At 43.7% G+C, this 555,321-nt stretch overlaps 6 protein-coding genes across 7 annotated transcripts; 4 read left to right on the forward strand and 2 right to left on the reverse strand.

Annotated features, from left to right (window-relative positions):
* Nucleotides 1-7,363: 7,363 nt before the first annotated feature.
* Nucleotides 7,364-65,231, reverse strand: LOC311190259 (uncharacterized protein; the record flags this gene model as incomplete). Of its 2 annotated transcripts, XM_084262129.1 has the most annotated exons (5): nucleotides 7,364-7,523; nucleotides 20,487-20,540; nucleotides 45,603-46,093; nucleotides 47,361-47,436; nucleotides 65,163-65,231. In XM_084262129.1, 5 exons carry the CDS (start codon nucleotides 65,229-65,231, stop codon nucleotides 7,395-7,397), a joined length of 819 nt encoding a protein of 272 aa, XP_084118255.1. In that variant the 3' UTR covers nucleotides 7,364-7,394. The 2 variants fall into 2 exon arrangements, with proteins under 2 accessions (XP_084118255.1, XP_084118256.1); XM_084262130.1 differs by lacking the exon at nucleotides 20,487-20,540.
* A 61,071-nt stretch (nucleotides 65,232-126,302) lies between these two features.
* On the forward strand, nucleotides 126,303-132,845 carry MRPL33 (mitochondrial ribosomal protein L33). Its single transcript, XM_084261653.1, has 4 exons — nucleotides 126,303-126,407; nucleotides 127,703-127,721; nucleotides 130,267-130,373; nucleotides 132,531-132,845. The coding sequence occupies exons 1-4, from the start codon at nucleotides 126,386-126,388 to the stop codon at nucleotides 132,578-132,580; spliced, it is 198 nt and encodes a 65-aa protein (XP_084117779.1). The 5' UTR covers nucleotides 126,303-126,385; the 3' UTR covers nucleotides 132,581-132,845.
* Nucleotides 132,753-200,573, reverse strand: RBKS (ribokinase; the record flags this gene model as incomplete). The annotated part of the gene is made up of 8 exons (XM_084261652.1): nucleotides 132,753-134,019; nucleotides 152,480-152,668; nucleotides 162,342-162,433; nucleotides 166,335-166,499; nucleotides 173,662-173,724; nucleotides 176,131-176,194; nucleotides 181,829-181,961; nucleotides 200,524-200,573. 8 exons carry the CDS (start codon nucleotides 200,571-200,573, stop codon nucleotides 133,846-133,848), a joined length of 930 nt encoding a protein of 309 aa, XP_084117778.1. The 3' UTR covers nucleotides 132,753-133,845.
* A 398-nt stretch (nucleotides 200,574-200,971) lies between these two features.
* On the forward strand, nucleotides 200,972-373,764 carry BABAM2 (BRISC and BRCA1 A complex member 2). The gene is made up of 12 exons (XM_084261848.1): nucleotides 200,972-201,054; nucleotides 204,360-204,517; nucleotides 223,362-223,438; nucleotides 235,352-235,446; nucleotides 253,222-253,416; nucleotides 258,616-258,690; nucleotides 294,759-294,868; nucleotides 332,351-332,450; nucleotides 334,324-334,394; nucleotides 335,714-335,796; nucleotides 352,876-353,029; nucleotides 372,839-373,764. The coding sequence occupies exons 2-12, from the start codon at nucleotides 204,390-204,392 to the stop codon at nucleotides 372,900-372,902; spliced, it is 1,152 nt and encodes a 383-aa protein (XP_084117974.1). The 5' UTR covers nucleotides 200,972-201,054; nucleotides 204,360-204,389; the 3' UTR covers nucleotides 372,903-373,764.
* Nucleotides 373,765-403,373: 29,609 nt separating this feature from the next.
* FOSL2 (FOS like 2, AP-1 transcription factor subunit) lies at nucleotides 403,374-415,791 on the forward strand (the record flags this gene model as incomplete). Its single annotated transcript, XM_084261691.1, has 4 exons — nucleotides 403,374-403,589; nucleotides 409,785-410,039; nucleotides 413,703-413,810; nucleotides 415,282-415,791. The coding sequence occupies exons 1-4, from the start codon at nucleotides 403,491-403,493 to the stop codon at nucleotides 415,789-415,791; spliced, it is 972 nt and encodes a 323-aa protein (XP_084117817.1). The 5' UTR covers nucleotides 403,374-403,490.
* Nucleotides 415,792-426,220: 10,429 nt separating this feature from the next.
* Nucleotides 426,221-521,106, forward strand: PLB1 (phospholipase B1; the record flags this gene model as incomplete). The annotated part of the gene is made up of 57 exons (XM_084261093.1): nucleotides 426,221-426,307; nucleotides 444,498-444,561; nucleotides 445,031-445,089; nucleotides 446,536-446,576; nucleotides 447,434-447,477; nucleotides 448,445-448,529; nucleotides 449,048-449,099; nucleotides 450,216-450,302; nucleotides 450,798-450,860; nucleotides 451,976-452,058; nucleotides 454,695-454,773; nucleotides 455,426-455,530; nucleotides 456,982-457,074; nucleotides 463,703-463,771; nucleotides 464,582-464,662; nucleotides 466,150-466,216; nucleotides 466,944-467,002; nucleotides 468,081-468,154; nucleotides 469,207-469,250; nucleotides 470,004-470,112; nucleotides 471,078-471,129; nucleotides 473,029-473,109; nucleotides 474,585-474,650; nucleotides 475,328-475,428; nucleotides 477,570-477,651; nucleotides 478,310-478,414; nucleotides 479,074-479,169; nucleotides 479,614-479,685; nucleotides 480,374-480,433; nucleotides 480,836-480,896; nucleotides 481,614-481,672; nucleotides 483,415-483,482; nucleotides 484,479-484,522; nucleotides 485,967-486,075; nucleotides 489,793-489,844; nucleotides 489,973-490,053; nucleotides 491,282-491,347; nucleotides 491,653-491,753; nucleotides 492,595-492,676; nucleotides 493,141-493,245; nucleotides 494,891-494,986; nucleotides 496,090-496,161; nucleotides 497,973-498,050; nucleotides 501,353-501,413; nucleotides 502,123-502,181; nucleotides 504,746-504,804; nucleotides 505,932-505,975; nucleotides 507,235-507,334; nucleotides 508,730-508,781; nucleotides 510,649-510,729; nucleotides 511,828-511,893; nucleotides 512,439-512,533; nucleotides 513,723-513,804; nucleotides 515,119-515,223; nucleotides 516,793-516,888; nucleotides 520,349-520,423; nucleotides 520,885-521,106. 57 exons carry the CDS (start codon nucleotides 426,221-426,223, stop codon nucleotides 521,104-521,106), a joined length of 4,431 nt encoding a protein of 1,476 aa, XP_084117219.1.
* Between the last annotated feature and the right edge of the window lie 34,215 nt (nucleotides 521,107-555,321).

Raw genomic sequence — 555,321 nt, forward strand, 5'->3', positions numbered from 1 at the left:
CCCAGACTGAAGGCTGAAACACGGTGACCAAGGAAGGAAACAAGGACAAGCAAATCTATGAGGGAAAAGAAATTGCACCATGAGCCCAGCACGAAAGTCCCTGGGCTGGTTTACTATGGGATCTTAGAGAAACCTGAAAGCAGGAAAGGGAGTGAAGGAATGGGGGAAGCCTGGAAAAAGACACAGTCAGGCGGAGAGGTGGAATTCATGGAGGCAACGTGGAAAGAGGAGCAGGCCCAGGTGGACAAACAGAAGGGCTGTGAGCACGCAGGAATGGAAATTCCTGATCATGAAAGTCTCATGATACCTCAACAGAGAGCAAACGCCTGTGAGACCCACCGGTCTAGCAAGCCAGTGTGCTCCAAAGCTACTTGACACTGAGGAGTGTTGCTGACCAGTCCACCTCAGGGTGTCTGCAGAACATGCCAGGGCAAGGAGAGCATCCTGCTGTAGAAAGCAACTTTCCTCCCATCAAGTGCTGACCACGTTCCTCATCAAAAGGGCTTTGTTGTTTCTGATCAGCTCCCCACTTGGCACCCCACTCTCACGGCGCTTTCGGTTCCTCCTCTCATCTGACCTCGGAGCTGTGATGCTGTGAACATGTCAGACGGGAACATGCAATCAATGCTGGCCAGCCCACTAACAGACTGAGCTATTATTACTGCAGGCACTGATGTGAGCAGCCACAAAGAGGAAAACAGATTTTTGGGCTCCCCGTGTGTCCGGAGCTATCTGCACATCCTGTCCCGGGTTAACTGAAAACATGTGGTCAAGTCCTGCCAGGCTGGCGTGCAGCTCCAGCCAGAGCTAGCTCTCAGAGCCTCTACATCTTCTGTTTCCTCACCTCCTTTCTTGAAGGTGAACTAAAATCTAGTTCAGGAAATGGTGAGATATCAACATGCTGACATGTCCTCACTGCCACTGGTGCTACTTCTGCAGAGCTTTGCTCCTTCAGCTGCATCCTCTTTGGCTTGTTGACTTACCAAGGACACTTGTCCTCGCTTTCCTAACATATTCCTGCAACCCAGAAGTATGTTATATGTATAATATACATGTTGTAATCCCGAGACAGTGCTCAAACCAAACTTGTTTGCTCCTACACACGTGGGCATCAGCCTGCCACCTGGTACAGACATGATTCACTTCAGAAACCTGAGCCTGACCTATGTCTTCACAACCAGCCTCCACACATAGCGACCACGGACAGTTCAGGCTCAGCCTGACTGTGGCAAGGGACATAGTGGATGCCAGGCAGCCCTGATGACCTGGGGTCCTCCTAGCAGGGCCCCAGCATCCACACACCAAGGGCAGAGGGGACCTGTAGGATGCCCATTTGCAGCCATGCAGATAGATCAGCAAGCAGCCCAGGCTTCCAGCTACTCCCTAATGCTGGCAGCTCAGTAGATACACCAGGTCATCCCTGACCTCACCATCAAAGATGTGAGGGGTCAAGTCACCACTGAGGCCTCATATCATGGAAGAAGTCTTGGAAGAGCAACAGGCAGGCAGGCACGAAAGCGCTGGCATGGCAGGGTGGTGGGTGGTGCATGTGTGTTTGGAGCCACTAACCCACCTTGCACCCTGGCAGAAGAGGTCTCTGCCACAGAGGCGGGTGAGACAAGGCTGGCACACAACACCCTACCCCAGAAAACCCTCCCACCTCACCTCCTTCCTCAAGTGGAGGTGGCATTTGTGCATGTAGTGCTTCTTGGGGAGTATTTTTCTTTTCTTTTTTTTTCTTCTTTCCCCCCTCCCTGTTTCCTTTCAAGTCTGGAGCCGTGTAAATACTGAGCAGCCACAGCATCCTCTGGCACAGGGTTCCCCAGTGCAACCCTGAGCTCCTTGCAGACCCGCCTTTGGTTGTTTGCTTTGAACCTGCCACCTGCTACTTTTATTTGATGTCCCTGAAGTTCTTGTCTGGGAAGGAACAGTGTACAGTCACTCTCTGTTTCATAATGAGGTCACTTTGTTTCGAGCCACTGTTTCCCAGGTGCCTGCTTCTTTTTAATTCAGTGCTGAGAGCTCCCAACCAAGTGCCTCAAGGACACACAACGGGCATTTGTAATTAATTGTTTTCCTCCCACTTCTCCTAAACGCATGTGATATGCTGCAGAAGCCGGCCAGTTGTTACCAGGAATGGCTGAGACTGCAGAGACAGGGAAGAACCCATCACCACCCTTGCCTTGGCATATGTAACATATCTGTACATCCTCCGTGCACCGCTCTCTGCAGACACCCCCAAACACATCACCTCGTTCATGTCCCTCCCCAGAACAGACCCTTCTGCCCATCCGGGCCCCAGAGGCACATCCACCACCATCCATCCTGCCGGGGACACACTCACTTGCACAGGTGCCTGTTGCCTTGACTTCTCCCAGCCCTCCTTCCACTTACAGCGTCAATGACGTGCTGCAAACGTGACCACCACAACCACACAAAAGCCGCCGTCAGCGCACTGTGTGTCCCTACACCCGCGCTGCACCAGCACATACCCCAACCACCCCAGCCTGAAACCTCCAGCGCGTTGGTCCACCCCACGCCTTGCTGCACCACACTGTGCAGCTTCAGAAAGAGCAAGGAGGGAAAAAAACAAAGCTTTTTGAAGGAGACAGTTGGGTCCAGCTGGTAGTTCTGCTCCGTAGTTGTTTCTGTGCGAAGCCGTGTTTCTGTGCCCTCCATCTAGCCTCTCCAGGGAGAGGACCCTGCCCCTAGCAGCAGTGGTCATTTTGCCCATTTTCCAGTCAGTCTGGTAGGCAGGCAGATCAGTCAAGGCTCCTCAGGCAGTAATGGGCTGTAGGCATGTGTTTGAAGCGTTGCCATGCTTTGGAGCACACTGGTGGCAAGCGTGCCACTGCAGGTGGGCTTCCCATCAAGCTCTGTCAAACAAAGACCCAAAGGGGGCACAGGGCACGCTGCTTGTGGGTGGCTGCAAGAGCAGAGAGAGACATAAACACACATATACATCGTGTGTGTGGGTGTGTGTGTGTTCATACATGTGTGTAAGAAAACATCTGGGCAACGCAGGAGCAGCCTATCTCGTGTGCTGGCTGCAAGGGACTCACGTGTAACACCCCCCTTTGCCACTACTGTGGGCTTGGCTCCCCAGTTATTTTTATAAGGCCGCAGCATTAACCTAATTAACTTACTTTAATTGGAGAACAGTATTAGTCTAAACAGTTCCACTTAAATCACAGAGAAGCCACGGCCAAGCTCTTCAAACAGCTGCCTGTCCCCGTTCACCCTCCTGCAGACAGCTAACCCGGCTGAGTTCAGCGCTGGGCCGGGCTGTGCCTGGGCACAGGAGTGCTCCTCTCTTCCCTGGTTTTGCTTCCTGCTCTGAAGGGAACCACCTGCACGCCTCTGAGCGAGATCGGCTCAGAGCAGAGAAAGATCTCAGCAGTTACAGGCTCCCCCACCGAGCCACAGCCCAAACCTAGTGCGAGGACTCACCCTGGAGCTGGGAGCGCCAGCAAATGGGAGGTCCTGAGGGACCTGCGCAGAGCTGACCATGCTCACAAAGTGCTGCACTCCCACCCCAGCCAGCACCCCTGCCCCCTCCAGCAGAGGAGGGAGGCTTTGCACAAGGTATTTTGGAAGCCACAGAGGTGAGCAGCCCTGCACTGATGTATGCTGGAGGCAGCAATAGGGAGCAGTGGCTACAGCAAGGAGCAGCTGTCGGAAGACCACAGCTCAGCTCTTGATTTCCCAGTTTCTTCTGATGGCTTCCACCATGGTCTTTGGGAAAGCCTTCCCTGTGCACCCGGAGAAGACCAATGTCCTCAGCCTTTGTCACCCACACTGGTAACTACAACTGAAAAGTACCTCCCTCTGTAGCACCAACCTCACCTTTTCTTTTGCTTCAGAGTTGCCACCATAGCAGTGTTCATCATCACGTTTCACCCCAAACCCTGTCCCATCCTGTCTTTAAATTGGGGCCCAGCTTGCAGGGGGAGACGAGGGGTGGGCAAGATTAAACTTAATGCAAACACACATGGGGGGCCATGGGGGCTGCTGAATCAGCTCTGTGCCCCAGCCCACTCTGGCCAATGACCTAACTGCAGGTGGCAAAGCTTCATGCCAGCTTTCTGATGCTCTACTTGCTGTACTCTGGCTTCAGTGAGAGATGTGTCCGCACCTCCAGCCCAGCCGACACAAGGCCAGCACATCCCTCTCCGTCTTTTCACATACTTGCAAGCAGGCTTGACCCAGCAGCCTCCAGGTGGTCAGGGTTTGCGAAGCCATAGCAGCCACCATGTTTTTAAAGAGCATCTAGAGCCCCAAAGGTGGGTGCACCAATCAATCAGGCTGTTTTGGAAGAGACATCAGAGAGATGAGAGACAAGCGGTTCTGTGCGGGAGGTACGAGAGCAAAGGGCTGGGGGGAGCTGGGAAGTCCACCTTACAACCCGTGGGATACAGGCCAAGGCCAATTAACAGTGAGCTGAGGCTGACAGAGAGGGGAGGATTTCACGATAAGAGAGATGGCAGGAAGCCTAGAGGAGACCGGGGCTTGGAGGGAAGAGCAGAAGAGGCCTTCTGGGAATGCGTCTAACTAGGACTGCTAAGGGAATTTAAGCTGGCATCTCTCAGGGGGCCTTGGAAAAGGGGACAGAGAGATGGGGGCCTGGAGAGATGCTCGTTAAGATACAGTGCTAGAAGTCTGGGGGAAGAGACGGGAATTAGCTCAAGGAGAGAGCAGGGGGTGGGGGATGAACACTCATGTACCTGGGATGAGTTTCAGAGCAAGACCCAGAGGAAGGGGTGAGCCAGAGTTACACCGCAGAGGAGCATGAGTGCACAGGCTGTGAGCAAAAGGGCTGCTGAGGACCTGGGGACAGAGACGCAAGACTTACTAGGCCCTTATTTTGGGGGGTCATGGAGGCCTCCAGCAGAGTCACATTCAACCCCCAAGCAACAGGCAGGTCACTCAAAAGCCAAAGCACCTTCTTGATGAGAACACCACTAGTGAGGGCCAATATACTGCATGAGGGCTAGCCTCAGAGGGAGCAGCTGCACAGGGACCTCCTCTTACACACAAAAAACCCTGGAGTTCATTTCAGAAAAGTTATTGCTGGCCTGTTTCCAAAGCCCTTCTCTTGCAGGGCTGGCCTGGGATTTGGGAGTGCTTGGAACTGGCGGTGCTGCGTCATAGCTCGCTCTGCTCCATCCCCTCCTGCACCCCTACCCACAAATACCCAGAAGGCGCCTGAGACCCACCCGAGGTGTGAACAGAGCAACTGTTGACACTCTACTTCATCCTTTGCTTTTGTTTTTTATTTTTCCTTCTGATTGAAAGAGACCGAGAAAAGATACAAAAGTACTAAAAGGTAACAATATTGGCAGGACATCCCTGTTCCCTGCTCCCCCACGGGGAAAGGCAGAAACACAACTCTGGGGCCCAGCACCTCGGCAGCTCTCGCTGAGCAACTCCTGGGGGTGCAGGGCCACACAGGGCTGCCACCCCAAACATGGGCACGGGGAATGTGCCTCTTCAGACAGGCTACAGCTGTGCCCTCTCCTGAGCGCAGGGGTTTGGTCCGAAGGGACAGCCCTGCACTGGTCAGCCTGATCTGGCCACAGTTAAAAAGCTGAGGTGTGCCACCAAAACAAGATAAGCAGAGTCTCTACAGGGCAAGAGGAATCAGCAGAGGAACTGACCTCAGTCAGAAGGGACTTCTTGCAGGAAACCATGATGCTCTGCTAGAGGCACCTCGCCAGCAAACCCAAGTGACCTCTTGGAGGTGGTGCTGGTGCAGCGGTGACGGTCTGGAGCCAAAAGGCAGGCAGAGCTGGGGCAGCATCAGGACACACGTCCCCTCACTGCCTTGCCCAGCTGCTCTGCCTGCCTGAGTGAGAGGAGGTTGGGAGGGAGGAGGGCAGGGGTGGAGGACTGAAGTCCTTAGGCCTAGACAGCCTTTGGGTTTTGCCAGGGATCTCAGTGAAAGGCCCAGAAAGCACCAGTGAATGCTGGTTCATCATGCAGCCTCCTGCCGGCATCTGGATGGACCACTGGTCTCATACAGACAGCGGTATCAAAGACCCCTATTCTGGAGCAGATTTAAAAACAGCAATGATTTTATATTACTCAGGAGAATGCTCTTTATGCAGAGTAGTAAATTACTCCCCCAGCCCCTCTCACACCCAGCCAGCCAGAGGCTCAAGGTGGGGAATGCCCTGACAAAGAGACTACTCTCTCCAGCAAGCACAGCTGGGGGAAACACCCTGATCCTCTGCCTCACCGAGGTGAGAACTTGTTCTACTAGCTGTTGCCTTGTGGCACAAAACACATACAGGCCTCAAAGCCAGATCCCAGTGAAACTCCAGTGGTAGCACGGCCTTTCCATGGAGAAGTGTCCAACGGCTTCTGCAGAACTCCCCTCCCGTTTCTTCCATCACAGGTGGCCACAAAACCCCGACCTCTTTCTCTCACATCCAGAAATACTTATCCCACTGGTGCAAGGGGAAGTCTACCTGCATTTAGATTTGACTGAGTTTGCTGATGCTGGTTACCTTCAGCCTCGTATTAGGGAAGCAGGGTATTGAGACAACGCTATGGAGAAGTGCTGCATATCCCAGAACACATCCAGCCTCAGCAGAGAGGAGACCCAAGAGCACACAGTCACCTCCAAATTATTCTCTCCAATGACAGAGGGTGGGCACTGCGTTTTCTTGCATGGTTGAACACAGACCTTCCATTCTAAAGTTGTATTCTAATCCCCGACCTACAAGCGGGAGGGTCAGGCCTCCCATCTCAATCCCATTTTAGACAGTATCACCAGGGTGACAGCAGACCAGCTGGAACATGCAGCTACCAGTTACACCCTCCTGCATCCTCCTCCTGATGGAACCGTCTTCCATTCAGGAGAGCCTGAAGTGAATGCAATTATAAGAGTGTCAGAGAGGGATGTTCTTGCTCTGCAGGCAGCCCTGTAGTGCCCCTGTCTCCAATTTCAAGCTCACTTCTGAGTGGGAGGAGGGTCAGGTCTACAACAAAGCACTGCAGAACCAGGTGCTCTTGGGAAACTAGATGGAGTTGGTTTTACACCCCGATTTGCTCATGCCTGCTGCCATGCAGGCCACAGTAGCCCCTGAACCCCTCAGGGATATCTTCAAGTACCACTACCCACGTGTTTGACACCGCCTTGGTGGCTGCCCTCGCAGTCTGTGGACCTGACTGGTTTGTTTTGCCCTGAAGGACACAACCTTCAGGTACGGAAATGGTGTGAAAACAGGCACTGCTACAAAGCCATATGCTTCCTGCCACCAGGGAGGCTGTATTGCCACAACGTGTCCTTGTCCCCCTCTCCCACCCATCCCCTTGGGGATGCCACCTCCCCTTCTCCCTGGCAGGCGGGTGGTTGATTGACAGTTCCTGAGGTTTTTGGAGAAACTCCTTCAGTAGGCACATGACGGTTCTTCCACTGGAGCTATGGGGCTCAGCGGCTTCAAGGTGCTGAGGGAACGGAAGGCAAAGGTGGATGGATCGTACACGAAGTGGGGTGGCGGGCGGCCTCCGTTGGTGCTCTGCGGGAGAACGAAGCGAGGAACAGAGTCAGTGCCCATGTAAACAGCAAACAGCGAAGTTCCTGCCCCCAAGTGCTCAGTCACATCCCTCCCTGGCACAATTACACCCTCTTGAATGGGAAGTCGTGCCTGTACTCACAGCAAGTGGCACCAACATAAGAAGGGGAGCACTTAGCTCCTGGCCTTGCTGCTAGGCCCCTGAGCATGCTCCCTGCTCCAGGACTGAGGCCTTGGGATCCGTATGACCAGGACCCACAGCATCTGTAGCCACTAAGTGAGACAGGATATCCACATGGCAGAGAAAAACAGCATCACTGCCAGAGGTATTACATGGAAAAGCTAAATTCAGATTCACTTGGCCTTGAAGGAGAATTGACCACACTTCTAGAGCAGGGAGATAAATCAAGTTATCACGGAAGAATCATTTTCAGCCCTATTTTTCAACAGCTCTCCAGTAAGGATTTACAGATTCTTAAAGTCCCAGACACACTGAAACTCTCCAGAGGCTTGGCTCCAGACTCCACAGTTCAACAAAGAATGGCTGACAGAGGCTCAGAGGAGAAGATCCCACCTGAAAGCCTCACAGCCTGGTTCATACCGTGACCACCAAAGGCCATTCTCTCCCCTTTTGCTCCTGGTGTTCAGCACACAGTCAGAGCAGATCCGAAGTAAGGAAGCCAGGAATACTTGTGCACTCCTGCACTTCAGGACAGAAACGTTGCTCCACACTAGTCTGTGCCAGGACCTGTGGATCCCTGAGGAATTACAGTGTGGAGGAAGTGACTCCATTCTATTAAATGGGGAGAGTTTTATTTCTTGGGAACTTTGGTGGGGTTTTTTCTTTATGAAAGTAAAAGCACCACTGGGGCAGTTGCCCCACAGACATTCTTTAGCCAAGAGAGGTCGTCTCACTACTTGACAGGACAGTGGAGTATTTAATCATGATCCTGCAGACTTCAATCCCCAGGGATAGGTGTCAGCTACTGAGTGCTGGGAAGTTCAGCAGCTCAGAAACTTCTGCAAGTGTCCTGCTATCATCACCTCATTGACATCACTGCTGGGAAGGGCTTTACCATTGTTTTCATGGAGGCTAGGAAAAAACCCAAACCAAAAGAAAACCACCCAAAAAACCAAGGAGGGGAGATCTGGCCTGCTTCCCTGCTGCCTCTTCTAAGCCTTTCCTAATAAGACCCATGGTTTCCCTTGCTCAGCCTGCACTAAAGGACTGTTACTAAAAAAAATAAGGCTTTTAGGGACAATTACCAACTCTGCTGTCTCTTCTAAGACAGAGATTCATTTTAACACTTCAAAGTTAGTTCTGTCAGCCAGCTGCAACCTTATACCATCCCAGTAAGGTGATGTTTTGATGGCAACTGCTTCTATCCTGATTGGGCTTTAACTTGTCATCCCAGGATGAGCATGTGCAACTTTTCCCAGAAAGCTGCTCAAATGGCCAGTGTGACCTAAAGAGTCACACCCAGAGCACACCCAGAGCACGCTACGGAAGTGTCCAAGCCAGGCCCCAGGTGCTACAGTCACTGCTGCAGGATCTGGAAGCCTCTGCCTCCAGGATCTTGGTCACAGCTCAGCCCCATGGGGCAGCCTTCACATCAGAAAGAGCCTTTTTAAAAACCAGTGTGGGCAAAGTGTTCCTGCTTAGTTGCTACCTCCTCTGCAAATTAAGATGGGCACTTGAGAAAGGAAAATGCCAACATGGTGCTTGGCATCAGCTGTGCCTGGAGTTTCAGCCAGGCAAATCATGCCCTGCTACATCCCCCTGACACCTTGGCCAGCAGCATAAGAAACGAGAGAGGCAGATTTAAGAGCCTTTACTCAATAGCCACCTGCTGTGGGGTTATATACGGTGTGTGCTCTGGCAAGCCTCAGAGCTGGAGGGTAACATAGCAACCCCTATTCAATACTGAGGGGCAGAATAAATCAGCACATTTGTCCTTCTCCAGAGCAGAGAAGGTCCCCTACCAGTGCCAAGAGGGAACAGGAACAAAGAACCTGGCAGTCCCCTCCATTTTGAAATGCCAGACAGGATTAGGGAAGGCAGCTGAATCAGTTCATTTCTGGCGGACGGCAGATGGAGAAGAGGCTGAGGAAACACAGGTCCAGAGGACAGACAAAAGTCACCCCCAAAATTCACCAGGCTTTGGAGCGGGGGGAAGTGCCCTTGGGTTTTTCCCTGGGCCTTCCTCTGGGGCTAACGTGCAGGGCAGAGAGCCTTCCTAAGGCTCTAAGAGGGAGACGGGCACAGAACAAGGGCTGACATGTGACAGATAGGGATGTAAGATGACACAGGAGGAAGCAGAGATTCACAGGTAGGCAGCTGCAAGCAAAGCTAAAACTGCACCCAATCCTGCCTCTTCATCATGGCACCTCTCAAGCAGCCACAAGACAAAGACTCACTTTGAATAGCACAGCCACCACAACAGCAGGCAAGGGCAGGGTGAGAAGAGCCATGTGTCCAAGTGTAGGCAGTAACAGGAGAGGCATCAGTGCAACTGTCCTCATTCATGGGAGCACCCTGACCCACCTGCAGTTGTTTATAACCCTGAGCAGTAAAGGTTTGTCTCACACCCAACTTCATGACTGACAGGGCAGCACTTCTGCTAGGGACCCTGCTAAAGGAGAAGAGTGAGCACAGACACCAAATCACTCCACTCCCTTCTCGCAGAACAGTGTGTTTTCTTTGGAGCTCAAATTCTGCTCTAGGGATGACCAGGCCTGATCTGGCTTAGTCCACGACACCATTTGGGATCACAGCATGTGGTGGTCTGGCTCCGATGAGCAGCACAAGGCAAAGCTCTGTCGATGTATTCCCAGAAAGAAGACGGATAGGGCCAGCTGCCAGAGAGGGGAACATGTTCCTCCCACCTCACCTGGGCCAGCTGCCTCCCTGTAGCCTGGGCAAGGGTCCTAGCCAGCCTGTCCTTCCCCTTGGGACATTGTTTTGACTAGGGAAGGCAGTTCGAGTTGCCCTGGCGCAGCAGGCCCCAGGGAGCTTGCCACAAACCTGTCTGACAGCCCCTGCTGAGCAACCCCAGGCCAGCTGCTGCAGAGGCTCCTTGGAGCACAAACACTCCATGCCTGACATTAAAGGCCGGTGCGTTCACTCCAATGGCATTCGGGCAGCTGGGTAACTCACACAAAATGGAGCCTAATATGGCCCCTGCATTAATGGCAATCATTAACCAGAGCCTTCAATTTGTTAAGCAATGTATTTACACAGCTGGAGAACGGCCTGAGATACAATCACTCAGCTGCTGACAGCAGCCCGCACAGACGGGGATGCACGCTCTGTCACTCACACCCCCATGCTCTCTCGCACAGGCTCACCTGCTCTCACACACCTGGGGCTCTCCCCAGTACACACGCCCTTCCCTGGTCAACCTGCACACACAGGGACCTCCTCCTGCCTTGGAAGTCACAAGAGGAGCTGTCCCTGCTCATACAAATCCTGCCTGCTCACACAGCAACAACCCGAGCACAGCCTGAACTCCACTGGCATCCAGGAGGCCGCTCCTGGGAGCGCAGCGCATCACTGGCTTGTACAACCACCCGGAGCAGAAGGCAGTTTCAGCACCTGCAGGCACCCGTGCTGCCTCATCACACGCCTCATTTGATTTAGATGAGTTCCTAAGGGAGTCAGCTTGTGTTAACAAGTGTTTCAAGCAGCTACGTGCAGAACTGGGTCACAGGTGCTCGTCAGCTTGCACCCTGATACACAGCTCTTCCCTCGTGGGTACGTGCCTACATGGACACCCCTGCAAACCCGTCCTGTGGTCATCAATCGCATTATCACCATTAAATACAGGTGGTAAATCAGCAACCAGGCTTGCTAGCTAGTGTCTTGGATGTGTTTCAGAGAGTCACATCCACAGATGATAGAGATGTGACTGGATGCAAGTGCCCCAAACAGCACCAATGATGTTAAGCAAGATGGGGAAACCACAGAATTTCAGTCACATTAAGCAGCCCTCAGAAAACAGAGAAATGGGCAACTGCTCCACAAACCCATCTGTCCCATGATTGTCTGCTTCAGCAAGGTAAAAGCACATAGAACAGAGATAAACAGGTAAATGATAAATCCAACACAAACCTACATTCCTCCTAGAAATCCAACCCTTATGCCTGTGGAATTTGGGGAATATCCCAAATGCAGATTGTGACACAACTGAATTCTGGACTCATGATTCCACAGAAGCACGGTTCCCTTCTTTGAGCAAAGCAAAAGCAAGCACAGCTCCAAGCATGTTTCCCAGTGCAGGAATGACAGTCTCCACAGGGGGAGGGGGGCACAGGAAATCAAGTTACCTAACACAGCAATGTCTTAGGAGGGAGCGGTGTGATACAAAACTAAGCCCTGCTTAATACTCTTTGGTCCTCTTTCATAAGAGCTCTAGTGTCCTGGCAGGATTCAAAATTGGACCAGCTTGTGCACTCTGCCAACCCGTCCCCTACTCAGGGCCCATCCAGCACAGGAGTCCCTTCTTCCCAACCCTTGAGCCTGGTGGTTGGGAAACACTGCCGGGCTCCGGCGAAAGGATGCTGCCTTCCAGTGGTGGACGCCTCTCAGTGGTGGGCAAGCGATCCCTTTGCAGATGGCAGACTCACTTGTTAGAAGTCCTTTGGGATGAAAGGCACCATGTAATTGCGAGTTGTAAAGGCGCATCCGATTCCCACCACCAGCCTGCGTGGAAAGGAATAAATCCCCAGAAGAGCCTTGGCAAAGCCAGGCGCCTGCCTGCGATGCCGCCTCTGTGCGTGACAGCAGCCTTGCCCAGGAATGGACAGAGCCAGAGTCAGTACCCATGTTCAGGCAGGGCACTGAGAGACTAAAGGCTGTTGGGCTCCACAGGGGAGCGTTTCTAGGTATAGTGCTCTCAATTCCACTTTGTCCTCCTTCCTCTCACCCCTGCCAGGTGGTTAGAAAAGAAACTGGTGACACTTCAGTGTGTGAAACCATCAGCTGTGAGCAAGGAAAGTAGATCCTCAAGCCTGCTCCTAGCTCTGTCTGCAGTTCCAGACATGGTCCTGACCACGCCACTTCCCATCACCCATGCCTCAGTTTCTTCTGTATCTAACACCTCCATCACAGTGGAGCAGTCAGGATGAACTAATTAACATCTCGGTGTTATGACCTGCTGATGAGAGGTGATTCCCTTCCAATTACAGTCTTCAGGCAGTTTTTAAGAAATAGTCAGCGACAAGCAAGACAGGAGCAGCAATTCACATTTAACTGCTTCTTCGTTATCTTTAGTTGGGACCTCCAACAATTTATTCCAGTCACGGACCTGGAGCGGCTCAAAGAACAACTTTTCGAAGGCAAACCCCTTCCCTCCTGGAAGCCTCTTCACCGCCAGGTTCACATGCAGTTTAATTCAGGGACAGCTACAAAGACAATGACAGAACTTCATTTTAAGATTCCTCTCCTTGAACGAGAAGAGTAAAGAGCAGCTCCAAACACTGTTCTGACAAGGAAAGCAAAACCATGCAGCTAGTGCTGGTTGTGTGTGTTCTGCTGTGCTTCCCCAAAAGGCACGTCCTCCTCCACCACCACAGTAAGGCTGCACAGCACCTTTGCTGCAGCCACACTGCAGAGACCAGTTCAATAGTTCACAGTCATTGCTCCTCTTAGGTTTATTTCTTTTCTATCAAACATGTGTAAATGTGTGTGTGCACAGAGCTGTCAGATGGCAACTACCAGACTTAGGGAGGTGTCACCAGACAGACAACAATGAAGTTTTTTTGGAAGGTACTTCAAAGGACCTAGCAGATGCTTGCTGGTCACTTGCCCAAAAGAGAAATAGGCCAGTTTGAGATATGGGTCCTTGCTGGCACCAGTGCAATAAGCCTTTCTTCTCCCCTCTCTCACATGTCTGAGAGGGCTGACTGTGAGCTTTGATTTCGCCTGCCTGACAATCTGAAGGAAGGAGGCTTCACAATGAAAAGGGACAGATGGGTCATTCAGAGGGGCAGATTGTCAGTGCTCCCTGGCCAACTTGGGGAACTCACTGCTCCAGGGTACCAGTGAAGGTCATGCTCTGAAGGCCACACAAATCTCTTAGGAACAAGCGAAGAACCCACATCCCCCTACTAGTGAGCTGTGTCTTGTCTTTGCCTGGTACAAAATGGCCTGTGCTTCCCTGCACACACCCCAGGAAGAGCAGGCATGCAAGTAGCTCCAAGCTATCTGGCCCTAAGTCTCTTAACTACATCCAACTAGAGTCCATAACAGTTTTGGTCTGCACACAAGTGACACTACCTTGTGCTCCCCTTTCCAGCCTTCCTCTGTGTGGCAAGAACATCCTCTCTGCTGCCAGAGGGATCTCAGCAGGCTGCCCTTGCTGTCCTCCTCCCCTTGGGTCACGAACCCCAGGTACCATGCTCGTCTCACACCCAGCACACGACGCATCCCTGGGCATGTGCAGCTTCCTGTTTGCACGAGGCCAGGGCAACCCAACTCCCTCCAGCCAGGCAGGCTGGCACAGAGCAGCACGCTGTTTTCAACTTAAAGGGAACCCAAATTAAAACAGCAAAGTGAGTATTAATTACCCTGGCATGAGCAGGCTGCGAACACATGCTGACACAGTGCGCTTGCCTCTGGACAAACCGCCCCAGCTGTGGAAGCCAAGCGCAGGAAGTGGGTGTATTATGGGAGAGGTGTGTGGGAAAAGAGGATTACAGCTCTGGGGACTGGGAGAAGGAATGGGTGCCAGGTTCCCACAGCCACGCGAACAAAGGGCAGCAGGGAGCAACTGCAGTGGGCCTGGCTGCAGTGGAAAGAGACATGCCTGTTGTGCCACCTTGGACTTGAAGCTCTGACAGAGAACAGCACCAGAGCCGCTGTGACCCTCTGCCATCCCCTACTCCTCTCCCTCTGCTCCATCATCCAGGTGTGACCCAAAAGTCAGCAGATCTGTCACACTGCAAAACATACCTTGCCACTTCCCAGCCCCTTGAACCACAGCACCACCAGCCACAGCCACCACCACCACCACACAGGGCTGCCCCAGGAGCAGCCAGTCACTGGGCTGCACCTCAGTCCTAACCTCCTCTCTACCTCTCCCCACAACCCCATTCTTAAACCAGACCCACAACCCACACCAGACCACAAAGTAAGGACAGCACTGAAAGTAGGACGTCAGCTTCTTGAGTCACCAGCCACTCGCTGCTCTCATGGTGCTGTCTGAATTATTCCACAACGTCTCTCCTGCAAGCATTTACATGATTTAATGGCTGCAAGGGCATACATGGCAGGAATTTATGAAAAGCAGGCAGTAATAAAAATTCTTTTCTTTAAGGAAGTGGGAGAGACATGACAGTCCCTCTTCTGGCTGCTCTGGACAGGCTGAAGGCTGGTTAGCCTTTACCATGAAATCCCATAAAAGCAATGCTAAATAAAAGAACATCTGGAACCAGATGTGTGGGATAGATTTTAACTGAGACATTCTCACCTTGGCTACACCTGATCCTTCCCCAAGCTGAGGAAACTGGACAAAGTCTTTTGTCAGGAATTATTCAGACCAAAGGCTGAGGTTCTCCAGGGCCAGCTATCACTGCAGCAGGCAGCTGGGTTGGAAGGAACATGGAGGGAGCTGGTTTTCCCAATAAGTAAAAGGATATTTATGCTGTCACTTAACAGAGGTCCTGTTTTGCTCAGCAGAGGTCCTGTTTTGCTCAGCAGAGAAGTGCCTGTCAACAGGAGACAAGAGCCCACCCAGGGAACTGGAGTGCTAAAATCTCCACGAAGGGCCTCTGCTCAGAGTGCAACTAAGGATGCGACTGGCCAGGGAGATGAGTCTCTCTTGTTGCTTCTGAAGGGCAGGTTCAGGGTTTGTCACTCAGTCACATAACTGAGACATCCAGGAGGGTTTGACAAACTGTTAACAAATTTGGGAGCTCTGCTGCCTGATATGTTAGAGCTGTTTAGACTGCATGATATGGTATGAATACAGACACAGCTCAAGGAACACGGTTTGAAGATCAAAGGTCAGAGTTCAGTTCTTTCTACACTGTCTCTCTGTGGGCAAGTCACATTCTCTGCTGGTTTTTCAGTTTAACTCACTCTGCAATTGCAGTCATGGCACTTATCTGCCTCTGGAATGCTATATTTAGCAAGACCTGAAAAGCATGTTAGAACCATTGATGGAAGGGGCAACATCTATGTGTGTGTCTACACATATGTATATGCACAAAAGAGTATTCTGATTTCTTTTAGAATTTAAGGGGTTTTTAGAAATATTTACTTCTTGCTGTGCAGCCAGAACCAGAGGTTTGCACCAGTACTGCTCTGTCACCTTGTATGCCTTGCATTTGTGAATAGCTCGGGGGTCTGCCAAGGCAGCTCAGGGCAACCTTTCTCCTGTTCAGCTCCAAGCTGAAAACGTTCCTTGTTTTAGGAAATGAAAACCCAGCATGTTTCTGCAGTGGCCTTTTAGGATGCAGATGCAAGAGATAAGAGACAGGGAAGTCATTCCAGGGATCTGGCCCCTGTCCAAGCAGAGGGTGTTCTCAACATTGATAAGATCAAGGCAAGAGCACAAGAGGTTTATGTTCCAATTTAAAATTCTTATTTTATTTTTACATAGCAGAAAACATCTCTCTGATCAGCCAGGTTATCAGATTAGCCTTGAAATCTTTACTCCCTCTCTGCATGCCCCAACAAGAGCTCTTAAGATATATATCTAGGGGCCTGCCAGTTGTGTTATCTACCCACCTACTGCTGCTGAGATAAGCCCAGCTGCACCAATCCCATTCAGAGCCCGCATGTAGGAGATTGGGAAGGAAGAACAAGGATAGGACTAGAAGACAGACTTGTAACCCCGTATCCCAAAAGGGCTTGGAGAATGAAGAGTTGTGATACTCTAGAAAGACTCTGGAAGATGGGTCTCTGCATTAGGAGCTGGCTTCAGCTGACCAAGCCTGGTCTGGGGCAGAGGCAGTTACACCCTCCACAGGCTGGTACAGTCATCATAGAATCATAGAATTGTAGGGGTTGGAAGGGACCTCGAGAGATCATCGGGTCCAACCCCCCTGCCAAAGCAGCTCCCTAGGACATATCACTCAGATAGGCATCCAGATGGGTCTTGGATATCTCCAGTGAAGGAGTCCTTTTTCCAGTGCTAAGAAAGTGCCTCCACATAACACCTGACTGCACCACACAGCCATGCTCTGGATGCTAAAATACCCACATGCCTTCAAACCCCTCTCACTCCCACCTGGCACCTTTCTCCCAGTTACAGTGGCTGACACTTTGGGGCACCAGTGACCAGGTCTGCACATACACATTTCCCATCTCCATGCCCCAGCCATGCAGGCCCACACCTACCCCTCCCCTTGCACTGACACATGTTACACTACATGTATCTACTATGCACAAATCCATACTTCATACATACACTGTCACCTCCAATTTATCTCTGCTCACCAGCCCATGGGGGCTGATTCCCATGGTCTATTATCCTTTATTGGGGAGATTTTTTTTTTTAAATATTATTCTCTCTTCACTGTAGGCCCTGACCTCGACCTCTGCCATTCCTGAAAACATTTCAAACACGAGTGAGCTGCTGCACAGACAAGAAGCTTATTAGATCTCTCTGCCTTAATTTGTCTAGGTTCTCGGAGTTGTCACATCACTGCCCATCACCCCACCTAAGAACTGCTGAGCAAGTGGAAACACTGTAGCCTAACACTGCCTGAGTTGACCTGAAGTACAGGGAATAACAAGGTGACACAGTGTTAAAACAGCACAGGGAGAATCAAAACCCACCCTAGGTCACCTGCTTGAGAATGACTCCCCAGAACAATGAACACTTTCATGAACACTTTGAAGGGCTGAAACTGTGTTTCAGTGTCAGGGGGCAGACACTGCTAGTCCATCTTATCTTCCCATGGGAGACTCTTCCAGCAGAAAAGGAAAAGCATAGCTGGGATAATGCATGAGAGAACATCACTTTGCATCCTGACATGCCAGCAAAACCTCAAGATGTCAAGGCAACCAAAATATCAGGCCAGGAGGATATTTTTAAAAGCACACATTATCTCACAACCACAGGAGACGTTGTTCTCAGCAAGAATAGTAAGAAAATGCTTCACTGACATTACCAGCAAGTCACTGTCATCATCTGCCTCACACAGGAGGGAATAAGCATACTCCTCTCTCCTTCAAGCTATTCAGCAGCAGCAGAAGTGGGCAGGAGAAGCAGGGCTCCTTGCCTCAGATGCCCAGCACATGCCATCAGGTAGCCTGCCAGCTCCTCAGATCAGTTCCCTGGCTGCACCTCCACCCAGCTGCGTGCCGCCCGCGTGTCCCCGCACCCCGCGGGTCAAGAAGAGGCTGCGCTGGGACAGGAGCATCAAGGCTCCTCAGGGCCACAGCGACACAAGCAAACTGGCTGACGTGGTGATGCTTCCTGTCCAGACGTGCAGACAGTTGCCTGGTTCCTCCTGTAACAGCTCAAACCATTTGCTGCAGGAGATCTCTCTCTTCTTTTCTTCCACTCTCACCTTGATGGCAAAGTCCCAGTGCTGAGCCTCTGTCACTAGACCCTCTGCAACAGAGAACCAAGTGTGTGTCCCTCCCCTCCCCCTCGCCTCCTGCTGTTGTCCCCTGCAAAAGGCCACATTCGGTACAGCCTCAGAATAGCACTCCCAAATTAACCTTAGTTAACTCTGTCACGGTGAGGCTGACAGAGCACTGGAACAGGTTGCCCAGGGGGGTGTGGAGTCTCCTCTGGAGATACTCAAGACCCATCTGGATGCCTGCCTGTGCAATCTGTCCTAAGGAACCTGCTTTGGCAGGGGGGTTGGAGTTGATCTCTTGAGGTCCATTCCAACCCCTACAATTCTGTGATTCTATGAAGGTCCCTGGTGTTCTCTGATTCCATTGCTGCCCAAGACCATGTCCTGGCATGCTTTGAATATCTCAACTTGTGCCTGTTAGTTCTTGTCCTGCTGCTGGGCAACACCAAGAAGGTACCCTGTGCCAAGTATATCTTACTGGCTAGATTGAGGTTCCCCTTTATGTGATGAGAACACAGCATGATCCTTCAAATGTATTGGCCCCTCACAGCTGCTTCCAGAGCTGAGGCACCTCAGTAAGGTACTCTGCCAGGGACCTGCTGCCTCCTTTCTAAGCTGGGTACACAAAAGTATGCACTTGCAATCATCTGAAAAACGAAAGCAGAAACGTTCCTTTACCTAACAGCTCTGTCACCACAACAGACCAAGATACTGTGAAGTATCATATGCTATTGTCATGGAAACCCCACGAGCACCTCAGGTAGAGATACACTGTCCCAGCTCAGCAAGGCTGGCTAGAGAAGCATGTGGATTCTGTGCCATCTGTCAGAAGGGTGTGCTTGCAGTTTCTACTGTTTATTTTAGTGCAAGCTGACATTGGCTCAGTAGGGAGTGAAGGGATAATTCTGCCTCTCAGTTTCTCCAGGGGCACAGGAGTAAGCTGCAATAATGAGCTCAAGGTGTCAGAGGAAACCGCCCTCAGGCACTGCTGAAACCCCAGGGACTGGGGTACTGCAACCAAGCAGCACTGGAAATAGGTGCAGTCCAGGGACACCCAGAAAAAACAGCAAAAGTATGAGGCAGGCATAAAAGAAGGTGATAAATAAGTTGCACTAAAGCATTCAGCAGAATTAGACCATCAATAGTTCTGAAGAACAGGGAGAGAGCTCTGGGTAAAGCTCAGAGGGTCCAGGAGGAGACAGCTCTACTGAGAACAATCCAGGCAGGAGCACAAGAGAATACAAAACAGATGACAATTAATTGTGCAATCAGAAATATCAGGCCAATGTGGGGCTACTGGAAGATAGGACTGAAATGCCATTGCACAAGGCATATGAGGATTTGGAAGAAATAGCAGTCCAGCTCTGCACGAGTCTCCAGCCAGCCCTACCTGCTGCTCCTCCTCTCAACCACCAAATTCACCCAACAGCATCCCCATACACAGTCAGTCAGCAGTTCCAAGTACACAAAGACATCAGTCCATTTCCTGCTGGGCAAGGTGTAACCCCTGAAGGATCCTGGTCTGCCATTCATCCCTCTTGCAAGGCTACAATTACTGCAGTGATCGAACTGCTACTTTCACAAGGGGTATCTGTTCTCTCCACCCTGACCTGTTTTCCACTGTGTATCACAAAACTGTGGAAGATCACACGGAGCTCAGTGGACCGAGACACTTGTTCTGGCTGCAGCACACAAGGTCACACACACACACACACACACACATCTTCCACAACACCAACCAACAGAAAGCCAGGGTACCCACAAAGGAGATGGGTTGGCTGAAGAGCCAACAACTAGAGACAGAGACTTGAGTGCAGGCAGTACAAACTGTAAACTGGATAACTGAGCACACCTAGCCCTGCCAGGGTCTGTGTGCTCAAGAATGGGAGATGCTCAAGCAGTGCAGTGTCACTCCCACTACAAAGCCCTCCTAGAGATCTAGTACTCTCATCTGCCATCATCCAGTCCCACATCCCAGAGTTCTGCAGACACCAGCACACCATGCAGGTATAGTCCCTTTCCTGCAGCTACCTACCAGTACCCCTCTCCTACCAAGCATTGTTTGTTACCACAGGTGAGCACTTCCTTTGGTTAAGGAGGATCCAAATGACACCCTACAGGACAGCTACGTGCAACTGTGACCTGACAGCTTCTACTCCAAGGATGCTTTGAACCCAGTGTCTCCAAAATGGGAAAGCCAATATATTATTAGTCAATATATTATTAGTCAATATATTATTAGCCTCATCAGCATCTAATGTCAATTGCAGCTACAGTCTGTGCTCCAGACTAGCAACTTTTGTTATGCAGCTGATCAAGCCACAGGAAGCCTCCAGAAATAGTCCTCTGTGCATAGATGTTCAGAAAGAACCACCACATTTAGAGATATGTGGAAAGATGAAGGAACTGCACCAGAAAAGGGCAACTTACACGAATTTTAATAACTCTAGTCTTCGCTCCACAATTCTTCTTGAGCAGCATTTTCTGAAAGAGAAGTAGAATCCAGTGATTAGTAGCAGTAGCATGAGGGGAGATAAACAGGGAGGTTGTAGGGAGTCTCTTTTCATCAACATTTAATTAGCAAACCAGATAGATGGTTAAGAGATATGAAAGACTAAGATTTACCAGAGAAGGTCATCAAGTAATCAACCTAATCTGAGACTGTCTTGCCCAACTTGCAAAGAGTCCTTTGGCAGTAGCTGATACCCTACTGGGTTTTGAAAGAACATACAAGAAACTCCACAGAGAAAGAGATGGAACAGCTGCCTGAAAGGAAGTTTCTTCCTAATTTCTGTCAATTAGTGGTTAGACTCATGCCTGGAGCAGGTGAATTTAATCTTCCTTTTATGAAGAAAAAAATGGTCTATTGAATGTAAATGGGGATGTTCCCACTATTTAACAGTTCCTTTCATTGTGCTTATATAGAACTAATAAGCAAGGTAAAAAGCAACCCAACCCTAAATCCCTTTCACATACACTGCAAGAGACACTAAACTCATCGTAACAGATGAACCACACAAACAGGATATACTTAAAACAACAATTACTTGGTGTAACTACAGAAATAAACAGGTGAATTGCAGTTCTATCCCAGTTCTGAGGCAGCATTTTGAAAGCTGGCAAGCGAATAAAATCATTCTTTCCCTTCAAAAGATTTCCCAAAACCAACTCCAAGTGGAAAATCAAGGCTTCAAAAGAGAAGTTTTTCCCATGAAGAACTCTGCTACATTTTTCGTAGTGAAAAACTTTGTGATGGACACGCCAGAAAAACTTCTCCATCAGCTTTTGAAAGAGACTTCCCTAGCTCCTGACTGGTTTTTACCCTTTTCCAGTTGGAAAGCTGTGGGGAGTGTTGGAAAACACTCCCATATACACACATTTTAACAAAGTAACTGTTCTTCAGATTAAGTTCTTAACACAGAAGACCTATAGAAAGATGCCCCACCGATTTTTACCAATATGGATGGTAACTAGTGAGATCTTTCTACTGCCCCCCTCCTTTTGTTAGTAATCTTCCTGCTTTTTGCAGTAAAAGATAAAGTTTTACTGTGTTGTTTTTAACACACACACAAAAACACACAAATAACCCTCCAAAAACTCAGAAGAAGAAAAAAAAAATCACATCAGAACTGAAAGCAGTGCTCAGGTAAAAGGATGTAGTAGTTTTCACTAGAAAGTACTGCTGAGGAATAGGAAGAGAAGTCCCACTCCTCCTCCACGTTCTATACCCCATGAGCACATCTGTGCAGTCCCAATCCACACAGCCAAAAACTTGGAAAGGGAGTTGGAGACCGACCCACCCACCATTTCTATGCACATCAGCCTCTTGGATCTAAAATCCAGCCCTCAGCACACTCACAGCCCACTTGCATGCCTGGAAAAGAAAAAGGCAGCACAGCAAGTCTGGCAACTTGTCCATGGGTAGGTCAGGGCCTGAGGAAAGTACTATTTCACTGTCCAAGCATGAATGGGGGAGAAGGGAGGTGCTGCAAGGCTTTAGAGGTTTTTTCTCTTAATCCTGTAGCAGGTGAATGCTAATACTGTCTTTGTTATTCATCAAAGGGCTCAACAGTAGCCCTGCCTGCTGCCTCTGCCCCAGGCTTGAGGCAGTAGCACCAAGGTTTCTAATGTAAAGGGACCCACCAGGTCTTTGCACAAACCAGGTCGGGGACAAAGGGAACTGCTGAACTGAACTAACCCAAGCCCACGTTGCCAGACCGAAGCTATTCTCCAGGAATTCCTATAAAACCCCGCGGGGTTCCTTTCCCAGCCAGGCTGCAGGGCACTTCGTGTAAAGCCGGTATTTACTGTGAGGTTGTCGCCTTTCTTAAGGCTCTCCGCAACCACTGGGGGAAGATGACTGAGGAGCAGGGAGAACATGGTGCACTGACAAAGCCCCAGGGGTGCAGGGAAGGACAAAGGCAGGAGGTTGGGAGGTCTTGCAAAGTTTTGGGCTCTCCATAAGCTTTTCTTCTAGGCTGCTATGCAGTGTTGGCTGATGGGGATGAAGAAGGGTAAAAAGCTACACAGCTTAAGCCACAAACCCACTGGGGGGATAAAATGTATGAGACAAGGTAGGGTCAAGCCATGAAAGTGAGAATCAGGGCTTCAGCTTTCCAACTCCATCCTTTAGGGGAAGAGCCCTGTTATGGCTGGACATGCTCTACCACACCCCTCTCTGTGACTACAAGCTGCGTGACTTGGGGTGAGACTCTCAGCATCTGAGCTGCTGTACAGCTGAGCTTTACAGTGGTACTTGGCTGAACCCCCAAGGGCAGATTTCACAGTCTCTCAGTAGCACCACAGGATCCTTTCCTGAAAGGGGAAAGTATCTTTAAACGCAGTTCCTTGGGCCGGGGAGCAAATACAGCATCTTCCAGGACCCCAACGACTCCATCAGGGTGCAACAAAATAAGTTATTTCCCAACTACAAGTTAGCAGAGTCAGCAAGTTCCTAAATTTACTCACCCTGGCTTTCTATTAGAACCCATAAGGAGGAGCAACAGAGACAGCACTTCTTAGAAGACGACAAAGACCGACTGAAAAGTTTGAACTGGCCTGTGGGTAGATGGACAACCAGCCAGACTCCACTAAAAAAAGAATTCAAGTGCTCAGCTGTATCCCAAGTCCTACGCTTCTGGCAGAAAACAGAGATGCTCTTTAGCAGTGCTGTTGTGATGAGCTTCAATTGAGGATCTTACCACTACTTGCATGATTGCTACAGCTCAAGAAGTTGCATTGTGCAGCAAGAGCAGGATGCTCTACATAATATTTTTTTTAAAGCACCAAACTACTCAGAAGGCACTGATGTGCCCCTGGATAGACACTGTCCCACATGACATCCTTGTCTCCAATCCAGGCACAGATTTGACAGATGTACCACTTCGTGGATAAGGCATTAGCTGGATGGTCACACTCAGAGCTGTGGTCAACAGTTTGGTGTCCAAGTGGATACCAGTGACGAGCAGTATTCCTCTGGGGTGATTACCAGGTGTCTTTGAAGGGACATGGACAGTGGGATCAAGTGCATCAACCAAACCCACCAAGCTGTGTGGTGTGATCAACGTCCTGGAGAGGAGGGATGTCATCAACTTCGACAGGCTTAAGAGGTGGGTCTGTGCAAACCTCAGGAACTTCAACAAGGTCAAGTGCAAGGTCCTGTCAGGGCACTCCCAGCCACAGGTGCAGGCTGGACAGAGAACTGATTGAGAAAAGCCCAAAGAACAACTTGGGAGTGCTAGTGGGCAAAAGCTTAACAAACACTGTCAGCATGGAGTGGCAGTAAAGGAAGCCAACCACGTCTAAAGAAACATGGCCAGCGGGTCAAGGGAGGAGATTCTCCCTCTCAGCTCTGGGGACACCCCACTGGGAGTACTGCATCCAGCTCTGGGGTCCCCAGCACAAGAAATACATTGACCTATTGGAGTGTATCCAGAAGAAAGCCACAAAAATAATTAGAAGGTTGGAGCACCTCTCCTATGAGGACTGGCTGAAAGAATTGGCTTTGTTCAGCTTGGAGAAGAGAAGGCTTTGGGCATATGTTCTAGCAGCCTTCCAGTACCTAAAGGGAGCCTACAGGAAAGATGGAGTGGGACAGTTTACAAGGGCACATAATGATATAACAAGGGGTAATAGCCTTAAGCTGAAGGAGGGTAGATTTAGATTAGATATTCAGAAAGAAATCCTTCCCTGTGAGAGTGGTGAGGCCCTGCAACACACTGCCCAGGGAAGTTGTGGATGCCCCCTCCCTGGCAGTGTTCAAGGCCAGGTTGGATGGGGCTTTGGGCAACCTGGACTAGTGGAGGGTGTCCCAGCTGGTTGCAGGGGGGTTGGAACTCGATGACCTTTAAGGCTTCTTCAAACTCAGACCAGTTTATGGTTCTATGATAAAATGAGAGCATGACATCCTGTCCTCTGCAGATTGCAAAAAGCATCAACCTCAGCAGAGGAAGCTCTGAAACTGCTGGGTTTTGCTACTTCCACTTAGAATGGAAGTGAAACAAGCCTGGTTGTGCTGCGCTCTTCCAACTTCACTGCAAGGGTCCAAGATCATCATAGAAGACAAAACAAGGAGAGCACAATGCAGCCACATGATCCTGCAGCTGAGAGTGAATAAACAGAAGGCCAGTTATCAAATGTTATTCTATTTAATCAAATTGCTTCCACCTCACTTGCAGCCACACGCTCTCTGCACCCAGCACAGTAAAGCCATGCTTTACAAAAGTCAGTCAAGCATCCTTGTGTGGTTTTCCATCCCTGGGTTTTCCCCTTTCCTTGCCAAACCTGAGCACAGACTTTCAGATGGGGAAAGCTAAAACTCAGTGCTGCCTAGCAACAGCAGGGGACTTTCCACAGCAGCCTCTCCTCATCCTCCCTCTGGAGACCTCCACGTCACAAGCCAGCCATGAGATACAGCAACTCATTAACTCCTGTTTACATAGATACAAGACAGAGCTGAAACAACATTTATTTGGCTACATGACTTCCAGTAGCCTAAAGCCAACAGGAACCTAAGGAAGGTGACACATTAAGTTTAGTAAACCCAGGATTATTCCTAACTACTAGGCCAATCCTGAAGTGCAGTTTTATTTCCTTGAATTATATTTTGGGAGCTATAACAAAAGAGAGCAGCAGAGATTTGCCCAAGGCCATGGAGAATGTTAGGAGCAGAGCTGGGAATAAACCATAGGGTTTCATTTCTGGAACTTTTTCTTCTACCTGCAGTAAAGGAAATGGAAGAAAGAGGCAGTGTCTGTGCTCAGCCTCCCTATTTCAATTAAAAAGTCCCTCCTGTGGGTCAGAGAGCTGCTGGCATCAGAGCTGAAACCTACAGCTTGGGAGCACTATCATTTGCATGAAGGAAAGTTTATTTTATTATCTGCTGCGGCTTCTACTTAAAAAGAGGAAATGACATGACTACGGAAATGTGGAAAGTCTTTCTGAGGGCACAAGAGTCAAGCCTCACTCTAAAAATAAGGCTGAATTGGAACATTTTAGGGTTAAGCTCCCAGAAAACAGCAGAATCAGTTGAGCCTAAGCACCCTCCCACCAATCTTACCTCCTGTTACACAAATACTCTCTGCTCATAACCCAGAGACTCTCTCCATCCTGGACCTGGGTTCAAAAGACAGTTGCAGGGATCACTTTGAGGGTTACATATTTACTGGATGACATGCAGTAATGAACCTCTCACCACACACATGTGGCTTTGCCGCACACTGCTGTCACAACAAAATGCCACATGAAGAGCAGAGATGAAGCACCACCCCTGCTTCTCTCTGAGCAAGCTCTAGTCCAGCCCTGCTTCAGGAGACATCTCTGGTTAAACAATAGTGCTCCAAGTCCTCTAACATAGACTTGAGCAGTCCTGAACTAGCCCAGGTGGTGAGAGATGCATGCCTGTATGTGCTTATGCACATAAGCTACTGTATCCAGAACTCCTGTACTGTATAGGCATTCTTAGTATGAGGTCATCCTAGGAATGGTGAAATCCTCAAGACAGATGAATTTGTGTCACACTACAGCAGTTAAACCACCAAACACTTAAAACTCTGGTAATTAACAATTTAAATGCAGGAATCACAGCTTAATTTTAAAAGTTTTAAGTATTTGGACAATCTCTTAAATCAATGTGCAATGCAAACTATCAGCTTGTTTATTAATAAATGCCTTTCATCTTACATCTGCTTTCTATATGCGCATCTTTATTTTTAGAATGGTTTCATTTTCACTACCTCCATAGAACAAAGCAGCAGCTCCTTTGTCTGCTGGTAAAGGTTTTTCTTTAAGTTATTTAATTTTATTATCTGGTTGTAGTTTTAAACCTGAAGTCCTGTTTACAATTGGATGCAGTTTAACTACTGCCTTTTTTCCAAACCAGTTTAGTCTATTTCAGAAACAAAAGCACAGAATACACAATAAATCACTACACTTCATCAAATGCTAGATACTGGTATCAGCTTGTTACGACTTCAGGATTCTGTTGGGATCTTCACTTGCTTAATGAACATGACTTCAAAACTTAAAGTCTGCATTCAGTCACCGCGCTGTAACTTGACTCAAACCCCATGCTTTTAGAAGAACTTCAAGCAGGTCAACAGCCCACCTTGCTGAGGACCCTCCACAGAAGGGCTGGTGCACTTTGGCTGAAAGCATGGAGAGGTGTGACTTCACATCTTAAAGCTCTCAACAGAATACAATGTTTTAAGCAGACCAAGTTGAGACAAAGACTCTTCAGCTCTGTAACTGGTTTTACTTCTATGCTCTTAACCCTACCAGCCAGTTTCCCCAGCAATCCAGAGCTCTCCAGGAACAGCAAGGTAGACCAGGCTTGGATGTCTATCACAGAACATACAGAAACTGACTGATGATATTGCTTTACTTGTTTAGAAAAAGAGCCAAAAGCAGAAACATTGCAACATGAAGAAAAACTGTACTCAAGTTCCTGCAGAAAGCTGATGTGAAGGGAGAAGCCGTGCCCAGTGATGCAATGTCCATGAAGGCAAAAAAGTGACAGTAAGGCAGTGGAGCACCCCCTTGGCCTGATAAGCAAGTGGCTGAAGGGGCCTCAGCAAGGTGCTGAAATGAAGTGCAGAAGCAACACCCATGCATAAGCTCCAGCCCACCACTGCTCCCAGGGCTTGCGCCGAGCTGGCTGGGGGTGCACAGCTGCACGGCCCTGTCTCCTGGGAAGGCACTTGAGAGTTAAAAAGCCTGCCGGGTCTCCTTCCCTACTAGCCCCCCAGAGCCGGGTTTTGGCCAGCAGGAACAGCCTCCCCCTCCAGCCAGCTGCTGAACAAAGGGTGTCCCCTGCCCCACCACTGCTCAGGCAGGGGGAGCGTGCAGAGGGTTAAGGCGCGGGGCAGGGGCGCAGCTGCAGCACCGTGGGCAGATGGGGTCAGGGCGCTCCACAAAGTGGCTATTGTGTGGCACACGGCGGCTGCAGGCTTCTGCCTGGCCGAGTCCCACCTCCAGCCCTCCGCGTGGCACGGGGCGGCTGGCCCTGGGGGCCACGGGGGCAGGAGGCCCACAGCTGCTAGCAGCCAGAGAGCACAGACACACACAGACACACACACACACACAGACACACACAGACAGGCAGGCAGAACAGCAGCAGCCTCACGCTACTGATGCAGCAGGGGGATTTCACCCAGGCCCTTCTTACAGCACCAGCTGAATTCAAGGAAGGGGATCCACTATCTCCAAAGCCAAGCATGCAGCCCCACGCAGCCCCAGACAGAGCTCAGCAGCAGAGCTGAAGTGTTGGTGCCTCCCCACCCCAACAGCTGCTGCTGTGTCCAAGCTAACACCCCACAGCCCAGTGCCCTCTGCTTCTGCAGACAAGCATGCCCCGTGCCCACATGGCTAGCTCCTGTCCTTCCCTCAACATGGTGGGGAGTATTTTGCAGGGGTGATACCAGGTCTGACCTCCCCATACAGGTTTGAGGATAACAAGCAAAACCAAACTTCTAAAACTATTTTGTAGGCTGTTTTTTGACCGTGTTTTTAAACTCCTTGGCACCCAGCACCGCTGCTCAGGCATGGGTATCACCTCAGCTCTACCATACAAAAGCCATAAAGAAAGAGAAGTAGTTCACAGGCTCCTCCTTACTGCTGTAAAGCTGAAGCAACTCCAGCTGACCTTAACCCCCAGCCAGGCTCAGGCTCTCAGGCACACAACATGACTAATCAGCAGAAGCAGGGGACCAGGCCTTCCCAGCAGTCACCCAAGGGTCCTCTGCATTTGCATCGCTCCGTGCAGACATCTGCCAGGGAACTCCCAAGCCAGGGAAGAACCCATTGTCTGGACCCAGGGGTGCAAGACTACTACCCAGTATGTCCACGTGCCAGATGTGGACACAAGCTCCTTGCCCAGCCCCTGCAGCAGCATAGCACCAGGAAGGCTATATTTCAGTCACAGCTTTAAATCACAATTATCTGTCAGATTCCTCAAGAAGTTAGAGAGCCTCCCAGCACTTTAAAATACAGGCAAATTTAAGTGGTTTGTAGGAGGATGATATTGGCCAAACCCCAACATCCAAAGCCTGTAAGCTGTGGTGGTACTGTGGAATACCTCAAAAAGTCTCATGAACTTTAGATAGTTATTTCTATTTCATATTCCATTGAATTAGTCATTAATGAGCATAAGTGTGGCAAAAATGCACAATCTGTTTGAAAACCCTTCAAAGCATCCATATATTTGGTCTCTCACTGTCATAAAGGGCCCTCCACCTCTATCAGACAGGGGAGCCCCAGTTTTCCAGGCAGCGCCTCTGCAAGCGAGTGCCACTGCTCCAGAGGATCCATACAGTGCAAGCACTGACCACTTAGCACCTTTGGAGAGAGCAACAAAGGAAATTTTGATTAGTAAGTGATCATTGAGAATCACAGAATCACAAGGTTGGAAAAGACCTTTAAGATCAAGTCCAACCATTCCCACCCTATGCTAAACCATATCCCTAAGTACCTGATCTACCCTTTTTTTAAACACATCCAGGGATGGTGACTCAACCACCTCCCTGGGCAGCCTGTTCCAGCCCCTCACAACTCTTTCAGTGAATAATGTTTTCCTAACATCTAATCTGACCCTGCCCTGGAACAGCTTTGTGCCATTTCCCCTTGTTCTATCTCCTGTCACCTGGCTGAAGAGACCATCGCCTACCTCTCTACAACCTCCCTTCAGGTAGTTGTAGGTGGTGATAAGGTCTCTCCTCAGTCTCCTCTTCTCCAGGCTAAACATCCACAGCTCCCTCAGCCAGTCCTCACAGGATTTGCCCTCCAGCCCCTTCACCAGGCTGGTTGCCCTTAGTCATTCAAGGACCTCAATGTCCTTCTTATGGTGAGGATCCCAGAACTGGACACTGTACTTGAGGTGTAGCCTCACCATTTAAAATTAAATTTAACAATTTAAATTTAACATTAAATTAAAAGTTAACAATTAAAGTTTATTTAAAATTAAAAATACCACAAAAACAACCCAGACAAGGCCCTAAAAAAGCATAGTGCAGGGACTTTCCTGGGATCACACACACACTCAGTAAGTGGCAGACCATGAAAACTACACTAAAATAATTAGTGTGGTTAAAATGAACTTGCTCCAAAACAGTGTCATTAGTCACCCCTGGGAGGGACTCTTCAGCAGTGACAGCTGAGAAATGGCAAACAAAATGGCGCCCTGAACCACAGGCAAGTCTTCACCACTAGAACAGCAAGTCAATCCCACAAGCAACTTCTCTCTAAAGCACAAGCCAGTCGCATCTCAATCCAGAATGACACACAGTTGATCACCACACTGTGGCACCAGGCTGCTCAATGCCTGCTACAGAAGAGTGGGACCTGAAGCCTGGCCAGCAAGACTCTGCCACCTGGCAGGGCATCTGAATTCCCACTGCTCCCAAGGCCCAGGGAGAGGATAAAATTATCCAAATCATAGGCTGCTTTTTGAAGTTCTCCCTGAATATCACACTGGAGCCACAGCTAACACAAACACAGACACTTCCTTACACAGTTATGGTCTAAGCAAACAGTCTGTAGGTGACAGAGGTTTTCTACTGCTCCTCTGTTACCTTTGTGGCATAGCTTCCAGATATGCCCTATATGGCTACAGAAGCCCTGTCCCCCCAGGCACAGACAAAACAGGCCAGATTTGCCCGAGCACTTTCATCGCTTCAATTTGGGGATATAGGAAGCAAACACTCTGTATGAAGCATCTCTGGCTCAGCAGACGCTTCTCCTGCTGGTCTGGCAGAGTCCAAGTCTGCTGATCTGCAGGGTACATCAGATGGCTCATCTATTCACTCCCCGCCAACCCCAAATCCCTTGCTGAGCTTTCTTTGAGGCCTGGAAAAAATGCAAAGCTCCATTTGTGCAGGAAACAGACCTGACCAGAGACTCCAGCACCTGTGGAGTTACAAAAATATAAAGAAGGGTCAGGATTCATTAATTCCCTACCACTCATCTGCACATGCTGAAGTTACCAAAGTTCAAATGCTGGGCTTGCCCCTCCTGCTCACTAGAGCCTGGGGAGGAAGGAGGGGTGCAAAGGGAAAAGGGGGGGGTCTAGTTTCACAGCTGGCAGGCATGGTAGCAGCTCCTGATAAAAAGCTTACAAGGCTTGTAATTCAGGGTTGCCAACCTGACTGTTTCCTTCCTTCATTCCCAGCCTTGTCTCCAAAACTGTCCATAGGAAACATCCAGTCTAGTCTAACATATCATCTGATGTCTCTATAGCTGGTCTCACTTCTGCAGTCCCAGCTCATGACTTAACTGGAGCCCTGGCTCAGGCATGACTCCAAAGCCCTCCCTCCTCTCCACAGGCTTTTCCCATCGGCAGAGCCAGGGCAGAAGGCACACTGCCTCCTGCAGCTTACACCCCCCCCACCCTTGTCCTCAGCGCTGCTGCAGCACATGGGGGACAGGAGAGATGGGGGCTTGAAATAAGGAACTCCAGACGCTTCCACCGTTTTGCTGCTTAACCACTGTCCCCAAGCACACCACAAAAGGGTTAAGGCATCAGCACAAGTCAGGCAATAGAGTAAATACAATTTCCTCTAAGCAGGAAGACAGAGAGGGCTCTGAAAGTCACACAGCTGTATACCCTGGGAAAGGAGAAAATTAAAATCGGTGAAAGGTACAGACTCATGTCAGCTGCAACATTACAGGGACACAAAGAGGAAGAGAATCAATCCACAGATGGCTGCTCCAAACCCAAAGGCCACAGGCACTACCAGAGCACGTGCCAAATTACCTTTACATCATCCTCAGCTAACTTAAACTATGAGCCACTCCAAGGGCCCTGTGCAAGCCACAGGGCCCTGTGCATACCAGCCAGAAAGTGAATGGCCAAGGCATCTGGGACACCAGATTTCCAGAAGAGACAGCAGGCTTGCAGGTTTGCCCCAGCAAAGGAAAGGATAGCAAGGCAAGAAAACCCAGGTCAATACTTATATTTAAGCCAGTTTCTTCATGGTTTTGTGCCAACCTGAATGCAATAGACATCAATATCAAGTATTTGTGTTTAAAAGTATAAATTTTCTTGGCCACAAATGCCTGTTTGTCAGCCAAAAAAAACCCTGTCCTAGAGGTTATAGTTAGGATGTGGGACTCTTTAGGACATATAAAGCCTTTGCTGTATCCACCCAGCCCATCACACAAGACATCCAATGGAGATCAAGGGCTTTATCTGGGGAGAACTTGAAATATATACCTTTTCAGCAGATTCTTAGCCAGAAGGTTGTCTTAGTGGAGCTTCTCAAAAGAGAGAGCCACATAGTATATACTAATCACAACTGTCCTGGTTCCGGCCAGGCCAGAGTTAACCTCCCGAGGCAGCCAGCACAGGAGAGCTGAGTTAGCCCGGGCTGTTTCCACACCACCTGACATCACACCCCCATAAAAAGCTGGTGAGGAATGAATAAGGAATAAGTGAGGAAAGGTTTGTTCCATGGCATGGAAGGCAGGCAGGCAGGCAGGCATGGACTGTTCTTCACAATAGAAACTTCAAAAGGTGACTCACTTGCCTCCTACCCTCTTCTCCAGCTGCATGCAAGGGACATTACCCTGTGAGAACCCTTGCCTTGGGCTCAGCTGGTGCTGCCTCAGAAAGGCAACTTCAAGCAGAAAACACATACAATCACATCTTCAGACAAGAAGCTGGATTTGTGGACAGGGAAGAAACTTTGAAAAAGCCAGACTGACTGCATAAACAGCTCTGGGAAACCAAAACAAGCCCGTCTCAAACAAGCAAATGTCACAAGCCATGGGGCTTGCTCAGGCTCCACAGAGTCTGACACAGGGCACAGAGTCCCACTGCTCCTCCCAAGACACATACACATGTACATGTCATGTCTGCACAGCCCTGCAGTATATTTCAGCATCATCTTTCACATGACTATGCCTATTTGTGAGATCCTGTTTGTTTACATGGACACATGAAAGTGATTTTTACATAAACAACCTCTATAGTAGCGACTAGAGGTCAGAATATGACTAACAAAACAGAGAGCATCTTTTATCTTCAAATAGACATTTCTGAAGTGGGAATAGCAGAACATTAATAACTAGAGAGACATGATAAAGTAACCTAACTGTTCTCACATTCCCCACCCTACTACTTACCTGTTCCCCTGCACCTCACATACGTGTTAGTGACAAGGGAACATGCAGAAGTGGCAAGCTAGCTTATAGGATAAAGGCCTCTTATTCCAGGAAGCATCTCCATTTATGCAGTATATAACTAACCACTGTACTTGGAGAATGTTCTCACATGCCCACATGCACCAGCACCTGCCTACACCTGCCTCACAATACAACACTACACACCACACACAGCCTGGGGTGGTGTTTGCAGGTTGAAGCTCAGAGCTTGTGATGGGGCTTGAGCTACCAATTTGGAAAGGGCTGGCCTAGACCTGTACCCATGTTAACAGCTTAGAAGTGTTTCAGAGGAACCAGTATCCCCCCACTAGTGCTTTGGCCCTTCAGCATGGTTGTTCAGCACTCAGTGTTGATTCAGGTACCCTGTTGCAACCTCTTTGTTCACATCCTCAAGGCTGCACATGGCTCACAATGGCACAGAAGCTGGGCCTGGGAAGCCTCCACAGTGTAAGAAGCAATACAACCAATTTGGCAAATGGGGCTTTTCCCTGGACACTTTAATGCCCTGAGCTGCAGTCTCACCACTCATCCATAGGTGCCAGCATGGAATACATACTATGCTGCTAACCTTTTGAACTTCCCCTATACGTGGCAGTGATGTGCCAGCTCAGAGCTAGAAGCAAGCCACTGCCCTTTGTAACAGGCACTTGCAGAGCATGGCAACCCTTAGAGTGGTGCCTGAAGAACTCTGAGAACTGCTGACCTCATGTGTGCCACTCCACTGTCTCATCAAGATCCACTTTCCCAACAACTGGAAGTAAACTTTCAAGTCAATAGCCTGTAAGATCCGTAACAGAACCTGTACTACACATGGCAGAGCTCCTACACAAATCACTTTTGGCACACAACTCATTTCAGCATTTCCTTTTTTCAGTTCAGGATTTTGGTCTCTCTCATGCTTACGAAATGGTCATGGTCCCAGGACCAAGAGCGCTCATTCACCCACCACAGAGAAGGGCAAAAGTTCAGATCATCTCATCAAAGGAAGAAAGAGCAGTGCACTAAGGCAGACCTGAAGGTCCTAAGACCAAGTTCATTAAAATCATCTGTGCAGAGAAAGGTTGATAATAAAAGTAAATATTTATACCACACCTGTATGAATAGTTTTGAGAGTATTTGAGTGATTTGGATGGTTGTGTCTGGAAAACAAATGGATCAGTGTCTCAGATCAGTAAGAGTTTTATACAGTGGGCCAAGAAACATAGGCAAGTCTCAGTTACAGCAGCAGCTTCTGCTGCTTTCTGCTTCTAACCCAACCAGCAGTTACACTAAGATAGCAATCTGACTTTTTTTTTTTGCAGCTTCTTGCTGTTTACTGTTTCACTCCTATCTAGGGTCTTCCCATAGGTGGTTTAGCATAACTGCCCATAGTAAGAGTCTGCAAAATGCAAACAGGAGTAAGTAGCACATCAAAAATGCCTTTTACACCTTGTGTAGCAGTCAGACTTAAGAACATGAGGTGTACAGTGAGAGAACAGATACAAGAATACCAAGATGTCATACTAGACATCTTTGTGCTCAAATGTCTTCTAAAAGCACCAGTTTCACTGCTTGTAATGACACTCAGTTTCTAAGTTGGTGAGGGAAATCACAGAGCTGGCTGTGTTATTCAGAGGATGACAGGAAATTATATTAAGTTGAAAACAAGTTAAGAGCTTGATTCAACACCACACCAAATGCAGAACTACAATGAAAACACACAGCACGAGCTCACTGTGCTGCTTCAATCAGAGCTTTGAACAAAGCACCACAGCTTAGGTTTCAAGACTCAACATTAAGGTATGCTCACCATGCAGTCTTATCTAACCAGGTACACCATGTTCTCGTGTGAGGCTTGCCTTTCCTGTACATACAGCAAATAATATCAGTAACTGGCTTCCCTGCACAAACCCAGGGCATTCCCTGGCCTCTGGCAGATTTCCCATCTGCAAACCACATCTCCTGCCATGGGACAAGTAATGGGCTTGCAGCAGTGACAAAATCAGACACCTGACTTGCTCCATTTTAAGGATGTTTCAACCTGCATGAGGAACTGCACAGATCCACTAGCTTAGCAATTTGGAAAATTATTTGTTAAGCTGTTCCTTGTTTAAGTGTATTATGCCCACACATCATCATGCTGTAGCCAACAGGAATGCCTGACAAGCCTCTGAAGCAATACGCAAGAGAGGGAGTTCCTAAACTCTACACAGGTAGGCAAAAAAGAGCATCCCCACAATAAGATTGCAAAGTAAATTGCAAAGTTATTTGGGGTTTCATCCTTTGCATAACTGCTCAAACTATTTTTCCATAATCAAATGCATTAAGTTACAGCTTATAAGGATATGCCAGGATTTTCAAGACACAAGCACATTTTTGAATTAATAGTTTGCCCTAACTTATACATGACCACAGATTTCTCATTCATGTTAAGTTCTTAACACACAGGAGGATCCTCAGTTTCTAATTTGTTTGTAAAGAAATTGCTTTGCATGAACTAGCAAAGTCCAACAGGAGAGTGAAAAAGATTTTCAATGAGGAAAACTAGAAACTTAATAGGGTTTCTTCTTAAGTATCTTAATTTATTTTTTTTTTAAAGTTTATCTGTGGCCCCCAGGACACCTACTATGCTGCTGAAACTAAGTTTAGAAAAATGTAATTTTACATTTTTTGCTTGGAGAGGGAGGGTTTATCTCCAACTTACTGGTCATCTCTTCTAAACCAATTGCAGTTCAAAAACCAATTGTAGCTTAAGAAGTGTGTATCTAGTAACACAGCTCTGGAGAAGGGCAGAGAGTGTCAGAAGTGAATCTGCTCTGTTTTAACTCAGCCTCCATCTACATGAGAAGTAGATGCCTCTATTGAGTGCCCCCTCCTGTGAGATGAGCTGTGGACCAATGCCCACAACCCCCACTGACATCAGCAGGCTGAAAGAAAGTGTGAGCAGAGCCCAGCAGTGCTGTTCTGGTGTGAGCCAACAATGGAGAGGCTATTCAGAGCTAAGGCAGAAAAATCAGAGCTAAACCCCAGCCCAGGCCAAGGACAGCTGTGCTGCTGACAGCCAGGCTGGCTACTCTACCACGCCAAAGCTCCTCTCAAAAGCCAGTATTTCCTAGAGTGTTTGCTTGAGTCACAAGCTTGGCCTTAAAAGCTCAGCCAGCTTCTGCCCACTGAATAGTAATGGCTGCTGCATTCTCAAGTCTGAGGCACACTCTGGGACAAGCTGCTTGCTGTCAGTCTGCAGAGGCAAAACTGGAGCCTAAGAGCCCAGCATCTTGTGCACCATCACGTGACTGCCCTGTTTCTGCTGCTTCCAAACCCATTCTGCCACCACCCTCCTTCCCTCTCACTGCTCCCTGGGGAGACTGCAGGGTGCAAAGCACACCTGCACCCCCAAACACCAGTGTCAAGCTATGCTGGCCAGGGAAGGTGTCCCACTCCAGAGATATGGGGTGATGCAGCACCAGCAGGAAGGGAAAAAGCAGTTCTTGCTTTCCATTCCTTGCTACCATCACTTCTGTGGAGTGCTTTCAACAAGTCTCTTGCCATCTGATTTTTAGGCAGTAGCAGCCCTTATCTTGTGGGTGCTGATTTTAAGAGTCTGGTCACTTGTGTAAGTGGAAATTCAGTGCTCAACAGTGGTGGTAGGGTAGGAACAAAAGAAAAAGCCTAACCTATCTCTTCTGCTCATTTCCTTTCTTAGTCTACATAATAAAGTAAGAAAAGCAAGCAAAACACTCTCTGGACTACATGATGAATAACCAGCTCGGCTCTGAAGAGCCATTTACCCTCTGCAGTCTCCTCAAACTCACCTCACTGACCCTCCAAAGTAAACTGTAAGGCCTTCTCCTTTTCAGAAGTCGCCACCATAAGCAGAAGATGTAACTTATCACGCCTGAGGAGAGATCCATTCATCCGCAGACCAAATGCAACATGGGCAGTGACAGCATATGGTGAAGCTGCCTGCAAACTCCTGCTCTCCCCAGGCCACCATGAGATATTTGTATCACAATGAGCCACATGCTGAGGGAGGAGTGGGAAGGGAGAGGTATCTGGCCAACTCAACAGCCACACTGGGACCCAACCCAGGCAGCCCTTCTAGTCCAGGCACACCAAGGCGAGGGGCAGTGAGGACAATCCAGCCCTGCACTCCAGAGGACAATACTGTAGAGGAGGTCCTGACCTTCACTTCCAATCAATAACTACTAACTGGTCTTGCTGGAAAGTAAAAACAGGTTTCAGCAAAATGTCTTAATCTGCCAGGCCCTTGAGGCTACTTGGGCGGAATTCAGAGAGTGGGAAAGAGAATGTGCCAGCATTATCCTTCTGCACTGTAGTGTGTCAAAATGAGAAAGAAAAATATCCTTTGGAAAACCTTCTTTGAAAAGAACCTGTAACAGCCAACACACAGGAGACAGAACAGGGGTATGCTGCAGGATGGCCACACTTGCTTATCCAACACAACACTCATTCACCCCACCTCAAATCCCATTTTAACCAGCTGCATTGTTGCTGCAGTTAAGATCTCTAGGTTTTGTTGAGTGATGTTTGTGGGACCTGCAGGATGCCCATCATAAACCCCTGCCAGCAGGTACAGGAGACTGGGCTTTTCCTTCAGCTAGTTCAGTCAGAATTACCTTCTGTGGTGCTTTGAGAAAAACACTAAAGAGGTCAGGACCCCAACCATGTCCTTTCACATACACAGATTCTGGCAGCCACTTTCAGGTAGAAACACTGTTTTGGTTGGGTTTTCCCAAATTTCGCCCCTCCAGCCCTACCTGCCCCTCAGTCACAGCAAAAGTCCAAGCTTCACACAGCATCCCTCAGGACTTCTCTAAGTGACATCAAGGATACATGCCAATGGTGCCCATATGCCCATTTGATCTCCTCTCATTGGTCTGCAGCCAAAGAATCAGCTTTAGTCTAATACCTTCTTACCAGGCTTTAGAGCTTAGAGGAAAAAAAGAAAGACAGCAGGGTTGGGACAGTAGCCAGCAAGCTTGCCAATCCAAATGATAAGTCCTTGGCTTTAACCTCAGGCTCGTAATTTACTGCTGCTGGTGCCAGCTGCTATTACTGTCCCTTTGGTAATCTTAATACAAGAAAATAACTCTAACTCTATCTCCACCTATTCTTACCATCTTCTTCCCCTTCCTATCTTACAGATATCTTGCCTTCAACATATTCTCACCCAAACTTCAGCCACATCTGATCTCCTTCCCTCATCTTCCTTTTCCTCAACTAAGCTCTCTGGTGCACCCCAAATCACCCTGATCAACATAACCCCCACTCTTTCCAGATTCAGAGCAGCCCCTCAAGGAACCAGGTAGGTTTCAGAGGTTGCAGCCAATATTCTGGCTACCACTTGGAGAGAGCTCAGCTGGTACTAAGGTGCCATGGTAATCCCAACAGGATAGAATCTATATTCATCAACATGCAAGCTCTCAGGAAAAGAGGGCAAAGTTCCATTGCCAGATACCCAGGGAAAAAGAGAGAGAAATACTTCAGAGGCACTCATAGTGGCTCACTTCTATGTTTCCCTCTTGAACTGTTGCCCCTTTGCATGTGTACCAAAACCAGATTAAAAGTGCACTCAGGCAAAACAAGGAAAGGATTAAGGGAGAAGAGCAGAAGTGTTAGATCATAGGAATGGATAAGCCAACACACTTTGTGCCAGGACTGACACAATAGTAAAAGAAGTCTAAGGAGAGGTGGGTGATCAGAATGGAAGTCTGAGAGCAGCACACCCAAAAGATGAACACAGTACCAACAGATGTCACGGGGCAGGACAGAGTTGGAGCCAGACTTGCACAGAAATTAATTTAGTATTTCAACAATTTACAGCAAACAGAATCCTCACAGAGAAGCTGTTGATGTAACAGGCTGGATGAGCAGTGAGGCAAACAGCCTTGGTGAACAGTGAGCTCAGAGGATTTTGATCAACGACTCGAGGTCTAGTTGGAAGCCAGCACTTAGTGATGTACCCCAGGGGTCAGTATTGGACCCAGTCCTGTTCCAACATCTTCACTGATGATCTGGACAATGGGACAGAGTATACTCTCAGCAAGTTTGATGACAAATCTGAGAGAAACAGCTGATACACCACCAGTGAGTTGTGCTGATATCCAGATACACCTCAACAGGCTTGAGAAATGGGCTAAGAGGAACCACACAAAGTTCAACAGGGGGAAGTACAAAGTTCCACACATGGGGAGGAACAACCCCGAGCACAAGTACATGGTGGGGACCACCCAGCTGGGAAGCAGCTTTGTGGAGAAGGATCTGGGTGTCATATAGACACCAGATTGAGCATCACCCAGCAATATGTCCTTGCTGCTAAGAAGGTGAAAGATATCCTGGGCTACACTAACAGTGTTGCTAGCACATTGAGGGAGGTGATCCATTCCCTTTCCTCTGCACTTGAGGCCACACCTGGAGTACCGTGTTCAGTTCTAGGCTCCCCAGTACAAAAGCAACATGGAGGTACAGAGTCCAATGGAGGGCCACAAAGATGATTAAGGAACATATGAAGGGCATATGAAGGTAAGCTGAAAGAGCAGGGACTGATTAGCCTGGAGAAGGCTCAGAGGATCTCATTGTACAAATATCTGAAGGAAGGATGGAGCCTGATGCTTTTCAGTGGTGCCCAGTGCCAGGACCAGGGGCAATGGGCACAAACTGAAACATAAGAGGTTTTCTCTGAACATCAGGAAACTCTTTTACTGTGAGGGTGACTGAATACCAACACAAGTTATCCAGGGAGGTTGTGGAGTCTTCTTCTGAGGAGATACTCAAAAGCTGTCTGGAGATAGTTCTAGGTGATCCTGCTTGAGCCGAGCAGTTGGACAAGATGACATACAGAGGTCCCTTGCAAGCTCAACCATCCTGTGAGAATGCTTTAACTTGTCATGCTGAAAGCTTAGGAGTAGAACTAGATTATCCTACCTGCCCTACCCTTGGCATTTACAAGCTGGCACGATGGCAGCAGGTGAGCCTTACTCAGTGAAGTGCAGTCAACTCACCTCCTTCAGGAGAGGAGAGGAAACCATTACCTTTGTGGGAGAGGCAGCTAGGCCAAGTTATACACAGGTCACTGCTCTCATGTACCCTGGCAGCACAAAGGCACTTCCACTACAGCATGTTTTTGCACGGATTAGATAACCATAGAGGGAACACTTAGAGGACTGAGAAAAAGACAGATATCTGCTGCCTGGCAAAGTCATAATCCTCTCCTCAGGGCAGGGTGGAGTTCCTCATGCCTTCCCTTGCTATTGAGTCTCTACCTCCCAGACAGCACCCTTTCTTCCCACCCTCCCTCTCTCCACTACTGTCAGACTACAAACCCCTTCATCAACAAACTAGACATCATCTGGGTGGCACTGAGCCAAAGAATCTTTATAGCAGACATCAACCCAGAAGAGATCTCCTCCAAAAGCACAAAGAATGAGACAGTTCTATCATGCCCTATTGCCCACTCATGTGGTACATGCCAAGAGTCCCAGAGCCTCCTGCCACAGAGCTACACCCTCACAGGCAAGTAGACTGGACAACGTAATTAATCATTTTCAGTCCCAAACTTTCTCATGCTAGGATTGCCTCACAGCAGCCAGGCATAGCATTTGTTTTGCTAGCTCCTTCCATGCCAAATATTGGCAGGGGTGAGATAGACAGGGGCTTCAGAGCTGGAGAAACAGCTGCTGCAGAATATTTCTGGGGAAAAATAAAAGTAAGATTGCGGGAGGTTACCAGAAGCAGGATTTCTCATTCTGTAATGGTGCAACCCGTTTCTGCAATAGTTTCCTTATAATATTGCTTCAACAAGGACTCCACTTGCACCCAGGGACAAAGAACTGCTATGACCCAACTTCTCACACCTGGGATAGACGAGCTCTGGCACTGGGCCCCTTAGGAAATGGCGTAAGCCATTACACTGCACAGGCCCCTGAACTCCACTCAGCCACTCTGGAGAGTGAGGCCCAAGACAGAGACAGTGATGAAACAGCCACCAGCACCAGCAGTGGGTTTTCCAGCACCCCCCCCAGCACAGAGGCAAGCTCAGGCCAGCACACAGATGACAGCAATTTTCAGGAACTGACAAAGCCTGGATTCAAACAGGGGGCCAAGAGGTGAAAAGGACTCACAAGCTCATGTGTTCTCTATCTGGAAGCTATTTGTCAAGTCCTGGAGAGACAGGCAAGGGCAAAGCCCAGCTGTGCTAAGAATACAGAAATCTCACCCTATAGCCATTAGCACCCCAAAGCCAGGAACCCAGCCTACCAGGGCTCACATGCTGGTCCTTGGTCATGTGCAAGTGCCATCCTGCAGCCTCTAAACAGCCAGTATCAGCCCAAAGAAAGCTTTCGATGCCAATCACCCTGCCAGACCCAGCCCAACCAAAATGCCAATATTCAAATATGCAGCAGTGGGATTCTGGGGCTTGATATTACACAGCTCAACCCAGAACAGGGCTCACACTGTACCCACATCACATCCAGTGTCAAGCCAAGACTAAGTTCCACTCACCTGTTGTGCACTGAAACTGCTGGCACAATAGGGTGCATTATCTGTGGTGAGAAATCCAAATGTTAGCACAGGAGGTGTTTCTCTTCTGTGCTGGCCTTTTCCACCCCAGCATCTTAAAGCATTTTAAAGAATGCATTTAGCATCCATAAGACAAGAGTATTGATATTACTCACACAGCAGAGAGGCTTTCACAGCTTGCTCAGAACTACCTAGTGACTTCTTAGTGTAACTGGAAATCTACTCATGTACCTAAACTCTCTGCCTTGCACTTCAGAATGATGTGTTCCTTACCAGCCACACACAGACAAGAACAATTTGGATTACTCTTTGTGCCAACCCAAAGCTGCTCTCCTCCAAGGGAGATCTCTTATGATCTCTCTCTGCAAATGCTACACTCTGATTTCAAGCTGCTCAAAGTAGATTTCAAAGGAGCTCCAGCCACTCCCCCCCCCAGCCAACAGCACAGGTTAGACAGACCCTTTTCTTCCTCTCCATCTGTTACATGACATGCCAAGCCAAACTGGTCTCATACCCTGCGAAAAAAGCTCAGCATCGCTAAGGGGTCTTTGTGACACCCTGGACTTCCTTACATCTCAGATGATCCTCGTGCCTTCACCTTGAGCCACCAAAGGATATCCCTGCTCTCCCTGATCTTGTGTTCTTGAGCAACACCAACAAATTCAGATCTGAGACAAACAGAGTGGCAGCAGCCATGATCTTTCTAGGACATGCAGAACCTTCATTAAATAGCAAGTGGCTGGCAGCAGGGCCTGCATGTAATGAAACTGCTGTCCAAGGACCACGATTAAGGGGTGGCTGGGAGAGGGCATTCATTGCAGCCATGTGGGTGTCTGCACAAGCCAGGGTGTTTCCACCCAATTAGGGAAAGAAAGAAAAAAAGTCTAAGCTAATTTTCTAGTCCTTTGGAGGAGAGAAGAAAAGCATGCATTGAATTGCCCTCACTCAGCCTCAACTGGGAAGAGGCTAGGTGGCCTGCTGACCAGCCAGCCAGGGTGGGAAATATACCAACTGTCCAAATTCATGGCTGAGGGGCAAAAGAGCACTCATGCTGCCCCGGGAAGCTGGAAAGGCATGGCATCACACCTAACCAAACATGACCTTTTAAACCTGCTCCAGTGCAACCTTTTCAGTTCAGTCTCTCAGCAGGCAAGGCAAAGATGATGGAGTTTGCTGTTTAGCCATAGGCCATGGAGGTAAAAGCATAGCATAATTTCCTAACCCCTTAAAAGCACTTAGATTGCCCCCAACATGCTTGTGTCTCCCAAATTTGCTGCCCTTCCTTAGCAAAAGGCACACCTGAGGAAAGGGATGCCAACCAGAGGGACCTTGACAGGCTTAAGAGAAGCAGGCCCATTTAACAAGGCCAACTGCAAGGACCCTTGCACATGGGTAGAGGCAAACTCAAGCACAGCGACAGGCTGGATGGAGAATGGATTGAAAGCAGGCCTGAGAAGGACTCAGAGGTGTTGGTGGTCATGAAGATCAACATGAGCCATCAATGTGCACTTGCAGTCCAGAAAACCAAATACATCCTGGGCTGCATCAAAAGAAGCATGACCAATAGGTCAAAGGAGGTGATTCTTCCCTTCTCCATCACTCATGAGACCCCACCTGGAGTACTATATCAAGCTCTAGGGTCCCCAGTATAAGACATGGGCCATTGGAGCATGGGGGACTGAAGCACCTCTCCTGTGAAGACAGGGTCCAGCAAGACCATATAACAGACTTCTAGTACCTGATGGGGGCCTAGAATAAAGCTGAAGCAAGACCCATGGGTGTAGCTATCAAGGGTATGCAGTGATAGGACATGGCCACTTAAGCTGAAGGAGGGTAGATAAAATTCACTGAGGGCAGTGAGGCCCTGGCACAGGCCACCCAGAGAAGCTGTGGCTGTGCCCTCCCTGGCAGTGCTCAAGGCCAGGTTGGATGGGGCTTTGGGCAACCTGGGCTGGTGGAAGGTGTCCTTGCTCATGGCAGGGGCTTGGAACTTGATCTTTAAGGTTTCTTCCAACCCAGGCCAGTCTATGATTCTACAATAAAGTGAAATCTATATCTGATGCTCAAAGAAGTTTCCATGTGATCAAGCTTTTTAGCTGCACTCACATGGGCAAGCACATGATAGCCCAGATAGGAAATCACAAAGCAAGATAACTTGATATTCAGAACCCAAATGAACCCTCAGAGAAGCCAGTTGAATATTATCATTCTTCACTTGCATTGTTTGCCTGAAAAACAATACACAAATACACAATGCCAAGTGCTGCCCAGGAGGTTAATAAAAGGCATTTTTGTTGAGAATGAAAACAGACCAAGAAACACACACCCTAGTCCCATTTTACAGGTAATGGAGGTACTGAATGAGACTTGCCCAGCTTCATACAAGGACTTTGTGGCAGAACTAAAAATGAAACCCCAGTTTGATATCACTGTCATATGAAATGAGATCACTGATTTTAGCCAAGCTGATGAGAATCCACAGGTCAGCAGAAGATTGAATCTACAATGTTATTTCTATTATGATCTTTGTAGCAGAAACAGCTACAGATAGCAAGCAAGATGTCATCATAAAGCTTTGTTACTGATTGAAAATGAACCAGTTAGAACTATGAAGTTAATACAAATGACCAAACACTGTTACAATATTCAGGCTGCATCTCAGCTTGCATGTTCTCCCCTGCTTTCCCCCCAGAAAATGGACACTTTTAAAACCCCTAGTTGAATATCCTTTGTTTGTAGCAGGGATTCCACAGCCTAGAAATATTAATGACATTTACAGTAAAAGTGTTAAACACACCACCCTTCACTCCAGATTTCAATTTCTTTTGCAAGAAGTCTTTGCCATAATTAATCCAGAAGCATAGAGACCTGATGAAGCAGGAAGCAAATCGTTCTCAGTTTCCCAGAAAAACCACAACAGTTTGAAAAATGGAAAGCTTATTTAAATTAACCCCTAACCTTCACCAACACACTGCTGAACAGAACTGAATGCAGAGCAGATAGATTCTATGCCTGGGATCCAAATCAGAGAAAGCACCTGGGTCAAAAGGAACATTTTCTCATTTACTCGCATACACTGAAAAAAAACCAAATAAGGCTGGGCACAGGCTTACTTACCAGCTTTCTTCTCCTCTCATTAGGATGTGAGACTAATTAAAAATCTGTCAGTATCAGTAGAAGATTTGAGTGATGTGAAATGCAAGACTGGGCCTTTTGAATGTTCTGTGAGCAGAAACTTGGCTAGAAGGGCGAAGAGGAGATGAGGAAAACTGCACTGAATCCACAGATCTCTGCATTATGCATTCATGGGATGTATGCTGCCAGCAGGACTGAGAACAAGTGGCAATGTAATGGGAAACGGATGGGGTCTCACTTTTCTAGATCTTTGAAAAAATATAGTCCTTTTTTAGTGGGTCCATCTTGTAGGCTTTAAGGGAGTCTTGTTAATGAGGTTAAAACTAGTACATCCAACCAGAGGTACTGAAATTCCTCCCTAATAAGGGGAAGTTCAGACATTAAAATAACTATCTTTAACTTACTGCAATGTACAGGGGTCAGCAGATGTCTGCAGATACTCTTTCAAACTGACACCACCAGTACAAGAAAAGCAAATAATGAAGGGTCAGCTGAAATACAAATTACAGCAACACCTTCTGAAAGAGAGGCACCAGATGGGCACTGCACAAGGCAGCCCAGCCCACCAATACCAAGCATGCCTCATTCCCAGCCTCTTCAGGGATGAGGCAAACTTCCAGTATTGCTACATCTCAATCCCAGGCCCCTACAGAAGTCCTACAAAAATCAAGAGTAACTGCATTTAGAGCAGACTTCAAACAGTTTGTTTATAAAGCATTGAGAAGGTAAAGAGCAGTATTACATGTCTAAGACTCCTAGGAGGCATGAAGAGACCTCAGGTTGAGGAGGTCAACAAGTGTGGAAATGCCTATCACCAAGCCTACAACCACCTTCACCTTCACCCCAGAGGTGTTCTTTATATGGAGTTAATTTATTTTTGAGTAAATGGTATGGGCTCAGCTCATGGCAGCTGAGGTAACTTGACAAAAAACGAACTCCAGCGATTCTGTTTGTCATTCAATAACCAGACAGTGTAGGTGGTGCCTTCCTAATGGGGATTGCAAGAGAACAGCCCAACATTAGCAATAGCCACTCAAGTAGCATCAGCCTTACTGCTCAAGGGAAGTATTTACACTTAGGCCTAATTTATCCCAAGCAGTTATGCCTCTGAAGACACGATCACAAGAAGCAGCCACATGAACTGACTGAACGCTGCCTCAATAACTCTCTTCCACCTTTACTTACAACACCTGCTCTGACGTGACACTGCTCTCTCCGTATGAAGTTCTGCCTTACCTGCTGCATTTTTTCCAGGTCAAGGCTGGGCCTGCTGACCTTATCCCCATATCCTTGCCGGTGTCTCTTACAAGGCATGACTTGCTCAAGGCCTGCCCCGACGCTGGTGAGGATTAAAGGTCTGGAGGCTGGGCTCCGCACCAGGGGCTGGAGTCTCTTGGGAGGGGAGGCACTGAATAGCACAGGGCTTGGACTGCTGTGCAGGCCATCAGCCTGCTCTGCCACAGGCCGGAAGGACATAGCGCACAAGTTCTTCACTTCGTCGTCGCTGGAGGAGGTGTTGTTGCTGTCGCTGCAGCAGGCGAGCCTGCTGACCTGCGACCACTTGCGCTTCTCCGCGGCGAACTCCCGGTTGATGCGCTCCAGCTCTTCCTCTGAGCTGTGGCGGTCAAGGCTGGCATGAAAGAGGGCCCGAACCTTGCAGCATTGGTTCTCCTGGTTCTGGAGCTGGTTGTTGGCCAGAGGGGTCAAGGTACAATTTCGTCTTCTCTCTGGTGAGAGGAGGAGACAGAGGAGTGGCAGCAGGTCTGCAGCTCGTGCCCTGATAAACTGGGCCTGCTTTCTCCTGGGTTTTTACCTCCTCCTAAGTAAACTTCTGAGCTGTTCTCAGCCTTCCCCCTCACTTCCCAAGAATAAAAATACCCCTGGCTTAGCACTCCCCTTCCGAAGCATCCAGAACTTTTGAACCAGATGACTAGACATCCCCTTGCAAACTGTCACCTGGAAATCCAGTTGCAGAGCAAAAACACAGACCTGCCACCTGCCCCAAGCCCTAAAGGTGGAGAAGGTACAACCTTGCAAATGTGGTGTTAGCCACTTAACTCTAGCTAGAAACATTAAATTCTAGTCACCAGTTCTCAAACCAGAGGAAGTTAATTAGTTACATTATTCTAAGCAACACAGCTGTGGCTCAAGTAACAGATCTGGTGGCTGGAGGTAAAAGGCCCTCTCTGTTACAAGGCTGGCCATGTAAGAAAACCTGCCTTCCACCATAGGCTGGGCGTGCTTTACCTGTTCTGCTGAGCTCTTTCCATGTTAAGCATCTGGAACAGAGATTTGAATTTCAACAGAACATGTCCTGTGGGTCAGGAATTTAACAACTTCTGCTTTTGCATAAGAATCCACTTGAATTTAGCTAAGTTACTGTAAAACACAGGGTAGGCACAAATGGCAGAGATTTAACATAGCTCAATAAATGCATTTACCAGATATTTCACCTGCAGCTCTAAGCTGCATTGTACTATGTCCAAAAAGAATAGCAGAGCGCCTGTCCTGCCTCAATGAAAGACCCTCATCTAGATTCAAGAATACAGCTGTCCAGTAACAACAGTAGAGGCAGAAAGGAGTGAGCTAATCAGACAAGTGAGTCCAGGGGAAGGAGGAAAGGGAAGTCAAAACTGGAAGTGACAAGGAAGAAGAAACCAAGAGCAAAGATAATGCAGGTGCAGAAGCACAGAACAGAAGGTAGCTTTAGTCCTAGGTCTGCTGCTGGCCCAATTGTAGACCTTCTGTCCCTCATGTCTGCAGCACTGGGGCCTGTGGTTAATAATGTCGGTCTCTGGTAAGAAAAGTGCAACTGCAGCACCTGATAATAGCATCTTCTCCCTGTGAGGTCCCAAAGACTATAAGGTGACTGAATTGATGCAAATGGCTGTGGTACACTGGAGACAGAGAAAAAGGCACTTGAAATGGCAAAAGTGAAAAGCAAAACAGACTTCAGTTGTAGCATCCCAGGACCCTCCTATCTCATCCCTTTACCTCTGTCGATCTGAGCAAGTTCCTGGTTCTCTCCCTCAGAGTCATCGCTGTCCTCATCACTTGGGGGGTAGGAGATCTAGGGGGCAAGGAGAAAGAAAAAGCTTCATTGTGAATACTGAATGTTGCCTTGCTGCTGCCCAAGCCACTTCCCCCACCCTACCCATCCCATATCCTGCAGGCATCTACCCCACCTAACCGCACATACCCGTCCCGTAGCACCTCCCTGAATACACATCCTCCTCTCCCAACCTCAAACTCCCATCATATCCTCCTACTTGCAGGAACACAAAACACACAGCCCACCACTATTTCTACCTTACTGCACAGGGAACTATTTCCCAAGCACAACGAACATAGCCTGCCCTTAGCTCCCCACACACTGAGCTTATAACCATGGTGGCTTACCACATCACGCGGACAACTGAATCTCCAAAACCCACTACCGAAATAAAGACACATCCTGTCAACAGCACTATCATCTTGCAAGGTGCCCACAAATGGAAGTGGCATGTTAAGTTTAGCCCTCCTATGTACGTACCCACACATACATAACCCACCAAAGAACAGCCTTTCCTGCAGGAAAACAGTGAAGAATGCAACAGAAGTGAAAGAAACAGGCCCTCCCAGAGAAGCAAGCAACATCATGCTTGTCCCCGCCAGCAGAGTCTCACAGTACACTTAACACCCTTAAATTCTCCAAGAGCAATGAGAACTCACATATTTTTTGCTCAGGAATTTTCAGTAACATTTGCTCTGGGTCTGCTGATGAACTCGACTAAACTCCTTGCTGTATACACTGAGCAAACTTGGTAGTTGCCTACCAAGTAGGTCACAGTAAAATGCAATACTTCAAAAGAAACCTTTACAAGAGCCATCACTGCAAGATGAGTTTTATTATTCCTCACACCTTATTACCTAGAATAACAAGCATCCTTACCATTCTTAGCTGTGTCTCACAAGTTACTTGACCACAACAGGATACAGTGGCAATAGGTTTCAAAAGGTTACATGTTTTGTTTCCATTTTAAAAGTGTCAGATGCGCTGTTTGCAGCATGCAACCATTACACTCACATGGACTCATTTCACCCCACCACTGTTCCTAGGGAAATGTCCTTGGAGTGTTTCAGCCTCCCAGAGAGCCAAAAGAGCAACTACACTTAACTAGGTGCCTATGAAAGACTAAACAGCTGATGCAGAGAAGCAGGAATAGTGGAGAAACTCTGATACTGAGTTTGACTGCTACTGAATCAACACACCTACTTTGCAACCATCCTCCAGGGTTGCGTTTGGGGGTTTTGCTCCTTCAAAAGCCAGTTGCCACCTTTTTTTCCTCCTCCTCTTTTAAAGCTCCCTTTTGCCCTTCTATTTTTACATTAACCTTTAAGAAACCAGAAAACATCTTCCTTCCTTGCTAGTCTGGATTAGGAAAGGGGCACAGATTTATCCCCATTGCTGACACTACCAAAGTAAACGGAGGGGGCTGTTTTTCCCAGCACAAGTACAACTTGCCTGTGCGTATTCACACGCACGCGCTATTTAATAAAGACAGCTGGCACTGAGGAACACTGCCAAATTAACAGACTTCTGGTTGTCCCCAGAACAGGTATAATACCTTGTTTGTGCCATGGCAGTTCATAGAGGGGACAGCTGACACTGAGGTGCCATTGTGCTAGCTGCTCTACAGACAGAGGTCCTGTCTTTGTTACACAAGTTAAGGCTCCGATTCTAACCCGAGGGGTGCTGACCTCAGCCGGTGGCTCGTTCCCACATTTGGGCACACCAGAGTTCTCAGTCAGGTTTCAGGACTCTGCGTGGGAAACCTCTCATACTAGTAAATGTCAATACATGGTGCTGCTTCCAAAAGGGAGACAATCACCTTCAGCAGCTGCAGGGCGAAGAGATACTGCACAGTCACAGAATTGTAGGGGTTAGAAGGGACCTCAGAGTTCATAGAGTCCAATCCCAAACAGTATCACTGGCTTGAGATGCTTAAGGAAGACAGGAGATGGATTTAAGTCAATGATTGATATATAGAAGGTCTTCGTGTCTACTGGTCCTGGGCTTCCAAAATACTCACTCCTCCTTGTACAAGTGGAGTTTTGCCAGCCCCTAGATGCAACATGGATAACTCCTCTGCTGAGCTCTCCCCTACTCCCACAGGCAGCCCAGGACTAATTCCCTGAGAGCTGCCTCAAACACTTTCCTAGAGGCTTTGTTCAGAGCACCTGTGAGGGAAGACACACCTCTTTCCAACAAGAAGATACTGAGTCTGTGGGTTTGGTCCTGTAGTACATTGCAAAGAAATTAATGTGATATGACAATGTGAAAGGCTTCATAGAAGGGGGTCCCACAACCTTGCTAACCATCCTCCCGATCCTAGCCATGGAAAAGCAAGCACCAGCACTTCTAGAATCAACTATGATTTTTGAGAAATATATCAAGTGCTTCTCAGAATCAAGGCAGAGACATCTGTTAAGCTGCTCTTCCTGACTCCCATCTTTTCTTTTGGAAAAACATTGCAGTCACATTCCTCCCAACATTCAGGTTTGTGCTCTACCATTACTCCCACTAGCTTATCATACCCTTGTTCTAGACAAACTCCAGAAATGAGAATATTTTCATAATACACATCACAGGCAAACCATAAAAAAACCCTTCAAATGCAGTAACTGTGCATTTTATGCATGATTGAATTAAGCAGATAAGACTCTAAAGTCACATTGTCTCTGGTGTCCCATGACCTGCACTATCTTTCAGAAGTCTTCTCATGTCTGATTTTGTGTTGGTTACATACATGCAAATACCTTCCTACGTGGTCTTCACATCTTTCAGACATCATAATTCCCCCCCCCCAATTTGTCATATAGCAGCATCTTCTAGTTTAGTATTGTTACATTCTCTTGTTATTAGTAAATCCTTCTACAAATTATATCCTGCTTGTGGGAATTGAAGTCTCACAAGCTCCTATGTGTGACAGCCCTAGATCCCATGTTTCCTAACAGAAAACCATCACTCAGGCTAACCATTAATCTTGGAAGAGTTCAAATTTTCCATGTTAAGCACCTTGCTGTAACATACCACTCAGGCAAATATTAATGGAAGCTCAAAAAGAGGACTGCATGGATAAACAGGATTTACAGAAACCATAAAGATACAGTGAATCAAAGACTAATGTTCTGATTAGTTAGAGATAAATGCTCTCTCCCTTGACTGTTCCCAGGATTTAACAGTAACACTGCCCTCTCTTCAAAAGCATTCCACTAAACACAGAAGTATTGTGTTCAGGCCTCCAGCCTTCCTTTGCACAGTCCCTGTCTTATATTAGCCACAGATTTACTTCTGTTCAAGGCAGCACAGCTTTGCTTGCCTCACAAACTCAGAATTGTGGCACTGAAATAACAGAAAACTTGATCTCCATGTCAAAGATCCCACTAGATCATGGCCTCATTCACAGCACACAAATCACAGAACTGTTTAGATTGAAGAGACCTCTTGGTATCATGTAGCCCAAGCCCCTCCTCAAGATGAGTCAACTAGAACAGGCTGACTAGGATTGTGCCCAGTACACTCTGTACTTTAACACACACAGTTAAGAGAAGGAAATCTTCAATTCACATAGATGTGAGAACACGTGAATGTTTATAAGCCATGGCACAAAAGCCAGAAAACAAAGGATGGCTACCCATCCACCCTTCCATCTTTCTTCAGGAAATGCATCAGATCTGGAGTTCAAAGCCAGCAGCCTCCTGGACAGGGAGGGCGACAAAGGTAAACCCTGGGGGCTGGGTAAGGACAGCTTGAGGTACAGAACAGGGAAGGGGAAAAACAACAGGACAGAGAGCCATGAGGATCCCAAGTCTTACACCTGGATCCTTCAGCTCCAGCACCAGCATGCCTTCTGTCAGGTCAAGTCTTACTGTGCTGAATGGAAACATGGACAAACCTCCCCATGTGTTTGATTTTGCATCAATCTCCAGTATGGAAAGATGGTTTTGTGAATAACAACGATATGGTATTTAAGGAGAACTAAGTGTAAAGCTTTGAGGGTTATTTATTTTGAAAGACAAGCCATCCTATAGAAGAAAGACAGAAAAAAAGGTTTGCCTTTCTCATCACACTGCTGCTTGTGAACTGAGTAATGATGAGCTGCAGCCAGAATTGGCTAGGTCCAAAAGGGTCCAGTCACTCTAGAACATGAAGTTCCTCTTGGTTTTACTTACAGAAGAGAAATTAACCTTCCATCACATGATCCAAGGTAACTACACTCAGAATCATCTAGGACCTTACAGAAGAGAAGGGAGTCTCACTTTAAGGCAGGGCAAATCTCTCCCAGCCAGCTATATCGTTCTGAAAACTGAACAACCAAGGAGTAGTTTGGTGTATGGAAGTGTGTGTGCATGAGAAGTAGATAAAAGATTCAAATGACCACAGGCAAACCCTTCATTCCCAGGTCAATCAAGGCAGCACACAAGCTAGAGGGTATCATTCCCAATCCCTCTCTGGATAGAGGGAGGCAATGAGTTTGCCTCCAGGGAGGTGGCTTCCCAGCAGAGGCCGAGGCAGCCTGTGCATATATAGATGTTCACTCACTTGAGCTCTGGGGCTCCAGTAAAGCCCCTTCTGTGTGCTCTGGAAAGCAGACTTTGCTGAGCTGGTCTCTCACAGGTTCCTGGGAGAAAAGCAGAAAGGGATGAGCCACTCACCATGACTACTAATATCTGCTGTGAGGAACCAATTCTCCTTTCTCTGGGCTGGAGAACCGAAAACAGTGCCCACTTGCCCCCTGCTACAACTGCCTACAGAGCAGCTGCTAGAGACACTGGCATCCAGCAGCACAGGGCTCTGCTGCTGGGCTTCAGTAAAAACATCTTACTAAATTTCGCCACTGTTACTTTTCCAGGTCAACAATTGCTGTAGTTGCCACGGGACACTGCCTGATCTTGGAAGAGGGAGTTGCCATCCTCCCAGTTATAAGGAACTAGCTCAGAGTGGGGAAAACAAGGGAGATTGAGGCACTGAAAGGCAGTTTTGAGCCATGGAACAACACAAGGAAGGAAGGAGTGAGTCAAACAGACCTTCAAATTAACATTTAACTCCCCTCACATGTTCTCCTTTAAATCTTATTTTAGAGATATTCAGCATTACAGAGACAATTTATGCCAGTAAAAGAGGCTGTAAAAGAGGCTCGAGAAAAGCAGCAGAGTTAGAGACTACAGGAAAGGTTCAGTTCAGTCTTCAAACATCTACCAAGTGAGATATGAATCCCCAGAAGAATAAATCTGGATTTTACAGCTGGGGTCCTTCAACTGCTCAACTTCCAGCCAGAACAGTCCTAGTTTGGAAAAGCTTTCTAAAGTATTTTTTCCTCATTATTATTTTCCTTTTTAAATTTAGTAATAGCTCTGCTTCCAAACTCCTTTCCCATTTCCTTGCTACAATCCAAACCCAGGGTATGTAACCCTTGCACAGTATCCTGCCGGACAGAGCAGCTGTCTGGCTGAGTCGGTGAAAGCAGTGATGGGCCAATAGATCAGCACTCAAGGCCCTCATTTTCCAGGACTGCCCCCTGCCAAAGAGAGCGAAATTCCTGTATCTTGGAGGAATGTCATCTTCTGCACAGGTCTAGAATCTAGTTAACCATCAGTGGTTTCACAGATTTGAGGGAGTCAGAGTCGCTGTAGGTAGCAGAGTCCACAGTAGTTTAACAATACAGATATAATTTTTGCTGAATGCTTATTTTACACAGGCAAACACGGTGACTGGCAGCTCTCAGGATGCAGGTGGTGGGAGTCCTTTACCAGAGAACATAGAAACAGATCTTCTGTTCTGTAGAACAATGGCTGAACTTGATTGCAGAAGCATGGGTTTTAGTTGGGTTACCTAGATCTTATGAAGCAAACACTAGGCTTGCGCAGAAGAGCAAGGACACGAGTGGTAGGTGGGTGTGGGGTGGTGCAAGCATGGTCCTCATACTGCTTTCAGTCTTCTCCCTCATCCTTCTATAATTCCATGAACAGATGTGCTTTGAACATATTGTTTGCACAGTGACATTATGTTTATTTACTCTCTACAGCTCTTGGACAGAAGTTACAGCTATGGCCAAGCCTGACTAGGCCAAAAGAGATGTCAATGCAGTGCCCTAGGCTTGGGCATCCTCATTTGTAAGTGGACTCAATCAGAAGACTCTGTGCAGAGACAAAGTGCAGTGGGGCTGGCCTTAGCACTGGAAAGGGGCACAGAGACCAGTCACAACTGAGCTCCCTTTTTTTACAACAGCTAGGGATCACATCTTAAACACTGGTATCCAGGTAAGCCACAGCAAGAGCCTTTTCCATTGACCCCTATCCACTATGGGTCTATTCAAAAGCTCTGGCTGAACATTGTTAGAGGAGCAAAACCAAGATTATCCTTTTAAATTCCACTCAAGATAAGCCTCCAAAAGACAGTACTTGCAAAGAGACTAGAATAGACTCAGTTGTACCCAGCAGAGATGAATGGTACAGACACCTGCATATACACCCCCACTCCTTCCACCAGCCATCAGACTTGTGTGGCAGCAGTAGACATCAAAGGAATGCTAGCAACCAAAACAGGCCAGTCTAAAGAGCCTCCTAGGCAATAGGCACCCAGACCCTGGTCCTTGGCACCCAAAACATTCCAAGTCTTACAGAACTCCATTCAATTTATGCATCCTCAAATCCAATATGAGAACCAGAATCTCTTTGTATAAAAAGAGCTGCAGCCACGTTTGGGGCCGTGATTAAACAGGTCACAAAGTTAGAAATCACAGATGGAATGAAGTCACTACAGCCTTCCCTCAGCAGATGGTTTGGGACTGCTAACAAAGGTGTCACCACTGAAGTGGAGCTTTTAATCTTCCAGTTTTCTTCTCGCTCCCAGACCACTAAGTTATACCATGTAAGACTGCTGGTGTAGAACAAGAGCCAGCAGAACACTGCAGCTCCACGGTGCTATATGTATCATCCTTTCTGGTAGGAAGAATTTTTACAAAATTCTCCAACTATGCCTACGTTGTTAGCTTGAGAAGCTCGTTAAAGTTTATAGCTCTTACTACAGTGACAGAAGGCATACACTGCTCCAACTCCCCTTCTACCCGTAAGTGAAGCTTCCAGAAGCACCCCTTTCCAATAAATCTGTTACTGTCCTCCCACCTCTCAGTTTCTGCTCAGTACAAATAGCCAGAGCAGCCAGGCCTCAGCCAGCAGACACCTGCATGTGATGGAGCCACACAACAAAGTTTCTCTTCAGGTCTGTTATTCTGTTCATGCCTTTGCTGATGTGATGTATGGCTAATTTGTATCCAAGTCTTCCAATTCTCTTGGAAAACTAGCACCCACCTGTTAGCTTTTTTAGCCTATGCATGGAGATTGCACATTGCATACATAGTTTAGAAGGGAATTAATGAAGAAAACAGCAGTAATGTATCAGGAAAGAAGCAGCAACCTACAGAACAGTTGCGCTGCAAAGAGATTTCTTTGTAAAGGAGGCCAACCCCTCTGACAGCTCACAGCACGGAGCCCTGGCATTCCCCTGGCTCACACCCCACAGGAGCAGTGTTATTCAGCAGTGTTGACACCAGAAAGCACAACAGTCCAGAAAGACAAGAAGGAGCCTGAAGGATTAGAGACGTTCATTACAAGGCCTCATCCACCCCAAGTTAAGATACAGTAACTTAACTCCATCTGTAATTTATAGCTCGTTTGCTGCTGAACCTCAGCTCCAAACACAGCCAGGCTGGAAGCAGTACCATTCATCACAGGCTGACAACCCTCTCAGGCAGAAGGGGAAAACAGGTACAAGGGATACCTAGAACTGGAGAGGCACCTACAGCACAACTAATCTTATCTGAAATGCATGCACTCAGAGAGGGGAGGGGGGGAGATTGGCACTGGTGTCAGCAGCTATCAGCCATGCTGATTTAAATACATACAACTCAAACTCACCACCACTGGCCTAGCTCAGTTACTGTATTGCTCCCTTTGTACAGACCAGCTTCTCTGTCAGTTTACAGCAACTCCCCAGCATTGCACGTCCCCTCTACCAGAGTACAGCTGATGGCAGCTGGCACAAACACCACATCTGGTAATAACTCCTCCATTTCCTCTTCAAAAGGCCTATAGAGCACAGCTGCCATTGCCCTGAGATACTTCATTAGCTGAGAAGCTGCTGTTTTGGGAAACCTCACTCAACACTCACTTCTGCACAGCCATAATGAACTACATCAGCCAGATCCATGAACGCAAGGAACAATACCTTACAGTCAGGCTGGAAAATGCATTTGGAGCACATGAGGCATTTCAAGCTTCTCAAAATCCTACATTAGCTCTTCTAAGTGCAAGTGGACATGAACCATTTCATCTGTACAGATTTACACCAAACTTCCTGCATTTTATCATAGAGCAAGCCAGTAATACAGGATAATTATTCAACACTAGTTCTTCAATCCATCTGGTCATGTATCTTTAAGAGATAGGACCATGTAAAAACTTGCAATAGCTCTTACTGTACCACATTCTTGTTAGGCATGGTATTATTCCAAGTGGTTCCTAGTGGGGAGAATCAGGCCAAAGGGGTGGTCTCTTCCGCCTGCACATGGAGGGACGGCCTAGAGACACATGGCACAAAGACTAATTTGAATCTTTACTCTCTCTTCCAATACAAGAGGCTGAAAGCATGAAATAAAATTATTAAGAGGCAGGTTCTAAACAAAGTACAGGTGATCTTTCAGCAACATGTAGTTAAGTGTTAAAGTTTTTGCCACAGGATGTTCTGGATGCAAAGACCCAACATAGCTTTGGTGGGAGAAGTGGGACAGGTTTGGGTAGTAAGCCACTGGGCTACTAATGTACAGAGAGCAGTCCTGTGTCAAGAAGTCCTTAAGCCCAAAGTATGTGCTGGTCACACAGCACATATGTTTATTTGCAGTGTCACCACACAGAAGATGCACAGAACAAAACCTGGAAGGGTTCTTGCAGATCCAACTCACCACAGATAGCTGTGACAGTGCCTAAGCACCACATACTAAACTGGCACCCCCACATACCACTTCAGGAGCAAGACAGGGGAAAAGTCATATTGCACTGCAGCTCTCTGCAAAATACCACTGAGGGGTTTCCCAAGAATGACTAGTTCTGTCCAAGCCAGAATAAAGGGTTTTCGATGAACAAATACATACATGAAAGCTGCAGATTTTTAAAGCCTCTAAGTTATTTCACTTCATATGCTCCATATCAAATACCACTGTTCTCTCCTGCTAATTAGCCTTTGGCCAAATAACTTCTTTCTTTGGAATAACCAACTCCTAGAAGTAAAGAAAAAAATAATAAAGAACACCCCCCCAAAAAAACCCCAGTCTGCTGCAGACAACTGTCTGGAACAGCCACTCAGCTTTGTGTGTAATAACTGGGTGACAGGATATGGAAGGATTATTTTATATTTTCCCAGCTTACATCCAGACACACTCTCAGCAAACTGGAAGATCTAGCTGCCTGTCTGGCACCTCTCCTCAAGATGGGAAAGTCCCCGTTCAACAAAAGGAATCATTCTTCTCATCTTATGCCTATACAGAGCGTGGCAGATTGTGGCCTCTGATGCCAAGAGTAAGGACACCAGTTAAATAAAATACAGCCTGCATCATGGCAGCAACATGACTCTGTAAGGAAAGAGTAAGAGGAGAGATTTCTGAACAAAGTGAGTGCAAGGGGATAGGTTCTTTATGCCATCAGCAACTTGGATTCTGTGTTCTCCTGCAAATCTGTGGCTCAAAACCAGGTTTGTAGCCCAGCCAAATCAATTAATCAGCTACCCAAGGTCAATCAATAGCTTGTTCCCTAGAAATGTCAGAAACCAAGGTCTGTCTGCTCTCATTGTAGACATTAATGAATATTGAGGTATTTGAGAGTACTTCATCTAGGCATCTCCTGTCCTTTCATAAATCTACATTCAGATTCACTTACTTTGCACTCAGGGCACAATTCTCTGGTCAACCTATCCCTGAAATGGGATGCATGTCTAGAAAAACCCAGTACTGGTTTCCTTTTTTCCTCAGAAGGTGTTTCCAGCCCTGTTAGGTCACCTCATATGGGCTGATGCTGTAAAAAGGGTAGGGAGGTGGCCCAGGCAAAGTTGAAAAGGGTTTCTCCAGTGTGTTTGCTGGGTACAATCACCAACCCACCCAGTCATGTCAGTCCCACACAATGTCAGCTCATTTGAGGAAAAGAATACATAGCCTCAGTCTACCAAGTCTGAGGGATACTTCCCCAAGGTTTCACCATAATCCACACTGACAACACTAATTTAGAAGGTGCACACCAGTGGGGCACAGGCATCAATCCCTGTTTTCATACAACAGTCAGGCCTTGGCAAGCTGAAGGGGCTCTGCAGCAGGACTGTATTTCTACAGTGAGCCTGGATGGTGGGCTGGCTCGCTAAGAGGGTTAGAAAGAAAGACTGGTTCATACCAGCTGCTTGCAAAGCTCACAGTCACCCAGAGAACCTTCTTTGGGTTTGTAACTCCTGCCACCTCCAGAGGACATTTTGCCATGCTAGCACAGGCAACTAGGAAAGTCCAGGATTCAGATTATTGTATGTGCAACTATGTGCCAGCTTTGGTACAAATCTTCCAAACAAGATACTTTCTTACACCCAGGTCCACCTGGATGTTTCTTTAAGTCTCTACAGTATTTCAGGCTTCATGAAGCTATCAAGGCTAGCCTAGAGTCAACTATGTGAGGGTACTCTGCTCTAGCATTCCCATTCTGCTAGGGCTGTCTCAGAGAACAGCAGATCACCTGGCCAAATGCTTTGTGTGCTAAAGTAGTTAGAGACAAGGAAGAGAAACTACTCACCATATAAGATCTGCTCCCTCTGCCTCAGCCAGCTCTGGAGATGCCCAGGCCTCAAAGTGTCTGTCCTAAACCAACTGAACAATTTAGTCTGAATTGTCAGTGTCCAAACAGACCAGCCCACAGCACGAAGAAGGTTATACTGGGTCACAGAATCATAGAATGGTTAGGGCTGGAAGGGATCTTAAAGATCATCAAGTTCCAAACCCCCGTGCCATACGTAGGGACACCTCTCACTAGACCAGGCTGTTCAAGGCCTTGTCCACCCTGGCCTTGAACACCTCCAGGGAAGGGGCATCCACCACTTCCCTTGGCATCCTGTTCCAGTGCCTCACTCTGTCTGAAAAGCAAGAACATAGCGAGAGAGGTGAGAAATGCTTAAGTGTATCCTGAACCATCCCCCACTGTGGAATGACCAAACTAGTCCAGAAGAAACCAGACTTTTCAACTGTGCTTCGCCTGTGTGCTGTGTCCCTACAACATGGCCATGCCTGCACCCAGACTGGCATGGAGACAGCTCTGCATAGGTCACATGGAGCCATACGTCCTCCTTTACATCCATTTTTAGGCCTGGGTCACAGCTGAGTTCGTACCACACAGGGAATGCTTTCTGTGCAGATAAAGGTCACAACTAATTGGCTTTTCTCTAAATCCTTGCCTGGGTGTTCATGCTGAGCAGTTGTGGGTGGTGCTGATGCCTATTCAAAAACAGCTTAACTGGCTGACTCTGCTGGTCAACGGTGGCAAGAGGATAAACAGGCTCTGCCCACAACCACGTACAACAGCTACTGCAGCAGAACACACATACCTGTGTTGCTGGTTGCTAGGAAGAGTTGGATCACCCAGCAACCCAAATCCCAGTGAAGAGGTGAACAGGGGCTACAGATAAATGCGTAGCAGTAGGAAGGGTTGGTGCTATCTACACTACAGATGTGAGTGTATTTCCCTCTGAAAAGGGAATACAGCCCTTGATTCCTATATTGAGGTATTCCAATACCATCTCTGTGACATCAGGGATGTTCCAGAAACAGCCAGAGAAGCTGGCCAGACTGGCATGTGACAGCAGAGTGGTGGTGCTGTGCCCACTCACCACTCTAGAGATGCCCTAAGTGAATGAAACCCTTGCTTTTTACTTTAGGAAAAGGTGAACACATTGTTCTGAAAGAACCATAATTAAAATAAATTATGACCTGGGTCTGCTTTCTATTTTCACTTCAACTGAAAGTTATTTTCCTACCAAGGGAAAATTTAGCATTCTAAACAGTGCAACATAAACTCAGGACCCGTAAGACAGTGCACGACAGCAAAAAATGAAATAGAACTGCACTGTCCAGCGAAGCAAAATGGATTAATACGTCTTCACTGAAATGCAAAAACACCCCCAAACTATATTCAATACATAGCATTATAATTTCAGAACTCAAGTTTTCATTAAAATAAGTGATAAATGGGGAAATACAAGGAAAAGCAATGAGAATCCTTCATAACACTGGGAGGTATTTTGATTTTTTTAAACCCAGTCCATCTTTCCGTACCAGTCCTGAACAAGGCCAGCTGGAGGGATGTCTCTGTCACTGAACTTCTAAGCATGCTGTATTTGCAATACCTGCAATTTGTTTGAAGTCCCACTCACTCCAATAAGTCATTACAGGTGATTATCAATGTTGGATGTCTATACAGAAAAGATGACAACCCTTGAAGATTCAGACCTCAGAAGCCAAGTAAAAACAATTGCAAATTTATTATTTTATAATGCCCCAAGCACAAGTTGCAAATACTTAAGGTTTCTGAGTGGCTGAGTAGGAAGACCCAGGATTTGGATTATTGCACATACAGCCACATGGCAGCTTTGGTAAACTTTGCCTTGGCTGAGCATCTATCACAGCATTTCTAATCAGCTAACATAATGTCAGTCTAAATTATCACAAACCTAACTTTTAGGCATACTCACAGATACTCCAATAGCCAAAATTGTACTTAAATACTTACATTCATGCAAGTGCTTGTTCATCATCTGAGTGAGATCAAGACAAAACAGAAACATCTAACATTACTAGGTGTTAATAAGAGGAAAATCAAAGCTCTTCCAAGCCCTAAAAGGATGAACATGTTTGGTGGGATGTGCTAAAAGATCCACGAAGGAGAGAAAACCTTCACACATTACTGGAGACACATGAAGCTAAATTTTGACTGTGCCAAGCCAAAGACCAATGGCTGGCTGAGTGTGTGACAAGCAGTCACAGAATCACAAGGTTGGAAGAGACCATTGAAGGTCATTGAGTCCAACCATTCCCATCCTATGCTAAACCATATCCCTAAGTACCTCATCTACCCTTTTTTTGAACACATCCAGGGAAGGTGACAACCCCCTCCCTGGGCAGCCTGTTCCAGGCCCTGATAACTCTTTCAGTAAATTTTTTTTTTCTAATATCCAATCTAAACCTGCCCTGGGGCAGCTTCATGCCATCTCCCCTTGACAGTCAATCCAGAGAAAGAAGGAAATTAATCTGTTCTCATTCACACAGAGTGTGAGCCCTTACACAGGTCTTTGAAAGCATACCTGCTGTGCATTGGTAATAACGATGCTCCTGCACTCGTTTTTGCTCTGAGGAGCAACACCACAATGCTGGCTCTGCTGAATAACCTGCTGCCACTGAGTGCCTACTGAGCAGGGCATGGCTCACGAGCCTGAGGTGCACTGTGCACAGCCAGCCAAACCCCATCATATAGGGAGGATCGGGATGGCTGCTGCTTGTCAAGACTGGCCAGTCAGCCAGCCCAGGATCTCACAGCTCTTCTGCTGGCAGCTGCTTCCATCTCACCAGGGGTGCAGATGCCAGCGGAAAATGACACAACTGGTTCGTCCACAGCACTGCGTATGTGCGCGCTGCAAGGGTACACAAAGAGAGCTGAGAGGGTGCCTGTCTTAGTGTCTAGTCCATAGCTCCCTTCTGAGTAAGTGTAAGGCTGAAGTTACCTAGCAAAGAAATGCAGTTCTGTGTCATCAGAACACCCTCACATATGACTTCAATTCATTGACTGACATTAAGGAAATGGAAAACATGTCATAATTACTTCTGGCCAGGACAAAAAGAAATACGCCAAGTACAAAAGTAATTTAACAACTTTTGTGGATCAGAACATCAATTGCATTATCTCCAAAGTTGTTTGTGTCAATAGCAAAGTTGGAATGGAATTGCCATCCTTAGAGTACTCTGCTTTCTTCACCTACATGTTCCAGCCAGTTAATTTTTTAACTCACCACAATCCAACTGTTTCATTCTGATAACACCTAGGGCCACTAATTAAGGGCTTAGCTTGACTGGCAACGCACAGACTTGTTCCAGCCAGATGCTCTCTGCCCCAAGGAGCTTACTTGCAAGCAAAGCTAAGAAAATAGACACCTACACTTTAGCCACTACTCAAATATGCAAGAGCATAACAGTTGAAGGAGGATTTGGAAGAGATGCATTTGTGTGAAAAAACCCTACTCCACGTTGTAGGGATGAACAGGAAATTTCATTTGTAGAGAGCTCACAGAGCTGGTTGGAAAGTACTTCTAAGGGCTCAATATCAGTACTCATCACAAACCCACATGCAACCCCAGGATATGCATTTTAAATGCTCCTCGAACAATTTGACTTACAGTTCAGTAAGTGCTTCTCTGGGCTACCAGTCCAAAACTATGAAAGAAAATAATAAAAAACTGTACTAAACTGTAGCAGTGGACACCCAACAACGAATTCAGGTCTTGAGCCACAAGCCTCTCACTTTCCTTATTTGAAACATGTCACTACAGTATGAGACAACCCCCTGTTCTCACTCTTCTCTCTTGTCCCACAGAGTCTGCTCAAACAGACCCAGTTGCCAGCCATTATCAAAGATGAGCCCTAACCTGTAAAGTCATATCTGCTTTTGGTTCTCAGTTTCTAGAAACCACACAAAAACTGAAGGTTTCTGAATTTTGCCTAATCTCTCGCAAATAAGAGCAGACCATTGAAGCAAGAGGTGGAACAACTGGCTGAGATACAAGGCTCCAGTTCACAATCCTTTCTTGTGTTTAGCCACAGGAGCTGAAGGACTCCAAGCCAATGGGCTGGACTATGATCTGCAACAGCTCAGGAGTGGACACACTACCACTGAGCTGCCCCTGCTACAAGGGCACAAGTGTTCAGTGGGGAGACAGCCAAGTCTTCCAAGTCTAAAGCAAATCTGAACCCCAACTACCATATTTCACAGCCCAACCACCCTTACCAGAAACTGCTGGCACCAGACACTAGTCCAACAGTGGGTGAAGTGTCAGTCTCAAAAGTGAAGTCTCCCTTCTCATTATGGTGACTTTGGGTAAGAGTGCAATAAAGGGGCACTAACTCCCTCAGCAACACCAGCACAAGCCAGCAGACCTCTCGAGCAAAGCCCTCTGCAGCTTTAGCTGTCAACGGCCTAAAGACCAACTTCAGTATGGAGAAAAGAAAAAGCCCAAACAGGAAAGTCCATTACATCAGCACCCAAAGCTTGCTTATTTCCTGGAGCCACTTACAGGGCACAACAGCAGCCTCTCAGGTTCACCAAACGGAGGAAGAAGGCTAGGAGGACCTACCACAGCCACACTAAGCCAGTTCAGGATACATGGTACTAAAAGGAAGCTTCACAGTGGACAGAAACTTCCCAAAGAAAAGACTCCCAAAGTTTGGATACCTGCCCAAATTTGGTCAAATCTCCCAAGCTTACGATTCACCCAAGGCCAGTCTCCCAGGAATTTGCCCAACAGCAGTATTGTCTCATGCAAGAAATACAACAGCAGCTTGCTTTCCCTTGAATTTGGGAACTTCCAACAATAGTCAGAGTGCAAAAGCAAGTGAGTAATGAAGGAGAACAGCAACTAAGCACACTGGTTTTAAAGCTCAGAAAGTCCTTGACTTGGGTGGTGGATGCAGATCAGCTCTTATTCTACCCAAGTTAGTTGCTCATTCTCTGCTTGCCCTACTACAGACCTGATTTTATGCTCACATCTAACTTCTCAGTAGGTTTCAATGACAGCAGACTAGACCTTTTAAATAATGCACATATCACACAAGAGAGAATATGTACAGATCTGTACAGACCAATGTAAGGAAGTTGAGAAGGCAGAAGTCTGGTCTGTGCCTGGCAGTCCCACATCTGAGGGCAGAAGAGGAAGATGGCAGAGCACACCTGGCCTCACCACAGGGTCCATGCACTGTGCAGCCACAGGATGCTCCCACACCACTTAACACCTATCCCATACCCACACCTGCAAGGAGATCTGGCCCAACACCTAAGAGAGCACCGCACGGTCTATTAAGTGACTAGTATGGTGCAGGAGGCTCAACCAAGACCAGGCAGCTGCACATGGTCCCCAAAGGCCAACAAAACATATATAAACCCCGAGTTTGAAAGCCTGGCTTTCTGCCCATACACATGTATACCAGCCATTGTACCACTCCCCACGGCGTGCTACAACACTACCTCTAATGGTCTGTGCATTAAGCTTGCACTGGCTCCTGCAAAGCTAAGTCTCTCTTCTCTACTGAGCCTGCCAAAATGCAGACCACCTGTTTGCAGCACAAAACCTTGGCACTAATATGAACAAAATGGCTGCAGATACCCACTCCTGTGGGTTTCCCTGCATGCCTCCAAGCATCCTGAAGGCTGCATATACCCCTGAGAGCTCCTTCCAAAGATTCACATGGTTTCACAACTTGAGGCTCCAAGAGACAAACAATAAAGCTAAAGGAGGCATTCACAGCCACAAGGCCCAGAAAGAGTTTTCAAAAGAAATCCCCCACTGCCTCTGCCAAGATATTCCGCACTGAATCTGTCCACTACAACCTAAAGTATTGCCCTTATTTCCAAAAATAAAACCTAACCCTGCCTCCCCCAAGAGCCACAGAACACGTAGTTCCCGCAGGAAGAAGTACACAGACACAGCAAGCTGTGAGGAAACATCAGGGCTGTTTCTAACAAAGTTGCCATCAGCCAGTCCAGAGTGACTGCGCAGAAGTGCAGCCACACGGCAATCTGCCTCTGTGTAACACATACAAAAGACTCCACTAGAGTCTGGGAGACGGATCCCCAGCCCCCAACTCAGGCAACGAGGGCTGCTGCTTTTCCCAGATCCCTTCTTTGATTTGGGGCCAGGCACTACACTTCTCACAGCACTGATGCCAGTCCAGAATAACTCTGCTGATTTCAGCAAGTATCCCTTGGTTCACAACACTTTTGCCAAATCAGGATCTGGTGATTTTTTACAAGCTGCTCATCACGACTCCATTTTTATCCCATGGTGTATAGCTCAAAAATTTCTCCTTATATTTGACAGGAAGGGCTTAGATACTCCTTATCCTGGATCTGTGATCCTCAGTGTGCCTTTGAACACTAAGAAAGGATGTAAGCAGAGTTTGGAAAGCCATGAGTCAATGCAGTGAGCCAGACTGCAAACTTCAGCTCAGATTCCAATCTTCAGGACCAGAAGGGAGAGAAATGCAAATAACAAGCTGAAAGGCATATTAAGCAAACCATGTTTGTACATTACCTAGCACAGTGGGGTTCTAGCCAGGTGAGGGCTGGGAGACAAGAGATTGCATACATACAAAGGTAACTAGACAGACAAGCAAACGCTTATGTAGCTAAATGTGGACCCCATTAAAGGTAAATACTCCTAAAGAACAGACATATACTTCTGACCTTATCCACTTTTCTACATTACCAATTGAATTGCACAGGGTAACTCAAGAGCAAAGGAACAAGGCTTTATTAACAGAAATACAACCCAGGCCAGTTCCTACTGAGCACACTGGCTGAGAGGAAACTGGCCCAGCATAACAAACACTGCAAGTTACCCAGCGTCTCAAGGCCCCGTTATTAGTCACCTGAAGGGTACAAAAAACAACCGAGAGAAAAAGCGACTGTTCTTACCTTTAGCTGGAAAGGCTGGATTTCGTTCAAACTCTGGTTCCTGAGCTTTTTGGTGAGGATCTTCAGCATGGTACAAACCCGAGGAGCCAAGAAAGGGTTAAGCACACACACAGGCACGCATGTACATCTGCCGAGCCGCTGCTGCTACGCTCGGAGGAGCCCCGCGAAGCTTGCATCCAGCACCCCCAGGTACACGGCGGGGGCGAGGGGGACAAGGCTCCGGACAGCTCGGTTCCAGCTGTGCCCCTCTCTCCTCCGCCACTGTCCTACAGCCCTCCTCGGGGGGGAGGGAGAGGGAATCCCTTCCTAAAGCCTACAGAAGGAAAAAATAATAAATCCCAAACTTCCTCTGCTTTCCTCCCCCTCCCCGGTTACGCTTCGGAAAGGAGGGAGGAACCAGCCGGCAGCGTGCTGCAAGGGACAAGAGACATTCAGCGCAGAGTGTTTATTGAGGGACGGCGGAGCTCCCCTAGCCGAGGCCTCGGGCTCCGCTCATGGCAGCGCTCCCGCCCGCCCCCCGTCAGCCGCGACGCCGGCGGCCCCAGGCGGGCATCGCGCCCCGCTGCCGTCGGGCGCCGGCGCCGCCACCCCGAAGCTCCCGCACCGCCGCGACCACCCCGCACCCCTGCCCGCGACGGGAAACTTGTAACAAACGGCGCGGCAGGCGCGGAGCCCATTGGCCGGCCGGGGCGGGCCGGGGCGGGCCGGGGCGGAGCCTCCGCTTAAAGGGGCCCCGCCGGCGTGACCCCTGGTGCCTGCTCCCCCGGCCCGGAGGGTGCCCGGGGGGGGGCTGGATCGGGCTCGCCGCGGTGCCGCCGGAGACCCGTCCCAGGCGGCGGTCCCTGCGGTCCCTGAACCGGGCCGGCTCTGCTCAGGGCGTAGCAGACCGGTACCTGTGCCGTACCACATCCTGGCTCGCAGGAGGGTAACAGGATGCCGTGACCCGGCCTGCCCGATTCCGAGCACTGATCCACAGAGAAGAAGAGCTCGAGAGCCTTGAGCCCCCCCTCCCAGGGAGCTTGCGAAGGGCCTGCAGCAGGAGGGAAACTCCCCACCACCTTTTCTCTCAGCAAATGCAAGCGCCGGGCCAGGACGGCACCGGCTCCTGCTGCGCCAGCTGCCCTTGGGCACGGACAAGGTGCTCCATTTCCATGTCCCGTCCTCCCACACCTACCTGGCAAAACAGCCGGGAAAGTTATCAGGGATTGACTGATACGCTCCCAGCTGCTTTGAACCCACAGGAAGCCACCGTTTGCCAGCAGCAACAACAAAGGGCTTTCACCCACTGCCAACTCTGTGCCAGAGATAAACTCTCGGTGTGTAGGTGAAAGGTCCCTTTTGCCCATTGCCAGTCCCTCGGGGCCAGCAGTGCCTTTTGTCCCAACCTTCCTCCTGGGATAAGGTCGGAAGCTCTGAGGAGGTCTCCACTTGTGTACGAATTCCTGAGGAGCACAGGCTGGTTAGCGTATCAGCTCCCTGTTCTCAGCCAGCACGCCTGTAACGAGATAAGGAAAGAGCACTCCTCATGTGCTGACTGGGGAAAAGAAAGAGAACATCTCTGCCGCAGGGGAAAGGGCCTCTGTTCGGCTCCAGTTAGGAAAGTATTGTTCTTGAAGGAGTCCAGCAGGCACGGAGTCTGATCCAGAAAACAATGTTTCTTCTTTTCAGATAGTGCCTTCTTAGAACATGCCTGTAGTAGGAAACTGTCTCATCTGTCAAACCGTATTTGCTCTGCCAGTTCTGCGTTTGCACTGTGGACTTATTCTCACCTGGTTTTCCCCCCAGTTTGCACAGAATTTTAATCACCATCCAGTCTTATCACTCTAAACCACCATATGTTGTTCCAGATACTTCTGGTTGCTTTCTTGCATGAGCCCAGGAAAGCAGGCAATGGTGCACATTATCAGATCATTAGCCTAGCACTCTGCCTGCAAGGGGACAGAGTAAAATGCCAGAGGAAAGCAGAAATCCTCCATATAGGTATGCAACAATACATCCCATGTTAGGTAAGAATTTCTAAGAATTTCCCTAACCAATAATCAAGGTGTGTTCCAAATCCTGAAAACTGAGAGCATTTTACACTGGTGAATGTCACCTAAGATTATTTTCTTTTTTTTTTTTTTTTCCATATAAAACCAAATTCCCCAGACCTCTATTCATTCCTTATTCTGGCACTGAAGACATTAGCTTTCCTCATAATGGTCTGTGAGATATGACCTATAAATCACAATCAGCTTAAGCTACTGGGTATGATTGCTTTCCCAAATCTGAATTCTCCAGGTTCAGGTGTTGGGAGAGGCACATGCCAGGGCCCAGCTGTTTGTTTCATGTCGTCTCAGGATGGACAAAGCTGAAAAACCTCCCTGATATGGAGAAGAGCAGGACCTGTCACCCCACCTGGAACCCCTCACAGCCTCTACCTGAACTCACACCGCCCCACTAAGCCTGAAGGCGCAGCAGTGACCACAGCCGGGGGCAGGGTCGGTGCTGCCGGGACAGCGCTGCTAAGGACAAGCGGCAAAAGCAAAGTGCCGACGAGGCTTTGTCACGGCACTTGTGATGCGAGAGAAACTAATCCTCTAATTCCTTGTATTAACTCTGCTTCTGCAACCTTTGCCTACGTGTGTTTCCACACACGTAGTAGCTGCAGAGCAGCTACTTCTTTCTCGCTTTGTATTTCATAAAAGCAGAATAGCCAGGCACACCAACTCTGGGTACACACAGGTCTTTTGGGGATCAAGTTATACACACCTGCTCCCAGTGTTTCTTCAGACCACAAAGCCATGCTGGAGCACTGCTGTGTTCCAGCAGGCTCAGAAGAAACTCACACCTTCAGGTTGCTCCCCAGCTAACCTTGTGCCTCTGACTGGTAAAGTACCATGGCCTCTCTCTTGCACCACTGCCACAATGCCAGGAGCAAATGACTGACTGACAGATCACAAGCTCTCCATTGACCCACAGCATCCAGCATCATCTCTGAATGAGGCATGGTGGCACTGCTGCAACCAACAACAAGGAGTTTATCAAGAACAACAAGCAGTTTATCAAGGCCCACAGAGGAAACGAAGCTTTTGGAAAAAGCAGAGCTGCAACCTACTACCCCAAGTCTTGTTTTATGGCATCCCTGCCCTGAGCACGAGGCTTGACAGGCTAGGTGGGTTCTCAGTAGAAGATGTCACACTGCTGCATCATATCCTGGAAAGAAAGCTTCCTGAAAGGTCTGGAGGTGTTGCTTCTCCACACACATGCAGGTTGCAGAACACTACCAAGTAACTTGTATCCAAGGACAGAAAAATATTTTCATGGGGTAAGTAATAAAATAGCATTATTCCCAAAGGAGAAAACTTAAGACAAAGGAAAGCTTCTTGACTTTCTGAAGGTCACTGAGGAAAGCTGTGGAAGATCCAAGAATAGAAGTGGTATCTCCTGACCCTTAGCCGTATGCTCCCAAACTGTAATCTAGCCTGTTACTAGATCACACTGCTGGAGCTATGCAAAATTCAGTGGTTTCACTTCCCAAGCATCTCATGTGATCATTTCACTCTGGTTTTGGTTCCTGTGGATTTCTCACCCCTGGAGTTTTGATCTGCCTGCTGCGTTCAACCCAAATCCAAATCTCAATCCTAGACAGAGAGGCCAAGTTTTCTCTGTTCACATGATAAAAACAAAAAAAATGCACTGCATAACATTTATGGTAACCCCACATGCCTGCATTGCTTGAAGATAAATCCCTCATGGCCAGACCAGGAGCAGAAGGGAGGCAAGTGGCAAGCTTCCCCTGCAAGAACACATGGCATTGTGGAGACAAGGAGAGGGTAGGGGCCTGTGAGCTGAGCCAGGATCCTGGTTCACTTCCACAATATTCGCATGTTCCTGCCTGCTGCTGCCATGGAGAAGGCATCCCTGGAGATCTGCCTTAGCTCCTGGTATGCCGTAACTTTTTTTCCCTCTGAGACATTCCTCTGTGGGAATCCTGGCCAAACAGTACAATCACAGAATAGACTCACAGAATATTCTGAGTTGGAAGGAACCCATAGGGATCATCAAGTCCATCCCCTGGCTCCACACAGGGCCAGCCAAGTCAGTGCATGGGACTGAGGGCATCATCTAGGTGCTTCTTGAACTCAGTCAGGCTCAGTGCTGTGACCACTTCCCTGGGGAGCCTTTTCCAGCGCCCAAACACTCTCTCAGTAAAGAGCCTCTTCCTAACATCCAGCCTAAACCTCTCCTGTCTCAGCTTCATACTGTTCCAAATAATAACAGGGGAGACAGGCAGGAGGGGTGAAGACAATGCAGCAAGGATTAGTTTAATGCACAGATTCCCTCTGAGCTGTGTTTCCCGTTGTGCCCGCAGGACAATGTAATACCTTCTGCAGCTTATCCTGCCCAGGGTGTACCACTGACATTGCAAGATGCAAGAACAGGAATGTGTGTGGGTGCACAGGCCCCATTAGGCAGGCCTGGCCAAGCCTTCTCATAAGGCAAGAGATGCTATTTTCAGCCTTTGAAGTCACAGAGGGATTTGCTCGGCCCTCCTTGCTCACTGAACTGCTCTTCTCCTTCCCTTTCCTCCACAGCGCCCTGTGCCACAGCTGCGTCTGTGCGGACGCTGGTCTGAACATCCTGACGTCGAGGGCAAAAAAAAACCTGCCAGGGAAGAGGTTCAAGTGCCATCTATTGGGGATCTCCCCTCATTGCACCAAGGGAGACGGATGAGCTGGAAAAAACCCACCCTGCTCCTTATGACCCTAAATGGGTGATGTCTGAGACAGACACTGGAGCTACAGCCAGTGCCGGGCATGGAAAACGAATCTGTCTGCCAAAGGCAAGGCATGAGCAGGATGAGGGCTGAGCCTAGAGCTTGCTTGGAGGTGCGGGCCCAAAGCCAGGCACATCTTGAATGGTGCCATGGTAGCAGGGCCATCCACCAACTGTTTCAGCCACAGTCTAATGTCTGTAGATAAACGCAGGGGAGAAGGACAATACAGAAAAATAATGTGACTTGTTCCCAGAACAGTGTGACTGATAAAACAGGCAAAGTGCACTGAGCTCTATCCCTGCAGCAGCCACCAATCACTTAGGGCAGGTACCACAGAGCATTTCTCCTCCCAGCGTGTGAGCTGCTGAACAGAACTGCTCCTCCAGGAGGGATCATCTCTGACCGCCTCTGTGCCACGTCTGTCCTAACACAGGCCACACAAACTGTCAGCACCCTGTGGCCCAGCTGCTGGGATCAAGTTGCAGAACATACAAGCGCTCCCTGAGCTCTGGCCACGCAGTCATTACACCAGGAGTGCAGGGTGGGCAGTTGGGAAACATCCCACCTGTGGGCACAAAGGAGCCCTTCAGTAAGGCTACAGGGATCCAAAGGTGAGAACTGGCCACCCTTAGCTTAACAGCTACCAGCTGTCCCAGAAGTGAGCCAGCTGCTGTCATGCACACACTTGGGACACTAAAGGAGTATCAGGATGGTCAGAGCTCACTGAGACTGACAGCTGTCTGTTCTCTTTGAGATACATTTCTTTTAGGCACGCCTGAGGAATGAACTACCTACGACAGATGTTTTTGCAAATGCAGTTTTTATCCACCACGAAAAGAGTAAAAGAAGCAGAAAAGAAAATGAAGATAAACATGTTTAGAAATTCCCTGCTATTTGATAGAGAAACAACAACCATGCCAGGGTAGGCCATATAACAGCAGTCAGGAAAAGAGATGATCCTCTTAACTGCACTGCTGGGCAGCCCCACCTCAGTTATAACTCCCTTGCTGCCCATTGTCTTCCTGCAAATTGCTAGGGCCAACTGGAAAGTCAGTGTGTAGCTAATACACTGGGAACCAGGGTGGGTAGGATTACCACAGCCATTTACACTGTGCTTCTCTAGCTGGTACTGCAGCCATTTGTTCCTCTGCAAACGGGCCTGGGAGGGGTCCCACAGCACCCACTTGGCAATGGCCTGCATGGGCAGCACTCACAGGGCCAGCACATTAGCATGGCCAGCCAGAAGCTCCAGGGTGGCAGAACAGCCTGGCTCCTCAGAAGTACATGCAAAGACAAACAATGATTTCTGCTTTAGATATCTCCTTCCCTCTAACCCCTGGAGAAGAGGAATCATCTCACCTGGCTAAAAAACCTCTGCCCTTCTTTCCTTTCAAATGCAGTCACTGTAACTCATTCACATCTATTCCTTTTCAGACATCTTCATAACAGTCCTCAGCTGGGATCACACAGTGGTTCTGAACCCTGCCATGTAGCTAACAAGGAGCAGTTGGTCCAAAGATGAAAGAAACACCCAGCTTATACCCCAACAGAGAGGGCCAAACATCAGCTGCCTCAGCCTTCAGGTCTTTAGGTCAAAGACAAGAAACCTCAAACTACACTGCTTAGAAAGGCAGCATCAGAGAGAAAGGGCCTAGGTTCCTGCAAAAACAGGAAACTTCTTAAGCAAAAGTACTAGGAAATGAGCACACTCAGTCTCAGCAGAGGAAGGGAGAAAATTTTATTGTGGTTGCTAGTTTGATGGGGGGAAATTCCTTTCTGGAGCTTCTTGGCCGCCCAGACAGATTCTGGGCTTATCCCAAGTGTATAAATACAGCTATACACATCAAAGAGGTTTCCCAGTTCCTCTAGCTGGGCACTCCATCCAGATCTGTGATGTGAGCTGTTTCAGTGCTTCTAAGGAAAGTGAAAAAAGACCCAGGTTAATATCACTGGGGAAATTCCAGGAAAAGTTTCCAGGAGGTGCAAATTTGAATTTGCTGCCTTGCAGCTTATCCCTACTGTGGGCACAATGCATAGACAGAAGAACAACAGCCAGGCTGCACACTCACTGTACCCTGGCTGGGCCAGCCTGGGCGTATTCCTGGCCTCACTGCAAGCCTGGCCAGACCTCTCAAATTGCCATCAGACGATGAGAAAACACCAGCCAGGCAATGGTAACGTTTCACAGAACTGTTAGGACTCCTGTTGGCCTCCCTGTGCCCCATCTGCAGCTGCTGCCAGGCTCCAGTTCATCAGTGGGGAGGGAAGACAGACGGTGCGTAAACCTGTGCTACTAGGCTGCTCTTAGCATGGCAGGGAAGGCTGGGGAGAGGAGCCTGAGTACTGCCTGAGGCCTCTGCAGGAGTGACAGCACAGCTGAATTCTCAGAGAAAGGCCCAGAGGTGAAATATACAGCCCTTAAAATAACTGTGGAAATGAAAAGTGCACTAATAACTGAGGATTTGTGGCCACAAACCAGCTGGGAGCCAACCAAAGGGGTCCAAGCATCCAATAAAACTGCACTTTGAGGAACAGAACAAGACAGCTCTTCTTCACAAGCCTTTGCCTCAAAATCTCAGATTGCTGGACTGGCCAAGGAAGGAGTGAACTTAGAGGATTTTTGTAAGGAGAATAAATAACAAGCATGTAGTTTCTCCTTGTTTTCTGAACTCTTTGAATGCACATTGCATCTGTACATCCCTCCTGGCTCTTCTACAGATCAAGACCAAACGCTGAAACCTTTATCAGTTTCTCACCACTAAGGACAGTTATTTGCAAGCTCTCCACCAGCAATCCCGGTTAGAACAGCTCTCTAGGCAGCACGGCTGTGTAAGCAGGGCTGGGAATGGCCTAGGGAGGGGGGGAAATGAGTTTGGCATCAGAAAACACAAACACTGCATGCAGGCACACTAGCACTGAAAGTGGCCCAACAAGGGGGCATGAGAAGCTGGGCTAAGGCAAAGGGCAGATAAAGGGCATGGATGAGATATTTTAATGGAAATCTTACATCAAACACTCCCTTATGTCTCTTTGTTTCCAGGATAAAACCTTTCCGCTAAGAGGTGCTGTCAGACAGAAGCAGGATCTGGGTGATCCATGGAGTCACGACAGCCATGGCCTGCTCCTGTCCTACAAACCTCCTCTGGGGGTAAGGGGCCGGGGGTCTGGCTAACAGAAACCTTGCTTAAAGCCCTGTATTCCATCCAACACTTCCTGCTGCCTGTACTACATACCAGCCGTCCCCAGAGGGCACAAGAGACCACCACGTTGCCTCTGCACAGGCTCCCCCTTTCCAACAGAGCACTGCCCGAAGGGAGAGTGGTCAGGAGGGGTTCTTGGGTTTTTCCCAGCTCTGTCTCTGTGTTCCTCCACATGGGCCAAGGGCAGAACCGGCGCTACCGCACAGCGGCAACAAGCTGCTTTGTGCTGAGGAGCACACGGGCTAGCAGGGAGTTCGGTTCATTATCCAAACACGCAGGGTGTCCCATGCCCAGCCAGCCAGGCTGCTCATCCCAGGCTTCGCAACGCTCCCTTGCCAGTGATGAAGCCCATGGATGGTGCAAAAAGCCAGAGTGAAAGGATCAGGCCTCCTGCCTCCAAATCTCACTCTACAACCACCTCTCCTTGAGTGTGCGGGAGATGGGCAGTTGACCCTGGCACTAGTTACACCCTATCACCAGCCTCCTAGTCCTCAAAGGAGAACAAAAGTATGGCCCACACAGCCTGCTGCATTCAGGTAAGACAGTGCAGAAACAAAGTTTCTTAGCCTTCATATCCACAGCACAGCCAGTATTTCTAGAAGTATGAGAGAGTAATTTTCTGGAGCCTGTTTTTCAAAAAAGCCTCTCTTCTTTCTCAGCCAAATCTGTTCAGCTGTATTTGGGCCCCCCTCTAGATGGGAAGTGGGCCCAGATACACAGCACTGCACTCCTTGAATGAACCTGCTCACACATCACAAAGAAGGGTGTATAGCATGTGCATGGGATCCAGTCTCTGGGAGACCTGCATAGCTGTGTAGGGAATTGCAAGAAACATAGGACAGACAGAGTCACTCTAAAGGATCAGGTGTTCATCTTACCACGTCTCAGTACCCCCCTTTTCTCTCTTCTAAACGCAAAGAGGGGCTTCAGAAGATCCAGCCGAATTTGCTCTGTGTGTGTCAGACACTCATCATACCTGCAGAAAAACCAGCTATCGACACACTTGTGCTCAGTCCCTTCTCAGCTCCCTGCTGCCATCATCCCGCATCGTCACCGCTCTCCCAGCTCCATCCCAACAGGTACGCGCACCCTGAGCGGCCTGTGGTCGGATACTCAAGTCACACACTGCGTAGCTGAGCCCCAGTCCCACCAGATCGACCAGACTTGCATAGATAACAAGAGACATCCTTGTCAGTGTTCCCAGCTATCCAGAGGGATCTTGACAGACTGGAAAGATGGGCCCGGGTGAACCTAACGAGGTTCAACACTGCCAAGTGTAAGGTCTTGCACTTGGGCCGGAAGAATCCCAGACATAGATACAGACTGGGAGAAGAGCTCCTTGAGAGTAGCCCTGCTGAGAAGGACTTGGGGACTGTGGTGGATGAGAAACTTAACATGAGCCAGCAGTGTGCTCTTGCAGCTCACGAGGCCAATGGTATCCTGGGCTCCATCAGAAGAGGAGTGGCCAGCAGGGACAGGGAGGTGATTGTCCCTCTCTACTCTGCCCTTGTGAGGCCCCATCTGGAGTGCTGTGTCCAGGTCTGGGGCCCGCAATACAAGAAGGATGTGGAACTGCTGGAGTTCAGAGGAGGGTTCAGAGGAGGGCCACAAAGATGATTAGAGGGCTGGAGCACCTGCCCTACGAAGAGAGGCTGGGGGACCTGGGCTTTTTCAGCCTGGAGAAGAGAAGGCTGCGGGGGGACCTCTTACAGCCTTCCAGTACCTGAAGGGAACATACAAACAGGAGAGGAATCAACTTTTTAAAAGTGTAGACAATGGCAGGACAAGGGGGAATGGATTAAAACTAAAGGAAGGAAGGTTTAGATTAGATATTAGGGGGAAGTTTTTTACAGAGAGAGTGGTGAGGTGCTGGAACAGGCTGCCCAGAGAGGTGGTGGATGCTCTGTCCCTGGAGGTATTCGAGGCCAGGTTGGATGGGGCCCTGGGCAGCCTTGTGTAGCTCCAGGCCTGGAGGTTGGTGGCCCTGCCTGTGGCAGGGGGTTGGAGCTCTATGATCCTTGGGGTCCCTTCCAACCCAGGCCATTCTATGATTCTCTCAGCCCTGGCCAAGTTACCCTACACTAAGGTGCTGGCTGCATTGACAGAAATAAAATTCAAGTTATAAGACTGGCTAAGAGGACAACACTCAGAAAGGGGTAGGAGAAAGAGCTATGATTATACCAGACAGATGGGTCAGGTAAAGTATGTGTCTTGGAACAGTGCAATTGGCACCCTGACCAAAGGAGTTTCGTTCCTTCAGAGCAATGCAGGTTTGCTGCTGTCAGTCAGACACTTTCCTGCAGCACTCTTTAAGGGACATCAAAAAGCTAAAACCTCAAGTGCATTCCTGCAGTAGAAACTGAATAGCACCCTTCCCAGGAGATGTTACAGCATGAGGATCAGTATACTGAGTACACTTGCAAGGATGTTCCCTTACAAAATCTAGTCAGTCCCTCCATAATTTAATATAGTAAAAGTAGTGTAATCTTAAAATCTCCAGGTTTTATCTAGAGGCAAAGGAAGCTGTTTTCTATGAAACCTGATGAGAATTAGCCAGGCTTTGAAAAATTACCGTTTCAAATGGTTTTATTTATTTTTTCCTCTTATGTTTTGTGTGACTTTCTTCCTAAAAATATAAATAAAAGTTAATTAAACAGATTTCACTGTTGTTATATGCCATTGTCATGAAGTCAGTGATAATAAAGCTGTGTAATCACAACCCACTTTACCTTCCACAAGGTGTCTGCTATTTAGTGAAAACACTAAAGGGTCATTAACACCAGAAGGCAAGGCTTTTTAGCTAAAGTGATTCAAAATTTAAAGGATCAAGGTCCATGTCCACAAAAACACAAGGTCCCATAAAATGGATTTTGGGAGAAATCAAGTATCTAAGCCCAGGCATGCAATCCTTAAAACCCTGCCTAATCCCTTGGGCTCCTAGACTATGCCTATACCAGTAAATTAAACGTGCCCAGGACTGTTCTCTGGCACTGAAGGCCCTGGCACAGGATGGCTTGCACCCATACCATTAAACTCTTTTATCTTTCAAGAAAGGCTTTTGGATCCAAGTGGTTGTCAGGAACGGCCCCTGGCCCATACTAACTCCCTCAGCCATACTGGGGAATTGTTTGGAAGAGTGTTAACTGGCACAGGCCAAAGCCATGGCAAGAATAAATTAACAGGAATCAGCTACTCATTTCATAGACAATGGAGTTGTAACAGCCCAGAACATTTGCTGATATAGACCTAACCCAAAAATCCTATCATGTGCACCTATAGTATCTATATTTACTTATATGCTATCTATCTATATATGTAGAGAATTATGCACTTATATACTTACAAATACCTTTTGGTCTGCATTGGAAGGTTTTCTTGACAAAAATGTAGCAAATAGGCATTTATGTTTCTGTTTGACTAGCCATCAGAAGTCCTTACTTTCAAGTGTCTTCATTCCTCCCTTCCAGGTTAACCTTGAATTTCTAACTTCTCAGCCACTTGAATTTTATTCCAACCAGCTGAAAACATTAGAGGGTAATTTTCACATTCATTTTCACAACTGGAGCATGTATTTGTCCATGCTTGGAGGTGATTGTCTGGAGATTGCCTTTGCTTTTGAGATTTGCTGTGAATCTCCAACACGCTCTCAAGTCTATGCTGTATGTGATCTGGCAGATGTCAGGAACAATGCAAAGCCCAGGACTCTCTTGTATTGACCTTGCCTGAAAAGACTGAACCATCAGCTCTCGCTGCTCCTCATGGTAGCTGCAGCTCTTCAGAGCTGGAAGCCATTGCTCTGTCATCTCTGCCTGACGTGTCACACAATGTCATTTTGGAGGGGTAAACGGGACACACGGGGATGATGGGATTGGCACAGCAATTGAGGGCCCATTTCTGCAGTATGTGTACGATCCTGAGGGTGTCCCAGATTACAAAGCACACTTTGATTTCCCCTGGTAGTAATAGCTGGGTTTTTTTCCTAAAACTACTCCAGGAAAGTCATGAGGAGGCATAAGGTATTTATTTACAGGCTTAGCCTTCGCACACTCCTGTTTATCCATGGATAGGATATCATCCTCTGTCCATCCAGTCATCTTGCTTCAGCAGTGGAACATGAGCAGTAGCTGGTCTTGTCTTTTACAGGAAAGAGTCTGACCTACAAAGTCAAAATCCCACATTGTAAAAAAAGAAACTTTGCATTCAAATAAATTTGACCATATAAACTGTATCATGTACTTGTTCATATAAAACAATACACTGTGCACATCTTAGGTGCAGGAGATAGCCCCTACACAATCAGGACAATATCTGGATTTATATTATGTTCCACTGTACTAGAGGTGTCTGAATCAGCATGAGCTAAAACTTGGTTCTGTCTTTGAATGGTGTGCAACGCTGGGACACTCACAGAAGCCAGTCAGTGAGCCTTCCATGCTAGCAGGGCAGTCTGAGCTGGGAAAGCCTGCTCTGCAGCACTCTGAAGCTGACTTGCCTGTCCCGTGAGCCTAGCTGATGCCTTTAAAGCAGCAGGGGGATATGTCATGGCCACCAAGAAGACTGGGGGATACCCTGTGAACTGCAGTCAGTGCCTGATGGGTGCTCAGGGGCCTGCAAAACAAAAGCCCAAGGCTTGTCTCCGAGCTGCTTATTGCCCATGTGTGAGTGGAGGAGTTTGTCTTCACAGCTGAAGACCCGAGCCAACAACCAGAGCAATATACTCTGATTGATGCCGCTGAGTCAAAGGGAAATGACCCGCTCCTAGACAGCGCTGCAGGAACTGCTACAGGGATGGAGTCATACGCACGCACGCTCAGACAAGGCGCTCCGTAACCGAAAGCACCTGCGGCCCGGCCCCGCAGCCAGGGCTCAGGCAAGCCGTGCCCCGCAAGGGCAGCACGGAGGCCTGGGGCAGCCAAGGCGGCACAGCCCGCCCTGACAGCACCTCTCCGCCGGCCTCCGGCGAGGGAGGCCTTGCTCATGCCATAATCAAGGCAGGAAGACGCATCCCCCTCACCCCGGTCAAAGAGCGAGCCGTCCCGAGGCCTCCGGCCCGCTCCCTCCCGTCCCTACGGGCGCAGAGCCGCCAACCCGCCAGGCCCTTTCCCTCGGCCGGGATCCCGAGGAGGCGCCGGCCTGCGCCCGGCAGGGGGCAGCAGCGCCGCGCGCAGCGGCGGCCGGCCGGGCCCACGCAACGGCCCTAACGGCCGGCGGGGCGCGGTCTCCCGCCCCGGCCCCTGCCCGCCCCGCGGCCCGCCGCCTGCCGCCGGGCACCCCGCACCCCCGCGGGGAGCAGCCGTCTCGTTTGGCGGCGGGGCGGCGCGGCGTCGGCCGGGCGCGGCGAGGAGCGGGGCGAGGATCGGGGCAGTGTGCCTTGCCGCGGCCCGGGGTAGAAGCCCTGGTGACTGCAGGGGGCTCTGGAGCCCCACCTCCCGCGCCCTCCCAGCCCCACAGCCGTCACCTCCTAACTGGGCCGCCTGAAGGAACAACCCTGTGTTCCTTCAACCTGCAACAGCACCAGTGCCCGTTGTGGAGCATGCAGTGACCAAAAACACCTCAGACCCCCCTCCCCTGGCAGAGAAGGTTTCCTACCACTACAGCAGGGCTGTGGCATTGAGCCAAAGGGCAGAGCATGGCCTCAGCACACACGGTCACTTCACCCCAAGGCCTCAGCCAAACACACCTATCCAGGGTCTGGGTTTACAGTTGCCTTCACACATCCTTTTCGGAGCTTTCCTCACTTCCGTGCAATTCCTTCTTGTAACAGTTGGGACATCGAGGCCAGTTGCATGACTGCGTGTGCAAGTCCCTGCCAAGATTTTCCCATTGTCATGGCTCGCTGAGTTCCTTCCCCTTCCTCCACCCACCAAATCCTGCTGGGTTACTGGAAACACTGTAGTCCTAATGTACCAGTGTCTTCAGGCCACCTATGGCAGAAAGGGATTTGTTTCCAGGAAAGGCACTTAGACAATCATAGTCATTCCCAACTGCTTTACCACTTGCAACTGCTTCTTCTCCCTTACTGAAAAGGGGAGATAGCCTATTTTAAAAGCATAAGCAACTACAGAAAAAAGAAAGAAGAAAAACAAACAAACAAATAAACAAACAAAAAAAAAACCCCAAACACACACACCCACACACCCCCCGGTGAACCTGTGCTCTCTAAGTTCCAGGACACAGCCAAGATGGCCAAACTGGTCCAGATAAAAGCCACTCAGGTTGCTAAATGCGTCACTTCTGTGGTGACCAGCCAGGTGTGCAGATGTCTGCTCCTCCTCCCAAGCCTTACCAAAATCCTAGGGAAATAATGTTGTCTAAGACTCAGAACAATGCTTGCAAGAATCAAAATTTCTGTATTTACAGGGTAAACTTTCATTGTCCAAATCCTTGGCCACGTTTCTTAATTTCTCTGAGCCTCATAATTTCCAACATAGCAGCATCCCAACCACCTTTACCGTGGCTGGGGCATTCTGATGAAGGTCACTATGTAGACAGGCACTTTAATTACATGTGTTCAAAGGGACAATTGCGTCTTTTTATGATCGTGACCTGAAGGGAAATCAGACTGCCGATTAACTAGAGGTGGAGAACGCTCCATTAAGGAAGGCAATGAAGGCAGGACCATGAGGTGCTTGTTTTCTTTCTTAAGGCTGGCTTATTCTGTGGTTCTGCAAAAGGCAATTCGCTTTTAAATTTCTTGACTACCCAAACTGCAGAATGGAGGAAAACGCCTCTTGCACAGGAGCAGTGTGAGATTTATTTATGTAAACAATTCTGGCAAGGTTCTTGGAAGTTGCCAGATAAAAGATGCCACAAAAGAACAGAGAAGAAAGTAAATATGGCCGATAGCTTTATCATGAAGGAAGTAGCAAGTATCTGTGTCTTTATGACACTGAGAAATATGAGGAATGAACAGCCTTCTTTTAGGCTGTACCTTGCATTTGCTTGCTGAACATTCCCTGATAGATATCTAGTTTGCTGCTGAGTAGAACTCAGAAGGACTCGCGTTATTTTCCTAGCACAACCCTACAGAGAGTGAAATGCAAACAGAAACAACCAGAAGCTTTCTTGTACCATCAAAGATGTAGGAAAGGGAGAAAGGAAAGGTGGCAAACCACAAAGTTTGCCCAACAGAGAGGCCAAGACAGAGGAGAGAAGCATCAAAAGCAGCCACAGGCGTCTGAGAGGAAAGCACAAGCGAGTGGGAGGAAGACAATGCAATAATACAAAAATAAAGCCCCTGGCCCATTTGGGCACATTCAGATTGAAGGGCAGGGCCAGTCAGACTGACAGCTGTCTTGGAGCTCTTTCCCAGGGAGCAAGGCTGGGTGCTTTTGTATATAATAAAAAGGCTTCAGGCACTTCTGTTCCTGCCAGCTCCCTCTGTTATTTGTTCCACGGTGAACTCGAGTCTTCCCCCATGATGGTTTTCCCCAGCAGCCTTAAGGCTTACCTTCAGGGCAAGTGCTGCTTTCTTCTGCCCACAGCAGCAGCAAAAGACAACCTCCCCACCACTGCCTGCCCCACCAGACCTACCATGGTACAAAATCTACTGTGGCAACTTGCTAACCACTGCCTTGGTTTAGCCATTCCAAGGACAAAAGTCAGAGGGTTTTGGGCACACCTCAAGGGCTCTCTTTACCCTGCAGACCCCCACTGACCCAATGTATGAGAACCATTGAGTGGTGCTGGCCAGCTGCGTTGTATCTTCACAACTGTAAGAGCAGATGGCAAGCCAGCTCTGTTCAGCACTGTAGTGGTGCAAACTGGAAAGGCAGCTAGGAAACCTCCCTTCTCTCCCTAACTCCAGCAAAGATATACACATGGGAATACACTGACGAGCTTTCTAATGGCTTGTAAAACACCCAGCTCTTGCCCCACAATTCAGAGCCCTCTGTGTCCCAGTAGCATAGCACTGGCAGTGTAACACGGACCAGCAAAACCTGCGAGTGCTGTAGGTGGGCTCAAAGCCCCTGCTCCCATCTAAAACTTCTCTACAAGAAGTTGTCCTCACGGCCCCACTCTCCACCCCAAAGTAAATTCTGTGCCAGTTTTGACATCCTCTGTGCACTGCTGGATCCTTGTGGCTCTTCCCTGTCCGAGATGACCTCACAGTCTAAGAGCTGGACCTGTAGTTGCCCTTTTCTCCACTGTATTTGTGAGCTACAGAGAACTGGACTGGTGGGAGCCCCTGGACGCCGCACTCTGGTGGTGGGGAGAAGTACGGCAACCCAGGAGACGTGGGAAAAGCTCTTTATTTTATTTTTTTTTTATCTTTATTTATTACTTCAGACTCTTTATTGCCTCCAGGTAATTAAGGTGTGATCCATCCCCATCTTGCTTGAAAAGTCTCCAGCAAAACTGCCAAGTGTTCTTGAACAAGATGCAAGAGGCAGAAAGGACACAGCCTGGTTGCCCCCACAAGCTTGGCTTGCCAGGTTGATGGCAGAATCCTTTTGGTGTAAAATGATGGGACAGGCCTGTGTATCCGAGCTGTTGTTTCTCCTGCCTCAAAGATTCCACTGGTTCCTTTGCTTTCCTGGATCTAAGGAGCTTGGCTTGACTCCAGAGAGATTAAGGGTGCTGGACTGGGAGGGGAGGAGTCTGCCATTAATAAAGGACTGGTTGCAAGTCTGAGGAAGGAGTCTACTCCAATATTGAGATCTCTTTTTTGCCCCTGGGAAGCCTTTGACCTGCAAGAAGGGTCTGAGTTCAGTGTGATTCTGCAGGCAGGTAATTACACCAGAGGCTGGTGGAAGAGGCAGTCCCTTCAATCTCTCCTTCCTGCTCCTATCTCCCTAGACTTCTTGCACTACGAAACAGCAGTTCCTACCTGTGCACAACCCTTACCTATTTCCAGGTGTTGGGAAAGCTGTGACTTCAGGAACTGTTATGAAAAGGTCACTGAACTGCTAAAATCTGCCGTCACCGTTCTAACACCGAAACCATGGCAGCCGGTTTGCTCCCGGCATCTCCTCCCGTGGCTACAATACAAAGCGGGCAGCCCAGCAGTTAACGCTCCCAACTCAGAGTGACTGAAACTGCACAGGGCCCAATTCCAGCCCTGCTATTGTGCAAGTCTGGGAAAGGCACCAACTCTCCCTGTGCTCTGCCCGCCGCCCCCCGAGTGAAACAAAACACCCATCAAGCAGCAGGCTGGCTTGTCTGAATGATTTAATAGCTGTAAAACAACCTGAGTTCCACGTGGGTCCGTCAAAGCCATTATCAGGAGCCTGACACTGGCTGTCACCCGCTCCTTCAGAAACAAGGGGCAAAAAGAGGCTGCATCAGGCAACTGCAGAAAGACCTAGCCCCAGAGATTTGACATCATGCAGATTCCTAACAGTAACATTTATCCATCAGCACTGACATAAACTAGACTTGAACCAGGCAATCTGGAGTTTCACAGCCACCCTCCTAGCTCCTAAGGCTCAGAGCCTTTAAAGATTGAAGCAGCTAAATAACATCAGCTGCCTGAAACCTCGGTGCCTTTGAAGTGCAGGGCCTCAGGATTAGCCTGCTAACCAGAAGAGCCTAGCTTCATGCCACTGGGAACACCAGCCCTGATGTTTCACCTGACACTTGCAAGAGGCAATTGAAGATTGGGAACCCACCTAGTTAATTAAAGTAGCGTAGTGCCTTGCTTTTTAACAGGGAGTTGCAATCAATGTTAATCTTTTGGGTGTGATACTAAATATCGAAAGGGGATGTTTGTTTTGCGATTTCCCTCTTCCTTAACGGCAGTTTTTCCCTACCCTGCACAATCAGCCACCCTGCAATTCACAGCTATAAATATTTTGGCTTGCTCAATAGCTGTAGTGTTTAGGTGTTTTTTACCTCAGGCTTTACCTCATCCATTATCCACTGCTCCTTCCTAGCAGAGTTTCTGAGTCGATCTCCTCCTGGCAAGTTACATAGGCTGTGAGCTCTTTGTAGACTTTTCCTCAAGCTCTGGATGCCAAGCTGATCCATACCAGGTACCTTGAAGGAGTAATATCAAAGGAGAGGAAGCCTCTGCCTTGGGCAACTCAGGGAAGATGCAAGTTGTTTGCCTGAACCACCAGAGACAGTAGAGGTGTCCATCTCTGACTGAAGAAGATGGATTAGACTGGGAGGCAGGGCAGACTGAAGAAGGGAATCAAGAGGGAAAGGGATAGGAGAGGTACTCCAGAGAAGGGCAGGGGGGAAGCATAAGGCAGGGCAAAGCTGAAGCAACAGAAGCAGTGGGGGAGAGTGAGAATGTCTGGGGGGAAATAGGGTTTGAAATAAAGCAGTGAGGTGACTGATGGAGTTGGCATAAAGTCAGAGAGGAAGGCTAGCTGAGGAAACGATGTATATGGCAGTGTAGAGATCGTGTGAAAGAAGATGGAATCATAGAAAAATTGCAGTTGGAAAAGTCCTTTAAGATCATCAAGTCCAACCATTAACCTAAGACTGCTAAACCAAGTCTCTAAGCACCATGTCTACACATCTTTTAAATTCCTCAAGGGACGGTGACTCAGCCACTTCCCTGGGCAGCCTGTTCCAGTGCTTGAACCCTTTCAGTGAAGAATTTTTTCCTAATACTCAGTCTAAACCTCCCTTGGCGTAACTTGAGGACATTTCCTCTTGTCCTACTGCTTGTTGGGAGAAGAGACCAACACCCACTTGTCAAACCTCCTTTCAGGTAGTTGCAGAGAGTGATAAGGTCTCCCCTCAGTCTCCTTTTCTCCAATCCCAGTTCCCCCAGCTGCTCCTCTTAAGACTTGTGCTCTAGATCCTTCGGCAGCTTTGTTGCCCTTCTCTGGACATGCTTGAGCACCTCAATGTCCTTGTAGTAAGAAGCCCAGAACTGAGCACAGTACTCAAGGTGCAGCCTCATCAGTATTGAGTACAGGGGGAACAATCACTTTCCTAGTCCTGCTCACCACACTGTTTGATACAAGCCAGGATGCTGTTGGCCTTCTTGGCCACCTGGGCACACTGCTGGCTCATGTTCAGCCAGCTACTGACCAAAAAACCCTCAGGTCCTCTTCCCATGGGCAGCTTTCCAGCCATTCTTCACCAAGCCTGTAGCATTGCATGGGGTTGTTGTGACCCAAGCACAGGACCCATGGATACACTTTGGTTCCTTCCTGCCAAGTTTTCGCTACTGAGGCAGTTTTGGAGCTGCTGTACTGATATTTGGGCTTAGCAAGGGCCTAAGAAAATGCAACTGCTTTTTACAATGGGGCTTGAGTAATATCTGACATGATGCCTGGAGAGGACATGTCTTAACATGTGACTGAAGACAATGAAGCTTTGTGACTTGGAGACTCTTCCTAGGCATAAGGTTTAGGAGCCTTGGGGACAGTTGGTGAGTACACAGAAGAAGGTGGCATTAGTATTTCTGGGAGAAGAGGAGCAGAAAGGGTGTGCAGAGAATACGGACTGAAGGAAAAGCAATTCTGGTGCCACTGTTCCTCTCCTCTTGGGCAACCATGTGCAAGTGCCCTAGATGAAGCTGGCTTTGCTGCAGGCCTTACAGCTAATGCCATTTTAATTTCTGACATGTCACTAATGGAGAAAGATTTAACATGTATTTATTCAATGTCACTAAAAATACTGCAGCAGTTGCGGGGGAAGGATGGGGCTGATCGATGGGGGAGGGTGGGAAGGACCCGCACTATTGTTAGCACTGAAATGTGATGTTCACAACCAGGATTTGGAAAAGACTTCCCAGTAACCACTGAGGATCCTCTGCCATGAAAACCTGCTGTCAAGTGTCATGTCAAATCAGGGAGACTGTGGACAGAGGCTGAGAGCCCCTTCTTCTAAGTGCAGCCTGATGGACAGAAAGTAATTGCACTGCTACGGCACTGCCTGAACCTGGCAGGTTCTCACTGGAAGCAAATGCTGTTGCCCCGGTAATGAAGGAAAGGTTTAGTCTGATTTCACTCCAGGTGAGTATGTTCAGCACAGCGAGTCCCTCTACCACTGTTAACAGTCGCTGTGTCAGCCGTGAGAAGTAATCTGGCAGGTTTTAATCTGTTTCACAAAGTCTGTGAAAATGTGAGGCAGTAGGTCAGGTGAGAGGACAGCTGAATGCATCATTCTCTTCCCCCTTCTCCCGGGGTGGTGCAGAGCCAGGTCACTGGCTCTCAGCTGGTGCTTCTCCCTTGTCTTTTTGGGGAGGCTTGGATCTGCAGTGATGGGTGGCAGAGGGCCCTCTCTCTGCTTGCCCCAGTGCTGGATGCAGCCTTGATGAGCAGACCAGGCAGGCTGTTCAGATCTGCAGCTGCTCCCACGTTTCCTGACCTGCAATGTGGATGACACACTGGGCAGGTAGGAGGAGGCAGCTCCCTGTACTCCCTGGGAAAAGCTGCCCTGCTTTCCCTGCAGTAACGGAAGGAGGATTTAATACTTCCTGGGCCAGGAGCGACCATGATGTCCTGGGCTTTCAGTCAGCAAATCATAAAATAGGAGGCTTCCTGGCCCATGGTATGCAGCCCTGTCCCTGTGCTTGCTAATTAGAGATGGGCTCACACAAAATGCCAAGATTCAAGCCTCCATGAGCACCAAGGAAATTTGAATCCATATTAGACAGTGCTTGGATGCTTTGGTGATTGGCACCTTAGAAATCACATAGATAGAGCACAGTGGAAATAGATGGGACTTTGCAGCTTTGGCTCTTCTCTGCTAGTTATAATTATTTAAGATGATGTTTCACATCACATTCAAGCTCCTGTGCAGATAGCAGCGGCAGAGAACAAGAGATCTCAGCCACCTAGGAGAGGATTATGTGGATATGACAATGTTCAAACCCACTGGGCTCTGCCACGCTGCATTATTTAAGCCCAGTAACCAAATTTAGTAACCAGCCCCTGAGGCACAGAGAGAAAAACACAGCTTCCAGAGTTCCTTCCCTGCAGTCCTGTCAGCTTCTTCCCTTAAAGGAGCCACTGGCTTTTCTCTCCCTCTCTCTCGGCCCCACCAGCCGGGCCTGACCTCCCACACTGCTCCCACTGCAGCAGTGATATCCTCTGCACGGGTGTAATGTGTGGCCCAGGTACAAGCCGTCACACACAGTGTGAAGCCCTGGGAGTCCAGGGCAGAGCTGCCCGCACAGGGAAAACAAGAGCAGCTCCAGCTCCAGGCCTTTGTGATGCAGGGCACAAAGGTTGTGTCTGTGTGGACAGAAGCAACTGTGGATCTACAGAGAGGCTGAAAGTTCTGCTTGGGTGAAGATCTCTCCTAGCCTCCTTTGCCCACCAAACACTGCAGCTGGAGGGACAAGGTGGGCACAGCTCTACCTCTCACCATCTTTAGCTTTCCCTCAACAGCAGAGCTTTGTCACCACTCCTCAATATCAAACAATGGCACTTGTTAACCAATTGTCAGAAGGGTTAAGGCACCCTTTTGAGAGGCTTGGGCAGACCCTCTTTGCTGGCACCTCACACTGTTGACCATCTGGCTTGTTTACAGCGAGGAGATGCTGTCCTGTGCCACAGCAGGCCCCGGTCACCCCAGTAAGACAGGAGTGCCCAAGTCCATGTACATGGCCAAGCTCTCTGTAGCGATCTATGGGAAGGAGAGGTCGAACAGAGTAAATATTTAACCAGCACCGTTTCAAATGCAAACACATGTCCACTGTGGTGTTTGTCATCACAAAGCACCGATCCTGCATCTACAGTCAAGTCAGCGCAGCTTAACTCCCTGCTGATTCTGGCAGAGTTGGCTTGGGAGCCCCAGAATTTACCTTGGCATGTGAAGAGGTCATCTCAGTAAAACCCAGGCTCAGCCTCAGGGAGCCATGAAATAGTGCTGAGACCTGCTGGTACTGTAGGTGACTCCCGCCGCGATGGCTATTAACTGCAAGGCGTGCCCTCTCCAAGGCGGCGATCGGACGCCACAGCCTCTTAAAACCGTCTGCTGTCTCTTAGATCCCTCCCTGGCTTTCCGCCCAGAGCCCTGGAGGCAGCGAGTCGGAGACTGGTGTTTACAAACACATCTCTTTAAACCTTGTGCGGAATAAGAAAAAGGAGCAAGCCCAGCTGAAGGTCCCTGGGAGGAGCAGATCTCACTGGAGCTGGAAGGGAATGTCTTCCTGAGCCGCCTCTCTTGACCTAGATGAGCTACGGCTGAGCTGCCAGGAGAAGAACAACGTCAGGCCAGCAGCAAGGGGGCTCTCCAGGCAGGCAGGGCTCCTGCCAGATCTTCCTCGCACGCAGTGGGCCTCTTTGGTTGCTACCATGCCAGGGAGAATACAAGACTGATACAAAGGCCAGCTCTGCAAGGAGAGAAAGGCTTCAGAGTTGCACAGGCCATGAAATCTCTGCCATCTTGCACCATTCCCAGATGCTGAACTGCGGGTATTCAGGATCGATCGGGCTTTTTAACTTCTTTGCTGTTGTTGTTTTTGCAATACTCAGCCTGACCAAACTGGAAGATGGTTTATTCATCACATACCTCGAATGCCATGACACATATGGCCTATTGCACCAGGGCCCCTAAGCTACCCCTACCCCACAGCCATTTTATCTGCAAACCACAGGCTCTTTCACGGTACTCCTATTGTTCCAGTGACCACCAGAGCTGACACCAGCATTGGCCTCCTGTGGACAGTCCCAGCAAGCAGGCAACGCTCAGCATAAACTGAATTCTTCTCCCTCCCCGAGCCCCTGTGCCCTGTCAGCTCTTCCCTCCCCCGCACAGCCCCCCACCAAGATGCTGCGAGTCGGTGCCAGTGAGGATGGCAGTCGTGCCTGTCATATGGACATCGGTCTGTGGAGACCTGTCTTCACCCAACGTGCTTCCCTCAGGATGCCAAAGGCCTGCTGGCTGCTGGCTGTCTCCCTCTGCACAGCGCTGGGTGTGACACCCGAGAGCCGAGTGATTTTATAGGAAACCGATTTGCTTGAGCCCATTCTAAGATCTTGTCTCCAGGGGGAAATTCTCCAGCGTTGCTGTTATGGGACAAGTTATTCTGCAATAACTTTTAAAATAACTGCCCATGGGGACATAGTACGTTGGAAAAACAGTCATTTGATCCTGGTGTGATCACTGCAGGCCATGAGCCTGGCTCCTTCCCCTCCCTCCCATCCACTGGAAACCAGCCTGCTCGATTCAGCAGCAAGCTCTTTGCACACAAGGATTTGAGGGCCGTGGTTTGGCCCGCAGTAGGACAGCCACCCAGCTCTCCGGACGGGCTGGGGTGCCCTCCTCACTGCTTCACAACAAACAGCACAGCGTGCAAATGTGCAAAGCGAGCGTGTAGCCCGCTCTCAGGAAGGGATGTGACTCCACAGCCTTCTCTAGGGAGCGGCAGAGAGACGGAGCTGTGAAAATAAAACCAACGGCCCTGGTGAGAGCACGGCAAAGACTTCCAGCAGCTGTGACTAACATTAAGCCACTTGGCAAAGGGCTTCTCGCTCCTGCTCTCTGCCTCTCCCACTCTCTGGGAACCCCACAAAGGGCATAACTGGAATCCCTGTCTGGGGAAGGGGAGGATGAGGAACTCGTGGACGCCCAGCCTGGGATTTCCTACAGCTATTGCTCATACCAGGCAGACAAGGGCCACGTGCAGCAGCTCCAAAAGCAACTCACAGGAAGGGAAAGGCGTGAGATTGTTTGTGTGGAATATATACACCAGGGCTGGCTGAGGGCAGCCCAGAACTCTCTTTCCTTGGATGAGGAAGCAAGGCCCGGGGTCTTGCCAGCAGCCTGTCACCACTCAGCTTGCTCTCTTGTGCTCGCTGGGATGCATTTGCAGCAGCGAACATCCAGGCAAAGGATATTTTCAGGACAGGTTGCTCGGCAGGAAGGGAAGGAGCGAGTGGGTGTGGAAGAGGACACACCTGTAATGTTCCTCCTCTGTGGTGCAGAAGCAGGCCTTGGGTTTCTTCCCAGGGCTCAAACCTACCTCTGCAAAGCTCTTATCAGTGCTCGGCCATGCACTCATGCAGGGAAAGGGCCACCCCTGCCTGGCGTGCCGTGCCCTTCCCGGCGCTGCAGGCTCCGATCTTCTTCTGCCCTTGACTGACAGAGTTAGGCCGTCCTCACGGCTGACCTGGTTGCAACCAAAAGCCACAGGAGACACGTGGCTGCAGCTGAACTGCAGCCATGGGCTGTGCTGTGGCACGGGCAGGATGAGGCAGCTGCCTGCCCTGTGCTGTGATACAGCGCAGCTTGACTTGGGGGTGAGAAGTCTGCTGACTGCCTCTACAGAGAAACCCCTTGTAGAGTGGTCAAGCTCTGTCCCATCTCCACTGCAACCCAAAGCAGGTGCCACTGGTGTAATACCTTTCTTGTGAGTACACTGGCCATGGCCCATCATTTGTAGCTGAGCAGCAGCCTTCCTCCCCAGACAGACCATCCTTCCTACAGCGCTAACCTTTCTGAAGAGGGGGTGCAGGGGAATCGCACTTCTAAAGCACTCTGTCCCACAAACTGTAGCCCCAATACTGTTGGCACTGAAGTCCAAAAGCAGGAAGAAGATCAGTCTTTATGCTTTTTTTTTTTTTTTTTTCCAGGCAGTCAGTAAGCAACCTCTGAGACCCGGCTGCTTACGAGACACGGAGAGAAAATTTCTAAGAGACAGCGATAAAGAGGACGTGGGTGCAGGGGGAGGAGGAAAGCGGGGAGGGGGAGAGGAGGGATACGTATGTCACAGCTTACCTCAGAGCCAGAATTAGAAGCTGGGTAAAAAAAAATAAAATCACAGCAGGAAATAATGCGTGGCTTAAAATAGCAACATCAAATGGGAGCGAGAATGGGGAGTGGGTGGCATTTGAGGTTGCTGCTCTGTTCCTCCCTCAATGGCAGGGTGATTAATATGTCTACGCTACTTGTGTTTATGTAACAAAGGGCACTAAAGGCCAAAGCTGGATTTTCACTAACACTGCAGGGGAGTCTCTGAATCTTTCCTTCCCCCCATAGCAGTAAGTGGGAGGATCTGCACTTGCACTTCCTGCCCCAGAAACAAAACCCAAGAACATTTCTTAAAAAATCCGTGCTTCAGCACTGCGCACGCAGCTACATCTCCCCGGCTTGGCAGGGCGGCACAGAGGCTCTCAAGGCTTTGAAGGCATTCTCATGTCTTTCATGGCTCCCCACAGAAAAAGCCTGTTCCCAGAGCACACCTGTAGACGCGGTCAGGCTGTCTCTGTCTGGAGGCTGTGCTGTAATAGCAGGCAAGGTACCACTGCAAGTTACTACACATTTTCGTGCTCGCTCTCTGTATTCACAGTGAATCATAGATCTCTGAGACAGGTCATGCAGTCCATTTCCTTGCCAGCGCAGGACTGTTCCCAGCCATATATTTAATCCCTCACGTTTCTCTTGGGAGACAATGATTCAGACCGATCAGTCTTTACACACCTTGTATCCTGAGAACGGCAGAGCGGCATTAGAGACTGGCAAGCACTCACGTGTTTTGGTGAGGAAGTGATATTTCTCTTGGGTGCATCAAGAAATACTCAGCCCACCGCATCACTCCTCAGTGATGACGCTGAAGTTACCTAGCAAAGCGGCTGAGGGAGGTATGGTGCTTGTTTTTGAGACTGCTGTGATCTCCTCTGGACTAATAAGCAGAACAATCTTGCTCTGAACCCACGGAGAAAGGTGGGAGCCCCAAGGGGTGCAGGAAGCTTGCGTCTCAGTTGGTCAGGCTCTGTCCCTCCCACTCATCTCAAAGGCAGTGTGCTGCTGCAGCTCACCCTTCTCAATGCTTGGTCCCCTCAGAGAGCAAAGACAAAAGCAAAGACTTTCCTTCACCTGCACAGGCAGCATAAACTGCTCCCCCTCACCGTCACTCCTCCTATCAACATATCTGTTTGCATATATCTGTACGTGCAAATAGCAGACAACCAAGTTTGTCGTGTGATAAAAACCTGCTGTGTGGGCCTGATTCTGATGCTCTCTGACATCAGTGAATATCTTTGACATAAGTTGAGCTGTGCTGCTGTCAGAGGAAGGAGAATCTGACCCAGACCTGATGCAAATCTTCCCACAGGCAGGCAGCGCAGCACGATTTGTTTACACGGCATGCTGGTGGCTGCAGACAGAGATCCCTCCCAGCAACTCCATCAACATGTATAATATCCTGCTAGTCAAATCCAGCCATGGTAAATATCTCCACCATGTTATCCCTCCAAGCAAATATAGTACCTGTATGGAAGAAATTCCTCAGAACGTTTCCTGTCTGGAGCCGAAGCTTGCCAGGGACTGAATTTCCTGTGAGGCTACAGTTGGGAATGCAAAGCAAAGAAGCTAACAAGAAAATGAGATGATACATATTTGAACGTGCTCTACACAGATCCTCCTCAGCAAGCACACCTCCACCACCCCTCTCCCCTTGTTTAATTAAAAATCAAGCACTTAGATTCCCAAATATCGTTGGGGAGACTTTTCATTACTAATTCTTATTCTTACCCCACTGCCTGTTTTTTTCCAGCTGCAATTCTGTGACTTACACATCCTGAAAATGAAAGAGGTTGTTTTTGCCAATAGCAAAGTGCTATGCATCCTTTCAACCATCTGGAAATGGATTTTTTATTCTTCCCCTCTCCCAACCACACGCGCACGTGCACGCACACAACCAAGCCTTTGTCTCTTGGAAGAATTTCCCGCACCGAAGCTGATGGCCATGAAAAGAATTCAATAAAAAAAGTTCTACAGGCACAAAGAGGCTGAGACAGGATAAACAGGGAGACTTCCTGGGCACTTGTTCTCATCCAAACTGCCACATCATGAGGAAGTGATGAAGGCAGTGGAACGTGTGGTGAGGTTCGGTGGTTAGAGATTAAGAGAGGCAGTTAAGGCTCCCGCGTTTCTGTCTTGGCTCTGCTCCTGTGTCACTGAAAGCAAGTTGCTTACCTCCTTAGCACCTCAGCCCCCCCAGCTATGAACAGGGGTTCTGATACCTCCTAACCCCATGGGATGACCGATGCGCTCGTGTTTGTAATGTGAGCCAATCTCCAGAGATGAAAGAAGTAATCTAAAGTGAAAATTGCCATGATAGCTCTGTGCTGAGACTAATAGAGTCAAGCAGGACACTCTGGGAGCCAGAGCCTAGACTTGATCATCTCTTGCCCAGAGGCAAATGCTAAGCGAGCTATGTCACCATGCTATCCAGATGACTGCAGGTCTGCAAGAGGAGACAAAGAAGAGCCAGAGCCACACTGACTGGTACAAACATGCTTACGGTGTCCAGCTGAGAATGAGTAACAGCTGCTTGCTCATCACCCTGATTTCTGTCACTACTAGTGTTTCTGAATGCTGAAGTGTCCCAGTGCTGTGACTCAGGGCTGTGAGTCATGGGCTGCATGTCTCTACCGCATGGAATCACTCACTTGCTCTCTCCGATGAGATTGCAGAAATCACAGATCATCTTGGGTCTCCTACAGTGGTAAGTCTTAAAAATATAGGCAGATATTTACAGACACATCCAGGACAAAGTCACTCTTTCTCCACTGACTCTCTATCACAGGTCCATATTAGAGATTAATGTCACATATTCACACCCTCACCCCAAAAATCTAGAAAAAGGAAAAGTCTTTCTTCGGCTTATGGACTAAACAGGATGCAGCATTCAACCTTTTGCCTTCTCTGCTTTTACCAGTCACATATCTAGAACTGAAATGCTGATGGCAGGGTGACATGCTGCTTTTTGGCACCTCATCCTTGCCCAGGCTCTCCAGCCTTCCTGGTAAGGAAGCTTTGATCTAGTGGCATTCCCCTAACCTCAGTGCTAGGCAGCAATTAATTGCACACAGAGCTGCAGCAGGAGCCTGCTCTGAGCTGTCTGGCAAGACCTCTGAGAAGGCACCAGGTACTCCTGAGGTCTCACCAAGACCTGTGTTGACCGCATACAACGGGGCCAACGATTTTCCCATCTACAGACCGCGACAGCAACCAGCTGTGCCTTCGGGAGCTGGGAGCTCACCTCCAGCTTAGGCAGGTTCTCTGTTGACACAGGTGCAGCTGAAGCAGCCGCGTCCCTCGAGGTGAGGGAGCGAGGAGGGCTCACCTCGCGCTGAGGTGCAAAGCCCCGAGTGATCTCACCGGCGGGGAACCTCCCGCGCTGCCTGCCTGTGCAGCACCTCATCAGCGAAGCGGAGGCCCCACGCTGACGGGAGCGGGGCTGCCGATACTCCTCTAGCGGCAGCGCAGTTTATGTTGGCAGAGGAGTGTTTCTGTTGGCATCTGCCTCTTCCCTGAATTGATTAAACCATGCCTGTTTTTTTGCAAATATCTCTGCAGCAAGGTGTTTTGCTGGTGTGAAGCTGTGGTAAAGAATCGCTTTCCTGCTCACAGCCAGTCTGGATCCTTTCCCCAAAAGGAGATAAAAGATGACGATGGGACCGTCTTGGAGCAAGTCTTCTGTGTGCCCAGACAGGGCCAGTGTGCTGGTGTGTCTGAGCCACCGCAGGCAACCACCCAGCTCCGCACTAGGAAAGCAAACACAACGCTCCCAGCACAGGGACTCCCGAGCGATCGGAAGTGACTTCAGCACACCGATTCCTCTATTCCCGTAACTCTCTGTGGGTTTGCCAATAATCCTTATCGTCCCGCTGAGAAAGGAGTGCCTCTGCTAACTGATTACATCCTCCTTTCCTTACTGTGGTCAGCCAGTTGCTGCATGCCAGAAACAGCTGGTATGATTGATAGATAAGCACAAGTCTCGGTGTACTTCCCTCTGTTTGCTGTAACCACATCCATCCCTGCAGCCACGAGAAAGGCAGTTCTAGAAAGAAGGCAAACACCACAGAGCACTTTTGGTACCAGTACTAGTTTTCTTGACACACTAACCTCAACTTTTCCCATATTTCTGTACGAAGGACTGCAGATCTCCATGAAGGCAGGCAGGATGGTCCCAACCCTCCCCACCCGCCCCCTAACAACAGCACGTCCCACAGCCCAACAACCCCTGAAGATGAGGCAATTCATCTGTTTGACCAGGAAGATGTGGGGCTCGAGACCCCAAGATATCAGGACCCCAAAATACCATCTCCCAGCTGGCATTTGTGCCTTGCACGGAGGCAGGGTGGGATCTAAAAGTGCAACCTAAGACTAAGTAAGAAATGCACAAACCCAGACTCTTTGAGGACAAGCATGAATGCCTTTGGAATTTTACCCCATTTTGATTAAAGCCCTGTGCACCTGAAGTTCAGCAGATGTTGAGAGGCTGAAGGCATTCTTCGAATGCAAGGGCACAGTTAAGTAACAAATGCTTCAGGATCACCTCGACTCGCAGCACATCACTGTCTTTTAAACAGGACATCGTGACAAAAAGCATCTCGGGAAAATTTCTCTTTGAGTCACAGGAGTGACATCAGAGACAGAGTTAGCCCAGTTTTTCAAGTGACTAGAAGACTGCCAATTTTATTTGGGGGTGAGTTTTTGTTGGATTGTTTTTCTGTTCTAGTTCCTGGAATGCAGTTTGTAGACACGGCTCTTCCCTTGCTCACGCCATGAGGTGGGCAGGGACGTTCAAACAGCATCTTCTCTGACCTTTCCGATACTGAGATGATTGCTGTTTCTTTTTTTGAGGCTTCTGAGAAGCTCTCACAGGCCTCTGTCCCCCCATCTCCTGAACTGCAGCTGCAGCATCCAGCCACGATCCCTCCAGAGGGCAGCGTGGCTCTCACAGTGACGACACCACACTCTTAATTTGTTCCAGCCTGTTTCACGCTGACATTTTAGCACTGACGTCATCAGCTGCTGAAATTTCATTGCTGCTGCTAAGAATAACAGCCTTTCTCATCTCCCACCTTACACCAAACAATTATTTATTAATACAGTAGGGATCTGGGCTTATCTTTTCTGACACAAATCAGGTTCTGGTAGTTAAAAGAAGAGGTGAGAACAAAGCACCAAAGATGCTTCTGTGTCCCGCCAGCCTGGGACTCCAAAAGGAAAAACCAGGAGTGCATTGTAAAGCAGTGAGAGTGCTGTAAGAAACCAATGGGAAGAGTTCCCACTGATTTGTTTTAAAGCTTCCTCGATGGTCAGTCCCAGTTACCATGAACTGCTTAAAAAGCCTAGGCTACAGTCCACCCCAGAAGTCACTTACAAAGCCCCTTCCAAAAGTGTCCAAGGCTTTGTACCTTGACTGTTTGCTTTTACTGGTGCAGCGTGGGCGTAAAATACTGCCAAATCAGAATTCCCCATTGACTTTGGGGCCTGAACCAAATCCCATTGATTTCCGTGGGAGGATTTCTATTAACTTGAATGGGCATTGAATCAAACCTAAATTGGCAGTGCTCTGCACCCATTTGGCATAGTGTAGCTGTCTGCATAAGGTGGAGAATTGGGTCCAAAGACACTGAGAAATGCTTTAATTAAGAGCATTACTGAGCTTTTCCATCATTAAGCTGATAAACTGATTTTTTTCTACACTTTTAATGGCAAGGGGTCAGAATTGCAAAGACGTTTGGTCTAAAGATGAAGCTGAACGCCTACAGGATTTCCAAAAAAAAAAGGTTTAAAGGCAAATCAGGAGCTGAGGAGCCTTTCAAATCAACAGGTCCATTAACTTATTTACATGCTTTTGAAAATACCTAGGGGGTACCCATTTGCATTTCTGGTACCCTTATGAATCTAATGGTTAAGTGGCGAGCCCCTGGTAACAGCGGGGGATTTAGTCATCTTACACATCAGCCAGGTTCCTCCTCTCCCAGTAGCACCTACAGCAGCGTCCATTAGCACTGGAGCCAAGAGGCCCATTACCCGCAGCCTGCTCAGCCCACTGACGCCAAATCGGCGCCTGGCCCCTCAGAAGCACAGCGGGCAGCGGCCCAGCGACCACGGCACCAGGCCCCGGCACCACGCAAAGCAGGGCCTACAGGTCCGCTATGGCCCCCTCGCATCAGGAGACCAACACCTGTGGCAGGGGTAGCCATTTATCTGCAGTCCCTCGTGGTCAAGGGTGATGAAGGTCTTTAAAACCTAGACACACAGAGGTCCTGGAAATGTTATTTTCAACCACTGTGGGGGAAGTCAGTGGCTAGCACAGCTTCCGCCCCAGAAGCAGACCTGATCCTAGACTGACTAGCATCCGGTCAAGGAGAAAATTCTCAAAACTTCTTTGTTACCGCTTCCCCACCAACTCTGAGGTCCAGCATCATTTCCTATGTTGCTGCTGACCCTCTCGGGCACCTTCCTCCACTGTTTGATCTTTAGAGGCTGCTGCATTCATTATCTCTGCATGTCCCTTTCCTGAGGAATAAGAGAAGTCTTAGGAACTGGCCCTTCCTAAGGTTACTTGGCTGGAGTCTTTCGCCTGGCTGTTGTTTTTCATCTGAACTCAAGTGTTTGGCGTAGTCTTTTCCTGGGAAGCACAGGGTGACTGATCATGAGACATGAAAAACAAGACATCTCTGCTTAAAAATCCTAGGGCTGCAAGAGAGAGAGAGAGAAGGTGAGAGCAGACTTTCACACCAAGATGCTTTGCCTTGAAGGGCCACAGGGGAAGAGATCAAAATAGGTAGATGCTAGAGAGGAAGCAAAGAGAAAGTGAAAGCGTTGATAAAGCCAAGCCTGAAAAAGAAGCATGGGAGTTAGTAATGCCTCCTCCGACCCCTGGCAGCCATTCTTGCTCAGCCTGAATCAGTCAGCAAGGTCACATGCCGCTGGGACGACAGGAACATATCTCTGAGCTGACGCGCTTCTCCCAGCAGACATCAGGACGGGCTTGGCTGGAAGCCTGAGGGATTGCTGTGGCCACCTGATTTCTTCAAACCCCCGTTCTAACCTCTTCCTCCCCATGACTAATTTCCCTGCACCTCCTCCAACGCACGCCTCCAGTTCCTCACCCCGTGCATATTTATGCACAAAAGAAACTTGTTAGATTACGCCACCTGCTATGGGGACAAGTACCAGGTAAAGAGATAGGAATGTACTGGGGAACAGGAGAAGGAGGAATTCCTGCCTGGCATTGACAGGCGTGGGAGCAGCTCTCTGGCCAGCTCCTTGTGATAAAACCCCAGAGTCTGGGCTGGAGTTTAAAACATGCTCTAAAAAACACAAGGAAGTTGCTAAAAAAGCTGCTGGAGCAGTAAGGCCCCAGATACACCCAAACTCGCATTGAGGAGTCAGCAGGACAGAGGATACCCTGGGGGGGGGGGAGGTTCAGCTCCGTGAGCTGGAGCCACGCACGGAAAGCAAAGCCGTGCCCAGCAGCACTGCCGGGTGTGAGCAGGAACGGCACTGCCCCACCACTTAATCTTTGCTTTCTTTTGCTGACACCTACAAAGCTGCTCCCAGCTTCAGGCGGTGGCCCCGGTTCTGTTCTGCACCAGCTTTACTCTGGTGCTGCTCCACTAAGGACCAGCTTTGAGCCTCGGCTTTCCTGAGGCAAGAGCAGGAACGGGCCTAGGGTTTTATTTGTCGCTTACACCAAAAAGAATCAACTCATTAAAAATCACTGGAAACCACATTCATCTGCAGAAATGGCTCCACTTCAGAGGCATCTCTCGAGGCAAGCGAGTGAGTAATTTTTCAAGGGTTTAGACGTTTATGAAAGTAGCCTCTATAGTTACACTCACTAGGATAAAATTACAAGTGTTTTCAATCCTCATACTTTGGGGCATAAGTTGATCCTCAGCTGGGGGCCAGGGAGGAATTTCCTCCCAGAGGATATTATTGTTCTGCGAGGTATCTCGTGGGAGACTCACGTCTTCCTCCGGAGCGTTTGGCATTCGCCAGTGCAGGGGGGAAAAAAGAAGAGACGAGACACTTCTCCACATGAGACAGCGTCTCCTCTGCCGAGTCCCGCATGTCCCACTTCACACCCAGCGAACACACCGGGCACCCCCGCTGAGAGGGGAGACTACGCGGCCCCGCACCCCAGCACCACCCGAGGCGGGAAGGGAGCTGAGCGGGCAAAGGCACACGGGTGTCACAGGCGGGCAGCAGGCGCTGAAGGCGGCACGGAGCCTCCTCCCGCACCGCCTGGTGCCCCCCCAGCGCCGGGCTCGGCGACCGCGCAGCGCAGCGCATCGCCTCGGAGGCTGGAACGTGGCGGGGGCGGCCCCCGTTGCACAAGCTACCCCGTCCGATGTTGTAAGGGACCCCGGAGATCCGGGAAGGGCGGCGAGCAGGGCGCGGGGCTGCGGCGGGGCTGGCACGGCCCCGCGGCTGCTGGGAAGCGCCGTGACTCACCGCCGCCCCGGGCCGGGGGCCGCCGCTAGGGCCGCGGCCCACCCCTCCCTCGGAGCCAGCCAATCACCGGCCTTTCTATTTGCATACAGCGCCCGGGTGCTTCTGGGTGGGCAGCGATAGCGGGAGCCCCTCGTTCCCCCCACCAGGGCAGCACTCCCGGCCCGGTGTGACGCGTTGCTGCGCCGGAAACCGGCGGCGGGCGCGTCTCCCGGTGGAAGCCTCCCTCACCGTGACCTTGGAGACAAGGGGCGATGGGCAGTTATATACGGGGCGAGCGGTGGTTAGCAGTTGCCCGGATGACCCTCAGTGGTCTGGGGTGCAGGCTTCAAACCTGTAGCTGTCTAGCGACAGAGTGGTTCAATTCCACCTTTCGGGCGAGGCGGGAGGCAGGGGACGGACGTGTGGTGGGGTGAGATCGCTTTTTGGTCGGGCCCAGCAGCACCCGCTGGAACGTTTACCACGGCACCGGGCCATGTTTTGCTTCACCCTCTATCCAGCTTGCCCCACACCCCATCTTTCCAGGGGACAAACACGCACCAGGCCAGCAAAGTAAGTTTTGTTCCATCTCCTTGGTTTTGACGGATGAAGTGGCAGGATGCTGGGCGCAGCCGCAGCCAGGAAAACCTCCCAAGGGTGCCTGGGTGACAATTTAGATTTTAATTGGATTCTGCTAAGCGGATCTTTGTTAAACGGTGTCACACATCCTACAAGAACAGAAAAGAAGTAAATAACAGAAGCCATTCTCTAGATCTGCTCCATATTGACGATAACCCATCTCCCACCCACGCTACAACAAAGATGCTTCACTTCAGCAGTAAGCACGGGTGCTAATAATGTCACCCAGCCCCACGAAAAATAAAGGTTAACGTGAAGCTAAAAACCATATTTTTCAAGCATAAGGCGTTTCTTCCGTGATATCCTATTGCAACAACTCCGACACATGATTTGTAGAGCCTCTAGTTAGGATGAGACCCCAACTACCCCTACCACAGGGGACAACGAAGATTCGGAGGGCGTTTCCTCGTCACCTCCTGGTCCCACAGGCAGGAAAGGTGATGCTGCCTGCTGAACCCCCCAGAGGGAGAGAAGTACCAAGTTAATGATCAGGTCTCTCTTTTTCCTGGGTGTTTTCTTGTGAGGAGGATGCAGTACCACCCTGAGTAAAGTAGGTAAGCACCCCTGAGGATCTCAGCCAGAATGACTGTGCTTCCTTCACACCAAATGACTCACTCCAGCTGAAGGCCTGGGAGGAGAAGGGAAGGGCATAGAGGGCACTGACACTGCCCCTGAGGGCTGCTCCTGCTTCCAGCCTGCCCCAGTCGATACGAGAAGAGCAGCCAGTGCCAGCAAGACCCACTGCTCCGGGAATACACTGTGCCCATTATGGGAAATCTGGGGGAAAAAAACCACAACCCTCTTTGGCTGACATGGCACATGCCAACTTTTTTATGGCCTAGCAGGGGATGTGCGTGTGCTCTCCCCAGCACAGCTGGGAGTGCCCCAAATCCCAGATGGCTCTCTATCTGCTCATGCCGCTCCGTCAACCAGCCGGCCTCCTCTGCCCGTAATGAACTTTCTGTGTGGAATTTCTCTGCGGCTTCAGAAATTGGTATCTGCACCGCAGTTTGGCTGGGGGCTTTTGTTTGCGTCGGGGGGAAGGGGGGGAGTATTGGAAAGGCCTTTGCCCAGTAGTGGGCAGCTGAGAACGTTAACGCTCGATGTCAGTTACGAAGTAGAACATAATACAGCTCTTTCATGTGGTGTTTATAACTGAACATGCTGTTTTGTGTCGGCCTGTGTTTTTTTTTTCTTCCAAGAAGTAGTTTTGGATTAAATTATGACAATTACATTCTTATATTCACCACTACCACCCCCCCACCACCATCCCCCACCCTTGCCCTGCGTGCACACAAACACAAATGGGAATTATGTGCTCAGAGCGCGATTTGAACTATACAGCCTGGGATCTGTGCCTGGCATTGAGCTCACTTTTTTCCTCCAGAACAAAAAAGGCCACATCTACTCCGCACTCTTTCATCGCCTTAGGATAAAGTAGGATGGTCAGATTCCTGGTGTGGGTGATCTGTCCCTCAGGGAGCTCATGGGGAAAACAGACTTTGGAGCACACGAGAGAGGAGGCCAGGGAGCCCCGGCTGGGGAGGTTGTGGTAAGCAACATGGGGGTTTCATTTTGTAAAAACCCATGTGAATCCTTACCCCCAGCTGCTTGCACCCAGGCTGGCTCACGTACGTGGGCAGTGCCCTGTCCAGTCAGTAATGCAGGCACACAGCAAGAAGTGATCCCATCTCCTGGGGCTTTGCCATCCAGGGCTGCACCTCTAGCACGCAGCTGAACCTAGGGAAATGTGGGGCTTTGTTAGGACAGGAGGCACAACAATGCTGCTGTTGCAGCCTTTAGCTGGCACAGTAGGTGGGACAAGGTCTTTAGAAACAGGGCACCCTGTATTTCCATGCTATTTTTTAAACACTGGAGAAGAATGATAGTGTGGAGTGCCAGGTAGATGATCTGGCTGTAATAGGGACATTTTACACAATGCTGTCCACATCTTGCTTGTGTTTGGAGTCACTCATTAGTCAGCCAAAGATTTCAGCATTTGAACCTCAGTGTCACTTTCTTCCCTGATGAAGGGCCAAACTAAGAGGGAGCCAAAGTCCTTGCCACCAGTTAGAAGGCAATCCAGGGGTTACTCAGAGCCAAGACACAGGAGAGCCTGGATCCTCAGCCCCATGTAATCTGCCTCCTGTTGTTTTCCCCGTGGAGTCAGAGCATGGTGAGGAGGATGCGCTGGTGACAGATGGCTGACGCGACTTGCTAAGCATATGGGTGACTGGGCTGTGACTCAGCAAGTGTTTGGTTACAAGAGATTGGGAGCATGTGCTCTTGCACTGGTAACAGTGGCCCTAGCTGGGTCTCCTGGAGGACTAAGCATGAGCTGTCATCTGAAGCCCGCAACTGCCATCCTCCATGGGAGGAAAGTGGCACACGTGGCCTATCAGAGCAGAAAGTCAAGCTCCTAATTACTGTTTACATCGGTAATGGATAATGTCTGAGCATGTATAAATATATGGCCTGCCAGTGGAGCTTAGATGTCCTACTGGCCGTCAGAATGGAAACTGTTCAACATCCTGGCCTAAAATAATGCCCATCTTGCTTGGAAGGAGTAAGGCTCAGAAAGCTTCTTCTGCAGTCGGGTCACTAGAGGGGGACAAAGACCTAGCCTGGCTATGCATCCATCCACCAGCTCTCCCACTGCCGCTGTGGGAGACACCTTGGAGATGCAGAAGCAAAGATGTCCCTTGTGTTGAAGGTGCCCAAGTGCTGGGACAGCCTTCTGGGGACGGTGCAGACAGCTGGGAGTCAGCAACGTGTTGGAGAAACGAAACCACTCCTTCTCTCACAGAAGCAGGATGGCGCATGCATGTGCATGTGTGGCTTAGCAGCCTTTATTTTGGGTCTTACAGCCTTTCTCCCTCCCTAGGGCCAGCTTTGCCATAGCTGGTTGGCACTTTCAAAGGCTAAATTCCAGCCGTTGTGCAGTGTCACCTGGGTGCAGGACCCAGGCAATCATGTTTGTTTACATGCATGTGCCATTTTTCTGCTTTCTCCTCTTCTATGAACAAGAGAGAGATGAATCCTCAGGTCTGGAGAGGCGCCAGGTGTTACTGTTGTCTCTGTGAGTTAAAGACGTCATGGAAATATTGCAAGACTTGAGCTCGAACAGCGTGTACCTGTGTGCATCCCACATGCACAGGGAGAGCTGAAGCGGCTGGGGCAAGCAGCAAGGCAGTGTCTGCAGCTCACATACTGACCTGAAGCACTTAAAAGCCACTACACAGGCTCCCCTGGCGAAATGTCGACCAGAATGACTCATATGAATGGATCGTGATACGCAGCCCTCAGCCCAGCCAGGCTGTGCGTGGTGGAACCAAGACACTCCCATTTTCTCCCCTCCAGCATACTTCCCTGACCAAATCCAGGACTTAGCCATTTGGCTCTGACTGGAGCTGGTCAGAACATGTTTTTCTTTTCTTCTCCTTTCCCCTCCTTCACCCTTTGGAAAATGTTGACATTTCAGCAAAGGGCTGAAAACCCAAACCCTGAATATTTTCCATTGGAAAATGCTGGGGGAAAGGGAGGGGAATAATCCCCAAAGTGCCAACAATCAAACCTCTTCTGCTTTAAAGGCCTTCAGGTTTATGACAGGGGGACACAATTGGGGGACAGTGAACACTTTCTATGAAAATATCTATTCTCTCAAACCCCTTTGTTTTCCACTGGAAAAGTGTTCTGACCGGCTCCCTTTTCACTGGTGGTGGTTTGGACATTCTCTACCTCTACTTTTGGAATCAACCTGAAGAAAACTCAGTTCATTTTACCGGAATATAGGGCACAAAGGACACTCCTGCAGCACAACCGATATTCACTCGGTATTCTCAGTATCATGAGAATATATCCTGATGTGTTCTATTTGCCAACAGTGCTGTTTGTGCAAACATCTCAAGGAAGTTTGGAACCCAATCTTTTGAGATGCCATGCTCTCAGAGCTCCAGCTGACTTTCCTCAGACCCCAGAGCACATTCCTGAAGGGAATCTACCTTTCACAAGATCACATCAAAGGCTTTAAGGGAAGCAATATGGACTGAAAGGCGTATTACCTGTAACTACCCTTAAGTAATTGATAGAGCAGAAATACTTACAAAGCATTTTGTTTTGATGTGTTCAGCTGATTTAAATATCTGTCTGGATTGTAATGTAAACCTGAAACATCTGTTTCATCTTGTCCTTGCATCTTATTCTGCTTTCCTGTAAGTTAAAAATAAAAAGGGGACAATGTTAGCAGAACAGAACACACATATTTGTAGGAGATGAATTATGCCCTGAAACTTTTACTAAATGTGGCTAATAGCAGGCTGGAGTTTAAAAAAAGCAAGCCCTTAAAATGGGCATCCACTGGCCATAAATAAATTCAGGCTGCAGACTAGCAGAAACTTTCAAAACAGGAGCAAAGTGAAGTTCAGAGTAACCTCTAAAGGGGAACAATGGGAATAAAAGACTTAACTGTTTGAAGGCAGATCTTTATCAGTTGTGGGCTATCCTGACAGCAGAGAAGTAGATCCAATGACCCAGAGGTCCCTTGTAATTTGTTGTGCCCCTTTCCCCAATTTTTTTCCACACTGAAGTTTCCGATTTACTTTTCACATTCTCTCTGGTATGATTTAGCAATTGCACTGCTGCCCTTCATTCTGGCTAAGTACAGGTGTCTATCTCTTGTCACCTCCAGGTTTTTCTGAACTAGCCACCTGTGTTTGAATTAAGTCAGCTCCAAAGAAGGGCCATATTTGACTCCATCAGATCCCTATGTTTTGCTTTCTTTTCAGTTCAGGAACATCTTCCTGTCCTTGCTAAAATTTAGAAAGCACTGGGTTTAAAAATGTCAATTTTAGACCTCACCTTTGTCAGCTGGGGGCAACCGCGTTGTATGTTGATAAATGGAAGAGGCCCTGATACCTTAGTGGCAAGAACTACAGAGCTCCTGAAGACCTGCATTGGTGCTGTGTGTCCTTTGTCATAAAGTTTCCCGGTAAGTAAGCAATTTCTCACTTACAGAACTCTACTCTTGAGTTAATAAATTCAAAAGATCAAGAGCTTTAGTCCCTCACCTTGGAAACACAATTGCATGCAAGAAGCCACAGCAGAAACCTGAGAAACAGCCATTTGGAGATGCAGAGCTGTGACTCGCCATTGGAAACCCGTACACACATAGCTGAGACATAGCTCTACAGTCGGGCAGAGTAAGAAGATAAAGGGGTAAATGAATCACCCAGTCACTGTGTGACTTGTAATGACTGGGAGACCAAATGGATTAAGCCAGAGCTTGTGACTGTTAACATTCACGGAAACATGTTCCATAATTCCAAATTTCCAAGAAAAATCCGTTTCTAGCTTCCTCCCCGTAATTTAAAGAGGCAACAATCTGTTCATATGACCTTCAGATCAGGCTGGCATAGGGACTCAATCCTGCAATACAAATTGAAGAACGGCCCTTCTGTCCCAGAGCACCAACCCAACACTCTTCTCCTAACTGGGGCAAGACAAGAGTCTCTCTGGGGAGAGTGCTCAGGCCTGGATATTTCCCTTTCCCTTGTGTTTCCTCACCAATCATCTTTGCTGGATCAGGATGTTAGATCGTGTATCTTGCCGTTCCCTTCACTGTCCATTTATGGACCTGTTGTCTGCAAATTCGGTTGATCCCATTTCGAGCCCACTGAGGCTGTCTGCCCCTGCACCCTGATGGGCCAGCAACTTCTGGAAGTTCTCTACCAAACGTGACACAGTTTCTTTAACCTGTTTTACTCCTCTCCTACCAGTTTCACTGCGTGCTCCCTGTTCTGCTGTTGAGGGATCTGGCTACTAACAGCTCTGCATTCACCGCAGCCTCCCTGACCTTGTGAACCCAGTCCTTAATGGTCAGAAAAATAGCTAAGCCTTGCAATATTGGGTTGTTCAACTCACTTCCCTCCCCTGTCTCTTGCTGACCTGCCCGGAATGGTTTCACCCCTGGAGTACTCTGGCTGTTACCAAATTCAGAGGGGACAAAACCGACGGCAAAGCAAATGGAGTACAACTTCCTCCCGGTGCTCTGCTCCCCGCGCAGCTGTTCGCGGGTGACGCAACGGGTCCCTTTTGTGGTTAGGAGCTGGATGGTGCTGGCCTTGTCCTTCCCGGTCCTTCCCCTGGGGCTCTGCAGGTCCCTGCCCGGCAGGGGGCTGTAAAGCAGCAAGCAGGATTTCGGGGAGGGTGGGCTGGCAGCCCCGGCGGGGGTGTCGGGGGCATCTTCCAAAGTGGCTTTAATTAATGAGCACATGTGCAGCGAGGAGAGTTACAGCATCCCACTCAAATTGTTGACTTGGAGCCGCTTCTGGAGACAGCCGTATTCTGCTCATTAGGAAAGAGCTTTTTTGCAATGCCCTTGGATTGGACGGCTCTTGGATTGCACCACGAGATCAAGTCCACGTACGGGCTGCCTGCCTTTCGGCTGCCAGCTCCAAGAGGGTTGTTTTTCTTGTCTTCTCATTCTCAAGGAGTGCTCAGCCAGATGGCCTGTTTTCGAATGCACTGTGCGTTGGTTGGATGTGTGTTTGGAGAGTCTGCCAGCTTCATGAGAAGGAAGAAAGAGCAAAAGAAAGGGAAAAAAAGCGCCATTTGGTATCTATCTCTGGGACCCAGCCAGAGTTGAGGCTCTGTTTGAAGAAGGGGGGAGTCTTAAGAGAGAAACTCTAGACAAAATTGGAAGCTGGAAAAACTTTCAAGCTTGACAGACTGGGAGACTGAAGTTCTGTACAACACCCATCCACTACCTGGCTCCCTTCCTTGCAAACGTGTAGCAGAGTCCCTCAAGAGCAACAGAGACAACAAGCCCAAGCACCAAGTATCAACCTTGCTGCCCGCCCGTGGGCTGAGATAGGAAAGGTGACCCAGCCAGCCTGGCCGCAGAGGCTGCCTGTGGCTTCTGGGATTTTGCTCTCAGTTCATTGAAACCCGAAACTGCAGCATGTGGCCTGGACACAGCAGCCCAGGACGCAGGGACACACTGGAGTAGGATGAAATAACCACCACGGTGGCCCAACTCTCTAAGAAGCTAGCCTTAATTTTACTAGAATCCAATGTCATTGTCTTGTACCCTCCGATGTGCACTTCCCAGAACTACCTTCTGTTGGTTTTGGGCAGCAAGCAAATACAGGCCAAACCAGAGCAACGGCATTTTCCAGCACTCATTGGCAAATAATTTGAACCTGACGAGAAAAATCTGTTGGTGAGGGAGAGGGGGAAGTTTTGAAGTTTGGGTGGATTGTGCTTGGCTTTCTTTTCTTAACTAGATGTCGTGTTGTGGTAACAACACATTGTTCCAAGCAGCAGGAGGAGGTCTTGTTAAGCAGAGCCCGAGAAAGCCACACTTGTAACCATCCCTGCTGGCTGACACGCCATTGCGTGTTACAAGCAGCCTGGCCTGCTCGCTCACTGAAGCCACGGCACAAAGGAGATGGGTTGCAGCAGCGTGGGTATCTGTGCGGGTGGGTTGGTAACGCCAAACCCCACGTCTCTGCTGATTGCATCAAATTATTTTAACTGAAGTGATCGTAATTCACAGGCCCAGGGCAGACAGCGTGTCCATGGCAACACCGGCTGGGCTGTGGGTTGCAGACTCTCTGCAGACAGCCGGGGCAAAGGGGGGTCTTCTCCTGCTGCGGGCCATGTGTCTTGGGAAAAACCTGCAGGTATCAATGGCATGTGGGAAGCACCTTTGGCTTCCCAGGACTTTCCTCACTGTCCTTATGTCAGGTCCAAGAGGCAAGTACACAATGTTTGCTTCACAACAGCAGCAAGGACAGCATTTGCAGTCCCCAGCATTTGAAGAGCAGGACCCTTCCCCAAGCAGAGGAAAACATTGTCAGCTGACCCTGACACTGAGACCTAGCAGTTCACATCCCATCCTGGAAGGGAAGGAGGATTAGCTGTTTCAGGACAGGCACTACATCACAGAAATACACTCCTGTATGGGTAGGAAGGCTGCATGGTGACATTGCCTCCTTCCCCACTCTGACAGTCCCCAGTTTTGGTCAGTAACCCTGGCATACAAACTGAGGTCGTGGTACAATGCCACATTCACAACTAAGATCACGTCAAGGATTTGATTTGCTGTCTGCCAGAAAATGAGGTGGGAAAATCCAACAATAAGTAAGTGCAACCATTTTCTCCGGGGCTTTAGAGGGCTCATTAAACCATTCAGGTGACTGTCTGATTGTCACTGCGCAGCTGTGTCATGGAGTTGGCAAAGGAAGGATTTCTGTCTGTAATTGCACAGAAAATCCAGGGGTACAGGAGTCACAAGACCAGGCTTTGCCGTGGCCCAGTGAACTGCCTGAGGCTAGTTACTGTACCTCTCTGCAAATGGAAATGATAATTCCTGCAGCATTCAGAGGAGTACTGATGGGAGGAGGGAGCTGCACGTTTCCTGAGGTCCTCGGTGTGCTTTGGGTGGGAGAACAGCTAAAAACAACACCCAGCCACCCGCTTACCCAAGCTGCACTGGCTGTGTCAGGCACCAACACCAACCTCTGTGTTTTTCACACATAGTAATATTCACGTGCTTAATTTCATTGCCATGGTGCTGCCTGACTCCTGGACAAGGGCATCTCCAGCATGCTGCCCAGCACAAGGCTTCAGGCACAAGCTGACAGGCCAGCCTGACAGAAACAATTTCCTCTCAGCTATGTGGCCAGGTGTCACACACCTAACACTGTCCAAGGAAGGGAAACTAGAGGAATTGCCCAAACATAAGATTTTGGAAATTTGTGTACTGTACAGAGAGGGGAGGGCTGCCTTCTAGCACCATGCCTGCCTGCTCTTCCAACAGCCTTTGTGCATAACTTTTTTTAGCCAGAGTCAGTACCTGGATGGGAGATCTCCAGCAGATGAGGGACCAGAGGTTCAGAAAGTCTCTCTCCAGCTAAGTCAAGGTCAGTACATACCTCAGCATGGGGTGGGTGGTATTTATTGTCCATTATGAACAGTCTTGAGTGTGGCTGCACCCATGTTCAGTAGCACCCACTGAGGTACTGTGGAGGAGAACAGCCCACTTAAGCCCCACCTTACTTAAATGGTTCAAGACTTTGAAAGTGACTGAGGTCCCCAAGCCTATGAAAAAATGGCCACAGACCCTCCTCCTCCATGCATGGCCTCACTCTGCACCTAGAAGCTCTCAGAGCATATCCCTAACTTCATTAGAAAAATAATGCTGCTAGCAAGAAGAAATGATGAGGAGCTCACTCAGCTTCTGTGTTGCAATTGTGTGGGAAAACTTCACTCTGTGCTATGTCTCCAAACAACAGGAGATGAGACAACAGGCACAGGACAGAGCTGCACATCAGCAGCAAGGATGTGATGACTGAAGCTGGAGGTCTGGTTTAAGTTGAAGGCCTAGATATGCATGGAGTGGATGGTGCCTGAGATTCATACTGCTCGTGTTGAGAAGCCTATGCAGGCCAGGCACGGAGCCAATCCTGTTCTCCTGCAGTGTCTCACTCACATCCATTCTCTTAGTCCATGAGCTTCCCATGATTTTGTTGGTGGTCTGTATCTCCTGTAGAGCATATGTTTGACATTACTGGGGAAAGCAGAGGTTAAAAAGATTAGACCTCCTTTTGAAGTTAGGGGGAGGAAAAACTTTAAAGAATGACTTATGGCTAGAAGTAGCTCCATCAGTTAAACAGAGACCCATTTGACTCATGACTGGAGTTGGATTTAAGGACAACATGGTTGCTTTAAAAAATCCTGGTCAGAGGAAGAATGGAAAACCATAAAGTGGAAAACAGCAGAGCACACGTTTAAGAAACTGAACTCCTAAACACAAATTCCCTTCCCTTCCTTGCTGACTGGCATCTATCCTGACTGCACAGTGGTTCACAGGTCTGCTGTTGAAAAGCACATGCACACACCAAGGTGAATGCATGGGGCGATTATTCGTACCTGATGTCTCAGCAGGCCTTTTACCCTGACTGTAGCAAGGCTTGATGCTGCCTACAACAGGATTCTTGCATTCAAGTCAGGATGTTGTGGTCTGGAGGGGTGGACTAGCAGAAGGTAAAAAAATGGTTTAGATGGTCAGGCTTGGAGAGGAGTGGGTAATACGTCATACTCTACATGGGGGATAGTAACAAATGGGGTACTGCAGGGGTCTGTCATGGGACCTGTCCTGTTTAAACAGTTGTCTGGATGAGGCAATGGAGTGCCTGCTCATCAAGTCTGGAGATGACATCACAGGGTCGGGAGGCAGTCAATGTACTTGAGTCAGGGGCTGCCATTCAGAAGGCCCTGGACAGGCTGGAGGAGTGGGCTGATAGAAACCTTATGAGATTCAGCAAGAACAAATGCAAAGTCCTGCACTTGGGAAGGAAGAGCCACTGCATCAGCACAGGCTGGCGACTGACAGGCTAGGGAGCTGCTCTGCAGGAAAGGATCTGGGGATCCAGCTGGGCATGAGCCAGCAGTGTGCCTTGGCAGCAAAAAAAGCCAAAGGCATTCCAGGGCTGTATTAATGGAGTCACGGCCAAAATGGATGTATTATCCCCCTTCCCTAGGTACTGAGATGGCACTGGAGTCCTGAACCCAGTTTGGACACCCAGTGCAAAAAAAACATTGACACATTGGAGCGAGTTCAACAGAGACCACCGTGATGGCTGGGGGATAAAGCCCTGTGAGGAGAGGCAGGGGGAACTGAGCTTGTTTGGCCTGGAGAAGTGACGGTTTCAGTGATGACACAATAGCCTGGCAGTTCCTACAATCACAGAATCATGAGGTTAGAAAACACCTTTGAGATCATTGAGTCCAACCGTACCCGTCCGCTACTAAACCGTATCCCTAAGCACAGGGAGGTGATCGAGAAGACGGAGTCAGCTCTTCACCATCATGCATGGTGGAGGTCAAGAGATGATGGGCATAAAATGAAAGAGGGCCAGGCCACAAGGAGAAGCATTTTCACCATGAGGACAGTTGAGTATCACCCAAAGAAGTTGTGCAGTCACCATCCTTGAAGGTTTTCAGGACCCAACTGTTGAAAGCCCTGAGCAACCTGTTCTCATCTTACAGCTGACCTCCTCCTTCTTTGAACAGGAGGTTAAACTACCGACCTCCTAAAGTCCCTTCCAACCTGAGCAAATCTGTGATTGTAGGGTTCTGAAAGGTATTTGGGAGCCTGGGCATTATCCACCTAAAGAGCAGACAATACCATGCAAGTTTATTAGCCAAGCACTGCACAACTGGAAACTACTCAAAATCATTTGCAAAAAGATTTGTTTGCATAAAACAATTAATAGAAAATTTTAGACTAACAAATAGTTGAGCAAAAGTCTGTCTGTTCTTCACAGCCTGAGAAGAAATGCAATTTCAGTGAATTTACTACCCAGTTAGACAGCAGTTTTCCTTAATGCCCCGTCACCAGTTAATAGATTGAAAGCTCTGTCCTCTCTCATTACTCTGTCCTCTCTCATTGAGGGCTGTCATCTATACGTGAAAAAGACTAAGAATGCCAGATTCCAAAGGCAGCTAGAAATATTTCTTTGATTATTACTATGGCATCTTTCAACTGAAAACTCAGATTGCTTCACTGCTGTTAATTAATTAAGCCTAGAAACACTTATGCCAAGAAGTTTGATACCATCACCCTTTTTTACACATGGGGAGAAAAGTAGATATAACAGTCACTATGGGCCACTCAATGAATAAGGGGCAGAACCAGAAATAAAACCTGGGAATCCTGGGTCAGAGTCTCCTCTTACAAACTCTAGACAAAGCTTCTTCCCTGTAAAATTCCATCTCAGCTCTTCATAGAATAATTAGAGCTAATTTATTTCCTCACTCGTTAACAATGAAATCTGACAGGCTTTGTACTCAGGATGCTGAAGCTCAGCTAGGGGACGAAGGCTCTTCTCCATGAGGGGAGGCCTGGAATGCCAGTCTTTAGGTAGCTTAGTAGGGGCATGGTTCCAGCTGCCAGGTACTTGAACTCCTGCCCAAATCCCTGTGGCAAAGCTTTAGGGAAGAACTGGAATGTAAATGACCAAAGGGATCTACCACAAGCTTTAGGGAAGGATTTAGACAAGTAGCATCTGGTTTTGTAGCTTTAATGCTTTGTCCTCAGTGGCACTTAAGAAGTATGAAAGAACTTTTACCTGCCTTGTTGTGAGGCTGGTTTCTCTCTTCCTTCCATTTCATCTGCCTATGAGCTGCACAGGCAGTTTTTCAAGGGAGCAAGCTGACAAAGCTCTGAGACACAGGGAGGTTCACCTCAGTACTTCAGATGTGCCCCTCAATTCTGCCCTCTCCATTTCCTTCAGATCTGGAGCACACAAAGTTCCTAAAGGCTTGCAGACCACTAGCAGTGACTTGCACTATCTTGGGATGTGTAGGAAGATAATGAGTCACAGACTTCTCTACCTTCCCTAACCAGGGCAAATGGCTCACCATCCTCTCTGTCATCACTTCCAAGGTCTCCTCACAGGCCAAGAAAGTGAGACATGAAGAGTTCCAGAAGTGCTGACCATCCAATATTTTGAAGCTAACGACTCTGAAGGTTGCTCAGCACTTCTTAACCACAGGTCATTATGTTTGAAGCTGGAGCATCCCAAACTAGGGGATGCACTTAAAAATGTGCCCTGCTTGCTCAGCGTCACATGAAGTGGGCTCTGGCAGAGGAAGAGCAGACTCAAGATTTCCATATTAAAAAGCCTGTGCTTTTGCTGCTCTGATGTGTTTTCTGCAAAGCAATACAAGAAAGACTGTTCCCACAGAACCTCTGAGGAAATTCTGCATGCACTCTGCCTTGCTCTCTTCAACTTTTGGCTATATGAAAGCTTTCTGCATAGTAGAGTTGAGGACAATGATCATGAAGTCCAAAGACCAGAAGAGGTGAGGGAGGGACCATCTTTCACATTAAATCCTTGGGGACTGTGGAAGCTCATCCTCCCTGGTTCCTCAGTGCCATCTGCCCAAGTCTCCAAGCTCAGGTCCAGTAGGTGGCATGTGTGAATTTACTTTGAACATCTGGAAATAGTTTGCTGTTTGCAGTCCCCTCCCTCAAGGACCATTTGTGGACACACGTGGTTAACAAATTGCTGCTCCTTTGGCCCCAGCCATGTGCCTTGGCCCTTCTGAGGCGTTCTTAGCCACCCGGACAGAGTGTGCATTGCCTCCTGTGGTGAGGCAGACTGACAGAGAACAATGGCAGGAAAGCCCATTGTCTTAACATTTGGGGCCAAGTCCCCTAGGCTCTGCCTGCCCACTTCCCTTGGTCCAGCATTGTCTTGGTGACCTATGAAGCAGAAGTTCATGCATACCTTCTCCCACAGGGATGATATAGTGTCAGACTCCCAGCCAAGGTCTGGGGAGTGGAGGGTGAGAAGAGGGAACAGAGGGAAAGCACAGAGAAGAGCTGTTGTGTCTGTCAAAACAAAACTAAAAGGTCTGGGGAACAAAGGAGGATGGCTTTGGCTTTGGCTCAAGATCAAAGCCTGGAGGTGGTTGTGGTTTTCTGAACTTCTAGCTGAAAGTAGCAGATAGAGGCTCTCTTTTACCATACTGATGGCACTGAGAGATGCTTGCAAGGGCCCAAAACTGCGGAGAGCGAGGCCCAAGGATGGGAGCTTTCACATCACCCTGATTTTCACTTGCAGGGGGAGAGGTTGGTGGGATTCAAGTGCCATGTAACAAGGAAGAAAGTTCAGGCTGTAGTACCTCAGTGGCTTCAGACAGACTGAGAGCAACACAACCACAACTGCCTATCTGGTTGAAGTAGGGTCAGGGATAGGGAAGGGGCTATTTCTTCATCAAGCTGTGTGTTCAATGGAAACATAAACTGGCAAGAAAGGAGAGTTCAGCTGAAGCTTAGAACATGAAATTTAACAAGTGGCTTTCTAACGAAAAGCTAAAGGGGAAGTTCCACAGATTGTTCTGTGCAAAAAATGGCAAAATATTGCAGCCAAAGAGAAGGGAGTAGGCTTAATCTGCAATTAAGAAGGGAATTAATAGTCTGCTTAGTTAAAGTCTGCATAATTGTTGTACAGACACAGTTTTCTTGTGGGCATGTCTTTCAAATGTAGGTAAGAATGACTGAGGACATTCTCAAGAGGGAATAGCCTTCTGTGGTGCTCAATCTCTGCCCAGAAATCACACCACCTTTCTCTTTGTTCACAAATACCCCAATATGTTAATCACTTACCATGGAGCCTGCTAATTAAGATAAATTGCTGGGATTGATACGTTAGGAAGCACTAGATACAGTAACTAGCATCAGTTGAAGCAGACACTTAAGCTTCTTGGGGTGATAAACACATCCTTCTTTCAGGACTGTCCCAGATCAGGAGTACAGTTGATGTATAATAACCTCTATCTCTCAGAATCTCTTATTTTTGTGAGGAAACTAAGCCCCATGCAGCCACATACTCCCTCCTCCTGTGGTGGGATGGAGGAAAGAATTGGAAGAGTAAAAGAAAACTTGTGTGTTGAGATACAGGCACTTTAATGGGTAGAGCAAAAGCCACACACAAGCAAAGCAAACCCAGGATCTCATTCCCCACTTCCCGGGGACAGGCGGGTGTTCAGCCACCCCCAGGAAGCAGGGATCCACCACGTGTAATGGCGACTTAGGAAGACAAACACCATCACTCCAAACATACCCCCTTCTGTCTCCTTCCCCCAGCTTTATATGCTGAGCGTGACACCATATGGTATGGGATACCCCTTTGGTCAGTTGGGGTCAGCTGTTCTGACTGGGTCACCTCCTAACTCCTTGTGCACCCCCAGCCCACTAGCTGGTGGGTTGGGAGGCAGAAAAGGCCTTGGTTCTGTGCAAGTGGTGCTCAGCAGGAATGAAAATGACCCTGAGTTATCAACATAGTTTTCAGCACAAATCCAAAGCACGGCCTCATAGCAGCTACTGTGAAGGAAATTCATTTTATCCCAGCCAAAACCAGAATACCAAGGGATCTGGCACTCTGCAGGAAATGAGAAGGGCAGAGCTGACCCAAGAGTGGGGGTTTTTTATGTCCCTTTCCATACTGAGACACACGAACATGATGGTGCCTCACTGTAGCTCAGCTGGGATCAATGGCAGATGGCAGAGTAGCTTGTCCAGAAGGACTAGCAAGGCATGAAAATGTCTTCTATGGCCAGTGGAGCTGTAGGAGAAGAAACCTTTGCAGCTGTTCATGTTAACAACTCACAAACAGTATAACCAACCAATAGGAAGGTTGCTGTAAAGTCATCAGGCAAATATTATTCAACCATCTGAAGAACGGCTTGACTAATGAAAAGGTTATTTGTGAATAATTCCAGAAGGATGATAACACATTGGAAAAAGTACAGAGAAGAGATACTGGGCTGATTAAAGGACCAGAAATCATGCCTTACAATGAAAGGCTCCAGGAGCTCAATCTGCTTAAACAAAGATCAGGTGAAGAGTTGACTCGATCATGATCTCTCAGTGTCGACATAAAACCAGAGGTTTGATAACAGAGGGCTGTTCAAACTGGCAGACAAATAAATAAAACAATGGTAAGAGAACTGAAACTGGACAAACCCTGATCAGAAAAAAACACCACCACAATTTTTTAGAAGTGAGAGTAATTAAGCAGTTTATGTAAGACTTCTGGTGGATTTCTCCATTCGCTAGCAATATGTAAAAAAGAAAAAAATTCTCTGAAAGTCACTCTGTATTTCCAAGAAAAAGTAATTCAGCATGATCCTGCAGCCTATGGTATGTGGGAGCTCAAGAGCTTAGACTAATAATGCCACTGGCTCCTTCTCACTTTGTAATCTCTGAAGCAACAAGCAACTCACTCAAAACTTACAGCACAAGTGCTGAACATACCGATACACCATTTGTGAATGTTATTCATCAAGCTGTAATTATGATGTTTGTAATGGCTGAGGAGATCAATGGAAAGACTCCTAGTGACAACATCACTTTGAGTAAATCATTGTCTGCAGGACACACCTTCATTCTTTTTTCTTCAAGGAGCAAAATCCTATTGCCCCTTGCCATGCCTATGTCTCTTTGCCTTCCACCAGTGAAAGCAACTTACAACTAACTCAGGAAAGCTTAGTGCATTGTAATTCACTATTGATTGCACGGTACTTTAGGAGCCTCATCTTGGAGATTTAGTCTAAGCCTGTGCAATCCTACTCACTTATTCCCACAGACAAATGGGGGGAGGCACTTGCCTCCTCGTATCTGGCAGCTACTGCAATAACCACTTTAAAAATAGATTCTGGCAGAGAATTAAAAAAAATTAAAAAGTGTCCCAACTTTAAAGGCTAGAACAGAGGTTAGACAAGGTGGCTTGATCCAGTAATTCACAGGGAAGTGAAAAGTTCCTTCAGTCATGACTCTGTATCATTCACTGAATGGAGTCACCATAGGAAACATTCCCAGTTAGTTCCATGTAACTAAAGAAAAAAAAAACCAAACCAAAACCCGCTCTTCTTGTGGCCACATGCAAAGCCACTCTTTGGCTCATGGGATAATGTCATAAGCATTTGCTCTGATTCATTTTAAGAGAGGAGGTGATCAAGTGCAGTTCAGAAAATTAGTTCAGCCTCCACCCCATCAGCGGATTTCACATCTAAAATCATAACAAAAGCTGCTAGAAGGGAAATAGGCCTGCTGCCCAGCTGCCTTTCTTTGCCTATCTACTTGAAACCAATCTTGCAGAAAGCTTTTAGCCTCTAGACTGAACACTAGTTGGAGCTGAAATAAATATGATGAACAATGGTTAGGACGCTCAAGAACTGACAGCCAGTTGGTAATGAGGTAATGTGGTTGTACTGGAAGAGAAGAGAGACACTGGTGAAGAAAGAAGTCCATGTGTGTGGATTCCTTTGACAGTTGGTTTGCTTTGCTCAAGTCTCATAATTCCTTGTACTTCTATAAAGGTTTCTTTTCAAAGATCTCCAACTTTTTTATATGTGGGGAGATAAAGCAGTCTTTATCTTCAAGCTGCCAAGAGGTATAAACAGGGAAAAGTAACTATCCTTATCTCAGAGCTGCAAAGAGGTACAGAGAAAATGAACTGCTTGAGACCACACAGGACTGCCTGATGGAAGTCTAAAAGACTTAACACTTGACTAAAAGACTGAACTGTTGTTCCCATGCCAAACTACAGCCAATGGAAAGAGATACGATTTCATCCGCTCTCTGGAGCGGCACATTCCCTTAATTGACTGTAGCAGTTGATGAGGCTTTAAGTGCCTAAGGGTGGATGCAACAAGGTTAACATTTCAGCCCAACCTCTTTATGCTTAGTTTTAGCTGAAACTCCCTTCACAAAACTCCCTGAAATCAGGGGAAAGCCTCTCAAGGATGCCAGTAAGCTCAGAAGAAAGCCAGGCAGCTCAAGAACCAAGCCTTGGAGGTTACCACTTTGTTTAGGGAATTTTAGTCTACATTTCCAAAACAGTTCAGCTGCTAGTACCAACCCACTGCCAGGCCTGTTTCATTCAGCCTGACTGGGAATTCGTCATTTCCCTGGGGAGAGTCAGAGGCTGGGGAGATGCAGCATTACTTCAGGGACAACTCTGAGCCATGTGTATAGGTCAGTCACACACGTTTCCAAAGCAGCTGGAGTCCTGGAAGCAAACACAGTGGAAGATGGTCTGTGTGTGTGTGCTGTTCCACTGCCCAGGGATTCTGAATGGTCACAGTCACACTGGAAAATTCATTATTTTGCTCAAGAACCTCAGCCACTCCTACCTAATCTTTATTGATCCATCAGGCTCCTTCTGGCAGTGAGGCAACCTCTCAGAAAGCAATGGCAATGAGCAGAGCAGAGCAGGCAGCCACCTCATCCTCTCTGCTAACTTGAGATTGCAGCAGAGTCAGGGAAGATCACGCACCCCGCCCATCCTGGGCCGCCTTGCCAATTGCAAGTTGTTCCCTTTCTGAAGAAAGAAATCAGAATCAGCCCAACAGCCTTTGCTCTTTGTTGCATTTCACACTATTTGACCTTTCTGCTCGGCAGTTCTAGGAATGAGAAAATGAAGCCAAGATTGGCAACTGGTAGATTTGCTTAAAAAGGTTAAATGATAAATTGCATCTGACTGAATGAACTTGGGAGGCCCTACAGCAATTCAGCCTCTCTAAATCTTGGGATTTTATTGAAAGGAGGATAGCTGCACGTGATATGAACATATACAGTGGGGACACATGAATGCCCTATTTCTAAGCTTACTTTCATATTACCAAAACCCTTGGACACATAAGGGCATACTGTCCATACCGCCTGGCATTTGGGAAGGACCACTGACCAGCCTGCTGCCACTCTAATTTCCACTCTCAGTTCTTGTGAGCTGAACTCATCACTGCTGTATCTGAGCAACTCCCTGCAGGGCCAAAATCGGGCCCTCTGAGGACTCACTGGCAGTAGGGTAAAATTTGATCACAGCAGCATTTCAGGGCTGTGCACCCAGGAGGATCATCTAGGCTCTTACGAAGGGTCTGACAGCTCGTGATGTCAGTGATACCTAACACCAGGAGATTTAATGGGAAGAGGGAAGCCAAGTGCAGAGAGACATGAGTGGGCAGTGATTTTTTAACTCTCTCGATGAAGGAGGCCTTTCAGCTATTTGCTCTGAAAGTCTGTTCCCATATCATTCCTGGGAGGGTCCATGCAGAGCCCAGTCCTGGGGAAGAGCCACCCAAGCATTTATGGTAGCTGGAGATGTGAGATACTATTGTGGCTGCAGAATGGGCTAGGGTTCTTGTCAAGGTACTGCTTATCACTGGTCTCAGGGTGCTGCTCTCTGAAGACAATGCAGTGCTGGGTCCAGACTTCACGTCAAAAGAAGGAAAAAGTAACCACAAAAAACCCCAACCTCAACAGGGAATATTGTCCATAGACAGAAGTAAAAATAAAAAGAAATTAAAATGTGCTTTTTTGAATGAAAATATGAAGCCCATAGACTTTTATATGCAAAGTACTTGATTTAATTTTAAATAAGTGAAAGATGTTTGCTCTTTTCCTCATCTTTCCATTCTCTCCTTCCACTTTTCTCCCATACCATCACTGAAAAGGGGGTAAGAAGGAAATTCATGGTAAAGTCTGGGTTCCCCAGTCCTCTGAAGAATGTTTTTTGCAGGAAAATTTTTGAACAATGGGCTATGAGCAGCTCCACATCTTGACATTTGACACATTGAGCTCTCCCCCTCCATAGTTTCTCTGTTCTTCAAGGAAATCCATTTGTCCCTGGGGTTAAGTGCTTCAATTATTAATACAGGTATATAATCAGGGCTGAATACAGCCACTATGTGAGGTGTGACTGTTCTCTCATCATATGACTGGGAATATTCACAAAAAGTGTATAGAAGGTGTGCCCTCTTCATGTTCCTATGTAACTCTGCTGCTAATTAAATTCTCTCAAGGTGAGCTGATCAGCATGACACTTCCCATGGGACAGGTAAATTGGTACAAAGGGGTTTTATTCTCCCTGCTTTCCAATTATTATTTCATGAAAAATACATCAGTTATAAAATGTCTGGAATGGATCCTGAGCTACATATGGAAGTGGATTGTTTGCCAGTGCCGGATGCTACCGTAACATGTACGTCACCGTGCCTTTCTCAGTTGGTGACTAGTAGTTTGCAAAGTCTGGGTGAGCATGGAGTGATTTTACCAGACATGAGTGAGATGCTATGTAAAAGCAGTCGTATGGTGTTTGAGGTTTGTCTTTGTAACTGGCTCCAGCATTCAAATACACCTCCTCCCAAGCTGTTGTTTCCTACTCTGTACATAAATCTTCCATCCTCTTAGCTTGAATTCTGGGTTTTGCTGTGGAAGACCTTATAGATATGAGACATGACTGCCTAGAGAGGGCAGGCAGAGAATCTCGCTTGTAGAGTTATATTTTTCACTGTTAGCTTTCTGGGTTTGCCCTTTAAAGATATGACAGTTGTATGTAAGTGGAAGTAATTTAGCCCTGGAGGGGTGAAATTCTTTTTTAAGCTCTTCATGTAATCTTAGTTTGTTATTGCAGGAAGATCTCTAACCAGGAGCAACTGGGTCCAATCTGATGCTGACTTATAAATAGCTAGAATCCTGGGGCAGTCCTTTGCAGTGCCAGAGTGGTTGCCAGATGCAGTTGGCATCAGATGTACGTCCAGCTCGAATGCATTCGCCTGCTATTTCACCCACAGGTGTCACAGACAGGAGGGCAGCTGGGGAGGTGTCCTGCTGACTGCCCAGCAGGTAGAGGCTCACCAACGCCATCATATCGGTGTAGGGGATCACCCTACAAAACCAGCAGGTGGATAAATAGAGACTAGAAGACAGCCACTGCCTAGAAGAGGTAAAAGGCTGCAACTGGCAACAGAGAAGTGCAATGATTGCCTCTGGTTGTTCAGCAGCTCAGAAAACCCTTGCAATTGATTTGGCTCTGCACACACTTTAAAAACAAATTTAATCCCTTTCCAGTAAATCCTTCTGTTTTACTGCTAACATGAAATGCCCTTGCAAATGACCATGAGGTCACTACAGACGATATTGGATTATGTGCACTCTTCAACAGAAGCATCATGATTTCAAAATGATGCAAGAGTATTTTTGTACCAAGGAAGTGGTGAGACCTTCAGCAACCCAGAACTGTGTCATCAGAACCCCCATCAGGGGTGGGAATATCAACACACTGGTCTTCTCCCATTCCATCTCAAGTAGGGACTGGGTTGTGTGACAGGAACTTATCTAAGGTTAGGTGATATGGACCAAGTCTTCATCCTCTTTACACATGTGATTCTTAGGCAGCTATGGCCCTTGGACATTTAACTGAGGTTAGACTAGAATAGTGAGGCACCCTTAAAGAACTGGACTAGAGCTACAGAATCAGTTACCTTACAGAGCAGCACCTAGTCTCTGACTGATCTTCATAGTCATGCTGTAACGGTGAGGTTGGAGCCCATGTTGTAAGAGTTGGGGGGGAAACGGGAGAAAAATGGTTTTTTTTCTGGTTCCTTTGGGTAGGAAAACTTTTGGTGAAAAGATGTGATTCAGTCTAGCTTTATTTTGTGGGCAGCTCAAGAATATCTTGACCTATCTGATGATGTGAAGAAATAGCTTGCTCTTTGTCAGACAAGGAATATTTCCAGCCAGCTAGCTTGAGCTACGTGTAAATTATTTGATCTGGTGGTCTGACAGCACTGAAGAGCTTAGCATTGGCTAGAAGGTGACTGAGGTGTACATATATCCTCACTAACCAACAGACCCCTGACAACAGGCCACCTGTGAATGTTGCTATAGTCCTTATCTCACTAACATTGTTAGCCTTAGACTGCCTCCCCTCTACAGGAAGGAGACTATTTCTTCATATCTGGGAATGCAACAGGGCAAGGCCAGATGGACAGTGCTTATGAAATTGAAAGAGGAAAGACAGCCTTTCTGCAGACGCTATGCAAAGGTCACAGCACACACGTTATGCGTCACCAGGACTTTCAAACTGCCTGTATGTTTTTAAGTCAAATGGGTCTAGGGAGACTACAGCAGATTAAAAAACTTTAGGGAACTAGCCAGAGAGAGTTATGCAAGAGCCTAAGATTTCAAACAGATTTCTACATACGCTCCTGCTGAACCTCATTTCTAGTACTTGTTGTTTTATGATGATTCCTATTTTTCTTTAAGTATTTGTCTCGGGCCTAGCTCAACCCTGAGCTAAGCAGACAGAAGTGAATGGAACACTGCTCTGCCTAACTCTGTTTTTCTGCCATCCCTTCAGGTGTAAATGACTGACTGGCTTCAAAAGCACATGTGCATAGAAAGTGGAGTGATGATGCATTCACTGCTTGCAGCGAGGAAGCCCCAGGGCCTTCTGAGCCTGGGGTTCTCAGACGAAGCAGCCATCAAACCACATGACACCATAAAGTTATTTCCCTCCTCTCCTTCCCAGCTCTCCAACCTTCAGAAAACCCATTAATATTCCTATTCCAAATTCCCCAGAGACATGTTATTACTAGACATAGACAGCCAGCCATCAGTTAGTGAGGTACAGCTCACAAGTAGCTCGCTAAAGAGCCTGCTGGGATAAGGGAGGGAACTGTTGTGGGTGTATTGTTCCAGTCCCATCATTTCCCAAAACACTGAATGAAATAATCACTGTTTGTAATGATGCATGACGTCAGGGCAATACTATATAGAAGCATTTGAGACACAGCTCTGAACCCTGTGACCCTCCTTCAAGTGGAAGTCCTTTAGGGAGGCCACGGGATGCAGAACGCCCTATCCTTCTTCTGGTTCTCAAGATTATATTTTTTTACTGGAATTAAAAATTGGGCAGGATGACATCCACTTGCCACACTTGAACCTGCCTGTTTTCCCTTAGAGCTAACCACTCTGACTTAAAGCTGAAGATACCACCCCTGCCAACAAGTGATGGGAGTGATATGCCAATGCATTTCACAGTAGATTTTTGACACATAACAAACTATGTCCAGGCACTTGAGCCATTCTCCTCCAATAAGCTACAGGAAGAAAAACATTCCATTCTATATCTGTGTCACACCATGTTCACATTACATCATTATCCTCTCCCTTTGCCTTTACCTACCCTGCTAAAAGCAATTTGCCTTACAGGTTCACACCATTCTTTCTGATAACTGTCTTTGCCACAGTGCCACAGCTGAATCCCTTTGTGACACACAGCCACCAATCCCACCTGCCTTCCTGTCACACTAGGTATGCTGCCGGGTTGCATTCCATGGTTCTAAGCAATAGAGAGCATTTGCTGACCAGTTAACCTCTTGTGTTTTCCTATTTTACAGTGTAAATCTGAAGTTTAGAGGAGAAAAAGCCAAAACAAATGAGGACGATCCTGTTCTTCTGAGACATATGCTTCAGAGATGTAATCTAAATGCACCTTCTATCCCATCTACCCCGCAGGCAGCTTCTTCTTCCAAAGGAATCACGTCTTCTGCCTCCATGTGCGTGACTTATGTCTAGGGGACAAGAAAGTCTGAGGACTGAGCCCTGCTGATGGCTTGAGCTGCTCTGTGTACAAAACCCCATGCATGGAAGGCAAAAGCTTTGTTTTGTTTCCCCAAAAAGGGAAGAAGGTTTAGAGGCTTGCTAAAAACAACCTTTGATCAGCTGTACACATCTAGACATTGTTGTCTTTAGCATCCCAGATGGTCCCAGCTGTTGGCATAAGCAATGACAATGACATTCATTTCTTTGCGTGAGACTCACCACATACACCCTGCGTGAGTCCGATTTTTCAGCTGCCTGCTGATGGGAAGTGCAATTCACCCAGAGAAAAGCTGATCCCAAATCCTGTGGAAAAAGTGTCAGTGGAGAGGATTAGTTGTACGATCACTTCCGGCGACTACCTAATTTTATCTGTGTATCACCGATACCACACGTCATTCTTTTTATGAGAACCCCTGCACAAACAGGACTAAAAATAAAGAGCAAGAGCTCAGAGTTGGCACAAACTCTGCAACATGGACTCCAATTTGTATAGCAGGAACTATAATCACTCTGAGACGTGCCCAAGCCCTCGGGCATCCCACGGGATTTCAGTCACTTGTTTACAAGGTGTTTTGATTTGCAGCTGTTTGACTACTGTGGCATTTCAAGAGGGGGCGGTTTGAAAGGATGTTGTTACTTTGGACGTCGGGATTGGGAAATGGGTATTGAAAAATCACACAAGAAAACAGGCGAATGCTGTCTTTTGTTCTCCCCCCTTTACACATGAATGACGTCAGTGCAGGGGAAAGGAGCTCCAGGAATCAGAGGCCAATGTGCTGGAGAGAATAAGCAGGGAACAGGTAAAGCCCCAAAAATGGGCTCCTGCCCAAATCTACCATACCACAGTGCCCTGTATCTGATCTAGGGGGCACTAAGCTCCGGAGGTAAGCAGGAAACTGTCTAAGCCCATTGCTTCTCTGGCTTTTCTAACAAGGTTTCCAGCAAATAAATCGATACTGTGCCATGGACATCCCTAAGAACTGGGCTAAAGGCCGTCACCAGCTCACTTCAAATAGGCCAGCAGCTGAAAGGGATTTGGTCACTGGCTCAAAGTGATTTAGCAGTTTAGATGGCTCTTTCCATCATTCCTGCTCTCCTGACCTGGACAGTTCCTCTTTCAGAGCTGCATTAAGCTAATGCCCACTTTCTTCTGGGCCCTCTTGGGATAATGGATTCAGATATGCAGAAAGAATGTAAAAATCCATCCGTTATCTGGGATGAGTGGTTTGCACAATAGTGCCCGAGAGTGTTTGTTTAATACCCCGAACAGCAAGAACCTTGCTAAGTTGTAACACGCTGAGAAAGGGAAAGCAAGAAGAGAGGAGAAAATAGCCTGGCTGGTTTAAAACTATGTCCACTGAGCTGTGTGCATTTTTTGGCTTAGTTAGCTGTTTGCCTGTTTTTTGTGGGAAACCAGGAAGGACACGTGGAGCTTTTCCCAGGCTTTAGAGTGTTATTCTCTTGTTTCCAGCACTGGGGTTTTGTATGCGTTAATTGACAGTAACTCATGTAGAAAATATAGTGCCAAGAAGATATTTACCTTGCAAACATTTTGTCTGCTGCCCCTCTTTCCTTTCCTGTGACTTTTTCAAGTGATGACTGACTTGAAGTGCCACGTGCACTTGAAGAAGAATGACCCCTGCCAACCTTGGACACAAGCCCCTCGCCTGCCCACTGTGTGCCAGCAACCTGACCGCACTTTCTTGGCAAGGAGCTGCCATCTCCTCACTTCCTGGAGGTAAAAGAGGGCTCAGCCTAGAATGTAACGCATGAAAATGGAAAGAATCAGTTAGATTATAACGTGACAAATTGTTGTTTTTCTAGCTGAAGAAAAACCCACCCGCTGTTTGATTCTGAGTGACACTGATCGGTTTGGCACCAGCAGCTTCTCCACTGGAGCCATGAGTGACTTCTCTTCAAGCAAGCTTCAGAATTATCTAGGCTGGCATTACAGTTCATCACACTCCTTGCTTTCTCTAGGCAAAGTTGAAGGAAAAATCTGCATTTGCATTGCACACGCCATCGAACATACCAAAGTACACGAGTTATCCTAGCCCACACAGCAAATCTGTACCAGGGTCAGAAATCCTGACTCTCTCTCCTTTCCTCCAGCCAGGATGCCTTTTCCCTAAGGTTAGCTATCACTACTGCCGTCACGGACGTGCTACACTGTCACCACCTTGCCACACATGCCGGTTTTAGACTCCCTGTTTTGCACCCATAGCTATGGAGAACTGTCTGCAGAAGAGGCTGCTAGAAAGGAAGCTGAAGATTGCTGAAGTCTATTCTAATCCGTGGTGTCTATATTTATGCAGCCCTTGTCACAGCAGAGCAGAGAAAATGTCACTGGAACAGTTTTATTTTTGCCAGCAGGCAAGAGGTTTAAAAAGAGGCAGTATAACCTCTATTTGATGATGTGTTTGTACAAATGTTTAACTTGCTATTTCATTTAAAAATCATCTTTAATGTTGATTTATATTCCTGGCAGTGAAGTCAGGAGGTTGGCAATCCCATTCCATTTCAGTCTGTGCTCTGACTGAGGCAATAACGCAGATCAAAGAGAAGAAGTCTTACAGCACTCGCATTTTATCATCCTGAATGTTTTCAAGTTCTCACTCTGATATTCATGGGCAGATTATGTAACTACTAGATTTATACTTCTGAAGGCCAAATAGTAAAGATTGAAATGTTGTATCATTAGAAGGAAGTATTTGGAAATAATTGAATTGAAACAAGGAACAACTTATCAAGTGAACACTTGACACGAGCAGCACGGCTTCCCTTGAGGTGTTGTGGTGCTCCGGTCTTTCATAGGGTCAGCCATTTGTTTTCATGCCACAGAATAACAAATTAACTGCATGTTATTATATATTCTAAGTCTTGCTTTCAATCTAAATGTGTCAAGCTGACATTTTGATTGCCTTAGTAATTGCTAAATATTCAAGGACTTGAATTCCATCATTAACACTTTACCTAATTGGTGGGAGAGGGAGGAGAGTAAGGCACAGACCTTCTGGGAATTCTTTATAGAATCATAGAATTGTCTTGGTTGGAAGGGACCCTTTAGATCAAGTCAAACCACCACCCTAACCTGCCAGCCACCACTAAACCGTGTCCCTCAGCACCACAGCTAACCATCTTTTAAATACCCCCAAGGATAGAGACTCCACCACTTCCCTGGGCAGCCCACTCCAATGCTAACAACCCTCTCCGTGAAGATTTTTCTCTTAATATCCAATCTCAGCCTCCCCAGTGTAACTTGATGCCGTTTCCTCTTGTCCTATCACTTGTCCCAGCCTCTCCACAACCTTCTTTCAGGTAGTTGCAGAGAGCAATTAGGTCTCTCCTCAATCTCTTCTTCTCCAGGCTAAATGACCCCAGTTCCCTCAGCCACTTCTCATAACATTTATTCTCCAGTCCCCTCACCAGCCTCATCACCTTTCTCTGGACACAGTCCAGCACCTCAGTGTCTTTTCTGTTGTGAGGGGCCCAAAAATGAGCACAGTACTCAAGGTGGGGCCTCACCAGCGCTGAGGACAGGGGACAATCACTTACCTAGTCCTACTCACCACACTGTTTTTAATACAGGCCAGGAAGCCATTGGCCTCCTTGGCCACCTGGGCACACTGCTGGCTCATATTCAGCCAGCTGTCAATCAACACCCCCAGGTCTTTCTCTACCAGGCAGCTTTCCAGCCACTCTTCCCCAAGCCTGTAGCTCTGCAGGGTGTTGTTGTGACCCAAATGGAAGACTTGGCTTTGTGGAACCTCATGCCATTGTCCTTGGCCCACCCCTCCAGCCTGTCCAGATCCCTTTGTAAGGCCTTCCTACCCTCAGGCAGATCAACACTCCCACCTAACTTAGTGTCATCTGCACACTGAACGACCATTTATCTGCACTGAATGCCCTCCTCCAGGTCATTAATAAATATATTAGAGAGAACCAGCCCCAGCACTGAGCCCTGAGGAACACCGCTGGTGACTGGCCTTTGGAGGACACATAGAGCTCATCAGCCAACTAGTCAGAAGAGCACAAAATACTGGCCTGGGTGCCCCCCTGGAGCCTCCCTACCCGCGGCTTTTACACGGCACCACATCAGTACCGGCAGGACCAGCCGTGTAATGCGTACGGGGTTTGACGCCATAGCAGTACCCGCCTCGATACAGGCAGGGAACAAAGGATGAGGCCGCAGCGGAGCGGGACCGGCCCGGCTGCCAGCCGGGGCTGGGGGGTGCTCAGACCCACCCCAACGCCCGCAGGAAGGCCCGGTGCTGGACCCCGGGCTTCGCAAGCTCGGCTCCCACCCCTCAAGTGAACAGAGATAACCCCCCCCAACCCAGCGCCCGCCGCCGCCAGCCCGTAACGGCCGCAGCGCCCTGGCCCCGCCCTCTTCCCGCCCCGCGCGCGGAGGGGCGGGGCCGGGGCTGAAGCTGGAGCGCGCCCCGCCGGACGGGAAGGCACTGGCCACGCCCCCTCCCCAGCGCCCCGGAACCGCTTCTGCAGGGCGGCCCGGAAGCGGCGGCGAAGGGAGGGGGTTTAGCGGGGCGGCTCTGCGGGGAACGGCATTATGTTCCTAACGGCGGCGGCTCGTGAGTGGCGCGGGGAGGAGCGGGGCTGGGCAGCAGGCGGCGGCAGGCGCTGGCAGGCGTGAGGCAGGGCGGCCGGCCGGCCGGCCGGCTGGAGGCCCGGAGGCTCTGGCGGGGACGCGACGCGACCTGCCCTTCACCTCCTTCGGCCGCGGGCCCCGCGCCTCCCAGCAGGCAGCGCGCCGCGACTGCGGCTCCCGGCGTGCCCCGCGCCGCCTCGTGCTGGGGCCGTTGGAGGGCGCGAGTAGCGGCGCTGCCTGTCGGCCCCATCCCTCTCCCCCGAGCAGGGCCCCTTGTCACCGGGGAGGGCGGTGTCCGTGGGCAGGGAAGGTCAGGGCTGGCAGCAGAGGTGGGCGGGATGTTGGTGAGCGGTGCTCCTGGCACGGTGCTAGGCCTGAGGTGGGGAACTGAAGGGAGCAGAACCTGTCAGCCCTCAGAAGCTGAGGTTAAGGGGCTTCAGGTGTTGAGTGGAAAAGTGAGAAGTCCCTGGAGGGAGCTGGGTGGTGGTGGGAGAGAGTATGGGGTGAGGAATGGGCCCTTCACGGTATCTGGAGAAGCTTGGGGTCTGGTGAAGGAACAGTGCAAGAAGACATTGGCCAAAAGCTCACAGTAGCCTGAGCAAGACTTGTGCAGACAGAATATAAATGAGAAATTAAAAACAAAATGGGTTTTGGTTGTGGGTTTTTGTTTTTGCTTTAATGCTGTAGATTTATGATTACTTTAAATTCAGTGACCTGGTAGAAGAAAATAATTCTGACTCTCTTGTGCGGTGAGGTGGGTTAGAACAGGGGGCCTAACGCCAGCCGTGTAAGTAGGTCAGTCTCTTCTGAGAACAGCTACACCGTAGAGCCACACAAACTTTTTCTGTTGGCACTACAGCAGGAACCAGAGCAGAGGTGGGCGTCAGCAAGCAGAGGAGAGTGGCACTGCAGTTTTCACCACCAGTGTTAGTTCGTAGCTGCCTTAACGGTATTCATCTATTGAACACATGTGCAGCATTGAAGTGTCATATTGAAAACATCTGGAGGCTGTGACGTGCAGCCTGTTGTGCTAGGTGCTGCGTTTGCATAGACGCTTATCAAGGGGATATGATGGAAGAAAGAGCAGCCAACTGGGTGCACATAGAAGGATGAGGAGGGTATCTTTTGTGACAGTAATTTCTTTTGTACAATCTATCAGGCTATTGCAGAGGCAGGCAGTGGAAAACTGTATGTTGCGTGTAAAGGAAACAAGATAAAATGATAACTGTTTCTTCTTTTTTTTCCTTTTCATGCTGCAAAAAAACCCAACCCAACCAGTGGCCAAGAACAAATCTAAGTAAGTGATGCTTTCCTCACCAGTTTTTGATTTCTTTTACCACCCTGTATCTTCAAGTGACTTTACAAAACATTAGACTTTTCTAGAATTGTTTAACGTATGTGAGAGAATTGCAATCCTTGAGCCTGGCTGCACCCTCTCTGTCCTTCTGCACGTGCCTCTCTTCATAGCTGTGCAGAATGGTGTGAAAATCCTCCAGGCCCCTAAGATTGCAGCAGAGGCAGGTTTTGCCCTGTGGGCTGTTGTGTTGAGCTGTGCTGTGCGAACCACAGAACCTTGCGCAGGGGAAGCGCGCCTCTGCGCTTGCTGATTAAAGAGACGCTGTAAGTTATCCACGTGATCTTCCTCTGGTTTACCTCTCGTGGTTTTTAGTTGAGGAGGGCAAGCCAAGGTACAGCGTGGCCCTTTGTGGGCTGGACTCTGGGCAGGTTCTGTGAACTTTCCTCCTAGACAGGATGCTGAGTGCTTCCCAGTTTCAGCTTGTTCGTATGTTGGTACGTGAGGAGTGGAATTGTTACGCAGTGCCCTGGGCATTGATTTGCTGTAGTTCAGATCAAGAGAGATGTTAGTGGGCTCTGGAAGAAAATTACTCAGTCCTTTGACCTGCAAAGAAAGCTGATGTGTTTTAAGGGTCAGAAGGGAAGGAGTGACTACTTTCAGCACACTGGTAGTCTTACAGAGTGGAGGCAAGGAGACAAGATCACTCAGGAGAGGATGACTTGCACCCAAAATGCTATTTGTAGGGCAGTTAGCTAGATGAATCTGAGGTGCTAAACTGATCGGTTTCTGTGAATACATTCCTGTCTTCTGCTTCTCAGAATCTGCATTCTGTGTGAGTGTGTTATACTGAGGACTGCACAACCTCAGGAACTTTGTAACTCTTTCTGATTTTTAAATCTCAGCCCCAGACAGAGCCAATACCAACCACTTGCTGAGTCTGAAGAGATTCTTCTGTTACAAGATTTCTGTGCAATGGTCAGAAACTTCCCAAGTAGGAACCTGGCAGGGAAGAGGGTAGTTTGACAATTCAGTGTTCTACGGTGTTGTTCACAGAAACAAACAGCAAAGCAGGATATTTCCATGAGGTGAAAAATCAGCATTTATAAACAGTGTTGGTAATGTCAGTATAGTGATTTAGTATATTTTTCACTCTCCCTTTTTTAACCCTGATGTTCCTTTCTCTGTCCTTCGTGTAGTCCCATGTGTACTTCAAGAATGTTACCTCGTTATTATTTTATCCTTCTTTGCGCCCCTTGGGTTCTCTCCTTGTTTTCTGATAGCTTTCTGCTCTTCCTCCTCTGCTCCTAGTTACATGTCTTCATTGGGCAGCAGGTTTTCTGAACAAGGTGTACTGTTCAGAAAGGGCTTGGCCTCAAATATGTGGTGCACAAGTATTTCGAGGCCTGGTCATACTGATACCACCAATTCCTCCAGAAAGGGGAAACTACACACAGGCTTTGAGGAAGTGGGTGAGGTATAGGGGAAGGAGTCTGTGTGGTTAACTGGTGCTGCACATCACACCTGCAGTAGTGTATGGGAGGGGACAGTAATCTGGGATAATCTCTAAACTGTGCTTGGCCAGTTGGTGTGCAAGGAAACCCGTGTTTCTCTGATTGATTTGAACTCAGCCATAAATGAGATTGCAAAGCTGAGAAGGGAGAACTCCAGGAAGAGCATTGGTCAGGGCAGCGCAAGTGAGGAGGAATGGGTGTCTCTCCAAGGTGAACCTTGGCAGACCAGTTTGTATTAGAAGCAGGAAACTTGAGGAAAAGGAATGGAATGCCAACACGCAGAGATGTGTCATCTCTCTGTTGCAATGGAAGAGAAAGATAATTTACAGATGGGTTAAACTTCAGCAGGCGGCCTGTGCCTGGGAAATCTCAGAATACCCCCAGGGTGAGGGAGCGCTGGCGGCTTTCCCAGCCTCCCACCTTTCCCTGCACCAAGGGACACAGCGGGAGCTGCCAGTCCCCTCACAAGCCAAGCCCTGCAGTGGGGAAGAGGGTTCCTGCGGTTCAGTTAAGGTGAAGCCCTGTATCTCTGGCAGGATGGACAGTGCCAGGGGGCCTCTCTTCTCCTCTTGCATGCCTCTTGTTCCATCCTATCTGCAGGGGTTCCTCTCTGCATGTGGAAGTGATAGTCTGTGATACGGTGTTATCTGCAGCCCAAACATCTTTAACTATCATCACCCTTCCTCTCCGGTTGTTATCTTTTAAGCCAAAGTGACTCTATTGTATGCTGAGGGGCTTGGTTTTCCATCCCTCCTTCCCTCTTTGCCCTGTTTCTTGGAGGAGTTACTTCTCTCCAGGCTTGTATTCCATTTAGGAGTAATGTAGTTAACGCTGATGCTGGAATTTCTGGCTTATCCTGGGCTCTGTGTGTGGTAAGTTTAGCCTATGATGTGGAAGCTCCCATCCAGAACATCCATGCAGTTGAAAGGAAGGATCTTACGTGAGAGCAGTTGTGTCAAAGTGTTTATGCTAGAAGCCTGTCCCTTTGACAGTGTCCCTGTGCACTGACACAGAGCTGTTCCCTGTGACCTTAGGTATGTTCTGGTGAGGATGAAAAGTGCGGCGGAGACGGGCTACGGTTTCAACGTCAGGAGGCTCCGACTGCAGGAGAAACTGGTCCTGCTGAGATACGATCCCATTGGTAAGAGCTTGGGGGGGGGAAGTCAGCCTGCTTTGTTTAGGCTTCTCAGACTGTGGGGCAAAAGAGTTGAATATAACAGGATTTTTCCCATCCAAGCAGAATATTCCATAGCATGTTTCATACCCAGATCACTGTATGGTGTCTGTTCCTCGTGACATTCCAGTGGGAGGTAAACGTTACCCTCATCTTACCGGCTGTGGCACTGAAACAAAGCGGTGACTTGCCTGACACATCAGAGTCTCTGATGACAGCCGTGCCACATGTCAGTGGCAAAGCAAAGTGACACAGGAGTTCTTTCATTCTGTTTCTTTGTGTGGTTTGCTAGACTGTGCTGCCTCCAACAAGCAGCCCTGAAAGTATCCATCAATAGAAACGCTCTGTTAAGCTGCCATGGGTGTGCCAGACAGTAAGTTTTAACCATCGCTTACAAAATGGGCTTTTTCTTTTGAAGAAATAAACACAAGATCTTTCTCCTCCGCAAATGATACCACTCTCCAGATGACAGCTTGTGGGTTCTTTTAATGTTCCTCTGGTCCTTGCAAGTTTTCTTAGCTTAAGAATCAGATTTGTTGGGGGATTAGTGCACTTGCCAAGATGTCTTTTGCTCACTGAGCTTTTTGAAAGGTGACAGGTTTCTGGGAGAGGAACCAGTCTGCACTTATTGTTAACATAATAACATAAAAAAGCTTAATTTGGGGTAACTTAGAGTTTAAACCAGACCACGCTAGAAATTGCATGGGGGAGTAAATGTAAAAAAGGCTTATTTAGGCCACAGAATAAAGAAATGTGTTAACCACCTCTAAGTAGGTAACATAGAGCATGGCCAGTACTTACACGGTTCAAGCTTATTTTCTCCTACAAGGTTATGGTCTTGTCAGATGACCAGGCTTTTTGTACTCAGATCTGATGTTACAGGAGCTTTATGGTGGGTGAGAGAAACTACCAGAGAAACGGTGTGCTCTCATCAGGGTGCTTGTGCACACAGAGGTCGTGGCTCTCCTGAATTCTGCACATACAGAAAGGGAGTTGGAGACCACTGGCACTCTTTTTTCTGCAGCAAGAAAGTTTTAAATTACTGCATGGAACCATTGTGCAAAGTGATCCTCCAGAAGCTTCTCAACTTGTAGGAAATGTGAAGAGAGTGGAGAGCTCAGGCTAAGTAGCGCTTCTGTTACAGAACATGTAGTAGGTTGTTGAAGTACAAAATTGGAAGTAATTAAGAAAAAAAGCTCAGATCTTTGTAGCCTGTAGTAGAACAAAAGTGAGAAATTGATGTGAGAAAGTGCTGCATGTGTGAAGGGAAGTAAGTTTGAGTCTAGATACCAGCTCACATCAGGAATATGTTTGGAAGCATTTTCACTTGGCATGCATTCTCACCTTCTGTTTTGTACGTTTCGAAAAACCTGGGACCTCCACAGAATGGAGCTTTTTAGTGAAGTAGTGGCAGTAGTGCCCAAGTTTCACTACCTCCAACTGCAGCAACAGAACGTGTTACTAAGTTGCGGGATTTCTTAAAGCGAAACTTGTATGTGGAAGAAGTGGTGGTGGCGTTACTGGGTGGATTGCTCTTGCACGGCTTTCAAAGGAATTTGTGTAATGAAATTGAGTGGGAGCAGCCCTGCTTCTCCGGTGGCATTGGGAAGCTTTGAAGTAAGGCACTGACTTTGCTAACATCTGCACCAGGTGATGGAAGCAGGGTCAGTTTGTGCCTCGTTGAGAGAGCCACAGGATGCTTAGCCAAACTTTCTGCCAGCCTGTGAGACCGACTGGATCCAGCTCATCATCTGTAGTTGTTTGGGCTCTGAAGTTGAAGAGTAGTAGAAAGCAGTTAAGAGCCTATTTTTGTCCCTGCATCCAGCAGCCCTGACTCAGAATAGTCACACAGAGCAGATGTTGACTGTTGTCAGCCACTTAAATCCTGATACTTATTTTCACAGAGGTAAAATGGACCTCTTAGGAGCTGAAAACGACTTGTGGGAAAGTGAAAGCACTGCTAAACTCCTTCAAGAGTTGGTTAACGGCAGCGCTGTGCCAGTCAGTTGCTCCACACTCACTTAAGCAGCGAAGGCAGCCAGGAGAGAGGGACATTGGCTCCCTGAATTGCGTCTTGGCGCTTCAGGCTTCTTAACAGATATTTTTTTTTTTTTTTCCCTGTAGCAAAGCAACGTGTCCTCTTCACAGAGAAGAAAAAAATCCGCTCTCTCTGAACAATGACTGGGCTTGATTTATGCACGAGGAGAGGACGGTCTAGGGGGAGGACGGGGTGAACGCTGATTCAGAAATCCAGCAACGTGGACTGAAAAGAGAGGAAATGAACTGGGATCACCGTCTCCTGTGATTTGAAGGCCATTGTGAATAAAACAATGCAGAGAGAGAAAATTCTTAATGTCTGGACATAGATCATCACAGTAACATTTATTTATCTTTTGAGTTATTTTTACAGTACTCAATTAAAAAAAATTAAATAGCCAATCCCATTGTCTGTGTTTTCCATTGTGAAAGAGGCTGTAATCTTCAAAGGAACTATTGTTTTATAAGGCAATAAAAATTAACATTTTCCACAGCAGGAATTCAATGGCAGGATTGCAAGTTGTTCTAACCTACCGGCCACAGATTCGACAGTAGTGACCGCGGACTGGTGTCGCTCCTCGGAGGGGTAGTGGTGCACCAGCTCCTCCCCAGGTGAGGAAGAAGCGTTGGGGACCTGGTGAAATGAGATGAGCTTTTGGATAAGCTGTGACCAGGGCTAAAAGGGCGATATGGTCAGTCAGGTAAGTAGGATGGATTTTTCACTCCTGGATTTTTATCGAGCATGGAGAAAGCAGCTGGCTGAAGCAGTTCTCTGATGTCTGTGGAAGTTTCCCTTCTTTAATTAGCCCACCTGCACTGAGAGCACCGTGGCTAGAAACGCTTTGCAAAGTCTGCTTCGATAGCACTCTTGTCCTCTGTCCAGGTTGAGGGACATTGTGTAGGCTGGCAGAACACAGCCCACATCTGTGGCACACGGGAATAGATGGGCCCAGGCTGTGCCCTGTATGGTGCTTTGTTAGAAACCACACGCCAGCCTTGGTGTTTGCAGCCAAGGACCCAAGCTGTGATGACACAGCTAGTGCTGTGCTTTGTGTGCTGGCCTCGCATGTCAGAGGTTCTGACTTAAAAATACCAGGAGCCCAATACCCCCCAGGTGTTTTGCTGTAAACTTTGTGTAGGTCAGCGTAGCCCTTTGTGTGGGACAGCCACAAGCCTGATGGCTGTGTGTGGGGCTGGAGCAACCTGCTGTGCTGTGCTTGAAGGACTCACCACCCCCACCCCACCTCACTGTTGTAGAACAGGAACTAACAGGATTCCTCAAATAAGAAGCAAAGAGATTTTCCTGGTCTTTCCAGCCAGCAGAGGAGAACCTCAGTGCAGTCGGGAGAATAATGCTGTCTGGGATAAGATAAAATCAGTACATTGAGCTAGACAATGTCAATTAAAAAAGGTCCTGAGGCAAGTCCTTCCTGTAAGGATATGAAGATTGTGTCCCTGATGCCTGGACGCTCACTGATGCAATGTAGTTACACTTCCTGATCATTTCCTCCATGGGTAACTTGGGGTAGTAAGCCAGGTAGAAGGCCAGTGCTCCCACAAAACTGTCTCCAGCGCCCTAGAACAAAATAACAAACAAGTTTAAGCGTGCTCGCCCAGGGAAGCGGTTGGGATGCCTTTGCTGGGAAGACTAGGGTTGCAGCACTGATTGCAGGAGTCAGGAAATCGTTCAGTTTGCTTTTCTGTGTCTAGGAAAGCCTGCCATGTTAAACCAGCGCCCCGGTGCTGCCTGTGCCCAGCTCCTGAGTCAAGGTACGGCCTGTAATACGGCTTAAACTTGAGGGGAAGGACAGCAAGTGTGTGACGGTTCGGCAGCGTGCTGTTATAAACAGGCTTTTGAAACTTCCTGTTGTTGGAGTGTCTGATTTTGATTTCTCAACCTGAATGTTTCATTAAAGCTGTTTTTCTCTCATTTAACTTCTGTTTTTCATAAAAGGCAGTGGTAGAAGGGACAGAGAAAAGGGGAAAAAATAAGCCATGTGGCTTGTGGTGTCTGTAAATTCCTAGTTGCAGAATGATACATTTTGATGCCTCCAGAAATTAGCTGTTATGCATTAAAAATGTCCCACTAACAAAGGTCTATGCTGTGTCCATCACACACATCACTTGTGGAGTAAGCTTTGCCACCTCTGCTGCATTTGGCTGTGGGGGTGGAGGGCAGAGACATTCACATGGAGCTTGGGCATCCGTGGCCCTCTTCATTTCTAAGGCCAGACTGGTAGCAATTCTTGTAAAACTAAAATCAGCTGCACGTAAGATCAAACTCCACCTACCCCCTCGTTTCCACAGCACCCTGGGGCTACCAACTGGGCCGAGGGCAGGACAGGGGCACCCAGCCATCCCTTGTCTCCTCACCTGGCCCTTGTGCAGCAGCTGTGTCCCTTGGTGTTCCCAGTCAGGAACCTCCCCCCTTAACTCTCGCCTGCGAGCAGCCAGCGTCTCAAGCCTGCGGCTGGCCGCTGGCTTCCATCACCTTCACGGCGGGATGTACAGTGTCACTTGGCGAGTTACAAGTTAATGGGCCAGGCTGGGGCCCAGCATGCAGCTGCAGTAGCACCTGTTCCCTGAGCGAACCAGGGGCAGGGGAGGGTTTCTATCAATTTCTGTTGGGCCTTTGTCTCTCCCCTGGTTTCCAGAGAGCTCCCACAATGGCAGGTGGAGCAGGAGCAGGTGACTGCTAGTTAAGCATTGCCAGTGGCTTTTGTCTGATGCATAATACAGAAGTCTCCAGCCCATCTCAGAGTTTATAATCTAATCGGTGCACGATTAATTATTAAAGGTATTTTGGTGCTGCTGTTGCAGGCCAAAGGAGAGTTTCAACAGGCAGGTCTGTTGTGCTGTGGCTCTGGCAGGAAGAACTCGTCATTTTTACGTCAGGTATTTCTCACACAGTGATCACTGGGTAATGGAGTGGCTAGGTATTATTTTAATGAGGAATACTCAGACTATCTGGTGTCAAACAGCAGAAACTGTTAGCTGGTTGCAGCAGCATGGAGCAGAATACTGTCTTTTTGGTCTTTTTTCCCAAATAATTGCTGCAGTGTTTGCTGTTGGAGCAAAAAAAAACAGACTAACTGCACATCACCCAGGTCTTAGTTTGGATGATGGCAAGGTGGAACCTAAGTTTTCCCTCCAACTTCACAGTGCTGCTCTGCTTGCAGGTGATGCTCTGAGGCTGGGAGATGGCTGTAGATCTCCCTTTTGATGAGGCTGAACTATGTTAAATGAGTGTGAAGGTGGAGAAGGGGGTGGAGAGCAGACCTCTGTGCCGAAGGGAAAAAGCCCCTGTGTTTTTTTTGCAAGAGAAAAATATTATGAGATGATTGGAGAATGGCCAGTAAACTTTCACCGAAATCCTTGCTTCCTATCCATAGGCTGAAGCAGTCAGCATCTCTTGGGCTCAGCTGCCACGGAGCTCAAGGGAATCATAAATCCCACTGCTGGTAAGTAAACATTCTGTGTGTGGGGGTGTTTTCAGTATAGGAGCTCCTACACCAAAGGCAGCGGCGTGTATCGGGCTGCTGATGTAGCTGCCCCGCTCAGCCTTGCTCCTGCTCTGTGCAGGCATGACTGGTTGAACGTGGCTTGAAGAGCAATAGCAGAACTGATTCAGCTGCAAGGTTAGCTGCAGTGAGAACTATTTTTGGCTTAGAGAAACAAACCTTCCCTCTTTGGTGTTGTGGACTGAACTACGTTGGGTTTGGTGGATTCAGAAAAGGTCAGCATGGAGCAGAAGGAGGAACGGGCTCGGAGTAAAATCAAGATTGCCCAAACTCTGGAGTAGCAAGTATTAGCTTTACATTTAGCTGTTTCAAAACCTGCTGAGAGAGAAAAAAGACCCCACCTGCTTTGCAAAAAGAATGAATTTTGAAAATGCCCAGTAAGGCACAATTTATTCTGCCCACTGACAAAACCTGAACAGAGAATATGTAATATTTTACATTCTTCAGCACTCGTCTTCCAGGAACCCTAATACACTGCAGCCTTTGTGATACTCCTCATATCCTTAGTGCCTGGAGACATTTCATTGCATAATGATAAAAATACAACTTGTTTAACCTTTCTCCAAAGCAGAAGATGCTAGTTTCTATGAAATAAAATAAAGGACTGGATCCAAAAATTGCCTGATACGGCACAGCTAGTTCTAAAATGCAAATGTTACGGTTTTGACTAAGCTTTATGGTTTTGAAGCAGTTTGGAAAACTTATTTATATTCTGTGCCACTAGTGTGGAAGGTCCTTGTTTTCCTGTGTGTCTGGAAAAGGGCATTTTTGTTTGCTACAATCCAGCACTGATGGAGATTCTGTGCCTCTAGAGAAGAGAAAACCCACGAAAACACTTCTATTTATACCTTAGCTTTTGTTAGTCCCGATTTATCAGAAGCTGGTTCGCAACTTCAGTCTAACTATTTTTATACCATGCTGCCCCGAGAAGCTTTTTAAGGAAAGTGCTTTGTAAGTGGAAACTACATTGTTCAACAGCTTTTCCAGCAAGTACAGCGCTTTTCAATCAATCATGTGCAGAGTAATACGATGTGTTTCACTTGAACAATAAAAGGGGGCTTGTTCACCAAAAAAACATCATCTGGAGGCCTTCCTGCTCAGCCTTCCCCCCACCACGCCCACCACCCCAGCCTGCCCTCGTGGGCAGGAGTACTGGCTGCCATGTAAGAACAGGATGGGGCTCAGGCTCCTGCAGCCTGCTGGTGTTGCTGGACCTCAGGGAAGTTCCCTCAAGTGATTTTTGAAGAAGTCCCGGTCCCGTGTGCGCTCTGTGGGCCCGTGCCATTAAATACATTGGAAGGGCTCATTAGCAAGTCCTGAAAGGAATGAGGTGTTGTGTGGCAGTACAAGAGAAACATTAGGCACGCCTGTAACGATGAATCCTTCGTTTAGGGAATAAATCACTGCGTTACAGTGCAGGATGGATGATGGTGCTTGCAAGGAGGCTTCACGCTCCCCTCGCAGCGCTCATGGCAGCGCACGAAGCCTGAGGATTACGCCCGTTTAGTGCAGTCACAACGCGTGGCGATGCAGAGATGCCCAACTCTGTCGAAGGAATTGGGGCCTTGGAGAATTCCTGTTGTATTTATAGCACTCCATAGCCATGTGATACTGGATTATGCCGAGGATGTTATCGCTCTGTGTCACATCTGCTCAACGTTCCTCGCTGTACCCCTGCCTACGCTGTACCCGAGCTACAAATTAGCCCTACGTAACACAAAAATATCTGTCAGCGAAGACGCTCGCTACCCCTTCCTCATAAGCAGGGAAAGCCTATGTCTCTCTGCAAGAATCCCTGGGCTGTGCTTTGAAGAAAGGTTACTAGTGGAACTGGAGAAACATTTCCAGCCTCCAGGACACAGGCAGGCACTCTTGTGCCAAGAGGGTCTGCGGCTCAGCGAAGAGATAATTTCAGCTGAAATGCTCTGGGAGTAAAATATCCCTTGGTAACAGTGGTTGAATCAGTTCCCCCCCCCCTCTTTATTTTTATGATATCCTTCTCACTGAAAGTGCCCATGTTTATCTTCTGTGTGCTGGAGAATGGGTTATTTCTGGAAATGTTACTGGCTGGGTTTTTTTACTTTTGCATTCAATAGCCTGTGCAATACTTTATTTTGGGGGGGGGGGGGGGTGTGTTAATATTCTTCCCGATTCTTCCTTATCTTTCACTGGAGAGGTATTTTGTCAGTTTGAACTAAAGCAGTCTTTAAATTAATCTACTTTCTACTACTGTGAAACTCTCCTGAAATTAAACTAAATTGACTATCTTCCAACTGTTTCCTAAGTTCTCGGGTGACAGTTCAGACACCCCACAGTGCCTGGGGTAGCTGATCCTGTGTGGAAGGGATGCTCTCTGTTCTACGGCACCTTATTGATGCTGGTGGAGCTCTGCATGGCTGCTCTTCCAGGAGCAGACCTTCGGTCACAAACCTCTAAAACCTGAAATATTTGCAAATTACAAAGGGATTTCCCACGGGCACAGTTACTCCTGTATCTACGCCCAGAGTTCGGAGCCAGAACAAAAGGATAAAAAGTCATTTGCATGGAACTGCCAAGTTTGGCGGCAAAAATCAAAGGAACTTGGAATGAATAGCAGGGATCACCTTTTTAGGTCTGAGAGAGGCCTTCGGTGTGATCTAGAGAGCACTGCAAAGCTACCTGGATTGAAGGTAACGGAGAAGGACCAGGAGAAGCACGCTGTGCCCCAGACCTTTAGGGTCTGGATCCACAACTGCATTACAGGGCTTAGCCTGTGCTCTGGAAACCAAGAGTTTCTGCAGTCCTGTCACAAAGAGAAGCCAGAACAGGTTGCCCTAAGCCAAAGGAAAATATAGAGATATACCATGAATACATATATATATATATGTATTGCTCATCTGTTCCTTTCTTCTTCTTCCCAGCCCTCCCCAAACACCCACCGATGCTGTCTGAGGGGTCTGCACACTCCAGACAGAGTGGCAGGGAGCTGTTAGGCTGCTGCCCCGCCACACGCTCCCTCCTCCCAGCCACGTGCGCAGGGGCTGCACTCCGCCGCTGCTTGGGAGCGGCAGGAGGTGTAAGCTAACACATTTTCATTTGCATTCCCTGTGGGCTGACAGTGCCGTGGTAACTCCAGTGATTCAGACTGCAGTTTCATAACAGGCCCAAGCCAATCCATGGCTGTGTTACTGTGGGGAGGCTCGGTCCCCGCTCCTGTTTTTATCCTTGTCTCATGTTCCCACGCCCTCCCCTACATCAGATCTAGCGCCCGTGCGGCCAAGCAGTGAGACAGATCAGTTCTCTGATCTGTTTGAAGCCTAAGCCAGTCAACACTGACCGAGAAACATTAGTTTCCACCCAGATCAGCAAGCTGCTGTGTGCTAGCATGATAGCTAGCCCCATGCCAAGGAGAAAGAGGTTAGAAACGCTCCATTCAGCAGCAGCATGATCTTGGCTCGGCTTAAGCCAACTGTGAAACCTCACCCTCGGTCAACACCAGGCAATTCATTAACTCAGCTGTGTATCCAAGCACTCATACTCTGGCTCCTGGTTCACACAGGGAAAGCCGCCTGTTGCTCTCTTTCCCCTGTACCCTTTGGGCTCGGACCGGGGGAACGATCCAGCTTCCTTTCTGTCTCTTTTCCAGACTGTTCTGGGAAGCTGCGGGCAGGAGCAGTCCCTGAGTTTCTTGCACTGACGTTGCGTTGTCATTGCACGGCCATGCATGGGAAGAGCTTCTTGCTCACTTACTCAAGGTCCCTTCACATGGCTTGAGAACTTAGAGGTAACTAAACTACACCCACTGTAGTCTATCAGTTGGGAAACATCAAAACCAAAGCACACCACATCAGCCATCAGGAATTTTTGCCCACTTCCTGACAGATTTCCTGATGGTTCATTAACAGTGATTAATCAGCCTGACCGTTAACCCCCTGCATTCCTGAGAGATTAATCTCGATACAAGGCCCCCTGCCTGCGACTCCTTTCCTTTCTGAAACATCCCACTGCATGAAGTTAGTCGCTGCTTCTAAAACAGATGCATGAATTCCCCCAGAATGTTATCTGGTTTGTGGTGAATGTTGGGAATAAACCACACAACATTCACAACTCTGCAATTTTTAATTTGTATGTCATCTAGAAAGCACAGCTGAAAGTGTCTGGGGAGCTGGCGTTACCAGGCAGTCAGTCCTGCTGTACATTTCCAAGCCCCTGTACAGCGTCTGTTTCGGAGGCAGGTAGGTAACAGTCTGATCCTTCCACATGACGGGAAACAAACCCAAGTTAAGATCAAGAATGTTGTGTTCAGAACACCCACTTTGCAACATCTGTGGGCTGAATCCAGAGCTCCTGATCTTGCACAGACTGTAATGGGAGTCACATGAGCTACCCATCCTTCAAAAATGAGGCGCAGCTTGGGAACCCCAAAACTAAGGTATCCAAAATTAGTTAAGTAGACCTCCATGAGTTGCCCACAGCTCTGCTACACCCTCAGGCAGGATGAGAAGAGGGGAGCTCCCACCTCCCTGTTCATGAGAAAAATACTGCAAGATGTCTGTGAGGTGATGGCTTTCTCTTAGCGCACACTGACGAAATCTGGGAGGGAGCACGGGGAGAGCTTTGTTCTGCCAGGTAATAATATTCCAGTGTGCCACTCAGCACCGGGGAAGACAGTTATCCTGTGTTATAGACTAAACCCAGAAAGCCAACAAAGCATTCACCCACAGGGAGCACTCTGTTTTCTGAGTCACTGAAATCACTCAGTGTGATGATGCTCATATAAACTCCTTTCAACTCCAGATAGCACTAATGAGGGTGACGAACCTCAATGAGGGTGAAGAACCCAGGGTTCTTCCTTTACACAGTGGAGTAAGAGCACTGAACTAGGAACTCCACACACCCTTCTCAAAACAGTGGATCCAGAACCTCGCTGATCTTGCAAGATTCCCATCAGCCAAACATCTCACCCCTACTCTGATTCCTAGGCAGCCAGTGTGATGGATACTTTGGCAAGGAATGTTTTCGATTTAGGATACACTTACATGCAAATTTTCAGGGTAAGCTTCAGTTGGCTTTTGCCTGGTACCTGCTTCTTCCCTGGTTTCACACTTGAGCTGTGACCTCTTTAGTTTTACCTGAAAGTTCGTACCTCACGGAGAAACTCAAAGCCAGCAGAGGAAAGCCCCCCCCACGCTCGCTTTTTGGTTTTGCTGGAGTGCACCTAGAAACTGAGGCCATCCCAAGCACAGCGCTGGAAAGCTCTTGCTACACTCCAGCCCCACACAAAACTCTCCAGTGGCGCTCAGGCAAAGGGCAGCATGAATACCAAACTGTGTCAACAAGAGCGATGCCCGCGGAGGGTGCCGCTCGGGGAAACAAGCTGGGCTCTAGCTGAGCGGGGTGCAGGAGCTGTGTCTGTCTCTCCCAAAGTCTGAACTCGCAGGGAATCAGGGCTGGTGGCAGCCCGGCACTAAATATAGCAGCTCCTCAGAAGGTTGATTTGTACTTCTCAAACTGGTTTATCAAGCCTCAACAACACGCAGCTACTCTCCTACTCTAATCAAAAGCTTCACTTATCTCACTTCCTTGAGAAGTACTTCACTCCCTTCGCGATGCATGTCACACTCACGCCAGCTTGTAATTTCTCCTAACGAAGCTCACGCTGCTGCGTTAATTCACAAATTTCATCTAACAACACACGAAACTAGAGCCCGAGCCCTGCCCAGAATGCATCCCCGTGCTCTGTCAGTACACTGCAAACGCTGGCAGTGGGTTTCCCTCCCAAACAATGGGCTCCCCAGCCGGGAGAGAACTGGCCAGATTGTCACTGACTGCATCACCCCGTATCATGTCAGGGGCTGACGTGGCTTCAGGACCCCACAATCTACCAGCCAAATCAGAAGGGGGAAATCTCCTTGCTGGGCAATTTCACTAGCCACATGTGGGTTTGTTTTTTTTTTTTTTTCTTTTCCTCTCAGACTGAAAATGCCAAAAGACTCTCAGTGATCCCATCTAATCTGCGGAGATGCACTCGGAATGACACAACTGCCATCTCGCCTGGAACTGATCAAAAAAACATTCTTTTTTTGCACGAAAGCTCCATATGCTCGAGTGCCTCTTTCAAACCGCAGCATCTAGCCTTTGTTGGCTGGCCACTGCTGCCGCCTACCTCTGAACTACATATCCTGGAGGGAAAAAAAAACAACCACCAAACTTCAGGAGGCATTTTTTTTTCTTTTTTTTTTGGTCTGAGCTCACTCTAGCATTGTCCTCTTGCCAGCTCCCTGCATTCTTTTTCCTACTGTTTGCCTAATCTTTTTGATGAGTACTTGAGTTGTAGCTCTTCTCTCTTTAAGTTCAGCAAGATGTGACCTACGAGCCAGAGCTGCTGCTCTGCTCTAGAATTTTGTTCTCTGCCACCCACCCATTCTGTTGTCCTTAACCAGTAGGGCAAGGGGGCACCTGCACCTCGCTCATGGTCTCCAGCAGCAGGTGAGCCCCAAGGGACTGCTTCTGACAGTGGGATTCCCTGAAAAATGGATCTTTCCAACGAACCTGCTGCTTGCCTGATGATTTCAGTAGCAAAATCACAGGCACCAGTAAGAGGGAACAAACTTCTGGAGACCTTCTTTACTTCTTCCCTGCATTTCTGTGTCTGTTTGTGCTTTGAAATGAATACACCCGATACTCCTCATAGCCATCTGGGCAGTTGACAAACACTGCTGCCAGGATTTGGGAATCCACTTTCCTACAGCTGAGCTGCTGTAGAACAGCTGGTTTTATATCTGTACGTCTATCTCCACTCACAGACACAAAACAAACCCTTGAGAAAAGTGACAAAATCATTACACTCAACTGCAAACCGGCCATTAAAGGCACTCCTGTTGGCTACTGCCATCAATCACCGCGAGTTAGCGGGTTTAGCTTCCTCCCATTTGGCTAGTAGAAGGTGTAAAACATATCCCATCCATGGGACAGGCTACTAGCGATTAACTCCTTTATTCTTGATAAATAAAACTTCTGCCATTTTTCTGTGGTCAGAATTTGCAAAAGCAAGAAGTCTGATTTCCCCACTATTCTCATTTCTCTGTTCTTGTTCTTCTGAAAACCTAATTATGCAACATCACTGATCCAACACAGACCTTTTTTGGTTTCTGCACAGACCAAAATGACTTGGTAATGAAAACTCTGTTTGGGGGGGAAATCAGGTCACAGTTCAGTACTGGCATGATGGCAGTTGGCATTCCTGGGTAACTAAGTAGGCAAGGGCATTGGGAGATGGGTTTGTCTTCTCTGTCACCGTAGCCAGAACTAATGGGAACATGGTGAGAAGAGTAGGCTACATTCCACAGTAGCCAGGATGGTACCTGGTTCTGCAGAGACTAGATTTAAAGAAGAAAAGGAGGCATATGACATTTGTAAACTAACTAAAAATGCAAGGGGTAAAAAAATGCTGAGGAGTTTGGCCAAGAATACGCTGCACTATTACACAGCGGATCACATTTTCAACTTCCTACGGCTCAGGCCAGAAAAAGATACTTGGGAAGGTGACGCTCTGGATGTGCCAGAAGCACCAGCTTCCAGGAGCTATTTTTAACTGCAGGAATTTAATTAGAAAGGATGGCTGCACACAGTTGGTCTTCCTTCCTCTCCATCCTTTGCACAACTCAGATACCCCAGAGTGCTATGCACTGGTACAACTCACACTGTCCTGTGTGCATGCATTAGTGGCCCAATATCTGCTCCAGACACAGGGAGAGCTGCACACCAGGACTGAGCATCGTTCTTGGGGAGACACAATGCTGCTTCATCATAAAGACAAGGGGAGGAGAGAAAATCAAGAAAAGGGATGTGGCACCTTCTGCTGCAATGATTTTTTTACTTGCCTTGCAAGGCACTGTTAGCCCAAAAGAAGCAATAAAAGGGTCATTTCCTGCTCTGCTCTCAACCTGTATAAATGATACTGTTGTTTCATGTACTCAAGCATCTCAGAAGTGAGATGGCACAAAGATAGCTGTGAGGTATTTCTGAACTCGGCTTCCCTAGAGCTCACAGAATGCAATGATGTCAGGCCCAGGTGTCGGATGCTGAACCTTCACATGTTCTGGCCCCCACACAAAACATTTGAGTTGGTGCACGAATGCTGCCAGTGTCCCTACCCCTTTCTGTCCAGACCAATCGAGTGGCTTAACTTCCAAAGCCAAGTATTTCTCAGTGTGTCAGGAGTGGAGCAGAAGCACCTGTCTCTCTATTTCCACAACCCCTCACGGCCTCTTCAAGGAGCATCCAATGCAAAGCAACTCTGCAACCTTCTCACTTACATGTACATCTACCATCATGTCCAGTTCTAAAAATGAGACAGCTGATATCCTGCGAAAATATTTCTTCCAGTCCTAATTCTCTTTGAAGAGAAGCATAAAGAAGAAGTTATGGTTTTATCGAGGGAAGCAGGTTCACTTGCCGCTGGGAGGCCGGTCCCTGTGTGCTGTTGTTCCTCATCCACAGAACAGTTGTAAGAATAGTACTTTACCTTGTGTTGTGTGTACAGAAGTAGTAAATAATGTAAGGTGCTTAGCAACTGTACGCCTGTGTATGCACGTACAGGGAACAAAGCCGTTGGACACAACGGGACAGCATGTGAAACCTGATACTGGTGATGTGTAGCGAACACAACCAACCCTTGGTATTGCTGAAGTAACTGAGACAGAAACTCAGTTTCACCATGAGGTTTTTGTTGCCTGGCACTCTGCAATCTGAGAAGGAGCTTAGAAAACTAAATATGGGGTTTAATCTTTTTATTCTACATCTTCATTAAGTACCCCCTTGTAATTTAATGCAATTTGTGGCAAATGCTAATACTGCTTTGGGCCCACTTCTCTCTGTCAGCTGTATCTCTGTTAAATTATGCATTTCCATCTGGAAAGAAACTGTGCAGGACTGTAGGCTCTCTTCCACTTAGAGTCAGGAATGGAGAGGGATTTAATTAGATGCTCCGTGGTTGAGAAAAGGACTAGAGCAAAGCCTGGGTGGTCTGTGGAATCTTCCACTGGAAAACAAGGCTGCAAATTGTTCTGTACAAGCCTGCTTCTGTTTGCTCGTTCTGTTTACATTGTTTGTTCTTACAGATTAAAATACACAGTTCCTAGGCAGATAAACAGTGTTTCCTTCCATGACAATGTTGTCTAGCCGTTAAGAGAGTAGCAGGGGACAATACGCGCCTGTGCTGCAGTTTTGGCTACCTCATCCCAACCCCCTGTGTCACCTGGGGCAGGACGTTTTAGCTGGTGCTTTGGAGCACCGAATGGCTAATGTTTTCCTCCCGTGTTTCCCACCTGTAAGACGGCAGTAACACAGCTTTCTGCTCTCCCAGGGAAATGAGGGCCCATCCAGCTTGCTCCACCTTTGCTCAGCTGACTGCCAACGCGGAGGGAGGCAGCCCTGGCGACTCCTCTCCTGGCTGGACACCTGCACAGCCTTAGGCCGCTGACCGAGGCTTCAAAAGCTGAAATGTCTTTAGAAGGCCCGAATCAGAGGCAGAGGCTTGTGATGAACCAAGTGACTCCCATCCACACTTCACTGTGAGTCAACTCAGGCGCAGTGATTTCAGTCATGTGCCCTTTCCCAGTTCAGCTGAACTTCGGAGGAGAATAGAGGCAGCTTTAAATAGACTTACAGTGCAGATTGCTGATTGGAGTGTCTGGCAGATTAACTTATTCCTCGTGGCTTTTCTGTTCCAAAATTCAATGGATTCCGTATTTGTAAAAGCAGGAATGCAGAAAGCTAAGTCAGAAAGTGGGCTATGACTGGAATCAAACTTATTTATTAACCTATTTTTGTTGCATGTTCAAGAAAGGACGCTATTATGCTGTCATTTTGTGGGATGGTAATGGGAGCTCTGGGCATAATTACTCTGTGTTGGTGTGTGAATAAACCCCACTGATAGATAAGCTGTTTGCCTGAGAGTAACTTTTCCCTCTTTCCTTGAAAAAGAAAGGGAAGCTGAAGAAAGAAAAAGAGAAAGAGAAAAGGGGAAAAGGAAAAGAAAATGAAAAGAAAAAAAGGGGAAAAGGAAAAGAAAGAAAAAGGACCTTGCCCTTTGTGGTCACTTTACTCCTCCTTGCTACATCCCTGGGTAGGAAAAGGTTAAACGCTCAACAGCATTTTTCTCTTCTTAGCAAGTCAGAGAACTGTACATCAGACACATTGTCTGCCAAATGCTTCATTTACTACCAGCTGCATTTTTACTTTGTTGAGAGATAGCTGAAATAAAATCACTGTTCTTTGTGCAAACGGCATGCTAAATAATGTACGGCTACAAGATTATTAAATAGCAAAGGCATTTGATAATATTAGAGTCAACCACAAGTCCCACTTCTGCTGATGCACAGAATTTTGAGTAATTAGTCATTGCACAGAGTGTTGTATTTATATCCCCTTGAGCCTCAGACGTTAGGCCACAAAGTCAGGAGACAAAGAATTGCTGTTATTAGGAGGACTGTTTTGGATTTATTTATATTCTAAAGCTTTATTTCAGTGTCCACTTCACTCCTCTGGCTCAGGCTTCCTCCAAACCAGAAGATACAGTTAAGTCGGAGAATTTTAGTGTAAACCATATTTTTACAGCCTAGACCTCTCAACTTCAAGCAGAAGAACTTCAATGAGTTTGCAAAGCCCCCAAAGAAGCACAACTGGCCTGAGGTTATGTGACAAGCCTGGGAAAAAGGCCTCCCAGGTTCTGTTCTGATCTCTAACAGACTTCTCATGGTTTAGATGCAACGCATTAATAGCAGCTCCAATTTACGGATAGATAAATTGGGATACAAAGAAGACAAGTAACTCTCCCAAGGATTTACAGCAAGCCTTTTTCAGAGCCCTGGAACTCTTTCTCAGTCCTTTGTTCAAATCACTAAACCACACTGCCTTCTTTAGACCACGATTACTGCACAGGCCTGAACACTGTGACATATCTAAAATTATATAGCTATGTGCTTATACGAGGCTTTATTACAATAAAGATTGTGTAACATCTGCAGAGTTCAACACAAAGCTGCTCAGTGAGCACTCTGCTCCTTGAAGACAGTCTTTTTCATTCTCCCCTGTAGTAAAAGAGCCAGATCTAATAGATTGTAATAAGAAATCGGAGGGAACAGGATTTGAACACAAAACATCTGATGACAAATCCGTATTGTAGAGACAAGCCTTCATTTCACAGAACTGACATGAAAAAATAATGGTAACATTTATGATTATGACAAACTGTGTATCATCCCTCTCTGAGAGCGTTGTGCAGGGAAGGACTATACAGAATAAATCATACTCGTGTCAAATTCCAGGCACAACCGAGTAGATTACATTTTGGATTTTATCATGTCTCATAAGTGAGTTTCGTGTTTCTAAGCACAGCACCTCAACCTGTGAGCAACTTAGCTTCCTTCAGCAGGTTGTGCATTCTGTCTCTGAAAAGCACAGCCAGGCAGGGCAAACACTGGTAGCATCATAAATGATATGGGAAATATTATGGTTGTGCTTAGCAATACTGAGAAACTGAAAATTCTAGGTTCTCCAGAGGACTCAAAAGGGAGGCCATGGACTTGCTGTGCTTACTAGAGGCACTGTTGTGAAAAGTGATTCCAAACTTTTCCCTAAATGTTGTGTGTCCAAGTGTCTCCATTTGCCTTTACAGAGAACACATCCATGCCTAAGCCAGATATGCAGATGCCTCATCTCCTGATGGTGAGTGTGCTACTGCAGGAGTTGTGGGCACACAACATTGGCACGTGTAAACCTAGAAGTCAAGTACCAGCTGACGAAGAAACTTTAAGCACAGCGACTGTACTACGTATTTAAAAGACCAGATAGGGTGGAGGTTAGAAAGTCACCGTACAGGTGCATATGGATGTTACTCAGCAGTGGTTACAAAAACTAACTGTGGAGTACTTCCCTCCCCACAGTGACCTCCATGCTGCAACCTGAAAATGAGGGGGTGGCAGCAGGGCAGCTCTGGCGTCCTTAAACCAGAGAGCACCCCATTTCTCCCAGATGGGAAAGATTCTGTTTGTGCCAATCCTTCCGATTGGAAGGATGGATCCAGGGCAGGACACCCCACCTTGAGCTGCAAGGAGCAACCATAGTAAAAACCAAAGCCCTGAGCGCTGGCATGCAGTCCCAGAGCCAGCAGACACGTTCCAGCCTGCCGTAGCCACCAACCATGGGAGTGCCCCATGTCCAGAGGCATGGACACTCCTCTAAAGCCCAGACCCCGAGTAACCTGAAGACGTAGGCAGCCTGACTGCCTCCGTAGAGCCCATCTGCGCATCCCAAGCCCTCAGCAGGCCTCCAGCAGTACCGCAGGGGCTTGATGTGGTCCCCAGCTGCCACTCCAAGCGCTCGGCTCGCTACGATCCCATAGTGCTTCTTTGCAAAATGGAAGGGAACTAATCTCACTGCTGGCCAAATGCCAGCTTTGAGTAATTACATTCTTCTGACAAATTTTCCTTGGCAGTTCCAATGGAATATAATTAGTAAATGTAAATAGATGTAAATAGTGCTGTAAATGACACTTCGCGGGATTGTCAGAAGCGGAGGGGGAGAGCGGGGCCGAAGGGGCGAAGAGAGCGGAGCTTCAGTCTCCAACATGGGGACCGCGTGGCCTTCCCTGTCACCGGGCCCCGTACGCCTCCGCCAGGACGCGTGTTCAAGGCTACCGCAGCAGTAGACACCCCGATCCAGGATCACTGTCTGGTTCATCACACAGATCACCCACTTCACCTCAACTAGAATTGTGACCTGACGGTGTTGGGTCATGTCCCGCAGCTGCGCTCGCCAGCAGCTGCTGCGTTCCACCTCAGCTGTGCTGCCTCAGCAGGCAAACTGCTTCGAACACAGGCACACACACACACACATGCAGGCGACTGCAAAATGCATGTATGTGATATTATTGTTTGCTAGGAAATGCTTACCAAAATTGTGAATGGTTTGTGAAACCTTCTGCTACCACCCCAAGAAGTGTCATATAAACGGAATTACATAATTACCCTTCCCAGCTATTTTAACGCAGCTTCATGTGCTACTTTTACCTAAAGTGGGAATAGCTTCTTCCAAAAATAAAGTAAATGCATATATTTAACTTCATGTAGTCAAGTAGATTTAAAAGCGACTATTTAAAGTAATGAAAATAGAGCCTAATGTATGCCTTTCTTATATTATCTACCTATTAGTGCTTTTAAAAGTGTCAAATGTCTCTTACGTATATCATCTTCTTCAGATACAAATCGATACGGCTAGTGGGCTTAATCAGACCCTTCTTTCATATAGAAAATTTGAGGGTGATTTTCTAATAATTCACTTATTTTTATTCAAAATTTGCATCTAGAAAATAGCTAGCAGAAACCAGTAAAATGAAGGGAAAGTTTATTTTCTTAACAAAAGCCTGTTGCACTATTTAGCTATAACAGGAGAAACAGATGTTTCAGCTTTACAATACCATGTCTTGCAAAACTTCCTTCTAAACGACTATTCGTGCTCTACATGTTTTGGACTGTGTATGGAGAGCTCTGCTAACAGTCATGGGAAGCATTGCATACATTAGTAAAGCCCACATTAAGATAATTAGCGCTAAAAAAAAATAATCAACAAGCCTTTTTTCTCCCCTTCATAGTATTGATTTAGTGTGGGTGAAAAATGCCAGATTTTCAGTCTTGAAGATTCATGTTCCACCACAGAGCAGGAGATGGAGCCAGCTTTTCCCAGCTTTCTGCCAATAAACTCTTCAATTAACCATCTCCAGAGTTGGAAGGAAGAGCCAGGCTCTATGGCCTATCAGTCCTTAGTCTCCCTGATGAACCGATGAACAGGGAGCACCCCACCTGGGACAGTGACCTCAAACTCCTAATCTTTGTGGCTGCAGGAGGCTGTAGTGAAGCTGAGCTGCTGCACAGAGGGCTCTGGGCACTCATAGAGGACATGGGCATGCTTCCACAGTGGAAGAGGCCTTTGAAGCTCATTTTGTATCTCATATGTGTATCACCTACATAGCAAACTCTGTTTTAACACAGGCCATTTTCATAAGGGCTCTGTAACCTTTTGCAAATCCTGTGATGGGTTATATGCATCATTTAACTCTCTGTCTGGCAGTAACTTTATCTTCTACAGATTCAAGCAATGCCAATATGGATACAGGCAAATAACCAGATGTGATTGGATTACAGCAGCTTTAAAAAAATTACTGCCTGGTCCCTCAAGATGCTGAAGTCAGGGCAGTTTAAGGCAGCAACTTTTGTTTAGTATTAAATGGTATGCTGAGAGCATGAACAGCTCCGGATACTCTGTGGATAGGTGGCTACTTGCAGCTTGGGCTTGTTCCCCTGGGGAAGGATCCACTGGTGACATGCCTCTTAAGAGAGTACCATGTCCCACCAGAGCGTGTAGCATTTATTCTAGCAATTGAGCTATGCAGGTTAGCTGAGGATGACATTGTTTTCCTTGGTGTTTGGAAGGGTTGCTTTAAAACCACTTGCTTTCAGGCAAAGCGATAATCAGCCTGAGCAGCGTAAGGCTTTCATAATGGAAGGCCAACACATCTTTTTTCATTCAGTCTGCAAGAGTAAACCGAGCACAGCTGTTTTACTGAAAACAACCCACTGGTATTTAAGTAGATTAACAAAATTAACTGTGAAAATCCTCTGCTATGTGAAAGCCAATAACCTGTTGGCCACAAGGAGGCAGGGCAAGGATTCAGTAAACTCGAAGAAACTGCTTTTATTAAAAGAAAACAGAAAAAAAGAGGAGCGTTAAATTAGTTCAGTCGTGAAAGCCTGAACTGCTAGGCAAGATAAAAAGCACTTTTTCAGAAAAGCCACAATGTGTGGTTTCAGTATTGCTGCTTTATTCCAAGAGCAGCAAATATCTTAAGATATCAAACAATAGCTGATCTGTCAGCAATTTTCTGCTTCTTTTGAAGCAGCAGATCACACATGTTTCTTCTTCATCACTTCTGTGTGATGCAGAGAAAAACTCTAACGCTAAGCTTTGATAGCAACAGTGGATTTACCAACCCAGAGCAAGCAGTCATATGGCCAGGTTCACAAGGTGTTACTCTGAAGCTACTAAATCCTTCTTCTGGGCAGCTTTGGGAGCTCTGCATTTCACCCCCCTGGCACCTCTAATTCTGGGCTAAAAGTAGGCAGAAATGGTGTGGTGTCTGTAGTCCCCTACCAAGAAACTTCTGCACAGTGATGCCTTCCTTAACCAGAACTTTAGAAGCACTTTATCAGCACTAACTCAAGGTCAAACTTCTAAATGACATAGGAGCAAACGAGGAAAAAAAAGCCAAAGTATCTCCATTTCAGAGTTAAATTGAAAAGGATTAAATGTAACAGTGGAACAAAGCCTTCCACATATCAGCACATCACAGTCCAAACTATGAGTGATATTATGTTTTAAGATGAAGTGACTTTACTCCTCGCTCTGCCACTGCATATGCTACTGAGCTAGGTAATTTCAGACCCCTATGCCTCTGTTTCTTCATCTTTTAAGCAGTTGCTTTCCTTCTTTGTGAAGCAGTATGAGGTCCGTGGATAAAAAACATGCTACAAGAACTAGTTATTATTAATGCAATTCAGATATGGAATGCACCAGATGGTAAAATCTCCAGGATTTTAATGAACTATTGTAACAGAACATATGTAATATGATGTTATTATAACAGGCATTTAAATGTATAGTTAGTACATACAACGTGACCCACTCTGCTCTCAGTAACTCCACTGGAATTATTTTGGATTTATGTCAGATAATACTAGGAACACAAAATAGCCCCATATGTGCAATGTGGTAAGGTTTTCATAGCAATGTTATCTTAACTATTGCCTGTCTTGTTTTTATTTTTTGCTGGGGGTATTGTATTTAGTGGTCTGTTTGAGCATGCTTTCTGCATTTCATTCTGAGCAGAAAGCAAAATAAACGCTCTCATGTCAAGACTAAAATGCCCCTCCCCAAGTACCCTTTACCTACCACCACAAAATAGCCATCATGAAGCAGCAAGAACTTTTAGGTTTTTTTTTTCCACTACATAAATTACATCTTTGATGACCTTATGCTAGTCTTGGTAAGCTATCCATGCATCTGTCAGAAGAGCCAAACATTCTGTTTCAGGCTGCAGGCAGCAGTACCTCCTGTCTCCCACAGCATTTGAGCTCTGAGCAAGATGAGTTTATATGACTGGGCAAAGGTGAAAAAACAGGACCGGTGCTGGAGCCACTGGCATCACACATTGCAGCCAGAGACAGGTACAGGCTTCACTAGAGGAGGAACGCGACATTACCAGCATGTATCATCATAATTCTAGCGCATCCACAATACCAACTGTAAAACTCAAGTCAACTGACATTTAATATATGAGAGGCTGGAAGCAAGCTATCAATTTACATCATAAATTAGCCTTTGTGCTAGTGCCCAAAGATTTGGCTGATTACTCACTGCTTTCCCTTAGTACTTAAGCACTCTTTTCCAAAGCAAGACAGTTAAACCACAAAAACGTACCGTAGTGTCCACAGCCCTGACCTTCCCAGCAGGAACGTGCTTTGGAATGGGTTCTTCTACTGATATCATCATGCAGCCTTCTGCTCCAAGAGTAACAATTACGAGCTTACACCCTCTTTCTAACAGCATGCGTCCCACCTTTTCGGCATCTTCAAGGTTGCCAACTGGGATGCCCGTTAAAATTTCTGCCTGGAAAATAACCCACGCAAATGAAAATCATAATCTGACAGCATTCATTTTTGGACAGCAGTTGCATTTGAAAACAGCATTTAATATCTTTTAAAAATGTGTATTATAGGATGATCATGAAACCACTTCCTACACTGATACCCAGCTATGTCTTGCTCCTCATTTGAAGTCAGCATGTACTTCGGGCACAGCAGACTAACAGAGAGCAGCCTGAGCAGAGACACAGGAGGCATGGGTTCTGTTCCAGCTTCTATGACTTGCCTGGCGTGCAACCCTCAGTAAAATCTCATTTCTCTCACATGTCTCCATTTCTTCATCTGTGAAATGGACACGACGACACAGCCTTGGCAAAAGCATTTTGTGCTCTGATGTGAAAAATGCTACATAGCAACCGGTCACTATTATTGAGGGATATTTATTGCTAGGTGAGAAGCTTTTTAATTCTTTTTGAAGTTCTTGGTGTTCAGCTAGAGGGAAATCACAAGGGAAAAATCTCTTCAAGAAAAAAGAAAAAGCTCAATTTTGACCGCCCTGTTTACTTTAATATATATATTTTAGATAAGAATACACAAAAGTTATCTGAAGCCCTCTTTGGGCAAAGGCCCAGTACAGGATTATTATGTATTTGTGTTATGGCCATGTCCATAGGCCTCTGTCAAAACCGAGAGTCTTCCGTGTTGGTTCTGTACAAACACAGATAAACTCTTCCTCTAACAGATGGTGACCTTAAGTCAACTTCTCCCAGTTGGCTCTTAATATTTATCTCTTCTAATTCCACCCAACTAAGAGCAAAATTTCCCAAAAACCTTTAACAGAGACTCCAGAATCAAGCATCCTTTTCTCAGCTTCATACATTTTCTTGATGGCATATAATTTTCCAACGTCATGAACTTTTTCTTTCGGCAGGGAAGAGGACAAGAATGAAACAGGAAGAAAGGGAAGAGAAACCACAGCGTGTTTTATCTGAAACAGTCTAGCAGGCAGAACTCCTGCCTTCAATTGGAAGCAAACAGGCTTACTGTATTTTGCTGTCTTTATTAATCTTGTCCTGCTTACTTGAGAAGAGGGAAGTCCAACTTTATCTTGCACTATGAGATTGTGCTGGATCCTGAAAAATGCTGTCTGAAGTATTTTCAGATAACTGCCTAGTAACTGGACGTAGCTTCCACACACTTAGGGCTTATTTTCAGTGGAAAACTTATTTTGGAACCTATTCACCAGCTACACTTCCTGACCCCTGCTGCACAGGCAGCTAGGCTTCTTGGGAAACAGCTGCTGAAATCTTTCAAACTACCTTCCTCTGCATTACTGGAACTTGAATTCAGCACACATACTTCTCGATATGATGGAGTGTAAACTCCAGCGATTAAACAACTGCTCCATGAAGCACAGGCCATGCTGGTTGTAAAAAGAGGGAGGGCAGACAGCTGGGGACAGGAACTACTACAGCCATCCCAAAGTAAGCCGCCCCCAGCTGTGAGTCAGCACCCGCTGCTCGCCACTGTCATTTCCTGTGTTGCAGCCCGACCCAGGAGACAGAAGCCACCCTTAGGCTCCAAAGAGCCAGATAATGCCAACACCCTCCCTAGAATTTCGCCTGCCCTCAGCAGAGTACTCACTGGTTTTAATTTTCAAACTTGCAGGAGGGAGTTCTGCAGTCCCTCCTTAGACAACTGCAGAAATGACTTCATACGCTGTTGATCTGAGGGCTACAAGGCAGGCTCTCGTGTGGCAGGCCTTGGTAGCTAAATTTGTGCACCACAGGGACAAGGTGTGGTTAACACGTACACGCCGTTTCAAACTACACTTTTTAACCACACCAATCCCAGACAAGGACACGTATGAATATGCTTTAAACTATGAGAAAGTAACTAAACCTATTCGCTCTTCTCTTTGGCACGTCACCATCCTGCTCATACTTCTCTTGCAGTACAAACTATTGGAGCAAAGTAAACCCTTCTCACTTTTTAAAACGTTATCAAAGTATTTTCAAACATGAAAAAATGTTTCCAAAAAGTATCTCTCAAAACCTTTAGAATTTATCTTCTTGCAAGGCTTGCAAGGAGTAAATATGCTAAGGAGATATAAATATATATATATATCTAAGGAGATATACAGTTAGTTAGTTAGTTATATACTTAGTTATATCCTTACTTATAGTCTATATAACTAAGGATAGATAATGAATAGTATTAAATATATACATATACTCTCTTCGAATATTAAAGCATCTAATGAGTCTGTGTGTCACCACAAATTTAAGATCTCTGGAGCAGAAACTATGCATTCCTGTATTCAGAACACCTAGCACATTCTGTTACAAGAATAAAAATGGATTAACACAAATCCTGGAATGAAACTGGCTAATGGAGTTTCCAATGTATTTCATGATAGGCAATAATTCCAAACATTCCACGTAGGTTGCAAAGGTTCCAGGACAAAAGTGGATTTAGTTTTGGTAGAGAAACAGTAAATCTAATTTGGGTTTATTTATGCGTTATTTTCACTTCTGTATGCTGACAAGCAAGGTACATGAAGTACCTGAGTATAACATTCTTCCTAACGAAACACACACGCTGTAGGCTTAGTGTTAACGTTGCACCCCTCTTTGTGACTGCTGTGTCCCAGGCCAACAGGATTTTTTGCCAGGGTAGTGACAGAATTGTTCTGCAAAAATCTTTCTTTTCACCTTTACACGGCTTACACCAATAAACAAAATTCTTTTGAGGAGATAAAGAGCCTGTATAAAAGTAGACCCTCAACTGCTTGAAACCACTATCATCTAACTCATCTACAGCAGGATGGTAAAACTAAAAAACACTGGAACAAGCTGGAAGAACCATAAAAGCAGCAGAAGCCAGACAGATTCTGTGCCAATAATTAGAGATTGCGGTAAATGTCAACTGATGTTAAATACTGTGGTGAGTTTTTAAGTTCCTCCCTTTAGTAGAATCTTATTTAAGAAACAAACTGTGGTACAATTGAAGGAAATAACTAATGGTTATGTAAAGAAAAAATTAAAGAACAATACTAAAAGCCCAATGTGGACATTTGCCATAGCACTGTACAAAAGAACAGCAAATTAAGAATATTATTTTTCTGCAGCTCGTCTCATAAAACTACTCAGTTAAATGGACTATTAAAGCAAGGGGACATTCCACAAAACTGCTGTCAGAATAAGCCCATGACAGATATTATATAATTAATCTACACAGAATTTTCTTAATTTTCTTTACAAAGGTGGGAGGGAAATTTAACTGATGCTTTTAATTTAACTGATATGAAGGTTCTTGGCCATAATCCTCACTAATCTTAGTTAACTCTCCATGTCTCTTCAGACTGTGGAGTCTGGTCACAGTAAGATGACACAAACCAGCACTGCTACAGAAAAAACTGGTATTTTTTCTTTCCCCTTACACTCCTGCCCACATGGTCCGTTCTCCTGTGCCAGCACAGCCATTTATGTGGCCAGGAAACAAATTGGATTGCAAAGCAGATCTGTGTTAAAATTAATGCCACCCCCGATCCCACAGCCGTAGTGGCTAAAAGTGAGTACGAGACTATGGTACGAACCCTTCTGAGCTGTGGTGTGTTTGGGGCAGCCTATGGCTTACACAACCACTTTCGGGGAGATGTTCTGAATCCCTGGCTCAGCATTTGCAAGACTGAACCTGTAGCATGGTATCTAGTTTTGGCACCCCTGGCACAAGTTAAGACACTGACATACTACAACAAATCTAGTAGAAAGCCATCAAGGCTGTCAGGGGTGGGTGGGGGTGGGGGGGTGTGCAGAGAACAGGACGTACAAGAAGAGGTTGGGAGAAGAGAGTTTGTTCAGCTTTGAGAACACAAGACAAAGGGGACAGCAAAATTGCTGTCCACAGAAATGTAATGGTTTGGTTATAAAGAGGACAAAGCCAGAGTCCTCTGGAAGGTGCTCAGGGATAGGGCTAGAGAGAACAGGCACAAGCTGGAACATGTGAAACTCCATTATTAGGAGAAGCTTTATCACCATGAGGGTGATGAAGCAGTGGAACGGGTGCCCAGGGGTCGTGCAATCTCCAAACTCAGAGATTCAAAACTTGACTGGAAAAAGCTGTGAGCAATCTGATCTAAACTGGCCATGCTTTGCCAGGGTGATGGACCAGAGTTTTCTGGAGGTCTGTTCCCAACTTCTGTGATCCTGTGATCCTCAGCAAATATAAATTGGTGAAATAACAAGAAGTCTTAATTCTGTGGGGAGCAGCCCATCATTTGGACCGCTTTTCGTGCACCTAGCACAATAACAAGTTTGAAAATGTTGCCAGGTACTGCTGGAACAGAAATAAAAAATAATAATAGGGAGACTGTGCCAGTTTTAAGGCTAACCCATCTAAAACTACCCATGATAATTTAAAATATTTTTAATTTTAAATATTGAAACACAGTAAGCCAGTTAGATACAAACTTGGCTTGGACCTTAGGGGATTTCTTTGAGAATGACAGAACAAGAACTCAGTCTCATGAATTCTAACACATGTGAACAGTCCCAAAGAAGTAGTGAGGCAGACTTGGTGTATAAGCAATTGCAAGTTCAGGCCACAAGCCAAGCTAGTTCCAGTTGTTTCAAATTATAAAATTTTTACATACATGCAGGCAGAAATACTTATCATGCTAGAATAATTAAAAACTGATTGAAATGAATTGGCTGGAAGCTATTCCCTCCCCTCCTAAAAGGAACATCTTTCGTTTTAGACTAAATATGGGAAATTTCATAGTTTCCAGCCACTGATAAAATGGGGCTTAGAATAAAGTTGGAATTAAAATATACTTTGAATTGCTCCTACAACTTCTACAATAGTAGCTTTCCATTACTTAAAGCTGAAAGGCAAATTCAAGAGATGTTCTAAAATGTTTTCATTCTAAAGGACTATTTTTGTTTTGAATGCCAGAGATACCATTATTTTTTCTTAAGAAAGACTACCCCAAGTGTTGATCTCTCTATATTAATAAGCAATAATTTAAATGTCCTAATCCAAGACTCAGGTGTGGTTTTATAAACTTGGTATTCTCTGAATCTTCTAAAAGTCGATACTGCATCTTAATTTTGGGCCTGCTGACAAGAATTTCCATTATTAATATTTCTGCCAAAATGATCCAGCCTCACGTAATGGCCAGTAGCACTTACAAGGGAACAGAATTTTGAATAGGAAAGTATCTATTTTTCTGTATATTATGCACCTTGCACCTTTACAAAATTAGCAGCAAACTTGCCTATTTAGTTGTACTGCTTTCTAGCACTGGAGCCTCAAAGTATTCTGTTAGCTCTTAATTAAATCTTTTCTAGGCCCTTCTTATTTGGATCAGCAAGTCTGATAGAATTTTGCATTAGGGAAAAACCAGTTGCCAGTGTTGCATTCGAAATAGCTTGACAAACGAAATCCTGACAAACCAAACCATTTGGTGTAACCATTTTCCTCCTGCTGAAGGGTTCCTCAGTATTCTTGGAATGACGTAGCAGTTGTCCTTCAAAACATTTAGGACCAAACTGAAATGCCTGATGTGTGATATATTCTGGTTCCTAACCTGCGGGGCCATGTAATTGCATGCACACTCCAAATAAGAAAAACAACACATGAGCTGTATTGACATTGTGGTTGTGCCTAGAGCCAGACTGCAGCGAGGAGCTGCGCAAACACGTGGGGGGAAAATGGGAAGCATTCCGAAGGGCCCATCTTGAGGAGGGTTGTCTCTTTTTCAACATTTATAGATGACCAAAAAGAACAACCATCAGTTTTTCACTAAGATGACATTGGATACATTTATTTTTCATTAGAAGAATTAAGGGAACGGAGAACTAGCACATTCCTGCACAAACCTCAGGGATTAGGCTGTGCTACATCTGGGAATTAACAAACTAGTCTCAACAAGTCTGATCTTTCTGGGAAAAGATAAAACTGAACTACAGGCTAAGCAAAGAGAGAACTGATAACCTTGCAAGATTTGTTCTGAGTTTTTTTTGTTCACGAACCACATAAAAAGAAAGTAATGTCAGACATTAAAAAAAAATATTATTGCAACAAGCAGAGTGAAAAGAACAGCTTGTGAAGAGCCTTCTAGACAAACTAATGGTAGATAATTCACTGATAGTATAATTTTGTTTGCTTTTCTCTAGCACATAAATCCATAAGAACAAGCTGTGCTGTTATACCAGATACTGCATCTGATTTCATTAAATCCTACAGCATTTAATGAAGGATGGAGTATGAAGTGTGATGATCTATTTGGTACTTGTATGTTTGGGACCTGACAGCCCCGTGGCTGTCTGAAACTATAGCTGACATTTTAAAACTTCTATTCTGTGTCAAAGACTGCAGATCAAACCCGCTGACCTTAATGACAGCAAATGCCAGAAACTTCTGACTCAGTTCTAATGCAGCTAATCACAAGGACTGGCCCCTCTTCCTCATCTCTACAGCACTAACCCACCTCGTGTGAGATGTCTTAAGCTAAAGGGCGAGCTTGCTGTTCTGCAGCTAACAGTCTTTGTTACAAACATACCATTCACATAACATCCACAAACCACAGGATTTCATACTTTAAAGGTATTTCTTGGTCAACAAGAAAGATAAGGACATCGTGTGATAAATACCTGTAAATCTGAATAGCTAAGAAAGCCAAACCAAGCAGTAACAAAAATCAGTGTAAATGCCTTAGCATATACATCTGTGTTATAAAGAATGTCTTACAAGCAGCGGAACTGCATAGCTCTGAAGAGTTTGTCTTTAAACTCAAGATGATTTATTAACTATTTGGAAGAGTTAGTAAAGATAAAAGTAGAAATCCTTTTTTTTTTTTTCCCGATAGTACCTAAATATCCCAAATAAAAAATAAAAGATTCCCAAAAGGAGTAAGGCTGGGACATAAATAGGATTCTGGCTAGAAGGAAGTTATTTGAGACTTAGAAATACCAAGTAGGAGAGGCAATGGAGCTGGAACAGAACATCTCAGCAAGGCAGCTGTAAGCAGCATGTTCAATAAATTCGGCCATAAAGAATAAAAATTTTTAAAATCTATAAAATAAGAATGGCCATTGTGGCTCAGAGCAAAGGTCCATCTTATCCAATTGCTCTTTTCTGACTGTGACTGCTAGTAGATACTGAGGGAAATAAGAAAGAAATGTATTAATAGGTCTTTTCCCAGTACATCTTCTGGATCATCAAAGTCTTTTAGGTACTTCCTGATTTAAGATGATGAAGGAAATGCAGGTGCAGGTGACTGAATGGATGAAGTTTAAGAAATTAGAATTATCTTTAAGATTGGTAGAATTAACTTACTGCTTTTAAGTGCCATACAGAGATGTGACTGGTAACCTTTTTTTGGCTATGTAAACATTTATCTCTATATCAAACTTCTCGAGTGCATACATTACATGGATCTGAAACTAAAGAAAGTCATGAAAGAAAACAGAAAACAGATGGCATATGAATATATAACAATTACTAAAAAAACAACTTTCAAATTTGTGACATAAGAAAAACAAATGCTTCATTTTCCCTCTTTTCCCAGCAAATAGAAAGGAACAATAGCAATAGTTTGCCCCTGAAAATTAATTCAGTAACAAATTGGACACACAAAGAAGATTAAATCAAACACAATTGATTATTACAGCTGTGCTAATGTAATTGATTTTATTGTAAAGTATGAAAAAATTACTGCTAAAAGCAAAGGTATTTCTGTGCCATTCTTGTTCTCAGAATATGCTAAGAACCCACACTTGGATCTGCGCTCCCATGATATGGCTGGCAGGAGCTTCCATAGGTCTACCATTTCCATAAATTCACAAGAGAGAAGCCTCCTCAACACTAGAGAGCGTATTTCTGTGTCTGACTGTGCATGCAGTGATCCCAGCTATCTCCCAAAGGGAATAAAAGAAAACAGCAGAAAAGAATGCAAACTGTACATACCCCCCTGCTCTGCAGAACAGGTAGATGAGTGAGCAGGGACCTATTATAATTATACACCTGTATTTCTTGTTCTCCAAATTCAAGTAATTTTCTTTTCTCCATGTGGTGGTAATAATAATAATAATACACCCTGGCTCCAGCAAGCTAAAACTTCTCAAAGAATGTCTCTTTCAAGACTGTCCTCTAGCAATAAAGTATAACAAAGGGAAAACTTTAACATGTGTGCTGTAAAGAGCGATGAGAGAAAAGTCAGGAATAGACAAGTAATGAGAAACAAAGTTTTGCTTCTAACATATGGGGGATAAGTTTTCACAGGGGGAAAAAAAAACTAACTCGTGACATTATGAAAAAAGCAAACAACAAATGACATTTACTAAACTGGTGGGAGAGTATGGGTGTTCTCAGCCCAAAATGTGCACCGTTCCACTGTTTAGCCAACCCAGGGGCACAGTCCAGGCGTCAGTGCTTTCTGAAAGCATGAAAAAAACACCATATGGGTGTCCTGCAAGTGCCCTGAACAAGAATAATCACTTCGCCTTAGAACTGAGTTCTTAGAGATGTTGGACTCTGCCTGAGCCAACAATGACGTTACTGCCAGTTGCACTGGAAACTTTGCTTTCCAGAGCCTGGAGGAGCTGTGGCATCTCCCACCTTGCTGTTCTGCTAATTCCTGAATGCTCTGGAGTATCTGAACTTGGCACAGCATGCTGAAACACCCCAGAATGAAATTCAGATGTCCAGTTGGGTTGCTTAGATTGACCCATAAACACAAGGAGACTCATGAAATGAGAACTTCGATATGGTTTGTGATGGGTTTTAACAGATTTCAAAAGAGGGCAACTGAGTCTTGAAGAATTTACTCTGACAGACACGGTCATCAGACAAATATCCTATCAGCAAGCAAGGCCATGCTTTTCTCTTAGCTCTTCCCCCTCCCCTTCACCCCAAAGCATCATGTTCATTGCAGAAATCATGTTTGTGGGAGATAACTGTAACTATGGTCAAGGCACGGCTCCTATCTACTGGGTTGCTTCTCTAATGCTCTTGAGGGTGAGGGGAAGGAACACAGCATGCATAAAACTCATAAATTGGAAATTTAAACAAAGGCCTTATGAGACAAGCTTGATTTGTCTCTTGTGAGAAAAATAATTTCCTCTGGGAGAAAAAACACCCTTGAATTAGAAATGAGAGGGAAAGGAGGAAAAAGTAGGGAAAGCATACAGTTGAAGGGCCAGAGAAACGGATTAATTGAAAAAATACCTGAGAGGGAGAGGCATAGGAAGCTAATATTGACCATCAAGTGCAGCATGCGTGCATCACCTCCTGGCAAGCGAGTTTAAAACTGTCAGAACACTGGCTAGTGCATTCCTGCTAATCCTATCAAGGGACAGCAGAACAAGGACAAGGATCTATTTTAATATTTACCACTCGGTGATAACATTTTAGAAGTCTCCTTTTATGGATTTGTTTTACTCATCTACTTGTAAGGCAGGCTGGACGCAACCTCCCCGCCACAACCAATCTGAGCGCAGTCTAAACGTATTTCAGAATAATCCTCTCTGCTGGTAAGGTCAGGGATCAACCGTGGCACCTCCAACAGTTGTGTGTGTAAGAGTACCACGCCTCAGTTACCCAGCTCCCTAGGATGCACTTCTGAGAACAGAATCTCTCTGAAATGTCACTGCTTAAGACTCCACTCCTTCTTTAACATGACATATGACCGTTACCTCAGTTTCGTTGCAGCAGAAGATATCAGAAAGGGTATAAAATTGTGGATCTAGGTCAGCAAGGGCTGGAGCTGGATTAAATAAAGTTTTTACTGGAAAAAAAAAAAGAAAAGAAAAAGAAAGTCTAAATCTGTAGCATTTTAGATTCATAAACCATTAGCTGAAACACCCCTGTGGTTAATTCATGGCCTCCAGTGTTTATTGTTAACACAGAAATGGCTCTGAGTTTCCCTGTGCTTGTGTTACAGAATTGCTAAAAGTTTTGTTTACTATGTTAAAGTTCCCTGCTAATTCTTGTGCAGGCACCTGTCATGGTGGGAACATGACGGAAGAGTAACAAGAAAAGTAACCAAGATATTATTCGATTAAAAAAAGGGAAAAAGCTCCTTAGACAGTAATGCAATTTGTTTAACTGATGATTATTAACAAATTTTACAAGAACTGCTTTAGTTCTAGAATTTTTTTGGTGGTGTTATCTGCATTCTGCACATGAAGAAACAGGGGTATGGAGTAATGAAGGGCATGTCCAGACAAGGAATTAAACGTGCTTCAGAACGTGTTACCTAACTTGTTCAAACTGCCACATTATAAAACTGTAGTGTAGACCAGGCACTGTATATTTTTAATGTGCTATCTGGCAGAGCTAGACCTAAACTTAACACGTGGTAGAATATGTTAGTTAATCTAACTTTAAACTGTAGCCTAAGGCCCCGTGTAACAGCAGAAAAGGTTTGTCATGAGGACAGTGTAAGTGACTTACTCACTGTTAACACAGGAAATCTGCAGACTTGATTTCTCACTTTGCCAATTTTATGATTAACACTCTGTGTCTTAACCACAAGGCCATAATTTTTATATAAAGCACACTCTCTTATTTCAGTACTATTCCTTATAGTAAGTGATCGAATCTTCCAACTTGGATGCCTAAATTTTCAGTCCTAAATGCATGTTTAGACCCTAAGCTGTAGCTTATCCAGACACCCTGAACACTTCTGAATCCCAGTTAATACCCTAAAAGAGAAAGATGCAGAGAGACTTCTGAAATCTGAGTACTGAGAAGTTTAGAAAATGGTGGTTTTGATTAACGATGGAAGTTTTAGCCTTTGACTGTACAACTTCATCAGGTCTCTCTACCCGCCTCGTTAAAAAGAGTAATAAAGCAACAAAGACATTTACTCAGAGGCCAGAAAATGCCAGGATTAGGATTTCCAATGAAATCTTAATTTGGCTCCCTTATACTATTACAATACAGTATGTATTATAATAAACTCTTTAATTATATGATCACATACCACTGAAAAACAGCATGTGATCACATAATTAAAGACTGCAACATAATACATATGCAGAAAGGAGACAAATTAAGGTTTCACAGGCAACCTTAACTCTTGCATTTCCTATTTTCTGAATTGCAACCCTAGCAAAGTTTTTTAAACACAAATCTTTAAGTGCACTTTTCTAGGTAGAACAAACAAGCAGTGTACATTGGAAGACAAACTCTGTCAATGTGGTATGATACCAACATACACATGGGTCAGAAGCAGTGTTGGGTTTTAAGTAACACAGACTGTATCATGAACAGGGTGTAGCACGTTACTATTGGTTTGCTCCCATGTTTCGTATCTGCTGAGCAAGGGGGAGATAGAGGAACCCCATCATGCTTTTTCAGGCTGTGAAGAAAAGCATGGCTTGTGAACAGGGTAATCTCTTTGGTCCCCCTGAAGAACAGCAAATTATTTTCTGTCCAAACTCTTTCTCTCCCTTTGCCAGGATCGATTTACACTACAGTTTATACCCGCCTCATACAATTATTCACAACCTTCCTTTCCCTTTCCTTTTCCCCAAGATTGTCACAAGCTCTGTAATAATCAGTGCTATGATGAGAACATTTGAGAACATGAGATGTCCCCCTCTATCTTACAGGTCCAGGTGACATTCACTGATCAGAAGCAAAGGGTTCTTGCCTGTGTGTCCACATTCCTTTTCCATCTTATTCTTTCTTTCCACAAGAATGAAGAAAAACAAGCAAAAATACCTCCCTTGAAACAGAGGTTTGAGGCATCTGGGTATGCATCTGTTTTAAACAAAAATAGTCTAGTGCACATCCTAACATGCAGTACTGCATTATACATGAGGGTATTGCAGGCTAAAAGAAGGGAAATTGCATTAACAATTTACAGTTGGCTAAGGATAGATTTTTACAGTGCTACAAACTCAGCTGTTTACGTAGATTTGACTGCACATGACATTTGAACATGTGTAGCCTATTGCTTTAAAGTAGAAGCCACCAAAGTTTTGCCGGCATGAGCTGCACAATGATAGCAGACTGACAGCACAGAACTAGAGCTGGCCCACAGTGAACTGCTATCTTTTCTTGATATATTGTGCTGTCTACAGCTGCTAAACGCTTGCATGTCTGTTCCATGTATCAGGTTTGGATTTTTTTTAATTGACTTTAAAAAAATCCTCTCTTTTCTTCTGTCACGGGTGGCATCTTGCCATACAAGGGTGACAGAAGTGTGAAGCAGCTTACCAAAACTATGCATAGAGTTAGAAGTAGACAAAAAAAGCCATGGATACTGACTCATGACTCAACTACGGCCCATTAACTACTAGATTAAGAATGCTTTTATGCATTTCCATAAAACATAATGAAAAAAATACAGTCAGCTCTGTCTCATGTATTTTAGGCACTTCAGGCCCTACTCATTTTTTTTTAAAGTTTCTAATTTTCAGTTAGATTTTTAAATCCCATTTCGACATTTCAAGCATAAGTCAAAATAATTTCTCCCCATGCACAGTTCTGTTTACCGAGTTCCTGACTATCAGCACCACAACTTCAGAGGCACTCTCTCCCAGCCTCGCATCTAGCGCGGCTGCTTAAACCAGCACAAAACACATGAACGTGAGGCACAAAGTTCTGCTACACCTGATGTCTTTGTTGGAGACTGAACACCAGTGTTCACAACAGGTGCAGAACAGACCTCGGTGCAGCAGGGTGACTGAAGAGTCAACAATGCCCACGTGCTATGTTCTACCCCAGCAAGCCTGCGCTCAGCCGCAGGCCATCAGGTAGCTCTCATCCCATTTCCATCCCTGACCTGCTGCATGACTGACCATACTATGAGCTGTCCCTGGTCTTATCTTTCAGATAGACATGAACATATTTTAAATCCCATATAGATGCCTCACTTGCATAATTATTTACTTAACTGTGTGTTCAAATACAGTGGTAACCGTCTTTGAGCAACTGAAGCATTACGGGCACTTGAACAAGAGAAACATGATGTTGGTATCGAAACCCCGTCCTGTTCAAGCAAACTGTTGGTGTTTATCTGCCTGTAAGCCACACTGGAGGAACAATGGCCTACATTTAAAAGTACAGCACAGTAACAATTTACTAATGATTTCCCAGACCGTGTCTCTGTCTATTCAGTGGCAGTATGCCAAGTCACACTCTAAGAATTCTGGTTAAGAAGAAAAAGCATATTTTCTGTTTTACTTTAAGGATGTTAACTTCTTTATAGAAACCCACAGCCATAGTTACTGCTATGCCGGGAGAAAAAGGGCATAAGTCTGGTTTTCAGGTCATTTCACTCACTTTATTGTGTGTGGAACTTTACTGACTTGCATTCATTATGCTTGTTCTGCTCTGGAATAATACCAGAGTCTAACCCATAGTTCCTGACCTAACAACATTATACTGTATTTAGTCACAGCATGAAAATAGGAGGCAAGGCAGCGCTAGACATATACGGGGAGATTATAAGGGTATGGGGTGATTCGCCATTCAAGGTAAACGCTACAAAATTTTAAAACTTAATTCAGTTTTCATTAGTGTAGCATGAATTTGTTGGCTATTGTTTCATTTCTAAATAAAACTAGTATGACAGAAACCAGAATAGATCACAGGATCTTTATTTAGAAAGCACGATAAAGAATATTTTTCATGCAACAGAAATGAGAGAGACAGAATGGCTTATGCTAAATTACCTCCACTGGCACGTGCCATTTTCAGAGCTTCAAGAGAAACAGCAGGGTTTATTTCTAGCTGGCAAACAACCACTTTGGCTTTACAGATGACATCAGAAGCTCTCTTCAGGTCTTCACCGTTTAAAAGCAGGTTGGCTCCTGGGACTATGACAATAACATTCTGTCCTAAAGAGAAGATACTGTGCTTTTTACATCAACTTTTGCAGTAACGTATGTAACAGAATTCCTTGCTTTTCAACAATACATTTCAGATGAGTATTTCGATTTGCTTTCCAAAAAAACCCAAACACTAAAAATGTATGCACTACTGACATTTTCAAGTATTGACAGGCTTCAGAAGATAATCAGAAAGATCAGTGGGCTAATGCACACCACACTACACAGTAAATGTGGTATACATTTCTTTGGGCAGTCATGTATGGGCTTTCCCCAGTCTTGTTTTGGTGTCTTCTATGAACCCTAAAGAAGCACTGCACTAGTCACAGTGGAGATGAGGGACATACGCTAAGGCTGATATTTGCATTTTCCTAAAATATGCCAGTAGCACTTGGAAAAGCATCAATGTGATTACTGCGTTCACATGCCAAAAATGCCACAAAATTTTGATTTTTCCCATCAGCTGGAAACAGAATATTTCACACAGCTATGAACATTATGCAAGTTTTTTAGATTTCAGAGCAGCAGACTTGCTCCATTCACCTGTGACACTTCAAGTCAGGGGCCCTAACCATCATGAAAACGAGAATCAGCTTCCTACCAAAACCCAGAAAGGTAATGCCTGTGTCTAAGGAAGTGAGTAAAGAAGGTGGGTAACAGATTCTTCTGCACTTAAAGCTGGCCAGTGGAATAGTTGAAGCAAAGCTACATGTGCGGAAGCCAGCAGTTATCTCAAAGCACATTTAAGATCCTTCTCATAGTTTGCTTTACAGTTAGATGAAGAGGTTCATTTACGTAGGTTCCAAATACTCCTTTGTTTTTCTTCAGACGTGCAAGTCGCCTTCTTTTATTGCAGTTTCTTTCTCTCTTTCTTTTTTTAATCTCTGTTACAACACCTAGAGACCTTCAGGCATGGGTGCCTTCAAATTAAAATTTATTATTAATCACTCAGGTATTAAATTCAATAAGTCAGTTGTTCCTTGATTTACAGGCTCAGCCCGCCCCCGCTGAAGATTCCTTTAAGGACTGCCAATCATTAAAGGCTACCAATTCTGTAATGAACTGAATTACTCTGTAAATAAATATTTATGTTTTTAAATACATTATTTTTGTTGAATGCGACTTCAAAGTCCTTTGAATAAGAAACGTGCAAAGCTTGTCTCCCTAAATATGCTCTGAAAAGAAAGCAGGACAATGGAAAGAATAATATAGTGATCTCAGAGGGAGGGGTCCAAGCTTTCCAAAGCAATTCTGCTGTCAATGGTTTGGTACAGAACAGCTGCATATGAAAAGCAAAACCTCAGCATTTAAAGCCAACGCCCTGCTTTTCAACAGACAATGATGGGCATCTTGGATAAAAAAAAAAAAGAAAAGAAAAAAAAGAAAAAAAGAAAGAAAAAAACCTTCTGCAACAAGTAAATGCTATCAAAGATATCTGAATCCTGATGAGGAAACATTCAAAGGCAAATTGCACCTATTTTGCCAAGCATATATTTTGAAAGCTTATAGGGTGCAGCAGTGCAAACAGTAAAAGGCAAGGAATCAGTGGAACAAAAATGTACTTCATTTCTGCCTGGACTCTGCTACCTGGAATTGCAGGCTCCATCCACATGTCTTGCTGCATTATCTCGCTGAACTGTTTAGCTGTACTGACATGTATATTATTATTAGACTTTAGAGCTAATGGCCCAGGGCGATAAGAAAGGCTGTTTTGCTTAAACCCATATGTGCAAATTCAAGGTAGGCCACGCTGCACTGGATCACAGTCAGAAGCTTTTCTTTATAACTACAAAAGGTCAGAGGCTTAAAGTCTGCTTTCAAACCTGCCAGGGAAATGCAGTACCTACTGCGGTGTAACAGTCCGGCCAGGCATAGCCCAAGCTGCAGGGAAGAAGCCACGCTCGGGTCTCAGCTGCATGTACCACACTGACTGCGAAGGCCAGGAGTCACCGCAAGCCTCCGCCCGCGCGCGGGAAGGCGGGATCTGGGCCCGCAGGATCTGGGCCCGCGCGCTCGCAATTAACACCAGGATTTTGTATTACCAGCAACCACTTCGCTGAAAGCAATTATTTCTTGCCAGGGACATCAGATGGGAAACCGGTACCAGGGACAACAGAGTTAAAGACAGATGGCAAAGAGGGGTGGGATTCATCTTGTCCAACATTCACTGATTTCTCAAGTTTTCCAAAAAAAAAAAGGAGCCTGCATTCTAGAACATTCTAAGAAAACCAATTCCTAAAAAATGTCTAAAAATTAGTTTTCTAGGTTCCTTCAACAAGGAGGAGAGAGAAGTATTTTCAGAGGTTTTTTAATCTTACATATCTTAGATATCTGTTTGAGGAGGAGATCTATTATTGTCTGGAAATGCTTATGTATCTCTCCTAACCCTGAGGTGAAGCCTTAAGCTACACACTGAACTTTGAAACAGCAGACGTGAGGTAAAATGTTACCCACACTAAGAGCAAGGAAAATATTACATTAAAGTTAATTCTAACATGGTTTACTGAGACTTAAAATTCTCAGTTTTGTCGGCAGCCTCTATACAGTTTTGAGTTTTGCAGACATCAGCTAAAATATTAAGGGCCACCTTCACAGTTGCTGTAAGCTACAACAGGAAAATGAGGCTGATAAGCTTGTGCAAGCTTACACCAGATGGGGTCCAATCAATACTAAAACCAGTATAAATACTGTCTTCAGCTGGGTTTCTAAACCCTCTACTGTCATTTCTTAGAAAGACAGGTAACTCAGGCTAGATTTTTTTTTTTACAAGTGTCATTTTACAAATGTCACCAGCTGAGAAGCATCAGTGGAAAAATCAAACGCAAAGCAGTAAACACCAGAGTGCAATAGCCATCACTATTTAAAATGGGTTGACAAGCCTAAAATCCATCAGTAGTGCTTAGAACTCAGCAAAAGTGCAAACAGTCCAATTGTAACAATAGCTGCAGAGCTTCTGCATAATAATTCATAGAGGGAAAAAATTATATTTTTGACCAGAAAATAATGTTACAAGTAAAACATTTGCTGCCAAATCACACAGTTCATGAATATGAGGACAAGTTTTGGGTGTGTCATGGTATTATAATTTCTATGCAATGAGCATTGAATAGTCTTGGTCACAAAACGCTCGAGTTCACAATGAATGTCAATACATTGAAATTCTACAAAAACTCAGGTGCCATTTCTTCCTGAAGGTTTAAAATAAAGATTTACTCTTTGAAAAGTATAATTCAAAGAAGCTGGCATATGTATTCTAAGTTTGCCTTGTTTATTTAGCCTTATCTAAATATATATATTGAATGTTTCTATACTAGTAGTGCTTGGGTATCGAAGGTACACTCACTCTCAAAATAATGCCTATTCACAGTTCATGAATGATTAATAACTTTATCGTAAAGTCAGCACGATGCCTATCTCAAGTCAGGGTTATCTCGCAGTGTTCTGTGTAGGTGAGCTTTAAGTCCTAACTTGCAATAATCACAAATGCTTTAATCATGACCTGCCAACCCCTGTTGTCCCTCCACTGCATTTTTGCTATGCACATGGAAGTTGTCAGACTGGTTCAAACTACTGGTCTGGTCAGGCCAGCTTAATGGCGCCGTCATCAGTCGGTACCAGATAGCACAGAATCACAGAACGTCAGGAGTTGGAAGGGGCCTTGAAAGATCATCTAGTCCAACCCCCCTGCCAGAGCAGGTCACCTATATTAAATCACACAGGAACAAAGCCATAAGAAACAGGTAATCACGCAAAAATGATCTATCAAGAGCTTTTTGTTCCTCTCCCTAGCTGTGTACGAAAACGTACAACACACATCATCACTTGGCCAAGGTCTTGCCATTTGATAACAGACGGTGTGCTAAGGGACAGAGCTAGTGGTAAGAAGGCAGGCTGAAAAGCCAGACAAAAGCTGGGGTTCGAAGTGTTGTGATGCACCTCAAAGAAAACCTGTTAAGAAAAGCAGCTGGATGTACCAGCTTTCCTCCTTAAGACAGCAAGTACGGAGTCGAAGTGTACTTGGTCCTGGTAAACTGCATGTTTAGTGTTTAGTCAAAACCTATCTCAAGAGGCAATTGGATAAAAGACAACAACTGAGAGGAACACGAGGTTCCAGGAAGATTTCTGCACAGATTTCCAAGACCAGCCCAGAGGGAACTTTTGCTGTGTCTCTGGGCTGCACATTTTCCAGTGTAGCACTATAAACTTGTTAAACGTCTCACCACCATTCTGCATTAAAGTAGGGATTTTATGGAAAGTATAATGCAATATATATAACATAATGCAACTTTGAGAATATCAAATGTGGATGTTTACTTCAGAGAGTCCTCTGACTCTCCTACACCTTTCTTTGCCTTTGCCTTCACTCATCCATCACAGTTTTCTTCCTCTACTTGAGCATCTCTCCTACTTCTGTTTGTGACTTCACTCAGCTGACTGGAGTTGGTATTTCTCCCAAGTAGGAGAACTTGTAAAGTACGGGTAAAATGAAGTGCAGATTAGGTGTGTAAAACACAATTAAAACTCAGACATTTAAAGAGATGACACCTGTGGGTTTTGTTTGTCCCTCACCTTCTTAAAAGAAAAGACCATCATCACCCCAACTTCAAATTCTTCCCTTTTAGATATAAAACTAACAGTAGGCAGAAACTACTTTACATCAGTGTATTGAATGCTGTGGTGTTTCAGCTATGCCAGCACAACTCCTGTGGTAAAACATGCATGTGTAGACAAGCCCTTTGAAAAGTGCTGTAAAACCTGTTTAGGTCAAATCAGCCAGGTTTCTACAGGAAAAAAAACAAACCAGCGTCTCTTGCAACAGCAAAGCACATAAGTACTGCTATTTTATTGCAATTTACTCAATTCAGGCGCCAGATGGTTTCACAGAGAAGTAACAACCAGAACCATTACCAATTCTGTGCATCTGTTTGCTTTATAGCGTAGTTCTGACCAGGTTTGCTCTTCTACTAGATTTGAAATGGAATCAGAGGACAGTGGTAACTTCATTTAGGATTTTTCAGTTTCTCAAAGGAACAAACTACATGATGTTATGCATTAGTCCTCTTACTATATGACTCAGAAGACTATCAGAGACCCTTCACACTAACATGTAAGGTAGACTGCTGTGAACCTCACGGCACCGAACAATCATTTTCCCTTTCCTCAGTTTATAAAGATTTTAGATCCACAATATGGTTTTGTTCCTTATCCTTCAGAAAACATCATGATGTTATAATTTAAACAGATCATCCTCTGTTCATTCAAGTTTAGACCTCATTTATCTCAGTTGGCCATGCATATGAATTGGGAAGTAGTAAGACTGCTTCTTACTCACAGAATTACAGAATGCTAGGACTTGGAAGGGACCTTGAAAGATCATCTAGTCCCTGCCAGAGAAGGATCACCCAGACTAAATCACACAGGAACACATCCAGGTGGGTTTTGAATGTCTCCAGAGAAGACAGCCTCTCTCCACAGCCTCTCTGGGCAGTCTGTTCCAGTGCTCTGTCACCCTCACAGTAAAAAAGTTCCTCCTTACATTCACATGGAATTTCTCATGCTCAGCTTGCACCTACTGCCCCCTGTCCTATCGCTGGCCATCACCAAGAAGAGCCTGACTCCATACTCCCGGCTCTCACCCTTTACATATTTATAAACATTAATAAGGTCACCTCTCAGTCTCCTCTTCTCCAAGCTAAAGAGGCCCAGCTCCCTCAGCCTTTCCTCATCAGGAAGGTGCTCCACTCCCTTAATCATCTTGGTGGCCCTGCGCTAGACTCTTTCAAGGAGTTCTCTGTCCTTCTTGAACTGAGGGGCCCAGAACTGGACACAACATTCCAGGTGTGGTCTCATCGGGGCAGAGTACAGGGGGAGAGGGACTTCTCTTGACCTACTAACCACACCCCTACTCAACTACTCTGGACAGCAAACCTAGTGCAAGACAAGTTACATGTACAAAGCAGTGAGGCCTGGGAGCAGTACTGGATTCTCACTGCCTCTCCTATTATCAACACTGGCAAGATTAGGGACTGCATGTGGCGTAAGAAAGAAGTTCCTAAGAGGTATTGTGGTAATTTGATCCAAAACAAGAGAAAGAGGTGGAAGTAAGAGGCGGGAATCTAGTTTATTCGATGTATTAGAGCTACCTTGTTTCTGAATTAGAGCTGTCATGCAAGGCTTTGATTAATCTTACTTAGGGAAGATTCAAATCGCATCTCCACCTAATTTGCCTAATTCTCCTGAATGCTCCTGTGTAGACTTGCCTTTAGTCCCAGTTCCTTCCCAGGTTTGTTTCTGGAGTGAACAGTTGTGTTTCCTTTCCCATTTTGAGCTGTAGCCCAATGTACTACTGTCAGGTTACACAGGAGCTTGTGAAGTTGATGTGTCAGCTAAGCTATGGTAACTGTTCCAGGGAAGGCTGCAACAAAAATGAACTAATCCAATCACACTTAGTTTGTTATGTCTGCATAAACATTATTGGTCCTGATCTCTAAACTTTGATCTAGACACACATACTTCTCCTAGAGCTCTCAATAGCACAACTTGCTTGAGGAAAAGATAAAGTTTTCAGAGGATAATTTAGCAATCTTGAAGGAGAATATGAAAACAAGCCAAAACTTTCTTTCTTCCAGTGCAATATGAGAGCAAAGGCACAGGCACAGAAAAAACAAATGTGCCATTTCACTGTGTGTTCATCACTGCTGAGGCAACTTGGGATCAAGCATTGTGGTAATATTACAATATCAACATAAATAGTTCTACTTATACTAAGCACAATTCCTTTTCCTGATTCGGGGCACAGTGACTCAGTGTGCTGAGGAGGCAAACCCTTTCCTCATAGTAAAAGTGTCAGGTAAGTTGTGGTGGAAAAGAAGATCTTTAACCATCCATTGAACTGTGTGTTCTGGCCAATGTAAAACTAAATAGATCACCTGGATGATTGAATTATGGCTATCACACTGCTAATCTGAGTGTCTGATTCTGCTCCTTTTAGGCACCTCATCCTACAGCACTGCCTGTAATAAAAGGAAGTGCAACAAAGTGTGAATAAGATCATGAAAAAAATTAAAGATGTAGAAAAAAATAATTCCACAAGTAACAGTGACAAGGCAAAGGTTTCATTTATGGATGTAGAGGCAGAACAAAGAGGACAATTCAGAGTAGAAATATGTACCTTCACTGTTGACAATTATTGAAGCAGTTCCAGTAGCAGCATCTGTAGTCTGACCTACAAATGCTAAGAAAGGGAAAAGTTACAGCATGCATTAGTTCAATACATTACTTTCAACCAATAGCATGTGATGCAGTTTAATTGAATTAAATCTAAAATGAACCCATAACCTCCAGCAATTTAAAAATGCTAATTACTCTTTCATGTGCAACAATGCCAGAGAAGCTAACAACAACAAAAAGTGTTAATTTACACCCACAAAACAGAAATGTGAGTCCAACATTCTTTAATTTGGCTCCATCTCTGCTGCAGAGAAAGCATGTTATTTATACAGCCTTCTTAGGCACTCGACTCCTACATGGAAGTACTTCTTTTATGCAGTGAAACAATAGAGTCTAGGCTGGAGAAAACTAAAATATTAAAACAGCACAGCATTTAATTCTGTGTAGATTTGCATTTCAGCAGTAATATTAATGTGCTACGAAGGCAGTGGTGAGGCTATATGTTTCCTCTTGGGATTATTATTCAGATAAATTAGCTAGAAGTGAGGCTGGCAGCACTGACTATTATAAAGATTATTCCATATTTACTGCTATAAGAACCTGTTTTCAGCTGTCAGCAAATTTGTCAAAGATTAACCAGTGGTCTGAAACTTTCTATGAAAGGTGGGGTTATTTTAGGTAGAAGTCTAGTAGAAGACTGTCAAAAAATTTGAGGGGTTTGGGGTTTTTTTCCTCCAAAGAACTGTATTTGAGAAAAAGCTACTATTTTATTTGAGAGACACTCTTGTGACCTTTTGTTTATGAAACTAGGTGTTCTAACATTTTGGAACATGGACTCGATGCTGGGCAAAACTTGGCTATGCCTTTCATGGCCAGTTTAAAATTCTGCTCAGATTTGAACAAGGCTGAAACAGTAGATAGCATCACGCAGTTTTGCTGAAGGATTGCAGGTACTCGGCCTGGAGGTGGCCTTATCTAGCTCAGAGTTACAAGGGTCAGAGCAGAACTTTCTTTGCTTCTTTTCACTGTGATCTAGGTCTGCACACTGAACTGAAAGCAGAGAACTTGCATCTTCTGTGTTCTCAATTGCTCTCCCTATAGAAAATAAGCATCAGGAGTAGCAAGCTGCCCAGTTCAAATGCAAGAGAGGGAGTAACACGTTGGTAAAGGTCTAAATGACCTAGTAGCTGATAGGTTGTGGAAGACAGGAAGACTGGGAAAGGGGAAAATGATGAAAGAGAATGGAATTGAAAAGGGCTAAGGAAACAGAAAAGCAACATAAAGATGACATAGGACAACAATCCAAGATATGAAAGTTGGCAGAAGGGGCATTATGGCAAGGATTTTCATTCAGTACCCAGTATCCATATGATCACGGCTAGTCGAGGATTAAACTCAGATGAAAAGCCAGAGACTGAAATAGTAAAGTCCTAAGCAAAAAGTCTGTGCATGCTGAATCACCCTCGCCTCCAAATCTTGGAATGCAAGTGGGGATCCCAGACCAGCCTCACCAGCAAGACATGCTATCTTCCTCCAGGGCTGATCACCATAGGGGATGACAATCTAACACCATTCTGACATATTTTCAAGTGAAACTGGCACCTTGGACCTAAACGTTCAAATCCTTCAACTGATCTAACTAGACATGTATATACATTTGTGAACTATTTAGATGCTCTACTGATAGGCACAATGAAAAACCCCACAAAATACCAGTAGTTCTGTCTTTTAAGCAGGATTTGAATAATGCAGTAAATGGAGCTTGTGGCTGCACATTAAACAGAAAAGATAAACAGAATATTGAATTGCCACTTAATGACTACATCTGTCCATCCTTGTCCACCCTGAAGGAGACAAGTCATGTAGACAAAAATGTGTCTACCTAGTTAAGTAGCACACAATTAGAGAGAATTAGGGGTATAAAGGTGCAAAGACACTAGAATATTGTGAATCCTTAATTCTCCCTTTTCCTGAAAGCCTTTTAACATTGATTTTTGTGTGTATGTGTGTTAACAAACATCAGCTGCAGTCGCTAAAATGAAAACACATGTCACTTCACAAAACAGAGGTGAAAAGTACTGAGTTGACAAATGCATTTCTACTCTATCCCTCCTCTCCCAACATGAAACTGAAAATGAATAATCAGACTGGATTTTTTCATTTCTCACCAGGCATTACCATCTCTAATGCCAGCCTAAACAACTGCACAACAGCAAGTTATCTTCAGGTGACTTGCACTGCTGTAATCACCTGAGATTTAGAGGTAATAAAAGTACATTTTGTTATAAGTGGTACAGCTAAATTCAGAAGTCCCATATTCTCATTCAATCCTGCCAGCTGTATCAAAACAATTATTCATAGTTCTGAATGGTAAAACATAACCAATAAGGCCATAAAATAAGAAAACCTCCACTACCAATTTTTAAAGCTTAAAATTAATACAAAAGACTTCTTTAAAGTAAAATTTTACCTGTAGAAATACCATTCTTCTTCAAATTTTCAACATAATCATTGCCAAATGAATCCTTCCCAACCTACACAAAAGACAAGAGGATTGGTTTTCTCTACAGGAAGGTGAGAGGATACATCATGTTTAGACAACAGAATGCTCTAATGTAATTTGAGTACAACACTTCCTGTTTTGCCGGACTTTGCCTTACTAATGAACAAATAATAAAGTCATAAATAATAGTTAAAATGTATTAAAGGTATCAATAGAATTAATAAACAACAGGAATAGCGTTTCACAGTTTTCTCCTCCTCTATTATAAAATTGCCCCCTATACTCATGTTGCTATATTCAAGTTCCATTCTCTTTCAACCACTGTGTTCTCTTCACACTGATGCTTTCTGGGGATTGTAAAATCTGGAAGTGTACTGAGCTATTCAGCTTCAAACTGAAAGCATTTATAACAGCACTGGTGTCCTTCTTAATTGTAGCTCGTACTTTGAATTTCCTACCTCAAGTTTCCTTAGGGGAAAACTATCCAACTGTGGGGTATGGGATAGAAAGTGACAATAAACACGGCATCACTGATTTCTATAAATCTCAGTACCAAATGTACTGTTTACAAATTCAACGTTTTTTGTTTGCTTTATGCAGCAACAGCAGATCAAGTTGAGTTAGGGAGTCAAGCTATGCTCTATTGTTTTTCTAACAGCAAGTTAAAGACCTTGTAATTTCAGCTCCACTAATCCTTTTAGCTGAACAGAACTCTGCTTGCTGTTTATTCAGACTAATAAACAATTGTTTTTGTTACATTACATAAGCTGAACAAAGGAGATGAGGTATATAGAGAAAAAAAATGGTATAACTTGCTTAATGTCAAAATAGCATTTAAAGTATATTTATTACGCCAACATAGCTTTTAATTTACCACTTTACGCCTATGTCTTCAGCATGTACAGTATGTGCTCTCTTTTCTAAGAGTAAGTTGTGTATCTGAACAGTGCCAACGACTTACCAGTGCTACAGAACTATTTTTACATGAGGAAAGAAAAAGAAAATCTTTTACATTAGAAGCCAATTCAAGATCCTGGTCACAGTTTAGACAACAAGGGAGTTTAGCCTTGAAAAAAGAAGAGTGAGAGGGGATCTTATTAATGTTTATAAATATCTCAAGTGTGGGACACTGGTGGAATCAGCCAGCCTCTTTTCAGTGGTCTGTGGGGACAGGACAAGGGGCAGTGGCTTCAAGTTGGAGCACAGGAAGTTCTGCACCAATATGTAGAAGAACTGTTTCACAGTGAGGGTGACAGAGCACTGAACAGGCTGCCCAGGGGGGTTGTGGAGTCTCCACCTCTGGAGATATTCGAGACCCACCTGGACGCCTCCCTGTGCGACCTGTCCTGGGGAGCTGCTTTGGCAGGGGGAGTGGACCTGATGATCTCTTGAAGTCCCTTTCAACCGCTATGATTCTGTGACCTACCTTTCATAAACCAGCACTAAATAGCTAATGGTGTATTTGAGTTACTGGAAGCACAAAGCAGTCGTGTCTATTGCCTGCTGTTACAAATGTGTCAGTTGATGACTTTAGGAAGCTCGGGGAAGGCACAAGTACTACCTAGTGACTACAATAACCAAATCCCATGATTCAGAATTCTAAAATTTAAAGTGCCATGGATGGATGAGCCATGTTTTGAAACACACTTTCATTTCCTACAATCTATAAGGGATTTTTCTAAAGCATTATTAGGCATGTTCCCAGTCTTCTACCAAAGGAGGACAGCAATTTAGGTCAAAACAGTCTAACCAGATGGAACGTTCCTCCAGCACATGGAAAAAAAAAAACCCAACCCAACATTTACTTTGGTCACTGTGTTATTCACTGTTTGCATATTAGAATATTTCTGTATCTTTGACTACTCCCAGCTTGCCAGACAGGGCGGGTTGTCAGAAGCTGCATCCTCCAACAGCTTTGGGCTGGATGACTGCAGCCATCTGCAATTTAAACCTGAGTCGGGCTCACCTCTGCAGACTAACAGTTAGTTGTACTTCTGGAATGCATTCTGCCTGATGGTATCACCTTCTCCCTCCCTCGCTGCTACAAAGCTTCTACAACAAATCTCAGGACTTGCTCAGTTATTTCAGCAACAAAACATTTCATAATCATTTTCCAAAAGCTCAACTGAAACTTCCTTCCTTCAGCTCCGGGTTCTAGATAACTGACAGACAGGCATCCCTTATTGTTCAACTGTCAAATCAACTGAGATCAGCCGTGGTACTTTTGCTCACAGCGAGGCATCTCTGTGCTGGAGGGATGCCCTTGGAGTGGTCTCCATGGAGGTCCTTTTCCTCTGGAAACTTTTTTTCCTTGTTAGTTCATCAGCATCCAACCCAGTTAATCCTACTGCATTTGAAGGGCTTATCTTTCCATTCAGGCTTTACCCCCAAGGAAGACAGACTTGGTTTAGATTAAAGGCATATTTACTGACCATGTCAAATTATATAACATAGTTTTAAATATTTCTTGCTTTTGCTCAGATCCTGCTAGATGGACTACTGGGTACAGGGAAAAATAAATGCCTTATGCTGCTGACCACAGAGCATTGTATATGCTGAAATAGCATTTCTTCTTTCTTGAGCTCTTAACAACAATAGCCATTTGTATAAGCATTATGGTCACATACTTTGCATATTAGAATGAGCAGAATTACATTGGCATTTTTCAGTTTGGGTTTTCCCTGCACACTATCATGTTTTCCACATGGAGGTAGGGGAGCTGGCTGGCATCATAGCAGGCAAAATTCTGGCAGCTTAGAGAATTAAACTCATCTATACCTGAAAATTAATTACAGCAAAACCACATACCTCTTGACAATTGTGTGTTTAATCTGTTCTATATGGGGTTGGGGGGGGGTTCGTGTTTGAGGTTTTTTTAAAGAGTGTTTACTCCTTTTCTGGCTTAGGGAATTAAGCAGGTGCTAAAGACAAGTATAAAGTAGTAATATAAACTGAAAAAACAACTGAAGATATCCATCATAATCTGGTCTGCATCTCAGATAAAGCTATATTCCTACAATGAAGCGAGGCTTCAGGCTTACAGCATTTCAACTTACATTTGGTTTACAGATCATCTAAAGAAAGAAGACTACATATAATATAATATAATAATATAATACTTCCTATTTCTAAGTAGGACTCAAAAGCAGCTGGGGCTTCAGTAGAATGCAAGATCAGACTAGTGGCATCAATGTCCAGTGAGGATCATTCCAAATTGCTTGTCAGAAGTAAAGCAGGACTTTTTCTAGCACATACAATGTCTTTCAGACCAACATCCCTCCACCATCTTAATCTAGGAGGTTTAAGAGAATTGTTTAACAGACACTACCAAAAGATAAAAAAAAAATTGGGAGTGTTCAGAATCTCTCAAGACCACTGTGCATTTTTCAGTACTGCAACAGGGTTCTTGTACAAACATGAGTGATCAGTGTATTCACTTAGATCCTTCAGTTCCCTGGCAGCAAACCTGTAGATTTCTGTGAACAACTGTCTGTATTGTCTTTTTGGAGTGGCAGCTATTCCATCAGTACACCAGGTTACTGCACTAAGCAAACTGGGGAGGGGAGTTTATGACTGATACTGTGATACACAGTGATAACCCAGGGGAGCCTCTCACACAGACATCCAAGACAGAAAGCAGAACACTTCTTGAATTTCTACTACTCAAACTCAGTACTTGAATTCCACATTAAAATCCACAGCATTCTGCGGCATCTCTAGTCAAAACTCCCTCTCTCAAACCCTCACCAGACAGTCACTGTCTCTCTTCTGCGTTTTAAAGCTCTGAGGTATGAAGAATGCCTTGGCACCTGATCTGAGATGTCTACCTCTGCTCCTGTTGAACGCATCCACTGCCTGAAGTACAGTTCTCGTAAGAGGATGCCACATTCCAGAAGAACGCCCATCTTGTATTAACACTGATTCCACTCCCTGAACCTCAGACTGGAGAAATAATTATTGCAGCTGTACTGGATAAAAAAATGTTGGGAATTACAACCAAAACAAAAGCATGTTACTGAGCACAGAGTCTGTGTGAGAGGGGAAAACTGGCTTTAAAGAACCACTGAATACTTAAGATGACTTGTTAAAAGAAGTCAATCATGATGGCTCATTATTACCTGACTTCATAGTTTACTCAGCAAGAAACTTTATACTACATCCCACTGACTTATGCAGATGTAAGACTGTACTGCTATGAGACTATTTTGTGAGGCTATAAAGTGCATTTTTAATTTTAAGTGTAAATATTAACTTTTAAAGCTAAAAAAAAAAGAATTAAAAGCACCATCATTTATAGATGTAAAGAGTCATTCTCTGGTGTTTCTTTTCTCCAATAAATAAACATAAGAGAGAGAGAAAGCAAGAAGACTCGGTTTTACTGAAATAACATAACTATGATTTTCAAAAATAATTAGAAATTATAGTAACTGATAAATTTTATTAGGAATGCAAATGCTTCCAGCAACATGTATATACTGAGCAAAGGCTAGACCATTAAAAAAAATAAAACAAAATTCACACTTTCAGTGGAAAAAAACCCTTTAACATTTAGCAGGAAATGTTAGCAGGGAATTCATTGCCAGTTCATCTTGTACTTGAATCGTTCTTGAATGCAAAGATGATCAGCTACACACTATATTACAGAAGCACAAACATTGCCAATAAAAAATTCCACACTCTAGAATAACTAGTGATAATGACCCACAGATATCCTTACAGGTGTAATAATTTAGGATCATAGTTACCATTCTTAAGCCTAAACATCGGACTGTAAAACCAGTGAGAAAAGCTTCCTGGAGATGTTTTCAGTACCTCTCCAAAAACCCCTAACAGACAATAATCCAACAAATACAGCATCCTCCCCACCTATGGCAATAAGTATGTCCAGTCGGTTTGAAATTTCAGCTACAGTTAGCACAGGACAGACAATAACTCTACAGAGAGAGAAAAATTTGATCTTAACCTTAGTAATGATCATTCAAAACTTATAATGTTTAATGACAAAAATCAAAGAAAAACATTGTAAGAATATAGCATCTGCCAAGCTGAATCAGCCCATGGTCTGTGAGCCAGTTTTTATAACTGCTGTATAGCAGACGTTTCAGAAAAATGGGTAAAAAAAATATCCCATGGCATGCAAAGGTGCTAGAATTTGGATGTGAACATCTCATCCTAATCTCGAGTAATTAGATAATGATTTAACCCTTGAAGCACAAAGTTTTACCATTCCTTCTCAGATTTCTTACTGGCTTGTCAATGTCTGATTTCAGATTGACTATAGTGCTTAGCACCTGAATGTCATTAATGAAGTCCTGATCATCGTGACAGTAGGCAGCATAAAGAGGAGGGGCTAATCAAGATTACTTGAACACCTCAAATTCTTGCCAGTCCTCTTTTCCATGGTGCATCAATCTAAGTTTTGCAATCTTTCTTTATATGAAATTTTCTGCCAGATCTCTAGCCAACTAGTCTTTGGTTCTGGCAGTGTTCTTAAAACAGCCTCCTCCGTGCTTAAATTTATAGCTGAAATAAGGAATAGAAAAGGGAATTAGAGGGATTAAAAAAACAAACAACTCAAAAACTTTTCAGTAAATCACCTAAAGGTTTACTGGAATTTGCATGAACATTTAGTTCAGCTGTAATCCAAGAGTAAGTCAGTGCTTACCTTGCAGATCAACGAGGTCTTGGCCCCAAGGCGAGCAGACTGGACACACTGGTTGGCTCCTTTCCCACCAAAACCAATGAAAAACTTATGTCCAAGGATAGTTTCTCCAGCTTTTGGCAATCGCGTTGTGAGGCTATTCCAATTTAAATCAATATTTACATATTATTAGTGACTGAAAATAATAAGCATCTTCAAAATCAGAGTTACATTCTTACAATCCTAAATGGTCCAACAGCCAAACAGTGAAACTGAAAAAGACTCAAAAACCCTCTTAAGGTCCCTACTCCACATCCCACCAGTTTAAGTTTATTCCTTCGAAGCCACCCAGTCAAGCTTCTTGTTTATTACTCAAGAGAGGGATTGCATTTCTTTTGCTCGTGTTTCATGTTCCTACAGGAAAAGAAGCACTTGATCCCTGGCTGGGATTCCCCAGCACTAACTCAATACAGATAAATAATAAATCTATAGGTCTCACCACTCATGTCGTTTTACTGTAACATTCAGCTCAAGTTTACATATTTAATTTCATTACATCTAATTATACCTTCTTGAAGCACCCTAAGTCATTTCTCACGTTGTTGGTGTTCACACCCCTCAACCTTGTAGATTGTTATCAAAACCTTCCTCCCCTCTGCTGTCACTCAGGCACGCTGTACATATTTAACTTTTTTTCCTTTTTAAGTTTTTCTCTTACAAATCAGGCTTTACAAATTCTCAGCATGTTGCTGTTTCTTGAGTGCACTCCAATTACATTTCCATCTTCTGGGGATGAGTGCCCAGAACCAGATGCACTAATACAAGTGGAGACCCATCAGGGGTGTATTCTAGTTTCATTTCCATTTTGGAAAAAAATAAAACAAAGCTGTAATTTTGTTAACCCTACTAGATGCTTTGCTATCTCCAGCAACATTTGAAAGGAAGGAAAGACACTGCTGAGACTGTGAGGAACATTTTCTCTGAATGCAAAAGGCTAGCTTACTTTTCCCATTCCTATTAAAATACAAAACTCAAAGCTGTGCTTACAACACTTAGATTACCAAAATTTCTTCCTCCTCAAGCCATACATTCCAGGCATGAGGTTTAAAAACCTAATTCCTTTTATCTCTTAAGCTACAAACAAATTCACAACCCAAGTGGAGGGAAAGCCTCCTACAGTGTACCAGCAACCTGTTCAGGTAGCTCAGACAGTTTTCCAGAAGTCTGCAGGAAAGAAAGAGAGGGTGGGGAAGGGGAGTCTGAAAGAACAAGAGATTAACTTCAGCTCATTCTGTCAATTTAGAATATTATCTTAACAGTAAATCTTAAAACAGCTTCAAAATTGCCAGCCCTCCCATTCAGAATAAGGTGACATGCTTCTGCACCCAAAAATCACTACAGGGAGCTTTTCCAAAAGGGCATGAAGAATGTGTGCGCCTCACTTTCTGAGTTCATGCCGTGACCGCTGGGACATACTTGTGTTTGCAGAATCTTATGGAATTCGTTACAGAGCACAGTCTGATGTGCTAAAGGAGAGAGCAAACTTTTTTCCTGCTAATTTTCAGTTCCAACATCCATCAGTCCCAAGGTTAAGGGTCATTGCATAATCAAGAAAACAGAAAATTACAACTAGTGAAGCCCAGAAAGCCCTAAACTCCCAGAAATAAAGATTTTTTTTTTCTTTGAAGGTGTGTGAGGAGGTCTGTGCTTCATCAGTAGTTAGTTTCTGGAGACACACAGGTAGGGATGCAGACTCTACACAGGGATGCTCGCTAAGAGAGTGCCCCCAATTTTAGTGTGAGGGTATGGCACCCAGCCAGCAGGTTTATTTTGTGTGTGTGACCACAGAGAAACCCCAGAAAGCTCACACATGTGGCTCAAGGCACTCATTTCCAGAGAGGCAGAGCCAAGAACTTTCTGTTGGGAAATGTTTGACCCATTTTAAACAAAAATACACCACCTTTTTAGAGGTATACTTAAGGTTTGTGTGCGTGTATATTTATATATGTGTATATATGGAAAGTGTTGCTAAGTTAAAACTGTTTGCCCACAGCAGCATCTGGCAGGTTGTTTATAACAATGAGTAACTGTAAGGTTTCAGGGAACAAGGTGTAATGAGTGTAGATAAACAATATTACTTAATGGTAACATCTATAAATTATCTCTGTTATCATCACTGGAAGCCAAAGCAGTGATGGCTGTGGACTGGAGAGTGAAGGCCACAAATCTCAGCTGAAGAAGCTGCTATTCAGCCAGTGCCAGGGCACTGCACACACGCTCATAAAATACTGTGCCATTCAGTATGGAACAGTTGTTTTACCCAGCCTTGGTAAGAAACAGTAACAGCAGCTCCTGTATAATTCCCTTCATCCACAGATCTCACTGCTGTTTAAAAAGCAGAACAACATTGTTATTCCTGTTTTGTGGGTGTGAAACTTAGGTAAGTCATTTTGTCTTTTTGTGCCTCGGGTCAGCCAAGGAGCCAGCAGAATAACCAAAAATAGAGATCCGCTCCAGCCACTCGTTCACACTGTCTTCTCATTTAAATTCTCCAGTATGAAAATGGTACCGAGTCTGAATTTATTTTCCTTCCTTAGGGGTTTTTCTCAGAGATTATAGCTTGTTCTAAATAGAAATTGTTTCCACAAAAAGCTAATATATTTTTAGAGAAAGATTAACAATTGCGACATCCCAGCAGACATCTGCTAATAGCGCTGCTCCGAGTTCACATCCATTTTCAAGAAATACGTTCAACCATACAGATTCTTGTTTTAACAGTGACCAGACCATGACTTGATTCTTCTCTCAGTTATGCTGGCATCAACATGCAGCTCCGCTGGAAGCATCACTAATTGCACTGGTGAAAAAAACAGGCTTGGTGAGATGAGAATCTGGGCCTCGATGTGGCATAACAACCGCCTGTGGGAATCAAACAGCTTGTTGAAGACGGGGAGATGACCTTTTTTTATTGTTTTGATGGAAAGGTATAAGGCAAAGGGCAAAGGATCAAGTTGGAACAGTGATTTATAATTAGCCAATTTTAAAATTGGGCTAACAGACTAGGCAAGAACATACAGCAAGTTCCTGTAGCTCACTGTAAATAAAGCCCCCACCTTATTACACTTCAGGCATGATCAACAATCCTTTCAGGGCAATTCTTCACTCCACAAGCCTATTTTTATTTTCCATCTTAACCCAATTCAGAGCACTCATCTATATATGAGCCTGGAGGTTTCACTTTCAAGGTATTCAAAAGATATTCAAGAAAATTTTTTTTGCTAACATAATGCTATTCTCCTGTCACTTAACTCTGCAACCACTAACTTTTGATTCACATCAGACAAATTTAATGAGTCTTTCAGGCTTCTGTTATGAGCAGGCAATGATGAGTAATCTGTATGATTAAGGAACCCTATAAATTCTTGGCTTATTGATGCTTCCACAAAGAATACTCAAAATAGTCTAAAAGTGATGAAACAGCTAATGTTACTCCAGAACTAGGCTAAATAAGTTAATCAGAAAAACTGTCACATGGGTTTTCAGAATTGTTGCATGAAATGTTTTGTAAGCCATTTACAACTTTGACGTAATTTGAAAACACTGCCCTGAAAAACCTGATTTAAGTTGCTATCTAACAGACTGCTCTTTGCTTAGGTGACAAATTCTGCTCAGCTTTGACAGGATAAATGGTACAAAGGATATCGAGCTCTTATGTCTTACGAACAACCCAAAATTAAATTTGAAAACCCCCAACACTTATTAGATGGGAAATAAAATTATTATATGTTTTGCAAATTGCACACCATACTAATGAATCATATTTAGAGGAAAGTTCAGAATGAAGCATCCTGGAATATTTTGGACATTACACATAATGGAATATAATCACTCAGAATTTCAACTGAGTTTTTACCAAACGGTGTTTAAATGTAAAGGGTACAGGGATGCTGCCCACGTTTGTCCACGGGAATGAAGAATCTCACATCCACTTATGTTTCAGAGGTTTGGATGAATAAAAGTACACACAGAAGAATTTCACTACTGCAGTAATTTCAACCCTCTCTTCCAGTAAGTGCATGCCACGAGTTCCCTTAAAGGCTAGAGCTGACTAGCATTTGTATTTTTAGACAGACATCCCCTTGGAAGGGATGGCATTAGAAACAGAACAGAACCCTTTACTACTGTGTTGAAGCACTGAATCAGAAGCAACTTACTGAGTCATTAATGCCCCTTTCCCTGGTATTCTGTGTTTTCATGAGAAGTTCCCATGTAAGCAGTGACTAGATCATATTCAGAGATAGAAAATCTGAAGAAGGAAGGAGGGGAAAGGGAGAGAAATATATTAGTGGTATTTGCATAAATGAATACTGAAATTAATCATGGTTTGCTTCTGATTCTTGACACCTAACCACTGTCTGTTCACTGTTTTCAACACATGGAAGTACTACAACGATGTATTATTACTCTTAGCTTAAGCTGAGGTAAAACCATCCCCTCCCCTCAGCAGCATTTTCCCACTGTTTCTCTTGCACTGCTTTTATTGCTCATAGAGCTTCCTAATTCAAAACAGTTTTGTTTCAAGGGCAATTTTAATTTGGAACAGCAAATTGGTCCAGTTTGCAGCAGTCAGGGTGGACCAGAATTTGTGGGATTTTGGAGAACATGAGGGACAGAGCAGGAGTGCCTTTGCTGGCTGGCAGCAGTACAGCCAGACTGCCCTAAGCTAATGTTGAAACTTGGACTTGGTGCTACTTTGGATGCTGAAAACAAGGAATGCTGTGTAACTAAGGTTTAATACACTTAGTTCATTAGACATACTGAAGAAAAACATAAAGTATTGGTATGTTTCTGAGAAATTAGATGGCATGAGAAAGGAAAAAGTATCTCAACATTTTTCTCCAGAATAAAACCAACCTATATTCTCATCAAGAAACTCAGAGGGAAAGAGGATTTAGACATTAGATATCACACTGAGATGATTGTCATTAACACAGCATCAATAAAAACCACCATTCAGACATTAATTTTTTTCCCCAAAGAAAGGTGAAGATCATCAAGGGTATCAAAGTCGTGGCAGAAATACTGCATTTTAAAGTGTCTTCATAAAAAGAAATATAATGTAAAGGTCTAGAATTTAGCTTTGATTCTGTTCTCTTTGAATAGCTGAACAAAACTGTCTCTTTCTACCCTCCTGGGAATTCCCTAGAATGGGGAAAATCCCTGAGAGATTAGAGTAGGTGTAACTAGCCACTGTCTAGTACATACAATTTACTCGGCTTTCATGATTCTCAGTATTGAACAAATACAAAGGAGAGAACAGTTCTTGCCTCTAACTAGGAATATTAGTACAACATTGTGGTGAAAAAGTCTCAGATCTCTTTTGGATCTGGCATAACATTTTGGTTTAGCCTTGGTCTGTTTTGTCTAGCTTAATTTTTAAAGATTTGAACATGTGCTATGGGAAAGTATCCATAACACAGAGACAAAAACCCCACAATTCTTTTCAAAATCTGATGTTCTTGACTCGTTTATGCTTTCATCCTTTTTAATAATCCAGTAAAACATTTTATAGGAAGGTAGAAAACTTCCAATATTTACAAAGAGACTACCTCAGGAATTCAGTTAACTACAGCTTGTTTTAAGTATGGGGCTAACCAGTTCTAGGTTCTTAGTCTTACTTCAGATCTTTATTGACTGAAAAAATTGTCAGGAGGCAATCAGAAACCATAGAAAAATCTGTCTTTTTTTCTCCTCCTCCCCCCTCTCCCCCACATGACAAGTTTTCCTTTTGAACATGACATGTTTTTCTTTAAAAAAAAACAAACCAAAACTTTTCAGACAATTTGAAAAATTGGTTATTGCTTCTTGGATGTTTCATGGTCTGGGTTCTCCCTCTAGCCTACAGTAATGAACAGTGTAGAAACACTACCCAAACTGGTACCAGGCAGAATAAGCAAAGCTTAAAGAACAGTCCCTTCATAGGACAGTGCTTAAAGCACAGTGGCAGAATGAGATGCAAAAGCTTTACCCCATCATCCATTCACTGATTTTCTTTTAAATCTTCGATTTTACATGATAAACAGTTTGTCACCACAACACAAAGTGAACGATGGATTGGTGCAGAGCAACAGGAATCTTTTCCATCGGTTCTGCCATCAGAGAAAATACATATTTTATCAAACATATATATATATACACACACACATACATATTTTTAAAAGAAAAACTGTTTTGCAGATCTTATTACTGAATGAGTAAACAGCTGAACTGAAACAACTGGTGAAAAACTCTAGCAGAGGAGAAAATTAAATGAATGGCTGAGACTACAGGTAGGAGGCCACAAGGCTGATACCTTCTTCTATGTACAATCACAGCCTAAATTTAAAACTTGAAGCTTTAAAAAGATTTGAAAAAAAAATTAAAATTAATCTATGTTCTGATATTTAAGCCTCAGCAAACATTCCATCATTCTTACCAAACATCTGTTTTGTATTTAAGAAAGATTGTGGAAATTTTCAAAATTACTACTCTCTAACTTTATTTGCCTCCCACGTTGTTCTTCATTGATGTCTCTCGATTATATTATTTTTGGAAGTGCAGTTACATAATTGTTTTCAAGGCAATCTGATGGCGATGTCAGAACTGACTCTCTCTTAAACATGCTGTGCTCACCCAGGACCAAAGACGGGTGCCTACCGTGCCTATGCCAAACAGAACATTTTATCCTGATGAAAAAACAGGGTGAAAGCAAAAAAGCCAGCACAAAACAACCTTTGCAACCCAAGCAAAGAGTGATCTTTACATGCCCAAGGACAGATTAAGATAAACAAGGCATTTGTGAACATTAATCTTTTCCCTACCTCTTAAAGAAAGGATTTATCAGACAACACTGAACAAAGTGGAAATAATATGGTTGAGTGGATAGGCCACTGGGTCCTTGTTCTTGTCATTGTGATTTTTTATATACTGGTAAATCAACAAAGTAATCTGTGCTTCTGCATTTCTATCTTGCAGAAAATAGAGCACCTACTGACCCCTCTATAAATCTTGTTGTCAGTCTCTTCCAGTCTTTCTTTTATTAATAAAATAAAAAAGGAACACCCCCCCCCCCCCCCCCCCCCCCCCCCATTAAGTACAGGCATGCTGCACACAGGCACTGTGAGCTTTTCAAACTGTAGTATTAAGAGCAAGAGCATAGATGTGTTTTCACTACACAGAGATCAAGACAAAGTACAGTGCAGTGCAAATAATTATTTTCTTCAATTAAATGTTGCTCTAAAAGCTCATACCCAGGACAGTAATTTTGGCAAGCATGATATGTTTCATCAACTTTCAAGTACAGTGCTTCTTACAGAATCTACATGGATCACAAATGAAAAGTAAAACCAAAACAATATTTAATTTACATATACTTACTCAATGTATAATAAATAATAAGGGTAATCAATATATTTAAACGAGGAGAGGAGAGGAGAGGAGAGGAGAGGAGAGGAGAGGAGAGGAGAGGAGAGGAGAGGAGAGGAGAGGAGAGGAGAGGAGAGGAGAGGAGAGGAGAGGAGAGGAGAGGAGAGGAGAGGAGAGGAGAGGAGAGGAGAGGAGAGGAGAGGAGAGGAGAGGAGAGGAGAGGAGAGGAGAGGAGAGGAGAGGAGAGGAGAGGAGAGGAGAGGAGAGGAGAGGAGAGGAGAGGAGAGGAGAGGAGAGGAGAGGAGAGGAGAGGAGAGGAGAGGAGAGGAGAGGAGAGGAGAGGAGAGGAGAGGAGAGGAGGAGGAATGCAAAACAATTGGAAGGGGCCTACAACCATCATACAGTCCAACCGCCCAACCTCTTAAGGCTAAACTCACAGTGCCTTCAATAAAAAAGATTTTAGTTTGAAACTATCATTTGCTTGATTCACTGCTTAAAAAAAAAAAGAAAAAAAGAAAAAGCTTTATCCAAACCCCAATCTAATTATAAAGGCATCTACTAAAATCTTGGATTACAATAACATTAAGGCTTGTGGAGCAAAGATGAGAATGTGCAAGGTGTATGTGTGGGGGTGTATGTATGTGCCTGGGCTCTGCTGGCCAAGGTTAGCTCTCCTGTGGCATGACACGTAGGAATCTCCTCTAGGTAAATACCTTTACCTTTTTCACCACTTAAGATCTCTTCTGAAAGGCAGATGTCTAAAAATCAGGAAGATGTAATTCTGTACAGCCCTGGCTTTGATGCCTGCCAGTGGCCAACTCCCATGTCTCCATTAATGCCCAGAATTTAATGAGTAACAGGGAATGAAAACTGAAGAAAAATCTGTTCATTTCTACTGCCTCTCTATGGAGTACTATGAGCTTCAGGAAAACCACCAACTGCTTTTTCCCAACAGGTCATCTTCTACTTTGCTTTTTCTGAGAATAAAAAAAGAAAAAGGAAATATATAACATTGCTCAATCTTTTTATTTATTTGTTTTTAATTAACAGGATATTCACAAAATAATACTAACAGGATCAGACAATTAGAAGGAGGCAGGAATATTCACTCTGATTACAGCTGAGAACATGGAAAATGCCTGTCTTTCCACATGAGTACTGAAATTGATCTGCCTTTCCTATTCCTTCCCATCCTTTATTTTCATCTCCAAACAATATGCTTGGGGTTTTTTTCTTTCTGCTGTTTATACTATCAAGGTTAATGCATTTTGTATAAACAGGGATCTGGGAGAGGATAGGAAGTATAGAAAGTGATGGATCAAATAAATTAACAAAAGGGAAATATGATTCCTTGGAAGCAAAAGTTTGAAAGATGAGAGACAGAGAAAGCAATACAGAAGAGAAGTGCACTGTAAGAACATGACGTAGAAAGCTAACAAGAAGAGATGGAGGCAAATACAGGGAAATCATAGATGGCTCAGGGATGACATTGATCTAGTAAAGGAAAAAAGAAGAAAAAATGAACTAAAGTCAGAAATGGAAAAAAGAAATAACAAACCCCAGAAGAGAGCACACAACTGATATATTCAGGAACATTACCAACCTTCTTATTTTATAATTAGTTGTCACGAAGATCAACGTGTTCTATAAAGCTGCACCTACTCAGGCAACACACTAGTGAAAAATCATTTTGTGTTTTCTTCAGGCTCAATGTATATGATACTGGGCTTGGAAGAAACCAGGGATGTCGGCATCGAGTAACTTACTGCAGCTTGATATAGGGGCTAACAACCAGAGCCATATAAAACAAGCAAACAAAACCTTACTGGTAAACTCCTGTGGGAAGAACAGCTCAGACAGCTCCTAGAGGCAACATTATATATATGCCTGCCCAGAGTGTTTTTACACAAATTTGTTACCATCGACTTTCTACAATTTTTATTGCAGCTTTTGATTTGTGCCAGCAGCTCTTTACTGTCAGAAGTACTAAAATTCACCCAAAGATATTTATGTCCAGAAACGCATCTAGGAAAATGGTTATTTCCATTAACAGTACAGCCAGCAAGTAATTCATTAACAAGACAGAACAGAACTATTAATCATATCATTCTGTGGCTCATAAAGAGAGAGAAAATACAATATTCTCAGTGTTGGGTGTTAAAATATAGTGCCTAACAACTGTTTATTGTGACAAATATTTTCAAGGGAGTTTCCTTAGACAATTTCCCCTTTGACTGTAGTGAATCTTGTATGGCAAGCACCTCTGGACTGGAAAGGCAAGAGATGTTTTATTTTAAATAGTCAAAAAGAATTTCCAATAATAGCAGGGACAAACACCAAAACAATAAAAAACCTGTGTGAGTTATATGGTAAAAGAGTATTCACTGGAGCAAGAAATTACAGGTACATTCATAATGCAATGTAATATTCATCCTGTCTCACTGGGACACAGCAGAAGCCCAAGGAACACCCCGAAGCACTGCCAATGCCAATGCCCAGTGTAATCCTGTTTTGCATGCTATTTACTTGGAACTGCACAGATGTCTAAGAAACCTACAGAAAGCAAAAAGCAACAGTTCTGGTGTTTGTAAAGTGGGATGGTATAACGTGAAGCCATGGCCATATGATATTGTGCACTGCTGAGATAAAACAGCATCTTTCTGTAGCAGAAAGGAACACAAGTCCCTCACTCCAGACGTTGATACTGGACAAGTGGTAAACAAGCTTTTGTTTCAACAGCCTCTCCCCGATCATAATGTCATTTCCTGACTCTACATTTTCTTCAAACAGAGGTGTCACTCTGGGTTTTCCAGAGACAGATGAAGGCTCACCAGGAACGCAGAATGATGGCAAAGCCGTGCACTCAGGAGGTTGCTGTAACATCACCTGACTTTACGCTCGGTAAATATGTGCCAGGTCTGTCATGGCATTAGTAATCTCAGTCTCCAAAAACACTGTACAACTATTCTGCCTGTCTTTTGTTCCATTCCAGCCTGGTTCATTTCCATGGACAGCAATGGGAAAAGGGATTTCTTTCTACTGTATTACTAACATGCTACTAATTTCAGAAGAACCTTTTCACATCCTAGACTTTCTGTGAAGCTGGACACATGCAAGTCTTGTATGTAATTAGGGCACACCATTTAGAGATTTTTTTTTCCTAAAGTTCTGATCCAGATTATTTAAACAGGTATTTTATGAGAGTTGATTTCTGTTATGTGGGAAAACTGTCTGAAACGTAAACAGATGTAGTGTATTTCTGTAAATAAATTACATTACCAAAAAATGGCTACAAATCTCTTTTCCTTGTCTCTTCACTCTTGTTTGGAAAAGTATACTTCCTTGGGTTAAAAATTCTTAAGTATTTGAAGGGATGAAATAAATTACATTGTGAATGCACCAGTTTAATCTTGCAGCATTACTAACTGTTTTAAATACTGGACACTACATTTTAAATTAATGAATTTTCTTTTTGCCATAGCAGTGTCAAAACCGGCCTCTGCTGTCACCATGAGAAAGCATGTACATCCTTAGGAAGGTTCAAGAAAGAGATTCAGCTACCGATAGCTGGCAAATAGGGCATCCATTAGAAAGATGAGAAGACTGATAACCACTTGGTTTTACTTTTGTGGGTAGTGTATAATAGCTTAGTGACCTCCAAACGGGAAAAATGCCAGTCTAATGAGACTAGAAAATTGTGATAGGTTAAGTCATGCATTTCAGCAGCTATGAATAACAAGAAAATAAGGAGTACGGTGGTGTTTCAGACAAGCATTCATTGCCAGGTGAGAGAACACAAGATGGAGTAACTGATTTTCTTCTCCCATTAGGAAAATATAACCCCAAAAACTTATCACCTGCTAGGATCAAAATGTTTCTGGATTCATTTACTCCATTACCCAAGTGAACTCTCTAGAGAATGAAGCAATAGTTTCCCTGCCTCATACGGACTAAACCTAAAAGCTTGGTAAACACTAGATTTATCTCACAAACCATAATTTTTAATTGCTAACACACATAGGAAAGGCATAATCCTCCACTGATGATATCATAGTCTACTGCCATGGAAATGACTGCAGTATCATAAACACAGGTTTAAGAAGACCTCAGTTTTGTAGGAAAGAGGGAAATTTCACTGGAATGTGAATGACATTGGGGAAAAACACACACAGATACTATGCAGTGAAAAAAGTCTTTACTAGTCAGCTAAAATATGGAAGATGAAGATGACAGCTAGACCTGCAGCTGAACAGAAAAGGGGTTCTCCTGTCCAAACACTGTATCACTGCCTATGAGTCTTTGAACAGAGAGCCCTCTCAACTCCTGTCAGGGTTCCACTCTGTAAATTCACTACGCCAGACAGGAGTGAAATCCCTGCCCTGACAGGCTTACAGTTTAACCACAAGAACATGAACAAAGTATGGCTGTAAGAATATAGTGTAGGATCACAGAACAACATCGTAGCTGGAATGCTTCCTAGAATGAGTAAGTACTTCAGAAGTGGGAGGAAGAGAACTATACAGTCTCTTGAAGCGCACAAAATAACATCAAGTCAGACGCAAATGCAGAAGTACGATCTCACTGTGGCAAGTGCTAAGTATTTCGGCATCAGCTCAGGAAAATACATATATTTAACCTTCAGCTCTGAAGTACTCTGAGAGGCGTCAAACAACTCGAGGATTGGAAGTTGGAATTTGTGTGTAAGCCTTGTGTTGCCATGAGCCAGGAATGCTGAGTGCTGTGCGGGACCCCAAGTTGAGATGAGACAAAAAGTTTGAGCCGAGAACAGGGAGTGGAGAAGCGCAGAAGGCGATAATGATCTCACTTATGGAGAGCCTTTCATCTTGAAGGATCTCAAAGCAATTTACAAACTTACACAGACCAGACACTGCAGCTGGTAGGAACAGAAGCAGACAGCTGGGAACTCATTCATGGGAAGGAGGAGGCAACAGAGGACTTACTGGGTGCCATACCTTGCAAACTGCTGGTGCTAGAAGAAGACAGCAGGACTAAAGCAGAGCTTTTCCCTGCATCTCACCACACAGCCATGTGAGAAAACCGCAGAAAGCAGGCAGGCTGGCAGAAAGAGAAGCAGAAGAACAGGGGACCTCTGGATAGCTGGGGAGCTGCTGGTGTTAGGATTGTAGTTCCTTGCCTTTTATCCCAGCCCCAGCTCCACAGCCTGTTCATGCTTTCTGCAGCAAACCCTCACATTTTCTCTATTATTTTTGCCCTTTTAAAGACCTTTGTCCAATTTCTCTTCATCTTTTTCTTATCTCTATAAAGCAGACCACCCCCTCTTCCCTTCTCCAACTCCAAAATGCATAGTAGGATAAAAAGGGCTACCTATCGGTTAACTAGGAAGCCTGCCATTCATGTAGTACACGCTTGACTGCAGTACCAGAAGGGTAATTCTTTAGATCCAAAGCACTATTAAATACATACTATTAAAACTGAACTAGGTAAGTCCAAAAAAACAAGAGTTGTATTAGTTATTGCTGAAATGGAATTGCTTCTGGAAGGACAGAGCCTAATTACAGTACACAGTGGCTTACAGCACAAAATGAAGACACCAAATAAAAGGACAGGGAGGTTTCAATTAAATAGAACCCAGAAAGCCACACATTTGCTGCACTTAAGTTAAAAGACATTGTGAGGAGTTTCATATTCATATTTCCCAAGACTTTTAAAATTTCACATTGCCACTTAGGAAGAGGGATTAAAAATATGAGTTTTCATGGAAAAGAGCCAAAGACAAGTGTTGAGCAGGTGTTCTAGCACCACCAGTCCATCTCAGAGAGGACCCACAGCATCCTCTGTTGCAAAAACAACAGTTTCTTTCAGAAAGTGCCAGCTGGGATCAATGGCGCACTGTCTCTCACTTGGGGTTCATAACCTTGGTTGCAAATGCAGCTCTTGTAATAGGTTAAAAAAAGTCATTGGTGGCTTTGCCCTAGTTATTTGGTGTTCATTTATGAAACACTTGCCAGTTTTCCTCCTTTTCCCCTTCTTCAATACTTTGTCATTTTTTGTTAGAGAAACTTTGTCAGAAGATTTTTAAGGCCTAGAGAATAACACCAAATGCTTTTAACATGCTAAAATATTAAACTGTGTCTCACCTTAAAATAAACTGATCACACAGATTGGGGTAGGGGGTGGAGACAATTTAATAACAAAGTTTACAGCAGTGAAAAGCTTCTTTTGACATGAATGAGCTTGGATCAGGCCCCACATCAGATGTGCAGTGTGTGGGTCACTACAGATACACAAAAGCTCTATATGAACAGAACAGTTTTCTTACTGAATCCCATTACTGAGGATTTCATCAACATGATTTTTACCCTGTTTTCCTCTTTGGGCCCCCAAGATACAGCTTTCTTCCTGCCAGGCAAGAGAAGGCAAATGGGAGTTTCTCTAAACCACACTTTGGCCCTCTAAAATCAGGGCAGAACAACAAAACACTGAGCCTGCGCATCCTGCGTTTACTACACACCCAAACTTCACTAGGTCAGAGAAGACGACAGGGGCATAGAACAGGCTCTGAAATCAAGCCCAGATTTTTCACTATTACATAAACTAAACAATTCACAGATGACACATTCTCTCATGCCTTGATGCCTTTCTCTGGATCCAAAAGATTAATTCCTTCAACTGGACTAAGCTTGTATTCCTTCGCAGTTGTGCTTTCCCATGCTGCTGGCAACAGCAGATTGACTAGAATGAGGAGTGGCTGCTGCAGGGGAAGCATTACAGATAAAAACAAAAACACAAACGGAATGGATTTGAAGGTTTCTAGAACACTTTTCTCTGCTGCTAGGAGAAGCTGAAGAGAAGGGGAAAAAAAACACCCATTAAAGCAAGAAAAAAGCATTATAACCTGGTGACTGTGCATGCATGAGAAATGGTGGAAATGAGAACACATGTGAAAGACCTGGAAACAAAGCAAAGACGAAAATGAGGTCATCTGTGAGCCTTTCCCTCTTCACCCAAAAGGAACGTAAGAAAATTCCTTTCCACGTTCCCTCAAAAAACCCACTGAAATTAAGTGTCCCAAATATTGCACTTTATAAAAGAAAGTACAAACATGGCTTTGGATCATGGGCATTTCAAGTGAGTCATTTACTTCAGCACTTCTGCTCACAATAATCGCCACTAGAGGCTTAAGAGGGAGATGTAGAATCTCACTAACAGAGATACCTTTGCCATTTTGCACAAGCAGAGACTGTGCTCTGTTAGCACAATTTCAGAATGGCAGAATCATCAAACTGTCTCAGTTGGAAGGGACCTTTCAGATCATCAAGTCCAACCATCAACCTAACCTGCCAAAACCACCACTAAACCGTGTCCCATGATTTGATGCGTTCATCAGGCTGCTCTGGGATGTTAATTCCAGATGTGTATTTGTCACCACTGTCAGCTGCAGTCAGGCAGAATACTACTTTGCAGCTCTATGTTTTTTCTGTGGTATCTTTCTTATCTTGCTGACTGCTTCCAGTCAATCAGTTTACAACTTGTAATCATTATTAACAACGGTTGTTACAACAGGAGATTGGAAGCAGAATTTTTATTTTGCTCCCTAAAGGGGAGGGAGGAAGGAAGGAGGATGACAGAAAACTACAACTTCAAATTTTGAACATCACAACACACAGACTTTTCCAGTATTTGGGCTGTGGTCTCATTCTCTTGAGTTAAAGTGAAAAACTGTTTTGCTGTGACTATCCAAAGACTGTTTTTCCATCTTACATTTTGTTCCCTGTTTCTGCTGTTTTCAATTGCCATGCCAAAGTTTCTCCTGTTTAATTGTTTTAGTGTGTCTGACTCTCATTGGTTTATATGTTTAGTCTTGTCCTGATTTAATATGAATTAAAATGCCAATGCCACGACCAGTCTGCAAATATTAGTCAGAACAGAAACTATTTAAATAACACTATGGATGGTACCCGTCTGGCTTGATATCTAGATCATATAGAATAATGCTGTTTTTGTTTTCTACTACTATTGCCTGTTATTGCCAGTGAAGTGTTGATTGTGTTTGTGACCACAAATATGTTTTGTTCCTGGTCCTATTAAGCCAAAAGAGTGTGGTTTGCTGCATGTATGTACGTGAGGTTGTTTTGATTATACTAAATTCACTTTATAAAACCCACATTCTGCCACTGCAGCGCTACAGGACAATGAGAAAAGAATTTCCAATGAGAACAGTGTTTTAAGAGCAAACCACTGGGCCCCTTCCCTTTAAAAGAATTTTAAGGCACACTACCCTTTCTTCTGAATGTGATTATTTCTCAAAATAACATCTGGATACTGTCTTCAGCAGAAGGTCCCCGTCCTTTTCCTTCTCGGTCATTATGTAAGACGCAGCAAATTTCAAATTGTACATTTCCATTTCACACAGAGGTTATGCTTCTTCAAATCATTAGTTTCCTATTTTGAGTAGAAAAATTATACACTAACTTCCTCTTAGTGGTGAATCTGGCTACCAGATATCCAATGGTAGCTTAAGGTCCATCTTTCTGATTTTTGGTACCTTGCCTCTAAAGACTTTGGAATTTTTACCATTTAATGCCTGCCACTATGAACCTCCAGCCAAGACTGTATTCTGGAAGGCCAACATGGTATTTTATCAGTACTGTCTAGATCTGGCAGTGTCTCAATCAATATGATTAACTTCTAGGAAAGATAGGCTTTAGTCCTGGTGGTGAACATGCCTTTCAAACACAACGTGTCCAAAAATGTGTCTGACTTCCCAATCCAGTTTATTCAGTCTTCTCCAAATCGGTGATAGACGGGTATTTAACATGATCACTGCTGTCTACATCTTTTACAAATGAAAACATCAACATAAATGACAGACAAACTCAAAAAAACCCTGATGCTCTTTTATCCTTGCTGAAATTAACCCTAGTTTAAGCCCAGAATATAACAAACCCCTCTAAATCCCAGATCTAAAAGAGGTCAAGCGATACCCTCCCGGCATCAGTGTGAATCCTAACCTGGCAGTTTTTACCACATTTAATAAAGCTGGATTATGGTTCCCTATTTCACAGCTTTGCTCTCCACCTGGGCACATCCCAGCATGCAGCTTAGCACTTTCCAGTTATTTTAGCAGAATTTTTGTAACACAGGATACTTTTAAACTGTGTCTACGTGGGTACTGCATGGAGATTTTAATCTGATTAAACTCTTGCCAGTCAAATTTAAATGCACACTTTTTCTTATTCTATTAAGTGCCTGAAGTCCTGTGCTAGTAACAGAAAGAACAAGGCTGTCCCTTCGTTTTCAGTTGAAGCAAATGGGCTAATCACTAATAAAAGGTCCTTCCTCAACTCCTTAAAGTTGAGGCTAATAATAGCGAGTCAGATACATTCTCGTGACAGCATCTCTACAATTTAAGAAACCCTCTCAGCTGTCTGAAAAGTGAAATGGCTTTTCTTCAACCACTTAAATCTCTTGTAACAGCATTTATGGCCACAAAACATGGTTTAATCTCTGGTTACAGTATGGCCAGTTAATATGGCTTCAAAGAAATGAGTATATTTCTATCCTATCAAACTTGCAGCCAAAAAAAAGGAGAGTTTTCTTTTTTGTTTGTTTGTTTAAGTGTCAAAAAAAAAGCCCAAAGCTGTGGCTGTCAACAGTCTTTAAACTGGTAGACAACTTTTTGATGGGTTGTTTTTTTTTTTAGAGAGAGAGAGACGGGAAAAGGAACATCTTGGGGTTAGAGCACCATGTTTTACATTGTCATATAACGTCACGAGCCCCTGATAGCTCATTCACACATAACGTCAAGATCAGTTTTAGAAGGTCTTACTCTGACTTACAAGACAACTATTCTTCTTGGAAAGCTGCCAGCATGTTCTGCAGATTACATAAAGCTCTAAATGTTTCTGACACAGGTTCTATGATTATCTAAGGGTTGTCAGTGTTTCTGCAATGTATGTCTGTGCCTAAACTGTAGTTACGCCTCAGCATATTCTTCTAATCACGTATTCTACACTTTATTGACCCATAGGCTTTGATGTAATTGTCTGTTGATTCAGAGTGAGGAACTGTGGGGTTTTTTACCACAGAATTCCCAGCAGGACAAGCTGATGCAGTCCAGATACATACACTTTTAAATCCTATTTTGACCAAGCCTGCATACAGAGTTTCAAAACAGCTGTGTTTTTAAAATAGCACAAATCAAAGACTGATTTGCAAGTTTCTGGGGCTGACAAGGTCAGCCAGTTCAGGTTTGTATTTGCAATGCTGCCAAATCTTCCAATTTTCCTAAAATTCTTCTGATATTTAGTATTTGCCATAAAACACAGTCTGGCAGAACCAAGAGCTTTCATGAACTTCTGCATTTTAATTTGGAAAAGAAGTTTCCAAACCTTACCTATGTGCAAAAATCATGGACAATGAGACCCAAGCCCCTGTTTCTAAAGCAAAATGCCCAGAAAATGAATTAGGACTTTCCTTTAAAAAAGAATTTCATAATTTACTTTAGGGACGCAGTGGTGCTAAATTTTTTGCTTCGTGTTTCCACTTTTTGATCTGTTTGTGGATATTTATAGCTTGGGAGGCCTTCTCTCTTTCTGTTCTTTCCAGGTGTCATGTAAATGTCTGCAGGTAATCAACTTATAACCTACTTTTTCATGGAAGTAATTTTGGTTTCTTTGCAATATTAAGTGCTCTTCCTCACTTTTCTGGAGGAGACAAATACTTTGAACTGAAAACGTGTTACAGTTGACGAGTTTTATCCCCCATCATAAAATCGTTTCATACTCCTCTGCTGATAAAGAGTATCAGAGTTCACTGTTTCCCGTGAGGGAAACGCTGCTTTTCTGGCAAGGCTAACGCCGAGCCACCTAGCACAGCTGAAAACACAAACCCAAGGCTCTCTTCTCCCTAAAGTTACAGACAGCTGATCAAAGCTCCAGCAGACAACACGTCCAAACTTCTCCCCTTTCCCACAGTCTACTTTCAAAGTATTATTTGCAGGGCTGACATCACCCGGGCCCAGCCGCCTCCACCGGCGGCTCTGCTCCTTCCCCCTGCCGCAGCCAACTCCTCACCTCGGTTCCCTCTGCCCAGTGCCGGGAGCTCCGCACCGCCCTACCTGGCGCCGCCCCCGCTTCTCCTGGCCCGGCCCGGAGGGAGACGTGACACCCGCTTGCCTTGGCCCGGCCTGGCCTCGGGAGGCGCGGGGAGCCCCAGGCACCGTGAAGCCCTGCGCTCCGCTGACCTCGGGGCCCCTCCGTGACCTGAGGGCATGAAACGGGCCCCGCGCCGGGGCCTCCTGGCCTGCGGAACCCCACGCCCCGGGTACTAACCTGACCAGGTCGGTCATACAGGATCCCACAACTGTCACCTCAGCGGCCATGGCGCCAGGGACTGAGCAACCCCAGGCCCTGCTACCCGGGCCTTGGACCCTGGACCCAGCTTCCACGCCAGGCCCCGCCACCACCACCGCGACGGCTTCACCCGTTGCCACGGACGACAGACAGGGGAGGTGGTGGCTGCCGGCCCGTAGGGGCCTTCGGCCGGTAGGGTGCCCCTGGCGAACGCCTGCTGGCAAGGCTGCCCCCTCCCCTCGCCTCCTCCCCTCTGCCCGGCTCCGGCCGCGGCGAAACGGCAACCCCCCTCCCCGCCCCTGCACGGCGAAACAGTTCGTCCAGGCACTGCAGTGGACGCCAATATCGAGGCCGGCGAAGACCCCTCCGGCCCGGGGAGCGGCGGCGGGGGGCGGAGGCGCGCACGTCGCGCGGCGGGGCGGGAGCGGGGGCGCGCACGCCGGGCGCGGGTGGACGGGACGGGCGCGTAGCCGCGGCCGTTGCTAAGGGGCTGTGTTCCGGCCGCCGTAGGTATGGCGGGGCCCGGGACGGGCCGGGGAGGGATGGGCGGGAGCAACACCCCTGCTGGCCCCGGGAGAACGGCGCGGCGGGCCGCGCCGGTTGTTTGGCTTCTACCCCGGCCCCGCCCCCTCCGGCAGCCCCGGGGCGCTTGGGGCGAGGGGGACGCCGGAGGCTGCGGGCCCGGCCTGGGAGGAGCTGGCCAAGGAAGCGGCGCGGGGGCCGGTGCAGCCCGGGGCGGTGACTGGCCTAAGCACCGCCCGGCGGTCGCCCGTCCCGTTCCCGGGCGCCGCCGCCGTGGCGGGGCGGGACGCAGCGCCTGGGTGGCTGGGCCCGCCGCCTTCTCGCGGGGCGGCCCCGGTTCGTGGCGCCGGCACGTGGCCTGGGGAGCCTCGCTGAGGCGGGGGGGCGGCGCGGCCCGTCTGGGGAGGGAGCGGGGCCTTGGCGGGGGACGGGCCGGTGAGCGTTCTCCCGTGCCAAGCAGGGGGAACTTGGGGGTGTACCCGGGGGTCCCTTTACTACTCAGGCTCCGGGCTGGCAGGTGGGGCTGTGTTTGGGCACGGTGGCAGGTGCAGGGGGTTGCCGTGGGGGTCCCGTCTTCTCATGCCTGCGCCCTGGGTGCTGGCACCCTCCAAGTGAAAACCACAAAACCAGCTGGCCGAGGTTTGGTTTGGGCGGGAAGGGTGCCTCGCACTTCGGGGCCTCCTTCGCTGCCTTAGCGCTGCGCTTGATACCCGCAGTGTCGTTACCGGTGAGGCGGGAACAGAGCCCCTTGCACCCGGACACTCGCCCAAAAAAGCTGTGCCAGGGCTTTCCTGGTTACCCTGAAGCATATGCTACGTCTGCTGCGAAGTCACTGCGATAGGTGCCAGAGTTTTAGAGGGTTTACTTGTCTCAGATGTTTTGGGAGGGGAACAGTCCAGTGGATTTTGTTCTTGTTAATTCCCTCTGAGCTTGTTTGTGTGCTGTTTCCAGTGCTGTGGGAAAAGTAAGCTGGGGGGAAAACAAACAGAAACATACCGAAATGGTGCTGCTTGTGTTAGAATTTGGCAAGACCTTTGCTCACAAAATAAATCAGTGAGTTTCTCTGATACTCAGTGCTTAAGGGGTGGCTACCTGGTGCGCTGTGTAGAAGGTGCTGTAGATCTTAAATTACACAAGAAACCCAGGAAAAATGCCTAACAGTCTTTACATCTCATTTTGATGATCTGTGTATTTTATTAACAAAAAGATGAGGAATCTCGCCCTGCAGTTCATTATGGAAGGTGCATCTGTTCAACTTCAGTCACCATGTGTATCTCTTTCTGTCTCCTAATTCTGCCCTTGTAAACACCGTGCCCTTGAAATGTGCTGTTACCAGAACCAATTCTGAGATCTTTGTGCATACCTTTAAGGTTGCTAGAGGGATCGTGTGTTTTTCAGCATGTTTTTCATGGTTTAAGAAGTTCTTGCTTTCGTAAGTCCAGCACCCCACCCCCAACCCCCCAGCTTGAAATTCCTCTTCCCTGCAGTGGAGTTGGCAGGCTGAAACCTGTGCCCTGCTTTAGCCGCTCTTGTGCAAAGTATCAATTTAAACTCCTTTTTATTAGCGGTTCAGTCTAAGCCATTTGGAGTTTGCATTGAAATAGGTCAAGTTATGGGTTTGTGTTCTCTCAGTCCCTCTGGGGAAGAGTAAAGGTGAGTAGGCAGTCATTTTTGGTAGAGAAGTTGAAAACCAGGAGGTAGCACCTTAAGTTGCTGTAGAAGCGTGCTAAGCAAACTTGAGTTGTTGCCCGTTGTCAGTTACGGCAAATTGTCTATGGGAAGAGAGTACATTCTGAGCCAAAACATAGATACTTAGTCACCAGGTTCTTTGCTGCTATAAAATATAACCACCAGTGTATTAAAGATGATTATTATTTTTAGGAAGTCTTTCTTTATTAGTCTTTTTGTTTGCTTAAACATACCTGGCCTTTGCCTCATTCGGATACTTTCTGAATATCTAGTGTAAATACTCTCCCTTGAACATTGCCTGGTACTGCATCATTGTGAATGACCTCTGTGAGACCAGAGTGTGTAACATCACTATTGCTACGGGTCACAGGGAATTGCCAGTTTGTAAACTATCCATTGGGTTTACAAACGTTAGTTGGTAACCAGTGTTGGAAGCAACAGAAAATCGCAACTATTGCCATGAGCTGTTCCCAGTCTCTTGACAGAGCACTTACTAATGCAGCAGTCCACATGCAGCATTCTGTAAGGCAGAAAGTAGAGTGTGTATTGGTGTTTTGCAATTAAATGGGGTTTTATTTTTTAAAATAATATTCTGGTATTCAAAACTTAAAGTATTAGCTCTTCTACCCTGTTTGTCAGTGGCATGTTTATGTTACCTTAAGCCATTTGCAGCTTTGTTTTCTGCAACTGACAAGTTCAGTTAATTTTCAGATGAAATTCTGTGCCTAAGAATATGACTGAATATGTGGTGTGAGCATTTTGATAGGTTACTTTTCTCCCCCTTCTCCTACTAGTCTATTGTCCACATTCTCCAGCCTTTTGTTCATTGTGCAGGGAGTTAAAACATGTACATGCTCAGGTCCTGAATTTCAGCTAAGAAGCATCAGGTGTTTAAAGTGTGCTAATTCAGTGGCGTGACTGATTTAGGGTAAGGTTACACAACTGCAAGTGCTTCTGAGGAAGCTGTGCTTGAAATATATGTACATCAGCTTTCCAGTCTGTGAGTGAAGATGCCTTTCAAAGTGTGGTGATACCACTGAAAGTGGCATTAGCCTTTAAAAGGCAACAGGCAATGTTGTAAGTAGTTAATGAAGTATTGTGAAAGTAGTAACTGATTACGGTTACGCTATTGGTACTAAAAATCACAAAGGAGAGCATGGAGAAGTAAACCCTTGGCCCTACTGCGATCAGTAATGTAAGTCCCATTGATTTCAGTGGAAGGAGAACAAATGTGGCTCATCAATTAGGGACTCCTAATGGAAATGCTCATGAGAAGGGCTGGGCTGCAAGGTGTCAGAATAGCCCTCAATTTTATTTCTTTTCTCCTAGGGGTAGGATCTTAATTAAAGGAGCCTAGGATGTAAGTCTGGTTTTATGTTGATGTTAAATAAATGGCCTTCTTTGAATATGGCAGATGTAGGGGAAAAAGAATTACCTGTGTTTATTTTTTCCTTTATAAACCTGTGCATGCTTCAGTTACTCTCCTGACCATTTATGTGCTTAGTTTTTTTTCCTTTGATGTTTGTAAAGTGCATGTGAACTTATGTCACATGAGTAGGATATTTTTTGATTTATTGTTTCTCCCTGTTATCATCCCTGTACAGGTCAAGACAAAAGCAGAAGAGCATACTAAAATGTCACCTGAAGTTGCCTTGAACAGAATTTCTCCAGCGCTCTCTCCCTTCATTTCCAGTGTGGTCAGAAATGGAAAAGTAGGACTGGATGCTACTAACTGTTTACGGATTACAGACCTGAAATCTGGGTAAGTTCCTCATCCAAAAAGAATAGCCAACTCCTTAGAGTTAAGATGTCTTTGCAGGGCTGAATTTTACTAGGTTCGTGTGTATTTAAGCATTTCCAATACATCTAGAGTTGACATACTAACTAGATTATTTTTTGTCCTACTACCATTTTACGGTTTGGTAATTTTGTAATTTGTCATATTGTTGGCAATAATAATCTTGTTAAAACACTTTCATCGCTGCCACTTGATAGTGCTGTTTTTCAGCAGTGAGACAGTTATAAACATTTTTCCTGTTGTTTATCACTTGCTTAGTGGAGCTTTTCTGTAAATTAAGAAACTCGAAGATAAATTTATGTGACCTTACTTGTAGTCAGGAATATGCTAAATAAGAAAAAACAACTTTATCTCTTTATCTGACCTCCCTTGGCTGTAGAGCAAAGTGTTTGAAATAGGCCAAGCTAGTCCTTTTTAATTCCAGAAGAGTACGTGATGGTTTTCAGATAGTAATAAAGTTTGTGCAGAGGGACTCTGGTGTGTGAAAACACAAGGGAAATGCTGAAAGTAGAGTTTACTTTAGGCATTGTGCAGAGAGGGGAGACTCCCAGGGTGACTGATAAAAGAATGCTTTGGATGAGGCATGTCAGAAATTGCTTTACTCTAAAAGAGTTGGGGGGTGTCTAATGGTGTCCTGGATTGAGGTATTTATTTGATATGGGAGTTCAGAGCCTGAAGTTTCTCAGGGCAAAGTGTCTAAATTGCTGCTTTGCGTTATCATTTTGAATGATAGCTTAACCCGATCGGCCTTGAGGACAACCACAAATCACTGCTGGTTAAAGCTTGGCTCTGCTGCAAACTTTGGGTGATGTGCTTCTGCAGGCTGTGTTATTATGGTTTCATGGAGAGTTTGGGAGGTACTTTTCTGGCAGTTACAATGCTTTCTCAGGATGGAGGTGTGAGTTCTAAGGTTAGTTTGAAAGGACCCATTCCCTCCCTGTAAGGAGCTGCTTTACTTGAAGGTCTAAGAAGCTGTTGTTATTAGTGTTGCCTGGCTTGGCATTTAGGCTTGCCAGTTATGTGAGAGGCTGAGCAGTTACGCATCTGCTGCTGTCACTTCATGCTAGACCTTGCCTTCTCTTGAACTAGTCTTGCAGGAAGGCTGAGATGAGAGCTCTCTTACATTTTCCCTATCAATTCTGAGAGAAAAGAATACTAAAAAAGATAGAGAGAAAACACGTTTGTAGTCTGCTGGTGAATGCACCAGCTTGTTGGAAAGTAGGTAAGGGTTCTGCTCTCTGCCCACTTATGCCTTTAAAATAATACACAGTGGTGTTTTCTAGCTGACTCTTTTCAGAGGTGTTTTTGATGTGTCTAAAGTTCTTTGGCAAGTGATCTTATAAAGATCATCTTGAATTGGTAAATCCCAAATGTTTTCCAAGAATTTATTCTTTATAAAACTGAAAACTGCTCCCAGCCCGATTATAGTGATTCAAATTGTATAGTTACTGTCTATAACATGAGTACAGCCCCTGACAGAGGTTGTCTCATATCTTGTTTAAGGCTTGGCTCAGCTATATGCAAATGCTAACAACATTTTTTTTTTCTTGTTCTGGAACATAGAAATGTACCTCATTCTCTATGCTGAGGCTCCTTATAGCTCGAGGTTATTAGGAACTGAAGTTAGGATAATCAGGATTCTGCATTTACTTGAAAATTATTTTTAAAGTGGAGGGTTGGTTTTTGTACCAGTTACTTTCTTAAATGCATTCTTCTAAACAGGATTTATTTACAATTGTTTGGAACTTCTTTGAAATGTGATTTTCAGGCATGTGGCTTTTTAGGGAAGATTTTTGTTGTTTGTTACAAATATACCATTGTTAGGTTATTTACAATAAAAAAAATTGAATTTCCATATCAGTGTGGAAATAAGTCTTTCCCTATCAAGTGCTTTATGATGTCACTGAACAGATATGCAGTGTAAAATCACTTAATTCTGCATCGCAGAATTATAGAGAAGCCCCTTCCATAGCTCAAGGTCTAGTTTGGTGGTCTGTAACCTTTGATGTAGGAGCCTCTGGGACTCCTCAGGCTGGTTTTGGCAGGTCCATGTTGGTTGATAAAGAACAAAAAACCACGAACCTACCCTGTTGTCAATAGATTTAAAGTAGTTGCTGGGTACTGCCTCTAAAGGAAAATTCTGCAGGGCTCCAGCAGTCCAAAAATGGCTTGAAAACCATCAATCTAGCATGCCCCTCTATCCCCTTATCACAAGACTATTCAAACGCATGTATACTTTCACTTTCTTTACTCTTTTAAATAGACAAATGATAATGCAGAGGAAATAGCAGGCAGAGGGAAATGTAGGCGATATCTGCATGAAAGAAACAGAAATATAAGGACTTAAAGGTTGGATGTAAACAGAAGGAAAGCAATTGTTAGGGTAATGGGAAACAGGTGCAGGACAGTGTCACTGAAGTGACATCCCTTCAGTTTGAATGGGGCTGAATCAGGCTTTAAACTTAAAATGGAATGGGAATGTGAGGAAGAGGTACTAGGTTGAATGTTAGAAGTTAAATAAAAGGCAGTTCTCGATGTCACATGCATATGAGCTTTTGTGTGGACAAGCAGTTCAGAAAATTTGCTCTTGAGTAGCGATTGAACATTGACTGACACATGGAAGGGGTGTGGATACAGCCTTTCTGTAGCCTAGCTTGAGGTTATTGCAGAACATGCAAGTATTTTCTGCTTTATCTAGTGTGTTATGCGGAAGATTTTAAAGAATAAAATCAATCCAATTGTCCTATTTTAAGATACTAAAATACTTAAGGTAATAATATGAATAGTCATTAACTTTGAAAACAAAACATCTGGAAGCCTCTGGGTTAAGGGGAGGAGCTGCGTGACTGCTACGGAATTATGTACTGTACTGTTAGTCCGATAGAAAATTGGGGGTTACCACAGTTATTCTGCATCCCTGACAAACCAGTGCTTTACTGTGTGTAATGAAATGTACAAACTGAAGAACCATCCATTCTTATTGCTTAGGTTTCAGAAACAAGCTGTAGTAACAGGGAATAGTGGTAACGTGCTGAATAGAGTAGTGTCTCCAAGGCCTTGCCTGTTCAGAGCCTTGGTTTTGATATTCTCAACTCAAAAGGGAAATTCCTCCCACTCTTCATTTCACCAGTGCAAGGTGCAGTTCCAGGTTTACAGCCTGTCATGTCAGTTGATTCTGATGTGTAACTATTTAATTATTTGAAAAATCAATCCACATGCCAGATGGTTTTAGAAAGGAACTTATTCTGCACTTACTCTAACATTGCAAATTTTATTGTGCTTTATAAACTGTATTAAAGAGCTGATGTTAGATTAGGAAGTTGATGATATGTTAATTTGCTTTGCTTGCAAGTGTGGGAGGGAAATACCATAGTAAGGAAATCCTATTGTTTTGCAGTCTTTGAGTATGTAAATGTTTTATAATAATACGTTACAGTTCCATAATGTCTGTGTGTTTTACAAACTTATTAGACAGTGCCAGTCTCATCAAACACTTACATACATTTCCATCTATGAGTAGGACCTCCAGGATCAAGTCTTCTTTACAGGAATTACATGACCACTGGTGATAGATACTGAGTGAGGGAAGAAATGCGAATACCCTTGAACTGAGCTCAGTCACACAGCTTGACAGGAAAGGAGGAAACTCTTCAGTTGAAACAGTAATAAACAGTCAGGTGGCCAAGTCTGCAGAGCTGTTACCTGCTTTCCTGTAAAAAGGGCTCCACGGTGAACAAAAATAGAACCTGAGTGTTTGGTCGCATCTGAAACACAGCACCTGTAGCAGCATCGATTCTGGTGATAAGAAAACCCTGCCAGGCATCTCTGTTGCATTAGTAAAAGGCATTCCTTGGGATGACAGAGTGGATCAAAGCATTTTAACTCTTGCATAGGATATTACCTTGTTCTAGACCTAAAGAAAATATTGCTGCCAGTTGGGTCAATGCCATTTATTGTATCATTCAGTTAATCTCCAGTGGTGTCTCTTCAGAATAATGACCCATCTTAATTAGATATTAAAATCTACTCATAACCAGCTGAATTATGGCATGGGCGTTTTTCTTAGCATTTATGCATATAATCATGGGAAAGATGTTGAATAGGGAGAAGTGATTATTAAGTAGATTTAGAAATAGAGGACATTTTCATATGTAAAGGGTATTTAATTATTGTATAATATAGAATCCAGTTATTTATGAGGCTGCTGCTTTTCCTATGTTGTGTTACAGTAGTGAAAAACTTATCTGTGGTGGCATTGAGAACTTCTTTTTCTCTACAGCTGTTTATCAAGGCCCATGCTTGGGCCTCAAATTACATTGTAAACCTATTCTTACTCATCAGACTGTTTGTTTTTTAGATTACTTGGATGTGTTGCACCAGGTGGAATTTCAAAGTGAATACAGTGATTCAAAGCTGCATATATTAAGGTTCTATTTTCTGTAGCTATCCATTCATAACAATTTTGAATTTCATACTTGTTTGTTTATATTTATGAGATTAATTGTGAAATGTTAATGTAACTGGATCGTAGTAAATCATATTAGTATTTTGTTCTTTGGAACTGTCTGATTCGCTATTGACTTCTGCCTCTGCTTGATACTGAGCTATATTTACAAGGAATTATGTTCCTGAGAGAAACCTTTATGAGGAATGGTCAAAAAAATGTAGTGTATCTGAAGCAGATTTTAACATAAGCATTTACTATCAAGCTATAATGAGATACATATATATATATATATAATTTTACTGCCCTGCTTCCTAGTGAGCAGTGATGATTTACTTTTTTGTTATCAAGTGGGCTGCAGTGTGCTTTGGTATTTCCCTTTCTTTTGGACGTTTCCCTTTTTAAAGTAAATACAGGTTTTGTGTTAATATTTCATGAAATAGTGTTGGGTTTTAACTGTGAAACACTGTTACAATACTGTAGTGGTTATTTGAAGCTTTTGCTTGATCTTTTGATGAATTTAAATTGAAAAATTGTTTCAGTTACTTGAGGAAAGTTCAAATTCCATTACTGCCATTGATATCTATAGGTAGGGGCTTTTAACATGCATTTTGCTCATGTATGAAGCTTAATGAGTCTGACTCTTCTGAACAAGATTACTATGAAAAGCCCTTTTAAAAATAATTACGGTCTGAGTAAAGTACGTACTTGAAAGGACATGACAGTTTCTAGGAGAGGTATGGTCTTCTGGGTCCTTTACTGCTGTATTGGTTAAGTCATAAACTACTAACCTTTTGCATGGAGTAGTTGTTTCATTCCATTTTCTGAAAACAAATGTATTTCTTTACTACAAAGGATCTTATTACTAGTAGCTGCTTGTCACAATCAGAATTTAACAAGCTGAAGCTCATATGGGGCAATGTGGGAGAGTTGTTGGTGTGAAGCAGCACTTGGAACTTCAAAAAAGCAGGTTTTCTGTGCTGGTCCAAAAAGTCTGAGTGTCTCCAAGACTGCTGTCTCCTGCATTTGTTTCTGAATGTTGATAAAAACAAAGGCAAAATGTCAACCTGATACAGATCTAAATGTAGCGCATACATTTGGCAGTGGTTTTGTAAATGTCCTCCAAAGTTAGGCATTTTTAAAATTACACCAATTTTAACCCAGGTGCTTGAATTTGTTCAGCAAAAGCGTGTTTGTCAGTTTCAAGTGCTGTGAGTAAAGAAGGGTATCAGTGTTACTAGTGTGTAACTAGTATGAGCGTATATTTTGACTTTGAGACTCAGCCTGATCATAGAGTTGAATATATACTGCTAGGCTCAAACAGTAAAGGTAGTATTAGGTAATTGTGGTAACTTGGGCTCCAGTTTGAAAGACTTATGTGTGTTTAACAAGATTGGTTCAATTTAAATACTGCATAGCAGGTCTTTGGTATTAGACTGGGACAGTGAGTGGCTTCCTCTTGTCTGCATATGTGCCAAATATAGTTGGAAAGATGTACCTTAGCAAGATATTTGTATGTATGTTTTGGCTATCTATACCTGAATAACTCATTGAACAGCTTTTGAAACCCAGGCCAAAAGTAGGTCTCTGTCCAGGACTTTATGCTGTCCAGGACTTTATGCTGTTTTAACTGTCTGGGTATTGTGCATCGTTGCAGGAGAAAAAAACACCTAAAACTTTGGGTTTTGTTGTAAAATAATCTAACAGTTGGGTACCTGATCCATTTTCTACCCCTCTTCCAAACCCTTGCATCACACAGATTCAGCATTTGTTTAATGTAAGCTGGAAACATCTCCAGCATGCTGTGGATCTTAGATGCATATTACATTTTGCCAGAAGCTGAAAACAACTGGCTTTTAATTTTGTAATCTCCTGCTCAGTAGAGAAGAATACATTTCTGGATAGCTGGTTGGTAAATTCTTCCAGCCTTACGTGTGCAATTAGGCTTCGTGTTGGCCTGACTCTCCCATATGCATGTACACATACATACGTTAAATAGCTACTGTACACTTGTAATGAAGCTGAAGCAAAAGACTGTGATCTTTGCTTTTTAGCCTTTTTGTTGCACCCATCTGAGTTTAGGGGCTTTAACAGCGTGGAGATAATCAGAGGCTCAGTTTAGACAGACTGGTGTGCAACGGTGTTGAGGATCTGATTTTGCCACGTTTATACTACAGCGAGCAGAAACCAATGGGAATATTTCTGTAGGTTACTTCTGTAGGTGATAATAAAGGAAGCAAACCATTAGTTTTTGAAAGCAGAATATGTACACTATTTTCTGACTACAGTCATGCTCTGACAGTGTGGAAATCAAAAATGTATAGCTCTCTTCTTATGGTGTATCCATCACTATGGAAGCCTGCATAAAAAATTTTCAAAGGGAAGTTTCTTTGTCATAAGAGTCTCTTTCATTGGCATTTAGGTTGACATCTCTCTATCCTTGCCCTTTTAAATGCACCCTTATAAATGCTTTCTGATCTCTTGAACTATCAGTCATGGTGGCCTTCTTCTGACTGATGGAGAAATGAATTTTTCTGACCATTGAGTAACTGTCCAGCACTGAAATTGCAGTGTAGGTTTAATATCTCAAATTCAACTGGAAACAGAGTAACCACACCAATGCAGTGTGATGCCTGAGCTATTTTAATCTATTTACTGTGATACTTAGCTTAGGCTTTTACTTGGCAGTGCACTGCACTGTGTAGACATACCTTGAAGCAACTATTATCTGACTGCAAGTGAGCATGAAAAGAATGTTTAGATCTGTATGTATAACTGAACAGAGTTTTGTTTACTCTTTAAATGGATATTTTTATTGAAGAGACTGAATTCAGTCCTTGAGGTAAAGTTAAACCTTCTAACTAATCCATGGAAAACTGAAGGTGATAAATGGGAACATATTTATTTTGCCTCTCCTGAGAGGAAGGAATTGATATGTCTGAGGCAAACCACTGTGCAAAATGGGCCACGGGTTCTCTCTTTGTGTTATGTGGCTGAAAGAATAAAATTAGACCGTGAGGACTGAGTATTTTTGTTATTGTAAGATGAATAAATTCACCATGAAGTTAGGTTAATGAAATTTCCGAATTCCATTGTGGAGAAGAAGCACAAATTGCAAATTTGTATGTCTTAAAAAGAAAAACCCATACCAAAACAGAAAAAACCGCCAAAAACTATTCCTGTGCATCAGTGCAATAGTGTGTTTTTTCACACAATGACATTCTTTGTTCAATAAAAAGAAAACTTGTCTGGATTATTCTTGTTTATAGTTATCACTTTTTGGGCTATTGGACAGCTGACTATCATGTTTTTCAGACTGCCTTAGTCATAAGCTTTAAATTAAGCCCTGTAAAAGTGGTATGATTTCAGACCAACTGCAAGCCATTTTCAGGCAATGAAGACACTTTAAATGAATCATTTCTTTGGGGTGGTATGGTATCTGCCATTTGATTTTTGATGTTTTGCTTTTAACCTGTGGTCCATATGCAAAATTAAGTTTTGTTAGATAGATGCAGGAGGGAGGAGATGTTGTAAGTTGCATCAAGACAGGTCAAGACATTTGCGGTGGGTTGGAGACTCGGTTACAAGAACTTTGGGTGACTGGACACTCTTTTCACTAGGATCAAAAGGTAACTGCTCATAAGTAGTCTTGTCTTCCTAGGAAACTTTGCTTGTTCTGTGCCTGTAGAGCTGCTAAGGGTTGAGACAGGTCTAGCTCTTACCGCGGTGCTGGAAGAAATCAGTAAACTGGATTGTGAGAGCAAGAATAAGCATGTGTGTAGCGTAATAAATTAGAGAGTTTTCTTTCCTTCGCTCTGTGTTAAGTCTGTTTTACCCACGTAGTTGATGACAGGATGATCTCTCCCTGTCCTTACATTGACTGCTAAGCCTCTCAATATGTATTTCCTCCCCTGTCCAACTATAAAGGGGAGGGATAGAGCGACTTTGGTGGGTGTCTGGCCTCCAGCCAGGGTTAAACCACCACAGTAGAAGAGAATTGTGTGACTATCACCAAGAAGATGGTACATGGAACTGCTTTCTTTAGGCATAGTTAGATGTGAGACCTTGGGGAGCAATTTTATGCTTTATGGTATAGCCTTGAAGGTGATATTCCCACAACTGAAATGGCTGGGAACTGCAGGAGTTAATGCGAGAACAAGAAATAGAGAAAGACAAAGAGAGGTGAGAGAATCTTGAGCCAGACTTGCTGGTGAAAAGCAGGGCTGGCTTTTTGCAGGTGCAGTTCCACAGAGTAGTCTATTGTCATCTTGTGTATGATTAAGATTTTTCCCACCTTTTTAGTTTATTGTATATCTTTCATGTTGTTGCTAACTTAAAATAATGCTAGAGATAGGAGAACTACTGATACTTTTATTCATAGAAAGATTTAGGTTGGGAAAGACCTTTAAGATCAAGTCCAACTGTTAACCTAGCCAAGTCCACCACCAAACCATATCCTGAAGCACCATGTCTACACATCTTTTAAATAACTCTAGGGATGGTGACTCAGTCACTTCCCTGGGCAGCCTGTTCCAGTGCTTGAACCCATTCAGTGAATAAATTTTCCCTAATACTAAGTCTAAACCTCCCCTGGCACAACTTGAGGCCATCTCTTCTTAGTTCTGATACAAGCCAGGATATTGTTGGCCTTATTGGCCACCTGGGCACACTGCTGGCTCATATTGAGATGGCTGTTGACCGACACCCCCAGGTCCTTTTTTGCTGGGCATTTTTCCAGCCACTCTTTCCCAAGCCTGTAGCCTTGCATGAGGTGGTTGTGGCCCAAGAATAGGACCAGCTTTCATGTCCAAAGAATCGAATTTATGGTGGTTGTATTAACATAAATTTCTTCTGAGAGCTTACAAGTTTAGGAAATTAGTTAATTAGAGATCCGTGACCAGAAAGCTCAAAAAATGGGCAATTAGAAAACTTTAAAACAAGATGTGAAAAGTCACTGGTTCACTGGACATCTCCTAAGACTGTTTAGTTTGTTTAAGGGGGAAAATATGTAAACATGAACTGTGCTTTTAGTCCTCATGTTGTTGTGTTTTTTTTTTTTTTTTCCCAATAACTGCAACAGGTCAACGGTGTGAAATAAATTACTTAGAAAATCAGATGGGAGTCTTTATGGCTCCTACAGGCAGTATCGGAAGCAATGCTAAATTACTTAGTAAAACCTAACGTTTGTACTAGCTTAGCCTTTGTGAATTTTTGTATGAATATGCTCTTTCTGTGAATGCTGAAAGGATCTGAAACTCCAGGTGGTAGACTGTAATTTCATACAGGGTGAAGAATGGCTCTCTTAGGAGTAATCAAAAAGCAAAAATGTTCCTTGACTGGTTTTTTTTTTTCTTTCTTTCTTCAGAGATTGAATTCACATTGGTGAACCGTACAAGCAGAACATAAGAGATTACCAGGTTCTAACTCGTTACAAAGTAATACATAATCAAAGGGCAGCTAGGAAAGTATGAAACACGACTTCTGACAGGAGGGAAGGGAGATAGAGCAAATCCAAAGGATGCATCTGCCACTCCCTCATACTCCTCTCTAACACTTTGCTGATGAGTTCCAAGGATTTGGGGTGCACCTGGTCTCACGGTATAATGAAGTAGTGGTTTTTCTCTTGCCTGAATATGTGACAGAAAGGTGGTTTATGATATGGTGAATTCACTAGCCTATTTACCAAAACACAGTCTACTGCAGTGTGCATTACCAGTGTTATCCCACTGCAGTTTGCTTGTTTCTGTTAATTTTTCATCATGCCTTCATTAAAATTTCTATTTTCTCTTTATGTTTTATTCTTTTGGGGAATGTTTGTGTCAGTTTTTAAAGGGAGTTACAGACAATTACCTGTGTGTATAAAAGAGCTTGCTTACAAAGGTAATCAGTTAGATTATAAAAGATGTTTCTAAAGTGTATTTAAACCATGTTTTGTTGAAAGTTTCCCTTTGTTGGTTATTAATTATTTTTCTTCATTTGTATCATAATTAACTCCTTGAGGCCCAATGATAATGAACTTCCACCCTAAACTGCAGGGATTTTAGGAATGGAAACTTTTGAGATACTCTATTCTTCAGCACTGTACTTCCAAGCACACCTGCAAGTATATTAGGTGTGGTGCTGGTTGTCAGATTTGTCTTTGTACTCCTTTTTCTGGTAGCCCTTTTCAATGTATCCTACTGTTGTGACTGGAAAAAAACAGTTCAAAATCAGCCTCCTAAGCTGAGTGAAGAGAGAGTTTGTGATGCTAAAAAAAAATAAAAATAACACATGGGGTTTGTATGTGTGTTGATTTAATGTAGAAGTTCTCTTGAAATTATTTCAAAGCATATATAGGAGTGGAAAATCAGCGCTTACAGTAGATGAAGGCTTTGTTGGGAATATCTGGAGACAGCTTGGAAAAACTGTGGGTTGAGATACAGACAGTTTAATAGGCAAAGCAAAAGCCACACATGCAAGCAGAGCAAACCCAGGAGCTGATTCCCCCCTTCCCATGGGCAGACAGGTGTTCAGCCATCCCCGGGAAAGCAGGGATCCATCACATAATGGTTACTTGGGAAGACAGGTGTCATCAATTTGAATGCCACAGTTCTCCCTGTTCAAGTGCCTTATAAGGTGAGCATGATGTCATATGGTATAGAATAAACCTTTGGTCAGTTTGGGTCTGCTGTCCTGGCTGTGTCACCTCCCAGCTTCCTGTGCCCCATTCCAGCCATTCTGATGACGAGATGATGTGAGAAGCAGAAAGAGCCTTGAGTCTGTGTGAGCACTGCCCAACAACAACAAAAACATCTCTCTATTATCAACACTGTTTTCAGCACAAATCCAAAGCACAGCCCCATGTCAGCTACTGTGAAGGAAGCTAATTGTATCCCAGCCAAAATGAGGACAGTAGTTTAATTTTAAACTAAGTTTGAAGAAACCACTTAGGGTACAAATGAGTTAATGAAAACAGTGGCTTTATATATAGAAAGTTTTTTGAAATAATGATGAATTGGCTTTCAGATTTTCATAGTCTGATTAAAATACCTATATAAGTAGCGATCGTTCTAAATGTAACTGGATTTTTATTTCCCAAAAGCAGTGGTATGTGTCTGTCTCTAAGTGCAAGTCCCCTTCTCTCATATGAGTAACACGTATGTCTGTATAAGGGAGGGGAACTGAAGAAGAAAATTGGTTCACTAGACTCTCTCCCATCTCAGATTTTGCCTTATTGACAGAATTTTGGTTGGATGTGTTGGTTTGCAGCAGCAGCTGCTCTGCACTCTTCTTGTGTATTTGCAGGCCCCTGGGAGCCTGTAAAGCTTTGTGCACTCCTGTGGGAAACTGTGGTATGGTACAGGTTTTCACCATCAGTGTCAGCTCTCTAAAATGTGACTTTTCCCATCATTTTTCTGTTTTGTGAGCCTTGCAAAAAACCTGTCACCTGCTGGCCTTCCTTCCACTCTCCTCCCCCCTCCATACACTTTAATTATTCTTAATGCCTCTGTAGATGACTTACCCATCTGTTCTGAATTCTGCAATTAGTTCTTAATTAAATGGGATGAAATAGTGTGTCTTCAAGGAACACTGGAGCAGATTTCCATCTACAAAAATGGAGGAAAGAAGAATCGAAAGGCATCGTGAAAGGCTGTTCTACTTGAGTTTAACGAGGTGTTTTTCTTAGCAAAAGCACAGTGAGAGCTTTGGGTAGAGAGAGTTTTGAGTTTGCTGCCTCTTACTAGTAACAAGGGATTTACCTGTCTTTCCCTCTGAATTACATTTGACTCTTGCAGACAAAACCTTCGGCCTCTATACCTCTGACTGAATCGTGTCTTGTCATTACTAAAATTGCCATTTTCTTCTTTAGCCTCTTGCATTATGAAAGGAACTTGACCTCCTTTTTTTTTTCCCCTAATAGTATTTTTGTATGCCATATATAGGAGCAGTTAGATATGCTGGGTATCTTAGAGCTGGGAAAAGGTTGGGAATACAGCCAGGGGTAAGATCAGAACTTCCTTTGTGGTGTTGCTTTTTTATCCTATTTTTGTGTGTGTTGCTTTTTAGCAGTGTTTGCCATCAGGGTATCTTTAGTGCTGTGTGAAGCCGCCTTGGCTTTTACATTGGCAGCCTGGTGAACAAAAAAAGTTGTCTGTTGTCCCAAAGTACTGATCCTTAAGAACAGCAAATATATCAGCCTAAGCATCACGAGATTCAAGCAGCTTTTGCATCTTTGGAAATTCAGCTGAGAGAGTTTCAATATTAATTTACTGAAATTATACTGGCTAAAATTCTTAGTCTAATTTTTCTTTGCTATTGTACAGTAAAATTCACTGATGATTTTGCTTCAGGTAGTAAAGGTGGTAAAGCTTCTGTATGATCTAAGAAGGAAGAACGAATGAACACACTGCAAACTTTTTTTAATCAAGAAATGTGATAGTCATCAAATAAATCTCACGTTAATATTGAGGCATGCACCTTTACTATCAATTAAAGAAGAAAAAATGAAAAGGAGTTCATATATTTTTTCAGTAGAGCTATTGTACTCCTGCTGGCATTTCTGGATATTTGCTATCAATTTATGTGTTTCTAAGCAGTAGGTTTTAGAAGTGGTATAGAAAGAGAGCCCCAGACTGGAATTTTGCAATATAAAGAGGTGGGGTTGGGGGAGATGGTGTTGGTTTGGGGTTTTTTAAAAATTGCTTGGATAGTAAAAACACTCATCTCCAGATGCTAATGATTAAAGTGGTAAGCACTTGGGCCCTTGCAGCTAGCAGAGAACTAATTTTTGGATATGACTTTATCAGGGAGCCCAAATAATTTAAAACTGCTTGTATTGGGAATGCTTTCAACCAGTAGTTGTAGAAAACTAGTTGATAGGAAGACTGTGTTGAAATCTAGGACTACCACACACACACCTTACCATCATCACAACTTCAGTCCTGTGAAATATCGAAGTGGCTCAGAAGGAAAGGGAATAGTTTTATGAGTTTTTATTTAGCTTAAAACAGAATACCTTGGTATAAGAGAAAACCTTGGTGTTAAGCTTGACTAGAACTGCCTTTCTAGAGGCATTCAGAATACTCTGGGAAGAAGGATTAATTCTGCAGAAAAATACCTTCTACTATACCTATCATGATGCCTGACTCCCAGCAGCAAAACTGAATGAATTTCTTGATATTTTTTTTCTTTTCTGTTCCTTTGTTCTCTTAGAAGAACTGTCTCTGGTAAAGATCTCTGAATGCTTTTAACTAAGCATCTGGTGCTGACAGTGAGTTTTTCTTTGAATAGGAACTGGTTTAGTTTGTGTGTTGTATTTACTCCGAGAGAAACCTTTTCCCAACAGGTCGCAACCGACAGTCCCAACTGCAAGATGCATCAAACACTCAACAAAGGAATGTTCTATGTGTTTCTTACTTGAAATATGTATTTTATAAGGGTGTAATGTATGTCAACTCAAGTTTAAACTTGTATTTGCTCAAGCAACTTAGTTAAAATCTGCTGTGAAAGAGATTTTGTCTTCAGCTATGTTTTTTTGTATCCTTGATTCCATCTACCAGATTGCAGCTGTAGGTCTCAGCAGAGCTCCTTTGAATAGGGCAGCATGATTTCAAGTGATACATTCAAGGATATTCCTTTGTCCCAGAAACTTGTCAAGCTGATGATTCTTTGATAGTTTAGTAGGGAAACCATTGTGGGAGCTCTTGTGGTATTGGCTGAATCACCTTATGAAGACTAATTCATATCCCTGCTCCGAGCATCAGAGCATTAATTCTTGCTTCCATGGCTTTCCTGTGTAAAATATTGGCTATTTAGATGAAGATATGCAAACCAGTGTAATATTTTTCCATGAGTAAAGAGGAAGATAGCACATCTATTCATCATGAGTTGTAGTCAGCTTCTGAAATTAATTTTCAGCACCAGATATACTGTTCTATATGTCAATTCCCTGTGAAGATAGGGCAGCCAGTAATCTTGGAAGGACCTTGTTGTAAGTTGTTACTTTTCATTGTGACTTTTGTGGGGACCACATTAAGTAAAAGTATCAGAAAATGTCGAATCTTACTTTTTTGCAGTGGATAGAGGCTTTTGGAATTGGGCTTGTTTGGAATTATGAGACGTTCCCATGTCTTAAAGAAGTTCAAACAGGAGAAGGTGTCTGTACTCAAGCCATGATCTGTGGCTTTTTGTTGAAATAAGGTCACACATAGTCTGCTAAATGTACCAAAATTTTGATTTGCCTTAGGAGTTTTGTTCTTTTCCTGTTTATACTAGAAAGTAACTGTCTGCTTTCAAATGGACGTATGTAAGATTTTTTTGCTTCGTTGCTCAGCCTATTGTAGTTATTGAGGTCTCTTGCACAGCCTAGCCAGAGTAATTTGGAGGGGAAAAAAAAAACACCTGTGAATACTGTCACTTTCCATCACTTCTACACCAGTAAAATTAAAAATGTCTCTAGTGGAGTATAATAATCTTGGAAAAATACTTAGTGTTGCTTTTAGGGACATTTACTATTAAATCAGGCTTTTATTTTAATGTTAAAGAATATTGTACTTTCCCTAAGTATTTCCAAATGGCCCATTGTGCTAAAAGAAAAGTTTGTAGGGTATTTGCAGGATCAGAAATTCTTGTCTGTAGAAAAGCTAACAGTGTTATTTTGATGGTATTTGAGAAATGTGCCTCAGACTGTGACCTGTGATACTTTGAATGAAACTTCCATTAAACATTAACTGATGTTACAGAGATATTTTGGAACTTGCAAAGGATTTTTTTTCCTGTGTGTTGCTCCTTTTTGTGTGCTTCCTAGAATTGGTCTTATATCTGATGTAAGCCTTAGAAATGACTTGAAAGTAGATAATAATACTCTTAGACCCATAGCTGTTAAATTCATCCACAGTCATTAAAACACCCTAACAATGGGCACATCTGTTTCGCTGTTGTCACTTACTAAAAAAGCCCACATCTTTGAAAAAAATTGTATTTTCTTGTTACTGGTGCACTGGAGAGCCAGTTGCTTGTATTGGCAAACAGAACCAGCTTTACTCCCAGTGAGCGTGGTGATGCTTACTGTTCTTGTTTAGCCCTACCTAGATCATAGAATCATAGAATCACAGGGGTTGGAAGGGACCTCGTGAGATCATGGGGTCCAACCCCCCTGCCAAAGCAGCTCCCTAGCACAGGTCGCACAGGGAGGTGTCCAGAAGGGTCTTGAATATCTCCAGTGAAGGAGACTCCACCACCCCCCTGGGCAGCCTGTCCCAGGGCTCTGTCACCCTCACTGTGAAAAAGTTCTTCCGCATGTTGGTGCGGAACTTCCTGTGCTCCAACTTGCAGCCATTGCCCCTTGTCCTGTCCCCACAGACCACTGAAAAGGGGCTGGCTGATTCCCCCTGCATCCCATACTTAAGATAATTATAAACTTTGATTAGGTCCCCCGTTAGTCTTCTCTTCTCAAGGCTGAACAGTCCCAACTTACTCAGCCTTTCCTCATAGGGGAGATGCTCCAGGCCCTTAATCATACAGTTCAGAAAGAACCAGTATAGGCCATTAAGCCAAAACACCTTTCAGCTCTGGTCCTGTCATGTGGCATGCTGCATTCCCTTTCATGTTGAAGTAGTGCTCTACCAGAAGAAACCACGGTCAGTGCGTTCTTCTTGAGCGAAGCAAGATGTGAACTACTCCTTCTCTGAAACTTGCTTCCCAGTCTGCCCTGCACGCGTCTGGTGGTGGTTGTATCTGAGTGACGTTTCTGTAGGTCGTTTCACATGGTGCTCTCACGAGACACAGCAGAATCCTTTCTAAAGTGAAGACAGGACACGTGTTGCTTCCCTTTTATTTGCAAGAACAGTTATCTAATTTCTGTGATGATACTGGAAACACGCAGTGTGTTCTCATTGAATCAGTGTAGGCTGTTAATTGCAGCTCTGTTAAGCTTCTAGGTGCACACAAGTGGTTTTCTCATGTTTTCTGGTATTTTTGTGGGAACTTCATTTAAGTTAATTGTTGTATAGATCTGTGGCTGGTTCCTTTTGATAAAGCTACGTGTGGGCACAGATTTGATTAAATAGAAAATGTAGCTCACTGAATAAAAACAATCTGAAGCTAGCACGTGTGGTTTCCTTAACTTTCAGTGGTGAAAAGAGATTGTAGAGCCAGCATCTGAGAGAAATAGTGGTGTAAAGCACTTTGAGTGTTAATGAGAATTAACATTACCCCATTTGCCCTGATGCCTCTCTTGCAGAAAGAGTGAGTGAGCTGCAGGAGTTACCATGTTGCCTAATTCTGATAATGCAGGATCAGAATTTTTGTGTGTTCTGGCCAGCCCATCTTGTTTGCTTGCAGCTGTGTGTGTGACCCAATCAATGTCTCCTGTTTCATTATATTGTCAGTGGTTTGTATTGCAGCTCTACTAGTGATCTGATACATGAGCTTAGAGAAGTTGTTTCACCTTCATCTACCATCTTTTCCCTGTTTGTTTTGACTGAGTTGGCCAGTCTTCAGCTTGGAGCTTTAAGTGACGTGCAACCAGTGTAGCGCTTGTGCTGGGGCCATAAACAATTCTGAATGATACTGGGCTAGCAAGAAGACTTCTGGGTTGTCAGGATTCTTAGATGTGGAAAGTAGTGAATTGCTAAGGGTTTCCACTATTTTGTTACTGGGTTACATGCCAGGTGGTGAGGTTAATGTGCCAGAGGGACAGGATGCCAGCCAGTGGGACCTGGACAGGCTGGAGAAGTGGGCCCAGGTGAACCTCATGAGGTTCAACATAGCCAAGTGCAGCCAGTCCTGCACCTGGGTTGGGACAGTACCTGTTATCCATACTGGTTAGGAGATGATGTGCTGGAAAGCAGCCCTGAGGAAAGGACTTGGGGGTACTTGTGGATGAAAATCTGGACATGAGCCACCACTGTGCATCTGCAGCCCAGAAGGCCAACCACATCCTGGGCTGCATCAAAGGAAGTGTGGCCAGCAGATTGAGAGAGGTGATTCTGTCCCTCTACTCTGCTCTGGTGAGACCTCACCTGGAGTTCTGTGTCCAGCTTTGGAGCCCTCAACACAAGAAGGACATGGACCTGTTGGAGTGTGTCCCAAAGAGGGCTACAAAAATGATCAAAGGGCTGGAACACCTATTCTACAAAGACAGGCTGGAAGAGTTGAGCTTGTTCAGCTTGGAGAAGAGAAAGCTCTGGGCGGGACCTTATAGCAGTCTTCCAGTACCTGAAAGGTGCCTGTAAGAAAGCTGGGGAGGAGCTGTTCACAAGGGCATGTAGCAGTAGGATGGGGGGTAATGATTTTAAACTAGGAAAGGGTAGATTTAGGTTGGATGTATTGAAGAATTTTTTCCTAATGAGGGTGGTAGGTCACTAGAACAGGTTGCCCAGAGAGGCAGCAGAGACCCCATCCCTGGAGATTTTCAGGCTTGATGGGGCTCTGAGCAACCTGATCTAGTAAAGATATCCCTGTTTACTGCAGGGGGTTGGCCAGGATGACCTTTAAAGGTCCCTTCCAACTAACACATTCTGTGATTCTGTGCCCACCAGCAGCCTATACTGGTGAGAGGCCCAGGGACCATTTCTGATAGCGAAACAATTTGTGCTGCTGTTTCTCCTTTTGCAGCTGAGATTTTTTTTGGTTCCTTCTTATGCAGAATTTTTGGTACAAGACTTAAAAGGTGGGGAAAAAAGTTAGTCCTCTCTGGCCTAGACACTAAACAGTTTTTCACTGACTTTTGTGTTCAAAAAATGCTCGCTCAGCACTGTGAGACCAAGCTGCTGATGCAGTGTTCCAGGTAAACAGGAAATATGAAATGGTCACAGATCATGAACTTACATGCTCAGTTGTCATAGCCTCAAATACCTGATTCTGAAACTTAGTCACCTGGAGGCTTACTGTGAGACTTTTCCACAAGGTAAAAATTAAAGGTTAAAATAGGTAAAAATGACTGAATGTTGATGTATTAAAATCTTAAAAAAATCCCAGGTATCTTCATGGGATAGATTAGGAGCATCTAACCATGTTACTGTGACATAGGTTGTCACCTGCAAAATTGTATATGAAGTAGGTAATTGGATGGCTTTGACTAATTTGTATTTTTCTAATAACACTCTGCATCTGGGGCATTTCATGTGTTTATTTCCTGTGTTAAAATGGGAAGGAAGATCACAGATCCTAAAGCTTCTCCTGCTGTTGTGAGAACTACTGGTCTGAAGAGAACGGGCATCCCATCTTTCCCACCTCTTCTTCTTTCCCGGAATCATAAGGAGGGACATTTCTAGTATTCACAACACCTTTACTGTGTCAGTCATTTGTACCCTGTAGAATAATGTTAGCATCTGCTACAGTCTGTGACTGCTTAGCACATTCTTCTCTTATCTTCATTTTTAGCTGCACATCCTTGACCCCTGGACCTAGCTGTGATCGGTTTAAGCTACATATCCCTTATGCTGGAGAAACACTCAAATGTAAGTTAACTATTGCTATTGCATCTTGGCCTTTCTTTTAGCTATAGTGTTTTGTATCACATTGAAGTTTTTCAGTGTGTCTGAATTTTGAGATGTTTGTTGTTTCTTTTCTTAAAGCTTCAGCTGAAAGAATGTGCAACTCTAATGGAATCTAATTTTTAAGATAAGTTTCAAATTTGCAGTATCAAGGAAGGCTGTAAAACCAGTCCTGAAAGCCAAAATTCACAAATCCCCCCAAATATTTCTAATGAAATGTTGTGATTTAAGACAATCTCATGGCCATTTTTAGATTGTATGTGCTTTGTATTGTTTCTTTTTTCATTTTTAGGAAGAATTCTTTATTAATCAAATAAAAGAAGTCTGTTACTAAGTATCTCAAAATACTAAATGGTATAATTCACCACATTAGAAAAATGTGACTTAGCTTTTTCCCTTTTAGTGGTAAAATCCTCCGTATCTTTGGAAGATCTGTATATAGCTGGCTCATTTGTCCACTCTTAAATTAGTCCGTGTTTTATTTCAAAGGACTAGGATAAAATTTGGGTTTGTATGTATTTAGACAGTAAGAAATAGTTTTTTAAATGTTTGAGTTACTGATAATTATGCGTGGAAAATGTTAAAGTTGGTAAATTTTTTTATCTCTAACAACTGAAATATTAGAGTGGATGAAGAATTTCAGATAAAATTCAAAGCTTGGTAATTATATGTTTAGGGCAGCACTGGTGAAATCACATCTGTGTCCAGTTCAGGTCTCCATAGTACCAGAAAGGCATGGACATTCTGGAATGAGTCCAGCAAAAGACCACAAAGATGATTGAGGAGCATCTGTTGTGCAGGGAGAGGACAAGAGATCTGGGGCTTCTCAAGAAGAGAAGGCTCAGTGCAAATCTTATCATTGTATATAAATACCTGAGGGGGAGTATGAAGAAGATGGAGCCAGGCTCTTCTCAGTGGTGATAACTGAAGGAAAATGGTCACAAATTGAAATACAGAAAAATCCACTGAAGTGTAATAAAGGAACATTTTTACAAGGATAGTCAAACAGTGGAACTGGTTGCACTCAGAGCTTGTGTAGCTTGCATGTCTCCATCCTCCAAGATACTCAAAACCCAACTGGGCATGATGCTTATAAGTCTGCTCTTGTAGACCCTTTTTTGAGCTGAGGGATTGGGCTAGGCAGTCTGCAGAGATGCTGCCCAACCTCAGCTGTCCTCCAAGTCTGTGAAAACGTGTTGTCTGGAGGACCAATTACTTGGTATGAACAGAAATGTTAAGCACTTAAACCACTTACTGCTTTAGTAATATCCAGTTACACTGCATCATACACATGCCATATTTCTCTAAAACATCTTAATAATATTGTTGTATTCCTTTTGTAGTACTTTTTCTTGTCATTATGTAGTGCATTGGAATCTCTTCTCCTTTAAGAACAGAAATCAACACAGTTAAACTTCTTATCATTAAAAGTACTTTAAAGCATCCAGTTGGCCCTTCTTTTAGGGAAAGTTGTCTTTCCCAGAAGCTGGTCTGGAAGTTTACTTGTGTTTGAGAGAGCTAGGCCCATGTATCAGTCTACTGCTGACTATTTTATCTGTTCTAAAAGTATGAAGTCCTGGTTTGGGAGGTTTACTAATCTCTCTCTTCCATAGATAAAAGTGTAATATTAATTCCTAGCTAGGAATTATTTTAAGGAAAAATTATATGCGTGTGCATTTAATTAGAATTTTCAATAGTAAGTAAATTTCAATATTGAGGAACTGATGTTTCTTCTTCCCCAGGTTTTATATTTTGAATATCACATAAGCAATTAAACAGAGCAATTACAGTGCTACTGTTCTGCACCACTGCAAAACCTGAAACATATTTTTTTTTTAGAAAAAATACACTTGGTATGTATTTTAACATGACCAACTGAAAGTGCTGTAAACAAGTGTGTGTTTTCCGGAGGTACCTAATAATAGTAGTGAATTCAAGTAATAATAATCCTCCACACTTCATCATTCCAGGTTGGAAAATGCTGTGCATCATTCTGTCTCGCAGCATGTGGAATAAATAATGAAGCAAGCTGTTTGAAGAAAGCTTCAGTAGTTTTGTCTTTAGCACTGCAGCGATGGCAGGAGAAGATGGCCATGGGGTGCAGCTGGAGATTTTCAGATACCTTGTTGTAGGCTGTTGCTAGATATGTTATCTTTGAAGGGCAGAATATTTCTGCAAAGGAAAGTTGCGAAATCTGCCAGAATGAAAAGATTGGCTGAAAATGTTCAGGATCTCCAGTGTATGGTCTTCGTTATGTGGTGCCAAACGCAGGCTGAAGTGTGTAGTTCCTTTGTGGTTTGTGTTACATCCTCTTTGCAACAGATCAAATCTTTGCATACCATCAATCATAACCGCTGCCACTGCACAAATACCCTAGTATGAATCCGAATGCGTTGAAAACTGTTGGTATTGTACTTTAGAGAAGTATAACTGCATAGTCACAGTCCTATTTTCCAAAAGACCAGGAAGTTCACTGGGTTTTGCAAAAGGGGAAAGGGTACTTGCAGGCAATGCAGTGGCTGGGTACCTGTACTGTAAAATAATTGTTTTGTTAGCTTCGGTAAGATCAAACATCCTGTGAGTTAAGAGTGGCTTATTGGCGATGTAATGTTTTTTTTTCAGATGTCATGTTCACCTTTTGTGTGTATTCTGAGCTGCTGGAACGTTATACTGAACAGCTCCTTAGCTGCAGCCAGGAGCCGTGGAGACAGCCACAGTTGTATACTGCAGAAAATATTATGTTGGTGTTGGAGAGAAAATACTTTGTCATACTGATTGTCTTCCATCACACTTCAGAAAGTTTTAAATGGTGCCTTCAGAGAGGTGCTCTATTGTTTCCCATACAGAAGGAAATAAAGTAAAATTTTGTGTGTTTCATGGTCAGAATGGTTGAAAAACTTGAGCCTAGTCTTGCTAGGCTGTCAATTAAAATCTGAAACAGCCTCATTGTTCACCCAGTGCTCAGTGCTAAAACACCAGAGTTTTCTTTATATTTGAATTTTTCAAAGCTCTTAATGGGAGTTTTAACTCCAAGGAGATTGTATGTAATACCCTGTAGGAGGTTAAATCCATGATCCATGGACAAAACTTGGGATAAATGCTTTGCTTAGCTGTCTCTTATTGCTGTCTGGATAGCCATATCCGCTGTGTAAAGTTTCTTATCCCTTCTGGGAGAAGTATTTGTGTATTTTAGGTGAAGTGTTTTGTGACTCTTGCAGACATATTGGTCTTTCTTGCTAAAGCACCAAGGCAGATGTCATAGTAGAGATTATCAGGATAAGCAGTCATATGCTGCAGTAGTCTTTATTTACATTGTTCAATAATTAAAACACACTATTAGGAATCCATGCCTAGGTTGTTGTAATTTTGTTCCAGCAAAACCTGTAATGTCTTGGGTTTGGTTTTCCATTTTTACTCAAGCTTTCACTGCTGCTTACTACTCAGAGGGCCTGACTTTATTTATTTATTTTCCCCTGTGCTCTTCACATTTTCTTTTTCAGGCTCTGATGCCTCCCTCCCTCTCTGTCCTTGAGTGCTGTCATCTGGAATTTCACAGTGATTAAACAATGTTGCCCTTGCAATGCTACTGTTCTCTGTGGCCTCTTGAACTCTTGTATTTTCATTTTCTGTCTGATTTTCACTGTTTTTATGTGAGTGGATTACAGCCTGGGTTCTCCTGCTGCCACCACTTTGTTTTCCTTGATCCCGAATAACCTTTATTTTTGGTCTAGTTTGAAGCTTAGAGTTTTTTTTTCCTTCTGATTTCTGTTTCTTACTTTCTTAATCAGTTCTAAGCCTTAGAGGGGGGACGTGTAGTGGTTCAGCGCCAACCAGTTGCCGAGCCCCACACGCTGCGCACTCACTCCTGCAGGAGAAACAGGCAGAGCCTCTGTGGGTTGGGATAAGGACAGTTTACTGACAAAAGCACGGTGAAAGGGGAGCAATAACAGCCCACAGAAATCACTCACACCCAGTGATAACAGTACTTTACCAAAAGAGTACTGACTGAGGACCCAATACCCCAGCTGCACTCAGACTGCCCTGGCAGCACCCAGGTGCCCCCCTCCCCAACCAGCCACTTTTATGGGGGTGTGATGTCAGGTGGTGTGGAAACAGCCTGGGCTAACTCAGCTCACCTGTGCTGGCTGCTTGGGGAAGTTAACTCTGACCTAGCTAGAACTGGGACAGGACATCACAGTTTTGCTGCATAAGAATATGTTGCCCATTATATACTGTACAAAATTTCATCTGCTTTTATCCTTCTGAGGGATGTCTTTCAGTAAGTTAATCTAGTCTTCCTTGTGGCTTTCTACTTTAAGGAAGTAGTTAAGAGACAAAGAAAATTACCTCCTTGTTGACTTTTTAAAAGCTGCTTTGCAAATTTGTTTGCTAAACACTTGCTTATTGTGCCAATATGCAGTTGTAAAAATAAATTTGCGATTTACTGTGAGATTTAAGAGTCTCAAAACTAGGTTGATGCAATGCATCTGTCAGTCTTCTGTGCATCATTAGAGGTTATTTTCCACCGGTTGTGGTTTTGTTGAGACTCTGATGGGAAGTGTTCTTTGGTTGCTGTAATTTAGATTATACTTGGCTGATGCCATTACCTGTATAGTAAATGTCTTTTTGCTGGGTCATACAAAGTACCAAAGATTTTTCAGGGCAGTATGTTTTCTGAAGTTTTGCTGAGTCTTGCTTTAAATGGCAGGAGTAATGAATCTTCTTCCTTCAGTAACCTATTTGTTACCTAATGAATGTGCCTAGAGTGGAAAAGTTGAGAGAGAGTCAGATCTATTTATTATATTTATTTCTTCTTAGAACAGAACTTTACAACAATATTTTCCACTTTTAAATAATCACTTTCCTCTCACTTTGGTTGTGGGTTTTTTCTACACTTTTCCTTTCGTTTGTGATGACTCAGGGCACGTTTCTGGCAGCTATGATACAAGGCTTTTCAGGGAAATCAGGGCCCTTTGGGTCAGCAGCTGGAAAACGCCAAGCGAGATACCCTAGGGAACCTCTGACAGAATTAGACACATAAAGTTAAGGCAAGAGGATCAAGTCCTACTTTTCCAATGAAAGAAAAAAAGATATAGGAAGGGTTTGCTGGATGGGTATTTGGTTCTTGGGCAAAGGGTAGGAGATGTATATTTTCTTTAGCCTCAACTGATAAGTGCTGCTGCAAGTCCACATTTGTATGTAGATACTTCTAAGACCAATTCTTACGATGCAAAAATACATTTAAGACTTATACCTGCAAGAACTTGTATCATTTACGTGCTCAAGGGAGGTTCAGAATGTAGGAATTTGTTTAGGGAGGTGGCAGATTTGTGTTTTTTGACTACAATTTGTGTGGCTATTAGAAGAGTTAGGTTAGAATGCTGAATAGATGAACTGTATCATTCTACTTACTTTTTTTATATTCAAGAAGAGACACTTCTTTATTGTCGCAAAACTCATCCTGCATACGGGATTGGTCACTTGCATCAACACTGTTCCCTGTTTTCTGTAAAAGTATTTCATGATCAAGTTGTATTTGGATTTTTTCTTTTTTAAAAAGCCATACGGATTGATCTTCATAAGATGAATTCCATTCAGATAGATTTTACTCCAGGTTGCCGTGGACACACATGTTTATTCTGCATAATTTAGTGCTGACTTACAAATTCTTGCAGTCAGAAAAAGCTGAAGGATATAAATATTCTTTGAAAAGTAGAATTTAGGAAGTTAACAGGTGTGTTGCTTCCTAATTTCCTCACCCTTACATAATCAGGGATATTAATCCTGTGGCACTCTTCGTACATCTTTCTAAACTACCAAGTTTACAGTATGGTTAAAAATGAAAGAAAAATATGCCAACAATTAAATTGTAAGTAGAGGAAAAGCTATATAGGACTGCACAGTGGAAAGCAAATGTGAGAATTTAAAGAATTTCTCAGTTTCAGGGTTACACCTACCTTGTAGCCACTCCTTACTGCTTTGTTAGACTTGCTTATGCATCTTGATAGATAAGAACAGTGTGTGCATGTGTTAAATGAAATGACAGAATTAAGTATTAATATTTCAATCTTTTTGTCTATTGAGAGCATGTTAACTTCCTTTGAAATCCTGTATAGCAAATGTTTTGGGTGTGCGTGGCAAAGTTTCAGTAGCCGGGGGGCACAGCTGCTGCTGTGAGAAGCTGCTGGAAGCTTGCACTAGGTCCCACAGAGCCAATACCAGCTGGCTCCAAGATGGGACCACCACTGTCAGGCAGGGTGATTGCACATCTTGGGTAAAATATTTAAGAAAGGGGGGAGCGGGAACCAAACACTGGCAGCAGCTTTTGCAGCCAGAGTGAGGAGTGGGGAAACTTTGCAGACACCTAGGTCAATGAAGGAGAGAGGAGGAGATGCTGTAGGCACTGGAGCTGAGAGTTCTCTACAGCCAGTTGTGAAGATGATGGTGAGGCAGGCTGTCCCTCTGCAGCCCATGGAGGATGATGAGGAGCAGAGATTGTACTTGCAGCCCATGGAGAACCCCACACCAGGGCAGGTGGATGTACCTGAAGGAGGACCCTGTAAGAAGCCTGTGCTGGAGCAGGCTTGTGACGGGGCTGTGGCCTCATGGAGAGAGGAGCCCACACTGGAACAGGTTTGCTGGCAGGACTTGTGACTCTATGGGGGACCCACACTGGAGCAGCCTGGCCCTGAAGTTCTGCACCCTGTGGAAAGGACCCACACTGGAGACATTTGTGAAGAACTGGGAAAGACTCATAATGGAGAATTTTGTGGAAGACTGTCTCCTGTGGGAGGGACCTCATGCTGGAGCAGAGGAAGAGTGTGAGAAGTCCTCCCCATGAGTAGGAAGGAGCAGCAAGGACCATGTGTGATGACCTGACAGCAACTCCCATTCCCCATCCCCCTGTGACATGTTGAGGGAGGAGGTAGAGAATTAAGGAGTGAAATTGAGCCCAGGAAGAAAGGAGGAGTTGCAGAAGGTGTTTAAAGATTTGGGTTTATTTCTCATTACTGAACTGATTTGATTGGTAATAAATAAGATTATTTTTTCCCTAGTTGAGTCTGTTTTGCTTCTTGGTGCATAATCACTCACTATCCTTGCCTTGACCCATGAACCTTTTGTTATATTTTGTCTCCCCTGTGCAGCTGAGGAAGGCAGTGATAGAGGAGCTTTGGTGGGCACCTGGCCTCCAGCCGGGGTCAACCCACCACAGGAAAATATTTCAAAATTTAATGATATTTGCCTGAGGAGAGAAAAAGAAGAAAAAGTAATCTTTTTAGATAATGAAGAACAAAAGCTGTGTAATAAATCCTTATTCTTCTAAATTTATCATTGCATAGATTTAACTTTATTGAATAATTTAAAATTCAGTAGTAGTATTTAATTGGAAATTAAATTTCACTGATGTAACTATTGGCTAGTACATCTACAGACATGAGATAAATGTGGTCTGAGTGTGAAGGTTTTCCTTATGTTGGTCTTACACCGGAATGGTCATGGTCAATAGCACTGTAAAACACCACAACATTTTCCTTCTGTCAAGGGAATAAGGACAAACAGGATTGAAACACACGAGAAACTACATACTTGAGTGCTGGAGATGCAAGGAAAAGGTTATTTGTTTCATGTAGGCAAGAAGGGGAGGGAATGCAGGTCTATATTGATTTCTTTTTTTGTGGTTTTGATTTCAAAGTTAAAACATTAACCATTCTCGTGCTCTTAAGCACAATAATATTGCAAATGGCTTTGGTTGAAAATTGTATGTTTTTACCCCAGCACTATTATATCTAAAGAGGGGTAAGTCCCAGGTAATATCATGCAAGTATTAAATAAAGCAGTTGTTTAAAAAAAAAAAGTGTATTTCCACTAGGTCAAGACAAAGTGGTAGTTGGTGATTTGAAACATTTAGCACTTTGTATTTTGTAAGCTCACTGCAGAGACTACTGTTAATATTGGAGAACTAAAAGAGACGCTGTTGCGTTGGCCCTTGTGATTGTCTAAATACCTTTTATTTGACTGTAAAGAAGCCCTTTCATTTATGCATCATAGCCCTGCCAAGCAAACTGGCGAAGGCAGTTTGAAGTTCTCTGCTTTGTGATATCCAGCAAGACCAAAACTCAGATTGATTCTCATGATTTTTAGTCTGACTTGTAATGATGTATTTTTGTTGAGTATCTATAACTTATGAAAATAGCTCATGCTCATGTTTTTGAATAGGGCAAACTCATTCCTAAGCTTTCTAGAGTCAAAGCTGTTACTTTTTCCATCCTAGTGTGGTCAATTAAGTGAGGCATAAGAGAAACTGTATGGAAGGAGGGAGAATGGAGCAGAAAAGTCAGAGGCCAGGGCTCATATCCGTGAACATCTAGTATGGTTGAAAAAAAGGTTCTTTTTTCTTTCCTCTTGGCAACTAGATGGGTATAATTTGGATACATGGCAGTGGTGAGACTTGGTGGAATAAGATTTGGCTGAGGGAGTGGGTTTTTTCCCTTTAAAAATACATGAAAAAGTTGTCCTGAGGTCAGATCTTCAGTTCAATAGTAAGATGCTGTGTTTAACTGATGGACTGAAAAATGGTGGTGGTGGCGGAAGTGCTGCTCTTTTCTGACTGCTTACGTTGAAGTGGAAACACCATCTGGTCCTGAACTTTTTTGTCTTTAGGGTCACCCTGCCTGTGTGAGGTTTGATTGTAGCAGCATAAATTAGGGTTTACATTTAGATAAAAACCTGTGGTTCTGTAGGAAAGAGTGTGTTAATGATTCGTTAAATTACATGTTTCTGGTTTAGTTAGAAAATAAGGACAACAGCATGATTTGTTAGGTTCCATGGGGTTATAAAATGCTTTGAGTATGGTCTCAACACTAGTATTGTGTGATTGTATGATTAACAGGCACTAAAATAATAGTTTTATTTATTTTGAAGCCTAGAGAACCCTTCAGCCATACTGCATAGCCTTTGTGGAAATGACTGTACTATGGGAAAAGTACTCTTGGAATTCACATTGGCTTTAATGCTGATTATTTGGTCTCAGAATGACTTTTCAGAGACTTGGGAGTTTGGATTTGAGGCATGTTTACCCCAGGCAAGTGGAAGCAGTTCCAGAAATTATAAGTAATAGAAACAGAAAAATCAAATATCACAATGTTACTTTTTACTCTGGATTCTCTGCTTTGTATTGAATAATTCTATGATAACAGTAGGTTGTGGAAACTTTTAAAAGCAAAATATCTGCGTAGTTGGTCACTCATTATGGTCAAGATGTGAGACGCCATGAACACTTGATGGAACAAGGGGTGTGATAGAGGGTGGTAAAGAACTGTGAGTGTGTAAAAGAGGTGATAGGTGGTCGGGCCAGCTGCAGACATGACATGCCTGAGCTTGGTGTGGCCATACGTTGCACCTAAGTGGTTGAAGAGGGTTCCATCCCCAGCTGTTGGCTCTCTCCCACCGCAGGGAATCACTGCATGGGATATGCAGTTGACCTGATGGCCAAACTGTAAAAGTTTACCACCTATCATATTAAAGAAAGGGTGCCAATTTTGATTTACTGTCATACTTGAACACTGCATATGGTGATGACCTGGGAGCTGCTGTGGCTTATTTTCAATTTATGTTGCTGTAGAACTGAAAACATTGAGGGGAAAAAAAAGAGTTTGTATGTGCTTGAACCTTCACATTGCACCTACTGCCACAGCTTTCCTGCAGTTCACTTGTTAATGTGGAGCTTGTGGAAGTTAATAGAGTTTATTGGCGCTCTTGCTACAGCATCTTGGGGGCCACCTCGATGTAAGCTTGTGTAATAGTTTTTCACTAATCAAATATGGGGTATAACATAAAAGTAGGCAGTTACTTTGAGCCACCTTTTATTCTAAGCAGCCTTTTGTAGTGTCTTTATAGTTGGTGTGCAGCTCCTAGTGATCTGAATTGTAGCCATGAACTGTTTCCTCAACTCCTTAAAGCAGGAATGCAGAGAATGAAAATGATGCCATTACCAACTGCAGTATAAAAAGCATGTGTCAAATGAGCTGCTCAGCGTCACCTAACAACATGGCAAAACCACAGATACAGTTCTTCCCTTCAGAGTAGCACTGAGCTACCTGAGTCACAGCCCAAGCTTTTTCACCGTGCTCTGCTCTGAGTTATTTGTAACGCTTCTCTTTACCTAGGAAGCAAAGCTCAGTCAAAGAGTTCATTAAGGTGCTGTCTTCTTCAACATGTAACCTCAAGGGTTGCCTGCTCTGACCATAGAAATTGGAGAGGTTGTTACAAGGGGCCATACGTGATTTTAATGAAGAAAAGGGTTGATTTATGTTGTCATATGAAGTATCTAGTCTAGCAAATATCAACGTCTCTGAATTTAGTCTCGTAATAATTTTCTCTTAATATACGTCCATTTGCTGTTGCAATTTCTTACAGTTTCTGTTAGGATTGTTACCTGTTCTTATTTTAAATTAAATAAATGGTCAATTTTATGTTGATTATGGTGGTTATTTTAACTGGTGGACCTCTTTTCTGCACCCCATACTCACATGTACCACTGAAATTGTGAAAGGAAGGTAGGAACGAAGAAAGGAGAAATCCACACTATGCTCTACTGTGTCCCATGATCAGTGACTTCATGATTTGGAGTGATACTATAAAGTATACCTACCTCAGATTGGCTGTTGTCTTCTTGGTCATGAGCCCTCACCCTATGCAAATTAATCTTTACAGCATCCTTGCTTCCAGCTAAAGCCAAGATATTAGCAATTAAACTGTATTGTTGAATGTCTTGAGATAGTGACATCCCTGACCCAGTGACGTGGCTTTGTAGTATTTGTTCAGCTAATGCTTTTCTCCAGTTCTGCACTCATAATTTAAATGAAATAATTGGTTTAACTTTCTCTGAGTGGATTTGTCTGTAAGGCTTACTACACTGGTTTTACTTTGCTGTGTAGATTTTAAACAGAGGGAAACATACAGTAGATACTGACTTTTAATGCCTGCTACCTCACAAATGCTTTCTGCAAAAGCTCAGAGCTGTCCTTTCGTATCCTCTTAGTAAAGAGGAAGGAGTGGCTGGAAGGTAGGGAAGTAATGCTACTTCTTGGTTTCTTGAGTTGTGGGTGTGGTTTTAAAAGCTGACATGCAGATGACCACCTTTTGTCAAAACTCTATGAACCCTGAAATATGTTTACTAGTGAAATCATACAACCCAAATTTCTTTGACACAACAGTAATTAAATGTCTGTCTTGTGACACTGGTGAGATGAGAACTCACTGCCAAGCTGTGATGAAGTTGTGTACTTCTAGCTAATTTTAGTCTCTGGGTTTAAATGCGTAATACTGCACTTCTCTTGGCCAGAATTCGGATAGTTGGAATGGTTCCTGTTGAACTGCATATTCTTCCTTCGAAGAGTTGCAGGTGGCAAGAAGAGGGTGTAAGTGCTACTAAGCTTTATGATGCTCCAGTATTTTGAAAATCCTGACCTTAGTAGCTTGCATTTGACTTTGACATACTAAATGCAGAAACCAGCCATCTAAATGTGGTACTTCTTAAAAAACAGGATGACTTTTCTTACTTGGTGTTTTGAGGCAACCTCAATAGTGTTTGAATTGCCATTTGAGATGCGAAGCAATAATGTATTTCATGTTTCATTGCTTGCAGAGGAGGAAGAAGCTGTGCCTCAGGAACTTGACTTCATCCCCCAAAACATCTGATGCTTGTATTGCATACAATTAAAAAAAAGAAAAAGTATGGGTATATACATGAAATGTATTTAATGTAGCTATGAAGTTTTCTATTAAAAATGTGTACCATATGTACAACATTGTATTTATTTATTTATAAGCACATACATACAAAGGCAAAAAATGTTTTCATTTGTTACTTTTCAGGGGATATAATTTTCAATGCTCACTATCCTGACCTGCCACCAGATTTTATATTTGGAGAAGATGCTGAATTTTTGCCAGATCCTTCTGCCTTGCATGTAAGTACTCCACATTTTGAGAACCTTACACTGTGCGAAGAGACTTGGCTTTTACATTATACTATCAGCAATAGGAATTTGCTAACAATGCAGAATAAAGAAAAAAGCCCCTTTTATCTCACTGTTATGTGAGTATAAACACTTTGCCTTCTAATGTGATTTAAAGTTGAATCCATAAACGCAGGCTGGGCTCTTTTTTAAAAAAAATCAAGACAAGATGACATTTACAATAACTTCAGAGTATCTTTAAAAAGATATCTATTTAATACCTGACCATCTTAAAAGATCTGTCTTAGCAAAAAGGATTTCTCAATTGCATCTTGAAAAAGCATTTAGTTCCACAAAAAGTAGCATAATGTTGTTTAGTGATGTGGATTTTTGTTTTCCCATGAGGAAGAATAAAACCAGGTTGTATGTTGTTGAAAACACCATGTCAAAGACAGGTGCCTCCTCGTTTGTGGTAGTTTGACTTTAAAGACAAAGAAACACCCTTTTAAAAGGTGGGTGGGTCAAAAATTAGCTAAATGAGAAAATATATTTAAGCAGTCATATTACTATGGAAGAAGAAACACCACAACCTGGAAACAGGCATTTTGTTCACTATTCAAAATAAGCCTGAAGTAGTAGAGCCTTGTTTGAAGAAGCTAACAATGGTTTTACATTTTAAATATTCTCCCTCTCAGGAGTTACTAGTAGCTACTAAAGCCATATGAAGATACTTTGAAACCCAGAGTGTTTTTCACTCTCCCCCTGTCTTTGGGCTCCATTCTGCTGCCTTTGCAGACCTCCAGCCTTGTTTCTGGGTTGATAGTATCATTTGCAATAGGGTTGGGGCATTTTTTTTTCCAATAAGTGTCCAGTGCCAGCGGTTACGGTGCAGAGCTTAGTGGCTGAGCTGCAAAGGTATGGCTTTGCCAGAGAGCTCCACTGTAATTTCTGCTCAGTCACAGTAGGTCATGATCTACTTTTTAATTATTTGGTTTTTTGTTTTTAATTTTCAGCTTTTACTAGAAAATTGACCCACAAAGTTACTGAGACTTTAAATATATTTTATTTTATAAGCTACCTGTATAAGGGTATGTATAAGGGAATCACTGGCTTAAGCAGGCACCTGGGAAACATTTTTTAATCTAATTTCTGATGTAGGGCCTTGCTAGGAGAGAGGCTTTTTGTATAGTCCTCTCTGCCAGCCTCTCTTGTGCTTTATTAGCACATCACCAGTGCAGCTGAGTGATTTCATGAGGTGTGGGAGGTCCCAAAAGTGAGAGGCTGTCTATACTGTTCAGTTTTTGGACCCAGGTATCACAGGGGCAGAACATGAAGCAATGGTCGCAGAGTTGAATGTGTCCTTCATGTGTGATGTGACAGATGTGTGGGCTTTTTGGTTTTAGCTTTGCTTCATATGAAGTTACATTGAAAAACTATATAGACTTAAAATAAATTGTTGTAGTAATTATTTTTAGCATACCTAATGATTTTTAAAAGGTGGATGTTGTTTTTCTTTGCTTCCTCTGATCACAAACTACTCTGGGGGGAGGCATGGTGCTGCTGAAGAGCTATTTTGTTAGGCTTGTTTATTGAAAAGGTTTTACTTTATATGACAATTCTAGAATTATTTTTGTACTCTTATTTGCCAGTCTCCTATTTTCCGCTTTTTTAGTTTTTTTATTTCACAACCTCCGGAGAAGTATTCACATCAGCAACCACTTTCTGCAGCTGATCTTAAAGGAATAGGAGTAAGCACTTTTTAATGGGCTGGAAAGCTGCAATTATTAACAAATAGCAAATGAGATATTAAATAATGTGGGGCATCTTTTAGAAATGCTGTTCAGAGGGATGTGATAATGGTGCCGTATTTCTCATGTGAAGTCACTAGCACTAGTGGTCCACAGGCAAAACCTACAAGGATAGAAATGTCCTTAGTTTTCTTTCTTTTTTTCCCCTTATATTGTTCATTAATTATACTCCTGTTGGGATCATTGCTTTTCGTCTGCCTAAGCACAGAACAAATTTCCCGTTCTCTTTGTTGGAAGGCAGCTTGAAGAGCCATTTGCTCCTTGATGCATAATGAGATATTAACCAGCCTATTTTAAAATTAATTAGAAACAAACAACAACAAAAAAAGAAATTTGCAAGCCAGTAGCTTTCCGTTGGTCATGATGCCTTGCTGTAGTATTTGCTATGTAAATGTAACCTTTCTTGATAAGGGCCCTGGTCATTCTCCTGCGGTCCATCCCGATGTTATCAGAGCGTGTTATCTCCACCTTACAGCTGTGGTCTGTGTGGTGTGTTTTTGTATTTGCCTTCTAATGTTCAACATGATTTGCAGAGGGTTTTTTCGGAATGCTACATTAATAATAACTTGCTTATTGTGCTAGGTATTGGAATAACTCCCTTTTTTCCACGGTCTCAAAGCTGTTTAATGAAGATAATTTTAATTGAATTCTAAGATATTAGCTGAATATTTTAATGTGTTAACATATCTTTCTACCAACTGCAAGTAAAAATAGATTAACACATTGAGCATAATTTATTGCTCTTAATCTTGAGCAATCTTCAGACACTTTTGATGCAACAGTTCTTGGCAATCAAAACGAATCTACCATTCACAAAAGCATGTAGATGCTATTAAATGAGGAGCACAGTCTGAGGAGGTAATATGTGCTACCAGATCCACGGGAATTCTGACATTGAGCCTTCCTGTGCTGCTCTCATCTGCCTGAGTGTCTTGTTTTCCAAGAAGAAGTCATCACATGCTGTTACATGGCTCGAGTCAGGCATTATGCTTAGCTTGAAATGAGAACCAGGTACTCCAGATTCCTCCAGCTCGTGCGGCTGTAATAGAGGCTGTCAGCAGAGCTCCCTCAAGACGTTTGAATGGCTGTGCTGCAGATCCCTTCAGTCACTCCTTCAGTTTCCATGGCCTTGGGCAGACCTTCAAGTCAGGTTTTCATCAAAGCGCGGTAACAGGTGTTTAGTTAAGCATCTGTTAGTCAGACAGCTACAACTAGATTCCAGAAATACTGCATTTTAAAATAACTAGATGCTGTAGTTGCAGACTTCATGCTATCCTTTTTTCCCAGAGAATTCCTAAATGATTGGGCCTGTGTTTAAGCAGTGGGGTGATAACGTTGAGCATTCTTATTAGAAGCAGAGCTCATCAACTAACTGCTTTGTTAAACTGGTATTGCAGTTGAAAAATCAAGTCAAAAAAGCTTGTTGAAACTTAGTTTTGCTTTTAGGTCTTGTGCAGATATTAAAGTCACTTTGGTTTGACATGCAGGTTCACTCTCAAGTTCAGTCCTACAAAATATCTGCTTCATTACGTGCCTTATGAGAAGAAGTTACCCTGTGGGTTGTAGGGTTTGCTTGTGTGTATTCTGATCTTCTACGGTGATGTGGAGATTGAGTAACTTAACAGAGGGGCAACTGTTCCTTTTGGTTTTGGCTTCTCATACAATTTTAATTACAGTCAGAGGGCTAAATTCTTCAGGATGGTGATGCTATTCATACTTGAAGCATTATTAGAAATGAACATACTTATTTTTTATTTTCATCTTAAATGTCCTCACCTATCATATGCATTTGATAGTTGTGTGTATAGTATGCATAAATAAATTCAGCTTCTCGGAATGTAAATAGAAAAGTTCTTCCCTGCTCTAGTGTTTATTCATTTTGGATGACAAGTATTAGAAATGTATTTTAAAAACAACCTATGATTCACTCCATTCTGATTAAAAATTCACTTGGCACAAAACAAGATTAGTGATTGTGTACGGATGAGATTAATTTGGAGCTCATTACAATGACGCCAGTTAGAGTAACAAGAATTGTTTGTTATGTTAGCCTAGCTGATTGTTAATGTGAGCCAGGTAATGACTGAAGTGCTTATGCAAAATGTTAACCCCATTTTTACAATGATTCTTGAAGTGTTATTCTGTTTGGCAAAGAGCAGACAACAGCAGTTTATGCAAGCTAACTGTCAGGTTAAAGGTTTGGGGTTTTTAGCATCCTACAGCTACTCTCCCCAGAATTGCTCTGCCCACCCCTTGCTATCGGAAAGGCTCTGTTAGCCATAGTGGGGATGGAGGCATCTGTAGTGGGGAAGAGATCCTTTAAGTATCTCTCTTTTCTGTAATGGTTCTTCATTTACCATCAGGTGCATGAGACAGCTGTTTAATAGCATCAGTTGTTCTCATGCTCACAGTAGCTACAAAAACCCAAGTACCCCTTATATGAGCTAATCCCATTTGAACTATTTTGTTTTTAAAAGTCTGGTTGTTGCATTGTCAGCAAAAATGCAGGTGGTATGTGTTGTCGTATGAAAGCCCCTACATAAGGGCAATGAGCACAATGGTTTCCAGAATATGACGAGAATTTGGGTTGTCTTTTGTCTGGAGAATGTGGGTAAATTCAAACTACTTTAGCGTTACTATTGCTTCTGCTTGCTCTCTTTAGGATGGCAGCAGAAGATTCCAATCTTGGATGCCTAACCTACCACGCTTGTACTGAAAGCCTTAAATTACTTTGGTTTCAGTTGAACTTGGGGAGTTTAAGTGAAACAGAATACAGGATTGGATCCAGCATTTTATTAAACCTTTTTTTCCTTGTTTTGAACTTCTTTATATTTTTTGTATTCACTTCTCAGTCATATATTGACATAATGTGTCAGGATATTTTGATTATTTATAATCCAGTGCCACTTACAGTTTAATTTCCAAAATGATTGTGAATTCTGAAAATTGTTTATTCCTACCCTTCTGTATTGATCCTGCCTACTTGTGTACATGGGGGATGTATGTATGTATGCGTATGTATCCACCTTTATCTATAGTTAGTTTCTTTGTATGCATATGGTCACTGAGGCCTTGCAGAGGTTTGTCTGGTGCAGATAAGCAGTGGTGACAGTCGTGTTATATACTATCAAAAGACAAACTTAATTCAGGAACCTCCCCAGCAGGAGGACATTTTGGCTGGTATTGTTGGCATTTATGATATACGTTCTTGTCCATGTTTTCAAACCATAGAACTGTGCCAGATCTGAAAGAATCTAATGTACTGGAAAGTATTTTGGTCTGGTTTTGTGTTCTGAGCTCTGCACAGTTCCCCTGGGGAATCATCATTTGTTTCCCTGACCCAGATAGAAATGGGTGTCATAGGCCAGGCACAGGTTTTCTGTCTTTTATTTTTGCTGTGCTTGTACTGGGTTTAAAATGAGAAATCTCCAAAAGAGGATTCTGTCAGGGAATCCCCTCCCGGGGCAGCCTGGCCAGTTTGACTACAGCCCACGTGAGACCAACATCCAGGAGGTCCTCCTGAGAAGTCACAAAGTGCCCAGAGCGAGTGTTAGGGTTGTTGGTGTACCTGCGTCATAAAGGCAGTGGCTACACAAATAGCTCAGTAGAAAGAACTCAAGAGGGACAACAGAAAGCAAGTTTTCCCTATCATCTTCCCATCTACTCTTCCTTCAAGGTCTTCCTACATTAGGAAATTATTCCCTTTTCTCCTCGCTTTCTGAATTTCTTTTCTAGCCTTTCCCTTTTATTTGTCATCTTTGTCCGGAATTGTTAATATTTATGGGGCTGAGAAGGAGTTAGCTACCTTGTATTACTTTGTAACCTTCTATTCTCGTGAAATCATTGTGTATATTACGTATATTTAGCTTACTTTCTTTTTCCAGAATTTCAGCATTTCCTAGCACAGTTTACAAAACTTGGCTTGCTTTCTCAAAGTGTAAGCTGAAGAGAATATGCTGAGATCAGAAGTTCTGCTTTAGTTATTCACAGCGATTTGACTGGACTTTTTGTCTAGTGAATCCAGATACTGAAAAACAATTCTCCAGTTTGATACTATTTATTTAATTTCAAAATATGAAAGTATCTGATAAGTAGTTTTGCCTTTCTTGCTTAAATCTTGCTAATGTAGAATTATTGGTGGAAACTATGGAACTTGCTCAGATTTTCTCAGTATATTACACTGCTGTTAACACTCTGAATGCCTGTCCCTGCCATCAAGGCTGTTTTGTGTCCAGGTGGGTTGATCTAGTAACGCCCTAGTCTCCTTCACTGTGTTTTCCTGGTATATTTGATAGGCATCAGTTTTTCTTCCAGGAAGCACAACTTTCTCTGTTATCATTAATGGTTGCCTGAGGAAGCAACAGGATTGAGCAGATGGAAGACTCTTCAGGTGGATGGTGTCTTTTTGGGGAGAAAATGAATGTTTCAGCCTAATTTCAGATTGCTATTTACCACCAGTGGCTAAATGGGTTCATGTATTTATATGTGTGTATATATATAGTATACCTGTTTTGCAGGAAATAAAGATCTTCCTAGTGGTAAGGATGGTATAATGAATTCTCATTGATTTTCAAGTCGTCGTCAGCTTAAAGCAAAGACATAAAGTTATCCCAAGCCAGATATGAAAGCAGAATGCCTTTTATTTGGAAGTGCAATATTAATGGTATCGATAATCCTTTACTGTGAACCAGCAAACTGATAATGTAGTTATGACTAGTTTTTTTCCTTTAGGTAATTAAAATATAATCATACTTTATTTGAGGGATGTTTTAATAAAACTTGGAGAAAAATTATTGTTAGAGAAACTGTCAGAAAATGAAAGGATTTGGGCCCTGATGTGAAATACAGCCCGCTTCCTCAGAAGAACTCTAGAACACTAAGAAATGGCTTGGCTTGAAGGTAACAGCTTGTTAAGCTTTCTAGAAACACATTTGCAAGGCTTTCTCTTTTTTTTTTTTCTTTCCCCTTTTCCAAGAGAAAAGATAAAATCTAGCACAGTCTTTCAGAATTGAAAATACATTTAAATTCAATGTGGCATGCCTGTTGAATTCAAGTTGTTGAGCCATGATAATTCATTTTTTCTGGAGATAAAGTTGCTCATTGCTTATGAATATGCAAGCAGAACGGACTTTTAAATTAACTGATTGCAGAAGGTCAGTTAGAAATAATCATTCTGTCTGATAATGCGGTTTCATATTTGATTAAATTCTAGGCTATGAATTCTGTTATAATTTATAATTGTATTTTTGCTCCAATGGGGTTAGTTTGAGTTTGGGACCCTGCGGGCTCTTTTCTTCAGAAGATATTGTTGGTGCAAAGAAATATGTTTGCACTCAGGGTAATTTTCAAAAGATCTGTTCATGTCCCCAAATGGACAAGGGTGCAAGCTATATTTTCTTTCCTTTTTTACTTGCCTAAGTTTCAGCTTGTATTTGTTCCAAAACCTCTCTTTTGTTTTACTCACTTTTACATGCTTTTATGTCTGTGTTTCCTTGCTATCTTCCATTTCAGATCCTCGGGCATATCTGCTCTTTTTTTAAAAGGTAACTACAGAAATGTAGTTCAAATTTAGTCAACATCTTCTGTCTCTTATTTGTAGAATTAGCTCTCATACCATTTGATGTGATTTTTTTTTTCCATATACCTGTCTTCCCAGAGATGCAGCTTTTAAAGGAACAGAGTGTTCTTTTCTTATACTGCTTTTTTGAGAAGAGAGAACTAATTTTCTTTAAGCTGTCTGGGGTGGTGGAGAAATACTTTTTATTTCCAGTGTCTTCTGTTTTACACAATGGTATTTTAAAATGTTTTCTTCAGGGACTGTATTTTCAAGGCCCTGAAACCTCTCTTGCTGGACAAATGTGAAAATAAAAATGGGAATGCTGTTTGGCCAGTGAGATCCAGCACGTGATATGTTGATTTTAAGTTGTGGGATTTTGGGAGAGGGAAAAAAGGTGAGAAAAAAACAGTTCTGCATGTGCCAGCCAATAGTAAGTGCTCAAGGGATGTTAGAGAATGCTGTCCAAAATGTTTGCAGTGAAGTGCTGCTTTGTTGTAGCTAAAATTACTTGTTTTGACAGGAAAGGAAAAACCCCAAGAACTGATAAGAGTGAGAGACTTGCTATTTAATGCTTTACCTCAAGGGTCCCTCTTTAACATTAGACAGTGGCCTGTTCTCTGGTCCACTGAGGGTCTGAGGAGTTGGAGCTTGTTCACACTACTGCCAGTGAATGATGAGTAAGTCTTTCAGTAAAAGATGCGTGTGTGTGTGTGTGTGTCTTGAAAGTAATCTCATCTTCATGCTTTGTTCCTTTTCTTTCCACATCTAGTTAAGTGTGTGTGCCTCTGGTGACAGGCTCCCAGGGGGAAAAATGCTGTGTACTCACATGGATTAACTAATGATTAGTGCACTGAATTCCCTATCCCAGGATTTATAAGTGCTGAGAGAATTAAGAAATACCTTCTCAAAACAACTGAAGGTGCCGTCTACTCTGAGAGGTGTACTGGGAAGTTTGTGAAGGAGCAAAACTTAATCCCTTAGCAAAGTAGGACGAGAAATATTTATGCATGCTAAGTCTTTAGGAGATTAATTAGATGGTATACTACTCTCTCTTTTGATAGTAGGCAGTAGTAGCTTTTAAGGGTCTGATTGTCTTCTAAGTGAGGCTCTGTGGGGGAGAGAGGCAGTCTTTTTTAGGAGGAGAACACAACTTTAAAATGTTTTTCTGGGCACAGCCTCGCAGCTTCTACATCTCCAGAGCACCCTTAGCAAAAAAACATGAGTCATCTCTTAAATACTCCTACAGCAGGGCATAGGAGTAATCTGTAGTAACCTCTGAAAGTGAGTTTGCTCCTTTTTTTTTGGGTGAATGGTACTTGAAAGGCAGTTGTGCATTCATTCTAGGTGAATGCAGCATAGCGTTCTCCACATGTCAGATCTGCTGGGGTTTATTTTGGAGTCCCCTTGGGTAAGGTGTCATTAATCAAGAATAGTACTGTGTGACCAGTGGAAGAAAAGAGGGAACATATTTTTATACAAAATGTGAGGTGCTTTTCAGAATGCAGAATTCATTTCTTGGTGTGTTGTTCCCTGCTCTGTACTTTCATGGTAATTCAAGACCTTTAGGTATTTGAGATTTCACCAACAATTTATAACCTATTGTAGTTTCTGCATCCAGTTTTCACAGCCTGTCACTAAAACAAAAAAATTAAGTAATTACTGACTACCCCAAGCTTTGCTCTATGCAAACCTTTTCTCTGTTACAATAGCTAGTAGTGCACGCAAAGTCTGTAGGTTCTTCCGTTGTATTTGCATGACAAAAGTGTTCCTGAGCTGAACTGTTTTTATGAAATGTTAAGTTTTGATGTTTGCTTGTGCCCAAAAATGATCGTTTTAAGCAGATCACTCCAGGAAGTTGTTCCAGTGGTGCTTTGGGGGAGGGGGATATGAAGAACCTGTGAAAATAAGATGACAAGTAGATGGCATGTAGGTTTACAGTGATTGATTTGAAGCTGCAGCCTGTAGGATGTTTAAGTGCTGGCTGCTAAGAAACTGAAGCCTTTGAAGTTGTTATAACACTCCAGCCCTGCAAATACTGTGAAAAATATCTGTTGATAGAAAGATGTGAGCATATGGCAGATAATTATCCTGTGCCTTTTCTGTGAGCAATTTCCCTGTGGTGGCCCATGAAGCAAGGACTGAAACCAGATATCCCAGTTTCTAGATAAATGCCATAACCACTGGACCCCTATCTCCTCTGTATTTTTAGGGAGCATATGTGCTAATGTCACAATGTGATCTTTCTCATTTCAGGTAAAAACTTCCATTGGTACTGATTTTAAGCCACTGTAGGATGCAAGTTTTGTGCATGTGGTGTGGAGAGATATAAACAAAATGCAAATCTGTACTTACATTATTCTTTATGATAATTCTGGATGAAAGATGCTATAGAAATGCATTACCACTGTTAAGGGCTTGGGAGGTTTTGTTTACTGACATTTTCTTGTGAAAGTTAATTTCTTGCTTAGAAATACAAAAGTACACTAACTTAAAATAAGATCTTGCTGTTGTTTCCTGTAGTATAGCCAGGAAAAACAGTTACAATCTGTCTTCTTTAAAATCACATTCCTGGAAGATATTCTGGCAACCTGGATATTTAAACACATTTCAAAGAAAAACAACTTCAGATCAATTAGAAATTGTTATCGTATTTTCGTTCTGATAGTGTAGAGTTATAGTTTGCTGCAGACATTGCCTGGAGTTATGAAATAAGCAATAACCTGTGAAAGAGGCAATGAAATAGCTGCTTATGGAACAGGAGGTGCATCATGTTCTAAAATAAAAAGGGGGGGGGGGAATAGGTAATCATGGACACTAATAGTTTGAATAGATTCTTGATTAGCTTTTGGGAAGGATAAAGGAAATACTGCAAAGCACCCAATGTTCCAGAACAAAACTTAAATGTGGTTTCTTTGCCAATAGTTGAGTATGGCTACTTTGTACAGCTAAATTCTGCATGATTGCTAGTAGGGCTGAGAAGGTACCTTGTGGGGGGTTATCGCTTGCCTCACCTCTAGGTAGATACCATTAAAACTGATACTGTCTGACTGGAAATTTTCTCTTGTTGAAATCCAGTTGGTGTCATTGCTATTCATTTAAATGAGTTACTGTTGAAATGGCTTAAATTGCACTCTGTGGGTGGCCTTACAATATCTTTACTGTGCCTCTTTGTACACACTTGAAGTGAATTCATTTTCTCAACAGTTTGCTTGTGTCTGATGGTCCAAAAACCATTCCTTAACAAACTGCTCACTTACTATGCAGCCGACTCCTCTCAGGGGACAGAATCAAGAGCCAGGGAATTCGAAGGTTGAATTTACACCCCAACAAACCTACTTCTTAGTGAAAATTCCACCTTTTGGTGAGCTGCTTTAAATTAATATCTGGCAGATGTTCAGAACAGATCTGCTGAATCACTTGAGATTTCTGCAGTGTAGACACAGTTTAGGGGATGCCTATGGTCTGTCTACTCGTCTGGTCTACCTGTACTCTATAATAACTGAATCTATATTGTCACACAGTGTGAGGTAGATGGCAAAGGTAGTGGATGTACATGCTATTACTTAACTACTCTAAGTTCTAGGTAAGTATTTTCTAAGACCTTTTCCTGAAACTTAATCCTATAATGAAAAAAAGGTAACAAATGCCAGGGAAGTTTCTGCCACAAAAGGAATATTCAATTTCCTTATGTTGTGTTGCTTACAGGTAGGTAAGTAGTTCTTGGCCATCTTCTGTATGACAATAGATACAACTGTGTGGGCAGTGGTGCTTTTGGAGTCTGGTTGTTGTCATGTGGAAGTTCTCATTCCATTACTTTTCACATAGACCCTATTGAATTCATTCCCTAATTGGAAAAAGGGGCATTAGCCATTCATCACAGATGACATTGCCAGGCTTTGGTGTCCACAACAAAATACATAGTCCTCTTCTGATGCTACTAAACCTGCTACTAAAATAAATTGCTTAAGATGCGATAACAATTTTCCTTTTTAAGAAAATGAAAGTAACACAAGTTGTGGTATGGCCAAGCCAAAAGCCAATTAAAAAGCTAAAGTTAAGATCTGAAGTGTAGAGTTGCTCCTAGTGTTAATGGAGATTATGGAGAGACATGTGAGCAGTGTCTAGACATTGGACCTCCATCTGTGTGCTCAGAAATGATGGGTATAACATTGATTACTACCATTTGTAATCTGAGTTGTGCATGTAAGCCTTTCTATGAGAGGAATCTGAACGCAGATTTAGTTGTAGGTGCGCAGTTTAAGTAAATTTATAGTTGTGTATTGTTGTACCATGGGCCAGTTTCAGTTTAGCTGCCTAACTTGAGTAGCTTGTGAAGTGCTCTGCAGAGTTCTCTTAAAGATAGCTGTTGGCAAATAGGACAAGTCTGTATTTCTTTATTTTAAATGCATTAGTGATTGTTCTTTAAAATTTGATTAACTCTCTGGAAAGTCTGCAGAAATCTCATTTCAAATTAGAAAAGATTTATTGAGTGAAATATGTAACTTAGTCTGTCAGTACCCCAGTGAGTGTGCTCATTTTTTATACAAAATTCATTTAAATTGCAATTTTATAGCAATTTCAGATAAACCCCTCTGTTTTCAGCATGCGTGTGACTTTGGTAAAATGATGTGAATGTCTGAATTTTGTCAGGGACAAAATTGGAAGTCCTGGTAAGCAGAGCAGAAGGAGATTTTGATAAAAGCCACAGAATGCAGCAAGTCTTTTGCTGTATACGTATTTGCTGGGTATTTCTTCAACTGCGTTTTTCCTTGCCTACTGCTGGGCTTCAACAGTCTGGCTGTAGAAAGCGGTGATGTGTGTTTTCATATTGCCAGGACTTTCCTTAAGCTCCAACAACTGAACCGCATGATTCTGAAGCTGCGTTCAGAGCACAATTCCTATGCAGGATGTGAGTTTTGTGGCAAAACTTGGAACTGTGGAACACAGAAACACTGGAAGCTTGCTCTGTTCTCCTAATCTTTTAAATATTTTAAAATACTGTTTCTTAAAAAGCTGTATGGAGTGCTGTTGGCGTGTAGCCTTCAGGCAAACAATCAGAAAGCAAAGCACATAGGCTGCTACTTCTGTTTGCTCCAAAGCCTTTAGTTTACTAAAAATACTGAAGTTTAATAGTGTATACAATAACTGCATTGCTAAATACAATTTTATTTGGAAGTTTCTTTATCTGGAAAGGAGGAGGTCAGTTTACTGTTTGCAGGGACGTTACTCTTATTGACTAAAGTGTCCTTGCATGTTCTTGGGAGAATCAGTAATGATGAAATTGTAGTGATTTAGACATTTTACAAAGGATTGACTTGATAAACATCAAATTCTACTTTAGTTCAGTTTCAACAGTTTATGTTACAGGTAGTCACTTACTTTGTCTTGGTTTTAAAAAATAGAAGGAAAGTTAAAGAAGGAACCGTTTGAGAACACCACAGCATGTACTTTGACACACTGTTGAAACTGGATCACAATAAAATGGTTTAAAAGTATTTTCAGATGAACAAACCTAGTGTTTAGGGCAAATAAGCAACACTTAAAGATATTAAAAAAAGAATTTTTGTACATAAATATGTCATTACATTCAGAAGTGTTTGTGCTAAAATTTATAAATTTAGATCTTCTGAAAAGAACAGCACTTATGCAAATTTAACAAAATGGTTAGCAATGTAGTGGCCAATTGCCAAATAACAAGCACTACAATAATATTCTAAAGTTAAAAACTAATGTTTACTTAAATCAGAACTTGCTACAGAAAACTTGTGTAATCATCGTATATTTACTCTTTCATCAGTGAGAATCGTTGTCACTGATGTCTGTCCTGGGTGGGTAGTTGAAATTTCCTCCTGGTGATTTGTCTTTATAACCAGTTCACACTTTGTTTGGATCTTTAGGTACTGAATGAAAGGCATTTAGTAAGTATTCTAAGGTCAAATCATTCATTTTACTCCCTGTAGCTTTAAGGCAATACAGCATAAACACTGTTCTGATGCAGTGTTCTTAAATTCTTTGAAGAGACCAATACTCCTGCTCCACGCTGGACAAATGACAATGGATTTCCTCTTGCTCTTTTTTTTTGTTCTGTAGTGTAATGTTATTTAAAAAACAAAAGGTTCAGTTGCATTTAGGTCAGTTATTAAAATATGGTTGGTCATTTCCTTTGACAGAACATTTCTATTGTGTTATACCAATGTCATTAGGAGGAAAGGTTATTCCCACTTGTCTGGCTGATATCAATACATACTGGCATATTACATCCTCTGGCTTTCTGGAAATGCTTTATTTGAGCAGCAGCTTGGGAACAGGAAATTTAAGATTATACACAGTCTGGTTTCAGACTGCATGATACAAAGTGTGTTTCCTAGAAGATGCTGTCTACCTGACAGATTTTCTCTAGTGTTTTGTAGAATTGGATAAACTTAAACGGGTTCAAATTGGGAATAAATTTTTATCAGCTGTAGGTGGCAGACAAGGTAGAACAAGCCTTTCAGTCACTTTGTAGCATGCATTTATTATCCTCATTATGAATACAGGCTGGGAGATGATGTGATAGAGAGCAGCCCTGTGGAAAAGGCTTGGAGATATTGATGGATGAAAGGATGGATGTGAGCCAGCAATGTGCACTCGCAGCCCAGGAAGCCAATCAATTGCATCCTGGGCTGCATCAAAAGAAGTGTGGTGAGCAGATCAAGAGATCTGCCCTGCTCTTCTGCTCTTGTGACACTCCACCTGGAGTACTGTGTCCAGCTCTGGAGCCCTCAACACATGGACATGGACCTGTTGGAACAAGTCCAGAGGAGACCACGAGGATGATCAGAGTGCTGGAGCACCTCTCCTACAAAGACAGGCTGAGACAGTTGGGCTTGTTCAGCTTGGAGAAGACTGAGGGGAGACCTTATAGCAGCCCTCCAGTATCTGAGGGGGGGCTACAGGAAAGCTGGGGAGGGACTGTTTGCAAGGGCATGTAGCGACAGGATGAGGGGCAATGGTTCTAAACTAGAGCAGGGTAAGTTTCGATTAGACATTAGGAAGAAGTTCTTTACTATGGGGGTGGTGAGACACTCGCACAGGTTGTCCAGAGAGGTGGTGGAGACTCCATCCCTGGAGACATTCAAGGTCAGGCTTGATGAACCTCTGAGCAACCTGGTTAAGTTAAACCTCGCTCTGCTAACTGCAGGGGATTTGGACTAGAAGGCCTTTAAAGGTCCCTTCCAACATATGGCTCTATGTGAAAAAACATGTTAATACCTCGCCTTTTCACCAGTTACTCTGGAATATAGTTTTTAAGATTCAGCAATGATAGTATTCCCATTTAATAGGTGTTCTTACTGTCTAGGAGGAAAAAAGCCAGTGAACTTCAAGCCAAGGTCAAATTTGGAGTCTGTGGCACTGCAGTAGCTTCTGAAGGCTGAGTGAGGGATTGTACCTTAGTCATGCCAGGCATCCCTTTTGTACCAGAATCATAGTTAGCAGAATCAGAGTACAGTTTAATTCTGTAGCTGTTCATTGAACTGTTCAGTTGTCCATGTAAAACAAAGCAAATCTTGATCAGCAGTTATGTCCTATTGTCTTTCTAAGATGAGCTTTTCAATCTTGGGTGAATCTGTAAATTACATGAACATGGAGTAATTTTCTAATCTGTGCTTTACAGGTAGGTCGTCCCCTAAGTGTTCCATCCACACTGTGTAAGAGTTACCTTTTTTTTTAAAATCAAAGCAAGAATGTCTGTGTTTCTGAAGAATGAGAGCACCACCTTCCAAAACTATTCCCTCCATTTTTTTTGTGTGTGACAAAAGTGTATGTTTTTCATCCTAATTAGTCACGGGAATGAGTGATGCATAGACAGCTAACGTCACAATGTCGTCCATAGGCATTCAAAAATCATGAATTGTGTTGCTGAAAGTCATGATAGTGGTCTAAAAACAGTGTTTATGAAATAGAAAAAGGATTGTATTTCTTAATTGTTTTTATTTTATTCTTACATCTCTCTGTATGTAGGTAGTGCATACACAGATTTCTTTACCTCTCTGGTAGCTTTTAACTTAAATGAGAAGGGGTGGAGGGGATGGCTAGAATGTAGCTGAGATTCTCTTAAAATTGATCCCCACCAGGACTGGGGACTTCAGAAAAATCAACATGTGGTAAGATTTGAGATAAAATTGCCTTGGTAAATTTTTTTCCTCAAAAAAGCAAGATTTTCAAGGAAGCAATACATATTTCATGTCACTTTCAATGACAAATTAGACTTGTATGTTTTAAGTGTTGATGCTGAAAATGAGAAATTCATTTTGATAACATCTTAATAGATAGGACTTCAGAAGTAAGCAAATACAAAGTTCTGGGAAGAGAAATCCTTGAAGTATTAAGCCATCACACACGTTTACTGAAGCCTGTATAAAACCATTCCAAACCCATATGACACGAAGTAGTCATCAGCGACAATAAAAATGATAGGCCCTTTTAACAGAAATAGCCATACAGTTAGAGATTAGGCTGCAGGTGGATTTCATTGTAGACCTGAAGGTGTGGTGCCTGCTGAATAACGGATTATGCTTTCTCTGTGTGTTTCCAGAGTATCAGAAGATACAACTGGTACATGGCTCTGCAATTTCTTTTTGGGGTTGGAATTATGGAGTCTTACCTTGATAAGATCCTCTGTTTCAGTTTGAGCTTTTTCTAAACCTCTTCATAGAATCAAAAAATAGCTGAGGTTGTGAAGAGCCTTTAGAGTCCATGTTATCCAGCCTCCCCTGTGCAGGCAACATCAGACAGAGCTGGCTGTCCAGGGACCTTGTCCAGTCACTGTTTCAGTATCTCCAAGAATAGAGACTCAAAAACCTCCCTGTGCAACTCGGCCAATTGTATTTATTAGTTCCGGTTTTACCAAAATATGAATAGCTTGTGTATTTCAGGAGGCATGGGGGGTTTTATTCAGTTTTGTTCATTTACTTAACCTAGGTTAAGAAATGTAATTTTTTATGTCTTTGAATACGAGGCAGTCTTAAGATAACTACTTCAAAGTGCAGAAATATTTTCTGTCCTCTCATTGTAGAAAATGATGCATACCAAAGCAGTTTTTCCACTGCAGAGCTAAAAAAGGGCCAATGGCCTTGCTGAAGAATGTAAATTATGCATAGAATTTATTTATGAAATGTCTGCAACTTCCAGGACAAAAGTAAACATGCTGTCTGTAACTATTTTGAGTTCAGATACTGATGAGTAACTTTATTTGAAGCTACTATTATTATATCTGCACTTAATTGTAAAATACAGATATATTTGCCACTTCTAAGTATCTTAATATTAACTGTACAGTCTGTGCTGTTTAAAATCCAGTTGCAGCTAGTTTGTTGTCATATGTCTATGTGATACACAGTTTAATTTCACCTATACTTAAAGCTGAACAGAATCCACATGATGCTGTTACCACACCCTGAGGCTGTATCATAAAGACCTGTTGAGGATCTAAGTAGAAAGCATGTGGGCTTTTGCATCACAGCTGTCCCATGCTCTGTCTGCTTGCAGTACAGGGTGACTTCTTATCTGCCCTTCCCATAGCCCCATTCTAGGTCAACCAGGTGTAGGTGTGCAGCACTGATCATGTTAGGTGTGGTCTGCAGCACAGAGAACCTTTCTGAGTAAAACTTAGAGTGCATGGAAGACTGGTCTAAGCAAACATTAGAGTAGTTAAACTGAGACATAACGTTGCTACTATGCTACCTGACACAGCTGTCTTCACTGTATTAATATTTTTATTTCTCTTAACTGTGTTTCTGGATATATACAGTCAGTTTGTCATAAAAACCTCAGCCAGCGTATTGAGGAGACCTGTGAATGGATGGCATTTGTGTTAAGGGGATGAGCCAGAGTAACTCCACTGAAGAGAGTCAAGTCCAAGTAAAGCATGAACATGAGGCAACAGGAGAGAACCCCTTTACTCAGTCACTGTTGTTAATATATCTATTAGTTGAATAATGAAGCAAAGTAGTTTCTGTAGTTGGTGTCAATTTGGCATGCTCACTTCGCTGACTGCTCTTTGAGTCAGTGCACAGGGTTGTATTTATCTGATCCCTGTACGTTTCATATCAGTTTCAACTTTTTTAATTCAAACTTCCCATGTTCTTGAATGTGTTCAGGGAAGAATGAAGTGGTAATTTGAGTCTGTCTGTGCCTAATAGTTATCAGTTTTCTGTTATGTTCCTGTAAGGACTCTTACTTGACAGCAGTGCTTGCTTTTGCTGTTTGGCACAGGTTTATTCCAAATCATTATACAACCTTTGTATTTAATATTATGGCTTAGCTTCGTTACAAAGCTTCCACTTGTATGTGTGTCCGTATATATATATATATTGAAGGAGAAGTGCTTGTTTTTCTATTGCTATAAACAGTTTCGGTCTCTGTTCTTTCCTAATTCTACAGAATTTAGCTTCTTGGAATCCTGCAAACCCAGAATGCCTCCTGCTTGTTGTCAAAGAGCTTGTGCAGCAGTATCACCAATTTCAGTGCAGCCGATTACGTGAGAGTTCTCGTCTCATGTTTGAGTATCAGACTCTACTTGAAGAGCCACAGTATGGAGAAAACATGGAAATCTATGCTGGCAAAAAAAACAACTGGGTAAGCTAGTAAGAATATTGCTACTAAATGCTTTTAGTGGTTATTTCATTTTAGTATAGCTCTCAACTTGGAAAAACCTGTGTTGCTTCCATACTTTGTTTCAAATGGAGAAAACTTTTATTTGCCTACAGATCACTTCCAGTACTTCCTATTTTGTACAATGATGTCATTTTCCTACCTTGGTTGAACCGGGTTTCCAGATGAGTAACTGTTTTTTCAACCTGATTCAGTTAATCTGATTTATAGATGAAAACTTCGAAAGTTGTTGAAAAGTCTGTAAAGTATGGTACAATATTAGGTGGAAGGTTCAGTTAGTTCTGAAGATTTGAGAGGAAGAATAACAGTGTTGGTATGACACCCTGCCCAGACAAATCAGCCTGCTTAGGATAAGATGTATTAAGGTGTGGTTCCACATTGTGATTGAGTTTGTTTTAACTGGTAGCTCTATCTGCCTATATCTTGCCAATATCTCTGGCATTTGTGTAAGATGAGATGAGTTGTTTTAAGAATGTAAACTTGAGAGTTTTAAAAAAAACCAAAACACCAAAACCTGAATACCCTAAAAAAATGCAACAGTATGATTTTTCTGCAGAAGGAGAGGAGGTAGTGAGATGGGCTAGAGCAATGACATGTGTTCGTATGAGAATCAGATATTGAACTACCTTATCAGTTTCCTAAAGTTGTATCCTTTGCATGGGAAACATGCCATGTTGTGTATACTTCCATGTGTACCACCTCTGCCTTCTACAGTGAGGCTATTGTCAAGGTACAGATTTTGGTTAGTGTGTGATATGATTTTTAAAAATTGTTTTATAACTGATCTCTGCCACAGAGTAAACTTTGCAAACACCAGGTTTTTCCACTGGTAATATATTGATCATGGGAAGTTTGGAGCAAGAGTTGTTAGGAAATACCTAACTGTCCTTATACTGAATGTGTCCCCCTCTTCCTTTGAAGAGTAACATACTCTTAACATATACTGGCCTTCAGAAAGAACTCCTGAAATAAATGCAGTCTGAAAACGTGTGAACATTCAGCATTCCAAGGCCAAGGGTTACACTTTATGTAATTTTAATCATCCTTAAGTTACAGGTGGTATAAGGATGTTTACAAAGCACAATGTTTATGTATTAATCTGTTTTTCATTTCTTAGGCAAGCCATCTAGGTTATTTTCAGCAAGGTAAAATTTTCTTTATCACCGAATTTCAGATCTTTTTTTTGTTTATAGGTCAGAATATTTCATTGTAATTATTTTGTTTTTAAATGTTGTTTTGTACAGCTCACATCACAAACAACTTGCCACATCTGTAAATATCAGACTGGTTTATTGAAATGCAGAAGGCTTTCTGAACCATACTGAGATTTTTATCATAATTTTTGGCAGGTGCCAAAATTCTGCACAAGACTGTGGAAAACTAAGGGGGGTTTGGTTTGGTTTGGTTTTTTAAATGGAAAAGTCACATCTACTCAAGCCTTTTGAATCTGTCAGGTGACTGAATAAAGATCTTTTTTTTGCATTTGAAATGCTGTCTTATTTAAGGCTTATTTTATTGGAATATTTTTAACTACTTTTAGAAGCAAATATTTTTAATCATTGCAGAGCTAATTGAAGTTTTGGTAGCCTGTACTTTGAAAACAAAGTTTACATTCCCTGTCGTAGACTCTGAGAGTCTTGTTTGTAGGTTCTGTGCAGCTGGTATCTATATAACAGGCTGGTCTATGAGCGTCCCACAACGTAAAACTGTGAAACTAACTTGGGTCATTCTCCTTCCTATCCTTTACAACTGTCTTGCTACTCTCCAGGATCAGCACTATAGCAGTGTTTATCTGAAAAGCAAGATGTAAACTGCGTATTACCTCCTCTGTCTAGAAGTCACTGAATTTCATGTTGCTCTCTTTTGGGAACTGATAGTAGCTCAGCAGACTTCTGAAGTAGTAGTCTGTGAATGAACCTTGTACAGCATTATGAAAGCAATAATCTTAAGTGCATGAGTTAAAAAGTTTGAAGAGGAAGCCTGAGTTCAGTGCTGTGTCCCAAAATGGAACAGAAATTTGGTTTTATACCTTTGTTCCTGTATGTCCAATTTCCTGAAGTGATCTCAAAGATCTATGACAAATAGACAAACCGTTACCTATCTGAATAGCTCCATGTTGGTAGTGTACCTGCTGATCCACATGCTCACTAATCAGCTAATCTCTCAGCACTCTGGCCAGGAATTGCGCTGATGTGACGCGTGTGACCAGCTGGTTGGGTTTGGGCAGGCGAGTACCATGGACAGGGACTGCTCCCTGCCTGTCCAGGGCACTTTTGGAAGTAATGCATTACAGAGAATCTTAATTGAATGACATAAAAGATCTAGACTGCGAGTGCTTGCTTACTCCCCTACCTTGGAGCACCTGATGTTTCGATCTGAGGCCATTCATCTGTTCACTGTCCAGCTCAGTTCATCAGACTTGATATTTTACCAGAAATAACTTTCTGGATTTTATGGCAATTGTTGAATGGCATCTTTTTGGAAGTTAAGTCCAGAGAAGAAGCTCTGTCTATAATACCCATTTCTGAATAAAAAGCAAGTTCCCTGACTGTCATCAAAAGCAGTCTTTGTGTTATGCATACACAAGAAGTCAGTGGTTTTTCCACATACATAAATAACACAGCATTAGAAAGCTGGATATGAGTAGTATGTTCAGGAAAGGTTTCAGAGTCTGGCATTAATTTAAGCTCACCTTTTGCTGCACAGTGTTTCCATGTGCAGTTGCTTTGCCTCTATTGCATGGCTGCCAGGGACAAATTTTAAGGGCAATTCTGAGCTAACTGGCTGTGGATTACAGCCTAACATTGTGCAAACCCTTTTGGCAAATTATATAACTGGCAAGGTACCAATGGAAAGATTATGGTTGCATTCAAGATCTTGTTTTTTCTTGTTTAGTGACTGGAAGGTAGAATGAGTTATCTTAGTTCATGCCTCATACATAGACCAAGAAACAAATTGGCACTGGTATTAGGGTTACTTATTGTACATCTGCCTAATACAGCATCTTTCTCTATATGTGCTTAGTTGCTTGTGGTGAAATCTTTGCTTAATTTAGGCATAAAATAATTGAAGAAACATGCTTCTCTAGAACTGTTTTCCTTCTTGGTTTTATATCAGTGCCACAGAAAATAATATGCTTAGCAAACAATCACTTATATTCCTCAGCTGCCGTGCTTAGCAGCTTACTGTTAATTTTGGAAAGCTAATTTCCATTGGCTTTGACCTGCAGTACTTTCTCAGAGAGGCATGTGCATCAGGAAGCCAGTTTCCTCCTGTGTTTTATTAATCCAATTCTTTTCTGAATCAATACGCATAGCAATTGATTTGGTCCATCCATATGGAGGCTTGTGGTCTGGTGGTATATGGCCAGTGAAAACCGTCATGTTTTCTCTTATGCTGTGCTCAACGCGGTTTATAGGTTAGCACAGCTAAAATCAAGGGGAGAGGCAGAAATACTCACTGTTCTACCAAGGCATATGCCACATTTTCAGTATCAGTACAGGTGACTTCAAATACTTTCCTCTTGAAGAGCCTTTTGCAAGCTGTCCCCGTAGCTATGTGGAGTTCTTGTGGTAACATCTACTAATGTTAGCAGTAAAGCATTGCCCCAAAAGTTATCCAGCTGACATCTGTGTTGGGTTATAAGCCCTTCAGTATTGAGGGTTCTGAGCACTGGCACAGGTTGCCCAGAGAGATTGCAGGATCTCCATCCTTAGAGATATTTAGATGTTTCCTGGACAGACAGACGGTTCACTGCCAAGATTCTCTGCATCTCTTCCATGGGTCACTACTGTATTTTATATAAGGTTGCTTCCATGACTTCAGATGTGTTGCAGGCTTTTGCTTACCACAAGGTATAGCTGTATAGACAACAGATATGATCCTTTTTGCATCTAGTATTTACATTCACCCTTTCACTGAAAACTGCAATGTGTGCTTTCGCCATAATGAATGTGCACTTTGTCAAAATTTGTATATTATAGGTTTCTTGTTTAAAGGATTTTTCTTCTCACTTTGTCAATGCCAAACACTTAAAATACTAAAAGGAAAATGAGGTACAGATAACTGTATTCAGGAAATAGTGAAGTAGTACCTATGTGTTACTGTGGGAGAAGGAATACTTCATATTCACACACTTTGATTTGTCCCCATGCCTGTTAAAATGAAGTACTGGGTTTTCTTAAAAACTGTTTGTCATCATGTAATTAAGTAGTGTGTAGGGCAGTGTTAAAACTGGAAAAAAGTTTTGCTGCCTTGCTCAAGATACGGTAATTATTTTTTATACTTAACTGCAGAAAATTAATGTTTAACATTTTTTGTACTACTAATTCAACACGACAAATACAGCTGCTTGTATGGCTACTTTATTGAATTGAAAGATAGAGAGGACAGAAAATTACCAGGGACACAATCAGACAGGCATTTCTTTTTCAAAAAGAGCCAAATTAGTGCTTCATACCCAGGTGGACGATGTCTGGTTTTAAGGAAGTGTATGAAACAGAAAGGAAATCCTTCCCATTTCCTTTGCATACACTTTATGCATAAAAAAGAGCAATGTGTAGGGGAAATTTGGCAAATATTCAGTAAATGTTTGTCTAGGTGTTGATTCAAAGAATTCTGAAAACAAATTACAGAAAACCTTCTACTTTGGCTCTTTGCTCTGTGTTTGTTCAGAGGACACTTCTGATACGTTCTTGTCTCAACACACAATCTCTTATGTATAACTGCAGTGTTTGTGAATATGCCTCTATTTTATCTGATGATCTTTTAAATTTGTCAGCTTTTTAGCTTTGCTTTCACACCATTTGCAGGTCTCATTGGACCTTTGTCCGGAAATGAGTACAGCCAAGATAACGGTTATATTTAGGGCCTGACAAAGTATAGTCTGATTTTGTTGTATTCCGACTACTTTTTGCTGTCAGCTTACTGGCAGTGATGTTTTATGGGTTTTAAGGTGTTTTCTCGTACAACAGCTGTGAAATCTCTACTTTTTTTGGTTTTCCTTTTCAGTAATTCCACTGAGAAAAGTTGTTTTAAAATCCTAACCCATCTGTTTGGTATGAGCTCTTAAGCATTTCTATGGTTAATACTTCATCCTCAGAATGTTCAGGGTGCCATTCTGGTTTAGACACCAGGTCTCACTTGTGTTACCTTTCTCCACAGACCGGAGAATTCTCAGCCCGATTCCTCTTGAAGTTGCCTGTAGATTTCAGCAATATCCCTACGTACCTTCTCAAGGTAAAATGAATGTCTAAGTTGACAGTATTCAAGAGTATGATATATTGAAAAGCTCCTAGTAATTATTTGACTTCCCTGTCCTCCTCCTCTCCAAGAGTTTGAAAGTCCTCCTTTTCTAAACCTGATGGGAATATGTTTTGGAAAGGTGATATTAGGCATACGATTGTCTTGCTTGCTGTTTTACTAGGTAGTACTTATACCTGGCAGAATTTAGGTTGTTGTAGAAGACTGCATGCAATGCAGATGTCCGTGGTTTTTAGACCATATGATAAGTAACAAATTCTTGACGATATCTGATGTATTTGGGGAGTAAATTTAATTATTTCCAGATAAACTCTTTTATATGAGTCTGTGGAATTTCATGCTATATAAGCGTTGGGGTTGTTTTAACGAACAATCTGATTATACCAGTAGTCTTGATAGTAAAAGCAGAAAAACAAAGTAAATACATTTCTTAATGGGAAGTGAAAACAAGTACTGATGATAAAAACTGAAGGTTTCAATCAGTACCTTGTTTCATCGCGTACAATAAACACTAATTTGACCAGATACTTTAGAAAGTAGGACCGGAATTTAAGGACTTGTGCTTAACCAGTATGTTCAATGGTTCAGTTGCATAGTCTTCTAACTCTGCTCAGCCTCAGGAGAAATTACATGACTTTAAGGTTGGAAGTTGGTGTTTGACTTAAGTAACTGTCATCATATAGGAACCCCATGCTAGAAACAGATTCTGCTTTTGTTTCAAAAGAGTAACGTTTCAGCGCGTCACAGCTTACTCCTCCTTGTAATTCGCTATCATGTTGACTAATCATCTTCCACCTTCTCTAAGCAAGGTTGGTATACTGTGGATAAATCATCAGCACTCCACAACTGCTTCCCAGAACATTGTTCACCCCGAGTACTGAATGATTCATTAGTTGGAAGGAAAACATGTATTTATTTTGAGTGCATGTATAGATTGTGTGAAGAAGCATGCATAGGAGGTAACAGAATCAAAGTTTCCCTGTATACCTTGATTTAATTTAATTTCTAAAATATTTATATCTTAGCTTTAATGATTTGATGAAATGCATAGCTTTCTTATGCAGACTTCTACTGTGCAAAATGACAGGTTGGCTGTCATCTGTAGGAAGGCAATGTGTAGCCTGGATGAGTAGCCACAAGAGAAGAAATATTGTTTTATTTCATTAGTGTCTGCTGATGGCAGAACAGTGGTTGGACTTGAGCTCCAGCATGGATTATGGCAGTATGCTGTGTGATCTTTTACCCCTGCTGCCTTTAGCCCCTTGTATTCTGACATTATCTGCTCTATCAATGTCATCTCATATGACAACAATATAAAGGCAGGTAGAATTGGAACTATTCTGTTGTGATAGAAATAATTATGCTCTGACTACTCCAAATTCATAAAGCTATTTAAAAAATATGGAGTTTTTTTAAAGCTGTCCGTATCTTTTTTCCTTTTTTTTTGGATGAGACTTCTGACATAAATAGATCTTTGATTTATTGCAATAAAATAGCTTGTTTTCCATCATGTCTGCCAGTTATGTTGGCTTCAATTCTACCTGCTGGATAATGGTACATGATGGAGCATCTACTGATGCAGTGGAAATAATTATCAACATATTACCCTGAAAGGTGGAGGATCCACCAGTAATTGAAGTCTGTTAATGTATTAACAGCTTAATGTTTCACTTTAGAGTTTAATGTATTTGAGTTATGTTCCAATCTGTAGCCAGCTTCATAGTGTTCAATAGTTTCTCTGTAATGATTTCCAAAGTTCAAACGTGTTATAGTTTCTCTGCTATCTTATTTTATCTTTAATACTTGTATTAAAATCTGCTGAAATATTTAAGGACAGTATTTTTTTGCTTCATCAGTCACTCTTGAGTATACCAATGATTTGTAACGCTCTTCTGAAATCTTTGTTGATGTCAGTAGGTAATCACACTGCAAGCAGAACTGTGAAGCTTTTAATAGTAAGCAAATTCTCGGGTTTGAGCATATAAGTGGTGAGAATGGTCTGTAGTATTATGAAACCTTTGGAACAGTTGAACATACAGTCCAGAATTTTAAGATCTTACTATGTCAACTTTGTACTGATGATGATGAGAATATTTTTCTATCCCTATAAAGAATAAAAATTTGAATGCATGGCATAAGAGGAGGATTTACCAGGTTATTTTAAAGGTATTTGTTGCAATAAATTTAAATTAATTTCAAGTGTACGTACATTTTAAGGAAGGTAACTCAGTATATGAAGGTGAGCAAGAATAATTAAAAGCAATGAAGAGTACAATGTCTCTTCCTTTGATTTCTGACATTCTAGTAAAAGTTTCTCAGTTGTTATTTCTTTGGAAATCCCTTGTGATGGCTGCAGCAGATACTTTTTCTCTGAAATATGAAGGAATATGACAAGAAAACTTAGAAAAAAATAAAGCTATCATTCTTTATTTTCTAAGCTAAAGAACTGCTCAGAAAGAAATGTTGGCTTACACTGAAAAAAGCATTTAGGAAAAGGCACCCTCTCAGTATTTTTTCCCTTACCAAGTTAGACTTCAATACAAAGGGTTTGTAGTGAATGTGGTCCTTCGTACCCAAATCTACAGTTTTCTTATGCAAATCCTTTTGACGTAAATGAAAATAAGTGAAATAACTGCAGAATCAAGCTGGTAACTCAAACTACTGCAAGGTTCATTGCTGATATGTCTGTCATTAAGGTTCTCTTATTTGACAAGAATGTGGGCTTGGCTCAGGAAAACCTTTACATCTGTCTCTGTTTATTGTTATGCTTTACCTTTCCCTTTTATGAAATTCAATTTTTAATCATATTCAATTTGCCTTAAATTCTTTTCTGTTGCTTGCATCAGTATTTGCTTTTGCTACAGTATTTTGTAAATGGAACTGTTCACTGCACAGGTTGGTTTTGAGAGTCAGATTTAGTTCATATTTCTGTCTCTTTGCAGATACCATGTATGCCACAGTGATAATAGAGCTAATAGACTTAGTGCCTAAAATACCTACCCAAATTTTGTTTCATTCTTTGTGGTTTGGTCAGCAGTAGTGACACGTGTATCATAATGATAATTCATTAAATCCCTCCAATTTAGTAATTTACAAATTGTACTGGTTTATGTGCCTGTAGTATGATTGCACAGTATGAGTGAACTTCAGAGTACGTAGCTGGTGACGCTATTGAAAACAAGACATTTAGGTTTTTTCCTTTTATATCCATGGGGGGTTTTAGGTTTTGGCTAAGTAAGATGCACCCTAATTACCACCTCCTTCTTACATGTAGTTTTTAAGGTATTCATTTCCTATTCTTTTGTACCCATTTCTTGTGTCCTGGTGAATAGCTAAAATGTGGGCCAATTTAGTTACGATGCTGTGACCAGCAGCCTTCCAATAATTTCTTACTATTCAAGTGTAAGGGAAATATGCAATGCAGACATAATTTCTTTTTGGAGAAGATTTAAAAAAATGATAAATCTTTAAGTCTGTATTTTCTGAAGAGCTTTTTTGCGATGACCATTGTACTGAGCGCATAACTTTCAAAACTGAAACAAATAACAGACATTGTCTAGACACATTGCCAGGGGCCGAACAGTTGTGTGTAGGACTGTCAATGGAAAAGGTTTATCCTCAAGCTCATATTGAAAGATAAGAAGATATTTTTGTTTTTCCTCATTGTGATTTCATCATTTCGAAGTCTGTTAAAAGACTTTGGTGCAACTTTTGTTTACAACGTAGACTGGATTGCAGGTACTGTGAAAAGACTGCAATACTTGTGTATGTTTGAGTAACCAACTATAGTGGAGAACAAACAAAAATTCAGTATACTCTGTGGGGTGCAGTTAGGGGTTTTTCCCCAGGCCTGTCTCTCTACTATTGAGATTTAGCAGTTTGATGCTTTTGTCAGCATTTAAGGTTTGTGTTAAATTGCTGCAAATACCAAGCCACAAACACACTTGTATAAAAAGCAGTGCTTCTGCTGTTCAACTGAAAAATTTGAGCCAAATATTCTGAAAACGTGTAATATATCTGTTTGCATATAAACTTTTGATTTTCTTGGTAGCTGGCTTACTAAAACCTGATGTGTAATGGCTTAATGTCCCAGACTTGATGGCAAGAAGGAATTAGAGTCCAGATCTAGCTCAGTCTTTGGAGTGTTTTACATTATGCTGGGCAGCTACCTCATGAAAGAGCATAGAGTGTTATGCAGTGTAGCCTATTTGACAATCTTCCCATAATGTATAGATACGACTTCTGTATTGGGTAGAATGATGGACCTGTGCATCATATGAAGCATGTCCTGTCTGTGGTTTCAGCTGTCATTTTACCTCTTTTACATCTAGGAAAACTAGCAGTTTATGAGACTTACAGGTGGTCCTGAAATAATACATAGCTCTCATAATTTGCAATACTTTGACCACGCTTTCCATAGAGATCTTTTAAACTGATACATAGACTGCTATTAATCTTCTGCAACATAAGAATTTGTGACAGGGGCATAAAGTTAACCTAATGAATTGTGTTCAATAATGTATTCCTTATCTTGAGATGTGTGTACACATTCAGAGTAAATCGTTTAAATTTTAGAAGTCGATGTTGGTACGATAAGCACTAGATTACATATTGCCAGCGTTAAATTACTTAAACAGAATACTGAATCGTCAAAGATTGCCTGTGTTTCTTCTGTTAATAGTTTAAAGACAAACTTTATAACCTGCTATTATAATGAACCATTGAGATTTTTAGATTAGAAGTGGGTCTGTGCAAGTTAGTACTGGCAGTGCTCTAAACAGAGTAGGTTGTATTAGCTGAAGCCAGTAGATTGTATGATCTAGAGGCCATGAAAATAAATGTAACTTGTGTGTGCGGAAAACATTTGTCAAGAAGAGATGTCATTGATACCTGAAATAAATCTTTCAATTTAGCCTGCATCTAGAAATCTGAAGCTTGCTTTTACTGCCCACTATTTTTCATCAAAAAGTACTACATTAAGTACCCTCGAGGAAGTGTTCCTTTTCCTTAATATGGTGGCCAGTGTCAGAGAAGCAGCATGTTGCCAGATACATGCAAACTCCAAGCCAGGGAGCTTGTGTAATGAGTAAGGCCAAATAAAATTTAAAAAAAAAAATCAAATCATGAAGTGTTTCTGGCAGTTTATGAAGTTGTGGAGTCGGAAAAATAGTGAGGTTTGTTTGTTATAAAATATTTTTAAGTATCTAGTTTTTCATAATAGCTTAAAAACCTCCATCAGCTCCATTAGTTGTAAAGGTTCTTTTGATTTGTTTTGTGATTTATTAGGATGTTTCAGTTGTCACTGTATGTAAAAGTGTAAGATCTTACTCCACTCTCTAGAAACACTGTGCTTCCTAGCCAGCCTTACTGCTGCAGTCTAGTTAGTAACCTCACAGAGTTTTGCAGAATAGGACAGCCTTCTTGCTTTGCCACAATTTATCAATTCTGGCACTGGAGGGTTAACAGTAATGTGTCACTATTACGATTCAGTGAAGCTCCAGAAATAATTAAAGAAACTGTGATTTAATTAGTCATCATTTCATGGTTTTATTCTAATATCTGCTGCCCACAAACCAAGGGAAGCAAAGCTCTATAAAAGTATACTTTATAATCAGAACATGTTATATTTGAATTTTGTAAACTGATCAGATCCCTTCATTCTCATTTTAGTAATACAACTTTTTCACAACAACATGATTTGTTTGTAGTAACTAGTTGCTAAAACCACATAAAACATGTTAGTGTCAGGAGCGCCTTAAGTTCCATATGCTGAAAGCCAAAAGCAATTTTTTAGATTAGTTTTTTTCTGTAATTTATTGGCAGATTTTGTTAATAAGATCTGTCAACTGGAACAACTCATTCTGCACAGCTGATGATTTTTATAGGTTATGATCTTAATGTGAATCACAATCTCCAATCAACTGTATTTCTGATGACAGTTATCTTACATTTAAGCATTTTATTTTTATAATGTAAAAGTAAAGGGAAGGACCAACACATCTACTGATATATTAAATCTTACAATATTAATCTCAATTTATGTGAATTTTTCTCTAGTTTAATAGAACTACTAATTTGCTATTCTGGCATGAGCAGAAATAGGGGTTTTTTCATTGATTTAAAAAACAAGAAGAAAAACAAGTTAAAAACAGCTTCTGAAATTTTAAAGTCTCTTTTGCATCTGGTGGGAAAGTTTATAGACATATTATGTTGCGTGACTTCGTTCAGATTTACTGCCTTGTTAGGGCTTGTAATTTGTACTATTGCTTTGCATTTGCATTCTATGTATTGCATAGGGAGAATGGAATTCAATAGCCATAAAAATAATTGCAGGCTATTACATAATGATGGTGCTTGCTTTGTCTGTCCTAGTCCACCCGTAGTATGTAGAATAAGAAATGTGCAGTGGTCTTAAACTGGGAAGAGGATCTTGGATAGATTTCTTTAAAAAGCTTCCTTTACCTCCCTTTTGCCATTTCTTCTTCAACAGAAAAATATTTGAGAAGTTGTTGAGCGCAGAATATGAGCGTAGCAGTAATCTGTAAAATTCACTAACCAGTAAATCTGCATTTGCAAATACAGGAGTGCATAAAGCATGACAAAGTAGGATGTTAGGAAGGGTATTTCACTGCTGACCCCACAGCTTCTTTATGCTATTAAGTGCCCTAGGCTTCTGATCAGGGCTTAAGTCCTACAGCAGCTCATATTTTGAGGTTTTAAAGTAAATTCTGTACACAGAAGTGCCAGTTGTTTACCGTTACCGTGATTGGGTTGCTTTTATGTTTTGGGGTTTTTTTGTTCTGGCTTTCAGATGAGTAGATTATGTCTGTCTTCTTAAGAAAGAATAGTACTAACACGCATGTACATCTGTATGATGACTACATATGATTCTTAGTCATTCTTGGTTTGGATTCTGTGATTTGCACTGGATATTTCTGTTAAATACACAAAGTCCTTTGATGGCTGTCAGTCAAAACAGGGGGTTTTGTTGTTTTTCAGATACGTGTTAAATATGATTGTGTAGCAGAGCGTATTGTGCTGTTTATTTGCTTTCATAGTTTTAAAGGCTTAAGCCAAAAAATATTTAAGGAAAAAAGATTTACTGTTGAATCAGTTACTTTCAACAATAAACATTCTGAGGCTGCGGATGATCCATCACATTTGTTTTTGTCTAATTGTTACTGACAGTGTCATTGATCTTCATATCATGAAGCAAAGTAAAAAAACCAACAAACCAATGAATAAAAAAAAAATCCATATAGGATGTTCTGCCCTTTTGCTTCCACATTACAGAAAGAATGCACAGTGTTTTCTCCACAAATTGCTAATGAATAATGTGCTGTGTATCTATGCAGCTTTGTATTTCTTTTGTCACTTCTACTTAGGAAAGTAGTTGTTTCTTTAAATAAGGTGTATTTTGGTGTTTTCTAGTTTAGAATCAGGCTTTAGATGGAGAAGTCTAAAGCAAAGACTGCCTTATCCAGTAGCTACTTGGTGAGACAGTGGAAGAAAAAGATAAATAAAACTTAGACCTGTTGACTATTTCTGTTTTAATGATTTAAATGTTCATGCTAGAACTTGTATGGCTTTTATGTGCTGGGACCTGTAATCGTTGCAAACAGCACGTCCATGGGAGAGATGGTACAGTGAGGAGGAGCACTAATTTGGTTTATTGGATGCATTTAGATGCACTCCTGAGGTCTTAACAGGTTACCAGCACATCAAAATTTGGACAAAAAGATACCTGTGAATTAAATGTTTGGTTTCAATTGTATAATAAACTGTCTGGAGTGCATGTGCAAGATTTAAGTGTACCCATGTAGTATAGATAGGAAGTACTCCTGCTGAAGGGAAAACGGGAAATACAGTTAAACTAATAGTGCTGCTTCAACTCTCTGTCATTTTAATGGTTTGCTTATTGGAGTTAGCTTTAGTGATAAACTGTTGAGATATGTACCTTTTTAATAGATCTAAGCATGTTTATATATTTGGAAATATATTCTGTGTTTTACTGTAACATCTTTTCTGGTCTAGAAAAATGTTAGACAAATGTGACTGATGACTTGACTAAAACTGATGACTGACTGATGGTATGTAAATAATCAGCTACTCATTTGCAAGAACCCTGAGGACAATGTGTTGGTTAACAAAGAATAAACACACTTGTTTCAGATTATTATTTTCATTGTCTAACATTTATAGTTTGTGTCCTAGATAAAATCATTAATTCTATCTCATTTCACCTCAGCTTATGACTTTTTGTAAGTAATAAATTTTATTTAATTTTCATTTTAGTATTGCAATGATTAGGTTAGCTCTTGAAATGTAGGTCAAATTATATGGTTACCATTTTGACTTAGATGTAAGTCTCTTTATCTACATAGGCTAGATGAAAATACTAACTATCTAAGAAGTCCTTATTTAATATATTGTTTGCAGGGGTTGTGACATAGGGAAAATCCCCTCTGTCTTTTAGACAGGACTTGAAGCATATTGGTATTAGGTGTGTGCAAATTTACAGTGGAATGCTGAGCTGCGTGTAGAGAGCTTGTCCAAGGCTTTAACTAGACTGGTATTCTTCCCTTTCCCTCTCTTTCTGTAACCTTGGTAATTCATCACAATTACAGTGAGCAGTCATTCAGGTCCAGTGCATCTTGGCACATAGTTCTCGAAGGAAAGACAAGCTGCTTCTGTCAGCAGGGAGAGTTGTACGGCTTCAGATTTGTAGGAGATTTTTCTCACAGGCCATTTTTCCAATCATACAGATTTTTATGTTTGCCCTCCTTAAAGTTCTTCACTGTTCTTGAATGTCTGAAGTACCTGTTGATTTTAGTTATCATAGGCACCTCTTAACATTTGGACAATAATTTTTAGCATACTGTATTGACTCATGTAAGTCACCTTTTCCTTTGGAAAATTGCATGTTGCCTTACCCCCCCCCCGCCCCCCCGACTATTTAGTTAAACAACAACAGCAACAAAACTCCCCCAAATATTAAAAAAAAAAAAAAAATAGGGCTCAGAGGTCCAGCTGTTGATCCAAGAAATAAAAATGATTTGGTTTCCACTTCTGCAAGGAATGAAATGTTCCCTGTCTTCAGTAGCAATAAACTCATATACTAAGTATACAAGTACATACTACTTTTCAGGATCAGGCTTAGTTAGTATGTTACAGAGCTCAGTGAAATGGAGTGACTCTCTGCTTAGAATTTCTGTAGTACTTTCCTTCATAGAATCACAGAATGCTTTGGGTTGGAAGGCACCTTAAAGATCATCTAGTTCCAACCCCCTGCCACGGGCAGGGACACCCTCACTAGACCAGGTTGTCCAAAGCCCCATCAATCCTGGCATTGAATGCCTCCACAACCTCTCTGGGCAACCTGTGCCAGTGCCTCACCACCCTCATTGTAAAGAATTTCTTCATAGCGTCCAACCTAAAGCTACCCTCTTTCAGTTTGAAGCCATTGCCCCTTGTCCTGTCACTACACTCCCTGATGAACACTCTCCCACTTTCCTGTAGGACACCTTTAAAGTATAGGTAGGCTGCAATTAAGCCACCCTGGAGCCTTCACTTGTCCAGACTGAGTAAGCCAAACTCTCACAGCCTGTCTTCGTAGGAGAGAGATTCTATTCCAAAGTTTGCAGAGCCAAGTTGTGTCCTGTGAGAAGGAAAATCACTGTAACTGTTTCACTGATTTTTAAAGAAATCCCAAAACCAAAGAACTGAAAAGCAAGTAGCTGACAGAGCAAGGAGTAGACTACATGAAATCTGGCTTCCTGGCTGATAGTCCTCTCTGGGTGAGAAATATCTGAACTAAGCTAAAAACTTAATTTGATATTCTTTGCATTGTGTTTCCTCTTTGTTTACAAATGGAAAACTTTCTAGGTAGATTATAGTTCTTTATGTATCCATTGTTTTATGCATATCATGTATTTTGACAGTGTATATAAAGTGCTATTAAAATGGCATTAATTTCTAGGCTTTGTTCTGTGTAATTAACCTTGACTGCACAATAACTACTGAACAGAAGAGCTGTTTATCTTGCATTAAACATTCATTTTAAAATGGCAACTCAAGCTGCTTTTGCAGGTTTTTTTTTTAATTTAAAGTCAGAAACTGGTTTTGAGACTTGATTTCAAGATGTGGAAATTAATAGATGAATACAGGCTAATTAAAAAATATTTCTTTACAGCAGGCAGTGTGTTTAGAATAAAGACCAGTGACTAGAGTTTATGCAATTTGGTAGAAATAAAGAACTGTGGTGCTAATAATATGAAACTTCAGGACTGCATGCTTTATGAGCTCTCCTAAAACAAAAGAAATTTTGGAAAGAAATTCTTCTGGTTGCAATAGCAAATGTTTCATGAAAAGCTATGCAACTGAATTCGTAATAAACAAGACTGGCATTTTACATTTGTGTTCTTGCAGCATCAGTTTTACTGTATGGCAGCAACTTAATAACTAAAATCTTTTTTTTCCCCTTTGTTTACCACATGTTGCCAGTTCCTTCTTGAAAAGATGTGTGATCAAACTGCAGCCCAGTTTGCAGGCCTTTAGGCAATGATAGTATCAGATTTAGGAGACTATACCTGTTAAAGCAACTTGGAGGAACGTATTATCTCTCTGACTCATGTGAGTTAGTATTGCACTACGCAGAATTGGTTTTCCTTGTCCTCTTTATTTATAAGTTTTGTGAATATAACTGGATAAAATTGCCCCTCCTAGAAAAAAGGGTATAGAAAGCTTTATGCCAATGATACCAAAATGTTATCACTGCTATTAAAAGTTAAGTAACTGCACATGAATAAACAGTAAATTAATAATATGCTTCTATACCTAAAAAAATAGCTCTAAAAGGTTATTTAATAGAAAAGAACTGACAGTCATAGGAAGCCTAGTAAGAAAAAAAGGTACACATAAGATTGAAAAACTTGCAGTCTATTAGGTTCTGAGGAAACTTGGAAAGTTGTAATAGTGATCTGTGTAAGTAGGGTGTAAGAGACCCCCTTGGCTTAACTGTGAGCTGCTGAGTCTGCTCAAAACTGAAAGGGAAATGTAGCAGAGATGGGAGAGGACAAATCTCCATTGAGAACTATAAGGGCATTTCCAGGGGATGCAGAGATGCAGTTAGAAAAGCAAAAGCTCAGCTCAAATTGAAATTGGTCAGGGATGGCAAGAACTACAAGAAAGTGTTCTTCGGGTATGGTAACAACAAGCAGAAGGATAATACTGGGCCACTGGAGAGGTGAATTAGTCACCAACAACACTGAAAAGACAGAGGCTTTCAATACTTTAACTTTACCAGCACTGTTGGGTTTCAAACCTTGGGAACAAAAATCCAGGTCAATGCAAACATGGACCCGTTGTCAGTGAAGGAATTGGTCTGTGAGATATTACAGGAGCCTGACCCTTTACAAATCAATGGTCCCTGGCAATATCCACCCAAGGGTGTTAAGAGACCTGGCTGACATGGTTGCAAGGCATCTCTCCATAATCTTTGAGGAGTCACGGAGATCAAGAAATGTCCCAGAAGACTGGTAAGAGACTATGGAAATTAGACGCCCATCAGTCTTAACTTCAGTCCCTGAGAAAGTTATGAAATGATTCCTCCTGGAGATTATCACAAGTCAAATGAAACATGACTGGGAAAAGCCAGCACAGATTCGTGAAGAGCAAATCGTGCTTGACAAACCTGTTTGCCTTCTACGACAAAGTAACCTGCTTAGTTGTTGTGGGGCAAGCAGAGAACATTGTCTACTTGTATTTCTCCAAGGTTTTTGATATGGTTCCCCACAGCCTCCTCCTAAAGAAACAGATGTGTTATGTTGTACACAAGCGGTGGGTGGGGAACTGGCTGGCAGGCCACCCAGAGGGCTGTGGTAAATAGCTCTTATTTCAACTGTCAGCCTGCCACAAATGGGGTTCCCTAGGGATCAATACTGGGCCCAGTACTGTTTAATATCTTCATAAGCGGTTTGGATGATGGGTGCACTGTGATGAATTTTGCAGAAGATTTCAGACTAAGTAGGGAAATAGACACTTTGGAAGAGCCACCCTGCAGGAAGACCTAGGTAGGATGGAAGAGCGGGCTATCAAAAATCTTAAGAAGTTCAGCAAAGACAAGTGTAAGATCTTGCACCTGGGAAAACGTAATCCAGGACTCCAGCACGGACTGGGATCCACCTGGCTGGGGAGGAATTCTGTGGAAAGGTACCTGGTGGACAACAAGCTTCATATGAGTGAACAGTGTGCTGCAGTGGCAAAGGAAACCGACAGAATCCTGGGTTGCATTAACAAGGGCATCACCAGCAAAGATTAAGTCTGGCCAGCCACACCTTGAATACTGTGTTCAGTTTTGGTCCCTTCTGTGAAAAAGATGTGGACAGACTGAAAAGAGTCCATCCAGAAAAAGGCCCTCAGGATGATCAAAGGACTGGGAAGCCTGCCATATCAGGGAAGGCTAAGAGAACTAGGTTTGATCCTTGAGATCCCTTCCAACCTGGTATTCTGTGGTTCTGTAATTTAAAACAAAGTAAAGTTAATTTTGCCATTCAGTTCAGCAAGGCAGAAGGTGAGTCTGTGCTTAGTAATACTACTCTAACGGAGCAAAGTGGTATGTACACAGTTTTCTGGCATACACAGATGTAGGTTTTAAAACAGCCTGATTTGTGAGCAGTAGAAATCATGAAGCTTCATTTTGTACAGGTTCAATCCCTCATATCTGTGAATCTTTGTGTTAATACCATTATGATTCTCCTTTGTGTCCCATTATCAATTGATTGGCCCCCCAGTTGCTTCCATTCATATCAAGCTGAATTTACCTGTTGCAGTATTTGGTGGGGTCAGTTGTTGTCAGTCTCCTCCACCTGACTGCTGATCTTGGTATAGCTTCTAGGACTTAATTATCTTTGAGGATAAAAACAGGTTGGGGGAAGGAGGAAAGAGGGCGGGGAGGCATCTGAAGGCCTGCTCATGTATGCACTGAATCTGAAGCCAAGTCAGAAGGGGGGAAAATCATGACAACATGTATACATTAGCATGAAAAACTTGCTGATGTTGGTAAATTTTTCATTATCCAAAAGCTGTAGAAAAACGTTGCACAAGTGGGATGAATGCCCAGGTAAAAGATTTACAGTTGGTTAGCACTGAGACATTTGGTTTAGTTTGTAAACTCCTTCCTGCAACCTAATCCTCTATCAGTGTTGTTGAAATCAATTTGGGAATGCTCATCTGAGGGATTATACAGTTTAAGAATAAATCTGTAGTCAAGTGATCAGTGCAAGAACTTGTGTGGTAGGTCAAGGTACAGTTGGTTTTCTCCTTGCTCTATTCAGTTTTTCATCAGCGTAACTGTGAAGGAAATATCTCCCTTCACATGAGCTAAGAGAATCAATAAGTTTACAATATGAAGACAGCTTAAGAGCTCATTTAATATGCAAAAGCTATTTTGGGGCTGGACAGAAAAAGCAAGAGGCTGAATTTGTAGAGGAAGATGAATAATCTCTGCATTACCATATTAAGGCAATTTTGGAAGGTACTATCAATTAAGTTATTTACAGCTATACAAAACTCATTAGTGTGTGCTTTTTGAATTGCAGAGAAAGAGTGGAAACAAGTCTTATCTGTTCATCTGTGTTCTAATTTGGGATTCTTTGAAAAATACAATGAAAAAGATTCTTACTGAGATTAATATTTTGGAAGCTTACTGCATGTAAACTTCAGAAAACACTAGTTTGAAATGTTCACAGTATTGTCTTCAGATATTTACTTGTTCCTCCTGTGCCTGAGTGCATTCAGATCCTTGCATAGGGAACAAAGTATCTGAAAACTCTTAGTTTGTTATTTTTATGTAAACAATTTGGGACTTTTTTTTTAATGCAGCCATTAATTGCAAAACAGCTTATAACATGCTGAAATATAGGCAGATGTATAACAAAGCACTTAGTGCTGATTGAGAAAAGAATATTCCAAAATTGACAAAAATACCTTGACAGTGTCCTGTTAAGTAACCATCTGCAAATATATTAATTCCATTATTTTAATGGACTCCTTTCTTGATTAATCAATGACCTTATTCTCTTAAGCGTATCTGTCAGGACATGTCTTCCTAACAAATCTATTCAGCCTGGGGCATGTAAGGCATCATCCTCATCTTCAAACTGTGTTAAGTCAAGAAAATGTTGTGGTAATGTGGGCATCGCTTGTCCAAGAACATTAAGAACCTTGGTCAGGATCTTTTTAACCATAAAAGGATGTGTGTTATGCTTTCTTGTTTGGTATAAGTTGGAAGGGAGTGAAAAAAATACAGAAGGAATTTTTATTACAGAGAAGTATTTCCCTCCAAATAGTACATGAAGAAATACTGTGTCTGAAGAAAGATTTTGTTGGCAGGGGAGGAAGTAGTCTGAACTACATGTTGTTGCTAATAAATGTTTTAGCTGTAGATGAATAATGTATTTAAAATTCAAAATTTTCTAACAGCAGTAACATAAAAAGATTGTTTTTGACACCTACTTATTTTTATCTATCTCTGCAAATCTTTCTCTGGGTGCTAGGCTTGGGGTGTGTGTTTGTCTCCCCCCCGCTACTCCCCCAATAACCAGAGGCTTACTAGAGACGTACGAACTGCAGGTGTATAGAAGTTTACCCGTAAAATAAAGAAAAAAATAAATGAACTTGGCATTGTGTGTTTCCAGAGATTTGCATATGAAGAGTTTTTCAGAGCAGTTCCATCCTGGTGGTATACAAACATCATTGTTAGCAAAATGTTTATTGCTCTTCAGTATGTTTTGTGTTTCTTTTGAGGGTGATAAGAGATTTCTGGGCATTGATATTATTTATGATGGGCAAAGGATAAACTTTATTTTAAGATCACAAAATCACAAATGAAGTTCAAAAGTGAATAGGCGCTTTTTACACTCTTCAGTTTGCATTCTATTTTTAAGAGTCTATTTCCTTCTTAAGTTTGACACTATTAGCCAAATTCTTAATCCCAAACTCACCTTCAGTGATCAAAACTACTGAGCATGTTGACAGGAAACTATGCTGCTTTTTGCTTCCATGGGTTATGCACAGATTGATATATTATGCATAAGTATGCAACACATGTCATTAACTGCAGAGACACTGAGTGTCCTGAGATTTGGTTAAAAAAAAAACCAGCCAAAACAACAAAAAACAGAAAAACAAAGCATACTAGTATCCTTAAAGACTACTGCAGAATGAGTGCCAGCATCTTCTCTTTCTGTATCCCATGGTGATGAAACTGTATCTCAGCATGAAGGACCAAGAAGAACAAATTTTATTTTCTCTTTTATTTCCATTGCTTTTCTTAAAGAGATTGGATGTGATGCTGAAAGGACAAGGCGTGCAATCTCTTGGGTTTTCATGCATAAAATGAGGGGAATTGTGAAATGTTTTGGTGGCACACCTTTCACACTGTTACAATGTTTTGTTTCTTCAGTCTTAATTTTTTTCTGTAACAAGTAATTGGTTGTACAGCCATTCCAGTGGCTTTGGAAGCATTTACATGCTGAAAAGGCAGGTACTTTCCAATACCTGTGCATGTGCCTAATACAGGTTTGTAATTTAAGAGCAGTAAAAGGATTCCCAAGAGGGTTTGTCTTTTTATTATTTTACTTTATTCTCTGTAAAGGACTAGGGGAATGAGGGTACAGTTTACTTATTTATGCCGTGTTTTTCCTACAGTCTGTTTTGTAGAAAGATATGGTACAAATATGTTAGCTTCAACCAAAATAATTCATACAAAATAGTATTTTTCTACAGAAGTACACAGTGTGGAATATATATTGCCATATAACTTTTTAGACTGGTGATATGGCTCCACTGAATCTTCCTTCTGACTTTTTCTTAAACAGGTACTCAAAATAGTAGCACAATAAGAGTAACTGATTAATCAGTAATGAGCCACTTGCTTCTGGAAATAAGCAATCCATGGTAACTGTCATAAAAAGTAGATTTTTAGCTTTAAACAGATGTTTTGTTTGAGTGAAGGGTAAGGGTCTATGTTATGGCTGGTGCATTTTCTTCCCTGTTTTGCAAAGAAATACTCTTTAGAGTTCACGTTATGGGAAGGGACTAACTAGTGGGTTATTTTCTCTGTCTGTGTTAAGCAAAAAAAAAGTGGTTTATGATCCTGGAAAGTGATCAAGGCAAGAAGTATTATGGCTCCTGTTATGAAATGAGTTGCATGCAATTTTTTTAAAAACAAATATTTCAGATGCCTTTCTATAAAGGCTGGTGTAATGGCCCAGTTGGTGGAGTTTGGGCCAGTCAAGAGATGACTGAGGGTGTCGGGTTTCTTTATTCCATGAGGTGTATTCTGCCCTCGTTGAAGACAACAGGAACATGATCAGAGAACTATATTCATAAACATAGATTTTCAAACCATCTGAAATATGAAGGGTAATTATATGGCATTATATATAAAGGCTTCTTTGTGTTAGATGCTTGTTCTGTGTTTCAGATGGATAAATATATACAAGAATTGTGGGTGTGTCAAAGCAGCAAAACTGGTTCAGACAGGTAAAGCATTTGAAGTGGTGTCTTCTGCACCATTAATAGTCTTCAGTTTGTCTCCATATTTCTGCATCAATATTATGAATCCTGTTTTCAGGGATTTATTACTTCTATAAAAGCATCAGGCTGAAATTTGGCTCATCAGACAAATTACTCTTTCATTCTTTTTTCTGTTGAAAGAATTTTATGCTGTCAGTGGTAGCTGATACTGGATGTGCTGCTGCAACTGTTCTTTCTCTGTGGTGGTAAAGGAATGCAGATTAATAGACTTCCTTTCTGCTGCACTGATGGAGAACTTAGTAGTCAGGATCTAAAAGTTTAGAAATACTGACTAAAGCCCTGAAACATCGCTGATAAGATGTATTCATCTCCACATTTTAAAATTGGGGAAACTGGTTTATAAAGTTTTGCTAGAATCATGTAGTGACAGAACAGAAACAGTTGAGATTTTTAAGCCATGGAGTATCAAATACAGTAATTACTTTATCTACTAATTTAGTTGTGGCTGTCAACCTAAATTTAGTATGATACTTATTAATAGGTGAGTACAAGCTATTCCGTGTGTTAATCTTTGTCCACTTGAGTATTTGTTTATCATGGTTGAACTTTACACAATTTAAGGAGCTGTCATTCAGTAGATGTTTTTTAAATCTTCACATAATGTCCTTTGATACACTAGTGTTGGAGGGAGAGAGGAAATGAACAAATGTATTAATTTCAAGCAAACTGAAAAGGCTTGAAACAGTTGTTTTAAACACTAAGTTTGCTTTAGTCGTAGAATATCTTTTTAATACTGTTTTTATCCATTTATAGTTTCAGTTGCTACCAGCACCTTAAACTGTGTGTGTATGAGTTTAGGATTACAGGTGTTTGGCAGAATAAGTATTTTGCAAATGCTTTATTAAAAACAAAATTGAATATCGGTTCAGTACGTGAAAATGGAGCAGAAGACAGTGGAAATGATACTATGATCAATCCACATAAGCGATGGCACCCATCAAATTCACTTAACATTAAAATTAAGTAAACTTTCCGTGGAGAGTCTTAAGTCTCATTCTCTTCTAGCCTTTATTGGCAAGTAAGCATTAGGCCTTTAGATGTAAATGGCAACTCAAGCTGTTGTGGTGTCAGGTTGATCAAACCAAACCTGAATTTTGGAATGGCCTCAGTTCTTTTTGTCTTCCTCTAGCTACCCTGTGCATGATCCAGTACTCTAAGAAAGAAACCTTTTAATGAAATTTTATTATTATACCAATTATCTATTACACATTGGTATTCCCTGTGCTGAGCTGGTTGGTTGTTACCACTGTCTGGGTTGCTGATTGCTTCTGTATCAGATCTAGGAAGATTGCAAATCTTGTCATGATTACTTCTGCATTAGCCAAGTTTTGTCAGTACAGAGTTCAGCCCTGAGCATCAGAGGTCTGAAGTGTGTCACAGTATTTCTTGCTCTTCTGAAGACAGTAGCTTTCATCTTCTTCCTTACCTGCTCTGAACTGTACTTGAGTCTACGAAGCCCCCACTGTGTCAATGGAAGCAAGACCTTCCTTATACAGAGTTCATTTACTTAATCTGTTTGAGTGGATAGCATAATAAATAAGGCATCTTGGCTTTCAGAAGTATTGGAGATCTTGATCATACCTACAGTATTCTTTGCAGCATCCTTGGAATTTCTATATGGCTGAAGATCCACATTCTCCAAGACGTGTTTGATCCTTTGATTGTAGACTCAGGACTAGATGAAGGGCAGTCTTTTAGACAGAACAACGCTGTAGGTCCCAAAGCAGTTAGACCCAAAGAGGTCTTACTCATGCCTTTATTATCATTGGTAGTGGTGTTAGAAGTTTATATTTCTTGTTGAGTAGGGTATTTTTCTTAACTAAGTAATGAGGGTAACTTAGTTTTCTTGATACCACAACTGGGTATGTTGAGATCCATATCTTTAGGTTTCCAGGTGCTGAAATACGGAGGATGCAGAAGTAAAAAAAAAAAGTTATGTCTTGGTGAATTATTTTGGTAGACAGAAGTTTCCCACAGATTCAAAATACATGAAGTGGCATCGTTACTAGCATAGGAAAATTGAAGAACAATATTTACTTTATTGGCGACATCTGCTAATGAGGCATTTTGTGAAAGTTGGTAAATATCTACTAAACTTCTTTGATAGAATTCTTAATATTGCGTCTCAGTTTTGGTGAGGATTGGAACATCCAAAGTTTAATTAAATCCAACTTTGTTAAATGGAATTAATGCAAAGATACATATTCACAAAATGCCCAAGGCTCATAAAAAGATTTGAGTCCAGTCTAGTGAACAGACATCAGATAACTACAACATTGCTTAAGGTTGCTCTGGTTACGGCAACTGGGTTTGTGCCAGCACCTGTTTAAAGCCTAAGGTTTTGATTCCATTACCTCAGTTGCATGGAGAATTACAGCCAAGAAAAAGAATCTCCTATTGGAATTTGCATTAACAGCGATTTTACTGTGTTCAAGAACTGTGTTTAGATCACTGGGAATGTACATACTCTTCTAAGAATAAACTTTTTTTTAAGCTGAAAGAATTGATCATGAGCATCAGAGAATGCACGAACAATATTTATAAGAGCCAGTGCATTATGTCACTTAACCTACCGTGTCACAACAGTAAGTTGTGGTCCCATTTGTTGTCCTGAATAACGCATTTTCCTTACAATTTATTTAATGAAAATATGATAGAAGAAGAATGACATCATTTCAGATTTCATAGGTGTCATGGTTTAACCCCAGCCAGCAACGAAGCACTATGCAGCTCCTTGCTTATCTTGCCCCACCCTTACCCCCCACTGGCAGGATCCGGGAGAGAATTAGAAAAGTGAGAAAACCTGTGTGTTGAGATGCAGATGGTTTAATAGCTGTAACACAAAAGTGGCACACAAGAAGCAAAAGCAGGAATTCATTCCATGCTTCCCACGGGCAGGCAGGTGTTCAGCCATTCCCAGGAAAGTAGGGATCCATCACAGGTAACGGTTACTTGGGAAGAGAAGCACCATCACTCCAAATGTCCCCCCTTCCTTGTTCACCCAGCTTTATATGCTGAGCATGATGCTGTATGGTGTGGGCTATCCCTTTGCTCAGTTGGGGTCATCTGTCCAGGCTGTGTCACCTCCCAACTCCTTGTGCACCCCCAGCCCACTTGCTGGTGGGGTGAGAAGCAGAGAGATCTCATCTCTGCATAAGCGCTGCTCAGCAGGAACCAAAACACCCCTGTGTTCCCAGCACTGTTTTCAGCACAAATCCAGAACACCACCTTGTACCAACTACTGTCAAGAAAATTAACTCTGTCCCAACCAAAAGCACACTAGAAAATTAATGGAAAATTTATGGACTGTGCCTAGAAATGAACTTCTGTAGCATGAAGACTCAATAGAATGTTTGCTCTTAGTTGCCTGCTTCAGAATCTAATCTGTTTTAGGATCTGTGATCTTCAAAGGAAACACATGTTTCTGTGTCCTTGCCAATCAGTCCACCACAGTGGTTTCTGTACAGTCGAGTTAGCAGGTCATGAGGTATGGGCATTTAGGGAAAGGTCTCTCCGTGTAAGCATAGTGTTTCTCAGAGTCCAAGAAAGGATTGTATTACTCATGTTACTAGACAGTGCACTGAAACGTTTTGTTTGAAGTGAAATGAAGAGACAGTTGTTTACACTGTAAAAGATTTAAAGTGTAGCACCTTTGCTGCAGTCTGGTAGTGAATGTTCTAAGTGGGTGGGTGTTCACCAGCAGAAGTAGGTACAAAATAAAGTTTTAAATAACATCATCTTCGTTTTCTTTAAAAAAAAAAAAAAAAACCAAAGTGATTAAAGTTAGAAGTGTCTGTGCCCTGTCTTGTTTCTCCTTCCCCTAATAGATGTCCCCTTTTTCTGTTTCGAAAAGTAATTTCAATCAAGGAACAAAAACCTAAATTCTGAATCCCCTAAATGAGGAATGTGGTTCTTACAGACTTTGAACTTTAATAATTCAAACTTACCCCCTGTTTTGTTTTTAACATTCCTATATATCAAGGCAACATTTTATCTTAAACTGTCTTCTCGGAGAGTGAATGACTTCTTCTGAGGAGCTTTACAAACAACAATCATTTCATGGTCAGTCTTGAGCCTACGCTTTATAAGCTTACTGAACGGTGAGTACAGCTCATCATGGTCTTGCTACAAGTATCCATCATAGTTATCTCAGCTGTCTGTCTGCCTGAACAACATAGACTTCATTTTTTCCTTCTCAAGAATGGCTTTTCAGTTGGAAATAACAGCCTCTAGAAGGAATGGAGTACTGCTGACATCCTCTGAACACGTTCCCACAAAGAAATACTTTATACATTTTTTGTCAAGGGTTTACCTACCGTATTTCAGAAATAAAGATTAACCACTTTGTTCATTCAGCTGTGATTTTAGCTTGGTTTCCTAGGGAAATGAGGCATCTGTGTCTCTCTTCAGTTCTCCCCTTTTCTCAAGTAACTGTACCTCATGTATGCTCCAGAGTGAAACTGTCTATGGCAAGGAATGCCCTTTAGTTGGTTCCTTTTCTTGCTCTAAGATAATTTGTTGAGAGTGCTATAAAAAATGAGTTAATTACAATACAAAGCAAACAAACATTAAGGAAAAAATAATGGGGATGTTTAGTTTTGTCTCTGGACTTTCCTGGTATCTTTATACATCTGCCTTCCAGATAGTAAAGACTTATAAAAGGGACTGCTCCTCTTTTAACAATAGAGCATCAAACACGTGGTTGCCACAAACCCAGTTATTACAGTGCAACTAATAATTATAGTAATCTTGTGAAGATTAAAGTTTTAATGTAAAGCATCTTGGAAACCAATTTCATAGATACAAAAATACCTGCAGAGAATACTTCTTAATGTGGGAACACTCAATCCTTGATTAATGCAGCGGGGTTCAAACTGCTCTTGGAATGAATGAAATAAAAGGTTTTGGGGAAGAAAATAGATAGAGATCAGTGGGTGTTGTCTAATCCTAGTGGAAAAGGATATCTGTTCTATATTTATTAAAAACAATCAACCAACCACTTACTGTAAGCACATCTGTTTGGACAGAGGGCAGCCTTAAGACAAACTAGTGTCAAGTGCATGCAGTTGTTCTGAGTAAAAACCAAGAGAGATGTGTTTAAGTAACCACCTTGTGTTTCAGGCTGAAGGGAATCAAGCAATTGAAGCTTCTGATCCCAGCAAGAGCACATATACCATGGAAATAAAATTAAAATTTATTAAACCCCCCCCAAAACAACCCAACAAAACAATCAAACTTTATTAAATACTTCAGTTACTTTAGGATAGGAGGGACTTGAATGTGGAAGATGACAAAAGTAAACAGTGCATTTTCTTTGAAGAGAAGGAAAATACTTTTCTTTTTTACATATGTATAAATATTGCTATTGATAAAATTGGGATAATGATAAAACCCATCTGAAAAGCAGTTTCAGAAGTTGGAAGACTGGAATAGTCTAGAAGTTTTCATATTGATTCACTCAGAGTATGAGGGCTGAAAAGCATGTGTTCACAGGAGCCTGGACAGTTATTTCCAGAGAATATGTAACGATTTCTATTTAGTAATATTCAAAGAGTCTGAGGACCTATCAAAAGAAATGAGGACGTGATCTAGAAAGCTTTCTGGACCTTGCTGTGGTGTCAGGTACAACTAGAGGGAGGAGTAGCTTCTGTTGCAGACCAAGTGGTTAATGATGCTATATAGAGGGCGAAAAATATTGAGTTTCATAACTAATGGGGAGTTTGTGTTCATGCTGTGAGTAACCGTCTGGGCTGAAAGGTCAGAAGTTGGCAAGACTGTAGTGTGGATCCCAAATGAAGCAGAAAAAAAAAGGAGAGGATAGAAGGATTTTCACTTCTGTTTCATTTAAGCTAATTACCAGTGAGTGGTAACTAGAGAGTAACTTTTAAAAGAACCTGTATGCATACATATGAGCACCTGCGTGTGTCATGGGTATCTCTAAGGAGCTTATCATTGTCATGAGGAAGGTGATAATCAATAAAGTGACATATCTCCTCTGGAAACACTATCTTTTAACACACTTATATGTGGGGCACTTTACCAGGGGTTGTAGTTAGCACTATCTTTTGAGTTGTTTGAAACTAAGCAAAAATACTGTCATTTTTTTTATAGCAAACACCTATAACTCTGAAAGAAGTACCCAGCAAAACTAAAACTGAAGACCTGTATTTAGATTATAAAATAAAGCAAATCTGAATTAAGGTTGTGTTTCTAGTTGAAGGCTGATTTGCTTTCCTGGTTTTACTGTTTCAGAGATGCTAGGATTACTATGACATTCATCAGATTTAAAACCCAGATAAGTATTGAGTGTAACCATGAGTTTATAATGTTTTTTGAAATAAATCATTAAATTGACTGTTTGTTCTTGCTTTTGCAAATATCAATGAAAGTGTAGCTAGATTAAGTTGGAAGTCAGGTCTGTTATAATTGTCATTTAAACATGAGTTGTTATATTGCTAGTGAACTGCACATAACAGAAACATATGGCTATCACTTTGCTAGCAGAATTTTGAGTTTAATCCCGTGGCTATATAGTCTGCAGTGCTGTGAAGTTAGTAGAAGGGAAGGTCTGCATAGCTGTAAAGTAGAAGTCAGATGGTGCTGGGTTTCAGTGTGGACACCTAGTAGTTTGTTTTATTGTGATGATTAAAAAAAAAATCAATCACACACTACATGGATAACTCAAAGTTTTGTTTAAATATACAGCCTATTTCTATTACTATGTTCACATTTGTACTTGGTAAGTTTTCACATTCCCTAATACTTCATGAGGCCTTAGATTAGAACAGTTTCTGGGATTCTCTGTCTGATGTCTTTTCATTGCATGCTATTTCAGTTGTGACTCTACAGTGTCCAGTTAGATCTTAAAATGAACAATTGCCACTAGTTAGTGTCTTTGTTTAATGTATTCAGTCCTAATTAGACTAGGCTTTTATACGGTTTTATCTCATGGCTCAAGCTGAAGTTATGTTTGTGGTTATAGCAGTGTTTCTCAACCTCCTTATTTGAAGCTAGATATGATAAGCTTAAAACATTTTCATCAGCCCTTCTCATTCCACAGTATTTTTTTCTGTTTCCAAAGAAGTAAGAATTGATGTATTGGCTGGTTGTGGGGCAGAATGTCCATGTAGATGGGTTTTTTCTGTGACTGCTGTGGAGGTGCAGCATACAAAGTGAAAGCAGTGGGCCAAAATTCCAACTATTCTTAATATTCAGAAAATAGCAAGATAGTGCAGGCTTCTAATACTACGTTGGAACCCCACCAGTAAAAGACAAGACACATCTTATTGCTAGATAAACACCATAAAGTAAAAAAAGAGGCAGTTTTGCACATGAAATATCAAGATGGTAGGAGCAATGCTACACAGGCTTGAAAAAAGCAAGTTACTGCTGGTGGAAAAATTAATTAGATAAATTGACCTGAATATGGCATATTGGAATATGGCATATTGGAATATTCCCAGAATGCATGAGAGTTGGATCTTCCTTCTCCCTTGATCCTTAAAATGCTATTGATTAGAATTTTGTCACTGATAAACGCCACTGTCTTGTAAGTAGCTTCTTAGTAGAAAAGGCTTGATAGTTTCAGATTTGCTACTTGCTAATATACATAGGAATTTTAATATTGCTACTTAACTTCGCCATTTCTAACCTGTTTTTTTATGATGACCTCTTAAGTATTGGCTTCTCATTTGTTTTCTGGCAGTTACTTTGGCTTTTCTTATGCTATTTTATTCGTAAAGTGATTTCCAAATCTCCACTTCTATTAGGCTCTTTTAAAAAATTCTTTCTATTTTGTCTCCAAGAAAGTGTCATAGTGGGCCCCTTTATAGGTGTACATACACCACACAGATGAAGAACTGCATTCTTTTAAAACTGATGCTTGTAGGGAACTGAGGTTCATTAAGTGGGAAGGACAACAGTAGCCGTCACCCGTCAGGCCACTCTGTTCACATCAGCAGGGTGGAACCCAGTAAATAAGCATCCGGCAACTCTCATCAGTTCTGAAGTCTGAACATGAAGCTTGCATTATTTCAGAAAACTTCTGAAAATAATTTAGTCTGTAATTCTTAATTGCACTGTTTCAAATGAAAAAAAAAAGGAGAAAAAAAGGAAAATAAAGCTATTGAACAGTCTCTGCTATAGAACATGGTAAGACACTTGCAGTTCAAAGTCTGTTGTCACGATCCAAGTCATGATTGTGTGTGATGACATCATCTCCTTGCCAAAGAACATACTGCTGAGTTTTATGGAAGAAAGCTAAATATCTGAGTGAGAGGAGTGGGTATTCTGCTCTGTTGTTTTACACATGCTGGGATGCTGTGGTGAAGCTCTTGAGCACATGCAAGTAATTTCAGGCTGTGTGAGAGCGTTAAAAGTTGGATTCGATTTACGGAAAATTGTCCCACAAACCTTTGAATAGGTGATGCAAGATTATCCTGTGAGCCTCTGAATAGATGGTATCAGAAAGTGTATGGAAAGACTGCAAATTCAAGGGCAGTAGCAATGTTAGTAGCCTTTGAACCTGCATCTCTCTCATAAAAACAGAGCTCCAGATGCTGTAACAGAGTTTAACAATACTTCTCCCAGTTCTTTATTCCAAGTTTGTGATAGATGTACTAAGGGAACAGATAGAGGAAAAGATCTTGTGAACTTTTCTGAGTCAGTAACCAGGGAAATCTCAGTGATGGAACCAGTCTTTCATCTGGAAATATGTGATGTATTATTCTAGCAACTACCACTTTAATTCATCGGGACCACAACTGAGCTGGAGGCACTGTCTTGAACAAGGTAAACAACAACAGATGAGTCAACCTTAACCTGAGCAGTATGCTAAAGTGCAAGAGTCTCACTCTGTAAGGTCCAGAGACCTCTCTTGACAGACTCACAGAATGTGGCTTATTTTATTATATATACAACAAAGACTACCGCTAGGAATATTTTCCTCGTGTTATGCATCTGATTTACACACTGGTACAGGTGTGAATGCTGAAAGACCAATGTCATCATAGTTTCTGATGAATAGATCTTTAATCCCTCTTTCCAGCATTCTGCTTACCACCTGTAGCAGGATCCACCTTCACACAACATGTGAGAAGAAAAAAAAGCTGCCTATCTCACTGGAAGAACTTTTATTTTTCTACGTTATCAGGTTCTTATTCTTTGTGACATCTGTACACATACACACTTGTGTGCATGATGACACCAAGCACGATGCTCCAACTTGTGTATTCTCTGTACAGAGCAGAAAATGTCCCACACAGAGACAGGCTTTTTTTTTTTTTAAGATCCTGCAGACATCAATTTAATGATGGGACAAAGGGATAATAGGACTCTCTCAGAAAGAGATAGAAATATTACAGACTTGAAATGGGACTCCAGAATAAACAGTTTGTGAGTCAAAAGTGCTGTGGACTAATAAGAAACATTCCTGTTACCCTCAGGAAACAGCAATTGGCTAAACTCGTAACAGTTAGTACTTTTAATATTTGCACTTTCTTTTAAAAGAAAATATTTCATATTTTTATATCAGGTCAGCAATAATAAGCTGAAGTGGTGCAAGAGCACTGAGCAAGAATAACTTTGCTTGTTTTCACCCTTACACTTTGATTATTCACTTTTTCATCTGTGAAATCTTGCTGGTGCTTCCTGGTTCACTGAAGATCTGTCTCAGAATATGGCTTTACTCTGGCATTCTTGTTGTGACCCATGTAATCTATAGTATTTTTGATTCTGCAGAGATATTCACTGAACCAGGAACATATAAAAATACGTGGAGAGCAGTAGAAAAAGCTTTTATTAAAAGTTGGATTGATTTTAAAAAATAAATGCTTCTGCTGACTTTCAACTGCAACATGGTTGCAGAAATACTAATCACAAGCATCTCTCTTGTGCTGTATTTTAGCTTTTACTCTTTCTTGTGAGATTTATTAATTGCATCAGTGAACTTTCATTATCTTTTAAAAAGTACTCCTGTGTCACGCTGTCCTTGTAAGACTTATCTCTGTAGCTAGGATTCTCACATTTCAAAATGGGATTGTTACTGGAGAATCTCCTTTCAATCATGAGTCTTGTATACTAATCTAATGGGGGGAATTTTTACAATTTACTTATGTAAAATACAAATATCTGTGTATGGAAAAGCTGTATTTGGAGAATAGAAAGTTGGCTTGGCAGGAAAATAATTTTATTTCTAACTGTATTAATGATCTGTTTGTCCTCTAGTTCAGTACTCAGGCATTTATTAGCAGATCTTGTTTTTCACTGGACGTGGGATGACTGCTCTTTGGCCTCTGCAATAACATTACTATTTTTAAAGAGATGGGAAATCACTGAAATGGGGGGAAAAGAATGCAAATATTGCTTTCAGAATAAATTATAGCCCAGTCATCTGAAGAGAGGGATTTGAATCTGAGTTAAATCCTTGAGGATTGAGTTCCAAGTTGCCCATCTCCTCAGATCTTTATATGGGGAAGCAAGCTTAAAAATGTGGGGGTAACACTAAAAAATGTGTCCTAATTACATGTTGAGGAAGCAGCTTCGTAGCTTTGGGAGATTATTATAGAGAAAGAACCTACATAGAGATGACTTGTTATAAGTCATCTAAATGGAAAATACTTTGTGGGTTTGAAATTTTTTTCTTAATTTCCATTTGCTTGTTTCTGAGAGCATAGAGGGAATATTTTTACATTTGAAAATATTGTAAGTCCCCTTTATATTGTTTCAAATAATTCAGACTATAGATGCATATACAGATGAGATATATACACACATATATATGAAATAGTTGTCTATGAGGATCTGTTAAACTGTGGGTATTAACCTACATTTTTAGTTCCTAGTACAGTTCTTCTCAGTATTCAAAGTGTAAAATATGGATACTAATGTGAGGATAAGTGTAACAGAAGTGTCTTATCATGACTGTTATTAACAAGGAAATATCTTGGCACGTGGCAAGGTGATACAGAGTGTCTGAACCCTGGCAGTAGAATTAATTATATCACTATATAAATTTTGGATCTCCCTTATTGTTCATTTCAAACGAAAATTCTAAATAGAGAACATCTAAAACTGGTGAAAATGACTCCTCTATGCACTGAATACACAGATGTAAATACATACAACTGAATGTAGTGTTTGCCCAAAATCAGCGTGTCTGTCACTAATTGAAAAGCCCAGATGAACTATGCAGAGCACTCTCATCCCTGACTCATTCTGCCTTGCTGTCCCTAAATGATTCCTTATCTGAGATGCCATTGTTAGTAGCCTGTGTATTAATTTTCATACTACTTGTCCTTTGCTTGCTGTTTGCCCATAACTTTCTAACACAAATTTTAAGGCACTCAGAGTGTTTACCATGCATACAACTTTGTTGTAAAAAAGCCCGTTATTGTTTAAAACCAAGCTTTAAACAGTCATTTACCCCGGCTATGTGCTTATAAGGAAACATTTAAGTTTTCAGTGTTAGGATTTCAGCTGGATTCTCACACTGTTGTTTGGGTTGTGCTGTCCTTCAGTCTGCCAGCAGCACCACTGATGTCAGCGAAATACCTTATCGCAGTATTTGTTGGAAGTAGAAATAAGAGCTGGATTTTGGAGAACTGGTTTTGGGGTTCTCTTGACTTAAACTGAAAAATCTGTTTGTCAAGACGTGGCAACTTGGGCTTGGTCTGATGCAACTGCTTTAAGGGTGACCTATAAAAACCAAGTTTTGAAGTCTCCAAACGTGTTATGTGTCCCATTATCAGCTGCTCATGGCAGACACAGGTGAGCTTTTAGGAAAGGTGTGGTGGTGTTGGAATCTCTTTCCTGCTTACAAAACCTATTTGGAGTAATAGGGGTGTCTTCCAGGTTAATGTACATTTTAATGGTAAAACTGTAACTTTTTATTCAAACTTATCTGGTCTGCTTAGAAATACGATTAGAAGTAAACAAAACAAAAATTAAGCAGCAATCTGTAGCATTGGATAAACAGGGGTTCTAGGAAACAAAAGAGCTTTTTTGTGAATATTTGGGAAAATCAGGCCTGAGAGTACCTCCCAGTAATCTACATTCCTAATATTGTTTGTCCCTGTTTTGTGGGTTTTTTCGAATTTGTTTTTTAATCTCATTTTAATCTGAATGTGATACCTGATATTAGCGCAGCTAGAGCTAATGTGTTTGTACTTCAGTTTCGTTTAACAAAGTAAAATTTAAAATCACGAGCATCTTGCAGATCAGTCTATTTAAAAAATATTAAGTATCCCCTACTGTAGCATCATTAAAACATAGCTAATAAATGCAGGTGTTAGATGAGGACTTGGAAAGAATCAGTCAGTATGATGGAATGCTCCTCTTTTGCAAATACACTTTGTATGTCTTGTCTCTGCGTATCGATTTTACATTTTAGCTCACTCAAAATCTGTTCAGAAATACTGATTTTAATGCACTCAACATTAATTTTAGACTTTGCTACACCTAGATTATTTATTTCAAATTTGACTCCCAAACTCACAAAAACCTTTGAAGAAACCTGCCTTATGTTCTGAGGCTGGGTTTTTCAGACCTAAGCAAACAGCACTGGTGTGGTGAAAGTGTCACCACAACTTCTGCTGCTGACAAAATACATTCATTTTTATCCACTTAAATTATATTAATCTTGAAAGTTGTGAATCTAACATGTATTCTTCATGAACAACAATGTTTGTTCTTTTTATCCATTGGGGTGTTTTCACACTTTTTCTAACCACATTCTTTACCTGATTCTGACAGTCGCTCCTGTTGTAGAAGTGGTAAATTGCCCTGACCAAAATAAAAGAAAGTGGCATAGGCAAAACAGATCTCGAGCTCTTGTCATAGAGAAGCACAATATATTAATATGTGAAAGTCTGAAAACAAAACAACCCCCCGGGATGTTACTCACACTGATTGAAAATACTGTTTGTTTTCCTGTTGAGTGATTGGTGCCCAGTGGAGGGGGCATCACTTGCAGGTCTTGCTGATACTTTTTTTTAATGTATAGTAGATACTTATTAAAATTTGTTTTAATGAAGAAAACTTGGTTTCTTGTCCTCAAAGTAAGCTCTTCGGAATGTGCAAAGTTGTTCCCAGATTACGATTCTCACGTAACTTAAAGTGGGAATTGTGCTGGGCTCGAACAAGCTCTTTGCCCAGACTGAGGCGAGTGTTTGGCTGTGTTACCTTGGGAGAGGGGCTGTGTTTGGATCGCTGTGATGCCGTGGGCAGTGCATGCAAGGTAACTGCCTTTGTTTCCATTACAGATCCTATTTAAAGAATCAGCACTCCTTGATCAGACCTGGTGGGTTTCCTGGAAGACAGGAGAAAGAATTTCCTGGAATAATTACATATTGTCCCTGGAGTGAAGCAGATTTCTCAGTCTCGTTTGCCACTTCACATTCCTTAGCCTGCTATCCCCTAGTTTTGTTAGTTAAAAAAAAAAGGTTCAGCGTAGCAGAAGGTTGGGGGAACATGTAACTGCTTGTATCAGAGCTGGCTAGTGAAACTGCTGTGCCGTGAGGGTGTGAGCTGGTTGTGCTTTGTTTGGCCTTTGTTTTTTACATTAGTATCTCCTATCATTTGGAGGGAAGGGGTCAAATTTTCCTAGCCGTTGTGGTACAAGTTGCCCATTAGTACTAGTGGAAGTGAGTAGTACTGTGTATTCTCTGCTGCAACTCAGATGTCACCTTTAAAAACAAATTCTGTTGTTCACTTTCTGATCATTTGTTCCATTACAGATGTGTATCGTGCAAAATCACATGGGTTGATCTTGACCCAAAGATACATTACTTTTCTGAATGCATGTTATTCTCATGCGTTTCTCCTCTGGAGACTTTTTTTTTTTCCTGAAAAAATGCTGAAATCTAAAGTTCACAGTCATCTTCTGTGAAACTGGCTGACTTGGACTGAGAGATACCACAGTCCGTTGAGTGTTTATTAGAAGACTTCCACTTGTAACCTGGATGCAGATGCCAAGATCAGTTTTGACTCAGTCCTCTGTGTTCTCATCCATATACTGCCTTTCTATTCCACCTTCCTCTCCAACCTCCATCGCATGACACAGGTTGAGCAGTATACATAATCTTCCTTGCCTCACTTTTGTCCTTAAACAAATTGTTGTTTTTACTTATGGTACAAACTCTACAGCACTATTGGAAGCCTTACTCCCTTCTCTTACTTCCTACCATCCCCCAGGCCAGAAGCTCCTTGTCCTCCCCAAAGCATGCCAGTACTTCCCACATATCCTTTCCTATCCTTTCTACCAAATTATAAGTTTATTTTCCTCTCGTTTTTAGTTTACAGTTAAAGTCACTAAACTGGATTCCTAATCCCAGGTTCTCAATTTATACATCAGCCCATTGCCAGGTCTTGTCCCTGAGACTCATGTCTCCTACCTCTCAAGTCTTCCAAGAAGAGGCAGGTCCTGCCACCACCTGGGATAAGCCTACAGTCTTTTATCACTTTATACATTGCTCTTTAATGCAGGGAGCCAAACTTGCATGACAGACAGAGAAATACCTCTTCTTGAAAGGATACCCTAATTAGAAGTTGCAAGGTGATTCTTTGTTGATAACTGAAAAAAAAAAAAGGTAATAGCTGATTTTCCAGAGTCTGCATCTTTAAGGAAAAGGAACCGTAATGTGCAACTTGGTTGAACTCCAGGCACAAGAGGAAATGGGTTATAGCAGTTGTGACTGTGCGGAGCAGATGTTTTGGTTGGACTGGCTATCAACCATCTGACTCATAATAAATTGTCAGTTCCAGTAAATTCCCAGTTTTCAATTACAGTAGGTAGGATACGAGAAAACAATGCCGTTTGGATGGTGTATTTAAAGTGGTTTTGATGACAATTTTCATAAACAACTCGTACTAACTTTGTAAAAAGATTAAGTATTTTGCAAAGGGAGTAGCTGTAAACATTGAAGCATTGGAATGTATATTTAGACTGATATGAATGAAAACTAACAAATGGTTGTGGAGATGGTGCTGATACAATTAGAGGGAGAACTTTAAGTTTTATTTTGGAATGCTGTGATACCTGAAGTTTTTTCCTGAAGTTATTTTGGGGAAAAAATGTTCTAAATACCCTCAAACTTTCGTTTTCATCTGCTCTGTGTTGCATTTATGTTTTCATATGGACTCTTCTGTTTCAAAACTACACACTTAATGAACCTTTCATCTGCACTGGCTAAGTAGATGAAGAATAAATTAGAATAAAATACCATGAGCTTTCTCCTTATGCATTTGGGGTTTTTTTGGGGGTTTATTTGGTTTGGGATTTTTGGTGAGAAGTTTTATTTATTCTTCTAAGTTGCTGCTTGAAGGTTTCAGCAATGGAAACAAGCCTATGGCTTGAAAACCTTTAGGTTGGTTTGGTTTGGGGTTTTTTTTTCCTTTCTCACCACATTGCTTTACTATGCATATTTTGCGTCTCCACAGCACTGCAGAGGTTCAATCAAGGATCAGTCCACACTGTGCAGAATATTCTGTAAACATAGGAAACCCCTTGCAGTTCCAGAGAAAGAATACTATTTATTTTCAGTGTTAAATGGTGTATCTTTTTTTTTCCTGTTTGATTTGAATGGGCATTTTATGAAATGAGGAAAATATGTTTTTTTTAAAAAGAAGCATGTGATAGCGAGAGGGCAGAAAGACACCACGAAAATCCTTGTTGGATCTTTTACATTGCAGTATGTTAGAGGCTTGGGTTTTTTTTGCATGAGATGCTTGTGGAAGAAGTAATAGGTGTGCATTATCACATGCTTAACTAAATGCTTTCAAACATTTTTACAAACATTCAGTTTTTAAACCTCAAAATTCCTGTGGCCCAGGATGTGCTCTCTGTTCAGTGGAAGTTCATTTTAATAATACAGTCTGTACAGCCTTGTGTGGAAAAAGTTCTGTGAGTATAAAACGATCCTTTAATGTGGCAATTCTGATCTTGGATGCTAACTTCCATAGAAAATTGCTATTATTATTTTTTACTAAATCAGTTTTTCTTAAATATTAATTTTTAAAATAAAATCCTACAACCTTATGTGTGCTGAGTTAAATATAAATTATAAGAAGGAACATGGATACTTAACTATTAAAAAAATGTGTTGTGACTTTAGTTCAATGACCTCTTTTTTTTTTTTCTTCCCTAAAAGGGAGTAATATTGCCAAAGCAATTGGATGTCACTCTCTCTTTTGAAGCCAACTGAAAAATAAAAATAGAGGTGATTTTTGCTTTGCTGCTCTGCTTACATCTGGCCTGTTCTTTGAGGGCAGTATGTGTGCAGAAATGGGAAAGGGGAGGATGCTGCCTGAGCAAAGTGTGATCAGAATTGTTAAAACAATATTGCCTTTGGACGGTTTGGTTTATTGGGAGGATATGAGTCCCTGTTCTGGGGAAATGTCATCGCTGGTAACATAAGGATCCATCATCTCACCTAGCCACTAGCAGGCTTGTGCAGATGACCAGGAGAGAGATCAGTGAAGGAGTTAAGTTGTGACTGGCACAGATAACATCAAAAAGGTCTATTGGTTGAAAAACCTTCCACAGTTTATCTTTAAGACATGTGGTTTTGGTTTAGTTTTATGAACGACAGTTGTAGGAGACACACCAGGGTTGAATGCAGTTCCACCAAACAGATTTGTGCATGAATAGAAGTAACAAAGTCTGAAAGGAATAAACAGTATGGTGTCACAGACAAAGAGATTTCATAATACATCTGTGGCCACCTGAGCAATGAGGTTGAGGATGTTCCTGCATTATATCTTTTCAAAACTGGCTGAAATGCTGACTTCTTGTGTCTTTTTTAAGTCACAGTTTTAATTTCTCAGGTACATGGGCGAAAAACACGCATCCATTTGGAAAGCTCTAGTTACAGAAGAACGCTGATTTCTGTTCTGTGACTTGCACTGGACAGTAGCTGTATGAAACTGATGCTGTGCTGGCAACAGTAGTTGCAGTAGTGTTTGTTGTGTGTTCCTTTTGTAAATTAAAAATGTCACACATCTCAGTTTATTGCTCTTACTGCACGCATCGGTGGTGGGCAACCTTGTGTAGATCCAGGCATGGAGGTTGGTGGCCCTGCCTGTGGCAGGGTGGTTGGAACTCTGTGGTCCTTGGGGTCCCTTCCAACCCAGATCATTCTGTGATTCTATGACCAGCTTACTGCAGGTTAACATGCAAAGTTACCCCGATGATTTATGCTGTTGCGTGGTGTTCCCTGGCACGAAGCCACTAATGAGTGTAGAAATCAAAATGTAGCATTACTGAATGCATTAATGTATGCTGTAGTGGTGTTCAACTAGTAGTTTTGGGGTCATTTGTTTGGTTCCCCGCCCCCCTTGTTTTTATTTTCTTTGATCAGTAAGCACCTGGATGGTGTTCTGGAAACTGCTGTTACGCATGGTGTCAATCTATGTGTGCACATCAGCGTGGGCACTAACACTAGGTGCAAGATGAAATAAATACATTTGGTCTTGTCCATGTAGCTTGTAAAATGCATGTAGGTTCTATTCTGTAAAAACAAGTTACGTGAAAAGAACTGCAAACAAAAGAATGTGGTCTCAGAAGAACCGCATACATACGCGAGCGAACGTATTCTATGTACTTGTCATCTCTTGAAGAATGCCCATTAAAATAGAATCTTTTTAATCATTAGCATTACTGCTTAATCTGTCTTAATAGTTCTTTTCATTTGATTGACAATTAGCAAATTAATGGGAAAAAGCCAGTTAATGCCATCCTCGGCTTCAGGAATGAAAGCTGTTCCGTATTTAAAATTTTTCCCTTAATGAGGAAGATGTATGAAATATTGGGGGAAAGGCTGGGAGGGCACTGCACTCTTGGGTGTTTCTTGGGTTGGTTTGTTTTGTTGAAAAGGGTTTTGTAATCTTTGCTGATGGTTCTGCTGTAGATGATAGCACCGCTTGGAAACCTAACACTGAAGGGAACAATGTGGGTCATGATACCCTCTCCGTTGCTGTTACAGGCAACCGTGTCGATTAACCTTATCCATGAACTGGTCCTACCCCAGCAGGGCAGCAGTTAGTTTTTGTCCTCACCACTCCTATGGAGCGTTGTCCTGCAACTTCAGGTTAAAACCGTGTTCTGGTTTCCAGCTGTAGTGTGCTCATGACCATTTTATAGGCATTTCTAAGAATACATTTTCTTTCAGCTGTCAGAAGTGAGCTGCACACCAAGGCAGAATTTAAGAAAACACTGTCAGCTCTGTCTCATTTTTTATCTAAGACAATTAGGGTTTTTTTAAAGACCCATTCTTCCCTGCAGCTTATCACTAAGTTTCTTGGCATGTTGTGTTCTGCACGTAATAGCTGGTATGCAGCTGGTCTCTCTGGACGTTAACAGTTTCAGTCCTGCCAAGGCTTCAAATGGCACGAGATTGTCTTGCTGAAACCACTCAGCAGCTGCTTTTTCTTTTTTTTTTTTTTCCTACCCAGATAGGGCAGGATCTCCTAACAATATTTAAGTGGTTTGCATGTTCCTTCCTCACAGCTGCTTGTGGGACAGAGCATACCAGGGCACACCGCACCATGTTGATCCTGCTTTGAGCACATATCTGCTGGGTTATCTATTTCCTCTCATATTTTTCCAAAACGGATAAAAACAAATGCATCTTGGCAAGTTGCTATGTACGTATGCACAAACATGTTACAGGGCTGCTTTGTGAGCAGCCAGCGTTGCTTGCTGTTGATGAAGGTGGCCGCACCGCTAACTCATTGCTTTCTAACCAAAGGTCTGTGTGTAGCACAAATACACTTCTTTGTACTCTTGTGTGATTTATGAATTGGAGAGGTGTCAGGTCCTAACCAGAAACAGTTCGTTCTACCTGATCCAAAAACTGTAGCTGATTGTGCTGATACAAAGAAAGCTTAATCTGTGATTGCGTGAAGATTGACTGTTGTGGATTTTATATAGAATATAAGGTATTTGCAGAAATTTGGGGACAGTGACTCCTGTGTACAAATTTCTGATCACAAAAATACGTTTCATCCACACAGAAGTAGCAGTAGAGTACAGCAGAAATTTTGGAAAAATAACAGATGAAATCTGTGGTCATAACTAAGTGGTTCTGTAACATCTTTAATAATTCTTTGGCATTTGCATCTGATGTTAGTGTTACACCAAAAGTTCTTAAAATTGAATCTACATCTTCGCTGAAATATGTAGTTCAGCTAATTGAAGAAGATCTACATTGCTGTACGCTTGCCTACACAGTCATTTTATTTTGATACTTTAAAGGAGCTTAAGCACGGCAGAATGTCTTTGAAGTAAATCTATAGGAAGAATAAACTTGCAACCTGTTTTTCAATGGTTACAATCTAGTTTCCTCACTTTAGTGTTTCCAATTGGTATTTGACTCACTAGTTGTTATCTGTGAGCTTGTAAGTACTCCGTTTGTTGATTGCCATTTTATATTTATTATTTTTCTGTACAGGATGTGAATGAAGATCCTGGAGAAGATGTTGCGCTTCTCTCTGTTAGTTTTGAGGACGCAGAAGCTACCCAGGTTTTTCCTAAGCTGTATCTCTCCCCACGCATTGAACAGTGAGTGATACGGGGTTTTTTTCTAGAGTGTTCATTCTATTTCATCTCTGAACTTTCCCCTCTTTTCCTGATAGATGTTAGAAATGTTGGCTAGGTAGATAACATGCTATTGCTTTCACTTGCTGAAAGTCATTGTGATTACTACAAGTATGTGTGTGGTGGAGAAATGACTGATTTGTTTTCAGCTAGTCCTGTATCTGTGACTGGATCACATATGGATGAAGAAAAGTCATCCCTGAGTACATGTGATATTCTTGTAGTATTGTAAACCATGAATATTACACGATGTTTTCCTGTAGCGATATATTTTGAGTGCCTTCTCTGGTGCAGCATACTGATAATTTAATTTCTTACTGTTCTTTAATTTCTTTTCCGAAGATAAGTTTTGTGTATAAACAATGCATTGAAATAAAGTATTGTTGTAGAAGCTAAAGGGCTTTATTGACTGTGTTTTAGGAAATTGCAGCTTTAGTGAGTTACTTTATTCAGGAGAATATCTGAATATTTCATTCTAAGATTGTTGAGCCTTACTGGGCTGTTTACCAGTTGGCAAACAGATTTGTTGGGGAATGAATTGCTACTCTGAAAATGGAAGGGCGAAGATTAGAAATCAGTCTACTTTCATTAACTTTGTCTTCTTCCATTTCTGGAATTAAGAATGCTTTAGTGCTCCTCTGTCCCTTCAGTGACTCAGTCTTGTAATATCTGCTTCAAGAAAGTATCTGCATTAGACTGTTCAGGTATACAACAATCAAACTGGTCTGGCATTGTTCCAGTGATGCTTTGTTTCTCTGGTTAATGCTGCAGTGACTTTCCTCTGAACTGCTGTTGACGCTTCTGGGTAGAAAAGAAAAGATGGGAAATGCTGACCACCACCGTTTTATAATAACTGGGTGATAAAGTTTGTGTGAGTGAGTGAACATGGTATCCTGACATTTTGCTCAAGAAGGCATTGGTCTGGATAAACTGCTGGTTGCAAGTTGAAATAAACAAAACCCAAGATTTGATTTAGATAAAGGCATATGACTTCTTTAAGAAAACATAGGCTACGCCTGCATGTGCAAACACACACACAATACATCTGGCAGCTTTTATATTTTCATATTTTTTTGTCAATTCACTACTTTCTGTCAGCATTAGCTGAGGGAATAATTGTAGTCAAATATGTAATTATCCTTCCATGTTCTGAAAGACTCTTCTGCTCAGCTGCTGTTAGAAGCAAACGGGCTGTCACTAGTTTCCTTTGTATTTTCAGCTCTAGTCACATGTTGCTGCTTAAGTGGTGTATTTCAGGCCACCCAGGTATGTCTGTCTAAATGACCCACTTGCTAATGAATACATTGCTTATTTTCCCACTTTCAATAGTATCTTTAGAAAGATGTTGACCTCTTGATACCAAGCAGAATAGCAATACAAAGGAACGCTTTGTCTTCCTAAAAGTACTGCATTTTCTGTCAGTGCCCAAGGAATACCTGATGTCAGATGTATGATGTAGAGCAATATCACAGAAAGAACTTTGGGTGCTGGTAGTACGTATCTGATGTGTCTGACGTATTTATGGCTCTCTCATTTTGTAGATGCAGTGAAGTTGTGTTAAAATCATGGTAGTAAAGCCTGGAGTTCAGTGCCACGCCTTATTCACGTTATCTGTGTATCAAAGTTGAGATGCTTGTGAGTTGTTGCACCTTCCTTTATTCTGCTGGCTGCTTTTTCCCTGGTAGCTAGCGATAGGACAAGGAGAAAAGGTCTGAAATTGCATCGGGGAAGTTTAGGTTGGGTATTAGGGAAAATTTCTTTACTGAAAGGGTTGTCAGATATTGGAACAGGCTTCCCAGGGAGGTGGTTGAAGTCACCATCCCTGGAGGTGTTTAAAACAAGTAGATGTTGTTACTTGGTGACGTGTTGGACCTAGTAGGGCTGGATATATGGTTGGAGTCAATGATCTTAAAGGTCTTTTCCAACCATAATCGTTCTGTGCTTCTATGATTCTATGTGCCATGAAATAAATATATGGGTACGTTTTCAATGTTTGACTGTGCTTTAATAACAAAGACATAGTTGTCCCTTGTTCTTTCCCAAAACCAATCTCTGCTCTGTTTAGCAGGGGCCAACAGTCTAGATATTTAACTTTCCAATGTTTGGGAACTGAAGTAACAATGCATACTTCTTTATACTTTTTGCCAAAAGTACAAAAAGCCTCAAGAAGCCCTGAGGATTAATTTAATGACTTGAGGCCATGGCATGTTACATTTGAATTGTGTTCTGCTTATAAAAGTTCTTTCCTGCTGCTAACAGTAATTGCATCTACAAAAGCCATGTAAGCAAATTACCAGTGTTTTTTTTTTTTGTGCAGCAGATTTTGAGGTGGAGTAACTAGTAGCTGACAGCTCCCAACATAACATTCCCAAGTTCTCAGCAAGCAGGAAAAATAGCAAATTCCTGCGACTGTTTTGCTAATACTAAACTCTGTTCACCTTAGGAAGAACCTAAAGCAGGAATAGCATTTTCCTGACATATGAAAAAGCCATTTTCAGATAGAAATGTTTCATCTCTGTAGAGAAATAAGAGCAAAGGGCTTGTTTGTGTTACGTGAGTTATCTCCTGCTTTCCCAAGAGGCTTCATTGCTTTTGTGCTGTACCACATAAACATGCGTTCCCACATTGCTTTTTCTAAAAATGATACATACCCACAGATCTTGTCAGCGAATTTGAACCCTGGCGATATGAATATAGTGCCTTTGCTTTGAAGGATTGTTGTAAAGCACATTCTATTTTTAGATGGATGGTAAACATCACACTAGTGAAACTCTGTTTGTTGTGGACTCCGAAAGAGAGATTGGCAGAAGGAGGGAGAGGTCTGCTTTTTATGGTTTGGGAATAAAACGTTAGTAGATTGGGTGGTTTGGAAAAGCTCACATGTTAAAGCAGAGGTAAAAATGCAGTAGAGAAGTATTTGATTCAGTATGGTGTTCAGTATTGGTGTTCCATTGACTTGTGCAGTATGGTGTCTTGCTGCAAGAGTGTTGAGCCCACATCTTACAGTATTAAAAAGAAACCCCAAACCCAGCCTCCACACTTATAGGTGGGAAGTGTTTGTGTTAGTTTATAAAAATCTCAGTAATAATTATTCATAACTATACCTGGTTTAATTCTTTCTTGGCAATTCAAAAACATTCCTTTAAAAACTTGCTGTTAATGTGTTTTGAACAATAATTTCTAGTTAATGTTTCCTTAATTTGAAATCAATCACTTAAAAAAGCTTTCGTTTTATAATGTTAAGAATTCTTCTTTGTTGCACTGCATCAATAAGCAGATAGAGGTCAATAACAGTCATTTTTAATGATTTTAAAAAATTAGATTAAGTTAAGAGGAAACTTGGGACATTTATGATATGTGTTTTGTTTAAAAACTCCCATAATAACTGTAGTGTCCTAAAAACAAATGTCTGCACACTTCTAGAGGATGCGGTCAGCTGGGAAACCCCACAGACTGACCACCCAACTTGAGAGGATTGTGGTTGTCAGCATCCCTGACCTGTGTGTCCCCAGCTTGTCTGGCTCCTCCTCCCACCTCAGGGCATTGGACTGGCCACAGGATGCTCTTCATCCCCCACTGACCCCTGCTTTGCTTTGGGGAGAGGGTCAGAGAGCTGAGTAGTGTCAGTACCTGAGGGCCCTCACTTGCTCATCCACCTGTCCTCCTTGTGCTGCTAGTTGGGCACAGACATGTTCGGAGGCTGGTTCTGAGCTCCTGTGCACTGTGAGGAGCTGCTGGGATACTTATCCTTTACATCTCTCCTGCATAGGGAGCATCTTGCTTGATCAAAGTTATCTTTCTAGTGAAAGTATACTAGATATTTTTATGGAAAGGAAATTTGCAGTGAAAATATCCGTCATATCTTTATTTTCCGTTTATTAAACATCTCCAGATTCTAAATCCAAGGAGTCAGAGTGAGATTGAACAGCTAATTTCTATATTCATGCTTAAAATGTGTTCCAGCACACTACAGTTAAATGTAGATTACAAGGTTTTAAGAAAAAAAAAATTAATGTGTGTAATTTTTATCCATTCGTGAGTTGTCCATGCTAAAGAAAAGCAAAATGGGTTTGTCTTGGTTTGCATTTCAAGGAAAAAAGATAAAAGGGTAGGAACACTGTTGCTCAGTGAATGCTCTGTTCCCTGGATTCACAGAAATAATCCTGCCATAAACACTGTTGTCCTGGAGGGCTTTTCTCTGATAAATACGCAGACGTGAATATGCTAAGAAAACCAGCTGTCAGTAGAACTTGTTTTGCTTAAATGGATCAGGCTCTGTGCTTTGGGGACTGAAATGGTGGTTTTTTACTGGTCTGGGACCTGTGCCAAAGGGTTCTTCATGACTGAGGGTGGTATGCAGAGTTTGGTGACTGCATTTAACCTTCTCATACGGGCAAGGGACAATAACAAGAACCTGGACTGAACTCTTAAGACTTCAACTGCTTCTGTATGTTTTTCACTGATGGAAAAAAAAAAAAGGTGTTTCCTATCTTTTACCCAACCTTTCTGCTGGGAGTTGGAGGAGGAAAACCATAGAATGTTATCCATTTACTGCCAGGTGCTGCCTCTTGCTGTGTTTGAGATGCAGGGGTGCTGTGAAGGGCTTCACCTTTAAAGCTGACATGCCATATTGCGGTGTGCACATGGCTGGTTGAAGCCTCATGCTTCAGAATGATGAGGAATACACAATCTCTAAATGAGTGGTCATGTTTAGGCCTTTTCATATGTCTGTCTTTGTAGAAGACAGAGGTAAGAAGGGGTTCAGTTTGGCATATGAAAATGTGCTTATCCATCTGAGTTGATGATTTCAGAATTATTAGTACACAGCCAAGACAGTCCATGACTTCTTCAAATCCCCGGAGCATCTTTGCAGATATGTCCCCAGCAGGAATGCCTGTTGCTTTGGAGGGCCTTCTCTTCCATTAAGCCTAGTTTGGTCATGCCTCTAGTGCAATGCCTGGCCAGTGAGTCAGTGATATTTCCTGCCTGATGTATATGCTAAGTCCCCATCATCCAAATCTTCTGACACTGTAGCCTGATTTCCAGTCTACCTCTGTTTTGTGATTCTTCTTGTGTCCTAAAAAAAAACTACCTTCTGTTTTGCTGCAACCGCTTTTTGATGGCCTGTTGACAGTGTCAGAAGAGATCAGGAATTGACAGTCAAAACACTTTGGCTTATACTTCTATCCTGAGTGTTAACTGTACCAGCTATTGCTTTTATTTCTGAAGCTGATACCTAACAATTAGTGAAAGAACTATGTGTCCATCATCTAAGGTGCTTTAATGCTGGATATGTTAATGCTGTCCTTAAATGGTTTAGTTACTGAGATTTTTAAGATGGTTTTCTTTCACTTATGAGACTAAGCAATTAGACCTAATGATTGCGGTATGAAATTCTTGAGGCAGTTCAGTGGGACTGATTTTGTTACTAAGTAATGAGGTACCAGTTTCTCTGTATAGGAGAAAAAGCGCAGATTTTGGTCTGGTGTATGCTTTGTGGCGATCCAGAGCTTAGGGTTGCCTTGAGTCTCAGAGCAAAGCTTAGAGTTGAATGTTGGGATGGAAGGGTTTGGGTCTTCCTGGAGGTTTTGTCAGGTTTCTCTCACAGCATCAGTCTGTGTGCATGAGGTTCTGTAACCTTACAGTGGAGGGAGTAATTTTACATTCAAGGTCTTAACACTTAAATTTCTTATATAGGGGAAAAATACATATAGAAAATTATATTGATAAGAAATTATAAAAAAAACAAAACAATACAGAAGAGAGATTCAACACAGCCCTCCAATTCTGTTCCTCTACATACTTCTGACTAGAGTCTACAGAAATGTCAGTAGTTCTAAACACGTTTGTTTACTTTGGATGAAAATCTTTCCATTAAGGTGTTGCATTTTTTCACTTGTGTACATACAGCTTGTTTCAGGATACTCTGATTAAACATACAATTCTGTTTCATTCTGTGTTGTCACAAGCCATCAGTATACCATGTTTCATTGTAATAATCCCTATTTCAACATAGGCATTTCTGAGTACCGTTGTAAAGCTGTACTCGTTTAAAATACCCTTTTCAGCACTTTTACTGTCATATCTCTGCTTCTAGGTGTGTTTGCCCTCCCACAAAGAGTGATAATGAAGGAAAAAGGGAACGAAGTAATTTTTCTTTAGGACATCAGACAGTATTATTCATAAAGGTGTTATTAGTTCTTTACTGTTGCCCATATGTTTAGACTTGTTATCTTTGTGCAGTGAGATTGTCAGAAGGACTTTTAATTAGTCAAAACTAATTCTGGCAATGACATTGAAAATTACTGTCGTCTCAGTTACTAACTGGGCCAGCACTTAGTACTCTTTGAAATCTTTTCCTGCATTTGCAATAGGGTTGTTTGGTTTTTAAAATTGTTTTCTCAGATTGTATTTACTTTGCTACTAAAATTCATTTTAGTTTTACAAAAAGTCTGATTTTTGATATATCAGATGGTTTTGGCTTCCCTATTGCCTATGTTGTTGTTATGGTTTGGGGGTTGGCACATATTTTAATTGCCATTCTGACATTTCTGGTGCAGTACTGAAGTGCCTCTCTCAGATATTTCCCCAAGACGTACAGCAGATTTCACCTTCCTTTCCCAAAATACTTTTGTAGGAGAAAGGAAGCCTGCTAGACAGGATCAATCCATGCTGGTACTGAACTGTGTCTGTCACAAGTGGCAGGATATTTTTTCATACATAGGAATTAATGGGAATCTTTTGGTGGTTTATGTAGGAGCTTTTCTTCTGAAGAACTGTGTGGGCCAGCTTGAACTCTTTGAAATGTTTCTGTAAAATTAGGCTGACCAGAGAAATTTGATCCAAGTGTTGTCTTTTTTTTTTTTTTTTAATTTTCTGACTTGTGATATGGCAGTAGCGGAGCAAGCAGGAGGGTCTGGTGACTGAGGTTAAATGTTAACCTAAAAGGTTCCTAACTAGGTGTTACTTGAGAATTTAAAGAGAAAATAAGGGTCCTACCTGAACTCTAAAATAAATACATAGGGAAATCTAACTTGGAGTTTGATGGTTTAATGGCTAATGTGCTGTTGTTAAATTTTGCTTTAAAACCCAACAATTAAATAGTGTTGCTGGGAAGTCCCAATCGAAGCAGTAGTTTCTCTGTTCTTAAATGAGCTTAATTCCACAGACTGTCTCTTTGGAATGAAAAAGCTTTGCAGAAGAAAAGTGCTTCAAAGTTACTGACTGCATTGAATTTAAAAATTTTCTGGCAAGTCTGAAACTTCTACCAATTTATCCTTAAATGTAATCACATGAGCAGGTCATGAAGGGTTTTTATTTAAGCTTGAAGTTGAGCTTTAGCTGTTCGACTGTATCCATTTTGGCTGGGTATTAATTACCCAAACTGACAAACAGTAGATAGAATAAGTTAATTAGAATTTGTCTTGGCAGCAAATGCAGCGAGTATAGAAAGGCACATTTACTCAACAGTTATGAAAACTCAGATTTCCTAGAGTACACTTTGAACCCACTTTTCTTGCCGCGTGGGTATTTTTCCCAGTTCTTGATGTAAATCCAAACCCACCACTACAGAACGTGAGATCATCTTCTAGCAGAGTATGCGTTACTGAAGCTGAGTTTTGCATGTTTGGGATATCTGGCTTGCCTTCTGAATATGGTGACTAAGCCATTTGTTTTCAGAGAACTTCACTCTAATTGCGATCTGCACATTACAGTATTGTCTTCAGGCTTCGCCTACTGCAGTATTTAAAACGGTTAACAAAAAGTCACCTGCTGTTTAATGCTTGGTTCCAGGTGGTCGCCTTCAAGAGCTACAAATCCCTGACTGCTCGGAAGTGAAGAGTTAACGGTTTTCAGATAAAACCTCTAAAAAATGTGAGACGTGGAATTAAGTTGTATGTGAAAGACCTCAGTTTTGATTGCCACTGTTGTCATCTTTCCCTCCCCACTGGCAGTTGGGGGGAGCTGGCAGTACCCACTGGGAACTGCATCCCCGTTGCTGGTATTTCGGCAGGGAACGCGGTGGCACGGGCAGTGTGGGTTGAGGAGGATGGCAGAGGAACAGCCCTGCAGGGAATCCAATCTGGTGGGCAGGAGGTAGAGTGTAAGTGTAGGGATCCTGACCTCACAGTAGTACTAGGTACCACCTCTTAATTTTCTTTGCTTTATGCTTCCCTCTTCCCTGCCAATAATCAGTGGCATTTAAAACTTAATGTCTGCTTGAAAGGAGGTTTAATACCTCCTTAATTATCTGTTGTAGGAAGATGCCATTTCCCCAAAATAATAAATAGTGGCTGATTTTTGCAACATGACTACTGGGTTCCTAGGGGTTTCCTTCTCCCTAATTACTGTTAAGAATGTGATTCATTGTATTGTTGATTTCTTTTAAGGCATATGAGGCATGGTCTGTCCCACTACTTAACTGCACAAGCTACTCTGCTCATGTTAATGTCAGCTGAAACCCTGCTTCCTTTCAGCACTTGCATATTGGACCTACCTGGAGAATATGTATAGAAGACACATTCCCAAATGTGAGACTTTTGTTGAATAATTTTTTTTGAGACAAAATATTTCATTTCAGAAATATTGAGGACTTCTCTCCTAGGAGCTTTCCTCTGGAGAATCCCCTTAACAAATCACAAGAATCTGCTGAATTCTAAACCCACCACAGGCATCCTGTAACTGTACTAAACTCCAGCTTTTTTCAAATGATAGCGCAGATTGTAGGCAGTGTAAAAAAGGCATTCTTTAAATGGAACGGAGTTGCTGTATTTTGTAGGTTTGTTTTTTTGCAAAACATCTAAGCTGATCTTTGTAGAAAGCAGAAGCAGCCAAAAGCTGTGCAGAGTGGGGCTTCCTGTGAGTCCCATGTATTTTGTGTCCATTCCTCCAGAGCCAGCACTTCTTGAGTATTTCAAGGGCCTAATTAGTCTGCAACCAGGAGGAAACACACAGAGGTAGTTAAGAGTTGGCTTATGGGCTACCATACATCCAAGTAGTTGCATACTCCTTCTACATTTAAATAAGCTTTTTTTTTTTTTCCTTTACCTATCAAGAAGAAATATTCTTGTACCTGTAGACCTCTCTTGTACCTCAAGTGAGCAGTGCAGCTCCACGCCGTCTTTCGTTGCATATCAGTGAATTCTGCTGTCTTTAAGTTTTCACAAGCTACAAGTAAACTGTGGCATCCTGAGGTTTGCACCCTGGTAACATTCAAAACTGGTGTCAGGAGAAGACCTGATGTCCAACATCGCACTTCCCACCCTGATTTTTGTTGGAAGAAACCCTGCACACTTGGATAGGGAGGAACTTCTATGTTCCAACAGATCTTTGATCTGGGTGAATAAAAGCCAGAACTCTGGTGTACACTATGAAGCTCACCTGCCTTGCATTGTTTGTGTTTTTGGGGGATTGTTGGGTTTTGGGGCGCTTTTTTTGTGCAGTCATAGATATATCTAACTAAGAAAAGTTGGAAATGTTTAAGACATTTATCAGACATGACATGGAGCAGCACAGTGTTTTGAAATCCTTTCATTTCAGTGGGTTTACAACCCATTCCTGTCTCTCATGATTTCTACAAACCATGTACCAAATGTGGTAATGGAAAAAAAATGAGATGTTTAGGAAAACATAACATGTGTGTTGACAAAGAATATTAAAGAATTTAAAGCACAGATCTTGTGCGATAAACATGTACATTCAGTATGTGTGTCACATCCCAAGGGGGAAGTCAAATTTGGCAAGAATATGGCAAATTTAGAATATGAAAATGTACATTCTTTTCAGTTGGATTTAAAAACTAAATTATTTGAGCTGGTTTCTGGTCAGGGGCCACTGGAAATACACGAGGAGGAAACTTCAGCTATTTAACAATTTCAGTGGACAAAACTCTGTTAGTACCAAAGTTGTAGTCACCATAGTGCAGTGGAAAAACCTGTACAAATAGAGCGAAACAATTCTGCTTGCAGATATTTGCTGCTGAAGCCAATAAAAGGGCTGTGCTCTTCTGTGTGGTTTAGTGATGTCAAGCAATACTTGCTGGAGGCAGCTGTGCTACTGCAATGCTTTCCTGACCTTAAATAGCCTATATGCTGGGTAATGCAAGCATTCAAATATAAATACAGGGCACGTAAGGACAGGAGGAGGCCAGAAAAGCCATCTAGGCCCCTTCCCTCCCCTGAATTAGTCAGTGTCTTCCTCCGTATTCTTCTCTTCTGGTATTTGTCCAAGATATTTACAAAACCGTTTAGACTAATTGTTCCCTTGTGTTGCCTCAGTGCTGTTTATTCCATATGTTAAGTACTGCGTGCGAAGCAGCTCTGCTCTTCAGCGAGGCTGCTGCTTGCTTCCCTTCCCTTCTCTTCCCTTCCCTTTTCCTTTCTTCGTGGTTGCCTTTGATAGTAACCCAAACAGCTGTGCAACCTCTGCCTGTCCTGGGAGGCTGTGTGTACCTCAGCAGCCTGCTGCTCTTCCCTCCTTCCCCCCCTTCTAGGGCGAGTAGGACTTTTTGGGACACTTTGTGGAGGTAATTCCTTCAGGTCATGTTTTTTGGTCAACTTCCCAGATATTTTGAGTTGTGTTTTTTGGGTTGGTTTGCTTTTTTTTTTTAACTTTTACTCTGTAATGGTAAGGTGGTTAGATGGACTGTATGTATAATTACATAGTGATCCTCCTAATTTGTTTCATTGCTCAAAGATTGTCTTTTTTCTATCACTGTAATGAGGACTGTGTAACTTGCTTCCTACCACCTCAAATCCTATTGTTTTCAGTTGGTACTCTTTGTTTTTCTCACCTACCACTTAAGTTTCTCTCACTCCCTTCTTTTTTCAGGGTTTTTTTTCCCCTTAAAACTCCATCTATTTTCTGGCTTGGCTGTTTGTTTTTAGCTCTGCACACATCTCTAAAAATGTGTTTCATTTTCAAGAAGTGAGCCCCTGGTTTTATTTTTGCACGTCAGGTAGCAGGGTTTTTTTTCTGCAGTTGACATAGAAACTGTGAGGCGAGTTGAATGATGAACGTACATTGTGACAAAGGAAGTCTTGTTCAAAGTTTAGGCACTGATTGATCAATGAAAATCTAATGGCCTTTTTAATTGTCTGATGCACAGAATCAGGGCGTGTCCAGAACACTCATTTAGCATGGTCTGTGATTTCAGTGCCTTTGTTCTATTTTAAAATATTTAAATATTATTTTTTTATAAGACTTTAAACAATGTGTATTTTACATTTCCTTTTACAGTATTTCTCATTATAATAAATTGCTTCCATTTAGAACAGGAGCAAAGACTTTAGGATTTTTATGCAACAGTGAAAGCAAAAAATTTCCATTACGTTGTATCTGTCAAAACCTGGATTGCGTATAGCTCAACAACCTTTTTCCCCTCCACGACAGTATTCTACTTAGAGTGCATGTCTCAGCAGTTGCAGGAATCATATTTCGCAGTACTATGAATTTCTCAACTGATTTTGTTTTTTCTAATATTGTGTTAAAGTTTTGGAGGTCACATCAGTTTATAAAATATATCAAGTTCCTTAGCCTATGATAGCTGCAGCGGCTTTGTAGAAAATTCGTTTGTAGCAAGTAAGTGGCAGATTTCACATCAGAGTCATAGACCTCTTTGTTGGAAAGGAACTCTGAATCATCCAGCCCAGTTTCCTGCTTGGCACAGGATTACTGCCAACACTAGCTCAGGTTTTGTATAGCGGGGCCTTTGTCTGGCCATGTCTTGAACACTTCCCACTGGAGATGCTATAGCCTCCCAGAGGAACTGGTCTGCTGTTCTGCAACCCTCCTTAGGGGAAGAGTTCGTCCAAAAGTCAGGTTTGAGCATCCCAAGGCCTCACTTGACCCAGTCCTTCAGATCACAAAGGTCCCTCTGGATTGAAGCTGTACAGACTGTTACAGCGATATCCATCGTGGTATGCCATTTATTGTGGAAGCAAGGTACTCTTTGCCCTTGAGCTACCATTCTTCACTTCAACTCTGAATCAGTAACAGAAGCTATGTTGACACCACTTGCTTCACCCATAAATTAGGCCTTTTTGGTTAATCTCATCATGCTTCTCCAGATAAGGATGGCTTTGGCTGGAGGTCATGATGAGCTGGTGTAAAGTTAAATTAAGTTCCTATCTCACGGCTGACATAGTAAAGGGATGCCATGATGAGCAAGGGTGTGAGTTTGCTGCTTTCTGACTGGTATCACCAGTGCATGGTCCTTTGCAACTAGCTGGGACATGACATAATTTACAGTACTTTGGGGCAGTATGGGGCCAAAAATCAAAGAATTTGAATCACTATCATGGGTGGTGGTATGCCAGGCCACACCAAGGCACATGGGAAACCTCTTTCACTTAATTTTTTTAGCTCTCTATACTGAAGGCTTCTAGTCTCTTCAGTACACAAATAATAATTTGTATTTTCCTTTCTGAAATTTCATGTACCACAGCAAAATTAAAAAAAAAAAAAAATCCCTGAAATAGAACCACTAGTCACCAGCAGTGAATGATCTTGGCAATGCAACTGGCATTTCTGAGTACTTCCTATGCACAACTGAGCACACTTGAAATGTTAGCAAAAAGGATAGATTTACCCCAGTTTTGTTTGTTATACTGGTGCTGTGAACGTCTAGCGTTCTATTTTTGTTCCTCTACCAATCTGTTCAGCATATTTTGTTTAATAGTTTAATGGTAGAGTCTATATGCAACCACCCATGTTACATCAGACTCTGTGCAACTGGAATGTTGTTTACTTTTCACCAAGGCAACTCCCTGTTTTTTGTTAATTAATATCTAACAAGGTCTTACAGCTGACTCCCTTGAAAGTCAAGAATGTAGGGGTGTTTGGGATTTATAAGCACACTGTGCTGAGGCCTTGTAGCAGCAGCGTGTTTTGTGCAACTGGCCTATTAAAGGAGACGGTTTGGGGTGGGTTTTTTTTCATCGTTATACGTAAGCGTTTTCTTTCCTTTTTCCTCATCTGTCTTGGACGAGTTCTGTTTGTACTGCACGCACACAGTCCGTTAATACCCTGTGCCATGAAGTTATTTTCTTAAGCAGCAGAATGAAAGGGAGGGAAGATTTGTGGGGAAGCCTTCCACAGCAGTAACCTCTCGCTGTTCCTTTGGGGGACCAGGGGAGAATTCACGTTTCTGAGGTGGTCAAATTGGCAACTGTGGCTCGTGTTTTAAATACAGACGTTGCCTTTTTCTTCTTTTTGACAGAAGACACCCTTCAAATAATGTCTCAGTTACAACTGGCCGCACAGGGAGGTTTTCTTGTTAAATCTTTACGTGCTTTGTCCAGGCTTGATTTGAAATGAGGCAAGGAATACAGTGTACACAATTTTCTTACTGCTGTTCCACTGATAAAATATTTTACTGACTTATAATCTGAATATCTACAAGTTTTTCACAAATCTTAGTGTGTTTATCTTCTTGGGGGCCTCCTGGGATAAGTTAGTATCAAATATTGTCAGGATGTGTGGATGTATCTATGTGTGTCAGAAAGATTTCCTGATTAGGAAACTAGAACCAAACAGAGACTCCCTTTTATAATCTCAGGCTGCACCAGATAGATGTTACAAGGCTTGGAAATGTGGTCTCTTTCTTTTACAGTCAAATTTTATACCTAAAATGTCTTCCCACTTAATCACTGCCGTGTCTTAGCTATATAGACTGTATTGAGGCGATATGCATTTAGGTGCAATGACATGTGATATAGATTCCTCCAGCATCTCCACTGTTGTCATTTGAGCAGTGTGCTGTAAAGAAAATGCAATAAAAAATTCGGAACATAGAGAAGAGTGTTTCTTTCCACCATGAAAAAGACATTTTTAATAGTTAGGTATATTGTTTAGTCTTGACCCTTGCCAGAATATCTCGGTAACATAGAGATAACTAGATATTGCAGTTGGCAAGCTGATTATAATTGTATGTTAAGGCAAGAGAAAAGGTCTTTTCATTTAATTCAGTCCTAAAAACCTGTAGAAATACCAGATTCTATTTTAAGAACGAATAGTAGGTAAATAGTGTTCCATCCAAAATCTGCCAATTATGGATTGTGTTTGTGTTCTCTTGATTTTATTTCTTTTTTAGTTCCTTTGTTGTAGGAGGACATCTTGGCAGAACTTCACATATGTGGTTAACTGCTTGCTGAGCCACAAGCAAATAATACTGTACAGTTAAGCATTTCTTCCTGCATCACCAATTTCTATTCTCTTGGGCAACAGGAGTTCAAATCTGGGCAAAGATGACAAGCATAAACCTGTCTGATTGGATTAATAACATAGAAACTGTTGCTAGCCTCCATAGTAATCTTTTAAAGTTGGTCTTATGGGAAGTTTCTCAACCCAGATTTTTATTTTATTGTACCAGCAAATAGGTGAGTAACTTTTGGATCCTAAAGGACAAAAGGAGAATCGCTTTCCTGTTTTCAGACTTGGCAGATAGGAATTCTGCTAAAGGAGGTCGGAAAGAGTTATCTGGAAGCCTGGTGGGCAACGAGGATTCAAAGACAGCTTCCAGTATATTGACTGTGGGGGATTTCTTTTAAAACACTGTATCATATTTGCTTGTGTGGCATTTTCAGTCTCCCAGACTGCCTTTTCTTGGAAATAAGTGGTAATTAGTTTGAAGAAGCATCAGTTTTGCAGTCAGTGTGTTCATACACACCTGGAATGGAGCTGTGGAGTAGAATTGGTTTGCTTATCAGTTGGCTATTTCAATAAAGGGAAAAAAATTGATAAACTTATTTAATCATAAGATTGGTGCTACGCAAGGAAAGTCATGTTTATTGTTGCTTGTTGCTAGGGAGAATGACCTCAAGTTGTCCCTATATCGTAACCTTGCAGAAAGCTCCAGTAGCATGTTTTGGGTAGTATGATCTATATTTTCAGTTGTACCATTAAATTGAACGCACGGGGAAATATCTGTAACTTAAATTTACTTTTCCCTTGTAGTTGTGTTGGAATAATAACACTTGGGAGGGTAAAGTTGTGTTACAGGAATTCCTAGGGAGGTTTTGGGAAAGAGCAAATCTGAAATTAAGATAATGGTGTTTTGAAAGTGAATTTTGTCCTTTGGAATTACTCCAGTGTCTGAGCAGTCTTGGTATGGTACTGCTGAAGAGACTTTCACCTTAATTAGGATACCAGACCCCCAAAATTATTTTGGAAACATCACAACTGTGGCTGTTTTAAACTCTGTTTTATGTTGAAAGTGTCCAAAAGATTTACTGAAAAATAGTGGGTTTTTGAATTAACTATTGGAGGAGAAATACCTGTTTCATTTGGGTGGCTCTTAGTATGCAAATGAAAGAGGGGAATGAAGCATATGAAGTAACAGAATGGGGGGTTTGGAGGGGGTTGAGGAATTTTTTGTGGGTTTTTTCTTTAAAAATTAAGTTACAAATTAACAAACCCAAACCATAAACTGTATCTTATGAGTGTATTTTTAATATTCAAGTGCTTTCCTAATTTCTCCAGTGTCTCCAGCAACCTTTCCCTTCCCTCCATCCTCTCATTCCTTTTCCACCTTTTCACCCCCTAAATTCTCAAAACTGCTATTCTGGAGACATTCCTGAATGTCTGTCTTCTCTGTCACTTTAGTCAAGTAGCATTACTCCTCTTGTCTTGCCAAGCCCTGCCCTGAAGTCTCTTCCTTGTTCTTTTAACTAATAGAAATACATTTTTAAAGTACGGTTCTTTTCTTCCCAACTAAGAGCTTTTGATTTTTTAATTCTCCCTCTCCTTCCTTTGGAGTTGTCTGTGTTTCATCTCCCCTTTAATGTTGATTTACATTGAAGGAAAGATGAAAATGCCTGATCCTGAAGATGATTGAATAGAATCGAGCAATTCTGGGGCTTCCCTGGTAGACAGATGGTAGAGTGCTGGATTTTCAAGGCAAAATATGAAATTTTAAATTAAAAGAATTTGTGTATTTTTGGGATCTTGAAACATCTACTCTGACTTTTGGACTTGATAAATAATAGTTTGTAGTGAGCCATTCTCTAGACTTCCCTTGCTTTTAGATGTGCTGCAATTTTATTCTTGCAAAGTTAGAAAAATCAGACCATATATTGGACATAAATTCCAACCTTTCCCAGCATTTGGCTAGATAAGCTACAATTAGTTATTTTTAGTCCTGACCAAGTTTGCATAAATGTTCTTCAGGTTGACACTAATTAGACACTGAACAAATACATGGTTCCTTGAAGGATGGATAGCTTTTCCAAGTACTGACCGCGGCTTCAGGCTTTAGATAGGTCATTTTCCAAAGTAGGTCTCCAAAGAGAAAGGAATTTGAAGCAGGTGTTAAAACCACCATAGGAGTGTAAGTTTGACATGTTAAAGAGCTGGGTATCGTCCTTTTTTTCCCCCACAACTAATGCTTGGAATTTGAAGTCGCTGACTGAGCAGTAACTTCAGATACCATTTTTCCTATATTGCCAAGTAGAAAGATGGAAATTAGACATTGCCCCAACCAATCTTGTCTTTCATGCTCTGAAAATATTTAGCATACCAAACATATTAGAAACTTATGGATATGCTAAATCAATTGCTAATGGCTGCACGTCACTGGCGTGGCAGACTTGGAGAATAGGAAGTGATGAGTTAGTTACACGGAATAATCTAGATATTAGTATGCAGTACTTGAAAAGTTTGTGATGTGTGTAACCATGACCCCCAGTCTCTTCAGTAATACTACTGCAGTCTCTAATTTCTAACAAAAAGCTACTCTGTCAGGTCGATCAGAACAGAGATGCAAATTGTTCATATTTCCTTTATGGTTAAGAAGTGCATCTTTGGCTGTGTAGCTCAGGTGCTGCAAACAGGCAATACAATTTTTCAGGAAACTTGCCTCTCAGAAAAGAATGAGAGAGTTCCATTCTCGAACGCTTCTGCTTTTGTTCCTTGAACCTTCCAGCACGTGATTTCATGGTAAGTGCCAGTCTAAAGTGTCTTGGATGGTGAACCGCCTTGCCTCTGACTTACACGATTCTAGAATAATATCAATCTCCAGGTATTTTCTTTATGGTAAACTCAGAGTGCTTTTTCCCCTCAGAGCCCTCTTGCTTTTTTTCTCTGAAGTTGTTTGTGCTTAAATATACAACCTATACTCTTCCTCAGAAATACATTTCTGATAACTTACTACTGGGACTTCTGCTGTGTCTTACAAGATAGCATCAGTTCCCCAGCCTTTTACAGTGTTCAGGGATGGCAGCAAGTTAGTAAGTTATTAAGAAAGGGAAGGCTGGGAAATCTATTAATGATTGATTTTTATCTGATTTTAGTGTACCAAGAAACTAAAAGGTAAATGTGAAGTGAGTTAGTTGTCTTTTAATTCCTCATAGACAGATCTTAAGTTTGATAGTCTCTTCTGTGCTATAATTCTGACAAATCTTGTTTGAACTCCCAGTGAAATAGCCAAGGACTGACTTTGAGCGTAGCTACTGACTTTGCCATGCATAGAGGGGATTCATCTGAGCTTTTATCCTGAGTTCGGAGGGCTCAGATTAAGGTGCTTTTGTTGTTGCAGCCTATAGAAAACTGTTTCATGGACTGTGGGTTTCGATATTGAGATGCACTAATTTGCAGAACTTCAAATAAATTGGTCAATCTAGTTGTACTCGCTAATATCTTTACTTCAAGTTCCCATTAATAAAATTACGTGACTCTCAGGTCACGTTTGCATCATAACTCTACCAAAGAGCAAACAAAGGAGAATGCTACATAAAGTAAAATGTTTGTAGTTCTCTTCTCTCCCTCTACCCCAGTATCCAAAAAGGCTTAAACAGAACTAGCTGTAGCTCTCATCACCCACATCCCTACTATATGCTGCGGTGGCTTGGAGGCAAAGATCACACAAGTATTGAGTTCAACAGCAGCAGCATTGGCTACTTAAAAAAACTGATCATTTAAGAGGCCTTATTGTCAATGGTTTGTGATTGCTGTAGGAGCTTTAATCACAACTCTAGCATTGCCTCTGAGTGTGTCTTCACTAGTGCATAAGTGTATCCCTAAATTACTACTGTGTTTGGGGGTTGTGATTTGCTTTCCCTCCTCTCTCCAGATCTTGCAGACAGCCATACCTGAACACAACAACATCTCTATGCACGGGTATTTTCTGGTGGTATCTTTAGGCCAAATGTGTCCTGATTTGACTCCACCTACTCTGAGAAGTTTGACATACTCCGTTTCCCAAAGTAAATAGTGTTTGGGGTTTGGTTGTTTTGTTCATATCATTTCATCCCCATGGAGGAATGAATGAGACATTTTGTAACCTTGATTCTCAGTTTACTTCCTTCACTCTCCTCTTAAACCTCATCACAGTACCTCTTAGCATTTAAAATTCTCTTTCAAACAAGCACATGCCATCCAAATCGTGGTGGTATGTGAAACACAATGTTAGGCAACTGTTGATATTGTCAGAGGGATTGTACGTTAAGCTGGGGTGGGGAAGCTAGCACAGTAGGTTTTGCAGAGCTGTGCATTTTTAAAAACATCATTTTGATCCCTGGCATATCCCTTGTACTTGCAGAGGAGGGCAGGGTCCTGCACCTTCAGACGGGGTGCTTTCCCGCATGTTCCATCCAGCATGACTTCATGTCAGACAAGTCAGGTCATTGTCGCAGAGCTGTTGAGGTATTCAGAGGAGGTTCTTTATTTATTTGTTTCATGCGTTTTACCAAATCTAAAGCTCTTTGAGGGTATACCAGCTTTCATTTTGCTGATCACAGAATTACTTATTTTAAAACCTTCTCCCGGGGAGAAGAAAATGTAACTGTGCTAAAGTCCTGCCTTATCCCCTCCCGCCCCCACCCCTTTAGTTCAGGTTACACTTAGAACTACTTTCATTACAGTTTTAAGCAAACCCCATTATTTAAACAGTATCTATTTTAATCACATAATACTGTGACAGTCCTGTTGATTATTTTTATATTAATGGAGAGGTATGTGTTTGTGATTAAAATTTATCAATGTCAATTATCACTGCAGTAGCATCTAAATACATTGCCCAACTAGAAAATCACATGCAAAACAATGACAAAGTTTCTAGAAACAGGGCTAGCACATACAATATTTTGCCATAAGAGTTCTCCAGCCCTAAGCCATTGGTGGCTGATGAATTGATTCACGTTTATTCAGTAATCCTGAATTAATTTCTTTTCCATGGACTTGTCCACCCTACCCTTTGAACATATTGCAACACAGAATTTCAGAGCTCCACTGTGTCTTGCGTGGTTTTGAACCTAGCTCCTGTTAGCTTGGTGTAATGCTGACCACTACACTTGTATTGGAAGAGACAGCGACTAGTCAATGCTTACTCACATTTTCCACATCATTCATTGTGTTATGGTTCTCAGTCATACCCCTGCCCTCAATTTCTGCATTTCAGATGGAGTCATCCTGCAGACAACTCTCTACTTTCCTCATAATCCCATACTTCTCTTTGGTTTGGCTTTTTATCTGGTGCTGAGCTGACACTTTAACTGACCTGTCAGTCATACCCCTGACATCAGCTGAATGTTCAGCTTGCTGTCCATCATTTTATATTTTTAGTTTTTTCCACATGCATCACTTCATACTCGTCTGTGTGAGAATTGCATGTTTCTTGGTGTCATCCAGTTCTGCTGCTGCAAAGCCGGTTTATTACTCTTCATGGTTGGAACTTATCCTGACCACCCTCAGCAGCCTACTGTTGCTGGACTGCCTACTGGCACCTCACCTGTTTGCCAGGTCCCTTGTGAGCATTTTGAACAGCACTCTGCTGTTCAAAAGTCACTGCTACAGGCCCCACTGACTTAACTCCACTCTTAGAGCAATTTGTTCCTACTTCTTGGTGACTCTCAAAGAGCTGCAGTAGGTGGGGGAGGCGGGCCTGCCCCTACCCAGGAAGGAATAGCTTTTACCTAGGCATGTGCACCCAAGGATATGGGGCAGGGGGGTGGGTCAGAAATGAGGAAATGACCCATTTGCCTAAAACTAGGGAAGCCCTCAAAGAACCCTGGCCATCTCCTTTAACTTGCTCTTCTCTGGGTGGAAAACCTTATCTTTGCTCTGCTTAAAAACAACGGTGGTGATTCTGCAGATACAGGTAGCTCTTAGGTTACTGGTTGTTAATGTTAAATTTCCAATGAGTTTTCCCTCGTGGTGCCTGACATCAGTGCAACAGAGAGCACAGGGCTTGAGATGACCTATACTGACTCCAACAAGAGACAACCAGTCTTTGTGTGTCCTTACGTGAAACAAAAGGGAAGTTAAAAAAAATAGTAGAAGTACATTCAGTACATTCAGGAGTATCCTGTGTGCTGACCAAAATGGAAGCAGTTTACTTTTAGTCCAGAGAGCTGTTGTAACAGTTCAGATATGTGTGAACAACAGCATTTCTTTGTGCTGGAGGGGTTTTGTCCTGCAAGAGCTAACTATCCTTGCATAACAGGCAATTGTTTTACGGTAAATCAGTAGCAAATCAAAGGGTGAGCAGTTTTTACTAGAAAATCTTCCTAGGCAGAACTCAGTGAGAGCAGGTTCCTAGGTTGGGGTTGGTTTTTGTACTCTTCAGTGTATAAGAACAGAAAAATCTGGTCAGAGTTTTCTGAAAGTCAAGTGGTGAAAGAAACAAGAGCAACAAGGACATGTACCAGTAGCTCTTTGTATGCATTTTGTTTGGGTTGGGTTTTGGTTTGTGGGGGTTTTTTTATTCAAACTGGAGGAGATGGGCAGAGTACAAAAAACTTTTCTAACTTAAGAAATGGTGGGAAAAGTTCCATATTTTGCTGTACACAGTGAACATAGGCAAGTTTTCATCACCTTCTGGTATTTTGACCATTTTTTCCCGTGTTGATTCATTCACCTTTTTTTCCCACCTACTGAGCAAGATTAGTAAACTTACTGTGAAACTACCAGAAATCCCCAGAGCTTTTGCTCTAAAACAAGCTCCCAGCTAAAAAGAAAAAAAAAAACACAAACCCAAAAACACCCATAAAACTGGTTGATGGACACTTAAAATTTACAGCGTGGGTACTGCTCAAGGAGAGCCTCATAAATAGATAACATGTCCAAAAGAGTCCTGCTCTGGAGCTTTGGGGGAAAAAGGTCATACCTCTAAACTTAGACTAAAAGGAGTTTGTCAGATATTTTCAATGGTATTGAGCAACTCCTGCTTTCCAGTAAAGCTGGAAGAGCTAAGAACCTTTGAAATTTCCTGCAGTTGGAAATTGCCTCATGTTTTCCATTATAAATATTTTTCTTTTGTTTCTTTTATTTAGAAATCTTTCAGTTGTGGACTGAGGTTTTCCATACGAGATAGCTGCTTCAAATGAGTACTGTTCTGAACCTTCCTTAGGAGCAGCATGTTTGTCCTACTGATTCAGATTTCCCCCCTCAGAGGCATCAACGTTTTTTTTCCTGTGACAGTGTTGAGCTACCACCTCCTCCCGCACGTCAGATTTACAGAACTTTATATGAGCTTTTACTCTTTTGAGTATGCACCTGTGTGCCCTAATGGGAAAGTAGATTACTGGTATTATATTAGCAGGGTTGCAGTTAAGGTGGCGTTTGTAGAAACTCCCGCAACAGTGGTTTTGACTAATGATTTACCTACTGGGATGAAGTTTCCTATGCTTGTTCTTACTCAGGAAGCATCTAAGGCAAAGCTGTTCATGTCTCTGAAGTGCATGTGCAGTGTGAATGTAATAATTGGTTTTCACTTTTATTATTTAATCTTTCAGGTTAATCGCTGGGGTCGGTTTTGAGGGGTTGTGTTTTTGCAGTTGCTGTAGTTTGCTGCATAGGCTGAGGGTGAGGCCCTGGCTCCGTTCCCACTGGCGAGCTCTGCCAAGGACTTCAGTGGAATAGTAATTCTTCCTCTGATACTTCTTGTGGAGGGAAACCATAGTTATTTTTAATCAGGCTTCCTAATAAAATTAATACTCTGTCCATGTTCCCTGTGCATCCAGGTATCTGTCACTTTCCTACAAACTATTTGAGCCTGCGGGTCAATTTAAGAAAAATTTGTCAGGAGGGTCAAGGTCCTGAAAATACAAAGTTCCTGTAGTTTCATAAATATAACTACTTAGAAGCAGATTCTGTTCCTGCCCCCAAAGGCTGAAGCCCCTGCATAACAGTATTCTGTGAACAGAAAGTCAATATGGGAGAAATAAATTATGAATATTCTAATCCTAGGAAGTGCTTCAGTCAGAATTTATGCCTTATTAAACATTAGAAAAAAACCACCCTCTCTTCAGTCAAGATTTGTATCCTGAATGTGTTCTCTGATGTCTTACAAGGCATGAGCACCGTTTGAAGCTTTTCCTTTGGCAAAGGCGTTTAGGACATCTTTCCTGTGTGGTTTCTCTGATGTTTAATAAGGAGTGAACTCATGCTGCGCTGTGGCTTCAACACAACTCAGTTAAAAAGTCAATCTGATGCGGTGTAAAAGTCCATTGGAAACCAGACTTTGTTGGTGTGCTACCAGTGAACTTCCTTGTCATTTATGCTGTGAGTAGTGCCGATATAAGCAAATACGGATAGGTAAACATTGACTGGCAGGTATTCAGGAATAAATGAAACAACAGAGTTTACATCCTTGGAATATTAAAGCTGATGTTTACACACATAAAACTCGTGCAATATAAAGAAGTAATTCATCAACCTTTAGTAGGTCATGTCTGTGTATTGGTATGGCATTAACATCGGTAGCGTTGTGTTGCTATGACACGTGTGCAGAAGAGAACCAAATTACTATCCATGTGGGAACTAAAACATTTGAAATTGTGATTCTTTGGGGGGGAGTTGGAAAAAGAAGGAAAAAACGTTATTTGACTTGCTGTTATGTGTTTTGTGTATGAACGTGTGTATGAGGTACGTACAGATGCAGGTGGTTATATGGGTAAAGGCAATATCTCATTTTATCACCAAATTTAAATAGACATTCAGATAAGGATTTACGTGTTCAAGGTTATAACAACTGAAATCTGTATATAGTGCATTGTATCCAGTATATACAAATGCCAGGTTTGAACTGGTATATTTAAAAAAAAAAAGGACTAAATAAGAGCAATTTTTGGATTTGCTGTCCTTCATGGAGTCAGAATTGGAATTTTTTTTTTTTTTTAAAAGACCCCATCTTGCTATTGCTTTCTTTTCCAGCATGGAAAACAAGATATTAGGTATAGTAGATCTAAATCCAATGGTTCTAAGCACACTTCTATTTTAAACCAAGGTGGGTAAGAATTTACCTAAGTAAAAAAAGGATCTAATATATCGTTTCCTCATTTGCATTACAAAACAGCTGCTTTTTTTAAACCCTATGGCCGATCCTTAATCTGATGTGGTACTGGGCCTGTATAGTATTTTGGAACTGCATCATCACCTTGAGTTCTTAGAGAAAGATAGAAAATCTGAAAGTGGGAGATGAGATTTCTCTGGTGTCAGCGTAACCCTTGCAATTTCTAAGGAAAATTGAAGTTGTAGCCAAAGAAAACTGACTATAGTAGTAGTTACTAAAGGCAAAACCTGCAGGCATTTGGAAGCAGGAAGCACAGTGAACAGAGGCTATATACAGGAAGGTTTCTGGTTTGGTTTTGGTTTGGTTTTTTTTTTTTTGTTTGTGTAGGGTCAGTTTGTTATTTTCATTTTTACTCCAGCTTTGAAGCAGACCTAAAATCTTCATATGCTAAAACATTCATTATAATTCACTTAAAAACATCCAATGATGGCCTGTATGTTGAAGACAGGAAACAGAAGGAAAAGCAAAGAGCGTATCTTTTCTGAGAACTTCAAGCTTCACAACAAAATAATAACCTAAGCATGTAGAAGCCCAAATCAGCTATTCCTGCCTCAGGGTTAGCAGGTAAACTAGAATTCTAAAATACTATTTATAGATTAAAATAATACTGAAGGTTTCATTTTTTACATTCTTTAGTCAATTCAAAAATAACTTCTGTGAGTCACGAATCTTCACAATAAAAAAAGCTCGTCTAGGTCTAAAATCATGCGCTTCTGCAATTATAGATAGATGTTGTAGACAGTATGCAGAGTCTTCTTTAAGTTATGTAAAGTGAGAAAATGGGTAACTTGCCTTAGCAGCTAGTATCCAAGGGATTTTGTTGACGCTGTGACGTTATTAACAGATGGAAGGAAGAAATTTGTATAAACTGAAATGATTCAATAGTAAACTACTTGTTAAAAGATGCTGAGGACCTCCTTGAGAAATTCTGGTCATACTCAGCTTCTGAAGTGGTGGTGAGTTCTACTTTGCTTTTATTTGCCCATAAGAGTGTTCATTCCCTCACATAAATAGTGTCACGGGTTGTATATGAATGGATTTGAAGCAGTTTTTGCACTATGCACAAATTGTCTTATGTGTTGTTAAAACACGTTACATGGTTAGGTATTTTAACAAGACATGTAGTACTGCTTCACTGCTTTTATTTTTAAAAAATCTTCTGACACTCCATGGTTTTTCTGTTACTCTAAGCTATGTCTCTTAGATAGAATGTCAGATCTGCACTTCATTATCCCAAGGAAATAGCAAACATTAATTATGAGGTATATCATGAAGAGGGGTAGCCTTCCGAGTTAAAGTGGAAGTATGGGGTGCTACCATTTGTAAGGAAAAAGTCCTGTCATGACCTCTGTAAGTATAAGTCCTATATCTGTTTCTCTAGTCTACAAAGACTGATAAGGAATGGCCATAGCTGCTTCCTCTTAATTTACCTCAGAAACTATTGGCACAATTGGGTTAAAACTCAGAATTTATTTCTTCTAGTGCAGTGTAGTGACTTGACATTAAAATGAAAGATCATAGTTTCTACATTTCCTATAGTCTAGAAGTCTCAATATAACTAATAATAATATTAACAGGTGTTCAGTTGGGGCAAACACAGCATTGGCTTTGTTACACAATTTATCATGGAAATAAATCTCTGTTGCCCAGTGGTAGATCTTTGACTTGGAAATGAGCCACCATTGACAGAAAGGTTTCTTCAAAGTAGTTCTCATCTCTTGTGAATATTAATTTTAGTTCACAGAATATGCCTCATTCAATTAATTCTCTTATGGTTTTAGTTTTCCTTGTAGAATCTGTTTGTACCAATATTGTTTCTACACTGGCATACCTAATGCATTTAGTACCAGAAACAAAAATTAATTGATGCTTTTGATTTTTTTTGAAGGGAAAGAGGGAAGAACTAGTTGCAAAAGAAAACAAAGAGAGAAAATGCTTCCAATATTTTAAGAGTGAAGGAGCAAGAAAGCGAGGTTCATACTATTTTGTATTTTAATCCATTCCTTTTTTTTATTAAAAACCTCTCTGATTAGTGCTTGAGGCAATGTAACATTTTCTTCTCTTTTCTTCTTTTTTTTTTACATATCTATAGGACTCAAGAACTTTAATATAATTTCCAAAAAGGGAAGACTTAATTTAAGAAGCTCTTGTAGATGTAGAATCCTAATATCTTCAGTCTTATTAAAAGACATTTTGCAAATTATTTAAAAGCTGACAAGTTTTCTGAAAATGTCATTCCTCCAACTAAAAAGGCAAGTTTATCAAAGCATCCAGTATTTATTTGTAAATACATCTACTTGCAGGTACCATTTAGGCCACTCGACTTGCAAATGCACTCAGGCCCTTGCTGAATTAATATTCAGCAATATTCATCAAAACCTGCAAAGGTGATAAGGTATACTAGCAGAAAGTTGGAGTTTTTGCAAGAGGGCCTGCATTAAAGGAGGCATATGGGATGCAACTATGTACATTTGCCTTGGGCCTAACTGATGTGTGCACATGCCCTCTATGCATTTCTAACCTGCTGTGGCAGAAGGGGGAATCTTTGTGAAGGATTTTCACTCCAGCCTTTGTCCTGCAGCCATGTGCCGTAATGAAACTGCTCCACAAACAAAATCCAGACATCAGTAAAAACAAAACCTTGGGAATGCCTGTATTCACATTTTGACCAATTAAGCACTGCTCCAACTTGAAAATTATGAAATTTCCAGTTTCTTATGCTTGCATGAGGTTCCTGCTTTGATTTTGAACACAATGAAGACCTGTGGTTTTATTTTTCTGCCTTTCCTTTTTTGTTTTAAAAGTAGACCTGTGTCTGCCTTGTTACAGAGGGAACCTTTGTTACCTCTGATGTAAACCAGGGTTTCAAAGCACCAACGTTCTTTTCTGAGAATTATTCCCGGTCTTCCCACCTACCAAAGGCTGCCTTTGTGCAAAGTGGTGCATCGCTGTGCCTTCCCTCTATTTTGAGGAGCCTATATTGGGATGAATTACTTATCTTCGTAGGAACAAACCACACTTACCCAAATGTCTATGGTAAAGATTCTAAAAGAGTCTGTGAAAACCATCCCAGCAGATTCATATTGTCTTCTTAAACAAGAAAAGCTTTAATATGGTTCTTATTAGATTGTCAAACCACAGTGGCTGTGTTTACATGAAAAACTTATGTTCTCTTGCCTTGCATCCACATGTGAACACGTTTGGCTTACATAAAACCTGAGCTCACTAGGCCTCTTGGATCATTTAGCAGGAGCACCAGACCAGACTTGTAGCATTCCACATCGTTTGTGAACATAAGATAAAGCCAATTTCAAGAACTGAGCAAGAATGCCCCTTAATCATGTTTCAGTGTCAGAAGCCAGATGTATGGAAGAAAAACATTTTTGTCCTCTAGCTTTCTGCCTCCCCCAGGCATTCTTATCAATGACCCAAATGCTCAACTTCATATCCAGAAGTTTTTCCAGCATGTTGCTCTCATTTCATTTCTGGAATTTTTCTGCAAGATTTGCAGTACTTTGCATTTCTTGTTCTTCATGTAAGCTAATCAAATGTGATGCTCATGATGCAGGGGACAGGATGTTTCTTACACAAAATGTTTCGACAGATAGAAGAGATCCACAAATGAGGATTACTGTCTGGCCTGAGGAGAGCAGAAGAAATTTCGTTATGTGGGAGAAGTCTACAACACAGCACTATTTTAGCACAGAGGCAAAAAATAGCATGCTTACAAAATGACTGTTTCATTGGAAGTGTTAGGCATTAAGCAATATCAGGAAAAGATTAACAATGAGAGATAATTACTGTAATTTGACTAGAAGATTGGAGAACGTAAATAAAATAAGGAACAATATAAGCGAGTGCAATCATAAAACGTAAAAGGCTGCGAGTTATAGGAAATGGCTATTGTTCTTCAGGAAAAGGTGAGAACAGTAAGTAAGGCAGGCAATGGAGTCATACAGTTCTTTGAGACTCATTTTTCTGCTTCATGATAAAGAGACTGGTGGTTAGCTGGGCATAGTACAAGTACTAGAAAACTACCTGCCATGTGAACAGTCATCATGTAGTAGGCTGAATGTTATTGAATGCATTCCCAAAGATTGATAAGAAACTATACACGTGTAGGTCAGATGTTTGTAAATATAACTGATAGCACCTTAGAACAGTTATACATTAATATCATCCATTCTCTGGATGGATAGTAAGAGAAAATGCACATAGATTTGTGATAAATGTTCTGTTCAGTGGCGTTGCTGGGGAGATCTCCATCGCTAAAGCAGAGTAGATTATAAAAGAGCAGATCAGTATCTTAAGCAACAGCAAGCACTGTGTTATGTACCACCCAGGCTTCAGTACAGAGGAATTTCCAGTCATCCTCCCCACAAATACATCCCAAATCCTTTCATTAATTTATTTTCAGAGGAGAATACTGCTCACTGCCTACCAGTGCTTTAGTCGTCTTTTTCTTGCGTGTGCAAAAGTTTCCAACTCCCAGCTCCTAATTTTCGTGCCACATGTAAGCCATTTTTAGTTCCTCTGAGACAGCACTTTAAGTGAACACATTTTTCCCTTGAAGCACAAGACTCAATGCCCAGTGTTTTTTCCTGCTGCTTAGAAGACCCTCAGTATATTCACCCTTAAAGGTGGTTATAACTGTAGCAGGAAATGGAAAAGTAAATTTTCAGATAAGACTCAACTTTTCCGTCTTCATAGTCCATGTGAAGGAGGAATGGGAATAGGGCATCTTTTTAAATAACTTCCCTATTTTATGTTGGCATCTCATATCAGTGCAGAATGAAAAAACATAATTAGGTTACAGTTCAGTCTTTCTTCACCTAAAATCTTGGTCTGCCTTAGTTGTCTCTAGTCTCCAGCCTCTTTCACACTTGTCTTTCTCCCTGAAATCCATACAGAAGACAAAGGCAGGAGGTTTGGCATCTTGAATAATTTCTCTAATCTTCATGTACTGCTTTTTAAACTTCTTTGGAAGTGAAAACAAAATAGGACTGCACAGTGTTCTCTTTCTTTTCTTATCTGGCCATGTTGCTTATCTTATCTGTACGTTTTTTGTTCAGTGATGTTTGCTGCTGCTCCATTTGTCTGGGTTTCTTTCCTACAACTTTTTCTGCTCATTCAGGGTTGTTTTTTTCTGGCTGTTATTTCCTTGTTGCATTCAATTCTCTGTGAAGCTCTGCTTCGACTTCTTGTCACTTCTCATTCAGATTTCTCTTAATTTGCTGCCAAGATTCCTTTAAGAAATAAGTTAAATGCTTTGGAAATGTGTTTTTCTCCATGGTAAATGTTTAAATCTTACTACTTCTTGCTGCAGTTTGTGCTCTTCCTCTCCTGTTACTCAATCACGGCTTTTCAGTTCCTCGCTGTGTGTGTTGTGGAGTGTGAAATTCTGGACTCTGCAAGTTCTTTGGGACAGGAACCATTCTCTCCTGTTTAAAGTGTGAGGCATCAAGCAACTTGTTCAGGTGGTCTTACAACTATATTGCTTAAATTATACTGTGCTGATGGACAGCTAATATTAGTAACTAATATATTTGAGGGGAGAATCTACTTTTATGAGATCGTAAAAAGCGCCTTTAAGTTCACTTCTTACATCATTTGTTAGGGGGGTTCTCGTTATTATAATTGGAACCTTTCTAAAACCAAACTGCCTTGAGTGAATGAACGTGTTAAATTTGAAATATACCTTGCTAATTGGGGATGGGGGGGCAGTTAATAGAAAAAATAAAGGGGGGACTTTAATAAGTTGCAACATAAAACCAACCTTTATCACAATTTTTGAGCCTTATAAGAGAATCACAGTGTTTGTAGCTCTCTTTTGAACCTGTTCATGCTGTATTTTGAAGGGTAATTCTATCTATGAAGGATGAGGGTTTTTTTAATGCTTTCAAACAGTTTAAAATACATTGCTTTCCTACTTGTCACTTTGATTTTATATTGTCAGAATCACTATTTGTGCACTATGCAGTGTTGCAGAGTGGTGTTGTGGACCCTGGTTAAGTTAAGCTGTATTTTAAACCACTGCACCCATTGAAGCCTTGCACTCTCCTGAACCTATCCTGAAGCTTATGCCTTGAGGAATGAAGACATTCCTGGAGGGCAAGTGATTCTGGTGGGCTGGCTGCCTGCCCAGGGTGTCCATTGTAACCTTCAGATTTATTTATAAACGTGGGTCCCCTTAAAGGGAGAAAAAACCAGCGTGATGTCTTGAGAGTGACTGTACAGTGTGTGTCACTGGTGTGTAGTAACATGAAGTGTCTGATCAGCTGGGTAATAAATGTTACCCCAAGGCCTGAGGGTGGTGAAGAACTCCCTTTTCCCTTGCTGGCAACCCAGCTCTTCACTCATTCAGCATGTCTGTGGAAACCTTGTGCAGAACCTTTCTGCATAGAAAGACTTACCGAGCGAAGGAGAAATCCCTTCAGTCCTGACTGATCTCACACAAAGGAAGTCCTAACTTTGTCAGACTTCTGTACTATCAGGTAGCAGTAAGAAAAACTTTATACTGCAACAGTGTATGTTCTTTCCAGCTCCAAGTCTGGCCAGGGAAGGGAAGAAAAGAAACATATTCAAATTTAATTATAGGGTTAGCTTTCTGTTCTTGGGGGTTTTTCTCCCTTTGAAGAGGAAGAGCATCCTGGGAACAGAGCTCCTATCCCTGTAAATCTTTCAGTGTTGGATCACTCAAGCTATGGTTTGTGTGTAAGGTATTTAGGTCAAAGTCAGCTAGAACCCGGAAGCTGTACAGTCACTGTAAGTCTTCCCTTGTTATAGCCACTTCCTCTGACATGGGAAATGCGTTATAGAAAAGTGCACTTTTTTCCTTCTTTCTTTACAATTTTACCTGCAGCAGAGTACAGACGTTGGAATAACCCAAACAAAGCAGTATTCATTAGCGCTTACACATTACTTCATCCCACAGCTTTTATACTATTCTATGAATGTTATTAAACTTAAGTGTACTACAGTATAAGCATCTGGATGTTATAGGTGGGCAAGCAAAGCAGCAGACTGGTTGCAATAACTTGCTGGAACAGATGAAGTCAGCAAAAGAGCTGCAAATAAAGCTCAGCAAGTCTGACTTGCATTTTTCTGCAATCTGTGAAACTAAAATATGTCTTGGTTTCAGTATTTGCTTTTTACACTGATTTTTTTTCTTTTTTTTTTTTTCCCAGTCACTAGTCAGGAGGACCTCAGAGGTATTTTCCCTGGACCTCTAGTAATTCATGGGGAAAAAAGATGGTATTGCCCTTTCAGCTCTAATTGGCAAGACTTTCGGCCTGACTTTGACCAGGATTTGTTTCCAAATAAATAGATTTGGCATAATTTTCCCACTAGCTCTGTTTGTGATGTGTTTTTGGTTTGTTTTCTGTTTGTTTTCTGTACACACTTAACAATGCTGATACTCAGATTGTATCTGGTAGCTGAAAACATACATTTCTGGTCTATTAATATTGAAGTAGAAATAATTATAAGTAAAAATTCTTTCTTTAAAAATAGAATCAGAATATTTTTTTTTTTACACACTTGGACTATTTTGGCTTTGGGTGGCAAGGACTTGATAGCATGGGGGCTACTGGGGTGCCTTCTATGAGAAACTGTTAGAAGCTTCCCTGTGTCCAACAGAGGCAATGCCAGCCAACTCCAAGACAGACTCACTGCTGGCCTAGGCTGTGCCCGTAAGCAATGATGGTAGCGCCTCTGAAAAACCCAACCGGTAGCTTTTGCAGAAGGAGAGAGCAGTGAGAAGATATGAGAAACTTTGCAGACACTCAGATCAGTGGAGAAGGACGGGAAAGAGATGCTCCAGGCACCGGAGCAGAGATTCCCCTGCAGCCCATGGGGAAGCCCATGATGGAGCAGGCTCCTAGCAGGACTGCAGCCCTGTGGAATGAGGAGCCCGCACTGGAACAGGTTTGCTGGCAGGACTTGTGACCTCGTCGGGGATCCATGCTGGACTAGTCTGATTCTGAAGGTTTGCACCCCATGGAAGGGACCTATGCTGGAACAGTTTTTGAAGATCTGCTGCCTGTGGGAAGGACTCATGTTGGGCAAGTTCCTGGAGGACTGACTCGTAAGAGTGTGAGAAGTCCTCCCCATAAGGAGGAAGGAGCAGCAGAGAGAATGTTAGTGATAAACTGACCCCAATCTCCATTCCCCATCCCCCTGTGCCACTTGGGGGGAGGAGGAAAGGAGTGAAATTGAGCCCAGGAAGAAAGAAGGGGTTGCAAGAGGTTTTTAAAGATTTGATTTCCCATTACTCTGTTTTGCTTGGGTAATGAGATGATTTTTTTTTTTCCTAGTTGAGTCTGTTTTGCCCGTGTTGGTTCTTGGTGTGTAATTCCTCCCTGTCCTTGTCTTGACCCACGAGCCTGTTCTATCTTCTGTTCCCTGTGCAGCTGAGGAGGGCAGTGATAGAGGAGCTTTGGTGGGCACCTGGCCTCCAGCCGGGGTCAACCCACCACACTTCATAGTAGATTGGAGTGGACAGGCCATATATTAATTATTTTTGCTCTATGTGGAGTTATTACTAGAAAGGGGTGATAACACTGTCACAAACCTGAACTGACCGATTTTTTAGTAACGAGCAATGTTCTGTTATTTTATGGTTAAGCTCCATATTGCTCATTGAAGCACTATCCCAAGGCTTCTGCCAAGCACCAGGTTGTTCGTGTGATAGGGAGGATAAGTTATGGTCGAGCAAGTCTGAAAAATGGTAAACTGACAGCAAATCTGGGATCATGGTTGGTAAGGCAGCTTTTGTGGTCATGTGCTTTTATTTGATGTGGTTCCCCGTGTCTCCTGTGCCAAATGGTGTAATGTACTAAAGTGATGAAACTGCAAAAGAAAAAAAAAAGTGAACTATTTACTTCAGCAACAAAGGAGAAAGAGAACAGGAAAGGAGATCAAAGCCCATAACATGAGCCTCAAAACAGGAAAAAAAGGGTAAAAAGAAGGGAATTTCTTTCCACGTGCTTTGGGCTACTCTTGCTTACAGCCATCATGAGTAATAAACACTTAAATCCTTGTGTAGGTCAGCAGTGTGCTTCAGTTTCAAAATAAAACTGACAGAGTGAAGAAGGGTGTATCCTGGTAAAAGCAAGTATATAAAGTCTAAATTCTACTTTCCATCACTAGTATGTAGATCTGAACGTGTTATAACATTGGCCACGCTGAGAGAAAAACTTAGGTATTTTAGACCAGTATAAAAGGTCTGTCCACACAGAAGCAAGTTGTTTGTTTATTTACATTTTCAAAGCTGGACAAATCTTTGACTGTATCGTTCACAATCATTGAAATTATCCTTTCCCTATTTTATATGGGTTTTGCAAAAAGAATACATTGGATTAGGAACATGTTGAGTGCACTTGATATTATGTGCCATCTCCTTATGGTGTGTAGCTCTTTAATGCTGTGTGTACAGGGATATGTATGGTTCTGCCTAGAGAATGGTAACAGGCAAAGGCAAAATATACATGTGTGTATATATAGAGAGAAGAGAATACATAGGCAATATTATGTTTGTATGGGTGCTTAACTGTAATACCTGTGTCAGCACGTAACTTTATACAGGTGGTAATTTTATTCTTGCAGGACCCTGCAAGATGCAGGGGGTAGTCTGAAGTAATCCTCATTTTTCAGACTCAGCCCAAAAGTTTCCTGGTTTCCACTCAGAGAAAGCGGGAAGCAAAATGGATTGCAGGGAAGAGATGGGGGGAATGAATGGAGTTTAGAGGAACTGGGCAGGCCCAAGAGAGCTTCGGAAGACTTGCAGAGAAGGCCACAGGATTGGGATGGGAGTAGAAGCAACTTCTTTCCTGCCTTTAAGTCTGCCTTACCTATCCACCCACTCTGCTGAGCTGGGACTCCAAAGCATACTTCTTCTCCAGTGCAGTGATGTTTTTTTAAGGGGAAATAACTTTACACATAAATACTCAAGAACAAAACCAGTCACTTCTGTAAGCCTGTGAATAAGTGCTATGCTTTTTTTTTTTTTTTTTTTTAAGAATCATTTCTGTGGAAGACATTTTAATTATAAGCTATCAAGAAATTGGAAAGAATTTTGCATTTTGTATGCAGGCCTGAATAAATAGATTCATTGAGAGACAGACAGAGCAAGTCACTTGGAATGCACCAGTCAACACACTCTCTGTGTCCCTGCTACTAACGCAGGCCGAGTGCTGCTCTTGTTGAATTCAGTAGTGAGTTCCTCTCAAAATCCAGCCTAACTCACAGACCGTGGATCAGAACCGCGTTGTGTCTGACACCCTGGAAACCCGGGAAAGCAGGAACTTCCTGCATGGAGGCGTCTGGTCTGTCTTAAAATGAGGCACACGAGGTTGGTTTGTAGGTTTGGAGTAACAAGCGTGTGGATCAAATGCTGAGGCCCGCAGATCTTAGTCTCTGTGTTCCGACCTTATCTCATAGATAGGTAGATCTACCATGTATTTATCTTCATCTGGTATCAGTCCTAATGAAATCACTTCTGCAAAGACTGTTGCCTCACGAATTATGATAAAGTATGGAAAGCCATTATCTGAACCTGCTAGAATCTTAGCCTTTAAAAAGTAGCAAGTTACTGGAAAAAAAGCTGTGTAAAAAAATCAACCATGACTCGATTGGTTGTGCTGAAAGTAGACTTGCTCTGGGAGCTCTAGGGGAGCAGTATTAGTTTGTGTTTAAAAACAAAGTAACTTCCTAATCTCTTGGTGGTTTTTTGTTTGGTTTGGATTTTTGGTTTGATTTTTTTTGTTGTAGTTGTTGTCTTGATAAAATGAATGTCAGCAAACCTGATAGTGTGATGTTATAGTTGTGTTTATTACTAAGTATAGAAACGTGTTTTATTTGTGAGGGGTGTATAACAGTGATGGCAAGAAGGAAAGCTTAATCACAGAGGTATGCACAATCTGCTCCGAGAGGCTCAGCTATCTGCAAAGCAGGTTTGACGTGCAGGAATCTTTAGCTTGTGCTGGTGAAATTTCTTGGCAGATAGAATGTCCTTGACTGTAAAAGACTTCTTATGGCATTGTTTGTCTTACACTTTTTCTTTTGATTGGGCTCTGAGTCACCTCCAAAAGTAGCACTAAATACATGCTGAAATTCCATTAGCCTTATTTTCTCAATTTTACATATTTCCTTGCACCTTTTACATGTCCTTCTTACTTGATGTTGAGTAAGTCACTTCTTTCTTCAGCTGCAGGTTTATTATAGGGTTAAAGGAATTATTATAGTTTTTCTTGCCCTGTCTCATGGTTGTAAGATACTGCAACGTGTCCCTTTGGTGTGACAGAGACACAGTACAGCACAGTCAAATCAGGTTCTGCACAATGGCTTCCTTACATGTTTAAAAATAAAAGGTAAGTATCAGTTTCATAAGGCAGATGAACTTTAATTGCTGAATGTTTACAGAAAGTTTTGAGATGGTCAGAGGCAAGGTCCTGTGCAAATGCAGTATTTCATTAAGTATTTAATAAGCAAATTCTCTGACCCAATAGAGGGAACAAAGATGTCCACTCTTAATTTTCCCTACCCGTAATTATTTCTACAGAACATAAATTACATATTGTACAGCTTTGCTCTGTTTTCAGAGGATAATTACACTAGAAATTCCAGCCTTCTTTCTGTGAAGGGACCTCTTTCTCAGAAACCACACCTTGTAGCAGTCTCTTTTCATTTGAAAAGGGTTGAATTCCTACATATGTCAACAAGTTTTTATGGGTTGACTACTTTCAAAAGATGAATACAGGTAAAATGGGAAGCCCTTATTCACAGATCATAATAATTCAGTCTGGAAGATGTATTGAAAGCCAATGATATAGGACTGGAAGCTTTATTGCCTGTGAAATCTGTTGGAGATTACTCCTAATTTCATGTCTGCTATTGTAACCAAGAGAGGAGCCTGTAATTCCTGTTGTAGCCATCTGAGCATCTCCAGTGGTATCTCCTTGCTGAGGGGGAACTTGAACTTGGTTGCAAATGAGACAAGGCAGAATGCAAAACGGACAGTACAATTTGTATGAGACTGGGGGCTTTTATGGATACATTTACATAAGCATTGAAGGAGTTTAGTGAACTGAAAGCCAGGGTCTTAAAGGGAGGTTCACAACCCATACCAGGAGGAGCAGCTCTTTCATTCTACAATGCAAAGGCTGATAAACATAGTATACTTTCAATTTCCTAAGAGCAAACTGCTGTTTCAGAAATGTTCCAATTTAGCAATAATCTAATAGTCATGCTTTGCTGTTTTTAACAGCCACAAGTAGCAAAATTATATTCCCATGTGAGTTATTTTAGAAAGGGGGTAGCAGCAAGGAATCTGAATTCTGGTTTGTTGTGGTTTTGGGTTTTTTTTTTTAAATATCCTGTTCAAGTCTTACTTCTGCTGGAAAAGTTTGTTTGTTGTTTTTTTTTCATGTAGCTGTGGTGTACTCAAGCCTTTTTTTTTTGTCATTGCATATGCAAACTCCAGACCTGCAGAACTGTTCCATGTGGTGAACAGTCTGCTGAACCCAGACTGTTTTGCCTGAGTAGCAGATTTCCATATACCTCATTATGAGTTTGTGTTTTTTTGATTTATGTAGGCTCTGTTCCTTCAGAGGGATGTACAACTGTAGACCCTTGTACGTACCAAAGTGATAGCAGGTACTGAGAAAAATATGAGGGCACGTCCCATTGTAGAATAAGAGCCTTATTTTGCAGAGAACTTTATTTCCAGTCAGTTTAACCTTTCATGGAAACAGCATATAAACAGGAGGCCACAAAGCAACTTCACTTTTGAAGCTTTTTAATTGTACCCAGTAAGATTCTAGAAGCCTAGTGAATGATGTAAGCCACATTGTGTAATATGACTTCATATCCCTTTTGATCGGTAAAAGACTCAAAGCAAGATTTGGGTCAGTACTGGTAAAAGAAAGTAGCATGGGCTGTAGCTGGTTATTATACAACTTGGTTTAAATAGAAAGTGCTGGATTTTTCCACACCAAAGAAGCCATTACCCTCAGCAATAGCAAGCGTGCCTCAGTCTTACGTCCTGTGATAAAGACAAATGATTAAGGTGTCTAATTACAAAGTTATCTTATTTCGGTGGATTCCCACCATTCAGATTTCCAGTCAGTACATGGACAGAGTTAGTATCTTTCTTCATATTATTTCCTTCTGGGGATGAACACAATCGTAGAATCAGGGAATGTAATCATAAACCAGTGGAGGCTGGAGAGAACCTCTGGAGGTTACCTGGCCAAGCTCCTCAGAACAGGACCAGCTTGGGTCGGGTTGCTCATAGCAGTTGCTCAGCTGAGCTTTGAGCACCTTAAAGGACAGAGGTTCCCCAGCCCCTCTGGGCCTTCCAGTTTGATTATTCTCATTGTGCAAATGTTTCTCCTGATAGCTAACCAAACTTCCTTTCTTGCAACGTCTGCATTGCCTTTCCTCCTGTCACTGCACTTCAGAATAGACTGGCTGCATATTCTGTATCTTTTTTCAGTAGATAGTTGAAGGCATCAATATACCATCAATAACAATATGCCTTCAACTGCCCTCTTCAATATTCCCCTCACCCCCAACCTTCTTTAAAGACTGAGCAAACCCATTTCTTTCAGCATCCCCCTTTACATTGTGTAGCTAACAATCTTTCTGGTCCACTGCCCCCTTGATCTAGTAGGTTAACATCTGTGTTGTATTGGGGGGGCCAAGAACTGGAGTAAAGAGCCTGGCTGACATGTGCATCTGATCTATTACTCCTCAGTCTAAATTATTTTGATTATTCGTAGCTGTTTTGACTGAAGGTGGCATTTTGAATAATTCAAGTCCGTCTCCTTCAGCTATAACAAGAGATCTTAACTACAGTGCTCCGCATCTTATTGATGACTGCTAAGAAACAGAACTGTGTACACTGAAAAAGCTGTTTTCTGATGGAATGCTTTGCATTAATGATACTCCTGATTAAGGTTAATTACACTGAACTGTGGTATAACCTGTTTTTGTAGATTAAATCACTTGGTACATTTTATATCACCACAGCATAAAATACACTTTCTCAGTCATGGCCCTCTGACTTTAAGCGTAGGGAAAGAGGACACTGTAGAAACCACTTTCAAATCCCAGGGACTGTACGTGTAATGTAGTGTTAAATTAACTTCTGTTTCTAGTGCGCTTGGAGGATCATCAGCCCTTCACATCCCAGCCTTTCCTGGTGGAGGTTGTCTCATTGACTACGTACCTCAAGTATGCCAGCTGCTAACAAACAAGGTACGTTAGTAAAGAGAACTCAATTCTCCTTTTCCTTGTCTGCTGTGCTGTATTGTAGCAACACACTCAGGTGTTTCCACAGGCATAGGAAATGCTTCTGTGTGTTTGGGATCAGGTGCTGGAGTGGGTTTTTCATAGTGTGACATGTTCTGATTTGGGATAAAATGTTACTGTGTTGTACAATACTGCATTTGTCACATGCTGTTTTGCAACTAAATACAAATGTATAGCTTGTGTAGTATTTTTCCAGTTGGAAGTTCTCACACCACAGTCATCATTGCAGGTTTTGAGTGCTTTCAGGGATTTTCTTCCTGTTTCTTTCAAACGAACTGAATCAGCAATCTGTTTGGATGTTTACACAGTAATAGCTACTTGATAAGGTTGCTTGAAAAGGTTGTGTCCCAGTTAGCTTACTGCTTAAACAAAAAAGAGTGAGTTTAGTATTTTGAAAGCTTCTCCATTACTTAAGTAATTTTCAAAAGAAAGCTTACAGGCCAACATCTAGGAATCTGCCTATTAGAGACCCTTTCTTGGATTTGTATGTTATTTTTACCTTCATTTGTCCAAATGAGGAAAATAATTTTATCTTTTAGAAAAAGTTCTTCAAAATGTTCTTCCATAATTGTATTGAAATCTATCTTTAGAGTTGCTTTTGTTGTGGCTTTCTGTTTAAACTACTTTCTGTTTTTAAAATCTGCAAGTATACAGGACTGTTTTTATCCTTTCTTAAACAAACTCCCATATGCAAACTTATCATATGTTTTCTTTTTCCAAAAATAACATTTCAGATCTCACAAAAAGCCTTCAAAATAATCATAGGTTTTTTTATAAAATGAAATAAATCTCAATTTATAAATAGAATTTAAGGGGTACAAGATAGCTCTCAGCAATGATTGTATCAAGGCTTTTTTCAAGAAATTTAGGAAAGTGTTTGCCAGCCAGGGAATTCTAATATTGATGTATCCAAGAAAAATATTCTTCCTGGTTTTTTATGTTTGGTGGGGAGAAAAAAGGCTTTTAAAGTGTTAGTTTCATTCTGGAAGGCAAGGGGATTTACACAGGGAATCACATATGGAATCACACCATGAGTACCTGAAGTAACCACTTGTAGATCAGATGCCCTTGCAGCCTGACAGCACGTGCATTGTTTCTGTTATGGGTCAGAACCCATTCTCACTGTTCTGCTAAGTAATCCCATTCAGATCCATAAGAAAACATACATGGTGTGAGGAGAATATTGCCTTAAGTCTTTCAAGTTTAGCATTGTTGGATTTTGTCTGTGCCAGGATGGAAGACACTCAAAACCCAAAATGCCTCAGAAAGGTGATGCTCCCCGTTGAATAGGTGGCTCCCTGAGTCAGCGTGAAACCACTGCTCAGTAGAGCTCAGTGTTAAAAAGATTTTGCTGGAGGTGCAGTCTTCAGAAAACACCCAAGATCAGTTGTGATTTTCTTTTCCCCTTGTATTTTATAAACAAAATGTTATTTTGATACTTAACAAACTGTTAGTTCAGGTAATTATGATTTGCCTACCACAGCTTCCTGCTCAAACTTCAGCAAGGCAAGGTCATGCATTTCTTTCCTTCCCTCTTTATCTTGTGCAGTTAAACAGTGCTTCAGTATATTGTGAAAGAGTAAGTTTCACTCAGAAGTGAGTGAAGAGATTTCTTTACAAGATTTTCTGTGTGCAAGATCCACTGTTTGTTTTAAAGCATTTTAGGATACTTTAGGGAAATCATGCAAGCTAAATGTGGGATTCAGAACTACTACCATGTCAAACATAAATCTTCCTTAACAAGGAAAACATGACAAATTTGGAGCATTGGCATTTTTTATCTTTTTATAGCTCTGGATTCGTTTCTTTCTTTTTTAAGGTACAGTATGTTATTCAGGGATACCATAAGAGAAGAGAGTATATCGCAGCTTTCCTGAGCCACTTTGGAACGTAAGTTTCCTTTCAGTGCATTATTTTCTGTAGTATGGGGGAAAAGTGTTGTGTTCTGCCCATGGTCTTTAGTTGTGTGACTGCTGCCTACTGGGTAAGATGAAGTCTGTCTGGTTTTCACTGATTTGATGTGTGTAAGTCATCTCTCTGAAGCAGTACTGACATGAAGTTCAGTGTTACTTGACTTCTGTGCCAGTTGCCGGTCTGATTTTCTAGGAAGCAGCTGGTGATGGGAAAAGGACATTAGGGATTTTCTCCTTGTGCAAAAGAAATGTGCTCATTTCCAAATAAAGGACCAGAGGGGACTTACAGTAATAGGCAGCGACTGAGGTGGAAGGACAGGGAAGTGGTTATGGCTCCAAACCTTGCAGGAGTCAGAGACCACTGCTCGGCATAAAGGCAGGACTGGGACACCAGCCTCTCCCACTGCCAAGCAGTCAGTACCTTGTCTCTCAGGTGAAAGGGCTGTCCAGTTGTGTTGAACTCCTGCAGTTTGACTGTCTGTGGCCTGCCATGATGACAAATTAGCTTCACAAATCAACTAATTGGGGATGCCTTGGGCACTGTGAAGGGAAGGCACTTTGGTGTCCCACCTAAATCCTGACTTGAGCAAGAGTCCAGGAGCTGATGTGATGACAGTTGCCTGGCCAACCGTACTGCACCTCATTGTGGGGAGTGGGGGGTTCTGCTTCTGAGTGGTGATGCCAAGTAACATGGATATTCGGCAGCCCTTCAAATCTCAGATCTCTCAAGTGAGGGTAGGAAGATGGCTGGCTTCTAGCATGCACACAAAATTTATATAACTATAGATAGATAACGAAGACTTGAATTGGACATATCAGTAGATAAGAGTCGATGCAATCTTGATCCTTATGAAAACAAGATATTTTTTTTTCTTCTGAAAGACTTCAGCACAGAAATGGCTCAGGTGTGCCTATGATTTGATTTCACTTGCAGAGTGGTTCATGAGTCCTGATACAGCTTGAGACTTGTATCAAATACAGACTCCTTGATCTGAGTAGCATACAGGGAATTTACGTGTGTGTATAGTTTGTATTACTATAAACTGCAAATGGCCTTTCTTAGGTAAGAAACTCCAGTACCACACCATAAATAAAATTGTCAAGATTAAAAGTTTAATTAATTTTCATTTAGCTAGAAAATTGTACCTGTTAACAAATAAAGCAAATGCTACAAGTTTCAGAACAAGTAGAAAAACCTCAATCCTTGTACTACAGAATTTCCATATTCATTGTTTGCTATTAAAATGAATGGCAGGTAAAAATTTTATTCATTTTTATTGTATTTTTTGTTGATAGTGGTGTGGTGGAATATGATGCAGAAGGCTTCACAAAGCTTACACTGTTGCTGATGTGGAAAGATTTTTGCTTCCTTGTTCACAGTGAGTAACTCGCTGCCTCAGGCATGAATGTCTATCCTCTTGAAGATACAAGTTCAAAAGGGGAAAATACAATTACAGGAAACAATTTTAAAGTTTTTAGCTATTTTTATCCAGTCCTTAATGTGGTTTTGATGTGACTGTGACACTTTGAAAACACAAAATCCTGATTGTATTTGGAGAAGGGGAGAGGATCCACATTGAAAGCGTACTGTGCGCTTTACAGAACATCAAAAACATCCTGGGAAGGTTTTTCTGGTAATTTGACTCAATATTAAACTCACAGTTGTAACTCGTCCTTTCAGAAGTTTCAGTAATGAGGACTAACACTATAGCTGGGAACACCGATAATCTTCTGTAATTGTCAGGAATTAATGCATTGTCAGTGATAGTAAAGACCCTTTAGTGAAAACACATTAAATGAAAAAATAATGTTATACAGTTTTAGGAGTCAAAAGTCATTCCTAGACTGAAGCTGTCTAACAGTTTGCTAGAGTACATAGCTAGATTTTCTGACATTTGAAATTTTTTAATTGAGATTGTATTACTTTCTAAAAGACATTCTTAAATAATTAAATATATAGTATTTACTTCGTGTAGGAATTAGTGTGCATGGCTCTGTTACTGCTTTATGTGTGCTGAGCAGCCATTATTATTTTTCCCTGTGGTAAGGTGACATTCACAGGTATTGAAGGTATTTTGGTTTAGGGAAATTCAATCACCTTACTTTTTTATTGTTATGCTTTTCATCTTCATTTAAAATAGTTACAGTGCAATCTGCATAGCTGCAGCATTAATGTGTGTTAACACTCTAGCACTGGAATATTTCAGATTACGTAATTTTTGATTGTGGGCGAGATTTTCATGTGTAAAACCACTGATGTCTTATGACATCATAGAAATTTGTTCCAGAGTGGAAGAAGTAGGAACTGCCATTGTTGAGAAAAGTCTTTCATCCTGTGTTGTATTGAAGATCATAAAAAACAGTCTCACTGATCCCTTTCTTCTTATCACCTAAGATTTACAGATGGTAATGACAATAAGACAGCTTGAAAACTCAAACTTGAAATTAAAAAAAATCTTTCATATTGGTATGATTTACATTGTGGGAAAATAAATAAAACTGGTATTTTTGAAAAATTGTCCTTATTACTACTTTATTTACTCTTCAACTATAACTGAGAAGTGATCACTGAGCAGTTGTATTCTAGAAGATGATGCTTTTTATCCACAACCTTCTCGAAGGCTTCCTACCTTTCTTACTCCCCAGTACATTTGGCTTAATTTTATCAGCGTTAAAATTTTATACAGGTTCGATGTTTTGCTGTGAGACAATGTAATTTAATAGCTGTTGAAGCATTTAGATTTCTGGGGAACCAAAATTCAAATTTCTGTTAAATAACAGAGTAGGTTTTAACTGGGTAATGCTCACAGTGCTCAATTTAGCTGGCATGAAAGCTACAATTATAACTGAATAGTTTATCACAGATATGTATTAACCCCGTGGCCATCGTACAGTGGCTTAGCTGTATAAGCCATTGCATCACTCACTTGTTGAACAATCCACTGCAAAAACATTTATGTTCCATGCACTGAAGGATATTGCAATGAAAGGACTGAAACCTGCACTTCATTTCCTGAGTGAAGTAATGTAGGCTTTCATCTCTTAACCGCTGACATAACTATGTATATTATGGTTGAAGATTTAGCAAGCATCTAATAAAATGTCTGGGAGAGATAGCTGTATGTTGAAAACTGTTCTACTTTATACATTTACTATATAGTATGTAGAGAAAGTTTTTAGAGGAGAATAAATAGGTCAGTATACAGCAAACAACATGGCATATCAAACGAGAGGAACCATAGTAAATCTTACTGGCATCTTAACTTTGGTTAAAATTTTAGGTTTCATTGAGATCATGGTGTATATAAACCCTCAGGTGAGTAGCATTTCCTTTAAAAGATGTGTTCAAAGATTTTAAAAAAAAAATTGGGGATTTTTTTGCAAATAGTTGCATTCAGAGTTTCAAACTTCTTTGGAAATTAGGAAGCAAGCCACGTTAGAAGTAAAGTGAAATTACTCTGAATGGTTTTATTGAGTAAACTGAATTAAAGATAAGAGGAAAGAAAAGGGAAGGTACTTCTGGATTGCCAAAGACCTGTAACCTCAGAAGAAATTCACACTAAAAACAAATTATTTGTGCAGTAGTTACAGGTGAAAAGCAAAGTCTACCCACTCTACCTTAAAACACAGAAGAGCAATCTAATTGCAGACTTAATCGTTAGATTAATGTAGCTGCTGAAGTTATTGTATTAGATCAAAGAGCAGTCAAATGAACTATTGCTTTAGTGGTTTAGGTCTAAAAAATCATCAAATGCTTTCAAATATATGAAAAAATAAACATTTAGAGAAGTTCATGCATCCAGATGGAAGAGGAAATCGTTAATCAGGCTTAGGGCTTTTGATATTGAAACTGTTTATGGGTAAGCCTCAGTACGAAGCTTTGTAAGTAAACTTCAATATACTGCTGATTTCTTTCTCCTCTTGTTTATAAGTCAGCTATGACTAGTTTTTGGAGGTAGGTACTTCTTCATATTCTTGTTCCTGCATACGTTCTGTGTATTTATACTGTATATAAATATACACAGAAGTTACATTATCTGTACACAATTAAGAATTAAATCATGTTATTGGTATGGACACAAGAATAGGACACCAAAGCAACCTGTTTTTCAAAGATTAATTTTTATCTTACAAGATTTTTAGATTATCAGCACAAAGGAGATTGGCAGGTGTTGGACAGTTGCAAAACCAAACAAAACGTTGCTTGTATTGGTGGTTATTTGTCTAAGACATCTTGAAAAGGACAAACTCTAAAGGCTTTGTTTCGTTGAATGGTATTTCAGAGGATGGGGAATGTTGGAAGTTGCCAGCATTTATATCTTAAGTTTGGATGGTTCTCAGACCTGGGTGAAGATGATGGGAACGCTTGCTGCAACTGACCTTGGGTAACTGTAAGGGATTTCAGCTCCTGTGTTGGGTAATAGCAGTGACCCAGGAGATCCAAAGTGCTGGTCATGTAAAAGCTAGTTTAATTAACAAGGTGTCTATGTCACACTATGGGAGTGACGACTGCATTAGCTCTTTGTCCACACTCTTACCTACCTGTGCAGTTAGGTGGTCACCTCTGTCAGAGACTAGATTAGAAATAGGCCGCCTCTCAGCAAGAAGGTGGTTTTTACCTCAGGGCCTAGAGCATTAATTGGGTTATAGGAGGTTCTACCTATGAGTATCAAGCTTTGTGTGGACATGTGCTTCTGGATTCAGGGTTTTTTTTGTGAAAAACATCAACGCCAGCTTCTGATACATTCCTGTTTGGGGGGTGCTGTCTGCATGTTTGTTGACAGGATCAATCTGTGCCAAGCCAGTCAATTTACGTAGTTCAGGTTGATGGCCTGACCTAAAACAATTGCATCTAGATTAGTACATCTGTCCACAGCCTCTGAAAGCAGCTCGGATACCAAAGAGACAAAGAACTTTTGGTAGCCATGTTTGTCAGGTGAGGCTTGGGAGTGGAGGGGGTGGGAAATGGGACATTTCACAAAAGAGCAATAGTAGCTGTGAAGACAAGGTCACGCTACTGTGCGATGAAAGTGCAGTTTATTCCAGTAGTGTTCAGGGAAAGAGGAATGTATGCCCAGCCACTGTAAATAACAAAATTGCATTTAAGCAGTAATTTATTCTATCAATTCCCTTTCCAAGGAGAAATAACTCATTAGGCTTCAGATACTGTTTTAATCATTCGGTAGAGCAACAGTAATCCTTACAATTTAGGTAAATGTTAATTTTTCAAGCACCTGGTGTAATTTAATTTGTTACCTGCCCTTTAAAGTGATTGCCCCACCTCTGGAAAGTCAACAGAGCAGAGCTAATGAGTATTCGTCAGTCCCTTCATCTATTCCTCCTGCAGCTGTTTAAATAAACAAGTTAGACTTTGTGGTAGTAAATGGCTAGCAAGAAGGTTTAGTAAGGTATTTAATGGAAGATTTTTCCAAGATGAACGTGTGTCTGATCACTCAGTGTTTGCTGTTTGGGTTTAGGAGAGCTTATGTGAGAAGGCATAAGTATTTTCTTTCATCTAAGGTTGCATTTATTGGATCTTTTAAAATTGCTTCTTCAGTTTCCTATTTGAAAACTCTACAGTCACTGAGATGATAAAAATGTTTAAGAACTATTTGTTTATATGAGCAATTTGCAAGTCAGAACATGTTTTGTTTGTGTAAACATTCCTGTATATATTTCAGTAAACCTTTATCTGCCCGTAGTTTTGGTCGCAGAGCCCTCTCTGTTACCTGGGACCTATGGGTCTTGTTAAATGAACATGTGAGAAGTAGCTAGTGTTTGTTGTTTTGATACAGCATTTAATGCAGCTGGAATATACTCAATGACTCCTGTGTGCTACTGGAGTATGAATAACCATTTGAGTGGGCTTGGTAGTTTTAGGATACCCTTTTTTTTTTCAGTTTTCTGTCATGTAAGATTTGCGCAAATACCTTTTGGAAGCCAAAAAGAATTTATCTTTCAAGAGTTGCTTTTCCTCATCAGTATCAATGCCAGGCAGTCACCTCAATTAACACTTAAAATTCCAGGAAAAAAAAAAAATCCTTGGAGGAAATTTAAGATTGCGTTGGCTCTGCTTCTTCAGGGAAGTTAGTCCGACTGTGAGAGACATGCCTCCTCAATAAAAGGTGCAGGAAAAGGAACTGTTGTCTGCCCAAGTTGTTTCCTGAAAATGGCCCGAGTGTGGGGTGGAATATTTACATGAGATCGCTTCTGTGAGCTTCTGCCTAATGAGGTGTTCTGGCTTCTTTACACAGTGCTTTTATTTTATTGTTCTCATTGTTCCATATATGAAAATGGGAATTTATGACTCTGTGAAAGCTAAGAGAGAAAGGAGAAAAAGAACATGACATCGTGAATAACAAGGTATAGGAGAATGGAGTGATGTCTGGTAGTGTCAGGAAAGCAAGATACTTCAGCAGAAATGTCAAGCATAACAAATGTTTCAGGAATCTTGTATGAGAAGTTTAAAGCCTGCAAAGATGGTATAGGGATGTCATTTTGTTCTTAAATGAGAAACTGAGATGAAAAAAGCCCTGGTGATGTAAAACTGGCTGGCAGAAGTCAAAAGCCATTTGGATCTTAGGCTTGGGAGTAATTTTTTGACTGTTCAGTAAGCAGTTAAGTGTTTGTCTCACGAGGCAGTCTGTTCCTCTGACCCTCTCGATACTTTTGCTCAGTGCTGTGTATTTCTTTGATTCTGGTCTCGAAAGACCCCGAGCACATGTCATTCTGCCTGCAGCAAAATGCACCCTAGGCAGAGAGGGGCTCTTCAAAACTTTGTACATTGTTTTTATGACCACAAAACAAAGCATTCTTTGACATTTCTGGTGTAGTGAGGTGCCTGTCACTTAACTGAAGTCAAAGAAGGGTGCAGACAGTGCTGCAGTGCTGTGGATCAGGCAACACGATGGAAAGTAGCCTGACTCACAGGCACACAGCTCTGCACTTCACTAGGCATAGGTAGGGGCTCATCCCAGGACTAAATTGCAGCATTTGGAAAATTAATTAGCCATTTGTTGACAATTTTTCTCCATTGCATTTTTTCCCCTTTATTTCTAAGGGATGCTGCCAACTAGATTTAGTTTGAAATTTGTATTGAAAGCTGATAATTTAATTTTTGTCGTTAGGAGCACGTTAAACGTTGTGTTTGTTTGATTCCATCCTGGGTATTTACTTGTACGTGAGCTGAATGAAATTTTCTGTGCTTTGGCATTCGTAATGGATGCAAGTGAACTTGAAAACAGAGGTTTTATTTTCCTCCTTTTCTGTTTCTCTGTGTTCATTTTGTATCATGTCACTCACTATAAACGAGCTTCAGGTTCATATTTTCAATTCTGCTTAAAAAGAGAGAATGGACACAAGGTGATTCATACAACTTGATATGAACAGCAACAAAAGGGAAACAACTGTTGAGGTAAGAATTAGGCTTTACAAGTATTTTATGATGGCCTGACGTGGGTGGACCGGCAAAGTATTTCTAAGTGTCACTTTGCTGTGGATGTTACCTTTTTAATTTCTGAGAAATGCATACATTTGCCATACCTCTAAAACTGTAGTATATTGCAGTAGACATTGATTGATGTTCTTCCAGGAACTACGAGCACTTAAACAAATGGACTGAAAGGTTTTGTAATAACTTATTATAAAATTGCACTTTTCAGAAACCGAACTATTGCTTTTTCTTATCTAATAGATACATCTAAAGCACTACTGCAGTGTGCTCAAGTATATGGCAGATAACTAATAAATTCTCAGAAAAGATGCCTGAGGTAGGAAAGTGATATAATACTATTTTATCCACTCAATTTTGGGGGGAAAAAAAGTCATTGTCAGACATAGGACTTCAGTACAGATTGTGGTATTTTTTCTTCTTTCTCTGTGCCTCTCTTGTGTCTATACATTTTGACGTTGTCTCACATGGCATTCACAGATACTTTTTCTGTACAGTGAGAACTACAGTAAAGGTGTGAGATACAGAGAGTTGAAAATTGCTCATAGTAGCAAGTATACAGCAAATATTTTGCTTTCAGTCTGGAAAGGAGATGATGAGCATGGGTTTGATGACGGTATCAGTCCAAGTTCAGTATCAGGCAATGCTTTCAGAATAAAAGGAATATGACATGGAACACCACATGATTATTAGATTAGTTTTCTAGAAGTAAAAGCTGCATCAAGGAAAGAAAGATTCCTCTGAATCCTTCTTCCCTCTCTCCTTCCTCTTTTTCTCCCCAAGAACAATGACTTTGTCATCACAGTGAACTTTTCCAAAGACTCTATCTGTAACACAGCGGTAGCATGCAACTGCTGCATGCCTTTTATGAGATAGATAATTTACTTTTGAATAATAAGTACACCTTGCTTGAGAGACAAAACTGATCACAAAGATATTTAAATGTCTAAACGAGGGAAAGAGTACTTAAATTTAGTCTCCTTTGTCACCAGTTCCCCTTCCCCATCCAGCAGCAGTCCCACGTTTCTCTGTTCCCCTTTTTGATGTGTTCCTGTAGCAGCCCAGCTTGTCCATAACTCCCCTCACCATGTTTAGCTTCAGGTGAGCTTTGACATTCCTAACCTGGTCTCAGCGTGCTCCGGGAGCATCCATATCTCCTGTGCTTCCTTTTTATTTTTTGAGTTTTGTCAGGAGGTCCCTGTACATCCATGTAACCCTCCTGCTCCTGACTTTCTGTGCAATCAGATGGACCATTCTCGAACTTTTAGGAGGTGATCATGGCCCCCTCTTCTCTCCAGGATCATTATCTGATAGGATTCATCTGTGAGAGGAGTAAGATGTCTGAACAGTCCAAAGCCTGCTCCCTGAAGCGTAGGGTTGTGATTCTGCTGTTTGTCTGGCTTCATCGTCAAACGGAGTATTCAGAAGAGAGCACCAAAAATGACTAGTGGCCTAGAAAGCATGGCTTAAAAGAGTCTATTCCACAACCTTGCTCTTGGGGTCATGAAAGGGATAAGCCTTTAGAAGTGGAAAAGGTGGCCCCAAGGTCAGAAGTGATAAATTGTAGTGTTTGGGAGTGGGAAGGAGCAGTGAGCCTGTAGTGCGGTGCAGGAGATTTCAGTTTAGCTTTAAGAATACCTGGAGTGGCTTAGTTGACCGGTCAGGTCAGGTAGAATTACACTGTGTGGTGATTTGAAAGCTGTAAGCCTGCATGGAAAAAACAGGATAGCACGTGTACCAGCAAAGGGTCCTTTTGTGTCACCAAAGGGTCCTCTTGACCTGCAGCATAATGTCATGCTGGTCACAGACGAGAATGAAAGAAATCAGTTTCCTTTCAAGTCCCAGGCAGCATTTAAAATAGGTAAAAGAACTTATTTGCAACCCTCGTGAGCTTAATACAGTATCAGTGAGAGAAGCCAGTGGTTTTGCACATCTGTTCCTCAGGTGAAAACATGCTTTAGAAGTCTTCCTGTCTTGCTGGAAAGTAGTGGAGAACTTCCCAGCATTTAGCAGTGCGCCTGTGTACTGGGAAATCAGAGGAAAAAGGTTGCCTTTTCTCCACCGGTAACATCCAGTGGCCACCAGCCTCTGCCAAGAAAAGGGCACGGGTTCCTTTTTACACCCATAAAAACTGCAACTGTATTTAAAGTATGAGCTTTGAGCGATTCAGATGGAGAAGAGGCAGCTTTTAGTAGCATCAATCTCATCAGTGCTTAGCGAAGTTACTATAGAAACTGTTACAGCAGAAACAATAAAAGGAAATAAAAGCGGAAGGGGGAGGGAATGGAGATCTTTTAAGAATTTGAAGTAAAAATAAAGCAAAATAGATGTCACTAGCTGAAACTGGTGAGGTAAAAATCAAAAAAACCCTTTCTCTCAATTAAAGTAAACATGGTTACAGAAATTAGAGAAGGCGAAGACCCCCAAGGACATTGTGCCATTTCTTTGGGCTCAATATAGGGTTAGGAGAGATTCCTGGTTTTAGGAGATATTCTGGCTTTGCTTTAGAAGTCTGAAAGAGTATGACATAGTTGAGATGGGTGATGACACTCCAAGGAAAGAAGACATTCTAAAGCAGTTTTCGGGTTAAGTTACATCACTTTTTCATGGGTTTTGACCGCATAGCTGGAAACTGCTTGAAGATTATCTTGATTTCATCTGTTACTTGGTTCCTCTGTAAGACTAAACAAAGAATTAGATACTCTGTCTGCAGCACAAGACTGTAACTTAAGGTATTTAAACTATTTTTGTACTCTTTCTTTTTTAAATTCTGTTTTTGTATGAAGGACAGCATACTTAGAAAGGATATGATACAGACATGGGATATTTTTACAACCATATCGTCTGCCTACGTAAAAAGAAAATCAAAACAATAGTAATCATAAATCTAGTTGCCATTGGAATATACTGTAGTTCCCATTATCAGCAGAACAAGAACAAGATAGATATACAGCGGTGTCACGCAGTCCTCTAAAAAAAATGGGTTACATACTTGATATTTATTTTTAAAAAATCCAACAAACCGAAACAAAGAGAATTCAGTGATGAATTTATTCTAGTTTTATCAACAAGTGAAAAAAATCTACTTTCCATAACGTGCCAGAAGTTTAATCCATCACAGTTAATTGTTTTAGGTCTTCAGAAACATTTAAGGGCTCTCTAAGAGTGCTGGAATTCAAGGTAACCCCTTTTTTATCTGAGACATGGAAGCTGGCCATTCCCATAGATGCAATGTTGTCATAAGACACATTAGGGAAAGGGACATAATATTGGTGCAAAAATTTTGAAAAAAAGAACCACGAATACTTATTTCAAATCTAGGCAGGAGTAACAATAACTGAAAGTCATTCCTGTCCAGTTAAAAACACAAGAAGGAAAAAATAAGGAAAATCAGAGTCCCCTTTAGGCATTCCTTAAGTTCACAATAAATATCACCAAAGTTCCTGCAAACTGGGCATTTGCCAGCATTTTCAGTAGCTGTTACCAGTCACCTCATATTCTGGAGGCAATGTGTGAAACCTGTGCTATAGAAAAAGTCCCTCAGCATTTTCCTCCTTTCTTATCCCAGCTGTATTCTTCCTAATAACCTTCTAATAACCTTACCTTCTAAACATCTCAGCAGGCTCCCTTCCCGTTCTTGGATATCCTACTTGGTAACAAAGGTCAAGAAGATCTTGTATTGTTGAGGATCAGCTGTTACACAAATGCAATTCAGGACTGGGTCCTGAGCGAGTTCTGCTGCCAGATCCATATCCCAGTACAAAACAAGCCTGGAGAAGAGAAGGCTGCGCAGGGACCTCATTACAGCCTTCCAGTACCTGAAGGGAACATACAAACAGGAGGGGAATCAACTTTTTAAAAAGGGTAGACAATGGCAGGACAAGGGGGAATGTATTAAAACTAAAGGAAGGAAGGTTTAGATTAGATATTAGGGGGAAGTTTTTTACAGAGAGAGTGGTGAGGTGCTGGAACAGGCTGCCCAGAGAGGTGGTGGATGCCCCGTCCCTGGAGGTGTTCAAGGCCAGGTTGGATGGGGCCGTGGGCAACCTTGTGTAGATCCAGGCCTGAGGTTGGTGTCCCTGCCTGTGGCAGGGGGTTGGAGCTCTGTGATCCTTGGGGTCCCTTCCAACCTAGACCATTCTATGATTCTATGTGTGAATTTCATATATTCATGTAAATTGTCATCATCTCTTTTTTCCATTGCACCAATCACATTTCAGTGTTTATCTTCCATGGATTAATATCGTACATTCAGTTGACACATAACTGATACAGTTAAGAAAAAAAACCAAAAAACCTTGTTTCTTGTTTCATAGTGTTTCACTTGTATTTTCATAATATTTCTTTGGAAGTATTTTGTATATAAGTCATCTTCCTCATTTACTATACAAGTGTTCACTTTGCCAGTGGGGTGGTTATTTCCCTTAGCAAGGGCAGGGTTAATTATTTCAAAACAGCTGTGATTACCAACACACCCAAAGTGCTGTTAAGTGTATCAACTAAAATTCCATAAATGACACTTCACATTTAAAATTTTAAAATGTTGATTTCAAAACAGCATATTCCTCCAAATAACCTGCTTTTCTCCAGAAGGGATATAAGCCCTATTAATATTTAACAAATTCAGATTCCTATGACTGTGTTCTGTTAAGCTGAAGTCCCACACTAATGCCATTGATATGTTGTCATCCTTGCTCTCTCATTCTTGTAAGACTACATCACCATGCACCAAAGCAGGATAGTTGTGGCATTTTGTAACTCTCTGTGTTTTGAGCCAAAATCACCCTTTCTTTTTTTTGCCACTAGAATGTAGGCTAAAGACCTTCAGCACAGAAGAGTTGAGGAATGATTCACTATGCAAAAGAGCATGAAATCCTGCCTGTAGAGATCAGTTTTAGCCACTATAGTCCCCAAAATGCTTGTGGCTGAATCTCTTTCGGTTTCTCCATAGCTGCAGTGATCAACATGATTTCTGAAAGGCCATCAGTGCTGAGATGTCTGTGTAAAAAGTGAAGGTACCTTTCTTTCCCTTGAACTTAGGTGAAGATTTTTCACCCATCATACAGGCTGTCTGGAACAGAAAACCTACAAGAAAATTTCTTTTTCAAACAGAGCTTGATAGATGTGTAAGGAGCATTATCTAATATGGTATCTGTGTTACCACTGAGTTGCATTGTAAATTCACATCTGCATTAACACACTGTGAAAACTGGAGAGCTCTGAGTTCAAGGAACCTTTCGGTCTGAGGCAGTGCACTCAAGTCCACAAGTTGTTTTTCCCAGCAGTGTGAGCACAGTTGCAAGTAAAGGCAGAGAAAATGTGAAATTCAGTGAACCAAAAAAAGAAGCAGCAAAAAGATGATGAATATATACTACTAGGAGACCGTTCTGGAACCTGGAATATGTGCTTCCTGTTTCCATGACCTACTTCATCAGAAGTATTTGAAAGCTGAGGCAGTCTCTGGCCAAAGTTGGATGATAAATAAGGAGTGAGTCAGGGGATTTCGGGAAGAGAACGGATAGTATCAGGCTGAGATTTTTCAGTGTTCTCTGGAGATTTGGTTTTGACACATCTTTCCTGTACTTTTCTTGTTTTTCCAGTTAAGTAATTTAAACAATCCTTTTCACATGTCCAGTTATCATTGACTCTGAAGTACCTGCTACGGCAGCCAGTATCAGAAGGAGTTGTGTTTGGGTATATGCCTCAGAAGAATAGGGTCCCACAGGCTGCCACTCAGCACCTCTAGATAAGCTGTCTGTCCTTTTCCTTATTCCTCCATTCCCAGTCTGGAATTCCTAAATACTCTCTCAACTCATGAAGGTTTTGTGAAAGTTTTTTTGGGTTTTTTTAATGTTTTATGTAGCTATCATAATCTCTTAGGATGATTAGAATCATCACATTGAAAAGCTGATGCAGAAATGAATTCATATTTAATCAGAGCAAGGCTTCAGTGTTGTGCAGTAAATAGATGCAGAGGAATTGATTCTGTCATATGGGGCAAACCAGAACCAATGTCTCTTCTTTACAGCTCTGTCCAGTCTGGGACCTGAACTGGAAAGAATACTGTGTTATCTCGGGTTTGAAAGCTGCTCCATAAAGCAAGTAGAGATTGAATTAAGGTTGTTCAGGCCATGAATTCTTGTAGAAATAGAAATCTCAGCAGTAAAATATCCAGACCAGCCAATGTTTATGAGTGCAAAGCAAATGACAGGTGCAAAACTGTAGCAGATTCAAGCATCCAGAAGGTTAGTAAGATAACCGGTATAATATCATCCAAGCATTGAAACCGTGTTTAACATTCAGTGAGTAAATGTTGACTCCTGTGAAAATAACTACCTAGATTTATCCAGTGCCTTACAGAAGATGAATAAACGTTTTCTCTAGAACAGGGAAACAGTATATGGAAAATGTTCTAAATATTGCCATCCGAGTACTTTGAAATGTTTGTATAGTAGCATACATTTCAAGCATGGCTTTGTTTTTCCTTCTCTCCAGTACTTAAAGGCAGGGTAAACCTGCCTTTTTCTTCTGAGCATTCTTCCTTCAGGAGCCCTATAGCAGCACCAGTATATGCTTTTGCCAAGGCATCCCCGCTTTTCATACCCTGTTTAAAAAGCTATAAAATGAGATGGTAAAGATAAAATTTCAGAGTTAATAAGGCTGTCGAAAGCAACTCTGTAGTTGTTGACATAAGCTCGACAAGCTAGGTAACCTGTTCCAGATCGCAGTCTGGTTGTTCTTTAAGAAAATGAACAATTAAGCCTTCCTGATTAATTGCACGGGTTTTTAGTTTGTAATGATTCAGGATGTTGGCTTTAAGATAACTGTGTTTTGAATATATATATGCATTAAATGCTAACCAAGTCAAGAGAAGCAAATTTGTGTGTTACTTCTCAATAGTTTCTTATGTTTCAAAAAGAGAGCAACTTCAACTATTTATAAACTGCAATTAAGTTTCTTTACAACATGACTCATTCGCAACAAGCAAGTCCTTTTTTCTTTTGCTTTCTTATGAACTGTGTGGGAAAATTAGGGTTCAATCACTGAAGAATTTACTCAATGCTTAATTACCCAAAACAGCTCTCCAAGTTCTGCTCATGTAGAGCTTTCATAAAGACATGATTTTCCCCGCACTATGGTTTTGTAAAACCTGACTTTTAAAAAATGATCTGTAAATTGTAACATAGGACAAAGCACTGTTTTACTGCACTATTGCCTTCTTTCTCCAGTCTCCTGCTTTGAGCTCCTCTTATGTTAACAGTGTGATGCTTAGGAAAGCCAAAGGAAGAAATCATCGGGATTAAATTACTCTTGAGTATGGAACTGAATTAGAAAGCTTTACTTTCCTGAATGAGCTAATTGTTTAAATTTTCCAAAGGAAATGTTTCTATTTCTGTGAGAGAAGGGGTAAATGGGACTTCCTCTGACATAATTTTGATTTTACATCTGAGTCTGACAGCAAGATTTTTACCTTCGTAACCAAATATCGCTGCTTAAGTGCATGACTTGTATAAGCTTGCTAGTTGGAGTGACTCACATAGATGAAGTTATTTTTAGGGAGATAATTTGCACTATTTAGAAGAGAGGAAAAAAGGGAGAGAGAGTCCTACTAAGAGCTGGATCCCTCATTATAGTTTACAGAGCTCGTGAACCCAGCATCCAAGCAAAAGATGACTAAGCAAGGGGTCTATTGGTACTTTCAGGAATCTACAGACATGAGTCATCTGCTTATTCTCTGCAGACATGCAGGGTACTTTGTGAGTCAGCTGTTATTTGGAAATAGTACTTGTATTCAGCATGGATGTGTTTTTCTAGTTCTTAGGTAACTACCATGCCAAACCAAAGAGGGCTTTTATGGTTTGCCTTGTTCAGGTGTTGATTTATGGCGTGTTGTTTTCAGCTGTGATGCATTTTTCATGATAAAGCGCAAATGTTGTCTGGGATGTAATTATGAGAGAGAGCGTTTACCTTCACCACCTTACATGTCACATGAAGGCAGGTCTGATTTTGTGTTGATGCACAGGTGGAGGGTCAGGTTGTATGCACAACCGGGTCAAGAGAAAAATGTTCTTGTATTAACCTCTGCCACCCCATGAACACGTAATTGCGACTCTGAGCAGAATTTGACCTTTTATCTTCAAAGTGCCTTACTAGAGTTGATTATTAATGGTGTTTGCTTATTTTTCATGTATGATAAAACGCTTTGCCCCAAATCCAAGCTAATCTCTAGGCTCACAGTGTCAGTGGATGGGCATCCACTGCGACGGAAGTGAGTTCTTGCCTTCCCTTCCTACTGCTGAAATAATAGCTGGCTACCTTGAGGTCTGTGCAACACTTTACAACCCAAGGCTGTTTCCTGTTTACTGGTTTTTTTAGGCGTGGTTGTGTTCCAGAATTAGGGACAGGTTTTTTCACTTGGTCTGAGCTCATCTCACACCTTGTATTAAGGAAACACTATGGTTAGAAAACTGGGAGCTTGGTGAATTTAAGTGAGGGGCAGTGTTAGAAATCAAAGGCAGGTCAAATTTTTCAAAATTCTGCCTGCAGTTCAGGAACTGATGTTGGCCAGATGTGAGATGCACAGTCTTAAATCCTATTTAATTATCTGATTTAACAGTTTATAATGTGAGTAATTCCTGAAAACTCCCATCTAGGTTTTGGTTAATAAAAGAAAATGTTTTCTGTTATATTTTCATGATACCAATGTTGGGAAATTCTTTTTAAAAGATTGGATACTTAATGAATGGAAGTGCCTCTCTACTGACAGCAATGTCTTGATTATCTATTCAGAGAGCATTTCTAGTGTTAGATACTTTATCCTAGATGCAAACCTTTAATTGTAGGTAACAGGAAGAAAACTGCTGCTTCTTGTCACTTCCCCCCCCCCGCCCCATTTTTTAGACAAAGGTTTTCAAAGGGAAGTTAATGAAAGTCAGAAGTTCTCAAGTAAAAAGTTAAATACAAGGACTGAACTGTTGCTGGAGTGTTTTGCTAAAGTTTGTTTTTCCTTTCACACAGCAATAAAATACACAAGTACACAGAGTAGTGTTCCTTTAAGGAGTTGGTACTTAAGAAGGAAAAAGGTGCTCTAGAGGAGCAGAGTTTAAGCACTGAAGAAGTCTATTTATAATGTTAAAATGGAGAGCCTGTCCCCTTGCTTATACTCTTTTTTTCCACAGTGAAGTCCTTCAGAGGCTGTGGCACACAGGTGCCATCTGCGAGGGGAGGAGACAGCCTGCTTGCTGACAACTGGCCTCGATACGCTGGTGTTTTTCAGGGGTGTTATTTAATAATCATGTTACAAAGAGGAATTTGAGGGAGCAATCTTTGAGTCTAACCTTTGTTACAGCCCTCAAATTAGCAGAACTCTGCCCATGTCATTACCGCTCAAATATCTGCTTGGAAGCTGCTGCGTGAGCTGAGTCACTGGGACTCCAGGAGTTGTCACGTGTAGCTCAGGCACTGGGTCATGAACTGAGCAAATGCTGTCGTCCATGGTGATTACTTGTATTTTTGGGACTACAGCTGGAATATCACACTCAGTTGTCTGTACTTCGTGGCTACAAATAGTTTTACTTCTAGAGCTTGGACAGTAATTTAGGGGAAAAAAGGAGTGATGATTTGGCTGGTCGGCATCCAAGTGTTCAGATGAGATTAGAAAAACTGAAAAATGAAGGGACTAGCAGGGTGATTAGAAAAATAAAATCTGTCTTGCACTGGTATCTCAGAGATTCAAAGCAGAAAATGCAGTGCATTACTGAGTGTACTGGAGGGGAGATCTTGTTCCACTTGAGGATGGATGAGTTCAGCCCTGTGATGTTCCTTTCACTTTCTTCATACTCTGTTTGCACTGCTTTTGGTTCCGCCGTCCGACATCCCAACCTGTTCATTAACTTAGGAGTCTTTCCTTTTCCTTAGAAAGGACTGCAAAGTGACAAAGAGAGAACCCAAGCTTATATGAATTAGTTCTTATTAGTTTATTTCTCTCATTGCTACACCGACAGGGAAAATTATGTAAGATTCACAGGGAGTTGCTGTTCCACTGCCATGTTTTGTCATTGTGCAGAATGAAAGCACTGTGTTTTGGAGGATAACAAAAACTAGTTGTAGATGCTTTATAAATGACATCTACACCTTTAGAAGAAATGTTCGTCGTTCTCTGAATTTTGGTGTTACATTAGAAATTTAATGTAAATAATTTAAGGCTGTTGTCATAACTCAGTTCAACTACAGATTTCTAAAGCCTCCTGAAGTTGACAAAAAAAATCTAAACTACAAATCTAGCCATGAGAAGTTAGTTTCTGGCCATTCTGTTCTAGACTGTTCTATTGTTCTGCCAGACCTGGCTGATCATGAGACAGTGAAAAGCAAAGGGAACTAAGAGGTTCTGATTTTTATTTTTAGTGAGATATTTTGGGTATTAATGACTTCGCAGTCTGTTTTGGGCTTTGTGGGGAATTTTTTGTCTGACAGATGACAGCAAGTTGAGCTCTTTTCCAACACATGTGACTCAATCTTTCTACATCCTTCATCAAATCATTTAACGGCTTTACATTTTGGCTGTAAAATGAATATGAAAAAGCTTTTGATGTCCACAGGGGCACTCATACTAAAGTGAATTGGCTAAAGCAGATAAGAGAAATTTGTTTCTTGATTGGAAAGCATGAATAGAATATATTTTGTGGGTTTTTGAAAGGGAAATTTTCACTATAAAGGAAAATACTGTATTAATTTTTCTATATCAATATCATCATGGTGTAGACATTATGATTAACTTAGAAATACATGAGCTAAATGGGTTTTTTAATATAATGCAACTGTCACATAGAGCAATATGTTGGAGTCATTACTAAAAGAAATACAGACGTATATTTTGTAAGTAATTATCAATTTCTCCTTTACTGTTGCCTTTAAATCAATAGAAAGGAATTATATATATTCCAAATTTAAAAAGAAAAATAAAAAATGCATTGTTGTATTTTAATGACTTTTTTTCTTTTTGTTTCAGTTGACCTACCCCTCTACTTTCCTCGAGACCAACCAACCCTAACATTTCAGTCTGTCTACCACTTCACTAACAGTGGCCAGCTGTACTCCCAGGCCCAGAAGAACTACCCTTACAGCCCCCGCTGGGATGGCAATGAAATGGCCAAGAGAGCAAAGTAAGTCAGATTGCTGTTTCCTACTAAATGTTCCGTTTGTTCACAGTCACCTGTCAGTAGAAATACCATGGATTTATCTGTATATTCCCAGCGTTTTAACTGCTGAACTTGGTTTTGTTCTAATGTAGCCCTGGCGTTCCCAGGTATGAGTGCAGACAGGTACTTTGTTAATCATGATAATTGCATTAGTGCCAGAGGACTGATCAAAAGAAGACTCTTTACGGGCACAGGATGGTGACAATCTCTGCTCCAAAGAGCTTCCAATCCAAGTAGACAAGATAGCCCCCAGCAGCAGTAATCTGCATGATAGCAGTCAGTCAAGGTAACCCCGTGGTTTTGTGTGGGTGTGAGGGGGAACCCTGAAGGGAAGCATGTGAGATGGGAAGAACAAGGGAGGAAAACCTGAAAGGTATGGAATAAGGAATAATAAAAAGATGTGTAAGAATGGGAGGAGGTAGAGCAAGCCACAAATCCAGCATAGGAGGCAGTCCTATCAGAACTTGAGTGAGTTATCTGAAAGTCTGAACATGGGTTTTTCCTGTTAGGTTTGGTTCTGAGGGGTTTTAAAACTACTTTTTCTGTTGGCTAGAAACAGAGAATCTGTTTCCTCTGCAGCTTTGTTTCAAGCCCTCAGCCCAGGCTGGGTTGACACCTCTTCAATCCAAGTATCCCTTTTAGTTAAAGATCACAGGCAGCCTCCGCAGAGTGGTTCTGTTGCAAGGACAAGCTGCCGTGGCACAGTGCAGAACAGCAACAGATTTAAGCAAGTTGGTTATCAGTTGTTTAGCACATAAAGGCATCAAACCGCATAAAAGAATAAGGCATATTGGAATGAACGTTTTGAATGACAATCACAGGATCAAATTAAATTAGAGAAGATGCGTAAATAAGAGTTGAGTGAGAGTAGTTCAAGCTGAGTAAATCAAATGAATGGCATGGTCAGAGACTGATTGTAATTTGGAGAGCATGGAAGCAAACAACAATTGACTGAAGTGTTTGCAGATCTTACAATAATTTAAATTTTATGAAGAACATCAAGGAACATTTGATTTTGGATTTTGATGCATTGTAATTGACTTTTTTTGCTAGTCTTCAGGCTTACTACAGTACCGTTTAGGAGAGACACTTCTTGATCAAATACTGTATTCTTATGTACTCGCTTCTTTTCTCTAGCAGAATATTATAAGTATTTTGTTTAAAAGAAAAAAACACCCAAACAATAGCTGGAAGCATTACTGAGGGCTTTGGTTTTTTAATGAACATACTACAAAATGCATTTTTTTTTGCAGCTGGAAGCTTGCAAGGACCTATGTCCTGTCTGCTAAGTGCATTCATTTTAGAGTGGGTGTATGCGAATGGACTTCTTTGCCCTGCAGTTGATATCCAGGTGTATTGTAACAGTTCTTGTAAAAAGCAGTAAATGTGTAACTTACTATCACATGTGTGGTTTTGAGGTTATTCACTCTTACGTTTGAGCCTTTGCATTTAAGTTTTGCACTGGATATGGAATGCGAGAAAGATGAGAAGCGGGGGAAGAAAGTATCCTGCCGTGTCTGAAATAACTGCTGTTGAGCTGCAAAGAGACAGAGAAGCTGCTCCAGTTAAAAGCGCTTTGCTTGCAGGAACTAGAGATTCCTGAGTAGGTACCATAAATAAATCTGTATCAAGAAAAGTATGATGTGATGATACGTGTTAGCATATTTTAAGAAAGATTTTTTATACAGTTGAGCACCTTATGTAAACAGTGTTTAAAATATTTGCTAGGGCTTCTTAGAATAGGTTAGTGTGTTTCAAAACAACCAAATACTTTTTCATTCTACTTTATTTTCACTATAGCCACGATATGGGCTGAGTATATGGGAATATATTTCGCTATATAGGAAGGTGTTGCAATTAAATATATTTCTTCAAATGTACCAAATGAAAAAAAGAAAAGATAGATACATGATGCAGACTCAGAAGCAAGGCAGTTCTATTTAGCTGAAGCAACTTTAGCCCTGGATAAATCAGAGACAACTGTTTGTGTTTCTAATTATTGTCTATTAGGTTTTGCTTATATGCAGTGTTTTTCCCTCTTAGCCAAATGGTCTCCCAAGTGCTTCCCATCCTTTGAGACAAAACAGTTCTGTTTATCTTTCTGGCTGTACTGTTCTAGGGCCACAGGATCACCCACTTGATGTTCTGGTGTCTGACCAAATTCTCCACCCTTATTCTCAGACACTTTAGGGATCAGTTTACACTGTCTTTCTTGCTGTAGCTTTCTTGCTGTAGCATCAAGGGCGCCTTATACTTGCTCTTGCACTGACTGGGTTCATTAGCTGTCTAGTCATGTATTGACCGAAGCATGTATACCACATTGGTTTATGGATGTAGAAGCACCACCGAGTTTGAAATACCATCACTCAAGAGATTTCCTCGTGCTCAGTTTTGGCAAGCCCTGCCTCTGTTTTCAGCAACTCAGCACAACCTGCTTATTCATGGGCAGAGCTGTCATAAGTTCATGCCAAAGGGACTTTGATTCTGTGCCCAGCCTTCTCCTGAGGTTGGTTTTGTTTTGTTTTTTTTTCTGAACGGGTGAGCCCATCCAATTCCTTCCATGCGAAGAGGACTAAACTTGAAAGTCTTGGTATCCTTGCTTATCTTCGCAGCTCCAGAGCAGAGGTTGGCATCTCTTTTGAAGTTAGGACTTAACCCTTTGCTGTAGCCTTGAGACAATCAGTAGTAATTATATAAGTAGAAGCAAAATTACTCCCCTAAAGTGTATGCATATAGAAGCAGATCGTACGCATTCACACTTAGGCACTTACCGGCTAAATCTAGAAGGCAAATTCTCAAATCAGAGTATCAGTTTAGCAGGATCTTGTTCACTCACAGAGAAAGAAAAAAAACTGCTCATGTTCTTGCTGAAGTAATTGGACCAGTTTCTGCCTGTCTGATAAAGTCCACGAAATCGAGTTTCTCCTTCTCTGTGCCCTCTTAAGCAGTTTTTAAAACCACCTGGCTCCTTTGAGGCCTGCTGATTTAGGTTCTTCCCTGAGAGATAGCATCTGGTAGTTGAAGGTTGCTATTGTCTTAGCCCAGGGTTTACCCTCTGGCTTGATTTAATTCTAAGGGACAAATCAAGTCCTGATTAAATAATGTGCTTCCAAATGCCTCCAGATTGCTTGTTTCTCAGCTAGGCACGAAATTTTTAACCTGTTCCTCCAGCTAGAAACAGGGAAACAAAAAATACTAAAATGGCTGCTGAGATGCCGCTTCCTCTCAGTTCACGCGTCAGGGTTTGCCTCTCTTAGGTCATTTATTTATATGTCTGTGGCCTCCTGCGTAAGCAGCTTCTACAAAAGATTTGGTCCTAAAATACAATAGCAAGCCTAAGAAAATACAGTAAATTATGGAAAGTTAGCAGCCTTGTTTGTGGTGTACGTGTGAAGTAAAACATCTCTGTGCGGTTTCCATGGGAAAGCTCTCTTCTTTTTTGCTTAAATAGGCATTCAAGTGTACATAAATGGAGTCTTTAAAGAACACGCAGACTCTAAGCCTGGGGTTTTATGAAGGAATACTGTAAATAAAGCTTGCTTGTTTGTACAGATTAAGTTCACTTCTTAGATGCACTCTGGCCCAATTTCTGTCCAACCCAGCACTGCTCTGTAGACTCAGGTTATACTTTGGGGAGAGCAAGTCAGGACTCAGTTTACTCTTTTATCCTACATAAATCCGCCTACTCATCATTAAAAATAGCAGGAGGGTGGAAAACTGGTATCACAATAAAAAGTTGTTCCGGAGGTTCGTATTCTCTTTCCCAAGGTGGCTGATAAAACTGGTTTCTGAATAACATTGCTGTCCCTGGCCATTCACCGGTTTGCTGAATGCGGTGTTAATTTTACATATCCCTCGGGGTTCTGTGAGGGTGAAAGCTTAAAAGGGCTCAAGTGCTCTCTATATTGGCTGCTGCTCTGCCATAAGGTCAAGTGCAGCTTAAGATTATATGAAGACACATCTTGTGTGAGCTACATATGTATCACCAGCGCTGCTGCAGCTGGGGTTTGTACTCAGCCCAAGCGTGCCCTCATCAGAGAAGTGTCGGGCTGGTGCACTGGGCTGTAGCGTTTTCAGCCTCATCGATACCTTCTCATTGGCTATCATCAAATTAGAACGTGTGTAGCACAGTTCTACTGTGCTAGTTGTTATTTGACTGAAGCGATTGCTTTAAGATTTTGTGTGCCTTGGTATGGAGAGGAACGGCATCTTTTGGTCTGATAAAAGGATATTTAACATTTTTAAAAGGGCACAATTGTTGTGTTGGTGTTCAGACAAATTCAGTTGTCACATGTCAAAGTATTGCTGTGGTATTCAGTAAATATTGATTGCCCTAATGATTATTATTTTGACATTAGCCAGTTTTTCAACTCATACATTTTTTATTATTAAGTCAAGAATTCTTTCACGTTTTAGGCAGAATATCTACTGCTACAGTTTGGGTTCTTTTAAAGTAACAGGCTTCTCAATTTCCTTGAAACTTTTGTTTTCCACCTATGCAACTTTGAATCTCACTACAATGTTTATGTGTAAACATTACATCTGTTTTATCATCTTTTCTCCTTGATGTAGGTATAATTAAGGTTATAAATCATTTGTTATTATTTGGTTTGTATTTCAGTGTGTTTTCCTGCTTGTTTGTAAAACTGGCAAATTGTATTTTCTTGTACTATGTTATTTCCGTGCAGTTTAAGCATCTTTACAGAGCAGATTTCTGAGGACTAACTTGTTTGCATTTCCATATACTCTCCTGGTAGCTTTTTTCATGACTGTCTTTGGCTCTGTTGCCCTTCATCTTAAAAAGAAATTTAGAAAAATGAGAGCAGGGGAGAGAAGAAGAAAATATAGGGATATCATCCTTCCCTAGGCGTGTGCGCATGTGCTTGAGTGCTTGCAAGGCTCAGAGGATTCTCTCTGAAGAAGAGCGTAGGTACAAACTAAGGGGTGAGATGCTGAGCTGGGGCACTTGTTTAACCCTTTGGTTTTCACTAGCCTCCCATCAGAAACTGAAGAAGAGCCATTTCCTTGCCTGAAATTGAGTAGGGCTGATGTTTTGTTGCCGCCAGTGGGCTCTTTTTCAGAGCACAAAAGGGCCAATGTGCTGTGACAGCCATAGCAAGAAGAGATGTGGCGACCCAGCCGTGTGAAGCTTACAGAGAAGTTAATTTGATTTTATAGTCCATTAAATCAAAACTCTTATTTTCTGTGGGAGTGTCAGCTGATCACAATTGTATGTGAAAAGTGGAAAGGGAAATGGAAAAAAACATGCTTGTTAAAATGCTTAATGATTATATTTGTCCTTGTAATGTGTTCTGCAGTTGATTTACTGGCAAACCTTAATAGCAAAATTATTTTGATTATAAAATAGAATAGAATAGATATAGTTTTTAATTTGAATATTCCCGGGATTGGGGGGGGTTTAGAGTTACTCCTCTGCACAAGCTACAGAATACAGTGCATACACATGATAGTCGCGCTTCTTGAGTCATATTTTTCATGTACTTTTCTTTAAATGTCTCCTTGGATAATTAAGTCTGACTCTTAAGTTATGGTATGTTAGTTTCTGACAGGTGCCTGCCAGGGATCTTCAGTGCTGTCATGCATTATGTGGATTTCAGCCAAAACAGAAGGGCCTGGGTATTTGTTTCTGGTCACTTCTCATTAAAGCTTTGACTGTGGGAAAAGAAAAACAACTATTTAAAGATGAGGGTTATAGATGCTATAGGAAGTGCACAGAAATAAAATCTGTCAGGCAACTAGTTTTTCTGTGTTTTTATATAGACATTATGTATATGTGTGAACTGTACATATGTGCATTTCAATATATAGTAAATATTCTTCCTGCAAAAAAAGGATTCTATCCTGTATTGACAGAAATGCACAGAGTAGACTGGAGGAGTTGGCTTGGTGGAAGAGGAATATAAAAGCACTTTTCCAAAAGACATGTTTTATCGGAATTAAAGGCTAGAATTTAATGTAGGTGGATCTTAGATAACCAGTATTAGGTGTTGCTCTGGAACACTGAACTGAACTGACTGATTTGGCTTCATTAGAGAACCCTATTGTACATTAATCAAAGCTGCCAGTTCTGTATTAGTGCAGGGAGTTGCAGTTACAAACCAACACCAAAAAATGTCCTCCCCTGCTTGAGAGAAAAGGGTGATTTTGGAAGGAGCGGAGGTTTAACAGTCTGGATAAGTACTGTTACTTGGTCAATTACAAGATAAATAGCTAAGTAAAAACAGCGGGTGAGCCAGGTGCTCTTGTCTTTTGGGTAACATTCAGAACTGCTCTCTGAACGGCGTTCACCTAGCCCAGTGCCACGTCTCTATCGACCGGCAGGAGCCGATGCCTGTGGAAGAGCGTGGCAGAGCATGTAGTGATGTTTGCCTGGCATGTGCTGCCATCTTCAAGGATTTCTGTATCCAGAATTGGTACGTTTCTGTACAATATGTATACCTAGCTTTTTTCCTGTTGGTCTGATTGCTTTCTGAACCCACACCGTAACATCACAAAATTCTGTGGGATGGGATTGCACAGATGATGTGTGGTGTGAAGAGCTGGATTTGTGCATTCCTACCCTCCCCTAGCTCCAGTTGTTACCCCCTAGCTCTTGTATGAAAGGAAGCAGCAAATAACTAATCCACTGGTCCCTTCCATAACCTTTATGATTTTATGAAACTCTTCATGTCTCTTCTGTCCCTCTTCTCCTCCTCTGCTTACTTCTTCCTTCTACAAAATCTTCCCGTATTTCTGATCATCATTGTCTCACTTCTTATCCCTTTACCATTTCTGTTGTGTTTTTCCTGAGGCAGGGAGCTGCATGCTACTCATGATACGTTCACCATGCGTTCATATGGTGACATAGTGGTGCTCTCTGGTTTACTTGTTGTTCCGTTTCCAAGAACATCTGATGTGTGCGACTGAAGGTTACGCTGACGTTTTATCACCAAGATCTCCTTACTGGCTGTTTTTCAGAGCCTGTGGGTTTTTTTATTGTGTAAAATTAAGTCTTTTTCCTCACATATTTCCCTTTCATGTCTGTCAATATTGACTTTTCTCCCAGTATGTTACTTCCCAGTCTCCCAGTGCTGTAAGAACCATCTGCAGTTCCTCATAATAGCGTATCATTTTTCCTTCCCTGACTAAATTGTTAGCAAACTTCTCCATCTTCTGATGCTTCATTTTACAGATCATGCAGGAATATGTTGAAAAGCACAGGTTAAACCGCCTATTTCTTTGCAGTTCTCAGGTGACTTCTGCCTAATAGTACTCATCATTCATTGCTATCTTCTTTTTTTCCTCTTGACTTGCTATTTATCCACTCACAGATCTTTTCTCCTGCTGCAGTAACTCAGTTTTTTAAAAGCCTTTGTATAACCTTCCCAAATTCCTGTAGGAAAGTCAAGCAGTGTGTGTCACTTGAGTCTTTCTTGTCCTCATGGTTTTGGTCCCTTAAGAAAAAGGTTTGCGAGGCCTAAGTTTGACTCCTACCCAATATATCATATTTAGTCAAGGTGACTAATTCTGGGCTTTTTATAAATGTATTGTTTCTTACAACACTCTCTGCTGATTTGCAAGGTACAGACAAGGAGACATAGTGGTCCACAGTTCCCTGTATTCTCCCAGACCTTTTTTTCATTGACATCACGTCTCTGGCACCAAGCTGTTTTAAGCAGGAGGTTACAATCTATTCAAGTGTTCAACTTTCTCACACTTGAGTCTCTGTAGAACTCAGGGTGTGAATATCATCCTGGCCTGCTGATTTGCTTGCGTGTGTTTTGTTGATTTCTTCATTACCTTTTTGGCCATTTTTTCTCTGTGAGTCAGATCTTTCGGTGCGCCCTGTGTAAAGCAGGGTTTTGGGATGGCAGCACCTCCATGTCTTCAGCACCTCCCTGGTAAACTTGGCTGCAAAACCTCTTCATTTATTCTTTGAGACTTGATTACTTTTGTGAACATTCTTTTTTACTTTTTTGTACTGTTTGACAAGATTTTATTTGGAAAGCCATAGCTAATTTGTTCCTCTGATTTTTGAGCTGCATTATTCTGTTTTTACATGTAAATGTTAAGAATGTGTTCCTGTCATTTCCCCATTTGGAGAGGTCTCTGACCTTTTGAGAATTTCCTCTTACTTATAGTACCAAACATATATTTTAAATAGCAAAGAGAAATAACTTCTTTAATATGTTTTATATAATCACAGATGTATGGCATCTCATCCCTTTCCTTCTGACTGGTTTGTCTTAATGAATATCCAAGGAGGTTTCTTTCATGTTTTGGTATGTTGCCTTCGGCCCCTGTTGATAAGCAATCTGGCAAAGCAAAGAGGATGGCATGATGAAATCAGTACTTTCACCTGGAAGCAAACTTTTGTTTTCAGGGATATGCTGGTTGTCAGACTCGTAATGGATGCATCTGAGGTGTAACCCTTCATTTCTTCCTCTGAAGTACAATTAAGGGATTCAGTAATTGCTTAAAGATCATTCAAATTCTATTATTACTTCTGTGATCTCCTTGTCTTTCCTTACAAGCCTAACTCCTGATCATGTTTTTGCCCAGGCTTTTCTGCTTTCTCCTACTTCATATATCATCCATACTTTCTTCCCTCCTTATTTCTCTTTTATACTTAGAAGAGGGTCCTAATTCCATCTCATCTGGCACCGACTTTCTCCTTCTTCAAATCTACTAATTAATTAGCTAAATAATTGTACTCCACAAGTAGAGTTCGGGTGAGCATTTATGTAGCCTAAATGGGAGGAAATAATAAGTGTCTTGAATAAGCAGTATCTCTTTAAGAAGTTAACCTTTACCTGGAGTGGAAAAATATGGCTCTGGCACTTCAGCAAATAGGAAAAATAGAACAGGTTTGTCACACCGTAGCTCATAGGACTGGAAATTTCCTGTGAATTAGCACTGTGTTTAAAAAGGCTGTACAAAGATTGAATCTTTCCGTGATGGCCTTGGAATATCCTTCTCATGATATTCCAAGGAAGTGGAGTGACCGTGCTGTGACAGAAATATTCCAGTGCCCCCTTCGCAGACACCCGCTGCCCCAGCGCTGAGTAATCCCCGGGGGAAAATGGAAGTTCATAAAGCAGAAGCAACATTTGCTATGATCTAAGACCACAAGCCTTCATCTGACTGAAGCGAGTCTATTTATGTACGTTGTGGAGAAGGTGAAGGAAGTGAAGTGTTTATCTCTTGAACTGGCAGGCAGAATGCATTGACAAAACCGTTTCAAAGCGAGCAGCTCGTGTGACACCTCGAGCCACTGCGCCTGTGCAGTACGCCTTTGAAAATTCCCAGATAGCCATTTTAGAAACCCATGAGAGAATAAATCACAGAATCTTGGTTTCCAGATGATTCAAAAACACTGCTTGGATAGTTCCTGCCTTCAGCCTGGCCTGGGTCTACAGGCAGTGATTGCGTCCGGTAGCTGTAACTTGTAGCTGTCACTGTCAGTAACGGTCCGTGTGTTTGGGAGCACGTATGTTCTTGGAACCAAAGCTATCATCTTCTGCAGAGTGATGACCCTACTTATGCTGCTGCTTTAAAATAAACATTAATTGCCAGCCTACATAATGCTCTACAGTTCTGGTTCCGCAGCAGTTCCCTAGAACTCCCATCCTTAATATCTTGCCTTTAGTCAGGTTGTTATATTTATGGTTGTTTCGTGATTTGAACAGATTGTCAAGATTCATTTTGCTTTATGGCAAGTTAGGCAGCAAATTTGTCTTCATTTTTCGTTTTTTTTCAGCAGAGCTATGTTGAATTTTTGACTTCATTTATAAAATCCATTGATATCCTAGGTTTTTGGAAAAGACACACAAATGTATAACGAAATAAAAAATAAGTTTTTATTTCTGTTTGCTTCATACTGATTAAAGCCACCTGTTATTTCTACAGTCAGCAAACCATTGAAAAAATATGTCTAAATATAGCCATCTCTTGTACCTTTCTGTGTGACTTGAAGCGAAAATGGTAATAACTTCAACTAGACCTTCTGGGGGGAAAAAGTCATTGTTGGTAAAATACAGAGACAGCTTTTGGACATGAGTGAATGTTAAGGTTTAAAACAAGTGTGTTTTCAGTACTACTCCAGTTTCCTGTTGGTAGTACGTTTTGTTTTGTGTGTAATTCTGGAGCTGATTTTCTGCCACATACTATTACAAACTGAGCTGAAGGCAACAGTATTTTTGCTGCCCACTGCGGACCTCCAGCTCTCTTGGTATTTGATTCCTGTCCTGTCCATCAGCCTGGCTGCACAGTTGGTGCTTTGTGTAGACTGGCAGGTAGAAACGGGCATAGGAAGTTTACTAACCTCCTTGTAGGTAAATCACAGCAAAAGGAGGTTAAAGAGAGAGGAATATTAGCAGAGGAAGAGAGATTATGTGATGAATTTATTTGGCACCCAGGAAGAAAAATTGCTGGCAGCGTAATGGCATTGTGCACCGACTCCTTTGTACATTTGTGTGTTTAGCCAGTTACAGTAGCAGTAATTTAAGAACTATTGTCTTGCTGTTGTATAAACACTTCAGATGTTTGCTTGGCATCACCGGCTTTGGAGATGTATAAAATGGAGAACTGTGTAGACATTGTGTTTCACATAAAAGCAAAATATTTGCTATAGATAAAGCTGCCTAGTAAGGAAATTATAAACCACATCCCAAGAGCATACCATCAAGAAGCTTAGTTTAGAAACATGCATACATGCCAAGTATCGTTATGTATATTTGAAGCAATAAAAGAAATCCTGGAAGGTACCTTTATCGTTCTGCTGCTGTGCTCGGGTAAGTTGTGGTGATGGTGGGATTCGAAGGGTAGCTTGGAAATGCTGCTGCCTCCCGAAGGCCTAACGGGCGCCATAATAGTCCTGATCTTCCTGAACTCCCCAGCCTCCGCTGCTTGGCGCCCGGCCATGCCGTGGGCCTGCCTGCTGCAGCCTGATGCCAGCGACGCAACCACAAGGTAGGAGCGCTGAGAACTATTTGTCACTTCACATCTCACAGCTGCAGAGGAAGATAATTTGTTTTAAGGATAATTTTTCTCCTAATAGAGGTGTTGCAAAATGTCTAGCGGAGAATTAGTCGCCTGTTATCCCGATATTACCCCGAAGCAGGAGGCTCAGTTGCTCTGCTTTGCCGGGAGTGCTCATTTATCTTTAGCCTGGTGAGGAACGCTGTGGAAGTGCCTGTGAATAAATAGACAACAGAGTTTGTCTGATGAAAATATTTTTAATGCATTATATATAGCAAAAATAACAAAGAGGTTTAAGTGTCTCACATATAAAAAACCTATGCCCCAAACGAGGGGCTTTCAGTAGGTTTCCACACTTCCGTGTTCCATCCTTGTTAAATCCAAGGCATAGAGATAGTGGGGATAACCACCTGTGAAGTACCTAATGAGGACCCATATGGACTATGACCTAAATACAAACCTACTACTGGAATTAATATAACAATTTATTCATTTAAGTTCCTTTTGTAAGTTCGTACTAATCACGTTGAATTAGGTATCTCCTGACAATTGGAATTATATAAAAAATAAAGGTTGGCGTGTTTGATATTGAGCTGTTATAAACAAACAGCAAATCCAAGAGAGCTTGGAGAGCTGTTGTTAGTATCTTCTACACAGGAGAGATGAATTATTGGGGGTACCACGAAGCAAACCAGCTGGCTGTGCCTATGTAGTCACGGGAGGACAAATCCTCTTGTCTGGCACCCAAAAGGGATTGTTGTAGGTGTTCGGTATTTTCAAAACAAGTTTTCATTGTGTCAAAACAAGTTGCAGCAGGAACACAAAAACACAAAGGCACGCTACATGCATACTCCATGCAGAAGTACTTTGTTCTTCAAAAAAGGGAATAATCAGGTGACGTTGATAAAGCCTGGAGAAGCTCTTTTATAATTCTAAGATGGCTGTGCTGTTGAAATAATTTATATAACAAGATTTTATTGCAAAGTGTCAGCATAATAACACTAGTCTGGGAGGAATAGGTCAAAGACCTCAAGAAGCCTCGGGCTGTCCTTTACTCTGACCTACGCCCTTCTTAGTTCCTGTTTTCACCTAATTTAATTGGAAGAGGGGAGAACATTGCTATTCTGGCTAATTTATGAAGATCAGTCATTTCTGGACTGGAATTTTTTCTGCCAGGATTCTGTGGATTGAAGAAACTTGTCGATGTCGTTCAGCAGATTCTTTAGGGTACAGGTGGAAAGAAATGGGATGGAAAATGATGCAAATTCTGGAGGTGCAAGTCCTCTAAAAGAAGTGAACAGCAGTTGGGGCAAATGCATGGAACTCTCAGCTGTACCTACTACAACTGAAAGTGGGGACAATTCAGTCCTCACCTCAGTCCTGGGGTAAATAAGCATTTGCAGAATATTCAAGCATAAACTTTCTGATAGAATTACTGGACAATGCAGACAACAGAGGACTGCTCAGGTGAAGGGTGTCATAGCTACAGACCTGACTCCAGAAGACTTGGAAGAGTTAGGTGGAACTCTTCAGAGATCCTACAGGAGTGCCTGGCCCAGTCAGGTTAGCTTGAAAAGGTTGAGGAAAAGTACCCCACCCTTACCTCTATGCTTTGCCTAGACTAGGAGAAAAGGGATGTATTACACTAGCTACTATGATTTGAATGCACTAAGATTTTTCTGTAATTAGAAGCTGGTGTTTTTAGAATTAATCCATAATCACAGTAGATCCCAAATTTCACAAGAGTGATTACAATCTTGAAATAATGGGTAGTATTTAAGAGTAAAGTTTGCTCTCAAAGCAGGTAGTAGGAAAAATCCGAGTACAATAACCTGAGCCCATATTCTGACAAGAAGGAACACAATACATGTGCTTGATACAATGGGAAAATGTAATGACAGCCTGTGTGTCTCTGTGAAAAGATCGAGATTTCCACTCAAGGGCTTTCATTTGCCAGTAAAGAATGTGCAAGGGCAGAATACGCTGTGCTGGTAGTAGACATGTTGCTGTATAGCTAAGTCTGTACTTGATGTGGACCATCAGGATTACTTTGTCCCCTTGATTTCCATCTCTTGATGGAAAAGGCACTGGAAACTCCCACGACTTGAGCTGAAACACGTAAAATATGAGTTTGAATAGGACTGGCATGGCAAGTTTGAGATCAGTGTGCTGAAAAGCTTGGCACTCTTGAACCAGGGAGTTTAAGGGCAGTCTATTTTGTGTATGACTTTGGAAGATGATTCACCACCCCGTGATGAATGTCCTTGTCCCAAGACACATGAAGCAGAAATCTCATTGGTACAGCATCTTGTACACTTTTTTATCCTCCTGGAGCTTGATTCTCTATGTTCTGCTCCAAATTTCACACAGGAAGATTTTTAAGAGAAATAGAAACACCTAGGCAGCTCTTCTACCTTTATTACCCAGTGAGCGGTAACTAGAACGAACGCCATTGTACAGTTGGCTATTGCACCATTCAGGCTAAAGCAATGGCAGTGAACAAGTGTGTTACACTTTCAGAATGCTTTCCCCATAAATGTATGTGAAGTGTTTGATGTGAGTCTTGGCAGATTTTTCAGCACAAGTATCTGGAGACGGAAGGTATTCTCAAATAAATGGTCAGTACAGCTTTTCTACCAACTACATTGTAAAACCAGCACTAAATTATACTGGAAAAAACGTTACAATTAGAATGAAATTTCACAAAAGCATGCGAATTCTGAGTCAAGTATGTTTTAAGCACTGCAAACCCACACCCGAGGATTTAGACATGTATGGGCTTCTGAAGACCTTGTACCCCAGTCAGTGTATTATATCACTGAAAACATGTAAACAACGAGTGATCCAATTCTACCTTCTTTTAGATACTTACCATTTGCAATAGCAAGACTTTCTTTCCACTGGATAATAAGGTGAAGGAAAGATAAGTGCTTTACTCTCAGTAGATGTCCTTGAGCGTAGCACCTGAAATTCAATGTACTGTATCAAGTGTATACAGTGGTTAACTACAACGAAATGTGTTGTTTTCTAGAGTGCTGAAGAAAAATTTCCATAGAAACCCCATAACTTGCTACCTTGAACTTGGAAAATGACCATTTGAGGGAACAAAAACAAATAGACAAAAAGCAAGAGACTCTTACAGTAAGACACTCAACAAAGAGTTAGACATGTGCCTGTATGCGTACGAAGATTGGCACTCGCTCTAAGCTGAAAAGAAAGCAACTCTTTAAACACTGTTTAAGCTAAGATCTAAACCATTGCGAGAGGGACGCTCGGCCATTGTACTGAACAGCCACGGAAAGAATATCTGTCGACTTTGTACGAACCAGTTTTTTCTATACTTAAAGGAGCATTGGCTGCGGTTCTTCTGAGCTTGGTGTAAGGTCAGTGTGACACAGACCCGCTGAGAACATGGTAGAGTAAAGCAAGAGAAAGAAGGAACTCTGTGTTTCCCAGAAAAGAGAAAGCTTTGATCAAAAACCTATTTCTCCCATATGACGCAACCTAGAAAAACCATAGATAAGTTAGCTTTCTGCATCTTTAGTGTAATTCCACAGGTACCCAAATTACTGAAATCATTTTAACAAAAGTTCTCTAGAGCTGAAAAGCGTATCCAGTGGATGTAAAAATAATAACTTTAAACCACTTCTGAGATACTTGAAAGTAGCGTGTGGCGAAGTGTCTGTAACAAAAAAAAAAGAGAGATTTTTATGTGAATTCCTGTGGTGTAGCACAGATCAAAGCTATCAAGGGTGTAAATTTCTGGGAATAGGTTTGTGTGTATAGAATATGAGAAATGAATCTTTTTTCTAAAGTTCATGTTTACATTCACAGCGTCTCTGTGCCTCTGTGCATTATGCTGGAGTGTTTCTCTCAATTTAAAACCTTTCTAAAAGGAATAGTGTTCCATGTGAAAGAGGCCCTTACCATCCGCCCCGTACCGGAGTGTTTGTTCCTCAGAAAATTTTGTATTTCTTTTAAAAGTGTTTCATGTTATCCATTATGACATAATACGTCCGTGTCATGGTCCTATCTGTGTGGAAACATGTAGGCTTTGACCTCAATGCCAGTTGGTTGTTAGATGAAACTTACTCAGACAGTAATTGGTGCTTGTTCTCTTCATTCGTCCTTACTGGTAATCTCTGCAGTGGAGAAAAAAGTCAGAATTTCCGTTTCACAGTAAATTCACGTATTTTAACATAGGGCTTTGTCCCAAACTTAAGATGAAAGGGAAAATTTCTGAAAAACATTTTGCTTGAAGCGTCTGAAAAGGAAATGCAGTTATGTGATGCTGTAATGCATCTCTTAGCAGTAGCACAATGCTCCCGGAAGAGGACATTTTTCTGTCATTTATCCCATTTATCCCGTCACTCTTCATGGGCTGGGTCCCCTGAAGAGACTACTTCTGCTATTGTGTTTATGACTCCTGTGATGCACCAGGGTCTTGTCTGTGTGACTAGATGCATCATCTCTGAGATGTTGAACTGTAGAGAAGGAGGTTAATATCAAACTAATGGTTGAGGCTCAGTTCTACAAACCAGAACATCTCTTCTTAGATCAAGCCAAACCAAAGTACCTCATTCTTTTCCTTTTTTTCCTGGTGAAAATTCAGTAACGTTTCCTCAGAAATGCACAGAACTGGGTAAAAATGTAATTTTCCATTGAAAAAGTTACATGATTTTAAAATATTAATAATTCCAGCAAGCTGTAATAATGAGTAGTGTCTTTGTTCTGTGTTCTACTCCTTTACATATAGACAAAATAAGCCTTGTTACTTTTATACACTAACAGTTGCCATTCCCTCCCTACATGCAGTGTTCATTAATACCACAGCAGTTCAACCTCCCCTTTTCTTCTTCCCCATCTTGCCTCTTCAGTCTGCGTGCTGTAGCTGATACAGTTCTAACAAGTAATTCTGTATCTCTTTGCAGGGTCTTTTTCATTTCGGTTTGGGGTGGGAAAGGTTAATTTGGGTTTTGTGTCTGATGAACTGTAATTATCCAATTTTTTTTTTTCCAAATTGTCTTTAATCTCAGATAATTCTTCTCAGGAGGCGGGCAGAAATGAGGAACAAATCCTGGGTAAACATGTGGTACTACATTTGCTTTAGTCTGGCCAAGACCACAAACAATAAGGGCAAAGTTGAGCATTTTCTTAAAAATATGGAAAGAAAAAAGCAGGCATTTACAAATTCTGAAGTACTAATGGAATTTTTGTAGTGTGTGGAACATCTCCAAGAGATTCATAAAAAACTACCAGTGAAATAACATCCTCTTTGAAACCGTACATCTGATCAGAATGGAAGGAGGTGTCAGATTTAGTTTTGCAGCAAAGAATACAAGCTCTGCTGCGGGAATTTGTGAAAAGAAAGATGCTGGGCTAGATAAAGATGGTGTGGGAGGGTGCCTGTGGTATCAGAAGCATTCATTCTGGAATTTACCTGACAGAAAAGTCATTGAAATACAGTGCAGTAAGCGTGGGTTTAATACAAAGCAGAGAGATGCTGTAAAGGAGGTGTTCCAGAAAAGAAGTAAAACGTAAGAAAATAATTCTGCTTATATCCCATTTAATGACTAAGATTTTTTTCAATTTAGGAAGAGGGAAGTTTGAAGTAGTATTTATCAAGTCAGTAAGGAGAGCATGTGCATGGAAGAGAGTCTGCAGAGAAGCTATCAAAGGGGAAGGAAGAAGCTACTTAAAATAAGCAGGCAGAGGAAATGTAATTAACTGTTAGGACAGATAATGCAAGGAGGAATAAAAGGATGATAGATCCTGGCATTGACGGTGCGCAGGTGATATTCCTTGAGCTGCCCAACTGACGTAGAGCAGACCAGCACATACATAGGGTACGATCTCAGAGGTGCTTTATAAGAACACAAATACAGAAATGGCATTCAGCTGCTAGATCAGACCTTCTCAGCGGGTCTGTGGATGCGCACGTGGCAGGGTGAACAGTCGCTTCTGTGGGCACGATTACGAGAGCTGCTCTTCTGAACTTTGATTCACACAGAATCACAAGGTTGGAAAAGACCTTTAAGATCATCAAGTCCAACTCTTCCTGTCCTATGCTAAACCATATCCCTAAGTACCTCATCTACCCTTTTTTAAAACAACATTTAGGGAAGGTGACTCAACCCCCTCCCTGGGCAGCCTGTTCCAGGACCCGACAACTCTTTCAGTAAAAAATTGTTTTCTGATATCTAATCTGAACCTGCCCTGGCACAGCTTTGTCCTATCTCCTGTCACCTGGCTGAAGAGACCATCACCCACCTCTCTACAACCTCCCTTCAGGTAGTTGTAGGTGGTGATAAGGTCTCCCCTCACCCTTCTCTTCTCCAGGCTAAACATCCCCAGCTCCATCAGGCGGTCCTCATATGATTTGCCCTCCAGCCCCTTCACCAGACTGGTTGCCCTTCTCTGGACTTGCTCGAGGACCTCAATGCCCTTCTTATGGTGAGGAGCCCAGAACTGGACACAGTACTCGATGTGTGGCCTCACCAGTGCCAAGTACAGGGGCACAATTACTTCCCTAGACTTACTGGCCACACTATTTTTGATACAAGCCAGGATGCCATTGGCTTTCCTGGCCACCTGGGCACACTGCTGGCTCATATTCAGCCTGCAGTCACCGAACACCCCCAGGTTCTTCTCTTCCTGACAGCTCTCCAGCCAGTCTCCCCCAAGCCTGTAGCTCTGCATGGGGTTGTTATGTCCCATGTGCAGCACTCTACACTTGGCCTTGTTAAACTTCATCCCATTGGTCTCAGCCCATCGGTCCAGTCTGCTCAGATCCCTCTGAAGAGCCTCCCTACCCTCAGGCAGATCAACACTTCCTCCCAGTTTAGTGTCATCTGCAAACTTACTGAGGGAGCCTTCAATCCCTTCATCGAGGTCATTGATAAAGATGTTGAACAAGACTGGACCCAGGACTGAGCCCTGGGGGACGCCACTCGTGACCAGCCTCCAGCTGGATTTTGTTTCCCTTTGGGCCCATCTATCCAGTTTTTAACCCAGCTGAGGGTACACCTGTCCAGGCCAGTGGCAGCCAGTTTCTCAGTCAGAATGCTGTGAGAAACCGTGTCAAAGGCTTTACTGAAGTCCAGGTAGACCACATCCACAGCCTTCCCCTCGTCCATTAAGCAGGTCACCTTGTCACAGAAGGCGATCAGGTTAGTTAGATTTGATAAAGTGTATCCTGTACAAACACACCACAATCTGTGTATACAATGCAACGTGTGTGCTGGTTGTCCTTTTTGATTTCTGGGCCCAGTTCCTCAGTCCACAAATGCTTTTACTTTCTGTTGCTCTTGTAACCTTTGGACAGCGTCTCATGTGTGTTTACAGCTTCTCTGCGAAAGCTGACTGCGGCTATCTGCTAATTAATTAGCTAGGCACAACTTCACAAAGAGAGGGCTGCATTCCCTTTTGGGATCTTGCAACCTTTGCAGATGTGGGGAGGAGGAGTGATTGGTGTTCAGTGATTGCCACAGCCTCTACCCAAATTAAGAAACGCGTACGATGACTGTGAAGGTGATCAGTGTATGTTTGCTTCAGGATGTACAGCAGCAGAGATACCAGTAACATAATTAATATGATAGCAGCTATTCTCACTTTAGTTTTTTTCTTTCTTTTTGTTTTTGTGGGTTTTTTGGGTTGGTTTTGTTGTTGTTGTTGGATGGATGTTGGTTGGGTGTTTTTTGGGGGGTTAGGTTGGTAGGGAGAACAGGAGGTTCTCCTTCCTTAGAAATTTATAAAGACCAGCGATATGAACAGAAAACACAATGTTTAAAAAGAAAATAGAAAGTGAAAGTTTGATGTAGAAAGTAATAGGCAGAAACCAAAGGCAGAATGATGAAGCAGCCTCTAATATAACTTGCAAATAAAGGTTATAATTGGGACACATAAAACATGTTTAGCACACGGTTGAGTATTTCAGCGCAATAAAGTCAAAGGTACAGTTCAAACTCAATTTTGGTTATTTAGGATAAGCTCGTTTTACAATTTATGAGTCAATTCTTTGTAAGGAAGGTAGACTCAGATCCAAAATATACAAAGCACATCTTAATTTATAGAATAATGTTCTGACTAATAAAAGGAATTACAGTTCATCCAAAGCATTAGTATTTGTTCACTATGTCTTATGTAAACTACTGCCATCAACAGTGCCTGTATCATTTCAAGGTTTCTATAAGGAAGCAGATAAAGAGCTTATCTCCTGCATGTATTCTGACTTCTCTTCATGATTTTTCTGCTCCATTTACTTGTTCATCTTTGGGCCTTTAGTACCATTTGTGAAGCTTCCTTCAGCATAGAGGGGGGAAGGAAAAAACCTTTTTATCCAAGCAACATGGTGAATATCAACTGCATCAAAAAGTCCCGATTACAAGATGCTGCAGGCAGATAGCCACACTTGTGGCTCACCTGAAACGTTTCTCACTTCTACAGCCACTCAAAGGTTTATTTTCCAGCGTGTGATGCAATTTATCTCTGGAGCTTTGCAGTGGATAAAATACAGATGATCCAGCAGGCTCTTCTGACAGTGTCAGGTTATTGGTGTGGACCACATTAAGAGGTTAAAGGTGAGGACAATGAAGAAGGCAGCACTGCTGGGTCTGGAAAGCTGAAGTCTCTGAATCTGATGTGTACTAAACTGTGGGAGAAAATTTTTAAGATCTAATAATGCAATGAGCATCGGAACATTATGACTCTGTGTTAAAACCTCGACTGCGTACTTGCACACACCATGTTCTGAGACTGGTCGTTCCTAACCATGCCTGTTCTTTTTCTCACCAGGGCATACTTCAAAACGTTTGTCCCTCAGTTCCAGGAGGCAGCATTTGCTAATGGGAAGCTCTAGGCAGCCTCAGAGATACTACTGGACAGATCCTTCAGTGCACGCATGTCCTGTCAGCCAAGAAGAAGAATGCCTGGAAATGGATTGGACTGTCTCAATTGGTGCTTTCTTGCCTGGTTCTGGTAGCTTCAGTTTTGTCAGATTTCTGAAACAAAGACCTCATTAGCATGCTTAAACCCGAGTATTTTATATTCATCCTCTGTTTGCCTCTGCCACCACCGTTCCTTATATATATATGCATATATATATATATCTCTACTGGATTAAATTTAAAAGAGTGTGTTTTGATGTGGTAACATTTTCTTGTGCCAGCAATGTCCTGTATGTTCTGTCTTGTTTCCTTGTCTTCAGATGGTGTAAATTGCATTATTTTTTTCCTCCCCACAGAAATGCTATGTAATTTGTGTTTTGAGTTAACATTTGCAGCTTACCTGAAGAAAATACAAAACTGCTGTAGGTACCAGGAATGCCTCATGGACTGTAAAGTGCCATAATCTGCCTTGGAGGTTGTCTCACTGTGGTTGTTACTCTCACAGGTATGGATGCGAGTTGCACAGGTCAATTCTCAGTGCCTTTCCAGTTGGTCTGATATTAGTGTGGCAGGGTGTTGGAGGGGTGTTTTTTCTGTTTCAGTTGCAAGCTCATCTTACATGCAATGCTGTGCTTTTATGCTTTGTTGGGTTTTTTTCTTTTCCAGTTGTACAATTTTAGTGTTTTTCTAATGAACTCCCTTGGCCATTCTGAAAAAGTTCTACTTTTCTAGTACCAGTGCACAAGGAACTACCTCTGTAAATCGGTATAACAAAATAAAGCCTTCACAGACCTGTAATTTTTAAGTAAAATAAATACTGCTAAGAAGTAAACTTTGAACAAATGAATGAATGATGTCTTGGGAAGTAACTAGTGGAATAGTGGAAGGATATAGGTATTTAGCTTAATGCTGAAGTTTGACATGTCTTCTCAGAAAAAGCTTAAGTGTATGTAAGTGGAAACATTACCTCCCCTAATTCTGGAATGCCAAAGGTAAAATTCCCCCCCTCTCCATGCTTGCTTTCACGCTTGTGTCAGGGGCACCAGTTGGGGCCAACTGTCACAATGTCACTTCCCAAATTATTTTTGTAAATAGACCAGGGTACTTTCCAGCAAGGAATAAAATTAACAGTGTATGTTGCTTATAAATGGCACATGGAAAATGTGCCCTACTTCTGCTAAATATAAGGAACTGAATGAATCGTATGCAGATGATACAGTGGGGCTGGAAAACATTTGATTTGAAATTATTCACTGTAGCACCACTATCTGCTTATGCAATGAAATCTCATAAAGATAATTGATTGGCAGCATTCTCCTACCCTTCTAAGATTTGTTATTTTACATTAAAAATAGTGCTTTCCAGGGGAATGGCCACCTAGGAAATGTCGATGGGTTTTGAGCAGTGAAGCTTAATAATTAAGAATTATGCAAATTATTTGCCTCTAGAAACTGCAGGTATTTTTAGCTACTTTATAGGAAAAATTTTAGGTTATGTTTAATAGTGAAGTTCTTGGCTGGAAATGAAGCTGCAAACAAATCAGAAGCCTTATGGCAGATCTGCAGAGGAGGCGACATACTCTGTCCTGTGACCCAGCCCCTTGTGACTTGGGCTGCATTATCTGAGGGCTGTAAACAGCTCCAAAGGTCTGAGCCAGAATTCCCTCAGTGGGGGCTTTGCATTGGGCTTTTGCATGCTAACCAAGACCTCAGAGCAGGTGTGGAGGGTAATGGCTTTTATATGAATAGCAAAGCTGTAACTGAACAACCTTAAATGACTTGAAAAGCCCGTGTTGTTCAGTATACTGGGATGATCTTGCATCTCCATGTCTTCAGGTGAATTTGAAGCCACGCACGCATGTTCAGGAAGAAACTAATGCTTGTGAGTGGGGCGGGAGGAGGAGGAAGATGGCTAATGAAAAACATTTGTTCTCATAGTGTTCAAAACCTGATAGCAACAATCTCCTCCTAAAGTTAAAAACCAAACCACTCAAGCTGCACCAGTAGATTCCTGGCATCTTACGTTTTATAACCTCGTGTTTGATTCAGTGTTGTAGCAATCACCCCGCGAACAGTGTTTGCTTTGTAGACCTGATCGTTGAAGTGGCACCAGTGTTTATCTTTTCAGAAGTTACCATGATTCACAGGCTAACAATTGCAAAACGTGTCACAGAGGTGTCTGTTCTTCACAATTAATACACGTTTTCAGCCAAAAATACAGCCTTCACCTCAGTCATAGCAATTTTGGACAATTTTGGACAAAGGACTGCTTTATTATTAAGACGTAAGAGTTTTAGAAACCATTTAAGAAAAGACTTTAAGGATACAAAAAGCCTAAACCAGCAATTCCCTACGTTGAATTCAGTAGTTTTGCCAACTTTTGACTAGCATATATGGAAATGAACCCGTGGTTTCAGTCTCCAGTCTAACTGGTAGTATTTGGGGGGAAAAAGGAAGAAGGTAGTAAAGCTGAGCACCTGAATTGTTTGTGTTGAAGATAGCCTGCAAGCCTATGGATTTTTAGATTAGAAAGGCATTTTTTCTTATGCTTAATGAGTGTGTTCTTTATTTCGAAGCCACTGTGCACTCTTTGACCCACACAGCATTTTATGGAACCCTCCCAATAAACTGGGTGTGTTTACACTACAACTGGGGTATTGGAAGGAAAGATGTGGAAATAAGTGAAATCTTCTCTCCAGAAGGAGGATTACCACATAAATACTGCATTGAAAAAGAGAGTTAGTTTGAATAATTTTCTATTGAATTAGGTGTTTGTTGAAGGCATTTAAGTTAGCCCAAGAGTTGTAATCTAACAAGTTGGAGCTATTTCTGTTATCTCTAGTTTTCTGATAATACCCACTGTGGCCAGTGTAACAGCAGTGAGACTTTCCGTGCTTTCTTTCCGATGCTGTGCTGCATGTGCAGTCAAAATGAGCAGTCAGACCTCAGCTAGTTTCTTTGCTTTATGAGAGCCACAAAACAGGGGAGGAAAAACAGCAATGCTGCAAACATACTGAAAAGCCTAAATTCTACCCTGTCATACTTTTAATTGAAGGAATGCAGTAAAGCTCTAGTTACAAAGCCTCATTAATGCACAATTTTCCAAAGGTCCTTAAAGTGCAAATTTGCAGTCCAGCCTTTATTCATCTGCATACGTAATCCACAGTGCTGGAAGTAACACCAAATCTTTTCGGGTTCAAAGTTAGACTTTCTGTCAGCTTGCTGGAAAAACTGGTCAAACAGCTGGAGCAATAAATAATGGTTGAGTCTATCATATATAGCTTGGCCTGCATCGATCTCTCTGTTGTGCTAGACATTGCTTTGCTGATCAGCACATTTCATTTGCTGCGTCAGCAGTGTTATTGGTATCGTCGGTGTCCTTGAACATCCTCCCATTCATATATAGAGTAGACTTGAGTCAGATTTTGAGAAGAAATCACTGCTAGAATTAGCACGGATCTCCTACGCATTGTTAGGCCCTCCCTAGGCATGTTTCTCTCTGTTTCCTTTCTCTCATCCTGTCTGGCGCTTGCGGCAATAAGCATCTTTGGTGAATCAGTCAGGAGATGAGATCTAGCAGTGAAGTTGCAGTACCTTGAGTCTTACTTGGGGTGGTTTTACACAGAGGCTTCGTACCCAGGAAACAGGGGCATAATCTGAGTAATCTCCCATCGAGCAATGCCCCCTAAGACAAGGCTGTGGGTTTAGCAGAGGTCAAAAACCTGTTTAAGTAGTGAGTAGGGTCTGCTACTTAGACATCCTTCTGCATCAGTACCCTTAACAACCAGAGCAGCAGTGGGTGGTAGAAACCCACAGCAGCGTATGAAGACCACCCCTTGCAGGTCTGAAACACATTGCTAACATGTCCTCTGCGCAACAGCAGTACATGGCAATGGAGGGGTAGGTCCTCCCTCAGTAGGGAAGGGGAGTTTCTCACCTTTCCAGCTTTGTGAGAAAAGCGTGCTGCAGGGAGGTAACACGCTTTGGACATGGCTTCTGACCACGGTTGTTAATTACAGGGTGCTGTCCCTGCCCTGTGAAGCAAGCAAAGTCTGTGACCAAACTGACTGCCAGTGAAGGCTCTTCCCTTGAATTGCTTACTTCTCTGTAATTGATGTATTGTAACGCTCATTAAACCAAAAGGTTACACTTACTTCTAAAAGGTTACTGAAAATCCCTTAAGTCATCTCCTTTGCAGTTTTTATTTTCAGGTGTCTCTAATGTTCTGGGACTATTTTGTTTCATCCTTACTAGTTATTGCTATTTTTAGCAAGTTTGAAGTCTATGTTTTAACAAGGTACCAAGGTGTGTGCCGGCATCTTACGAGCCTACACTAAATATAGAATTATTTGCTGTAAAAATAATCATTAGAAACTGGGTTTGTATCTATTAAGGCAAACATTGTGTTCTCCACAACTGAGTAAGTCTGAGGGAAGACTGTTGTTTCCCAGAACAGAGAGGATAATGATGTCGATGGCATTTTTTGCACCAAATCTTGGTTTAATTTGCATCTTAGCATCAGCAGGGGGAAAGTGTATTCTCCTTTGCTGAAGGAAGTCTGCACCTAAATGAATCATTGATCAGGCTGTATCTTCTCCTGTTTGTACTTTGAAACAATACAGTTTTGTCCCCATGGGAAGAGCCAGTAAAAGGCTGAACAATGGACATGGCCACTACAGGTTTCTCTCATTTTTCCTCATTTTATTTTACTGATTCTGTAGGTTCAGAAGAATACATTCAGACTGCACTGAAGGAAGGTAAACAAAATAAATTATCAGAAACGTGCAAGTAATTGTAGCTATGACAGAAAGAAGGGCGAGCAGCCTCATATTCTACAAGAACTCAAGGCTTCTGCCATATATTTAAAAGCACATGGCTTGAGAAAGCCATGGCAAGCAGGTGGTTCTAGTGCTGCTTTTCCTGTTCTGTTCCCTGCCTTACGTTTAAAAGCTCAGTTCTTGGTTCCAAGGCACTGCACAAACACCATTTTGTTAAAATGGTGGTTACCAAGCAAAAAGGCAGGGGGAAAACAGGGATCAGCTGCTGAAAATAGGTCTTAAATCATCAAGAAATCAACAAAGGAAGCCAGGTTTGGCGGCTGCCCTGCCACTTGCTGAGTCTACAATATGGGCCTTCAAACGTGTCCCCAGTGCAAATTAAAAAAAAAAGGGGGGGGGGGGGGTGTCCTTGCAGCGCTAAAGAATAAATACAGCTTTAAACAACAGGAAGTAAAGCAAGCGTTTAATTGCAGGCATGAAAAGCAAAATACACGCTAGAAGTCTAATGTTATTTGTGCCTACAGCTCCCCACGTTTCTCCTGTCACCAGAGACGGTGAAGAATTAATGCCTCGTGCTGCAGCTGCCCATGGTGAAAATTGATCCTTGGGGTGCTCTGTGTTTTCATCAAACTCTATTTAAACCCTAATGATGCTTTTTCTATCCCGGAGGATGGCAACGTGGTACCAGGGAAAAGCAAATCTGATGCTATCAGGGGTTTCTGTTCCACTGCTGCTCCATTTCAAGCCCTTGATTTGGGTGGGGCGAGTACTTTGTAAGCCATCAAGCCTGCCAGCAAACAGGGCACATTTTAATTTCTCTGTGTTTATTTGAAATGATTCAAGCTGATTATAATTTGACATCTTGTTTCCTTTATTCCACTGTCCCTTTCAGCACAATTTTTTGAGTGCTTGTTTAAAAATCGGAGCCGCCGAGGTTATTTGTGCCTTTCAAAGGGGATGTGGAGCTGGTGTGGAGTAGCAGCTCGAGGTGGGAGCCGTGTGTTTCTGCTCCAAACTGCTCAGTCAGCAGCAGCCCAAGCATGGCACACCCCTCCCAGCAAACCTCACTTGAACTCGGTCTGACAGGATGACAGCCAGGAGTGACAAAAACTGTGACCTTCTTTTGCTTTTCCTCGGAGGGCCAGTGAAACAGCCTCCACGGGCTCTGTACGTGTCGCTGTATGAAGTCTCCTCCCCCTGCCCAGGTCCCCCTCACTCCTTCTCCATGAGCTCCTGGCTGTGGGAGGTAATAGGATTTGGTTGCTCATCAGGTTGGGTTCGTGTTTGTACCCTGCAGAGGAGCAGTGCCAGAGGGGAATGCCACCCTCCTGCTGCTGCTGCAAAAGCTGGGCATTTCCTCTTAACGCCTTGATAGGAAAAGGCAGCTGCAAAATCCAGCTGCAACTCAAGCGCAGCCCTGCCAGCTAAGGGTGGTTTCTTGTGTGTTTTGGCCAGCCAAGCCTGCTCTCTGTTCAGCTGCCTCCGTTCTACCAGGGAGCGGACACCACAGAAAACTTTCTCCTCACATCACCAGCCTTAGAGGCATGAGGGGTCACCAGCAATCGGCTTTTCATCTGAACTTTTCCACCCTCCTTATGAGAAGGGGCAGCAAAATGTTGCGAAAATCTGTAACACAGGAACAGCTCCTTTCTTACACTTCTTCAGTTCCGTTGCTTGTTTCGATGATCATCTTATCATTGCCATTTGCTGGAAGAGATACTGTAGCACGCTGCATTTTCTAGCCTTTCTGCGCTCACCTCTCTATCCCTGGTACCCAGCAGGTGCTGTGTCTCAGCATCTCTGTTTGCCTCTGGACCAGAGGGGTGCTCTCGGGCAGCCCACAGGTGAACCGGGAAATGGGACGGCATCTTCTGGTTTCCACAAGAAAGAGGTTAGTTTGGGGGAACGAGTTTGTGCTGTGAGAGCTGGACTCATCTTCTTCAGAGCATCCACAGCACATGTAGCCAAGAAGAAATAACAGCTTCTGTCTAATGGGGTCAGATAGCTAAATGGAGCTGTTTCCGCACGGTGGTGGCTGGTATAATTATACGCTGGGCCATGGCGTGTCTGGTCCTAATAGCACCCAGGACTCTTGTGAGTGACTCAGCCGCTGCTCGAGGCTAATTATGGGCTGCATGAAAAACCCCTGCAACTCGATCCCGCCTTCCTCTCTTCCAGTGGATAAGTATTCAGCACCGAGGTGGGTTGCTGGCTGCAAAGCTGGGTAAATGCCTGCCCCATGAGGAAAAGGCTTTTCAAAGCAAGGCAGCAGACAACACTTGGAGGTGCCTGGCTTTCAGGAGGGGGGCGGGTCTCTGTCAGGGCATCACTCCATCAAATCTGACTCCCTGCCTCTGGCATTAGCTGTTGCTGGGGTACTTTATAAGAAAGTGAGATTCCAAAATAATCTAATTGCCTGGTTTCTCCACCTTGTTAATGGATGAGTGTTTCTTTTGTGTCTGTCATGGCCATTTTGCTGAATTGAGCTTTTTTGTTACGGCGTTTTGGGTATGGAGCATTTTTAAAATTCAGGGGTGCGTTCATCACTGTGATGTACTCTGTCTGGCAGCAGGGTACCCACGTTAGCTATACTGCGTGAAGCGCTAGTCACCTTTTCCGCTCCAGTGATACCCTGGAGCAGGCTCAAGAAGCAGGTCATACGCTTGAAGTCAGGTCAGAGAAAATTCTTAGAAGGTGCTGAAGGTTGCTACCATCGCTTAAAATATTATTTGTATAGACCCCATCTTTGCTAAGAAAAACTACTACTGATTTTAAAGCATGTGAGGGAAAGCAACATCAGAAGTGTACACCTGTGTCTAGCATTGCAGACACAGAATATGGGGAGCTGCAAGAAGCTGCTGAAGTGAATTTGCAGGGGGTTCATGTCTCCTTCCTTCATGCTCCATAGGATTATGTTTATGGGGAAGACTTTTATCTAAAAGTTCTTTCTCCAGAAGTGGCACCATCAAAAGCACAAATGGGCAGGACACCAAGCCCAGGGCAGAAAGCATATCCACCAGGAGGACACAGCCCAGCAGTGGAAGAGATGCCCCCAGAGGTTGGGGCACCTCCCTGGAGATTTTTGAGAGGAGAGTAGGCAATGTTATGTTGGTCTTGATCAAGCAAGTGGTGATAGTCCTACTTCAAGCAAAGGGTTGGATTAAGTGACCTGCATCCATACCTGTCAGGCAACTTTGACATGGTTTTACCAACTTTTTAAAAACCTATGATACAGATCTGAGCACAACCAAGCACAACCTGATTTTTGATTACCTTTAGCGGTGTTCAGGGGCAACAGCACATGGAAACAAAGAGCAAAAGTGGGGAGATTTCAGAATTTTGCTGTTTCTAAGCATTTTCAGCCCTCGGAAGTGCAAGGACACAAAGCCAGTACTTTTTCAGTTACTCACCTCGTGCTGTTAGGGACAGCTGCAAAACCGTGGCTGGTGTCTGTACCACACGGTGCTCTTAAGTAACTGCCTAAGCTGACTCTGAGCAGAGTAGCTGGAGTACTTGAAGCACTATAGCCATATTGCATCACCCCTTCGTATTTATGAAAAGGTACCTTGATGTTGCCTTGAAGAAAAACCTTGTTTGGATTTGAAAGTAGGCTGGGCATCTGGAGCCAGTGCTCCCTGTGTACAAACAAGATGCTTCTTCAGGGAGGAGCTAGGGCTGGGAACTGGTCCAGCGTGCATTGAATTCTAGGTGCTCGGAGTTGTTTAGGCTGTTTAAAGAGCAGTTGACAAAAAGGAAAGGGTTAAAACCCAGTTAAATAAGCTGCTTCCTGGGCCCACCCTATCAGGGCAGCGTGGAAGCTGTAGTGAGAAGCCCTGTGTGCCTGTTAACCCGAGGGGCCTGTTAGCAGGGAAGTTAGATTTTACATCCTGACATCTTGCTATAGAAAAATAAGAATTGTTTTGAGGTTTGTCTTTGCGCCTAGTCCTGCCACTCAAGATTAAATCTCACAGACAAAACAAGCTGTTTGGGAGGCGGACCAAGAATGCCTTTACAGTGAAGAAAAATATAAACACTCAGCCAACTGTGATTAACTATTGAATGCAAAACACTCCCTGGGTTTTGTTTATTTGTAGACTGTAGAGAAAGCTCCCAAACTGCCATGCTTTCAGTGTGAAAACACTTCAGCCTCTGCAACCTGCTGTTGCTGGGGGCTGAGGAAAGGAAAAGATTCTGTCCAAGCTGGGTTGGGGCGGGAGGAGGCAGCTTTTTTTCCCAAATGTGTGTGTTTGTTTTCACAAAGGCGCTGTTTCCAGTTTCCTCTTGCTGTGCTTATTCCTACCTTCGGCTGCTCGCACCTGAGCTGGACTTTGGCTCCTTCCCCTCTCGCTCCGTCAGGCGGGCACTGCCAGCCACACGGCCACCACGCGCGGGTCCCCGCGGTCCTCCGGCTGCCGTCCAGGTGAGCACAAAGAGAAGCTGTCATTACAAACAAAACAAACAAAAAAAAGACCAAAAAAAGTGCGTGTGGGCAATTGCTCATTGCTTGAAGGCTCTGGGCATCCCCAAGCTTTGAGGTGGCTGCTGGGATGACAGTGCACAGAGAGCCTGAGCCCTTTGCAGCATTCTTCTACCTATTGGTGTTAGCAAAATCATAATGTCCAAGTTTACAGCCAGTTGTAGATTTCAAGGAGGAGAGGGACGGTGGGTGCTGGCAGCCAGAGAGCAGAGAGGTTCATCACCACTGTGCTGCTGCCAGTCCAGAATGACACTGCTGAGTGCAGTGAGATTATCCTGTCCTGGGAGGACTGACTGCAAGGTATGTCTTGTAAATGTGGAGTAAACGTTTATATGGAGTTTTATTCTAGTTCTATAATCCAGTTTAAGCAAAGTGTGATGCCGCTCAGGCCATGCACAGTCTGGGTGCTGCGTTCATGCTGTGAGGGCTAAAGGTGGAGGCAAGTAGGTGGAATTGTGCAGGAGCGCTTGTTAAGGTCAAGGAAATGCAGAAAGTAAACAGCGTTAATAGGGAAAGAAAACCAGGATTATTAAGACTCCTTCGGCTCCAGTTTTCTAAATTACAGGAGTCAACACATTTGCGTTTGGTCATTAACTCATTAGTGCACCTTTAGCTGCAGAGCTGGGCAGGCCTGTTGGGAGTTTTTAACATCTAAAGCTGCGCTTTCATCCCTGTGCTGTGCACACATCACTGAGCCCTCTAAGGGAAGGGCCATACAGCGCTGCTCTCTCCTTTTTTTAATGGGAGTTATCAAATGAGCGTAAATTTAAGCACGGGCTCTGCAGTCATGTCTGCCGCCATGACAGCACCCTGCATTTCATGATGAGGGCAGAATCGGGGCTCACCAGGTTGGACCTTTACCAGTGAAGTGGTAAAACTTCAAAGGGAACAGTCTTAACAGCAGATTAGACAAAAACATTCAATGAGATGTGGCCCAAACAGGCTCGTGTTTAGGAGCCAGTTGACTTCTATGAAACATAAGCCATACACAATCATTTAAACACTGGATTAAGTGCCCCCGTAGTATGACTTTTTCCTCAAGCTTGGGCTAGAAGGCATTCTGGTACAGTTTCTGCAGGGGTGATTGGGACACACCAGTATGCAGAGATATGTCAGCTTTTTGGATTGGTTGGGTTTTTGCGTTGGGTTTTCTTCTTTGAAGGACCATTTAGCACATGTCATTGACAGTATATATGAAGTCACTCTGGCTGCTCCCTAGTGTCATGGGGAACAGACCCCCCAAAGTAACTTCCATCATTTTACTGTTACTCTTTAAAAGCAAACAGGATCCAAACCATACTGCAGCAGTTTCGTTACGTGTAAACAGCAAAGCTGATAACATCTAATCAGCCTTTTTGCCAAGGCAAGACAGCAAGAAGTTCTTGCTTTATAACATTAAAAATGCTTTGTAGTTATATAGGACTTTTCATGCGAGGACATCAAAGCACATTACAGGTATTAATTAATTAGGTTTCACAACACCCTTGTGAAGTATTTGTGTCCACTTTACAAACAAGGGACTGAGGCAAAAAGCAGGGATGTGACTTGTCCAGGGCAGATGGTCACTCTCTGGCAGAACGGGGTATGGACCTGTCCCTGCTGCAGCCAGCACTGCTGATCCCACCCTATCCAGGGTGGAGGAAAGCCATGGCCAGTGTCTGGGAGAGGCTGGGAGACAGCTCCATCCTCCTCTGCTCTCTCCTGCCACATCCGCCCTGCACTGGCCAGGAGCAGGCGTGTCCGGAAGGGCGGTGTGGAGGCTCCTCAGCTGCCCTCCCTGTGCCCCAGCACCTCCCTGGCCTCTGCCTGAGCTGGCGCATCCCGTCCCACAGCCAAGCGGCAGGATGGACCTGGCGGGGTGGTGTAGGAGTGGCGTGAGGCCAAAGGCCGTGCTCTTCCGCATGCAGGCTCCGGGCTCTTCACCCCACTCCATCACACGGCAATATCACACCCTAATCATCCTGTGTGAGATTTCAGGCCTTTAGACGATTGCCTAAAGCTGGAAGTCTCTTGATGCTGGCTGGAAATAGGCAGAGTTTCCCCAGGAGCCCACCAACTCGCTGTCAGCCATGCCGGCATCACCTGCCTTGGCTCACCCCAGAGCACAGGGACAGGCTGCTCCTCTGCCAGCCCTGCTCTTCAGAGGCTCTGGCTGATGCCAGGTGTGCTCATCACCCATCTCCAGGTTGTCTGCAGGGATGAGCCCTGGTCAAAACCAAAGAGGCCAAAAAGCTGCCGCTACCACCCTCTTGCACCGCAGCTGTGTGGCCACCATGCAAGCAGAGATCCCGAGGATTTCCCCTCAGTGCTGAGCAAGGCACTCAGTACCAGTGGGAAAAGGGATGGTTTCCAAGGCTCTACTTCCCTTGGCAGTGAAACTTCTTGGTGGGGCAGCACAAGCGTGCCCCAGAGGGATGGATGGCTTTGTGTGAGGGTACCATGTGAGTCTGCGGCCGAGGATGAGCAGCAGCCGGCCTAGGAGGCGGCCAGGCTGGAAGCAGCTTTCCCAACAGGAGAAAGGTGGGGGAGCGTTTGCATGCCGCTGCTCTGCCTTCCTGCTCCAGCAGCAAGGTATGCCTGCCTCTCAGGAAACTGCCCCAGAGCTCTTTGATCAGCAGAGAGAATAATGGAAAAAATTTGATTTAATAGAGGTCAAATTAACATAGATTCCATTGGCTAAATGGGGAAAATCTTAAAATAGATTATGTCCCTTAAGAAGAAAGGGAAAAAAAAAAAAAGATTAAGACCAGATGAGCCTTCTTCAGCTGAGAAGCATGAAATGTTCTTCCCAGCACGCTGTGGTTATTTTGTAATAACCATGCATTACGCTGATATGCCTATGTAATTGCATACAGGGAGAACAGGAGTAGCATGTAGCATAAAGATGCCAGGCACCATCAGCTACCATTAAGTAAAGCCCATACTACAACTCTAGCATAGTGGCCCATGTTTTTCCCCTATCTCATATGTTGGCAATGCCCTTCCTTGTGTCATTTTGCCCCCATAACTTTAAGAAAAGGAAGTGTCCTAGGAGACCATCTCACTGGTTTATGCACTCGCCTTGAATCCTTAGTGTGGAACCTACTAGGGTTAACACATGGAAGGTGCCAGGACACAACACAGCATCTGTTTCCAGTTGTCCTTCATCTCGCCCAAGTTTTTGATGTCTCGAGTGAACTGAAACATGGCAATTCCTCTCAAAGCTGAACAGCTATCACCAGGAAAAAGAGATAAAAAGAAAATCCCCTTGGCCAAGGTACAGTCTTCAGGCCCCGGTTCAAACACAGCACTTAAGCACTTGCCTGACTTACTAATTGAAGTCAATGGGATTTCAAGCACTTCGCTGAAATGGGAGATTTTGTGGACAACGTTTGTGCCAGTACATTTGTAATACAGAAATCAAGTGGTGCCAGGTTTATTTTGGCTCCGGGTTTCTTCGTGGTGGTAGTGATTGACAAATCCACAAAATTGGACTAATACCAGAGAGGTGATGACTGTAAGAGAGGCGATGACAAGAAATAATAAATTTTGAACTGGCAAACACTGTAACTTGTGAGTACTGAAAACCTCTACGTAAGGGAACAAAGAGGTCCATTTATGCTGATAAATGCACTCTTTTCAGGAAGACCTCCAGTTAATCAGCAACTAATGTGCTGGGACAGCTAAAAATTTTGAAGCAAATCCTTTTGTAAGTGGTGTAACTACACCGAAGCTTTTGGAAGCGAGCAGGTTTACATCACTCGATAGCCTAGTCATATAATCTTATAATCACTTTGAAAAAGATTCATTTCCTGGAGAAAAAAATTCCATGTCTTTGCACTGCAGGCAATAGGACGGAGCTCGGCATGGCTGTGGATTTCGTGTGCGTTGCTGGAGGTTGTCCAAACCCACCCCACTAACCAATAAATCACTACCTAATTGAAAAGATTCACAGAAACAGATTACAACATCGAGGACAGAACCAGTACGGTAGGAGTTAGACTGACAGTGTCCATACCTAGGGTGTGGTGTCAAAAGATGATCTTACAGCCTGCCCCCACTTGCCCTTCTCTCTCCTCTTCCTCCTCCTGTCGCTTACCCCTTGATCCACCAGCTCCAGTAAATACCTGGTTGCATGGAGAGTGAGTTCAACTCACTAACCAAATGAATAAAGACCCTTACAGTTTTTTGGTTGGGTTCCTTTTTTCCTGTTTTAATGTGTTTACTCGTTCCAGCGCCATCAGTCAATGTGAGCAGGGAGAGCGTGGCAAGAGGAAACCTTGGTCCTCCTGCGGGCAGGGGCAGCTGTTCCGGCTTTGGCCACCTCATGAGACCACACCTTGACTGTGCCATGGCAATTTCCACTTTACTGACACAAGGCAACATGGACAAGTTATTGCCGGTACATCAAAGAGCTGGAAAAAATTAATCAACAGCACCTCCGAGCTATTAGGCATAGACTGTAGTTAGATAAAATCATAAATAATGAAATCCCGTAAGGGTGTTGCACAACAGGCATTGAAGCAAAGCTCATAAAACTCCTCTTCGCTGCATTTGAGCATTTTCCTTCCACAGAAGACATCATTTTCTAAAAGCAATTTCCTTTTTGCAGAGCAAACTCACCCTGGGCAGAGGTGGGAAGGTCCCCAGCCCCTGTGATGTCAGGATGGGTGTGTGGGAAGCCAATGCAGCGGAACACCCAGCCAGAGGAATGTGGTGCAGGAGCAGGCTGGCTGCCTCCCCCACTGTCCACAGTACCCATGAGGTGCGAGCGAGTGCTCAAGCCATGGCCGAGGTGATACCTGTAGAGTAGGGTTGAGCAGAGACGACGTGGGTGGTACAGCAGAGTGGCTGCATAGCCTTAGCCTGAGGTTTGCCTCCAGCTCACCCACCTTCTGAGGAGGAGCCGTCCCAAAACGCGTGTTTCCCTCCCAAGGGCAAGGTGAACAGAGTGAAATGGATGGGCCTGTCTGATGCAGAAGCAATTAGCTTGGGCTTTAATGAAGGATTTTAGCATCTGGGTGTAGGAAACCTTAACAAAAGACCTTTGCATTAGACTCTGCAAGTTTGTTGTAAGCAACAAGTAACAAGAGCAGATTTAGAGATAAAGATAATAAAGAACACTGCATTCCCTTGCCCAAAGCCTATAAATCACAAGTTTGGCTCTTCACTGCAGAAATGCTCTTGAATGTAATTGGAAACAGGCAGCACCAATCTGAACCACATCGTCGGGCTCAGTTTGCGACGGCTTGGGTGAGAAGGTTTCCTGCACTCGTCGCAAAGAGGCTCTCCCTAATTTAACTTGAAACCCTGTCCCACTGCCTTGCCTGTCCATCTTACCTGATGCTGCCCAGAGATTCAGCAGCAATGAAACATGTGCTCGAGTCGCATGGGAGAGGAGATGCCTGTGGGCCCACCACCGTCCCCACCATGGACGGGCAGTATGAGGCACAGGGCAGAGGCACGTGGGTTAGTGGAGCCACAGGACAGGTGGCCTTCTGCACGGGGAGGAAGAGGAAGGACTGAAAAGTCTGCTTTTATCCAGAACCACCCAGAAGATGACCATAACACTATAGCTATATATCAGTAATAAACAGTGAGGCTTGCCATGGTAAAGGGAATGAGCACAGCCAGTCGTTCTGCAGAGCGCTGGTGCCAAGCCAGATCAAGGCAAGAGAATTTATAGCCAGTATTATCTGCATGAGATATATTTATAACTCCCCGTTGCTCTGATATCTTCGAACCTCACCATATCTGTATATTCATTCCCACGGCATTCCTGTAGGCAAGGGATTTGCAGACAAGAAGCCCAATACTGGATCTTCTCCATGCAACATGGAGCAGAGTTTGGAAGGTGGGGAAACCTCAGAGACCTTCAGCAGTTGCAGATGGATTCACAAAACTTAACCAAGGGATGTGATGTGAGTAGTTGAGCTATCTACAAGCTAAATGGCTGAATTCCACTGGACTGGGCTGGGCACGAGATCATACTAGATGATGAGGGTGAGCCTTTATCACATTAAAATATACCTGAACTTGCAGCCTAAGCAACCCATATCTGAGACTTCTTGATAGGTGATGGTTGGAGGCATGGGAAAATGAACATGCTGCGAGCCCTGAGCTTCGTAACAGCAAGGGGAATCAATAAGCAAGTTTGTATAAATGAAGATTCGATCTTCCAGGGTTTAAAATAGTCCTAGAATTCTGTTCCTAATTCCTCAACACCTGATTTATTTTCAGAATTTCTATTCTTTTCAGAAGCTATTAATCTCACACAAAACAGGAGAAGGGGCTAACACAAGACATGGAATGCAGGCGGGACAGCCTCCTGTTCCTCGGAAAGCTTTCACGCAGATGTTCGGGGACTTGATGTTTTCGTGTCATTTTTGCTGGAGTTTTTTACAGTGACACCAATCTCATTGTGTTCCAAAATGAAAACAATATTTTTTTTTTCCTGTCCTTTGAACATGTGATCTTTTAGGGGAGCACACCCTTGAGTGGAGCACAGCGGCCTCAGTGGGTTTGCAGGCCGAGGCTGTTCTCTGCGGGAGGCCTCGCAGTCTGGAGACTGTAGCTGGGAATTGCTCCTCTTCTGTGCTGGTCCCCAGGGCCTGACAGATGCTTTTGGGCAAGTTTGGCCTCAGTTCTCCACTCTATTCAATGATGATAATAATTCATACTTACCTTGGTGAGCTTAATTAATACTTGTAAAGCACTTTGAGATCCTCAGATGAAAGACTCTGTTGACAGACAAAATATTTTTACAGTGACTGTCAAATTAGGGTCCTGTGAGCTTCCTCAGCAGCTGAAGGGTTAATTACCTCATGCCAGGAGCCTTCTGGGCCCCAGCAGAGACAGAGTGCCTGGATGAGGGTGCCCATCCCTGCCCTCTCCTCACTGGGGCAGCTTTGTTGAAGGGAACGCCTTCCTTATACACACCTTGGAGTCAGGAGATAATGTCCTTGCCACGCACACACTCACATGCTTCTTCCACCTGGTTGTGTCATAACAGTTTCCCCTCTCTTGTGCACCCATCCCACATCTCGGCCTGTGAGGAGGCAGGTGCTGGGCTCCTGCTGCCAGAGCTGGGGCAGGTTGCTCTCCCTCCACACGTGAGGGTGGTGAGCGCTTGCTCATCCCCATGGCAAGCGCCTTTCATCCACAGAGGAGAACCTTCCCAGAGGATCCTGAGAGGCCACTGCAGCAGTAGGCAGGTGAACAAGCTCTTCAGCGAGTGCCGGCAGGAAACCAGCTGCGTTTCCTGAGTAGGTCACAGCACTGTACTGCACACAGGAGGGAGGGAGGAAGGCACCTGTGAGTAAACCTGGCATTCACAAGGTGTAACGCCAGGTCTTTCAACAAAAGTAAGGGAAGCCTGCACCTCCCTCGAGAGCCCTGTCGTGGGGCACTGCACAGGCAATCAGAAATGAGGATTTCAGCAAAGGGGAACTCGGTCACGGTTTTGGCCAGACACCACAGCTGTACTCTCAAAACTGAGGTGAGAGAAAGGCCACGGCAGTTTGCACCCTTTGCCCTTCCCCACATCGTGACGGCTGCAGGTGGGGAGCTCTTAGGAGCGGTGCCTGTAGACCCAGCTCCCTGTGGCTCACACAAGGCTAAAACAGCTCATGAAAAGGCCATCAGATGCCACGGGGGCAACACCTCGCACCCTGAGGATTTGCAGTGTTGCACTCGTACTAGTTCAGATTGACACAGGTCTGCAGAGGAACAGCACTGGGACAGGCTGCCCAGAGGTGCCCAGAGGTGTTGTGGAGTCTCCTTCTCTGGAGACATTCAAAGACATTCAGAACCCCCCTAGATGCTGTCCTGTGCGATTTAGTCTAGGTGATCCCGCTGTGGCACGGGGGTTGGACTAGATGATCTTACAAGGTTCCTTCCAGCTCCTAACGTGTGATTCTGAGGGAGGAGTTGTTAAAACCTAGGGAGGGCCTGTGAGAAAAGATGGGGTGTTCTTGCCAGCTACACCAGGGAGAGGACCAAACTTCTGGATAGGAGCAGCTGGGCTTTCCCAAGACACTGTTAATGTTGGCACCCTTCACCGAAGCACCGGCAGCGTGGCCAGGCACCCCTGCACTGTTCCCCACCACTTATGTGAAAGAGATGAGAGTGGCTGCATTTCCACTGGTGATGGTATTTGTTTACCTTCTGTGTGGTTTGGTTGGGGTTTTTTAGTCGGAACAGGGAGCTCTGGTTTGCCAGTTTCCTTTCTCAGCTCTCTCTCTGAGCATGCACTAATGCAGCCCCGCTATACCTGTGTCCAGAGCAACCAAACCTGCCTGCCTGTCCTTACCCAGCTTTTCATTGCAGAGCATCCCCAGCATTTGGTGGGCTGGTGTTTGCCTTGGCAGAGCACAGGGCTCTCCTAGGTGAGCCCAGCCCTGGTGCTTTCCTTCCCTGTGTAGACCCAGCCATTCCCTAGCAATGGCTCCCTAGGGACCATCTTCCAGCTGAGCATCGCTGGCACCAGCACTGAAAGAGGCACACCAGATATTTCACCCTTCCTGCTCTCCAGAAGTATTTTAAGGACAGAAGGTGCAGATCCGGTAGCTGAAGGTCTTGCTTGCTGGCCAGGCTTCACCCGGGAAAAAGTCCCCAACCGAGAGGGAGTGCTTCTTTCCCTGGGTAGGAAATATGCTGCAGTTTGACTCATGGGATTTTAGACCACACTTGGTACGCAGCATCTTGTGCCCCAGCTAATTGCCCTTTGAAGCAGCCTGGGGAAGAGAGCATGAAGGTTTCTTAGAACATTAAAGCTGTAGTGAAAGTCACAGGGCCTTTTTCCTTTATACAATCGAAGCCGAATTTGAGCAATAACCCTTCTGATGTCCCCGGGGGGAGGAGATATGACGTCTTGAGGTAAACCACACATCCCGTAACTACTACTGCCATTTGTGAGCGCTGCCTCGCTGCAGAAGCGGCGGAACTGCTTTTCAGCAAAAGTCACCGCGTTTTTTGGAGGGGAACAATTCCAGTCAGAGGAAGACCAACTGGCGGGGAGGAAGAAAATCCAACCGCAATAAAGCAGCCAATGAACCTGAAAGGAAAAAGACGTCAGCATCTCCGGCAGGGGCTCTCCTTTTTTCCTGGTATCTCCGTGAACCATAATTATGTGGAAAGAAGTCGTGGGCTGGACCAGTTTACTTACTGACAAGCCGAAGGTTATAACCTAACGCCGTGACGTTGCGAGGGAAGAGGGCTGGGCTCGCCTGCCTCGTGGGACCTGCAAACTCAAGGAGGTGGCTCAGGGGTGGGCGCCCACCTGCGTGTCTTCGTTAACCTTCACCCAAGTGATGTGGTTGAGGAAGTGCTGGGAGTAAGGCCACTGCTTCCTGGTTGGGGGAGCCTCCAAGGAGGGCATCCCTGCTCTGGTGGAAGCTCCCCCAGCCAGGAAGTGGTCAAGTGATGGTGGAAATTCAGGAGGATATGGCCAGGGAGAGCAGAGGAAAGGTCTAGGTGCTGCAGGAGCTGAGCTCCACTGCAGCTGCTTTGCCAAAAGAGACTTAAATGGGGATGGCTAACCCAAGGAAATGATAATTTGGAGCTCCTGAGCTACTTTGCAATTCAAAGATGTGCAGGGACTCATGGAGGAGAGCCCAAAAGGTACCAAGAGAACACCAAGAGACTCTTGCAGCTTGTACCTGGTAGAGTTTGGGGTGAATGGTGCAGTTTGTCAAAATCCTAAATCCCTCTGAGATCCAAGGCCTGTCCTGTTGGGACACATGGGAAGGAATCTAGAGCCAGCAAAAGGGACCTGAAGGACCTTGAGCACCTTGAGCCTGGAGGCAGATGTGGTGCTGCTCCAGATTTCCTGGGTTAAAACAGTGCAGTGAGGTGACTGACAAGAGCCCAGCTGAGGGACGGATGTTAGGAGAGCTTCTCAACCCCTTGCTAGGTCATGCTCCACCCCTCATCCATTTAAATAAACATAAGTAGAGCAGTGAGGTGGCCAAGGAATGACTATAGGCAAGGTCTGAGGTGTACACCTGGTCTCTCTCCAAGTCTATGACTGAAATAGAAGTCTAAATATATCTGTAGCTGAGGACTGAGTTGTGCTGTCCAAGTTAAATAAGGATATACAGCGCTGGAATGGTGTGGAGAGCTATGGGTTAGGTCTGTGCTGAGGAAGCACCTACCACTGTTGGCTGCACAGGAGGTTGCTTTTCGGCTCTTTAAGGGCAGCATTTTGTTAATCATCTCTTCTGATCTACAAGTTCTGGTTCCCTGCTGTCCCTTCTCACCGCTGCCCTCCAAATAAGCCTGCTCACCTCACTGATACATACCCAGCTCTTGCCAGCACCTCTCCGGTGGGGCAGCATGGGACTCATCACTTACCTGGCGTCTAAAATCCACGACAGCCCTACTTCTTACAGCACAGCACCGCATGGTGTTTCCTGCCCTTGGCACCTCTCTCCCACCCACCCCCCGAGCACCAGGCGCTGCAAGGGCCCGGGATCCCTGGCTCAGCACAGCAGGGCAGCCGTGCCGGGAGGGACTCTGCTCCCTCCCGCCCTGCGGCCGCGGGGCAGCGGGGTTGCCTGCGCGGCTGGCGAAGGCACCCAACGGCGCCTGATACGTTACTGCTGGCGTTTCCCGGCTCCCCCGAGCGCAGGGATGTTTAGGTGCCTGAACCTCCTCCTGTTGTTTTAAGGGTTCTGGCAAACAGTCAAGAACAAAAGCTAAAAGACAGCCAGTTCCCGTTTGCGGGCACGTCCCTACATTTCAATGTGGCAAACCTTGTGATTTAGCAAGGGAGAGCCTCCTGCCCCAGGGCTGTTAAAAGCTGCTGGGGTTTGTTTTTTTCTTTTAAAGAAAAAAAAAAAAGTTAAGAAGAAGAAAACAAACCTGTCAAGGCTTCCACGAAAGTGAGAAAAGAGAAAAACAGCAACAGAGATGGGCAGTGGGATGTGTGGGATGGGGAGGGGGGGGGGGGGGGGGTGCGACCAGGCTTCTGACCATGCCTCCCTGTGGGGGAACCTGTGGGTGCAGAGCCTGGCCCTCTGAAAGCTGTTGGGGGCTGTTTGTTTTGGTGGTTCGACGAGCTTCTATTTGAGGAGAAAGGAAGAAAATGCCAGTGGCTCTTGCTGCCATCATGAATAATGTTTTGCTCTGAAACCACTTTATGCTTTTCTCCCCAAAAGTGAGTATCACCGCCCCCTCCCCTGGCCCCCGACCCCACCCCCCACCCCCCCCCACACACACACCCCTTGGCTGAAGTGGAGCACGTTGGCTCATAGGGTTCATCAGTGGAAAAGGACACATTTAGTCAATCTAGTCTAAAATTTCCTGCTGTTTGCAGGCTCTGGCCGTGGGTAGTGGGAGCCTGAGCCTGGCAGGCCATGTGCCCTCTCCGAGGCCGGCCCCGAGCATGAACAGAACCCCTTTGCACATGCCTGGGCCCCGCGGGCTCGCAGGTACACGTGTGCTCACTGGTGTGCACACGTGTGTGTGTCTGTGTTCACACATGTGCCCTCTGTAGAAGTGCTGGAGAAGGCTTGTGCCGCGACACACCTGCTCTTGGGCTGGCTCCAGGGGTGGCAGGGCTGTACCAGGATGGCAAGGGGTGGCCATGGGGACCGCGACGGTGCTTACACAATGGTCCCAAGCTGCCTCAGGGGGACACAGCTGGTGGGCTCCAGGACAGGGCCAAACTCTGTGGTTGCTGTAGTTACCAGCATAGGGTCACAAGCCCAAAGACAATGTGCACGAGTTGCCTCATATCATGAGTGGTGGCATCCTTGCATGGAAGCAGAGCAACCTGCCACTTCTGTGGGGTACCGAATGCAGCAGAGATGTGGCTGGTGGCAGTCTTGAGCCCCCGGTCCTTGCCTCATTGTAGTTAGCTGCCCTTGGAGAGACCCTAGTGACACTCATCCACCTGGACAGTCTGTCTGTCCTCTTCCTGCCGCTGCAAGGTCCTCCTGCTCCTTCCTCCCAGCACCAGCCTCGAGCTTGTTGCATCCCACACCGGCACAGCTGTTAGTGGCCAAAGGACAGCGAGAGCAAGCTGAGGGGACCAGGCTGACGTATGGCTTCTTGGTTGGTTATGTATGTGCAGCCAGCTGCGGGGCCAGCTCTCCTGGAGAAGGAAGTAGCCTGCTCCTGAGAGCCTGGCTGCACATTGCAAACAGGCATCTCAAATGAGAAGCCATTAAAACAAAAAAACAAAAACAAACAAAAAATTGCAGGTAGTCTCCCTGAAACTGTGCAGAATAGTGTTGGTGGGAGAGATCCGTGGCACGGCACCCGGCGGGTGCAGAGCTGGTACCCAAAAAGCTGGGGAGCAATCCTTCTCTTTGTTTTACAAATAGCTATTGCCCTTGGAAGCAGGATCAGTTGTAACGTATTTATTGAGAGAATGAAAGGCAGAGAAGCAGAGGTCTCTGCCAAGAGCAAGTGAAATGGGCATGCTTTTTAGAGAACTACCACAGGACCGATTACCTTTCCAAGTAATTAGACATTGTGAAAGGTTATTAACGTGCCGATAATAGACAGCTTTGCAAACTGCCAGCACAGCATGATCTAACAGAGGACGGTGGGATGGCAGAGACTTCTCTATCTCCTGGGCTTTGCTGGATGCCCCCTAGGAACCTACACCTCACCAGCCCAGGCATTTGAGGGTCCCAAAACTCCTGCCTGCACCTGAATGGTTGCAGGGTTCGCGCTCGGTGGCAGAGGGGCTGCGACACTGGAGCTGCCCACACGGGATGGGCCCTCCCGCGGCACACCCTGGCCGGGGGCAAGGCGGCAGGTGCCCGCGGGCAGCCCAGGGCCTGTCCCCACTTGCAGGTTAACTAACGTGTGTTATTTCTCTGTAAGCTGACTCGCGTCCACAAACACCATCCCTTCTTCTGGACCCGCTGGTATTTTAATGCCTGTTGCCAAACCTGCTGTGGCAGCAGGCTTGACGAGGGGTGTGTTGCCTTTGCCAGCAGCCACGTGGCCAAAACTGAGCCCACCGAGTGCTCCCACCACCATCCAACACCCCTTTGCCACCTCCCAAGGGTGCCCCTGGTGTGTTTACCCAGCCTTTGCCTCTCGCTTTGGAAGTGCTCTTCCTACGCATCACATCCCCATCTAAACAGCTGCCTGCAGCCAAGGGCTGCCCTCCCTGATCTGGGGAGCCCCTGCATTTGTGTTGTGACCCCAGTGATCAAACATCCCAGCCAGAGGGGCAGTAGGTGGGCAAATGCTTGTCCAGAGCAACCCCTGGTCCTTCCCTGAGACCCCAGCTGGAAAAGCACTGCCTTTTCCTCATCTTTCCATACACAGCAGCAGGAGGAAGAAGGCAGAAGGAAAGAACAGCTCAGGCCGTGGTGGAAAGATTCGGTAACATCCTGGGCGAGAACATCCTTGTAACCCTCCGAAAGCTTGCCCAGCATTATAAAGGCTTGGTACCTTTACCTGGGCTCAGTGTTTGTGTTGGCGTAATGTCATGCATTGCTTTAAAAAACTTACAGTGCCTTTGCATATAGATTATGTGTAACCTGAGCTTCTAGGTCATCCTGCTGCTTTCAAAAACCCCATTCTGTGTTCCTGAGCAAACCAGGAGTTTATTATGGGAGGCGTTTGGACTGGGGCATTTAAGAAACACTCCATAATAGCAGCCTTCACCTCACGTCCCAGAGCACTTGGCTGGTACTCAAGTGTCATCAGGATAAATACAGAACTAAAACAAACTGGGGTAATTCACATTTTCCTGCTGTGACTCTTTGGGGCTTTCCATGGGCAAAGAGCACGGGCACTGCCTCACGTGCGATTGGGTTCTCTGTAAGGCCAGAAGACTAGGAACAAGATTTTCCATATGTGCTCCCACGGAACAAGTGGCCTTGGTTACAGACTCCAGGCAGTCGCTCATTGCGGCCTGACCGATGTTTCAGCTTCGTGGTACCATCAAGATGTCTGGGGCAGCAAGAAGCTGAGTCCCAGGCACTCCATGCTGCATAATGCTGCAGACAGCAGGGAACTGCTGGGCTCACCCAGCTCTGCATCCCCAGGTCCACACGGGATGGGGACCTCAGCCTGGTGAGAATGCCACCACGCTGCTTCCCAGGGTGAGGCTGCACAGGTCCAAGTATGGTTTCGTGTGTTGGTGCAGCCCTGTGCCACCTTTTACAGCTGGATCACTGGGGCAGAGCTGGATGGCAAGAGAGGAAAAATCCTCCCTCAGATGCTCAGATGGATTCTTGGCCATTTTCAGAGGGTTTCTTTTCTCCAAGATGCCCCAAATTCTCAGAAAGCATCTGTGCTCCCAACAGATGTTTATTTACCAGGGATGCCAAAGGACAAAGCAGCACAGGAAGATGGGAAGAGGTGCTTTGTTATAAGGACACCCACCTGGATGGAGGCGAGCCAGGCAGGAACAGCAGCCGGCTCCGAGTGCTGCTGCCTAGCCTGCAAAGCCTCTCCCTCCCTCCAAGGCTTTCAGCAGTGCTCAGCTCACTATGGGAGGAGACAGAAAGGACACTTCACAGGTTCGGTCAACAAATTATTTTACCTTTGCATCTCAGCTGTCTCTGCTGCTCGGTCCCCGAGTGAGCTGTGCCGAAATCCCACCACTGCCTCCAGCCGCATCCGCAGGCGCTGCGCTAATCAATATTACTTGCTGGAGAAAGTAAGTCTCACTTATTGGCCACACATTCCCCTGAGTGCCTGTGTCAAACTCTTTCATGTCAGCTGAAGGGAGGCTTACCAGCAGAAAGGTCAAACTGCCTCAACTAGATCTGAGCTCAGCCTTTAACTCGCAGTGTGTTTATCTGCCTCCCACTATCAGACTATCTGTGAGCACCACACACCTCCCTCCCCCTCCTCCTCCTGGATGCTGTGCTGCCTGGGAGTACTTTGGAGGGGCTGAATCGCTCAGGCAGGAACAATGAGCTGTCTGATAAGCTCAGCTGGGTGATCGGTTCAGCCCTTGGCCCGGGAGCTTCAGAGAACAAGGTCCAAAACTCTGCTGGTCCCCCTCCTGCCAGCCCAAGTTGCACAGGCCCCTCAGCGGCACAGCTGTGGGCCTGATCCTGACTGCACCTGAGCACAGGCACTTCAGGCGAGATGCTGTCCTCAGCCCTGGTTCAGCTGAGCCGTAGGAGTGCTGGCAGGGATGGGTTTTACTGCTCCTGAGGTAGGTTTTCAGGCCTTTCCACTGCTCTGACACAAGTTAAGGTGTTCGTTGTGGCCCCACTCACAAAACACAGCAAGAAAACATTGGACTCCCTTACTGGACTGGGCAATGAGGATAGAGCCAAGTCTAAGCTCTGCAGGGCAGAGTTCCCATCCCCTGAAACATCTCCTCCCCCAGCCCTCCTGCTGGGGTCTCTCTGGCAGCGCTGCCCAGGACTTGGCAGTGATGCTCCATGGTGCAGATGAGCCTCAGTGGGCCCTTTGGCTTCTGGAACCAGAGATGGTGTCTCTGCAAGAGGCAGAAGCGGAGCAGGGCAGGCTCTCATGTTGCTGAGACAGGTTTGGAGCTGGGCAAACAAACACAGGTATCAAGATAAGACCGTTCATCTCGTGCCAAGAGGTGTCTAGAGCTCTACTCGTGGGATCTCTGTTCCCATCTCTCACATCTCGCATACTCCGGGGCTAGGAGGGAGCTTGCTTGTCCTCAGGCTGTTATCTCCTGAAGCTGTTTTCTGCTTCCCTACACCAGCCAAATGCCATAAGCTGGGCGTCGTGGTCACTTTTAATAAGCCCTTGGTCCCAATCCACTTCTTGCACCTGCTGCTCAGTGGGTTGGGAGGACCTTTGTTCTGGAGCATTTTAAGAGGGCTGAAGCTGTTTCTGCTTTGAAGTAGTGTTTGGCTTCGTCGGCGTCTGGGTTCTCTGCAGAGCTGACCCTGCGCAGAGCCAGCAGGACCTCTGGCTGAGCATGGTACCACACCAGGACTGTGCCGGGAGCCTGAGAGCAGTGCCAGAGGGGCTCGGTGTCTCTGCTGCTGCCCTGTCTGTGTCCCAGGCCCTTGGCATCACCTAACTCTGATTCAAAAGAGGGAGAAGCATCACAGCATCTGGCTTTATCCTGGACTTTTATTGGCATCAGGATTAGGAAAGAGTTAAACGATGTCACCGCATCGCCGGGCTAGGGTAAGGGTGGCAGGATTAGTGCCACTGCCCTGAACACCCTCAGGAATGCAGGGCCAAGCCGGCTGCATGCTTGAACATGGGGACAGTCTCACTGCAGTCACCTGAGATCAACTCAGGGGAGTGACACCCTGCCCTAAAGACATGGTGTGCTGCTGGAGTGGGACCCTAATGGCTGCTGTGCGTCCTTCTGAAAGCAATGAGGTTATCGGCAGGAGAGGGGGGACTCTGTGGTTTGATGGTACATGGGTAGGAAAAGCACCCTGGCGTGGTGAAAGGTGTTTGCCGAACCACGTCCAGAAGGCCTTTGAAGCAGAAAACCTCAGTTCTCCCTTGGATACACAGGAGTACTTAATAAATAACTGTAATTAAGCGTGAGGTGGTAGCTTAAGAGCTCGTTCCCAGAAGTTAACATCAAAACAGTTGCTCTTAGCACTTGGGGAGACAATATGAAAGCAGTCTCCGTGCACAGATGAAAGTACAGTTGTCAGGAAGGGCTGGAGAGCCCTGGAAATGTGTACCCTGGTTCTTCAGAGAGCTCTTGGGATGCAGCAGAGTCTTTGCTTCTGTAAGAAAAGTCCATTTAAGTGAATGGTGACCAAGTCAGTACCAATTTCAAGGAGATGGGAGTGAGTTATAAAACAGGAGATGAGGAATCATGTGGGGAGTAGAGGTGGGTGCCCTCTCCTGGACTGTCCTGCAGACCCCCACACCACACCAGTATGGAGAAGCCACAGTCCCATCACCCCTGGAGCCCTGCACCAGCCTGAGGGCTGCCCTGACCCACTGTGGGGAAAGGCACAGCACTTCTTTACTGTCCCTCACTGGTGGCAGTGCATGGAGATTACTGCGGGCTTCTTCACGGGAGTTTGCAAATAAAGTGTGAGGAGAAAGAGGAACCTGGTAGCAGTTTTCCTCCTTGATGACAAATCAATGATTTTGCCCTTAGGCAGGTGGCACAGAGTGGCTGTTGCAGCATGGAACCACGGGGGAGGCTGGAGAAGGAGGTCCTACCTGCAGGCTCTGCCACACTCTTGCCAAGGGCCGTGTCTAAGGTGCTGCTGAGCACCCTTATTCTGTAAAAACACGGTGAAAAGCATTCCCAGGTCTGGGTTTCAGTCTCCTAATTACTCCTGAAATCCAGAAGCACGAGGAGCCAAGGTCTCATTTGCTTTACAATGATCCTCTCCTGCCCTGGAACCTGGGCTGGTCTTAATTTGTCTATGGTTCAGGCAAGAACGGACTAGGCAGAGGTACATGTTATCTCTTGTTGTTTTGGAAGCAGGGAGCCTATTGCACAACGGAGCTTGGTCTGGATGCGGATTAAAAATGCATGTGTCTGGGGCACCGCGAGCCAGGCTAGTCTGAGGTGCTTTGATCCAAAACCATACCAAAGCGTTACGAAGGGCTGGTGGGGAAGGAGGAGGCTCCGTGGGGCTGCTTGTTTTTCCCCCATGGGGCATCCCGGTCACTTCTGTGTGTGCCCAGAGGGAATTTCCACTCTGGGGCCAGAAGAAACTCTAGCAAAGTCAAGGTAAATACGCAGTGAAACTTTAGTGTTGCATCCAGGGGCTGTGGGTCAGGCGCCCGTGGAGGGCAGGGTGGTGCCAGTCCAGTGGTGGTTCATCACCCAGCACTAGCTGAGGGGTTGCCCTCGGGTTCCTTTTGGCTTCCTACACTTCTCATGGGGCTTTCAACTTGAGGATTTGCAAGTGTCAACTAATTGCATCTACATTAACTGCAGCTGGATATTAAAGCAGCACTTGAATGTCATTTCAAATGAGCTGGTCCCAGACGAGGTCTCATGCAAACGGGGCAGGATGGGGTAGGTGTGCCAAAATCACATTGGAATAATGTTTGAAAACCACACTCGAAATGTTTGTGCTTGAGCTGAAACACGAGGAGAGTGGGTATTTTAATGATCTGCTAAAGAGAAATGATTGATAATATTGGGGGGTGGGGGTGTGGGGGGGGGGGGGGGGGTGAGAAACCCCATCTCTTTGTCTCACAAAGTGCCTCAACACTTAACACTCAGCACACCCTCTCTGCCCCTGTTTCGGGCCATCTCTCTCCCTCTCCCTGCCTGGACCAAACACTTTCACATTCCTCAGCACACAGTAACCTGGTTTCTACAAGCCCACCAGCCAGATGCAGAAAGGTGACTGAAGCTGGGTCTGATGACCCCAAGTGACAGCAGTGGGTCCTGATGCCGGGTAGAACCCTGGGGTCAGCATCAGGCTCCATTTGAGGAGATGGGGAGGCAGAACCAAGGGGAGGTGACAGGGCAAAACCCAACCCCTTTTGTTAAGCTTCTTTATTACAATGCGTGTTTTTCCCTCTCTCTCTCTCCACCTCTTAACGACTGCAGCCTGATTCCTCTCACATCTTGAACTAATTCTCTTTCCAGCAGAAAGAAGCACGCGCAGATCATCTGCCTGACGTACAACCCAGGGGGAAAACCACGTCACAGCCTCCCCATGCCCGCTAAAGCACCTCTCCCCCTCCTCAGCCCCTCGCTGAGTTGGAAGCACGGGTTTATTTTTACAGCCCTGTCCCCACCTCCCCAAAAGTCAGATGCTGTGGCTAATTTGGATGGAGGGAAAATGAAGGTGCTGAAAGCCAAATGGCATCAGCAGGAGTTTGAGTCCCAAATGCCTGGCTCAGTGCTAACAAAACCCATCAGGTGTTGAAGACTTATCATAGGATGGGTTTGGGTTGGGAGGGACATTAAAGATCTTCTTAAGGATCATCAAGGGGGCTGCTGCTTTTCAGAGTTCTCCGAAGGCTTGGGGACTGAGGTGGGTGCTGCCCCTCCCCTCCCAGGGAGGACAGCGTGAGCCGAGGAGAGAAAGCCCATTACTCTCAGATGAGCTCCTGTGGGAAAATACTTTGCCCATGAGACAGCTTAAATGGGATTTTACAGCTTGAACTTAGATGACTTCTCCTTCCCCACGAGCAAAAAAGGACACACTGTGGGCTGGGTGAATCCTCCAGGGAGGGTGAAAACCTAAATATTTCGGGGTCAGGAGCAACATTTTAACATCCTGTGAGCCAGTGTGGCTGCTGCGCTCGCTGCAGGTCACCCGAGAGCCCACGGTCCCGCGCAAGGGTGGCTCTGCTCGGTCCACTTCTGCCACCTTCCAGCCCCTGACAGCCAGTGACCTGGCAATGCCACAGCCACCCGAGGTGAGCTGTCACCGTCCTTGCCCTCGAGTTCCCACCGCAGGGCAACCCTAGGGCAGTTACCTACCTGCCCTTCTGGCCCGTGGCACACTCCTGCTGGAGGCCTGGGGTCAGCCAGCTCCCAGGAAGCTTAAAGATCAAAACAAGGGGAGTGCAAAAGCAAAACTGAAAAATAAAAAAAAATGAGAAGTCAAAGGGGAAAACTATGGCAAACAACAAAATGAAAATCACAATAAAACAAAAATATAAAGGCTGAATTTAAATACTAATAATGCTACAAAGATATGAATATAAATGCTAAATACTAATAACACAACAAAAATACATAGATACTGAATATAAATGCTAGTAATGCTAAAAAATAGAGGCAGAGAATATAAATAGTGCTGAATATAAATACTAATAATACTACAAAATATAAATATTAATACTAATAATACTACAAAAATATAAACATAAATACTAGCAATACTACAAGAGTATAAATATGAACACTAAATATAAATACTGATACTACTACATACATGCTGGAAGTAAATACTAAAAAGAAATAATAAATAACGTATATAAGGAAAATAAATAATAAAAAGATAAATAAAAGTAAAAGAAAAATAAACCGCATATAAATTAGGGGAAAAAAATAGGTTAAGACTGCCGTAAACACTATCCAAGTCTAACGCTTGGTGTTGGATGCCGTGAGGAACCGGACCAAGCTCTGGGATGCTGCTGACGCCACCCACCTCCCTGCAGGGAGGAGAGCTGTCTCTCCACCCCGTGTATCCAACACCCCCCCCACACACACACCCGGGCCAGCCGGTCCTTGGGGTGAGATCTGCGCCCCGCTCCCCAAAAGCCAACCACTCCCCCCCCCCCCCCCCCCATCCCCACCGCTACCATATCCCCGAGAGGTGCGCCTGCCCCTTTAAATCCCGGCGGCGAAGCTAGGGAATCCCTCTCGCAGCGCGTCATCCGCGGTAAGGAAACCCGCGCTCGCGTCGTGCGACGCAAATGACCATTTTTGGCAACGTGCGACAACGGACGGGACCAAGTAGGGCGGAGGGGGGGAGAAGAGGAGGGATCTGACGGGAACCCGCCGCCGCGCCGACCCCGCCGCGCCGGTCGAACGGCCGGACCCGCGCTTAGCGCGGGTCCGGCCGTTCGACCGGCGCGGCGGGGGCGGCGCGGCGGGGGCGGCCGCTGTTCCCCGCTCGCCTTCCCGCCTCCCCCCCGTGGCGGCTGCAGGTGGGAGGCTCCGCTCTGGCAAGGTGGGGCCGGTGCGCCGGGGGTTTGACGTGTGCGAGTGCACATGGTGCGGCGGCGGGCGGATAATAAGCGAGTGGGGCCGGAGCGATGCCATTGCTCTGAGTCACCCGCGGGTGCGCGGAGCTCTTACTCGCTTGGTACCGAGGGGGAAACGCGGGGCGTAAAAGACCCGCTTGAGTCACCCCCCGCGCCGGGAAAAGGGGCGGCCGGTGGGGTGGAGGGAGGAGGAGGAGGGGGGGAACGAGAGAGAGAGGCGGAGGAGGAGGAGGACAGCCGCTCCGCCTTGCAGCCCCCGGGGCCGGGGCTGCTCCGCCGGCGGGGCGAGTCTCGCCGGGCAGCGCGGAGAGAGGACATCGGCGCACACGCTGCCCGCAACTGCTAGTGCCTGTCTGCGCGCACGGCTCCGCTCCCGCGGCGCTGCCGAGCCCTCCCGTCCCGTCGGCGCTTCGCTGCCGCCTGAGCCTCTTTTATTATTATTATTATTATTATTATTGTCGCTATTATTTTATTTTTCCCTTTTTTTCCCCCTCTGTATTTTTTCTCCTCCCCTGTTCTGTTTTTACCTTTTTTTACCCTCCTCCCTCCAAAGCTTTTTTTTTTTCTTTTTTCTTTTTTTGGTGTTTTTTTTTTCCCTCCCCTCTTTCCGCGGCGAGCGTTGGGAGGCGAAAGGCAAGAGAGAGCCGAAGAGGTCGGGAGGGAGAAGGGGGCGGGGAGACGGCGAGGGAGCGGCGGCTGTCGGTACGGGAAGGCGGGGACGCGGCTCCCCCGGCCCGACCTCGGACCATGTACCAGGACTACCCCGGGAACTTCGACACCTCCTCCAGAGGCAGCAGCGGCTCCCCGGGACATCCCGAGACCTACTCCAGCGGCGCAGCCCAGCAGGTAGGGTCGGGCGCTGCCGTTCTTCCCCCAGTCCCTTCGGGGGCTGCTGCGAGCGCTCCCGGCACGGGAGTTCACCGCCACGCCCGGGGAGCGGCGCTTACTCCGCGGTTGGAGGCGCGGGCGCCCGGCGGAGAGGCGCCGGCCGCGGGGGCGCGGACGGTGCCGGGGTGCGGGCTGCCAGCAGCCGCCGTCCCGTCGCTCCCGGCGGGGCGGCCGCCGCTTTTCTTCCCTCCCTCTTTGCTTCCCTCCCTGTCCGCTCCGCAGCGAGTGCCGCGACCCTTTCCGGGCGGGACGCTGAACGGAGTTTCCTCTCTCGTGGGGGCCGGGGGTGCCCACCCGCGGCCGGGGCTGTCGTGGGAGGCAGCGGCCTGGCCCGAGCGGGGACGTGCGGGCAAGGAGCGCCCGGCGGGCTGCCTCCGCCGCCCCGAACCCAGGTAAAGCGCGGGTGTCGGTGAGGAGACCCCGCCTGCTGCTCGGGGACCCGCCGCGGCGGCGGGCCAGGGCCAGCTCGGAAATCCGAAGGGCTCCTGCGGGCAACTTGTCTCCGAGGCCGGTAAGGCGAACACACGGGCGCACCGGACTCTTCCTCCTTCCTGCTTTTGTTCTCGTCGGGAGCTCTTTCCGTGCCCCCCCACGGTTCACCCGGCTCTTCCCGGGCACTGTCCCGGGCTCGCTCGCCCCAGCCCGGGCGCCCGCCCTGGGACGCGGGGAGGTGCCGCCGGAGTTACTTTCGAGGCGCCCGTTGCAGCCGCCGCCAGCCAGGCAGAGAGCGCCTTGAGCTGCGCTGTCGCTTTTCCGAGCGCCTGAAGTGCCCCCCCCCCACCCCTCCCGCCAGCTTCTCGCACGCATTTCCCCCCTCTCCCCGCAACCCAGCGCCACCAAGTTTGGCTCCGTGGCGGTGACGCTGCTGTTGCCCCTCTGTCTGGCGAGACCCGAAGGCCGGCGGCGGTGCCGCTCTGCTCCGCCCGGCCGCTCCTTCTCCTGCCGGGGCGCTCCCCGCGCCGGCCGGCCCTGCTCCCCCCGCAAGCTCCCGCTGCCGGCCGGCGCTTGAAGAATGGGAGATATTTCCTGTGGAAGCGGCGTGAACTCACGGGTGGTTTGAGGGTGCTTTTTGGGTTTGGTGGGTCTTTCCGCCCCACACACACCTAAGAAAACACCTCGGAATGCCTTATATGCCTTACATCGACTAAATCCACCGCTTCTGGGGAAGGCATTACACAATCGCACCAGTTATACAAACCTGGGTTATTTCATAACTTGTTTACATCAGCTGGCCCAGCCTCACTCTTTTTTTTTTTTGCCTTTTCAGAGTTGGTCTTCCTTTCCCCCCCCCCCCCCCCCACCCTCCGCGCTTTCCTCACGATATTACTTCTTGTGCGGCTTGTAGGAGCGAACCGGCGGTACGAGCGCATCGCTGCCACCGCAGCGAGAAGGCAGAGGATCGCTTGAAAGAGGGGGGGAAAAAAAACCCAAACCAAAACGGGGAGGGGAGGGAAAGTCTCGTCTAAAACTTTGCCAACCGTACCAGCCCGTGACATTCCTCACATTAAAGAAGTTTTACCAGAAATGACTCGCCGCCGCTCCCAGCCCTCTCCAAACGCATCTCGCTGGTGCCCTCTGCGGGCTGCGGACCGAGCCTTCCAGGGACTGGAGCTCAGCTCCGGCTCTTAATTCCCTCGTTTACAGTAAATGCCGGGACAAGGTGGAGGAGCGGGAAGGGGGGTGGGGGGATGGCTGAGAATCTGAAAACGCCCGTCAAGCAGCAAACCCTTCTCTCTGCCTTTCCTCTTGTGATTCAGCAGCTGCGCCGCATTCAAGCGCTTGCTGCAGGAGGTGGCGAAACTCGGGTGCCGCTTAATTTTGAGCTCTTCTTGAGGTTTGGCCCATAACTGGGTTTTCCCCTTTTTATTTTCTGGGGCTACACGTCCTCCCCGGGCAGCTGGTGTGCGCGGCTGGTCCAGTTTCTAGGGTTACTATCTCAAACGGGGCTTTGAGCAGGATGCCGGCTTAGCGAGAACATAAATGTTTTCTTTAAGAAGCAGGGAGATTTCTCAAGGCCTCGCGCTTCATCTTTCCCTTGATCCTTACAGATGTTGTAGATTAAGATCAAATGTAAGCGTTGCCTTTACCCTAGCAGCCGGGTTGTTCGGCTGATTCTGGTCTACAGAGACCTGCAGAGAGTTTTTATCGCTGAAAAAAAAATAAGCATTGTAGAAATTTCTTCTCCAGTGCTGTGTGTTTTGTTTTATTATTTAATTTTTCCCCCCCTTCCCAAAGATGCATTGGTCACATGTTTAAGTGGAAACTGCGTCTCTGAGCCAAAACTTTGATGCTTTTTAATTATTTTTCCCATACAACGCAGTACTGGAACATTTTTCTTTCAAGTTGCGTGTCATGCTATTTTCCTAATCGCTGACTTGCCATGTGGTAAACATAGACTTTAATGGGAAGAGATTGTGTACTCTTTCAGACCAGTTGACTTTCCCCTCAGATATCCCGGCACTGTGTCTTTGTCTCAAAGTCCCAAAGGAGACAAAGACACAGTGCTGGGATATCTGATGGGGAAAGTCTCCTCAGATGGACTTTTGAGGAGATGCACAATATGGAAGAGCCATCAGGGGCCTTGTACTTATTGTAGGGTACACCCCGTACACCCTGTATTTGATGGCTGGGTAGCTGTTAAACCTCTCGGGGTGGCTTTCTTGGTGGCTTCACTGTTGCATTTTTTTTTTCTTTCTTTTTTTTTCTTTTCCGTGGTTGTGGTACCTTTTTCTAGACCGGCTTCTGGTGCCGCTCAGCGCTTGCAGTTACACATGTAAGTGAAAGTCTGGAGGGGAGAAGAGACGCAGCAGGGTGCGGTTATAGAAACCCCGCGCTGAGATGCAGAAGGGAGCCACGGAGCCAGAGCCTAAAATGTTCCTGTGCTCCTAAGTTGTGACCTGCTAATGTAGCCTGTCCCTGCCCAGGGCAGGACTCACTGGCATCTCCCTCAACTACGGTTCGGGGAGGGGGGGGGGAGGCTCCTCTCCAACCCCATATTTTTAAGGCAGAGCAGGCACTGACCTCAGTTCTTCACACTCTTAATAACAGGACTCTTTCTGTTTGTTGCCTAAGTGCTTTCTTGTTGTTGGGGGTTTTTTTTGTTTTCTTTCTTTAATGATACCTTCTGTCTACGTGCTGCTTGGGTCAGGAGGAGAGCGGTGGCTTCGTGGTTGAGCTCGTGCTGCGTGTGTAGCCCTGCAATCTGGCTATCGCCAAATCTCTTCTGTAGCAGTGTGAATTCCTCGTAGATAAGGAGAACCGAGAGCTGGCAGAGTTGCTTGCAGGAGCCTCTCCCGGGTTAGGAGAAGAGAGCTGTGGGTGTTCTGGGTGAGGAAATGGCAGGAGGGGGTCTGGAAAGAGGAGAAGTGGGGAGGTGGGTGAGCGTGAGCCGTGCTGCTGCGGAGATCGAAGCTCTCTAAGGGGAGAGCCAAGTTTGGGCGTCGGTTTGGGGAAAGGCCTGGAGCTCCAAGGGGAGAAGGTTGGTGCCCAAAGGGACTGCGCAGGGGAGGTGGCAGGGAATTTGGGACCTGCCACTGAAACCAGCCGTGTCCCAGGGGTCAGAGCTGATGGCTGCCGTGGGGTGGGAGGGGAGCTGGCAGCAGCGTTTTGACACAGCAAAGCTAATCCAGTGCAGTGTCCTAGCAGGGAAAGCGAGGTGTGTGGGGAGAGCCTGACTGGTCGGGAAGCAACCCTTGTAAAACGCAGCAGTAGCCTGAGCACCCCATACCTGCAGGGTCAGCCTGTCACAGCAGCATGTCCCTTAATTTTCCATCTGGGAAAAATACCGCCTTTAGGAAATACAGAATACAAGTTTAGGGTGTTTTTTTTAAGCTATTTTGAAGGATTAGAAAGGAAGCTGGTGATAGAGGTGGAAGCGTGTCACAGGCAGGGACTGCAGTTTGGCTGGTCTCTTTCCCTGGGTCTGCAGGCAGACACCCTGGAGCTGCTGAGGGATGTGGCTGGACAGAGCAGCTCCCCTTTGCTGTCCAGGAGGCCTCTGCTACTGTTAGAGAAGGGCCCTAAGCTGAAGGCGAGAGTGGCTGCAAGTGGGGTAGTCACTTTATTGGTAACTTGGAGCTGGATCTTTGTGTCAGACTCTTGTATTTTACATGGCTGATTTGGTGGTGGGTCTGACTCTCCAGACCTCTGATGGGAATTTTTAGCAGGGTATTGGAAGCTGAAGTAAGTGGCACCGCTGCAAAGGTCACTTCCTTTGGAATGCAGTGTCTTTGCATAGCAAAGCACCAAAAAAATTCTGGTGTCCCTGCAAAGAAGACAGGGGTCTTTCTTCTCTGCTTTTTGGCTACAGGAGGGATGGTGGCGCAGGCAGGTGAGGGTCAAGGTAGAAGCCACTTGTGGAGCTTGAAGTAGAACTTGCATCCCCTGAGCACCTGTGGTTTAATTAGTCTTGACCTTCCTCCCTTCTGCAAGGATAAGATCCTTTTATTAAGGTGTTACAGTTGTGGAGGCACCGAGGTGCACATCCCTGCCTGTGTCACGCGGCCACAACCTACACTGGGCAGAGTGAAGAAGGGGATTTGTGCCCATAAACTCCTCTGTAGCGTTGACAGCTTGCGGCTCTGTCCCTCTGTAGTTAATTGGGAGCAGCCACACAGGCGGTGCACACGCTGAAATGCAGGGTGCTGCTGAGGCTGCGCTGGGCTCGAGCTCCGGGTGAATCTCTGAGGTTCTGGTGGGGCCTTTGCCAAGGTCTTGGTGCCAGTGTCATCCTGCCTGTGTAATTCCCCCACCCACTTCACTTGATTCACTCCTTCCTTCTCTTGTCCTTTCTTGCTAGATTTTTGAGCTGTCCGAAGCTCTAAGTCGGCATTTGCCAGTATTCAGACTGGATCTTCTGGTCTCCCCATGTTGGCAACTGGACTTCTTATGGCTAATATAAGCCTGAAATGCTGCAGCTATCAGAATGTGAAATACTATTTGCAGTAGCCTTGGTTTAACAAAGCACTTAACGTGCTTGACTAGGCACACCCTGAGAAGGAAATCTGTGTTGAAGTGCTGTCCCTTATCTGGGACGCTTACCTGAGCTGAGGTCAGGCTGATGCAAGGGCTTTCGCTTCTCTGGGAAACTACTTTGTTGACCCAAAAATGCGTGTCTTACACGAGATCATTTCACAGCTTACAAATCGGTGGCACTGACAGCTGCTGGTCCTACGAGCCCTGTCCCTTGCACAGCGATTGCTGGAGCAGGACATGTCTGTCTGTAAAACCGAGCCTAACCATTGAAAGCCTCCTGAAGGAGCTCAGCGTAGACAAAAGCATTCTTTCTCCCCTGCTTCCCCCTCCGGGGACAAGCGATTGTTTTCCTTGCAGTTTAGTGCCAGCATATTATCCAGATGGATTTACCTCTGTCTGAAACAAGGTGTACATGTATTTTGGAGGAGATCATTACCTGCTGCCTTGGTTTTTACTGCTGCCTTGTTTTGTCTAGACAGTGCAGAGAGCTGCAGGGAACGTGTCCGATCTGAATCCTAATACCTATTTTATAGGCTGCTATTAAAATACATATCCTCGCACGTAACCATCCCGGGGCCGGTTGTTTGCGCTCTTGTGTGTGTGTGAGGAGCACAGAACCACTGAACGAGAAGCAGGTCTCTGCGCTCTCTGTACCAAACCCTGCATGGACCCAACCCAAATTTCAGGGGAATCCTTTGGTAGAAGGTGGCTTTGCTCTGTTTGTGAACAGCAATTCGGAACTGAAGTTTCTCTTCCTTTTCTTTGGACTGGCAGGGAAGTGTTTCTCTAGAAACTCCTTAATTCCCCTTTCGTTCCACGCCAGAAGGACCAGTGGGCACAGGCAGGAGTCTGCGGCTACGGGGAGGCAGCCCAGGAGGGGAGGCTGGCACAGGGGATGCTGGGGAGGTGTGTGGTGGGGGATGAGGAAGGGGCCTGGGAGAGGGCAGGGCTGCTCCAAAGAAGTGCGTGAGCCCAGCACCTTTCTGGGGAAGCTGCAGCAGGCAGGGTAGCCTGGGATGCTACAGAAGCACCATCAGCCAGTGCCTTTGCTTTGGGTGCTGCTCTGATCCTCACTGGTTCTGGCCCTGAGGGGTCTACCTGGTTTCGGAGTAACCACTTACGTTCTGCTTTCGTTGATGGTTTCTTCTTTTCTCTTTTCTCCCTTGCCTTTCCTCCTAGAAATTTCGAGTAGATATGCCAGGATCGGGCAGTGCTTTTATCCCTACGATCAACGCCATCACAACTAGCCAAGACCTGCAGTGGATGGTCCAGCCCACCGTCATCACCTCCATGTCAAGCCCATACTCTCGCTCGCACCCCTACAGCCACCCGCTGCCCTCACTGTCTTCAGTGGCTGGGCACACGGCCCTTCAGCGACCTGGTGTGATCAAAACCATCGGGACCACAGTGGGACGGAGACGGAGAGATGAGCAGGTAACCATGCTGGGGAGAGCAGCTCGGGGCGCCTCAGGAACGGGCCTACAGTGACTTGCCTCTCTCTGCCCTGTCGTGGGACCTCCTAGCCCCAGGGGGAGGGCATTGAGGTCCATCCTTTGTGCTGTACAGGTGCTGGGGTTTCTCAGGGTGGTGTACGGTGTAAGTTAGTGGGTCATTTTTATTGATGCTTCCTCATCGAATGGTGAAACTTACCCAGTCTCCATCAAATGCTTCGTACCCCTGGACCACACATTGTGGCTCTCATTCAAAGGCAGGTGAAACTCTGAAGTTGGGTTTCAGTTTGAGTGTGTCTGCCACTCCAGGCAGAAAGAAACCCCTGAGCAAGCAGAGGAGCTCCTTTACAAATCTGATATCCAAATTACATCAGTTGGTGTCTTATATCTGCTCTGTGGCAGCTCATGTGGCTCCAGTCTTGCTTTTCTGTGACACCACCAGTACCAGACAGCATTGTGCAGCAAGGAACAGCTTCCCTAGTGCACCTCCACTGTTAGTAGCAAGACCCTTCTGGATGTCTGGCATCTAAATCCACCTTCCTACTACAAACATGCAGTCGCTCAATCTCATTACACCAGTGAGGCAGGGATCCCATAAGCAGAGGTTTTCCTGCTCCCAACCCAGTGGCACTTTCATACCTGGGATGGGGTGGCTGCCCTGTGCTCAGCTTCCTGATGGGATTGTCGAGCTAAGACCTCAAATCCTGTGCTGGGCCAGTTTGGTAGACTAGATGCCGACACCTCATCTTCTGGAAATCCTTTCAGGCCTGTCAATATATTTTTCTTAGCAAGAAATAGTCTTTATTTCTTAAAAAAAAAAAAAAAAATTAAACATTTTTAAAAATCTGAACAGTCTGGATCTCCCTGAGTTGTTCCCAAGCAGCAGTTGTGCGGGTCACTGCAGAGCAGCGTAACAAGATGCACTGCGCACCCTCAGTACGTGAGCACACGCTATTGCATGAGGTCTGTTTCTAATAAGACTCACCAGCCCTACTTTTATGTCCACGTCATCTGTTTTGATTCACAGTCCTGATTATGTGATGTGGAGTCGCTGTCTGGTTTAGACTTAAGAGGTAGGGAAGGAGTTAAAGTCACTTGTCTGGTGTGAGCTGCACCTCTGTGCAGGGAGCCGGTATGGGTGCACTGAGGACCCGTTTTGGGGAGGAAGGATGGGGCAGCTGCTGTGGTTCGGGTAGATGCCAGCCCTTTCCACCAGCTGGAGCTACCTCCCAGTTCCTTCGTGCAGGGCTGGTGTCCAAAGCCAGGGAAGCTCTCACGAGAACTGGGGGAATAATTAGCAACAACTAATTTGTTTGACAAATGCTGCCTCTGTGTTCACAAATTGGCCGTGAAGAGATCACCATATTCTCCGCTTTATTTGTTGTTCAGAGTTATTTGCTGAAGGATGCCTGCCAAGCAATTCCTGGCCTGTGGCTTGTTTGCAAGCCGTTCATTGTGGGTCATTCAAAGCCAAGTCCTTTTGATTAGACACGTGCTAAGGCAGTACCCGGGCGCTTTAGTGGCTCTTTGGCTCAGGTTTCCGCTGTTGGTGCTTTGAGCACTGCATCGGAGTGCCTTTTTGGAAAACATTGTGTAACTCTTTATGAAAAGAGCCTGTTTTGATGAACGCTTCTGCCAGCGAATGCACGTATTGGGCTTGGACAAGCTACAGATAACGCGTACAGCAGGGGCACGAAGAGTGCCAAATCCAACCGCTTTCAAACAAATCCAGCAACCGCTGACAGCATATTCCTGTTTAGACCTGGTATAATGCTAAGCACGTCCAGATTAGGGGCTACAGCCCCGTCTGTGAGACTTCTGCAAAGCATAGCCTTCTGAGACAGATAATTTTAAAATTACCAAAGGCCCTGGGAGAAGCTATTTCAGTCCCAATGTATTTCAATGAGGCTTGTGCTTCTGAAGCTTGAAAGAGCTCTTGAAAACTGTGTGCAGAGGCCCCAAGTCAGTACAGAATCCGTGTGCGTGCTTAAGGCTTTGCTGAACTGCAGATACTTGTGTGCAAATACATTTCTTTCCTGAACGTGTGCAGGCTGGAAGGTGAGCAGGCAGTGCTGTAGTGGGGAGACTGGTGCCTGCAGGAGCTCCTTACTGGGGGAAGTTATAACAAAGCCCTGCTGGCTGCTGCCTGGGGTGGGGTTGGAGGTACCCCCACTCTGAGATGGGGCACTGTGATCTGCCCATAGAAAAGTTTTCAGGGCTAAAATCTGTGTCCTGAAGTCCTAGAAATGCTTGTGCTGCTCAGTGTGCATCTGGGGGCTCCTGCTGCATGCAGGTGAAATCGCAGGTATGGACCAGATCCTGGAGGAAAAACACCAACCAACCAGCACCGACAAAAACCCCACAATAAAACCTGAACCAGAAGCAAGCAAGGGGAATGCCCACAGGCTGAAGTAACCTCCCCGAAACTGCAGATATCGAAATTAAGGAAATAAAGCAAACCAAAACAAACCAGTATGAGGTTAGAGCAAAGCTTACACTAAAAAGATAGTAAAAGGATGTATATTGCAAATATACATACCATTTACAATTTTGACAGCTTCTGAAGACAGTAAAACTCAAAGCTTTCAATAAAAGGTGGGGTTTTTCCCCCATTCTCTGCTGGCACTGCATGAGAGCTGACATGTGCTTTGCAGGGTGCTTGTTTCACTTTTGTTTGCTGTCAGCCAGTTAAAGCCCCCACAGCGCACACCAGCCCTGTGAATCCACTGTGTGGGGCAGAGGGCTGCTCGGCAGCCGAGTGTGGGCCGTGAATCCCCACAGCTCTTTTTATTTTCAGTTGCACCAGCTCCTGCATGCCGTATGCCACAGCAGTGACCCATGCCATTGCCAGCCCTGTTCACAGGCCGCTGTACTGGCTCCCCGGCCTTGGCAGTGGTGACAGCCTACCTGCTGCTGCCGGGATTTGTAAGAGCCCCAAAAAGCTAGGCCTGGCTTGACCAGAAATTGTGAGCTCCTGCTCGCTTCCTCCAGTTTTGCAAGAGTGTTGCTGGATGGTTTTCTATGGAATTGCTCCTGATTGACATCGGTGAGGATGTAAGCTGGCCTCAGGAAGCCCTTGATATCGCTGGGGCCTTGCCTGCTGATGCAAGAAGCACAGCGTCTTATCTCACTGAGTACTTGAAAATCTGAGGTCAGATTTTTGGGTGGTATAAATCATTGTTGCTTCACGGATTCATGGGAGTTCTGCTGTTTTCCCTGTCTCCCCGCCACCCCATCCCCAATCTTCAAGCTAACAACTATTTTTTTGTGTGGGAAGCAGAAGATCTTTTCTTTCCTGAAAGAGGCACTTACAACATCGTGCTCTGGTTTTGCTTAACGTACCACCCAAGTTGTGAAACAATCAGAGCATCTTTTATCTGTTTGGCCTTGGTGCAGATGCACTGTCCTCTTACACAATCTTCCCCCCCATTTCCCCGCTTCATCTTCTCCTCACCCTTCTGCTAAGACCCGGTGCAGGCAGAGATACTGTGCACTTTCATCTTCTGCTGACATCAGTGAAGAGGGGGAGTGCTCAGCATCCTGCTGGATCAGGCCTTCTTCCTTTGCGTTGCTGTTAAAATCTCACGAACTTCAAGGAATGCCTTGCTCAGATCTGATTGTGGGTTTTCTTGGCACTTGCCCACAGCTGTCGCCTGAGGAAGAAGAGAAGCGAAGGATCCGGAGAGAGAGGAACAAGCTGGCAGCTGCTAAGTGTCGTAACAGGCGTCGAGAGCTAACAGAGAAACTCCAGGCGGTATGTGCTCTGCATACATTTCTCCTTCCTTGTCACCCGCCCTTTGGACCAGCTCGCAAGGCATTGCTCTCCCTCCGCTAGCATGTTTGAGGAAGATGCTGCAGAACACATGCTGCCTTTGCCTTCCAAGGCTTCCTGGTGGCGTTCTTCCTGCATTGATGGTGATGAGAGCTCGGCCCAGAGCTCAGGAGCCTAAATTCTCCTTGCTGACTGTCCAAAATGTCTGAGGAGCTCTCTTCCCTTATAGTCACCCAACTAGAGTCTCCTTCTGTAAGTGGAAATAAAGATGCTGTGTGCCTTAAAGGAGGCAGGCTTTAAGGACAAAAAGCACTGAAGATGGTAAAATCATCTGAAAGCAGTGAAAAGGGAGGCAGATGTTATGCATACCTACCAAAGCTACAGCCTTTAGGCTAACCTTTCTTTGGTGGGGGTGACTGATTTCCCCGCACAAAGGAAGCAGTGGTCTGGTGCCACCAGGGAAATAACTAGTTAAGCTGAAGAAAGTAGGGATGAGTGTCAGAACCATGGCAGGGGGGGTAAGGGACAGGTGGAAGAGGAGACAAGGATGGGTTACATTGAAAGGGGCTGGAGGGAAGGCTCCAGAATTTCTAGTCAGGAACCAGCCAGGGGCTGGTTGTATTCAGTGATCTTAGTAACAAAGGCAGCAGCAGCAGTGAAAGCACACCGGTGAAATGTGCTGCTGACTCAAATTTGGGAGGTATTCTCAGCGTAGGGGAGGCAGGGCATCCTATAGGAAGAATTTAAGGATTGTCATGACTAAAGTAATAGAAGTGAGAGGAGTGTGAAGTGAGAGGTCATATCCTGAAGGACTGAGGGTGAGTTCTGTGACATGGTGAGCTCCTCACACAGGAAGGTACTAATCGCTCATGGATTGACTATGAGCCATCAGTGTGATGTGACCATGGGAAAGGTAAATGTATTAATCCTAGGATGCGTCAAGGGATAATCCAGTGGAAATGAAAGGGTTGGTCCTTTGTGCAAGTGTCAGACCTCATCTGGAATATGCACTACAGAAGGAAAATGGAACCAGTTTAGAGATTGCTGTATGCTACCTCCGTCCAAGAAGGGAAAAGAGCACGGCTTACCCAACACAAAAAATGATGGGAGGAGATCTGAGTCCTCTCTGCTAAGGTGTCTGTCAGGTGCACACAGTAAGGGAGAAGAATTATTTAAATCACAGGCAAAGACAGTGTGGTAGAAGCTGGCCATGAGAAAATTAAGGTGAGCTCATGTAAAGACTGCTTATAAAGCACAGATTGGTGAAGCTTGGGAATAGCCTATTGGCATGAAATACAGGATGCTCAGCTGGCAATGACCTGGTGCCTGCTTGGCTGATGAAGAGTCTGGAGTGTATCTGCCATACCAGGTGGGAACTGGACTTGATGGCCATGTCCAGGTGAGGAGCAGTGCCAGAGCCTCTGATACTTACTTGTTCCCTTTTTGTCTGCAGGAAACTGAAGTGCTGGAGGAGGAGAAGTCAGTGCTGCAAAAGGAGATTGCTGAGCTCCAGAAGGAGAAGGAGAAGCTGGAGTTTATGCTGGTGGCTCACAGCCCTGTGTGCAAAATCAGCCCTGAGGAACGTCGGAGCCCACCATCTAGCAGCCTCCAGAGCGTTCGGACTGGAGCGAGTGGAGCAGTGGTGGTGAAGCAGGAGCCTGTGGAAGAAGAGATCCCATCTTCCTCTCTGGTCCTTGACAAATCCCAGAGGTCTGTCATTAAGCCCATCAGCATTGCTGGAGGTTTTTATGGGGAGGAGGCACTCAACACTCCCATCGTGGTGACCTCAACACCAGCCATCACTCCAGGCTCCTCCAACTTGGTGTTCACCTACCCCAATGTGTTGGATCAGGAGTCTCCTCTCTCCCCATCCGAGTCCTGCTCCAAAGCTCACCGGAGGAGCAGCAGCAGCGGTGACCAGTCCTCGGATTCCTTGAACTCTCCCACCTTGCTGGCGTTGTAATCCCCTTGCGGCCCCCCATTTTGCCAGTGTGTTACATCCCCCCCAGCACCATGGGGGGAGACCCCCTCCATGGGATTAGAGACAGGCACAGGATCGTTCAAGCACAAGGGCAGCAAGAACAAGGATGGGAAAGCCCTGCAGCTCCAGGAAGGAGAGTGAGGACCAAAGCCAGCTCCTTGGAGGCAGGAAACGGCAAGGGTGGGACTGACGCGCCAGGACTGTTTGGAGAGGGTGACGTCCCCTCTGGAGACTGCTTCATGGCCGTAGTGGACTTAGGGAGCACTCCTGGCCAGGACTGAAGGCGAGCTGCAGGCAGTTGCTAGTCGTCCCTTTCCTTTGTGAATTGATCTGATCGGTTGTGCTCTGTGCTTAGATCATTCTGGTTAGTTGAACTTACAACTTCTTTCTTTCCCTCTCTCTCACTCTGTGCTTACCATTTCCAATGTTGTCGATCCCACGACATTTCATCCAGTTGCTCTGAACTCTAAAGGCTTGTTAGGACCTTTCCTCTTGGGACAGGCTGTGGGAAATGTAGGGTTGCCTAGGCAGGAGGGGGATGGCTGGGAGGTCCAGTAGAGGGGGGACTAAGAGGAGCCCGAGGGCTCAACAGTAAGGGCAGAGCTTGTAACTCTGGCCTAGGGCACAAGAGACAGCAGGAGGCTCACATGGAAACCTTTGTTTTTAAAAATGTAGATCATTTTTCCCCTTGGGCTTTTCAAAAAAACAAGTTAGCATCTCAGGGCCAAAGCAGCATCAGAAAAGCTGCTGGGCTGGCACTTACCAGTGTCTTTGGCAGGGTTTTACCCCAGTTTGTGGATATCAAATCTGCTGCTTGTTGTTTACTTTTCCTGGGCTGCTCACTGTCTAGGGAACGTTGCATCTTCTTCCCCATCAGGGCTCCTGATTCAGAGGCCGATTTCTTCCTGTTAGTAAATCCTCCCTTCCCCCTGGCCGTATGCAGAACATGCTACCGAAAAAGAGGTGGCATCAGGTGCCTATAAATATAGGATGGAGACTGGCAGCGGGTAAGAGGGTGAAACTTGGCTATACTCTTGATGACTTTTTCATTGTTGGGAAACAAAGCAGCACACATCCACCAGTTGATACTAGGGGATGTTGTTTGCTCAGATATTCCCAGTTTCCAAGGTTGGGGGAACAGCAGTGGTCCAACCTTCAGCACAGGCCACGAGGTGCTCCTGACCAGGCAGTAATGGAACAGTTGAAATAATGACCTGTTTGAACCAGCACAGGGCTGCTGATAACCTCTGGTTATGAATGACAAATTGACAGTGGAGGAAAATTGATTACCATTATTTGCATCTTGGTGTTTGGCCTCTGCTTGTTTCCTGTTTGGCTGGTTTTGTTGGGGTTTTTTTCATTATAATTGATCTGGTTTTGTTGGGGTCAATTGGCCTGAAGACAAAAAGAAAACCCCCAGTCAACCAGAAACACGAAGAACACATCAGAGGGCTCTTCCCCTAGCCAGGGTCCTTGTCTTCTCCAACCTGTGGGCTTGGCTGCTGCTATTAAGTGCTCACAGAGGGCACAAGCTCTCCAGCACAAATGTTCACTACTGAAAATGGTAATGTGTTTAACCTGTTCCCGCTTGGAGCCAAGCTCAATTCCTGTTGATGTCAAGGCACTGACAAACCATGACCATGTGCACACTAGGATTGCCCAGCTTGCCAGCTAAGTCACTTAGGGGATAGCTCTTTGGTCCTCCCTGTTGAAGCTGTGGTGGAAGATATTTATTTTGGTGTGAAATTTTCTTGTTCTTTTATATTAATTTTTAAAATCAACTGAAACCAGGGTATTTCTTGGTCAGGCTGGACCTGGAGAAATGCAATATGTGATTACGGGGCCGGTTCTGTGAGATGCTGAACTGCTGCAGTCCCTGCCAACTCCACTAGGATTTAATAGGGTTCAGTCTTGTGGAACAGAACCTTTACTCAGCAGGGCTGGCTTCCCTCAAACCCTGGCCACTGCCCATTCCTTGAATCATTTCAAAGGGACACTACTTTGGCTCTGAAGGTAGGCTTTTTTTTTAATTCTTGCTATTATTTCTAAACCTAGGTATTTACCAAATCTGCCAGAAATAGAAAGATAGGAATGATCTTTTTGCTTCATAAAGCTGAATGTGATTCAGGCTTTTCCTTTATTGTTTAAACACTTCCATCATCATACTGGTGCTAGAGGTTTCAAATTGAGCTTATACAGTGAGTAAAATTGATAAAGGAGTTCTCTTGTCCTTCCACAAGCATCAAAACTTCCTCTTTAATAAAGTAGACCTTAAACTTCCCGCAGTTAGCACAGTGGCTCCTGTTTCCGTAAGGTTTTATGTAGGTGGTATCACTTTAGGTGAAACCACTGCATTTTGCCAGGTGCTTGCCTGGGTCACTCTGGATTAGGAGTCTAAAACTCTTCAATGAAATGGCTCTGCATGTCACTTCCACCCGTTTTTGAGGAGAATGTAACATTGACAATTGGACTCCATCTTAAAGGTCTTTTCTAACCTTGTGATTCTGTGATTAGCAAGTGGTGAATCCTAAAGTGATGCAGCTACTTTTGAGGCCGCCTGACCAGGATCACTGTCTCACAGGAGATCAGGAGCATTCCTGCTAGGGGTTTCAGGAAGTCAGATGCCACCTCCAAACCTGAGTAAGTTTAACTCCTAGTGGAACAACAGAAAACTACCTTTGGTTTTGTTCTCTGAATCACTGCCAAAAGGAGCTGCAGCTGTCCTTTGCCCACTACCTTGTCACTGACCTTCTCAGAGACAAGACAGGGTGGTGCCCTTTTCTGTCCTGTGATACTGACAGGAACAATGTGAAAAAAGAAAAGAGGATTATTTTCTACTATCTGGAAAAAACCCTGAATACCTTTTGCCTGCCCGTTTTGTCCCTCAGATCTCTCAGAGGATGTCTGTGTTGGGATCACTGGTCTCCTGCCTTGTGTATTTTGTGGATCAGCCTTTTGCTTAGTTTCTGGCAGACAGGTGCAACTTGAGTTCTGCTGCCTTTTTGGTCTGGCCCTGCATTCTTCTCTTCAGGTTTACTGGTGTGTTTTTTGGGAAATGACTGTCTTCCCCAGCCTGAAAATGGTATTTTTTCATGAGTACCTTCCCTGCCAATTCTTAAATGTACAGTGTCTCCATGTTCTGCATGTGATGGGGATGTGGGAGCTGTTATAACTAATGTCTGACCAAGAGCTGTTGAAGTCAATTAAAAAAAGGCCCAGGTAATTTCAACTGATATTGGGTCAACCTCCCCAGTGACTGGCCCAACAAAGCCTCTAATAGCATCTTAAATTAATCAATGCTAAACTGGAAGGAGCAGCAGCAGGTGTGTTGAAGGAAACATTCAGCTTCCAGGTGATGTTTGCCATTCTGGTTTTTCCCTCGTTCCCCCTTCCCAGTTGTGGCATTGCCTTCATCCATTCCTTTCTCGTAGGTGTGGAGACTGGGTAAGTCTCAAACTGCTCGTGGTGTGATGGGATTTGGGACCAACATGCTGGGGACAGTAGCTCTCTGTTGTGTTTTTATAATTATTATTTAAATGATCTATTTAGTTCATCTGAACCTTTAATTTTGCTGCTTACTGTATGTAGGATCCACTTGGCCTTCATCCTAAATGAAAAGGAAAAAAAAACCCCACACAAAATGAAAACAAACCTAAGACACCCCTCTCCTCCCTGGTATCTTATTATTTATTGGCAGGCAGCCGTCTTGTGCCTGCTCCAGCAGATCTGCCTGCCATTAATTTAACATCCTCCCAACTCACATTCCTGGTGTTTGGTTGTTGCTTCTTTTATTTTTTTTTCTTCTTTTTGTTTTTTTTTCCATTCTAAAAAAGACTTCTGAAATGTAAGAAATCTTATTATGACACTTACTAGTTCATTTTCATTAGGAAGGCCAAGTCAAACATTTTAAGAGGTGGGGGGAACAATCTACATTTTATTTCTTATTTATTTATCATGTTTACATCTTTTTTTCTGTTCAAGACTTGGATATAATAAAGAAAGCATTAAAAATACTCCAATCTTCTTCTTTTTTTAGGCTAATAACCTTTATCGATTCTTTAAAAGATTCTGGGTTTTGTTGTTGTCTGTATAAAATGTAAAAAGAGGTATGTTTCTAAAGATGCATTATCATTCCTCTGTGAACAGTAGGTGGAGTTGAGGACAAATCTCAGAATACAAGATAATAATAAAATCCCAACCTGTTTTACTTCTTAATTGTTCCCCTCCTGTCCTGTATGATTAAAGGGTTATTCCACTTTCTTGTTTGTGGTTACTTGATATTAAAGCCGTATTAAAATGTGTAGAAAATAGGTATCCAATTGTTTTTGCTCAGTGAGAGGATAAAATGTTGTATATATCTTGATATACTGTGTAGTTCAAAGTAACATCAATAAGGGATAGTGCATCTTTATTAGAGCGATAAGTTACTAGTGTCACTAAAGTCTACTTTAAGATCCTCAGATACAGAAGGGGGACTGATTCTGATTCCACTCTCCTGGGGGCAAATTGAAAGCATGAACAGCGTTGCACCACTGCAAAGCAGGTACCAGAAGTGGAATCAAGCATCAGTATTCATAGGCAACCATGAGGATTACTGAAGGTTTGGGGGCACCATTATGTATTATTTTTTATTTTTTATATTTTCCCCTCAGAAGTTTTAGATTATGGGGTGGTTTGTTTTGGGTTTGGGTGGTTTTTTTTTTCGGGGGGGGTAGGGTGGGGAGGGCGGGAGTGGGTTGGCTTTTTTCCTCTACAGTGAAATAGTTTCTGCCAAGGAGGTTCTTAAAGGTGACTGCTGAACTGGGACCCTTCTTTGCTTGTCGTGATCTTGATATCGTTCTTGCAGCCCTGGAGAATCTCAGCTCTGAGGCGTTCTCTCTGGTGTTGTCTCTTCTCTGTTCTTGTTATTTTACTGTAATACAGGCCTACAGTATTTGCACTAAAACAAAAAGCTTGTTAGAGAAAGCTTGCTGCTATGAAAGAAAGAACATATTAAAATGGTTTGCTTTTACAATTTTAACTGAGTAGCATTTTTAGAATAAAATCAATTTAGACTGAAAAGAAAAAATGACTTTTCTTTTTTCCTCTGCACCTTCTCCCCCGTACTCCTTTCTTTTCCTCTCATTCCTCGGTGGTGTGATGTTCCCCCCTTCTCCTTTGGTGCTCAGTTGTAATGATTGGCTGTATTGTTGACTATGCTGCTGAGAGTTATGACACTTGTAAATCTTGTTTTAATGACATTGTGGACACTCTTTTGTATAGCAAGAGCTAACTGGAGTTCTTCTCTCTCTGTTAATTGAAGTCATTAAAAAGCTCCCTTTGCCATGAACAATTAAAAGCTTGCATGTTCCTTCAGTATGCACAAATGGGTATGGCATTGCCAGGTGCCCGGTTGTAGCACATTTCAGAGCTGCTTTCATTAGAGCAGCTGCAATCCAGACAGCTGTTAGCTGCAACAATGGTAAATGGGGCAGAGACTAGCAGAGCAGACCACCTGGGCTAAAAGGCAAATAATGCATTAATCCTTTCATCCTGGCTTCAAAAAGAAAGGGATAGAGCTAGAAATCACATGCTGAGGTGAGTTTTCTTTTTTTCAATCTACCTCCTCAGCCAGAAGGACTCAAAGCTTCTGCTCTGAAAACGTGGGGTGGAGAACATGGTTCTGTCAGTAAGGAGGAGGAGGCTCAGATAGGATTCATTTGCTCACCTGGGAGGAAGCTGCAGTGTCTGGACTAGAAGGAACCGAGATACACCAAGTTAAGAGTGGAGGATATCATATTTAAGTTAAAAGAGAAACAGTGGTGGGGAGGAGATGTTAGGTGAGTCATGGCTAGCCAAGCTGGCGCTAGGCCAAGCTGCTCCTTACTCATGAGTTTCCTAAGAGTAATGTCTGCTTTGGCTTCCTGCTGGTCCTTGTCCCTCTCTCTCTCTCTCTCTCTCTCTCCACACAACCCCTGCTCCTTTATTTTTTTTTTTTTTTTTAAACCCTTGTGTTCTCAAAGTGCCATGGGGAACATGAAAGATGCCAGAGTAAGTTATGTGGCTGGTGCATGAGAATATTGGTGAAGTCATAGGGAATGCTGAAGGTGCCACTCATCACAGTGGGGAATATGTGCATATGGCTGTGTGAAGTGAGATCAGCAGTCAGGAATCTGTATTGTAGGAAGGTTGACATGAAGCTGACATCGGAGGGTTTGGGTTGTAGAGCTGGAGCCAGCTCCCACCATGTTCCACGAGGTCAATGATGACAGCGGGTGAGAGAGCCTTTGGAAGGTTTTTTCCAAATGTACTTGTCCTGGTGGTGCTAAAGGAAAAAAACAGTTACTCTGGGGGCCATGGCAATTAAAAGTAAATATGCCGAAGGACACAAGGGCATCATCTCTTAATAACTATCTCCACAGGGCCTCGGGCATGGGGGAGTCCCCATTTGATCTCCTACTGCACACAAGCTTTCTCTAAGGGGAGCGCCTCCAGGATTTCCTGCCTCATGAAGGGTTTTCCTATTATGCCGGTGCGCAGAGACATCCAGCCTCGATTTTGTCAAACCGGCTCCTTTGGCAGCATAACCCCCTCCTCTCCCCCTTCCCAAAAACAGGCTAGCAGGAGGGATCAGTTCTTGCTTGCCTCCTGCCAACCTGAAGTGCTCCCTAAGCTCCTGTTTGCTGACAGCACCCTTCGAAAGGGCTTAGCGTTACCTGTCTGCAAATGCTGGTTGCAAGGCTGGGCCTCCCACCTGATTTCCTCCCAGCACTGGCTGGCTGCAACTGCCTTTTATCATCATTAGCTTGAAGGCACTGGAATGTCCACAGCAGTTAGTATAATTTGGTTTTGAAAGATGAAATCACACAGCGGAGCAAACCATTTTCTACCAGCCTCCTAGCTGTGGGAGACCAAATTCTACCACATTGACATGGAAATAGTGTTTTTCCAGACATCCTCATCTTAGTTTAGATCTATCCCCTGCTTGGTGTAGGGAATTTCCCCGCCTTCTGAAACAGGCTCACCCTCCCTCCACCCTGCAGTGCCCAGACCTTGTCATGCAAGCAAGCGATTGGTGTGTTTACCCTGGGACGGGTGTTTGTTCCTGAGCAGAGTCATGCTGGAAGGGAGATTGCCCATTCCTTTTGCAAAGAAAGGATGACAGCAGCATCTGCACCAACAACTTTTCCATCGGCATCAGTATACATTCCCATTCCCAGTGATTTCTTTATTGTGTGCGAGAATAAAGAAAGGCTCCCAGTCCTCTTGCTTGTCCCCTCCCCATGAGGTGAGAGTCATCTCTGGACTTCCCTCAGAGTCGTGTTTCTTCCTGAAGTAATAACTGGCTCATCTCTCTAGGCAGCATATGAGGGCATCTCGGTCTTCTTATAAGCACAGTGGAGGGAAGATCCTACTTGGGACAGGGCTTTTGTGACCAGCACAAGCCCAGAGGAGTGGCCTGCACGCATGGTGCCAGAGATGGCACGTTGTCAGATGAAGTCTTTTGGTGATTGTTGGGGTTGTTTTCTTTGTTTAATTCGGTCTAGAATCCGCAGGAGTAGCTACAGGAACAGTGTAGAAATTCTGCAGCCGATGGAAAGAATAAGCATGTGCTGAACATGAAGAAAGCTTAATGGCAAGTAGAGCTGGAGTGGGAGTGTGGGGGAAAGGAGAGCATACAGAATGCTAGTTTGAAGTGATGTTTCCACTGTCATGTGGGAAGGATGTGACAGAGGAAAACTGTGACACGGTTATTGCATCAGATACCCCGAAGTGGAACAAATGATGCATTTTTTTAAAAAAAACACTACCACCTTAAGGTCCTACTCCTACTGATGTCTATGACTTGATCCCTCTGAAGTTTCGTGTCGTCATAACAAGCTCTTGAATTCAGTTGCAACAGTCCAAGATTTTCTGCTCCATCTCTCATGGCACAAGCAAGGCCCCCATTCTGCAGTGCTCAGCCACTGCCAGCACAGGGAGCAACACCCGCTCTCATGAGGCTGAGATTTAAAAGAAGGTTTTTCATGCGTGGTCCAGTGTGATAAGATCCCAGGCAACTCAGGAAGATTTTCCTTGACAAAGAGAGGCTAAGGCTGGGAGGAGAGGCTAGGATCTTACCAAACTGTGTAAAAACTTGATGGGAGGACACAGCAAAGAAGATGTGTCACTCTTCCCAGCAGTACCAAGTGACAGGATGAGAGGCAGTGGTCACAACCTATAATTGAGGACATTAAAGTAATTTTTTCACTGTTAAGGTGGTCAAACACTGGCACAGATTGCCCAGGGAGGTTGTGGAGTCTCCATCCTTGGAGACATTCAAAACCTGACTGGATGTGGCTCTGAGCAATCAGTTCTAACTGACCCTGCTTGAGCAGGTTGGATTAGACACTCTCCAGAGGTGCCTGTCAACCTCAGACATTCTGTGTTTCTGCTTTTGATTCCACATTGTCCAGAAGCAGTATACTGCAAGCATATTTCTTCTTCACAGTGCTTCTCATTTGAACTCCAGAATTCCTCTGTACTAAATATCAGCTTTTTTGATGCTGGCTATGCGAGGTCAAACAGATAAGGACTAAGCTGGGAGGAGGACATCACGGCAGACAAGAATGTAAACTGTTCAGCCTGCCACAGTGTGAGTCTCAGATTTCCCTTTTTATTTTGCATGCTCCATTCCACAGACCAGTGTGGGGGAAGAGAGGGAGACAGGCCTTACATGGCCGTAATCTAGAGCCTGCATCCCACAAATGACTGTACAGCTCTGCAAGTTCACAGGCAGTGCCAGGAACTGTTGCCTACTTGCCTTTCACAGACTCTCCTCCCGTTTTTCCTCTCTCAGGCAGAAGTTGTTTTTCAAGTTCCCTGGAAAGGTAAATACAGATCTACAGACGGTGATCTTAGGTGAGCTCATGGGTCAGGCACAATCCATCAACTGAGCATTGACGTTCCCCTGCCACCCCCCCCCCCTTCTGTAATCCTAATTGTGTTCCCAGACTTGGGCAAATTCATAAGTGGCTCCCAATGGTGACACACACTCACGCTGGTGGTTACTGATGTGAGTGGCCAGAGCAGAAGATGATGCTGGTCTTGGGCAAAGGGAAGAAATAGGTCAGTTCTTTTCCTTTGGGTAGCTCAAGTTATTCAAGCACTGGGTGCCCTAATTCACCTAATTCCTCTTTCAGTTGCTTACATCATATTACTAATCTGAAGTGCACTTAGTTTTGAAACTGTTTATGTCATATAAATAGGGTAGAGAGGCAGATGCCTGCCTGTGGGCTTAAAAGAAAAGTTTTATGTTGGAGGCCCATTAATGTCTCCAGTAATCTAGGGGGAAAGGTGAGCTCATGACCCCTCCACACCTAAGATCACCCTAGGGTCTAGCCAGGCACAGCCCTACTCCAACCCCACCAAGTCAAGGCTTAGGGGAAAGCATCAGTACCAGCAGCAAGCAGCATCGGAGCCTTATGCAGCAGGAGTTGGTTGCCATAGTCATCATTGTAGGCTGATGCTGACTTAGAGGGCTGCAACCTCCTGCTCCTCCCTGGCTACTACAGGTCATGGAGTTGATGGGAGATGTTAGCTGCCTTTTGTAGCCTCCAATTGAACATAGTGTTTATGAGCCGCAAGGACTATGATTAAATCTCTACTCTGAGCAGTATTCTGAGGCCATACTGGTATCTAATTACCTTCACTTCTGGCAGCAGAGGAAATGAAGATCTGCCTGTGACACTGTCTGCAGTGAAAGGGAGGGGATAGGAAAGGAGAGTGACGCCTTCAAAACATCAGCTTCAGGTGCTTCCCTTGACTTTGTGCATGCTTTTCTGTTGGCAGCTGCAGCTGGGATGGATGTTCTTCCTCTCCCTGCTCTTAGCGCCCTGGTGAAGGGGGAGGGGGGAAGGAGGGGGTGGAATTTGCTGGATCTGCAGTCAACCTCTGCCAAGATTTCCCCAGGCAGCTGCAAGGAGCAAGGTTGTACTGTGGTGGCACAGAGCAGAAGAAGCTGAATAGTGATGGTCTTGGCAACCTGAGGTCCTTCCTCCAAGCTGCATCTTGACTGCAGGAAGTCTCTGATTGCATGGACCTAGCAGTCCTAGAGGGCTGGATGAAGGACCCTCTCAGAGAATTGCTCTTGAGAGTATGGTTGGCTGCCTTGGTAGGGTAGCTCCATCTTCTACAGTGATGATTGGTCCTTATTTTGCTTTTCTTTTCGCACTTGGCTTCAACTCTTAATTTCTCTGTGCAGCTGCTGACATTAGTCCATTCCCCAGGACCAGAAGCTGGTCTGCAGGCATGTTTCTGGAGGTGGGGAGGGTGGAAAACTGTTTCCACCACGGGGTTGTAGGAAAGGTTGGATCCTGTGACAAGGTGCCACAGGGAAGAAAGCCATTACTAATGCCTATGGTAGAGTGGCCCCGCCTGCCCAGCAGGATCAATGGCGCCATCTCGGCCCCATTATGTTGACTCTGAATCAGTGAGGAACGCCAAGGAGCTGGGAGGAGAGGGCTCCTCCCTGTGTGGGGTACTGCTGCCTGCTTGGGACAGTCAGGTCCTCCTTTCCTGCCTCCTGACTTTGGAAGAGGTGGTGAAGCACTCAGTGGCACCTCTGCCCACAGGCTTGCCCAGACCCTAGAGGAGGGCAGGCAGAGGCCCTGTCAGGGCATGTACCAGGCTCGCCAGCCCCAGGAGCGCAGGGTGAGCAAGGGTGCTGCACACCCTCCCCACTGAGGCCAACCAGGTCGTTCAGCTGGCAGGTAGAAGCAGGGGTGGTTCTTGGAGCCATTTCCAGGGAGCAGGCTGGTGCTGGGGAAAGCAGTGAGGCTGCGGCTGCCTTCTTGCCCCCCGTTCACACAAGGTTGGGGCCCCAGCATTTAGAAATGGGTCCCATTGAGAACTCGCCCCCCTGTCCACATGCTGCTCACAAAGAGAGCTGGCTTTTCAGACTATACCATTTAAGGAGTTCCTCAGCTAAGTGAACCTCAGCTGACCTCAGGGTATACTGAGTTTCCAGCTCAGCAGAGCAGTGTTTCAGTTGAAAGCACGCCACCTAAAATTTCCCTCTGTGCATCTAGGGGAAGGGAAGGGGGGGTGGTCTGTAGGAGGGTGGGCAGCGAACAACACACAGAAGCCAAGGTGACATCAGGTTAGTGTCTCTCATTTGTAGCTGGGTCCCTTCCTAGGAAGGATGTTGCAGAACAACAGGACCAGCTAGAATGCGAAGCAGCTTCAGCAGCTTTTGGCAGGCGCTGGGGCAAAGGGGGATGGGAGGGCGTCAGGCCCATAGCACCGCTGGGTACTGCAAGTCGGGACGCAGGAGCGTCGCCCCAGTGATGCTGTGTTTACAAAGGTGAAAAACATTAATAACACGCACTGCGCTCCTCCTGTTGTTTCAACAAGATCAAGGTGTGTACAGGAGAGCGTGTGTGTATATACATGTGCGCGCACACACGCACTCGCTGCATCTGGAATGGGATACTGCTTGACACAGGATTCTTCCAACTGGGCTGCAGTCAACAGTGCAAATCCAGTGTATGGCCCGTCTTCCCACAGCAGCAAGGGAGCTGCAGCAGGCTCAACCTTTTCCTCCTTCTTGTGAAAGACCTGGGGTGTCCTCAGCTGTGCGGGGAGCTTGGCTTCCCAGCTGCCTTGGGTCCCAACAGCCCATGGTCTTGCTGCTGCACCAGCCGAGTCAGGGAGGGGGTTGGGGGGAAACAACTCCCAGCGAGGCGCCTTCCTCGCTGCCAGTTCACCCCTCTGTGCTCTGCCCACTCAGCGTGCTGCACAAGACAGGGGTTCAGTGTAAAGAGAAAAAAAAACTAAAAGAAGAAAAAAAAAATAGTATGTGAGATCATATAATTAAAGATGGTATCAGGATGTCTAATTAGGATGACTGAGAGAACTTGGCTGGGAGACGCAGCCAAGAGCTGAGTTAGTGTGTTTGCCAGTCCAAAGCTCCTTAACAGTAATTAATCCTTAAATGTCCAATTGTTCAGAGTTCAAGGAAACACCTCCTACTACTGTACTTTGTGTTCCTGTTAAGCAAGGAGACACAGCAGGGCGTGTGCCCTTATTCTGTAAGAGCGACACGCCTAGGGGTGTTGTTAGGAACTAGACCGAAGGTTGAGTATAATTATTAACTACCTAAGAGTTCCCAGCATTGCACAATTACCCAGGCCTCCTTGCAGCTGTGCGCTCGCCTGGTTTTATTTTATTATTATTTTTAAAAAATTTTTTGGAGGGGGGGAATAGAAATGCTGAGCTGTAGTGGTGCATATGTACGAGTTACACTGGAATGTCATCCCTTACCAGTGTTGGCTGTGGCACGGAGCTGCCATACCTTAGCAAAGGAGGGGAGCGTATGCATGTACATATGTATGCGCTGTATGATAGTCCGTGCTCCTCACTGAAATTCAACAGGCTTATTTGCATCGGTTGCAAATTTGACCCAGAGATTTTCCCTTTGTTTTAATGTTGTCAACAACTCTTCCATTAACATAAAAGCCTTAGCTATTTACTCTCATGGGGTTTTTCATTCTGTTTGCATTTTTGAGGTGAGTTGTGTTGGGTTTTGTTCTTTGTTGTTATTAACGGGTGGGGAGGGGGGAAGCTGAATGAAAGAAACGTAGGTTTGACACGGTGGTAAGTGAATCGATCTGCTCTGTTTCTACAGGTCTTCTGCTGTCATCAGACCCTCATCCGGCCAGGCAGAGGGACAGCAGGAAAGGGTGTTCAGGTGTGGGCAGCTTGCGCTGCCTGCTACAGACAGGTGGGTTTGAGGAGCAGAGTCACCACTGTTTGGTGCCTTCAGGAAAGCCCAGCTCAGCAGCGGCATCACATTATCACTCACAGACAGGAGGGAGTTATGTGTCATTTCCTCAGATGCAACATCATCTTTTAAGTTGCATTTCTGCGTTTTTATCCTCTCCTGTCTTTTTTTAATTGACCCTTTCTGGCGGGTGTGGCAAGGGCCCGGCTGGGAGCTGGCTGGCCAAAGTCACTTCTGCAGGGGATCATTAACTCGGGCGTCAGCCAAGGCCGTTTAGTGTTTATAAAACTCAGACAGCAGCACTGAAATGCTATAATTGGAAAGCAGACTGTGACAATGTCCACTGAGAAGGACCGGCTCCCTGGCACCAAGGCGGGATGGGCAGCAGGGCTGGGCAGGCAGAGCCGCCACGTCCTGCCAGCCCAGACGGGCCTGGCTGGGGCTGCACGGTGCAAACGCCCAACCGGGAGGGTCCCTGCCCTGCCGGGTCCCTGCCCTGCTGAGCCTACACGTTACAGACATGAAAACAAAGGCTGGGGAGGCAAACAGAAGAGGAAAGGGACTTGCCCAGAGCCACCTGACAGCCAGGAGCTGGCTCAGGCATGTGGGCTGGTTTGCCTGGCGCAGGACACGTTTTGCCTTGGCAGGTCTACGGCCCCTGTGCCAGCCTGAAGATGGCTTCAATGCCAAGACAGGAACAGCTCCTACAGGTGTTCAGCAGGGGCATGAAGACCCTGACTTGCCAGGCTGCCATCTGAGGAGGGCAGAGGGACTGGCCTGGCTTCCCTGCTGCTGCTTGGGGATTTGGAAACAACCATTAACCAGACCCCCAAGGTCCATGCAGGCTTTGGGGTCACAGCTAGTGGGAAGCAGGGTGGCTGGAGCTCTTGTCAGTTTATACAGCACCTCTGCAATCTGGCCTCCACTTTTAGTCCCTTTTTGGGCACCGCAGTACCGAACACCATTGATGCTCATCCCCACTGGTGATTGAAGAGTCACTGGGAGCTGCATCAGGCAGCTGTTGGACTTGCTCTCCAAGCAGATCTGTGTCTTCCGTAATATCAGGCAAGTGGGGGAGATACCAAGTACAGGACTGGGATCACCACAACCCTGCTCCATGTTCTACAACTGACTCACTGTTTCTCCATGAGCACATCACTTCACCTTTTTGTGACTCAGAATTTTCATCTATCAATTAGGGATTTACAAGGTTTAATTAAGGTCTGTGAAGCACTTTGAGATCCTTGCTGGAAAGATGCTGCACAGGCATAAAGTGGTGTACACAATGAAGAAAACAAGAGAAATTAAACTCTCCAGACGAGAGGAGAGGGCAGGTTTCCCACTGGTTGGTCTTCCAATTACATGCTCCTTGTTTTGATGGCAACCTCACTTTAACCTGTGGACAAACGAACTTGTTCACCCCTTCTTGCAGCAGACAGGCAATGACGTGCAGCAACATCTTACTCATTAGTTAGACTTCAGTCATCTTTCCAGAAGTATGAGCAAACGGGGAAGGGGGCAGGGAGTGAGGGCAGGCAAGGAGTACGAATTCCAGAGAAAAGGGAAGTATCAGAAAGCAAGCTATGATGTGCAAGGGCCTTTATCACTCCTGCTGAGATCTAGCTCTGCTCAGTAACAGACAGGAATAGATCTCATCTGTCCCTAGAGGTACGTGCCCTGGAGCAGGGAAGAGCCGATGACTTACAGCAGAGAGGAAGCAAGAGAGTCTTCTTATGCAAGGCATTTATTTCAGGGTTGGAGAGATGGTAGACTCAACTTGAAGGAGTCTGAGGAAAGCATTTAAATCTAGTTGTTTCATCTATGTGTATTTTTTAAGGTTAAGGCTTTGTTCACAGAAGTCATTGAACACACTTCATTTTAAGCTCATACCTAAATTTAAGCATGTGCTTAAGGCCTTTGCTGAATGGCAGTGTGCCCAGGTTTGATTAGGTGCTTGGTGGAGCCTAAGTGTAAGGGAAGGGAATCCAACAGGTCAACCTGGGAGAGGAATGGGCTTAAAGGAAGCTCCATCTCCAATCTTTATTTTCTCCTTTGCTTGCTGTACAAACAACCCTGTGGAAGCTGGCTCCCGTAGGTGTGGTCTGTGTATACACTCCTGGGTGTGCCACTTTGTTGTGTTAAAAGGACCATTTCTCACCTGAAAGCAAGGTTCCAGGTTGTCACTAACAGTCACATCAAAACCCCTCCCATCCCCCATCTGCATGCTTTCCCTCTTACATAAGAAAAACAGAGATCCCTGTTGAGATGAAACCCTGGGTTTGGGGTCTGTTCCACACTGATCTGGGACCCCTCTGCCTATCTTTCTTCTGAGCTGCCAGGGAAAACAGATGCATGATAATTACTGCTGGCTAGAACAGTCCCCTGCATTTGGGGCGGCCATCCCCACTTTTCCTTCTCTCTTGGAAAAGGCTTCTCCAGTCAAGCCAGCTTTCCTCAGGGCTTCTTAAGCTTACTGTTGGGCGTGTTAGTCTGCTCTAAACTTTATCTTTATGAAAGTGCTGGTGCTCCAATTTTGGCACAACCTGTAGCATCAGCAAGCATGCTTTTGGGTCAAAGCAGAATAATGACCTTCTGTGACATACTTATGACACTCCACTAACATAACCCAAAAGAAATGTTTGTTTTTATTGCAACAGCAGCATACCATTGACTCATTATATGATCCACTCTAATTCCTCCAGATCCTTTTGTGTAGTAGTGCTGCTTAACCAATTATTCCAAGTCATTCATTTGTGCACTTAATTTCTCCTTCCCAAACATAGTCCTTTGCTGTGTTTTTATTGAATTTTATCCAGTTGATTCTGAGCAGCTTTTGCAATTTATTGAGATCACTTGAAATAATAACGTGCAGATTAATTGTTCAGAAAATCCTATGCACAGGCCCATGCCTGCACCCATAGCTGGTTCCAGAGCCCAGCCTTTCCATCTTAAAAACAAAGGCCTCTAGCACTCGATGGCATTCTTGCAATATTCAGCTGAAATGTCAGGATGGAGCCTGGCAAAGCTGTGAATTTTGGAAGGCTTTTTCAATGGAAATATGGAATGAGAGCATCTGTTCAGCTGGCAGTGGCTTTTGGTCTCCAATCATCTAGCGTTGGTTTGAATCACTGATATTTTCTGTATTGTTACTGGTCTTTAAAGCAAGCAGTCCCTGGAAATACCAAGCTTGAAATTGGCTTCCGAATGTAAAGGAGGGTACAGATCTACTGCTGTCTATCTGTCTGTCTGTAGAAGCTGACCGCCACAGGTACCGGTGAGAACCCCCTGGCCTGGCCTTCCCCTCCAAAGGGCTGGAGCTGCAGCTCTGCTGCCGTTACATTTTTCAGCCCGTTCTCAGCCGAAGGGAACGCGTTGTGTTCGGGAGGGAAAATGTAGGAATTTGGTGTCCTCTGGTGGTAACTAGGAGAGCTACAGTTGGCAAAAGCAAGCGTGACCCTCCTCCGAACGTGCGGTTCAGGCCAACTGGCCGTGGCTGGGGCACATGCTTCAGGCGGAGCCGTGATACTCCTTCCCGCCCAGCACGGTAAATACCTCCAGTCCAGGCTGGCTTCCATCGTTTCTGTATGCTCACCCCTCCTATTTATTTAATGCCTGGGTAGCCGCTCCCCTTTCTGGGGTGCTGAGGTGTGTGCGCGTTTGGGTTTAAGATTGACTTGGGTGCATTTGCTGGGTTTGCCCTGCAATTTCTTTGCCTTGCAAAAGGAGATTTAGCTTCTGTAAGCACCTCTGCACAGGTAGCAAAGGCGTTCGCTTCTTGCCCTTCCACAGTCCCTAAGTAAAACAAGTATGCCTGCATCCAAAGGCCTTTTAACCCACTTTCTCTAAGCACTGAATAATCTATTACTCCCAGGCTTGCCCCAGTGTGGTTCCACTCACCGGGTGAAAAAACTAGTGAGCAAGAAGACAGAGCACCTGGACAGCCCGTGTTTGGTTCTTTTAGCCACAGAACAGGTGAGAGCGGCTCAGAGCATTGCATAGCTGGTGAAGGCCTCAGTGGGAGGACGTGTTTGCCGCAACTTGTGGTGTGTGAAGTATGTAAAGGGAGCATGTTGAGCCATAGGCTCCTGGCTCCCAGGTGCCTCTGATGGAAATGGATGAAAACTGGTCAGCCTTGAGGACCTTGAAGTTCAAAGCCTGTAAATGGTTCAATTGTATCCAGAAGAGTCAAACAGTTTCATCCCTTCTGAGGAAAAGCAGCCTTACTCCCTTCTCCCTGTCTCATCCACTATTCTACTACTTGGTAGCACAAGTATTAATGATGCAAAAGGAATATAGCACAGCCAGGACTGGCTCATTGAGGTCAAAGGGCTTTGTTTTCTGACCTGTAGAGGCAAGCTGAGAAACAAACTTGTGTGGGGGAGTCGGGTAAACAGGATTTTTGGGGTGTAGATAGATGGACTAGCAAGTCTGGGACACTGTGGCTCCTAGACAGGCTGATCCCATGGAGTCTGTGTGTTGTACCTTCCTGTGGCAAGAGCTTCAGAGAGCACATGAGAGTCAGGAGCTTTCCACAGGTTGCTGCAATCACAGCACCGTCTGAAAACAGAGCCCCTTTGTGGTGTGAGTACGAACAGCAGAAAGCTGGCACCGCTCTGGGAATTTTTCAACTTAATGGAAAAGATTGGGAGAAAGGGAATACTGGCATTTCCATTTTACAGAGAACCACAGCGCTTTGAGACCTTGGCTTCAATTTACAGCGGCTTTTTGTTTAGATGCCAAATTTCCATGCAGAATTTTAAGAACTGGGTCCTTTGGATGTGAGCATCAATGAACTTGCCCAGGGACTCACAGGAAGAGAGCATGCATTTTCTGATCCCTACTCTAAAATGCCATCCCTGTCTATCAGAGGCAGGCAGACTGCTTCCCTCTGCTATCCGCCTTCCTGCCAGCACCCTGTTTCAAGGCTGTGGTAGCACTGACAGACTCTCCCAAGGCTGTGGCTGTAAACAGGGCTTTTCAGAAAAGGGCATTATCTCCTAATCTGATAGCTGAGGGGCCAGCTGAAGATGAGGTTATTGGAAGTGTCCAGTCCACAACTTCTTGCTGCTTACGGACTCAAACAAATTCTCGTGCTACAGCAAAACAGTAAAATTTTTAGCAGAGGATCTCTAAATCTTGACTCCTGTTGTTCCCTAGGTGTTCAAAGCCTTCAGCTGGCCTACAGAAGGGCAATGACTAGCAGGTTCCCACAGCCTTGGGGGCTCCTGCACCTGTGGGGCAAAGGGGATTTCAGTGTATTGCAGGACCTGCAGCTTGCCTGTATCAAAGGTCCAGGGCTGCTAGAAAAGGTGATGAGCAATGCCAGCTTTCACTGTGAGGGTCCAACAGTTTTTTATGACAAAGTGATGGGGCATGAAGGACCTGTGCCAGCTGTACAAGCTGCAAAGGCAGACGGGGGTACCACCAGACTCCCAGCAGTACCAGGCACAGCCTGCGGAGATGGACTTTGTGCTTTACTTTGGTGCTTCTACCCTTGCCAGGTGATCGGTCAGTCTGGGTGGGAGGCTGTGCCCTCCTGCAGGCACAAGAAAAGATAATTTTAGTTTCATTCACTTATTAAAGTTGGATCTGAGATTTCATTGTAACATTTGTGCCTTCAGCTACTGCTGGGTGTTTGCAGGAGCTTGCTGCCTTAGGGCTCATCCAAAACATGGGTACAGCTTCAGTGGTGCCCTTGCTTATTTACTTATTTATTGCCACAGCTCAGGTGTCTGTAGCAGGTTTGCCAATCCAAGTGAAGAGGCCAGTTCTCCAGTCATGTGCTGAGCTTAGAAAAATACACTTAAGTAAGTATATTTGAGACTTTGTCTTTGCATTTGTTTTTACAGGTATTTCTTTTTGCAAGTCATTTTAGAAACAAATGACATCCTCCTCATCTGCAACTCCAGAAATCTGGTTTGGTTTTTTGGTTGGCTTGGGTTTTTTGTTTGGTTGGTGGGTTGGCTTGTTTTGTGGTTTGTTTTTTTGTTGTTTGTGTTTTGTTTTGTTTTGTTTTGTTTTAAGGAAGGCACCAAATATTACAAGGCCTTTTGCCAACTTTCTGTAACCCAGCCATATGCAGGGCGGAACTTCCCAACTCCTGCCTGAAACAGCTGTGTTAACTTTTTGGTTTCTTCTTTTCCTTCGAGTATTTGCATTCTCTCCAGAAGGTGGTAGCAGCCTCCTTTAAGCTGTGCTGCTCTCCTCCCTGCTGCTGCACCATCGCTGCCCGGTGATTCATGTCTCTGGCTGCCCTTGGCCTAGCTTCATCTCCTTACTCTCTGCTACATGCCTGAAGTCTCCGGTGGAGGAAGACCTGCAATTTAGGTCCAGAGTGTGTACTAAATTTACGATCTGTGCCAAGTGAGGCAACAGGGTGTACAGCATCGTGATAACACTTGAAAATTCTCACTGTTATGTATGATTTACTCCTAATGGTTTCACAGCACTTTTGTGTCTTACCCATTACAGATGGGTGTCTCATAGAGGGATCTATTCAGGGATATGCTTCCTAAATAGAAAATTCAAGATTTAAGGCCTTGTCTGGGCAGTAGGATTAACTGAAGCACTGGCAAGTCACAGGCAGGCTGTTTCTTCAGATGAAATGGAGAAACAGTCTGCTCTTTATTTCCACAAGAAGTCCTCTGCTCTGCCAGCGTGATATGATAATTTTGTGGGTGCAATTACATTACCCTTTGATATATGGCCTCTGTTCATTAGGAGCTGAACGAGGTACTTCCCTAACTTACTCAGTAAAAGGTTGTGCTTATGGTGACTGATATCTTGGGTTTAATTATGAGTGGTTGAGTGCTGTGGGGTTTCCTTGTATCTGTTTTGGTGGTGGTGGTTTATTTGGGTTTTGTTTGCTTTTTATTATTGTTTATTTATTTTAACATGCTGCCATTGATTCATTATTTGTATTTTAAAGCACTGGTCCTATAGGTGAAGACCTAGATAGGTGTCCTGGTTCCAGCTAGGCCAGAGTTACTTCTCACCAGGAGCCAGCACTGGTGGGCCGAGGGTTTTTCCACACCACATGACAGTCATGACTCTATAAAAGGGGACTGGGATAGGCTGAGTGCTGCTGGGTTGTAGGTGCTTTGTGTTATCACCCTCTGTGTATTCTGTCACAAGTCCTGTTGTTGTTTCCCCTCTCACTGTGCTGCATCAGTAACTGTCCTTAGCCCAGCCCATGGGGGGGTTTTGTCCCGCTCCCACGGAGGTGCTCAGCTGCCGCCTGGGGCTGAGCCACAACAACAGGTTGTCAAGGTCTGGTTTTCAGTATATTCTGTATAAAAGGAAACTGGGAAAGAGCTCTTCTTAAGTTAATGTCTAAGGAAAAACTTAATGTGGGCAAGGTAGAAAGCTTGGCTTTCCTGGCCGTAGCTTCCATGCCACATATGAGAGGTGAAGCTCTAGGTACATTAAAAGCCACCTAAAAATGTAGCAATGGGCCAAGAAGTTTGGCTGGCATGTTTTAGTGTGTAAGTTTGAGTATTGCTTGTTTTAAAGCTGTAACTGGGAGCTCACTTTTATTTTTTTGGTGTTTTGCACTGTTGGGCCTTGACATGTGAAACAGGTCCTTTCCTTGAGAACATCCCAAGGCACAAAACTTCTGTTCTTCACCACCAACTCCTACAAAAAACTCTTCTGTTCCACTTGTGTTGTGAGCTTTCCCTATCCAGGGCAAGTGACAAGAAGACTCACACATTTCAGGCAGGTCCAGTTAGTTCCTTGTCCCACCTGAGCAACCTGCATTTCAGGGGAGACACCGGATAGTTCCTGTTGATCATTGGGTGATGAGCTACATAGTTGCACTTCTCGGGGGTAATCCTAAATATCATTAGCTGAGGGTTGGCTGATGGTCTGGAGCTCTCTGTATCTTCTGTAGGATGCAGCTTTGCCTTTGCAGTGATGCAAAATCTTTAATTGGTCTCTGACACCTTCTACATCTAAGAGAAAATTCTCACTTCTCCCTTTTGCAAAATTGTTTGATCTTTGCTGCCGCCTGCTATTTGCTGTTCAATCTAGGAGCTATTTTGATACTTGGGTGGGGATAAGGAGTGTTTACAGAACGCTTATAAGCCTTGCAGTTAGTGCTGTTTCCCTTCTGGAGCATGTCTCAGGCTACACTCTTACTCTTGGAGCTGTGGTTTATGGCAAGTGTATGAACCGATGCCATTGTCCCTTCCAGGTTTTGCTTGGTGTACAGTGAGGTGAAGCAGGGGAAAAAAATCCTTATTCTGGGGTTTTAAACGCTTCCAGCTCATTAAGGATTCTGCTGTCAGACTTGATAATGACAGCTTTCTGCTGAATAGTGAAGCAGCCACAACTGCTTTTGTAATTTTTTTGTAATGACAAAACCCACCAAAATAACTCCCATCCACACTGAGACTCTGTGATGCCACCTTGACTGATAGGTGGTAACTGCTCTGACTGGCCTCACCTGCGAGCTGCCTCACCCTGCCCACATCCCTAGCAGCTCTGCTTCAGCCCAGCCCTGGGAGCAGCTGGCTGATGAGGTGCAATCAGTAAGCTTCTGCTTTTTCATTACATTAATGGTTAAAAAAGACTAGATGTCAAACTGTGTTTTAGGCTGTTGGACCCCCTCAAGTGGAATAAGCTCAACCTCCTGAGACTTGAAGGTGCTGCTGTGTCTGAGATAAGCAGCTGATTGTACTGTGGTATGTTTGTGCTGGGATAGGGTTGGAGACTGGGGTGGGGGGAAGGAATGTTTTCTCCTATCTCTGCAGATTCCTCCTTGCAAGTCACTCTGAACAGTAGATGTTTGTGTTCAGAGTTAATATTGCATTCAGCTTTGGAAAAGTGAAGATACAGAAGATACATTCCTCCAACATGTATCTTCAAGGAATGCCAAATTTTGATCATGGAACAGAAGGACAAAATAAACAGCTCTTTAAAGGATGGGTTAGACTGCCTGAGATGGGTGTGTCAGTGGCTTATTTAAGCATTTAAAGCTATTTGCTTAAACAATCTCCCATCATTCATGTAGGAGCTCTATCTGGGTGTTGGTGGGCTTGGAAGAGACCAGAGGGTACTCTGGTGTTCTGTGCGAGGACGCAGGCTGCTCTTCAGAGGTTTAATCTTGACACTGTCGTTGAGGCACAGCTGAGTGTCTGTCACTGGTGAGTGCAGCAGAACAGCAGAGTGTCTGTCACTGGTGAGTGCAGCAGAACAGTCTAACTGGTGTTTCTGCATGCTCTGAATCTGCAAGAGTGACGGGGCTGCTGTGCTGGTGTCATAGCAAGTCTTTTGGTAACCTGGGCAGAATGAGGACAGTTACTGATTTTTCTTCCTCTGCTAGTGCTCTGTCTTAGCTAATGCTGATGAGCCATACCCCAGTGAAGGAAAGCTTGCTAGCAGGAGAATTGTCCACGTTCCCAGGGCTGAAGCTGGAGAGGTGGTCTTTAATGTGCTGGCTTCCAGGGCCAGTGATGCTTAAGGGCTTGCATTCCTGCTCAGGAAGATAGCTCAGGGTGACACAGGAGAGGAGAGGCATCCCTTACACTGTCTTACTTTAGGACAGGGTTTCGCAGGGCATGGCAGAGCTGTGCTGCTGTATACCACAGCTCAGAGCTGCTCTGGTGGAGGCTTACTCTCCTCACTTGGCTCATGACCCTCCCACACTGCTCTGTGCTGTCTCTGATGTTGTTCACACTCCTCTGGCAGCCAGTTAAACTTAGGTTTTTGGAGTTTGAGCAAGTCAGATCAGCTCTGGGAAGGACCTGTGATTCTGGAGCTAGTGGAAGAGACAAAGGCACAATAGGAGGCTGTTTGAAGGCAAGGAAGGAGCAGAAGCAGTGAGGGAAACAAGGAAGAACACAGTCTTCATGTTTGGGTGGATGGGGGCTATTATATAGGGCTTGGTTGCCCTTGTTGCTCAGGAACAGAGGCTTCTTCCCTGCCTGGTAGAGATAGGATAACGCCAAATTAATGTGTGATGTATTGCCTGGAAGAGCCTTGACCCTGCTGGAAGCTGACTCGTCCAATCTTGGTCCTCGTATTTACTGAGGGTCACCCTGAAAAGTGGGCAGCTGCCTCTGAACAAGTGAGAGAAGCTGTGCTGCTTCTGCACTCCTTTGACCCTTGGAAGAGATAATTTATAAACTGGGGTTGCACGTGTCTTTGAAATAAGATACTATTCTCGCTTTCCTTTCCAAAGGTAAAGATGCTAATAAATTTTATGGCTGCTGAGTTATCAACTTCTTAAAATATAAGAGAGGAAAAAGGAGAGAGTTTCTTTCTTCACAGCCTTAACGCCTAGCTGACAGCCCTCCAGGATTACAAATTGAGGCACTTATCATGAAGCTATTGTTAGGTCTGTTGTTCCTTTGGTTACTCTCCTCAGAAGGTAAGTTTTGAAAGGCCCTTTGAAAATTCTAGTTACACAGTATTTAGAAACCTATATTTTTAGTTGTTGCAAGGTGGGTGTATAGCAGGAGTCTTAGAAGCAGGGTGAAGAAAATCTGTGAGCAAAACTGATCTTGCATGTAATTTTGGGTATGTTTGATCATTTTTGACAAAGATAAATGCATTGGTTTCTGCTGTTCTTGGGAGAGACTGCATCTTAGGCAGGCAATGAGGCTTTTTGATGAAGAAAACATCATCAAATAATTAGACTAACGTTGAGATCTGTCCCAAAATGGTGCAGAAATTCAAGCAAAGGACGCAGTTTTTTTTCCGAACTCATATTTATGATCATCTTTTCACTGATAGAAGATTGTGTAAATGGGTTAGGCAGCTCCTGGCAGTCAGGGCATCATCACTGAGATTTCTGCAAATTCCAGGGTAGGTGGGAGCCTTTTCGTTCCCTGTACTGGGTCTGTGAAGTCCACATTTGGTGCCATATGCCAGTTTTGTAGGTGCTCTAGGCTAAGAATGCTCTGTTATCTATTGGCCTTACAGGCAGAGTGCTGAAGCCCAGACACAGTAAGAAAGTAATGATAAATAATAACAGTAATCTACCTTACCAGTAGGCTGTGAGGGTAAGTGTTGTCAGAGGATTATAATGTGCTCTGATAAATAACTAGCTCTTAAGAGGTTTTGATTCCTAAAATAAGTAGAAGAAATTATCGCATTCGAGCCCTTTAATTTAGGGGGAAAGATGTGTGGTGATTGCAGTTCCTGTGAAAACTTGATTTGGGAAAAAATATCGATTGATAGCAGCCTGTAAGACTTACTAGTTGAAGCAAGTTAACTATAAGGGCAAAGATGGAAGGCGTAGAATCTTCCTCCTAAATTTTGGGAAAATTTTCAGAAAAATACTTTTTTGTGTGTGTGTGGTGACATTGAGAAAATTAAAAATACAAGCTAGAATTAGTAAATGGTAGGGTAAGGGAGTAACTATAATATTGGAGCATCAGGGCTTAAATCATCTATGGAAAGCATAAATCCAAAGCAAGCTAAGAAAACTAAAGAATATGTGCTCTAGTAGGTTAAAAAAGAGTTAGTCAGCCAAGCCAAAAAACTAATCTGACAGGAAACAAAGAATCATTGTTGAAAGAATAAATACTACTAAATCCTTTTTTCAAATATATCTGAAATGGGGAGTCTGTAGGGCTGACTGATGTATCAAAGGAAGGTGAAGCCCAACAGAAAAATGAAACTAACTTCGATTTTCTTTTATTGCTCTCTGCACTAGAGCTTAAATAAGACCTTGCACATTGAGCCTTTCAGTGCAGGGACGAAGGCGAGGGGGAACGGTCAAAACCTTGAACAATTAAATACCAAACAGTAAAAGAATTGCCAGGATTCACCCAAGGGAGAGAGCCAAGCAGAAATGGCAACATGTCCATTGTGTCGACTGCAGTGCGAACTATTTCTCGAATCAGTGTTGCTGTTGGGAATGGAAGGTGGGAATTGTGAAACTTTTTTATAATGGGCAGCCTTTTAGGAGGATCTGGGGAACTGCAGTGGTAGTAGTGCAAAGGCAGTAATGTTGTCTTCTGTGCTAGGCAAGTTGGTGACAGCAGCATAAAGAACAGAGTGAACTGACTTGGCGTAAATATAACAGGGGAGTTTCCCTGTGGAACTGATGAAGAAAATCCATGACAATGGGCAAGTGCCTGTGGATTGATTTTTCAGCTGGGTTGCATTTGGGTTTCCACAAATATTTTCAAGAGCTCCTAAAGAATCTGTTGTGGTGTAAGCACACCTTTGTCAGCCCCTTGGTAAAAGCCGGGGGCTGAAGAATCAGATTGCAAATTCTCAAACTGTGAGGGGAGACAACCTGCAAATGCTCGTAGTGGCCTCTGTTGGGATTTGGGTTCTTCACATACTCAGAAGTGATCTGGATAAGGGGGCATGCTAGCTTGCTGGTGCAAAACTATTCAGGCTGCTCAGATAAAAAACTGAAGTGTAGTATATATGGGGAAAACTTCCTCTAGCTACGTGTACACTATGGTGAACTCTAAATTAGAAACTGCTTGTTCACAGAACGTAGCTTTATGAAGACGTCAGCTTGGTGTTAGCAATGGTCAGTAGTGAGAGAGAGGACGGAACAGAAAATGTGTATAGGTCCATAGTTCTCTCACCTTGACAGTTGTTTAGATTCACATAGAATCACAGAGTGTCAGGGGTTGGAAAGGACCTTGAAAGATCATCTAGTCCAACCCCGCTGCCAGAGCAGGATCACCTATATTAGAAACCAGGTGGGTTTTGAATGTCTCCATAGAAGGAGACTCCATGACCTCTCTAGGCATTCTGTCCCAGTGCACAGCACATTTTTGAGATTTTTTTTCATCTCAAAAAGATGTGGAAAAACCTAGGAGGAATACAAAGGATAAGAGTGCTCAGAATTAAAATGACATCAAATATATGCTTCAGCCTGGAAGAAAGATGGATAGGTATATGCTGAAGACCTACAGGCATATGCAAAATGATAGATTGTGTCACAACAGTGACTATTTACAAGAACAAGAAAACAGATCACGTTTTTAACAAATGAGAAAGTACTTTTCCAACACACAATTAAATTATGAAGCACCTTTGCCACAGGAGTTGGGGGGGGGGGGGCGGGGGGGGAGCTAAAAGTGTGAAAGAATTAGAAAAGCAAATAGCCAGATTGGTGGAAAAAAGGTCTTGGAGTTCTTCAACATTAAGCAGTTGCTTGCTCTGGGCGACCAACAGCACAGATAGTTAGGAAGATAGAGCATGGAAATGTAACTGTATTTTCCTTATTCTTTCCCTAACCTTGTGCATTTGGATGTTGTCAGAGGCAGAGTCCCAGAATAGTTAGACCATCAGTCTGACACAGAATGGTCATTCTAATATCAAGAGACAGTTCTCTGCCCCTTCCTACTCCCCCAGTCCTGGAAACTGAGATTGGGCCCTCTTTCACGCTCAGTGTAACCTGTGGATCCATTCTCAAATACAGTTGAAATGAATGATTCTACAAGAGATTTGCATGCTGCAGATAGATCCCTCATTGCACGTGCCTCCAGTATCTTAAATGACAGAGCTGGGGTTCTGGTTGTCACCCTGAGTAAAGCATCATCTAAACCCATGGTTTGAACAGGCACACATTTTAAATAAAATGTCATGCAATAACCAGGCAGCAACTGTCTCCGTTTTCTACCAAGTGCAGTAGAAATAATATAAATATTCAAATTGTTCATGTCTGAAACCCAAGTGTGGAAAAAATTCCTCTAAGTAAATGGAAGTTGCTGATGGTTATTGAAGATGGTCACCTAGTGTGGCTTATGATACAGGCTGAGGTGGTCATGGGTAGCAGTAGGGGCTTTCTGCTGCCATGCTGATCTCTGTGCACTGGTACCCGTGTCCACAGGGTCTGCCCAGAGGCTCCTGCTTGTGTTGGGCACATCACCTCCTTGCAGCATGAGCACTGCTGGCTGTCCTACACCCAAGCATATCCCACTTGCTGGGCTGAGCTGGCTCTGCATCACCTCTGTCTGTGATGGAAATAAAGTGGTACAAGCAGAAGTACACAATGGGGCTAAATAATCTAGAAGTAGCTCCTGGATGTTAAAGGACGATTATTCTAAGCACAGAAATACTCGTTAGGCGGCTTGTTGGATGCTGATGACTTCAGTGTGGCCAGCAGGGACAGCTGTGAATGTACTTTGAAGTTCAGCTGAGGGTCCAGACTCAGGTATCATGGCTACCTGCATGGAGATTTCAGGATAAATCAAAATCTGTGTGTATAAATCCAGGTGTATACTCAAGGAAAGAGAATAATGTTTACTGAAGTAGCTATAGGCCTGACTTCTGGCTCCACAGATTAGGTAATCTATCAAGATTCTCCACTAAGATAAGCAATTGCAACTGTTTATTTATCAATATGGCAAACTCACAGCAGCATTATGTTGCTCTTTGATTGTGGAGAATGTAAATTAATTCCTCCTTTCCAAGGAGTTTCACCTTGTACATGTTCAAATTACTCTAAATTTGGACAGACTAAGAAGACTACAGTGAAAAACAGGTAGAAAAGGCCTGTGGAGCATGAGGTTGGCTGAGGAGATCCACAAGGATTCCATCACCTGTGTGCATGACTTTGTTGTATTCCACTAATGTCAACAAATCTCACCTGTGTTTAGTAACTAAAAAGCTTATTCTAGTACAGCAAGTGCTAAGAAAATACATTTAGTTGTTGGGATGAACCTCACCTTTTGGAAAGTAGGACAGAGGAGACAGGTTGATTCTCTCAGGGTTCTGTGGTTTTAGATGTATTAATGCTTTGTTTTTCCAAGGTTTTTTTAAAAAAGGCATAATTAATTATTTTATTGTTTTTAAGGTAATGCAGATCATCTGGAAAAGCAGGGGAAACAAAAGGTAAAGTATGAGAGCAGATTTATCTTCCCTCCCCCAAAACCTATTACCACCTCTTGCTCTTGTTTCCTCTGAGGTAGGCAGAAGAAGAAAGAATAGAGCTTGGTGCTCTAAATGGTTCAATTCTACAAAGATTAAACGCGAAGCAAATGACTCAGCAATGTGATATGGCAGCTGCAAGATTACAGTAGCTAATGAGGAAATGCAGGTTTCTCCGAGCAACATTTGTTACTTGGTTTCATATCCTGTACGTAAATCGATTGTGGTTAGCACTTATTCCTAGATGCTTTGTTGCTCTCTTAGAAACACAAGATGAAAGTCTTCCTTGAGCTATAAAGGTGCAAAGTATGCACACCATTTAAGTGCTCCAGCTGGGGACTAGGGGGTGCACGGGGACTGTGGTGGCCCTTGATTTCACCTTTGTGTAGTAGTGGTATTGGTCAGATAAACAAACATAGTCATAGTAGTGAGGGAAGCTCTAGTGAAGTCACCCCAGGGGGATTGTCTTTCATCTCTCTTTAAAGTACTAGATGTTGGGCCATACTTATGGTAAAGATGTAGGAGGGCATTAAATAATCTGAGTGATACTGAGCTGTTTCTCTTAATGAGTGAATAACTGACATCCTTGCCCCAAATGCAACTCTTTTTATTCCCCTTGTTAGTGTTTTCTATAATCATGTGGGAATTTTGCTGCTTGCAAGGGGCTCAGTGTTGGTTTGTTCTGTCTTTCTTGTTGCCTATTGGAGATAGATGTGTGTGTTGGGTGTGCTCCTTGGCACACAAAGATGTGTGTAGTAGCTGTCCTTATGACCTTTTCCAGATGTTTCTTCCACTGTTTCCAGCGATGGATGTAACCCTCTGTGTTCAGCACATTTCAATGCTTGTTTCAGGCCCAATTCTGTGTCAACCAGTCAGAAAACTGAGCAAAAAGTGTCAAGTTTTGGAAGAGTGGATTTGAAAATGCAGCTGTCCAGATCTGCATTCCCATGTATTTCTAGCAGAGTTGTAATTGTTCTTTAGAACTGTTGTTATACAAGTAAGAGCTTGGTACTGTGTGAGAGTGGAGCCCATAGGACCCCTCCTTCCACACATTTCCATGTTAGATCTAAACAATGGACCATATTTGTTTATGTCAAAGGCTCTAGGAAGCTTCCAGTTTTCCTGTGAGCAGGCGATGCTACCAGAGACTCCTTCATCTTCAGGTTTGTGTTGGATATTATCCTTGTAGGGGCTTTGCCTTCCAAAATCATTTGAGAAAGGGCTGGGGGAGAAATCAGTGGTTTGAAGGGAAGGTCAAGGTGTGGGGTGTGACCAAAGAAGGGTAGACTCAACAAACTCCTTAGTTTTTGGTTTTATCCATACAACCTTTTCTACCTTAGTTTCTTCAGCTGCCAATTGAGGATGCTGCTATTATTTAAATTATTCACGGCCCTGTTTTGTGATCTCTTCTTCCTGGGTGGTTGAGCACTTCAGTGCACCAAAAGTATTTACTGAACAGCTGAGTAAAGTTTCTCATCCTCTCTGACTGATTTAAAATTGCAAGTTGGAAAGATCAGTATAGACTTTTTATGCTTTAATCAATTTTGCTATGTTTTGGTATACTGGTGAATGTCATTTTCTTTCAAAGTTACAGCTCTTTTTTCTAACCTGAAGTCTTTCATGTTTCTGTAGTTCATGCTCTGAGGCCAGCTGACATTAAAGCAGTCACTGCAATAGGAAGTTTGCAAAGAGTAAGTACAAGCAGGAAGTGTGCTAAACGTGACCCATTTCCTCCCTTGTGATGAAGAAGTGAGCTGATGATGTAGTTTGGGGTCCCAGTAAGGGCATTCAGGACTTTTATCTTTCCACAAGCATCAAAGGTTTCTGGTGAAAAATGACTGGAAATACCTGCTGTTCAGTGTTCCAGCATACTTTCAGCCTAAAAATAGCACCAGCTGACTTTGTGCAAGACGAAATGTGACCACAGTGTTCTTGCAGAGAACTGTGATTGAGTGCTTGGATTTTCCTAACGATGAGTATGACAGATCAAATAACTGGAAGAAGAAGCTGGGAAAATTCAAACCGGAAAAAAGTACAGTTTTGGTGATCACCATTAGAACAGATTATCGAGAAATGCAATAGATTTCCATCCTGTTGAGTTTTTTTCTGTTGACACTGATCTCCTAGATCTAGAAGGGAGAAACTCCAGAAGAATCACAAAGATGTACTTCTGATATGTAAATTACAGGGTAAAGTTCTCCTGCCTGTTCTAATACAGTCAGATTTGGGTTATCTTTACTTATCATAATAGTTGGCCCAATTAAAATTATTTAACTATAATTCTCAAGCTTGGAGGGAGTGTAGAAATTTGGGGAAAATTGGTAGCTGTTACTGGGGCTACAACTGCAAAGATATGGGGGAGATTTTCCCTTATTGCAAAATAACTTTCAAATTTGAGGTGATATTCAAGACATCGTACTGTTTCTTGGGATTAAGAGTTTGCAGTAGAAAATCAGCACTCCTGGACTCCCTGTAAATACTTCTCTCTTTAGAGGGAAATAATTGTCCTAAAAACAAATGTACTACACATATAACAGATCCATGGCCCTTTAGAGCGAGTCATTTGGTGGTAATGTCTTTGTTGCTTGTGGATGCTACCATAGAAAAACATTTAAATTACTTTCTTTTAAGGAATGTCTACTTCCCTAGAGCAAATTTTTCTGTCTTCCTCAGACTTTTTAAAATCAATGAAGTTTCTGTGTTTAAGGGTGTGGGTTTTAGTTTGGTTTTGTGAGGTTTTTTTAATAGACACCATACTGGCTGAGTGCCATCCATGTACGTTATCTGAATTACTTCAGGTCATGCCCCTTGTTGAAAAGGAATAGATCTGAAGAAAGTTGGTTTAGAATAATATTTTCTTGGAGTTTGAGTTCTGCTAGTCAAATTTTATTTTAAGCCACATCTAATAAATTAATTAATGTAAGTAGTAACTAAGAAAGGGTTATCAGACTATGAAAATACGCTGTAATAAGGAAGCTCTGGGAAATAATTTAAATCTCTGATTAACTGCAGCGCAATAGAGAAGAGTATGTAGAAAATAACACTACTTATAACAGGAGTGGAATACAGTAGGGGCACTTATGTAGACCTAGTTTAACCTTTGCTTAATACTATTCTTATTACTTGCTTGTTCACAGGCACCAGCATCTGGTGAGCATAATGAGGATTTGCTCCAAAGGTAACAATGAATTGGCAGCATTGACAAGTGTCGTGATAATAATTTATACAGTATTGTGATAATAATTTATACTGTATCACAGTGCAGGAATCAAACTCAAGCAATTCTTACTGTTTTCTAGAGAGGAGGAGAAAGTCTCCTGAAATAGAAGGGATTTTGAGAGACTGGGTCATTCCCAATGCTTAGTTAACACAGATTCTTTGTACTTCATGCAAAGCATGGAACTACCTTAGGGTTGCAATCTTCTCAATTAAGAGTCATTGCTAAGTGATGAATTCTAGGTAGTAAATGTCATCATCCACTAATTAGAGACCAGAAAGCAGAGGAAGAACCCTCTGCTTGAATGATTCCCAGACCTTCATGGGCAAGCATTACCCTGTTTTCTTTTTTCATGCCCTTTAGCAGATCTAAATCAGTATGTGCACATATGGCTGAACCTTTTAGATGCAATTCTATGTAGCTCGAGTCACAGCATTCCTTATGAAAATTTGGCCCTGCACAGACAAGTTTTAAAAGACTAATTTTTTTAATGATTGCACAAATATCCAGGTCCAGTTGTATACTGTTGCACACAGAGAGGTCCCTGCATTACTTCCAAGTGTGCATAAGCCAATTACTACAACACGCAGAGTGTGGAGAGACAAAAATTGACATCTAAGACACTTTTCTTACTCAGCAGTAGCTGATGACACGATGGTTTTGGGGAAAGAAAGGCCCCATTCTTAATTTCAGCAGCTGCCATGAATACATGCTCTGAGCTCTAGCATTGCTAATAAGAAATTGAGGCTGTGCTGTAATAATTTTTCTTTGAGAAACAGAATAACAGCAACTTCCTGTTTTCTCTTCCCTTTCTATAGCACAGGAAAGAGCCTCCTTGAAGTAAGCGTGGAAACCTTAGCAGGTGCGTCTTGCTGCCACACTGAAATTCAAGCAACTTGATTGAATGGTGTGCTGACAGGAGCACCTGTGTTCTGCTGGGCTGCACAGCAGGTGTAGCAGAAGCATCCTGTGGGGGCATAAGGGAAATCTGAGGGACGGTGTCCTTGGGGGACATGAGAATGGCTGGGTTATCTCTGCTGGCTTTAAAGAGACTGTCTGGGTGGGCAAATAGTAGTAAAGAAGTGGTATCACAGACTGCTGGAAGAGCGCAACAGGGATTTTTTTGGGCTGTTACTACTACCCATGCCAAAGTCCCCACTGGCATGTGCTTGCTGCCCATCTTAGCCCAGTGAAATCTCATGTGGCTTTGCCTGTTTGGTACTCTTTCTGTACCAAGTGTTCAGGATTTACACTGGAGCTGCCATAGATGCACCACATAGGTGAATTCATCAACTGTCAGCTGGTATCAGCTGGCTGTGAAGGGCAGCCTTGACTTGCTTGAAGAGTGTTCCAAGTAAAAGCTTCAGGTCCATTGAAATGCTGAGTTGAGTAGTGGATAACTCCAGAATCCTCCCCTCCAAATCTTCCGAGTGTCTTAATGTCATCTCCATTTCTCTATGAAAGGGCTTTAAAACCTGGCAGCAGTTTAGCAGTTTAGGATACTGACTCTGGGTAGCCCTTCTCAGTAGCTTCATTTCTACAGCTGCCTGGTTTTAAATCCATCTACAGTACTTGTGGCTATCACAGGAGATGGGGATAGAGGTTTCTGATCTAAGTCTGAAGGCAAATTCAGGCATCAGATCTCCACCTCAGGAGGTGAGAAGCAAACCCAGCAAGAACAGCCACAGAGGGGCCCAAGCATACCCTTCGTGCCTGCCGAGAGAGACTTTACATTTTCTAACTGTTTTGGTTCAGTTGTGTTTATAGTGAAATTGCAGAGAAGCAGTTCCTGGTATGCAGAAATCACCTAACCTGTGTGTGTCATTCAGCTCTCATTAGCAGTTTTAATCCCTCGGTCCTGCACCAATCTCCTCCGCCTAGCACAGAGGGAGTGACATCAGACAGTCAAGCCACGTGAGTCTCAGAGGTTTTTGGCTGGGCAGTTTGTTTACAGCTGGAATGGTGGAGGGTGGAAGCCTTTGATTCTGGAGCACTCCAGCGGACACGAAATATGTGCAGTACTCACAGAGGCTGCATGGTCACTCCAGGGACAGACCCCGCCACTGTGGCTCAATTGTCACATCTTGGAAGCAGGAGGAACAAAGCCTGCTGTGTGCTTTGGGGTCTGGATGATCTGAAATCATCAAGTATCACTCTTTATAGCTGCAAAATGAATTTTTGAGCTCAAATAGAATTAGAGGTGTGCCTACCAACCTGTGTCTGCTGTTGTCATCTAAGTGAGATACTTGAATATGAGCTAATCACCCCAGGCTCTCTGTGTAGCACAGACAAGTGTCTAATCTTAACACATTTAGAATAGAAAAGATTAATCCCACCTGAAGTGTCAAATGTTCTTTGATTTAATGGTAAAATTCAGCCAAAGCTTTACCCTTACTGATGCCTTCACAGTCTCTTTCCTTTCTGCTTTTCAGAGACCTCCTGCATCAAGCTGAAGAAATAGTGAGGCTCATGAAAGAGAATCAGGTTTGTTTAAAGCACAGGACAATTCAGAGAGCAGAAAAAGGGAGAAATGTGATGAAATACTTTAAACAGCAAAACACTCAGAAAAAATATCTTCAAAAGAGAAAATGCCATTTCTTGAGGTTAATGGACTTCAGTCTTTCTGTTGCAAATAAAAATCAATTCTGTACCTTTCAAGTATCAAGTTTGGTTCTTGAAAGTATCCCACCTGCTTTACGTTTATCAGAGTGGCTGAAGAGCTTGGTAGGGAAGCCAATATATTTGCTTTCTATTGGGTAAGGATGTGAGACCTCAAGGCAAAATAATATTTCTCTGTATTTGTCTCTTCAGTTTCCTCTTGGTCTTTTTAGGATCACTTTTTCAAAAAGGACAATAAAGAACTAGATAAGCTTTGGCTGATGTCCCTGGTGAGAGGTGAATTGTCACTCACAATGTGCTGAGTGCTTTGTAAATCCCACCATGGAGTTTGATGCATTCGTTTTTATTCTGTTCTTAACCTTGAGGCTTGTTATTTTGTTAAATGGTCTTGACATAATGGGAAAATATAATTGCCAAGGAAATCCTGCTCTTGCCTCTTCGCTCTACAGGGAGCCCGTTGGACTGTCCATAAATTTTTGTGGGGCTGAGCGGTTCTAACCAGTGTTCTTCAGGATTGGCAAGAACTGCCTAATGAACATAGCACAGCTGAGCAGGGCTCTGGGTCTCAGATTTTTTCCTCCAGTCTTCAACCCACTAGCGTGACCCAGTTCAGACACATTAATGCTGTCAGCAAGCTGCAACAGTGATGGAAAACAGCTACATCGAGCTCTGTGCTAAGTGGTGTGTGCCCATCTTCTCCAACAGACTCTGCAAGAGTAACAATTTCGGGCTCTAACCTAAGCATGTTCAGCTTTAATTGCAACATTTGCTGCCTAACCATCCATTTGTCATCTCCTTCAGGGAAAAGCTGGATGACTTGTCAAATGGAAGTGATCAGGGTGGCCGGGGTTAGGCCCTGGACTACTGCTTGGTAGATTTTAAGCAAGTACTACTTGCAGTAGTAGTAAATCTTGTGTGAAAAAGGAAAATAGCAACTTATTATCCTATTCCTTTCAATTATTTTTTTTTTTTTCCTTTCAGATGATTGACTTCCAAAATGACTGGAAACTCATCACAGTTTTTTACAGTGCTGAAAACCCATGTTCTTCCTGTGCATCCACACAAGTGGTAAGCTTTCTGTGGGGTGGTTTAGTAGTCAGGGCAGGTGGTTAAGACACTTTCCCAAGCTCTGCTCTCTCCCACAGTGAATCAAAGGAGTAGCTAGTTCCAGGATGTTGGAATGACTCGGTGATGTGAACTCCTGCCACACAATGTGTTTTATATTATAAACATGTACTTAATATGTGATCCCAAGTCTGAAATGTCTTAGAACAACTTGAAGTCCACCTTCAAGTCTAAAGACACTTTTCTTCTCTGTTCCTGTCTTTTTCTTTTTCTTTTTTTTTTTTTTTTTTTAATGTTGTCTTAATTCTAGGTAGTTAAATTACAAGACTAGTTCCAAGGGGTTTTTTGCCTTCATGTAAGCAAAGGCTGAATCCAGAATGTAGTGGTCGTTGATAATTCTTCAGTACACAACTCAACACAGAGGGTTTATGACTTTTGACAAATCGATAACTTTGTTTTTTCTACTAGTTTTTGTGACAATTCTCATCTCATTTGCAGAGTGACTGCATACTGCACAACCTGGAAAAACTTAAATCTGTCTTGGATTTTTTGTATAAAATGGTAAGATTTATTCATCCACCTTGAAGACCTGAATCCTTTGCTAATTTTTACAGCTTTTACCGGACTAGAGAGTGTACCACTGTTCAGGTGACTTAGAACACCAGTCTCACTGAATCTAATCCACTGACTTTATTCATTCTCACTAAATGCTTTATTCATGCTTTTACAAAGCTGATGCATGCAAGCAGAAGGGATGGGTGGGTAAGTGTTCATTTTACAGCACAAGCTGGTGTACCACTTGCTCTTTCTTTTTTTAAGTGATTTCTGAAAAAACCCCAACTCCTTTCATGAGTTAATTTTAAAATCTCGGCATTTCTAAAGGGTTTTTAGCTGGCTGAGCTAAGAACTACCTGCTTACCTTGGATGGATTCTAGGAAATGCTCTGCCATGTCTCTTAAATCAACTAAGGAATAGTAGACTAGATGTGGATATATCATTGTTTATCTGAATTATTTCAATAGCATTTTCCAATAGTTTTGTTTTGCTGAATTGAGGGCCTAAAAAGGACACTAAACCTGCTACAGTTTGGTTACATCAGGCCACAACCACTTGTTTTTCTCAGACTGACTTCAAATGTTGTGTATGGCACAGTTCCACCCACACATTCTCTTTGGATTCTCTCTGCTATTATTTCCAGAATCTGTGTATGTGCATTTGTAAAAGTGAAATATCATTATGTAAATGGAAAGTTGCTTTCTGCTTGGGGTGGTGGGGGGGAGAGGTGAGGCAGGATGTATGAATGCTTGTGCTGTTACACAGGACGTTTCAGCCACACATTTGCTTTGTATGTTGCCAAAAAGATGGTAGATCCTAGTTCATTTGAGCTCAGTTTAGCTGGCTGGCAGCCACTTGGGTTATGTAAAATGAATTGCTGGGTCTCAGTTAAGAAGTCATGGTCACAAGTACTTCGTGAATGATGATCAGTATTATTCTGGGTGGCAAGCACTCTGGGAGTAGGGCTCAGGGCAAAATTCGCAGACTCAGATTGTTGAATTTATGTAGGTGAATCCTAGGTCAGAGGTAACGTGAAGCTGTAGATGTAATTTGCCATTATTGCTTCTTGCTGACCTTTAATTGCAAATTAAAGGTGATTAATTTTTACTTTATCGCTGCAGGTTCCCAAGGCCTTTGTCAATCTGGTAGATTCCACTGAGCTCACAACTTCCTCTTTTGCATGCCAAGATTACAGTAACATCAGGTAACAGATGTTCCCTTAAATTCTTGATGCTGTCTCTCACTAGTGTTCAGACACTTGGCTATCTAGATGTATTGACTTTATAACTTAGGGCTGTAGTGGTGACTTCGGAAGCCAAATATCCTTCTTCCTTTACCTCAGTTTTCATTACTCAGCATGATGTTATATGGTATGAAACATCTTTTTGGTCAGTTCAGGTTGGCTGTTCCAGCTGTGTCCCCTCACAACCTGTTGCCTACCACCAGCTTACTCACTGGGTGGGTCAGAGTGGGGAAGAAGGAAAAGCCTTCATGCTGTAGAAGCAGTGTTCAACAACAGCTGAAGCAGCTGGATGTTACCAACATTTAGCCACAAACACATTGCAACACCATATGGGCTGCTATAAAGAAAGTTAACTCCATCCCAGCCAGGCCCAGTACTGTGATTATGGACTGAAGACTCCATGGTCTGTCTACCTCCAGCTCTTCAGTCAGTGCTAGTCCTATTCTGCAACTCAGAAATCAAAAACTCTAAAGGCTATTTGAAAAATTTAGTTTCTGGGTATTGATGTTCACAAAAGGAATGCTGGTTTTAAAGCACATTTTTGGACTATGTATAAGCTACTACTCAGGCTTAGGGTATGGTAGGATGGAGAACATCCAGCTTGTCAGTTCCTTATGGCAACTGTGTGCCTAGATGCTTTCATCTCCCTCTCTCAGTACTATGCAATAAAAGCATGAGTAGCTTATGTCCCAGTTTAGCATGGAGTAGGAGTGTGCACATGGACACTTGTGATAGAGTAGTTTACAGCTGATAAGATTATGCTCCATCTTACTCCACAGTAATTTTTTTTTTGCCTGTGCCCATGGCATAAGACACCATATGTACTAATATAGTCATCTCAAAGTGTTTCACAAGCTTTGCTTATATACAAGCCGGGAGACATTCCATCAGTCAAGGAAAGGTTCTGGCTGCTGTGTAATCACATGCTTAACAACAAGTATAAGCAGAGGAGAAACTTTCCTTGACAAAACTGATTGCATGGAGCATTCTACCTTATTTTTCCTGCATAGGAACAAAGGGGAAAAATATGAGATGGGCAGAGAAGAGGTGGAAAAGATGAATTTAAGAATATGGGGTTTGCCATATATTCAATGCCTTAAAAATAACAAATCTAACTAATTTTTTTCCTCTGAGGAATGTTTATATTTCCTTTTCAACTTAAGGCAGTTTGCTTTCTTGTTGTCAGCATACAATTGTAGCTGTGTTTATCTGGTTGAACAGTTCCATCAGTTTGCAAGTCTTGTACTTCAATGTTTTGTAAACCCCTGGGTTCATCTCTGCCTCGGGCTCATATTGCCTCCTAGATAAGGGCCTCAGCATGTGGCTACCAAGTCCCCACTTTGAACTGTGCTTTGGAAAAGAACATAAGCCCATACCAAAAGATGAAATTTCAAGTGTCTAAGAGGAGAACAGTGCCTGAAATTCCCAGTCCCATGTCAGTTTGTAACAGTACGCATTGAAAATTGGGACGTAAAAGGAAATTTAAATCGCTATTATTAGTTTCTTACTAACTAGAAGTGTTGTCCACAGTGAAAGTAGCCAGGCATTTAACTCTTTTCATGTATTGGATGAGGTTCTTCTATTAGGCTTGGGTAAGATTCTGGTCCTGCCTTCACATTTCTTTCACTCACCAGCAGTGATGAAAGCACTGTAACAGAAAACTCCCATTTTATGAGGTTTAGCTAGAGCTCTGTGAAAAGGAGAGAGATTCTGATCATGACAGGTATTTATTTCTTGTATTAAATTGCAAACCCCACAGACTCCAGTCCATCCAGGCATTTCATAGGACAGGAAGATAATAATAGACTGTACAAAACCAAGTGATGCACAGCACAACTGTTCACCACCTGGAACCGATGCTCAACTAGTTCCTGAGCTGTACTGCCTCCCAGCCAACCCCCAGTTGTATACTGAGCATGACATCACGTGGCAGGGGATATCCCTTTGTCCAGTCTGAGTCAGCTGTACTGGCAGTGCTTTCCTGGCTTCTTGTGCACCTGGTGTGAGAAGCTGAGAAGTCCTTGACTTAGTGCAAGCGCTAAAACTACCTAGCAACAACTAAAAACATTAGTGTGTTATCAACATTGTTATCATCCTAAATCCAAAATATATCACTATACCAGCTGCGAGTAAGAAAATGAACTATTTCTGCCAAAACCAGGACAAGCATTTTGCAGCACTGAGCATCCATTCATGTTTCTAGATGCAGTTTTTGTTGCCAAACACTAAGGCAAAGGTTCCTGTGGAAGTATTTTGAGTGTATTCTATTTTCCTGTGTGACTATAAAGAGGGAATTGTTTGAAAACTAGTGCACTATTCTAAGCTTGAGCATGCTGATAGCCTATGAGACCCTATACTAAGCCTGGTATATTTGTCATCTGAATAGGCTTTGAAATCAAGAAGTAATCCAAAGCTCTGGACATGGAAATAAGTATCATTCCGTGTCTGTATCAAAAATGAGGATGTTCTCTGTAGCTTTCCCAATATATGCAACAGTCTTGAATCCATGCTTGTCAGTGGCTTAAAAGGATTCATGCTGTCTATCTTGTTTATTGAAAGTTTATGAAGTCTTTAATGTTTTTCATTCTTTCCTGCAGCAATCCAGACATGTATCAGTGTACTTGTGTTAGTGGACACTCCACATTAGATGATACCATACTGAGGTGGTCCTATCAGGTATGGCATCTTCTGTGTTTCTTGGCTCTCATGTTGCTTGACACATCTATTCATTTTCCAGACTGGACTGAAGTGAGGAGTTAAAGGAGGAATATCAGTGAGGAAGTTGAGTAATAGCCTTTTTACCACATGTCCACAGTAATCCTGATCCCATTTAACTTTAGGAGCCCTGGAGATAAGTTCTCTGTATACCTGAGTGATCTTGGTACCTCTTGAAGCTTGGGAGGACTGTATAGCTTTTGGCAATCAAGGATTTGTCATATCTCATCAGAAAAAAGATCGTCTTGTCCAGTAACCTGACATATGACTTAGAAGAGGGAAATGTTCTATTAAGACAAAGACAGTTGTGTTAGAATTCCTTTTAAAAATTATAGGGACACAATAAGCATGACATTTTATTGCCTTGCTAAGCTTGCTGCTCTTTCAAAGAAACTCATGGTTAGTGTGACTTTCTCATAGCTACAAGGAGTTTCTAGTTGCTGTGTAAGATGATTTTATTAAATTATTGTCTTTGTTTTGGGTTACAGAATTTGGTTCTTGTGGTTTATTACAAATGGGGATAATCTTAGTTCACTTTAAGCCCTGATGAACTGTACATGCATCAAAATCTCTACCTGACAATAGTAATCTGATTAAATGGTTGTCTATTCAGGAGGCTTGGGAAAAACTGCTGGAGTCTGGGAAGTATGATCAAAAGGATGATTTCACCGTCGTTCTTCAGCCTTCTCTTCAAGAAATAAATCTGCTCCTCAGACTGGTGAGTAAACTCAAGTTGCTCCATTTGTTCTAGATTGTATCTGCTGAGATTGAGTGCAGTATTCACCTGGCTCTTTCCTCTCTGGGCTCTGTGCAATGCCAGAAGATGAGAGTAGTCAGGCACATAGAGATCATGCCTCAGGATCAGACATCAAAGTGCTGAGAGCAGAGCTTGCTTCAAACAGTGTTTCTCAGAGATGCTGTGTTTTTCTGAATGCTGTGTTCCTGAAGAAATCAAGTCATGGCAGCTCTGTGGATTAGGTCATGAGTGTCTGGAAATCGTCAGTGCTGCTAATTTTTCTGTATCTTTATAATCAGCTCATTCATCCCTGATTATGCCCATGTCTGTTTGGAAACAAAGTAAAAAGAGGGTAAGAAGAAGTATTTAAAAATGGTAGGGGGAGAAAAGAGAAAGGTTGGAAAGTAGAGTTACCTCCCTGCAATGAGATTAATGCAGTCTGGGAACCTGGGAATAAATTTTGCATGCATTTTGTATTTGATATAGCCAGTGGAGAATGAATATAGATTGGGTTGCCTGGGATGCCAGGCAAAGAAAATCTTGCTACAAGTGGTCTTTAAAGGGAAGTTTAAGGGTCAAGGTTGTGTAAGACCTGGCAATGAAGAGGGAAAATATTACTTTGTAGATAATGGTTCAATCAGTGCAAGGTATCAAGATCCAACACATAGCATTAGGTGGTTATTTGTAGAACAGGATAGTGGTGAGTCATGGTGTGGTTACTGGTCATCATAACAGCTCCTTGAATCTCTGGTAATTCAATTGCTCCCCTCAGCTCAGTATCAGAGAAAAATGAACTGGGAAAAGAAACTTGTCATCCAGGAAGTTTGAGGTCTGCTATATTGCAAAATATTGCTGCTGGGACATCTCGTGTCAGGCTTGTTTTATTGATGTCTGGTCCATGTGCGAATGGCAGAGTTTCAGCTTTCATGGCATTACTTTTTCTCTTAGTGAATTCTTCTGTTATTTCCTTAAAGCCATCTTATGTAATAAGTGGAGTCTTTATTCTGATTTGTGGTACATCTTCAGGCCACCATGTGCAATCTTCCAACATGAATCTAAAAATAAGCATGGTCTCTTAGGACAAATTCTGCATGCTTCCACTTCTGAAATGTATATAAATATTAACTAGAGGAAGGGTTATTTATGTTGTGATATTTATATTGTTTTGTTGTTTCTCTGATGGTCTTGTCCTGTTGATGTGTGGTCCCTTCACTACAGCCTTACAGTGGTAGGCACAGCAATCACAAGAACAACATTGGTTCTGTCTTGTTACAGTAGCAGTAACTGAGATCAGCAACAAGTGGCTTTAATGAGATTACTAGAGATTGATATTCTTTTGTATATTAATATGGTTTTATAGATGAGACCTTTTATGGTTGAATGTCTCCATACTCTTCAGTGTTTTCTAATGCTTCAAATGCTTTCTCTTTCAGGGCAGAGATGGCTTCATTACCACATCAAAGACACAACTGGAAGCACTGGAAAACTATTATACTTTCATGGCTGTGGGCCTCTGGAACAACATGGTGAGTAGTACCAGATGTTGTTGCTTACTGGACTTAGTATGGATGCCTGGTAGCAACTCCATGCTAGCCAGGCTTTGAATAACAGGAGGGGAGGGGAAAGAAGAATATAGGAAAGAAACATCCCATGACTGCTATCCTCAGCTGTGCACAGAGACTGCTCTCAAGTAATGCAAAATGCCCTGTGCTCTGCTCAAAAAACTCTTGGTGTTCTGTGGCTGCTGCTTACTACCAAGAGCTTTTTAGAAAGGTTTCTCAAGTAGTCCTTTGGTAAGTCTCAGCAAGTAAATGAACTGTGACAAACTCTTCTCTTGCTAGTCTCACCTCTGTGACAGAGGGGCACACCACTGAGAATTGTCCTAAGATAACAGCAATTATATTCTTCTATCCTGTATCCATTCCCCTCATTAGTAAAGAGTCTCATAAGGCTGTCTCCTCATTAATCATCATCTTCTGCTGTTGTTGCTCATAGTAAAAAGGTGATAGACAGTCTTGAGGAGCTCCTACTACTTTCTCGAGAGCTGGATATCCTACCCAGCTGAGGAAAGCCAACACATGGTGCCACATGGGAGGGGGAGTTAGTGTGTCTGAAAGAAACATGGAATTCCTGACCCAACCAAGCTTGAACGTGGTGACCAGTTCTGTAGGAGGCTGTTTCCTTCTGCAGGCTTGAGCTGTCAACACACAACATTTGGGTGGATGCATGTACAGATGGAGGGGTTTGTGTTTTAAAATTAATGATGGGAGCAAGTAATGAAATGGGAGCTACTTTTCAATGTGAATGAGACAAAAGAGCAGGCATGTGGCTTTGGACACACCAGGGCAAAGTAGCGTGTTACTGCTTAGTGCGTATACATAATATGCATATTGATTCCATACAGATATGATGTGATATTAGTGGTTTTGTATAAGGCATTGATTTTACTGTTCCTTCTGACTTGGAAACTTTCATAATTTTCTGCTTTACCTTCTTACAACACAATCTTTTTTTTTTTTTTTAAATAAAAAAGAACCTGCCACCTAAGTTAGATTACAGGTCAAATATTTACTTTTTTGGTCTGTTTTGTACTTCACAATTTAATAAGTTTTTCACTTGAAAGCACCTACTATTCTGGTGTCTGTTCAGATCATCCTAAACATGAACTGAAAAAAAGTCTATACTGCAACCACCTTTCAGTAAACCACATTTAAAAATAAACCCAGGCAGACAGGCATGTTCTTGTTTCCCTTCGTGCTAATTCTGGCAGTGGTACTCCTGTTGTAGGCCTGATCATTTAAAGATGAAGGATTTGCAGGAAGAAGCTTTTATTCAAACAGATGATACAGCTAGAGAAATCCTACGGTCACTTTAATAAAAGATGTTATCTTTTATTTAAAGTTAGTAGAATTATACTTAGTAGGAGCCAGAGTTAAAAATTGATCAGCTGTTGAAGCTCTAACCTTGGAACAACCATGCTGCATGGAGTTATCTCCTTTGCCGTTATCTGTGACATTCCTCATGTTGATGTCAAAGTTCCTACCTCAGTTCTTCTACTGTAAAGTAGATGCCACGATAAGATGCACGTTGGCTTCTTTATCGTTCTTTCGCCTCAGTCTGTTTAAGCACTTAATTTGGCTACTCGAATGAGCAAAGCAAACACTGAAAGCCAGATTCCTGAAGTGTAAATTAAACATTCTATTTCTGGCAGTTCTCTGTAAAGAAATCGGGTTACTTTAACTGCCCATGTCTTGGTGTCCCCGTCAGTGTTGGAGATGTTTACCTAGATTACACAATTACCATCACCTAAACGTGTTCTGTGAGACACTATAAAGTGGTGGCATATTCTCCTCACATAAAACCCATTATAAATATTTGTCTTGGTTTCAGCTGGGGTAGAGTAGATTTTTTTTTTCCCTAGCAGTTGTAGTGCTGGGTTTTGGATTTTGGATGAGAATAATGTTGATAACACACTAAAGGTTTGGTTGTTGCTAGGCAGTGCTTACTGTTTTCCAGCTTCTCATACTGTGCTGCCAGTGAGGAGGCTGGGGGTGCACCAGAAGCTTGGAGGGTACATAGATAGGACAGCTGATCGAAACCGGCCAAAGGGATATCCCATACCATGTGATGTCATTCTCTGTGTATAACTCAGGAAAAGCTGTCTGGGGGCTGGATAACATCTAGGAGCTAGCTGGGAATCAGTGGTCTGTGGGTGGTGTGCAATTGTACTGTGCATCACTGGTTTTGTATATTCTTTTATCAGTGTTGTTATTTTAATTATTCTCTTCCTGTCCTATTAAACTGCCTTTATCTCAACCCATGAGTTTCACCTTTTTTTTTCTGATTCTCTCCTCAGTCCCACTGTGTGGGGTGACAATTGAGCAAACCGTGTGGCTGCCTGCCAGGTTAAACCACGAGAATCTTCAAGCTGGTTGGGAGCAAGCCATGCAAAGTATGGACAACTAATTTGCTGTGAAAAGTAGCCCTTTACATCTGCTTAGCATGGCTTTTCCATCGGCAAGTTTTTGAAATGAAATGCTGAATATGTTTTCAGCTAGTGCAGAAAATGAATGCTTCTGACTGGAGAGGCACCATAGTGCCACCAGCTTGCAAGCCCATTTCATGCCTTTCTGGCAGGCGTTGCTTGGGGCCAGATGAACCAAATTTGTCAGATTTGGAGACCCATCTAACTGTGGCAATAGATCAGCCTGAACTAATATGTTTTCTAGGGCTTATCAGTGGGAAACTGACCTCCAGCTTTGAGTAATGTCCTTCCCTCCCATCACATTCTGCAATTAGCAAAGTTCATGTGCTTCTAATGGGCTTTACTTTAATTTTTTTCCCAAGCCTAGGCTACATCTAGTCTTTTTTCCCTCCTATGGCCTCTTACCATCTAGCTTTTTAGATTTTAATTTAAGCAGAATCTATATTGAATATTCTTTTCAAGGAGTTGGGATAGTATCATCCCCAGTCTGAAACAGGTATATTGCCTCCTCTAAATCTAGGCTCTGTAGAAGGGGAGAGGGCCAGGATTTTTCTTCTGAAGTTTAACTCATGCAGATATACTCAGTCAACTCAGCCCTGACTTCTGTTTCCTGTCTGCTGAAATTCTTACACTCAGCTTGAATCAAATTCCTTCTGTCCCTTCAGGTGAGATTTTATTTGCAGCATCTGCCAGCAGCAGAGTCATCCTCATTCCTTCCACTGTTTTTTTATTTTCACCCTAACCCTTTTCTTCAGAAACTTTATCTGGCTTCCTGGGCTCTGTCCTTAAGCATCTTGTTCTTTGATGTGTTACTCTGTCCTTGTCACTTTAACTTCCAGGAGCATTTTGTGGACATGGCAGATGTAAAAAACTATAAGCAAAACGGAGTGGTACTTTTATGGATCGCTGCATTAGGACCAGTTACAGGCCCTCAGGCAGTGAGCACGCTGGGGAGCCACTTGAACCAGAGAATTGTCATAAAGGAGACCAATACCAGCTCTGCTTTGTTTCAGTGTTTTACCTCACTGTGAGGTAAAACACTGGAGAGGGGACAGCCTAGGAGGAAGAGCAAAATGTGGCAAAGCTACACCTTCTACTGGTTTGAAGGGAGACTATGGGAATGGTAGTACTCCTTTCACAAGTCCTTTCCCCCTCTGTTTTCCTGTCCCCTGTGTCATTTAATGGATTTTTCTTAGTATATCTGGTCATTATCAGAAAGGCACCTCTCTAGGTAGGTTCTTTGTCTGTCTGTGATGATATTCTGCCATGATGTAGAAGGAGATGATAAGAAAGATGTTTGCTGCGTAAGAAGCGCTGGCAAGCGTCCTAGCCTGGCAAAGGTCACTCTGGTTCTGCTGAGAAGGCCAGCTAATGGTTTATGCTGACTGTTTAAAACCAAAGCAAACCGACTCATAATGCAGTATTGAGAACTGATAGGAAATCAAGATCGTGACTTGTCAAGCAGCAAACACAGCAGAATGAGGAGGTGCCCAAGAGTGGCGTTCAGAGAGCTTCACCCCTGCTGTTGCCTACCAGGCTGCCCTGACCTTGTTTTGAGCCTTGGTACCAGCCTCTTCCTTGGAATGATTACCTGCTTGCTGGTCAAAGGGCAAAACCTTGAAAGTGTAATGGTAATTGGCAGTGGGACTACACTTCAATCTGGCTGAGGCGCTGAGCTAGTGGTTGCTAAGGACTTGTCCTAGCTGTGGCTGGATATTTTAGCAAAGCATTTCTAGCAATCTAAGAGCAATGCAATTCATATGCTAAGCACATCAGAGAGGTGTCAGCAAAATGAGGTTGGGTAGTTAGGAAAACTTGAGAGAGAGTGGTTGTTTACTTGGACAGCTTTGATGTTTACCATAGAGAGCCTGACTGATTAATTTGCCTATAATTTTACCTCTGGAAATATATTCGAGGGCAAAGCTCCTTTCATGTGTGTAAAGAACTTAGACAAGAAGCTGTAGCTCTTGTGTTTGGCATTCTTTTGTGTAACAGGAAAGACCACAAAAAACACTCTATGCTGTAACCCAGAGGGAAGCTGAGACCAGGCAAGAACCTGAATGAGAGCAGCCTGCAGGAGGCTGCCCAGGCACTTCTTTTGTGATCAGAGATTTACACTGACTTAGAAACTGCAGCAGTACCAGAGCAGACCCACACTCTATCCGGCCTGCATGGCAGATGTGCTAGACATGCCACAACACAGACTTGGTGCCCAATTTCCTGACTGACCTTGCAGCTCAGCTGCATGGGAGCTGTCAATCTTTGCTGGGAGAACAGTGCCTCTGAGCCATCTGGAATGAATTGCCTGCTAGGGAAAGTCATTCTCATCACCCAACTCGCAGCAGCATACAAAACTATAATGCATGTTTGAAATTCATTCCTAGCCAAGAAATACCTCTGTTGTCCCATGTTAGGTGGAGTGATTCTGCCTTGGAAGGATATTTTAAGAATATCATTAAATAGCTACTTTATTTTGTCCTAGGAGAATGGGAAAGTACCAGCTCTAGATGTATCTTTATGTTTTTATTTTTTTTCCCCCTGCGCTTCTTTACTTTGCATGTTTCAGGGACATTCCTTTTATTCTTATCTCTCTCACCCCCATACTGTTACTTTAAATGCTTCTTTCAAAGAACACTCAGCTCTGTAAACGTCTTCCCTATATATCTGAATTTTCCAATTATTTTCATTGATAGAATAAAAAAATAGAATATAATATTCCTGCCTGCAATGTATCCGTGACGTCATGCCTGTTACTGCTGTTATTACCAGCCACTTCAATCCCATTTCTTGTGTAGCCTGCTGCTTCTGGCAGCTGGTGTTGCGAGCTGAGCAGACATTCACTGAGGAATCTAAACCAGTGGCCAAATCCTTCGGGTGTGATTGCAATTTAATTAGCACCCAGCAAGGTGCCTGAACAGGTGAAGTGATTGTTTGTGGTATTTACCACTTTGTGCCATCAGTATTGAGTTTAAGATCAATTTGCAATTTCTCATTAATGACAATCCACTCTCCATCACGTGGACAAAAATACAAACCGCATCAAGCCTCTTTTGATGTTGTCTAACATATATGAAAATGCAGACCAGGAAACAGTTCTGGAAGGTGGCATAAATTAGCAAGCTTTTAGTTGCATGGGCTGCAGCCACCAGAGGATCAGTGTGTGACCTCAATGTGTTATATTCCATGTTCCTGACTTTGCTGTGAAATGAATTTACAGCAGAGGGAGTGCATAAGGCTAGCGCTTGTAAGATGAAAAGAGAAAGTTAATGCAACATGAATGTATCACCAAATGGAAGGTATTTAGTTTTCCACTTATGTTAGGGATTTTGTATTTTCTGCTTCTGAAGTAAAGTGATGTGGACTTACCCAAATCTTCAGTGTATAATCTGAGGCAAAGCTGTATTTTCTGAGGAGTTTCAGTAACACTAGCTTTACTTCAAAGTTTGTCTTCTCAGAGTTGCTTTTCCTCCCACACAAAAGCCTGTATGTTTCTTTATACTTTTATATACAGACTGTAAACTACCAAGCCTGCCTTTCTGACTGTTCATGAGCATGGTTTCACAGCCTGGGAGAAGAGAAAAAACGTGGTTGATGAGGCCTGGGAGGATGGACAGACTGTTGTTAACCGGTAGCAGAGCTGTGGCAACCCACCCTTTGCTTTCTCATACCCAGCCCAGCTGGGAAGTAAAACCGGCTTGCAAATTGTATTAAAGCTTAAACTGCATACCATAAGGGGGAAGAACTAATCGTGAGCGTAGTTTAAGATACACTCTTCTAGAACACATCTGCAGTAACTGTGGTGGAGCTGGTAAATGGCAACTTGTTTGCAAGCAGCTGCATACTGTGGTATGAGATTGGTGCCTTCTGGGAAAAACGCTTCCAGGGTTGGCATTCCTGAGAGCAGAGTTAATGTATAGATGGTTGTTTTAAAGATGTGGGATCACGGTCAGATCATGTGAGAAGCCTTGTTTTCAGTTCCTTGATTTTGTAGGTATATATACATGTAGCATGCAATACACAGATAAATATCATAAGCAAAACAGTTTTTAAATACACATATATGGACTTGATAGAAAACTCCAGGCACTGAAGCTTTTGAGCTGTTGCTGCTGTCCCTTCCCTTCCCCCACACAGCATGTATACAAGTCCTCTGTTCTCTCCCTTTCTAGTTGGAGCCAGTTGGACAGAAACAGCCTTACGATGTCAAAGAAGTGCTTCAGGTCCGGTGTCCATCTCAGGTAAAATGTTTTTCTAACTACTGTGAGATATTATTTACTCTTTACAGACTTTCCAAGTTTTCAAACACTTTTGTTGTCATCTGGAGTTCTTGGAAATGTGCACTTGCCCAAGATAGTGAACTGCTAAAACTTTAGTGTACTTAAAGTTCATTGACACAGACTATTTAATAGAGACCAAACTCTGAAAACAAGAACTTTTGAGAAAATTTAATTAAATCATCTTACTGTGTTGGAATCTTTTAATTCAAAATATGTAGCTAGCTAACCTGAATTTATTAATTATGGATATCAGGGATGCATTATCAGTATTAAAATCTGTGTCAACAATAAATTTAAATCCATGTATTCTATATAATTTAGCTTTTCCACAATTTTGCTCTGCTGTCAGGTTTAACTATTTTAGTCCCTGGAGCTGTCAATAGCTTAGTAGTACCTTCAGGGCCCGACTCTCTTGGGTTCAAAGAACAGGTTCATGAATGTTTTTGCATTTCAGTTCTGTCTTCTGTAATTTGATAGTGATAACATATTACTGGCATCCCAAAGCTTAGCTGAACAGCGATTAAAGCATCAAAAGAAATTGAATTATGTGTTTTGTTTGATCTTAGGTTTAAGGCAAGAGATGGTGCTGTGCCTAGAGCATATTAGGGCTTATTTTTCAGGTCTAACCTGGTTTACTTCATTAGCGCAATGTTAATTCAAAAATTAATACTGTAAATATTTTCTTCTCTTGGAAACTCTAGCCAGAAGACTTTAACGTTCTCTGACTGTGTTTCCACTAGCACTGGTAAACATACTCTCTTCACTCTGCAGGGAAATCCGTATTTGTTCACATATAGAAACAGTAAATACTCACCTTCCCTGGAGATGTCAAACACTGAGGAAGCATCTCAGGTATAGTAGGACTCTTTGCATTGTATGGACTGAGTGTATTCCAGGGAGTGGGGCAGGTGGGTGAGAATGTGCTGTAGCCTAATTAAAAAATGCTACCCAGGAAAACTGAACACAAAGCTTCAGCTCTTTATTTCCATGCTTGACTGCACAGTCCGATGCATTTTCTCCTCAGTGGATTTTAAGGCTATGATTTGTAGGTAGCTGTGTTCAGCCAGCCTAAAGTAAGCTTTGCCTTCACTGTTAATAACCTTTTGTAAATACTTGGATAACAATGTTAATTTCCCTGGGATGATAAGGTAGTGAAAATGGGGCCATTTAGTCCTACTGTGGAGGAAACTAGGTCAGACCAGCATGACACCACTGTGTGGGGCTGATTTTTTTTTTTTTTGGTTGTTGTTAATCTCATTTGCCCCATAGTAAAACTGAAGAACAGTGGATTTCTCATTTTTCTTTCTTTGTGAGATAGTTTCAGGTTAGAAGTGCAAAGGTATACAGCTGTGTGGGGTGTTTTTTTGAGTGATGGTACTCTGATTCTGAGCAAAACGTGGTGATTTGAAGCAGTTACAGAGGGAGGTGATAATGTTTATTTTCATGTCCCAGAACAACAGTGTCTAGACCACATCTGTATTCAAAACACCCTGTATGTCATTGGAATAATAATACGTATTTCTCTCATTTTAATATCATGACACCTGTTTTGTTAGTTACTCAGGGTGTATAGACCTCTGCACAGGGCAATGGTACCTACTACTCTGATGCTGATAGTAGCTATGGTGTAAGAGGCAAGAAGCAATGCTGTGTAATGTTTACAGGGTTGGGGTTTTTTTTTTGTTTTCCTTTTAAACAAAAACCCAAAATGGAGCAATGGGACAAGATACACAGGTGTATTTTCTTTAGGCAAGTTAGCCTACTTGAAGAGTTCACTAGAGAGATTTGGAGCAAACATGTCCTGGAGTCTCATGCGATGGTTTGCTCTGCTGTACTGACAGTCAGCCTTTGCTAACTGCAGAACTTGCAGGTGTTTCTGTGAGTAGGCTGCCAGCCAAAAGTTCCAGCAGAGCAAATCCCTGGCTGCACACAGGGAAGGCAGGCTTGTGGCTCATTGGCAAAGGTACAGTTTCATGCTGGGGTATTCCAGGGATATTTGAGCAGTTTCTCACAAAAAGGTGTGAGCTCACCTAGCTCGTAATATGGCACACAAGATGTTGCATAGCTGAACACACCATGGCACAGAGTCCAAAATAACTGGTCCCACTGGTAGGCAAGAGGTGTGCTGCACTGATACAGCTGTGTGACTTTGGAGCAGGCTGAGCTTGTGATGCCTTCAAAAGGCAGTTGTAGGCACAGCCTGAGGACAGGCTGAGCTGGGTAGATGCACACAAAGAACGTGGGAAATTCATTAATCTGATGCTCTGAGACATAAATGGTTTATCACAAGCAGAGTACAGCGAGTCTGATGTGAAGTCTTGCTCTGTCTATTTTTGTAGGAGAGGAGTTATGGAACAAATATTCCGTGTGTTGACCAGGGTCCCTCTGATACAGTTCCTGTTTCAGGTATGGTCTTATGCAGTTTTACTGTACACCTACTCCATTTGTTGATGGAAGGGCAACAGGAACTGGGTTTAGCTAGGAAAGGTATACTTTTATTTGAAGCAGCGGGCTGTATTTTCTGTGCTTTTAAGATCCTTTTTGGAACAACCTAAATAGTTGGATACCAACATGCAAGTTCTTCAAGGATGGTGGAAGGTTATGCAACTGTACCTTTTGTGCAGAAACAAAAAAGTGACAATGGAAAAGACAGGATGTAGTTGGGTACTTCAGCTGCACGGGTGGTAAAATTGCATATCTATAGACCAGGGGCTCTTGTCAAAGCAGTCTGTGGTGCAAAGACCCATATGAAATTCTGGCCTCAGCTGGGTTTTGTCTTCCCTTGGAAGCCACAACGGTCCCAAAATTTCCACCCTGTGCTGGCACCAGAGCTATGCCTGCTTTTCAGCCATTTCCATTGCTTAGTCAAATTCTTTTTTAACCAGAGATGCAAGACTGAAACCTTACTGCTTGTTGCTGTATCTTATGCCCAGCTATGGTACCAAGAATCATTTGTGCTTTGATGCCTGTCAGTCTCTGTCATTCTGAGCTGTTGCTGTCATGAATATTAAAACACTGGCTTTGCAATGCTTTATGCTTACTCTAAGGAAAATTTCTGGTAACCATCACAGTGTGAAGTTTTCTTTCTTCCTTTCCTCCTTCCCTTACGCCAGATTTATTTTTTATTTATTAGTTCATAATTTGAAGCCGGCAGATATTCGGGTGATTGCTGCCCTAGGAGATTCACTCACAGTAAGTAAAAATCACTGGATAATCATCGTTACAGCAAGTAATGAAAAAGCATTTCTGGATTTTTAACCTGAGAAATAGAATGGGTGCAGTTACGCCCCATGGAACTGGGCACACTCCTCACATAGTCCTTTCCATGTTCCCCCTTGACTGACTGGCAATCAGACCGTGAGTCTAATCTGAGTGCACAGTTCCCATTTAAAGTCCACGAGGGCGCCACACAAGGAAGAACAGCAAAATCTGATTGCACAGCAGCAAAACCAGCCTGCTAGGGTGGACTTGCAACGATTGCTTTCCTTCATGGATTCTAGGCAGCTCCCAAGGTATTGGTCTTCAAAGCTATTAGCAAGCAGGATAAATAAAAAGGACAAATTCTGCAGCTAACTGTATGTGTGTGCATATATATGATTTATATGGTATGAGATAGGTATATATGTGGTAATACCAAAGCATAAAAAGCCATGTCCTTTTATACTAACTACATATTTGAGTAAAGTTGCAACAGATCACCAGGTGTGTTGAGTGTAACTTACCTTGAGAATTTTTTTAATGCTCTTCCTGCAGCTGCATAAACTTGTTACCCCTAGACTGGCTGTGATTCTCCAATCAGTGATGACTGCTTCACTGCTCATATCATAATTCATGTTTCTTATGTGTTCTGTGCTAATTACCACATTAAATCCTTGTAGCCTGCTTTCTTGGGGAAACTGGGGGAGGGAACACATAAAATCACTGTACCACTTGTTAATGTGAGGAACATTGTAATTAATTATTCAGGACCATTGCTATCTTATTTATTCTGTATGTAAGTTTAGTATTACATGAATATTTTGAACATTCTCAACCAATTTTTTCCCCACTTGATCTAATCAAGAAGTTGATAGAAGAGGGTAATTCTCTGGAGTAGAGTTAAAATACCCTCAGTCCTTGGTCCTCTTGAGAACAAGGATCCGTTTTATTTTGGGAAGATGATGTAGATCGCTTCATTAACATCCTCTTTAATTATTTCCATTAGGATCTGTCAGGGAACTAGTCACTGTAGCACTTATTTTCTGAAGGTGAACTCCTCTTCTGCTTCCAGGCAGGTAATGGGGCAGGATCCAAACCCCATGATGTTCTGGATGTCCTTACTCAATACCGAGGTATTTCTTGGAGGTCAGTACCAGTAATTTCCCACCCCATTCCCCACCCCCACCTCCTGCAGTGGGAGGGGACCCATTTTCTTGGGTTTTTTTTGTCTCCTCTGTGGCCCATGTCACCCATTTGTTTCATTAGAATCGGCAACCTATGAAATGTCAGAATGGGATCTCTTTTGCTGTTGCTGTTTCACACATGGTATCTTTCCTTGACCCTTTCCCAGTATTGCTTATATCATGCAACAGTTTATCTGACTCAGTACAGATTTAGACATGTGCAGCATTTTACTAGATAGGGCAAAAAGCCACTCTTGAAACAAGGCAATCATGATCACTTATTATTCTGCAACTGCAATATTTAACAGCAAACCTGTTGGGCTGATTTTCTGTTCATCATTTCTTATCCATCTGAAACACTGCAAATCTGTAAGAGGTTTAAACAGGTACTAAAGCACTTCAGAATATTCCAATTTAAAGGGATGCTATAGAGATGTTGTAAGTTTAACTTTTTATATTTCTATACTTAGTAATATTCAGCTGATGTTTGGAGGGAAAAGTGCATGCTAACGTGCTACAGCATCAAAGAAGGTCAAGAGCATGCAGACATATGGTGAATCTTATCAGTCTAGTATTATTCTTCCATCTGAGTGAAATAGGGGGGGAGGTAGCACACTTACTACTGTGAAATATATGCTTTTAGGACGTGTTTTGGATGCTAAGTATTCGTTAACTAAAAATTGAAATAATTAATATTTTTGTAGGGCAAACAATAGTAAAGATGGCAGCTACTCTTCTCATTTCTTTCAGCTAGGTTTGAGCATATATTAAAACACATGAGAGAACTGAATGGGCAACTGGTGTACAGGGCTTTGAATATAGTTATGATGACTGTGACAGTCTGATTTTGTGATGGCATTGGTATGGGCACAAAGAGCTTGCTTTGACTGAGTACAGCCAGCAGACAGTGTAGTGTGTACATGTGTAGGAACCCCATAAGAGGGAGCTCTCTCACTTAGTCCGTTGCCTTACCAAGTCCATCATATCTTGGAACATTTTTTTTCTGTTTTACAGTATTGGAGGAAATGAAAACATAAGCACAGTCACGACACTAGCAAGTAAGTGCCCTTTTCTGTAAACTTGATAAGTATCTGGAGCTGCTTATTAAAACAGCTGCTGTTATAAAAGACATGAAGAAAGATTTACAGGTCATAGCACGACAGAACCAATCCCTTTTTTATTCAATGTCCAGTGCTGTGTAAAAGTTGCATAACCACCAGGCTGTAATTTGCTGTGTGTGACTTAACTACGTATTTTGTAATTCCTACAAATTTGGGTTTGGTTGTTTCAGAATTCTTCTGTTGGTTGTAGTTCTGTCCAAAAATGTGTTGTGGGTAGATGAATCGATGATCTTAGATCACAGCCTAAAGAAACTACTGTGACTTTATGGGAAAGTTGTTTTAGGCAGGAACAGAATCGTGTTACAAGATCAGATTTTACATGCTTTTTAGAAGTCAGGTCATTTTAGAATCGGGATGTTTCTAAGGCTGGTTTGTAACCTAAGACCTAGTAGGGAATCCTAGGTCTTTGGGGTTAACACATCTTGGGAAATCAGGCTAAAGGATTTGATTGCAATCCATGTGCAGTTAGAGTGTGATGGCATGAGATACCTGAATTTAATTCAGAAATCTTGAAGGCAAGAAAATAGTTGTATGGTGACAAATCTCTACACTTAGTATACCTGAGGGTTATTATTTTTATAGGTATCTCTTAAAGCTTTTTAATGGTCTTTCACTAAGGTCTAATCTTTATAACCTCATGTGTTACTTGCTGAAGTAAGCAATATTTCAGGGTTCTGTCTCTTTCTGCAGACATTCTTCGTGAGTTCAACCCATCCCTGATAGGGTATTCTATTGGCACTGGAAGGGAAACTACAGAAAATGCTGCGTTCAACCAAGCCGTGGCAGGGGATCGGTCAGAGTAAGAGGAAAATGCTTTTAAATAGAAAATAGTTTGGTTTGTGTGTGGGTTTTTTTTTTTTTTTCCCTTTTAAACTCTGTTCTAGGTAAAAAAACCCAAACAAACCCTGGACTTTGGCAAGAATGCAATGAGGCTGACAGGCAATCCCAAATATATGTCTTTATCCCATCACTATCATGAAGGCCAAGAAATGTGGTGGGGCTTTGCAGTGTTTCTAATCTATACCAAATAAATTAGCAGAAAAAGCAATGCTTTCTTCTTTCTCTATCCTTTTCAGCCAAGAAGCACAAAGCACTTCACAATCACTACTCAAAAAGATTCACATCTCTGTTGTGAGGCAGAGAAAAAGCATCCCCATTTTACAGGAGGTATATTCAAACCCTCCTGCCCAGTAGGATCAGAAGTTTGTGTAGACAAACTAAGAGAAAATTGTGAATTGCTGGTGGTTGGTCTGTGGCAGACCTGGGAATTACCTAGAAAGCACTATACTCAGTCTTCAAAGAAATTCATATAATCTCTTGTTCTCTTGGGGACAGTTCTTATGAGACAGGCCTTAGTGGCTTGAGGCCATGTAATAACATTGATACATGCATGGATGTTTCAGTGATATGTGTATCAATAGAATGTGTCTGTTGGGAAGGAGCAAAGTGCATTTGTTTTGTGATAGCACAGTGTATTTTCTATATAACTACATAGTTTTTAAAAGCATAACTATGCAGCATTTGCAAAGTGCTCTAATTCCTGTTGGATGCTATTTTTTCACTTTTTCTCTCCCATCACTGTCCCAAAATACAGCCTTTTTTAGATAACATAACTCTCATACATGAAAACTAGACTTCCTGGGGTTTTTTTGCCATTATGTAAGGGATGTCCATTTATCAGCTTTCCTCTTAGCCTCGTTGCCTATACAGGATTGCTTTCTTTATTAATTTACTTTTATGAGTTTATTTTTCTTTTATTTTTAGGGATGTTCCTGCACAGGTTAGACGTCTGGTGGACCGAATGAAGAATGATACTGTGAGTCTGATATGTTGTTAATATCTTTAGAAAGATGAAGTTGTGTGGCATCATTAGCTTCTAACAGAAGAACAGCAGATACCAAACATTAAAACTCTGGGTACAGCAGTGTACAGTGTAATATTCCCTAGGGCCGAGCGTGAGTCAGTAAAAAATAATCTGTAGCTTTGTCTTAAATGAATTTGTACCAGCATGTGATAGTTACTATCTAACCCAGGTAGTTGTAACTTTATAAATTTTACTACAAGTGGCTGGTAAATTCAGTGGCATTGCTTCCCCTTCCCACCTACATCAGCCTGTGAGATCACAGAACTTTTCCTGCACTAGGATTTTGTTGTGGTACTATGAATTATCTTGTAAGCACATGATGTTGCCAGCAGTAATGATACGTGCTAGGACATTGAGGGCAAGATTTTCAAGTGGCAAATCATGTGGAGTGAACGTGTAAAGTAAGTGAAGAAAGGACTTTTATTTAAAAACAATCCAGTACCTTCATTTGTGTAGTCACCAGCCAATTTTTGACACATACATTTGTTTTTAGGAATTGATTAACGGTCTGTAAAACACATATTAGGCTGAGGGGGTTGCTTGCCTGTTTTTCACCTGAACTACTACTTTGAATGTTTACTATTTGTGATTTGACAAATGTGCAATGCAATCAGTGACTTAAGTGATACAATATTATTTGGCTTTCTAATTGTGCATTTGAAAAATGGACAAAAAGCCTTCAAGACAATGTGCATGCATGTGGAGTATAAATGCTCTGGTGACTGTTTATATTGGCAAAAATATTTGCAGTACCTTCCTTTTCAGTTCACTTTCTTCTGAACAAGACTTCAGCATGATGGCTGTATCTGAAATGAGATTAAAAAGGATAGCAGCTAACAATGAAGCAGTTGGATAGTTTTTATTTAAACCATTCAAGGCTTCTCTCATATTTAGTGGCTTCTAAACATCACACAACAGAAAGGAATGCCAATACCTTTTATTTATTGGACAACCTTTTGTTTTAATTTAACTTTCTAAGTAGAAAGAACATTCATATACATCATAGATGTCACATATCTCTGATTTAAGTGCTCATTTTTTTCACCCTCTTTTTAAAGCACCTTTTTAGTGCAGGAGGAAAAATTCCCCCTCTTAATTTGGATAAGTATGTTTTGATACCAAAATACTGAACAGTGTGTTTACCACCTGGGAAATGTTACCTTCTGCCTTTGAAGACAGATGTTTTTAAACCTTTTGAGGCTGTAATACTATGGCTGCTTTTCTTGGTGATATCTTACATGGAAATTAAAGTGTTAAGATATTCAATACAAAATCAGCTACACCCTACAAGGCATATCTGAACATTTCCTCAAAGCTAAGAAGGTGGGAACGTAATTACCTTGCATTAGCTAACCCTTTGCAAAGTCCTTCCAGAGGAAAAAGTGCTACATTTTTTGGCCAGCATTGCCAGATAGAGTTAATATTGCTCCTCTATTCTTTGCAGTTTGTCTCGCAGCAAGACCAAAATATATTGCCCTCCAGGGTTATCCAGCAGGATAGCTGCATTATTTATGACACAGTAAAACATACCATCTTTTTTGCAGCAAAGATATATTCCTAGAACTGCAGGAGTCTCCACTCAGTGTATACACAAGATATTGCTAAGAAAAGCATACACACTGGGTTTTGAGCAGTTTTCTGAAGAAAATGATTTCGGGGGCTACTACTGATATCTCAAACCTTATTCCAAACTTAGTAGTTTCTACAAATTCAGTCATGACTACAAATTCATTTTTGATGTGGATGACAGATACCCTGAGAAATTTTAAAACTGTGGTTAGTATGTTGCCTTGTCGTGTTGCCCCCCCCCCCTTAATTAATAACTTTCATTTAATCTCTTTCTGTGTGCAGAGAGTAAATTTGCAGACTGACTGGAAGATCATAACACTTTTCATAGGAGGAAATGACCTATGTAAATTCTGCGAAAATCCAGTAAGTGCCCTGTTGCCTGCAGTGTGAACCAGGGAGCCTGGGCATAGGGGTCTTTGCATTGCAGTGGGTGAGAGGGCAGAACTCGGTGGGTGAGACCAAAATAAGGAAGGTCTTATTTGTACAGCTCTGGATTGTAACTGTACTGAGACCTTCATGTTCACTCTGATGCTGCGATAAACAAAGTTTTATCTTTAAAACACCTGTAAATTACATCACTGTGGCCACTTTATTTTGTCATTATCCAAGATAACATTTAGTCACTTTACCACTTGTAGATAAAAGGTCAAGGGGCTTTGCTGCTCTTTGCCTTGTGCACGGTCACGCTCCGAAGTCTCACTGAATGCCCTCTTACTAGTTTCAGTGCTATGGGAATGGTTCTACCTGCAGCTTATGCTGATGCAATTATATATACATACTGTATGTAGTCTTCTGTATGTGTGAGAATGGAGAAGATGAAAGGCTGTGGCAGACTCCTCGCACAGCGTTGAGTCTTACCTACTTACAAGCAGGAGACCACATACTTTTAATTCCGTGTGATTAATTTCAGATCAGGAAAAACAGCAGAGCAGCACAATAAGACGGTTATAAAACAGGCAAGGAAGAAATGAACCATTTCTACCTTCTGCTCCTGACCCAGACACACAGTGGCAGTCGCTCACGAGTATGGTGGCAAGGATTTAGCCTGTCTGTCTGCAAAGATCACAGTGATACTTCCTTTATGTGTGCTAACCGCAGTGCTCTTGGTGAGCTGTGATTTAGGAAATGAATAAGGGAACTGAGCTCTCTGGTTTTGTAGAATAGGCCAGTGGGGCTCTCAGTGAACTTCTGCTTGAAATTGTATCAAAGAGAATTAAAGATGAAAATAAGACAGACGTTTCACATAGGGAAGTTCATTTGACTGTTGAAGAGTTCCACAAGCCAAGAAATAAAAATTGCATTACTTGAGACAATTAAATTAGAGGTTTTAAACCACTCAAACAGAACAGGGGAATATTGTTGCTGAGAGGCAAGTATGTAAAGGGATTTCATACCCAGATAAAAACCTCAGCTTTGCCAGTTGTTATTTGTGGCCGGTAAGGAGCCTGTAGGAGGCATGTTGCTGATACTCCATGCAGCAGAAACAAACTTACTTTCACACAACCTGATCTCTCCCAAAGACAGTCCCTGTTAGTGAGGTGTTAGTCATGCTTTTAAGACTGGCTTAAGCAAGCCTGATGATGGAGGATGTTGTGATGTCTGATAATGCCCCATGAATTTGTTCTCACTGGTATCCAGTGGCCACTAGATCTTGTGAAGCAGACAGTTGTTATGGGTAAGAAGAAAAGCTGAGATAGGACAGTTTTGCCTAAGACTCTGTTACTCTTGAACTAAGAGTAAGAAACATGAATGCTGCTGTGAGAGATTCCAGCCAGTCACTGTTGTGCCTGCTTGAGTTAACTGATTGACAATAGAATTCAACTTTGTTGCTTCAACAGGAACGCTATTCTCCTGAAAACTACACCTACAATCTACAAACAGCTTTGGACATGCTTCATGAAGAGGTAAACCAAACTTTTCCAGTATGGAGTGGGGACTGTGTTCTGCTTGTAAAGTGATCACTGATTATTGATTGAGAATTGAGTTCCCTGGTTCCATCTGGGGAGTGCTGCTGTATGCAGAGATGCTGGCTTGCAGGAAGATCTTTGAGAGAGACAGAAAGGGCTGGAGATGTGTTTTACTAAGGAATAAGGATGTGCTCAGTTCTAGCTGACGTGCTGTGAACAAATAATGTAAAAAGTATTGTAACAAGTTTAAACAAATCTATGGTACTCAATGGCTGGAAAATGCTTTGCTCATTCATTTTCCTGCAAATAGATATATTATTTGTGGTCAGTAAAAGAGAGATTCTGATATTCCAGATGAGGGTGAGGGTGATGAGAGTACTCAGCAGGTGTCTGAGCCACGCTGACACCTATAACCACTTGTTTGGACATTTTTGAAGTCATTGTTTTTGAGTGACCAGCCGTCGGCACTTGAACTAGGCAGCACAGGCAGGGGCTGTAATTTAGTATTGAATGTGTGTGGGATTAATTATTGAGAAAGTACTTTGAACCCCCCCTGTTATAAATAATGCAAGCTGCCTGAATCAGCAGGCTGCTACCTGAGGCCTGCTGTGGCTGCGCGGGGGCAAAGACGGCGCTCTGGGCATTGCTTATGGGTTTGCTTGTTTTCCTGGCAGGTTCCACGGGCGTTTGTGAACCTGGTGACAGTGCTTTCCATAGCAAGCCTCCGGGAGCTGCACACATCACCAAACAGTACCTGCCCAAAGCTGCTTATGAGGTTTGAGGATGATTTATGTTACAGCTCTCTCTCTGTTGCTCACAGAAGGCTACAAGGTCGTCTTGGGAAACTTTTTTTCTTAAAGGAAAAGAGTTCTAGTATATCAGACCACCGAACACCCTCCTCTGTGCATGTGCAATGTTGATTTCGACACAGCATTTAGAAATACCTGTCTGCTACTGTGTCTGTGTCTGAGCCCTGCTCTTACTGCTTTTTGTGGAGGTGCCATTTTAATGTCTCATCACTTACACTGCAAGGGAGTTCAAGCCAGAGCAGAAAGAGCTCAGCCATACGCTCACGGGCAAAGACAGAGAAGAGTTTAAGACACAGGTCTTTATTAGTTGATTACTTTAAACTATCTTTATTTACAGATTTACCTTTCTGCAGTCTTAAAACTCTCCCTCTCACTTCTGTAGTTTTCAATCTCTGTAATCTCATTGCTGATTGTTAGTTTTATTGTTAACTAGTCTCTCCAGTGTTTGGGGTACTTAATCATGCTACTTGTTGCCTCATGGCTCAACAATCCTCCCAGGTCAGTGTGAATCTGCCACTGCGGTGCCAGCTCTGCACCTCAGTGAGCTTCTGCTGACTCAGATAGTGTCCAGCATGTCCTCTGAGACTTGCTTCTGGCAGGACTTGCTTGCTTTCAGAAAAGCAGTCTCTGGTTTTCTGGACAGGCAGGATGAATAACCTTGTCCTGTGAATACGGGCAGTCATTGCTGCTCCTGCTGTTTGGGCCAAGTTCCCGGTACCAGATACCATCAGCATAGGCTGGAGGAGTTACCTTGGAGGCCAGGATCACAGGAGAACTTACAGAATCTCCCATACCCAGCTGCCTCACTGAAACATCTGCTTTGAATCCATCCAGCTGGATCCCTGCAGCTGTCAGGGGCTCTGCAGCTGCTGGCAGGGGAAGTGCAGACACCTGAAAGGCTCCGTGAAAGAAGGTGGTTTTACAGGAGGAACATAGATGCAACCCTCTTGCTTTGATTTAAGGACTCTCTGGTAGCTGTCAGTGGAAAAATTAGCTTTTAAACTCAGAGTGCTGGTGCCTCTGATAACTAGCTGTAATTTATCTTTTTAACAAAGGTTACTTGATAGAGCATACACGTATCTCAAGGCCCTAATCATCGGACAAGGACGGTTACTGGAGCCTTCAAAGTTAGATTATCTCAAGATACCTGTAACCTTTTCCCATCATTTCAGGTGCCATGCTGATTTTAACATTTGCTTACCTGGCAGAGAGCCAGGTTTGCAGGGCACTAAGCTGACCCTGCATGGGGTAGTAAATGCCATGCTACTGACTTGAAGAAGGACCCGAAGGAGTCTTTTGATCTTGGAAGCTTGTCTCTTTTCTGAGAGTAACAAATCAGTTTAAAAGACATTATGTCTCCACTAATTTTGCCTTGCTTATGTCACTGAAAATGCAATTTACTTTTGCATTGACTTTTATACAGATGTACTGTAGAAGCAAAGTCTTGTTTTGTTAATTACTCTACATTAAAACAAGCAGTGGTAGGGATATGTGTATAATTTATGTGTATCAACTGCATTTCTATAGTAAGTATTTCTCTAAGAGCTCTCTCAGGGATGCCTTACTGTGATCATATAACAAGATTTTTAAAAGGAGTCTTTTTTCTCATTTGGATTTGTCAAGTAACAATGAGGGATGCCCAAGGAGAGGGAGCATCAGAAGAAAAAATTTATGTGCTAGAAGGATCAAAATTTCAAGGAGGGATAAAGGCAGTCAACATGAGTTCACAGAAACTTAAAATGGCTAAGGTTGGAATGGCTCTCCAAGGATGGAGATTCCAATATAAGTCTTGGCATGTGTTTTGGGGCATTACCATCCTCAACTTGTGAATCTCTCAGTTGATTAGAATGAATTTGTGGGAGCTCTGTTTTGAAGGATGCTTGTGTAGTTCTGCTGAAACCATGTTGTGTGAGCATACTTATGAATGCTTTTTGTGGAGGGTTGGCCCGAGGTGATAGCCAAAACTCAGAGGTGAGAGCTAATGCTTCCATTGAGCAGCCTTTCAGAGAAACAACTCTTGGAGAAGCTTTTAAATCAGTAGTTTGTCAGCTTGGGAACGGGATAAAAAAAGAGGAGCAGATCTCAGCAGCATGCTCTCATCCCACAGGATGCTATGCCCTTGTGTCATAAACGCTAAGGATGATTCCAATGAGTTAAAGAAGTTGATCTACTTTAACAGAAGGTATCAGGTAAGGCATGTGGTGTGTTACATGTTTAATGTCATCCGCCTGTTGATCAAGAGACCACAAAGGGGCTAATATGTGAAGGTGAGGGATGGTTTCCACTCATTTTAATGATGTCTGTGTAGTTGTGAGTTTAAAAAAAAAAAAGGTGAGTGGGACATGGGAGTAGGCTCCAGAGCTCTACAACTCTGCATCACTAAAACAACAAAGCAGATGAGAACAGAAATTGTTAGAGAGCTATCAAAAGTAGGGTATGTCAGAGAGCCAGCAACTATTTGATCACTTGTCTTGTTAGAGATCAGATTAAGCCAAAGAACATGATAACTCCGGAACAAACTTTGGGCATGGGATGTCAGCCAAACCAAAACTACTTTGGTGGCTCTGGAAGGACATTTTTTGACAGAAAATCTAATTAGTGAGCAGGTTGCCAGCTCATGTCAGTCAGGCAGCCATCCCCAGGCTGCCTTTCTGCAAAGAAGCCCAAAATGTGTACTTAAAAACCCCCATGTCTGCATCATCTGCCTGGCACAGGCTAGAAACCACAGCCACGGCTGGGTTTCTGCACTGGGAGGGGAACACCTGGGCTGGGATGTAAATGGATGGAAGGACTCGACGAGCTGAACATAAAAAAAGGAACAGTGACAACTTTTCTTTGACTTTTTAGGAGAGAACCCGCCAGTTAGTGGAGAGTGGAAGGTATGACACTAGAGATGATTTCACAGTGGTTATTCAGCCATTTCTGACGAATGTGGACATGCCAAAAACACAGGTAAAAACAACCCAAAAATCCTCTCCTACATTAAATCCTGATGCAATTCCACTGACTTTTTTCAAAATTGTCTTGGCTGTAAATGTGACCAGGAGATTTCTGGACTAACAGTTATTATATTCAGCTAAATTAACATCCAAAGTTGCAGAAAAATCTGATGGAATAACTTGGAGATAATGGGCAACAGGAACACAGACCTTGACACGATTTGGGGCACTGAGTCCTCTGCACTGCAGTCAGACAACGATGTGGTAGATATCTAGTGTATAGTCATTGCCAGGAAGTACTTGCCCTATATCGCCAATACATCACAAAGCCCCTTCCAGTACTTCAGTTTTACCAATGTGGGTTTTCATACTAAGACTAAACTGTGTGAATCTTAGGGGAATTAAAGACTAAAATCAGTATCTGTGCTCAGGTATTCTGTACCCAGAGTCACAGGGGTCTGTATTCCTTATTACTTTGGAAACTCTATATTAAAAATCTTTAAAAGGCTGGTTAGTTCTGAGTTACCTGTATTCTGTGGCCCAACCAATTCTCTTTGCCTTAGAGGCCTTTGCAAGCTACTTTGCTTTAAAGTCAGTTGGGACTATCTCACCGGAAGAGACGGGTGCTTGTGTATTTACCACCTCTGTAACAACACCCACCTTGTTCTCTAGGAGGGGATTCCAGACAGTTCATATTTTGCTCCAGACTGTTTCCACTTCAGCCAGAAGTCTCATTCACAGGCTGCACGTGCTTTGTGGAACAATATGGTAAGATTCTTAAAGGTTTTATTGGTCACTCTTTGTCCCTTCCTTCCTTGGCAGCAAAATACCCCACAGGCAGCTACTAGGCAGCCAGTCCTGTCTCTTCTGAACACTTAATTGTGTTTAAAAAGGAGTGATGATGTGAAGAAAGATCACCTGAACTGTTAAACTAGTTGTATCAAACCAGTAAATGCTCAGGGTATGGTAAGGCTGGGGGTGTTGGGACTTCTCTCAGGGAGATGATGGTTGCCAGGCATGTTGGTCATTAGGCCCTGTTCATGGTGTATGGGAAATAGCCTCTTGAGCACGCCAAAGAAACATTGCATGGTGACAGCCACCAGTTATCCTGCTGTATTGCAGACATGGTTTCCAGTGTTTTGTAGCACAGTGTTACCTGCTGCTCTCTGCTGCTCACTCACTTTTCTTCTGTGCACCCCCTTTATCCCACAGCTGGAACCTGTAGGGAAGAAGACAGACAATCAGCAAATACAAGATGAGATTGTTCTCAAGTGTCCAAATGAGGTAAGTTACAAGGGTGTCTGTGTTGATGTGGAGATGCTAGGGCTGGCTGGGAGTCTGCATGAGCCTTTACCAATGGCGTCTGTGTTGATGTGGAGATGCTAGGGCTGGCTGGGAGTCTGCATGAGCCTTTACCAATGGCCTGCAGAACAGTCTTCTTGAGGGGGGCCTGATGCTTTCCCACAGAGTTTGTGTCACTGCCACAGGTAGCAGCCATATGAGTGCTTCCCTCTGAGATGGAGGGCAAGTTCATCCTAGGAGTGAATTTCCTCATGGTCATGCATCACAGCTGAACCATGAGAGAAGGGTGTTTGGCCTGCCTAGCCAAGATAAGCAAGTATCCACACTGAATGACAGAGCTTCAGTGGGGGAAACATAGCAATGAGGGCACCAGAAAGCACAGCTCTGCAGTGGTCACTGGGACTGCCTTGCAGTGGGACCACAAATGCTTGTTAATCACACATTACAGGTCCTGAGTGTATTCTGTGAATTTGGGCTGGGTAAAAAATATTGCCCCAGGTTTACAATGTAATGGATTTTAAAGATGCCCCCTCCCTTTTAAAATTTTTGTGGTTCTTTTACATCAAACTGATAATCATCTACAGACATCTAAGAATTGTTTACTGGGGAAGAGAAATCTCTATGCATTCCTCCAGTGCTTTAGATTGACTCTTTTTACCTTGTTCTGTAGGCTGAGCCATTCCTGAGGACTTATAAGAACAGTAACTACGCATACCCTAACCAAACTCCGGTAAGTGTCAACATCACCATCCCAGTTAATCACCACATCTTCTCCTCTATACTAACCAGATGAGTCATGCTGTGCACCACAGGTGAAATCAGCCTTTGGCCAAAGGGGTTTTGGAGGCTCAGTGCGTGGCACGGAACAGGAAAGCATTCCCTGAGTTAGGCAAAATGCATCAAGAAACACTTGTAAGAGCACATGCTCAGACAGCACAGCTGTCAATAGAGGTTGCTACTCTAAGCTGAGCAATGCTAAATATGACTATTGAACTGAGCAACCAAGACCTGTCTGGTTAATTACAGGCTAAACAGGTTCTGGTTTATCCACCTGGCCTCTCCTATGAAGATCTTAGATACTACTGATTGTTTTTGCTAGAAAAATGCTATTCAGCTTTATTCTTCTCTTCAGAATTATGGAAGCCAGCTGCTATGTGAGGACAGGTCTCCATCCTCCCCTCCTGCAACTTCAGGTAGACTTGCTGTTTTATATTAAGAGGCTGAATTACCCTCAACTTGTCCTTCAAGATGAGTTTTTGCTTTTGTTGAAATAACTGCTGGACTATGCACTGCTCGGAAAAGATGTCATGTTCAGCAGCTGCTTAATAGATACAATTCCATGCTGCCACACAAGGTAACGTTCTAAGTAGCTCCACTTAACTCACTTCCTGTGGAGAACTTAAAAATATCTCATGATAAAATCCAAATCTGTGTGCTGACGTAGCCTAAAGTGATACCACCTAAGTCCTGGGGAAGGAAACTGGAAATCTAGCCTCATGCCCGTTAATCTAGGACACAGTAGTATTTTCAGTTCTTCAAATAACTTACATTTGTCTTCTCCTTAGTCTCTCTCTGTCTTCTTACAGATTTAGCGCACCCTTCCTGCTTTGTCTAATACTGCTTTGTTTTACCTTCATCTTGGTGCTGGACAGTGTTTGCACCTTGTGGTTTCCTCCTTGCTCTTCTGTCTTTTCAGTGATAATGTTAACCCTTGAGGCGCTGAATAATATGCATATGCTACTGCTACGGCCACATAGGATGAGCAGGAGAGAGCTCCTGTTTTATCATCTGGGTGTTGCAAAAACATATCTGAGCATCAGAATACACGCTGGCATCATTCATGTGTGTGCAGTGGTGAGAAAGAACAGCTATTTCCTGTCCAGGTTCAACTGCATCTCTTCCCTTTGCAGTGCACTCACTAAGGCCAGCTGATGTGAAGGTTATAGCAGCTCTTGGGGACTCTTTGACGGTAAGATGATAATGTTTTTACTGCTCTCTTGGTAAAACTACAAACATATGCCTGCTCCGGCGGAGGGGAAATAGCTGTTGTACATAGAAGCAAAGATCCATTCATTCAAGGATGATAAAAGATCTCACAGCTAGAACAAGAAAGTGTCAGCTCTCCAGCATGCTGTTCTCCCCTTGCACATCTCACATGCTTTTGAACCCAGGCAAAAACACAGGCAAATCCTTTAAAGATGTGCTTAAATAGTTTGCTGAATTGGCGACGGAGGAGGTCGGATGCCGTTGAAACTAATGGGACATAACACGAGCCTTTAAGTTATTGAGGCTTTCAAAGTTTTTCTGAATAGGAATGGACTGGTGAACATGTTCTTTTGCCTTGGTTCTTTCAGGAACAGAGTGTGACTAAGGGATATCAGATAATAGCATTTTATTAATTTTAGCATTAATGAAAGCGATGTACAGGGGCGAGAGCCCTCTGACTTATGCATTTCAAAAGATACTGTGCCCCTTTTAACTCAGAACTGATTTCTTTATCAAGATGTAGTTCTTGCTGCTGATGATTATCTTTTGGTAGCCTAGAAGGAATAGGTCTCAATGCCCATGCATCCTATATTCCCATTATGACTTTCTGCTTTATGTTTTCATACTGGACAAAGAGTGAAACTCTACAGCCAGCTCAAAGGTAACACTGGGCGGAAAGATGTAACTGAAACATAAGTTTCTCTGAGTCTGAGCCTTAACAACAAAGACATTGTGTGTACAAACCATGAAGCCTTTACAACTCTCTGGCAGGCATGAATGCTAAAACTCCTACACACAGGAGGCTACTGAAATAAATAGAAGCATTTGAATGCAAACCTGCAGTAGTGACAAACGAAGGAGATTCTGTACATAGCTGTGGTTGCCATATTACAATATCCAGAACCCTGCAGGTATTTCTGCTTCTAAGTATAGTCTGTAGGAACTGCGAATAAAATCCACTTTAATAGAAAGCACCGTGGTGCATTGCTGTCTCAGAGCTGCACTTGGCCCATGCATAGTTGTCCTGAACACCAGTCTTCCATTGATTGGCTAAAACTTATTATACATGGAAGAAAATGGTTTACTTTGAGGTAGCAGTAAATAATCTGCCTGGTCTGTATTGCTGTACTGAACAACTTCCCCATACACAAACTTAACATGAAGTTATAGTATCACAGCTGACAGGCACTCTGCTTATGAATTCTGGTGGTGTTTTAGGAGGGAGTTTAGTTGTTAGCTTGCCTCTTTTTTCAGGGAAGGTGTAGAGTGTTTTCCTCCTTGCAGTAGTACAAGTTTCACTGTTTAGCACAATACTTTTCGATCAGTGTAGCTGTATTATGCTGCTTCTTTCTGAGATACGTTTGTTTTCTGAGTTGTATAGAATTCCTTATCATTTGCCAAAAATCTTCACGTGTGTGTTTGAGAGATTTTCATCATGCTTGTGTAATGCAACCATAAGTGAGTTACTCAGCTCATCTAGACCCATGAGAGGAAAGCCTTTGTTCCACAGCTCCCTCGTTTTGTGCGTCATATACACTATGATGCTTGTAAATAATTACAAAAGCTATCGATGCGTCCTTTAGGAGGAAGGATGGGGAAAAGCCAGATGCCTTCAAAGCTTTTGAAGGGGTGCATTCAGAAGTAAATAAAATGACTATGCATGAATGACTATTATGTTAGTAATTGTGCATCAGTTTTATTTGACTAATGAAAAATAATGTCCAGGCTGGTACAGGAATTGCCTCGGATAATCTCCTGGATTTGGACACTGAATACCGGGGACTATCTTGGAGGTAAGTCTTCAACCAAGGTGATGAGGAGATATACATTCTCTCCTCTAAAGAATATTATTCTCTACCACATGTTTTGGGGATTTCAGTTGTCAGAAAGTAAAAAAAAAAAGAAGTTGCTTCTTGGGTTAGTGTTTCTTGTGAAGAGGTACCAAGAGTCGGGGTTTGACATAAGGGTGGCTTCACAGTAAACATTTTCAGCATTGGATTTCGATAGAGCCTTTTGACTTCTCTCGTGCTTTCATCTTTGGATGCTTGTGACAGATTGTATTTTTATGGTGGGACAGCAAATCGGAAATATACAAAATTGGAGAAAAATCATTGGAACAAACAAGTCTGAACTGGTTGCTTTTGGGGCTTCTTTACAAAGTTTGTGTTTTCTCGACTTTTTGTAGCACCACCATGGAAAACTGTTTAACCAGAGAACTTTTACCACATGCAGAACACAGTCATAAAAACTACATTTTTTTAATGTGAAGTTGTAGTTGACTGACATTAACTGAAGCAGTTCTGTGCTGTCCTAAAACGTCTCCATAAGCCAGTGTGGCCTCAGTGTGTTCCACCAATTAAAAAGCTGGAGAGAACATTTGCCTGCACAGAAAGCAGAAGACAGTGAGGAGATGCTGCAGTTCTTTTGTAACCCAGGGGCTGTTTGGTGCTGCCTTATAGTGTCTTTGTGAGGCTGGAACTGGTCGCAAAGTCAACCTTCTAATCTGCAGAACCTCAGAGTTCAATCATCCAAGTATGTAGCTGTCCTGGGCGTTTTTCTGCCATTTCATAATGATTGACTATGCTCCTGTGCAGCTGCAAGATCATGAAATCCTTCTGACAAGCATCTTTCCCACCAAAACGTCAGCCCCAATAACACTTCTGTCTTTTCCACAAAAACTGATAGATTGATAGTTACCAAATCTCATGATGTGCAGTAGGTTTTAATTTTGATTATTGTCTGTATCCAGCGAAGAGATGAGTGACTGTAATTTCTCTTTCTTGTTTTAGTATCGGAGGAGATATGTCATTACAAAATGTAACAACTCTACCTAGTAAGTAAATGCTTTGCTAGTTCTCATTGGCAGGACTGGAGAGGGAACGGGCTGATTTCTCATATATTTATAGAATATCTCAAAGCTGCTTTGGAGTAATTCACAAGAACAACCTTTCAAAGAAAGAATAACCTAGGACTAATGAATAAGAAGTTGAGTTCTTCAGTGAAGCTGAGAAGCAGCTAGAAATTCCTTTCCCTTCTTTTCATTCTCCCTTCTCAACTGCTTGGTGAATGTTATTTAAATTTCTAAATAAGCTTACTATGGCCTTAAACTGGAGGATGGGAGATTTAGATTAGATACTTAGGAAGAAATCCTTCCCTGTGAGGGTGCTGAGACACTGGCACAGGTTGCCCAGAGAAGCTGTGGCTGCCCCCTCCCTGGCAGTGTTCAAGGCCACGTTGGATGGGGCTTGGGCAGCCTGGTCTAGGGAAGGTGTCCCTGCCCATGGCAGGGGGGTTGGAACCAGATGATCTTTGAGGTGTCTTCCACCCCAAACCATTCTATGATTTGCTTTAAATGAACACTCTGTCACAGCTTTTTCCAGAAAGAAATGTTTGCACAGGGTGGACATTTTTGGTAAATAAAGCTGACTACTTGTATATGTAACCTGAAGGGAATAATTCTAACTTCTTTTCACTGAAACATGCAACTTCTCATAGCTCAGTCTATTGTTAATGTAAAGCCACTCGAGTTTGTTTGGATCAGCTGTGATAAACTTCCATTTAAAAAGGGCCTGTAAACTGTCCCTCTGTGTGTTGCTCATTAGTATAAACAGACTTTAGCAAGAATATAATTAAAATAAGCAATTAATTTATGTATTGGATGCTATTACTTTTGACAAGTATGGTTAAACTCAGTCTTTGAGATTAAGTCAGCCTTCACAGTTTCTAATGTTAAAATTTTCACTCTCAGCTACGAATTACTCTGATAACTTCCTTTTGGAAACTGCTGTGGAAGTAATGGAGAACATGGTGGGATTTCATCAGAACCATACATCAGAGGCTTTCTTCTTCATATTTGTCAGTAGTATGAGATTTTGCACAGCCATGAAGCAGACTCAGGTCCTCTAGCTGAAAAGGAGCTCCTGGGCTGAAGCCTGCCTCAGGCTTGCTTCACAAAGTCACCATCATGTGACTGAGGATTTTATTTTAGGTTTTAACCCCTATAACATGAGAGAACTGCACACAGCAGTCATCAGTTCTGCTGGTCTTATCTGCTGGTGACAGTGCAGGGCACAGCAAGCACACTGCTCTCTGAGTCACTGCCAGCTGGTGATCCCTCTCGCTGCTGCTGCCTGTTGGATGCAGCTAGTTGACTGGAGGCTGCAGCAGCTGGGCTGTGCTCTCAGAGAGCAAACTGTGGCAGTGCTGGTGTGTGCTAGTGCCTGTAGACAGGGAGCAGATGTAGTCATTCTCCCTTCATTGCCATCTTTCTTTTTCAGACATCTTTCGAGAGTTCAATCTTGAGATCGTGGGCCATTCAACCGGCACTGGGAATGAGAACAGTTCCAATGCATTCCTTAACCAGGCAGTTCCTGGAGCACAGGCTGAGTATGTAGTGTTTTGTTTTACATTTGCAGGTGATGGATGCTTCATCTAATTCCCTTTCAACTGTCTCATGTGCTGTCACAACTTGCTATGAAAAGGCAAACAAAACCAGTCTAGTTAGAATTGAAAATTGGCTCAAAACATCTTGAATGTATGGGCTTATTTCATAGCTGAACTTTCAAATGAAGCCAACAGTCCTGGTTATGAAATCCACAAGCAGCAGAAACTGTTTGGAGGTGATGGTTTATATCCTTACTCTTCTACATCTATTCCTTTATCTGCCTGTCAGTAAATCTCTGAGAGCGTGGTTGTTTTGAATAATTTTCAGAAAATGGGCATGTAGTGTATTGGTAAAGAGATTCTAGGAGGAAAAACTAGATTAAATATGCCATAAAATTCTGGCCTCAGGCTTCTGGATAAGCAAGCAAGAGTGGTCAAGAGAGAAGGGAAAAAAAGCTAGCCACAGTCTGGAATCTGAAGAAAGGAGAGATGCTGATGGTCATATCTGGGTTTTGGTGCATTGCAGGTCTGGTGCAGTTGCAGCTAGTTCTGCCAGTATAATAGGGAATGTAACATCTTCCAGTCATCTGAATTTGCTCTTTGCTTTTAGTCACACCTGGGAGGATGCATGAATTCAGCTTTGCTATACTGCTTACCCTAGACATCCCTGGCTTCTTATTGAAGGAGTCAGTGCTATCTAATTAACGGAACAGATGGCTGCTGGAATTTAGTCATACTTTGGGCACAGGTTCTGGCAGACCATGCCTGAATTTGACATTGTTAGTTGATATTACCCAGGCCTTTGCTTGTTTGTTTAAAAAAAAATTTCCTCTTACTTCCCAAAGAAGTCTTGGAAGTGAAGTTCAAATGCAAGGATTGTTAGGATTTTTGGGTATTTTCATTGCTCTCATGGTAGCCTTGAGTAACTTCTGACTCATACTAGCAATCTCAGCAAATACTTGGATTTCCTGACAGAAGTAGTCTGGTAGGTGCCCTGATATATCCTACAGTCCCCCTGCCACCTAAGAAGGGATTTTGTTTCTTAGTGGTGATTGAATATATCTGTGTAGGTCAGTGAAACATGGAAGGATTATGGCTCTGATTCAGCCATTCATGAGAATTTACAACATACTTTGGCACACAGCATATATCCAGATTAGCTTCAGTTTTTGCTTGTGGGAAAGAAAGAGATTGGTGCCTGTCTTGTATTTTCTGCCAGCTAAATCCTGAGCAGGTTTTTTGGAGTGGTGGGAGGATTTAAAACAGAATACGCAAGATCTCAAGTCACTAATGGGACTTAAAGTAGTTTGCATCAGGAGCAACTGAGGTATTACTATTAAATAATTATTTGTAGGCTATATGAAATAAGTTGATAGATGTTAGTCTAACGAAAAATTGTCTACTTCATCCATGCCAATTAGTCTTCTCTCTTCCCATGCAAGAAGCTAGACTGGATAAACATGGTGAAGTAGAGCTACGTATGTTCTGCAACCACGGTTTGTAAACATTCAGCAAGGAGACGCAGGCAACAATTGTCCCACATTTCTGTTCATCTGCTGTTGTTTCTGTCTCATAACTCTCTATAGAAAGGTGTGCAAAAGTAAAGTCCTGTAAACTGCTACACTAATATCTCTGAACTTTGAGATGCTGCTTTTGGGGCTTTGTTCTGTCACATTGTGGCTCTTGATGCATATGAGAAGATGAATGCATCCTAGGTGAACATTGAAATCTATTGTGACATAAGGAAAACTTTCTCCTACTTTATGTATTTGACCCTGGAATTATGGTGTGATACAGCATTTATTCTTCATCAGCCAAAGATATTCTTCTTCCTGTGATTCAGAGGGCAAAAAGGGTCCACCAGGTAATGTTGGTATTTCAGAATTGCTACTTGCTCTGGCTCAATTTTTGGTGCTAATTTGGAAACCGCTTCCCAGAGGAGCTGGGACCTTTCTGAAATCAGGTAGTTTTGCACTCTTACCAGATTTTGTAAATCAGGTGTAAGAGTTTCCTAGAATGACATAAGTGGCTGCTTGGAAGAGTTCTTTAGTGAAGTTGATGGCAATGTAGCAGTGCAGGCCTCATTTAGCAAAATGTCCCTAATCCTATCTGCATTCATTGCCTAAGACTGCGTGGACATGCTGGAGTTAAAGCTACATCTAAAGCATGTTGTTGAAGCCGAGCCTGGCTGAGACCTTTGATTTCATGTGGAAAAAAGGTGGTTAATTTAAGACTGAGAGGAGAGATCAGGTGACAGGAACTGTGAATATCTGCATTGCCTGCTAGCAAAATGTTTCTGTTTATCAAGGTCTAACACTGTTGGAGACTACAGCTCAAGGGTGGACAATAGCTGGCACTGCTTTGTTCAAGACATTAGATCTTACTGCCTGTGCTAGGGATGCATCAGCACTTCAGTGGCTGCATGTGAATTGAAGGTGCTGTAGGCTGCCAGCTCACTAAGTGGTGTTTACCTCTGGAACAATGTTGAAGTCAATGTCCTGTCTTACTGATTTCTACAGTAAGAGCAGAAGGAAATCATGACTGCTTGTAGCTTTGGCATATCAGTAAGTAGGTTGTGACATTGAAGGAAGGTAACAGTGAGCAGAGTTACTGCATGCAGTGTCTGTATCACAAGCAGAGGTGTGACAGCGCTCATTCGCCACTAAATCCTCTCTTACATTAGTGTTGTTAGATCAGTGTTCCGTTGGAGAAGGGTGGTGATGCAGGGTCTCCTGCTCCTACAGTAAACACAGCATTACAAAGGAGGGCTGAGCTCTGTTTCCCATACAAAACAAGTGTCGTACTTAATGTCAGCTGATGTGCTTCCAGAAATGATAGACAGCCAATGAAGTGTTTCTAACGAGAGCCTGAAGGGAGATGCAGCTCATGCCATGCTACAGAGTTGCCTGGAAGGCCAAAGCTTTCCAAACACATTCTCTTTCCTATGTATATATGAGGATCACATGTCAGGGCAGTCACACAAGGTTGCAGTGTTCAGCCTAGGTAACTTAACATTCCTGGCATACATATATTTATGTATGTGTATATATACAACAGAGAGACAAAAGTGCTCACTGGGCTATTGGAAACCAGAAAGGCTGTCCTTGTACACTTGTCTGTGTAACTGTGCAAGTTGATTGAATTTTTATTCCCCCTGGACAGGTGGTGTGCACAGAGCTGCTTTACACAATTGAAAATTAAGTATTGCCTCTGGGTGGAAGCTGCAGAAATGAGGGACATGTACACAGGGAACTCTGAAACACTTCAGCTTTGTGGTGGGAGCACATCAGCCGTGGTGTATGCCCAAACATTGCTCCAGAGAGTCAATTAATTATTAACACTTGCCATTCCCTTGTTGTTTTAGTCCACAAGGAATAGATTGATAACAGCCTAGTTCTGAACAGGCCATCTGCTTACAAACATGTTGCTGTGTCTGGTTTTTCAGCTGCTTTAGGTGCGAAGGGCACTGTAATAGAAGCTAAAATTACAGTGCCAAATTAATTACTGAACTTGGGTGAAATCAGTATTCAAGTTCAATTTTATGTTGACTTTCCACAAAGATGTGAATGTGTAATTCAATCACGGCAATGTGAGGATTGCATTGTATGGTCACTCAGCCCTCCTGATAACCTGAAACTTGATTTAAGGTGTCTGAGGGACGTTGATGTTGAACTGTCCATAAAGGTGTTTGTTTCACTCACTAGTTGTCCTTCTTCACAGGCACTTACCAGCCCAAGCAAGAAATCTCCTGAGACTAATGAAAACTGATAGTGTAAGTTTTCTGGGACTCCTTTAATCTTACAGCATGAAAACAATCAGGTGTTGCATCACCTGCAGTAGTACCATGTGCATATCACAAAGTCAAAGAAATTCAGACTCGTTGTTTTCTTTATCATGCAGAGAATCAACTTCAGTGGTGACTGGAAACTCATAACGGTGCAGATTGGAGGCAACGATCTGTGCAACTATTGCAAGGACCCCGTGAGTAGTGAAGTGATTAGCAGAAACTGTAGTGGGATTGTCATGTCAGTGTAGGAACATGTCAAGGGAAATCCATGGATCCTCAGAGTCTCCACAGATCCTCAGAGCCTCCATGGAGATAGCACGAGTTATATGTGCTGCTGTATATTTTGATGGCGGTTGGGGCTGATAATGCCCTGATACAAAACCAGTTACCAGCAGCTGAGTAGGATGGTTGTGTTCTCTCTGGTTTACTCCAGGGTAGGAAACACTGTCTTTGCTACTGTCTTTTGACTACAAGCAAAAAGTGGAAAAGAAGAAAACCTTCATTCCTCTGATGTCATAACTGGCAGTATGCTAGCATGGCCTCTTTAGAATCACAGAATGTCCTGAGTTGGATGGGACCCATAGGGATCATCAAGTCCAACCCCTGGCTCCACACAGGGCCAGCCAAGTCAGAGCATTGTTCAGACACTTCTTGAACTCAGTCAAACTCAGAAAGAATGATACCACTTTTTGAGCTACCACTAGTCCGGTCCTACAGTTCTCCCTACTCACTGTGTAGGGACGTGCTAGGAACAGGTGAAGCATGTATGAGGGATGTTGCTGCAGTGCTTAATATCATTTGGATTTTATTCTTTCCTGGATTGTGGATAAACCCTTAGGGCTGCCATAAGGAAGTGATGGGACTTGAGTGGGCACATGGCAGGTGCTTCTTCCTCTCTTGCCTTTAATATGCTAACTTTTTGTAAGCCTTTTCAATTCTCCTGCAACCCCTTGTGCTTGAGAAATTTGCTGCTTCTGCAGGAGCCTCACTAGGCATCTTTACTGCTGCTGCCAAGTTTTATAGCTTTATTTATAGCTATGACCTTGACTAGCAATGATTTCACCTAATTTTATGAGAGCTTATCAGCTGGCTGTGAGCATGCCTATGGCTGCTTGGATTCTGCTCTTCAACATGCATTCAGATTCAGCTTTTCTGCATCTTTACTTGAAGGACCCGGTGGATTTGGGTTAAATGCACTGCTACTCAACAAGGTTTAATTTAAATCCAAAATTTCCCTGAGTCTTTCTATATTTTAGAGTAATTGAAGTGCCTAAAAACCATGATCTCTAGAAAAAAGCAAGAACATTCTATTGACCACAGTCTTGTATGGCAGAAAAGGAAGTGAATTAATGTGATTCTCCAGCCTCCCAACCAAAATGTCTTGTGTGTCCATTTAGCAGTAATCCCTTCTCTTTCTATCAGGACCACTACTCAGCTGCGAATTTCATCAGAAGGATTCAAGAAACTCTTGATATCCTGCACACGGAGGCAAGTGCTGTGAAATTGTCCTGGCATTCTAGCCCGTACATAACAGGCTGGTGAATAGTGAGATGCTGTCTGGAATGAGAGCCAGTAACACTGGACCATTGTGTTGGAAAAGAAGTAAAAGCTGAGTGGGAGGGAGTTTGCTTTTGTTGTGGGGTGTTTTGGGTTTTTTGGGTGTGGGTTTTTTCCTCCACCTCAACAATGGAGAAAGGGAAGGGGTATCAAACAGCTGGAATTAGGAGTTAAATAAATGCACCGTGGGCTGCATAACCAGTTTCTTCAAAGCTGAAGTCTGACTTGCCTTTCAGGTTCCCAAAGCTGTAGTGAGTCTGGTTGAAGTGATGGACCTCCTCCCTCTGAGACAGCTGTTTGTGGATACTCAAATTCAGTGCCCCACCTACATGGCAGAGTAAGGCTTGTTTGACTTGTTTTTGTACCTGAGCTTAACTGTCCGTGATGATAAAGCGTGTTGTTAGTCCATGCTCATCTCATCATTTGAGCTGCCTGACATCACCCTGCCTGATGGTGTTGCCTTCTCTTGGCTTTAACTTAAGTATTGTCAGTGGACCTCTGTGTTTTGGCCAAGCCTAGAAGTGCAAGGTTTCCTGTGATACATAACACATACCTCACTGAGCTGGAGTTAAAGTTATTGACACAGTGTTCTTCAAGGTGGGGCTGAAGTCCACAAGCCTTTGGATTTTCAGGCTTTTTGAGGGACTGTGAAGTATTTGCAGAGTAGACGGGTTTCTCCTGTTTCAGAGACTTTATTGCAGTGGGTAATTTGCATTCTTTGCTGACCCCCCAGACAGGGACAAATTCTGTGTCTTGGGAATGCAGAAGGAATTGTTGATTGGAAAGGTATCAGCTCAGAGGCAATGTGGACGGTAAATTTCAAAGATGTGTTTTCTAGTTCCAGAGGGGCTGGCATGTACCTCTGTCAGGCTGCAGGGCCTTGGATGCCAGGGTGTAATGAATGGGACAAGCTATCATAGTACTGTGTACATCAGTTTGATATGCCTGGGGGTGAAACCAAACTGATTTGAGTAGTATCACTCACATGAGGCAAAAAATAAGACTAAAGGTTGAAGTTATGATCAATGGCAAGAACAATAAGATATTTTCACAAAACCAGAGCTATACAGGTTTCCTGGTTCCTTCCATGTCATGAGGGTGTTGGGTGGCAAAGGATGACTTCTGCACTCTCAGATCTCTAATTCTATTCATGTTTTCCCCTCTGTGCTCTCCCACAGTTATCTGTGTAGCTGTGTTCTCACAGGAGAAGAAAACTCAACAAATTTAACAATGGTGAGGGAAGCCACAAAAGCTTACCAGGTATGTTTATCAAGGGGTGCGGTTACTTTATTTCCAGGGGTGGTGAGCTTTAGATTTGCAAGCAACACATCATGGGAATACTTTACTCAACTGCAAGCTTAGCAAGAGGTAATTTGGTGCTGTCCAAAACATATGGCCAAAACCAAGAGCAGCAAAGCTCTTCAGAAAAAAATTGTTTTCTAGTGCAGATGGATATGTGTGGGAGTTTAGTTACCAAAATCCTGTCCCCCACAAGCAGTTGTAGGACTGTGTTCCGGCCTTGTCAGCCACTTTGCAAGGCTTTTGCCAGCATCTGTGGCTGTTTCAGTTAAGAAGTAAAAGCTTCCTTTTGGATTCGCAGGCTCTCAAAACAAAAAAAAAAGGAAGAAACAAACCCCAACCAAACAAAAAAACACCCCAAACCCCCAGTTATGATGCAGAGATATTGATGGTTTATTGCTTCTTGTTTGTTTTGTTCCTTTCAGCGTGGCATTCAGACACTAGTAGAATCTGCCAGATATGATACTCATGAAAATTTCACAGTAGTCATCCAGCCTTTCCTCCAAAATCCCAAGATACCTCTTGGTCAGGTATGGTCTAAAGACTTCTGCATGCAAAGGACTAAACGTGTGTGTACACAAAATAGTTTCAGCTTGTTCTATACTTTTCTTATAAGAACTTGTTGCTTTTTGTTATAGTACATCAGATTTTTTATGTATTGTGCTATCAATATTAATTCTACTTTGTGTATGTTCTGAAGGGTACACAGATATTTTTTCTTTCTGAAATATAGGATGATTAATAAAAGACAGAGATATTACGTTATAGTTCTTGAACCAACATCACTGCATTGCTCAGTAGAGACTGCAGCATCGCTTCTTCATATCCCATAACTCACTCTGTCAGACAGGAAGAGAAGTTTCCATACAATCTGGTGAAAGTAGTAGTTTAACGAAGTGAGCCCTTTTCCCCATTATTTGCAATTATATTTCAGTTCCTTGAATGGTAAGTCTCAGTAAATTATGAATCTAGGGAATGACCAAAACCTTCTCCGAAACTGAAACTCTATTTCCTAATTTTCACATGCATCTATACTTTCCTGTCTCATCTGAAACTAAGAGCAAATGGGGCAAAATACTGAGCAGGAATTGCTCTGGTATAATTGAACCAAAGTGATCCTGAAAATGCTAGCAATAGCTAGGGACAGGTTTGAAAAGTTCAGATGCTGCTACAGAGCTTCACAAGAAAAACAGGCTTTGAAGAGTTGTTGTTGTGAAGCTGGCTCCTGTGAAAAGTCATCCTCAGGGATTTTGGTACTGAGGTAGGGAGCATAGAAATAAAACAAAAGCAGGGAAATATTTCTGATATTTTTATATTCTCATAAGGATTATTTCAGATTTTAAGAAGGTTCAGGGTGCTGTTTTTTCTTATCTCACACAATGTTTAGATGTTCCTGAGCTGAAAACTCTGCCTCTAAACTTTGCAAAAGATCTGGTACAGATGCAAATTTTGGTAGTAATCCACCAATAAGATAGACTAAACACACTGAATCAAATCCTGCACAAGTTTTGAGGAAGGATTTCTCTGACCAAAAACTGTCCTTTGTCATCTATGACCTAAGCCCCTTCTCATCTCAGTATTCACATGAAAGCCAAGATATTTAAATTTCCAAACTCCATTTCCTTCAGATGCTCCAGTATCTGTGTTAAAGTACAGCTTTGCTCAGAAAAGTGACCGTATTGGTATGCCTGGGCAGCCTGGCTGCCTTCCCTCAAACACTTACTTGCTTCTTGCTCCTTTCAAACTTGCAGTACTCACAGCTGTGAGAAAGCAGATGGGCCTTCTTCCTTCTGGTAAAACATCCATAACATGCTGGTTACCATGTAAATGTACTGCAGAGCACAGCGGTGCCTGTGGTGCCAGTTCTGATGATGTGCCAAGGGGCAGAGCCTATCTTGATTGCAGAAGCTGAAGAGGGGTTGGACATGTAGTTGAAAATGGTGTTTTTGCTACTTCTCAGTGGACCCTGCCCTTGGGGGAACATAAGCTTCTCTAGTTAAAATGTTTCTGGTAGCTCATTTATACCAGCAGGCAACCATGAGACTTTCTGCATTGGAGCAGCAAGCACAAGTAGCATGAACCTCCTATTGTGGGCTCTGATTTGGCTCAGAACCCCCAGGTTGAAGCCATGTGGATTCTTCTGCCCTCAGATGTCTTTTACACTTTCATCTGTAGGATGGACGTCCAGATCTCTCCTACTTTTCACCTGACTGCTTCCACCCAAGCCAGAAAGGCCATTCTCAGCTTGCCAAGGCTCTTTGGAATGCTGTGGTAAGATGACAGGCTGTGTCTGTAATGTGGTTTCTAGCTAGACCTGACTGCCCTTAAAATAATCTCTGTAATAAACCTTTGCAATGAAGGCCTGGATAGCCCTGGACCTTCCTAACTAGTCAGGTACCCTCGGGTTTTGGTGCTGTTCTCAGCCTAGAACCTTCCGCTTCTTACGGTGTGTGGGGAGAAGAGGGGTACTCTAAGTGCATGATCACAGTCATTGGTGTTGTCAGCTGAGTGACTTCAAGTCTACTTTACTGTCCTGCCTTGCATGACAATGGGCATTCCGTGAGGATGATGTTTCTATGGGTTGGTTTGGGAAACCACCAAATAAGGAATTGTAACTGCACACGGTAATTTCAAATGGATTACTTAAAAGTTTGTTTTAAATCCACGTGTTGTGAATGTCTCATTAGGAAGTGGAGAGGCTTTTATTCAGTTCAGTTTTACTACCTTTGGAAATGAGTAAAGGTCAATAAAAGCGAGTCGTTAAAGATTGCTTAAGTAAACACGTTTTAATTAGCATTGCAGCGCAGTAGGAGTACATGTGCAGTCAGAGGTGGTATCTCAGATCCTAGATGGTAACTTCTACGTACTGTGGGGTAATGTCTTAACAGCTGACATGATTGCTTGCAATCATCAAGCAGTACCTCTAATTATATTTGGTTTAATCTTCTATACATAAACAGCCTTTTGTTGGAGATGCCATCGTGCAGCTTAGCTCTAAAAATTGAGGGAGTCTTAGTGTCTTGTTTTTTATGCAAGAGGAGAGAGTTTATGACCTTGCCTTCTGGCGAAATTCCAAGGTACTTTATGTGCCTGCCAAAATCCTCCAGGAGTTTAAACTCATCCAGTATAGCTTTCCACTTCCCATTTTAAGCTTCTTTCTAGAGTTGCTGTTTTGTTACGCAGTTGCCATGTTCCTGAGAAGTAGATGCATTTCAGCCTCGGGTAAATCAAGGTCTGTAAATACAGGCAGCTTTATATAAATTTGAAAGGTATGCTTAGATTCTTTTTGGATTAAAATTGTTACACAAATGTAAGATGAGCCAACGTGGTTACAAAAGAGAGTGGTGAGGTTTTTTTTGCCTCTTCATTTCTAGTTACAGCCTGTGGACCAAAAAACTGACTCCTTTGATTTCACGGCTGACATCGTCCTCGACTGTCCGATTCAGGTAAATATACCCACGTTGTGGGAACTGGGTATCAGATGGCTGTACATGCTTGTGCTCGCTGCAGGGAGCAGGGGTTTGACATGTCCAGAACGGGTTTACTGAGAACTTTTGTTCTCTGCTTACCTCCGAGTGAAGAGGTGCTCGGGTGTTCCTTGGCCTTTTCCTGTGCCGTAGATACCGATTGACAACACGGCGCTGTGTGTGCTTTCTGTTGTAGCAGAGGAGGTTGTGTTTTGTTCTGTTTGTGAAGCACAGCGGCAGCTCCAGGAGCAAACAACAGAATAAGCTGCATCAACTTTCTCATCAGAATCAATGGGGTTTGGGCACCACAGTGGCTCTGAAAACCGCAGTGTCTGTTCTCTCTTGAACTAGTGGCAGGTCGGTTTTCACGGCCTGATCCGTAACAGGAACACTTCAGACTCTTGCTGAACTTGCAGTACAGTTGCTAGGAATCAGCACGTGGAAACGACCGCCACAGTCAGCAGTAATTGGCTCCCTTTCTTCGGCAGTTTCAGTGAAGAGGCCAAAGAACTGAGAAGATCAGGGAGCTGAGCCGTTCTCTAGGGTCTGGAGACAGTCGTTCAAGTCATACATACAGGAGGATTTGGTCCATATCATGTCCATTCTGTCAGAAAAGAAACATCTGCTGCCTTTTAATCAGCACGTTTCACAAGTCCTCAGATTCACTTAAATCGATCCTGCTTCACTTTACCTGGAATTCTTTCCAGTTAGCTTAAATTAACTTAGCAACAATTTCAATGCCAGATAATGCGAATTTTGTGACACTTCTCCTTTACACATGCCTATTCAAAGATGTTGCATTTCAGAAGTAGGCATATAAAAGTTTTACATCCCTTGCAAAGAATAGATGGGCATTGTTTTCAGCAATGGTAAGCCTGCAGTTCTTTGACGAAGCCATTGATAGAATTGCCAGTAGCTTTCCCTGCTCAGAAAGTTCTGAGGCAAAGACTATGAAACAGTGTTACAAAGGAATAAATAGATTTTTACCTTCTGTGTTACTAAAGGGAGTAGTAAATTACTTCAGATTCTGATACCCACAAATTTTGGTCATTGTTCCCACCCTTTCTAGTTTTCGAACTACATCAGGTAGTTTTGTCCATGAAAATATCATGTGTCCCAGGTTGCAAGGGCCCAACAAGTCAAGGAAAATTACCTGTATTGAGGCAACTTAATGTAGGATAAAATCCTGGATATAAAGGAGCTGTGGGTCTTCTAATCAATTAAATATGCATTTTGGTTTTAGTGCTTTATAAGACTTCCTCATGCAGATACTGGAATTGCTCTTAATTTAAGATCAGTGGGCATTTTGGTGAATTGTTTTTTAGGCTATGGAATGTGTTTCTGAATACACATTGCTTTGGTAGAAGACAAAAATAACCATGCAATTTCTGCAACCTCCCTTGGGGGGACAGTGATCCATTCAGCAATCAGTCATTCATCTCCCCTCTGCTTATGACAGGAAGATCTGCCCAGTTTTTCTAGACTTTACACCTGTGTCTCTTGAAAGAATTAAACATCTAATAATGTCTACGCTATTTGTGGAAGGTTAGGAGAGGAAGGTGTTGAACAGTAATCATTATCTGGCACATATCTTTTTTCCTCTAGGGTGCTAAACACAAATCTTTCCTTTGAATTTTAAGGAAGGGCCACGATTTCAGAATCCAGACCACAATTTTGCAGCTTTAGGCAATTGCTTTCTTGGTGATGTGATGTCTAGGTATCACTTGGTATGGGCTGTGCTGTGCGTTTATTGCCTAATTTCTTTTACTTTTGTATTCCTATTTCTCCAGAACAAACCATTCCTGGGAACATACAAGAATAGCAACTACACATATCCAACAGTGGGGCCCACTAATGAGCCAATAGAGGTAATTGTTGCATCTTCTGCTGCATTTTAGCAAACTATGCACACCTGTATCTGGTGTTAGTTCACACATCTTCCTGAATTTGTAGATGAGATAAACTATTGCCAGTTTTCAGAAAGGGAAGTCTATCTTGCATTGCATTTTTTCCTGTCTAAACAAATGCTAAACTCTTCACCCCCCTCCCTTTCCCTCCCTCTCCTCCCCCCTCCTCCCCAAGCCAAACAAAATTAGTTGTATTAATTGTTGCAATGGGATCAAAATTGTGCTCAAAAGTAATTCATCTGGGATCACAGAATTGCAGAATGATAGGGTTTGGAAGGGACCTCTGGAGATCTAGTCCAACCCCCCTGTTGAAGCAGGATCATCTAGACCAGGTTGCACTGGATTGTGTCTAGGTGGGTTTTGAATACCTCTGGAGGAGGGAATTCCACAACAGTAAAGAAGTTTTTCCTTATATTGAGATGTGTTCCAGTTTGTGCCTGTTCCAGTTGGTACCTATTGCCCCATGCCCTGTCACTGGGCACCACTGAGAAGAGTCTGGCCCCATCCGATAGACATCTACCCTTTAGATATAAGTATTGATTAGATCCCTTCTCAGTCTTCTCCAGACTAAACAGCCCCAGCTCTGCCAGCCTTTCTTTATATGAGAGACCCTCCACCTCACTAATCATACTCTTAGCCCTCTGCTAGGCTCACTTCAGTGGTTCTCCATGTTTCTTGAACTGGGGAGCTCAGAACTGGACACACCACTCCAGGTGTGGCCTCGCTGGGGCAAAGTAGAGGGGGAGGATAACCTCCCTTGACCTGCTGGCCACACTTTTGTAATGCACTCCAGGATCCCATTGGCCTTATTGGCTATGAGGACACACTGCAGTCTCATGGAGAGCTTGTTCTTAACCAGGACTCCCAGATCCTTCTCTGCAGTACTAGTTCCCAGCACCTCAACACCTAACCTGTACTGGTGCCTGGGGTTATTTCTCCCTGGGTGCAGCACTCTCTACACTTGCCCTTAGTGAATTTCATTTGGTTCCTCTCTGCCCAATTCTCTGGTCTGTCCAGATCTTGCTGAATGGCAGTGCAGCCTTCTGGCACGTCATCCGCTCCTCCCCGTTTAGTAAAGTCAGCAAACTCTGCCCCCTCATCCAGGTGAAGATGTTGAATAAGATGGGACCAAGCACAGACCCTTGGGGCATGCCACTGACTACAGGCCTCCAACTAGGCTCCAGGCTGCTTACAACAACCCTCTGGGCCCTGTCACTCAGCCAGTTCTCAAACCACCTTACTCTCTACTCACCCAAGCCGCGCTTCCTAAACTCATTTAAATGCATTATTAATTCAGATAGCAAGCTCCTCACAACAGGGAGAAGATAACTTAGAAACCCAAATGCCCAGATGATCAAAGGAAGGTTTACATGTTCTCTTCTTGAGCCACTGTACTGCCATGCACTGAAGTAAGCTTCACCTGTAGAGGGTAGTCACCGGTCACCTTCACAGATTGGATAAACAGACAGATACAAAGGAGGTGGTAGGGATCCATCTTCAAAGCAATTCACTTTCCACCATGGCTGAGCAACTACCACAAGGTAAATTAAACACACTGCAGAAACAGTTGTGGCATAGGACCTGAAGAAATGGGGCAGTAACTTGCTCTTGACAAATGGCTGTGGGCATGCAGGCTCCCTACGAGGGATACTCAGTGATACAAATGTGATGGGAGACAGTCAAAATAAGCTGGCCTAGTTTGGCATACTGGGGGGTCCTCATGCCCAGTCAAATTATGAAAATCTCTGTGTGCATTGAGGGTTTGCAGAGAGCCACTGCTGATATTGTTTCAGTAAGCCATAGTTTGCAACATTGAATTGAAATGTTTATCTGCAGAGCTAGGGTTATAGTTTTAATGGGTAATTCTTGCACTTCCACTGAATTTCAACAGCAGTAGCTTTTGAAATGATAGGGTAAGGGAAAGAAACAGAAGAGAGTGAAGGAACAGTTTCCTCTGATATAAAAATAAGCACTGCTGTCCTTTTTAGCTTCTGCAACCAGCCTTTAACTAGGTGACTGATAAAATCTATTACACCATTTTTTACAAGAACAGGTGATGTTGTCTTAATTTTTTTTTTTTTTTTAGTACTAACCATGTTTTCTTAAGACCAGTGGTCCATGTAGTTTTTCTCTGAATGGTAGAATTGTGCAATTGTAGAATAATTCAGGTTGGAAGGTGTGGCAGTTTGTCCCTGGTCAGACACCCACCAAAGTTAGTCTATCTTTCCCCTTTTCAGCTGGACAGGGGAGAAAATATATATTGAGAGGCTTAGGAGAGAAGGAGAGATCATCCCACAGTTAATGTCACAGGCAAAACAGACTCAACACAGAATAAAAAAAGAAAATAATCTGATTTATTACACTACACACACAGAAACCAGAATAGGATAATGAGTATAATCAGATCTTAAAACACTTCCCCCCCACACCCCTTCCTTCTTAGCAGACTTCACTTTAGTCATGATTTCTTTCGCTTCTGCCCCCCAGGTGTCACAGGGGGTGATGGGGAGTGGGGGTTTTGTTCAGTTCCTCATGAGAGGTTTTCCTTCTTAGTCAGGAAGGGGGCATTCTTCACACTCTTCCCCTGCTCCAGCATGGGGTCCCACCCATGTGAGAGTCCTCCATGAACTTCTCCAATGTGAGTCCTTTCCCACAGGGCTTCAGTTCTTCACCAACTGCCCCAGTGTGGGTATCTTCCATGCAGTGCGGTCCCTCAGGCCCAGACTGCTCCAGCTTGGTCCCCCACAGAGTCATGAGTCCCCCCAGCAATGCTGCCCTGGTATGGGTGTCTCTCTCTAGACTTCAGGTCCTTCTAGAAGCTTGGTCCAACACAGGTCATAGCATCTTCCATGTATCTCCACCTACTCCAATGTAAGGTCCTCCATGGGCTGCAGGTGGGACCTCTTCTCCCCATCATCACCTATGGGCTGCGGAGGGATAACCTGCTCCACCATGGTCTTCTCCACAGGCTGCAGGGGAATCTTTCTCTCTGGTGCCTGGAGTGACTCCTCACTCCCCCTTCTTCACTGACCTTGGTGTCTGCACAGTTTCTTACATCTTCTCTCTCTCTTTCTTGGTGGCAAAAAGTGGCCGCTTGTGGGTTCTTTTTCCTCTGAAATGTGATTTACAGAGGTGCTGTGACCATCACTGATGGGCTCAGCCTTGGTCAGCGGCAGGTCCATCACTGTACAATTAAACCTTATGTGAATCCCATATTATCTTTTAAGCATAAGCTTACCTAAATGTGTAACTTGTCATTTCAGAATTGGGGCAGTGACCTGTCATGTTCTGAACAGACTCCATCCAGTCATGTCCCAACATCAGGTGAGAAAGTACTCCTAAGCTGAAATCACAAATAAGAAAGCTTTTGCCTTTTGTTTTTAAAACCAGGAAGATCTGGAAATTGCAAGTCCTAGATGGAAAGAAAACAAAAGGTGATATATTTAGCAGCAAAAAAAGAAAGTCTCACTTGCCATACGCAGCAAGTTCTGCAACACAGTCACTGTGTTCTCTGGATAAATATGATCACATTGATCATTGATCCTATACATATATCATATACAGTAACACAGCAGATTAAAATTACCTCAGTAGGTTAGTTGCTCAGCAAGTTTGACCTACCTGGTGAGCCTACTCTGATAAGTACCACAATAGGAGCGCTGTGTGTATGCTTTATGGGGAGTTTACTAATGGCAAGTATTGATCTATGACCCAAATCTGAAAACCAATTAGAAGCGATGGAATGCATGCATCTCTAAACATATATCTAGTCCATTTTTCTTTTTTTTTTTCTAAGCTTTGTTAGGGTCCATTTATTTCCTCATTAGTTGAGTATACTGTTGCAAGCAAAGACAAGAAGTTTTGCTTAGCTGACACACAGAACCTAAGGCTTATTCTCCCTAAAAGTCTGTGAAAATACCACCAGGTTGGAACAAAAGACTTGGATCTTTTATTCTGTTAAAGAGTGTTTTGTGTCATTTATCTATAATCCTGCTTTGCTTTTTGTTTTTTTTTTCCTCCTACTGTTTTTTAGTACATGAGCTACAACCTGCTGACATCAAAGTCATAGGAGCACTGGGAGATTCCCTGACTGTGAGTACTGCTCTGTTCCCATGTTTCGGTAGAAATTGGCAATTGCTCTTCTCATTCTAGACGTGGTCGTGTCAGGCATCATCAGATAGAAAGCGAATTGCTTTGGCTTGGCAAAGCAAAACTCATCTACCTGTGTCCCTTTGCAAAGAAATAGCCTGGAGGGATTTGAGTGACACTGGCAATTGTGTAATCCAGTAATGAATAATTCAGGGCAGAACAGAAATGGGATTGCATTCTCTGTTACACATAGCTTGTTCAAGTGCTTTAGAAAAGGGAAATGCCTGCCTTATAAGAATAGCCTTTTCTGACATAAAAAACAAGAACAAGTAATTGGCATTTTTTCATGCAACGAGAATTCTTGATGAAAATTTGTATGGAAATAATTGATTGCTGAACAAAGCGCTTGTCACTTGAGGTAATTCAGATACTTCTGTATTTCAGAATTATTCTTTCAAATGTTGCATCCTGGTTTAGGCATCTTCCAGTTAAAACTCTGATGTATTCAGTGTATAAGAAATGCAAGCTGAAAGAAAAGAGCAGGCACAGAAAGGAAAGGCCTCAGAAAAGAATAGCAGGGAATACTGCAGAACTGCACCAAATTTTTCTGAGGAAAAAGTTCCAGAATTGCACAGCACTACAGAATTGTTCTGGCATGGGATGAAAGCAAACATTTGTGTCAACAGTTCCCATGAATTTTAATTCCTGAGCTAAACCAGTGCTCATTCTAGCAGCTTCAGCTCCCATAGTGTTCAGAGGGAGTTGAAGGGGCTTGAAGCCCTTAAATGATCATGCTTATCTATAGGCAGGTGTGTGCGCACATCTTTGCCTCCTCATCAGCTCTGAAACAGATTTTGCTTGACCTGTGTTACCCTGGCTTTCCAACATCCCCGCTGAGCTTTGAACTTTTCTTAGATCACCTCTGTAATGACTCTGCAAGTCCCCCTCCTGTGCATTGTCATGTCTCTTAAAATTAATTGCTTGATTCCCTCCCCCAAATCTAGTGCTAGATGTATGCACTATCACACATCTCATCTTTGTTTTAAAGTTTAATTCCTTTAGCACACAAAATGTTTGAGAGCCCTGGTCGTAAGGGCCAGGGCCTGACACTTGAAGTCCCTGTCTCAAGAGCCTAGCGCAGCAGTTTTTCATGCTGCTTTATTCATGCAGTTCTTATGAGTTGCCATTGCCATAGCAAGGTGTGATGGGGGGTGGAGGGGAGGGATTAAGTGTTTTATTGCTGGGAGGGAGTGGAAAAAATGGCACAACATTTCCCACGTGTACACACACACACACAGGGTGCAGTACAGCCAACAGCAGTGCACGCTTTGTACAGTCCAACCATCCCTGGGACGAGGCAGAGGGACTGCAGCAACAAAGATCTGTCTTGATCCACTAAGGCATTGATTTTCCTCCTGGTATTTCCCACAAGAGCCCTGAATGCACTCTGTGTTTATGGCTGAAAGGATGCTGTGCCTTTTTGAAGAATACAAAATTCAGTGAAACCACTAAGGAGCTATAAAACTGCAGAACCACCCATCTTCGCAATTGCTGTCCTGAACGTGAGTCAGGGCGCTGACCTGGCCAGAGGTCTGTCCCAGTCCTGTGAGCTACTCAAACCCATCACAGATTTCTCTGTTCTGATGGCTTGCTTTCTCTCCTTCGTCTCCTTCCTTCTTGTTCACGCTGCAGGAAGGCTGTTCTCAATCTGGATGCAGTTGGAGATTAATGAAACATTGAGCAATTTAGTCATGTCACTGGCTAGAATGCATCCTTCTGACTTCTTAGCACCAATGTGCATCGAAAGCAATAAATATGCCAACATGCCTATCTGTATTGAGGAAAAAAAAATCCTGCCTACACCTCATCAAGGCTGTGTCAGACTTGCAGGCTGGGTCCAGCAGAGCAAAAGTCGATTTTACACAAAAACGTTGTTTCTTGGCAGATTAAAAAGCAGCTCCTCTACTGATTTATTTACAGCTAAAGCTGGCTGGAAATTCTTCACCACTGTGTTAGTATGTGGGACAGGAGTTGTTGTTGTGTGTCCCATCCTTTCCTGCCCTGGATTATTAAATCTCTCAAAATTAGCTTTCTTCAGGAGATGCTGGGATGAAGCATTTTCCATCAGAAAAATCCAAAGAAAAGCAAATCTGTTGATGTTGATCTGGGCCCACTGGTGTTAATCTGGGTCCTACTGTGTTTCTGAAACAGTACTAGAGTTGTAGTTCTAATGCCTTATGTCCTTGAGCTTACCGTCCGGTGCCTTCTGGCTGGGCTATATCTCCTCTGATGTCTACTATTTAGATGAGCTACTTTTGTAAATGAGGAGAAGCCTGTGAGTTTGAAGCATGGGAGATGCAGGGCTGCCCAGAGGCCAGTGTGTGGTGATGGTGGATAAGTACATGGACCACTGAAGCTAAAACTGGGATATCGCCAAAGTTTTGCTGGATGCAGACTGAAGTTATCAAAATGCTTTGTCACTTTTGAATCACAAGGTCTCTCTTACCTAAACTTGGAGCGGGCTTTTCTTCTAGTATTTTATAAATTATTCTTTCCATCTTTTCCAGACTGCAGTAGGAGCCAAAGAAACTGACCTACAAACAGACTGGAGGGGACTTTCCTGGAGGTGAAAATGCCTGATTTTCTCTTTTTCTATTTTTACCCACAGCTGCAGTTGAAAGAGTTGGTCACCTGGTTGTGTGGTTGCATACTTAAGTGTGTAAATGCAGGGGTAGGATGCCAAAAGCAAGTATTGCTAGGTAAAGATGGGAAAAGTCAGGACTGGTGGAGAAAGGGTGTGACTCTCATGGAGATTTTTTTGTTGCTTTTTTTTATCCAGACCTGATTGCAAGAAGCGTGGTCCTGTGTGTCTGACAGTGCTGGATTATTAATATGTGTGAATTCTTTCAGCCTCCTGCCAGTCTCTCTGGAGTTTATTCCAAATATTACTCTTGCTGTGATTATCTAATGCAGTGTCTGATGCTAGAGAGTCTGAGTTAGCGTGGGTTGGCATGAACATGGTGAGAGCACTCCATGCATATTCGATGAAGATGTCCCAAACTTTTTTGCTATTGCAAAAATAGTGGACACAATACGTGTCAGAATGGGTGTGAATCTCTATCCTGCTAGTGTGGAAGGAAACTGCCTGCTTCATCTGAGCAGAAGTAGGTTGCTAAGTGTGTGTGTGTGTATGTTGTTTTCTTCATCCTTCCTTCCCACCTTGTGTGCATCTGCAGGCATAGATACCTTCAGGAGGGGCTGCCAGAAATGGTAGAGGAATGTATTGGCTATGCACACAGACAAGTTTTGGAGGGTAGAGGCAGCAGCTCTTTTCCTAATCAACATTGCAGAATCCATGATAGGTGGATAATAAGCATTTAATGTGGTCTCTCTTCTATGCATAACTGCACACAAATGTAGTTTCAGCAAGGTCACGTGGAGCAACTTTGGTGAGGAAAAATGCCTTTCTGTGATGGGCATCCCAGCACACCTGTGTGAAGAATCAGGTCTCTCAGCATGCTCTATTCCCAGTCTGGAGGCACAGCTTCTGTCTTCGCTGATGACCTGCTTGGTTTACTGTGAAATATCCTTTCGGTACTTTCCCTGAATTCTTGCGGTTTCTCTCTTTAGTTCTGTTTGAGGTTAGTTGTTTTTTCCTCTCCTTCCTGGGCTGCTACAGCAACATATGGTGACAACAAGACAGATGGTTGCAGGATTAACCCTACTTGGTGATTTTGTTCTTTCCCTTTGTAGTATTGGAGGTGATGGGACCCTCGAGACCCAGACTACTTTACCCAGTAAGTGTCCTGAAAAATCGATGTGAGAAAAGCAAAAGGCAAGTATTACTCTGAAAGTAGACTAAGTGGATGCTAGGAAACACCTGGAAATGGTCAGGCTTTCCTTGCACACAGCAGGGGATGCCCGTCTGTTGAGGACATGAGCAGTTCATGTGAGTCACAGCTGAAACCCAGACTGACCTGACTAACTGTAAAGTTGATTCAGCCCCTCCACATCACAGGACCTGCATGTGATCCTAGTGTCCTTTTGACAGAAACCATTAGGAGTAAATGTGCTGAAGGTGACAGAAGTCCATGGCAGGCCTGCTCCTCCCTTATTTCATTTTCTGCTTTCCAGTGACTGACTGTAGCAACTTTGGGCAAATGAAGGGTTGTGAAACAATTAGCAGCCCGTGTAGAGAGGGTTGTTGACAAGGTTGTGGTTCCTCCTGATGATTTCAAGTTTCTACATTGCACTGAAAAGAAAAAACCCTAAAAATACTATAAATTTCTTGTCCTAGTGTTTTGTGTAATCAGTCCCTGGAGTTGCCGTAGAAACCATTAAGTGGTTAGTGGGACCATAAATTGGAGGGGATTTGGTTTACAATGGTTCATCTATTTGTATGTGATCCACGCTGTGGAGTAGTTTGACAATACCTGACGTTGTTGGTTATAAAATCTGATGTGCTTTGTCTTGTACCACGCAAATTGCTGTGTTTACAGAGAAGTAGAAGGTACATTTCATTTATGTATTATAAATGAGACTCTATAAAGAGGTTTCAGACAGCACTCCAGACAGAGTAACAATAACAGTTTTCAGGCATTGCGCTTCCCCACCGAGGGTTTTGGTGAAATCTAGAAATGTGAATAAAATTCACTTCTCTGCAATAAATACTGTTACCTTGATGAGTAGTTGGAGGGACAGGAGGTAGAGGGCCATGTTCTGAGCATCTGCTCCTGGTACACGAAGGAAAGTAACTGTAATTACTCTGGCAGTCAAATTCAAGGCTAGTGAGTTGTCCAGGACCTGTGTCTGGCATCTCCTGGGCTGCCAGACTCTGCTGCTGCAAGGCCATGTAGAGAAATAGCTGCAGTGCTGAAGTCTGGGCAGTAACTGGAGCCTCCAAGGCAGGGATGCCTATAGATTCTGTAAGGTCACAGCAAATGAGAGGAAAATCCAGGTCTCTGTGCTCATCGCTTGATTGCCTCGTGCTTCTGCGGGGGTCAGTGCTGCCAGTTGTACTGTGGATGGTTAAACGTTGTGTTTTCTCTTTTTTAAGATATCTTGAAGAAATTCAACCCCAACCTCATTGGCTTCTCCACTGGAAGCTCTAAGGAAACAGCTGGATTCAATGTTGCAGTGAGAGGGGCCACAGCACGGTAAGCACAGTCACGACCTGGAAAGGGCAAAGGGGTGAGAACTGATGGACTGGCAGATTATCTTTGAACTGTGTATTAAGGCTGAGTTATTACTGATGACCTACTTGTTCTGAGCACGTTTCTGTGATGTGATGTTTTTAATTATGGTGGGGTTTTGGTTTTGCTGTCGTGTTTTGTTTTGTTTTTTTTTAATGCAGTATTTGGGGGATTTATACGTATCTTTTTTAAAAAATTAGCAACAGAGTGAAAATTCCTTTCTTCTTTTGACCTCTGCCCAGAATTTCTGAGCCTTAGTTACAGTTCTGAATTCTACCAGTACCTTCTCCTGCCCAGCCTCCAGTATGCAGATCCCTGATTTGCTGTCCGGCCATATCTCTAATGAGAAAAAATTCACAAGCATCTCTCATTTATTCCTTGATTTGTGCCTCAAACTAAACAAAAAGAAGCCCACTGCTACCCTGATGGTATTAAAAGCTATCTATGTTTGCACTGCAAAGAAAAAGAACAGAATAAGCATCTGGAAATTAATTTCTTTCTCTCCCTGAAGAAAAACTGCTAGTTTGTTAAGAACCAAAACACGTAAGAGTTTGTAGTGTACACGCTGTGCCTGTTGTGTGGATACTCATGAAACTTGCTTCCAGGACTTTGTGACATCTTTAACAGCCATTAAATTTACTGCCCATGTAGCTCCTAAATACTTCATGGATGCCCTGAGCATCCAAGACTTAGGGTGAATCAGTACAGTTGTAGGAGTGCAAATACTGTAACCACATTTGTGTAGGGGCTGCAGAGGCAAAGGGCTTATGAGCTTAAGCACAGTCTCATGCTAGTATATCACGAGCTCAAGATTCCAGCTGGTGTCTCAGCATGGGTTGTGCTTCGCTCTGTGGACATTGCATTCTGCCCAGAGCTGGACTGGGGCTCTGGCAGCTTGGCAGTTCCACAGTGTAAGCAGTATCTTCCAGCCATAAGACAAGCTGTAGAAATTAAAGGCCAGATCGGGAAGTCTGGTTAGGTGCCCAGCTTCTGTGTAAGCACAAAACTCCCCCACTAGATTTCGAAGGGAGTTATGCAACTAAATGTCTCTGTGCATCTGGGCCTTCATGGTTTTCTACAAACAAAATGCACTTAAGCCAACTCTGAGAAGGGAAGAATTCGTCCCAGTTGCCTGACACTTGGTGGCCATCCTAGCTGAAGCCCTTTCAGATCAGATTATTCACTTGTGCAACTGCTGCTGATCTTGCTTCTTCTATGTTTGCTCGCCCTTGTGAGGCATTGCTTTCCTTGTACTGGTTTCTGTGGATGCTAAGACTCCCTGAAATGAGAAGTGGGAGATGGAGAAGAGGATGTGCTTTCAGAGCCTGCATATAAAATGCTTCTGTCCTCTCTTTACAGCAATATGTCAGCTCAAGCACATGAACTGGTGGAGCTAATGAGAAGCAGCTCGGTAAGTGGAATTTGGGCCACCCCTCAGTGCTCCCATGGTCTCTGGGAGATGACTTTAATTGATGGGATGCCTGAGCAGTGAACAGTGCTTTACTGATAAAAGAAAAGTCAGTATCTTTGTCTCTGGTGTGCTTCCCAAGGTGAATATGCCAGGGAATAGCTTTAGGAGATAATTTACCTATACAAATCTATGCAGGTAGGATGCAAACACACAAGACGTAATGTATGGTACAGTGCAGCCAGGAGTTGTAAGGATGGTAGTGAGGAAGAGGAGAGATCCCAAAGGCTCTGGGGACATCACAGGACTGCTTACTTGAACAGCAGCATTCAAAGTGGGGGGCATAAAGGCGGGGTGTAAAACTGCTGAAGCAGGCACCTGGTGGCCGACATGAATCACAATATTCACTGTTGTGTTTGGGAAATGGCAGTACTGGGAAGGGGGACAACTGAAACCTTCCCAGGAGATCAGGTCCTCTGAAACTCTGGTTCTGAATAGGCCAGTGATTAATTGCTAGACAGAAACCTCAGGGTTGGATGAATCCCAGTCATGCCATAAGTTTTTAGGGAATTAGTAGGGGATCTAGTGTTGTGCACCAGCCTGCTGTGCCAGCTCTACTGAGGGCTACAAAGGGCACCAAAAGGGCAACTCACTTTTAGTTCAGTGGCTGATGCTGCAGTTTGGGGTGGGAGGGGGACATCTGGGAGAAAACCAAGGCTGCCCTGCTCCAAGTGTTGGCTGAATTGAGCAGATGACTGTCTGGGTGAGAGCTGTTGGTTCAGGGAGAGTACCCTGTAAGGGAATGGGAGTGCCTGGTGCTCCTTGGCTCATGCTGAATGGGAAAGGAAGGTACTGAATAAGCAAGATTTGTCAAAGCATGTCTCTCTCCGTGCCAGCACTCCTGATGGATGCTGCATGCTAGTCCCACTGTCAGTTACTCTGCGTTACCGATTGTTTGGCAGAGTGAAGGGAGCTGGCATGGCTCTTCAGGAAAATAGTACGTGGCTCTAGAGCTTTGTTTTACTCACTGCTTCTTATGCAATTTTAAAAAAGGGGGAGAAGGGAAGTCCCTGCCACATTTTACCCTTTCTGAAAGTCTTTTGGAGCAAAGTGCTGGTTAAGGAGGAGAATTCAGACCTGTGGGTGATTCCCAGGCCCTTCCTCTATTTGTGGGATCATTTTGCAGATGTTTATTATGTAAATGCACCGCACTAAAAATAGTTCCCTTTGATTCCTTTCTTTGTACTGAATGTTACAAAATGTTTTGATGAGACCCAGCTCTCAGCAGTGCCTATTGTTAGCTTGCTGTGACGTGGATGCTGCAGCTGCCCTTATATGAGCTCAGTGAAGTCACCAGCCTCCTGGACTCTTCTATTTTAATCCAGCTGTCTGTTCCCTGGGGCGCCCCTTGCTCCTCCAGGCCGTGGGGCAATACTTGCCCAGCTGGCAGGGATCTCTAGCAGCTCCATGAGTCACTCCAGCATCCACTCCCACACCACTCTGGCCCCGCAATGCCTGCAGTGTTCAGCCATAGCTGGAAAATCTCTCCTGTCCACCCCGAAGTGCTAACATTCTCTTAGGCATGCTTGCTGCCACAGACACGTTTCCATGGTCGGCCACCCTGGCAGATCTTGTCTAGTGAAGGGGATTCCTTCACGGAAACAAGGGGAATTGCAGTTGGACTAACAAACAGTTCACATTTCCCCCTCCTCCCCAGACAGATGCTTTTTTTTTTACCTATCTTCACTCAGCATGCCTCCTTTCTCTGTTCCTCCATGCTGTCTGCACCCTGGTTAGCCCCCTTTGCGAAAGTTACCCCTGCCTGCTGCAGCAATGGGTGCTGCAATCTGTTTATTTTATGTGCCACCAGAAAATTAACTTCAAGGAAGACTGGAAGCTGATCACTGTCCTTGTTGGAGGCAACGACCTATGCCAGTACTGCTTGGACAAGGTTTGTACCTCTGAGTTAGACGTGCTCATCCAGGTACTTGGCGGGTGACCAGCCCTGGAAATTTAACCTTTCTCTCTCTTTGAGCCAAAGCTCCTCTTTGTTTAAGAGGCACTTAGAAGACCTGTTCCCTTCATCTGTATTGTATCAGAAACAAGTGCATGGCTTTTAATGCTGGGGCAGTGCAGCTCTGGAGTAATGCATTATTTAAGAACCGGCAGCCTGCCCCACATCAAACAAAATGCCAAGCACAAGTTGAAGAGCTCTCCCACCTCAGCTGGACAAAGCAATCAAGACAGCGTGGTATCTTAGGCATGTTGTTATGGGGGCACAAGTGAAGTTTTATTCTGGAAAGCAGCTCCACAGAATAATTGCAGATGATGCCTGATTGTTCTTCAGAGTGACACCAAAAGAAAATAACATCAGTTTATAGTGGAAAAATATGCCTCTTATGCAGCTATCCATGGTCTTTCCCACTGAAAAGGTTTCTGTGACACACACTGGGGGTCTGGACCCCAGCTTGTTGAAATGCCCAGGGACTGTTTTCTCAGTTCTGCTTGTTTTCCATTAGAGGCTGCCATCAGGAGTCTTTGCCCCCACAAGTGCACCTCTATAATTAAGCTCAAAAAGTCACTTTGCCTGTGGGTTTTGGGGGCCTGACTGCCTCCATATCAATTTTCCCAAGATGGCAATTTAAGGAAAAAAAAAAAAAGGTATCGCTGTTCATAAGGCAAACTAGTCTGGTCTGAGTCCCATAAAAGACAACAAAAAATCCAAAGATGGTGATTCATGTAGTCATTCATCAGGCAAAAGCTCTGCCAAGAACGATTATATACATCAGGATTTTCTACACAGGTTAAGGACTATATCAGTGACATAGAAACACAAGCTGTATATAACCTGCGTGCATGTGGCAATAAACCTCTTGATCTGAAGATCTGTCTGCCAACAAAGGCAAAAAGGGCCATCGAGTCAGTATATCTTCTCACAGACCACCTTGCAACTCAAAGTCTGTGGACTCCTTTGTTTAGGCAAAACAGTTAAACTTCTTGGTTCCTGAAAGAAGAGGTCCAATTTTATTTTTTTTTTTAAATCACACAGGAAACCTATTCAGTGAAAAACTATGTAAAGCACCTTCAGGACACTCTGGATATTTTCTACAAGGAGGTAAGCTTTTAAGATGCCCTAGCAAGCTATGTTCCTGGCAAGCACACTGATGTTTTTTTCACTTCTGATAGACTGTCAGTGATTATGTTTCATACAAGGTCATCTTCCAAATAGCTGGAGTCAGACTCCTCCTCAGCGCTGCGTTTCTACAACTGCATTAGATAATACCCTGAGAAAGCAGGCTGCAGCTTCAGGAAAACTGTGTGTTTCGTGGTGGTTTTGCTGTGGACCAAACAGCACAACCCTGCTGCCGGTTTTGATGGCTAAACCAACTGCAAAAAGTTTCATTTACCCTAGAGAAAATCAAAATGCCCTGGGGAGTGAAGCAGCATTTCAACTAGTTTGTACTGGCTGCCAGGATTATTTTGGCTGACAGCCACTCTGTCTCCCTCCCCCTCCCTTTAGACACCATCCTTGCACATGCCATTGGTTGCAGTCGGTGCAGCTTGTGCTGACTCCCTGACCTATGGATGGCACTTCTTTCTCACTTTGTAGTGGTATCATGTTCTGTGACTCGGTGTGTCTGGTTATTATAATCCCTGCAGCTCCCAAGAGGCTTTGTCAACATAGTGGAGATACTAGAGATGTCTGGACTGCGTCAGATCGCAGCGAGCTCTCCGGGGTGCGCTCTGACAGCAAAGTAAGTGAGCAAAACAGGTCTTTGCCTTGAAAGTGCTATTTTTTGGGATCAATCTAAATTGCTGTTACAGTAAGCCATCCACACTGAGCTTTCCAAGCTCCTTTGGTTGTCACATCAAGCTTTCCAAGCTGCTTTGGTTGCTGCCTTTACCTGATGCACCAGCTCCCATCAACTTTCTATTACTTCTTCCAGTACTTCAGCTCAAAGGCATGCGCCTGCAGATAGCAGAGTCCTCACTCAGCCCCAAGGCAGCGTGTCACAGCTCAGGTCACTGTATAATTGCCGTGCCACTGAACTTCAAAGCCTTTTTTGCCCCGCTGTTCACTGCTCAGCAGCACAGGCTGACAGCCCTGGCACCTCTCCTCACATTCAGGGCTGGCATTACCTATGGCACAGGCTGGGCTGCACACAACAGAGTGCAAAACCAGGGCCTGCTTTTCACACCTAATGGAGGAGAACAAGCTCCTAACTCGAAGAAGATGGAGGGACTTGTTTTAGAATACAGCAGTGCCTTTACAGGAGTCAGCAGGGACATGAAAAGGCTCTTTAATCTAGCAGAGAAAGGTACACAAAGACCAGTGGTTGGAAGCTGATGCCTAATGAATTCAAATGAAGTTAGGCACAGATTTTTAATAATAGAAGCAATTAACTACTGGAACACACTAGAAGAAAAAAATAGCTAATTGACCATACTGCTTGGTGCCTTGTTAATTCCAGGCACATTTTTAGAGGATGTGTTTCAGTGAGACACACATTGTTACCTCATGATATGGGGGTAACAGGATGAAACACAGTGGCCTGAGGAGTTGGACTAGATGGGCAATTTGTCTTTTCTACCTTTAAACCCCCAGATTTCTGAAACTCTGTGGTAAGCCTCTGTGTGGGGAGGGGGGTGTGTGTGTGTTGTTCTAACGTGTGTGATTTCCTGGTAACACATGGCATATTAAATGCTTTTGTGTCTGACTTCCAAGAACTTTTGATCCTGCAGCTCTTACCAGCTGTCACAGGTCTTCACTTTTAAAACTAAGTCAATGGGGATTTTCTTTTTTTAATGAACTATTCTGTCCACCTCTAAGCCAATGAAGGGGCTCTCCAGCACATGAGCTTTGAGCATCGCTCCTGAGCTGCTTGAAGCTGACACATGTTGGCGAAGAACTGGCTTTTAATTCTATTATTTCTTTCCTTGAAGGAATGTTTGTCCATGTTTCTTAAACCCCGAGGAGAATTCTTCTGAACTACAAGAAATTAAGAGAGTTAACAGAGATTTTCAGGTAATATCTTGATTCTGTAACTGGTCATCTTCACTTGTGTCTCTTCATATTGCTTCCCTCACTGCCCTTCCTCTCATGCATGTCCTCAGCAGGACAGAGAGGGGGTGGCTGGGACACATCTTAACTGCAGTCAGACTGAACCCCTACCCAGCCAAGCAGTTAGCAGCACAAGTCTTTCCATAGTGCTTTGTGATTTGACTTTGGTTCTGAGCTGGGGGCAGATTGAGACTGGTTCTGCTTCCAGCTGCTGTTTCGACAGCTGAAAAGGAGTTACTGATGATGGCTGTTCTGTTGATACGTGTTTGTCCATTATGAATCCAATGAATAGCTCACATGAATTAACATGTCACTGCGAGGGTGACAAATTACCTTGCATCAGCTGTTTTGTGGTAACTCTTAGCAAAGAAAATGAACTAAACCAACCCGATATTCCTCTCTCTTGCTGTGGGCTGAGAGCGTGGGTCAGCTTGCTGCCTGAGAGTAACTTTTCACAGCCCCAGGCATAATATTCACTCAAATTTAACAAAGGCTATAAATAGCTACTGGAGCAGAAGATTTTTCCATTGTTATTCCTACGAATACAGGAATCGCTGTATCAGATCACATTATGTTCTCTTGTCCTCTGTTCTGTCCCTGGCAGAGGATGTTTTCTGATGAATCCGACAATGCCCAAAACATCCATCTTGGAAAATATTTGTATAAAACTACCCAAGGGGACATTTTCCTTAGCTAGCAAATGTTTTGAGATATGACCAGGAGCATTAGAATTTATACATGTAAACTGGCAAGCATCAGTGAGTTGTTTTTATAATCTGTGTGAATGTCTATGGCCATAGCTTTCAATGTTTCAGTTGTGTTTTACTTCAAGCACACCCTTCTGAAAAATCAAGCACGCTTCAAATGTCTTGGGTTGGCATTCTGAGCTGATATGTCACTTCTAAAACTTTTGGCCTTACACTTTTGTTTTGGTTTGGTTTTTTGCTTTAATGCCCTGTAATTTTTAATCTTGTTGCTACTGTGCAGCACTGCACTGATTTCTGTATGTAAGGTACCAACTTGTAAAAAATTTTTAAATTAAACACCTTTACATTGCAGCTTGTTCTATCTTCAGGGCACTTTCCTCATGGAAATCTCTTCACGAACCAAATTCTTTTCTTAGCTGTTCTGTTTTACACTGTTCAGCTGGATTTATACTAATAATTTCTGGCTTCCTGCGTTGAAAGAAGTGTAATATGCATATTTTTGAAAGCTGACAAGACGTTTCATGAGCCTTGTAAGTAACATCCCTGTTTCAAATCATTAAACTCCATACAGGCTGAAGCCTTACAGCTGATCAACAGCGGTCGGTACGACGAGCGTGAGGACTTTGCAGTTGTCATGCAGCCGTTCTTCCGAAACACCTTGTTGCCCCTGGATAGCGTGAGCCCTGTTTTTCTTTCTCATTATGCAAGGGCCAGTATCTTGATTTCTCTAAGTCAGTAAGATCCATGTCACACGGACTGTGTTTTCTTCTCCTTGCAAGGTCTCGCAGCACAGGGTGGAACCTGCAGTAAGAGTGACAGGGGAGAAGACAGGGAAAACTGTGCTGCCAGCTAATCAAAATGGCTTTAGGAGACACTCACTGTACATGCATTAAACCTATGCACCCTCTGGCTTTCTCCAAATGGCATGTTGCTTCCCCAGTTGGAGGCTTGGTTGGCATTCCACCATCATTTTCTTCTGATCCAGGTTATGGAATTTGTTCAGATTTCCCTCACACAGAGACAGGTGCTTGCATGCCTGGCTCTTCCCAGCCTGGAAACAGGAAGCAGCCTTTGAAGCCAAACACTCATTCTCCTCCCTTTCTCCAGCCTTAGCATTATGTATGCTGCATAGTTAGGGATACAAATACTCAGAATGAATCCATGCCAAAGCCTTTCAGTTTTGCATAATACTGATCCTGCTGTCATCATCCCCACTTCATTCTGGCAGCCTTTGAGTGCAAAGGATGGTCGGTCACCTTACAGGTAGCGATGAGGCAGAATCTCTCTGGCAGTCATGTGCCACAGCTGGATCAACCCACAGGTTTTAATGGTGCCTGAAATTTGGTACAAATTTCAATACCTAAAAGATTATTAGTCTGGAGGTGATCCTCCCCCTCTACTCTGCCCTGGTCAGGCCCCACCTGGGGCCTGTGTCCAGTTCTGGGTTCCTTGATATAAAAAGGACAGGGATCTCCTGGAGAGAGTCCAGAGAAGGGCTATGAAGATGATTAAGGGCCTGGAGCATCTTCCCTATGAGGAGAGGCTGAGTAAGTTGGGACTGTTCAGCCTTGAGAAGAGAAGACTAAGGGGGGACCTAATTAAAGTCTATAATTATCTGAAGCAGGGGATGCAGGGGGAATCAGCCAGCCCCTTTTCAGTGGCCTGTGGGGACAGGACAAGGAGCAATGGCTGCAAGTTGGAGCACAGGAGGTGACAGAGCCCTGGGACAGGCTGCCCAGGGAGGTGGTGGAGTCTCCTCTGGAGATATTTAAGACCCGTCTGGACGCCTATCTGAGTGATATGTCCTAGGGAGCTGCTTTGGCAGGGGGGTTGGACCCGATGATCTCTCGAGGTCCCTTCCAACCCCTACAATTCCATGATTCTATGACTCTAAGTTTGACAAGCAAGAATAAGCAGTTTTCTGATGGTTCGCTGCAAGGTGAAGTGCAGCAGTGTTGATGTAAGAGCTGTGACTGTTGGTTTAAAGATAAGTTTAGGTTTGTGATGAGAACTCCTGTGTGAAGCTCAGCAGGCTGTATTAAACAGAAGATCTCAAGATGCAGCAATCAGCCTGCAACAATGAGCACCTAAGTTTATTTGCAGTGTCAAAATATGAGCATATTGCCTTGAGGGAGATACTGAAATTGCAAAGTGGGTATGCCAAGTACAGTGCGCTATTAGATCCAGCATTTTAGATATCAAAGGTTAAAATGTGCTCAGAAATAAACTTTTGCTTTTATTGCAGAATGGCAACCCAGATCTGAGTTTCTTTGCTCCAGACTGCTTCCATTTCAGTGCAAGAGGCTACGCCGAGATGGCCATGGGTCTCTGGAATAATATGGTAAGAGGTTATGACCTAGATCCCTAACTGTTTGTAGTAGCAGTTCCTACAAAAGGTCATGAGAAAGGTGTCTGAAACATAATAGTAAGGAAGAAATACAAATTATATTCCAACAAGCAGGGAGCTATTCAACTCCAAGACCCTTCTCAGTCTGCACTGCTTAGGAACACAATCTGTAACTATCATGTGGCATAAAATAGTGTAAGCTTTTGCTCATTCAAAATGAGAAATCCTGAGAGTCTTAAAGTAAGGGAAAATTCCCTTCTTGTTTGGTAAATAGCTTGCATTAAAGCAGAAAAAATCAGCTGAGTCCTATAGATTTGGTCCTATAGATTTCCTGAAAATGCCTGTTCAACAAGCTTGCCCTTCTTCAGTGAGTTCTGTGTGGTTTACTAGGAAAACATACACGTGATGGAATTTTTTGGTGCCATTAATAGTGTGGACATGTTGTACCACCCACTCTAGTATCTGAAGCAATTCTAGTAGAGTCATTGAAACTAATGGAGGGCTGAAATCACACCTATGATGCCTCAGCTTGCAGTCACATTCCTTCTGTCATTTTATGCTGGAAGAGTGTGTAAGAAGCACGTGCTGGACTTGATGATAACTCCTAGGTCACGGTTTCTTTCTGAACCATGATGTTTTCCATGCCACAGGAACATTTCCTCCCCTTGTCTCACGCTGTGGTGGTTTGACCACCACAAAATATGTACAGCAGAATCAAATACATTGTGGTAGCAGAAATCCTGGTTTGTAAAAGAAACAAGCATAAATGGAGGGGAATTTCTTTTCAGTTTAAGTAAAGTTTAAGCAAGGTAAGAAACTTAACAGATACTCCAGAATGAGCTTGAGCACAAGGACTGGGAATGCAGGACAGAAATCTGTGCAGTTGCTACAGCATCTGAGCTGTAGGTCCAGGGTTATAGAAGACAGTAGACATACAGAGCATATACATGCTCTGAGTAATTGATTTGGGCATGCACAGCAAATCTGCCTGTTTTCTGTCAGGCTTCCCTGTCTGGGAGTCCAGATGACAGCAGTCTGGTAGGCTTCATTGTTTGAACAGGGCTAATGGTGGCCCAGAAATGTAGAAAACATTCAAGTTGAGCGTGGCTGCAGGTTTCAAGAAGAAAAAGAGCTGGTACCTGGACATATGGTAGCCTTAAACAGGGTTTCTGTTGACATGTGATGTTCCTATCGGCCATTACTCATTCCTGAATCACCATCAGTCCTTTTTCTATGCCACTGGAGTTTTATTCTGTCCAGACTGTCACTCATTTCCTACGCATGTCAGGATATTGAGACAAAGCTTTCTACTGGGGTGGTCGGGATCAGGTTCTTACTGATGCCAAGCACAACTGCTCCCTTCCACAGAGACCTGTCACTCTGTGCCAACTGAAGATTTTACTGTTTACTGTTTAAATCCAGTTCTTGTAACATATCCCTGCTTTTTTCAGGCACAGTCCATGTACGGTGAGGTTGTGCAAGCTTACTGTAAGGCTGTATTGTTTCCCCCTTCCCTGAAAAGCTCAGCAGGCGTCAGGCTTGGGGCCAAATGACAGGGATTCTTGTCAGTACACGTAAAGGGCCAGGCTGTGCCCGGCCACTGCGTGGGTATGCAGGGATGGGGATGGCTTAAGGACACTCCCTCACCATGATGTTCTTTGCCGTTTTTGCTTCATGCAAAGCATGCTCTTGCTCTCTGAAGTCAGAGAACTCCATAGTCTGAAGAGACCCCCACTGGTCTCAAATCTACCTCATCAATCCCCTGGCCTGGGAGAAGAGCACACAGGCAGTGTGCTGAGCTTGTGTTCTCTGTCCATATTTGCTATGTGCTCTAGAGCTTCTTCCAGAATTTGCCCTGTATGCCCATGGACATGGGGATGCTGTCATCTTCCAAGCTCAGAAGTGAATGCTCCTGAGGAACAGATCGCACAGAGATGAAGCAAGCATGGCTGGCTACAGAATTTTGCACCTTATCATCCTTTGTCTGGGCTCTGCGCCAGGCTCCTTACCAAGTGCCCTGGCACAGGGAGTATTACAATTATCTAGAAATAACCAGTCATACTGCAGACAGAATGCAACAGGACATGAGCCACACATTTTGCAAATAACCACACCAGAATTTGAGCTGTTCCCTTTAGGACACAACAAAACTACCAAATTCAGTCTTCACAGTGTTAGCTGGTGGGCTGGCTGAGGGATTAAGAGTCTTACATGGACCTCTGACAATCGGCAAAACTTGGTGTTCTGTTTTGCTTCTCATCTTCTCTCTGCTTTTCATTTCTCCCCTTCCCTAGTCACATTTTGCTGTGGTTTATCTATCTCTTCATTTTTCAGTCTCTACTTCCTTTTATCTTTTCCCTTTTTATTTTCTTTTTTAACCGAACTCGAGAGAGAAAGTGTTCCCAGTGTTTCCATGCAGGAACCTTATGAATAGAATTTGTTTTCTCCATGTTGCGCTGGGCTTGTTGTGGTATTGTTCCTCTCCAGCACACAGCTGACACTTGAATCACTCGAGGACAGTAAATACAGGCATAGACAATAGCAGAAGCACCAGGACTCCTCTGCGCTGTATTCCCAGAAGTGCTGGATGACAGCTCTGCCATTCTCTATGGGCCAGTCCTGAAGTCATTACTTCAGGCATGTCCGTACACAGTTGTAAACACTTCAGTTAACATGACTGAGCAAGCCTCTACTCGTTAGCTTAACTATGGTAACCGATGGTATGCGTGCTCCTAGCCAACTGCAAATGCTATGCCATTAGCCTGGGCATATTTTATTTTGAGTTTGAAATGGACTCGGGGTGAGCCTGTGGTCAGCTATTGCAACTTAGCTGACAACTGATAATGTAAAAGGCTCTGTTTAACTTGCTTCTTGCAACCTTGTGAACCTAGTCCCAGCTAAAACTCCCAGGGAATTTCTTGTCTGAGTGAAGACTGCAAAGGTTGGCACAGTCTCATCCTGTCTCTGTAACTCTACATCATTTCTGAAGTCGCTTCCATCACTGTGACACCAAAGCATCTTTCTTTCGGTAGCGTGCTAAGGAACATGACTAACATCTGTGATGTGGGTTTTTTTCCTTGTGGTTTATACTGTCATTTGAGATGTGTAAGTGGGAGTGCATAGTGAACCACTTTGTTTTAGCAGAATATTTAAAGTATGTGGTATTCAGAGTTATTTTTTCCTCCGCTCAGTGTAAAAGAAGGAAAGGCTTCTCTTGTTCCTTGCTTCCTGAGGGATGTTTTCTGCAGACAGTCTATCAGATTCTCAGTGTCTTCAGTTCATGAGTGTTAAAATGTTTGGAAACTTTCCTGTGATGCACCTTCTACTGCATTTCTTCATTGCTGCAAGCACCAAAACATTGGGTAAAATGTAACCACCCAAGTCAGGAGCATCTGAGGAGTGGAAAAAAAAAAAAAATCATCATTATGTTTACTGTTTCTTTGATCTTCTTCAGATGGAGCCAGTTGGTGAAAAGCAGACCTACAACAACTTTACCCATGACAGATCAAAACTCAAGTGTCCAAAACCAGTAAGTAATTAAGCACTGTCGTTTTTCTCCCTCCTCCTTCCAAGTGAAGCTCTTTAAAAGAGTATCTTTGTGAAGGCTTTAAATAGCTAAAATAGACTCCTGTTTTGTTACACACAGGAAATTCTACTTAAAATCTAATGGAAAAAAAACCCATCCTCACTGTAGTGGAAAGCCTTTCATTTAAGCCAGTTTTAGTGCATCTATATATTTCCATTTGGTTCTGTTTAGCAAACATATTTGTAAATGATGACATCTCTCCTTGATTGAGGTGGCTGCTTTTTTTCATTTTAGGAACTTCCAGGCAATAGAGTGGGAAAGAGTTTGGGCTAAGATAGAAAGAAAGTGAAACAGCTGCTAGTCTTGCTAAGGATTGGCAGTTCCTTTTTGGGAAGGGGTGATGGCATATGTTCTGAATGCTGCCTGTTGAGTGGTCAGTAAAACCTTTACTTCCCCTTTTGTAGGAGAAACCCTTTCTTTCCACGCTGAGAAATAGTGGATTCAGAGGTTCAGATCTCAGCTCGGAGAAAACCGAACCTTCAGTCCCCTACTGGGCTGTCATTGTGGCTGCAATAGCTGGAGTCCTGGTGGGTTCTTTACTTATCTGGGCTGTGACAAGAAGAAGAGCCAAGAGGCACCAGCGTGTGACTGACGCAGAAAAGAACATTAACATGACAAATATGTAGAGCAGGTGGAACAAACCCCTGTCTCTGCTGAGGCTGCTCTCTGGTGTGGGGCAGAAAGCAGCAGAGTAAAACAAAAAACCCCACACCTGTTGAATGTGAATAAAGCTTCTTGGTCAGCCAGGGACTTCTGGGCCAAACAATCATGCTCAGAAACAATACTGTAGAGTCAGCTTCTGCAGACCAGTTAGTTGGAGGATGAATTACAAAGTGTTAAAACTCTTTCGCTCTGGGATGCAATTCTTCATGCCATGAATATTACTCTGGATGTCAATGGCTTGTATGAAGTGAGAAAACTTGTTCATGCATCTTGACACCTTGATTGCACATCTGCCCTTTATTCTTATATAAGGTCCTTGGATGTGTCCTGGCCTTCCCCAGTAACAGGGAAAGTGAGAGAAAGAAGAAAATGTCACATGTCAGATTCCAGCAAGACCATTGAGTTGCAGGTGCTGAGGTCATTCTACCTGGGCAAGTGCTGGGCAGCACAGCTGTAACCACTGCACCTTCTCCACTGCTTTGGAATTCAGGCTCCATCTGTCTGGGATGACATGGAGCCGGGCCAGGTACATCACTTCTCCTCCAGGCCTAAACAGCCCAAGGGCAGTCCCGTGCCCTCCTGCCCACCACTGTATGGCAGCTGGTTTCAGAATGGCTTTTCCTGTGGGGAGCTGCCCTGCAGTAGTGGCGGGGTGGGGATCCTAAACAAAGATGAGGTACCTAACTGCAAACTAGCTGAACAGGACCTGTGGTGTGTTCAGGTCTCCCAGGCTGGAGTCTCCATGGCTGTTCTCCAAGGAAGAATTTGCAAAATTTTGTGTGGTTTTGGTTTTTTTGTTGTTGTTGTTGTTTTGCTGTATTTTTTTTCAAATTGTGATCAGTTCAGTGAAGATCTTTCCTGGAAATTAGACATTCCTTGCTGTACTAGGAAATTCGCACAATTTCCTAGTACAGAAGATACTCGACAGGTTCTCTGTGATCTTCTTTCCAATATCTTTCTTATTTCCTATGTCAAATACTTTACATTTTGATTTTATTGCAGCCAAAGTATGGTTTGCAGTGGTGTGACTATTTTTGTGTGTGTGCTGTACTACATTCCAGAAATGTGAATGAGCAGAAAATTAAAATGTTTCAGAGAATAAAGTGTTCTGGGGTTCCTAAATCTCCTCATTACGCACACAGAAGGCATTCCAGCTCATCTTTTTTCCACTCCTGCCATCGCCCTTGCTAAGATAAAAAGAGGTAGGTAAAATACAAATTGTACAGTAAGGTTTCAGGGGCTGTAGCTCTACTCACCTCCCCTTTGGTCTCCTCTCAGAGCTTGGGCTACTACTGGTAGGACTTTTATTTGCCTAAATCTTATCCCCGGATATCTGTCTGGGAGCTCTACATGCAGCCTGGAGCGGGGATATATTTGGAATGCAAAGCAGAAGCACCTGCATCTGGTTTCAGCACAGCACAGGCTGTTCTTCCCCTCCCCGTCTTCACTGGGGGTCATTAACTCTTCACCTGATATCCCAACCGCTGACGTTTACTTAGCTCAGTAGATGGAAGCAAACACAGCCTCAGATGTCCTGGTGGACTGTGAAGGGTACGTTCTCATCTCTGTGTTGTTCTTGTGAGGCCTCTTCCCCCCTGGGACCTTGGATAGGTGCTGCTCGCACAGCCCGTGGCTTGGGAAGGAGTAAAAAGGTGTAGTTCTCTGCAGAATGCTTTATTGGTGTGAGGGGCTTCAAAGGAAATACCAAACAGGCATTTGGTGCTGATTTACCTTTTCTCAATCCTGTGTGCCTGCAGGAAGTGGGGGAGGGGGATGTGTGAAGGAGGTGGGGGGGAGAGGGGTGTTCTAATGCAGGAGCTGGAGCTACAAAATACTGCAGAGTTTCTCACATCAGGTTTGTCCTGGCTAGAGATGGGTACAAGTGCATCTCAGGTTCCATGATGATGTCCTTCCTCTGCTAGCATATCTAGATCCCCTTTCCTCACTTAAAATGCTAGATTTTGTTCTGAGCTTCTGAAAGCCAAACCATGAGAGGTGCAGCCGGTTGGAAGTGAAGGGAAAGACGGCTCTCAACTCTTGACCACCCTGGAGGATTCTGGAGTGGAAAAAACTACTGTGCAGGAGCCTGGGTGACTCTGCTTTGGACTGCAGATCCTCAGCTCCCTGTGGCATCCAGCTCTGTAAGGAATCACAGAATGAAGAGCTAGGAAGGGACCTCTGGGGATCATCTTGTCCAATCCCCTCTCGCCAGAAGCTGCTTTTACTGATGCTTTTGGGAACTGAGAAGCCATTGAGCTTCAATGATGTTGGCTGTCTACTGCTTCAGCAAGAGGAGACTTTTCCCCCCAGTTTCTGTAGCTGTGGTGTAGCTCTAATGCGCTGCTGCACATAGGAGCTGGAGCAGGAACTGGCGGGCTTCTTATTTAGTCTATGGAAATATCTTCTGGCATCTTTCTTGTGTAAACTGAACTATGTGATGAACTGCACTGACATTTAAAAAACATCAAGAACCATGCAGTTTGCAGCTGCTCCCCAAGCAAAATGATTTCCTGGCTTCCCTTATTACTGCTGCGCGTTCCCTCTGTGCTTATGAAGCGGAGGTAACGTTAAGCTGGAGTGAATGACAAATGATTGGGTCTGGATCTCAGTCTGTCTGCGTTCAGTGTCACATTAAATCAGAAAGTAATCCGTACAGCTTGTCTGCTGCCCGTTCCCCTTTTTGCCTTCAATAATGTGCCCTTGGTCTTCAGGCCTGGAAAAATACATGAAATGGGTGCCAGCTTTTGCTTTGGCCAGTGGTGCTGCCTCTTCTGTGTAAAGTGATTTCTTAACATCCTGAGAAAACGGGCTTGGTGGATTCTTCCTCTAGAGAAGAGCCACAGCTCAGCCCTCGTGAGCAGTCACTGTCCTAAGGACCTTTGTGGGTACTGGCCCTGCTGCCTGGCTCAGGTTGCTGTGAAGGGTGTAATTGTTATGCTGTTGGCTGGTCTTGAGGAGTAATGTGTTCTTCAAACAGGGAAGTGATGGAGCCTGACAAGCGTTGGCAAATCATTTATTTGCAGCTTAGGCAGCAGTTGCGTTCAAGTTCCGGCCTCCTTTACCTGCTGCTGGTGGACCTCCCTCTCATCATGGTACAGCATCTGTGTTTTGCTCTGGAAGGCCAAATGGCACGTGAGAGTCTCATTTGGGGTCTGTTTGCCCCAAAGTCCAGTTTAGGTGCTCAGTGAACTTACGGAAGAGGAGGAAAAATGCAGAAAAACATCTGCACAGAAGAATTTTGTGTGGCTTTGGAGATTACTAAAGGCTTCCTCCCACCAGCTTCTGGATGATGAGATACAGATGTAATGATTACAAATTATGTCACTTTAACAGTTGGTCATGTTACAGATTGGGATACTTAGGCAAGAATTTTGTTACTTTGAGGGGTATTCAGCTAAAATGTTGAGGAGAAACAACCCTACCCCAAAGAGAGGTGTATGGAACAGCCCTGGATTTTTACAACTCTGCATTTACATGACTCACGGTCCCTCAGTTATTTAACCAGTTCACTATTGGAGAATCACAGGTTTGCAATGCTTGGTCTTTTGTACCCCTTCTTTAGAAGGAAGGTATCTGGGATTTTCAGAAAAGGAAGACTGAAGTCTATCCATGAAGTAGTTTGCAAATTACTGAAATGAAACAAGTTGGGTATCATCACCCCTCTGAGCATGACAGCGAGGGCTGATCCTGGGACCTATCAGGTTAAAACAACTTCTGTCCTGAGTTCCCAGTTTGCTCATTCAGGGACCCGAGAAGTTCTTCTAACCCCAGGAGTCTCTATCCAAAATAGGGTGTGGTGGAAGAGGGGAAAGAGGCTGGCACATTTTAGCACATCCTGGGTATATTCCATCTAACTGTCAGCAACTGTCTTTGCCACCACCTTGCTTTTGTGGACATCTGATGTTAAAACTTCTTTAGCCTACTGAATTCCATTCTGGGTTCAGTAGATTTCTCCCAGGCTTTTTGAAACCCAACACTACAAACACACACCTGACTGGGGTGGGGGGAATCTTATTAACTTCAGCTGGTTTTAGTGAACCTCTTGGTGCAAAGCAAAAAATAGTTCTGCTTTTGATCATTGGAGAGAATGGTTGCCCAAGGGAAAAGACACAAAGCCCAGGGCTTGAGCAATTTTAGAAAACAAATCCAATGAAACACAGGAGAGGTTGTTTAAGGGGTGGTTGGAGCTACTCACAGGCTAGAAGCTAGAAGAAGGAAGTTCCCTTGCGTCTTGTTGTTTCTGTGACCTGTGTAACTGTGATGAGATTACACTGTGTGGATTTTACTGACAAAACTCCATTGACTGAACTGTCTGGACTTCCCCTAATTGCAAACCTTGGGCAGCATTTGCTAAGTTGGGTTATGGAAACGTGCTCATATCCTCTGTCAGACGAAGCATGGGATCCATAACATGTTTCAGCAGCGGGGTGCTTGCAGTTTCCAGGCTGCCTGCTTCCTTTGCAAGTAGGATTTGGGGTAGTCCCTTTGGTCTCTGTGAGAGAGAGTTGGTAATTTCTACCATTGATCCATGGTCTTACCCTGGAGTGAGTTATTTCAGCTGGAAAAACCAGCTGCTTCCAAACATCAAAAAGTGCTTTCTCATCGGTGTACCATGACTGTGGCTGTAAGGAAGGAGACTGACCTGGTACCTTTAACGTGTCTGGATTGTAACCACCCAGGATTTTTTAAAATTCCCCTTAGCATTAAAAACTCACCATAGAGAAAAACCCTTTAGAAACCGTTTGTGTTGCTCAGGTGACTGGAAGCACCACCTGAGGGCCCCAACGGGCTTAGGCTGTGATAAAAGATAATCCCCAAAATAAAACGGCAGCCAGGGTTGTTCAGCAGTGGCTGGATGTAATGCCAGCAGGGCAGAGGGGCCCTGGGCATTTCGGAAAAGCCTGTGTAATGGCTTTGCAGCAGGTGGGCGAGGCAGGGAGGACTCTCTGTGCTCTCACACCAACTCAGTTTTGCAGGCAGCACCTCCTTAAAAGTCACAGAACTGGCCAGTTCAGCAGCTCTTCTACCCCACGGGACTGGTTCCCCACAGGTGTCAACCGGTACCTCCTCTGGGTCACCTTTCAGATCAAAGTAAAAGAAGAGCCAGGAATAGAGGGGGACACACAACTGGGGTAGACCAGGCAACAGAAATTCATGCTGCATTTTCTGAAAGTTTCTAAGACCTGCTTTCTGCTCGTCTCCCTCAGCAACCGTCTCATATGACTTCCAGGGCAGACTTTGGGACCCTCAGTAAGCTCACCCCTCTGCAGATACAGCCTCTGGGGCCTGGAGTACAGCAGCTCCTTAACATCCCACTGCAAAACCCAGGCATGACGTGAGACATGTGGTATCCCTCCCAGTCCTGCTGGGGATCTGAGGCACTGATGCACCTAGGCTGCGAAACCCAGACAGCCTCGGGTGGAGGACAGGCAGCGAGGTGCTCACCATAGCCAGAAGATAACACCTCCAGGAAGGTGCAAAAGCAGAACTTCAAGTATCTAAATGCTTTTTAAGTCCAAAAACCAGAGCTGACCATGTATTCTGGAGAAATTCCATGGGACTTTGTGGACCATCCCTAACAGGATTAGACACTTGTATTCTGCCGCTCTAAGTGTCATCTACATAAACGCCTTGTGCATCTGGGCTGAAAACGACACGAATGTCCCTGGGCCTTTGGCATGACCTTTATCTACCACATGCTTGTTTTGTGGCATGAGCTGACCTTTTCCTGCTGCACCAGTTGAGCAGCCTCTTTACCCTTTCCCCTACCTGAGACATCCTGTTGGTACAGCCGCCAGAAATCTTTGGTGCCAGGTAGGAAAATAAGCCAGCCTGGCAATTAGGACATTCCCCTGGCTGTTACTTGCTCAACAACGAAACGCTCAATGCCTTTGCTGAAGCATCGTCTAAAGCATGTTACAAATATTTATGAGGATAATTTGTGTGCCCTAACATTCCTGTGAGATGGTCTTACTACTCCCCAACTGAAGATGATGAAATGTATGTGCAGAGAGGTGAAGTGATGAGCCCCAGGCTGCGGGATGAGTCAGTGACTGAGCAGGAAATTAAACCCAGAAGTCCTGGCTCCACAGACACAACCCAGTTGGGTAACCACCATATGACTTATCTCTCAATCGCCAGCACCAGGAGGCTGGTAGCCGTGGCGGTTTTACACCTGTTTTTCCCCTTGGCTTGAATGCAAAACGTCAGCAGCCTTGTGCGTGAGTGGGGGGAGCGAGCTGTGGGGAGCAGCAGGCTCTGGGCTGCGCAGGTTGCTGAGGAGCAGCTCTGCCCCGATGCTCCATTTCCACGCAGGGGCACTGAGCACTCGGCAGTGCTTTGGCAGAGGCCCAGGCTGTGATCATCCCAGGGTGGGGAATGGAGAGACAAATTCACTGCTCTCCCATCCTGCTCCCTCTTGCATGTCCCACGCCCAGTAATTAGCTGCCCAGGTCCCACCTCCAGCCTGTGAGGTGCAAGGGACCGCCTAGCTCTGAAGGCACACTCACACATTGCTGAGAGTAGGAATGGTCAGGCTCTCTGGGGCTCTGATCACAGATGTGTTTACAAGGTGAAGGTATATCCTTTAGAACAGGAAAAAGAAAAAATTCTATTGAGAAGAAATTATGTTGCTGAAATGGAATTAATTTTTTTTTTCCTTGCGTCATTGGTCTGTTTGCCTTTCATTTTTTACTTGGTGGAAGAGAAACAATGGGGGAAAGTGAACCTAAAGTGAAATTTTTCATTTCAGAATGTTATTTCAAAGACTATTTAGCTACTATTTTAAAGATTTCTTAGTTGCTGAATATTCAGAAGCGTAGGATGTCTGCCTTTTGACTTATTTTCCAGCTGAAATCATACAGTTGAAAAATATTACTGATTTGGAACCTTTAAATTTTTTTATATTGCCATCCTGATTTTTGAAATGGGATCTAACTCTCAACTCTCAGTATGTCCAGGGAGGAAGAAAAGTTTGTTTGTTCTGCATAGTTCCTGTAAATTCCAAGTTGTTATTTCAGTGCTTAAGAGGTAGTGTCCCTGCAGAGCTAACTTGTGTGTCGATCAGCATGAACTGTGTGTACCGAGTAACTGTGGCAGCTGTGACAGTGACCACAGACCCAAACCACCATCGTGCAGGTCCTCACCCACGCTGCTTGAGGGTACCAGTGTGTAGCTCTAAAACCAAATTATCCATAGCTGTCTTCAGGCAGAAACCCTGCAATTTAATTACTGCAGCAGTTGCAGCATGTGTGTGACCACATCGATTGGGTAAGGCTTTCCCACTGACTCCAAAAGAAGGAAAAAAGTAAAAGGTGTTCTTCCACACAAGGCTGCCTCCCAGCTGCCAGCATCTCTGCTGGGATGCTCACAGCTCACACCTTGAACAAGCCACTCTGCTTGTCTTAACTGGCAGTGCCACTGCTGTGAGGGCACAAGATGTGTGAAGGAGGAGGGGGGCAACACTCCCTGTGCTGCTCCGTGCTAGGCAAAGGAACTCTGTTTCCATAGGAAGCCTCGCACCGGCCCTGCTTATCCTCTAACCTGCACACAATAGCGCGGAGCTGGAGAACTGCTCTTGGCTGTCTTCCCGTCAGACCATTTTTAGCAGAAACCTGTAGCTTGCTCACGCAGCTCTTGTGGGTTTTGAACCATCGTGACTTTACGTGAGCACAGTTGTGAGCTGGAAGGGATCTGCTTGATGCGGAACAGGATGGCCTCTGCAGCTTATCGACCCCACGAGGTAAGGTTACGTGCTACTGTGCCCTCCTTCAGCCCTGCTTGGAGCTGCCCCCTCTGGCTGTCCGCTCTGACAATCGACTTACAACTTTGGCTGGCCACGAGAACCGGCTGCCTTCGCTTCCCTTCACCTCACTGAACCTGGCAAGTAGAAGTTGGGTGCCTCAGAGCCAGCTCCCAAAGGAATTCAGAAATGTATTAGACAGGCAATAGCTTCTCCTTTTACTTTTTTTTCTTCCATGGGAGCCAGTCCAGATGGAGCACAAACAAGGAGAGGATAAATGCAAAGCGCTCTGCCACCCTGAAAGCACGCACTGACGTCAGCTTTCATGAACTGGCCCTTTAATCATCGCATTGGGAATGTTTCCCTCTCTCTCTCTGCAGCCTCCCTTTGGATTCCTCGGTGCACCAAGACTGGCCTTTGTGGCAGGGAAGATTTATTTTCTTCGCTGCTTAAAAAAGTAGTAAATTCAGACTGCTTTTGCGAGCTGCTAGATGGAGAGCCCTGGAGATCCCAACTCCTGTAGGCCCAGACTAGGTGCATCAAAGGCAGCAAGAGGGCAAGCGAACTCCTGTACCTATTTCTGCTTGCAGTAGCAGCTGAGCTGAAAAGCAAGGGGCTAGCCTGGGCAGCATACGCCAGAGGAGATACTGGCTTCTCCACCCCAAACTGCACAAAACAGCACCAGGGAGGGCCGGGGTGGGGGGAAGTATAGGGTGCCAGGCATGAGGGAGGGACAGATGGATTGGGGGCATCCAAAGGTCTTTTTGAGGCACTAATTTTCTTCAGAATTAAGCATCGAAAACCAGAAGAATTGTTTTCTATTCTTGTGTCAGGCCTTGAACAAGCACCTTGCTTACCCCAGTCTTCTGGCTGGACAGCAGGACTTTGACCCCTTCTCGCAAGACCTGGGAGTGACACACTGGCTGTGTAAGAGCATTTCAAGCTCCCTGAAAGAGAGCTCCATGTTAATACCTTGCACTGTGCTGTTACCTAACTTTCTGCTGGAATTTAGCCTTGTCTACTCCTCTGCATTTACTATTGCCTAGTTGGACTTGCCGTGGTTCCTTTCTGTCCTTCACACATGAGGGAGCATGCGTGAAGCGAGAGCGGGATGCAGCCATCCTTTCTCATCTGTTTGCCATAGATATGCCCAGGGGTGATCTCCTCCCCTCCTGGCACGGTGGCCATCGTAAGGCACGAGTTTGGGCAGAGCCCGGTGAAGGAATTTAACTAAAGATTTCAGTCTTTATGGTGCAGGGAGATTACCTTGCTCTACACGTTCAGCTATGTGCTGGGGGGGAGATGACAGATACTAACGATGCTGGCGGGCTACTGTCAATATAGATGCAGTCAGCTGGTCCCATCAGCTGCTTTCATTAGACCGCCTGCTCTGCAATAAAGTGGTTTCCTAATTATAGCCTTCACTTCACCCCTCCGTACTGTACAGCCCTGCGTCATCAGGTGCTGCTGCTTCCTTTCTGCTTGCTGGAGCTCACTGCAGCGCGGAGCCCTCTCAGCGTCAAGGCCCCGCTCGCCCGTGTAATTAAGGGAGGATTAGGGATGGATTTGTGTCAGCTCTGTTCCAACGCGGTAACGCACGCCTGTTGCGGCTGTGGCTTCTTACAAGCCCTTGCCTGGCTAAAGGCCTGCAGACTTTTAAAACACACACCTATGTGTACCCACACGTGTGCACATAGGTGTATGCGTATGTATATCCCAGCTAGTGAGGCATTTCCCAGGTATGTGGAAACTTCCACGGTGGTATGCAAGGAACACAGAGATGGTCATTAAAGATTTAGCTAGGATCCGCTGTCAGTCTTTCTCCTAGCTCCCTCTCTCACGCAGAAAAACCCGCGCGAAGACTACAGCTCTTGCTCCCTCCCAACCGCGCAGCCACCATATTTTACTCTCTTATCTTTCCAAACCAGATACTCCCTCTTAGTCACCTCTCCCTCAAGGAAAGCAAATTTTCTCCAGTTGAGCGGCTAGCAGCTAGCAGCTCAACTCAGACCATCGCACGCCATGAGCTGTCTGCTGGAAAACCCTGAGAGTCTTGGGGGTTTTAATAATCAGTGTGATGTGCTGGGCTTTTTTTATTTACTTCTTTCGTTTGCAGTGCTTGGTTAATGTTTTTTTTTTTTTAAACTTCCAAGGCTGGAAATGAGAATAACAATTTCCATGCAATTTCAGAGGTGCGGGAACAAGCAGCACCAAATAGTGTGAAATTCGTGATAAAATCACCACAGAGTCCATGACGTCAGTTCACAATTTGACTTGGTAATGCTGGAACCTTGCTTTTTTTCCTGTTTTTTCCCCTGGTCCCTCCCAACCCACCCTTGCCCAGCCATTTTAATACACAAAGTGGGTCAAAGTCACAGATCTGCCCCTCTCCTGGTTTTTTGCTCTGCTTTGCTGCTCCCTACAAGAGATTCGATGGCATCGCCCTTCCCGCAGCTTTTCTTAGCATAGGCTCAACCGGTGCCCACCAGCCTCCTGCCGCTCGCTCATACCAGCTCCCAGGGTGAAATAAGCTACATTTAGTGACCTCGTTCTTTTGTCATTACACATGCATTATAAATAGGTTTTTGCTGATACAAAGTGACGTCATTTTTCAGCACACCCTTGTTGGGTATCACTATCTTGGTTAGACTTGGACAGAAAAGCAACAACCAACTGCAGCTGCTGCAGGCCAGTAAAAAACCCCAACCAGTTCCACAGAAATTTGTTTGGCAAATTTTAGATGGTGGCAAAGTGTCCTGCTGTCACTTCTAGGGACTTTTTAGAATATGGCATTTCCTTTTTCCATGTGAAAAGCTTGTTTTCATAATGACACAAAAGCTCCACAGGCACATTAGAAAAACTGCATGACGATCACTCCTAAATGCTTGTTTTACAGGGCTGTGCAACATGCAGATTTTATTCCAGTGTGAAAAGAAGACATATTTCAAACTTGACACGAGAGGCCTTTCCCTCCAGTTAGCCCTATCAGCAGCAAATATTCCAAATAAACTGGTACCATTTTGCTCAGAGCTGACGGCAGCAGCAGCAGCACTGGGCACAATAATACCACTCTGACAATGGCAGAAGGCCTGACACGACTGAGAAGTTTGTGGTGCTATGGTTCTCACCCAATATACAAGTGGTTTAAATCAAAGGCTGCCAAAATGTGGGCTGCTAGCACCCAAAGCAGCTCCTACCGCTGCCCCTGCTACCTCTGTGGGGCTTGCGGCACCCTGTGATACTCAGGCCAGAGGCTGGGGAGCTCAGGTGGACCCATGATCTGTTCTTCCGTGGTACCAAGTGACCTCAGAAACACTTGCTGACTCCATTGCTACTGTGCAAGCCCTCATTGAAAATACTGTGTCCTGAAACACCCACCTCGTGGTCCAGGGAAACAGTCATATATTATTGCTCTGTGACACCATATAATCAAGGGGACTGCCTGGCAGGTGACAACCACGGTGCCTTCTGGAGCCACGTGGATCTGAACAGTCATCACTAGAAAGCAGTGGAGAAGCCATTCTAAGCCTACCATGCCCGCTTTATTTATATGCTGGTGACTTTTATTTCCAAGAGCTATGGCAGCTATTCTGCCGGAGCCACAGACTAGCTGGTGACTCACCCTGCTGAAGCTGGATTCAGATTCTCTCCTAACCCATTCCCAGCAATGAGTGCCTGAATCCCTCACATCCACCCTGCTGTCTGCCTTAGGAGAGAAATCTTTGTTCCCTTCCCCTTTCTTTGACTCTGTTTTCCTGGAGGAAAGAACACAAGGAAGAGTGGGACTGAGCAGAAGTAGTCACGCTGCACATGCAGCTGTCTGCACACCTCTTGCATGTGTTCCCCTTCCCTGGTTTTGGGCCCGCAAAATCCTAGCAATTCTTCATCAAAGTTTTTTGCATCAGCTGCTACCTGACAGCAGCCAAGATGGCCATCTGTCCGTCCAGAGGTGGAAGAAAGCTGGGCACTGTGCTTTCCTTCAGACTAGGGCCTCTTGCTGTTCCCCGAACCATGGCCAAAGCTCTTTTTTTAATAAAGGTGTCCCCAGTTTCTTTGATCTGGGCCACTGCATGCAGGTTGCTGCTCAGGTTCTGCTCATCTTTCTATACGACACAGTGACCTACATACCTGTCCTTGCCCGCTGTGGGTCATATCCTGGCTTATCTGGCCCTCCCTTTTCCAAGGGCGGTAATAAAGGAGAGACTTTTAACTCACCACCCACCAATGCCCAGGCTAAATGTGCTGCTGTTCTCCATCCATGTTTGTGTGGTTTTGAGCAAGAGTTAACAAACCCAAAGGATTTCCATCCAGGCATCTCTGTGGTGTCTTAAATCTTAATCTGTCCACAATCTGAACTAATTGGATTTGTCTGCAGAAGAAAGCTGCCTGTGGTTTGACTTTCTGCTGAACAGTAAATGCACACACACACACACACACAAAATCCAAAAAAGGGGGTGGGGAGGGAGGAGAGATACAACTTAATTACAGTAATGAGGAAAAAGCAAACCGCATCACAGCTTGCCCTGCTATGTGATAGGTACAGACACTGCTTAAATTGGTAGCGGAGGCCTTGCACACGTAAGCAAACCAGCGGCCCTGCATGGTGTGCAGTATTCCCCTGCCCTTGTGGGTTAGCTGTGCAGGCCACAAGCAGCGGCATTCCTGCAGCCAGTCACACTAACCTGGGCCTCGTGTCCGCTCCTAGTACCCTCGCGCTGGTAAAGCTCAGCGAGTAAAGCCCTGCTGCTCTTGAGAGCGGCTCCTCAGTAGGACCTAGGTTCTGCAAGTGTCACTGATGGACCAGGCACCGCCAATACACATGTGGGGAGCCAGAGACACCCAAATTCAAGAGGTTAAATAACTCGTTTTAGACCTCAGTGTCCAGATCAGGGTAACAACACCTCTGCCCACCGGGTGTGGGGGTGCCTGCCGCACTGTCAGCACGCCAGCACTGCCTGCTGCTGTCCTGCGTCCTAGGCCGTGGCACACCGGCTGCGGCTGCACAGATTGCACGCAGGTGACCGGCTGACCCAGCAAGCATTCACCCAAGAAGCCGTGCTCCTGCAAACACTCTTAACACTGCCTGAAATGCTACCGCATCAGGAAGGAAAAATGCTGCTTACAGCTTGTTTAGCAAGGTCTGTGGTTCACACATGTTTCCCATTTGATGCTCCAGGCTCCCTCCTGGCCCGAGGCAGGCGAGGGAGCCCAGCTTTGCCCAACTATGGTCAGAGCCGCGGGGCGGTCAGAGTTTAAAAGCAGTGCAAGAGGTCACTTGCTTGCTTTGGTTTGGAGGTGGGGCTGTGTCTCTGTGCTCTGTTTTGGGTTTTACAACTGCTGCAGGTTTAGGGGCTGATTCTAGCTTGTTCTAGGCTAGTTCTGTGCTGGTGTTGCTCTACTGAATCTTGATTTTTGTGAAGGTAAGGGTACTGGGAGGCCTGCTTGTTATAGCCCCAGAGGTCAACCTGGGCTTGTTTCCTGTGTCCTGTGATTGCTTGTGTGATGGGTATCAGCAGTGGGGCTGTGGCTGAGTGTAAGCTGAGCCCTCCTGAGTGTCAGGGACTTGCTTGAACCTGGGAGATTTAGGTGAAGGGTGCAATGACTTCATTTTTCTTGAGCTGTTTTTAGGAGGTTGGGAGACTACTGGTCTTCAAGTGAGTCTTGATTTAATGTGTTTAGCACCTGTGTGATGAATGGTGCCTATAAATACCAATTAAGTGTGCAACAGAATATTTAATGTACCATTTTCAGCAGGCTTTGCACCAGGCTTGCTGCCTTGCTCCTGCAGCACCTTCCCCTGGCTCATGGATGGGGGGGAGACCCTCTGGGTGGTGTGCCCTTGGCCCTGGGGACATGCAGCTGGGGGGCTCCTCAACACCTGCCCCTTCATTTTGGCAAGCAAGGTACACAGGGCTTCTGTGGAGGAGGCTGGAAGATTCCTCTGTTTGGAGGACAACCCCAGGGTCTCCAACTTGTGGGTCAGTACAGGGTGATACCTTGTTCCTTGCAGGAAGAGGAGGAAATAATCCAGAGGTCAGCAGAAGTGAATGGGGCAAGTGCTTCCAGGCAAACAGCTATGGGAAGCATGAAACAGAAGGGAGAGGGAGAAGAGGTTAATTCTTCCTCTCCATCCCCCTGCACCTCTTTCTCAGGGATATCTGTGGTGTTATTTATAATATTAATGCTTCTATTGGGTGGGATGGGGGGGGGGGTAAAGCCTTTTATAGGAAAATGATTGCGTGTTTCTATATTTAGAGAAGGGAAGGGGTTTTTTATGCTAAAGTAGGAGGAAAAAAATAGTGGCTTACTGTATTAAAATTTGCAAGTACTTAGCATAATCTAGCGATTAAAGCAGTCTTACTGGTATGCTTGTAAATCATAAATTCCCCCTGCCCCATGGCTCCCATGGCATTCTTCCAGTTAACCTTTGCGTGCTTTGATCTCCCTTTGACTCTGGAAGTTCAGGCTGCTCCCTGGCTTGTTTGGTTGCTGTCACTAACAGAACGCTTGCCGCTTGAAATACACGGTGCTTAGAATACGTGCCTTGGCTCCCTGAGCACATGCAATATTGATGTCTTGTGGATCATAGAAAAAGCCTGACTCATTAGTGAGGAGATATTAAACAAACATCCTGAAAGAAAGCAAACAAACTCAGCCACTACAGAGGCGATGCTTTAGCTTGAGCCGTGGCAGCAGGGGTGTAGGAAATGTGAGTTTCGTGAGAAGGATGAGGAGTTGAGGAATGGCAGGGAGCCAAGCTATGTATCCCCTGCCCGCCTTGCAGACCTGCATGGCAAGCAGCAGTGGGGCTCAGCTGGGAAGAGTGGGGAACTACCTCCTGCCTCGCCTTTCCTGGGGAATGGGAGCAGAGCTGTGGGCCAGATGGTAAGGATGGAGTTTGGAGGGAGCAATCCTGGGTAAATATTCCTGCCTGACATCTGGTAACCAGTATCTGGCAAGCAGAGCCTTTCTGCAAAGCACTGCCACCACGATGGGTGCTGCATGCATGAGTCCATCCTCGTTCCTCCTAGGTTCTTGTCTTTGCTTACCCTGTCTCTTGTCTTTGTGTTTAAGAGTATGATGTATGGTACATAGCCTTCTCCTTCCCTTCTCCCATAGGTGGTCTTGAGGTCAAGGGCTGCAGGTGCTGGTTGAGACGAAAAGTCTTTCGAGATAAAAAGCTTATCGCGAGCATCGAGCAGCCACAGATAGGTTGGATATATATTCTGCAGGCCATGTGACATTTATTATTTATAACTAACGACTGTGACAGTCCTGAAATATGAAGGAGAATTTGCTCTCTGTACAGGGTCTCTCAGTTCACATGAGTCAGTCTCTGAGTCTGAAGTCTAAAAAAGGTCACTTTGCAATCTGTAAGTAGCTTTCAAGCCTTCGTGGGCCTTAAAATGCCAGGCTTAGCCAGTGGAAAAAACCTCCTGGAACAAGGTAGTTCTGCCAGCAGAGAACTGGAAAACAGAGAGAGCTGATAAGTCGGTCTGTCACATCTCCTGCTCTTGATGCAGGTAGAGAGGGAAGAGCAGAAGGCTTTCTAGAGGCAGAGCATATGTCTGATTCGTCACAGCTTCAGCTAATAATTCTCGCATTGATCTATTCCAGGCTTGTCTCCAAATGACCAAATGTAAAACCTGACATTGCCTTATGGATATGTGAAACAGTGCGCTGGTGAGTAGTCCTGGCTGTGCAGAACCTGGTATTTCCTGGTATTCCTGCCTCCTACTTTCCTTTGTTGACATGGTCTATGTATCCTGCCATCGGCACCTGTAGTCTGCTGCTTCTCACTAGGCCCACATCAGCCAAAGCATGCAACAGAGTTAGCTTCCTTCCTTGTATTCTGGTTTTCTTTCCATCCAAACCACCAGTGTGCACCCATGAGGTGTGGTGAGAGCCCAGGTGTCTCCCATCACACAGACAGTGCTACAGACATAATGTGTCTCAGCTCAGAGCTGACTCCCCTTGCCCATACTGAAAGTCCAAGTGTTGCGCGTTCGTAAAGAAGCCCCGGAAAACACAGTTCCCTGTGGTGTTTGTGGACAGATGCCACTTTTGCAAATAGCTATGGCAGTGAAAAATGTTCCTGCCCCTTCAATCTGCCCATGGGAGCACCTCACAACCTGCTCACGTCAGAGCAAGCTGGATTTATAATGCAAGCTTCCCCGTGCTCAACTTTGGCTGAAGCAGGAGGAGTGTTTGCAGGAGCCTCTTTGCTGAGGGATTAGCCAGGTCAGTCTCCTTGGATCAGCACAGCTGAACCTGGGGGTAAACAGCCCATCCTGGTTTATTTGCTGTAACCACTCTTGCTCCTGAAGCTCCAAAAGTGGAGCTTCCCTCCACGCCACCTTAGTCATATGAGAAGACCTGGGCCAACACTCCACCTTGACACCTACCTGACTGCCCACCTGTCCCCTATGTGCCTTGCCAGGCTGGTGCCAGCTATCAGCATTGGGCCGTGACTAATGTGTGTTTTCTTGCACAAGAGTGTGCTTGCTTTCTTACTGCCGATCTTTGGCCTGTCTGCCATATTCTCCTCCTCCCATTTTCACATTTATTTTGTGCATCCATTGCAAGTAATTAGCTCTGAGGAACTGCAAGCCTGGTTTCCTCAGGAAATGAGGCTTTAGGTGATCGTGCTCTGTATATCCTCGGATAACTATTGAATATACCGGTTGATTTAATTTGGCTGATGGAGAGTGGGCTCAAAGCTAATTGAATTCCTACAAGTTTTGTGCAAGTATGCAGTTAGCTGGAGCAGAGAGGAGCCTTGAAGTCACATCCCAGAAAGAAATGTCACAGATAAATTCATGTCTGATTAGATGCCAAGCATTTCATATAGGAGGTGCATTAATAAGTGCCAAAAAGGTACCCCAGTTTGTTCCTGCAAATGACCCCAAGGCATAAGAAACCTGGCCTCCTGTGTTACAGTGCTCGGGGGATTACTGACTTTTTGGATGTTACTTGCACAGGGAGTGGGACAATAACTTTAGATCCCTGAGAGGGTTTTTTAGTGTGCTACTATAGACCATGAAATAGTAGTAATACTAGCAACAAAGGCAGAATGTACTAATGAATGTTTCCTATCTATAAATCTGTTTTCAGGGCAGCGCTTTTCTGTTATCGTGCTGGTTTTGGTGCTTCTCCATAGATTTCTCTGCCTTTGAATGTCTTGTTCAGTATTCTAAATTTGCATGTTCCATTTCAAATGGCTGCATGACAGCCCAAATGCTCTTTTGAGCCTTTTCTTAATTGTTTCTGCTAGGAATGAAAGGCAACTCTGATGCTGCATCACCAGTGTCCACCAAGCTGACACAGTTCTGTTGGGTTTTAGCTGCCTTCTCTGTGAACCTCAGGACATGTAACCACCAAATGTTCATCTGACAAAAAAATCTTACCCTGCCATTTTTGGGGGTTTTGCCAGCACCAGATCCTCCACCCCATTTCCCCCACCCCATTTTCCCCTCCTGGGGACAACCTTAAAAGCAGACAGATGACACGTAGGCATGTGTAATTCTGCAAGAAACCCGCTGGCCTCCAAATGGCAGGTAACGGATCTAAATGCGGCTCAAGGATTTGCTTACACAGCAAAGGTGGTAAGCGCGGTACTAAAATCATGGTGAGGTTTTGCCCAGTGGCACATGCCTGCCCAGAAGCAGGCCAGAGGGAGGGTTCAACCACAGACCAATAGTTCCAAAAACAAGAAAAACAAAACTGTGAAAGGGCTTGTGCGGCAGTTGGGTTACCATGTGCCATGCCGTAGTGCTGCGTTACCGTGATAAACATCGGCGCTTACCTTACAGATTGTCACAACACCTGGAAGGCTGTTACAGACACAGGTTTAATAATTAATTGCTGTTTCCCTCAGACAATGCACGCCGGACCTCTTAAGGAGCATATTGCACGCCAGGTAACAGGAGAAGTAGGCAAAAGAGACAAAAGCATTGAAAAAGATAAAAAGACTGAGATCAAATAACATTATTCATCATGTCATGGTGGAGATGGGGCTATACTCACCTGATCCTGCAAGGAGGTTGCCTGGAGATGGCTCAAAGTACTTGAGGTCAAGATACTTATATTCCAAAGTTGCTTTTAAGTAAATGGCTCTCGTGGCCGGTGGCAGGAAAGATGGGAGCAGATCAGTTCCTTTATGTTACTGTGTTGGACTCACGTCATGTCACCCTGCCCTGATGTGGGTATGGAGGTTGTCTATAATCAGAAATACAGAGTTGGTTTGCAATCGGAAAAACACTGTGCCTGGAAACGGTGCTGAAAGGTTACTACAGGATACCTTTTCTGCATGTGCTCTATTTTTTTTTTCTCAGCTCATTTAACCCTATGTTTTCCTATGAAAACTCTTGTGGTGGTTTAGCCCTGGCTGGAGGCCAGATGCCCACCAAAGTCAGTCTATTAGTCCCCTTCTTAGTTGGACATGGGAGAAAATATATATTAAGAGGCTCAGGAGTCAAAATAAGGACAGGGAGAGATCATTCTGTCATCAACAATGTGGGCAAAACACACTCAACACAGAGTGAAGTAGAGAGAAACTACCTAATATATTACACTAACACTACAAAGAACAGTAAAACCAGAGTCAGGAGCGTGACCAGATCTTAAAACAAACACAACCAGATCTTAAAACACTTTCCCCCCCACCACTCCCTTCTTAGCAGACTTTAGTTAGAATTTTGCTCCCTTCTTCCCCCCCATTCGCAGTACAGGGGGACAGGGACTGGGAAAAATAGGGTTCACAATTACTTCTTCATGAGCTGTTTTCCAGATCTTAAAACACCTCTACCTCCCCCATGGCTCCCTTCTTAGCAGACTTCACTCTAGTCATGATTTCACTCCATTCTTACCCTTGATCGCAGCACAGGGGGACAGGAACTGGGAGATGGGGACTTTGGTCAGTCCCTTGCAAGTTGGCTCTTGGCTGGGAGGGTGGGGGCAGGGGGGCATTCATTCCACACCCTCCCCCTGCTGCACCGTGGGGTCTCACCCATGGGAGACAGTCCTCCATGAACTTCTCCAATGTGAGTCTTTTCCCACAGGGCTTTATCTCTTTATCACAATGTCTCTCCACAGGGTTATAAGCCTCCCCCAGCAAACCTGTTCCGGTGCAAATCTCTCTCTCTCTCATCTCTGTGTCTTTGTTTTTTGTCAGGGCTGCAAGTGCTGGCAGGGGCTTGTTCCAATGTAGGGTCACCGCATCTTCTCTGTGTGTCTACCTGCTCCATCCAGCGTGGAGCCCCTCCACGGGCTGCAGGTGGGGTCTCGGCCTTTTCCATGGGTTTCTCAATGGGCTGCAGGAGCATCTTTCTCTCTGGCACCTGGGGCACCTCCTCCCCCGCCCTGTTCCGGCCTTGGTGTCTGCACAGCTCGTTACATCTTCTCGCTCCCTTCTCCGGTGGCAAAATGCAGCTACTTCTGCATTGTTTTCTCCTCTATGTGATTCTCAGAGGTGCTATGACTATCTCTCGGGCCGCGACTTTGGCCTTGAATTGCTCATTGTTTATAGTTTGGGCTGGCAGAAAACTGTAACTGCTGCTTACAAAAACTGTCCCAGCAGCACAGCCTCACAAAACTGCAAAACTCGAAACCTAATGAAATCAAATGCTGCCATGAATTAAGTAAAATTTAAAATATAATTCCGCCAGCTCTTTAGTGACCACAACCCAAACGATAAACATGGGCTGTGCTCTGGCAGCAGAGGAGCACTAGCATCTCTTTCTGTCTCTCTCGGGCCCCTTCCCGTGACAGTTGCCACCTTACTGTGGTACACAGAAGGGATTTCAGCCACAGAGGAATTGACCACACATAATTAACTCAAACCAGAGTGCAGGTAGAAGTGTGGTGAGCAAAGTCTGTCTGGTCACTTGTACGAGTAGAGATGGAGCAGCTGATGGTGTTGGAGCTGCGTGTGCTGCTTTGCAAACTCCAGTGCAGGGTGTAACGTTACCATAAAAGCTTATTTGACCAAATGTGTGTGATTGCTCATGTCAATAGCCTGATCTTAACGGAATCAATGAAATGACTAAAATTATGAATGCATTTAAGATGCCTCCAGGGGCAAGACTAACTGCTGGCACCTGCTGTGCTGAGTTTATGCTGGTGGTCAGTGTGTGTCTCATCATTGAATGAAGCCCACTGATGTCTCAGGCAAGATGCAAAGCCCTGTGGTTTTTATTACTGAAGAGCATCTTGATTTCAGCAAGCCAGTGTTCTTTGGTAAAGTGTCAGCTCTGATGGCTTCTGTATGGATTGAGCTGGGTCTTGAGCTTCTTTGATAAGGAGAGTGCACAAATTGAAATACCAATCATGGATCTGGGTAGTTAAATTACTTTTACAACCGGGTCTCATGCTGCCGGATACATTTTCCCAGTGCTGCTGTAAAAGGAAGGAACTCCTGAGCTGGAAGAGAGGGTTTAATAGAGGAAATTACTTGGGATTGCACTGGCTCCTCTCAGACACACAGTTGCTGAAGAAGAGCTCTGTTGGCAAGCTTCCTCTTAGTTTATGTCCAGACCCTCACAGTATAAGTCATCCCAGGCCAACTGAAGTTACGTTTATGCTACTCAAGTTTCTTACCCTGTATTTCTGTAATCATTTTGGGTAGCTTTCCTCTGTTAATTTGCTATGGGAAACCAGCCCTGCCTGAGGCACAGCATTTATCAACCAAATCTGAAAATCTCTCCTCCCTAAGACATCTGCACTAATTCATTGTCCCTGGCATCAAGATTTAAAAAGTCACAATGGCGAGTTGGGTGTGAAGACCCAGCAGGAGTGACAGAGAGGTGTTTGTGGAGATGGGGGAATTGCCCTCCTGATTGTGAAAAGCAGTGAATAGCTTCTGTGACTCTACCACGTCTGGGGCTGTAAGCAAGTGCTGGAACACGTGGTTGTGACGTCACAACTGGCTTGGAAAGATTGAACCTGTTTCAGTGTTGGTTCCATCTCTGATGAATCAGCTTTTTCCTATCTCCTCCTTAGCTATAAGTGCTGGCACTCGTGCTGTCCACCAGTGCTGGTGATAACATTCAGCACTTGCAAAGTACTTTACATGCTTCCAGTGCTGGAAAAACATTAGCTCGTTAAATCCTCTGGTATTTCTGCATTAAGAGCAGTCATTAGAATTGTCTTTGCTTTATGGGCAGAAATAAGGGAGAATGGAGAGTTTAAGTGACCTAACCATACCAAATCAGTGGCCAAGTTAGGATGGTGCTATTGATTTCTGCATAACCTCTAAAGAATCCGGACAATTATATTCCCTATTCACTCAACTGAATAGCCTCCGGTTTTCTCTTATAGGGCTGGTATGGACTTGGAGCCAGTAGATAGTGGGATTTCAAATTCCTGGCATTGTTGGTTTTTTTAATTTTTTTCTTCTTCAAAACCCCTTCACACTAACTGTGAGGCACTAGAAAACTTTAAGGCTGATGAGTTTCTGTATCTTACTTTCCTCACTCTTGAATGAAATAGTAAAATCCATATCAGAAGGAACTCGCACATAAGTGTTTGTAAAGTGCACCACTGCCCGATGGAGCAATGGGAGAAACTGCTTGGCGATGCCACCGCTTCCCTGTTGAGTTGCACAGTGTGCCTTCTGTGCCAAGTGATGTTAATACTGTGGGAAGGGGAGTGTGGGGTCCTCCCAGGTCTCAGCAGACCTAACCCTCCATGGAAGGGAGCTTCATGGAGGGCTGAGACCAAACCACCCTAGCAGTCATTCATGGCTCTGCCCATGGGCCTAAGACTCTTCATAATCTCCTGCCCTTTTACTTGATTCCTTGCCATAGCTGTGGTGTTGGAGTGGTGCTCTGAGTCTGCAGAGCAATTGTGTATCTTGTGTATCCTGCCTTTCTGTTTTGAGACTTCTCCTGCTGTTCTGGGTAAGATCATGCCATGGTGTGGTGGTCTTTCTTGGGAGGTGGTGTTTTAACTTGTGCCATACTCACAGCAAATGCTGGATTGGATTTTCTGTGTTGTTACTCATGTGACAGCAATCATCAGCATGTAACTGTACGTCTCCCTTATTTAGACCACAGCTGCCTTGCATAGACTTCTTGCATCCTGGAACAACTGCAAACTATGTTAGAACAAAAATGTTGCTTCCAAATCAATGCAGCCTTTTCCAACTACTCATCGTGATGTTTTCTGAGGAACATGAATCTTTAAAGTTTGATCGTCACTCCAAGGTCATTTGTATTTTGCATCAAGGCCTGTGCCATGATTCACTTCTCACTCCACTTGCCACTGGTAAGAATGGATAGTCTTTAGAATTCTATTTCCTCTGTGGAGTTTTCTAGGAGCTGGAGGTTGGGTGATTAATTTTATTGGGACAATAAATTATAAAGGAAGAACTATGTCACTCTTCTTCAACAATGCGTCTTCCCGAGGTGACAGCATAATAAATTACAGGCCTACAGCAAACTCCTAAATGCAATCAGTTGACTTGTGTTGGGTGGGTTGAGTAAGAGCAGCGCCGGGCTCTGAAGTCACGTGGAAGCTCTACTGGTGCCTCAAGTCAGTGCTGGGTGATGTTATTTTTGACAGATGGTCAAGACTAAAAGCTCTGTACGTGATCCCCCCCCTGCACAGTCTCTGACTGTTTGGGGCTCTGTTCTAAGGCAAAAAAGATGCTCTTCAGAAACCCCAGCAGCCAGTGTAAGACTGGGGTTTGGAAACGCCCAAGTGTGTCATCTTCTCTGTATGGCTGAACAATTAGAAATCTTTGTTAACAGGGGACAGGAGACTCGGCTTCCCCTAACTTGTGCTACTTACACTCTGGGCAGAATTAGCCAGCGTAAGGTGTGCTGAATGCAGGGCAGCTGCTGGCCAGAAGAACAATAGATCTGTGGGTTCTTCTGCTCACAGACAAATTTCCTCCAATTCTCATGCAAAGGTGTCAATTTAGCTGACCAGCTCTGCTTTTCAAACACATGAACGTGTGCACACACGACAGTCCTCTCTGCCCTTTCATTAGGGACTGTAATGTCGTCTTAAGAATCTGGGCCGCAGGTTTTGAAGAGAAAATCTGCTTAGTGTCCCAGATATTTATAAAGCTGCCAGCGGATGTAGAGAGAGACGGCACGACAGATGTGCAGGCACAGTTAGGAGGAATTGTTACAGGCACGAGAGTCATTTGCCGCTGCTGACCTGCCTTCCCCTGCTTGTTGTGGTGTCCTTGCTGTCGTGGAGTTTTGTGTTTCTCCCAACATCCTCAAGAACCTGACTTCAGGAGTGTTGTCACTGGGGAGGGAATGAATCCTGTTCCTCGGGGTTCGTGGGGGCTGGGTGCATTTTGTTCTGAAGACCGAGGTAACAAGTTCTGTGGGGTTCAGATGCTTTTTAATGCCAAGGCTAATAAGAAGAGGAATGGGGAAGGGAAATATGAAGGGGTATCAAAATCCCCATGCATTTAGTATACTCCTAGCTTGAGAACTACTGAGCTGGAGCGCTCCCTGACCTCCGCTGGTAAGCCTTCTTTGGCAGAGCTACAGCAACAGCAAAGATGTTACAGCTGTGGGCACTGACCTTCTCTGAAATTCAGGCAATTTTGGTTTCTAAAGGTGCATGCAGTATTTTAGTACCGACTAGAAAAAGAAACACGATATTCTTCTAGTTTAATCACTGATGAAATGTCTTTGTCCAAAGCACCATCTGAGGGACTTGCTATCTGCTTCAACCTCAGATGTTTTTCAAGCTCATGGGTCTGAGGCTAGACTGGCCTTGTTTATATAAAAGAGCAAGGTTCTCTGCATTTTTTGAAACTTAACTGTTTGCCACACTGTAATGGATATTGTTTCCTTATGCCAACTTTATCTTCAGACCAATAATCCCGGCATATCCATTTAACAATCTGCGAGTGTTTGCTGCACAGAAACTTACTCTTGAGTCACTCTTCCTCCTCTGCTTCTTTATGGTTACCTGCTAGGTTAAATCAGGAGGGGGGAAAACCCCCACCTCTTCCTTGCTGAAAGTTAAAGGGGCTTTGGTGAGCCTTAAACCAAACTCCACTAACGGTGTCAGCGCTCTGGGGCTGCGGGCTCCTGTGGGCAAGGGACAGAGCGGTAGGAATACAGGGATCGCCACTCAGGAAGTATCGTCATAGCAGTGATCACCTGTGGCTAAAGGAACCCAGCTTTTAAAAGGACTACAAAGCTGAGCTGGCACGCTAGTTCTGGTGAGTAATAGCCCTTCACTGGATTGTTTGACCAAGTGATCAGATTTTGTCGTTGTTTGATCTGACAAAGCAAAACATGGCGCAAAGATTGCAAAGCAAGTATGTTTAAAATAGTAAAGACACAAATGTATTGCAGGGCTGGGGCCAAAGCCCACTGAAGTCCACGGAAACGAATGCTTTCTCAAACACAATGTGAATGAGAAAGGGAGATAGAAAAACAGTAGAGAACTTCAGGAAATGAGCAAAGAAAAAAACAGAATAATGTGACAAGCTCATCAGAATGATATCACAGCCCTCCCTCCTTAATCCCCACGTACATTCCCCACTATTCCTGTTATTTTTTCACATGTACTTTATGGCAATGCTGCAGCTAGGACCCTGGTCCTGGCTGTAAGACTCTTGTCTTCACACTAAGCCTTGAAAGGCAGACATGTTCTTCCTCCACCTCAGGCCCCCCCCAACAGGCGACTGGAGATACCTTTGCTTCTCCAGGGACCTGCCCTTCTCTCAGTCCCCTTGGAGAACTGTAGGCTCTTCAGTCGTGAGCTGCTGTGCCCCCAAAATCCCTCCTTTGTCCTCCTCGTTGTAGTCTCAGTGGCTAAAAAAGAGACAGATGACTAAAACAACTTTGTCCAGGGGTTCAGAACTAACCTTAACAGAATCTGTTGGCACCAAATGAAACTGGATAATAAAAATTGATGTTAATGCTTATCTGATAAAGTATCTATTCTTAGTTTGTGGAATTATTCTTCACGTCTATGCATGTTTTTGATTTGCCTTTCTTCCAAGCTGAAATTCAACCCGGGCAAAATTTACTTTCCTCTGCACTACGATCGTCAAACTTTTACTTGAGTGAACCTTCTTTCCTCCTTGAAGCCAAGGTCAGTTCTGTGTTTCAGCCAGTTTTATTCACAACTCTAGGCAAAAGCACCAAATCTTCTTAAAATACACAAGGTATGTATTTGGTCCACCGTGAAGCCAGAGTTGCTAGTGAGCATGGGAAAAATGTACCTTTCTTGAGTAAATCCTCCATCAGGAGCCCAGGCTGCCAAGCTGCTGGGAAAGTAGAGTAGTCAGCAGCACAGAAACTTTTGGGAGGTTAAGTGTGAGCAGTCACATTAGTTGACATCGAAGTCAGTAGACCGATAGGCTCCTACCTATACCTCTCCTCCAAAGAGAAGGAAAAGGGGTGCTGGATCAGCTTGATTAAGGATACGTAAAGGTTCTGTTCAGCACTCTGACTTTTGCTGCTCAGGCCGATCACAGCATGGACCATAAGCCAGCCTTGAGCTGTGGGACACGTCAGGCCTCTGTTGTCACGCCACGCCGTCCGTGGGGAGATGCAAATCCTCCGCTTGCCCAAGCTCTTCCCCCAGCTTGTCTCTGGGTGCCCTACAGCACTGAAAACACCCCCGCCTGCTTCAGAGGTGTGCCGCGAGCGGAGAGTTTGGCTGGCAGCCCTGGTCTCGCTGGTTTCGTGTCCCCTCCTCTCACCCACACTGGAGCAGACCTGAATCATCAGGGCATTACGGCTCACATCCAGAAACCCAGGGCAGAGAAACACGGAGGTTTACTCACATTTGGAGGAGTTTTAATCTATTGTTCAAACATTCAAGGAACATTTGTAAAGCCCATACTCTCCAAATTATTTACTATTGCTTCTAATTACTTGTAGTAACCCCTGTTGCTTTGTCATATGGGAAGTAAACAACTGATTTGACTAACTAAATACTCAAATCAGGTTGGCAAAGGTTTTAATTAGTTAATTTCATTAATCACAAAGTCTGTTGCTGTTCGTGTGCCATGGAGCAGTAGAAGTGGCGTTTATTATGCAGCAAGACTGCACCTGTGCTTCTTCCTTCAAGATTCTTAAGCAAGGTGTTTTGTCTGTGTCTCGTAGCATGAAACGATGGGAGTACTACTTATGTTTTTGTCTTAGAGTTTAATACAATTAATATCTGGTATGATATTTTTTGGGGAAACATACCTTACACTAGCAAGAGAAGTGGTTATGTGACTTACAGAAGCAAGTCACAAGTCTGCAGTGAAATAGGAATTCTGTGAGTACCATGGTACATCCTGTTCATATCTACCAAAGGTTGAGAAGGACAAATATATTGGAATTCAAGACTGGATTAATGAATGCATGCACAGAAAAAAAGAGAAAGGATTCCCAACTTGAACAGTGCTTTTCCAGCAAGAAATGCAAAAAAATATAAGCCTGTGTGTTTTGCTCCTATGTGCCGTAAAATTAATGTGGAAGCTTGAAATCTAGTATGGTAACAGAGTGGAAAAAGTCAGATGTAATTAATTTGAGAAGCGCATTTGAAGGATGGGACAATTGATCTCCAGTAGCCATATTTGAGAAATATATGTAGTGCCCATAGAAATCTTCAGGCTGACATCAATGTTTGTAAGCCCTGTTGGGCTGACTTCTCTGCAGCACAAGGGGTGGTTATTATGCCAAAAGCAATGACCCAAACTGACAGTGTGGACTGGCTGCAGCTCTGCCTGTGCTTGTTTTTTGTATGATAGTCACAGAATGGGCAACAGCAAGACCAGCTTCCCGTGCAGGGCAACTGCTTTGCCTCACCGACCGAAAGGGATTATTCCCACATCAGAGTTGCAAGAGATGATTAATCTGTGTACATTGTTCAGTCTTGGGCCTTTGTGTTGTGGTCAGCTGTCCATGAGAAACCTGAGAGGGAGGCACTACCACCTCTTCCCCCCTTGGCTGGCAGGTAGTAACAGCTTTCGGTTGCTGCTAACCTGGAGGTAAAAGATACGTAGCCACTAATGAATCCTTTGAATCGCCAAGTTCCCACTCCTTCACCTAAATGGTATTTTTTAAGGTTATTTAACAAAATTACACAGTATTCTTTCACAAAGAAAGTTTCTGCTTTTCACAGGCATCGTTCTTTATGTCCTCTCTTGGAAAATTGCAGGTGTATTATATCACTGCTATGGGTGTTATTTATTATTATCTCTACTGGGCAATCAATTGCTGCTGCAGAGGATAACAGCAAACACTTATAGCAAAGAAGAGATTATATTCTCCTGTGGTGATGTTGTTGGCCCTGATAGACAGTAAACAGAGGGTTGGAGAAAGCCCTACTGTTAGCCTGGCAGGACTGACCTTAAACATCCATGTAGGCCTATAAATATATATATATTTTTTGCTTCCAGGCTGCCACCAAAGGAAAAACAATGGGTGCAGTACACATGTAGGCTGAGTGCCAGCATTAAAATTGCATTTGCATCACTTCTGTTTGTTTTCAGAAAAATGCTCCTGGGTTTGTTTGCTTGAGTAGTGAAGCAAGAATTTCATTATTTTAATATGAGGCTCTGTGGCCTGAAGTGGAATAGCAGTCACTGGTCCCTTACTGTTCTTGCAGTTAAAAAACCCAATACTAAAATATATCCAAACATCTGACCTCTCTTAGTCTTCTGAAAACATCAGCCACTGCATCCCCCATGAACAACAGCATGTTCCAAGGCCCTGCTGCAGGAAGGGTCCCTGGTTCGGCCTGTAAGTTTTTCTTTGTAGCTTTCAGTGGTGGTGGAGGTGAGCTTTCTGAGGATTACTGTCATGTATTGTCCTCCAGAGGCCACGTAACATGCCCCGCTCTCTTTGCCAGGCGCTGTATAAACATGCAATGAGCGATAGTACTGCCTGGGATGAGGCACAAACCCCACCTATGGCAAGCACGAATCCCCTGGTGTTTTCTTGTAATCAAGATGCAATGCCCTAATTCAATTTCCCCTGGGATAATTACATTGTCTAGTCACATTTGCCAGCAGTATCACCAGGATGTAGTGTTGTGCGTTTTCTGCTTTGGCTCTTGCTAACAAACCGTTCAGCCATCCCAGGCTGAGCTGGTACTGAGAGCGTGACGACAGGCGTTCTCAAGATCTGCAAAATAAGCAGAGCTGATCGAACGGGTCCACATCACACTGCAGAATTACTTCCCACTCAGAGAGAAATGAGGCTTCGTCTTTCTTTAGTAGGGGCCAGAAGATGTTTCCTCTGAATTCCATAACAAACTGTGACTGATTCCAGGGCAAATCTGGTTCCAGGTCCTTCACTAGCTGATGGACTTCGGGTTTGCAGTGGGAGAAATTCACACCGTACACGTCAGGTAGCTTTGTTTTCTTATGTGATCTAAAAAGTAACTTTTTGTGACTTCTTCAGGTCTTAGCCTTGCCAATTTTCGAAACGCGTGTCATTGTTTTCTGAAGGGCAGTATTTGCATTTTTGAGGAAACCTAGCAACACTGGTGTGGAAGAAAAATAATTAAAATGCGGCAGACTATTAGAAACGCAAGACTGAATTATGCTCTACTGGGGAAAACTAATCTAAGTGTGGCTAATGACATCCTTTAGAAAGTGATACTCGGCTAAGAACATATATTAATGTCATTTGTATTGATAATCTATGTTAATTCTTGCAAATAATTTAAAACGATTCAAAAAATTTTAAGGAGTCTATATTTAAAGATCCAATGAGGTAGTCATTGGATGTCATCAAAGCGACAGACGATGTTTTCTCCTTGGTATCTTGGATATGTTTACAGTTTATGGTACAAAAAAATGGAAAACTAATATGAAAATCCTAAAAGGAAAAAAAATGACTCAATGCACTTACTGAAATGGAAACCAAAATATTCTGTGTTGGGAGAAATGTGTAAGTAAAGCTAGTGAAAAATAAGTTGAAATAAAGCAAATTTCGCCCTGGCCCTCTTAATCTGATATAGTTTAAGGCAGATTGAATGGTCCCTGTTCAACCACAACTATGCAAAAATCAAATTAGATGATACCACAAGAGCCTCATGGTCAGTTAATACGATGCTGAATGGGAATTAACTTTGTCTCTGCTGACTGCTCACTTGTGGTCAGCACATTCTAACAAATCTACCTCAATTTTTCCGTAACTGCAGTGAGGCGCAGTAACATCTGGCCAGGCAGACAAGGTTTAAGATTTTGGTTTACACTTAAAGGTTTTGTGTTGCATAGGGTGATTTTCATGACATTACTACTTCAAAAAAAGCCCTAGCGTAGAGACAAAAAAAAAAAGTGGTTTTGGTTTTGATGTTATGGTTTATATCGCTTGCTAAACTGGAACGTGTTTTACAGGCAAAAAGCACTCTCATTATGTAGGAGGAGTTTGCTGGCATAACTACACCAGCATGACAAAACTTTCAAGTGTAAACAGGAGTTAGGTGCTTATTTAAGTCAGTAGGTCTTCTAACCACTTAACAAAGCATAATTTATATTCCAAAGCCTCCCCTTCTCCAGCTGCACACAGGGTCCGACTCTCGCTCGGTTTAGAAGTCAGCAGCAGGATGCCAGCCCATCTGGCCTGCTGCTTCAGAGAAAGACTGCACTGGTGCAGTTCACCCGCTACTGGAGAGGGGTATAACGAGAAAAGCAACACCCTGGGAAGTACAAAACATGCAAAAAATTAGTCCATGTCCTGCTTTCACTTACACATTCATACGGCTCCTTCTCACACTTCCCTAGGTGGCTTGTGCCAGCTCGCATCTCCTCTTTTCTGTGTATGGGTACAGGTGGGACATAAAGGGACTTAAGAAGACAGCGTGAGATGCGAAGTGGGCACCAGGCAGGCTGTGCCCTGCTTAGAGCAGGTTCTCCTTCGTGCGGTACAGCTGCAGGCTCTAGCTGCCATGGCCAGCCACGGGAAATGTTTCTGCTCATCTGAGGCCAGGCTGGCATGGCGGGGCTGCATCTGTGTGATGCTGTGTCAGGCCATGTTACTGGCTCGGGTCATTGATAGCTTGGCTCATTCTTCCAATTCTCAGTGCAGACCTTATGCCCGAAGGAAGGACCTTATGCCTGTGGGAAGGCTGTGGACAGAAGGACAAATTTAAAGGATTAGAGCATCTGAGCAGTAGAGCTTGCACAGCCCATTGTATTTGTGATTGTTGCCATCGCTATTTTAACGAGTTCTACATTTATGCCTTCCACCCTCCACCCCCTCTCCCCACCTTGTAACAAAAAACCTAATCAGACATGGAAACACCTATTTTGTACTTTTTCTGGTATCTGGGTTGAAAAGGGCAAGAAGAAAAAAAGAAAAATCTGTTAAGATCTTGTTTCATGAGTACTTTGGAAATTGACAGGCTTAATGAGAGAGGAGAGCTAAATGTATGACTGGTGTCACCAGCAACTCATCCGGAGTGGAGCGTGCGAGGGAAAATGCTTTTAAATTCTTGAAAGTAAATGATGATGTAAAGACGCAGATAGTCTACACTTGAGGCAAAAGGTGTTTAATTAGAGTGGGAAAAGTCTTTGTTCTAAGTAATTAAAGGTAAAATTCCAGAGTAGATGACAGCAATCCAAAGTCCTTAAACATTTAGCAGCTTTAAAGAGAAATCTGCAAGGGTTCAGAGATAACCAAGGGATGGCAAGCACACGGAGGATGTAACAAAGCTAAGATTTACTAACTGCAGCCTTCACTCAGGGGCTCATAGGGCGACTAAGGGCACTGTGGTTTTGGAATCTGGCATCACAAGAAGGAACTGTTCTGAGGCACCTACATATTTCTGGAGGTCTAGCTATAAAGTTATACGCAGTACAGTGACTGTTTTACATGACAAAAGGGTTTATATGATAGAGTTCAGTTTCCTAGATGAAAGAAAGCTGGAAAAATCCTTGGTGTGCTGTGAACTGAAAATGCTTCTCTTTCTTTTATTTGTTCTGGGTACAGCAAAGTCAGGTATTAGTCATGTAATCTTTTGATCCTGATTGTTTCAAATAAAACCCATACTTCGCAACAAGATTTTGCGACTCTCTGTACGAGAGTCACGTCTAAGCTTTGAGTAATTTGGATTCTCCTACAATTTCTAATAACATTTTCCAGTTTAGTGCTTTCTCCCTTCTCTGTAATGGTTGCCATTATAAGTTTATAAGAAGATTTCCCAGCAAGAGGATTTCTTACCGCCCAGAGCTTTCCTATGGAGACACTCCATAGCAATATTAGCAACCATTTCTTGAATTATGACACAATTATACAGTGGAGCATTTCTCTTCACTAATAAGCTCACTGATGCTTACTGAAATTTATTTTATTGAATTTATGCATATATGAGAGGATTCTGACAAAAGCTGTGCTTTTTCTCAGTGCTGGCCAAGACCAAAAAGCTTTAAGCTCCCAGTCCAACTTCTGACCAGCCTGTGGTGACAGACTCATACCCACCTGCACAAAAGCCTGAACCATTTCCAAGCTACATCTTTTAAAAGGGCTTGCCACAAGCAGAAGCGGGATTACCTAGGCTTATTCACAGTGAGCTAATCAGCTAAGGCAGGTATCAAACAGTATAAAAAAATATTCAGATGATTCCTGGGAATCTTTTCCTAGTGGAATAGGAGAGAAAACAGAAGAGCAAATATATACTTTAGCAAACAGAAAGTCAGCCTACAGCTCTCGGAAGAAGAAAGAATGCTGAAACTTAATCAAAGGAATTGCAGTGGTGTTTCTGGCCCCCAGGAAAGAGTTAAAACTGCCCAGCGCTGTTGGACGCCTGCTGTCAGGATCACTAACTGGCCATTAAAGTTTATTCCAGTTAGGAAGCACTCATATTTTAACGGGTGTCTATATGACATTTTCAGTACCTGTTACATGAACTTTTCTGGTCATTTAATTAGAAAGAAGAAAGTTTATGGTTTTTTGGGTTTTTTTTTTTTTTTTTTTTTTTTTTAATTCCTGAGGACAGCCCCAAAGTGGAGCTCAGCTTCAAATGAGGGATTTACACTGCTTAAATCCAAAACCTGCCCATGAAAAATGTTGTTTGCAAGTCACCAAACTCTGAAAGCCCCATGCATCCTGCAGGTGCCCTGATTTCTGCATCCAACCCAGACCTGCTGTGGTAAACATCAGCAAAGTTCTTTGGAAAACTAAGATTTTTTTTTTCAATGGTTGTTTTGTGGTGGTTTTTTTTTTCTTAACCGTATCATCTCTCTCTCTCTTCACACATATCTCAGTATTTTCTTGTTGCCTGACTCAGCTCCGGTATCAGTATTTTGCTTTCAATGCCCCAACTGCCTCTGCCCTGGGTACAGGTCTTTTTGGGGGTGCCTACAGGGGCAGAGCACTGCAGTGCCTGTGACCCTCTTGGCTTTGGACCTTCTGCAAAATGCAGCTTTGTCCTTTTGCTTCTGCGGCTGTGAAAGTCATGGAAGTGTTTATAAGAAAATGTTTTCTCTTCCACTTGTGACAGAGCCTCAGAAGCTCGGCTGAAATTGCCTGGATGTTCTAAACTTATAAGCATCATCTCACCAGAGATGTGTTCCTGAATGTTAAATTTAGGCTAATTGGAGGCATATCCTTTAATTTAGCAAGCTGAGGTTACTAATACAGATCAAGAGCTAAAAATTAACAGTGGAGCTGATGTATGCTAAATGCCTAAGTGATATCTTAACCTATAATTATACAAGTTCTGTTAATAGTGAATAATTCAGATCTTCAGGGATTTCAATAGTCTAATGGGCTGTAGTTATTTCCAATTTACATTACGGTTGCTAGGTTTCATTAAAATGAGAAAAAGGCTGCATAGCGTAGCAGAAGAAAATTGGTGTTTGAAGTTATCACCCAGGAATCAAAATATGAAATTTAAATTAGAAGGTGTCCAAGCAATACAATGACACCAAAGCCAAGCACTGATAATGGAAGTAGGAAGAGAGTGAGTTTGTAGAGACTATTAAAGGAAGACGGCACTGGGAGCAACACGCTCCGTAACAACGCCACCTTAAACGCGGCACTACTGTAGCATGTAAGGAGTCCAAAACATAATACAAACCCCAATTAAGCCTTGCTACATTCTTCTGAATGATTTCAGTTTTGTTATCAGTGATTTGCAGATGGCAGGCTGAGGCACGATAACGCACACAGCTTATCTGAAGTCATGCGATGACTCAGTAGGAAGCGAGAGCCGCAGCTCGGGGCTGCAGCCTCCCCGCTAGCCGGCCGCCGAGGACGGTTACCCCACGCCGGCACTTGGGAGGCTGCTCAGCCAGTCTGCCTCTGCGGGTGTCACTGCCCCTTTCCTCTTTATACCACGGTCATCAGTCTTCTCAGCTGAGCTGAGACATGTGCTTGGGAGTTGCACCATACACCGTATCACTCAAGGCAATGTGGGTTAAAACTCACGCTTTCAGGAAAGCCAGAGGGGGTGCTTATTCCTCTGGATGTCTGTCTCGGAGTGCAATCCCACAAACACACCAGCACGATGGCAGGGATGGCAAATCACTGCGGGGAGGGACAGCAGGAGCTTGGAGAGACCCCCTTCAGCTGGCATCGCCACCACTGAGAAAGTGCCATGTACCCAGCCCCAGCTATAGACCCGGGATATGCTTTTGGGGGGCCACAGTGTACAGCCCCCAAAACCCACTTATGACAACTAATGGCCTCCTCTTAGCCAAGCCCACCCAGAGTAAGTCTAGGTTTTATTGACTCCAGGCTTAAATGTGTCAGTGTGACCCATTGCTACTAATCACAGCGATGTGGTCTCTCTCAGCTCCTGCTCTTCTGAGCCATATTGTATGCAGGTGAACTATTTTTGGAACAAAGAGGATAAATTAATTTACTTGATAGATAACAAAAATATCACGTATGTTAACAGGAATGAGCAGCATGTGTTACAGTTTAGTAGAAGTCAATGTATCTGACGCATTCTGATATGTAACTTTGACTTTAAATTTATTCTTAATTCTTCTGGAGGGTACTTTAAATACAGATAGTATCTTCTTCTTATGAGCAGATTAACAACCAAAATAAATGTTCTTTTGTACCTAAAGATTAGCTATTTCCTCAATGTTTTGTTAGTGAATCGTGTTACGTTATCTAAATTCAGCCTCAAATTCATCACTTGTATGCCAGTTCATTTTTTGAATCTAAATTAAGTATCTAAATATCTCTAAAAAAGGCAGAAAATACTGGGGTGTGTTTGTTTTAATTTAAACACCTTGAAGCGCTGCAGTTTCCATCTTAGTGAATGAGCCACAGGATGAAGACTTATAACTAAGTAGTTCTTCATAAAATAGGTTTTTCCAACAGCTGCTTTTTATTTTTTCTGAATCAAAGTAAGCTCTTACATCTCACTCTGAAATACAAGTACCCGTTTTGTAACATATTGCTAAATATCTCTGATTTACATAAGAAGCAACAGCAAAACTCCACGTACATTGTGTTAGTTAAATTATTATTATTATGTAATTACATAATGGAGA

This window comes from Gallinula chloropus (genome assembly GCF_964237585.1).
Source record: "Gallinula chloropus genome assembly, chromosome: 3".
Lineage (NCBI taxonomy): Eukaryota > Metazoa > Chordata > Aves > Gruiformes > Rallidae > Gallinula > Gallinula chloropus.

Coding starts and splice junctions, on each gene's coding strand:
- BABAM2 (XM_084261848.1), top strand. CDS start 204,390: ATGTCACCTGAAGTTGCCTTGAACAGAATTTCTCCAGCGCTCTCTCCC. Junction 253,417..258,615: donor CTGGCAAAAAAAACAACTGG/GTAAGCTAGTAA, acceptor CTTTCTCCACAG/ACCGGAGAATTCTCAGCCCG. Junction 334,395..335,713: donor TTCCTGAGCCACTTTGGAAC/GTAAGTTTCCTT, acceptor TTTTGTTGATAG/TGGTGTGGTGGAATATGATG.
- MRPL33 (XM_084261653.1), top strand. CDS start 126,386: ATGTTCCTAACGGCGGCGGCTC. Junction 130,374..132,530: donor GCTGAGATACGATCCCATTG/GTAAGAGCTTGG, acceptor TTTTCCCTGTAG/CAAAGCAACGTGTCCTCTTC.